General features: G+C 42.0%; 32 protein-coding genes, 1 long non-coding RNA gene and 1 pseudogene across 51 annotated transcripts; 20 read left to right on the top strand and 14 right to left on the bottom strand.

Annotated features, from left to right (window-relative positions):
* The first annotated feature begins 270 nt into the window (after positions 1–270).
* LOC133005821 (rhodopsin) lies at positions 271–1,323 on the top strand. Its single transcript, XM_061075614.1, has one exon. It carries the CDS (start codon positions 271–273, stop codon positions 1,321–1,323), a length of 1,053 nt encoding a protein of 350 aa, XP_060931597.1.
* Positions 1,324–3,121: 1,798 nt separating this feature from the next.
* On the bottom strand, positions 3,122–91,028 carry LOC133005701 (membrane-associated guanylate kinase, WW and PDZ domain-containing protein 1-like). Of its 8 annotated transcripts, none has more exons than XM_061075470.1 (24): positions 90,222–91,028; positions 63,762–63,878; positions 39,164–39,283; positions 37,057–37,245; positions 35,646–35,868; positions 35,299–35,346; positions 34,956–35,038; positions 34,307–34,342; positions 32,230–32,287; positions 31,967–32,091; positions 30,408–30,527; positions 29,776–29,961; positions 28,928–29,539; positions 21,767–21,801; positions 18,429–18,684; positions 16,266–16,357; positions 15,411–15,606; positions 15,012–15,314; positions 12,485–12,652; positions 10,257–10,344; positions 10,108–10,165; positions 8,505–8,648; positions 8,141–8,279; positions 3,122–6,629 (listed from the first exon to the last, which is right to left on the bottom strand). In XM_061075470.1, exons 1-24 carry the CDS (start codon positions 90,517–90,519, stop codon positions 5,524–5,526), a joined length of 4,800 nt encoding a protein of 1,599 aa, XP_060931453.1. In that variant the 5' UTR covers positions 90,520–91,028; the 3' UTR covers positions 3,122–5,523. The 8 variants fall into 8 exon arrangements, with proteins under 8 accessions (XP_060931453.1, XP_060931447.1, XP_060931448.1 ...); XM_061075464.1 differs by having other exon boundaries at positions 12,485–12,688; XM_061075465.1 differs by having other exon boundaries at positions 12,485–12,688; positions 31,985–32,091; positions 34,307–34,345.
* A 3,622-nt stretch (positions 91,029–94,650) lies between these two features.
* On the top strand, positions 94,651–97,394 carry LOC133005641 (uncharacterized). The gene is made up of 2 exons (XR_009678380.1): positions 94,651–94,988; positions 97,061–97,394. It is a non-coding gene; the product is annotated as an uncharacterized LOC133005641 (long non-coding RNA).
* Positions 97,395–106,651: 9,257 nt separating this feature from the next.
* Positions 106,652–110,836, top strand: ren (renin). The gene is made up of 9 exons (XM_061075221.1): positions 106,652–106,725; positions 107,119–107,269; positions 107,722–107,845; positions 108,614–108,732; positions 108,843–109,039; positions 109,539–109,661; positions 109,757–109,898; positions 109,997–110,095; positions 110,675–110,836. Exons 1-9 carry the CDS (start codon positions 106,652–106,654, stop codon positions 110,834–110,836), a joined length of 1,191 nt encoding a protein of 396 aa, XP_060931204.1.
* A 5,789-nt stretch (positions 110,837–116,625) lies between these two features.
* csf1b (colony stimulating factor 1b (macrophage)) lies at positions 116,626–124,565 on the top strand. Its single transcript, XM_061075566.1, has 8 exons — positions 116,626–116,667; positions 120,426–120,545; positions 120,632–120,694; positions 120,799–120,969; positions 121,150–121,348; positions 121,440–121,576; positions 124,397–124,437; positions 124,529–124,565. The coding sequence occupies exons 1-8, from the start codon at positions 116,626–116,628 to the stop codon at positions 124,563–124,565; spliced, it is 810 nt and encodes a 269-aa protein (XP_060931549.1).
* A 2,704-nt stretch (positions 124,566–127,269) lies between these two features.
* Positions 127,270–129,640, bottom strand: LOC133005761 (fibromodulin-like). The gene is made up of 2 exons (XM_061075539.1): positions 128,752–129,640; positions 127,270–127,421 (listed from the first exon to the last, which is right to left on the bottom strand). The coding sequence occupies exons 1-2, from the start codon at positions 129,638–129,640 to the stop codon at positions 127,270–127,272; spliced, it is 1,041 nt and encodes a 346-aa protein (XP_060931522.1).
* Positions 129,641–135,328: 5,688 nt separating this feature from the next.
* eif2d (eukaryotic translation initiation factor 2D) lies at positions 135,329–147,889 on the top strand. The gene is made up of 15 exons (XM_061074591.1): positions 135,329–135,532; positions 136,918–137,108; positions 137,199–137,282; positions 137,376–137,466; positions 137,546–137,653; positions 138,843–139,120; positions 139,423–139,540; positions 139,984–140,029; positions 140,121–140,227; positions 140,331–140,489; positions 143,245–143,334; positions 144,799–144,894; positions 145,941–146,061; positions 147,459–147,633; positions 147,726–147,889. The coding sequence occupies exons 1-15, from the start codon at positions 135,477–135,479 to the stop codon at positions 147,794–147,796; spliced, it is 1,791 nt and encodes a 596-aa protein (XP_060930574.1). The 5' UTR covers positions 135,329–135,476; the 3' UTR covers positions 147,797–147,889.
* Positions 147,890–166,237: 18,348 nt separating this feature from the next.
* On the top strand, positions 166,238–189,215 carry slc12a5b (solute carrier family 12 member 5b). Its single transcript, XM_061074189.1, has 27 exons — positions 166,238–166,276; positions 175,177–175,210; positions 176,226–176,329; positions 176,504–176,644; positions 177,868–178,014; positions 179,403–179,457; positions 179,577–179,707; positions 180,030–180,277; positions 180,457–180,668; positions 180,753–180,920; positions 181,276–181,374; positions 181,491–181,548; positions 181,943–182,117; positions 182,604–182,722; positions 182,846–182,944; positions 183,411–183,530; positions 183,707–183,811; positions 184,179–184,347; positions 184,454–184,649; positions 185,006–185,175; positions 185,290–185,421; positions 185,617–185,724; positions 185,915–186,031; positions 186,876–187,063; positions 187,292–187,306; positions 187,390–187,523; positions 188,582–189,215. Exons 1-27 carry the CDS (start codon positions 166,238–166,240, stop codon positions 188,671–188,673), a joined length of 3,375 nt encoding a protein of 1,124 aa, XP_060930172.1. The 3' UTR covers positions 188,674–189,215.
* A 2,418-nt stretch (positions 189,216–191,633) lies between these two features.
* rh50 (Rh50-like protein) lies at positions 191,634–193,554 on the top strand. Its single transcript, XM_061074076.1, has one exon. The coding sequence runs from the start codon at positions 191,795–191,797 to the stop codon at positions 193,217–193,219; it is 1,425 nt and encodes a 474-aa protein (XP_060930059.1). The 5' UTR covers positions 191,634–191,794; the 3' UTR covers positions 193,220–193,554.
* A 1,272-nt stretch (positions 193,555–194,826) lies between these two features.
* rbm39b (RNA binding motif protein 39b) lies at positions 194,827–204,498 on the top strand. 5 transcript variants are annotated; one of them, XM_061074046.1, is made up of 17 exons: positions 194,862–194,913; positions 195,712–195,779; positions 196,402–196,459; positions 197,978–198,027; positions 198,120–198,311; positions 199,131–199,184; positions 201,063–201,128; positions 201,226–201,343; positions 201,431–201,583; positions 201,943–202,080; positions 202,172–202,237; positions 202,319–202,523; positions 202,833–202,919; positions 202,991–203,087; positions 203,493–203,598; positions 203,803–203,881; positions 203,976–204,498. In XM_061074046.1, the coding sequence occupies exons 3-17, from the start codon at positions 196,409–196,411 to the stop codon at positions 204,074–204,076; spliced, it is 1,563 nt and encodes a 520-aa protein (XP_060930029.1). In that variant the 5' UTR covers positions 194,862–194,913; positions 195,712–195,779; positions 196,402–196,408; the 3' UTR covers positions 204,077–204,498. The 5 variants fall into 5 exon arrangements, with proteins under 5 accessions (XP_060930025.1, XP_060930026.1, XP_060930027.1 ...); XM_061074042.1 differs by lacking the exon at positions 195,712–195,779 and having other exon boundaries at positions 194,827–194,913; XM_061074043.1 differs by lacking the exon at positions 195,712–195,779 and having other exon boundaries at positions 194,827–194,913; positions 203,006–203,087.
* A 1,462-nt stretch (positions 204,499–205,960) lies between these two features.
* pabpc1l (poly(A) binding protein, cytoplasmic 1-like) lies at positions 205,961–212,739 on the bottom strand. Of its 2 annotated transcripts, none has more exons than XM_061074048.1 (14): positions 212,547–212,739; positions 211,371–211,564; positions 210,947–211,062; positions 210,242–210,381; positions 210,064–210,158; positions 209,712–209,849; positions 208,979–209,074; positions 208,207–208,458; positions 207,587–207,674; positions 207,381–207,500; positions 207,153–207,289; positions 206,508–206,604; positions 206,279–206,409; positions 205,961–206,023 (listed from the first exon to the last, which is right to left on the bottom strand). In XM_061074048.1, exons 1-14 carry the CDS (start codon positions 212,737–212,739, stop codon positions 205,961–205,963), a joined length of 1,860 nt encoding a protein of 619 aa, XP_060930031.1. The 2 variants fall into 2 exon arrangements, with proteins under 2 accessions (XP_060930031.1, XP_060930030.1); XM_061074047.1 differs by having other exon boundaries at positions 208,198–208,458.
* Positions 212,740–214,132: 1,393 nt separating this feature from the next.
* Positions 214,133–218,386, bottom strand: LOC133004810 (14-3-3 protein beta/alpha-1-like). Its single transcript, XM_061074334.1, has 6 exons — positions 218,244–218,386; positions 216,841–217,142; positions 216,592–216,715; positions 216,262–216,425; positions 216,046–216,141; positions 214,133–215,953 (listed from the first exon to the last, which is right to left on the bottom strand). Exons 2-6 carry the CDS (start codon positions 217,132–217,134, stop codon positions 215,897–215,899), a joined length of 735 nt encoding a protein of 244 aa, XP_060930317.1. The 5' UTR covers positions 217,135–217,142; positions 218,244–218,386; the 3' UTR covers positions 214,133–215,896.
* Positions 218,387–221,204: 2,818 nt separating this feature from the next.
* ognb (osteoglycin, paralog b) lies at positions 221,205–225,918 on the top strand. Its single transcript, XM_061074770.1, has 7 exons — positions 221,205–221,481; positions 223,864–224,053; positions 224,142–224,217; positions 224,496–224,660; positions 224,750–224,952; positions 225,059–225,151; positions 225,242–225,918. Exons 2-7 carry the CDS (start codon positions 223,955–223,957, stop codon positions 225,407–225,409), a joined length of 804 nt encoding a protein of 267 aa, XP_060930753.1. The 5' UTR covers positions 221,205–221,481; positions 223,864–223,954; the 3' UTR covers positions 225,410–225,918.
* LOC133005176 (ubiquinol-cytochrome c reductase complex assembly factor 5) lies at positions 225,515–227,893 on the bottom strand. Its single transcript, XM_061074771.1, has 2 exons — positions 227,592–227,893; positions 225,515–226,087 (listed from the first exon to the last, which is right to left on the bottom strand). The coding sequence occupies exons 1-2, from the start codon at positions 227,743–227,745 to the stop codon at positions 225,996–225,998; spliced, it is 246 nt and encodes an 81-aa protein (XP_060930754.1). The 5' UTR covers positions 227,746–227,893; the 3' UTR covers positions 225,515–225,995.
* A 1,147-nt stretch (positions 227,894–229,040) lies between these two features.
* On the bottom strand, positions 229,041–232,279 carry kctd6b (potassium channel tetramerization domain containing 6b). 2 transcript variants are annotated; one of them, XM_061074886.1, is made up of 3 exons: positions 232,169–232,279; positions 230,804–230,905; positions 229,041–230,128 (listed from the first exon to the last, which is right to left on the bottom strand). In XM_061074886.1, exons 2-3 carry the CDS (start codon positions 230,828–230,830, stop codon positions 229,442–229,444), a joined length of 714 nt encoding a protein of 237 aa, XP_060930869.1. In that variant the 5' UTR covers positions 230,831–230,905; positions 232,169–232,279; the 3' UTR covers positions 229,041–229,441. The 2 variants fall into 2 exon arrangements, with proteins under 2 accessions (XP_060930869.1, XP_060930870.1); XM_061074887.1 differs by lacking the exon at positions 230,804–230,905.
* Positions 232,280–232,798: 519 nt separating this feature from the next.
* Positions 232,799–236,571, bottom strand: abhd6b (abhydrolase domain containing 6, acylglycerol lipase b). Its single transcript, XM_061074888.1, has 8 exons — positions 236,417–236,571; positions 235,853–236,009; positions 235,380–235,493; positions 235,129–235,261; positions 234,128–234,285; positions 233,914–233,968; positions 233,719–233,819; positions 232,799–232,978 (listed from the first exon to the last, which is right to left on the bottom strand). Exons 1-8 carry the CDS (start codon positions 236,563–236,565, stop codon positions 232,799–232,801), a joined length of 1,047 nt encoding a protein of 348 aa, XP_060930871.1. The 5' UTR covers positions 236,566–236,571.
* Positions 236,572–239,578: 3,007 nt separating this feature from the next.
* Positions 239,579–246,039, bottom strand: slmapb (sarcolemma associated protein b). The gene is made up of 10 exons (XM_061075537.1): positions 245,983–246,039; positions 243,839–243,967; positions 243,674–243,748; positions 243,236–243,538; positions 242,797–242,964; positions 242,694–242,733; positions 242,371–242,542; positions 240,739–240,873; positions 240,241–240,328; positions 239,579–239,860 (listed from the first exon to the last, which is right to left on the bottom strand). The coding sequence occupies exons 1-9, from the start codon at positions 246,032–246,034 to the stop codon at positions 240,245–240,247; spliced, it is 1,158 nt and encodes a 385-aa protein (XP_060931520.1). The 5' UTR covers positions 246,035–246,039; the 3' UTR covers positions 239,579–239,860; positions 240,241–240,244.
* A 3,939-nt stretch (positions 246,040–249,978) lies between these two features.
* Positions 249,979–257,947, top strand: LOC133005390 (ceramide synthase 5-like). Its single transcript, XM_061075054.1, has 10 exons — positions 249,979–250,277; positions 252,471–252,573; positions 252,792–252,922; positions 253,054–253,111; positions 254,576–254,626; positions 254,775–254,867; positions 255,386–255,514; positions 256,275–256,381; positions 256,836–256,992; positions 257,348–257,947. The coding sequence occupies exons 1-10, from the start codon at positions 250,102–250,104 to the stop codon at positions 257,489–257,491; spliced, it is 1,149 nt and encodes a 382-aa protein (XP_060931037.1). The 5' UTR covers positions 249,979–250,101; the 3' UTR covers positions 257,492–257,947.
* Positions 257,948–257,997: 50 nt separating this feature from the next.
* On the bottom strand, positions 257,998–263,179 carry si:ch73-233m11.2 (NACHT, LRR and PYD domains-containing protein 12). Of its 2 annotated transcripts, XM_061075052.1 has the most exons (9): positions 263,082–263,179; positions 260,843–262,456; positions 260,597–260,758; positions 260,319–260,492; positions 260,047–260,220; positions 259,470–259,643; positions 259,191–259,364; positions 258,942–259,109; positions 257,998–258,481 (listed from the first exon to the last, which is right to left on the bottom strand). In XM_061075052.1, exons 2-9 carry the CDS (start codon positions 262,447–262,449, stop codon positions 258,412–258,414), a joined length of 2,703 nt encoding a protein of 900 aa, XP_060931035.1. In that variant the 5' UTR covers positions 262,450–262,456; positions 263,082–263,179; the 3' UTR covers positions 257,998–258,411. The 2 variants fall into 2 exon arrangements, with proteins under 2 accessions (XP_060931035.1, XP_060931036.1); XM_061075053.1 differs by lacking the exon at positions 257,998–258,481 and having other exon boundaries at positions 258,974–259,071.
* Positions 263,180–264,028: 849 nt separating this feature from the next.
* Positions 264,029–267,604, bottom strand: LOC133004706 (keratin, type II cytoskeletal 8-like; annotated as a pseudogene).
* A 916-nt stretch (positions 267,605–268,520) lies between these two features.
* On the top strand, positions 268,521–272,074 carry LOC133004707 (deoxyribonuclease-1-like 1). The gene is made up of 9 exons (XM_061074190.1): positions 268,521–268,601; positions 268,921–269,009; positions 269,107–269,193; positions 269,267–269,379; positions 269,616–269,728; positions 270,260–270,417; positions 270,558–270,654; positions 270,750–270,876; positions 271,947–272,074. Exons 1-9 carry the CDS (start codon positions 268,521–268,523, stop codon positions 272,072–272,074), a joined length of 993 nt encoding a protein of 330 aa, XP_060930173.1.
* A 2,567-nt stretch (positions 272,075–274,641) lies between these two features.
* Positions 274,642–281,008, top strand: abtb1 (ankyrin repeat and BTB (POZ) domain containing 1). Its single transcript, XM_061074356.1, has 12 exons — positions 274,642–274,879; positions 276,268–276,330; positions 276,414–276,469; positions 276,576–276,720; positions 276,896–277,055; positions 277,180–277,225; positions 277,595–277,711; positions 277,880–277,992; positions 278,088–278,186; positions 278,276–278,443; positions 279,048–279,248; positions 279,675–281,008. Exons 1-12 carry the CDS (start codon positions 274,824–274,826, stop codon positions 279,879–279,881), a joined length of 1,431 nt encoding a protein of 476 aa, XP_060930339.1. The 5' UTR covers positions 274,642–274,823; the 3' UTR covers positions 279,882–281,008.
* A 2,235-nt stretch (positions 281,009–283,243) lies between these two features.
* LOC133005720 (gastrula zinc finger protein XlCGF17.1-like) lies at positions 283,244–285,463 on the top strand. Its single transcript, XM_061075490.1, has one exon. It carries the CDS (start codon positions 283,644–283,646, stop codon positions 284,523–284,525), a length of 882 nt encoding a protein of 293 aa, XP_060931473.1. The 5' UTR covers positions 283,244–283,643; the 3' UTR covers positions 284,526–285,463.
* A 738-nt stretch (positions 285,464–286,201) lies between these two features.
* LOC133004708 (zinc finger protein 567-like) lies at positions 286,202–288,731 on the top strand. Its single transcript, XM_061074191.1, has 3 exons — positions 286,202–286,379; positions 286,484–286,612; positions 286,746–288,731. Exons 1-3 carry the CDS (start codon positions 286,202–286,204, stop codon positions 287,858–287,860), a joined length of 1,422 nt encoding a protein of 473 aa, XP_060930174.1. The 3' UTR covers positions 287,861–288,731.
* A 719-nt stretch (positions 288,732–289,450) lies between these two features.
* LOC133004710 (gastrula zinc finger protein XlCGF26.1-like) lies at positions 289,451–292,365 on the top strand. Its single transcript, XM_061074192.1, has 4 exons — positions 289,451–289,628; positions 289,733–289,861; positions 289,993–290,133; positions 290,265–292,365. Exons 1-4 carry the CDS (start codon positions 289,451–289,453, stop codon positions 291,644–291,646), a joined length of 1,830 nt encoding a protein of 609 aa, XP_060930175.1. The 3' UTR covers positions 291,647–292,365.
* A 10,483-nt stretch (positions 292,366–302,848) lies between these two features.
* On the top strand, positions 302,849–318,092 carry LOC133005825 (sodium- and chloride-dependent taurine transporter-like). Its single transcript, XM_061075618.1, has 14 exons — positions 302,849–303,048; positions 305,150–305,379; positions 305,465–305,599; positions 307,709–307,943; positions 308,474–308,606; positions 309,263–309,397; positions 309,689–309,792; positions 309,933–310,057; positions 311,523–311,635; positions 312,644–312,781; positions 313,206–313,308; positions 314,975–315,075; positions 315,223–315,393; positions 316,375–318,092. The coding sequence occupies exons 1-14, from the start codon at positions 303,038–303,040 to the stop codon at positions 316,525–316,527; spliced, it is 1,887 nt and encodes a 628-aa protein (XP_060931601.1). The 5' UTR covers positions 302,849–303,037; the 3' UTR covers positions 316,528–318,092.
* A 2,659-nt stretch (positions 318,093–320,751) lies between these two features.
* Positions 320,752–353,322, bottom strand: LOC133005500 (glutamate receptor-interacting protein 2-like). Its single transcript, XM_061075202.1, has 24 exons — positions 353,151–353,322; positions 346,516–346,596; positions 345,652–345,787; positions 343,099–343,244; positions 341,381–341,464; positions 341,206–341,281; positions 340,124–340,269; positions 338,105–338,252; positions 337,861–338,030; positions 333,017–333,142; positions 332,650–332,811; positions 331,463–331,649; positions 329,220–329,365; positions 329,038–329,118; positions 328,625–328,688; positions 328,077–328,222; positions 327,298–327,442; positions 326,880–327,019; positions 326,175–326,357; positions 325,923–326,082; positions 323,679–323,793; positions 323,136–323,363; positions 321,991–322,137; positions 320,752–320,949 (listed from the first exon to the last, which is right to left on the bottom strand). The coding sequence occupies exons 1-24, from the start codon at positions 353,320–353,322 to the stop codon at positions 320,752–320,754; spliced, it is 3,387 nt and encodes a 1,128-aa protein (XP_060931185.1).
* An 8,487-nt stretch (positions 353,323–361,809) lies between these two features.
* On the bottom strand, positions 361,810–364,905 carry rpl32 (ribosomal protein L32). The gene is made up of 4 exons (XM_061074385.1): positions 364,841–364,905; positions 364,118–364,218; positions 363,819–364,000; positions 361,810–361,974 (listed from the first exon to the last, which is right to left on the bottom strand). The coding sequence occupies exons 2-4, from the start codon at positions 364,211–364,213 to the stop codon at positions 361,845–361,847; spliced, it is 408 nt and encodes a 135-aa protein (XP_060930368.1). The 5' UTR covers positions 364,214–364,218; positions 364,841–364,905; the 3' UTR covers positions 361,810–361,844.
* Positions 364,906–365,171: 266 nt separating this feature from the next.
* Positions 365,172–371,736, top strand: ssuh2rs1 (ssu-2 homolog, related sequence 1). Of its 2 annotated transcripts, none has more exons than XM_061074252.1 (14): positions 365,172–365,348; positions 365,448–365,479; positions 365,563–365,621; positions 366,147–366,269; positions 367,807–367,882; positions 368,059–368,188; positions 368,328–368,388; positions 368,767–368,888; positions 368,996–369,058; positions 369,156–369,238; positions 369,324–369,416; positions 369,595–369,700; positions 370,252–370,359; positions 371,062–371,736. In XM_061074252.1, exons 2-14 carry the CDS (start codon positions 365,457–365,459, stop codon positions 371,200–371,202), a joined length of 1,188 nt encoding a protein of 395 aa, XP_060930235.1. In that variant the 5' UTR covers positions 365,172–365,348; positions 365,448–365,456; the 3' UTR covers positions 371,203–371,736. The 2 variants fall into 2 exon arrangements, with proteins under 2 accessions (XP_060930235.1, XP_060930236.1); XM_061074253.1 differs by having other exon boundaries at positions 365,172–365,329.
* A 112-nt stretch (positions 371,737–371,848) lies between these two features.
* On the top strand, positions 371,849–386,683 carry LOC133005273 (DDB1- and CUL4-associated factor 1-like). The gene is made up of 25 exons (XM_061074909.1): positions 371,849–372,032; positions 373,989–374,109; positions 374,208–374,284; positions 374,369–374,442; positions 374,554–374,667; positions 375,406–375,543; positions 375,712–376,308; positions 376,888–376,989; positions 377,088–377,246; positions 377,559–377,738; positions 377,913–378,122; positions 378,296–378,465; positions 378,588–378,712; positions 379,160–379,395; positions 380,218–381,293; positions 381,378–381,576; positions 381,841–381,923; positions 382,432–382,516; positions 382,607–382,840; positions 383,327–383,420; positions 383,805–383,909; positions 384,097–384,170; positions 384,292–384,387; positions 384,483–384,714; positions 385,354–386,683. The coding sequence occupies exons 2-25, from the start codon at positions 373,997–373,999 to the stop codon at positions 385,404–385,406; spliced, it is 4,626 nt and encodes a 1,541-aa protein (XP_060930892.1). The 5' UTR covers positions 371,849–372,032; positions 373,989–373,996; the 3' UTR covers positions 385,407–386,683.
* A 3,329-nt stretch (positions 386,684–390,012) lies between these two features.
* LOC133005428 (dedicator of cytokinesis protein 3-like) lies at positions 390,013–433,587 on the top strand. The gene is made up of 55 exons (XM_061075098.1): positions 390,013–390,049; positions 396,186–396,269; positions 397,251–397,291; positions 399,967–400,022; positions 402,076–402,172; positions 403,623–403,771; positions 405,324–405,408; positions 406,733–406,774; positions 407,846–408,000; positions 408,184–408,265; positions 408,347–408,407; positions 408,516–408,663; positions 409,679–409,767; positions 411,812–411,937; positions 413,264–413,388; positions 413,541–413,703; positions 413,841–413,947; positions 414,850–415,021; positions 415,125–415,222; positions 416,074–416,157; positions 416,263–416,363; positions 416,461–416,542; positions 416,952–417,122; positions 417,357–417,419; positions 417,727–417,919; positions 418,050–418,177; positions 418,369–418,515; positions 418,630–418,728; positions 418,820–418,914; positions 419,107–419,182; positions 419,296–419,396; positions 419,492–419,550; positions 420,095–420,243; positions 420,378–420,463; positions 420,572–420,598; positions 420,710–420,805; positions 420,892–420,952; positions 421,043–421,136; positions 423,855–424,003; positions 426,060–426,146; positions 426,386–426,490; positions 427,455–427,596; positions 428,004–428,170; positions 429,230–429,316; positions 429,443–429,622; positions 429,729–429,812; positions 429,910–430,026; positions 430,170–430,312; positions 430,416–430,551; positions 431,170–431,251; positions 431,453–431,568; positions 431,644–431,728; positions 431,810–431,932; positions 432,055–432,137; positions 432,976–433,587. Exons 1-55 carry the CDS (start codon positions 390,013–390,015, stop codon positions 433,585–433,587), a joined length of 6,327 nt encoding a protein of 2,108 aa, XP_060931081.1.
* A 5,205-nt stretch (positions 433,588–438,792) lies between these two features.
* On the bottom strand, positions 438,793–458,194 carry LOC133005440 (poly(rC)-binding protein 4-like). The gene is made up of 12 exons (XM_061075117.1): positions 458,120–458,194; positions 457,905–457,928; positions 456,553–456,585; positions 454,595–454,711; positions 450,807–450,938; positions 449,052–449,180; positions 447,838–447,912; positions 444,407–444,448; positions 444,224–444,299; positions 443,638–443,687; positions 440,187–440,356; positions 438,793–439,129 (listed from the first exon to the last, which is right to left on the bottom strand). The coding sequence occupies exons 1-12, from the start codon at positions 458,192–458,194 to the stop codon at positions 438,793–438,795; spliced, it is 1,260 nt and encodes a 419-aa protein (XP_060931100.1).
* A 27,606-nt stretch (positions 458,195–485,800) lies between these two features.
* LOC133005158 (dystroglycan 1-like) lies at positions 485,801–497,934 on the top strand. 4 transcript variants are annotated; one of them, XM_061074750.1, is made up of 5 exons: positions 485,801–486,068; positions 489,495–489,590; positions 490,813–490,935; positions 492,239–492,807; positions 494,028–497,934. In XM_061074750.1, exons 4-5 carry the CDS (start codon positions 492,442–492,444, stop codon positions 496,335–496,337), a joined length of 2,676 nt encoding a protein of 891 aa, XP_060930733.1. In that variant the 5' UTR covers positions 485,801–486,068; positions 489,495–489,590; positions 490,813–490,935; positions 492,239–492,441; the 3' UTR covers positions 496,338–497,934. The 4 variants fall into 4 exon arrangements, with proteins under 4 accessions (XP_060930733.1, XP_060930735.1, XP_060930732.1 ...); XM_061074751.1 differs by lacking the exon at positions 485,801–486,068 and adding an exon at positions 486,658–486,680; XM_061074752.1 differs by lacking the exon at positions 489,495–489,590.
* An 11,826-nt stretch (positions 497,935–509,760) lies between these two features.
* Positions 509,761–571,546, bottom strand: LOC133005725 (metabotropic glutamate receptor 7-like). The gene is made up of 10 exons (XM_061075499.1): positions 570,349–571,546; positions 546,697–546,913; positions 541,127–541,262; positions 540,331–540,485; positions 535,617–535,754; positions 533,515–533,715; positions 526,555–526,694; positions 521,807–522,742; positions 513,138–513,390; positions 509,761–510,045 (listed from the first exon to the last, which is right to left on the bottom strand). Exons 1-10 carry the CDS (start codon positions 570,850–570,852, stop codon positions 509,996–509,998), a joined length of 2,730 nt encoding a protein of 909 aa, XP_060931482.1. The 5' UTR covers positions 570,853–571,546; the 3' UTR covers positions 509,761–509,995.
* Positions 571,547–575,145: the final 3,599 nt, after the last annotated feature.

A 575,145-nucleotide genomic window follows, 5' to 3' on the forward strand; every position in this document is an offset into this window, starting at 1 on the left:
CAGCTACATGATAAAGCAGGTGACCAGGTGTAACCTTAATATCTTGATGAGTGATCAGTTATGTTTGCATAGGTGGCTGGATTAGATATTAACTGTGGCCTAAATCACTTTGTGCTGACGGATTTGGAAAGTGATAATCCAAGGTGTGCCTTTTTAAAAGCCAGGCTGGGGCCCCTGGGTCCAATTGTAGCAAGGTCCGCCTCCATCACTCTCCTCAACAGCCAGAAGAAACACCACTGAAGGGCTGATCGCAAACCGCAAGCCGCAACCATGAACGGCACAGAGGGACCATATTTTTATGTCCCTATGGTAAATACTACCGGCATTGTCCGGAGTCCTTATGATTACCCTCAGTATTACCTTGTCAACCCAGCAGCTTATGCTGCCCTGGGTGCCTATATGTTCCTGCTCATCCTCGTTGGTTTTCCCGTCAACTTCCTCACTCTCTACGTTACCCTCGAACACAAGAAGCTGCGAACCCCTCTAAACTACATCCTGCTGAATCTTGCGGTGGCTAACCTCTTCATGGTGTTTGGAGGATTCACCACAACGATGTACACCTCTATGCATGGCTACTTCGTTCTAGGTCGTCTTGGCTGCAACCTGGAAGGATTCTTTGCAACCCTCGGAGGTGAAATTGCCCTGTGGTCACTCGTTGTTCTGGCTGTTGAAAGGTGGATGGTTGTCTGCAAGCCAATCAGCAACTTCCGCTTTGGAGAAAACCATGCCATCATGGGTTTGGGCTGCACCTGGCTTGCAGCCGCTGCTTGTGCTGTGCCCCCTCTTGTTGGCTGGTCTCGTTACATCCCTGAGGGCATGCAGTGCTCATGTGGAGTGGACTACTACACACGTGCAGAAGGCTTCAACAATGAATCCTTTGTTATCTACATGTTCGTCTGCCACTTCATGATTCCACTGATTATTGTATTTTTTTGCTACGGCCGTCTGCTCTGCGCTGTCAAGGAGGCTGCCGCTGCCCAGCAGGAGTCAGAGTCCACCCAAAGGGCTGAGAGGGAAGTCACCCGCATGGTTGTGATCATGGTTATCGCTTTCCTGGTATGCTGGTGCCCCTATGCAGGTGTGGCCTGGTATATCTTCCTAAATCAGGGCTCTGAGTTCGGACCTCTTTTAATGACCATCCCCGCCTTCTTTGCCAAGAGTTCTGCCATCTACAACCCATTGATCTACATCTGCATGAACAAACAGTTCCGTCACTGCATGATCACCACCTTGTGCTGTGGGAAGAATCCCTTCGAGGAGGAGGAGGGAGCGTCCAGTGTCAAGACTGAGGCCTCTTCTGCCAGCTCTGTCTCACCAGCATAAAAAGGGCCATCTACAAAGGCTCCATGATCCACTATCCAAGAAGAAGACTTCTGCTCCCCCAGGGAAACGACTGAAGGCTAATGTCTACAGAAACAACTTCCTTTTTGTATTTTTCTGAACAAGTGGGTTCAACCTAAAGACAGTATCAGGAAAGGTCAGCCCATTACAGAGTTGTTCCTGTATGTACAGAATATCCAATTTATCAATCTCTGATTTCTTTTTCCTGCGAGTAAAGGAAAAAAATGTTATCTTTACAGTTGGATTCCCATCCTATGATATTGGCTTATTTTTGAATGTAGAGGCATGTAATCAAGGCAACGTAAAATAAATCGCACTTGGCAAATGAGTCATTTTGTTTATGTTTTACTTACAATTTGGGTGGGGAAATTCATATGACTTTAGTATATTTAATCAAATGAATTAATGTGAATGACCTATTCAGAATGCATTTGTCTTGAGTCATTTTATATTTTTGAGATATTGTAGGGACGACCCCCTTTCTACTTTCAGGCAGATACACACAGAATGGGACAAAAAACGTAAACAGCGTGAGTTTCAGTCATAGTGGTACTGCATTGCTACTGTAATCTTATTTCAAACGCCGGTCACCTTGGATTTAGAGCTTGGCCTAGCAATGAGATTATGACATTATTAGTTAGGGGTGAATAATACATGTGACTCAACATCCAGCTTTATCTCATGACAAATATTAATCACATTATTTAAAGGTTAACGCAGACATAATTCTTACTGGATAAAACAAATGTGTATCACCAAGGTGATGCATAAGGTTATAGAAAGGAAACAGTCATCGCCTGTATTAATTACCTTCAATATACCAGGTAAAAAACAGACCTAAATAAAGGAAGAATTGGTAATATGTAGCATATAAACATCTAACGCTCATAAGACGAAGCACATGAACTAATAGATTTAAGCAGATTTGAGCATTTATAAATACATATGTCAAAGACTATATCCCCTCATGTGGGAACCGATCAGGGGAAGCCGATGATGGATGGCAATATTGTAAAACAGAGTTGTGATAAGAGTTGTAATGGCTCTATAGTAAGTATGCGACAGAAATGACAAACTGATTCCTACTTCTGTTTTCTGTTGTTTAGTATTCCAGACTGGGAGAAAAACCAATACCTCAAGATCTCTCCCATAATGACCCTCATGTGTAGCTATAGCAACCGGAATACGGAAATGCTCTGAGAGCAGTCTGATGTCAGACTCCAGCTGAGAGCTAAACAAATGAAAAAGAAATCAATCACTCGGTGCTTAAGCGCCCACATTTATTTGTAAATAAATGATAGAGAAGATCATAAGAGTCCAATAGAATACAAAATAACCCCATAAAAAAGGGCTGTTTTTACAGTGTGTAAATACTTAATTGTTTTTTTAATATATTAGACTGTATCATTGGAGGTGACACTTGAGTATCTTTTTAATGATTGAAAACATGCAAATTTAGTGTTTTTAATTTCACGGAGGACACAATTGAAGGGCGGTAGCAGAGCTTGCACAACTATACCTCATCATTATGTGTTGTTCAAATAAGATGAAATACAATTTCAAAGTAGGTGAGGAAGGCAGCACATCTGAGAGCCCATATTCCAACTTACCGTCACTTCAAAATGTAGTAAATTTTCCTTCAGTCTTCATTGAAGGGCAAAAACTGCGTTGTAAAATGTAGCGTGACCACGAGTGACACATGGGAGTCATTTGATCTGAGTGAACAAAGTCTTCTGATGCATTACTGAAACAAAAACATCTGCGGAGAAATATGAAATCCTTTTGAATTTGTATGGAAAACTTTATTTGATAATAAAAATAGCATTCACAGACTTCTTTTGATAGCTACATATACATTGTAATCCATCTCAAGGAAAGAAGCTGGATAAGTCCACATCTACTTGTACTTAGACTAATGTTATGTATAGCTTCATGGGTCAAATAAAGCTATGAACAATGTAGTATCTATACTGTATATGCATAGTTTTATAAAAAAAAAAAAAGATTGGCCCATATACATGTACTGCTTTTATCAACACAGAGACAGCATTATGTCTGGAGCAAATTGCAAGAAATAATGCTTGAAGAACACAGACTGCATACAAGTGCTTTATAATACAAAGGCAGGCTAACCATCGAGAGAGATTCAAACCATCAAACAGTTTCTGATTGACCAAAGACAGGTTTTCATTTTAAAATGTCTTTACATACCTGATCCAGAGTAAATCAACACATTTCCCATAAATCATCAGGTCCATTTCAGAGATATAAACACAATATCACATTCCTCACTGCTGAGGTTTTTCATAAATTTCTCTTTTGTACAAGAAAAAGGCAACATTTTATTTTATTTACGGGTTCCTAATAGTTACATTGGAAAATTCTTTACTGTTGATGGTTATGTTGATGTATTTCCTTTTTTTTGTGACTTTTCTTGTTAAATACAGTACCATGGCAACAACAGTGATCAAACAATTCATTTGTTGTGGTTTATCCAATATATTTTCAGTTCTTTAATGAAACATAAAACAGAGAATACACACAAAACACATTATAAAGCAGCAGTTCGACTCCAGTGGCGTGACAGCATGGCTCAGCATGGCAGATTGGTCGCCTCCTGTACCAGGACTCTCCATTTGTTACCAACACAACATACAATACATCAGCTCTTTGTGTCAGGACCCAGGAGGTGGTCGATGCACAAATCATCAACATGAGGACAGGGCTAACAATTACTGTGGGATTACAGTGCATGTTCCTTATCGATTATTCTCACTCAGACTTACCAAATAAAGTGGTTAAACTACACTTTAATTTACACATGCAGCTTGCACAGGGATAATTTACACATTGGTTTGTTTTAAAACCTCTGCACATCCACAGAGTTGTTTTCAACTACTCTGGTTGGTTGAAAATGGATTGAAAGACGGTGGAAATTTATGATGTCACAAAAAGTACCAACAACAATTATCATAACACGCCAACAAGTCATCCCGCCCAAACGGGTGCTACAAAATTAACAGGAGAGTGAAACTGTCAGTCAAACCCACTTGTTTCTGAGAAGAGGTCTAATCAGAAAATACCTGTGTGGGTGGATCAAATGTGTGCAGAGGTTTTAAACCTCTTTTCCTTTTTTTTGGCATATTTGAATAATAATATTTTATGGCAGCTTCAGGCTGGCGTTGTGGCATAATGCAGACTCATCTTAAGTACTTCATTGAAAGTAAGATGAGCCACAAATTTAGATAATTCTAATTTTCCCACTATGGAGAATCTACCAGAGCAGTTTTGCCTGTCGCTGAAAGTGAGTCAGGTTCTGTCTTTACACACCAAGGAACAAAGAACCAGAATATTTGAGTTGTTTTTATAATCCTACTCCACGCGAGTAATTAATTTTCACATCAGTTGTCTGATTTACTTTTCTAATTTCAGAATTGTGTGTGGGTGTATTTAGGCAGAGCTGCCACACACTTCATGGGTGCAACACAAGTAAAGGTACAGCATGCTTTCCCAGGTACAGTGTATACTTCTACCTTGGCCCTTTAATGGTTTAGTGAAGGTTGCTCAAGATATGTGCCAAATTAAAAATAAATAGTGAGCAAAAGGTCATATATTATTTCTATAATTATCACTCTAGTTTCACCATCAGATATTCAATTTTCATATTTGCCTCCAAGTCCAACCTGATTTTCATAGTTCTTGTGAACCATCAGTGTCTTGTGCTATAGTTTTTTCAGTAAAGTAATTCAGGAATGGAAAAAAATATCTACAAAACAAGTTAAAAACAAGTTTAGTAGTTAGAAGTTACCACAACTGGAAGCATGTTTCATAACTCTGAGGGAACAAATATTTAGATTCAGCAATGCCTACAAAAGACATATCACTGATTTCATATGCAGGCACATACAATACCTTTACCATAGTACAACAACCTCTGTTATGTTAAAAATAACTATAACAATGACAAAACAAACAGTATGAACTGTGAGAAGGATTGTACTCCTGCTGTTTTAGGAATCTCTGGATGGGATCACAAGTAGTGAAGTCAATCAAATTAAATCAATACATCAGTGGACCGAAATAAAGCACAAGAGTTAGTATCCTCAGAAGTACAATTCCAGTGTATGGTACATAGTTTGCCCAGACAGAGGAGAGAGTGGCGAGGGGGATCTCTGCTCTGCTCTAGATGCTGAGGTCTTTGGAGCTTTCTGTGTACAGCCTTCTCTTGGGCTCAGGGAGCTGGTTTGGGCTGCGGCCTACTGCATTATTGTTATGGCCTGTGTTGTTGTAGGCAGCATTTTTGTTTGGAGTGTTGTTCTTCATCATGCTGTAGTAGTCCTTCAGTCTGGGGGCTGCTGCATAGTTCAGTTCATCCCTGCTGTAGTTGCTGTCAGGGGAAGAGTCCCGCTCCATCCGGTATCGTCTCTCTGGTGTCCCGTTCAATAGACATGTCTCCTCCGCCCTTTCAGAGGAAGAGTCCCTCAAGAGGTTGCCGTTTTTCGTGGTTCTCTCGTTTGTGCGACCCCTGGACAGAGACAAGGAATCCCCGTAGTTGTTGGTGCGCTCGGGTGTTGTGGCCTCCCTGACTCGCCCAGCCATTTGTGAGTCCTTGAGGAGCCTCCGCTCATATAACTTGCGTTCAGGAGTGACTGTGAGGAACCCACCGTCATCGTTATCCCTCTCAGGTGTACGGTCCCGATGTGCTCGCTCGGCCCTGCGGTCCATCGACTTGGCCCGCCGGCGATCAGGAGACGAGTTGCGCTTTTGGGTTGGTGAGCGGTCAAGGGAGCCGCGGCGCTGCAGGCGAAGCCTCCCATCCAAAGTAGAACTGCTGCTTGAGAGCTCACGCCCCCTCAGTTTCTCGGCAGCTGCAGCCTTCTTCCCCGAGCTGTCTTTCCTCAGAGTCTTAAGGAGTTTAGAGATGCCACTCTCCGACTCTGACTTTTTGACTTTGCGGCCTCGGCTCTTCTTGTTGCCACTTCTACTGTTGTTACTGTTGTCTGGAGACTGTTGTGTGGGGGTACTTTGACTGTGATTGTTATTCCAGGTGTGATGATGGTGGGGGTTAAATTGCCGGCCTTGGTAGTCCATCTGATCTGACCCAGCCCTGTCCCTGTTCCTGTCCCCGTCTCGGCCACGCGCAGCCTCCTCCTGGCGTGATGGTTTGTGAAGGTCTGGTGGAAAGCTGGACTCCAATGAGGTGTGATATCGGCTGTTGGGTGGCAGCGTTCTCACTTCCGGAGTGTTTTGTGCCCCGGGTGTGGGAGGGTGCCCGTCACTGCTGCCGTCTGCAGGAGAGGAAAAAGGAGGAGAATCTTGTTGACTAGAAAAACCTTACATGAGGACTGGGCTTGCGGAAAACCAATAATATTGTGTACCGCAGACATGACTTTCAATTGGGGTCAGATGAGTTTTTGCATTGACGTGACAGCAGGTCAATGCAGAGATTTATGGAAATCATGCAGTCATGTGCTCTTTCATAATATCTCCAGAAACAAATAAAAATGTGTGTATAATATTCTGCTATACACCAGTTCACATAAATTGCATTGAAGTGATAATCACTTCAATATGGTGTCTCTACAGGGCTGCAGGTTGAAACACAAGGTGATGTCAGCAACAACAACAGCAGGTGCAACACATTGGCAAGTGTAGGGCAGGGGTTATCAGTGACACAGCAGGCACCTGGGAAATCATTCAAGACAACATGGTGAACAACGCAATGGGCATCATCGGGAGGAACAAACCAAAAGTAAAACAAAAACAAGTGTGTTTGACACGTTGCTGTGACAGCAGCATGTGACAAGCAGAGGCGTTAAATTACTCCCTTCGAAGATATCTGGACTGACTCTGGCATAAGGGAGACGATTTGCTTGTGTATTGATTCACAAAAGTTACTTCAGTTCAATTCAGGCATAGCAAGACGTAAAGCTGGTACACAACGTAAAAAACACGCCCACGCGCAAACACACAAAGTGGGATGCAGGTAGGGATGAACTGGAAGGACGGGTGGGTAAAACCGACAGGAAAATAAAAAGACGGTAGTGAGAGGGAGGGGACTGGGACAGACTTTTGGCTACAAACCGTGGTCTGATTTTGGCCCATTAGGTAGAAACAGGGCTCTCCCATCTTGTCATTCCTCATTGTACCAACAGCGAGATGAGGAGCCATCATCGCTGGAGAGAGGAGGAAGAGCCCAGCAACAAGAAGAGATTCAGTGAGAAAGCAGGAGGAAGAGAGGAGAAGACAAATAAAACAGACAAGAGGCCGATTTACAGTGCAGCTTAATCCAGAGAAGAAGATGTTTGTTGTGAAAGACAAGAAAACAATCACTTGATATAATATTAAAAACCTGAGAGGGATTTAAGTGTCAAGTTAAGTTAAAACGCACATAAGCCAGAAAATATAAAAGAGAAATACAACAATGTGACTCAAACTGAGCGTAACAATCTATCTTTTAAACATACAAATCCTAAAGAGTTTAAATCACTCGAGAAGCTTTTGTGGCGACTACTTCTTCATTAAACAATAAACCATGACAGTCTTGTGCTGAAACCAGGCAGTTTACATCAAATAAAGTATCAACGTATCCGTGTGTTAAATATTTATTATTTACAGTTATAACATTCATGAAAATCAGGTTAAACAAAAAGAGGTTTCTCTGCAGTGTGCTATGCAGATGAGAAACTTTATTCTAGTCCACGCTGTGAACAGCAGCAACATTAATAGAATTCCAGTGCTGACAATAGCAGTTTATTTACAGGAAGCAGAGAAAATCATTTGCGGCGTGTTAACCTACCATATTCAGGAACAGATCCATCTCCCCGCTTGAGGACGAGCCGCGCCCACCGACCCCCGTTCTTGATCAGTTCAATGGCACGTGAATGCTTCATGTTCTTTGTGCTCTCACCGTTTATCTCCAGGATCTCATCTCCCACCTAAACCAAAGAGAGGCCCTTTTATTTTCAAAAGCCAGCTGGTAATATTTCACTAACAGTGTGCAGAGAAATTCACCTATACTGCCCCACAAAGGCAGGCCGCAGTCACTACAGAATTGCTGAGTTTTTGCATTTTATTCAATATTGATTTACAGTCTGCCAAGATTTATAGAGGAGATAAATTTGAGCGAAAAAAAGTCCCTGTGGTCACAAACTGTTTCATACCCTCATCTTGCCGTTTCTGACAGCAGCCCCATCCTCGGCTAGTCTCAACACGTACAGGTCCATGCTGTACTCCCGTCCGCCTCTCAGGCTGAAGCCGAACCCTTTGCTGTCCCGCTCCAGGTCGACAGAATAGAACTCGGCATCCTGCGAGGCAGAGAAGAAGTGATAAAGAGAAAGTCGCAGAGAGTGACCAGAGGGGAGGATCGAATAATCCGTGGTGCAGTGGAGTCAAAAGGTGAGTCCAAAACGTCAGGACTAATCAAACCATGTCCCGCAAAAACTCACAAAATGTCAATGGAGGTACAATACGTTGGAATGCATGAATAATTCATGCCACAAGAGGCTGTGAGCAGGGTACAGATCACTAAGCAAGGGCAACACAAGGGCTGGACCAAAACTCACCGCACTCATCAAATGTTCCCTCCCAAGAGAAACATGGTCTCCCCCAAAATCGTTTTCTCTGGTGCGAAGGTGCGAAGCTTTACTCAGCATTAAACCCCGTTTGAATATCAGATTTTACTGATTTTGAAGAAACTTATAAGGTCAACAAAAGAGGTAAATTCAAGTAAGGACTGAGCAAAACATTGCTATTTCTGTGCATTTATAGGAGGGTTAGGGTTATTTTTGTGGGAGAGATCTATATGTACATAACAGAAAAATAAAGTTTGGGATATGACACCTCAACTTAGTCAAAGATTGAATCTAAAATGCTGCTGTGTGTGCCATCAGAATAATTGTACCTAAAATGGACTGTATGTGCAAACATAACCTTGATTTTGAATACAAGTTGTTTGCTATTTTTTCTCTTTGGTGGAAATATAGCGACATGTTTAATGCACATTGTGATTTAAGTGTGTTTCTATCGATTTTCACATGACCTAAACTGGAAAAGCACTCGGAGAGCACAAACCTCCCCCAAGGCCCAACATTTCCCTTCTGACACCAGATTTAAATTCACCACGTCCAGATTTTTAGATGGATCTGTGCCAATTTCACACATTCTCTGAGAAATCAACAAATATGTTGAAAAACGCCTCATTTCTTTTCTGCTAGATACTTGATTATCTCAGTTGTAAATCTACTACGATGTTATCACAATGGGCATTTTCCCGAAACTGGGTCAGGCTGCACAAGTGTAGCTTTCCCAGCATTTATGGTAAAAGACAGGATAAATGGACTGTATTTACACAGTGTTTTTCTATTGACTGCTCACGCTATATAATGGACGTTGTGTGTTCATCCAGAGTAGTTAGGGGTCCGGTGCCTCGCTCGAGGATACTTGCTCTCGTCCCTGGATGTACGTCATTGTAAAGAATTGATTGTTGGTATGTCCGATAACTTTCGGTCATAATTCAACCTCGCTCTGTTGCTCAATATTTGTAACATTCTTAACACAGTTATTTTACGCCACTATTCATGAACAACTCTTCTGGGAGGAAAATGCCTTCTGGGAGAGACTGAGCATTTGCACGATTATCTGCCAACTCAAAAGAGGTTTTTCCTCTGTTTATTGCTAAGGTCCGTTTTATGCACTGTGAGTGACGTAGTGGTGACGAAAACCCAGATGCTTAAAAGCTGTGGAGTGAAAACATCTTTTTCTTACCTGTGTCTGATTTTGTGTGGGTGGAGGAGGAGGAGCTCCTTTCGACTTGGAGTTATTCCTATAAAAACAGAGATCAAAGAATAAATCCTCGACAGGGAGATGGATTTGTGCGAATTTAAGAAAGAAATAAAGGAAAGGCGATCACCTACCGTAACTCTGTGGTCTGTTGAGGTGTGTGTGTGGTGGTGATGGTAGCTATCTTCTCAGCATTAGTCAGCAGAGAAGCATTGGAAGATTCTGAAGAGAAAACAAAAAATATATAAGATGGAGAAAGAAAAATCAAACACACAACGACTGCCTTTGTTGAATTAATTTGCCCATAGCAGTGTTTTTCGAAAACCTACTCAGAAGAGAAAAACGTTACTGTCCAGAAGAGTCGCTTGAACCACCCACAGGCTACTGTTTTCAACCTGATGCTAACTGCCTGTGATGTTGTCATTTGCCATTTGCTCATGAACAACGCGGCTGCACTGCACAAACAAACCAAAAGAACAGCAGTAACGGGAAAAATAAAGCTCACGACTTGCGTCATTGTTTCATTTACAATTCCAGGATACTACAAAAAAAAATAAGGACAACTGTCTTGTCTTGCTGTTCTTTAATTCCATCTTCCCACCAGCCAGGACACCGCAGGACACATTTGTTTCCACTGACGCTGGCACAGCTACAGCTCTGTCCCTGTTCAGCAGGAAACGTCAGCCTGACTCATTCGTCTATGACTTTTTTCTCACTTTCCCCCCATTGCTAGAAAATGAACAGTTTTCTAAAAGCACACATCTTTTGAAGCATCTCAAATGAGAATAACTTGGACTAATAAAGGCCACCCTTCCCATTTTATAAGGCCATGCCTTTGTTTTCTACTAGGGTCCCTTACATTTTGCAGTTGTATGCACAAGCCAGTGGGTTGGTGAACATGTGTGTGTAGGAGTTTGTTCCCACCTCTCTCACCTACAGTCTTAATTAAGCTATATTTTCTGCCTCTGAGGAGGATGTTGCTGCATCGCTCTGCTCTGTGTTGTCATTGGTTGACCAGTGGCTCAGCTCAGTCCCAACACTTAACCTTATTTTACACAAGCCGAGGAGCTTTGGGTCATGAACTACAGAGGATTTAAAATCCTTGATTAAAAACAGCGAGGACATTTTATTAATTTAATATATGCTGCCATCACTGACACTATACCTTTGAGTCATGTCCTAAAACTGTAATTAGGCTATTGTAATTCTTTATCATTTTGACACTGAAAATTTCTGTCGGCAGGTCTATGCTTCGTTCTGCTGGACAACACTGAAATACTGTTGTGATTTAATTTTGAAAGGTTAGAATAATGATTCTCATTACCAAATTGTATATCACAGTAAAAAACAGAGTGCTGCACATTCAGTCACTACGGCATGCTGGGTCATCTGTAAGGGTTCAACTGTGCAGGACAGGAGGCACTGGGCAGGCCAAGAGATGAGAACCATAAACCATGAGCTGGCCCAGAGATTAAGTGGAATACGGAGTCAGGTACAGCCTGATCTTTCCAGCGTATGTTGCATGGTACAACTGAGGCCTTCTTATTTATTTCAAGTTTGATATCTAACTAGAAAACTCAGAGGGTTTTAATGCTGCCATTGTCAGACACAGAAGAATCACATCTTCAATACCTTCGAGAGCTGCAGTATCTTTGGCACTTATGGTGATGTGGAAAATGAAATACCGTCAGAAATGTTTAACTTTAGAGCCCTGACTTGTCACATTGAACCTTGGAACATCCCTCGTCCAGGGTGTACCCCACTTTTACTCACTGGAAATGGCTCAATCTACCCCACAAAGGATAAGAGGTGCAGCTGATGGATGGATACCGTGGATAATTATCCAAAAAAAAGCATGACTCACTGCCATTTAATATTTAATAATGACAGTAATTGCATACATTAAATGGAAGTGCACTTGTTTTTATTTAGCCTTTAGAAAGCTTCTTTAGGAACATGCTTGTGCTGAAGTATTACACAGCTCTGTTTCCTTTCCTAAACTAAGCTGAGGAGATTAACACCAACAGGAAGGACATGATTAAATGTGTGCAGTGCTTTTAATCCTTTCCGACTGACAAAATATTGCAAATGGCAAAATATCCGGTAAAGAAAATAAACAAAAAGCACAGAGAAAGTGAGGGAGAGGAGAAAGAGTTATTGTGGAAGCTCTGCATTATTTTCTGGGGGCAACTTCATCTCACTCCTACTCAGTGACTCACTCTCTCAGGGTTCACACCCTGATGAAAAGTGCTCTTGCCTGTGAAGAGCAGCAGTGCCCTTTTCTTCCCACTGCATCCATGAATAAGTCACATCATGCTACATTATGAAACAGCCATGTGAGGCTAGAAGCCAAAAGCCTTACCATCACCGGGGATGATCCTGAGCGAGACTGTGTTCCCGGCTTCTTTGATCAGGTTCACGATGTCCGAGTGCGACTTGTTGGTGATGGAGCAGCAGTTGACAGACAGTATTCGGTCCCCGACTTTCAGCTTCCCGCAGCGGTCCGCCGGGCTGCCCTCGATGATGCGTCCTATTTTGTGAGGCATGGCCACACAAGCATTTCCAGCTTTTGTTTGAAACCATATGTGTGTTTACATGTGTCAGAAATAAGGTGTGATGGTGGTTTGACAAATTGATTTGTGTGATTGTTTGATTTCATTTGATTAAAAGGAAAAGGACGGAAAGAAAACATGGAGAGAGAAGAAGAAGGGAAGAAGGAAGGTCAATTGTCTAATCACCAAATCTCAGTTCACCCACAGAAAACCAATAAATTGTGTGCACCTCGTATGCTAACATTCTGTACACATGCAAAAAACAACCTGACTCAGAGAGGAGGAAAAACAGTATAATATCAAAACCTTGGGCATGCACTGATGTCCTCTGCCCCCACCGTGTGACGTGTTAATCAATGGACTGTGAATCATATGCCACCAGTCAAGGTCCGCTGAGGTTAACACTTGACTGCCTATCAATACACTGGTCACTGCATCCTGATTGTTCCCAAAAACCACACCTCCCTGCCAGGGACCGGACAACACACAGCCGTTGCTGCAGTTTAAGATGTTCAAGTAAAATGACCGGGCTGTGTAAACAGGAGACGAGATGTTTGTGGTCAATGCGAGCGCTACAAAACATACATCCTGCACCTGAATGACAGCTCAATACTACACGTCTTGTTTGCACAGTAGCCCTGAACAGACCCTGGGGATCCGAGCTCTGCACGCCCCCGCTCCTCGTCAGACCCTCCTCCTCCCCTTCTCCTCCACGCTATTCCCCCTCCATCTAGAACCGCAACAATTACATTATGTCTCTGCCTTGATTGAAATAAATGCACTTGTATCCAGTCACTGTCTAAATGATGAGATATGAATCATTTACTTTGTGTGGCAAGTCCCCAAGATTTAATACCAAAGCTGCTAAACCAAACACCAACCCCAGGTCATTACAGGGAGGGATGAGAGGGGGATGGGCCCCGCTGGACTGGAGCAAAGTGGTTTGTGTATCCACAGTGTGTGGGATATCGAATCAGCAGAGAATGCTTTATTTTTCTCACGATTAAAACAGTATCTTGTGCTCCTGGAAGAATCTTCTGAGCTGTGTGTTTGTTTTTGTTTTCAACACACATTCCTCTGTCAGATTTCAGCTCATGTCCCACATGGTCGTTATCCATTACCCGAGTGAGCGCAGGATGCTACAACACGATCCCAGATCAACTCGTAAAAGCTGAAAGTCCATTCATTTCCTCCTCCTGTGACAAACAGTGACGGAGCACAGAGAGGCAGCAGCAAAAACAGAAACCTTAAAAGGCTGGAAAACCTTTAGACGTGGTTGTTGACTAACACCACCACTAGCGCCACTATGAATAAAACATCCCTTCTTGCATTTTATTTTGCAGAGCAACACCATTAGCCCATGGGATCAATGAGATTTTCACTGGGCAGTTAGCATGGCTAACGTCTCATCCATTTTCGTGACACGCCACAGTGCATCATCATAATGGCCAAGCTATTCGAGAGACCTTGACATGACATTGATGTTTGGAATTCATCACTCGGAGGTTAATGCCAAATTTGCTCCAGAACAACATCTACAACTCCTCATCAGTGCCCGAGCAGCTTTAATACATGCAATTCTGCGGTTTTCCTTGATGTGCAAATGGTATAGACAGATATATTCTTTGCTGAGTAGACTCCAATTACGTGCTGAATGAATTGTTGTGGGCAGCTGCGAGGCATGAATCTGTGATGATGGTGTTTGTGATAAAGCTGTAGCCAGCCTGATCCCAAGGGGCCGAGCTCAGCACATGAAGAGATTTCTTTATCCCTGAGCTTGTGACGGTAGGTGTGTGACCTCGGTTTGTGGCGCACTCCTGTCAAACGTCACTCGCCTGCTATTCATAAAGTGGAGTGGAGTCAATGAGGAGTGACTGCAAAAATACTGACATTCTGCCAGGAGATGGCATCAGTCATTTCACTCAGAGGTGCGTTCCTGATCTCCGTGGCTTGAGTCTGAGGGTTTCTTTCATGTTTCAGAACGTAGGACAGGATGGTTAATATCCCTTGTATGTTTGACGGTGGTCAACCACCAGCAAGTATTTAGCGATCACCAGCAAATGTTAGAGACCACTGACAGATGTTGGGGACATCTCATCGGATGTGTACCTTGGTGTCAATTCCTGCTCCTCACAATAAGAGAATGAATAAATCGCAGAGAAAAATAATGATCATGCACCAACCCAGATTAGAGCCCGATTAAAGTCTAACTTGAACCATGCTATTCTTTGAAGCCAAACCAAGTCAGCCAGTAGTAAACAAAATAAATCCCCATGTCACACTGGATAGAAATCCCTGTCAATCTCCACTAGCTGCAGCTCGCTCCGCCTCACTTACCAAACGTTGTGCCGGCGTCGGGCCTGGAAACAGACGACACGATGACGAACCCGAAGCCCTCGTTCTCTCCACGCTGGATCTCCACGTCGTACGGCTGTAGGGAGGCGGGCACCACCGCACTCCCGCTGCCGCCTCCGCCGCCGCTGCCTATACCGCTGGTAGACCCGCTGCCTGAGCTGACGGTGTTGAGCGAGTTCTGGCTCCCCTGGGGGGTCCGCTTGCCCTCCGTCAGACTAGGTGCCTGGGTGCTGCTGTGGTGGGAGGAGGCTGGTGATGGAGGTACGTCACCCTCTCCTTTTGACCCTGGAGAGGAGGAGGAGGAGAGTGGTTAGATGAGTGTTGCAGTGTATATCTTGGGCTGCCTACACACAGAAAAGTTTTATGTAAAGCTCTCTTCACCTCCGTATCCAGGGGACTTGCGTCTGACTGTGAGGTTGACATGGCCCTGTTTGGCAGCCTGCTGCATCAGTTGCACCACCAGCTGGTGAGACTTGCCCACCACCGCCGTGCCGTCCACACAGATGAGCTCATCACCCGAACGCAGACGCCCATCTTCATCTGCAGCCCCGTACTTCACTATGTGCCCTATGTAGATCTGGAAAAGCCACAGCCCACACAATGCATGTTATCGGAGATTTTGGTTACACAAAGCTTTTGTCAAATGATCTAGCGTCATAATTATGATGCTGTGGCTAAGCTGCAGTAAATTAAATAAAGTAAATGAATCCATCAGCTAAAAGAGTACAATGAATCAGTGCATACATTAAAGCTATTTGTGGCTGACTTTTGGAGAAATCAAGAATACAAGTGCAGCCTATTGCGGCCGTACAGAAGCTGGTGTGATTTAGGCATCGTGTGGGAGCACACACACGACAGAAACAAGCGCACAACTACTCTTTGGCACAAACAACAAGTACCAACTCCTGTGGGGTGGACCTGCAACCTGCTTCCATTCTGTTTCCCTCTATTCCTCAAATCCTGCCTTTCTTTCCCCCTCTTGCTCCCTTCTTTTAAGTCAAATATGGCATGCTGGATTGGTGTGCACGGCCTTTGACTTTCTTAACAAGCTGTCTATACGATCCTCCGGGGACTACAACTCTAGTTAGAGGGAGAGTGATGGTTGACAGGCTAATCCACACAGAGGAGCACGAGGAGAAGGAAAGACAGACTCAACCAACAACACACTGTGAGGGCTGAGGAAAAGGATGGAGTGTTCAGGGAACAGCAGTAGTATGAATGTGGAGGGATACTTACAGGCTCCCCGGGCTCATTTCCTCCAAGGATGCGAAAGCCAAAGCCTGTATCCTTCCGCCAAAGGAAAATGTCCTGCTCCTGGCAATCGGGCACTGAAATACGAAGGGAGAAACAGTGAGAGGACGACACCAAACCGCCCAAAGACCTGATTGACCGATTAGCATCTTTGCACGCTAATCACCGAATGCTTGTTCTCTAATCAACGAGTTATGTCAAGTTTTTTCTAATTGTCATATATCCCTGTCTAGTCGTGTTTTTGCTGATCAGTACGGTCTCATGCTGTGAACATGTCATACTCGGGGATCTGCATTCTGAAGAGTTAATCGATGTCAGTCTCCACTATTGCCCTTAATTTACCCAAATTTTCACACAAGCATGAATTTTTGGAATCTTTCTCCTGTTTTTCATGATACACACAAACACAAAACTACCCACTCGTTTACATCTCACCATGGACAAAGCAGGCCATGGAGGAGGACACAGGCAATTTGGTGCCGGTCTGTTCAGCCCAGGGGGGCCAGAACGCACCGGAGGCACAGGACATTTTTTTCCCTGCACTGCCTGCTGTCTACACGGCTGCCACATAAGGCCAGCAGTCGAACCCATTAGCTTCAGTTCTGCGGTTCCCTCGATAACTCACCCAGTGTGATTTAAGCTGCAGCGGCTAGACTTGTAATTAACACTCCGCTGACCCGTGTCTATGGAGTTGTGAGCAAAGTAAACTAACAGTAGGACATTGGGCGCATCAAGCGACAGGTGACACGACGCGCTGAAAGAAGCAGGATTCCCCATAGCTCACTTCTCAGTTACAGTGTCCTGCCACTGACACACAGTTCCTGCTGCACTGATGCATGGATGCACCTACTCTCGAATTCAAGAGTGTGTCCTTGTATGTGGGAGCCTGCCTGAATAGACATAAAATACAGACACAGAATCTGAGCTTCATTTCTTTGTCTCTCTGCCTATTCTGTTTCATTGTGTCTCGCCCTCCTCCCCCGATGACTCTAGAAAAGGGGCTGCAGCTCCTTCAGGGTTATCAAGCAGATATACCAATCAGCCGCAGCTTAAAGCAGCCCTCTCCGGGCCCTGTTAATATTTAATCATAAGCAGCCCTAGATTCCACAGGCAGCCATGATTATTAACCAGCACTGCAAATGTTCGGCATGTGCACGACTCGCATGTTGAGCTGGCAACCATCACAATGCAATATTTCACAACACAGAGACGTATTTCACAGCACATGCAGACCTTGTCTTTAATATCACCGGCAGTATGAGTACAGGAGAGGGGAAATGTATATCAGTCTGAAGACGAGAGTGAACCTGCTATTTCGGAGGATCCATCCTCTTTCTCAGAGATTCCTCCATTAGAAACAGAAGTGGTGTGACATCCCAACAGTGGTTTACTATGCAGAGTAATGCAAGAATAGGCCACAACTATAACTATAAATAATATTGAGGAGTTTTATGCAGGCTTTCTAATTTCCAGTTTTTTTATTCTGTTTTCCAGTGTGAGACAAGCTGTTTTCAAGGAGACTTTCCTCTTGAAGGCATATTTTGTCACTGGATCAGTTGTGACTCAGTAAGCACACAATTGTTTAACAAACACAAACACACACAGAGAGATGTGGCCTCTGGTCATCACACTGAATAGTGAACACTGAACTCTGGACGAATTAAGAATTAAATTTGCTGATATTCTCCAAGCAAAGTCATCAAAGATGTTTAGATGTCTTCATTTCATCAAAAGAGTCTGACGATTTAGGCAGGGGATATAACACAGTAGTTTAGAGACAGTTGTCTGTTAAAATAACCTTTCCTTGACCTCTACGTCTAATCCCCAAATCCTGCAATGGACCTTTTATACAGTACAAAAAGAAAAGAAGAGGATGCTGAGAAACAGAATAAAAAAATTGTATAAACCAAAGAAAATGAGGAGAAAGCATTTTTATAGAAATCATACACAACGTGATACATGTGATACAGCTTCAGGTATTTGGGTGTCATTCCACAGCTGAGAGCTTCTTTTTATTTTGTTATCTTTAGCTACTCGTCTCCTGACAGATGATCTCAGGCCACATCCACACCTTCTTTCAAACTTTTTTCAACTCATCTCAGCAAACATCTTAAAAAACAAAATAAGACCAGACTGAATTCTACTCACGTCGGCTCTCGTACATGCTCCTGGACTGCGCCCAGATCTTAAAGGGGTCTGGCTTCTTCTGCAGGGTGAGGGTGCCATCTGTGGGGTCCAGAGGGGGCAGGCCTGGCAGAGGCTGGGTGGGGGCAGCAGGAGTGGGACCCACGGACTCGCTCGGCATGGCAGAGGGTGGGTGGCTGGGGGAATCGGTGTGGGTGCTGCGATGGCTGCACACACTGTGCTGGGAGCTGCTCTGGCTGTCTTTCCTCTCTAACTGGTGCTGGGAGGACAGAAAGCAGAGAGTGAGGTGTGTGAGTGATGGGGGGGGGGGGGCATGAGCAGAGGATGGAGGCAGAGGGCAGCGAGAGCGACAGTGAAAAGCGAGGTGGTGATAAGGACGAGATATGGGAGAAAGAGGCGAGTGAGAAAAGTGTTGATGGAGGACAAAAAGAAAGAGAAAGCGACCAAGGTCATCTTTTTTAGACATTGCAGTAGAAAATCTCTCACTATCTTTCTCTTAAACATCTGCTGGAGTGTGAAGAGAAATGATTCGGTTTCCATGGTAGCCAGACAAAGACAGTTGGAAATGTGAGGGAATTTTATCGAATAAAGATACAGCCTTCGTGAATCCCGTGAGTCTTTGGAAACAGAATCAAGGTTGGTCTCATAGTTGAGGCTGAAATGTGTGAAATCTGGCCTGAAATCGAAGAATCTCAGTATTATTATTAGTAAAAAATAATGAGCTGTTTTAATTGTGAATTTTAAAAAACTAAATGAGTTTGGCACTGAAAATATTCAGTGTTCGTGACTTTAGCTCAGAATGAAAAAGCCCACTCGTTCATTTCAATGATTCTGTCTCAAGCTGTGAAACGCTTGATCTCTGTAAAAATATCGTGAATAGACAGAGTCTGTAGGTGAGACAGGACTTTGGGGCAGGAAGCCTTTTGTTTTCTATTTCTAGTTTGACCGATCACGCTTTGGTTGCCCACAGGTAAAACAGTGTGTGTGGAGAGCAAGAGAAGTGGAACACATGGACCAATAAGTCTTGGCTTTCTGCTTTTATAGTTGGCTGCATTCTTTTTCAGATAGCTGTTAAAGGAGATTAGCCAAAATGTCGTTAAACACCTATAAAACCCTGATAGCATATGGATGAGGGTCACTTCAGGCAATGATGCGCTCTTCTCTCCTTCTTGTGGTGAATCCTCAGATTTGTTATCCTTTGCTTTCCCTTTCCTTTGCGATCCACGGTTAAGAATCAAACAAACTTCCACACACTGCTTCTCGAATGCTTTGGTTTTGTGATAATCTGATCACTGGTCTCCTCCCTGATTTTTTATTTTTATAGCTAAGAAATCATTTTTATTTACAGCAATGCAACAAGTCAAACTGGACCACAAAGAAAACTACGTCAAACACTCTGATGCGTTGATAGACAGTTAATTTTAAATCCAAAGATGTCATTACAGTTGAAACATGTGTGGTCACAGTTTTGCTTCTAGCTTTTTACTTTGTGTTTGTTGTAACAAAATCTAAAATAATTGCCGATGTAACGACTTTAAACTTCAAGGTTTTATTGGCCAACTTCCTGATTCATATTTCGTTGTGACTGGGTGACTCTACCAACACACCCCCACTACTGAAGCCACTTGTGTTGTTTTAATACCAGGAGTTTTTCTTTTTTTAAATGGCCGGTTATTGTGCTGCTGGGAATGTGACGATTTTCTCTAACCTTTGTAATCTTATTGATTTTGATTATCACGTTGTTATTTGCAGATGCACTTTATAAATCCTTTCATGAAAAATGAGCCTTACTGACAAAATGTAATTACTGACAGTGAGAAAGTGCAAACAGCAACTGAATCCATCTCTTACTGTCTGATATGAATAATAAACTAGCGCATGAAACGCTGGAGAAGTCCTGGCACCATCTTTTACTTTCTCACTGAACGAGATGAAGGGTCAAATATTAATTAATGAATGTTGAATCTTAATGAAGATAAGAGCCACGTAAAATCTGATCACTGGAGCCGCACTTAATGGGTTGAGACAGCACAGTCTCTCTAGTATGTTGGACTTTACTGTGAGCATCTATTCAGATTCTGAACTGGAGGCAAAATGGTTGTTCTGGGTTGACACGAAGTCGCATGCAGCGTGACATTTCACTGACATAACACAGAGGGGGGAAAAGTAGCTTTTCCTCCGTGGAAAACTAATCCAAAGTGACAGTCAGGCAAGGCCTCCATTGGTTCCCTCCCGACCCCCTTACAGCGCCCACCCCTCCTCCCTCCCCCGTGCCATGTGACCTGAATAGGTGACACCCACAGCTCTGACTGAAACCGTTTCAAGCTAATCCTAATCCTAATATCCAGCCATCTGAGGGGAGGGATTTTAATTCTGATAGATGAGAGTCACAGGCGTTTGTTTCCCCACACAAGTGGTGGGACTTGAACCCATCACTGACCTTGGGTGACTCTGTCCAGAAGGGAACGTCTTTCTGCTTTCTCGCTGTAACTCACCGGCTCTCCGGGGGTGAACCGGGGTGACAGTCATTTAAAGCTGCACCTGATTCTCCTCTGAAACCGCATTGATTTTTTGATCAGGTTGAGATGAGCTGTAGAAATGTGGAGGCGGTTGCTCTTTAAACTCCTGACTGGTGTCTTGCCCCCCGAGAGAGAGACCCCTGCACTGCTCACAGAGCTGTTTGTTCCTCCCCTCGCTCCCCGTCCCCTCTTATCCGTCACAACTACGAGTCACATTGCAATCTGTTGCGATATCTCCTCCAGGGTTCTCCTTCTTCTTCGCTTGCAGACCCCTCTGTCATCATCGCGCCCTTCTCCCCGTCTCTTATTCTCTGTATCTGTGGGCTACTGTAGTGATTCACAGCTGTAAGACAAGCAGCTCCACACTGGACCCCCCCGCCCCCCCCTGCCCCCCCCCACTCTCATTCTCATCCCTTTCTCCAACAGCTGGTCACTGTTACACTGCTCTGCCTCGGCTATGCTTAATCAGTCACAGGATGGCAGCATGGCAGGAGCGGAGGGATGGAGGAGAGAAAGAGAGAGAATGGATACGACACAAAGAGATTTCAAACACAGAGGCAGGACAAGAAAGGGGGAATAATGAAAGAAAGAAGCATGTGGTGAAAGTTAACGTGAAGGACAGTGAAAAGAAGTAAAACGAGGAATCAAGGCAGCAGAACAAAGTGGAAACGGTTTCTGAAGCTCATGGCGGCAGAGCAGTAGAGCAAGAGTTAGATATCATATCTCTCTCTTTTGTTCTTTAAATAGCGCTCGTTTAACATGCATGAACACACACACACACTGAAAGACACACATTAAAGAGATGAGGCTCATAGTACTCACCACCAGCTTTGGACTCCTCTTGGCCGGCACCACTCCTGCAAAACATCGGCAGAGAGACAGAGAAAGCATGAATGACCTGCGGTGCTCCTGCCTCGTCCCCTCTGATCAAAAACTCTCCGGGACCAAAAGGATGGATCCTCAGTTTCCTGCTACAGAGCAGAAAGCAACTGGCCCCGCTGTCTCTCTCTCTCTCTCTCTCTCCTCCTCCTCCTCCTCCTCTCCTCCTCTCTGTTGCCTTCTCTCTCCGAGCAACACGCTGCACTCGGCTGCTCGCTAATCTAAGTGATCTCCTCCCCCTGTGCTCTATCCTGCTCCGCTCCCCAGGCTCACCCGTGCTATTAGAGGAGCGGCGACTGATCTATCTGCATTAGACGGCCTGAACGATGCTGCAGCAGCCCCCCGACTGCTGGTCCGAGCCACAGGTTCCCCGCCCGCCCCCCACTCCTCCCCTCAGTCCGCTCGCCAGATGTTTCCAACAAGCCTGAATCTCAACTACTACTAACTGACAGGGCGCTCGGCTGCTTGAGCTTCATATCAAAAGAACGCCTGAGCTTCTGCCTGACTATGCACACACTCTGAGTAACTACAGAGCAGTTTCCTCTCCTCTCCACTCCTCTGCTTTGCTCAAGGCTTACACCGAGTTCTTCTCTCTCTCTCTCTCTTTTTTTCCTTCGTTCCCTCCCCCTCCTCTTCTCCTTCCACACACCATCACTTGTTCTCCCTCTATCTGTCTCCATCTCCCTCTCTCTTTTTTTTATACCAGTTAAAACACCGAAGAGAGTCACCAGGAAGATCAATCTCATTTGTGCTAATGAAATATTAATACTTGGAGGCAGTCGTCAGGGGAGAGGATTCACACCAGTGTGGGGAATAATCCATGTTTCCCAACTCAACCGCCTGTTTCTCCACATCGGTGACAAATCCATTCAGTGTGTTGGTTTCGCTGTCCTCAAACACCGACCTACTCAAACCCTAACTCGTTATTTACCGCACACACCAAGAGGATGCATCGCTTTCCAAGAAAATTCCCTTTCTCTTCCTGAAGCTCCTTTTCCTGTCGCTTACGACACGCAGCATAAGTTGACACAAAAACTATACAAATGAATGCACGAAGGCAGGATTGGGACAAAGTCTCGCTGTTGCCAAGGCAATCAGGTAGTTCTGTATAGAGTGGCAGCAGTCGACTTTGTTAAATATGTGGAGTGAGGAGCAGCAGCGGCAGTGGCAGCGGCGGTACACTACAGTTACATTAATTCCCAACCTCTGATCCATTGCAGCCTCATTCTTCTTCTTTTCTGCTTTGGGGACTGAAGGAAAACATTATTTTCTACCCAGCATGCACAGGGAAAACCCTACTGGGAGTATTAATGGAAGGTTCCAGCGACATTAACACATACAACAACATGCACGCATCCATCTTAGGGCTCTTTCTGCTGCATTGGCAAAAAAATCATTAAATGTTAAAATTCTCTGTGGCAGCGCAGCCCCTCTCTCTATACAATTCATAATTTATCCTCTCTGTCCCCCCCCCCTTCCCTCGCTCGCTCTCTCTCCCTCAGATTACGGGGTGTCAGCTACTGGAGCGTGTGGAATGTCTCAGCTGCACACGTGCTGATGAATGTTTTTATTTGAGTGTGTGTATGTGTGTGTGTGTGAACCCAAGAAGCTCACACATCATAAGGTGAGATGTCAATAATAACTGTTTCCCATTACAACAGCAGGTCATGTGGCCCTGGAGCCCTAAATTACACAGCGAGGAACGCCAATAGCAACCTCTCACTTTGAAACAACCTCTGAAATATCTTCAAACTGGCAACGAGGTCAACGTAATTCCCATTAAACGGACAGAAATTGAATTAAACTATGGCCATATGGTTAATAAATTGGGGAGCGCAGAACTGAAGGGGAATTACGTCTCAGGAAATTGGTGTAGTTTGACCCCGACTCTGCATTAATCCACTCCAGCTTGTGTCAGCTAGTAGAGCTGATTTACATGCTGCGTGGTGGGGACACAAATTTTAATTCATGATGCAGTCTTTAAATCTGCTTAACGTGATGTATAGGTACAACTCAGCGTTAATCGAATCTGGCAGGATGTAACATTCATGAGTGGCAGAAGCTCGGCGGAAGAAATATGGGAATCGCATGTTCCTGCACACACGCAGCTCTGCAGGAGCATCTATAAATGATATACAGTACATATGCATGCTATACATGTGTACTATCAGCAGAGGCAGGTGTGCAAGGAGGCAAGCTTTCATTTATACACAAGAGGGGAGTTTACACACAACATTTACATTATACAGTGTTATACAACAGAACTACTCCATTTTAAGACTGAACTGATCACTGACAATGCAATGCTGGTTTAAAAGGCCTGATTTTGTTATTATTGACGCAATTCCTGCATCTTCCCATGGATCCAGATGTGCACCAATATGTATGAGATCTTGATTGTATGGAAATCTATCTGTTAGTTTCTGTGTAATCTTGCTTAGACACAAACGAGCAAACCCCCCAAAAAACAAAGGGACCGAACCTCCTTGGTGGACGTAATGAAAAATATGAGCACATGCTCATCGAGTGGCTACAAAGCTACAGCAAGGTTTTTTTACCCTGACTTGCTATGACAAACAAACCTGTCTGTGTGTGTGTGTGTGTGTGTGTGTGTGTTTGAGAATTAATGAATGAGAAAGAGCATGAGCAGGACAAGCAGAGGCCGAGTGAATCAATGGGCTTCAAGCAGCTCCTCAATGAAATAATATTTTACCCATTTGAAATTGTAAAAAAAAAATAAAAAAAATAGTAAATCGATTTAGTGGTTGTTGATTATTTGTGTCGGGCCACCAGAAATAAATCTACGTCTGCAGAGGAAAAACCAAGATTTGTAAAATGTCTTCATTGTTAAACTGCAGCGGGTCAGAGGACCTCAGCTGAGTAGGCGGTCCAGCATCTGGCACATTTGCATTCACACAGCCGACAGAACCTGGACACATGCGAGAGAGACCACCCCCAACGAGCTCGGAGCGGTCGGCTCTTTAGATGTGCCGTCGGCGTTCACACCTGAACTTCAAGCTGACCGCCTGAGATCGGATCACCTGAGGCTGATGTTGTTGCCGGGTCGGAACTTAGCCTTACATCCAGCAGCAAAAGCACCGAAGAAAAAACGGGAGCTTTTCAATCTGAGCTGCTCAGTGAATGGCCCTGTGTTCCTGTACGCAATAGAAACTGTGGCCTTGGTGGGTCTGTGAAGAGCCCACACACGGGGACTGAATGGTCCTTCCTCCAGGTTTTCTATATATTGTCAGAGGGTGTGCAACATGAGTAATGCTCCACTCTGTCGAGCTAAACCTGTAAATATTTGCCCTTGCTCTACTTACAAGATCGTCCTATTATCTGGCTGCTCTCTCTCTCTCTCTCTCTCTTCATCTCCTCTTCCTCTCAGTGATATTCTCTCGCTCTTCCATGTCTGTTGCCATCACATTCCATTCCTCCACCTTCATTTCCTCTATATTTTATTTGCCTCCCCTCTGTCTTTTAATTTTCTCTCCTCTTTCTCTCAGGGGACAGGAACGCTGTGCACGATTGTCATGGCAACAACGATGGGGAAACAAGATGGAGGAGTCATTGCTGGCCTCCTTTTCAGGAGCGGATACTGTGTTTGAGAACACCAGATGTTATCTTTAAAATTTTATTGGAAAGTAACCTTTCTTAGGCTAGAGAGATGAGGTAATACGCTATTTTTTAACACATACATATTCACACATGCAAATACCTTAGAGTGCAGGTGCTCTGCAAACTGAAAACCTTTTCTTTGTCATGTGTGGATATGTATGTGTTATTAGCACAATTACCTACTCTACATCTCCTCTATTTCTGTTGCACAAATTACACGTTTCTATGCCTCCCACTTTTAGCTTTTAAATGACCACAAATTGAAAATAGAGAGATTATTTGTTCGCCAATCAAAGAGCCACAAATGTGGGTGTGTTGATTTGAGATTCTTCTGCTATTGCAGAAGCATTGAGCATTGAGCATTGAGGTAACTGCAAAAAACACCACAGACCTCTAAAAATCCATCCATCCATTATCTATACTGCTTATCCGGGTCGTGGAATTCCTGCAACAGATGACAGCTGACATTGGACCCTGTCCCCAGTGCATCACAAGGCCAACATATAGAAAAAAAACCCAATCGGAATGTCTTTGCACTGTGGGAGGAAGCCAGAGTACCTGGCAGAACATGCAAACTCTACACAGAGAGAAATAGGAGCCTACTTGTTGTGAGGCGACCACTGTGACACTATTCAGTAAAATCTTTGTACTCTGACTCCTGAGCAATTGTGCCTTTTTTACATCAGGTGTTGCAGGTATATGCAAGATATTTAGACGCACGTAAACCAGCTGAAAAAGGCAATTGACTTCTTTCCCAGAGGAGTTTGCCTTTCTGTCTTTCCCTCCTGGTTTTTCATGTTTGATGTTACAAATGCTCCGAATGTCATGTTTTCATCTGTGCCAATCAGGTAAACCTGCGGAGTCATTTGACCCTGGGCCGACACATATCCATTCCCATTGCAGGAAAAAGCCAGATGTTAATGGGCGTTAGTGAGCTTTTTGACAGGTGGAAAAAGGGCTTAAGAGATAATGGAACCGGCGTAGTTTTGTAAATGTTTTTCTCAATTTGTCAAGATAATAGAGCAATCATAATCACTCCATCACTGTAACAACAGGAATTACACACAGTATTAAAACTGCTCACTGGTTACAAGTTTGTGGCAGAGCGTTGTATCTATAATCTTAACACAGCTTATTTTGCATGAATGGAACTTCTGTGACACAATCAGTTAACTTCACACAGTCACACAGAAAACTGAAAAGTAAAAAATCACTGCAGTAAATGATAGTGATGCTGTTTGTTTGACCTTGTTCTCTGTGCCCTCTTATAAAAAGTGACTGTGCTGACTTTGAGTCATTCGGCGTAGACTGATGAGTCACAGATGAGCAGATTAAAGCATCTTCTCATCCTGCAGAAGTCCACCTTGTTCCTCCTCCTCCTCCTCTCATCCTACGATACTCATCTAAACCAATCCTCTCATATGCTCCCCTCGCTGAACTTCCTGTGCTGTTGAGCAAATCTCACACTCTTTTTCTCTAATCCGCCACTTTCTCAAAACATGATCCCCGGTGCTCCTATTTCTCATCCTCCACACTCTGCTCTTATCTGCCTTACCTCGCTCCTCATTGCTCCTATAATCGTTGTTTGTGGATGACTGTGCCCAATAGCTGCTAGCGATCACTGCAAAGGTCACTGCATCATTCTGAGACAGAAAGCAGCGGAGCAAAGCACAAATCCTAAAGATTCTAAAACTTTTATTATCAAGTACAGCTGCAGCCAACGATGATTATGTTTAGGATTTATCCATCTACTGCATATCCTTTGAGATTTAAAGGGGGGAGCTGGAGTCTCCAATTAACCCAAACACAATCATGTCTTGGTACTGGAGACGCAGTACGAGGACAAGAGCAACGCAAGCATGGGGAGAACATGCAAACTCCACACAGAGAGACCGTGGCTGGAGAGAAAGGGACAATATCGATTGCACAGCAGCCCCCTATTCATAATGTGTGATGCAACAAGTGTGTGTATATGTATTTGTTGTTTTGGTTTTATTTGTAGTCATTTATTTATCCAAGGCTAATTTCTTATAATAGAAAAAACTGTGTCTATGTAGCACTTTTCAAAAACAAGTTTACAAAGTGCTTCACAAACATAGAAACTGAGAACTTACATAAGATCTCATCTTACATGTCTGAGGTGGGTGTCAAACCTCCGATGGTGTTGAATGCCTGGTCAGACTCAAGTCAATCATGGGACCTTAATTCAAATGAATATTAACCCGCTGGCTGCCTGTGTGTGAATGTGTGTGTAGTTTATGTCCCTCATCACCTGACCACTCATTAATGACCGGTATCAAAGTAAACGCTGCAGTCCATCGCTCTGTCTGCCCCCGTGACTTCCTGTAGTCTCCTCTCATCCTCTCCTTTATTTCTTCTCTGCCCTGCTCTTGCTTTCTTTGTAATCTTCCTCTACCTCCAGGCTCCGGTAGCAGATATACCACTCTGCATCTCATCACACACACACAGACACACACACACTCTTACACAGGGGCCCCATAATGATGCTGACATTTAACACAATACAGCAGTGTTACTCCAGCAGCAGTGCACAAGGTCAACTCATTAGAGGGCATAATTGATGTGGGGTTGCGTTTTCCAACCTGCCACTAACAGAGGTGCGGGTCAGCCGGCGCGGACAGCAGTTTAACAACGAGAAGGGCCGAGCACAAATGAGAAACGTAGAATGTCATTCAGCGTCAACACGGAAAATAAACAATTTGTCTGTTTTGACATTTCACTGAGAAAAAACATTTATCTCTGGGCCGCTCCAGGCCAACGATGTAGGAGCACGAACCGTGTAGAAGTGAGAGGGATGAGAATCCAGGCAATAACTAGCAGCGTTTAATAATGTGTGGCTACAATAGCACATATAGGAACAGCAGAATATAAGCCAACTGAACACTCAGTATTCTGAACAAAACCAGAACTCTTTCTGTTTTCATGTTCACAGGCCCTAATGTCCTCTCACTTATTTATTCCAAAGAAAAATAAAACACATCTTGCAGAGATAATGAACAGCCACAACCTTCCCGATAACTAAATTATCATATAGGCTACAAAGGACAATCGCAAACATAGATACTGACTGTCTCTTGGATCTAATTGAGCAGCATCTGCATTCAGAACGTATACAAGTCCCTGACCTAATGTGCTCCTCCTCCCTTCCTCTCTCATTCATCCTTCTGGCCTCTTTACGCAGCCTCCCACTCCCTCCCACACACACCCTCTGGCAGCCTAACGAGCACAGATCATCGTTCCTGTACCTCTCTTCATTTCATCCCATCGAGTCTGGGTAGTTTCAATCTGCTTCCCACCCTCTGCCTCACTTCTCTCTGCTGCTCTCATATTCTGTCACTCTACCTGTGCCAGCTTTTACAGCTGAGCTGTTTTCTGTGCCCTTAATCACTTTCACGTCAAAACTTCAGTTCTTCCTATTTATCCACATCTGTTGTTACATATCCGACATCAAGATGCGACACTTACCTCTTTGCACCAGCATGGTGACCTCGCTCCCTCTGGGACATTTGCTCAGCAGGTCCACCACCTGGTTGTGGCTCATATTTTGGACATTCCTCTTGTTGACCTCCATCAGAATGTCCCCCTCCTTAAGGCCACGGCAGCGGGGATAGTCCACTATCTGCTTGACCCTCTGCCCTCCGCCCGTCAGACTGTCGGCAATTGTGAAGCCAAATCCTTTGTCTCCCTTTTCCATATGGATGGTGATCAGCTCGGGCTGGGTGGCTATGGACGACGCCAGGTTGTGCACTTCGCTAGAGTAACTGTGTGAGCCGTTAGACCCCAGCTCAGCCGAGGGGCTGTGCGACCGCAGCTCCCTCATGCAGTTATCGGGTCCAACCAGGTTGGATTGCGAGTCATACGCCTCCTGTCCGTTGACGATGATAGGCTCCTTGTCCACGATTGCCACTGAGGTCACCAGGCTGGTGTTGGGGTCATCGGGGTCAAAGGGCAGCGGGTAGCCACGGCATAAGGCCAGGTCCACCATGGAGCCGATAGGGATGGATTGGAAGATCTTCACCACCTGAGCGTGGGTGTAGCCCAGCACAATGGTGTCATTCACACTGACAATCACATCACCTGCACCAGGGAAAGTGATCTGTTAGTACTGCAGTGATTTATAGTAAATTTTTATTAAAAGTTGTTTTATCTTTGTGTATTCGGTAAAAGTTTTGTGATACTGGTGTTATTTATCGTCACTAATGTGCACTGGTGAAGTTTCATAGAAAATGGATGTAATGTGTCCTCAGAACACCACAGTTTATGTTGTTGATATGAAAACAGTGCCCCCTGTGGACGGTGGCTATGTACTGCACCTGTCTCCATCTTGCCATCCACAGCAGCAGGCCCGTCCAGCACCAAACTTTTGATCTGTAGAAACTCGTCTGGCTCGTCTCCTCCAACCACAGTGAAGCCGAATCCGCGGCGACTCTTCTTCAGCTGCGTGTTGATGAAGATTCCTTTCAGCTCAGCCGGGTTTCTTGTGAAGAAAGGTTTCCCTCCTGCAGAAATTAATATTGTGCTTGTTTTTGTCTATATATACGACATTCCAACCATTATATGGGGGAAACTCATTCCTCAAATGTTGGTCACAGCATGACTTACACTGGTTGTCAAACCGTTGATTGATTAGTTATTAGAAGTATTTATGGAGGCAAAGGCAGCTTGAACAGTTGACATGTGTCCAACAACACTTTTCATCTGCATGCATTTACTTTTTCATATAGTTGTTCTTAAAAACATCAGTGTCCTATTCACACTTTAACATCAAAAACTGTAAATATACAAGAAAATATGAATATAAATATAAATATAGATGTAGTAAACATCATTCATCTGACATATGTGGAGCCACCGTTGAAAGCACATGATAGTTAAACCAGGCAGATGTAGTGAGGTGTTTGTGTGTGTATATATACATAATATATTTATACGTGTAAACATTTACGTTTGGCTCCTGAAGGGCCGGGAGGTAGAGTTGGTGGGACCTGTGGGTCCCGGTAGGTCTCCAGGTGGTTTGGAGCGTAGTTTGCCAAAGGAACCGCTGCTGAGTGTTCCTCAATCCACTCTGTACACACACATACACACACACACACATTTACACATTAACCCACACACACTCAACACAAACTTGTAGCTACATGCCACACAAATGCACACACATAGACACTCAACAGCAACACATGTACATACACAGAGCTTGGAGAAAACATTGTTAATACTGCCTCAGTCATTTACATCGGTTTCTAATCGTGTTTTTGTTGAATATGCGATACTTGTATTGTACTAGTATTGTAAATATTGTACTTATACTATTGTGCGTGTACTGCAGAAATTGCACACATGGTTTGTACTATTGATAATACAACATGCAAAAAGTTGGTATCAATCGATTTTGGCACTTTTAAAATTGTTTGTCTGCTTCAATTTGGGATTTTTTAAGCTTTGGAATTTCACTACCCATGCAGGCGATGTAGACTAGAGTGCAGCTCTGTCTGCAATTTTGGAGCCTGATAAAAGCCTGATGTTTTCCCTGATTACGGGTATGTGCAGCATAAAATCAGCCCAACCACCATGACCGAATCCGACCCCAATCTTTTCAAAATATTTTTGATCATGTTGCCATGGCGTCAGTTGGCTGTTGGCTACATCTGGAGCCTGGTTTCTCTAGACTGTGTGTCTTTACGTTGAGAGACATTAAGTATACTGATTCAGAAATGAACAGTTCCTGCTTTGTACCCATTTCTCTACTGACTCATTATGGGATTTCTTTTATACCTATAAATCCCTAATACGTGATTATTGCCAGATGAGTTCTGGAGGTATAAGAGCCAGTTCTTCTTCAATGATATCTGAGTAGATATATTAATTCATCCACAGTAAAGATTAGAGATATCCTATGAGACTTCAGGTTACACTGGATGTAAACATATGTGCATCATGTCTGTGTTCAGGTTTCACTGCATGACTCTAAGAATGAGTCAGATTTTTTATGTACGCACATCTGTCAAGCGTCAAATGTTTTAAAGTAACTTACTGTAGTTGCCTCCATCAGCTGTGTGTCACAGCCGATGCTGCAGCTCCAACTGCTGATCAATACGGTCAGCTGCCACAAAAACGACTGGCAAATCTACAATAACTATCTGCAACTATCAACGCCTCAGAGGCTGAAAACGTCGGGATATCTCAGTAGAAATATCTTATATGTTCATGTAAAGGCAAATTAAATGATCACATACAGAATGATAAGTAGCATTTATGGTTTTAAATCATGTAAAATAAAATCTAAACACCAAAGACGACACCAGGGCTTGGGCCAGCTTTATCTTGTTCGAAAAATAGGTTGCATTAGAATTAAAAATTTGACTCCAACAGTGTTGAAGTCAACAAAGAGAGAAACAACAGCCGGGCCCAATCCCTGGAGAGCACTGGACAAACTAGAAGGACATGACACTCACAGACATGAAGAAAGAAAGAAATGGTGCCGTGCCAGGGCAGGAAACGAACCTCGAATATACCGCTCACCTTCTGGAGGCTGCGGCTGCGGCTGCTGCGGCTGCTGCTGCTCGAGGATTTTCCGACGCCGCGTCTCCATTACTGGGTTCTCATACTGTGTCTTCCTGTTTATGTGGCTGAGAAAGACAGAGGAAAGGGAAACAAGGTGATAGGGGAAAAATAAATGTTCAGTCTTTGCAGTAAAAACAGGCAATGTTGTCTAAAGACAGACAGAAGATTTGTGACATTTGGGTTTTTAGGTTGGAGAAACTTACTCTACATAATACACTCCATACACTGGGTCGTCTATCCTCTCCCATCCTGGAGGCAGCTCTAAAATAAAGAAGGTAGTTCATTGGTAGTGTTCAGTGGGTTATGTGGTTAGCTTGACTCCGTCAGAACAGCAAATATAGTTGTAGTTCTATACTTAGAGTACACACAGTGTGATAAATTGTATAATGTCACATTTTCTCCCACTAATGTCTTTTATTTTAGCGATTGAGGTTTCACATTAATGATTTTGACTGTTGTTTGCATATTGCTGTTTTTAATTCTATCAATCAGCAGAATTTACCCAATATTTCCAGCAGATTTGGAGAAAGGATGTGAAAGCAACAACCCATAAAATCTTGGCATGGATGATAATAAAGGAGCCTCTTCCCAGAATTTTTTTTATCACCTTCTTTAACATTTTTCCTTTTGATAATATCACGAATGTGACAGGGAGCAATTCATGGCTCTGGATTTTCCTTTTTAATCTGGTACTTTTAGAGATCTGATTTCTATGATTCAATTTAAGGGTACTGTTGGGCATTGGTGGGAGTATGTGCTCTACTAAGAGCTGTTGTAGCGGTTTTGGTTTTAGGAGAAACAGGTTGACAACAGACACCACTGGTGTGGGAACTTAAAAAGTGAAGTGTTAACATCTGGATTTGTCTGCACATTGTAATTCTTTGCCTCAATATTACTATAATGTTATTCACACAAACACACACACGCACACACACTCTAACAACTGGGAATTGATGGACAAATCAGGCCTATTAAACTGACACATTCCCATTAAGACAATGGCATCTCCGATCTCCACCCGACTGTATTTGATTTCGGACAAAGACATTACACTCTCGTGTTACTGTGGGCACCTCCCAAGTCCAGTAAACACTATCACGCAAGACTGGATTTCACAATCAATAATCACAGAGTGTCTGCATTTGAGCAGCCAGTAATAATAAAGGCTCAGAGCCAGACATCCAAGACCTTGTTCAAGTCTGAGCGCTCATTCCATTACGGGAGTTGATTGTTCTACCTGCATATGGGACGAGAATCTACAGCAGAGCCATTTTGCCAGTCTGTGAAGCAACATCCAAGTAGATCTGTCAGCCTAAGTCCTCAGCATAAAATGTTCCAGATGTGGTTTTGTGAATTGTAGACAGCAACTCCCGCTAGTCACGCTATGACCACTGACTCGGATATTGTTTTTGTTACATCAAAAGGAAATTAAATTATCCCCAAATCCCCAAAGGCTCAACCTTTGGTATGGATGTTACAGTTTAAGGCAGCGCTTTGATCAACAACATACAACCAGACCACATACAGTATATCCCACAGTAATACATGTGAGCCTTTAAGGCCGCGAGGCTCCATCACCAGCTGAAATTCTAGAGGGAGACATTTGGTGAACAGAGTAAGACGTGATGAAGCCAACTGCCAAAAGACATTAAAATCACTTATGACACGACAAAGACATAATTTATGTTGGCCAGTTTTCACTCAGAAGGCTTTCGTTACCATCTCCAGACACAAACCATTAAATCCATTCTTTCATGTCTTGAAATTTCAAGAGTTTTCAGCGCATTCTTCTTTTGTTTTTTACGAAACAGGCATAGTTCTACTGTGTTCTTCAGAAAATATTGCTATGGAAGCATACCACCAACTGTCAACATGCATCACAGCTTTCTGCAGATGTCATTAACATTTATCGTGTCAACTTATGTCACATTAAAGTCTTTAAAATTAACATAACCCCGGCCTGCATGTCTTTGGTCTGTGGGAGAAGGGTGGAGTATCAAGAGAAGACCAAGCAAACATGGGGAGAACATGCAAACTCCATGCACTGAAGGCTATGACTGAACTGGGAACCCTGTGCTGTTGTAGTTAGGCAGAAGATGCTAATCCACTGCAACACTGCGCTTCCCAACTCTCCTTCCCCCTACTGAAATCAAACAACTTTCTACCGCAGCCCACTGAGGGAATCAAACAGTACGATCAGAACGAGCTCTTAGTGAAGATCTTAACTAAGAAATCACTGCATAATCCTCCTTGTTTGAGGCACATTTAAAAGAATCTTACCTAGGTCACCCTCCAGGTCCTCCGTATGTATCCCTTCTTCTCCAAGTTGAAAGCAAAGATGAAACAGAGAACAGAATGAAGAGTGGAAAAGGGACGGATAGCAGAGGAGAGAGGTGGTTCGGGGGATGGAGGAATTTAGAGCAAATAAAGGATGAAGTGACAGTGCAGAGAAAAGGGAGGGAAACAGAAATCCCTTAGTTTCAGAACTGATATCAAGACTAAACATCTAAAAAACGGCAACACTTTGAGCTATGAAGAGAGGTGCAGTGTGCCTCCTAAAAATTCACCACTTGATGGTGCAATTTTTCTATTTGTGCTCAGGAATCAGAAGTTGTCATCTGTAATTTTATAAATTCTCAAGCATGTCTGAATTATTTGAGAGTCCAGTCATTTTTTTGACATCTGTTTTAAGGGTTTTGAAGGCAAATGTAGGACACGCAGCAAATCAATAAATCACACAATAAAAACCAAACCTAAACTGCGATCAAACCTCTTTTAAATTCACTGTTGGTGAAATAGGAAATGTGTCACCACTTAATTCAGATGAAGAGCGTGTCTGACACCTCAAACACTACCTGCTGATTCCTGCACCACTACACAGACGTGTGAATGTACACTTTTATTGTGTAAATGACGAGTAGCAGCTTACCATCGTCCTCACACTCTTCCAGAGGCCTGGAGGCTTTGTCTCTACACCGAGGATCCAGCCACGACGTCGTCTTTGTGTTGTGGCTAAGGCGAAACAAACAACACAACAGTACAATTCAACACGGGGGCCGCCAACCAGACGTTCAAAAGCAATGCAGTGAACCACGTATGCATAAATAAGAATTAGAAAGTAAACTGCGTCAGCAAGTTTACAGAGGACAGAGGGCATCTGCTGCAGAGAGGAAAATTAGGATAACAGAGCGACACAGGCAGGATATCAGCAATAAACATCTATTGTTACACAAGAACATACTATAATTCAGTGATAGCAGAAATGAACATACAAGCTCTGAAAATACACATCCATGTCCGGTTGGTGTGTCTTTGCCGTGCTGCAGAGAGGACAGAGAGGTGGAGGTAGTCAGGTGATCAGGATGTGATCTCCTTTAGAGATCGGGACATGCAGGGATTAACAGGAAAGCAGTGCGACCCAGGGGGTTGGGCAGGTTGGCTTGGGGAGGCCTAAAAACCAAATCATGGGGGGGAAGACAAGCCACTGGACGAACAAAAGGGATAATAGTGCAGGTAAAATACAGAAAACACCAACTATGGTATGAGCAGTGGTGAGAAATGCTTACACGGGCAGTGCTAGGAGTTTGTGTGTTGAATATTGCAGGTTGTCGATACATACTCTATGAAGTACAGCTCTCCGTTCTCGGTGTAGGCCATCTCCCAGTTCTCAGGCAGCGGCCCCAGCGGTTCTTCTGGAGAGACCTGCGGCTCTGCGAGGGTCTGCTGCCCGCTGTCTGCGGTGGAGGTGGCCGCATTGTTCAGACCACAGGATGGAGCATTGTCACGTGCGGGGTACGGCCGGAGGATGCCGCCGCGGCTCTCGTCCTGATCGTTAGGGTTACCTGTGCACAACAAAGGAGAGGGGAAGAGACTACGCACTAAGGATCCTGGGTAACACGACAAGCACGACACGGAAAAAACAACAACAACAGAAAAACACAGTTTATGTCTCGTTCATGCAAGAAAAGAATGAAAAGAGCAGACATGCAACTTTAACAACAGCAGACTCACAGCACTTCCCCTTCCCCCTATTCCTGCATATTACTCCCGCCCATATTTAGTGTACTGAAAGGGCCCCAGGAAAATGCTAATTCTATCAGCCAGAGTCTTTCCCAAACTCTTTTTGACCCCCACCCTCTTTTACCTCTCCACCCATAAGCCCCTCTCTTGTAAAGCTTGCAGTCCCAACCCCCCATTCCCACTCGCCCCCCGACTCTGGCCCAGTGTCCTCCACCACTTCCGTGGGCCTTTCAGGCTTGATCAAATGCTAATTCAACACTCTGGCAGCCTGGCAGAGGGACACAGAGAGGGCATAGATTCACAGCAGAGAGACGAAAAAACACACCACCTATCACACACAAAACAGGAAAGAGCTCAAAGGAGAGAGGAAAAGACGGGACATACAGGTCCCATATTTTTGTATCTTATGTTTTGGAAATCATATTTGCAGACGGCAATTATGTTACAATGTGTTGAGAAGATCTTGGAATCAAACCAGAGGCAGATATAACAAAACCTCAACATGACCATGTGCAAGGGGGGATAGACTAAATAAGAAAAGAGAAAGAAAAACATGTAGGTGTAGAGACCGACAGGAGAGAGGAGTTGAATGGTTGTTGTTCATGAAAAGAGAATGATGCATCTCGTGAGTGAAGCCTGTAATCCACTTCTTCCCCCACTACGCCCCTCCTCACAGGCAGATGGCGGTGTTTGGAGGCGCACAGAGAGAGGAATCAGCATCACAAAGACATGATGTAACTGGCAGACACCGTACGAAAGAGGAGAGGATCATAAACATACACACATTCCCTCTCTCTCTCTCTCTCTCTCTCTCTCCTTCTGTATTCCTAACCTTGGGCACACTGAATGAAACTCCTTAGCAAGCATCCACTCGAGAACAAACACGGCACAGATGGAGAATACTAGACATGCAGAGACAAAGAATGCTGCAGATGCAGAAACTTCAGCGAACAGAGAGAGAAGGAGAGGGAGATAGAGAGAGAGAAGAGCAGGATCTGCGACGCCCTCACCTGTAAAACTGTTGTTCATTTCCGTGGCCTGGTCGTCATCGTCGTCGTCAGCAGGCACTACTCGGGCGTTTTGCATGTCATTGTAGGACTTGGTGCGCTTTGGGGTGGACTGCTGGGAGCCTGCATCACTGAGAATCACTGTCCCAATGATGGGCTGCCTTGGTGGCTTGGGGGTCCCATAATAGTTACCTAGGCAACAAGAAGGACATTAGCATGCTTGAGAGAGAAGGAGGGAGAAGGAGAAAGCGAGACAGCGAGAGAGGAAGCTGGGGATAGAGAACAGGCAGAGTGAGGGACAGGCAGATAGCAGGCGAAGGATCTATGAGAACTCCTAATCTTCCTTCGCTGAGAGGAGAAGACATAAAGCTGGATCACAGTGTGACTACACATCACAGACATGAGCAGCTGGTGGGAAAGCAAAATGGTTCTAGTTTTTGTTTGAGGCCGCAGAGCTGTATTGTCTGGACTCTGAAAAGCATCCTGAGCAAAACACACTGGGCTGGTCCCCACAGCACTCGGCTTGTTTTAGCAGCTTCTTCTCACTGAAACTGTTGTTTATTTGTCAGTGGTGCAAACAGAGAACTTATTTAGTTTTGTTCTGGCATTGTAGCAATCCTGTTTCAATATAATCCATGTCAATATGAGAGGGGAGAGAGGCCCTGGTGGTCTAGCATTCCATGAAATGGCAATATTAAAGGACTGGTGGAAAATTGGGGAAATACTTGTACCTATTCTGCTATTTATGTACACAGTTCTTTCACTTTTGTTTTGCAGCTTTATGAGGCTTTTCTTTGGTCCAGGAGCAGTAATGTTCTCCTCTAGTTGTGTGGCAAACATTACATGAGGACATCAATACCAAGCTTTTGTCCATCCATCCATTCATACCGATTATCCTTTGAGGGTCATGGGGGGTAATGGGGGGGTAGTGGCTGGAGCAAATCCCAGCTGATTTTATGGCGAGACGTAGGGTAATCTTAGGTCTGGACACTGAATATAAAGCTACAGTTAGCAACCAGTTAACATAACTGAAGCATCTTGATTAAAGCTTTGAGGGGTTCTGGTAGGCAGACGATTATTTTTCAGACTTTATGAAAGCTAAGCTAACCAGAAATAGCTTAATTTTTATTAAAAATGTCCCCCTAGAATGCCAAATGACTCTTTAAACAGTTTGAATTAAATTAAATATGTTTCTGCATGTCATCTCGCCTCATTTCTTCTAAGGCGGCTGTGGCTCAGGTGGTAGATCAGATCGCCCACTAACTGGAAGGTTTGATCCCAGTCTTCCACATTCTGTGTGCCTACGTGTCCTTTGGCAAGATACTGAACTCCAAATGGCCCCTGATGACTGTGTGTGACTGAAGTGTGATAATGAATGCGGTGCAAATAGATGCACTGTATGAAATTGAGTATGATTTGTGCTGTAAAACACATCGAGTGATAATTAAAAGCTTTAGAAAAAAACGAACATTTACCATTTTATCAAGTAAAAAAGGCTACATTTCAAAATTGAGATGAAAATGACATATATAAATAAATTCCATATAATGATAGATGTCTCTAACTTAATGATTTATCCATTAAATCCAGATATGTTTATGAATTGATAACTCAGCCTTCCTCCGGGTGTCTGGGCGGCAGCAGACTCCCGCGGACAGGTATTTGACATTGTCTGCGTGAACGAGAGAACCGTGCCAACACACAGCAGAACCGGTGCCAAGCAGATTAGTGTCACAACATTCTCTGCCATGCACACACACAAATCAGACCAGGCCCCCGCATCACACACTGCCTCCCAAACAACCACACAGCGCAAGACGCACACATGCACACGTCGACACACAGGTTTGTGTCAGTCTGAGACTTGAGCACTGCACAACACTGTCCTTATCAGAGTGAGAGGGGCAAATGTGGAGTGACCTGCTGTCTCCTGGATGCATCCCCCCCCATCATGTACAGTCTAATCGGAATCAACCTGGTGTGCACACTGCTGCATGTAGGGAGAAATAAAGGCTGATTGCCGCTACGCTTATTGTATCTGTGGTTAATCAGGACACCTGCACTATCACGAGTCGCATGGAACGTCAGTAATGATCCCCGTCATCCTCACCGTCATACGTTCCTACTTCCAGTAGTGTGCCACTCTCCTCAAGTTCTAGGAAGTCCTCCACAGACAGGAAGTTGTAATCCACCCCTGGGACCTCTCCTTCTCGAGGGGGACGGGTTGTACCTAAAGTAAGGAGAAAGAAGAAAAAAATTCAAGTGGCTGCGGAAAACTGTTTAAAATTCATGTCGTGTGCTTACAGTTGACTAAAGGTAAAAATCTGATTTTTTTTTCTCCCCCTCCTGGCTCGACAACACGCTCAATATTCCTCTTTCACAGCTTCCACGCTGAGGTGCTGTCACCAGAGTTAAAATGCAGTCAACATCGCAGCGTTCATTCAGCTTTTTGAGATGATGAGCAGTCACAAGGAAGAGCTTCTAAAGCAGGAAATGAGAGAGTTATGAAATCAAGAGGCTGTGATTGTAATTCAGAGCGGTGATTGGAATTACAGTGGCTGGCGAGTGGCTGCGAATATCGTGTCAGGAAATTAAATTGGGGCTCACATCTTGAGCCGCCTCTCTCCGCCTCACGGGAAACCGCTGCCCGCTAAGTCGGAAGATAAAGGTCACCTTTACCGATGCACTGATACGCTCATCAATTCACCCGCTTCTTCACGGGAAGCGTGGAACTGTAAAATGCAACGCGACAAACCAAATACTATTATAGTCGTATTGCTTAAGCTGGTATTGAATATTGAGGCTGCATTGTTCCTTTTACGGCCGCATTGCTTTACAGCTACACTCTCTGCATTCCTAGGTGTTGTTAGGTGTAACTGTAGCACAATAAAAGCTTTTCAGTCGGAGGCAACATAAACCGAGGCCGACTCCTTCGTGTTGTGAAACCAGAGATGACACGAATCACTGAAACGCAATATAATTCACATACTTCTCGGAGAATGCACATTAGAGGTTTGAATCAACTCTTTGGGCTCCTTAAAAATAAACCATCATCATTTTCCCCGATGGTCTGAGTGCCCTGAGCCTGATCCCTCTTTGGAGTTAATGATTAGCGGCCGTGCTGCATTTTACTTTGTAGTGAGAACACTTTGGAGGAGGAAGATGACCTCAGACAAAAGGAGACAGCAGCTATTGTGTTTCTGTCCTTAACAAAGAGGAGATGAGATGACGGAGCAGATGGTGGATGGAAGTTGTAAACCATCTGTGAGCAGGACAGGAGCGTTCACATGCATGCACACACCTACAAACCACTGTATACCAAACACTTTCTGCTGGGAAGGAAAAGAAAAATGACGACGACTTTATAGAGAGATTTTAAGCTGCCAGTCCCCTCTGTCAAAACCAATGGCTGCACAGCATCAGAAACGTCCTCCCCCCACATCTTCCTGACACTGGATTCAGGGATTAAAGCAACAAATCTTCTAAAGGAGAGGGCGGGGGCATCATGGAGAGTTTATGACATACATATACTCGTCACTGCATTAATCTAGAATGTTAAATTTACAGTATGCAACTTCTGCCTCTCTCAGTCAAAACAAACCGGAACAAAAGACCTAGTTTGGTGACATCGTTAAGCAGCATGTGATCATGGAAGAGCTTTGTGACAAAACAGGCAGCAAACAGTGACAAATAATCGTGACCATTATAAACAGTGGAACGAAAAACACTGGCTAACTGGCTGCTGTGTGTTTTTCTTTCGTCAGAAGTTTTAGCAGAGACAGACAGAGCCACAGCTAAAGTGGATATGATGCAATTATAACGCAACCAAAAAGACAAGTCCCATTACCCTGAATACAAGGGTGGATTCCTCTGGGTTGGAACATTGTTGGAAACATTTTAGATAATGTAAAATATAGGGTTCATAAGTGTAACCTATTGTATCCCACATCAACATCGATGACAGAGATAAGAATACTACTACTACGTCTCCTGCTTATAACAATAATAACAATAACTCACTTGACAGCGTTTCCATTTTCTGCACAAACAATACAACGTTCTGTAGCCAGCTGGGCGACAGACATAATCTGACCTTATTGATCAACATGAATCAAATTACCTATAAATCTTGGATTTAATAACATAAATCCTATAGGCTGCTGAACTCCCCCAAAAAAAATATGTAAGCCTAGTTTCCTTGTCAGAACGAGGCTCTGCTGATCTCTAAACTTTATCTCCAACCTAACAACCCACATTTTCCTCTTGTGGTGATTGTGATATACAACGTGATCACAGTCAATACCACATACACTCAGGTCCATTTGTAACCATGGACACACAGACCATGTCTACAAATGGACATGCAGTGCAATGAGACCCCACCTGACCCGGTTTAACTGAGTTAGAGTCAGTCTGACTCTGGACCCATGGAGGCTTCTGCTATGAACCCCTCCCGAGAGAGAAAGTCAGATGTTTGGACGAATTTGAAATGCACTTTAACCAACAGTTGTCAAGTCTTTTGAATCAATCACATATGTTCTAACTGCAAAGACCCTGGGTCAAAATGTATATAAAAGCACAAGATGGCGGCACTCGTACCAGGATATTAAGACTTCATTCTTTTTCTATGTGGAGGCAATTCATTGTTGTCAATTGTTCAATAGGAAGATAATTCAGCAACAAGTGATGGTAAAATGTCGAACCAACAGACACTGTCATCACTTGATCTGTGCCACCAGCATGTCTACAAAGCTAGGATGTTTTTTGTTGTTGTAAAGTTTTGTCTTTTTGATGCAGAAATGCAATTTTTCCCTCTTCCAACACTTAAACATCCTCCCCATGTTCTATTCCAAACAGATGACATAGCTCATGTTGGATACAAGATTATTTCATGTTCAAGTGTTTACCTGAACGTCTCCAATATGCAACCTCACACTCCTTCCCTCAGGGTGCAATCCAGCCCACAAACACCTGATAAGGGAGTCAGTGTTGCAGTGCAATGACTGCAACACTGACTCCCTTTATCGCAGCTCTTTCTGCCATTTTAGAAATGATACTCCAGATAAATTGATAAGCAAGAGGCAATTTACTTGACAGCATGTATTGCTCAGACCGAGAGAAACAAACAAGTAGCTCACATGAAGCAAGAAAGATTATAAATCATCTAACTGAATGTGTACAGCAGTGACGCCGAACAAAAGCGCTGCTTTGTATTCACCTCAGTGGACCGAGATGAGATGAAAGCGAAGTTTGAGTCAGAGGGCTGGGTGGTCCCAGGATGGGAGATGTTACTGAGGCTCAGTGTGCTCTAATGACGATGTCTACTGAGCAGGGAATGGAGTTGTTATTCCAGGCTATTCCCCACAGTGAAGGGCAGTGATAGGATGACTAATTCTAGTGTGGCTGTATTACAGAGTAAAGACGACTGAACACGGCTTCATTAGCTCAAATCTTTCATCTTACATTACATCGTCATCAAGTGTTCAGTATATATTTCTATAAATACTTTGATCTTTTAACCCCTATGATTAATAATACTGCATCATTTTTTACTGGACAATCTGGGTTTCTGGTTCTTTTCTTCTGTTTGATTTATTGCACAATGTAAATTCTATATTATTGTTCAAAATTTGACGCACAATTGTAAAATTTAACATGACATCACGTTGTGTCAATCATGTTTACACACAGACAAACTTTCATGGTTATTTAAGTTTTCAGAACAGATTTGCTGCATATTTTGCACGTGTTAAAGGCGTTCCAGAGAGTTGTTTGAGCACTCAGGGCCACCAATCATCTTCATCCAAAATGGCGGCTCAAATTTTAGAAATATATTGTGGCAGGTGAATGCTGAACAGATTGGAATTGAGGATGGTAAGTACTGATCACACAACAAAAGTTGTATGAAAAATTGTATGTTTTCCAATAAGTGAACTGACCACAAAATCATCCTCATTTCTCGATAAAACTTTTATCTCCTACCGTGAATATTTTGAAAGAAAACGATTATAAAAAAAGCTTCAGACTCAGTGTGCAAGGTTTCTGTGTGTGATGATTTTTATCTGATGACAGATGCATGCAAAGAATATGGACTTGTCCTGCAAAGACCTCAAAGGCTGATTGAATATTTTCAGAGCAGGAGGACATTACTCTTGTTGCAAGCGAACGGTTTGTCATCGCTCACCATATTATGACATGTTGATGAGGTCACAGAAATGGATTCCCACTCATTCAGTGCTAAGATGAGTTATTATAACACCAGCGGAATCTTACTGGAAAATGACTATTGATCATAACGATGTCCACAATTACACCCAGAGATATTGAAGGAATAGCTGACAGTCAGAGACTTAATTTCTCCAAGGAAATTGGTTTGCTGCATTATTACCTTCAACACAACATCAACAACTGTCACCAGTGGAAATCCTCACACACATGCCCACACCCACAGCCACAACCCAGACAACTTCCTCAGTTATTCTGTGCCTTAGTTACTGTCTTGTGGAACAAATGAAAATGTTAGTTTCTGCTAAAGAAAGATAGATGGGGAAGGGGGAATGGGTGACATGACAGCAGAAATGAATCCTGGTATACATATTATCATATGACCTACCCCTAGTCCACAGAAAATCTCCTATGTTATGGAGTATCATTTTTTATCAGTATAAGTCCATTTGAGAATGAAATACTCTTCACTGTTGCTAAAGTGTCATTTTCCAGACCAGTGTCATTACAAATCAACCTAAAACGCAGTTAAGTTTTAGGAGTAGTTTCTTCTTGAATATGACGCAGCCTGAGTCACAGCAGTCTGACTACTCTCAGTGTACATCAGTTACTGCGAGGCCAGGCTTACTACAGCTGTGGCTCGTCTCTATTTTCCCAGTCCGGAGATACAATGACTGGGTGATACTCTGCATTGACCCCGGATCTGATGAACTAACTTCCACTGACAATCGTCAATGGGCTAATTCTTTCACTGTGAGAAACTAGCCTGTGCCTGTATGAATGGGAAAAATGTAACACAAGCAAATTCGGAAATGTCTTTGAATACCACCAAAACAAAGAGCACACAAGACAATATAAATATGTGTTAATCTCTCTATCAATGCAAACGCAGAAAGCCAAACAACATTGTGGTCCCCGACATATGTCTGATTCTTTATACTAGGATCAATGCATGACTCACTGGGAAATGAGGGGATAAAAGCCCTTTCTTGCAATGTAAAAGTTCCAGATTCAGATCCTCCCCAAAATTTGGTATGTTCCTTCTTGGCCCATGTGCTTCTACCAAGTTTCATGGATATCTGTTCAGTAGGTTTTGTGTAATCCTGCTTAAACCAAACAAACAAATAAACCAATAAACAGGGACGAAAACATATCCTGCTTGGTGGAGTTAAAAAATCCTGCCACTGCTAAAAAAAACGAACATCAAATAGTATATTGGCGCTGTTGAACAGGATTACATTCCTAACCTCTCCTTTATGTAATACCATTCCGTTCTGTGCACTTATTTCCATTTGTGGTGACACACAGAAGACATACTTACTCACATCTAGTAATGTAAAGTGTTCTGTCCTTAAAACAAACACAGCAAATAACAGACAGAGAGCGTGATGTGTTTTTATCATGGCTCACTACAGATAATGAAAGATGGAGCTTCTTCTACACATTTAGTAAAACATGATGAAAAGAGATTTACAGTCTCACATAATATTTACTCCTCTGTTTATCATGACATTTACTGATACTAAGATCAATTAATCATCCTTGTTCTTACGTTATTACATAACAGCAGAGAATAGCCGACTGATTGATTTGCTTCCCTGCTGAGTTACACAGGGAGAACGATTCCACTCTCAAGTGTGTCCACTAAATATGAAGCTGTACAGCCTGGAGACGATTAGCAGTCAGCTTAGCTTAGCACAAAGACTTGAAACGAGGGGAAACAGCTAGCCTGGCTGTGTCAGAAGCTAACAGAGGTCACCCAGCAGCACCGCTTAAGCTCACTGATTAAAATGGTGAAGTTAATTTCGTTTGTTTTAAGTAAAAACTCCTCATAGTTATGCACAAACTGTTTTTTACCTCCTCGTGCAATCATCCTGTTCTCAATAACATTTCCATACAAACCACTTCTACAATGTTTATTATATAGAAACTTGCTTTTTTTATTTTAAAGTTTTAAGTTGTATATTCTTTTGCTTTTTTACAATTTTATTCTCTTGTCTACCTCATATTGACTTTGCTGCCGCTGTAACAACTGACTTTTCCCAGTGTGTGGATCAATAAAGTTTGATCTTATCTTGTCTCTGATTTTAATCTTATTTCCCCCCCCACATACATTCCTGTAAAACCACAACTGGTCTTTTTTACACTTCACAAGATATGATGGGTTGACTAGTGAGCTGCTGGTAGATGGATTTTGTGTTCCATGCAAGCAGGTTCCCATGTTAGAATAGCTTAGCATAAATTAATTCTAAACTAAGGTTAGCGTCATATTTAGCGTACAGACAATAAGAGTTTATATTCTCAATAATGCTCATGGACATATTAAGCAAGAAGCTTTTTGTGAACGACTCTGCTTTTTTTATAAGGATCCGAAGCTTACAGACTGCAGTGATGTGCAGGTCAGAGTTTTTGTTTAATACCTTCTCCCACCTGACCTTTTCCGAGAGTCATGTCCTCACCTAAAGTGTAAAATGTCTTTTTTTTTTAGCCTGGCTTAACGCATTATAAATGATAGGCTGGCTGCAGAGAAAAAGTGCGCTAGGTTGCTTTATAATGAGGTAATGCAGATTATTGACAGAGAAAGAGAGGCCTCGCTCAGATCCGTCTCAGGTGATTCGATCAAGTGGACGTCTCCAAGTGAGAACACACGACCGCCTCCTCAGCTGATGTGCTCTGGCCCGCAACTATTTCATAAGCAACCAAAAATATTTTGACATTTCTCTGTGTTTCTCATGCTCCGATTTATTTATTTCATTGCAGAGCAGAACAAAGCCGCTTTATTAGCTTAGTTCCTCGGGGCTCCACTCTCTCTATCTCTCACACACACACACATTAAAGGGATAGTTCACCCAAATACGACAATTCACTCATTATCTTCTCACCACAATGCCGATGGAGGGGTGGGTGAAGTGTTGGAATCCACAAAACACTTTTGGTGTTTAGAAACTAGTAACTAGTAGTAGTAGTAACAAGTAACTAATACTTCAAACACAAGTAAGCATATTCCATAAAACACTCCATATGCATCTAAATAATGAATAAAAATAACTATTTGTTATCTTTGAGTTGCAGTTTACTGCATGAAAAGCTCCGTCCAAGTCATTATATCCCTGCGGCCACATGAAGGGAGGAAACAAGAGTAGTCTTGTCCCAAATAAAACATGGCCATTGTACAACTGAAATGATTGTTTACCGCTAAAATATAAAAAAATATGTGTGCCCCTGTGACAGGAAACATGGAAATCAGGCCACCATTAGTGAAAACCAAATGTTCTCCTTCCTCTGCCGCGATTTAGAAGAAGATTTTTGCACAAATCTTCACAACTTTAAATAAACAGATCCGCTGAGAGTAATTTGATGCTGTGTGTTTTGTAACCTGTATCAGTTCTCAACACACTATCCTGCTCAAGCTCTTTTAAGAATGTCATCAGTGATTAAGTCATCATGCTGTTGTCAAACATGTATTCAGCTCGACTTTCACAGTAAACTGTAGGTTTGGTAAAATGCTGCTACCATGACGAAGCAGATATTTCTCTTCTGTCAGAGATCTGGCTCTTCTTTCCATCTTACTGGTGGTATTGACTGGAATGTTGTAAGTCAGTCAACTGGAATGCATCAATAATTTGGCACAATATGTCTTTAAGGCAAAGAGAAGAAGAGTAGTAGTAGAAGAAACCACTATTCGCCCACGGCTCCCTTTTTTTTACCCTTTAACTTTTATTGTGCGATGAATAAATACAATTCGAACCGTCCGCCCAGCATAAGTTTGTAAGCAGCTTGTGTTCCTCCCACCATTTTTTTGTGTCTCAGTTTTCCTGCTTTGCTCGATCTGTGTCTCAGCATTAATTCCTCCTCTGCTTTCATCTTCATTTCACACCACAGGGAAGTTTCATTTCTCCATTTCTCTCTTCTTGCTCATGGAAAATATCCATAGGATAAAGTGGGTGGACACATTGATGAATGGTACTAAAGTGACCCACCACAGCACGAATGTTTCCATGCGACTTTAGCGAGTTCAGAAACCAAATTCATCATCTTCATTCAATCAGTTATTCTCTTTAACGACAAGGTCCATCGGCAGCGCCAGTCTGCAGCCACAGGGAGGAGAGGGCAGGATGTACAGAGCTGCTGTGACAGCGGGCATCTTTACCAAATGGTGGAAAACAGCACAGAGGAGAAAGATGGAGGGACTGAAACAGGACAAGGGCGTTAAAAAACACATGACCCACAGACAACGGCAAAAACAATCACTTAATGGGCACGTGAAATCCCTGGCACTTTTGCCATCTGACAAACAACGGTCACACTACGGAGACACACACACACACACACCTCTACCTTTTGGTGCAGCACACTCTCCGTGCTGGTTCTCACATCTCCACTTTCATCATGTCTAGGCATCGTGTTATCGAGTGAGGAGCATCTCACTCTCTTTCTCACAGAGATGAAGTTAGATGTGTGTGAGGCAGGTATTGATCGAAGCATCGCTAAAAGGATAAAGGAGTCTGGGCAGGTCTGTCCTCGTCCCCGCCACATCATCAACATTGTCTCTGTGGTCCCGTTCAGACCTGGCATGAACATCTTTGGTGATCCAATCAGAGCACAGGTGTGAACGCACACAGGACGCTTTTGACCACGTTGGGAGGAGGAGACACATGTCAGCTCCTTCGTTTAGCTGTGTGAACACAGACATTTCCTGGGCCAGATTGAACAAACACTTTTCATTGTATTTTTCACTATTTAAAATCTAATGTCGTTGTTTGTCGTTGGACTCTTCTTTCCCCGTCTTCAGTCTTTCATTCTCTCCGTCTTTCAATCGGCGCACAAACACATCGACAATGGACTAGTCTGTCAAAGTTGGACTGGCTGCTAGAGACCGGCTCAAAACAACATAGCATTTTGTCTTTTGCTGAATTACCAGAGAAAATAATCTGATTTAAGAATATTTTATAGAATTTACAAAGATCGATGCAGAAATCAAAGAAATAATCCATGTATTGATTGATAGTAAAATAAATAAAGCTTGCTGCATTAAAAATGCAAAAGCAAATTCAATGTCCATTCTGTGGAGCGATCAGTGCCAAAGTAAGAGTTGATTTACATTGCAGTGCTCTGTTCTGTGTGTGTGTTCTGTTCATTAATGACGGGGTAAACTGAGCTACAATATGTTGTGAGACAAACGTAAGAGTAGAGTTGTTCTCCTCACTGAACTCTGCTCTTGATTAAGGTACAATCTGTATATGGCTTGAAATTTACAGTAAACACACACACGGTTGCTTCTACGAGCACCAACACTGACACACACTCACAATCCAAGTGGCAGATCAAGGAGAGAGCGAGAGTGTAAACACACACACACACATATATAGCATGTGGACTATAAATAGCAGGTTGTGGAAGCCAGTTTCCGTCCTCGCTGGCTGTTCATAAAAAGCTCCAGAGCAGGGGACATGTGTCCCTGAAGTGGCCTGTTTGAGAGCATGCTATGACCCACATCCTTCCTCCTCATACTGGGCCACTCACTCACTGCTACAGAACACGCATCATAAACTGCAGGAGCATCCCTCCTCTCCTAAGTCATTAATTACAGACCTTGGTGTTTCCGAGGAGGAGCGTTATCACCTTGCTGTTGGCGCGCTGCGTACAGTGCATGAATCATGGTTGTCTTGATATGAACTGTGACAATCTTTCTGATATTTATCTTCTGTGACAATCTTTCCCATATTTATTCTAGCATCTCTGCACTCTGCATGATTGCACTTTTTGTCATCTGTACATTGAGAGCAACGGAAAAAACAGGGTCAAATTCCTTGTATGTATACGCATACATGGCCATTAAAGCTGATTCTGAATCTGCGATTGGCAGTGTGGAAAGATTTCAGAAAGAGGATGTAAGAGACTAATGGCACAGGATTAATTTCTCAGTGATGCTCCACAGAAAAAAGCAAAACATGAGATGACCATTGTCTCTGCAAACATGAACTACACACAACGTCTGCACAATTGGGTCCAGATATTCTCTGCATTTTGCTTTCACACGTGAAGCGGGAGATTGTGTGGTCAGACATGTTCAAAACAACACAAAATGTCGAGAGCATTCAGGTGAGGGGGGGAACCTCTTTTTCATCCTGAGATATTTTAATTTTTTCCTTTTTACCTCCCTCTCGTGTACAAGCTCCATCCACACATCCACTCAGTCGCTGTGAATTCTACGAAAAATCTCCGGCTGTATCCTCTCATTCAAAAAACTCTGGGAAATGGCCACAGAAACCGACTCGGACATGTCCTTCCATACAACCCCTCCAGATAATCTCAGGACAGTTCAGTGTGTAGAGCAGGGAGCAGGTGCTTAAATACCAAGGTAATTACTAGATTGATTTGTATTTATGTTATAATCCAGTTTTCCCATTAAAATGATTCCCACTTGCATAAACATGCAGATTAAATACTAAATAGAAACCATTTTTAAGTTCATTTATCAAATTTAAACCAACACAGGAAAGTTTGCACTTTTTTATGTTTCTGAAGGCTCATGCTGCTGCACACTGTGAGTGAGAGTGTATACTGGTGGAATAACATTCAGAGGCCATTTTATGTAGCTACAGAGAAAAGCAGATTCTAAGGCCATCTGGCTACTGAATCTTTTACAACGCACAAGGCTCAACTTCCACTGTTTTCACAGCCAAAAATCCCTATATCGCTCCACATCGTTTGGCATTTTATCATCACTAATACTGAGCTAACATACATTCACTTAAACGAGTATAGGCACAAAGGTCAAGGAAAACCCATAAAAGTTTTTTCACTTGGCTGTTGCTTTACTGTGCACTGTAAAAAATAGGATTAAATAGATTTTTTACATGAAATGAAATTGCACTGCAGCCATTTCTGGTTGTCTGATGCTAGCCGGCCGAGAGGGAAGCTGTTATCTGTGGAGGCCAACTAAATATTTCATTCTTGTGGCAGAGTGAAGGTTTGTATTGTCTAAAAGGGGCTCAAGCCTGACAGAGAGAGAGCCACATGTAGCGTGATGTACTGCGGAATCTGAAATCACATTGAATGGGTCTTACCTTTAAGTGACGCTATATTTACATTGTTGTTTTTAGCTGTTCTCGATAGCTGGTTGGTGCTTCATTTTGGTCCTGACTCAGATAGACTGGATGGGCTGCCTTGAAATTGTGATTGAATGTATCATCATAACTTTTAAGATTTGCCAACATGTCAAACACCAACAGATTGTGTCTTCATTTTGTCGTTCTCCTAGAAGACATAGTATTTCTGACCCATCTGCATTTTTTTGTCAGAGCCCCTCAGGAACACATGGGAAACTGCACAAACTACTATTCATTCTCAGCGGCCTGGTTGTGTAAAACTTGTGAACACAAGAAGAAAGAGATGTTCTCATGTTGCTTGTTTGTCTTGATTTGTGGATTTGTCGACTGCTGTCATGCTATTTGTTGAATGTGCTGTCATGTTGATTTTGTGTTAGGAGTGATCACTCTTGTCCCAATAGTGCAGGGCTTTGTTTCTATTTGCATATTTCCACTGCTTGTGGTTGTTGTTTGTGTTTTCTGTGCTTTCATTCTTAAAAAGTGATGCTTTACATCTGTTTCCTGCCCAGGGACGACAAAATTAACATTAGCATTACTTGCAAACTCAAGCATATTTCAGCCATGTTATCAATATGCATTGTCCCCGTATATACCTGTATGATTCTGTCAATTGTGGTTTGATGAAATAGTAGTGGCTGTTCAAAATGTGTCAGTAGAGGCTAAAGCGGTGATCCAACGTGCAGTTTTATTTAGAGCATCATCAAAACTATATGACATATTTTAGATGCATCAATATGGTTTCCAAAACAATATAGCATAAAATCTACCTTAAAATGCACAAATGACTTGGTTTGCAAATGAAAAACAGAATAAAACTACATAACATTATGAAATTAAACCCTATATGTTCAGGAGTTCGAAGTTAATTGGATGAGTTTGTTGAGAAAATCGAAGGACAGAAGGAATAGATGCATTGCGATGAAGTCTGAGTACCGTCCGTCTGTACTAGTGACCCCCTGACTCGCCAAAGTGACCCCATAATTATTTTTTTTACTTATGCATTCCCATTTGATCCTTTGAGTAGCTTTACAAGTATGAACAGCAAACTCCAAATATATTTACTTATTCTCCTGTAACAAACAATAACACTAACCCGGACTTCATAGCTCCTAAACCTGACTCTCAGTATGTTTTCTGGGAGCACACGTGAAAATTTATATATTTATATATAGTTGTCCTCACCCTCCGCTGCCTCTCTCCGAGGTCCTGCTCTGACCTCTGGTTCACTTTGATTCACTGGCACCTGAGGCCAAGACAACCTGAACACCATCCATTCCCTCCACACCCGCATGCCCTTACGCTCCGTTTGACTGTTCACATCTTTGTCATCAGAGACACAAGATGATTTTGATCATGTCACTATATAATGACTGTAAAAGCAGTTTTTCTGCATTTCTATAGACTCTATAGAAATACCGTCCTACCTACACACACCCACACACACCCATACAGCCCCCCACACCAGGTGAAAAAACATCCTCCTCTGTGTATTAACAATGACAGTGGGCCTGACAGCACTCTGGTGACATTTGATACCCTCAATCGCCTTCCTGCTGTTGATGGTCTGGGGAGCTTCCACTCATTGTCTAACACAGACATACACACACATACACACACTCGTAGACACACACACACACACACACACCCACCGCTTCAGCCAAACATCTGCTGTTTTTAACCCCTGCTGGTGATGCGTGACTGGGGTTGGGGGGGTCACACGAGAACAAGCAACTTCCAACTGACCAGAGAACAAGATTAGCCCGATGGCGGGAATGTAAACTGTGCAGAGAAAAGGCCTCTTTTAAGAGACAAACTCCAAACAAGGCTTTAACAGTTTCTAAATAATGAAAATAGTTGAGGTTTCCTTGTCACATCAAACGTCACCTTTATAAAAAAAACTAATCTTACCAGTAGGCTAGTACTTTGCTAACTCTGTCTCCTTCACAACATCCAAAGCAGGAGCTGCAGCATGAACCCCGTCGTGTTTCCAGGACAAACACAAGCTCGTTGTGGATGGAGAAGTGTGTGTGTTATGAAAACAGAGGCTGAGGGGTGACGTGAGCAGAAATTACGTACACGTCTCAGAGCGAACGGAGGAGAGGAGGGGCAGAGAAAGCAAACAGTCACACAGGGAGTTAGCAGGGAACTCTCATGGGCCTCTAAGCCAATTACCGCAGCAGCATTGATTGAGGCAGCACTTTAAGGCCTCGTCTACACAAGTAGTCCCTTAATACACTGGTCAGATGATGGGAGTGTCTCAACCACAACCTACAGCTGGATGACCATTTGCTTCCATTACGGTGTCAACAAAAGATGCTAATAGGACAAATACAGAATATCACAATGTATTTCTTAGGAACAGATGTTGAGCTCTTTGTAACTGATTTCACATCATCTTCACAGTCACGACTGGACATCTAATACTGCAGAGACGCTTGACCTGCTTCTTTTGGTGCCGATCATCTGACCTGGAGAACCAAGGTGAGTATTACATCCTGAGTGCCGTGGCTGTGTTCAATCAGCACTTCCTCCAACCCCCCCATTAAAGGGATTGCTGCCCTATAATGATTTATGAAGGGGAACGGGGAGAGAATCAATGTAGCGGAGGCCCTCAGATTAATGATTAAGCAAATAGCAGCTCCACTCCAGATCCTATCAGAGGCCGAGGTGTGCCAGGAGCACGCCGTGCTGTTTTAGGTTCAATTAACTGCCCCGGGGTTGGGGGAAGCTTCAGCGAAGACCTTTAATGCCTCCTCTTGCCTCCCAAGATGACGCACACATGCAAAACCATGCCCTCATGCAAACAGTAGTCAAAACCCGTGATTTAACAGAGCAAGCTCTAAGACGACCGGAGGAGTATAACTGCAGCATAACACTCAAATCTCACAGTTATATACAAGAAAACATGCACTTCTTTGGTCTCAGTGTCTGAGTATAATGTACTAAGATATACATATTCTTATTATAATAATATTTAATTTGTTTTTCGGCTGGATCAAACATTAAAGATCATTAAATCTGAAGAACTGGAAAAAGGTATAGACATGATGTTTTTGCTTAAAAAAATTACTAATGATTAATTCTGTCAAAAAACGGAATAATTGATGAATTACCGGCCTCGAGGATATAAGGTTCTTATCTGTGTTTGTTTGTTATTTAGCCTCATTTCACAAAAACACCAAGAAGCTTTTACACAAAACTTCGTGGAAGGATGCAACATGGGTCAGGGAAGAAGCCGTTACATTTTGTGCAGAACCTGATCAGGGGGCAGATCCACATATTATTTTATCACTTTCTTAAACATGAAGAGACATTTGACCATTTCACATCTGTTTGGTGCAGTAAGATTGATTTAAGGGGACTGTTGGCAGTGGTATGCTCTCTAAGTCCCATATTGTGTTTTTGAATCTACATTTGTTATATGACATTTTTTTATTATATAATTTTATTGGAACTATAGCAACAAAAAAATGCATTCATGAGAGCTTTCTGTATCAAAGGGCCTATTTCATGTTATCTTTTTAAATGCGCAAAGCGGGTTCCTTGCTGTGATTGTTTGAATGAAGGGATGATGGAGTTACCCATTAAAGAGGAGAGGGACACAGAGGGAGAGAGAGGCCAGACACACAATACTGCTGCTGCCCAACACAACAGGCCATTCTTTCAGCTCGCGCCACAACACTCCTCACAGCTGAGTCCCAGCCACTATTCTCCTGCTGTTCCCCCCGCCTCCCTCCCAGTCTCTCCCCTTTCAATATGGGGGGGTGAAGAATGAGGGAGTAAGGGCGGGGGGGCTGAAAATGAATTGTGGGAAAGCACATACAGAATCTGAAGCATGAAAAGCTGGGAATCTTGTGAAAATCAAACAAAAAGACGGCAGGGGTTTTGTTTGTCTTTCACCTACAAGAAAGCACAGAGGAGGACAGGTGAAGGAAGGAGAGGGGAGCGTTATATTAAGGAGTGAAGCTAGGGAGCAAGTGCATGAGGATGGGGGGTGCTTAAAGAGATAAAAATTATGGGAAGAGGAAAAAAAGATGAAGCTGAAGATGAGGTAGCACGAGCCAATGGCAGACACTGTTAATAATGTCCTCTAACAGCAGGCGAGTGTGTCAACAGATTAGTGTTTAGATTCAGCCCCTAACCAAACACCACCTCAGACACACAAACATGCATATGTGTGCACACACGGATCCGCCATCATCACACACACATGGTACAACACATCACAGCTTATCAATATCAGCACATCAGCACAGGCACTGATTCCCACAGTCTCAAATCAAATCAAATAATAAAGGCACCTGCCTCTGTATATCTGCCTCTGCATGTATTCATCTATTTCCCCAGCCCACATCTCTTCCAATCTAATCCCGGAAGCCGGGGCATCACTCCCAGGACATGAAGCAAATGTCACAGATTTACCTCTATACCGCCACCGCCGCTGCTGCTGCTGCTGCTTTCTCCTCCGAACATTAGTCCACAGAAATATTCAAAAAGATAAATCCCAGCAGGCTGAATTCTGCCCTCCCTCTTCCATCCAAACCGTCCATGGATCATCCAGTTGTCTGTGAGTGAGTGAGTGACTGCTACCTCCCGGCTTGTGAGCTCATTCAGGCAGGCAGCTAGTAGGCAGCTGCCGTTTTTCTTCAAAGCTCCACAAGCAGAGCAAATTAGAGGTCCAGCCCAGCTTAGTGGCTAAGCCAATGTGAGCTATTCACACTCCAGTTCCTGTCTGAGGCCAATGGCTGCAGCCCCACAGCCCCCGCATACTCCCGCCCACTGCCTCCCTCCCTCTCTCACTCATTCTCTCCTTTCCCTCCGTCTTTCTCCTCTTCCCTTTTCCTTCTCCTGCTATCAGAGCCATAAATATAGACTGTTGTCATTACCTAACACATGGTCTCTCCTGATAAACACTAAGCTTCATGCAGCTCTCGTGACTGAGAAAACGTCTTCAGGGGTGAATGATGGGTTAAGGGCGTTGAGGCCAGCGGGAAGAGGATGTGGGTAAGAAGTCAAGATAGGACGGAGATACACCATCATGCTCTGTAAAAAGGTATAAATAGACAAGTGCAGAGGTTTGAGTGTGACAGTTGATGGTTAGCGGTCTTGGTGTGGGATTAGTTTGTTGAGTTGGCCGCAGGTTGAATTTGTTTACTATGCTTTGACTGGATCAGAGAGCCTGGACTTCATTAGGTCCTCAGGAGATTAGGAGTCCACTGGCGGAGCAAAGGAAAGGTCGTACCTGGCAGCGCAGGCCTGTACCTGCATGGACATGGACCGTTACCCAGGCAACCTGACCACAAAAACCCAGGAGCTGCCCTGAGGGAAGAGGACTGCAGCTTTTTGTGTGGATTCAGATGGTCCGGACTCAGCCACCCTCTCAATGAACTCACACAAACTCTGTTTTTAAGGGGAAACTTTGGGAGCTGGAGAAATATGCTTTGTTGCAAGCATGTCCAAAAATAATTGAGGTATAACATGAGTCTTCAGAAAATCAGTTTTTATTCTAAAATAGATCAATCTGCTGCCTCCTGCCTCAAATGTGTTGCACATACATGAAACTCTCATCGAACTCGCAGCACGAAAGCAACAAGAGATATTCCCCAAATCTTAAAAGGTTTCTTAAGGGATCACCTACATTGACATAATGGTTCAAACAATCATGTCATTCGTCCTTTACAGTCTTACAGTGTCATCCTGACAATCAAATATTCAAACAAACAGCAAAAACCTTAAATCTCCTTCAGCAATTGTTGAAGAACCTGCAGGAATTGCTTTAATGTGAACTAGTGTAGCACTCAGAAGTCTCCTTAAATTCAATCAAGCTGCACCAAATTGCACACTCTCATAGATATTAGTCCCCTAAATATGTCAGAGTTTTTCCCTCTAGATCCATGAATTACTCCCTGAGAAATTGTTGAAAACGTAAACGATAAAAATCCTGGATCCACCCCAAAATGTTCTGGGTTCTTTCCTGTTCCATACAGTATTCTTTTGTCAAGGTTCGTGGAAATTCGTCCGGTAGTCCTGCTGAGTAAGGAAACACAACTTCCTTGGTGACAAATGATGATCAGGATAAGAAGAGCTTATCGGCAGGAGTAAAGATGGTGGAAACATATACGCAGCCACATGAACACCAAGGTTTTAATCTTTTACACTTTCTGTGTGGAGCATATTTGCCTTTATATCAATCTGCCATCATCACGCTCACTGCTCGGAGGCATCGAGGCTAACACACACACAAACACACAAACACACAGACACACACACTCTGGAGCTACAGTATATATGCTCGTTGGCCCGCCACAGTTGAGCCACATCCAAATCATCACAAGACTCTCACACACAGATTAGTCTTCAAAAGACTTCATGATCATAACAGAGAATCTTTGTTCAGTCAGTGAATTAGCACAGTTCAGTTCCCTGACCTCAAAAACAGGGTTATGATCGCCGACAACAGCAGAGACGAGACACACTGAGCTAGCTGCCTTAAATATGATCGTCAAACTGCAAACGGTGAAAAGAGCTCACACCTGCTTCCATCGACAATCCCGAGCTCTGGTTTTGTTCCATCAGGCTGTAAACAGAGCTGCTGTCTGGACGAAGGAACGCAAAGGGACTGATCTCACCAACTCGTACAGACACGACAAAATGGATCGTGTTTCTGCTGTTGTGGGACGAGATCGAGGCTCATTAATCAGAGACTGATCACTTTAAGTTGAGCCGAGTGACTCTGGGGTGATCCTGTCATTGCATCGTTCATTACCAGAATATTCACCCGATCAAAGGCCCACTGTCTTACACGGGGGTGAGGAACCGTGTATACGAGTAGTTTGAATGGCAAGAGCATTACTGTGAGCTACACTGGATGCTCACGATCACAGTGGTGGCCGATCAGCATTGATTTGGTGAATGTCAGAACAGGCTGAGGGTGCAGTCTGTTCTGCAGGTGCAGATACAGAACCAGAGGTTGTGTTAATGCAACGGTTTCTCTTGGATAATGGACCGTAAGATGCCTTTGAAATGGGCCTGGAGGAGATTGTCAATAACAAAAGCGACGTCAGAGACCTCAGCCTCCGGTGCCAGATTCCTCCCACTTGCTAATCACACCGATGGTAAAAGATGAAGGAAGATGAGCAGTTCTTCTGGCCTGTGTGTGCAATGTGATTTGTTTCAATGGGAACAGATGATGCCTAGTGTTAGTGTATCTGTAAAATGTGCCAAATATGGCCATTAATATGACAACACAAACGTTCACAACACACACATAGCCCATGTAAACACACATACACACACACACACACACGCACACACAAACAAACACCCAGGCTGCACCTGTCTTCATACATCATTATGATGCATAAACACATGTTTGACCAGCTTCCTCAATGAGCTCGGAGGCCGTCCCATTTCCCCCCCCACCCTTCGGCGTTTTCACAGCGAGTCGTGCGTTGGCGCAGCAGATATTTGGTCACATTAAGAAAATATGAACCTTGCATATGTGAAAAGCAGGCAAACAGAAGCTGAGGCCCACTCAACCGTTGCAAGAATGAATGGCCGTCATTAGCATGAGGCTCCCCGGCAGCACCCTGCAATGCAGCGACACACACAATGGCGAGTGCCACGCTTCCCCCTGCCGTTCCCCCCCGAGAAACCCTTTTGTTTGAGCAGCATCTGGACCTGACCTCCATGCATTTGAGGCTCGTGACCCCCCCCCCCTCCCTCATCTCATCTCATCTCTTGTCCTCTTCTCTCCTATCCTAACCTCCCCTTAAAAACCTGCTCTGCCTCTACAGCAACCCCCTCCTCCTCCTCTTCCTCCTCCTCTTCCTCCTCCTTCCTCTCCTCCTCCTTCCCCATACATTGTCCATTTTTCTCACACACACACACACACACACACACACACACACACACACACACACACACACACACACACACACACACACACACACACACACACACACACACACACACACACACACACACACACACTAACACACACACACATATATACACACATACCCCCCCCCTTTTCTAGCTCAGGAGAGCAGCCATCACTTGCTGCTTGAAAAGAGGGTCTGTGTACTAGTGGGCCTTACACAAAGCCTGCAGGGTGAATTAGAAAACCAAAGAGGAAAAAGCACCACGGCTACTGGCCATCTGTCCCTCTGGGTTGGCCGTGCCTGCTCCGAGTGAGCCTGCCCCTCTATTTCCCTCACACAATTCCCACCCCTACCCCCACCTTCCCTGATTCCCTTAGCCTATATACACAGCATCATCCATACACACACACACACACACACACTCACATTCACACATACACACACTCTGCCATGCATACATCACAGGCTTTGGATGGCGGATGGCGATGAGTGGGAAAAAAAAAAGAGGAGAAGGAGGGCACAAGGAGAAAATAAGGAGCTGCCACTTGCCTGGATGCAGAGCGAGCCCGGAGCCAGCGAATCAAGCTGTAATCCCTTTCTTTGTGTGAGCGGCAAACAGAGAAATTTGTCTCCAACAATGATTTTCCCCGAGATCGGCAGTGGAGTGGAAAACAAGGAAGCAAGGGAGTGAAGGACAGCGAGGAGGGGAGGGAGCAAGAGAGAGAGAGAGAGAGCGAGAAAGAGAGAGAGAGAGAGAGAGGAGGAGATGGAGGGTGAGAGCAGCAGAGGCAGAGAGACAGTGGGAGCAGCTAGAGTGTGACAGCGAGAGACAGGAAGGCAGCCGCCGCCGCTGAGCCACAGGGACGCTGACACTCACTGGAGGATTTAAAGTGAAGAGAGAACGATGGTGAGAGAAGGAGCGAGAGAGCAAGAGGGAGCAGGGAGAGAAAGAGAGGGAGTGAGGTGGCGGGAGGGAGGGAGGGAGGGAGGGAGGGAGGGGGAGATCAGGTGGGGTGGGCTGGTTCGCGCTGTGGCTCAAACGCTGGGATGACGCCGAGATAACCCTCATCCCCAAGCAGCAGCTGTGGACGTGAGAGGGAAATGAATCCCACGAGAGAGCGACTTCTCTATCAATTGTGACATTTGCTGCCCCATGATAACAATGGCCATCTGTAGCAGCGGGCCGATGGAGTAGAGGGGAGAAGGGTGGGTTTGACAGGAGGAGAGGGGGGTGGTGCTATTCCAATAAACACACACACACACACACGTCCAAAAGCAGAGAGCCAGAGAGAAACCCCACCTCGGCCTGTGGTGGAGGGAGAGACACCTGTTCGAGTCACACACAGGGTTGAGAGAGAGCAACACATGTGCTCAGGAGAGGGGGAGGAGGCACGGACAAAGGAAAACAGAGGGCCCAGAAGTGTGGCTTTTATTTGACTGCTTTTGTCATTCTGCCTTGTCATGCCAAGACAATATTTGCATGTGTGTGAGAGGCCGAGAGACAATAAACAGGAGGTGGCGACGAGAGTAGGTCAGAGAGAAAGAAAGGGAGAGAGGCATGGGGCAGGAAGAAAGAGAGGGAGGGAGAAAGGAGGGGGGGGGGGTGATATCAACATTTCAGTACTGTGTCACGCACCATGTGGGCGTTTTAAAAAGTCCTTATCGGGTATAATACGCAGTCAACAAGTTTTCAACGTCACTGAAAAATTACTATTAAATCTCAAACACAGATATTTCATTTTTAAAGACCAAAACTAAACTAAAACTCTTTATAATGTATTATCTGTGTATCTAAAGCCTGATGTACACTCCTCATAAAATTTGTACTTTATCTTATTACCTCCACCAAGGAAGTTATGTGTTCATCAGTATATTTGCTGTTTTTCTGTGAGCTAGCAGCATTACACAAAAAAATCAGGACGGATTACCACACACTTGGATGTTGGAATATTTAGTTTGTTTGTTCGCAGGATTACGCAAAAAATAAATGAAGAGATTTCTACAACACTGGCTGGAAAGATTGGATATGAGAAGAACCCCCCGCCCCCTCGACACACACACACTCTCTTTAAGGGAGACATGACACTTTTTTAAATTTTCACCAATTTCATAGGAAGTAATTAATGGATCTTGATGAAAGAAATCTGCCACATTTAGGGAAACTGTTATCCATGGGTGTGTGAATTTTGGTGCTTGACTGGACTTTGGCGAAGGTTTGTGGTCTACTGAGTGTTGTACTACTTTTAAGTGAATCACACTTTGCGTCTTTAAATACTCACTTATGTAACAAATCCATGTCTGAAAATAGTCCCCAACAATTTGTATTCCTTCCTTGAGAAATGTTAAAAAATTATTCAGCTTTAGAGGAAATTAAGTTATATAATTTTGACCCAAATAATTTACATTCTCATCAGGAATCAGTGAGCTTGTGGCTCATAAGAGATCAAGTTGTAATGGAAAATTTAACATAAATTAAATTAGTTTTGGTATTTTTATTTCTTGACAATAAGAAAAATATTTAATAATGCAAGCATCATCTTTGAATGATTCATCTGTATAACCAGAGTGGGTAGAGTCCATTATGTTGCCATTTAATGAAGCTAGATCTAGAGACACTGGATTTTTTTTATTTTGAGCAATTCAGAACATGAGGAACATTTTCAAATTAATGAATCATCTGGGGCAGCTGTCCTTGCTCGGATGTGCTCACGTGACTGCAACTCAACAACAACTCTTCCATCATGCCTCACACAACGTGCAACATGGAACATTGACGGAGTATATTTCATTGTTACGTGTCTGCAGCTGATGCCTCATTTCAGCAGTGACCTGCTCAGGTGTTTCAAGTGGTCTACACATTGCTGCTGTGAGTCACTTTTCAACCACGCACCAGGAATAGCACTGAGGAAACTCTCAGCTCGGTGTTCACCTGTGTGTCGTTGGTTAGCTAAGAAACAGAAGCGAAGGGGAGGTATCAATATTAAACTGTAAAAATACTGCATTACAAGTAAATCTCCTACAGTCAAAATTTTTACTAGAAACTAAATTAATTCTAAATATTAAAATTCAAAGTATTCATTGTTTAGAATGGTTATTCCATTATTATATCATTATTCTGCACTGACGTCTAAACAGCACTGAAATGTCGTTGCTGGTCCAGATGGAGGAAACCTAATTTATTGTTGAGTAGCATCATGAACAACTCTAAAAACCATCTAGTTGTACTTATTATTTTTGCACTCGCACAACTGGAGTCTCTAAATCACATCCATGGATGACACAGGTACGGTTTAATTGGTGATCGTTGAGTTTGGCTAATCACAAATAGCAAACTTTCATTCAGCTAAAAGTACAAAACTGCGAATCAGAATGTGGATGTTGATCTTAACTCCCTCATTACTGGTCATCACTGCAGGTGCACACATGGACAGCTGCACACACCACGGGCGCTTCTTACTTTGGAATACACGTGGATGTGTGCATGTGCAGTTATTGCCGTTGTGTAGTGGCGTGCACTTCTCCAGAGTCAAAAAGTTGTACATCAAATGATACAATTTACCTTGACAGACCCTCTCATGCTTGCAGATGAGATAAAGCATTACACAAGAGTCTAAATCATTATCGCAATGAAGAACTCACTTCTCTATAGTTGCAGCAAAGCAAAATGAAAGAGCACAGATCAGAAAATAATGAGACTTTGTTTTGTTGAGATCAACGGAAAGAAACGAGTCCTGAAGCTGCACATTGTTCCTTTTCTCTGTGATCTCACACGTCATCGACTGGAAGGCAAACCTAACTTCAGCTTCTCCCTGAACATCCATATTGTCTTTGTTCATTTGAGGCAAAAGTAAGTCTTCACAATTCCAATCTAACAGCTCACACCAGTCCTTTTATGGTAAACTTTTCAGAAACAGATTGGATCATAGATTATTTTGTTATTGTTAAAGACGGCTCAAAGGGTCACACTAAATAATGTCAACTCAGCATTCCTTATGTGGCATTTGGCCTTCTGACCCCTTAAGAAAAAGCAATGGCTGCTTGTGACCCTTCATCACAGGTTATATATCGTTATGGGTCTTTGATGTGAAGGACTTTTAGAGGCTGCTTCACTTAATTTAGTATTTTCTTAGTCCGGAATAGGTGATAACATTCTGTGCCTTAATTATATTAAAGATTTTACAGACCTGAGGAGGTAATGAATGCAGCATGTAAATTTTATTATCTACATTTCAGGGCATTTTAGAGGCTTTAGGAACTGAATGTCTCCAGTTTCTCATCGTAAAAATTTGTGAGAAGTACGAAAAAAGAAATTGCAACCCATTTAATCATCTGGTGAAGCCGCTGACGGCCTTATAATACCATCAGTGGCAAAACATATTTAGCGTTTATATTTAGCCTATATTCAACTTTAATGTCATTACTGTCAATCCTCTGCCCACGGAGGCCTCCCCATCGTCCTGTGATCTCTGTGAGAGCCCAACATGTTCATCACATAATCAGGCCGGAATCTATTTTCAATATATCAGGACATCATAATCCCGGGCAGGGCACCAGGGGAGGCTAAGAGAGGCGGATTTACGGGTCACATGGTCCAGCGCAGGATGACAGCCAGCCGGAGACCGAGAGGCAGAAAGTGGAAAAGGCAAGAGCGAGGAAAAATAACAGACATCAATCTTTTCCAGAAGCCACAATTTATCAGGCAGCATTACGATGCAAACACATGGAAACAAACACACAGTCACACAGGAGGATGTGGCTTTTTAAATGAATAATGATGTGATCCCAACCTTGGCTGATTAAATCATGTCTATGCATATGTGTGGTAATCAAAACAATACCTCGGGGAAGGGGGGAAGCGAGCAAAAACCACTCTCTAGTTTTGTTGAAACACTTTCTGCCTTGAGCTCTGTGGTCATCACAACTCAAGCAAAAATTATTTTTCTTTTTTTAAGAAACAACAGACATGATATGAGTACAGTAGGCAAATGAGCAGAGCAGCGCTGGACTGTGTCACCCTACCGTAGACCCAACGGTTTGTGACGTAACCGAGCCCAGCTGTGGAGTCTGGCACGGTGCAGGGTGCTTGGCCTGAGCCACACTTTTTGTATATTTCATTGACAGCTGCGAAAACGTTGCTCTGACACGAGTGACTTTAATGGGCGGTAAACACAAAATGCCCTTTGAGAGATTGGTGCTGGTGTGAACTGCTCGTTGCGTTTGTTTCTCTTCTCGTTTGTCAGATTCGGAAACCGTGAGGATTTCCAAACGACGACAGCTAAATAAAATGCAACAGAATAATTGTGAGTGAGTGAAATAGAAGGATGAGATTAAATGGAGATGAAATAAAATGAGACAGGAGCCAAATGAAAGTGGGTCAGTGCATCTAAGATAAGGAAATGATGCTCAGGAGCGGTTAAGGACATCACTCCTGAGCCAGATGTCCCAATTCAAGCATCCAGCTTCTGACTATCGTGACATCTCTACTCACAAGGCACAGCATGGCGGTACAGATTGGCTCGGATGGTCTTCTGCAGCTCATGGTCGGGCGAAGACTTTTGAAACCTCAAGCTCAGGTAGTGCTTCAGGTCCTTGTTGAGCTTGTTACCTGGAAACAAGAGACGGACACAAAGAGCTCAGGTGAACAAAACTCCATATACAGAAAACAAAGTCGTCTCTTTGCTGTTTACGTACATGTTGACCTAAGGCAAGGTCATGAAAGGTCATAACATTTCTATCGATACTAAAGGAGAAAGGCCATGCTAATCTTTCTTAGACAATTTAAAAAGGACATTAGATCTGTAGTTAATTGATTCATTGTTCAAAAAATGTTTGTTCAAAAAATTGTTCAAAAAATGAATTGCTGTTTTCAGGCACGTCTCCGGAGAATCGGGTCCGGACTTTCTCCACAGTTTGTCTTTCACTCATGCACAACGCAGCGGGAGATTCTCTTCTCAGACACATTGATGACGGATACAAATCCTCCTCCAGGATTCAGGTGAGGGCTGGTGCAGCAAACGAGTAATGTATTTCCCTTTTTTTCATTTTTTCATTTGTCACGTGTTAGAAGTGTCATTGACACCAATTAGAACACAGGCCTCTGCCAAGGCCCAACAGTCCTACACACTATTTTCTAGTTCTCATGGTAGAAATATAAAAGAAAGAAGGAAGTGACCTACATCATCTATTTGTTATAAAACGTAGTTTAACCTACAATATGTAACTTTGGCTGCCAGGGGTCTCAATAAAAAGCCGAGTTTGATGATGTCTTAAAGCAGCATGGGATCATGGGAAAAGGAACTGACAAACAGACTGACCGCTGCAGCCACGCCGCTCACATCACGACTAGTATCGCACCATCTGAATCAAACGTTGCGATACTCAACCTACTGGATTTAATTTCCAGCTGCTTTTATTTCATCAGATCATTATAAGAAATAAACCGTATCAACGCTGTGAGGAGAGTGGAGGAGAGATAACAGAAAGGTTCATTTAGAGAGAAATTTAGAGGTCGAGGGAGGTTTGGCTTATTGATTAAAGGAGTATCTGATTGGCCAGAATTCCCAGGCTTACTCAGCATTCGGCCAATCAGAGGTGCTGATGCTGCTGGCTGGGTTTGGACAGAGCTCAGGCGTTCACAATGGGGCCAGATGGCCGGAGCCCGCTCTCACGCCAGGGTCTCATTTAGGACCATTTAATGATCTCCAAATATATCATGCATGTCTGGGGGCGCTGGCAGGCACTTCTGAGAGGAGGTGCCACGGCCTCCTGTCGGCCTCTGGAGGAGCAGAGGAGTTTCTCCTGGCTCCCGGCTTTAGGATGACAGGGTCAGTCGGCTGATATGAAGTACTGGACGGTTCGTTAAAAAAAGGGAAACAAGCAGATTGAGCATGTCTAGCTTTTGCAATATGACTAAAACTGAATGAAGGTATCAGTGTAGCAGCCGATAAAGTGAAAATGATCTTAAAGCAGGGAAATAGTCATGTGCCCTGAGGTGTGGCTCGATGGTCACTTAATCATCTGGCATAATAATAATAATAATAATATACATTTAAGGTGTAATTCCAATTCAGAAACACAGCTGAGCTAATATTATCACCACTATGAACCTGACTCTGATGTGGGGTATTTTCTGCCCAGAAGTGGAAACACTTGGTCGTGGTCTACTCTGCTGTATTTTTCCGTTTCTATCTCTCTCCACACACACACACACACACACACACACACACAAACACACACACACACACACACACACACACACACACACACACACACACACACACACACACACACACACACACACGACCCACTGTGTAATTCGTTGCGAGCAAAGCACAGTCAGGTAATTGTTACCTAGCAACCAGCCAGTGCTGACGACCATCATTACGGTCCCTGCTAGGCAAGCAGCAGTCAGACTGTAAAAGGAAAAACAGATACAACAGCACACACATTCTCTCTCTCTCTCTCTTTCTCTCTCTCTCTCTCTCTCTCTCTCTCTCTCTTCTCTTTCCTTCTTTCTCTGTCTCCCTCCCTCTCGCTCTCTTTTTCCTCTCTGTCTTTCAACACAACCGGTGGAGACAGACGACCACACACCATGAGTCGGATTCTATTCGAGGTTTCTACCTGTTCAAAGCGAGTTGTTCCTCGTTATCGTCGCCAAGTGCTCAAGGGAGATTTTAGTTTCTCTGTCAATAATATTATAAAGAGTGTGATATGTACTGTGCCCTGAGATAACAAATAAAACTGACTTGACTTGACATTTGAACACACCCACCCACACACACTTTACAAACATGCATTCTGATTGATATAAATAGCTCATTCTAAATGCCTCATCAGAAATAAATTATGATTGGATCGTGCAATCGCACATTAGCGTTGGCGTTCACTGTCGTGTCAGCTTTGCTGGCTCAGATGCTTTCCCTGAGATAAGGAGCAATGTCAGGAACAACAGCCTCCTGTGGGTCTGTGCAGCGAGCGGAGGGTAGGCTGCCCGGGCTTCCTGCTCCATCAATGGGAAAGTCATCAAATATTCAACATTTATGAGGTTTTAAGCTGCATGGATCAGAGATTACAATCACACCACTGAGGCATGTGTGTGTGTGTGAAGGCTTCATAGGAAGTTCACCAGGATTACACTGGATATTTAATCATGGATGCTGTTTCACTAAACAAATAAGCAGTAGTTATGGGGCTGTATGTGGTTTTTTGCATCTCAAACAGAAGAAAATACTAATATCTATTCGTTTTTATTCTGTTCCTCATCCAACAAATTCACAGTTTGATGTGATACATTTTGGAAGAAAGCCTCAGAAAATGTGCCTGTTAATTTTAAATGTACTTAAACCGATATTCTCTATGGAGTTTGAGACAATGGTGGTTTTTTTTTCCATGGTCCATTTGCAGTGGTTTATAAGCAGCATGTGAGAAAATGCAAAGTCTAAAAATCAAACGAACACAAGCAGATGTGGTGAGAAAACAGGCGATATTATCTGGGCTCTGCAACCACAGCGCTGCAGATTTTCGAACAATAAACACGGTGAATTGTTCCGTGACAAGCTGAATTGTTGGGTTCAACATATGTGCTGAATTCAGATCCTTGTCTTTTATACAATCAGATCCCAGTCACAATCTTATTGTGTACGATCAGGTTCTCCCTGGTAATGCGCAGGACATTATTATACACACATTGTGTGCTAATCCACAGCTGTCTCTTCTAAATATAATCTGGAAGAGGTTGATCTTTTTTACGAAAATTTAAATATAACAATGGATTATTTTTCATTGGCATGAATTTGATTTGAATACTAAAGACACCACATGTGAAGACATGAAACTCAGATTTAAAAGCTCTTTTATAGCACAGAGAAATCAGTCCATCGCTATCAATGTATTAATGCTGATATGTTTGCTACAAGGTAATTTAAATAATCCCCAAAAATGTTAAAACCTGTTAACTGCATGGCCGGTTTAATTGGTGAACCCTTTATTGCTTGTGGCTGTGAATGTGAGTGTGAATGTTTGTTTATCATAATGAGTCGGCCCTGTGACCTGTCCAGTGTGAACCCCCCTCTCGCCCCAATGTCGACTGGCCCTAGCTCGCCTACAGCCATCAAAGGATAAGCGGTAGAGATAATGGATGATTGGATACCTTTGATTTGAGAAAATACAACAATTTTGCACCAGTAAAAAATCATCCAGGTATTAAACGTGTCCACAGCCATTCTTGAAGCTCATTATTTTTATTTGGGTTATTACTTGCAAAGGTTGAAGTGCTCTAATGTTCAGAAAACACATGACTTCCCTCATACTGTCAAGTGCTGCAGCTGCTCTTGTCAGCCTCTGCCTAGAAAGCTGTGTTTCTTTCTATAACACACTAGAGGAAACCGAAAATGCATAACACGTCTCCTTTAAGGTAAATGTTAAGATCCTCAGGATCAATGAATCTGTTATTTAACAATTATTTTAACTCATATTTTAAGCAAAAATGTCACAAACCACAAACCAACCATTGGTCAAACAAATACAACATGTCATCTAGTGCAGATATTTTGTTCTTTTATTTTTTAAATGAAATTTTATCGACCAAGCCATTAATCGACCAATTAAATGACGATGTTTCTGGGTGATAAGATGGATCATTTGACCGCTTGGAGAAAGGATTTTCTTGAGTCTCCAAACAATGCAATCACTCAGTGGGGGGGAGAACCTGAGACACCAGAGACCTGACGGCGCTGAGAGACGTTTCCTGGGAGCTGAGACGTTTGGGGAGTCGACTGGTAAAAGACTGAGTGACAAGTGATCTGTGATTTTCAGCCTTGGATGAGGCGGAGGGGAAAGGCCCCTGTCCTCTTACAGATAGAGAGTGAGTGAGAGAGATGGGTTTAACCCAAATAAGAGTGGATTATACACATCCTCCATGCCTCCAGTCACCATTACATAACCTTAAATCTAGTTATGCATCCCTGTCTCATTTTGGGAGTGGGGGTGGGGGTGTGCACTCAAACATCTAAGGAGACTGATTCACACATTCTCATACATATATATCTGTGAGCATGACAGCACAGCATGATGTCTCCCTGGTGTCATTTTTAAAAAGTTTTAGATGATTTAATTTCATGCAGTGTGGTAAAAATGTTCAGGTATAAATGGGATCTACAAAAACTTTGCATTAAAATATGACGGCCTATTCACAAGAGAGCCCAAACATGCGGCTGTGACTGAAACATCAGCACAACACTGTGCCAAGCAGCTGCAGCCTATAGAGCCACATAGCAGCTGCCATCACCGCGAGTCAATCATGCCTGTGAAAATACACATGCCAGGTGGTTATCATCGCAAAACAGCAGTGCAACACATGCAAGCAGCAGTTGTCATTTGTTTTTTAAAATAATAATAATTATTATTTGTATGTGCAAGCCCGACAAATAAAATCAACAGCTTGCAGAGAATGAACGCTAAGTCAAGAAAAATGTCAGCGTCTGTGCATGTGTGTGTGTGTGTGTGTGTGTGTGTGTGTGTGTGTGTGTGTGTGTGTGTGTGTGTGTGTGTGTGTGTGTGTGTGTGTGCGTGTGTGTTCAGCTGCTGATTGGGATTCCGCTCCCGCCCTCTGGCTCAACGCTGCCCTCTGTATCTCGGAGCCTCACCACCAATAAGTCTGCTCCATGCAGGGCAGTTACCTTGGCAACCATGAGATCCAGCCATTAGTGAATGAGATGAGCCATGTGCAGTCACTGTGGGCTGCTGCCCCCCAGTGGCGGAGCTGCAGAATAAGTATTGGGGGGGAAATGACAAGACATGAATGTGACTTCAAAGATGTGATTCCTGATCCCAAGTGGAGCATTTTGAATTAGAATAAAAAATACCTTGTAATATTAGATACTGACTGAAGAGAGTGCAGTGGTGTAAAGTAACTAAGAAAAATTGACTCATGCATCCTTAAATTCCATCCATTCATCTCTTATCTACACTGCTTATCTTTTGAGGGTCACAAGGATAAGATGCAGGTTACAGCCTGGACAGGTCACCAGGGCAGCACAGGGCCAAAACACAGAGATAAACAACCATTGTAAAGGACTTTTAAGAGTGTCCCATCAACCAAATCCCAATCTGCATGTCTCTGGACTGTGGGAGGAAGCCGGAGTAACCTGAGAAAACCCACTTAAACACTGGGAGATTATGCAAAGTTCATACTTTTTACTCTACTTTGTTTAGTTGACAGCTGGAATGACTGGTTCCTTGTTAGATTAAGATTTAACAAACACCCTCATATCTACCAGCTGTAGTATTAAAATGCAGCCTGCTGTGCAACAATAATAATAATAATATTTAAAAAATAGATTTTGTACTCCTTTTGATGCTTTGACTGTGGGTAATTATCTCTTCTAACACTGAAATGCACCTCAAACCATCTGGGAGTCATCATCTTTGATAGCAAACACAAACACGGTGACTATGCTATTACAAATAAATCTGTTATCATGTGTTCAGTGAAAATATCAACACAACTGTTTTCCTTCCAGATACAGACCACAGGTGCCGGTTTATAAATCCTTAAATTATAGCCACTACCTGAGAGAATGCGACACAGTAAACACTCTGCCACTAATTACTGCAACCAAAATACACATTAAGATAAGATGCATTGTATGATTGAGAATGGAAACTGGAATTTAAATTCTTGTTTTTCAACTAATTCTTGTTTTTCAACTAAAGATGTCAAAACGTTGCATGCATGAATCAAGTCAGTGCAACAGTGGTTAACACACGTTAAGAACAAATTCACTCTTCCGTGTCCGACCTGTCTGTGCCGGCTGCCTGTCTGTCTATCTCCCTTGTTGGTTTCTGCTGGCACACATTAAGGGTCAGATGACAGACAGGTTACTGTTACTTTGGGTCCAGGAGAACAGACTCCAGCAGTAATTGGAAGACACGTGCACGGTTGCACACGCACGTATAGACACACATACACACATCTTATTAAACAGCACCTGTAGTGATGACAGAGAGGATTACGGTGCAAGACAAGACGCCCTCCAAAGCCGAGGCTGCTGGGCTGAGGTGACTCTCTTCAGTGTCAATGCAAATGATACGACTGGCTTTAAAGGAACAGTCTCACAATTTGGGGGATTTACTTTCTTGCTGAACATTCGGTGAGGAGACAGATACTTCTCTCATATCTGTCTGTTAATTAGAAGCCAGCAACTGGATAGCTAATGAAAGAATTGCTAAGCTATTCCATACACAGTGTGGCACATACAGGCTGTGTTCAAGGCTGACAACAGCAGGAAGAGGCGAGCGTGACTCACAGAATCCATGCTCACTATGCTGCTTTCAGACATATGACTGAACTGCCCACATTCGACTGAAGTAACCCAAAGGGGCTGTATTTAAGAGCGTAAATGTCAGAGTCAGCAGCTGAGTTTTTCCTCCCAGCCCCCTCTGAAAATGTCTGGAGAAAGTCCAAGTGAGCCGATGTGAGATTAGAGCAAGACAATTTAAAAGGACGATTCTTAGGCGCAACAGACACAAAGTGTGCTCAGGAGCAGTTTCTGTTCCAAGCCCGAAAATGGATAGAAGATTTTTTTATTACAGACTGAATCAGTAACCTGTTAATTAATGAGCTTTTGAGGTGTTTTAATTTTGATACCTCCAAACAGGAGTGGCATCAATCTTTTCACCTAACTCTCAGCCAGAAAGTGAATAATAACATTTCCCAAAATGTTTAGTTATTCCTTTACCATTATAACTTAAGTATTCTCAGTAGTATAAAAGGAATTCCTCTTTAAAATCCGTGTAAAGGGTCATTGGGGTCCCTGGCCGGTCTGTTATCACATTCAGATTAAGGAGGTACCACTCTTGTCTGCATCCTTGTGAGCTCTGGCACAACAGGAGCGACACACAAAATCGCACACTGATCAGATCAATTAGGGTTTCATCTCGACTCAGAAATCTTCTTAATCCACAAATCACCCAAATGCAGCTAATACCTATCGGTCTTCAGCCTCCACAACCAGCCAAGGCAGACAACACTGCAGAGCTCAACAGGAACACAAAGAGAAGGCATTTCCTCCACAGGACAAATAATATTGTATTTCCTCTGGCCAATTCCAAATAATGACCACCTAGTAGGAACTGGATATGCTGCTTCTTAAACAGTAAATTCCATTGTTTCAGCGGCTTCCTGTGGCTCTCAGGACATCCCGTCAGTCAACACAGGACTCTCCAGTTACACATGAGAGCATTTTATTCTACATTATCCAGCAGAAGTAAGGAGGAGCCGACTGAGACAACACTGATCAGGCTCCCCGGCTCTCTGTGATGGGCTCCTCTCTGCTCGCTCGGTGTGAAAACGTAGCCGCAATCTCCAGCTATTATGAAGCCATTATCCTGGCTGAGAGAGTTCACGACAGCCGATACAGAAGAAGTGATAATAATGATGTTAAATATAGGAACCACTTGCTTTCTTTTAATGTCTATTAACACACTCAGAAGCAGGGGCCACATATATAAACGTATAAACTGTATTTAGCTTCTTCAATCTGCACATGTTTGTCATCTTATAGCTGCTTGCCATGGGCCCTGCAATCAGAGGGGCAGGGGTGGAGAGGAAAAAACAACAATCATAGAGAGGTCAGCCATGGAGCTTTGGACCGGTCCTCTGCCTCCGTCTTCTGTAATTACTACTTCCATTACCAGCCCCACCCACAGCAGCTTTCATGGTGTTCCAGCTTCTCTCATTGGGTCCTGGGAGCGTGGAGAAACCAGACAGATGCTCCACCATCCTGCTCCGCAAAACTGGATTCCTTCCACCCTTTTCACTTTATCCTCATCTCATATAACGGACTTACTGAGAGTGCGATATTCAATCAAAGATATGTGTTTTTTTAGCCGAGTACTACAACTCACATCTTCTTCACATTACTGCTGAGCAGATCCAGAAAGCGTATCACGTAGCATATCTTTTTAATTTGGCGATTGCTTTTATTGGCCTTGCGGGTAACCAGAAATTGAATTTATCTATGGCTGGATAATCAGCCGACAGAGATTTGATCATTTCCGAACAAGTAACACCAGTTGGATATTCTTGATTTCACAGCACCGGAGGGATTATTACAATTTTTAAACTGTTTTCTCTCTTGAACATGCGATATGTAACTTTGGCTGCTGATGTCCGAAATAGTCACTTTTGAAAAACTGGACAAAATGTTAAGTATAAGTATAAGTGTTTGAAAAAGTATTCAAATACTTGTGTGAACACAAACATTGTTTTTGGACGGACCGACAGGTTTTGACGACTGAACGTGCTGAGACATACGGATGGTTTATGTTCTGACCCAGTTCTCCGGTCCTATGCTGCTGAGTCAGAGTCAGCAGTGCATGATGGGAGAACTGGTTGGAAGGAAGAGTCACAGACAAGACACACACACACACACACACACACACACACACACACACAATCACACAGTAGCAGCAGCAGCAGAGGCGGTGTGTTCCGCTCCAGTGCACTGCATCTGTTCATTGCTAAATATAACCACAGGAACTTAGGCCTACTGCTCCCTCTGCTCTGTGTTACGAGCTGAGCAGGCTAAAGACTGGAGGAAGAAAAACCGAGGCAGGGCCGAGAAACAAGAGAACGAAAGGCTGGTGCAATTGACTGAGAGAGTTGAGAGGAGGGCTAGTGTTGAACGATGTGGGGACCATCCCACCATTCTGCCTGTGCCCAAACATACTTCCACTGAACATGATTCCTGTCAAATACTGAAACAAGGCAAAACTCCAGATGGCAGGATCTCTATTTTTATCCCTTGGGCTCCTTTTTAAAGTGGAGGAAAAACACCTTTTTGTGCCAGGTTTCTAAAAAAAAGTGCTCACTAAGCTATTTTAACATCTCCAATGTAGCAATTTCTCTCCCGTGAGGAGCACATGTAAAAACAGGGGAGCATCGAGCGGCTGAACGCTCCCTGTCGCTCACGGAAAGCATCAAGCTGCTGCGGTGTGAACATGCCATCAGTTCTAACTGGTTGCCTCTGTTAAATGTCATTGCCTGCCTGACACAAAGGGCCCCTCTGTCATTAAAGTCCCCTCTTTCACAGGAGCCGATGACCATGGGCAATGAGACAGAGATGAGATACACATCCCCCATCTTCCATCCCTCCGTCCTTCCTTCCCTCCCTCCGTCCTTCCTTCCCTCCCTCCATCGACTGCTGCAGCAGACTGGAACGCTTAATGGCACAGGCACAAGTGTGTCATCACCAGGCAGCTAATATGATGAAACTCACAATGAAACACAAGACAAGAAATTATCACATTAGGGCTTAAATTATAGTTTATCTGCATCTGGATGAAGGAGTGGAAAGAGAGACGCCTTCCCAGCGAGTGCAATAACCACTAATTTGTACCTTGAGGGCTGTAATTGAAGGAGCTTCTTGAAGTGGCACACAAACAAACCGGTGCAGTTGGTGGAGAGCAGGAGACGGGACATCCAGTGACCTAAATATATATCTGAGCTCTCTGCTAACATTAATTAAGATATGGAACAGCCACAAATAGCTGTTTTAACCAAGGGGCTCTCCACTCAATCTACGGAGCTGAAGTGTGTGGGGAGATATTTGACGGACAAGGAGATTCATTAAATTAATATGTCATGTGACTTTCTCGGGTTAGTTACCAAACAGAGTCTGCTACCAGTGTCCTGAGAAGAAGCACGGTTTTTAAAAAACTGATGCAACATCACAAAGAATTACAATTTTGAAACGTAGGATAAAGAAAACTGTTTTCAAACCAACAAACACACACTTTGTTGTACTTCTGTTTTAGTGAGGACACTCATTGGCATAATCCACCTGCCAGCCTCTTACCCTAACCTTAACCATCACAACTAAATACCTAACCGTTTTAACCCAAACCTAAACCTCACTCTTACCCTGACCTTAAAAACAAGTCTAACCCTCAAACAAGCCTTTGAAAAATGGAGGACCGACCAAAATGTCCTCACTTCGTAAGGTCTTTGCTCAAAATGGTCCTCACAAATATACAAGTACAGGTAAACACACACGCACACACAGCAGGCTGACAGCTGTGGAGATAAGATTAAAGCGAGGTCTTGGATCTCGACTGCCATCCTTGTTGTTATGATGCAGCAAACTCAGGTAGATATCAGTCCATCCACCCACTTTGCCGCTATACCGTTTTTCTTTTAAGGGTCACGGGGGGCTGGAGCCAATCTGAGATGACTTTAGGCAAGGGGGGGTACAGGCTCGTGGCAGAAAAGGTTATCGCATTTTAGTTCACGTTAAAAGGTCCAAATCTAAACGGCTCATCCTAAATTTAAAGTTATTTTGGGGCAGTAGGACAATACTAGAGGGACATTTGGAGAGAGAATGGGGTAGGACATGAAGAAAAGGGCCGGGTCGGAAATGAACAAGCAGGTGAGCCAGCGGGTTATTCGGGCTTGTTCTTACAAAAAAAATATTCCAAGCTTCAGTTAAAGATACCTTTAAACAGAAATAAAAGGCAACCAATCAATCAAATAGTAAATTCAAGAGCAGAAACTGACCCCATGATATGAGCCTCTGTTTCCTAAACTATAGTTTCCGGCTCGGGGTGATGCAACGTGATTCGTCAGGTAAACCTACCAACTATCCTCATGGGTGATGATATAACAGATGGTTGAGAAAACAGAAGAGTCTGTCCATTATTGTCAGTGCTGTGTGTAAACAAAAATACCCAGAAATAGACAGACTCCAACGTAAAAATAAAAGATTTATAAAAAAATATATATCCAGAGCCAACCAGAGGTGCAGTGATGAAGATTAATTATAAAAAAGATGACGACTCTTCATGCAAATGTTCACTGTGACGTCTAGAGCAGATTTTATGTGACATGAATTATGTTGTGTCTTAGAGCGCCTCATTGTGCTCAGTGAAGAAACAAAACCAATGCATTCATTAAAGTACTGACATGACCCATCTCTGCATGCAGTGGTCGAATTGCCACAGATTAAAGGTGTGTGTGTGTGTGTGTGTGAGGGTGTGCGTGTGTGTGCGTGCGAAACATTAGTCTCAAGTCGCACATTGCGCTTCCTTCAGAAACCACTCACTCACCATCAAACCATCCGATATCTGACACTCAGACTGTGAGAAGTCACAGATTCTCCTTCACAGCTGGAAAGCTCCGAACACAGAGATGAATGCCAGACATTTGAGATGGAAGAACGGATCGAGATAACCAACAGATGATGGAGACAGAGCAAGACACAGGAGGGAGGAACAGGAAAGAACTGGATGATGAGATGGAGTAGTGAGTGGCGATGAAGATGAAAAGACCTTTGAAAAAGTTTGTGCTTCCACCAAAATGACAAATAGTATACTTTCACCATGTTGTTTTCTACCAAGTAATCAAAGAGTGAAAACAGAAGATGTTTCCTACTAAATGTATTTTCATTTTGCAGAACATTTTCTAGAAGATGATTTACAGTAGTCTCAATTCTTCAAAAAGATAAAACTTAACATTGCTGGATTACTTGATAAGGATCTAACACCTAAAATGGTACTGAGTAGAGCTCCTCCACCAAGGTCAAACAGCGCCTATGAATCCACATTTATATTCACTAGATCTTTCTTTATATTTGAAACTGCACACACTCATAAATATCAGTCCCCTAATTTATATCATCAGGATCCATTTATTGTGTTCTGAGAAATCAATGAAAATGTTGTGAAACTCACAACAATCTCAAATGTTAAAGAAAGTGAATTGCTTTGTCCATGTAACACTTTGCTGTTCTGCACTGACTGTAAAGTGACAGTAAAGTATATATATATATTTCCATTCTGTGGTACAAGCTGTACATCTGAAACATGCACAAACACAGAGAGTCACTGCTGTCGACTCTTTAACGGGTGTGAAGATGGAGAGAAAATTTAAAAATAGATTCAGTAGAATTAACAGTTGTCTGAATCAGACATGATTACATAATCACATTTAACGTTAATGTGTTGAGATCAGTTGCTGTTTCCAACTCATTGCAGCTCTGCCTCTGTAGAAACTGTGAGTTTCATCAACAAGCCGCTGATTCAATGTGTTTGATGGAACAATACATCTCGCGTCCTCGTTCTTTCAAGCTCCATCATTATGAGATTTATGATCACATCAGGAAACAAGATATTGCTCTGAATTAGGATTATTTAAAAAATGGATCTGATGGCACTACATCAACAGTCAACTGGACCAATTTGGTTTTAAAAAGAAGTCTGTTCCTCAATCACCTTTTTTTCCAGCCCTTGTGGCTACTATTGCTCCATTGAAGTCCTATAAACGGTAAAGAGAAGTAATTCCTTCCTTCCCACGTCCCTCATACTAATGACAAGTGAGCCACCGGAGCTGGAGAGCCGATGACAATAGAACTGGACAATTTCCAATGCTTACCCAGGCATATTGAAGCCAGAGCTGAGTTCAAGGTCTATGAGAAGGAAGGATGTGAATCAATTAAAGCCAAACATAGCAGTAAGACCTTGTGCCTTTTTAAAAGCGTTTCCTGGTAAAATCGTGCAGAAAGAGTAAGTGAGAAAGGTTTATGGTTATGTTTCACCACGATAATCCGTCTTCCCCAGTCAAGGCCCCTCAATAAATACTAGGATAAGTAAACCAGTCAAAAACCACCATCAGGATCTTCTCCAGCAAGACATCCTTTAAATACCAGCACAAACCAACAGCACACACAAGCACAAATTCCAGTTTAAACAACCAAACATAGGCTATTATTGTTTCACATGATGGCCCTAAGTAGAGCACATATCTCCACCAAGGCCCAACAAACCTACACAAGATAATCTAGTTCTTATATTGATCCATCCGTTCCATTCATTATCTATACCTCTTGTTTGGCGCCAATCTCATTTTATCACAAGTTTCCAGTGAACCTAACCCCAACCTGCATGTCTTTGAACTGTGAGAGAAATATGGAGGAAACCCACAGCGACAAAATGACAACCTGATAACATTAATGATTTATTTCATGAAATTTGTATTAAACAGGTGCTGAAACCTCAAAGAAAAGGAAAAGTCCAGTGTATGAGCAAGTGTCACATCTCTGCTGGGGATCGAACTTTCCACAGTGGCTATAGATGATTGCAGTTGGTTGAAATAGCACATGTTAAACCATCAATATCAATTGAACAATTGCAAAACACTTGCATCCTCTTTTTTCACAGTGCTAAATTGACATCCATGTTCCTTTATGTTACAGCAAACCCAAAACGCAGTCCTCTACCAAACCCAGCCTGACCTGCCTTTAGCTCCAAGTATCTCTCCACTCTGTGCACCCGACTCCCCCACCACCTCACCTCACCTCACCTCACCTCACCTCACCTCACCCCCAGCACAGCACAGATGCTGCTGACTTCTGACGAACAGCTGCAGCCCAAGGTCACTCCCTCCCTCGGCAGAGGGAAGCTTGCAAACAGTCCCGGACGCTAACAGAACAAATCTTCACTGTGTTTTAAGTTGGACAATACGATATCTGTTTTAGCTCTCAGCCCCGGCAGAGAAACATGCTTACTTTTTATCGTCATTGCCTGATGAGTGTTTTAAAAATACACCTCTGTCTCTGCTTTTCATTTTGATTCAGATTAAGGCAGCGACGGTTTACTGATATGTAGCCATATATAACCTCACGATGAAGCTCTATAGTGAGCACAGAGACAAACATAAAATGATAAAGTGTTGTTTTCCTTCTGAGAGCCCGTTTCAGGTCAAGTTTACACAAAGCAGCGCAGCACGAGATAAGAAGGAGAGCGAGTTACTTGAGTGTTCAAAGTTAATGTAGCTGACACCAACTGCTCAGGAAAAACGTTTCCATCATTATCTCACTTTGTGAAGTCTAAATTTACCCTGGAAACGCAGTGATTCATGGCCGCAGCTGGAGGAAAGCAGCAAGGGATTTGATATTTGGAGGCATGTGTTGGATCGTGGTAGATGTGTATGTGAAAGAAGGCCAGCCGAGGGAAAAAATAGGTTTTAAAGAAGGCTTGTTTGATTTGTTCAAACACTTCATCAGGAAAGTCAGACATGACTTTTGGAGCGGATGACAGCAGATGAATCAAACTGTTGGACAGAAATTTGACAGAAGTTTTCAAGTTGCTCAGCCAGAATTTGCACAAAGCAGGATTATCAAATTATTTGGTTCATGATTATTTTTTCAGAAGAAATCTGTCATTCAACACTGAAACATCAACTGTTACAAAATGAGCTGGCGTGAGTTTTACAGCTCCCTATGAAGTTCTGCTTGGTTTAAAGTAATTCTCTCAGAACACAGAGAAAAAAACCACTTAACTCTTTTCTTACTGGTTCATATCGACATCTGTTAAATAAGCAATTTGACTGTTTACTGAGGAGAAAAATGTGGCGCATAACCAGTAAAGAACGAGAAACTTAAAGAAGAAAAATTAAGAAAGCTTTTGTTCTGTCTTAAAACTTTCCTCTCATAGTGTTTTTCCTGACCTGTAGGAAGCTGCAGGAGGATACACACTACAACAGTGAGGCTTCCTTTACAACACTCACCACATACATTGTTGTAGCTTTCTTCTTTGCTACTGTGACCAACTCAAACCACCTCAGCCGGAACAGTCATCAGACTTCCCGACAGTGATGAGAATATCAGATACTGAAGAGGCCTGTTCCTGCAAAGCTCCTTTGATTTAGACGTCCATCTGCCACAGGTTGCAGGTATATACGATTGGGAATGCATGATATAATGTGGATGCTGCGACACGCACACGGACACACGGGAGCTCATGAAGCTGTTTGAACCTACGGAGGCTCCTCTCCACCTGTTTGAAGTTGTCTGTCCTCTGGTGTGACTGAACCTTTTCACCTTTTCCAGGGTAAAAGACTCTGGGAAGAACAAGATCGTGGGAAAAGCAGTCGGGTTGCTCTGAAGCTCAGAGATCAAAGTTGTGTCTGTTTTGTGACTCTAGCTTCAATGTGTGTGTCTGGGATTAAGTGTAACTTTGAGAACAGGGACTTTTTTGGTAGAGTCTGTGTAAACAAAACCAGCTGTAGGTAGATACTTCAAAAAAAATACGACTATAAACATATTTATGTTTTTATGCTCGTAAAAGTTCCAATCTTTTACGAGTTAACAGATGATTACGGTAATGAAGGCCCTGGGCTTCAAATAATGATCAGTGTTGCTCAAACAGAGTTTTATACCTGAAATATGATATTCACATCATGATTGAGCTGATGGGTCACTTCCGTTCAACTTCTGAATAAAAACATCTCTGAATCTAACTCGTCAATCAACCCAAATAACCACAGCATTAATAATGTAATGCCCACTGAGCATGTTTAAGTTTATCAGAGCCCTCTACAACACACCTGATCTCTATAGACACAAAACCTCAAGACCACAACAGTCAATTGGGACAATGATTAATTTTATTATTTTCCACTATAATTCAGAAGTATTATTATTTGCATATTTATCATAAATTCTCATTTATGAAAATCTAATGTTTAAATATTTATATTAGAATGCTACTACCCACAACAGGCCCTTCTCAGTCCCTTGGATGCATCATCATATTGATACACAATTCTACCACTAGAGGGCTCTGTTAATGGGATTATATCTTTATTGAGAACAGCCTCACCTGAAACATCTCTGCACTCCAGTAACCACGGGTACCAGATGTTTTGCATGAATAAATGTTTGTTGGGCTGCTCCCCTGCCAACTCATATCAATATAACTATGATCCAACGTGCTCTACTACATCAGAGGGCGGCCGACCCTCCAGTGACCATCCCGTGGAACACAGGAAGTGAAGAAAAACTCAGGAAACAATGGTCGTTGTTTTGGATAGACATAACGAAATCCACTCGTAAAAAGACATAAAAAGACACAGTTTGCACTTGGTGTTCCTATATGTAGCTGACAACAACCTATAGGTCCACATTTTAATGACACTGGCATAAATTCTGACTAAATATAAAACATATCAATTACATTTATTGATCTAAATCATCACTGCCTGTAGAAGAGACATTAGAGAAACGTTCCAGGTCTAATGTGGTACAAGTTAATCTTGCACCACATCAGATCACTAACCTTGAAACTCATCAAATATTAACAAGCGGTGTTGTGCCAACAGAACGTCTTCACAGCTTCATATCTGGTGCAGCCATCACTGCAGTACATCCAGGGTAAAGTGAAGTTTTAAATTACTAATGAACACTAACTTTTTTAATATATATTATTTGTGCTCCTTTAAAAAATTATAATGTTCACGTGATGGTCCAGATTACAGAGCAGTGTGAACATTAGTGTCAGGATATCCGATGATAGTGCATAAAGCGTTTTATACACTGCTAAACCGAACAGGGCCGGGTCAGCCTCAAGAGCTTATGAACAACCTGAATCTCTGGAGATTGACAGAGGAGGAGGAGGGGAGGGATAGAGAGCTCAGCTGCAGGAGAAATCCTCTAAGGATCATCTGCAAACCTTTCTCCTCCCTCTGCTAAACAAAACAACAAGGTTTAAATGATGAGAGTAATGATATAAGAGAAGCAGCATTTTATTTAACAAACTACGAACTGAGCACAAATGATTCATTTATAGAAATATTTCTGAAGTCTCTTGTCCAGTTTTCTGAAAACTCACTTGATGACAGAGGAGCTTTGGGAAAATTAGAGCGTTTCTCACACTGTATGTTATTTGCATCCAAGGGAAGGTGCAATTACTGAGCCTAAAAACCACAACAAAACCAAAGAACTCCACAAAAAGTAGAACTATGATTCATGTGTATAAATCAGGGCCTGTAATGGTGCATAATCCCTTCCAGATGTGTGAATATAGAGGGAGCACAGCTTAAAGGTCAATTTAGCTCCACTATACGAGAATCTCTTGCATTGAGCGTGTGTGTGTGTGTGTTTGTGTGTGTGTGTGTGAGTGTGACTGACTTAGTAGTAGCATGTGTGAGAGCGTAGGGCACTGCCCGTGCGTTTAAGTACATCATTGAGAGACTGAGTGAGCGATAGAATCCGATGAGCTCTTAAAGCTGTATCTCTCTGTTTTTGTTTTCCTGGATCACCTGATTCAAACCATCATAATCTTGCAGAAAAGGGAAATCACTCAGAAAACACACACCAGAGGACCATTCACGTACACTGGGCATGAAATTGTTAGCAGATTCTCACCTCCTGTGCTTTGGAGCATAAAATATAGAAATTAACCGCACAACAGCTGACAATTTTTAAAGATGGATGACATGACAGATCTAAAAGGAACCGTCACCTGGCTGCAGAAATAGTATATTCAAACTGTAATAATATCTTATAGCAAATAAAAAAAAAACAGTCTACAAGATAATGAAACCATCTGAAGTAGTTTGCTTCGTGATCCAGTAGAGGGCGCTTACTGGAAGCTCGACCTATGGCATGCTATCTTGACCTATCAGTAAAGTAAGGCAGTGAGTTACGATGTTTGACTAAATGGACGGATATATATAATCAAAATAATTGCATATCATGTCAATCAAACAACAAGGCCGGCGATGCTAATAATTCATTATTTTGTGGTCAGAGGAAAATGACAAATCATGATACATCGTAACTGATAAGACGAGATCAGGAAGGTGTCTGCATCATTATTTCTAAAGTCTCGGTTTCTGCCCATTCAGACAAAAACACACCTTAATGTTGGAGTTCGGCAATTTAGTTTTGATCAATTGACATTTTTACACAAAACATGTGGGAGCTAGTTAGAGATGACACAGTATATGATTCCTAAACACATCTGTGTGTTATTATTGTCATACATCTGATTGTTCTTGTTGACTCAGAGAGGCCCATTTTTTGTGTGTGATGTTGTTTTATTTCTGTCCCGGTTTCTTAGTTTTTTTGGTTGTATCACTGAGCTAAGAAGCCTGAGAGCTGTGTGTTCGATAGAATAAAATATTCAGTAATGTGCAGATCAGACAAATCTTCCTGGGGAAAAAAAATATTCTACTTCTATCAGCAACAATCAATCAAAGGTAGAACAAAGCAACAAAGAGCAAAAACAGACAAGATCATCTGAGCAGGTCTCCAAACGTCCATTCTTCAGTCATTCATTATGCAAACCGAACATCTGTAGAGTATATTCACTTTCAGAGGTCAGAGAGATTATTCTGCGTCATCACACAACCACAAGTCATTAGTGGGAAACACCTGTCAATCATTTATAAAATAGGAATTACCATATGCAGGTATCCTGGAGTTTACATTACAAAATTTAAATGTTACAGATGTAACACACATTTGATTTAATTCCCTGTTACAATTAAAAAACAGATACTTTGCATAAACCGATGTTAATACATTAGAGGAGATAACATTTTCAGGTCTTTGCCTGTTTACATTTTTATTTTTCTTTGTTTCGCATTGGAAATCATTATTTATACCAACTCATGCCAATTTATCTATTTGAGTCACAAAAGCAGTTTCTCAAAATGTGATGAGTTCACTGACAACCAGCATTTTCCAGCATTACCTTACGCTGATTACTAATAAAAACCTTATGTAAGAAGGGGCAGTGAGGAAAAGGTGAGGAAAAGAAAAAAAAGAAAGGGACACGATGGAAAACTGAAAAAAGTTGAATCCCCTTAATAGTAACTATTTCCTTTTAACTTTAATTTTAAAATTATAATGGGTATAATCAGGAAACTGTGCACATTGTTATTGAGTGAGAGTGAGATTTTCAATCATTTAAACTGGAACACACTCGTTCAGAAACCCTGGAGGCTCTCTGTGTTACTGAGAATGTCACTCACATGATGTGGAGGAGTTTCTCTTAATAAACCTACTGTACAAACATGGATTTACCCTCTTTTATCAGCTGCAGCATTCATTTCAAGCTGAGGTCATTACTGTGAGAAAAAGACAATCTGACTGCACTCGGATGCTTCAGCTGAAACTCAGCTGAATATAACATTTGCGTGTTTGTATGGACACAAAGGGTCAGATGAGACTTCCTGCCTCCCTGTGGGTTAACACCTGTTTTCTGCCCCAATTAAATAATGCACAAATACATCAAGCCTCCAGTCACAAACACACACACACAGACACGCACACGGTTTGAAGCAAAATATGAAAATAATTGCAGGGAGAGAGTTGCAGGAAGATTGCCGACTAGTGCCAAACTTTCCGCAACATACTTTTTTTATTCAATCCATCCATCCATCCGTTATCTATACCACTTATGCGTTGAGGGTCGGGGGGAGGGGAGCTGGAGCCAATCCCAGCTGACATTAAGCGAGAGGCAGGGTACACACAATAAACTCCTGTCTGTCCTTTGTTTCATTTCAACTTCATTGTTCCACCACCTGGGGAAAAGTCTCAGAACAATATGTATCCTCAGAAAGTTGCACATCTAAATGTGTATATAATGTCTTCTTGTGTGTGGCAGTAGAGACTCTTCCCAGGTTTGCTGCCATTGATAGCATTAATTGGAAGTAACTTTATGAAGGTCAAACTAATACTGCCTGAAGAGCCATATTCACAAGCGGCTAATCTTTATAACTTCAAAGTCTCTGTCTGTGATACAGTCTGGGCACAAAAAACACTGAAAAGATGACATATAAAACGACTGGAAAGCCTAAAGGCCGGCGCATGCTTCTGCGTTTTCACGGGCCCGGAGACGCAAGAGCCCTTCGGGGCCCCTCACGGCCCTTCTTACGTCCTTACGTGCGTCGGACAATTTTTCTAACTAGATGGCAAAGCCCCGCAAGCGTCACCCGCCCGCAAGGGCTGTGATTGGTCTGCTAACTACATCATTTCCGGAGTCGCATTTCCGGTTCATGCCCGGAAACCACGGAAGATTTAGAAGAACGAATATGGACCAAATAGAAGAGCACTTGGCAGAAGAGATCCGACACTATGTCCACTAGTATAACCCGTCACTAACCGGCAGATTTTTCCACCAGAAAAAGGCTCTGAGGAGCCGCCGTGGTGATGTAAATAAATCACTCTTCTTCGTGCAACACAGGAAGAAGAGCCGACTTCGACAAAAAACATTACTGCGCCTAGTGTTCTGGCGGGGAATTGCATGGCAACACGCGCAACGGTTGGAAAACCATGAATGAGAACGAGTCCTGCGTTACAGCTGCGTGCCTGCGGGCCCCTGACAACGCAGAAGCATGCTCCGGCCTTTACTGCTTCCTCCAACACACCCAGTGCTCATAAAGTGTTGGTGGGCACCAGAGGAAAAGGAGAAAGCGGACGCTACACAGAAAAGCAAGAGAAATAGCCGCAGGATTCATGTCAAAATCCTTTGACAAACCTTTCAGGGAAATTACTAATTTAATCACACTTAATGAAATCTGACAAACTCCTTACACTTGAGCAATTGTTGGAGAATTTCCGTGTCAAGCACATCACAGAGCAGATGTTTGTCTGCAAAGTCCTCACATCCAACTAAAATATGGAGGAGTCTCCTTCTGTCTGTCTGTTCACCTGTCCTTTCGATTGTCTTAACACATTTGAACTTCTTGTGTGTGTTGTTGAGGACCCACGGAAGAAGTGTCGACACACACATCAAACAACAGTTGGTTAGAGCTGGGATGATGCATCCACATAACCGACATCATCGATCATGACAACAGCCATCACTCATGGTGTTGACAGGGTCATCAGGGTCACCACAGGAGGTAAACACACTAATGCATCGTCCCAGTTCTCCCCTTAGCCCTACCACTTGGCCCTAACCCTTCATGTTCCGGATCCCCTTAAAAACAAGGCCGTAGATTGAATTTCCCAAATGCTTTACAAACGGACAAAGTTAACAAAGGTGGTGAACTTTGCGGGTGTATCACTCGTTAATTTATGTTTAAAATCTTGCAAAATAACCATGAAATGTTTTTTTAAATCTAGTTGAATATCTTATTTTAATCCAGTAGCAAATGAAAGCGTCATTGAATCGCCATGACAAACCTTTCATGAAAATCGTTATTCACACAGTGAAAAGAAGCATGTGAACGGTCAGAGCGAGATTTAACGAGTAGCATCCGTTACTCCTGCAGTCATTTATAAGTGTCCCCAATAGCAGCATCATCACTACAGCTTGTTGTCTTGCTCAAATTTTAGTCCGCCTTAAATGAACAGATTTATGTATGACTCCATGTCTTCTATCTTGTCTACAGGATAAAAGCCCTGTGATTTGCTTTTTGCTTTGCTGCCTCCGCCACAGTGCGGGGTCGATTATTAGTGACCCTGAAGTTGGTCCACGCTGAGTTGGGCTCAGGGAGACTTAACCAGGACAGATGCCTTCTATCCTGAAGGTTTGAATGATTAAACAGATGGTCTCCCAAATCACTACCCCACCATCTCTCTGAGGAGTGAGCAGGGAGAAAGTAAGAAAAAAACACAGAAATTGGGGTATAAAGGTTTTGCTGTTTCATCAGGGTGATCAGGGTGTACCAGTGAACTCCTGGCCCCTACATCTCAGGAATGCCAGGCATCCAACAGCCTGCATTTGCTCTGGCTGAGTTCAACTGAATGCAAAGATCTAAGGCGACCACAGGCCATTTGTCCTGGAGATCAGACAGACCCCCGGCTGAACCCACCCGTGATCAGGGCACCATAAACCTCCAGAGCCTTTGGGTGCTGGCGGGGGTAGTGGCTCACTTCAAAGATTAAAAAACAGGAGAGGCATGAAGAATTTGTAAAACTTATTCACAGCTGTTTCTTGACTCATCAGTGCACACTCACGCACAACCTTTTGCAGGGACATCACTGTTCTCAGGTGTTCAAAAAATCCTAGCCAGGACAAGAGAATGATGACAAAACCGTTCACCCAGGGGCTAAATTCAACTGCTCATAAAAGATAAGCACTAAACAGATGCGTCAAAGTCCTTCCTCTCTGTACTTTAACCTCAAATGATGCCAAACATGAATCCCTTCATGCGTCACCTGGGCCTCTGCAAACAGAAAAGCATTGATGTAATTAAATATGAAGTAAACACAGTCTATTGGAAGGTAAAAAATGAGAGTATATTGCACAATCACTCTGTGTATTTGCCTGTAATGTGTACTTTTTGAGCATGTACTTTGGTTTCAATCAGCCCTGGGTTTTTACACTGTGAAGACAGTCAATGGGGTAAAACTTTGAAAAACCCCTAAAAAAAGCAAACCAACCAGTAATGTGTATTCTCCGCCAGGCCAATGGGATTTAAACAGAAAAACATACACACTCATAATACATTTGCTGTATAAATAAGAAGCTCTTGAATCCCTTTCATTCCATCCCAGTTTGAAGTGTTATTTGAAGAGCTTAATAAAAAGCCCAAACCACAGGAGGGTAATGTTTCACCTTCTCTGCAGGAATGCTCCGATTTCATTCAGGTGTTCTTTTCTCTCTGCATTCCTCAGTGGGAGAAACACACCTGTGGGCGCTGTAGTACACCGCAGCAGTGACCTCGCTACCTGCGCACACTGATAGTGTTTCCATAACGCTACAGAGGCGATGTGGTCTCCTGTAATAAGACCCACCGCTCTTTCTAGAGGAAAGGAGAGAGGTCCGATCAATCCCCCCAACCTGTCGTCTGGTCCGGGACGGCCTGGATCACTGTCCCGGGCCAGTTCTGCATCGGAGCCCAACAGACTGTGGGGCACAATGACGGTTTTGTGAGCGTCTCAGATTGTCAGTGAATACCCCTCTCCTTTAATTAGAGACAAGGAAAATGTGCTGCCTCAAGCAAGACGCTATATAATGACGGAGCAATGAAGTCAACTCATGTTGCCCTTAATGTCTACGCGAGAGTTGCAGAAGGATTTAAAAGTACAAACCATTCTCCATTGGAGCTCAGATTAATTAGAAAACCGTTTGTGGATATTAAAAAATCTCCCTGTGGTGCCAGCCTGGTCTGATTATGTCAAACAAACGCCTGCTCCGCAAACAAAGCAGCAAGCAGTGCTGAGCTCCTGTCCCAGGGGTCGAGACTTCAGCTTCACAGGTCAGGCGTTGACAGCCATTAACGGACATACAGTAGACCAGAAACGCCATGATGCTTCGCTGGACCTAAACCATGGTTATATAAGGCTGTTAATGATTTCCCCAGAGAAGGGGCACTGGAAGCTTTGTCTGACATTGTGTCAGTGTATGAGCGAGGGAATGAAAGAAGAGTGAGACAAGTGTCTCTCACAGAACTTTCAGATTTGACCAGAGTTGCAGACAACAAAAGCCACACATGATACTCAGAGGCAAAAAGAGAATAGGTTTGAATGTGTGGCCGTGTCCCGCTCCCTCTGGCCTGTCTCATGGACAGCTGCAGAAGCAGCAGACTGTGGACAGTGGGTCAAGCTCATCCGACACTAAGGGAGCATGTCCACAAACAACCCCATCTGCCCATGAGTGGTGTCCCGCTCTCTCACACAATGTCGTCCTCGGTTTACAATAAACAATACATTTATTTACAGACGCAAGTGGAGCTGAAACAATCGGATGATCGAGCAATAAATCTTTTCAGTTGATAAGTAAAAAATTTGAAAAATGCTATAAAATGCTCAGGTTTTAGCTCCTTGAATAGTAAGATTCGATTTATTCTTTAAGAGTAAACTGAATAGCTTTAGGTGTGGGGCTGTTAGAAAGATAAAAAGACATCTGAGGAAATCCCCTTGGATTTCACAGACCAAAATTATCAACAGATTCTTGATAATGACAATAAATGTTTCTTGCAGCTGGGCAGATGATAACCCAAATACTATATTAGTGAACAATCTTTCCAAACAATTATATCATGATATTTTTAAAGGCACAATCACCATCCTCAATCCGAATTGGGATCTTTCTTCCCAATATATATCCAGGCTGGAACCAGCCTATAGTCTTAATTTGCACTATTAAAGAATATTTAATTTAACACACTGGCAGATTAGATCATGCATTTATATTGTCTATTAAAACCCACATTGTCAACAGCTTCCCAATCCCAATATCCTTACCGACATAGAACGTGACCATGTCACTCACCTTGTTCCATTGTTTGCTGCTTTTATTGTATTGGTTGATTGTATTATAACTGTTTATGTTTTGTTTCTTTTTAAGGTGGTTGAGGAGATTTGTCGTGTTTTCCCTGGAGATGCCTGACAGTCTACAGAGTTTACAGATGCTCTGACAAATATGTGACTGTGAAGAGTCAATCTACTACCACAAGACAGACGCTGAGTCCTATTTCATCTCCGGCTCCTCATCCACCATTAAATATGTCAAGCATGACAGAGACCCTATGAATGAGCCACGTGACTGAATTGAGCCATCAGCACAGCCAATCAGACTGTTGGTTAGTGACTGTAGAGTGGATCCATGTTGTTATGGTAGACTGTAAATGTCATAAAATGTCACAGTCTCTATAGACTTGCTTAGTGATAGTGGATGTCTTCAAGATTAACCAGGACATAAAATTATCAATTGCCCGCCCCTAACGTAAAGTGACAGATGACTTTCAATCTTATGCTGATACAGTAAAGTATTACACCTAGAGACACAACTAACGATTATTTTTTATTTTCTTGATAAATAATTTAGTCTAAAAAGAGAAAAATACCAATCCCAATTTCTCAGCAGACTTTCTGTGCTATGGATGAGGCCCCAGAGCTGTATAAGTGGCCTAATCTGTGATCCTGCAGGTCTGACCCCCAGTGTCTTTAGCAACGGGGGCAGGAGGACTGTCAGAGCAGCTTCACGTCAAAGCTGCGAAAACTCCGGGCTGCTGTGGAGACAATCTGAGCAGCAGCAGCAACACTGCTCCGCTGCCCTACTTCACATAGATCACCATTTTGTTGTGTGCTTTTAACAGTGGGCCACATGGTGATTATGAAACAACTTCCAGTGGGATTTCTAAACTCTTAATGTGTGTGTGTGTCTGTGTGTGTCTGTGTGTGTGTGTGTGTGTGTGTGTGTATACTCATATTTGTCACCTTATTAGGACCATATCAGGTCCAGTAGTCCTCAAAGGGACCAATAATACCTATAGTCCCAATGAGGACAAACTTAGTTTCAGAGGTACTGGTTAGGGTTAGGGGTAAGATGTGAATTGATGTTAGGTTACGGTTTGGGTTGGACGTGAAGTGTTCATAGTTAAGGTTCGGTTTCAGCTGTCCCCAATGAACAGAAGCCAATACAGTGTCTTTGGGGTCTAAGGATAGCTGCAAAAACTTTGCACATGTGTGTGTGTGTGGTCCAAGTGTTACTCATATTACCCACGTTGTCTGGGACATAAATCTGTTCACACAGTCACATTGTGGGGACTTGTCTTCCTTATGGGGACAAAAAGCTACTCCCTATAAGGCAAATCAATAAATAAAAAGGTGAAGACAAGTTCTAAGTTTAGGTTTAGGCCAAAGTTATAGGGTTACGTTTAGGGTTAGGAAAGTAGTTACTATGAGTAAGGTGGAAACAAGTCTCCTGGAAATCTGCGGAAGTCAATGTTATGTCCTCTAAAGTCATGGAATGGAGACAGGACTGTGTGTGTGTGTGTGTGTGTGTGTGTGTGTGTGTGTGTGTGTGTGTGTGTGGTCCAGGTACTGCTAGATGTGGGGACCTACACCTGTTTACACAGGTGTAGCACTAGGGGGACATGTTATTATTGCAATTATAAGCAAGTCCCCACATCATAAAGTATTCCATTTTGATGTGATAATACATTTTAAGTTGTCGGTTAAGTTTAGGAGCAGGGTTAGGCAAGTAGTACCTATGGTTAAGGTTAGAGTAAGTCTCCAAGAAGTCAATGTAAGTCAATGTAATGTTCACTGAAGTCATTGTTAGGGTGTGTGTGTGTGTGTGTGTGTGTGTGTGTGTGTGTGTGTGTGTGTGTGTGTGTGTGTGTGTGTGTGTGTGTGTGTGTGTGTGTGTGTGTGTGTGTGTGTGTGTGTGTGTGCTGCTGACTCTCTCTCTCTCTCCCTGTGTCTCTTACCTTGACGCACAGTCCTGAACCGGACGGGTCCTTGGCAGCACTTCATCACAGTTAGAATGTCATACAGGGGTAATCCAGACACCGGCAGCCCCTCCACCTCCAGCAGCAGCTCCCCCTCGCACAGTTTCCCCTCCTGATAATCCAGCGCATCCTCCCGGAGGGGCCCGATGTGCGGGAACTCTCCATCCTCCGCTCCGCCGCGCAGCTCTACGCGCAGCTCCCCGCACGCGTCCCGCACAACCGCGCACTCACGCACTTTGGTAATCCAGTGGTTCTTCTTCTGAATGACCTTTGACATGGCGACTCAGGTCCAGCCAAACCCGTCAGTCCCGCGGAATGGTGTGGCAGAAGTCAGCCCGAGGCATGGCACAGCAGGTCCAGGAAACTTCAGGGGGTTTGGGTGCAAGTGTCTCCAAGGAACTGGGTGGTCTTCATCCTGCTCCTGATCCGGGGCATGCTGCTGCGCTCCCGGTGCGTCTGGGTGTCTCCAAGGTTCAGAATCCAGATTGTTGTCGCTTCTCCTCTTGTTTCCGCATCTTCACCAACAACACACACACTCGGAGTCCTCGCTTTAATCCGCTCTGATCATCCGCTTCTTCTCCCCATTGATCTCCTACTTGTGCGTAATCCTCTCTCCAAGTGGAATATCCTCTTTTTGCAACTTTCCGGGAGAAAGAGAAAAAGTGTCAGCGCCCACGGATCCGGGGAGTAGGTTGGGCTGAGCGGATCCTTTAAGCAGGTAACGCGACAAGTTCATCCTCCGCTCCTGCGCTGTGGGTGGATGGAGACACGGAGAGGGGAGGAGCGCATGCGTCCTGCTGCTGCTCCATGAGGGGAAACCCTGCCGACCCCCCCCCCCCCCCCCCCCCCCAGCATGTCCCGGGTCTCAAGGCTCCTCCCCACCCGCCGGCCTGCACGCGTTTCCAACCGGATTACACCGCGAACTCCGTGCGTTTAATCCCCCCCATGGAGCCTTCAGCCTGTATCTATATCCATAAATAATGGACACACATTCACAGGGAACTGGGTTTAACTGTGTGGAGTCTCCGGATTATTGGTCCAAACAGCTGGTGACTCTCCAGAAGCCTTTAACGCATACATTCATTTCTCTCATTCAAAGTTTATTTGTGTTTTTTTTTTACAGGAATATTGATCGATGAGAGAAAACAAACCTCTTGTAAATTCAAATTCTAAGTATCTTTACATTTACTACATTTGCTTGAATTTTGTGCAACAGAAGATGAAAACACACTGGGCCTCCACTCTGACAATACGACACAAAACGAAGACACTTGACTGAAGAAGGCTTTGTTATTATTATCACTACTGCTAGTATCATTATCATCATTTGACGTAGAAGTTTTAATAATATAGAGACAGGGATGAATTTAATGATGTGTTGCCTGGTAAACTCAACTATTGCCCTCCTCCCTGTTTTCTACCTTTCTCTGATAATGGGTTTTGAAGTATACAGAACTTAACTTTAGTAAAAGTACCACACTGTAAAACAATACTATAAGAAAACATGTCGGAAAGTCATATTTATTCAATATCTTGGGGTACATTGTACCTTTTATTTTCTGTTTCGGTTTAACCAGGAGATATAGTACTATATATTGTAAATATTGTTAAGTCAACTTCCATAACTGGTTTTCAAGTGTGTGAGAAGATAAGGATGCTGAAAATGTAAAACATTGTAGATTAAAAAGAAGACAAACCAATTTGACTTAAAGACAAAAGAGTCTCTGTCAATGTTTAACCGTAACATGATCTACAATATGCAAACATATGGGCCGTCCTCTTCAGTTTGGACAAAGTGGGGACGGATCAGACTAGAACCACGAGGCACTGCAGGGTTTCTGCCTTTTCAGATAAACTACAGTATCTGGCACTTTACCACAGGCTGCAAGGCCAGTGGCCTGGATAGCAGTGCATGAAAGGCTGCTTTCCATCCCATTTCATCTCAGCCCTGAGTGCTTGAAGTGTTCAGTTTGTCTCTTTTTACCTCTCCTGCTCGTCATATGGAAATGATTTGCCTCAAACAACTGAAATATGGTTGTGTTTTTCTGTTTTTGTTGTGCGGTCTGTGTGAATATGGTGAACATGACATACATGACACTCTATCATTTACTCTGCTGGTCACATGGTCCATGGCGCTCTCAATGTGGAGAGGTAACAGCTGCGGGCCAGGGAACTTGACACACATCCAGGGCGCTGATGTGCTCTGACCAGTGAGGTGAACATTGTTTTTAACAGACAGCCCTGAGATCAAAGAGCCATCTGAAAACTCCACATAAATCTGAAATGGTCCAGTGGACATGGAGGTAAAAGAAAGTAGGTGTCTGAGTCTCTCATAAACTTCTCTTGTAAAGTTGGACTTAAAAATATCGGCCCACCACTGAACCGACTAATAGTTCAATCTGATTTATCTGTGACCCGTGAAATCTCAGATCCAGTGTCCGGCTGGTTAGAGAGGGGGGGTGCAATTGATCTCCCGTTCAGCAAATATTGATTGTTTACATATGTTCTTGTTTTATAACGTCATGGCAACATGATGCAAGCAGAAGATAGTGTAAGTACACTGACAGAGGATAACGATGAAGTGTTCGATAACAAGCTTTATATTTACAACTTTTTGGACAGCTGTGGTACAGTTGTTAGTAAGAAGGCTCACTGTTCAAATCCAACCGGGGTCTTTTTGTGTGGAGTGTGTGTGTTGTCCCCATGTGCTCCGGCTTTCTCCCACAGTCCAAAAATATGCAGATTGGGTTAAAGTTCATTGGAGACTCTAAATTGACCATCGATGTATTTGTGAGAGTGAATGGTTGTTTGTCTCTCTATATTGACCCTGTGTTGTACGCTGGCGACCTTTTCAGGATGCATCCCGCCTCTCGCCCAATGTTGTTATCTCACTAGCCATTCTAGCTGCTGCAGTTTATTCTTAAAACCCTGTACAGGCTATTTCCTGTCCCACCTGATTTGGTAAAAGGTCTGTATTTATACAGTGCTTTACTAGTCTCGATGACCAGACTGACGGCAATTTAGGTTAAACCAAAGCCATAGAAACGTTACCTTTGTCGGTGTATTCCATTTCTGGTCTTTTAAACCCATGAAACCACTAATAAAGCTTACTGTCAGGACCTAAAGAAAATGAATCTGCCCATTTATCCTTAAAATCATTAAAAATGTTAATAATCATCAAGAATTATAATCATCTGCGGATTAATCGTCATTGGTTTTTATCTAATTTAACGTGTAGACAGACATCATCAATGACTAAACAACATTAAACAACTTGTTTGAGTTTCTATTACAATAATAGAGAATAAACTGTGACACGTTGTTTACAGAGTCATTGTATTGAGACTAATGAGAAAAGCCTGACATTGAGTGGTACATAAAGGTGAGCCTGTGGCAACAACTGCTGGAATAATGACTGCAAAGGCCCCGACGTTGTGTAACAGAGACCGTGTTTGCTTTTATGAGCGACAGTAATCGGTCGCTCAAACCCTGGGAATGCCTCGAGTCCACAATCAATGCACAGTAATTAAATATTAACCAGCAGGTCAAACATTGTATTGATCTGTTGTGGCGGTCAGACGGCGAAAGATACTGCATCAAAGCTCTTGCTTGTGACATCGAAGACACAATGCTCGGATAACTCAGGGTGTTCCATTGAAACCCATCGCACACACACACACACAGTGATTCATGAATTGCCTTGAAAATATTCAGGGATTATTAATTACAGTAAAAAACATATTTTGGAAGGCCTTTTTAAAAATCTTAAAGATTGTTTTAATTTTCCAGCTTCTTCTTTATTTCTCCAGTGGCAGTGAAAAGGCTTTTGCTCCAAAGGAGTCTGGCATCCCAAGACACACTGACTTACTCATTGATCCAATTAATTAAATATTTATCCAATCTCAAACTGCCTCTTATCACTGAGCTGCACTGACAAAATGTTTACACTAGGGACAGTAAAGAGGAGGGTCCCAACTTTAAAATGAATTCATAATCATAATTTGGAATTATGTGAAAATGTTCTGAAGAGAAATGCAGGTCATCAATTGGTGCATTACAGAGGATTTTCTATGCCTCTGATTTTATACCAAATTGAAGTTGCCGCTGTGAAAAGTGATAAACATTGGTAGAGTTAATAATTATAGTTAATAACAGTATTCCTTTCCAGTAACTGTAACTGTTCCGCTCCTATGTAATTATTATTTTCGTAATTAATGAAGGCTATGACAAAGATTATTATTATGTGACCTCTAATGTATATGAAATGTATACATGGAGCAAAAGAGGAAGTCAGGTGATTTAGTATGTAATGTGATAAAGTCCATGTTACAATGATGGATGAGTTGACTTTCATACAGGAGCTCACAGTTATTTCCTGTTGTTATTTTCGCTTGCCGTACATCTCTGCTCTGGGCACAACGGGCAAGCGTCAGACCTGTGCCATGAGAGCACCATTCAGCGTAAACCACACAGACCACACATAACATTGGGCCCAACCGGGAGAGTGGGGATTTTTCAGATGGGCCCTACGAGCATAGATATATGCCTACGAGTCTCCGAAGCTACTCGACTCCAGCGTCAGCCTGTTTCCGGTTCGGCGTCACCTGAGCTAACAGGCTACCCCTGTCAGTGAACACCACCCGAGACTGTGGACAGGTTCACTCACATCGGATGAATAATACGTTTTGAAGTTCTGCTTGTTCTGCTGGCAGAGAGGCTAAAGACGTGTGAGCTCCCGTTTCTGAGGTTAGTCAAGTTTAGTATTGTATTTATATGTAAGTAGTGATTCAAAGGGACGTGTACCTGGTGGTTAGCTTAGCTCGGCAGCTAGCCCGCAGTCATGCTACATGATCCAGTCCACCCAGCAGAGATAAGCGTTAGTTTATGAGGATGAGTGTGTTTGGAGAATAAGCTATGCAATACTAATAATCAGAGGTGTGGACTCGAGTCACATGACTTGGACTCGAGTCAGACTCGAGTCATGAATTTGATGACTTTAGACTCGACTTGACAAAATGTAAAGAGACTTGCAACTCGACTTGGACTTGGACATCAATGACTCGTGACTTCACTTGGACTTGAGCCTTTTGACTTGATAAGACTTGCTCCTTTCCCCAAAACCCAAAGATTAAAAAGTATGTTATTAAGGAACGCTCTGTTTCTTTCATTGTGTATGTGTGCGTCAGGGGTGTAAAGTAACGAAAGGCAAGGCAATTCTCACCGCAGTGGTAGATGCTGCATGGAGTGGATGACGTTCCCTAACGTGCACATTCAACATATGAAAACTGATCGTAAAGTTCACTGCTTGCGAAAAATATGCGCGACATGCACAACACTGCACAGGGATCCACTGCGGAGGGGCTGCAGAGCCGCGGGCTGCAGACCCCTGGCTACGGCGAAAGAGCGATTTGTTTGTTTGTTTACTGCTCCGCCGTTAAAGAGTGCGGACGTCAAAACATTAGTTCGGCTATAATATTAGATCCGCCTCGCATTTTCTCCTCCCGGTCGCAAGCCTGTTATGCCTCCGCGCCGCACCGGAGGGGCGCACCATACAGAGAATCACTGCGCTACACAGGGGCGGTCCTAGCATATTTGGCGCTCTATGCAAGAGCCCCCCCCCCTCAACAAAAAAAAGTTGAAAAACGGAATTGCAACTTTCAGACGGTATTTTTGCCCTTTAAGACTGCATTTCTTTTCAAATAAACACAACAACGATCACAACAACATGGTGCAAGCATTCGTTTTAGACAGCGTCTCTCCTCAGGAGAAGGACAACATTACGTAACGTTTCAGCTTGACCTCAGATAATATGAACGTGTTTACCGTTCAAATTCATTATTTGTCATTAAGTTGCGTTTAGTTCAATGTTCTCATAAAAATGAACGTGTTCAATGAACGCGTTCTTTTGAACTCGTTCATGCACAACACTGCCTGAAACTCAATAGCCTACTGGCATACCTGCCTCAGCCACCTGCGGGTGACTCTTCAGCTGTGCTGGATTGCTGTTCAATGCAAAGTGAGCCCAGATGAGCTCTACTCACCTTGAGAATCAGCTGCTGCTCAAACTCAACAAGATGTTTGTAGACTAGTGCTCGAAAGGTGGACCAAAGTTTAACCAAAAGTTTAAATATTCAGTGGGGCAGTGGCATTTTAACTTTTTATTTTAGCTGTCATGTGGTTCATGTCTTGACATGTACTCCCAAAAGTTCTTAAATGTTGTGTTGACATGTTAAATGTTTAATGTTTGACATGTTTAATGTCATTGCACTTAAATTTGTAAAGATCTCCTTTAATTAAAAAATAACTGTTTTTGGATCGGATTTATGAGCCGTTGTCCTTTTTTGCACTGCATAGGAGCGGCCCCCGCAAGTGCAATTTCAATTGCACTTGTTTTAATAAATAAATACAGATTTTAAAAGCATACATGATCTGTGTAAATATATTATTACTCTGTGATCAAAAGGACTTGAAAGGACTCGAAACTCAAACTGCAGGACTTGGACTTGACTTGAGACTTGTCAGTCTTGACTTTGGACTTGACTCGGGACTTGCCTGTCTTGACTTGGGACTTGACTCGGGACTTGAGGGCATAGACTTGAGACTTACTTGGAACTTGCAAACAAATGACTTGGTCCCACCTCTGCTAATAATGTGGAAGAACTCCATACAGTTCATGCATTGTCTTGGTAGTGCACAGTTTAATCCAAAACCATATTCAAAATCAGTAGTTGAATATCCACAGAAAATAAAGATACACACTTTGTGTAACACTTCCTCTACAATAATGCCATATTTTATGTTTCCTATCATTTTATTAGGTACGGACGAGCCTGAAGGACACAGCTGTGCTGACCGTTTTCTGTCTCTTATGGCAAAGAAGAAAAATAAAACACTGGGTTCTTATCTAAAGTGTATCAAATCAGGAAGCAAAAGATAAATATTGTTCTAATAAGTGTTAATTTGAATATATAATATATAATGAATAAAGAAATTAACTTTATTATCCATGACACTTAGCAATGACTGCCAACTCTAAACAGTTGAAGGCCGTCTTTAGTTAGGGAGGAAAACACAAAGTGTTGTGCAGATGAAGCTGATGCATGTCGCCTCCTGTTGATAATAATAAATTAATAAATTATGCAAGTTATTTGAGCTATGTGTCTGTCTAATCTTTTTACTTTGTTGCAATCATTTTACTTTAATGCTCGATTATAGGCAACATCTTTGTGTCGGGCTGAGCGCTAAAGCATGTGAAATGTATTTGAAATAGGATTTCTGCTCCCTGCTGGCACTCAAAATACAGCCCATGGTATATCTCACTGGTCTATATAGGCCTACTGCTTATAATAATCAGCTACCTCTATTTTTGTGACGGTGACATGACGTCATACAAAATTGCCCCACCAGAAATTTCATGCCTAAATCGCTACTGATAGGACCAGTTTAGAGGCATTTTTTGGATCATTTGGCTGCAATGCTGTTTACCCCTGAAACTCCAAAAGTGTTTTATGGATTCAAACACTTCGCCCCTCCATTGGCATAGTGTTGAGTAGATAATGAGTGAACTTTCAGTTTTGGGTGAACTATCCCTTTAAAGGTATTGCTAACGTGAAGTCAGGTCAATCTTCAGTGTGTATGCTGGTCAGTTTACCTCTATGACATGTGAGGGAGATTTGTGCCACACAATTAAACAGCAGAGTTTAGTTCTTTATTAGTAGTTTATGCTGTTATAGATGCAATGTCTTGCATCAAGTGTATTGAGCAACAACTGTGAGAAAGTTGAGAAATAATTTCAAACTGGTGTAATATGGACACAAAAATGGATTCAGTGCAATCCAGAGAAATACCTGAGGGGCGCAGTGTTTTTGTGGAGTGGAATCATGAGAAACGCTCTTGTACCCGGGCGGTTCGTCAAATAATGCAGACGTTACCATCGGAATCCTCACATGTCTCAGAGGATATAAGGTTAAAATCTGCAGTGAGCTGTAGCTACATTACGAGTGCATGTATTTATATTGTGCTTACACAAACAACATTTGTTCACGTGAAATGTTAATGTAGCAGGATTGCATGAGGGAAAAAACTGCAAGAAAAAAAGAAAAAAAAGAAAAGTGCTCCTCCAGAAGTCTAAAATGGTAATCATGATGTCCTGTCAAAATGTCTGCCTGTTAAAGAAGACCAAGGAGAGTGTGGGGGTGGGGACAAAAGAGATGAAGATACAGAGCTGAAGGCAGATATGGAAACACAGGCTGACTCAAACAGAGCCTCAGAACAACTCGAGAATGACAGAAAATGTCACGTCACAACAGAGGACGGCTCATTAAAAATTAGGGCGGGAGGGAGGCTGTAGCACACAGGGAGTGAGAGTGGAGATGGGACAGACACATCAGGACAAAGCGACGGGAGTTTTCATGGATGTGGATGCTGTTATACTCTCCCCCCCCCCCCCCTTACATAAGACACACGCTTGGCTGCGGGCACAGAAAACACGGCCTGTCCCCATGCATTGAGCCTTCCCCTTCACTGGTTTTTAACCATGCAGCACACAACAGGAGCAGACACTGAGCAATATTGAATTATTCAGGCACAGAGAACATTGCAGCAATAGAGAGAACATGGGCTGTGTGGACTTTTAGTCGGGAAAAGCACATCAGTACTGAGAGTGAGAATTCAAAAAGGCAAAGTTAGTAATTCCTGCAAATTCCCAGCGTGTTTTTCTGTACGTCATTAAAATGTTTATAATACATGCGTGTGCAGCAGTGATAGGTTGCTCAAGTAGGAAATTGTGCTTTATTAAGTCAAAGTTTTATACTAACAATGGATTACAGGACCACTTGAAAAATTCACTGTCGATTTTGCATGTGGATAAAATAGATGGGGCCCTGGAGAAACAGGGAGAACCAGGTATCGGGTATCTTGCAGGAACTTTGGAGGCTTTCACCTGATAAACTGGGCGGCAAAATTAATTGCAAGACCTTCTAAAACATTCATGTGCTGCTTATGCATCAACGGCGCCCCAGGCATCGGCCTACCATCACTTCCCACTGAGTGTGTAAGGTGGGAAACAACCACTATAACTTTAATTGAAGCTGCAAATGGTGATGATCAAACCCGGACACCACCACATGCATCATGGCATGCAACAGCATAGGAGCATAGGAGTCCATAAATTGATTCAGTGGGGAGAAAAAACACGAAAGTATTTATCAATCTTACAAGAGAAAAGACTTTAAGATGAAATGTTTGGTTGCACATGTATGTTGCTGGTTAACTGCCTGTCCTCTGAGCAACACACAGCTGCTCCCTTTAACTTATTTGAGCTTCTCTGTGGAACCCTGGAGGACGTGTAGAAATACATGGTTTATCATGCAGAGGACAAGCCCGTATCTGAAACAGTTAATACACCAGTGGTGTGTTTCTTTTGCATCATGGATAATACGATAAAATATAGATTATACTTCTCAGCTGTGTACAACTGGACCTAAGTGTATCATTAAAACTAATTGTTTGTTGCGTTATAGACAAAATTTACTTTTATCCAATTTAACTTTTTAACTTAAGTAAGATTTTGAATACAGACCATGTAATGTGAAAAGGCCTCAAAAAACAAAAATAGGATCTGGTGTAATTTCTGTCATAACATTTTGTAGCATGTGTTGTTGAAGGTTGCGTATTTCTACTTTGACGTGCGAGCACTTTTTCCACCACTGGTGTCCTCACAAACACATTCCCTGCTGCCACGCCAACACACAAGAGCAGATCTTGGCCCTGATGTATTTTATTAGCAGCCACGAGATTCACATCACTACCAGACCTCATGCTTGGCTTAAATATAGTTCCCCCAATGAGATAACAAAACTGTCTCCCACCTCTACTTGTTATCACCGCAGAGTTTCAAACAGGGGAAAGACAATCCAGCAAATCCAAGGAAGTGGACATAGATTTTGGTCTTAAATGATCAACTATTGTCTTTTGGACTGAGTGAACAGACTCAGTCCCAAAGACTTTGGATTTCCTCTCACTTTCCTCACACTTGATGTTTGTGTTCAACAACTGCCTTCAATAAAATCCAGGATCTAACTTGTCAAATATTTTTAACACAAATAAAAGCCTTATGTCTAACAGCCATAAAGTAAAAGCAGTAGTGTTACACACAAACAAAGCTCTATGTGATTAGAAAAGCACAGAGGAAAATAATCGCTTGTTGACGGTGCAGAGAAATTTAGCAGCCAGGCGACTGTGGGTGCAAGACAGTCAGACAGGCCATCGGGCAAACTGTGACAAATCTCAGCGGACACCATGTCAAATAAGAAAATCCCTCAAGGCTTTCTGGCAAAAAGATTTAAATTTCTCTCAGTAAGTTTCTCCAATTTTATTGTAATGAACATTTCCTATGCAGATTTAAGCTGTTATAATCAGCAGAAGCACTCCATCTGCGCTCCATCTAGGAACAAACCAGTTTGGGGTAAAAACAGGCAACTTGGGACAAATTATGTGATTTTTTCTTCTATAAACATTGATTCATTTAGGAGAGGGAGATAAGGGAACATCAAAAATACCCACAAAAGCTGAATTGCATCAACAGAAGGCCAAGAAGAGAAACAAATTATAATATTCAGCAAACCTGGTTGAAAGCATCGTTACCGTCTTTGAGCTAAAAGTAGACCGAACATTTTATAGGATGAAAAGCTCTCAAAAGATGTGAAGAGCAGAACTGATATGAATCATTTTCTTCTTAACTGATCTTGAGGTTTTGCTCTCAGCTAACGTGAGTGTCTTCTTCATAATTCTGTAATAATTGATGTATTCATACAAGAGCTTACACAACATACACAACTTAACAATGTTTGTTATTGACAAGGAAACATTGAGATTAGCTTTGTTGAGTTGGATAAAAAGTCTAATTCACAGGTAAACTGAATTGTGTATAATGTATTTATTTATCTGTCTATTTATTTATAGGCTACATGTTAGACCGACTCAGAATGATCTTTTTATTTATCTTTATTATTTTCCAATCTCTTTTTATTGTATCTTTATCTCTTCATCCTTCTATCTCCACCAACCATACTGGTCCAGCACAAATTAACACTTGAACAAACAACCCATCTAAAATATCAGAAACCATCTTTGAGAAAAATGTATATGACTTGCTTTTTGGCTGGTGGCAGGCTTTGGCATCACTGTTTATTTATTTATATTTTCTCCTGACTAAGGATCTAAATCTTACAAAGTTGTGTTTGTATTTCATTCATCCAGCAGTTATTTTTTTTAATTGTTATGAACACAACATCCTCACAGAGGTGCTGTTGTTGCTTCAGGCCTTTCAGAACATGCTTGGTTGAGGCTTTGGGAAAGACAATGGGTAATGCAATACAGAGCACAAGTGCTTATTACAAAACAAAACAAAACAAAGAATAACACGACAACATAGATCACAACAATAGAAGTCGAAGTAGAAATTTCCATTGTTTTCCTTGAGTGATCAATCAGCCAATTATTGTTTTTCACCACAAAGAGGATGTTTGGTGGGTGTGTTATCCAGGAAGTCACAAAACTCGGCAATTAGAGGAGGATGCATTTTTTTAATGAGGATATCCTGTTCGCACAATCCTGTCATGTGATCGAGGTTGGCACAACAAGTTTGAGGGAGCCGACTCTTTAAATGGAGTCGAGAAGTCTGATTTGACAGAATTAGATTAGAAAACGGAAAGAAACCAAAGCTTCCTGCAAAATGTGTCCAATTTGTTCCTTAAATTTCAACTGGGAATTTTTTCTTCAGTGTCCCACACACCTGTCAATAACACTTCATGGTGTGGAAGGAGTTAAAATACCTCCACCCGCTTGAATCAAACCCATCAGAGTTACTTAATAGTAGGTGACCCACACGTTCATTAACGAGTGACTGCGAGGCTGTCCCTGTTAAATATTCATGGGTCCAGGTGATGGATTGGCACACGTTACTGTGTGGCAGACGCTGAGCAGAAAAACAAGTGCAGTTGCCATGGTTTCTTGTGTGTTCGCCAGATGTTTTCTCTCTGAACACATGGAACTCCCTGAGAATCAAAGTGCATCTTCACGGGATTCTAACCACATACTTTCACATTGTTATCTGTCCCAGATAAGACACAGGCCGCACATACATTCACCATGAAACGGAACTGCAAAACATATGGCTGAGTCAGGTTTTTCACACATTCACAAGTTAACCTTAATTCGTTGCACATAGAGTGTTCATGTGTTTTCTTTCGGTTCATTCTGACCTCCTGACCCAACCTGAGCAAGCCCCCCATTCAGGCTGGTCCCTGCAGTGAAGTCCAGGGATGAATTACACCACAAAAATCTGTACCTCCACACTTCCTTGATTTGTTCTTACTGCACTCAATTACCTGAAAATATGTCAGTCAATATGCCACTTTCTGTTCTGACTCTTAAGATAGATATTACTTTTCTCTCTCTCTCTCTCTCTCTCTCTCTCTCTCTCTCTCTCTCTCTCTCTCTCTCTCTCTCTCTCTCTCTCTCTCTCTCTCGCTCTCTCTCTCTCTGAAACACACACACACGCACGCACGCACACGCACACGCACACACACACAGACACTCACACAGACTAACCGACTGACCGATACACACACGCACACGTTTGTAATTCTATCTTAGTGAGGACACTCATTAGCATGATGCATTCCCTGGCCCCTTACACTTATCTTAACCATCCAAGCTAAATGCCGAACCCTAACTCTTACCCCTCCCCTAACCTTAACCTAAAGCTAATCCTAATCCTAAAACCAAGTCTTAACCCCAGCCCTTTGAAAACGTGAGGATATGCCCTCAGATTCCAAAAATGTCCTCACTTTGTAGGGTCTGTTCTTAGAACGGTCCTCACAAAGTGAAGACTACAGGAAACAAAAAACACACACACACACACATTGTGTTTTTTAGTCCCATGCTGCGCCCTGCTGGCCATAAGTTATACAGCATGTTTACTCCCCAACAGGGAACTAGAGACGAAACAAAGAGGAAAAGAAGGGAAAAACTAAATAAATGATAATAATAAAAACAAACATTCCAATTGAAACAAATACAGTACAGTTCAAATAAAACATATTTTACTACCTTGATTGGTCTCAAATTCCTGGTTTTACTTCTTGAGAAGGCTGCCCCACATATTTGCATATATTGCCTGCAGATGGAATCATAGTCCCGTGCTTCCTAATTGGACGCTCATTGGCGTCACATTCTAAAACATGACTGAGAATAAAATCAGATAAATAACCTTGAAACCAAATTACTGTTCTCTGCTATTCGTGCATTTGATTGTAAGAAGCAACTGTCTAGAGAATGAACGTAAGCGAGTAGAGAGCCAAACATTTCAGGCTCATCTCAGGTCAGGTTTTAAAGAGTGGAGTTGAGTTTTTGGAGCCACACTTGATTGTTAGCCTGAGTGATAACTTCCCTCGTCTCTCATTTCCTGCATACACCAACTCCTCTGCTTGATATCTTTCTTATCATGATAGATAGCTGACAAGATCCTCTTACGTGAATTCTGCCTCTGATATGTGTCTGTCAGCAGAACGTCTGTTACATCTTTTGCCACGGCCCCATCGTTCATAAATACATGTTTTTGGCTTTAGTTTGTTTTCTGATTAAGAATGTTTCATAATGGCCATATACTTCTGATGATGTCAGTATAGCCAATGACTATTAACTTGACGAGTGGGCCTTCAAGGCAAGATGAATGACACTGAAAAACATAAAGTTCAAACAAATCATCTTCCAGGGAACCGTTTTACATTTCCCAGGCCAGGCATTGGAATCGACAAGCAGAAGAGGTGGGAGGCCAGTCAGGAGTGACGCATGTGTCTCTGCAGACAGTGTGGGAAAGAGACTTGTGGGTATCCATGAAGCCAAGCAGGTCAAGGGTCAGATGTCTGTGAGATTGTCCCCAAAAGGTCTTGTCAAAACAGAAGAGCTAATTGAAGAACAGATAAGACAGGTATACACGCCTCATAATCATCAGATTGCAAAATGACTCAGTATGAATCAAATAACTGTGTAACGGGAGTTGCGCTTACTGATTAATCCTCATATGAAACTTTATATCTAAGGGCTGTTGAGCAACCTTCAGGCAGCTCACTGTTTGATTCGCTTGTCTCGTCTCATTTCCAGCAGCAGCAGGACGCTGCTTTGAGTGAAAACACACTGACCTGTCCACAACTTGCAGAACCAGTTAGAAAAAAGATTGATAGTGGCACGAAGGGGAGCGCATACCCCCACGAGGGTCTTACTGCCCCTATATGAAACCACATGTAAATACCCTTGATCCATATTTTTATTTCTTTTCATGTCTCCTAAACCTGCCTGATTTTTTTCATCAAGATCTGAAAAATCTATTAAAATATTTTTAAAAAGCCGAATCTCAGTGTTAAAGAAATAAAAATTCCTTGGTACATATCCGTGTCAAAGATTGATTTATTTTTCCATGGCCCATGCCTCATCCTTCCACTAAGTTTAATAGAGATCCGTTCCGTTCTTTTGTATTGCTCAAACAGGCGGGGGTGTCCTTCTGCTGTTTGGAGCTGTGCACGAGAGGATAGTTTGTTGACAACAGCTGCACCTAGTGACTTTAAGGCGATTAGAGGAACCAGAACAATAACATTGTTGTTTAATGAGCTGTAACTTGCTGGTACGGGCCATCACTATGAGCGATGCCTTTTCATATAATCACACTGTCATTTGATACACTCTTTAAATACTGATTAAAGCCAAATTAAAGTAAAGTGTATTTAAAAAACAATTAGAAGAAGCTAGTCAATGTGGAGACTGCTTCCATATGATGGTTTTGACAAGTTCCACACAACAACAAAAAACAATTACTACCACTTCTAAATCATAAAGACCTTAAATTACCTGTCTAACTTGCTGCAACACAGTGTTGTTGTAAGTCATCACTGTCTTTATAAGCTGTGTGGAACCACGCTATCATTTTCTGGAAGCCCTGCCCACAGGGGGTATCTCAGTGTTTGACCTCTGACCTCTGCCATGGTTGTCTGAGGTTGTGCCTGATGTAGACCCCCACATATGTCCTGGCTCGACTGGGTGGTCGGTACAGTACTAACGCAAACAAGTACGATCCCAGACTGACAGGTCAGATACTGGGGCAATACTCCCTGCAGTTTGAAAAAGCGGTGAGAACTAAACGAGGACGATTGGATGTTCGGCCTTGTCGATTCGGAGTGTTGCATTAAGAGATAGAGTGTGAAAATACAACATACGGTCTATCTCCTGTGTCGTGGGCCCCCGTCTCCTGCCAAAGATCTCCAAGACCTTGAACTGAGCCTACAGATGTGTATTTTTCTTCGCTGTATGCCTGTTTATATGAAAATGAATACTAAGGTGATGAAGAGCTGCTGTGAACTCCACATGAGGAGTCTTTAGACAAAGTAGAGTAAACGGAGAATTGTAAAACCTGTATGATCAACAGGAAAAGTAAGGGGTGCTCCAAGGGTGCACATACCTCGTAGAGAGACCTTAAGCAAACATTTTGTGATCCTTGTATTTATCCGCATCTGCTGCAAAATTTAATGGGTTCCTTCTTGGGTCACACCCCACATGTTCCTGGAAAGATGGAAAGCGATTCAGTAGACAGCCAGACAGCCAGAAAAAAAAGGAAGGAGGCAAGTAAGGCAAACAGACAGACAGCATTGAAAACATAACCTCCTTGATGGGAAGGTAATTATTGACTGTGGGAAAAAAGAGATAAGGAAAGATAAACTGAATGTTATCAACAGTAAAATCTGAACGAAATCGGTAACAACTGTAAACATTTGAAATTGTTCTCCTTTTTATTTCTAAAGAGGAATGAAGTCTTAAAGTTCATGTTTGTGAGGGACGACCTGCAGCAGCAGCCGGGCTCTAATATGACGTGTAACTGAGTTCAGTAAACAACATCCAGCTAATCTTCCCTGACAGCTCAGAGCATCTTTCATTCCCCAGCTCCAAAGGTTCTCACAGCACCGTGGACAAGGTGTCCGGCCTACCAACGTCAGCAATCTCAGGAGCCCTGCACCCCTGCTTTCTGTCTCCACTTTTTTCCAGGGGTCAAAGTTCAGACCTCTCACTGGGCCCTGTTTATCACAGTAGGGGTTGTGTGACCAAGGCAGAGGGTTAGAGGGGTGGGTGGGTGGCGGGGAGCCGAGGTTGTTTTCAAGTGATCACCTCCAGGCTTGCTCCCAGCCAGAGTCAGTGGCCCATGGGGACAGCATGGTGAAGAGGACATGATATAAAAAAGAGTGCAGGAACCAGGCAGCACAGACAGAAAGTTGCAGCTTTCATTAACTACGATTAAATAATCACTGGGAGCATATACAGCGTTTATCTCTGAGCTGTAATCTTGAGCCTACACCGACACCATGGCTCTGCTGAATTACTGGATGTGTTTGGTTGCTCTATCATTGACCGTGACCACGAGCCGAGCTTTAAGAAGGTAAGAAATGCTTTAGCCTTTACCTTAAAGACAGAACACATATATATCGGGAAGGATTTACTGTTTAATTGCATTTGCTAAGGAGAAAACATGCTACAGGAAAGTAGTAAAACCAAACAACCAAACTATTGTGGACTGGAAAACAATTGTGTTTTATTGGTTCATTATAAAAGCAAATGTTTTCAGTGTTGGCAAAACATGTGTATTGGTTTATTTTTCTGTCCAGGCGCTGACAGAAAAGCACTATGTGCTTTACGAAATGCTTTACTGAGACGATGACCAGACATACTGTATATATATCCAACGTGGCATTTCTTCAGTAATCAGCTCCTCCTTGGGATGGAATTTGTTTAAGTTGCCTGAGGATGTGTTGTGCTGCTCACCCGTCTCCAGAGTCACCCTGAAGAAGCTGCCGTCCATCAGAGAGACTCTGTGGGAGATGGGTATCTCTGCAGAGCAGGTGTTGACTGAGCTGACCCAGAAGAGTGCAGCTGACAGCGACAACAACGGGACTGTTCCCACACCTCTAACCAACTACTTGGACGTGAGACACTTTTGGGTGTTTTAAATCGTGCTGCATGTCTTATTTAAAGCTTATTGTGAATGTGTTTGAACTTAAAAGATTCTGAGGCTCGCAGATAATAGGAAATCTAGTTGTGCCTAGTCAAAAACAGCTGGATTTGAGGTTTTACTCTTGAAGACAAAAACAGATTTTGTTTTTGAAGGTTGAAGTGGCGACTCATCCAAGAGGATTCACCAGCTCTCTTGGATGGGACTCAAAACTTCTCAAAGAGTAAAGCAGCAGAACCGGCTGCCTTTGTATTAGCGCTTCAAACTATTCAGTTACTCCCTCAGTGACTTATTACACATCCTCAAGCTACACATGTGCATTATCGCAGAGTGAAAAGAGGTTTTGAAGAAACAGCATTACGAGTTCATTGGTTTAGGAAAGTAAGAAATTATATCATACTATTTTTTTCTGTTTATTCCCAACAGACTCAATACTTTGGGGAAATCAGTATCGGCTCTCCGGCCCAGCTGTTCAACGTAGTGTTTGACACAGGCTCAGCCAACCTGTGGGTGCCATCGCACAGCTGCTCGCCGTTCTCCACTGCCTGTTGTAAGTGTCTATTTGAACACACAAGCGGGAAAAATCACCTGAAGTTAGAATTTTGTTGTTGTTTTGTTATCGTAATGTTTATGTTACTGTCATAGGTCCCTGTCTCTGTTGCTCACTGCTGCTCACAGCATCAGTTTCAGCCACAGCAGGCAGCTGTTTTCAGCTAAAAACCCACTGGACACTGATGTTTCCCTCAGGATTTAGTAGAGAACAAAAACAGCAAAAAAATAAGAGGGAAAATTTGACTTATATTTGTTAACAAGCCAGAGACATGACTCCAGCTGAATGATTATGCTTCTTCCAAAATGCTGGTGTATCAATATATCTGCTTCTGGTCCTCTGGTTGTTCCTAGACTCCAACTGATGACTAAAGCATCAAGCTATTATAGCACAGGCCCCAAAACTCTGGAATAACTTATCATTCCATAAATTTTCAACCTAATTTTATTTACTTTTACTTTGTTTTGTGTTTTGTACTCTAGTAAAGCACTTTGTAATTTCGTTAAGAAATATCTTTACTAATAAATCTTATTATTATTATATTATTATTATAATCATAAAGTTAAGTTACTAGTGTCAAGATACAGCAGTGTTGTGCTCACAATTTTTTTCTGCTGCCATCCAGTGGTCAATGCATCTGTTAATGCAGGTATAAAAAAGTAAACAAGATTTAATTTTCATGTAAATGGTATGTTGAAGAAGACATTGTTCAATATAGTTTTCGCATACATGGGGGTTTTATGACTCAAATGAATTTTGAACTTTTAGTTACTCACAATCAGTACGATGCCTCCAAGTCCTGGACCTATGTTGAGAATGGAACCGGATTTTCCATCCAGTACGCCGCAGGAAATATCAGGGGATTCCTGAGCGAAGACGTGGTTGTGGTGAGTTTGAAATCGATGACTTGTGAAACGGAGGCGGATCCTCTTCAGAGAGGCTTGAACTTCTTTTTGAACGTTCAACTTTTGAACCCCTGCTGCTTTCTTTCCTGCAGGTCGGAGGGATTCCTGTGGTGCAGGTGTTTGCTGAGGCCACCTCTCTGTCTGCCATGCCCTTCATCTTCGCCAAGTTCGACGGTGTCCTGGGGATGGGCTACCCCAACACGGCCATCGATGGCATCACGCCCGTGTTTGATCGCATCATGTCTCAGCATGTCCTCAAGGAGGAGGTCTTCTCTGTCTACTACAGCAGGTGGGCTGAACTGAGGCAACTCTGCTCCTCTAGTTTCTGTTTTTTATGGAATCGCAGAGATGGATGGATTTCAAATAATAGACATAAAACGTTATTGGTGAGAAAACATAGACTTTAGGGGGAGTAGGGGAATAAGCTAACAGTGTGTTGTCTGAAACTTTGTAAAGTTTAGTTTTTGATCCTTGTGGTAGACCGTTGTAATAAAGAGTTATCTGGATTTTGGCGTGACTAATGGGTGTTTTGAGAAAACATAAAAATGGATGTCTATTTCCAAACACATCTTTTAATCCATATGGTTTTAATATAATCATTCATGTGCAGAGGAAACTTAGAAAAAAAGATGAGTATTTCCTTTCCCGTGGGAAGCATCATAATAGTGAAAGTATGCAGGAACTTTAGCTAAAGAAGCATGTTCATGAAAGTCACAGCTTTAGAATCAACAGTGAGTGTGTGCAAAAGTAAAATTGGACTTGAAGGGTGATTTATTGAATGTTTTCAGGGACCCAAAACACTCCCCTGGTGGAGAGCTGGTCCTTGGCGGCACAGACCCAGACTACTACACAGGAAACTTCAACTACATGCACACGAGGGAGATGGGCAAATGGGAAATCACCATGAAAGGGTAAGATCTTCACTTAGTGTGTGTGTGTGTGCGTGAGTTTGTCGGAAATGCCTGTTTTATTGTTTTATTTTCGACATCTCCTCTCATCCTGTCAGTGTGTCTGTGGGGACGGAGATGATGTTTTGTGCAGAGGGCTGCACAGCTGTAATCGACACTGGCTCCTCCTACATCACGGGCCCGGCCTCCTCTGTGTCTGTGCTGATGAAAACCATCGGAGCAAAGCTGGATGAAAGTGGGGTAAGTTTTTACACATGCATTATGGTTCCCCGCAAAAACGTTTGGCTGCAAAAAAAGTCAGTACCCGTCATTTCCCATTGCTCTCTGTTGTTCATCAGTACAAAATCAACTGTGACATTGTCAAGACGCTGCCTAGTGTCACTTTCCACCTGGGCGGTCAGGAGTACTCACTCACTCAGGAGGATTACATCTTGTGGGTAAGCATGACCAATACTGAATCACATGTAGTAGCATTTTCAGGTTCTTCACATTAGATATTGCAACTTAATTTTTTCTTGACAGTCTTCTACATTCAAGATGGAGAAATTTACTTTTTACTGCATATTCATAGGACAGCTACAATTTATGGGTTCTTTTTTACAAACCAACCATATAATCACCTCAAAAAGATATGAGCCTTAGATGCTCTGCACCACGCACAAATGTTTTCGGTTATGTGGCTCATTAGACCTGGTGAATGGTGCAAATATACACAGGCTGTCATTTCAGCCTTCTGCAATTGAACAAATCATAAGTTGACCCACAACAGAGCTAGAGGAGGCCTTGAGGTGGTTTACAAGATAAAAATCTAACAAAAGTATCTCAGGCTCCAAAATTAAACTCACTGAAAGGGGACATGTGATCCGATAAATCGTCTGTACTTGCTCAAGCTCAATTTGGGCCTTGAAAGTGTTATGTTATCGCAGTTTTTATTTATCTGAATATTTCTTTCACATCTGTGAATGTTTATGCTGTGTAGTGGCTCATCATATTGAAACTGTTCTTTGTATCAACAGCAATCCCAGATAGAGGGGGACGTCTGCACCGTCACATTCAGGGGCTTGGATGTGCCGCCCCCTACAGGTCCCATCTGGATCCTGGGGGCCAACTTCATTGCACGCTACTACACTGAGTTTGACCGTCACAACAATCGGATAGGCTTTGCTACCGCAGTCTGACAGGAAGATAAACATCAGTCGTGCCTGTTTTTCTTCTCCCCAATTTGTGCTGCTATCTTCCAGTGTTTTATTGATACTTCCAGTTGTCTCTTCCTCTGCATTGCCATAATCAAAATAAATCTGTTTTATAAAATGGAAAAGCGTGCACACAAAGGAAATCATTATCTTCACTTTTCTTGCAAGCCCTGCTCTCCTTCTACATAGTAATTTGTACCAGTTGCACTGAACACCTTCTGTCTTTATTTATAAGCGTTTAACCAGCAAATGTGTTTGAATCTGCTGATCATCAACATACAGCGAAGGTAGAAATGCATATCTGTAATGTACTGACGTAACAAGAATAAACTTGTTTACTGGGATCTCAAATCAATTCACATCTGACTCCAAAAAAGACGGCATGTTTTCCTTCTAAGTCTGTTGAATGCAATTGTGACCATGTGAAAGTCCAGCCTGAAGTTGAAAACAGATTGCTCCAGCAGGATTAAGCTGCCGCACCAGAGCATTCATATAAACATTTGTCATTGTTGGTGAATGACGGTGCATAAACATTTATACTTTTAGTTAAAAAGGTAAAACAATTGGAAAAAACGTTTGCACATGTGTCGGAGTCACGTGTGTTGCACAGTGTAACGTGAAACCTCACCTTTCTAAGACCAAAGTTGCTTCTACCCAGTGTGGCTTTATCATCAGTAACCAACAGTTACATCAGGAGCGAGTGGCTGATAAAATGCCACAATTACATTTTCCTAATTCAATCACCCCTCTTCATGTTTTCTGTGCAGCTTGTGATCTCTGACACATGATATTTTCTGTTTCTGAGGCAGAAAGAGTTATTTTTAGTGAATCTCTACGGAAAAACCTCTGAACCCCAAACCTCGTCAGGAGTAAACAACAAAGACGTGATCTGCTTACTAAGCTGGAAAACAGAGATAACAAAACAATAAAAGCATATTCATCAGACGTTATTGTCAGATCCTTTTTGTCTCTTCTTCACAGGAAAGCCATCTTGTGCTGCAGTGAAATGATGGTGGGGATGTCATGGTTCCACGCTCGCACTTCCATGAATTGTCTGCTTTGGATTTTATCTATTGGTGGACGTTAATACACTGACCTGACGCAGATGTTTCATAAGATATATATCTTATGTTTTCTGACAAGCAGAATTCATGCTTTGACTCTTGAACAGTCACACCCTGTTGCTTAACAAAACCACAAACTAAAACTGGCTTTTTGAACATACTGTTACAACAAAAGGCTTTTATATTTATATCATTGATGTACTTATTTATCATTTCAAGTTGGGGGACTGTGTAGTTTACTATGTCCTTTATTAAATAAATCAGTCAGTAAAGTACATGGCAGCTTTCTCCTCTTCGGTACTTATACAAGGCTACAGTTTCAAAATGTCAGCAGAGGAGAGGTTGGGATCTCGAAACACTGCTGACAGCCTAGAAAGTCTTATCTTTTCACCCGGTAATCCCGTCATTTTATCTTAAAGTATTTCCCCCAAAAACAATATAAGATATGAGTCACCCTGTGGTAGCAAAATGTTTAATTCATCAAGATCCATGAATTATTCCTTTGGTTAAATAGTCAAAATATTATGCTTCCATCAAGTTTTGTGAAAATCCCTTCAGTAGTTTTTGTGCGATCCTGCTGACAAACAACAAACAGCGGTGACAATGATTAATCAGTCATATGCTGGATTACATGTCACCAATTCTGATTTGAACATTAACCAACACTGCACGGTCTCATCGCTTCTGCTTCATTTGTGCAAGCGCGCGTGTCAGGGGCTCATTTTCAGCTGTGATACATTTGAACAAAAACAAAAGTGTGTTGACTCTGTGTATGTTCGGTTTTATCTCGTACCCTCCTCCTCCACCTCACCTCTCCAGAAGCTCCCTCGCTTTTGGTGTCTCATCTGTCCTCCGCTTCTTAAAAAGCACTTATCTAAATCTATTGCATGTCAGTGTATCTCGGAATCACTCAGCTATGGATATTTACACACAGCAGCTATAATCATATTTAAACACTGGGAATCTTCACAAGTAGCTTTGATGATGTTTTGACTTATGACAAAAATGTCCTAGAGCCACTGAGTCAGACAAACTGGCCGAAGATGCTTCTTCTTCAATGGTTTATTCTCCTGACTCATCTACAACAACAGGAGATGACTCTTTCTACTTTTCCTGCGCTTCATTAACTTCATCTTTCATTATTTAAAAAAAGGCTTCAACTCAGGTTTTCACAGGCTTTAATGCAAGATCAGAGTGAGAGATGAATATACCCAGAGCTTTTTTATGTAAATTCAAGTGCTGTAGCGTCAGATGCAACAACCATACAGTGCAAATTACAAATCACATTTTTATACATTTGTGCATTTTGGGAAATACCCTCCTGTATATTCATTCACTTTCTTGTCCTGAGCTCAATGAGAACATCAATGCCACCCTTTGTCCAAATCAAAATGAAACTGGAACTAGCAGATGGTTAAAGCGTCTCACTATGTCCAAACAGTATCTCCATTATAAACATCTTACATCCAACAAATGCTCCTTCCCAATTTATCACATTAGGTCACCTAGGTCAAGACCATAGATAGTTAATAAAGACAGACCACGCGTCTCCTCTTCCTCCGGTTGTACAAAAATGAAAGCAAAACATCCTTGCTACAGGCGCCACCATTCTGAGTCTCCACAGTAGTTATTGTGGTGTGGAGCGTCGGTATCAAGGTGTCATCATTACACGCAACCAATCACAAGTGAGTCTCAGGTGTCAATCTTGATGTTTCACCCAGTGACTACTTAAAACCAATCTTATTGGACATACATGTACTACCTAGTACCTAAAACTATCCTTCAGAAAGAAATATTCCTTTAATGACATACTCGCATGTCCCATATACTAACATGGTGGAACAAAATGCACGACCTATACTGCAGCCAGCCACAAGGGGGTGATAAAGGATGATTCGGCTTCCCTATTGGGAAGCTGTAATGTCCTTCATTTTTATCTTCAATCTATGATCAGCAGGCTTAAATTTGCATTTTCACGCATTGGATTCCCCTTATGCATCATTTAGTGACATTTTTAATAAATTAAGCGTTACTTTTATTAGTGGCCACAGAGTCACAGTGGTTGATGGAGGGCATAGAAAGTGCACAAGAGGCTGGGGTTTGCATCACAAGTCCTGTCTGCATTTCAAACTGCATCAAAGGAAGCTGCAGTGTGTGAACCTTTATTTCTCGCTCTTCACATTGTTTAAGTATCCAGACACCGCGCTTTTATGGGATGTGTGCATCTATTACAAGTTGTGGTCAGGTTCAGGTGACAGAAAGATTGTGGTGTGGTTTAATACAGGAACAGTTTACTGCGGCTTCCAGACCATCATGCGGTCAACCCCATATACATCAACAGGCATTAAGCTGCACTGTGCTTTACTCGTGTGTGATGCTAAAGGGCTATCCATCGGTATGATCAAATGGAATATCTGGTTTGTTTAGTTTGTTCAATATTGTAGAGTGTAGAATTACATGTCAGGGTTTTACGAGCAGATATGTGCAGGATTGTGCTAATTTCAGCTGGAGCCTAGCTAATCTGTTTCTCTATGCTACACTAAACCAATGTGGCTGCAACTGGTTTCATCTGAATCCCTCTGAGAAAGCAAATTAGCTCTTTTCCAAATATTATTGCAATTGAAATTCAGTGTATAGATGCACTAAGACTTAGTGTTACCAAACAAGCATTTTATTGCAGTGTTAATTATCTGCTGTATCTGGGGAGTTCCACGGGTAATTCCAGAAATGTCAGCAATGATACAAGTAGCAGGGCTAGAAATACTATAACAGCTAATGTGAAACAGATGGCCAGTGACTGTTGAAATGTTCCAGTACAGATTTCTACTGTAGTACCGGCTTTTGTCATTTTTAGCCATGAGCTGAAATACTCTGCTCCCACACCTTTTGGCAAAGGCAGTAAATGGAGCCACAGAAGAAAATCAAGAGGCCTTTCTTAACCGAAAAATGGAGCCACATAAAATGTTAGATATACTTCCCTCGAATTGATTATTAATAATTAATTAATGAAAAGCAACTGTCAACAAGTATCATAAATGTTATTATTTTCTGATTTACCTGTGTTTGTGGCCTGTAGCTGAATATTTCACAAAAACAATATATAGATCTATATATATATGGAGATCTATCTATGTATGCATATGTGTATTTTTCAATGGCCCAGATTATGTCCTAAAAGCAGCTGTGCAATAATTGTGCATTGGTATTTCTGCAGAGGATTAATACAGATTTGATGCTGTAATGAGTAGCAGGTGGTGAACAACACTATATATCAGACTCTGGGCAGACAACACGTGTTAGCGGGATGTATTCATTATTGTCTTTCATGGTCAATCATTTGTTGACTATAAAAATAAAGGACTTATCCTGATTATAGCAATAACACAGTGCAACAAAAAAACTCACTCATTCAAGGACAGATGTGGCAAAAGTGTAAATAAATAATAAATAAATAGAATAAAAATATATTATATATAGTTATCGTTGAGGCTGTAACATGTGAGCAGCATTGTAGTGTTCCTCCGGATTGAGATTGAGCTCATTGTTAGTTGCCCTTAATGTTTTTGGATGAACTAATTTCCAGCAACGCATTACATATTATTAGATCATCAATATGTTTTGAGGACGGGGTCAGTACTGTACTTGAGTGCATGTGCCCAGTTTCAATTTCCTACCACTGATTCAATTCCAAAGTGAAAAAAACATACATTCCACAGTATGACACCAATTAATGATTAAGATTCATGAGTTAGTGATGTCAAGAGTAGGAATGTGTTCAGAATACAAAGGGTAAGAAGTCGCTTCCTGTCCTAATTGGTGCCAGGCCTGATGGAAGTCCGCATATCTAGTATGAGAAGAATTCCCCATCAAAAATAACTCATAAAGGCATTTATGTGAATGTGTGTTTGTATCCCACTCTGTGTTGGGCTAGGTCAGGTCTTACAAATACTAGTGCACGCCCCATGTCCCAATAAACCCAGCTCTCTTATGGTGCAACGTAACATTGACACAAACAATAAAGTTCGTAAATCAGGGAATAAAGTGAGATGCATGCGTCCGACTACACATCATATCCTTGAGGGTTCTGTGCATCTCATTTTTCTTGCTCGCCTTGACTCAAGTGGTTCCAGTCAATCACAGCAGTTATTGTTCAGAAAAAATCGAAAGTGCATGGCTCCTAATCACAATTGTTTTTCTGAGAGTTTATGTGAGGAACCGCATTTCAAAAGGACATGGCTTCAAGTCATAGAGTTTCAAGAATAACAACAGATGTTACCACCACCGTATTCAAGCTCTAATAAATCATTTTATTCAAATGTCCTTTTTTTCGAAAAATAAGTATTTGTGGCTTCTCTTGCCCGACATGTTAAACAAAAATTAATTATCCCGTTAATCTGTTGACTAAAAAACTATTTGTTATAACACATTTGCAGAGACCAGGACACAGTATCTTCAGTATCAAGACAGAAGGGAGGTCTTTAAAAAGGGCTGTCTGTCAGCTGAGACAGTTAGTCTTGGTTTGAACTCACTCTGTGCTGGAGGAGCACATCAGGCAATGCTTTGAAGAACAGCGCCACATGACCAAGTGTCAAATTTACTTAAAAGCGAATTCCTTTCTTTGGAGTGGAATTGAATATATGAAAAGGATCTCTTTGCTTCAATGTGTGTGACAGAGGAGTCTGGTGTTTTCCATTGTCAAACAAGTACCAGATGACCATCTTTGTGTCAACCCTGATTCAGAGCAAAGCGAAGGTAGGTGAGACATTTTTTATAACTATTGCGGTAAAAAGTCCAAGTTCGCTGCCTGACAAGAAAAGGGCATGTAAGCGTTGGTCGGATTTTGAATTTTGATGCGTGATCCTGCAGTTTGCTGACCTACATAGATATCATAGCAGCATAGAGAAAACAACTCATGTGATAGGTGACATTTGCATCATGTGCTCCTGCATTTGCCACATACCAGTCACATCAATAGTTTTATTAGATTACATTAACTTGATTATGTGTCATCTTTAGTCATTAAATAAAACTTGCTGGCATGAGAGTCTTTCAGTTCACCCATATAGCATCTTTTTTTATTTTGAAATCTCATTTTATTTTTATATTGTTGTTTTTCTATTTGCTTGAATAGTGAGTTAAAACATATAATGGCACAAGATGTTTTTCCTCTCCTTCGGATCTTGGCAATCAGCCTGCTTGCACAGACTGAACAACTTAGATTCATGGTAAATCATGACACACAAACTACGGGGAACGTAGAGTAAAGAGTTAAACCATCCAGCTCAGCCTTACAAGAGGAACACACGACAAAATATAAAAATAGTACTTCTCTCTAGCGGCTTTGAACTGTCCTTTTGTCTTCATATAACGCCCGAGGTAGACCAGGCAGCAAATAAATCTTTTTTTTTCTTTTCGTTTCAACTCAGTGTTTCTCTGGCATCTGTCTAGGCTGCATCGGACTCAGGTCAAGTGATTCAAGGAGTTAATTATGAAGGAATACCTTCCAGTGCAGATATATTGCCTGCAGTGTGAGGAACATGTGCTTGTCACCATGTTTTATATCCTGAGTAGAAGGATTAGGTTTCATCAGGAGCCATTTTATTGTAACAGATGCCAAAAGGTGCTTGGTAGCAGGCATCGTTGGCTACAGGAGGAGTCTGTGCATGTTGCTCTCTCTGGCCAAATTTCCATGGTAGAGGGCACTATTTGACCATTAGTGGAATTGATCTAACACCAGGCTGGGTTCCCCTGAGGTCAGCCACATTTTGACATCTGTCACTGGTAATATTGCAGGAAAAAGGCGCTGTACACGTTAGACTCAATCTGAAACCCGATACTTTGAAAGGACCCGGGGTTGAGAAACAGAAATGTTACGCACAATTGATGTGCAGGGGTGGAGAGAGAGCATTGTTTCTATCTTTTCCCATGACATGGACCACTAGAATCTTGGACGGAAATGCACAAATTGCTCAAATGCCTTCTGTTACGGAGCGAAACAAGAGGAAACTCCACTCCGGTTTACTTTGAACTTGTTTTTCCTTTTAAAATAACTTATAAGAGGAAAGAAAGGAAGAAAGCTCTCCTACGAAGGGAATATATCGCAGTTTGGGAGGGATTGCTGAATCGGAGCGACACTGCTATGTGGATTACTTTCATGTTGACATGGTTGAGGTCAGGATGCCAAGATCGTCTCTTAACAATGCCCTGGTTGAATTGGTGCTTGAGATTATTTGTCTATTTTGTGTGTCACAATCTTCCCTTTGAGTGACTTCATGGCTGGATTCTGTTATTATTTCCTCTTTTATTTTGAAATTACTTTCACTGCACATCTGTTGTTATTTACTTCCTGTCTTTGTTATTTTTCCCCGCCTCTGTGATGGTCTGCCCCGCCCTAATTAGTTTCACCTGTGTCCTATTGTCTTCCCCTAGGGTATTTAAAGCTCTTGCTTCCCTTCACTCCCTGTCAGTTTGTCTCTTTGGTTTCCTGCATTTGTTCCTGACTTCTCCATGTGTTTTGCGATCTTAGTTTTTGATAGCCAGATTTTGGACGTCCTGAGTTTTTGCATGCCTGCTTGTTCTTCTGTTGTTTTCATCGTCACATGAACCACTTCTCTCATATAAAAAAGTATTGTCACTAGATGCTGTCTGCCATCACATGTGTGGGGACTGCACTTGGGTCGAGACCCTGAATTTTGACAGTATGGACTGACCATTTGGATGTACCAGGCGCTTTGTTTTATAGAGCTTAAAGATTTGTGTTACACTCTATAAAACACATCATGGTGAGGGGAGGAGGGGGCGGAGCAAGGAGGACAGTGAAGTAGCACTGACATTGGCATGCAACGTGTCCAGAAAGCTGTGAATTCATTGTCTGAGTGGCTTAAGGAACACCCCTGAGCCTCAGCTATCTCGATTTCAGCATGCCAGTCTCGTGTTTGCTAGCCACGCCTCGTTCTTCCAGCTGACAAGGCACCAGTCTGCTTCCAATCATGTATCCTACAGCCAGTGCTCCAGCTAGCCTTAAGTCTGTTAGCCAGCAGCCTGTTCCATTGTCTGCTGACCTGCTGACAGCTTTTGAGCCATCTAACCTGCAGCCTGGATCCTATCGGCTAGTCCCAGGCCCCCAAGACTCCATCCTATTTCCCAACCTGGATATAACTCAGTTAGCTGCAAGTCTCCACTTTGCATTCCAGTTGGCTAGCCTCAGGTCTGCTTGCCTTCAGCATGATAACCACCAGCATGCCAGCCTTGAAGATTTTCTTTCCAAGACATCTGGGGATCAGAGCTCCTAAAAAGTACGATCCTGTATTAGCGAAAACTAAGCTTGATCCTGATCCCAGATGACAACAACTCCTGATCACCAGTTGGTGGTATGGTTGACACCAGCCTCAGGTTCCCAGTCAATGGTCTTACATAACCTCATCCTTGTTCCGATGGTAGCCGAGCCAACACCTGCGCCAGATCTTCAGCTACCAGCTCCTGATCTCGAATGGACAGTCCCTGCTGACAGGCAGCCAGAGATCTGGGCATCAGATGCATATCCACTTGACCCCACCAAGCTCTGCAATCCAGCCTGCACCATCTGGGGATTAATCCTCTAGCGCCAGCTGCCTTTCCGGACCTCCAGTCTCGCCGCTATCAACCAGAGTCGTTTGTCTATGTTGCTGTCCTCCAAAGAGGCCTTTCTTACATCAGTGGTTTTCACATCGTCCTTTAGTGAGGCAGAACTAGACTCCTGCTGGTCCTTGAGAGACTATCTGTGTTCCCTGTCAGCCTCATGTTTAACCTTCAGGGAGGTCCTGCCTTCACCGGTCTGAGAAGTTCATCCTGTTTTCCTGGCATCTGGGCCATCCCCTCATCTTGCGAACTGAGGTCTCTTATTCCATCCCTGCCCTCTGTGGGGCGTCCACAAAAGGTTTCCTACTTTGCCCTTGCACAGTCCTCCTGCTGTTTCTCTGAATTCCCCGACATATTTCTCTTCTCCCTGTTCACTGGCCCCTGTTTATTTTTTCCAGCTTTATTTAAACTTTTCTGTCCTTGTGTGGCTTCTGTGGTCCCCCCCCTGCTTTATGATTGTCTGCATGCCCAGCTCCTTGTCACCTAAATCCTATTGTCTTCCCATAACTAGAGAATAGAGGCCCCGGAGATCCCTGTCACTTTTTGTCTGTTCTTTTAAGTTTCCTGCATTTGTTCATGACATATTAACATGTCTTCTTCTATTTTAGCATCCAGAATTCAGACATTCTCAGTTGTTTTTTTCCACCTGCTTGTTCTTCATCTGTTTTTTAACCACCTTCACGAAGACATGGTTTTCTTTTATTAAAATCACCTGCCTTCCTTCATATGTGTCTGCACTTGGATCTAAAAATCATTGACTCTTGACATTATGATTCATTATCTACTTGAGTGATGTCTGAGTATTTCTAATGGGATAGCTGGTATTGAATGTACACATCTGTGTCAAACACCCTCGGACCGTTCAATGTAAAGATAATGTATGATTGTTTCAGTTGCAGGTAAAGTGTCTGTGTGTGCTTATGTTCCTGAGCTTCCCTCTGAATATGGCTGAGGTCCCTGGTCCATGCAGACACTCCATCACTAGGGAACACCTGCTTACAGTCAGGAACCTGGTATGTGTTGAAACAACCTCAGAAACAGCTGTTGAAACAAAAGTAGAAACGTCGATCCCACTACAAAACCTTTGTTGTTTCTGCAGATGGATAACCAGTTGAGAAGTGGTTGTTCGATAACCTACACATTCATAGAACGGAGAAGTTTGGTAAGGTAACATTTGTTTATTGATATGGTTTCCCTTAAATTCAAACTTCCCAATAATTGCTGTGTAGTTTAATGTTAATTACCTTATGGTGTGATTTTATACAGAGCAAATGTTGCTTTGTAAAAGCTGCTTTACCATGGATCCTGGAGCTTCTCACCACCCACTTCAAATATAACCGGGGGTCGGTCAATGATGGCTACGTTCAGTCCCTGAGAGCGCTCATCCTCAACATCTATTCTCAGAAATGTGTGCCACAGATCAATGAAGAGGTCGAAGTGAGTATATGTTTTTATGTATTGTACTTTTATCCCATTTCATGCAGTTGAAGGAATACATTTTCAATAATATAAAACATTAAATACAAATATGTGATATGAGAAACTTCCCAGCATGAGATGATAAATCTGCAATGCTTGTGAAAATATTTAAAGTATGTTTCTTGGAATTTACCACAGGATAAGCCAGAGAGTTTTGAGACGCTGTACAGAGGGTCTCCTTCAGAGGCGCTGCAGAGGGCTTCGGAGGTGCTGTCTGTTTACTGGGAGTTGATCACAACCAGCAACGCACCAGTGGACTGGAGATGCCAGCACGAATACACAGAAACCTTTGGCTCTACCACAGAGCTATTTACAGAGTCACCCGCACATTTTACAGGTGGGAATCTCAATCTACTGGAAAGTCCTGTGATGAATTATGCAGATGTCTGGAGCTATTGAGATCACAGACTTCCTGTTCTTTTCTACAGACAGTTATGGTAGGAAGTCAGTGAAGGCCTCTCAGAGAAGACCGATCAAAGACCTGTACAAGCTTTGCTTCATCATTGCCTCCATTTGCGGAGGACTGCTATTCATACTCACGCTCTACTGTCTCATCTCACAAAAGGTACTGGTGCTTCTGATTTGTTTAATTCCCACATCACATGTGCCCTAATAAAGTTAAGCATTCCAGTCATATTGCAAGAAAGAAGGTGTTGGCAGCCATGTACCAGCTCCCCCTGTCTGTCTTTATTCATAAACCCATAGTCATGACCTCAACTTTATTGGAGATTAAACAACTGTAATTTATTTCATAAATGAGTGATGCGGCAACCACAGTGCTTTTATATTGCATTAAAACACGAAACAGACAACAGACCTGGTAAACGCATAGCATATCTGAAGAGCATAGCAGGTCTGCCAAAGCAACTGTGTTTCAAAGGGGGAGAAAAAGCAGAGACACAAATGTCTTTAATTACAACCCAGCCCTGATTATGGCATGCTCCCTTTACATTTTATCTGTGGGACATATCAAATGTGGCCACATAGGAACGAGCTCCGTCTTCATGGCTAATGAAAGTTGCAAAGAAATGAAAATGGTGTAGTTTTTTGGAGAGGAAATCTAAGATTCTGGTGTGATAGTAAACAATGTTGTTCTGTGGCTTTACTGTTCAGTTTGTTGAGTTCAATGAGCTGCATTGGATCCTTTAATCCTCCTTTGGAAATCATGTTCTGCATCTGACCTAAATATATATTGAGCATTGATTTGTCACAGAAAAAGGCTCGCAGACTGAGTAATTCTGAGGTCAGTGCTTTCATGGAGCAAAGTATTACTAATGCCTAATATTCACGTCATGCATGTGTTTACTCCGGTACGTAACTATGGTACCCTCGAGAATGTACACAGAGCTCGCAGTAACAGCTCCTGCAGTTTCAGGCTGAGTGAGTCAGAATGTTGCAATGTTTGTTCTTTCATAAATGTGCATTATGTTGAATGGCAGGATGATTTTGATCACATGGGAGCCAGGGTTGTCATTTATCACATTACTCTAGAACTGAAAGAGCATCAGCATGTAATCACATTAGAGCCTCACACAAGTGGTGGGTTAATTTCAAACAAATTCTTCTGTCTGAGTGGCTCTTTTAAGTCAGTATTGGATGATTTCTCACAGTAGAGTGACTGTTTCAGGGTTTGTTTTTCGTCCAAATCCACTGAAGGATCACAGGGAATGGGGATGTAGGCGCCCCTAATGCATGAATCCATAGTCAATCAGGAGCTGGCTTCTTAAAGACTTTTAGTTTTGATTGAATCAGACTTCAGACAGGTATTTTAATTTGTTGGCAGACGAACCAATTTTGGCAAAAAGAAGAAGGTAATCAGTGACAAACAAGAAATATTCAGCTGAAACTAAAAAATTGTTGGACCAACTGGCTGCACCAAGGTTGCTAAGGTTATATTAACATAATAATCTAATCAATATTTCAACATTGGTAAACAGCTGTACAGGGTAAACATTGTAGACAGGAACATTGGAAATCAGTGATTTTTGGGGCTATGGATGCCAAATGTTGCATTTGATTTATGTAAAGGACATTGGAGAAATGCGTTGCTCCCTGCCATAAATTGATCCTGTCTTGTTCAGAGTTGACTGAGCAGCTTGTGAGTGCTGCTGGAACTGACCTCTCCTTTGGGAGGTCTTGGATGCTTGTATTCCTGAACTGATTCCATTCAGTGACACAGCAGACCAAAGCTTTTGTCTACCTCCTGCCGGTCCCGCGTTTTGCCACAGTGGCCCCTCGAAGCTACGGCACTAAACCTTTTCTGACTTTAATTAACATCATCTGTGTGCGCAGTGAGAATGTGTGACTAAAGAGAGGTGCATGGGCTTCAGATGCTGCGTGAGGGAACAGACAAGATTAGAAATGAAATGTTGGTTACTTGGATCAGAGCCATGTCTGTGAATAATCTTAGAGCCTACAAAACGGTGTTTGTGTCGACTGATCTATTTGCTGTGGGACCATGAGGCCTACGTTAGCAAACATAATTAATGTCCATACAGGTCTATTACATTTTCTGACATGAAAGAAGGAGTTGGGCTTAGTCAAAGTATTCCTTGTAATTTAATTTATTGTCTGGTGCAAAGGCAGATGTTCAACCAGCGGTGTCATAACATATAGGTTGGGTGCACTGACAGTGTTGGTAAAAATAACTTCTGTAAGTTCTCCATCACATGTAAGCTCCTTCATCTGCACATCTTTTGGGCAGTATACCAGTGTTGCTATCTTGAATAAGCTTTACTGATGAACGTTTATGGAGGCGAGGCTGTATCTTCATGAAGATCAAAACAGGGTTAAACTTACAGCTCTTTCTTAATCTCCAGAGCCAAACAATCCGTTCCTTTCTGCTCAGTTTGCTTCCAGCAAAAATCTGTGCGTCAGAATCCTTAGGTGAAACCCTGTAAATATCTAGCTCTGCTTTTTCTATACGGGGCTGGGACAAAGTAACATGAACATCATGATGCCAAGCGATCCTTTGGCTGCGAAATGCTCAACCGTGTTAAATTTGAAAGGTGGCTCTAAAAAGTTGTGGTTTAATCAGTCAAGGAGAAAAGAGGCTGTGGAGCAGCCTGGACTCGATGGATTCCAGAAGTCATTATAATAGAAAGTTGTAATGGTAGGGGAAAAAAATATTGAATTAGCCCACTGCAACCTTTTTACTTTGCAGCATTACTGTGCACTGCCCTGTCCAGTTATGTGCTCAGTATCTTCCAACTCAATTATGACTAAAATAATTATTTTTTCCTCAATCTTTGCACACAACCCTCTGTCAGTCGAATTCCTCCAGAACTGCAAATAATTCCGTCTGTTAGTTCAAATTTCAATTTCTTTTGCTATTCACCCTATGTGTCCATTGCTTTCATTGGATTTGATTTTCTTTCCAAAACAGAGAACCCACAACCCTCACAGATCAAGATACACAAACCAAAGGTAGGAGCACAGGGCTCATTACAATTCAAAATCACTGGTCTGCCCATGTTTATTGTCGTCCTAATGCATGTGTTTGTCATCTGGGTTCAAGCAGAGACCTGCAGGACATAGAGATGGAGCCACAATAATGTGAGTATCCTTCTCACCCACATCAAAATGCTCTGGTCAGGTAAACAGCCGGAGTTGGCACAGCACACATCATCTGTCTTCGCCTCGACGTGGAGCATTCCCTCTATTTTCAATGTTTTTCTCCCTCCTCAGGTGACGCACGGCACATCACTGCAGCAGCAGACGGAACACTTGTGAAGCTGTACATTTTATCCATCACAAACAAGTTGTCATATCAGTATTGTGTGTAATATATCACGCTCACCTATTTAATCTGAAGCTTCGCTTTGACTGAAAGCAAAGATGGACCTTATTTGGATTAATATGCTATGTATATTATGTTTATGCGTTATCTTTTGCAGTTCACAAAAAAGTTTTATTTTTACACTAGTCATGAATGTTGAATAATGTGTCTCCATTTGCTGCCACTTAACCAACTGTTTGTAATGTTGTTTACCAAACATTTCCACAAGTTATTTATTAGTTTGACTCTATTCCATGACCATATTGATAATAAAAAGTTACCATCAAGACCAGATCCTAAATGCATTGCCGTCCAACTACCAGTGTATTCATTATCCATAGCTTTGAAACCAGTTAAAATTAATTTTTGATTGGTGGCTAAGCAGATGACACAAACACAGGGAACTCACGTGTAAAGCGCAGGTAACGGCTTTATTCACGGTTTGATTTATAGCCCACACCCTGTTCGACTTAACGCTTTATGAGGTGTCAAAAATGCTTTTATCCTCCGTCCTTCCTGCCGCTTCGGAAAGCACGACAGTTCCCCCTCGTTGTCAGCCCACCCTGCTGGTCATCACCAAGTCGTAAATGTTAGTAAATCCTGTGTTATTATAAAACAATCCGAGTAGTTTCAAAACAAGAATATTGTGTTATTAGTCAAACACACTGAGCTGTTGTTACTGGCAGAGAGGTGGAGAAACGATTTGATAGCTACACACCAGTGCACACTGGGGATGATAGGACTTGGTGGGAATAACATGCTACCACAGTTTTACCCATATGCATGCATTACATGTGTTCATTGCCACATGGAAGTGGTAAATAATAAGATAACACAGACAGAGAGAAGGAGATTGTTGCATGTGTATTCCGTAATGCTGTCGTGACTTTCACTCATGTTTATTCAACGATGATCCATCCTTAATGTTTTATAATCATAAATTGCATAATGTCTGACTTTGAGGAAAATTGGATAAATTCCCACCGAACTAAACATTTGTACTTGTCTCAGAATGGGCCACATCAGTAAATCCTGTCAAAAAATTCCCACATGTAATCATGTACATATGTGCTGGCCCCTATTTTGTTTTAGAAGAATCCGCGTAAAGCAGAAGACAAAAAACAAGCCGACAGCCCTGCCCCCCCCCCCAACCTCTGCAGAACCATGTGCAGCCTGCAATATAACATGATCTACAGTATAACACACTTAATTTCACAGGCTACTGCTTATCAGTGTGCAAACCAGTGTTTCACTGGCAGCAATCCATTATTCATCCCAAGTCAGGGCTCCATTACAAAACAAGGAAAGTATTTCTATAATTCAATTTAGTGCCTTCTGCAGAGGATTAAAGGCAGCTGATGAAGATGAAAAGGCAAGTTGTCCTCAACAGTAAATATGTGGGAACTGCCCAAGACCAGTTAGTGCTGTCAAGGGGGCTGCTCCCTCTCTCCCTCTCTCTCTCTCTCTCTCTCTCTCTCTCTCTCTCTCTCTCTCTCTCTCTCTCTCTCTCTCCCACCTCTCTGCCTCTTTTATCTTTAAATCAGAGCAAACACAACATCTCTTCAATTCTAAAAACGTGTGGTGTCAAACGTTACGGTAACAAATGGAAACTTTTTTACCCTCAGATTAAAGAATCGCATTACATACCAAACTTTTTAATAATTCATGGCTTTGTCAGTGGATATACACTGAATCATGTCAGTTCACAGGTTAATAATACAGATTATATCTTTACTGGCTTTAACTCAGATTCTGAAAACATAGTAAAACTTAAGATAACACTCAATCTAGTAATCTAACACCTTGAACAGTTCTTTTTGAACCCTTGAGAAGCAGTTATAGACAAACACACTCCATATGGAAAATGTTATTGAACAGTAGAATCATTAAGTGTACACTGATTATATATTAAAGATGTGACCTTGCCCAATAAAATACTACTGTTTTATCACCTTGTGCCACATGGTGGAGGCAAAGATCAAAACTGAATTTTATACAAGTTAATCTTTACTCAATATGACGCAAGCAGAATTCGTCCTCAGCTACAACTTAGTTATACTAATTTATATATACTGTAATATTAAGCCAGAATACTGGTTCCGATAATATGATTAGTTTGTTGAAAGGATGTTAGTCATCTCTCTCTCTCTCTCTCTCTCTCTCTCTCTCTCTCTCTCTCTCTCTCTCTCTCTCTCTCTCTCTCTCTCTCTCTCTCTCTCTCTCTCTCTCTCTCTCTCTCATCCATATGCCTGTCATCTGGATACATGACTATACAACCGTGGTATTTCCTGTTGACTAATACTGGAACTATTTAATCCTTTGGAATAATAATAGTAGCTCTCATAACAATTTCACAACGCGTTATTCCAAGAATGTTTTGACGTAGGTGGACAGTGGGTAACCACGGTGACAGGTAACAGGACGTCAGGGTGTGACGGGAGGACCAACACCCTTGACCAAGGGAAAGACATCAGGAAGCTCTACACGTCAATAAAGGCGACGCGCCGCAAACAGTAGGCCGCTTCAGCAGGAATGTCTTTGGCACTGATCTTATTGGCATCCAGGCGCAGCACTCTCAGCCTGGAGAAGGTTGTCATGTTGATTGCACTGCAGAAGCTGCGCAGGGAGAACTCTGGAAGACACACAAAGGAGAGAAATATAAAAGGGAGGCTACGTGCTGTCTCACAGTGTGTCATTCTGTGAGTCACGTCAAGAGGGTTATCAAAGCGAGCCAACTTTAACAAAATTTGAGCAGTCCAGTGAATTCCTCCTGGGACTTTTCAGTATGTCTGGGCTAAAAGGCAAGCCGCGACTCTCACACAGCTTTATTACAAATTGTCTTGAGGACGTGGAGCAACACATCAATAAAAAAAGTCTCTTCTTGTACTTTTTTTTATGATCTGCATTATTTATTGTCCCTTATTTTGTTTTACTGTGAACATTTGGTATTTGTGATTGTTTTTTGTATGAGAAGAAAAGTGTGTGTGTCCTATGTCAGAGTAAAGGCCGACATTTAGAAGATTTATGTTTTCCGAAAATCCTGCTGTCGTTGTTGTCTAATGATTGAACTTTTTCCACTTCGCTGCATGTTCAGCCAAGACCCCGGAAGTAATGTGCGGTGTTACATCACCGTCGGGGCGTGGCCGTTGCTGCACCAAATCCAACTTTTCAAAAAAAGTAGAGGACAGACAACACATGAAGTTCTAAGAAGTTGAAAATAACCAGAAAGGTTTTAAAGCTGGAGGACATTAAAAACGCAGTTAAATTGTGCTGTTGAACCGAGTCAGACCAAAACAATGTGGGTCTGACCGTGTGTTTCAGTTCAAAATCAGACGAGCAACTGGAGTGTATTAAACCAGTGGAGTTGAGCTCACTTAGGTTTGACGATCTGTCAGAGAGGCAGAGGAGGAAACGACTGCAGCTCCTGCTAAATCACATACTAACTCTCCTACTAACTACGTTTTGGTACAGATGGGCTAGTTAAATGGCTGGCATTCATGCACATTTCCTTATTTAGCACGGTGCACATTTAAGCTATTCAGTGTTTTTGATACTATTTTGTTCATTGTTAAAGCACATTATGTTACTTTAAAATTCCTAACAAATCATTCTATTTATTATTAATATTTTTAGTGTGACTATCGACAGGACATGGGCACATCAGGAACCAATCAGATTACAGCTTTTTCCAGCCCCTCCTGCCCCCACCCCTGGATCTGCGGCTGATTGGTATATGAATCAAAATGTCTCTTACTTTTTGTGTTAACCTGCTGCAACACATTATAGCTACAGTACTAGACATTTTAACCCCGTACTCCACAATGAAAATAAAAAATTATTAATTTAGGTTTTTAAAAAGCAGTAGTAAAAACACTACAGTTATCCCAGCTTAAAGTGTATTTACCATCTAATGTTACATGTCAAATATGTGAACATACTGTGTGACCGAGATGGGTCCATACCTTTGATTTTATTGGCTTGCAGATAAAGGTTCTCTAGGTTCATGCTGACCACAGGGATCTTCTCCAGTTTATTGAAGGACAGGTCGAGCTCAGTCAGTGTGCTGATGTTGAAGACATTGGAAGGAAGTCCTTTATCGGTCAGCTTGTTATGAGCCAACCGGACATACTTCACTTTAGGATACAGGGTCAAGAAGCCTTCGGGCACACTCTCTATGCTGTTAAACTCCAGGTAGAGCTGTTGAAGCCTCTCAGGGAGTTTGTCAGGGATTGTCCTCAGTTTGTTTTTCCTCATGTCCAGCAAAGTCAGAGACTTCAGCCCCTTGAACACACCTTGAACGTCCTCTATGACATTTGCTTGGAGCTGAAGGGAGGTGAGGTTGGCCATCCCCTCAAAAGATTTGGGAAGGATTTTTGAGATCTTGTTATGACCGAGCCGCAGGTCTGTGATGGACTTGGGCAAGTTGGGTGGCACATGGGTGAGCTCATTGTGATCCAGGAGCAACCGGTCCAGGTTCTTGAGCTTGCTGAAAACGTTGTTGCCAATCTTGTCTGAGTTGAGTTGGTTGTTAAACAGCACGACCCAGACCAAGTTGGTAGCGTTGTCAAACACCCCATCCTGGATGCCAGTGATCCGGTTGTGCTGCAGGTAGACATACTTGATGTGTGAGGGTACGTAGGGAACATGCTGTAGGTTACGGTTGTGACAGTACATAGCAGTGAAATAGGTTGTGGGGCAGTCACACTCCAGGGGGCAGTCCACCTGGTCGGCCTGCCAGCTGGCGTGCCGACGCCGCCCTCGCAGATGGGACAGCCATTGGAACTGGCTGTTATGCTGGCACATGGTCAGATCCACGATTCCGATCAGGAGGAGGAGCACCGCTCTCTGCATGGTCACTAATGGATACCATAGACAAAAATTGAATGTACAGTATTGAATGTAGGTATTTCGTGATTACCCAATCCCTTAGCTGTAACTGCAGTTAAATACTGATACATATTTTTTGCAACTAACTCTGCAGTACACTACATAAATAATGAAACCCCTCAAAGGTAAAGTCGCCACAGCATACCTACCGCTGATACCACTGGTTGATCAGACACGATGCTTCCTTCCCTGCTCTCGTCGCCTGCGTGCTTTTCAGACTGAGCAGAATATGTTGTAAATATTCCCTCCTCTCCCCACGGTAGCAGTCCCCGCCACACTGTCTCATTAGGGCACATACATTTTTCCCTGGCATGTCAGTGTACGCAACAACATATCACCTCCAGCCATTTCAATATCACTCCCATCTGTGAGCTTGTGCAGACATCTGCTTTTTAACGACCTTGGTTTCCCCTCCCTATGTTGTGCCTTATCATTAACACAGCCACTCGGAGTCTGGCATGCTGTTTATTGTGGTGGTGAGGATGTTATGCTGCAGGTGGGGGGTTATGATATAGAAAATTTAACAAACCAGGCGAGAAGTTGTAATTAGCGCTGTGTTGCCGCTTGGTTTTAATGGGAAATTCAGCACTTATGTTGCAGTATGATTTTGGACAACAACCAACAGTATCAAGTCGTGTATGTTTCGACATGTAAAAGTATGTCAAACCCTGTTATTTGTTCACAGTCATTCGTCTTACACGTCCAATGTTTTTCTCTGCTCTCTCTGTTCCTGCTCACTCCAGGTAGTCACTTCTTTTGTCAATTACAGTGTTCAAGCTGTGGAGAAAGTTAACATGTGTTTGTGCTGGCGCCTGCAGACAGAGGAGAGCCATTATCGTACTGCGGGTTGCCCTCAGCATGGGCCTTGACATTTATGACCGCCGGCGTAGCAGCAAAATTGGAGGGAGAGTTACAGGGTTTATAATCATTCTTCCCCAGTCGACTCCCCGTCTTTCTGGAGGCACAAGTCAGTGGATAATGCACCTTAATCATAGACACACCGAACATTACATCTCATTTGAGAGGAGGAACCTGAGCCTAGACAGATGCGCCTCCTTGGTTCATGGCTGGAATTTGTATTATTCCTCTGCTGCTGGAAACTCCACACTCAGTTGGTGTGCATTAAAAGGGAAGTGGCCCCATCATCACACAGTGCAACTGATACTGACTTATACAATCCAAAACTCCCCAGAGCCTTTCAAACAAGATCCAGGGAAATCAACACACTCTATCAATTTTGAAGACTGCACTATTTGCCAACACACCACTCAATCACAATGAGAGGCCATTTCCTCTCTTAGTAATACAAATCTTTGATAGGGACAATGTGGGAACAAGGTGATTCCCTCCTGTGGATCAACACCCTTTCATCTGGCCTTTGGATGCAGCATCTGAGATGTGGGTAGAGAAAAATAACAGAAAGCATGATGGGATTTCAATTTCAAATGAGGCAGTTAAAGCTGCTCGATATGAACTTATTTTTGTCTTAATTAAGATAAATGTTAATGTATTATATAGTGGTTCTCTAGTCTTGACACTCTCAGTGCTTTACACTACAGTTACACAGCACAGTGCCACCATACTCTTTCACACATCAGTCACACTCTGACAGAAACAGCCATCATGGGCATTTTAGGGTTCAGTATCTTGCCAAAGGACAATTTGGCATAATAACAGGAGGAGCCATTGACATTCTGGTTATTGGAAGATCCATTCTTTATCCTGAGCCACAACCACCCAGTTTAAGGGATAAACCCAATTTTATTGATTTATCACATGGCAATCCTGCAATTAACCACATTCATTTTTACATTTGATTAAATAATGTCTAATTCATTCTATTAATTCGTTTTTTTAAAAAGGTGTTTTCACACTAAGCAGTTGTTAACACTTTTTTATCAACCAAACTGGGACTATTAAAGTATTTTGAATTCCTTTACCTCTTACACCTGTGACCCCACGGAACCTAATGCTAACTTCCACATTAATATTTACAATCTTTTGACTTTTGTCTTTGTGTAAGTTTGCTTCTCACAACTTAAATAATTGTATTATAATATTCCTTCACATAAAACCTTAAACAGGACGTTCAAGGGGAAGATGACATCTGGTTTGCAGATAAATCTTAACATCATTACATTTCTTTCAATTAAGTATTTTTTTCACTAATCCGCTTAGCACTACTCTCATGCCTTTTGACTGCAGACTATGTTGTACTATGAACTATCTTTTCAGTACTTATAATGTTGCGTATATATGTTCTGTCTACCTATATGTTTGCACTGAGGTCCAGAGAGAAACAGCATTTCAATCCCGCCTATGTCTTGTACATAGCAGAATTGATTGTGGAATAAAATTGACTTTGACTTGATATAGAATACGAAAACAAAGGTCAACTTGAATCAAAGCGTCACAATCTGTCAAGTCAACAGAGAGTCGAAACAAATGGTGACAAGATAGTATATCATCTTTGTTAACTTTTCTGCACTGGATCCCTGTAAAATCCAGAACAGGAATCAAAATCCTTCTCATTTATGCAGGATTACGCAAAACAGCTCAACAGATTTTCGGGAAAACTTGGTGGAAGAATGAGACATGGGCCAAGACAGACAGAATACAGAATACGAATGACTAATAGAGGGGATCCAGGATATTTCCCCCCCACTTTCTTAACTTTTTTAGATATTTTTGTCATTTTCACTGATTCCCCAATAATGCATGGATCTTGATGAAACCATATTCAGCAAACTGATATCCATGAATGTGGTAAAGTTGGTGCAGCTTGTTTGAAATTAAAGGGACGGTTGGGCCTTGGAGGAGGTTCGCACTCCTCTGATTGCCATTCTAGTAGCTTTGTTTGTTTGTCAGCAAGATTATGCAAAAACTACAGATTTTCACAAAGTAGAGTGATGGGAGGTGTTTTGTTTTTTGCGTTGAGGACTGTTTGGCCTGGGCAACAGTTTGTACTCTACTATTAATATGAATGTATTTACCAGTTGCTACATCATCTGTGAGATAAGGCAGTAAGGGGTTTATGGATAGAGTCATGCCAGACTGTCGTCCAGAGCACTTTACAGTCGACACTTCAATGGAAACACGTGAACAAAGGCCTGGTCTGCTGGGAAATGTATAGTTTACAAAACCTGGAGCAGAAATCTAACCTCTGCTGTGCATGAATGTGACTTCATTCTCAGCACATGTCCCCTTCTCTGAGCTCTGGAAGCTCTCAGCTCTGACTGTGATGACCGGCCTTCACTCCAGAAGCACGGAGCAGAACAGTTGCTCTGGATACACATCAAACACACTTTAGGAGTGACTGATCAATTCCAGAGGAATGCAGCGGAGTGATACAGTATATTTATTTATTTTTAACTACTGTCTGAAACTCAGACTAAGAGGAGGATGCAGACTGTTCTGAGACAAGAAAAGAGGAAACAGAGTCTATGACAAGCAGATTTTCTAAATTTAAAGATAGGAGACAGCCATCTGTTAACTTTCAACTCAGCTTGACACATTCTGAGCTTCTCCGCTGATTTCTTTGACTGCCTTTGAGAATGGGACAAAATGCAGACAAGCTTATTGCACAAATGTTTTAATCAGCAGCAGCTACACTGAAATCCTGTTTACTGCACAATATCATGAAAACCGAGGTTTCAAAGGCTTTATGGAAAATCTTTTTCATATTACCAACATGTACATACATGACGTCAGGGGAACATAAATAATAGAAAGGAATGTTCTGAATGGAGTAGATGCACAATGTCGTTCACCCATAAAAATCTACAAACAGACAGAGAAACGATCATGTGGCACGATTTTGTCAATCAAATTATTATTTGATTCATTTTAAGCAAAAATACCAAACATCAAGGTGTCAGACAAAGAAACTAAAAAAGATTCTAAGCTACTTGTTTTGAGTTTCAATTATGTTGAAACTAAAAGTTAACAGCTGAACATGCAACAGTGTGTTCCAGAGCAGACTGTGAACTCTGATATAATTTGGAAAGACACAGTGACAGCTGAGCTCCCGGTGCTGTCAGTGCAGGATGTTAATAATCCGTAAAAGACAACATAAAACGTTTACAATGTTCAGCTTTAAGCTGTTTTTATTGTAGTGAATTTGGCTTTATATGTTAATTCAAAATCCAGCCACGTATAGGAGTGTGCAGACTTAGGCGTTCAGTTCAGGAAAGTTTCTGACTGGGTGAAAAGACATAAGTGGAAACCATGATAGCTGAAAGGAAAACTCTCACATAACAATGGAAAAGTTCTTCAAAAGTTCTTGTCTCATTTAGCATGAAATCCACTGGACATCATTTACAAGAGATGACGCCATCCCACACTGCATGTGGCAGCAACATTTAAATCATTGCAGCAGTGTGAGTTTAACCAATGTCGATGCAATAAATGTAAAAAACAAAACAAAAAAGCTGAGCCGCTGTTTTATGCTCATGATATGATCCACTACTGGAAAATCTGACGTGATTGATCGAGCTCCGAAACCATAAATAAAGATTTCTTCTGTTTCAAATCTTTCCAGTTAGGAATACTGTTGAAGAACAAGCAGATTGAGTTTAGAGGTCACAGTTCACCATTACAACACACTGGACTCATTATGCTTTACACTTTGCTCAATTTACAATAATATAAAATGCACACATGCCAGGAACATTTATATAGGCTACTTACTCTGGCCTCTCGCTGAATTCCTAATTTTTAACCTTCTTGCTTTCATTTAAACCTGCATAAATACATTAAATCTTGGAGTAAAAAAACGGTGTCTGCTTTTACTTAAATGCGGAGAAGTTGACCCTCTAGACACTGTAAAGCAATGTTTGGAAATCCAACCATGTTCTTGGTGCAGTTTTAAAATGTTTGGTGTTTGAGCAGCGATGGAGGCAGTATTCAGGTACTGCATACTGATTGTTGCAATGTATGAATTCTTACAAATAGCCCCTGTGAATATTTTAGCCTGAAGCATCATGAGATCATTGTTATACACCAATTTAAGACAAATAGAGTTCAGAGGGACATCTTCACTTTCTTTGTTTTGATAATAGTCCAAGACAAGGAAACGCAGCGAAGCATCGTATTTCTTCGAGCTGGAACCTCATCATGATGATCGGAAAAATGTTTTTATTAGTTTTACATGAATGAAAAATAATGTAGATCGATTTGTATCTGGGCATCATTTTTTTTATAAGCTCTTCTTGTGATTTGCAAGTATATGTCTTAAGTTAACTATCAAATAAATGGAGTACAGTAACAAGTACATTATAGCCCAGTGTAGAGTAGTGTTGTATTGTATGAGACAAAGTTCTCAAGTGCAGTTTAATTGTTGGGAATTTGTACTGAAGAACTTGAGTAGATGTTACGGTGGTCCACAGCAATTTAGAAAACACAAAGAAAACACAATGACAAATAAACATAACAACGACGAATAATAAACACAAAAGCAGTTAGGAAAACGCAACAGCAAAATCAAAAATCGTTTCCTTCCTGTTTAAAAAACGTAAAGTGCATTTGTGCCGGTGACAATAAATAGAAATAAACAATCGCAAAAATCTGTGTGCTTCAATCGTCCTGCGGAACTGCGTCTTGCTGCCGCGGTGCAGTTTCACATCGAACATAAATAAGCGACGGACTGTCTCCCTCAGCGAGGAGCCGCTGATTCGTAAACAGTCAGAATAAGAAATGTGTCAGTCGGTGTTTCCTGATTAAAGGCGTTGTGTCAGGACACGTGTGCTGCTGCATTGACTACATATCATCAGAGAGGCGGACATGTTTCATTCATGAGAGGATGTTTTCCAAACCGTTCCGAGTCAAATCCAACACCGTCATTAAAGGATCGGACAGGTGACAGAGACTCAGAGCTAACAAACGTTCCCTTCCTGCTCTCACACATTCACTCCCTCGTGTTGTTGTTTGTGGTCGTTTCATTGAAAACCGCCTTAAGTCAAAATGCTGCTGAAATATAAGAAGTGACGTTTCCAGAGACCTGCTTATGTTAGACCTCATGTTGGTCCCATTTGATTTCAGCTCTGTGTGTGTGTGAGTGGGTGTGTGTTGTTGGCTGGTTGTGTTTGACTGTTTTGAATTACCTGTTAGTTTCAGCATCTGGACTGAAAGACTTGATCCTTGGTCAGTGTCTTCTGCTCAGGACTGTTTCTCTTTGTAGTTTGGGGATTCGGGTCATGCTTTAATGAAATACAGTGTTTTTACTTTTCTACATCAATACCACAAAGTCATCATTGGTCAATAGCTTCTCACAGAAGGATTTTCTGAAACACCTACATTGTTATTGCATTTGAAATGTCCAATTTTCTTCTTATTCCTTAGTGCTGCAGCAAATTCTTGTATTTTATTATTAATAAATCAGTTGAATATGTTTACAATTATTTGTCCCAAGAGCAGCATGTTCTCACTTTAAATATGTTGTGTATGACTTCAAACTAATCACTTTGATATTGTGTAACAAAGGGCTGGGCAATAAAACACTATTAACGATTTTCATTAACAGCGTTATAAGTCCAATATATGTCGATATAATGCGTATGCATGGTGGGAGCACAGTGAGGAGATAATATGCACCACTGATCGACTAATCAAGACAATTTTAAAATCAAAAACATCAGTCTTTAATCTTAAAAGAAATAATGTGACATTTAGCATGATAATGATTTATCTTAACTGATGTCAACTGATTAAATCTTGATGTAACTGACAATTGAGAATCTGGAGCCATTCATTATTTGAGTTGTATTTGAAAACAAATATTCAAACTATCATTGTTTTGGATAAATGAGTTAATTGATTAATTTCTTGTTTTTGCTGCAGGATAAAAATAGGTTTCGGCTAAAATATCACTCCGCCTTGTTGACTGTAGTAACATGATGGATCTGCCTCAGTGAAGTTGGGCAGCTGCTTCACAGACTCTTCAAGATTTATAGAAAACAGGAGAAGATAACTCTAATATTTCACAGGCTCATACAAAATGTATTTTAATTAATCTGCAACTGTGAGCTTTACATTGTAATTAATGCACACCCCAGCAAATGCACTCTAATTTTCACCAGTTTCATTGGCGGTTAAGATTGAGAAAGAGTGGAAGCAAAAATGAATATTGAATAAACTATTCAAAATATTACTAAAAATATGTATGATAAGCTTAATAATATCTGGAGCAGTAGACATTGCTAATATGACTGAATGATATTTGTTTTTATTGTCTCTGTCTTTAGGCGGAAACTGAAAGCCGACATATCTGCATCCTTCCCTTCACTCTCTGCTGATGAGCTGTCAGAGCTGGTCCCCAACAAAGAGGAATTAAATGTAGTGAAAGTTTATGCACATAAAGGAGACTCTGTGACACTTTATGTTCTTCACAAAAATCCACTGTTCTTCGAAGTGGAGAAACGACTCTATCCTACAGGTGCCAAATCTATTTAGTTACACTGACCTAACTGAGTTACTTCAACGTGACTTACATTGATAACCATATTGTAACTGTTATATTTTTCAGTATATGTTCTCTGGCGCTACCCTGCTCTCCTGCCAACGTTCAAGACATGGTCTCCTGTACTCCAGAAGTTGATTGGAGGGGCAGGTATGCCTCTTTTTCTGAGATCAAGATCTGAACATATGTTTGATGCTGCACAGTTTGATTGACTTAAGTAACAAATACTGTGTTTCCCCAAAGATCTCATGCTGCCAGGCGTAGTGGTGCCTTCAAGTGGACTTCCACATGTCAAACTGGGCGACTGCTGTGCTGTCGCATCAGTGAACAATTTGTAAGTGATAGTGAAAGATTTGTAAACACTTGTGCCTCAAAGAAGCTAAGTATGACTCTGTTCTCCTGGTTGATTGTAGAGCTCCTGTTGCAGTCGGCACAGCTGCATTGTCCAGGGAAGATATGCACGGCTCGGGTATGAAGGGAAGAGGAGTGTGTGTTATCCACACATACATGGATAATCTCTGGTGAGTAGCTTCTATCTGCCAAACTGAACGTTTCCAGAATCGTTTGGAATTTTGGGAAATATTCTTATTTAATATAATTTAATTTATTAAGTTTTCTATGTGAGATATGGCTCAATACATCATGTGGATTTCTTTCTTATCAATGGTCTTTGGTTTGTATTTTCAAAAGAAAATGAGGGTGGGAGGTATCTTTCTTTTATATACTCTCCTCATTTTGTAACTGAGTTGTTTATGTGACGACATCCATGACAGTGTGTGAGCTGCTAGAAGAAATATCAGACGACGATGATATCTTCGCCAGATGCATTTATTGATGCTACTCTACTGAGGAGAAGAGATTAGCAATAGTAGCAGGAAGGAATCCTTCCTGGTGCATTAAACCCAAATCACCGTCACAGCTTATACATGTCCAAATTAAAGCTGTTGCTCTTGGGAACGCACCTTGTCCGCACATGTGTGAAGATTTCGGTTAGGCCTGTAATCCTCAACACAAACTCAGGTTCCCCTAACTCGTGTTGTAGATCCCATGTACCTCTCTCCCACTAAGAGAGACCATGAGATACAGACACACAGGATGTTTGTTATGGTCGTCTTTCTTATCAGTATCTTCACAGCTATCCCAGACAGAGACAGTGAATTGTCTGTAGTGAAGGACCTGTGTGACCTGTGGACAGACATTCCCTGAATAACTGAATACAGTCGAAACTAAATCGGCACTCAGTGGAGCCATATCACCACCAACGGTCAAAAGTCCCTTTTGAAAGATTTATCAAGCTCCATGAATTATTCCCTGGGAAAACTGTGAAAGTGTAAAAAAAAATCTCCCACTCGTAATGAAAAAAAAAATCCTGGATCTGACCCCTTTGTCCGGATCTGCGCCAAAATAAATGAGATAAAAAAATCTAAAATCCCTCCAGTGAGGTAAAATTACTTCACAGATTATATCCACCAACAGTATATCATCACTCATAACCATTTTCCACAGAAGGTTGGAATATTGCTTTTATATTAATACCAAAAGAGTTTGACATCAATATTAAGAATCATTTTTCATTATGTTCAGTCTTTCTCTAAATTTATATGATCTTGAATGTAAAAGACAAAATCATGATCACATTTCCAGGATTGATTGTGCAGCCCTACATTGGAGTAAACTTTGCACATGATGTCTGTTGAAATCCTTTTCTAGGGCTTTTGGAGACAAGTCAGGTCCACCTTCTTTACCGGATACCGAGAGCAAAGGACAAGGGCAGAACGGAGAAGAATGTACGTTTGAGGAGGAAGAGGAGGAGGAAGAGGAGGAGGGTGAGAAATGTCTGGAGGAGGAAGAGAATCCTGGCGAATCAGTCACAGATCAAATCTGCTCTGGTACCGAGGAGCTGAACCTGGCTGAACAGGAGGAAGAGAAGGGTGAAAAGGTTAATGAGGAAGAGGAGGAGAATCACGATGACCAGAGAACGCCACAAGGTACAAGATTCCGCCACATCTCCCATCACATTAATTATCATGCCATTTAAAAGTCTTTCACGGTTTGGTTTTTGGTTTCTAAGCACTTGACACAACATCTAAAGTCCTGTTATCCCAGATTCAAATCAAAGTTTCACACATTCACCACTAGGTGGTTGCAGGGCAGGCTTGAGGGCTCCAAATGTGACCATATGGTTATGTTTTGTTGATTCAACTGGAGAATAGGATTTTCTGATGTGGAATAATTGGATCTTGTTGATAGAGAAGAAGGATTTGACCCAGATCATACACTGATTTCACAGAAATAATGGACGCCCTGCTGGTGCAGTGTTTTCTGCATGCTCTGAAGAGCAAGGTGAAGAAGTCAGACCTCCCTTTGCTGACCAGTACATTTCTCCGCAACCACATGTTCTCCTGCTGGTAAAGTACAGACAGGCCATGGGCTTGAAAATGCCACAGTGCAACCCCCACACCCCCACACACACCTCCCAACAAACCTGTGGATTTATAGGCTCTGGAAATGCAGAATATCAAACCCTAAATATTTAGGATGACATTTGCTACTGATTCCTCATGAATAGAGGTACCCTAAAAAACTAATGTGAATTAATCTGGTTCATCACTCACAGCGTCGTTGTGTAGACATGAGATCTATATCGAAAATGTCCAGTGTTAACATTTAACATAACAGTGTTAAGATTCTGCACATCCAGACCCCTTTAAACAGCACAATGTTTTTGGCAGGGGGGAAACATGGTAGCCCAATCTAGCCTATGGTATATTATCTAAAGAATGCCATATTATCTTCAATAAGTGGTCAGGAGGAATTCAATTTAGTTCTAAAATATCTTGTATTATTTCAGCCCAAGAGGAAAACAACTTGATATCAAGAAATCCAGCTATAAAAAGGTATACTCATATGTCCAGAATCTGACATTAATATATATAGATTAATTTATCCCTTCTTCAGAAAGCAGCTTTTCATTGTTTCTTCCCACAGTTGTCCAAGTTTCTTCAGGCCATGCAGCAGCAGCACAAACTTGTGCGAGTGAAAGAACTGTCTAAGGGCGTGGAGAGCATTGTGGAGGTGGACTGGAAAAATCCAGAGTGAGTCGAGTCTTGCCTCAGCTTTGACATTTTTGGTTCAGATTCAAACTCAACACCTCTCACATTCAGACTGAGCAGTCCTGTGCTTTGCCTTTTGTGTTAGGCTGCGTTTCTTCAGGGTTCCCGTGGAGACAGATGAGGGTGAAGCAGCTCCAGCGCAGCATGAAGGGGAAGGAGAAACTCTGTACCGTCCTCCTGAGATTACAACCCTGTACTCTGTGTCTGCTCGGCTGGAGCCTCTCTTTCTGGATGTAAACAAGAGGTGTGTGTCTGTCTGTGGGGGTGTGTAAGGTATATAGCAGTGTCAAGTTTTATTGCACAAGACACTCAACTCTAAAAGCTGTAGGAGGCTGGAGCTGACCTCTGACCTTCCTGTGAGGAGGTTAAGACAAAAACCCCATGACACAAGACACAGTTACTCATCCTAAACTTTGTCCAAAATCTGGTCTTTGTTCACACATATATATATCCACATATACTAGTCATTTAATATTTAGCTCCACCATGGAGTCTGTGTTTTGACTTCATCTGTCTGCCAGTCAGTGTTTGTCTATATGTCTGCCTGTCAGCAGGATTACGCAAAAACTACAGAACCGATCTCCATGACATTTTGTGAAGGGGTGGGGCATGACCTAAGGAGGAACCCATCAAATTTTGGAGTGGATCCGAATAAATGGGCGTATTTTGTTCTTTGCAATTTTTCTTAACATGGTGAGAAAGGGCGTTAGCCTTGGCGGAGGTTTGCACTCAGCTCCCTTCAAGTCAGTTTACAGCCCGACTGACAGCTGCAGTCTCACAAGACTACATTTTTCATATATAGAGCGACGCCTGCAAGCTCATTTTTGTTAACAGAGCGAGAGAGTCCATTTTAATTTATTGTGTTGGTTGTGGGTTTTTATTTATGTTTTATTTATATTTTTTCATATTTTTAATTCTAATTGAAAAGTCAAACTGAATATCCTTAAGAATTTCATTGAACGTCCATTGCTCTTTGAAAGGGTGTACTTCCATGATTATGCTGTAATATCATTATATCAGTGGTATAGAATGGTCTCATAATAAGGACACTGATATTATTTATCACAATAAGTTCTAGGACAATATGTCATTGTGTCAACTTGTATTGTTCAAAGAAATATCATTAACTGAATCGATAAAAAAATCCTATGAAGCCTTGTTTATGCTTTTCTTCATGGTTGATGGAATGTAAATGTTGAACATCACTTTGAATCTGCTGGTACATCTAAACACACTGTGTCTGCAAGACAGCCCAAACCAATCAGAACTCGTTTTGCAAGACGATTCCAAAGCCAAGAATAGAAAGTCTCTAAACTGGCAACAGAATGGTTGCAATCTGTGATATCCACGGATGGACATTAAGGTGTCTAAGTATGGACTGAGTACCTAAACTTAACTAAATATGACAGGGCAGTTAATTCTGCTGCTTATTCTATTAGTTCCTTTTTACTCAATAATATGTTTCATAATTGTCCCTTCACTTGGATGTTTGACCTTCACTGTGCAGAATCATGATGTACGTGCACAGTTTGATGGCAAGGTCATCTGTTGGATGTGTATTTATGTTCTGTATTTGAACATGAGCATGATGTTCCAAATCACAATTAGTTTGGAGCCAGTCGTTGTCTAATATGAAAATCGCAGTGGTTTAATTTGAATATTTCTTAAAACATATCTAAAGAAAGATCTTTTAATTACTTTTTAACTTTTTTATCTTGTGTGTTGTTTTATAGTGACAGCCAGTGGCCCCAGGTATTGTGTTTTTGAGGTTACTCCAAATTACTTTCAACTTTCATTTTGACTCAAGAATGACCTCATTAGAAAAATTCAAGTCTCACTAAATGTTTAACATCACGTTGAATCTGCTGGTACATCTAAACACACTGTGTCTGCAAGACAGCCCAAACCAATCAGAACTCGTTTTGCAAGACGATTTCAAAGTCAAGAATAGAAAGTCTCTAAACTGGCAACAGAATGGTTGCAATCTGTGATATCCACTGATGGACATTAGGGTTTCTAAGTATGGACTGAGTACCTAAATTTAACTAAATATGACCGGGCAGTTAATTCTGCTGCTTATTCTATTAGTTCCTTTTTACTCAATAATATGTTTCATAATTGTCCCTTCACTTGGATGTTTGACCTTCACTGTGCAAAATAATAATGTATGTGCACAGTTTGATGGCAAGGTCATCTGTTGGATGTGTATTTATGTTCTGTATTTGAACATGAGCATGATGTTCCAAATCACAATTAGTTTGGAGCCAGTCGTTGTCTAATATGAAAATCGCAGTGGTTTAATTTGAATATTTCTTAAAACATATCTAAAGAAAGATCTTTAAATTACTTTTTAACTTTGTTATCTTGTGTGTTTTTTTATGGCGACAACCAGTGGCCCCAGGTATTGTGTTTTTGAGGTTACTCCAAATTGCTTTCAACTTTCATTTTGACTCAAGAATGACCTCATTAGAAAAATTCAAGTCTCACTAAAACCTAACGAAACAGATGTTTTGTCCTGTGAACAAAACATCTTGAAACACATCAGGAACAATAGAGATTAACTATTCATATTTTGGTGGTTGAAGATCAAAGGTCAAGGTCACGGAAACCCTTTTCACCTCAACAGAATCCTATCAATTTGGCACAAATGTTGACTTAGACTCCTGGATTAGATTAGATAAGGGGGGTCAGGAGTCAAGGTCCTGGTAGTCTCCTTGAACATGTTTTGGGTTTTTGAACATAATATCTCAAGTCTGCCTGAAGAGGATTTCATCTAAGTTTGACCTGTTAAAAGATGAACTGATCAGATGTCAGTCAAAGCTCAAAGGTCACAGTGACCTCATGCAACAAAATGTATGTTTAGTGAAACTGGGCACGGATAAATAAATACAAGGTATCTTTCCAAATTATGCCTTTATTTTTCAGTTGGTGTTGAATTCAGTTGTTTTACAAACATATTTAAAAACTTGAGCTTCTTTCTTTTTACCAATTCCCAATAGGAAAGGAACAATCCTGCAGCCTGCTGAAGTGAGAGGTTTTATCACAGAGTACGTGAAGAAGAATGAACTGGTGGATGAAATTAATCAAAAGTGAGTAGATTCTTGTGTTTGAAAACAACAGTATGAAAGTTTGGTAGAGCTCATGCTTTAGTTGTGTCTATTATTTGCCCCATGAGGGTGTTTTAACAATGATTGAATGGTTTGCCATCTCTTAATGAAACTCTTTGTGTCTATCAGCTGACAGACTCCATTTTCAGAGTAATCGAACAACACTCTAAATATAACCACCCTGACAGTTTTTCCATGACTGGATGCAGTGGTAGAAGGGCAGAGCTGACCCTGGGCCATGTGATGTTGTTATAACTGGCTAAAATACTTACATGTGACTCTGAGATGGGGCAGACAACAAGTTTTTCTTAAATAATGCAGACAGCCGTGGAAAAAACTGAATAAAGGCACCCAGTATCCAGACGAAACAATAGGAATTCATTCCTCAACTGCAGGATCAAGGCATATCAGCTATAGGTCTTCATCAGGATCACATGAATATATAAACACTCATTGTGTTTGTCAGACTGCAAGGAAGCCCCAGAGCTGTTATCTAACTGTTCAGGAATTTTTGACCATCCTCACACATAACTGTATATGCCACTAGATATTATCTCTCCAAGTTATACCCAAGGTCAGGTTATAGATACAGGGCAAACCAACAGTACAGTGTAGTGTCTACGCTGAGGGGCTTTCATATCTTATTCAGATCCCCAGACAGAGAGGCACCAACTCTCGGTCTTATCCGTATTTCACCAGTGGCAAGGACACAATGTGATTCAGTTAGCATTATTTTGGCTTAACTATCCAATAGAATGCAAACACCTACATGTAAGATATAGAGTGACAGTAATCCTAGCTATTCATGGATGTGCTGTTGGAATGAGTGAAGTAGAGGGAGATATACTTGGATGCTGTGGGAGACATCTTCAGACATTGGGCTGACAATTACTCATTTGACTCTGTTGGGCATTTGTATATTATTTCACCTTCTTGTCTCCTTGATGCATCAAGTCTACATTAAATTCTTCTGCATAAGACATCAGCTGCTGCCTGAGTTCTCCAACATTCAACCTTGAGGCAAAATTACATCATTTACACCATGTTTTTAGCCTTAATGTCCACTGTTCTCCTCCTCCTAGCTACTGCTGCATTAAGGAGATTAAGAAGTTATTGGGTGAACTGTCCCTTAAGGCATTTTTTACTTTACTATTGTGCAAATTCAGTAAAGAGATCCAGTCGGATGAGTCTGAAACATGCAGCGCTTCCTTCCTTCTCTTAATCTCATGTTTCCTTTTTCGATGATAAAAGTTTATGCATTATCTAATGTGAAACGATTTGAGTGGTGGGGGAAATGAAATAACCAATGTCATGGACCTGGCAAAGCTTAACAAGGCAGCATGTTTCCTTTTGAGTGCCATCCATCAACTGCATGCTGTGTTTTGTGTGTTTTTGTTTTGTTTTTTTCAGAGCAAAAAGCCTCAATCCTCTTCTCCCCTCTTACAGTTACGTGACCATAAACCCGATTCTGTGTGACTGCCTGCTGGAGAGATCAGAGTACCAGGAGATAGAGTCTCTCAAGTGGGACGACCTTTTTAGCAGGTTAATACTTATTTGATTTCTTTTACGATTTCTCAATAGACCATGTATAATACAATATTTTTTTGCCAATACCATCATCCATTATACCAACTTGAGTCTGCATGCTCATAAACTTTGAAGGGGGCAGGTGGAGGCAGTCAGTAACAGCACCTGAGATAAGCAAGGAGTAAAACAATCTCCTTAATGCCACCTTTACTCCTGATCTGCACCGGAGGAGCTGCTGATTCTGAAGCACTCAATCTGTATAAGTGAAAACACATTATGGACCAGAACATACATGGAGACATGAGACCTGAGATTTGCTCGGCCAGGACAGATTGTTTATAACAAAGACAAGAGAGCAAGTTGAGGAAAGCCTCATATTTGTATTATGTGATGTAGTAAAGCTGTTTTCAGGGAAGTCCTAGTTACTCCGATGCTCAGTAATCATCTCCTTTAAACATTTGTAGTGTAAACCATATTGCATCACACTTTCTGAATGTGGATGAGAGAAATATGAAATTCAATTTAAATTTACATGAGTTTTTCACAAACTTTCCCGAAAAGTGTTGGGATTTAGATTTGTTTTCTTGGCTACCGGACACGCCCCCCTCACTCAGGCAAAGGCATTGTGCATATATGACCATACTTGCTAGCATACTTAACTGCTTTTAGGGTTCAGGTCGCAGAACATCTAAGGTTTTCATTTCTGTGCCCATGTTATCAGGTTGGAGCTCCTACACAGACTTGTGTCAGTGTTACATTAAACACGCTTCGTCCCAATTCTTGGCATCGCGTCCGATTTTCATGAGTGACTCACACGAACCACAGCAATGGAAAAGATCTGGTCATAGTCATATTGACAGCAACATTACGTAAAACTGACCCTGTCGCCCCCCTTTCAAACGAGAGTAAACCAAAATCGTGCGGTTGCTTTTTGGTTAATAATTGGATGTTTGGTTTTAATCATTTTCAAAGGCATACGCAATGTGATAAAAACAGGGCCTGCAGTGTGGACCCTGCCCCCTTTGGGTGCTGATTAAAAAAATCTAATCTCATTTTCACAGGACGATGGGAAGAATGCAGGAGTGCTATGAGGTCGTGTTCCCTGGACAAAGGCCCATTGTAAAGAAGGGCCACATTGAGCCCATAGACATCTCTGTGGCATCTCGAGGCGCCAATAAGAAGGTGACAATTTGAGATATATATTTAACATTCATTTATTTTATCGTTATTTTATATTTGATAGTTTACACTACACTGCCATGCTAACTGTAGTATTCCAACATTCTCATAGTGACCATATTGCCGTGCTGATGTTTAGGCTGCTGGGAATGTCAGTTGACCTGATGATGAGGTCAGATGACATGTTAAGGGATTCCCAAAGTAACTACAATTGACCATTTAGGGGACGTGAATCTGTCTATCCAACAGATTGTTGCAGAGATATTTCAGGTCAACCCTCAGAAGTCAGGGGGTCACCAAAATCCTTAGGGTTCAACCTCTGGGGACAATGCATGTCTGTTAAAGACGTCTTGTCAATCCAACCAATAGTTGTTGAGTTAAAATCTGTTTTTTGTGACAGACTGACGTTGTCATCCCTACAGAAATCTTAAAAACTGTTCATCATAATTTCTGCACTGCAGGTTCTTGTTGCTTATGGACTGACTCACCAGGAATTAAAAACATCTCACCAAATATAAAAACTTTTATTAGATCCATTGGACATTTCCCTCGAAGGCTTTAACTTCACAGATGAGTGTCACCACTTTGCCACCAGCCACAGCCAGAATACCTGACAGCATAAAACTGTTTCCACATACTTACTGAGGATATAGTTGTGGATGATGATCAATTGAAATCCAGACATCTCAATGCAAAAAAAAACAGTGGCAGCCGTTGTCACCATGTTTCCAAAACTGCATTGAATCCGGAGACGCCCCTTCTACGGATATTAAACACATAACATAGCAAAGCGTCAAACCTTGACCAGTGAACTTGCTTAGTCTTACGTTTTATGAATGGAAACACTCGATAATAAGCAGTGGTGTTTCTTCTTTCCCCCTCTAATTGTCAAAATCAGTTGGATAAAACCTTAAGAGCAGTTTGCTGAAGTCTGTAAAAAGTGCTCATACACAGTCTTGAAGGGTTTGTTTTCAGTCTTTGTCCAGAGATTTAGTCACAAAATAAACTATGAGTGAAAAGGATGGGATTAATTGGATTTGCCTGAAACTAACAGCAACACTATTTACAAGAATAGGAGTTTCTTGGAAGTTCAATCCAATCCTGTGAAAAACAAGCAATTACTGAAGCTTAGAGAACACACAGAGAATAACAAAGATGATCACATTTAGCTCTGAGGGCAAAAAACTCAGAACTAGAAACATTTTTGGAGCGGAACTAAAGGATTTGGCAAGGTACCACTAATTTAACTAATTTGAAAACTCCACATCATGATATAGGAGGTCCTAGTAGGAGGAGGTCCTAGGTATGTTGGGGTAAAATGACTATTACAAGCTGAGCGGTCAGTTCTCTGTGGCTTATTTATTGTTCAAGCCGTAATTATTCTCACATGCTATCTCTAGGTGACTCTAATAAAGAACCTGGAAGTGTACCAGTTGGATCCTGCAGCTGTGGCCACTGCTTTGCAGCGCAGAGTCCAGGCCAGCTCCGTCTTACAGCCCATTCCCGGGGCCAAAGATAAAGTCCTCGTCCAGATCCAAGGCAACCAGATTCACAAAGTTGGCAGTTTGCTCTTAGGTTTGAAACTTAATTATACTTAAATATCTTTAACACTTGATTGTTTTTGTTTTAATTGCTTCAGTTTGTCTAATCTAATATTCCAATTCCAGATCACTATCAAATTCCTCGCAAGTACATCCAAGGACTAGACAACGCTGTGAAAGGCGGCAAGAAGAAGTAACATCTCCACTGTCTTTAAAGCTGTTTGTATGTAACCACAACAACATCAAAATGTAATAAATTACCTGTCGCCTTCGTAGGGTTGGTAAATTAATTTGTTACTGTTTCATAGTTTTGATTTGGCTCCCAGAGGATTTCAGAGTAAAGTCTCAGTTTAACCAAACCAGATCAATACTGTGTCCCGGTAAGAAGGTACATCTCTGATGGTGAGAGAGAACATTAGAAGAAAGCACTCTTAGATTTACGTGTTCAAACTTTGAATCTGTTAAGAGAACACTGATATCATAGATATTATTAGATACTTATTATCAGATAACATTATTTATTAATCCCAATGTAAATCCAGTTATTCTCAGTACAGACAGTACAAACCACTGTAAACTACACTGAAGTAATAACAACTAAACTAATGAAAGGCAACAATATCAACTAATAAGAGTCAGATGAGAGTAAAATAAGTAATGATGACCAATTACAAGCAATGGCCAAACGAGTTAACAACAACAAGCGGATCATTGGAAAAGACAAACCAAACCTAAGCAGAGGAGGGATGAAAAACAAACCACCATGATTTAATAATATCGATATGCTGGTGCCAAATATTGATATTTTATACAAAAAAATATGGCGCGCTAAACGGATTCCCTCGTCAATTTAACTTTGACCAGCGTTACTACTTCATGACTTCTCACAGTGGCGTTTATCACAGGAATGCCAAACCTTCACTTTAGCTCTCAAAGGGCATTCTGTATTCTTAAGTTAGACAGATAGCGTGAGTTTTCGTTATATGATTGTCTTGCAATATGTCAATTATGTTAAGAATAATTTATAATAAGAATCGCTGTTTTGTGATATTGTTATCGTGAGCTGTGATACTGTATCCTGAGTTATTTCCACCCCTATTTGAGAGGATGGTCTCAAAAGAATAAAAAAGTTTCATCAGCACGGATAAGTTAAATAAAAAGAAAAGGAAATTCACAATATTTTATTAATTTCAAATATTTCCATAATTCCATATTCATTCGGCAAGTATTTTTGGGGCTTTTCAGGCCTCTTTTAAACTTTTGTCAGTAGAGAGAGCAAGAAAATTAAATGCATAAAAGTTGCCCAGCAGGTAAACAGAGGGTCATGGTCTGTGCTTTAACCCCGAGACCAGGTGTGGTGCCTCAGTTCTGCGCAGTTTGTCTATGTTCGCAGCAGGAAGCCGAGCAGTTGAGGGTCTTCGCCCTGGTACAAGAGCTCCACTGTGTTTGTGATTAGGTCACGAGGTCGGGGAAAGTAATCCCACCAAGCAACTTCCAGGTCTTGTTCACAGGGGGGAACTGACAGCCCGGTTCATGGTTTAAGTCAACTAATAAACCAGCACATTTAAGAATATTTAGTTTTTATGTGTGAAAAACACAGAACTAAACACAAATAAATATGGATACAATAAAAGAAAAGAAACAAAGCTGGGCAGTATTTTGTGCGTTGTTCCTTAAGACTTTAAAACTCCAGCATTCCACCACAACAAAGGCCATTTTATAATTCTGGTGGTAAATTCTTTCATGCTCCTCAGAGAATTTGTTCTCAATCCTCACTTGATTTTGGTTGTTTTTGTCAGGTTTTTGCTCTGTTTTTCTAAGTGATTGACTCAACTTTTAAGTAAAGCTGCAATTATACAGCCTCAGCTATGTTGTGGCGAGCGATGTAGTTTCCATCTGCAAATTTGCTTTCAAAGTCTTTATCATGTTTGAAGTGTTTGTGAGGATGTTTCTGTGGTGGTTGAAGAGGCCATTTTTGCCAATTTGCTGTTTTTCTAAGGCAACAGAAAGTTATATATAGTTCCTTCGGGACGGATGGGTGGATGTATGTCCCCTCACTTCAGTTTTTGTAGCTTTATTCTTTAGCCTGTGCTTCCAGGTCAAGTCAACTGTATCTGCTTTATTATTATGGACTCAGATCTCCTCTCATGTTACCACATGAGAGGAGATCTGAGTCTAAACAAATATTAATGTGGGGCATGACGAAAGGAAAAAACCCTTGAAGTTTTTGTGAAGGGATCCACTATTTACATTTTTTCTTCACTTTTTAATATTGCAAGATTCAACATATTTACCATCATTTAGTTAGAGTTTGTTTGGGTTTATTCTAGTTCTATTCGAATTTTAAATTAGTTTTGGCCCTGAAGGGTTAGTCAGTTATTGTCCTAAATCAATGTATCAGCCTATAAATGTTTTATAACCCTTGTTTCCTCAAGTTTAATCTCACAAAGTCATCATCTGGTTCTGACTGAAATTAAATAATTCACTCTTCTACACCAAGAGAGTGAACCTCTGCAAAATTCCTCAAGGACCAACACAAATTTAGCAACAAATTTTTTGGCAAAACTGGTGTTGGATGCAGACATTCAGGTACACGTTCGAACCTGCCTCAGGCTCAACACTGTGCCACTGTCTGCTGCTATTTTAATCTAAAGATTGTTATCTGTACAATCCTAAGTGTACATGTGAGTCGGGTCACAGACAAAAGCACGAGACTCATGGAAACATTCTCTAGAAGCAGCACAGATTTCCTCTTCCTGGAGCACAGCAGGGACATGACCTTGTTGACCAATAACTCTGCAGTGACTAGGACCTGATGTTGGGGGAGCTCAGGCTTAAAGTCACCCCATTAAGTGTGAGGATTGTAAACGCACCTGGTCTGGTTTTAGCTTTGTCCATGGGAGGATGGCGTCAGCTGTAAACTCAAGCACCAGCCATGTTGAGGTGTTATAAGTGCTCTAGTTAAAACTGTCCCTCAGGCTGGTCCCCGGTTATATTAACGCAATTTATCAGTTTAATTAACTTTTTATCGATTAAAATGGATAAGTCACTTGGCATAAAATGAGCCGACAGCTCTGCCTGTCCCACTGAGTTGGGATTAACTTATGGGGGATACCTATGATACCTTGTGATATCACAATACTCAAAGAAAGTTTATGCTGCAATGGTCCATGAGCACATGTAAGAGGCCCCTGACCCCAGAGACACCGAGACTGCAGGGAAACACATCCACCACAAACAACACATCGGTGACATTCACATTACTTTGTGTCCCATGCATCTCTTGCGTAGACGTGTTACACGCCTTTGGGGCTGTTTTGCAACATTTTAAGAAGGTTTTTTCAGGACTTTGTAGATGCTATGCATATTTTTTGCGGCTCTTTCTATTCCTATAAAATAAAACAGGCTTTTGGTTGTTTCATAGTTGAGGGTTTCACAGCAGAGAGAATGTGTGTGAGGCAAGAAAGAAAAAATACTGAAGGAACAGAGAGTACACACACCTTCAGACATGTGTTCTGGTTGCTAATGTTAGACTTGATGCCCTGTTGCCATGGAAACCAGGTTTCCATGATGAGCTCTCAGAAGAATTTGACGGCTCATCTGGATTTCATGTCTGCGGCTGCACGGAGGGTCATCTTAGAATTCACATTTACTGGCTCCTTCCCAGGCTGCCCACAGCGACCTGGCTCCGTCAGCTCAGCGTGCAGGGCGGGGGGGTCCCGGCTCCTCCCCGCAGTCACCCACTGAGGACGCGTCTTAGTTTTCTGATACTGTGACAGCAACACTGCACACAAATATGTAAATGTGATTACAGTGTGGTGCAGAGGTTGCGTAAGACTGTAAGCCAGTCATTAGGAAAGATGTTTATAAACATTTCTGAAATCTGTATTTGGCACTCGCTTAGCTGTTACTGAGGGATGTTGGTGTTTAGGGCGTCATTTTGTTTCTGTGAGATTATCTCTTGTTTACCTTTTCTGTTACAGTAAAGCCTGCAGTCCATTCCTGATTCACATGCGCTCGCACACATTATTTTGCAGCCTATAAAATCCACTTTAAGTGATTTAAATTATGTGGAAATTTGTTTAATTGGCTCACCATTTGCCTCCTGTAATTTAAAGCCACTCGCCATGCATTAAAAACCCTCAAGAAGACTAAATATCCCTTTAAATAGTGAGGCTCTTATTTTGAATTGACTGTTGCATGTTAAACACGAGATTATGTTTTTATGGGCTTTTTATACCCACTTGCATCAGTTTCAATTCAGACTTGACCCGATTGCTTAACCAGCGTGTGGCCATGCTTCTTGTGCTTCACTGAGGTCGTCGCTGCCAGACCAGTTTACAGCTGAGAGGATGAGAAGAGCCAAAAGCTTTAGATATATTTACAGAAAATATTTATCTGCCTCATCTGTTTTTTTTTGCTAGTGTCCGATAATCCACCAGCAGAACTAATGTAGCTCATAGAAATGACAAAGAATAATTTCACAAATACACTAGTATCCTTCTTAAAAATAAACATATGCATTCAATTATTACCTTTTGGAGATGAAATTATTGTAGCACAACTGTCGGGTCTTTGTAGCTTGTAATGAAGCAACGCGGACCTTTTTATTGTTATTTTACCAACAAACAGCTAACAGGGGTCAAACCATTCAAAATGTAATTTGTCTTCCCAGACGATCGAGTGTCTAAATAAAAATTCCAGCACAACAATTAAAACCTCAAGACAGAAATTCACAGGAGGCAGATTTCAAACGGGACAAAAAAAACAACACAAAACATGACTAAAACCAGGAATAGGGAACACAAGACGACACGGAAGTATAACATGTACCACATATACGCAAAGTGCTGACGTATAATAAAATATAAAGGTGCAAATAATAAGCCGTCATTAGCCTGGGAAATAGCGGACACACAGTCTGTGTCACCCTCTGTTGGTCACCAGTTAGCACAGCAAGAACAAATCATAAAAGAGAACTGATGTTACTCCAGGGGTTCCCTTTACAAGGCCGTAACAGAAATGAAACCTGTGAGAACTGCAGTAAAGTTCTTCTGGAAGCCTTAAAATACCAGGCCGTAGTTCACCATGATGTCAAAGGGATCTTCTTCAAGCTTTTAAGTGAAAGAACCAAAGCCCCACAAAAGCAAAGATACACCCAAATTCTGCATTGAAAATGTTACCTAAGTAATGGAATAATAAGAACAGTTACAAATGTTTTAAAAGCAAAACTAGTAATGCAAAAAGTCTTTGAATATCATATACTACTCTACTATAAGATATTATAGTCCCTCATACATACTGTAATTATGGGTATTAAAAGACAAAAGTCAAGAGCAGTACTTTATAAAATGTATGGTTACATTTTTGTTTGTACGCTTGTCTATTCTGTTGTTAAGGATAAACTAAATCTAAACTAAAAAAATGTCACTCAAAGTGATGTGAACGCAGTAAATTGAGATTGTATGCAATTATAACTTAAAGGAAAAGGATAAAGGAGTTTGAAATTGTATTTCCTCTTAGCTGAGAGCTAGATGAGAAGATTGATACCACTCTGATAGATAAGAAGCTAAAATCCAGCATGATAGACAGGGAAGCTTTTAGCTTGGCAGTATAAGTATGGTATAATTATAAGAAAAAGTAAAGTATAAGTTTAAGTAAGGCTTTAAAACTCGCTAGATATCATGTTTGTTTAATAGAATGTAAAAGTGACATGTTTACAGGTGCTACAACCTTTGAACAGTCAGGCTAGCAGTTTCCACCTGTTTCCAGTCTCTGTGCTAAGCTAATTTATAGTTGTATCTTAATATTTACTGTTCTATCAAATCAGTCTCACCGTCTAAAAAAATCGTACAAACTGTCATCCCAAAATGTAGCTGTATAGCTGAACATGTTATTTAATTAATTCACAGCGACAAATGACTCCAACGGCTAATTAATGTTATTGAACCACGGCACAAATCAGGCTGAGCCCTCTGAGTTTTGGTCGGGAGAAGCTGCTGCCAGTCGCTGATCCATCAGACAGTTCACAGCGCATCATCATGCTGAGAGGATTGCACTGCTTGAAAGGATTACACCATTTGACATTTTCCCTGACCAAAGTGCTTAACCACTTTGATTAGAGACCCAAAAATATCAAATAAGATAAATTCATGACGAAGGCAGTGTGGGATACTTTTAGGGCCTGATTATGTTCTCGTCGGAGCCGATGTGGCTCAATCTGGGATCAATGTAAGATTATTTGAGGACATGTAGAACCATCCATTCACTGCGTAGACAATGTAATACAATGTAATGTAAATATTATCTCCTGTGCTGCCCTGTAGTCCCTCTGATGTGAAGCCGTTGGCCAAAACACAACAGTTCCCTCAAGGCTTCTTGTATTGTCTGTTTCTACTTAAACTGTAAAAACAGAGATGAAAAACTGCAGAAGTCCTTTTCAATGAAATGAAAGAGACAAACGGAACATAAATCCTGCCATATAACCGCAGATAGGCCGTTTTTCTTTCGCTGTAGACATGCCACACTTGGCTAGAATTCAAAGGTGAAGTTGAATTTCTTTGCTTTCTTAAGGTTTCTCTGCCACGGAAAAAATAAAGTGATTAGAACAAGAGAGTGTTTACACAATTCCTTGAATACTAATTGTATCCATATTAATATCCACCAGCTAACTACCTATCTGGCGCTCTACAACATACGAGGGGATTTATTGATTGGTTCCAGATGTGGCCTGTGTTCGGTCTTCTCTCAACAGTTGTTTCCCATCCAAGTCCTACTCAGTAAGTTAGATCTAATTCAAGATAAAGGTGCATTGGATTCCTTTATCTTCCCATAATTGCTGTGCGGATAAAAATTGTATTTATATGTGGAAATGCCGTGATTGTTTTTTCTAATAGCAGTCATCCATCATATACGAAATGTAAAATGTTTTCACATGCTTTTCCTGGACAGCTGGGATTACACAATGAACATGTCTGCTATCATTTAAATGTAAAACTGCCAGAAGCCAAATCAGGTCACATACATGAATAAGAAATAGAACAGTGGCCTCCGTGTAACAGGATTAATTTACAAAATGATTGGAAAGAATTATTAATTATTATTTATCCTATCACAATTTTTTCACTTTCACAAATATATTTGCCACTTTAGAGCTTCAGACTCTAATTTCATCCAATAGCTTTGTCTAAATGAGTTTGAATTCCTAAATGCTGCTCTCTTACTTGTGCAGCACCTTTTTAAAATTCCATACTTCCATGTGAAATCCATACTGTTCAATAACACTGACCTCAACCTTTACCGGGCCCATCTCGGAAAATCTTGTAGGATCTCAATAGCAGAGATTTAACTGGTGTCAGAGGACAAAACCATAAAACAATAAAACCATAAAGGCTGCAGCAATAGGAGCAGAGAAGATTAACAACACTTGGAGCCTGGGGGATACTCGCTCACATGACTCAATTGCAAATGTAGATTCTGAATAATTTGTGCTCCAGGTTTGTGCAAGTTTTCTGACATTGCAAGTGTGATGGGGACAAAGTTTTAGAATGAAGATCATTTATCATCCCTTGATGAGGACTCTCTAGGACGAGGGGGGACTATGTGCAGCCTGTCCAGACAGAGGGGGTAAAAAACACTTTTGTCTAAGTGCAATCAGTAATACATAGTGAGACCGTCAATATTTTAGATTCTTTGCCGGGTTTATTTGTGTGTTATGAGTGAGACAGCGAGAATCAGCTCTGCAGTGAGAAGCAGTCTACTGAGGGTTAATCTACATGACCAGTGAAGCAGCCAAGGTTTCATTCGATCTGAGGCAACTTGACCTTTGTCTTCTCACTAACTGCGTCTGAAAACTTCTCTGTATGCACAGATGCTTTTCCACGACCAATATTCAACATTCTTAAACATAAAACAAGGAGGTTTCACACTGAAAATTATTTCAAAAACCCTGTTTTACTGCTGTTACCTTCATGCGCTCCTCATGCTCCAATTCGGTCCAGATGGGAAATTCCTCTGTCTTCTGCTTTTGAAGTGCAATAGGAAAATATGGATGCTTGACAAAAAGACATTTCTGAAATTTTTTCCCTCTGAGAATTTAAACAAATAGATATTGAAGAAATATTGATAACTGTTTTAACTGAATTTACTTAGAGATTTTGATTAAAAATAACTTTTCAAAACCAACCTTCATGAGTAGAAACATACTGTTAAAACACAATACAATATAACAAATTGAGTTTTGGCAAAATTTACTTTTGTATGACATGTTCCAACAACTCTGTTATTCCAGCTTTGTTCTAATTCAGTTTATCAAACTGTATTTATACATCACAACGAATCCAATACAATTCAAAGTGCTTTAAAGGTGATGGACAGAACATAGAAGATTAAAAATGACTTAAACATTTGGATTTATTACACATAAATCCTCCAAGTTTCAATACATTTCTCTGATTGTTCCAACGCCACACGAATGCATTATCAATCATTTGCCCTCTGAAAAGTTATGACCGAGCCTGAAACCTCCTCTGACAGCCGATGTGCCTCAAGAGGTTTAGAGTTTGTGTGGGAGGACGCATGGAGGGGCATATACTGTACATAACTCTCTCCCCCTGGTGTCGAATGGGAGCGACAACAGACAGATGGTTTGGCAGACAGCACCACAGATAATTTCGGCCTTTTGGGTTTCCTGGCTGAGTCCAGCTTGAGGACGAATCAGAGCTCCATCTCATCCCTCCTCCCGACTGCTCCCAGAGCCCCTATCACTCGTAAATCTTAAATCTCCCAAGACGGCGTTGCCAATAATGACGAAGTGGTCCCTGTAGATATTAAGGGAATTTTGCGTTTTGCACTCTGTCAACGTCAGCACTTGCAGCCCGGGTTGACACAGGCATATGGTTTTGAAAAGATGTCTTGATATAAAATACATCAGTAAATACAACACGCCTGATTTTTACATGTCTCAAAAAGGTGGTTTCTAAGTGGCTGAAGGAGGCGATCAAGGAAACATTGAGCAGACACACAAATGTACTTTGTATGAGTGAATGCTCTTTGACACAAGATAAGATAAGATTTTTAACTACTTAACATCTATCATCTTTTATTTAGTCTGAATGATCTCAATGAAGGACTGTCTGTCCCTCCCACCCCCCCCACACACACACACTCCATTACGCAAGATAAAAGACAATATTGCAAACAAATATGAAACGGATCCAACCCAGAGGACGACATTTAAAAAAAGAAAACTGACAAACTAATATTCCCATCACAACTGATTACTGAACCTGATCTGTTTTTTTATTTCTTTGTGTGAAGTTTTTTACCTAAATAGGTGTGACAGGGGTTCGACGTCAGCGTGGTGCTCAGCCGCTTCAGGACCTGAATAAAGGGCGGTGAGCAGCAGGCCCTGTGCTTGATCATGAAAAAAGGAAATGTGGATTTCAGCCCATCGCTCCATGGCCTTAATCTGCAGGATTAGAGCATCAGAAAGTTCCCTGCACCGTGTGTTTTTGCGTCTGTACACATGCAAGTGCATTCTGCGCTTTCTTAGTCCAAAGCATAATGAACATGTGTGTGTAGTGTGTAGTGTGTGATGTGGAATGCTGTCTTCACACCAACATACTGTAGGTGTGAATGAGTTTTTTGATTCAAGTATCCAGAGCCACAAGTGCAGCAGCAGTAGGCAGACAGGCGGGATGGAGGGAGGGGTGGAGGGAGGGAGGTGTTCGTGGGTTAAGAGCTAAAGCCGCTTGGCCCGGATGAAGATGGCTCTCCGGCCCTCTGCCAATCAGAAGCCAGCCAACAGCCCACTCTCACTGACAGGGCAGGGAAGTGCTGAGTTAGGCCACACGCATACCACATGTTCATGCTATAGAGTATATGATGAAGACACTGTACGGTGCATATCAGAGGTTTGTAGGCACGGAGAGAAAAAGTGAGCGCTCTGCTTCAACTTTTGTCAACAGATATTTTGCCACTTTGGGCAAGCAACAACAATGACACATTAAGACCTTAGAATTAAAATTAGGATTATTATTTATAGCATACCTTCTCTTTTTCAGCAACATCAACAGATATACACACAAATGAAATAACAAGTGGTAGAATATAACAAAGACCATTTACTTTGTAACTATATTAAGGTATTTAAGGCATCTGAAGCATTCTTTAAGAATATAGTAACAGCAAATATGTAGTAGGCTGTGACATTATAGAATATAGGTTACAATCTGTAAGTGCTTTTACTTTTAATACTTCAAGTACCTTTTAAAGCAAATACTTTTTACTCAAGTAGAAAAGTTGCTTTAACTTTTAGTTAAATACATTCTTGTCTTTTTATTTGTAATTTTATTCAAGTTACTTGTTAGATTACTCCGTCCACCACTGGAAACAACACAAAGTTGGTAATAATTTAAATTATAAACAACAAAGATCGCTCTGAAGTTAAAGTGACATTTCTAGTGTATTATCTGGTTATAGATGTTATGGTGATGGAGTTTCCAATAAAAACACATGTAATGATAGTTCAGTGACATTGTTATGTTTCAAAGTAGTATTTGTATACAACTTCCTGAAGCCTGTCGTAAGATTTGACAATGTGGGAATTTACTGACTTTCTCATGAAGAGCTGGGGGCATGTACACACAAACAAAATTTGAATGTGTATCTTCTTAATAACTACACAGTTAAGACTGGTTCATACCTCCGTGAAGGATCAACACAGAACCTGAGGCGTCAGCTTCACAAGGGGCCTACAACATTTGAGCATTCATACTTGTGCTCGGGTGCGTCTGTGTCTGTCTACATGTTGGATTCGCGTTGATAGAAGTTACTTTAACTTAAATCAGTGCAATTCATAAAAGAAAGGGTAGTGTACAAAACATGTGAAGTGACTGAGGCAGAGGGAGGGTGAGATTTGTGAGCTTGTCCGAGCACTGAAAGGAATAAACGAGACACGTGTTGATAAAGCTTTACTTTGTGGTGACGATAATCCTGATCTTCGCCTTTATCCACCTCATGACAATCATTTATTTCATGTTTAGCAGGCTGTTTATCTTCCTCGTGTGTCGTCTGTTGAATGTGCTTCTGTCAGTAGTATTAAATGATAGATTATAGTCTGAAATCCTCCCATGATAATAAAATAGCATCACTGCCTCTGTAACCATCTGCCAGATTCCAACTATTGACACATTTCTGCACAATTCTCCCTGTCTATGTTCGTACGACTTTCTCCTTCCTCATCTTCCTGTCATAACCTGAACCTCTAAAGGACTCTGAAGGGACTTCTTTAACTTTTTGAGTCTTTGTGGGGACTTTGGACTCTTTGCCTGAGACTTTGGACTGTTTTTTTGGGACTTTGGACTTTTGGCTGGGACTTTGCACTCTTTACTGGAACTTTTGACTCTTTACTGGGACTTTGGACTCTTATGTTGGGACTTTGGAATATTTACCTGTACATTAGCCTCTTGGTGGGACTTTGGAATCTTTCTTGGGACTTTGGACACTTTGTTCTGAACTTTGGACTCTCTAGGTTGCTGATGTCATCACCTATAAACCAAATAACATAAGTGTACAGTTAGCATTTAATAGAAGGGTATCTACATTCAAATATTTCACCTACAGCCAGCACGTCCACAGACATTTTTATGATTAACGTGTGTTTATTTTAAATTGCTGCCTGTTCCCCCTGATCCTTTTTCTTATCTCCTCACTTTATGTAAATATTGGAAAGACATGTCACGGTCTTTAAACCTTCAAAACCGATAATTTATTAACAGCATCAGTGTTTTTTTCCCCCCACATTCCGACTTCAAAGCACACGAACACACTGAAGTTGGAACAACTTCACATCTTGGGAAACGGGACCTCAGTCTGACCTCGTGCGTCTGTTGCCCGATGTTTCAATGTTTCCAGCTCTGCTCCTCAGCCTGTGAGTTTTCTTCCTGCCTGGCTTCCTGCCTACCTCTTGACTGGAGAAGTATATATTTCCTTCAGTGCACCTGAGTCGGGGAACTCCTTAACCCTGCAACTCACTCAAACATCGTGACTACGCTCTCCTGTGAGTTGGAGTAATAACAGTGGAGCTGCACTAATGAAAGCTGTTTAAAATATCAGCTGGGCCCGAGCATCACAATGTGAGCCTCATGCAGTCTGTGGCTGGTTTCAGTCAGTGAGGATAAAGTCTCTCTTAACATCTGCCAAAACCCAGAGATCATCTCACCAGACATGGACGCACAGTTCACTGTGACATTCAAATACTAATGGTTTGGGAAGAAAAAAAGCCCTTTTTACCCTTCTCTTCTTTCATCCATTAAATCCCAATTGTGTTTTTGGCCATGCCATTTTATCACTAGGCAGGTGGGGTGGATTAGTGATGCTCTCTTCAGTATGTGATGATACACGCACCACACAAGAATGTACAACGCATGGGCCCAAAGATTTCCTGTCTTTTAAAGCCACCTGAACGTCTCTTTATGTAACTTTTTTATAATCACCTCATCATGTGGCCTTTTCTCCCTTTACTCATCACTACTTTATCCCCTTTTCCAAATCAACCAACTCTGCCTCACCCTATTTACTCTTATTCATCTTTTTCTCTCTCAATCTATCTTTTCTATTCATTCAACCAACCGTCCTCGAGTGAGTGACACTGTTCTCCTCAGAAGCCATGACCTCTCTGTGACCTCCCGTTGTTCAGAGATATGTCCTGTAGTCAGAGAGGTCAAGGCTTGGTTAAACAATGGGATGTTTAATCAGAAGGGGCACAGCGACGACAGGTTTCCGACTACTGTCTAAAACATTCACTCAGAGTGGAGGCCAAGCACTTTTCTTTCGGTCATTTCATTTCAATTAAAAGAAGAGTGTGTGTGTGTGCGCTTGCTTGCAAGTTATACAAGCGCAGCCTGCAGGCCTTTCACAGATAATGGGCCATGGCCTCGCAGGAAATATATAAAAGAAAAAAGCATTGCAGGGGGAAATAAACAAAAGAGGAATGAATACACAGTAATGAAATGGAATCTCATCTTCTGTCTGAAAAGAAAATCAAAAGAGATGTTTATTCTCAGGAGGCAGCATTTTTTTCATCTGTCTCTCAATCCCTCTCCATCCATCCCTCTCTCATGATGAGATGGATGATGGAGATGAACATGCGTGAGAGAGAGAAAGAGAGAGGGAGAAAGGGAGGGAGGGAGGAAGGGAGGGAGGGAGGGAGGAGAGGGATAATACCTTCTGAATACATGATGAATGTAGTCATCGGGCTTAAACTGACAGGGGGGTGAGTGGTGCACAGGGACTGAGACCGTGCATGTGAGTGACAGCGAGCACCATCATCAGCTCTCCCCTGCAGCCGCTCTCTGTCTCTCCATCCTCCTCCCGCAGAGAGACAGAGGGAATCACACAGCAGACAAATAGAAAAGAGGATTCTGCTTTTTTTTTAGTTTGGGAGAGGAAGAGGAAAGAGGCATCAGGACGCAAAAGCAAAGTCCGTCTTGTTGCTGGCTCCAGCCCAACAGGAGCTTTTCTCCTTCTTTTTTTCTCAGAAAGAGCCGTGCTCCGTGTGCACTGCCCGAGGAGGAGAGAGGATGCTGAACAACATAACAGACTGTGAGGAGGGAGAGGGGGGACCCAACAGCCAGGGTGAGTGACGAAACCTGCCACAGGATGATGAGAGAGGAGCGTGAGGCATCACTTTGCACATGAAGTGAAAGCATGTGAGCGCACACGTGGGAGTATGGGAAAGTTAGGGAAACAAGATTATGTCACATTATTGATGTAGAGACAAGTGATTCATCTTTGAAAAATTGCATCTGCATTTGCAACGCGGAGATAAGCAGAGGAAACTCTTGGACCTGAACACTCTTTCGGGGTTAGGGTTTGGGTTAGACTCAAATATCAATGCTCCATATGTTGTGAGATTGGAAACAGGTGGATGGGCTCCAGTGACGGATCGGTTTGATCCACAGCTCCCCTGCTTTAGCTCTCATGCACCTCCCAGATATCTATATTTCACCCTCCAGTTCAGAGATGTCACTGCTGGTTTCCAGTAGGTGTGTTGGTCTGCCAACAGTTCATCCTGTGCCGGAAGATTCATATCCCATCCCTCTCATATATGTCACCAACACTTTCTGCATTCAACAAAAAGGTTAAACAGCGGAGTGAGTGCAGCCCAGACAAAGCATTCTCAAACTCATTCATGCCCCCCCCCCCCCCCATAAAGGAAATCTCACCCAGGGGGTAAAATCTACATCTCATAATGTTTCATAATGTTCAGAGAGCTTTTGGCTCTGAGCAGAAAAAGTCATTTTATGATTATAGTGGACAATCTTGTAGTTTGTGACTATAAATAACAAATGGAAACATGAGTTTCTGATACTTTTGAAATGTGTTTTTCTGAACATGCACATTTTAATATGGCTTAAAATTACCAAAAGCTACAATAAATTCGACCAGAGGGTTTGTTAATGTAACTTAGTTTTTTTTAACAAATTTTATAATGATAACATGAACTCAAAATTCAAATAAAAGAATAATTCAAGAATAAAATAGTAGATAAATTAAGGTATGGTACCTCTTGCCCATGTTCATGTCTTTTTTTCAGCATCAGTTTGCACGTTTGCAACTATTTCCTACTGCACACTGGATGATCACGTGATCATACACTGACCAATGACTGGTCACCTCATTATTATGAAGCTGGATAATAGGCAGATTGCACAGAGAAAAGGTTATTACGCTCACACACACACACACACACTTAACAAATAATTATTTAATAAAGAAAATAACCTGCAGGAAAATAAATTTCAGTTGTGATCATTGTTGTTGTGGAAGGATGTGGTATTGGTCAGGAAAGAAACCATAACATTTTTAAATGTGGCTCTGGATCGAGGGGCAGGTTTTAGTGTAAGGAGAGATAAGCAGTTTGGTGCTGATCCAAATAAAAACCTGGATCTAGTGAACTCATATGGATCATACAGGGACTGTCGGGCCTTGGTGGAAGTCTGTGATCTCTGAGTGTCATTCTGGTAACAATGTTGTAATTCCATCTGTCTACACAAATGATAATTCGGATATCCGCCCGAGCTGTAAGTCGATTATGTGGATTTTTTTTTGGTTACATATCTCAGAATATGATCCATTTGGAAATGTGCAGCTAAGTCTAATGTGTAACTGCAGGACAAAAAACTTCTTCTGTCGCCGGAGGACTTTCCTCTTCTCTGTTGTATTGTATTGGCATTCCTCCCTCGGCCTGTTGTTTAAAGGGATTAGGGCAGAAAATTGGATCACGAGAACAGTAACATTATAGTGAGGAGAAAATTCCGGCTGCAGTGACCCTCCCCTATTCTCCGAGAGCTGTTCGTCATTCAACCAGAGCAGTGACACATTCACGTCTTCTCATGGGGAAATAATCAGTGATTGGGGGGAATGCAAAGGCAGAAATAATAGTGTGTGTGTGTGTACAAATCTGTGCTGTGTGGTCTTAATGATGATGAGGAAGGAATGAAGCTGTAGTGTTTCCAAGAGTAGGGTCCAGAAACCAATAATGTACTGATGTGCTGATTGAGCAACAAAAGAAGGTAACCTGAAATAACCTGTTGGAAGAAAGTTTTTATCGTATTTTAATGGTGATTAAATACATTCTTTTTGTATTTATCTGTATTATTTCCTCAGCCAATGAGGTTAGGTTTCCCCCACTGTCCCTCTTTTAGTTGGAAATGTTTGTTGGTTTGTAAGCCAGACTTCACAAGGACAGCTCAACGAATGTCCACCAAAAGGATGTAGTACGGGTCTGGAAAGAACCCATTCAATTGTGGTCCATTTTCTTTTTTCACATGCTTAAACCTTGTGAGACATTAATGGAGCTGATATCTATGAGTTTGTGAAATTTGGTGAAGCTTGATTGAATTGTAGAGGCATGTTGGGCCTTGAGATTCCAGTGTGTTTGTGGCTCTCTCCCTGTTCATTTAGATTGGGGCCTGGTCTTACTTACAGGGACTTTGATATCGCCAGGTCTGACTTTCCTGTAGGTGCGTGGTAAATATGAGCTTAAAGAGCACTTTCATAAGAACACCTGTTAACCTACAGGTTAACCAATTACGGGGCAGCAGTGCAGTTCAACAAATGATGCAAATACAGGTCAGTTATCGTTTATGTCAAACATCAGAATGGGGAACAAATGTGACGTTGGATAAACGGTTGTTGTAGCCAGACAGCTGGTTTGAGAATTTCTTAAACTGTTTCACATTTGCACACGTCTCTAAGGTTTTTACTCAGAATGGTGTGTAAACAACGAGCAGGAGTTCAATTGTTTTACAGAGTTTACAATTGAGCTGTAGCTGGTAATTGATGATGTTGGCTTGCAGCTCTATAAAAGCACCTGATCTATTCAAGAATGTAGGCTAATGGCACCGCATTTGAGTAATGCAGAGTCAAAGGTGAGGATTTTTATTATGAAACTCAATTGGATGAATGAAGACAAATGTACATTAAAAAAACAAATTTTCTCCACTGTTTATTTTAAAGGGTTGTTCACAGAGCAGCAGATGCTTCTAATTGTATCGTGTCTTTGATTTGATTGGTTGATCCCTTGGGCCGGACGATCTGGAATTGGGCCCTTAGGACTCTTCAATGTGAGACATTTAACCTTGGATGGACTTGCCTGCACACACACACACACACACACACACACACACACACACACACACACACACACAAGTAAAATGAACAGTAAGAGATTCAGAACTGTGTCAAAGATAAACAGAACGACAACTACAACGATACTCAACATGCAAAATGACTTAAAGTGGCACATTAAGAGCACAACCAAATACCCAAACAAGCAAAATGACATATATAAAGAGATGAAAAAAATACCACAAAACAGAACTGACTAGAAGGAAAATCAACCACTGAAGCAAAATTGCCATTGTCACATATTTCATCCATGCTGAGATGCGTAAGCTTTATATTATTGCTGCAGTTTCCCTGAGAGGTTTTCTATCGTTTTGACAATCAGACAAATTGATTCAGATTCAAACACCATGAGGATGAGCGGGCCACATCTGGCCAGCAGATTAGATCCAGCTCAGCCCGCTGCAGTTGAATTACAAAGGGCAGGAGGGGCATCCTATATCTGATCAACTTTAAGGAAATAGTTTGAAATTTAAGGAAAAATGCTTACTGGGCTTTGGATGGGAAGTTGTTATATAACACAGTGTCTGTTACACATGGAGCTTCAGGGGAAGGTTAGTATTAGGACTCTGTCTGGAGCCTACGCTGGTCCTCTGTTGGACTCCTTGTGTTTGGTTTTTAAAATTACATCTTTGCACTTTGAGTTCATTACTTTCTGTTTTATTTTGAAACTTTTCTCCTTGTGTGTTTCTCTTACTTTCTCTGACGTTCTGTCTTTGTCCTGTTTCCCTTTGTTGATTACCTTCCCTTCCTTTATAGACCTCAACAGCATAGTTCCGGAAGTAAAAATATTTTAATTATCCGCTATTATTATAATAAATAACAGCTTGAATTTATATAGCACATTTCAAGAGACCCAAGGAGGCTTAACCTGTGTCCTTGGGGAAAAAAGAGGAAAAAAAGATAAGAAAGTAATTTGCACAGAACAGGATAGATATAAACAGCACTAATGGAAGGGTGGAGCATTGACTGAGGCCCAAGGCCCTAGTGAGTAGGTGGTGTTTGAGGAGAGTAATCCAGGCGGGAGGTGATGAAGGCATGAATGAGGGTTTCTGCCACAGAGTCTGCCAGTGAAGGCCGGAGTCTGGAAATGTTTTTGAGATGAAAGAAGGCAGATTTGATGACAGATACGATGTGGGATTGGAAAGAGTCGAGAATGCCAGCCAGACCTCTGGGGATAGAATGATGGAGCTATTAATGTCGAGGAGGTGATCTACAACCTTCTGGAGGTATAACATTGTAACCTTTCGCCGTAGGCTTCCCACAAGCTACTAGGCTGTGTAGTCATGTCACATGCTTCTGTAGAAGTCACAAATTATATGATATGATATCTACTGCATTTAATAAAAATCATGTGTTATCCGTGATGTCAAGGAGAAATGCTCCCCACAATCCTGAGGTATAAAAGCAACAACTCTGATTGGTGGAGTTTTCTGTCAGGTTATGTTTATTACAACAGTGAAAATAATGTTGGATCTTTATGTTACTTTTACCACGGAGCAACAATGATTTCCCTTTTCTATTGCCTAATGCATTTTATTAGTCAAAGAGAATATAGTCAAAAGGAGAGGAAAATCACTACAAGGTTAGATTCAAGAATAAGCAGCTGGAGATCATTGGAAAGGGATCATTTGCAATGGTTTATGGGACGTGTAGTTTCTCCTCTCTTGAAATAATTTCATACACATTGTACCTTCTGTTTTCCAATATTTTTTTTGTTCCAAATCAAATGTTTAATGGTTATGCCGCATCTCTTAGCTGGCTGGCCTAGTTCTATATTTCTTTTCTTGTAATACTTAAGTTTGGTTTCAATTATTTATAAGAAACGGGTGAAATGTCACGATTGACAGCTGAGACTGACTTGTGATTGTGTATTGGTGAGACCTTGCTATGGCCGCTGCATTCCTTGATCACGTCTGTGCAGACTCTAGTTCCAAATGAGCAAGATGGCAGTTTATAACCAGGATATTGTGTCCTTCTTCCTGGTTAGTGGCAGGAAGTGTTTGTCCAGTTGGTGGTTTGTCTTTTGTAGGTTTGTCTGAGCTGTAGTTGACCTGAGCAGTCACATATCTGTGTATCAGGTATTATCTCATTGCAGAGCTGCATTACGTAAAGCTGCCTCTATAAAGGACTTTTAAATATTACTGCTTCCTGGTAATTTCCTTGATGTATCCTCAGCTGATGCACAGCTTTAATAAACTGGCTCAGAGCAGACAAACCATGTCAGTGATTGTCAGTAATCCTCTGCCGTATTGTCCCTGGCTCTTCAATTACTGAGCATTGAAGGAAGAGTGTGTCACAACACTGACTTTAATCCATAGAGGGTGAGAAGGTCAAAGTGGGGAAGTTGGATTAAGAAGGTCTTGACATCTTGTAAACGTTTTTACAGATTGATCAAATTCAATGTGGTTAATGCATGTATGTTTTCGTAAGGTACAACCACCTCCATCACAGCTCTTCAGCACTTCAGATAAACTCTTTAATAACCTTCTGGACATGATGTAACAACGAGGCCAGGAACATAAGGAAAGGACCTGAATGGAAAGACAGGATGATGTGGTGAAGGCAGGTTTACGAGCAGACAAGTTGACGATGCTGGCAGGCAGGAACGAAAACCCACTAAAGCTGCTTTCAGACATGCACTGAACTCTGGAGATCCTCTGGACATTCTCTGGAGGGGCTGTAGCTGTGTCTCAATTTGTGGTCTGTATCCTTAGGAGGCTGCATCTCAAGACCGATTGCGTCACAGCAGCGTGACAAGACTGTCCAAATTCGAAGGCTCCTCCAAATTTGTCCTTCCTCCACCACGCAAGATAATGACATACAGAGTTAGCTCAATTGTTTCCTCGTTCATTATTTCTATATTCAAGCATCAAGATATCAAGACAATCCAAAAAAAGCTTTCCACACATTTCAACATAAGCTCCAACCATCTATCAGTGCATTTATTGCTTTTTGCTGACAGTGCACGTCCCTGGGAGATGTGATGATGTAAATTGGAACATTGCTGTGAGAGCGGGTCACGCCTGATTTGTTAATTCTAAGAGGGATGTGAACAATTTCCTGCCTGCTATGTTTTTGTTGGTCACTAGGAAATATCCCAGTGGTCCTGACTGAAATAATTATCACACAAATCTACAATTTCCCCTAGGCATTACTGAGCTCATGTCAAGTTTCTGGTCACTGTTTAGCTTCCTGGCTGACAGACTTACTGCTTTGGTTCCCTCTCACCTGGTTGGAAACGTCTGAAGAAACCTTTGTACAACAGCTGCTCAGTATAAGATGACAGACAGACACAGCTGGTGAATATAGTTCGAGCATATATCAGTCAAATTATATTTCTCTCTAAGAGACCGTGATGATTGGATTTATATTGTTTAGGTTGACAAAAACAGGACTCTAAATCAATACTAATGTTGCTCACATCTGCTGAACCTGTGAAAATACAAATGCTTGCGAAGAAGTACACTATATTCAATACAGTCAAGATGTTTCTGCTGCCCCAGGCAACCAAAAAGTTGTAATTACGGGTTTAATTCTTAGACATGTATATAAAGATGGGCGATGCATCTCTTCTTCTTCCCATTATCCAGGAATTGACCTACCAATTGATTTTTAAACTTGGACCACGTATGAACACTAACATGGAGGAGGCAGGTTTTATGAGCAGTACCGCAGCCAGCCACCAGGTATTGATCGAGGCATTTTGGCTTCACTTTAGGGCAGCAGTCTTGCAGTACATCTTTACATATACAGTCTATGGTCTGAGGCTTGTTTCTACTGACCCCAGGTGGCCAAAGAATTTTACAACATATTTAAATAAAAAGTTTTTCAGTTGTGGAAACAAGTCAGTTAAATGAGAAGATTCATACCTCACTTATCTGAATGCTAAATAGCTTCAGCCAGCTCATAGAATTATATATATCCTGGCTCAGTAACAAGACCTGCCAACAAGGCTGCCACCTAACAGTCTAAAGTAGAAAACTGTTATATTCGTTAGTGGGTGTGACTCTACTGCAGCATCAGCTCATTATTTCAGGACATTTTTCTCCCGGCTGTGGGAAACGCTGCAGTGGATCCAACAAACAGATAATATGATTACAAAAGAAATCAGTTTAATTGAGCCGTGGCACACTGACCCTCTGTGTTAACAAACCACCTGCATTGAGTTTGGGCTATTTTGAGTTGGATGTTGTGTTGATTGTTTATCACATTGCACCTCCTCAACACATCCAGCCTCTGCTCGTTTACAAACATGTTAACTAACAGGAACAGAGTGGTTTCATTAGCTGCCCGGAATTTCCGGCAGTAACTGAAAGCTATTCTCTTTGGTCATCACGCTCGTATGTGTTGGGGCAGCAGATGTGTGAATTGATGCTTTTATTTGGTTTTGTTTAACACGGAAAAGTCTCACATCTGGAATTGCTGAGGCTGGTATGACTTTTCTGCGGCAGCTTTTTTTTAATTGAATGATCTGTTGACAAGTTAGTACATACACCCAAGTTTGCATACATGTGGAGATATCATGTGTTGTTGGTGATAATAGCCATGACACACACACACACACATACGATGACTTTGAGCATATTAAACACTAGGCAGCTTTGATTTTATAGTTAGTTTTATTTACTGCAAGTAATCAATCATTTAAGCTTGGGATTCCTCCTCTGGGGAATAAGACTGTCTTTAAAAAATGTTATTGCAACCCCACTGAATAGTTGTTGAGAAACTTTGGTCTTGACCAAAAGTGGGGCAATGACTCACAGACCGACATTCTCATCCACCGTCGGTCGGCAAATGGAGCAGATTCTTTTATGTCTGGCTGCTTTCGAAAATAAAGCTTCCTGTTTTTTACATAAACTGAGGAAGCTGCAGATTGTTTTTAAATTCCTTCTACAGAGTATTGTGGATAGGATAGCAGTTTTTTATCAAGCTTAGGAAGTTAGATTCTGATCTGTGTGAGAGGTAGCGTTGTGCATGAACATGCTTTCATTTAACATGCTCAGGTTTCTGATCTCTTTGCAAAAATTAAACAATCACACACCAGAAGGGGGTAATAATGCAAGGAACGATGTTCACCAACAACCAAAAAACATCAGAATAATAATTGCCATGTGGCTGGCATTGAAACATGCTGGCAATTTAAACATGATTTTGAAAACAGTACATGCAGGCTAGGTAAAACTTCCATTGCATCTGTCTTTGTACTTTCTGCATAAAGAAACCTGTATATCTGTGACGATTCTCAGTCGTCCAGGTCATGGTATCTTCACGTGTTGCAGAAAGGAAAAACATGCAAGTCCACTTGTCTAGATACACATAACCGCAGGAAAATAAATATGTATTTAGCTGAATTACAATCGTAAAGGAGTGTGTTCTAGTTGAAGTGCTTTCTGACACAATGATTACAGGGATATCATCCAAAAATGAAAATTCCCTCATTATCTACTCACCAATATGACGATGGAGGGATGGGTGAAGTGTTTGAGTCTCCAAAACACTTTTGGAGTTTTAGAGATAAACAGCGTTTAGGGTAAAAACATGGTGTAAATGACCTCGTATCGAGTCGACTTTGAATGTCGGGACTTACAGACACTTGGATGACACCACAGGAGCAGAATGGAGGCATTTTATGTTTCTTCATGTTGTTTTTTTACATTTGAAGAATCTGTCACCATTTACTTCAATTGTGTTGGATTTGGCTGCACCGCTCCCCTGAAACTGTAAAAGTGGTTTGTGGACTCAAACACTTCACACCCCCCTCCATCTTCCCAGTGGTGAGTAGACTCTATTAGATGGACTATTAAAAGTTTCCGTTCTGTGGTTGATCAATTTGAGTGTTTGGACTCAAGCAATGAGAGGAAATTCAGTAACCATGGCGGTTTTAAGTTTCTTGATTGTTAACTGTGATTCCAAACCAGGCAGTTAGACAAGGAGTTGCCTGGATATGACAGGTGATGAGCCTGAGGCAAAGGCAGACAGGAAACATTCAATACTAAGCAGTGTGTGGTCGTAACCTTAGCACCACCAATGTGAAGATGTGGGTTCTAAATCCTGCTGCGCTGTTAATGGAAGATTGACAGGAGTGCCAGCGGGGGGGCAGGTATGACAGTCGTTCATGTGACGAACAGCACACAAGTGTTAAGGGGAAATACATGAGTACAAGGTAAAGAAAGGGTGGAAATGCCTCTAAATTATAGTGTATATCAAATGATTCTTACGGGAGTTCCAGCTGCAGATAGAGTTTTTTATTTCTTAGGTTCATCGTCTTAGTATAACACTCTGAGCAATGAATCAAATGGGAACTAACCGTATAAAGTGTGAACACTGGTGCCAGGCACAACATCCCTACTTTAAATAAAAAGCATTGAGTCAGGGACTATGTAAATAAGCCCCACACATCTTAGCCGAGTACATGTCAGACCTATCAGCAGCCTGTGACTCCTTCACTCCCTTTGAGTCTGGCATTAGCTATAATCAGTCTGTCTATAGCATCTTGTCAGATTAGAGCGCCGGTCCTTTCTTAGCTAAGTTTATACAGATAGATACAGATAAAGTTTACCCACTGCCCCCCTGCTCCAGTCCATCCTCCTTATCTCACTGACAGCTCAAGTGAATAGAATTAAAGCCCTGGAGTGTCTGCAGGCAACATCAGAGGGTTCACACTAAGTGACAGTTTAACCCGCTCTAACCCCTGAGTTTAACCATGAAGGAGAGGGAGTGCTGCGTGTTATTTTACTTATTGAGCGCAGGGCTGTGGCCTTGGTCAGGGAGGCGATCTGCTTTCTTTAAGAGACTTTTGATGTTTTTATGGCAACATCGAAGGAGGAACATTCATCAACTTCAAAAAGACAAATTGCACATTTTTTATTGCCTATGGAAAAGCTATGGATGGTTGTTCAGTTCACTTCTATAGTCCAGGGTAAACAGTTCTAAGAACTATCTGTTGGATTGTTAGAGAACAATTTACAACCTCTTTCAAGACTCTGCATGTAAAATGACCCTTGTACGCTGTCGTAGGTCTTCCAATAATTCACGGAAAATGTGAGTCTCCATCCGGTAGTTGTTAAGATATTTCTTTCTTGATGGATCCACAGGCAGATCCACATCCCCAGAGCCGTGCAGCCAGTGGCTAGATGTGCTCTGTTTAAATTCATTACCCCTCGTATTTACACACCTGATATTTATGACTTTACCGTTCCATGTGATGACATAATTCACCGTTTAATGTTTCCCCTGCCGGAGAAAATACAATATTCTTCCTTAGGTCATCATTCAATCACTCTCTGTCTTAATGGAAAGTTAAACATCTGAATTTTATGTATGTTTTGGCCGGAAAACGTCACATTTCACAGTCGTAGGCCAGAGAGACAGAGACGCAGCCAGGCAGACTGCAGGCGGAGAGAGGAGACAGATTTAAATTAAACAAATTACTTCATGAAATTAGCTTTAATTCCTCAGTTGCAGCAGGCGAGGTGAAAATGAATGAGGTATGTGGTGTATGTAATTATGAGTTTGCTGTGCCACTGATTGGTGCAATGCTTTCACTTGCTAAAGTTAATTTCTGCCTGTCTTTGTGGCCTCTAGCAGCTGCTGCATAATCCCCTTGAGCCCACGTCCTATTAAGCTTTTAAAAGCCGGTATAAACTGTCCATTTTGTAATAGCCATGTCACATCAAGGGTACAAATGTGCACCGCCCCCCGCCTTTCACAGGTCTGCCTGCTGCGGAGGCATCAGTACAAACAAGATCAGATCTTCATCCTTCTGGGTCCATTGCTTTTTATCAAAGGGTCAAAACCGTTGATCCAGAGGCTCAAACAGTGATGTAGACCAAAATATTATCTGTTGTTTAAAAATGTTTTGTGTCCAGTGACCAGTGGGGGTACATTTGGAACATTTCTTCTTTCTACTTAAGATATTTGCATGTGTTTGTTTGTGTTTTTGGTCGGACTAACACGACACAGAGATGTCCCTCAAACATTATCAGCCAACGAGTTTTTTGGTTAGTTAGCAGGATTACACAAAAACTACTTGACGAATTTCCACGATACTAGGTGGAAAGATACGAAACTCAATTTGGGTGTTGCTCCAGATTTAGGTGGGGATCACGATACTTTTTAACTCTTTCTTTAACATTGACATTTTTTCATCATTTTTTACTGATTTACTAGGGAATAATTCATGGATTCATGCAGAATTTAGGTATATGTGGGAACTCATTTCTGTGTGTCTACAATTTGGTGCAGCGTGATTGAATTTAAGGGGGCTGTTGGGCCTTGGGGAATGTATGCACTCAACTGGTTTGTCTTTTAGCAGATGAAACCGGGGCCTGGAAAGAACCCATTCAATTTTAGCACTGATCCGCCTCCTATCCAGGTTTTTATTAAATTATTTTCTCCAACATCATGAGATCGTGAATTTTGTATTATTTCACTAATCTCTCAGGAAATGATTCGTGGATCTTGATAATGAAAAAAAACAGGCACATGTAATGGCCTGAGAGTGATGAGTGTGTGTTATTTGGTGCAGCTTTATTGAATCAATGGGACTGTTGGGCCTTAGTAGAGGTGTTCGCTCTACTTAGCTGGATTCTTTGCCGCAAAAATTCCAAATAGTAAGAGTGAGGCAACCGCAAGCATCATGACTCGAGGTGGAGGCTTTTTCCTTAATCACTGATTGAATAGCCTTTAACATCCCCCCCTGCCAGATGTCCTGAATTTATTTTTCCTTACACTTTTCTTCTCTCAGACACAGTTGGAGGGCTTGTAGATAATTTGTCTTCAGCATGCTTTACATGCCATTGGTGCCTTATTTTATCTTTTGAAGGCTATAGGATTAACATCATGTCATGTGGGACTGATTACCTCTGCCAATGCTTTCATTGCCATGTATGTGTTTGTTTGTCTGTCTGTTAGCAGGATTACTCAAGAGCTACTAAACTCTCATGTTCCATGATGGAACATGACCCAATGAAAGCAACACTAGACAGTTGTTTACTTATGCACGATCACTACTGTGCAGCAAGTTGAGCATCTCCACATGTTCTGTGCCAGAAGTCCTCTGTTCCTGGAAGAGTAATATTATCTCCTCGCATGTGGTCCCTTTATGTTAACAAAAGAAACACTTATGGCTTCTGGACAGTTGGTTGTATGGGTGTAAAAAAAAAGATTATTGATTTGCAGCTCTGGTGAAACGTTTTTCTCCTATATTGAATTGAACTCATTTGAATCTTGAAATTATGTGTTTTGTGTGTAGAAATGTTGTTGATTTTGACGCCTCAATCAGCAAGAAAACACAAACTGTCTGTGTCGTTCAAAAAAGTTTCTCCTGATTTTATGATGTGTCGACACTGGGGTTATTGTTTGGTTGAGGGTTAAACAGAAAAAAGTTTTGGGAAACATGGTGGTTTGTGTTGAATACTTCATTGTTGTTTGGTTACAATAATAAACACTGTCAAGGTCACGGAAAGATTGTTGTATCTGTAAATTCAACTGTACTTGAGCCATCATCTCTGTTATAGTCTTATGTTTTCACCTCCAGCCTCCTTTCTCTGCAGACCATGGCTTTATAACATCACCTGACTTCCAGCTTTGCTCCAGATGTTCACGATTTATGCCGTGCTTTCTTTGAACATAAGAATATGTAACATATTTTTGGGCACACTTGAAACCATGTGCACAGTGGTGAAAATACTGAAATTAGACCTAATGTAATATTGACAGACTTGTAATACTTCATAATGAGGTTAGAAAATCATGAGGACAAAAGGGCAGCCCCGACACAGGCGTGAAAAAGCCTGTGTATTTTGTAGCTTTACTTTACACAACCCTTCACCTTCGTGGTTGTCTTTCGAAAGAGGGCTCTGGCTGGTTCCACTCGGAGTCTGCACTGGAGGAAGAGGAGGGAGGGGGGGTTTCCAGGACAGAAACACACAACTGACGTTTGTTATTGTCCAGCGTGTAAATGGTTGATTACTGTGGGGGGCACATGATCTTATATAGGAACTCCTAATTCAGCTTTATGTGAAATAGACACCTGTAATCATCTCCATCCTGTTGTAAATATGGTTCAGATTATAGGGGGGGGGGGGGGGCGCATTTTCCCTTGTACGTCCCATGAGAGAATATGAACTTCTTGTAGAGTAAATATGTTTGAAATGCTATGCCGGAAACTTGCACAGAGAGAAACACACACACACACACACAACAGCTTTTAGTGTAACATGTTGAAATTGCAATTTTTTAAAAGCTGATTTCCCTCTAAGCCAAGAGCAGAAATGAGCTTTAAATGCAGATGTAAAAACCAGGATGGATTACAGAACACTCAGGTGGTGCTTCGTCATAATCTGAACCATATCTCAGAGCTGAAATAAAAAACCTGCTGTCGCTCTCAATGTTAAAGTTGACTCATCACAACAGGTATAAGACAGCGATTTCCATTACTGTTAGTTCTGCTGTTTGGGATTAATCTAACTGCGTATCTGATGCAATCGTACACTGCTGCTGTGAAAACTGCAACTCAATTAGGACTACTAGTGTTTTCTTAAATAAAATGAATGAACTTTGGTCTTGAAGAATTTCAAACTGTCCAATGCAAACTCAAAACGACATAAAAATGAAAGGTTTTCTAATCCAATTTGACAGGCAACATATCTTATGGAGGCCGGTCAGTCGTTTAAAGGATTATCTTCTGTGTGAGAGCGGTTTAGCTGCCATTTGACTCCCCTCTTTGCTTTAAAGATTACTGTGTAATAGTTCTGCAGCTGGTGGGAATCAGGATCTTCAACTAAATTGTGCTGCTTTGAACCAGCAGGAGCAACAGGTCGCCACCTCATTTAACTTTTTTCTTTAACAGGCTAAATGTTTCTGCACTCCGAGATATTAGAGGAAACACATTGATGCATTAATTATTCTGCAGGGTAGTTTCGAATTGCTCAGAATTCAAACTTGGTTGGTTGGTTGGTCGGCTGACATACTGATTGACTGGCTATCTGGTTTTATGGTTGGTTGTTTGGTTGTTTGGTTGTTTGGTTGGTTTGTTGGTTGGTTGGTTGTTTTGTTGTTTGTTTGTTTGGTTGGTTGGTTGGTTGTTTCGTTGGTTGGTTGGTTGTTTTGTTGTTTGGTTGTTTGGTTGGTTGGTTGTTTGGTTGGTTGGTTGGTTGGTTGGTTGGTTGGTTGGTTGTTTGGTTGTTTGGTTGGTTGGTTGGTTGGTTGGTTGGTTTGTTGGTTGGTTGGTTGGTTGTTTGGTTGGTTGGTTGGTTGGTTGGTTGTTTGGTTGTTTTGATGTTTGGTTGGTTGTTTGGTTGGTTGGTTGGTTGGTTGGTTGGTTGGTTGGTTGGTAACCATTTGCTCAGGCTGTGTGAAGTGGCTTTAAAACACTTCAGTAGGCTTTTTAGATTTTCTTCTGCAGCAACCGGAGGAAAGTATCTCCTGGGACTCATGTGGAGAGAAATCCATCTCTGCTGTTACTAAGTGACACATTATTAATTATTACTGAGTGTGCACGGCAGGGAGCACAACCAGGGATCATTCAATTCAAAACACAGACAGGCCACGGACAGCACCTTGTCATTTCTCATTTGAAAAGCTGTAGAGTCCCTCAATAAATCTCCAGGTTAAAGCACAAACACAGAGTAAATCAGTCAATCGTCTGCTACCAATGAGTTATTCAGCCCCAAAAAAGACCAAATATACAACATGATATATTAACAGTTGTAAACCTATAAAGAAGGTGTTTTTTCCTCTCCAAAGTCCCCATAGTGTTTGCATATGTGAGTGTGTGTGTGTGTGTGTGTGTGTGTGTGTGTGTGTGTGTGTGTGTGTGTGTGTGTGTGTGCACGCGCGCGCGCGCGTGCGTGCGTGTGTGCGTGTGTGTTGCTGTGAGAGAAGAAGAGTCAGCTCTAAATCTGCTGATTGGTGTCTGTGGTGTTCCAGGTCATGGTAACCCCAAAGAGAGCAGTCCTTTCATCAACAGCAGCGCAGCCAGCGACGTGGACAAGAGCCAGCAGTATGACGGCAAGAACATGGCTCTGTTTGAGGTGGGTCCAGTAACAAATACACAAATATGCTGGCGTACCAGCTCCTACTGTTGTCATCACTGTGTTTCTCTGCATGTGTGTGTGTGTGTGTGTGTGTGTGTGTGTGTGTGTGTGTGTGTGTGTGTGTGTGTGTGTGTGTGTGTGTGTGTGTGTGTGTGTGTGTGTGTGTTACAGGAGGAGATGGATACCAGTCCAATGGTCTCCTCTCTGCTGAGCAGTCTGGCCAATTACTCCAATCTGCCAACAGGAAGCAAAGAGCATGAAGAGGAAGAGTACAACGAGGAGGGGGCACGTCCGTCCAAAAAACCTGTCAAGGTTAAGTACTGTGTGTGACAGTGTGACACTCAAACTGCAGAGGTTTGACCTAGAGGTTACATGTGATATTTATTAGGAGAGGAGAGTGATCAGTGTTTATCAAATCAATTATCTTATTAAGACAAAAGCAGGAAGCAAAATCACACAGAAAGATCACAAGTGGAATAGATAATGACAAATCTGCATTATTGATAAAGTTGAGGCTGTATGGAGTTGGAATGCAGACACTACTCAGGTCTGAAGGAAGCACTTCCTCCTCCTCTGCATGTTTAGGTTAAATATACACTCTTTGCCAATGAACCTCTTACTTTATAATTAGTGAAATCATGACTTTGCTCAGAAGAGAGTAACAAGCTTAATTGGGGTAAATTTAAGATCTAACTAATTGATCAATTTTACATTTCATATAATAACCAACAGATGAATCAGGCCTATCTTCCAGATGTGTTTTGTGTATTTGCACACAAATGAGACCTTGATGACTGGTTAAGACAACCTGTCAGTCACAGACGCTACTTAGGCCGAGTCCCCTGACAGATCCTGCAGAGTGGGCATGCAGGGCTTCACTCATCAGTCTGTTCATCTTTCACTTCCTTCCCGTCAAACGCATCTCCTCATAAAGAGCAACGCCGGAATTTCAATGGCAACTCCTCAATTCGTCTGAAGGGCAAACGGGGACTTGATGGTTTCTTCATGTCACCTTCACGTTTTGTTATTGAAACAAACAATTTATGACTAAATATCCTGGCCGCAGCTGTCACCAAGTGCAGCGATGAATGAATTATTAAAAGAGGCGTTCATCTATTTCAAAATCAGATGCCAGGCTTTATCTTTTTAGTGCGTAATAAATTAACCGATGTGTGTAGATATTTATTACAAGAGAAAGTTTGAGTTTGCTGCTGCCAGTCACACACAAATCTTTATTAACTGCTCCAGCCCCTCAAAGCAAATCATTTTCCATTTTAAAGCTGCAAACAGATTTACTGAGAGACACAGAGACAATTAAGGAAAGTACATACTTTATCACAGAGATCACTCAAAGAACACTCTTTGTTTTTTAAAATGATAAAACAGTTTGTTTCTTATGAAAGAGTGGAACGGAATGTCATGAATTTTAAGGGCAGAATAGATTAAAGAGAAAAAGACTCAATAACAAAGAACAAATGAACTGCGTTCAATAGAAAACTCATTATTTGCCAGGTTTGACGTGTTGTGTTTTCCAGGCTCCACAGCTTGGCACTCTGATGGGGGTGTACTTGCCGTGCATCCAGAACATCTTTGGGGTAATCCTTTTCCTACGGATGACCTGGATGGTCGGGGTCGGAGGCGTCCTGGGCTCCTTCATAATCGTCTTCATGTGTTGCTCCACAGTGAGTTACAGTGCACATTTCCCTACTGTCATCCGTTGGTTGTGCAACTCGACCCCTGTTCGCTCCGAAAACAGATGTTACATTTCAAATATTTAAATCACAAATATTCCATCTGCAAGATTATTTCAATGTAAAGTGGTGCCTCGGCACATGAGGGCAGTGTGTGATTAAACCACAGGCTGTTGAACTGTACTGTTGAACAGGTGGTACACTCATAATTAGAATTGCACAGATGCTGAAGGTGACATAGTAAATCCTGGCATGAGGCAGATCGCCAATAAACCCACTAACACTGCACCACTGCCTTATTTCCCATCATGGATTATGTCACATGCTGCTCATTCCGCATCCATATGCAAATTATTCCTTAATTTTTTATGGAATATCAAGCATTCATGAAATATATAAGATTGATGTGAATCTCATTATTCTTTAATTAGATTTGAATAGATTTTAATGGTGTGAGATGAAAAGTCAGGGATTTTACTTATCCCAGTTCAGCCAGACAGAAATATGAAAGTTGTCACCAAAGTGTAATGGGTCCATCCAGCTGTCAATGGTGACTTCAGATATGTGAAGCTCAATGTGGCAGCTGAGGAAACGTCTGCAAACAGTTTCAATCCATCCAATAGTTTTAAAGATTTTTCAGGGGTCGACCATCTGGCAAAAATCAGTTCCGTTTGAAAAGTAATGTATTTGAGTATCTGGAAGTACTCAAGTGCAGGTAGTAATGGTATGTACCAAATTGTATTTACTTTGTTACTGTACTGAAGTACAGTGGTCATGTATCTGTACTGTACTGAAGTAGGTTTCTTTTCAGGTTTCGCTTTTATAACATATGTCAGCAAATATCTATACTTTCTACTCAGACACATTTTTACACTGCATTGTTTTACATGTTCATATTATTTATACTAATATCAAAATAGACAAAAGGGGATTTGATCAGTGATCCAATCAGAGAGGGCAGGTGACATTAGACTGTATGATACAAAAACATTTACTCAAGCATAAAGGTTAATGTTGTACTTTTACTTTAACATTTTTCTATTTATTTGTACGTTTTACTTTGAGTAGTAGAATGATGGAGTACTTCCTCCTCCACTCTGTGCAGGTACCTTGAAATTAGCCAGTAAAGGTGATCAGTTCCTTTTTACCTCCGGCTGCAGCAGACAGTATAACATGACGTGACAGAATGTGTCTAACCAGCCGTAGTCATCACCGTGATGAACAGTTCGTGGTGATCAGCTGAGTCAGACTCTGGTGCTGCTGGATGTTTACTCTCCGCTCACTCCCTCAGTTCATAGAGGTCTCGGCGTCAGCCATGTTGGATTTTAGTTCACGTCCACCTGCAGCATCTCACACTCCTGTAACCCTTGTTTTCTCAGACCATGCTCACAGCCATCTCCATGAGTGCCATCGCCACAAATGGAGTTGTACCAGGTGAGTGGACGTCTGAGTGTGTGTGTGTGTGTGTGTGTGTGTGTCTGTGTGTTAGTGTGTGTGTGTGTGACAGAACAGTTCAGAACGGTGACTCCTGTGTGTCTGTGTGTGTCTCATAGCTGGAGGTTCATATTACATGATCTCTCGCTCACTGGGGCCTGAGTTCGGTGGAGCTGTTGGGATCTGCTTCTACCTGGGGACGACTTTTGCAGGTGCCATGTACATCCTTGGCTGCATCGAAATTCTGCTGGTAAGTCGCCTTAATCATCAAATAACACACGTTTACTGTTCTGGGCTTGATGGGTATCTTTTTTTTTAACAGAACATTACTTAACGTGACCAATTCATATCTCACTGTGACGTAATATATCAACGTACTGGACCCAAGATTCAAAACTTTACAGTTTTACTTTTGAGACCAAACATAAAACCATTCAATAGCACCAGTTTACGGTGTTTTAATATTCTATCATTACAATTTCCACTCTTTCCGACCATGCTCCACACCACCTCGTCTTTCCCCTCTACATCTCCTCCTTCCACCTTCATCCCTCCATCTTCCATCCTCTCAGATTTATATCATTCCTCAGGCAGCCATCTTCCAGATTGAGGGTCTGGAGGGGCCGGAGGCGGAGGCGGCGCTCCTCAACAACATGCGGGTGTACGGCACCATCGTCCTGAGCCTCATGTCGCTGGTGGTGTTTGTGGGGGTGAAATATGTGAACAAGCTGGCACTGGTCTTCCTGGCCTGTGTCATCCTCTCCATCCTGTCTGTTTACGCTGGAGTAATCAAGACCGCCATCGACCCCCCTGTCTTCCCGTAAGTGACTTGATGCACTGGTCAAGATTTTTGGCTTTTCTTGGTTATGTCCATTGGCTCGATGTATGTCATCACTGACGAAGAGAAAGGCGTATTAAACTCTGTACTAAGGGAAAACCTTCTCCATCATCTACCTTACAGCGTTATGTCAAGGATGCTTTTGTTGACTGTCTTCGCAGCGTCTGCCTGCTGGGGAATCGAACCCTTCTCTCTAAAGGATACGATGTGTGTGCAAAGGTCATTGAAATTGACAATGAAACTGTCACCACAAAACTGTGGAGTACCTTCTGTGATTCCGACTCCCTCAACGCCACGTGTGATGAATACTTCCTCAACAACAACGTCACGGAGATACAGGGCATCCCAGGGGTCACGAGCGGCATCCTGGCTGGTAAGAGGTTAACACAAATGACAGTTACCCATGATTCCTTGTCAATGTGGCAAAGGGATCAGATGTTCTCTTTCACCCTTTCAGAAAACCTGTTTGGTAACTACCTAGAAAAAGGGGTTTTCCTGGAAAAGCGCGGACTTGTGTCAGATGTGGATCCAGACAGTCCCACCACCACCTCCAACCGCTACGTCCTGGCTGACATCAGCAGCTTCTTCACCCTCCTGGTGGGGATATACTTCCCATCTGTCACAGGTTAGCATCACAGAGGCCCACTGAAAGGACTCTCGTGTAGAGTTTAGTGACATCTGCGGGTAAAGTTGCAGATGGCAACTTCCTTTCCCCCTAAATCTAAAGTTTGAGAGTCGTTAAATCCCAGAGCGGCCCCACTCCACCATATAAACGACCGACCCTCTCACCTCTTACACCTCTGCTTGTTCTTTTTGAACTGTTGAGCAGCTGTGGCCCTGAGTCCCCAGAGCAAAGCAGGAAACCGAAGGCATTAGAGCTCTCAACGGTGGAATAAGAGTCCCTCAGGGTTTATTCTTCAAAGACAAAAATAAATCAAAGGCAAAGAGCCTCCTGATGATTCATCTCGCTCTGCTCTCAGGTATCATGGCCGGCTCCAACCGCTCCGGCGACCTGCGTGATGCTCAGAAGTCGATTCCCATCGGTACCATCGCAGCCATCACCACCACTTCTACTGTGTGTATCCTTCACCGACCCCAGGACCTTAGAAAGAATTGTGAGCCTCTGAAAGCGCTGGTTGAGCACTTTGACCTTTTCATGATATCACAACCTATTCTTTAACAGTTTTAATGCCAGATATATCCAGTGTGGTGCTGTTTGGTGCCTGTATAGAAGGAGTCGTCCTCAGGGACAAGTAAGTATTCAATTGTTTAAGAAGTTTGTAAAATATATTGAAGTATAGTATAGGCGAATACATGACTTCTTGTACTTGAGTATTTCCATTGTACATTACTTCACTTGCACTTTACTTATATTTCACTACAATTCAGAGGTAAATATTGTACTTTTAACTTTAACTGTTTTTGATTGACAGTTTAATTTTACAGATTAATGGGCCTACTATTAATGCTAAATAAAATCAACTAATGAATTGTAATGTATTATTATGGATTAAGCTACCTGGTTATGAAATTAGCCCTAGTTTTACCAGCAACATTTTAAAAATATTGTTTATGTAGATTAATGGTAAATTACTGGCAGCAGGTTTGTCAGTAGTTTACTCTTAATTACTTAATTTCACCTTACAGGTTTGGTGAAGGGGTCAGTGGTAACCTGGTGATTGGTACGCTGGCGTGGCCGTCTCCGTGGGTCATTGTGATTGGCTCCTTCTTTTCCACGTGCGGAGCTGGACTCCAGAGTCTGACGGGAGCTCCACGTCTGCTGCAGGCCATCTCAAGGGACGGCATCATCCCATTTCTCAGGGTGAGAAGAAATAAAACCAGAAATTTGTTGCCCTGAGCTGCAGAAACAAACAGTAATATTAAACGGCAGAGAATAGATATGTTTATAAAGATTAGATCATGAATGCCTCAATGGACTGTAGAGTTTCATTTAATTTTGAAGGTGGATGATACATTTTGTGAATTTACAGGAATGTTTTATTTTCTTAAAACTGATCTTTTATTCAGGTTTGAAGAAGAATGGTTTGGTAACATTAGAAACATGTCTGCCTATAAAACAGAAGCATATTTCTCAATCATATGTTGCATCAGCCTTAGCTAGAAGCCAAAGATCTTTATTTGTTCACTTGAGGTTACGTTGAGCTTAGAGAAAACCGACTCGAGTATATTTAACAAATCAATGACATTCTGTGTTTGTCCATGTTTGTGTTCTGCCACATTATATGCATGGCCCAAATCAAAAATGTAAATAATTGGATAAGTAGGATTTGATTGGATGTTACTGCAGGTGTTTGGCCACGGCAAAGAAAACGGAGAGCCCACCTGGGCCCTCCTGCTCACAGCCAGCATCTGTGAGATTGGCATCATCATCGCCTCCCTGGATTCAGTCGCACCCATCCTCTCCATGTAAGTTCAATACTATTCATTCATTCCTGAACACACACACACACACACATACTGTAGATGAGCCGTCTGACTGTGTTACTTCTATCTTTTTTCTCTTCATCCTTTCTCCCTCTCTTCCTATAGGTTCTTCTTGATGTGCTACATGTTCGTCAACTTGGCCTGTGCGCTGCAGACGTTGCTGAGGACGCCAAACTGGAGGCCGCGCTTCAAGTTCTACCACTGGTGAGTGTCTGTCAGGGATAAACAACATTCAGACATGCAGTGAACGTCACTGAAATTACCTCAGAGGAGCATCAGTGAAGATCTCACACATATGATGATGCATTTTCCAGCTATTAACAGAACAATTTTTTGAAGAGTTCAATTTCAGGCTTTAACTTTGCAAGAAGACAAACAACCCTGCTTGCATTTTATACAAATTTCAACAGGTCAAAATTTGCAGCATCAGTTTTAGGAACAGCAGTTGGATTAAATTTTCCGATGCTGCTTGTGCTGCACCTGAATCACCATGGGCAGCTGTAGCCTGGCTGACTGGACTTTCATGAACTGCTGTACACATCTCATAAACTGTCCTGTCTACAAGCTGTGGTCTTCGATGTGCTGCAGCCAGCAGAATGAAGCTGACAGAAACTCACAGATTGACTGGACGTGTTACATCCTGCCCCCCCCCCCCCCCCCCCCCCCACAGGGCTCTGTCTTTCCTGGGTATGAGTTTGTGCCTGTCGCTGATGTTCATCTGCTCCTGGTTTTATGCCATTATTGCCATGGGCATCGCCACCTGCATCTACAAATACATTGAGTTCCGTGGGTAAGTCATCATCACAACAGCATCGTACATAAGATTGTAAAAGCCAAATTTTCCCCCTGTTTTTCAGTTTTTGCAGTAAATAAAATGTTTCTGTTGTTGTTTTATTGGTAATAATATTAATTTATTTGTATTCATACGGTACATCACCCACTAACCCTGATTTTGTTGTGTAACAGAGCTGAGAAGGAGTGGGGTGATGGGATACGTGGCATCTCGCTGAGCGCCGCTCGCTTCGCTCTCATGAGGCTGGAGGAGGGACCACCACACACCAAGAACTGGAGGTGGGTCAGCTCCATCTTCTACAGTTTAACACTCACACCTAAAGTCCAACTGAATTTATCTTTTCATCTTATACACTCCTATTAACACCTGTTGATCGCTTGTCTTCAGTTCTACTTCGGGGGAAAAAATCAGACACCAAGAGGGAGAATTTGGGTTCTTTATTTATTGTTGTTTGGTGATGTGCCCTGTGATTTTGCATCATTTCTACAAAATTTGTTTGGATGCAGCCTGTAAAACTTTGCATGAAAGGGCATCACACTGAGCCAGACGGCCACTGCTGTGATTGTGGTTTCAATTCGACTTTAAAGTCATATTTCAAGTCAATCTCTTGTTTCACTGACCTGTTGCTCTATTTTTTTTTGTCAGGCCTCAGATCCTGGTTCTTTTGAGTGTTGATGCCGAGCAGAACGTTGAGCAGCCTCGTCTGCTGTCTCTGGCCAATCAGCTGAAAGCTGGAAAAGGTCTGACCATCGTTGGCACCTCAATTCATGGGACCTTTCTCGACAACTACACTGAGTCTCAGAGGGCCGACCAGGTCCGAACACTGATCCTTCTCCTCAACACACACACACACACTTCCCCTTGTTCAGCATAATGACCAGTGTTGTCATCACACGCTCTCTCACTCTGTGTCTCTACAGTCTCTCCGTAAGCTGATGGAGACGGAGAAAGTGAAGGGTTTCTCCCAGGTGGTCATCTCCTCCAACCTACGAGATGGGACGTCCCACCTGATCCAGGTCGGGGGACTGGGAGGCCTGAAGCACAACACAGTGATGGTCAGCTGGCCCCGCAACTGGAAGCAGCCCGAGTACCACCAGCAATTCAGGAACTTTATTGGTAAATCTGTTGGTTGTTGTACGATTGCTCTCTTCAGCCGGTCAACATCTTATTTTGATTATTAGGAAAAGTGAATCACTAAACCTGAACCATTATTGAGCATGTCTCACTGAAAGGGGTTTATTCATAAAAGAACCGAGCTAAAATCAAATTTTACCCTAAGATAGTTCATCTATCTTCAATGAATCTTCCACTGACGCTCTATTGAAAACATTTGTAGATTCTTTCAGTTTTGATCATAAGATTCTTTTAACTAAACTTTTTCTTTAACTCTTGTTGAGAGTTTAATAAACTGCAGGAGGTATTTTTCCCCTGATGCTATTTTACCACAAATCAATTGTTGTGTCTGGTTTCAGAGGTGGTCAGAGAAACAACTGTAGCCAGTCTGGCCTTGTTGGTTCCCAAGAACATCTCCAGCTACCCGTCCAATGGAGAGCGCTTCACCGAGGGCCACATCGATGTGTGGTGGATCGTCCACGACGGAGGCATGCTGATGCTCCTGCCCTTCCTGCTGCGCCAACACAAGGTGGGAAACAAGACTCAAAAATAATGACCGAGGAAACTTTTTGTAAATTATGATCAGAGAGACAAAGAGCAGTGAGAACATTTTGTCCGTGACTGTTCCCGTTTTGTCTCGAAGGTGTGGAGGAAGTGCAAGATGCGCATTTTCACAGTCGCTCAGATGGATGATAACAGTATCCAGATGAAGAAAGACCTCATCACCTTCCTGTATCACCTGCGTATCGAGGCTCAGGTGGAGGTGGTGGAGATGGTGAGACACTCGTCTGACACATTATCTGCCATCACAAAAACAGGAGAGGATTCTACCAAATTTTAGATTAAATACTTTAATTTATATAAAATCTACTTGTAGATTTTATATAAATTAATCTGTATTTCATCTGTAGAACCATGTTTTCTTTTTTCGAACCCCTGATATGTTTAAACATGTTTTTCCACTTTAAAGCTTGAGGGCGACATCTCGGCCTACACCTATGAGAAGACACTAGTGATGGAGCAACGGTCACAGATCCTCAAACAAATGCATCTGACCAAGAATGAGAAGGAGAGAGAGGTAAGCAAGAATTTATCATTAGTTAACAACATGATGTTATTTTAGACATGTTCATTATCACTGTCTCTGCTCTGGAGCTGGGAATCCCCTTCACAATAAGGTGCTTGTGTCTGGACTTGTTTTCCACAGGGAAATTACTAATTAAATCTTTTCAGCTTCTTTCTTCTCCTTTTTTTTCTGACAACTTTAGATCCAGAGTATAACGGATTCATCCCGTGGCTCCATCCGACGTAAAAACCTGTCTAAGTTACGTTCCCAGCACAGCACTGAGGAGGGAACCAGCCTGGCAGAGAAACCTGAAGAGGAGGTAACGCTGCCTTCGTGTGGGATGAATATCATGTCACAATATAAAACTAAAAAAAAGGTTGACACTGTGTTTGAAAAATTCCCCTAATCAAACATGTCTCGATCTCCTCCTGGTGGCTGGCTGCAGTATAGGTTATAGGTCATGTTGGTTCCACCTCCTCCATGTTAATAAGTGGGAGATGGACCAAAGTCAAAGTAAATGTTATATCGTTTTTCTCAAAGGTGGTTTCTATCAATTTAAGTGGATCTTATCACACTGTGTTAATTTAGTTTAATTTGGTTTTCATTAGTTATTTGATGCTGAGACTCTTGATTAGTTGAGCATGTGCATCAACAGAACCTCAGCCAGAAAGGAAGTGAAGACGTGTCGTCCGTCTTTAGCCGTCTATGGTTTGAAACCACAAACTGAAATGTAAAAAAAAAAGAAGGTTTTGAACGTTTTGTAATGATTGGAGAGGCTGAACTAGAATTTTAAATCTCTGTAAATCTTGCGAAACCTTATTTATTTGATTTTAAAGGTTCAGTTTTTTCCGTTTGAAATATGACATGATATTTATCCCATTATTCATCCTTATTTTAACCTGTTTATTTGAACTACGTCCGTCCTGTAGCACCTCATGTTTCTCTGTGCTCCAGCTTGGGCAGAACCTTTTTTATTTTTCTTGAGCCGTGACATTGTTTGTCTCCTCACAAAACGGCCATCACAGCAATGCTTCACTCTTCCCAGTGGCCTCTCTGTGATTTCCCACTGGCGACCGCCTTCCACACTTCCATCTTTACTGACAGGTGTCTCTTTCCTCTCTTTCACCCTGTCGCGCTGTCATGTCATGGTGTCTTTGTCTCAGTCTGTGGCTGTCTCCAACTCAAAACAGGTCCAGCTGATCCACAGTAAGAACGCCTCAACGCCAACCAGCCCCACAAGCCCAACAAGCCCCACAAGCCCCATGTCACCTGCAGGGGGGGCTGCGGACAAGGGGAGGAACCTTTCAGCAGCGAACCCAGAGTCAGTCAGGGATCTCTTCAACATGAAGCCGTGAGTCAAACTGCTGCACAAGTCACATGACGTACACACAAGGACACGGGTCAGTGGTAAATATTTGTGCCTATCGACCCATGTTCCAAAGTTAGAGGGGATACGTTGTGTTCCTGTGCATGTGACAAACAAAACTTTGAACCTGAACCACAAACAACTGCAGCTTCCTAAGAGCACATGACCCATATGTAATATTATTGTTATTTCCCACCAAACATGCTGCTTCAGGGAATGGGAACACCTGTAAGTATCCACATGTTTAGTGACTTCAGTAGCAGACACATGGATTTATAAACCAAAGTGTGACCTGATGTTTCTTCCATCAGGAACCAGACTGATGTGAGACGCATGCATACGGCGATGCGGCTCAATGAGGTCATCACGAAGAAGTCCAAGGAGGCGAAACTCGTCCTGCTCAACATGCCCGGGCCACCGAAGAACCGTGTGGGCAACGAGAACTGTATCCTGCACCTGCTGTGTTTCATTTATCTTTGTGTCTTCAGATCTGTTCAGATCCAGCAAAAAACTCTAAACACAAACAAAATAAGACAACTCATGAAAAGAGCTTGTACATCAAACCTTTCATTCATTTATTTTCTCAATAATTTTTTCATAATACTTTATAAAAGTTGGTTATATTGAGCTTGGCATGCATAAAGCAAATTGATTTAGACTTTTTTAAAGCCTAATGTAAGTGTCCCAGATTACAAAGCGATCTGACCCGGATTATCAAGGTCAGGCAGAATTTTCTTTTTTGGCACAAACAACACTCCATTCTTTCTTCTGCTGTGGTTAGAAAACATCTCAAGGATTATAGAAATAATCGAATGCATAAAACCAATAGAAAAACTGATATAATAAAGATAAGGACTGAACATATTATTTTATATTAACATTAAGAGCACCTGTTTCTCACATTTAAGTTCCCGCTCCAGTAGCATGAGATTCAACGAATTCAGACTTGTCCGCACTTATCTTGCCTGAACAACCAAATATTTCAACAACCTCCCCCTATATATTTGATGGTGTTAAAGGTTCATTTTGTGGAATTTAGTGACATATAGTGGTGAAGCTGCATGTTGCAGCCTCATCTCACCCTTCCCTTCCAACCATGAAAGAGAACCTGTGGGATATTGTAAAAAAAAAACATGGCGGCCTCTGTAGAGAGGACCCACTCCCGAAGAGAAAATGAAGTACTTAAATATAAAGGACGCGTTCTAAGGTATAGAAGTATAGCTGATTACACAATACTGAAAACATCTTTATTTCATATTAGATTTCTGGCAATATATCCCGTTCACCCAAATCTTACAAACTGAACTGCTTAAATAAAAAGCGTTGAACTTGTTATCAGTTCAATTGAACCCAGTTGATCATATCATGTGTCAGGTTACTTTGGGTCATCTGACAGGACTGTGATGGTACGTCAGAGTAAAGGATTGGGAAACACTATCAACTGCATGTTGTAATAACATATTGTGTGCAAGGTAAAAAAGATTCCTTCACCATGTCTCTCAGACATGGAGTTCCTGGAGGTTCTTACTGAGGGTCTCAACCGGGTCCTCCTTGTGCGTGGAGGTGGACGTGAGGTCATCACCATCTACTCCTAGAGGGCTTTTACAAACACCTGCACGGACTCTGCCCGCCCCTCCCGCTCTATCGTTCCAGGAAAAAGCTCCACACTCGTCCAGTCAGCTGCCACCAACTGTTTTCCTCACACTTCAGTGTTTACAAGTGACATCTACTCATGTAGACTGAGCTGTGTTCATTTTTATCAGGATACACAGATAATTGTTTTTCCTGTTCTTGGCTCATCAACTTGAAAACAGCAGTTCATTTTGATACTTTGAGAATGGAAAATTCACACAGTTGAAATGTTTATTTTATTGGGATAAATATGGTACCAAAATACATACAAGCATTTAAAATAATAATCTTTTTCCTCAAATTGAAATGTTAATATGAAACAGAGTAATTGCAGAAAGTAAACGCTGACGAGCAGTGGACAAACATAAGCAACTACTGCCTATTAATATAAATAAAAAACTTAAATCTTGGAAAACAAAATGCAGAAAATTTATGGTTTATAAACATCTTACATGTTTTAATCATTGTTCCGTCCTCCTGCTTTTGTTTCATGGCCATTTGTAAATGAGGAATGTTTTTTCTTTGTATTTATTTGTTATTATTTATTATTGATGTTATTTATGTATTTGTTCATCTACCCACGTCTGTCTTTGTCCTGGTCTGTTTTTGTATTTAATTGTATGGTTCGAAGCACACAAGTGTTAAAAATGATGCTAATTCATTGTGGAAAAAGGTCAGATGAGTTTTTTCATCTGTTCATGTAATATATTCATGTTAAGTAATTGTATAGGGTCCAGTGTTTAGGATTAAGAGAGAACTAACTGTTTATTTATTTTTCAGCATCACTCTCCAAAATGATTAGATGATTAAAATGATCCCATGCTGGACTTCACTAATCCTTACAGTCGGACAGGATCATATAGATCGATCAGACTCTGAGCTCAGTGCTGGATTCTATATATACTGCACATTCCCTTATTTGTTGCGTATTAGAATCAGAGTTGCACAGTTGCCATGTTTCCTAGTGTGTCCAGAGATATGCATTTAATGTCACATGAGATCAGCATTTAATCACAAAAGTCTTTCAATCACTTTAAAGAAAAATTATCTTCACAACTTTTTAAACTTATGAAACTTTGTGATTATTTTCCAACAAAATGTGCCAATATATAATGTGACCATATTTTTGATTAAAACTTTGAAATGAAATATAAACAGATTTTAGATCAGTGTAAAGAGCTCAAAAGATATTTTAAAAACGTGATTTATTTTATGAACCAGTTCTAAGAAATCTATAGGCTTCACTGTCGCTAAAATATTATTTATTGTGTTTTACACATCGTCTATATGTCACTAAGGGTTAAGGGTATGGATAAGAGAGGAATCCCTTAAGGTGTATATTAATCTGTTTTGGAGTGATTTCTGCATTAAGTCAGATGATCCTGTCAGTCATTCCTTCATGTGTGTATTTGAGTGTGATATACAATGAATGTTTAATGTCTATCTGTAACTTTAGAACATTAATTCATGCACATGTAAGTTGCTCACTGTACTTTAGAACATATGATATTCATAGGGAGACAAAGTGTTGACTTTTGTATGATTGAAGTTTTAATCCAAACATGCAACGTGATATATACAGTATACATCTTCTACTTGGCCTGTTGTTGCAGTAAAGCTCCACTATCTGGCAAAAATTAAATCATTTGCCTTCACTATGTTTTACAGGGAACCATAAGACTTGTACGTGTTCTATTGTCTTGCACATTTAATGTCTATGTGTTGTTTTTTATGCTGTAGCTTATATATACAGAGCCTGACAAGGTTCACAAAAGGTACCTGAAAACCAAGAATCCCAAATTCAATTTTTGTTTCATAGGACAATGTGTAATTCTGCAGGTACATTAATCTGCAGAAGTCACCATTTTTAAACCAGCTTCAACAGGGAGTTGTGACTACATGCCCCAGATTACATGCTGTGTGTGTATGTTTGCGTGTGTGTGTGAACCTGACATTATGGGCACACTTGTGGGGGGGACACTGTACAGCTGAATATTAAGTAAAGACGGGACCTTTGTAAATAGATGTGTGATTTTAGGTCTAGAGGTTACGTGTAATATGTGAGTCAATACATCTTTTATAGAGATAAAATAGGCCGTTTGTCTTTGAAATTGTAAAGTCGGTTTTATGTTCCACCATGTCTTATGCAATCACGTACAAGTAATGGTTTAACAAAAAGCCATTTTATATGTCAGCACCAAAATGCAATAAATCATTTTAATACAACAATAACAGTGTGTTGTCTTTTCTTCTAGTGTCTGATTATAGATTCACTGGTAACTTTTCACAGGTCCTGTAGTTTCAAGATTTCCTGGAAGATTAATGGACATTTCCTAAACCCAAATCCTGAGGACACAAACTAAAATCTGTTCCCAAATAAAACTGGTTTAACATGACATAAATAACTGTTTTACCTTTAAAACATAATATTATTGCTCAGTAGTGTCAGAGGGCTAACAACATGCAGCCCCTGATATAAGAAGCTGCAGATATTTACTAAAAGAGACCAGCTGTTGTATCCACTTGTTTTTCAGGGTTTTCAGTCGAAGTGATCGATCTGGACGAAACGTGCTGCACTGACGGAGAGAATCAAAGGTCTTTTTGTTGCTCAATAATTTTCTTGCACAATGTTTCCTCACAGACACACAATGTCATCAAGTTTAAAACCAGTGCAGAAATTCACATGACACATAAATCCTCATAATACCTGTTTTTAATGTATGTGCATTGAACTTTGTTAGAGGACACGTGTTGTGGTAAATGCATCATTTGTGTTATCACTATCTCAACATTACTGATTCTACAGTCTTGTGTACTTTGTGTCAGATGAATCGAGTTTTACAGATGTATTGTAAATGCTGTATTGTGCTGTTCCATAATCACAAACCGCTGATGTATCAGAACTGCTGCATGTCTTATTATAGCGGTCAAAGTCCATGCAGCAGTGGATCTCTCTGAGAGGAAGAGTACTTGTGTTTGTTTGAGAGAGCGAGCAGGCTTGACCGCTGCCTTTTACCTGTCTTATCTAATCAGAGATAGACTGCGAGGGGAAATTTGTGTCATTTGTTCCAAAGAGCCGTCAGGATGAAGACACGGTCGACCAACCTCCGCTTGAAGCTACCTGCCTTTGTCTTTGTCATGGAGGTGGTCATCGTTGTCTTGTACGCTGCCTTTGTCACCTACGATGAGCATGCAGATGCCAGGTTCCAGAACAACCAGACCAACCCCATGGACAACGCAGTGTACAAGGACTACCCTGTCTTTACGGACATCCAGGTCATGATATTCCTCGGCTTCGGGTGCCTGTTGGCGTTTTTCCGCCTGTATGGCTTCGGAGGGTTGGTTTTCAACTTCCTCACGGCCACTTTTGCCATCCAGTGGGCCATCCTGGTGCAGGGGTACTTCCAGTTCAGCCACGATGGCAAGATACACCTCGGAGTGACCAACCTGATATACGCAGAGTTTGCCTGTGCCGTGGTGTTGATATCTTTCGGGGCAGTGCTGGGTAAGACCAGTCCTTTGCAGCTGCTGGTCATGGCTCTGCTGGAAGTGCCAGTGTTTGCAGCCACAGAATGGGCCGTGCTGAAGTACATCAAGATTAATGACGCGGGAGGATCTATTCTCATTCACCTCTTTGGCTGTTATTTTGGCCTGGGTGTCACCTTTGTTCTGTACAGGCCTCACCTGAATGAAGGCCATGCCAAGGAGAACACCAGCTATCAGTCTGACATCCTGTCTGTGATGGGGACCTTGTTCCTCTGGGTGTTCTGGCCCTCCTTCAACTCAGCATTGACCCTGAAAGGAGACGACCAGCACAGAGCCATCCTCCACACCTTCATCGGCCTCAGCGCCTCCACGCTCACGGCCTTCGCTCTCTCTGCGATGCTGAACAAAAATGGTAAGATCACCATGGTTGATGTTCAGAACGTCACACTGGCCGGAGGTGTGACGGTCGGGGCGACTGTGGATATGATGATATCACCTGCAGCTGCATATGCTCTGGGTATACTGGGCTGCACTGCATGCATGCTGGGCTACAAGTACTTGAGCCCCTTCCTTGCACAGCGCTGCAGGATCCAGGATCAATGTGGAATACACAACTTGCACGGTCTAACAGGACTCATATCCTGTGCTGCAGGGATATGCGCTATACTGGCGGCTAATGAGGAAGTCTACGGCCCCAGTTTTTATGAAATCTTCACCCACAGAGCACCAGTGGAGGGCGACCCCAAACTGCAAGAGCTGCAGATGTTGATCCCTGGTTTGCGGCCCGGTCTGGGGAGGACTGCCCGGGAACAGGCTCTGTTCCAGGTCGCTGCTGTGTTCTCCACCATAGGACTGTCAGCACTGGGAGGCGTCCTCACAGGCTTCATCTTAAAACTGCCGCTCCTCGCTCCTCCATCGGATGATTTGTGCTTCGATGATCAGCTGTTCTTTGCTGTTCCTCCTGACTACGATGCGCCGCTTAGACTCAAACACAAAACTATCACTGAGGATTCTGCTGCCTGAGTGTCATCCCTGAATCTGTGTATTATAGTGACTGTTAATCAAATGTTTACATCTATTGCATTGTACACAAGTTCCACTAGTGATCATAGACAATAATGATAAAGTGCAATGACACTGTCTAATACTGAAGGTGCTATTTATTGTCCTTCATGCAATTATGAAAGGAAATTGAGTGTCATAGCTGTAAAGTCACAAGTAGCTGTGTGAAATGAATGCTAGGTGTTCCCTATTGAAGACATGCTGTTTGGGTCATGTTTGACCCATGTGAGTGAAAGTGATGTAGAAATACAAAATGTATGTTTGTTTATAAAGTAAGAAAAGAAAAAGGAAAATAATGGGTGCAAAGATTTTTTTTTCTAACCATATTTCACTGAATTTTTGAGTTTATATCAAAACGTATACAGCACTTAACAAAAAAAAGAATAATACATGATATCCCTCATACAGTCACAGGTTCACACACACACACACACACACACACACACACACACACACACACACACACACACTTTGATCCATGTTGTGTGTCAAAGGGTTAACTCCACCCAGGCTTTATATAAAAGGACACTTCAAAGGATTAATTAAGCAAAGAATTCCTTGTCAGTTCACAGTGTCAGTGGTCATAGATTTCTTTAATGTCTTCGAGTGTCTCAAAGGTGAAAGATTAATGTGATCTGAAGAGAAACAACAGTATTTTTGACCTGAAAAGATATAGAAGTCTGTATGAAGTGATGGCACCACCTACTGCCAAAAGGAGGTAAGCTTTGTTTTACAACTTGAATTTGATTTAGATAAAATGTTCACCCTAAAATTAAGTATGTTAAGAAACCCTGTATCAAAATATACACAGGCCTCAGCTCATAAGTGCACAACATCGTTAAATACGATAGCAAAACAATATTGTGCTTGAATTTCTGTTCAGCACATTTTTAGAACTCTTCCCTTTCTCTTCTCTCTCTTTCCCAGGATTTAAAATTACCTGAAAGCTGAACTTTGTCTCTGTAACTTGGCACTTTGCCGAAACGTTTGTTCTGGTTCATATTAAAACGACATTTGCTAATAGATTTAGTATAGAACAATAACATCAGGCCCATCAACATCCATTTGCACCTGTACACAAAGACCATGAAATCGAAAACCCCCCTAAAGCGATGTTTTCGAAGCTGCTGATGAGTTATACTTCATGCACGGACCCAAAACACAGCAATTGGAGCAAAGTCCAGAAAAGGCAGAGATGCTAATCAATAGAGAATAATCAATTAAGGAGAATAAAATAGTTATCATCCAATGAAAACTGAACATGACAAGAGAGGGTAGTGAAACATTCAGAATCAGAATCATTTTAATTGCCTTGGTGTGGTTGGTGCCTTTGACATAAAACAACAGTACATACAGTAGGAAACAACAATGTATACAACAATACAACAACAATATATTCAGAGGGTCTTATTTCTCTCCGCAATGTGAAAAGGGGAAATATGGAAATACTCAAAAAAGTGCAAGTAACTCAAAACGAGCAACTGATAGTAGCCTGCATATCTTCTCAGATCCACCAGAGGGCGGTGCGGCAAGGCCGAGCACCGTAACTGCAGCAAACCAGCTCCCAGAAGAAGAGGAAGTGGCCGAGGAAAGAAGGAAGCAGACGAGGAGAGAGAACGATCCGATCCCAGGCCGCGACCTGCCTCCGACAAAAGGTTACATAACCCCGAATAAATCACGTTTCCTCCGCGCTGTGTGCGACCTGCCGACACGGGGCCGTCGAGACGAGTCTCCTCCGCGGCAACACACCTGCGACATTTTGACTGTGGGACCTCAGTTCGTCCATTTCCAACGGTAACGTCGATGTTTGCTAACGCAGCTAGCTCGTTGCCGCCATATTGGGCAGCTCTCACAAAGTTAGCGCCTGTTTGTCCCCCGGGTGAGAGTCCAAATGTTTGACTGAGGACATGTCCGAGTGGTTCTGATCGGACACTCGTGGCCCACGTATTCATGAGAAGTCATATGTGTCCTTTCACTCGAGTCAAACGCGCCCGCAACGTCATGATCAGGATCCTAGAATTGAGCTAGCGATGTGGCTAGTTAGCATTTAGCTCTGTGTCGACTGTAACGCATGTTTATCTTCTCCCAGTCCTCCCACCGCTCACTGCTCTGCGAGTAGTGTTGACGCTGAAATGTTAAACTGGGACACAAAGTCAAGTTGATGGGACATTTGCTGATGTGTGTGATTAGTAATGAACAGCTTGAACCGCGTCGTGTTATTTCCTGTGTTGGCTTTTTTTTAATCTAATGCTGATCTTCATCTGTCCTGCGACGACACGACCACTGACACGAAATTCTCCTGAACTCTATTAATCATTGATTTAAGTTCACAAGTAGAGCTACATGTTGACACTGCACGTTCCATATATTTAAACCTCAAAATGATTTCTTATGATTATTATTTGTTATATATATATATAACTGTAAATTGAATATTTTTTTGTTTTTGGTAGACAAAATATTGTCTGCAGAGGTCAAATCTGTCTGAGAAACGGTGAGATGTGGGTATTTCTCTGACACGGTACGGACTTAACTATTCATCCACAGAATATGTTTTTAGAGATTTATCTACAGTGAAATCAGATATTAGTTTCAGCCCAAAATTGTGATGAGGCCCCAGAGTCTGCAGTCTCCCAATCTATCAATGGAGTTATTGTTTTCAGCTCCTGGGTAACATCTGATTTGCTTTTTAAAAACAAATCTAGGGATATTTTTGATTTATAGTTTTAAATGCATTTTGCTTTTAGTTGGTTAAACTTATTTACTACTGTTAATTGTCAAAAGGAAAGTATTGGAACTAATCAGCTGTTTAGCTTTTAGGGCTGCAAATTTATTCTCTACGTTGATCAATAATTTTTTTCCTGAAAGTGATAGAAAAGACTGATAAAGTTTCCTGTTGTGTGAGGCAGGGTCATCAACCCGCCCGCTTTGTTTGAACCATTGAAAACACAACCTTCTATTACATGAGTCTAAATAGATTAATAAACAGTTAAGATTGCATATGAGTTCTATGGTGAATTATCCAAATACTTGCATGTTGTTGTTCTGTTGGGAAGAAAACTTGTGACCAACTGTAACAAACCATTTTTGCGTCAGCGTGATCACTCGTTAATAGAACTTTTTTTGTTGCTTCCCTTCCACAGGATCATCATGGCTGATGATTTTGACGTAGAGGCCATGCTGGAGGCTCCGTACAGAAAGGTGGGTACAGGACTGCAGAGATACGGCCTGTTTCACTGTGATGTTTTACTCTAGAGTCCTTTTTATATTTGCTACTGTGACAAAGTTTACTTGAATGTTGTGTGGTGTGTGATTGAGTATTTAAAACGCAATACGGAATTATAAATAAATCCACATCTATCTCTCTTTATAGACTTCCCTAATGATATCTCACCTCTACTCCCATGAATTCATCTTTGATTCCACTGTGAACTGTGAAAAAAAGGAAGGTAGTTATTGTGCATATACTGATGTACTGTGGTTCACCTTAGGACTAAAAGAGATTCAACCTAGAACATCCAAACCCTTTTCGGTTTCAACAAGGTGAATGCCATTGGTTGATAAGCCCATCTTTACCTTACCAGCAAAGGAGGCAGTATTCAGGTTTACTATCTGCATTCCAATACTGGCTCTGGATGTACAGGCATTTATAGTCAGATTTAAATTATTATCCTGAAGAGGGGGGGGGAAGGTCCTGCAGTGTACGGCAACAACAAGAAAAGGTAATTCACTTACACCAAAAAGTCTTAAACAAGCATAAAATGTGCTAGATCAGGTTTTATTCCTACAACTTGATTTAGATTTTAATACCTGTGGTTTGACAACAGTATGTTTGGAAATGAAAAGATTGCTCTTTTCACTGTACAGGGTAACCATGTCATAAGTACACGGAGAAGCAACATGCATCACTTCCTCTTGCTTGTAAATATGAATACTGCCTCCTTGCCTTAGTCAACTGTTTTGTGAATAAGCATCTTGATTTTTTTTTGCATGCTACACTACACCACAGATATTGATTTATTACTAGAATGATTATTCAATTTAGCATCATTTTATTATTAGCTGAGTTACTTTTACGTAGTTGATAATTCCTTAAGTCACAAGGTTATAAGTATTATTTCATAATTCAAATACATTGGTAGTGTAACACGTGGCTGAATTGATGGATTTTTAATATACATTTTTTTTCATTAATTTATTTTCTTGGGCGTCAATATTACTAAGAAGTGTGAATCCCTGTTTGCTTCAGGGCAAGATGTGTGACAGAGGTGGCATCGAGCTCTTACAGTCCAAGAACGAAAATGGGTGAAGAACACTGGACTGACATCAACCACACAGGATCTCTTTTAGTGGCCCGTGGGCCATATGTGGTCACTTGATTAGGCACAAATTGTGGCACTGGTACGACCTAATAGAAAGGGAATGTTGGAGATGACCTGACAACTTCCTGAACTCAACTATATATGTTGGACACCCTCCCCTTATCTCTTGCTTAGTTGCATTAAGTACTAAGCAGCCTTGTTTAGAAAAACTGGTGGGATGGGAAGCTATTGGGGTGGTGGAGGGACACTGTCTAGATTTGACAGTAGGATTTTTTTTGTATTATTATTAATTGAATATATTCTGCATTTTCTCTTGTCCCACCCCATCCCCTTTACCTTGACGACTTGAAATGTTGCATCTACCTCCTCATGATCTTCTTCTATCAACCTTGCTTAGGATGAGATCAAGTCCTCTCATGCAAATGGCCATGACGACCAGAATAAAAAGTAAGTTTTATTTTACAGAACTACACAAACTCAGTTTGATTCATACCTGGTGTTGCACCTCAGTGGAGTGGGTTTAACGGGTCCTCTCACAGGAAAAGGAGGAGCAGAAGTAAGAGCCGGAGCCCAGGTTCTAAGAAAAGAAGAAGCAGAAGCAAAGACAAAAAGAAGGGTAAGAAGAGGAGCCGGAGCCGAGAAAGAAAACGAAGCCGCAGCAGAGAGCGCCATCGCAGCGGCTCCCGGAGCAAGGAGCGATCCGGGCGTTACAGAGCACGAAAGAGCCCCATGTATGTGACACTTTAAATATACTGATGTATACATCCACTTTACTGAGTACATATGTTAAATATAACAAAATGCCCATAATACATTTTATTTAATTTCTTCAAAGTCTTAACTAGATAGATTCTGAATCTAGCTGACGTGGATGTAAATTGCAACCTAACAGTTTGATGGATGCATTCAACCACAAGGCAGTAGTTCTCCTTCTTACACAAACCCAAGTATTTGTGGCATGTGCAAAAGCAAGGGCCCCCTACTAAGTTAGACATAGTAAACATAGGAAACATTGAACAGGCACAGGGAAGAAGAAATGCTTTTAAATAGCATCAATGCAGGAGGCCAATGTCATACAGTCAGTCAAGTTCAATAATCAATTAAACTGAAGAGGAAGACTTCTGAATCCTCTATTAACTACTGTAACAAACACACTAGGAAGCTTTGGAACAGTCAGAGGTCCAGATAAACATCACTGTAAATATGTATATAGATGGAAGTGACCTGGGGGAAGAGCAGGTAAAAAGATTCTAAATTAAGACTCGAGACTTGAATGAAAGTTTACTTACTCTACCAAAAGAAGATGACTCGTAGAGAACCCAAACTTTTGCATAGGCTACTGCTTTTGAAAATCACGTGTGTGTGTATATATATATATATATATATATATAAAATGGGCCAAATTAACTCCTTCAGCCGGAGCAAGAAATTACCTGAATGTTAGTCTCCCAGTTAGTCTAAAGAAGTTGATGTCAGTTTTTGAATACTTTTGATGTTACAATTTGCCCCACAGACGTACTTATTCTACTCTTTTTTTTTTTTTTTATTAGTCGCAAACGTTCCAAAAGTCGGAGCCCCTTCAAAAAGGAAAAGAGTCCCATCAGGTAAGATAAATATTCACATTTGATATAATGCCAAAAACTGTTATTTAGGTGATGCACACTTAATATAAGTATTTTTTGTAAGATTTCTGCCAATAGATCCCTTTCACCCAAGTCTTACACACTGGCTAACCTAATTTTGCTAGCATAACTTTTCACCTTCCTTTGCCTCGTAGCTAAACTAACAAACATCATGCCATCTGTGACTTGCGACTGTGCCTCATTTCAGAAAGCAAATAAAAAGATAGCTGGCCTTAACGAGGAAATCCGGCGGCTTTCGAACGAACTGCGGAACAGAGACTCTTGTCTTAAGCTGCACAAAATACTCAAGGCCAACGTCCCTGACACAGTTCTCCGCCACCTCTCCCCGGCTTTAATCCGGCTCTACTCCAAACCACCAGTCCTCTTGGGCTGAGGTCTCGTAGTCGGCAGGCGGGAGGGGCTCAGGTTGAGGCTACTTCACCACCTAAACTTAATCTTTCCCACAGATTCACCGACTTGTCTGATGACTCTGGTACATCCGGCAACCTCTTCCCTCTCTAGATCATTTTTTTAAAACAGCGCTTGTTGGCCCAGGTCTGGATCTCTTCCCTGCCCTGAGCTGGGAGAGAATCCTTCATCCGAGTCTGAGGTTGCTCCCTCGTCACATTGTCCCCTTCAGTCACCGCAGTCTGTCAGTGAGTTCCACAAACAGCCGGGAATCAGACCAGTTTTTCTATCTGAATACTCAGATCTGCTCTCTCCACTTCTGCCTAAATATAACCGGATCTGCAATATTGGTGATATAATATTTATATGTTGTGCAAATTATTCTCTTGCAGGGGAATTTCTTTACGTCTTCAAATCGCTTGAATTTGTTTTACTGCCCCAAAATTTAACCGGCCCCCATTCGCGCTTGCATTATTAATTCAACAGCTGGCAAATTTTAATATGCATTCTCATCCCCCTCTCCCCCTTCACATACCTGACACTGAACATCTGGGGAGCTCCTTTAATGACCTCGGCCTGGCAGCATTGGATTCAGTTGCCCCAATCAGAACCAGTCAGACTGGCCTAAACCCTCCTTCTAATCACCTCAAGCCTTTTGGTACAGTGTCCCACAAGGTTCAATCCCAGGTCCAATTCCATTTTCATCTATATGCGCCCCCATGGCAACATCATCAGCAAACATTAGGTCCACATTCACTGCCATTCTGATGAGACACAGCTCCACATTCCAATCAGTCCTAATGGCCTCTCAAACATTGACCGAAATAAAACACTAGATAGCAAACAACTTTCTCTAATTAAACCTCTAAATCCAATGTAATTATCTTTGGTCCCCCCTCCAGAAGGGATGATATCATGGCAAACCTTGGTGCACGAGCACAATTTACTAAGTCTGCAGCAAGAAATCTGGTTGTGGTCTTTGACTAAAACCTGAGCTTCGAACTTAACATTAAGAAGGCTGTACAATCGTGTTTTGCAGGACTATAGATCTTTTTTGCGACTGTTCCTTCGCTTTGGAACAGTCTGCCAGAGAAGATGAGAATCGGTTACCTGTTTTATTTCTCTTCCTAAGACTAAAATGAGCAATCGTTTATAGCATGTGTTTGACTTTTAATCCTTATCTTTATAATTATTATTACAAATTATACAATTTTACAAATTACTCTGTGACTTTCGTACTGTTTGTTGTAAAGCACTTTTTTTACTTGAATTGAAAAGTGCTATATAAATTATTATTTCACCCATTATCTCTAGATCCCTGCCCACCAAGCTGGCCTGTGACATTTAATGTCACCAAGTGTACTGTCAAAGTGTTGTCTTAAAATATAGTTGCCATAGAAACAAGTGTAGTTGACAGCTCACGGTTGATCCTGCATCTACTTTGGTCCTCAGCAATACCACCAGCAAGTTTGATGTAGCTCAGATGCGTGATTATCAAGAAAATCAAAAGACTCACAGGTTTGTTACCTAAACAATGGATGGATTGAGAATTTTCCTGAAGAATAAGTCTGTTTCCTTCATGTTTTTAACAAGTTTCCTAATTTTGTCCTTTCAGGCAACCAATTGACAATCTAACACCTGAGGAGCGGGATGCACGCACAGTTTTCTGTATGCAGCTCGCTGCCAGAATCCGAGCTCGGGACCTGGAAGACTTTTTCTCGGCTGTTGGAAAAGTCGGTCGATTTTCTTGTTTTTTAGAATATATCCAGAAAGTCAGTCTGTAGAAATGTATCTTAAACCAACACTGTTTCTCTCTGAAGGTCAGAGACGTGAGAATGATCTCAGACAGAAACTCCAGGAGGTCAAAGGGCATCGCATACATCGAGTTTGTGGACTCCTCTTCTGTGCCTCTGGCCATCGGACTGACCGGCCAGAGGCTTTTAGGAGTTCCCATCATCGTCCAGGCCTCTCAGGTGGGTGTCCTGACCTCACTGTAACAATCTAAATTAAGTGTGGACCACTTAATCCAGTGGGACTATCAACGGACGGCTGTAAAGTAGACTCGGTCTAATACATAGACCAGTTTTAATGTCAGCACACGAAGGATCTCAGGGGAACATGAATTGTTTGAAAATGGCTAGAAATTCAGTAAAGAGCTTTAAAACAAGTATTTTGTTAACCAGCCGTCATTTAAACAGACTTAAGATCGTAATGAATTCAGCTCAGTTTACATTCATTTGGAATAAATTGGGTAATTCTACAGTGCAGCTCCTAATGTTTGACATATATTGAATTAACAGACTCATGCTTCACTTTCCATGTGTAATTACAGGCAGAGAAAAACAGAGCTGCAGCAGCTGCTAACAATTTACAGAAGGGCAGCTCAGGTCCGATGCGGCTGTACGTGGGCTCGCTGCATTTCAACATCACCGAAGAAATGCTCCGAGGGATCTTTGAGCCCTTTGGAAAGGTCACGAACCAATTTATTTTAATAAATTAGAATCTCCAAATTTTTGTGCAGATTCATTTATTTCAATCTTGTGTGTTTTTTGTTTTCACAGATTGAGGGAATCCAGCTCATGATGGACAGTGAGACTGGACGATCCAAAGGATATGGCTTCATATCGGTAAACAAGGCCTCTTTGTTTTATATAAAGTGCTGTAGAGTCGGTGGCAGATTTTTACACTCACCTCTTTGTCTTCTGAAGTTTGCAGATGCAGAATGTGCAAAAAAAGCCCTGGAGCAGCTGAACGGCTTCGAGCTGGCCGGGCGTCCGATGAAGGTGGGGCATGTGACGGAGCGCTCGGACTCCTCGACGGCCAGTTCGTTCCTGGACAACGACGAACTGGAGAGGACCGGCATCGACCTGGGCACCACCGGGCGTTTACAGCTAATGGCTCGACTAGCAGAAGGTTTGTTTTAACACAACAGGAGCACGAAATAAGCAATACCTAAAGTACTTTTAATTATGTAAAGTTGCGTTACAAATAATTCCTTTTAACCTTAGTGAAGGGTGGGGCATTGAATTTTTTACTTGGATGAAAAGAACAATAGTCAACTTTGTTTTCAAATTATTTTTGGAGGGGGCCTCCAGTAAGAAAACAGCAGAGGAAGTTTTGAAATCCAGTTCTGTCTTTTCCTGTGTTTTACTGCCACCAACTGTCTTTAGGATTCGAATTTACACTTATGCAATATTTTTTTTTTTTTCCCTCCCTCCTCAGGAACTGGTCTGAAGATCCCCCCCGCTGCTCAGCAGGCTCTGCAGATGACTGGGTCCATACCGTTTGGAAACATGTCTTCTCAACAATGTGAGGCGTTAGATGATTGAGCATTTTTAGTTATCAATAGACTTGTTTCAAATAATTGTTAATCGTTGTAGCTGTCCCAACTCCAGCTCAGAACCAAGCCATGAACCTCCCCTCCCAGCCGCTGGCCACACACTGCCTCCAGCTCTCCAACCTGTTCAACCCACAAGCGTAAGCATTTTATCTTGTTTTTTGTCATGATAATCATGTGTCCCCTCCAGTGGGCAGAATGTTAATGTAGATCTTTGTGTATTAGTGCAGGCCCGACCAACAACTTACAATCATACTCCTAGAAAATACCTCCTTTGTATTGACCCTGTGCTACAGCTTGGCTGGTTGTGGGGGAAAAAAGTGGGATTTCACTCTTAAAATATCACGTTGGAAGATTCACACTTTTCCTGACACAAACTAAAGAGGCCTCATTATCTTCAGGTGAACTTAAGTAATAGTTTTTACACAGAATGAGAACTGGACCGTCTTTCCTGGTTATTATCAATAGAAGTAACAACTCTTTCAATAGTACATCGTTGACATGTCAAGATTTCCTTGATATTAATAATCTGACTTGTTTTCCAGGGAAAACGATCCCACCTGGGCCACTGAGATCCAAGACGATGTCATCGAGGAGTGCAACAAACACGGAGGAATAGTTCACATTTATGTGGATAAGAACTCAACTCAAGTAAGTTGAAGCACACAAATAGAAGATTTTACACATTATCGTACATGTGTCTGCCTGAATTATGTCCGTACTTAGTTGTGTATATAACCTTGTATTAAGCGGCGGAGAAGGTATATAAAGGATACTGCTACATCTTCGATTTCAAATCTGCGAACTGTTTAAACCTAAAGGGTTGTTGTAGTAATCCATTTTATGTTCACACAGGGTAATGTGTATGTGAAGTGTCCCTCGATACCAGCAGCGATGGCAACTGTAAATGCACTTCATGGACGCTGGTTTGCAGGTATGTCTTGAATCCTTCAAAGTATAGTTCACCGTAAAAAAGAAAATTCACTTCCTTTAGGTTTTAACCATTTCTCTTTTTCTTTCCCTTCCAGGCAAAATGATAACGGCTGCCTACGTCCCCTTACCCACCTACCACAACCTTTTCCCTGATTCGGTAACGGCGAAGCAGCTTCTAATGCCGACTCGTCGATAGTCAGACATGCTTCTGAAGGGCAGTGTAAATACATTTGTTTGCATTCATGGAGCTGTCATTGAAACAGACGCATCGAAGTTAGTTGGCTGTGCGTAATAAAAGTTGCCTCAAGTTCAACATTGAAAACTAGGTTTTGGTTTTTTTAGTTGCTTTTCAAAGTTTTGTGGGTTTGTGTTGTAACTATCACTGAGAAGTAATCTGCAGGTATCTATTGGTCTGTATGTTTTTAAATATTACCGTCTTATCTGCTTGTTTAAATCCAGTTTTAGATTTAAAATTGCAGAGTCACAAAATGTGTTGGGTTAATAGGCCTTAAATGCCAAAAGTATATTAATGTCAACAATAATCCTTTGTACCTTTTTACAGCCATAATTTCATTTTTTGTATGAAGGCTCCCAATAAACTTGGCAAATTTGACAATTCATTTTCCATTCGTCTCCTTTTTGGGAGTTTGTCAATTCCAGGATCAAATATAAAACTTTCAAAGTACCCACTGTTTCTCTGACCAATGCAATTTTTTTTTTTTTTTTCAGCAATAAATTTAATTTACCATAACACGTCTTGAGATTTTTGTCTAAGCTAAGGAGTTCTGTTCAGTTCTGTACACCTTTAACCAGTCATGAAAACCAAATGGCACTCCACTGGTCAGAAGCACATTTACTCTTTTCAGTTACATTTGGTTGTTTCAGCTCCTTACTAATGAAGTGAGTCTTGTTCTGAATTTGCAGTCACCAGACCAACCGCGTGTCCTGATTAACAGCTCGGATATTAGACTTTAATCAAATTTAATCCATTAGACTAGAACAAGCTTGATGAAAATAACTTATTTCAATACAGAAACAGTCTGCAGAGTTCAAACTACAAGACTTCGTAGCCGGCCCAAACATTAGCACAAGGCGGTAATTAAATTCTCTAGGTTCACGATTTAAATTTTAATGGTTCATTTTCTTTGCTGCAGGGATCTTACTCACTTTATAAAGTTGATCCAGGTCTGTTGGTTTTTCAGGTGTGTACCGGTATTCGCCAAACTGTCAGCCTCTGGTTTGTACTTATGTCCTGGCGTTCTGACCCCATTCTAACTGACGTGACAATGCAGCAACCGGCCTCAAGAGGGTAGTAATGAGCCTATTGCAGCTTAACATAGCACAACAAAACTAATATGGACAAGTGGCACAAAAACATTTGTGTCGTCGAAGTGTTCCGATATTCAGTTTTGCAAAAGTACATACCTGAAGTAGGTGAACTGCACCATTAAACTTTTGTGATAAACAAATGACACAAGACGGGTGTAATGCATATTCTGTAAACTTTATCTTACAACAAAAGATATAGCAACAACAAAATTGCTCTTTAGTCTTATAACAATTTATTTTCTTTTTTTGTTTTTTAACAATTTTACTGATTCTGTTTCCTCCTCAGAGTCGTTGAAATCTGGAAAAAATGACATGGTTAAGTCTTTTCAGGTAATAATGTCCAACACTAAGAAAGAGCGGTGCGGGATTCTCTGAACTATCAAACTGAACCTTACAAGTACAGATGAAGTCCTCGCCAGTGTTGGGAGCATTACATTTCAAAGACATTTCACCACAGAATACATGGCAGTTTATGTTAATACTGCTCCCCTGAATACAAGCATCAAGGATTAAGATGAAAATAAAACCATATCCAAGGTACAGGTGCTGCCATCTTGCACTTGTGTTCTCATTTTGCAGTAGCGATCGTGATGTGGAGCCACAAAATTGAGATGATACACGCGCTCAACCAATCGTGAGTCGGTCTCAGCTGTCAGCCCTTTTTTATCACATCAAATAAATAAAACAAAACTTACTGGGAAAAAAAATAACATCTCGTACAGCTGAAAAGTCGCTGACCTGTACGGGCTCTTCACTTCTTTGGAGAACACTCTTTTGCCTGGTGAGCCTGAAGGACTGCAATCGCCTCATCCACCTGCACAAAAGAGTGGGGGGGGTTGACAATGGGAGATACGGTTGAGGTCCAATCATAGTCCAACTCCTTTCTCTCTGGTCTGGCCACTGAGCCACTCCTGCAATTGGCATCAATCTGAGAGCTGTTTGTTTGTTTAAATTACACCATTTGTTTCATCACGTTCAATAAAGAAAAACCTGACTCATCTTTAGTTTTCTCAACACTATCTGTGATAGCGGGACATCAACTAGACTGCAGAAATGACCACGGTCGTACCTTGGAGTGCAAAGACTCGGGCGACTCCAGCATGTGCAGCAGCTCTGAGTTGTCGATCTCCAGTAGCATCCCTGTAATCTTCCCAGCCAAGCTGGAGTGAAGGCCATGGATCATTGGATACAATCGCTCACCTGTGTGTCACAGAAAAGAGGAGAAGCAACCTCAATGCATCAGTCGCTTCAATCTACATAAAACATTTTGAAAGAGGTAGAACTGAATGATGGCAGACCAAGGAGCTGTTTCTGGTCCATTGGTTGAGCTGCAGCCAACATGGAGGCGGTGAGCGGCTCATGCCCCGGTGGCTCCATCACTGGGGAAGGAATCACCTGGAACAAATCACACTCCGTAAACGCATATTTTTTTTCATTTAGATCGGCATACAAGGACAATTTGTCTTTCAGTTAGTATACAAACAGTGCAACAGAATTATTAATTTACTAAAATATTATTGCCATTAAGTTTCAAAATGTGAGGTATTATATTTTTGTGAGGGATAATTTAAAAATCTTTATGATTTGCATCATTCTTAAACAGTGTATGGTTTTACACACACACTGAAAATTAGGAGCATTAAACCATCCAAGTAGTGGACACACATACAAGCGCATTTGCCCAGCTGTCCTTGTTAGAACACTCAATGACCTCCATTCATTGCCTTAACCAGGACCTCAGAAAAGATGTTTCGCCTCATGAGGACCTTTGGTCCCCATCAGGTCTACTGGTTCTGAACAGGTCAGGGTTTTTACTGGAAAAGGTCATGAAGCCGCAGTAACATGTAAGAAGACTGCCAACTAGCGAACATACATGTATTGCATGCAACCCAATGCCGAGCATATATGTGACTAGTGACAAGAGTATAGTTCATTCTACTGACCTGAAGTCTGGTCATTGGTGCAGGTACAGTGATGACCTGCTGAGGGCTCCTCACAACAGTAGAGTACTTGTACTGGTTGTTTCTGATCACACCGGACGTGTCTGTGCGTCCTCCTCCAGTCTGGGTCCCAATGTTATCTTAAGAGTAACATTAAATGTGTCACAAACCACCAGCGACATGACACATTTTAATAGAATCGCCCTCATCATGTTTGATCCAGGTACGTACTTGTCTTCTGTGAAGAACTGACAACACGTGGAGCCTGGGTGGAAGCCTGTCTGACTGTAGCAATGGTTGGCGATCCACGCCGGGGAACCAAATTACCAACAAACTGGGTTGAGTACGGGCCTAAAAGCATGGGCAATATTTATATATACCTCCCGACTTCATACACACATTTATGTATGTGAACACAACACAAAGCGTCCACTCACCCTGTGGTCTTGGTGGTTGTCCTGTCCAGCGAGGTACCGGCCTCATGTTGCTGACAACGTTGTGGTTATAGAAGGAGCGAGAAGGAGGCTACGAGATAAGAATCAGTTTAGAATGCATGTCATCACAAACCAGCTCAATCTCTAAACCACAATGAATATTTGTGTCTTTCGACAACTGAACATGCAACTGCATACTAGCAGAGAGAAGATGATGCCAAGTGGCTTTAAGGAGTGTGGGCGAGTTCAAAAGGTTTTGTGAAAAAGAAAAGGCTGAAAGGAAGTAATACAAGAGGAGAATTGAATCAATGACAACTTTTCTCCCTTGTGGTTAAAACTCTGGCCAGTAGGGGATGCTGCAGGCCCCTCAGCTCCCCCACTTCCACAGTCCTGGTTTCCTTTAATTCTATTTGTTTACAAAAATGTAAATTGAGACATTGCATTTATCACTGCAATGAAATATATAAATTTTGCAGTATAGATCAACGAGATGAGATTAGTCGACAAACATTTCTAAAATGTCCAAACACTGATTAGGAACGGCAGCTTTCCAAAGAGGAATGGCTCATTACAATAAAACTCCCCCTCTTATCTCACTGCTATAACAAACATACCTGTGGCACAGTCATGTAGTATCCGGTCTGGTGGTATGCGTCGATGATGGGACTTGGCATGGTCCTCAGGGTGGCGAGTCTCTGCATGTACTTGTTGGTAAGGATTGCTTTACGCTCCTCTCTCCGCTGAGCCAGAGCCACATACAGCGGCTTGGTTGCTACAATTCTCCCGTTCATTTCTGTCACAGCTTTGGTTGCCTCCTCAGGTGCAGAGAAACAGACAAAGCCAAAGCCCTTGCTCTGCGAACCGTCTGTCATCACCTGCAAGCAGCAAAGGAGCTGAAGTTCAGAGAGAATTGACACTGAAGAACCGACAAGGATCTAAATCTACTTCGGATGGGTTTTCATAATCGTGTGTATTTTTAAAAACCCAGACGGATCTGCGGTCAAGCATTGCCATTTAATTATGCTGGGGGAGTGGTTAAATGCTAGAATTTATTTTGCAATGATGATACAAAAGGCAGTTCTCCTACAGAGGGCAAATAACAACTTCCAATAGTAAAGTTTTTACTGGAGGATATAATTAATTGGCAACTTTAAATTGCCCACAGGTGTGAATGCAAGTGTAAATTTGTCTCAATGCGTCAGCCCTCTGATGGACTAATGACCTGGCCAGGGTGTCCTCTGCCCCTCCCCCAATGTCAGCTGTGGTTGGCTCCAGCCACCCGCAACCCTCAAAGGACAAGTGGTATAGACAATTGATGGGTGGATATTTTAAGGCCCTTATTGTGCAGGCTTTTAATTGATTGATTCATGCAACACCACCACACAATTACAATACCTTAGCACTGGTGATGGTGCCGTAAGGGGCAAACTCCTTACGCAGTCTCTCATCATCTATGGTATCATTCAGGTTCTTCACATACAGGTTCACCCCCTGGAGACAGAAAGCGCAACAAGTGTAACATTTGTTCTTCCCGACAATTTTGTTTGTCAAGCTGATCAACATCAAAAGGGCGGAGCATCAAATCCAAACTTATCGAGCTTTTTTGGTTGACAAAAAAATTGTGTTGATTAATTGATGTGATGTGTACTGGAAACTAAAGTATTTAGCAGAGGAATCCCTGCTGGTTGGATCTGTGCCTAAACAAAGTTCTTTGTTACATGTCACTGCCAACTCTCAACATTTCATTTATCTAACTCTTACTTTCATATTGGAGATAAGACTATGATTCAGTCAGTTGTTATTTGATGACTTATTCCATATCATTTTAAGGGAATTGCAGTGTGACAAATCTTTGTCGTTTTAAAATTGCCTCAATTTATTAGCGATTGGATGTTTTAGCAGCCACCAGATTGTTACTGTTAACAGGGCCTTGTTGGAAAAGAACATCTGAAGTCAGCTGAGCTTGCCTTATTTATATAAAACAAACTAACTGAGGCATCCATTGTAAACATAACTGAACCTTTAAATTCCTTATAATATCCAACTCTTCAGTTGTAAGACCATTAACAATGAAAGTCATCAAGGAGTCATTCAATGAAAATTTCCATTTTTAAACATTCAGCAGTACCTGGTAGCGCTGGATGCGGTCCTGCTTGATCTGGTCAAACTTGCGTTTGAGCTCTCCCTGGCGTTCCAGACGCTTCTGAGCCCGCCCCACATAAATGTTCTTTCCATTGAGCTCCTTTCCATTCATATCATCAACTGCCTGTGAAACCGAGAAGAGCAGCATAAAAAAGGTATTTTGTAGCATTTCATATTTTTGCACATAGTTATTTGCCAATCCAATGAAATAAAGCAATGAGCATATAAAGCTGTTCAAAATAAACCAACCCTGCAGGTCCAGTATAAACATCTCTTTAATTGACAGGTACTCTTGGTAGGTATCTACTTGAGGTGGACACACACACATGGCACACTACCTTCCGAGCATCGTCGTGGTTTGCATAGTTAACAAAACCAAATCCTCGTGAACGCCCCCTCTCGTCCTTCATCACCCGCACACTCAGAGTCCTCCCTACGAGAGCAATGTATGGAAATTCACTTTTAGTTGATCAAGACAATGCATCTTAATAGGAACAACAAAATAGGATTTCATACCAAATGCAGAGAAGACTCCCTTGAGTTTCTCCTCACAATAGTCTTCACCAAAGTTTTTGATGTAGACATTGGTGAACTTCATAGCTTTGGTGCCAAACTCAACCTCTCTTTCCTTACGAGACTTGAAGTGGCCAACGAACCTGTGGACCGAATCAATCCCATGAACCATGGGACAATAAATTAATAATAAGGTAGTCAGTTAAAAACCTGATTGTTCACAGTATGCAAATGTGTCTTTGCTTTAGCACACATCATCACAATCACACTGGACAGTCAGTTATCAGCAACACAGCATCAACACAACTAAGAAATAAGTTCCAAATAATTATTGTTGGCACACGATAACATTTAAAGACAAGAAAGCTTTTTTTCTCTTTCAATCATGAATGAAATTATGAAGAGAATCTGTATCTATATTTCTGATGATTATGCTACGTGCAATGTTTGGCATAGATCCTACGCATTCACTGACCTAGTCAACTGACTTTTTTCTCCCAGGAAATTGACCGTTGGAATCACAAAGCCAGCTTCCAACTGGAGACTACCTTTCTTTTGACTGAGCAAAACACACAGAAAAAGTCTGAGATGTGATAAGCATTCATATCAGTTCATATAGATATACACATGTTCTGTGCTGCTCTTTGCCTGAACTTACTTTCGAAGCCACTGAAAAACAGGTCAAATCAAAGTATTTTGTTCACTCACACTTTCCTATCATTCAGCAGCATCCCATTCATGGTGTCAATGGCCCTGTGTGCAGCCTCGTGAGTTTCAAAGTGAACAAAGCCGTAGCCTTTTGATCCATTTTCATCACAAACAACCTACAGAGACAAAAAAAATAGTCACAGCTTTAAAAAAAATAAAGATACTTGCATTTGAGTTTTGGATCAACAGTTGTTTTTACAACTGGGTGATAATCCAGTGGTGTTGCTTTTATCAGAAAGAAATTCAAATTGTAATGACATTGGTAAGATATTCTTTCTGAAAAAAGGCTTACTGCACTTGGATTTACTGAACATAAATGTAAATGTCCTAACAGACTAAAACCACCCAGACCCTACCCTAATACACACATTTCATCGTTACATCACTGCACACAGAAGACGGCCAAGCAAAAGTAGCCACTTACCTTGCAGGACAAAATATTGCCAAAGGCTGAGAAGGTGTCATACAGTGCCTTGTTGTCAATAGACTCGTCCATGTTCTTGATAAAGATGTTGCCTACACCCGACTTCCTGAGTCCTGGGTCACGCTGAGACCACATTATCCGGATTGGCCGACCCTTGATGACATCATAGTTCATTGTATCGAGGGCACACTCCGCTAAAAAGATATAATTGTAAAACATCTTATTACCATAGACACCTTTTAATAAGAATCTATTCATTATAATCATGGTTATTTTCTTGTCATGTAGGATTGAACTCCTGCTTCAAATGAGGCATAAGCTCATTAAGTAGTATGTTTGGAAATAGATTGTTCAATAAAAAAACTGTCCAATGTAATGATCAGAAACCGAAACCATTCAAGGTTTCACTCCTTCAGCTGAGAACAGATCTGAGGCTGCAGTGGCAACAGGGTGACCAAAACTTGACGGTTAATTTGGAAAAACATACCCTGGGGTCTGATAGTTCTCGATTTCCGCTGATGTTTACTGATGACATGGGTCAAAGGAATTTGGCGTCAATGGTAAAAATCCATGGACCCCTGCTGTGTAAACAGTCCAGGCTGGTGCTAGTGGCATCAGTGTGGGGAATGTTTTTCTTACTAACAATCTATAATGTTTTGAATGCCGCAGTCTATTTGAGAATTGTTGCTGATCGTGTACATCACTTAATTATTACGATTTACCATCTTCTAACAGCAACTTCCAGCGTGATGGTGCACCATGTCGCAAACTGTTTTTTTGAACATGAAAATTTGTTTTCGCCCCAGTCAAGCCATCCTTAATCCAAAAGAAAACCTTTGTGATGTGGTAGACCAGGACATTTGCAGCATGGATGTGCAACTGACAAATCTGCAGGAATTATGTGACGAGATTGTGTCAACATGGACCAGAATCTCAAAGGAATGTTTCAAGCACTTGGTGGATTGAACAATTTAGGATATTTTGAAAGTTGAAGTCCTACTTGGTAATAGTTACGATTCAAATAAAGTGCTCATTGAGTAAATATGAGGCCAGAGAAAACACAATGACCATTACCCAACAAGTGTATAGTGAAACAGTAAAGTTCCCTCATTCCAGTGATAAAAAGGCATAAAGTTGAACTGATTAAAGTGGCTTTGGGTTAAACAGATACTTTACCATCAGCTGGCTGCTGGAAGTTTATGTAGGAATATCCCAGAGATCTGCGGGTGATGATGTCTCGGCACACACGAATGGACATGATGGGTCCAGCCGGAGAAAATTTCTGGTAGAGCATCGCCTCTGTAACATCAGGGTGCAAGTCCCCTACATACAAAGAGGCGAGGGGATACGCTTGTCCACTGCCGTTCATCTTGGGCAACAGCTAAACAACAAAAGAAAACAGTTATAGGCATAATATTTAGCTTTTACACTTTCATTTTATTTTTCCTTGATAGAACAGTTGCTTTCTCTTCATGGTTCTTTCTGACACGAAAGTGAAACTAAAAATGTGCTTCAACATAGGAGCAGCAACTAAAAGTTATACCTGTAACTCCAGACTAAAAATATGCAGATCGCCTTTGGATACAACACATTATACATATTAAATTCAGTCCCTGATTGACTAAAGATTAATAGTTAAACAGCACCACAAACTACATTCACCAAAATATCATTGAATTAAATCAGCACCTCTCTAAAAAATTGTATTCTTGGTATTGCAAAATTAGTTTAAGCAAGGTTAACCAAATAAACTGCACTGCGTGTATCTTGGTGAAAGAGTTTTATACATCCCGGTTTCCCTCTCTCAAATCTGTGAAACCTACATTTATGAATACTTATATTAATGAATACTTGTATATGCACTTTGATGACACTCATATCGACTCGAATAACAAAGATAATCAACACAATTTCAAAGTAGAGAAACTTTTGCCATGTAGTACACTACTGCGAAATTAAACAATATGTATTGTATCAATACACTCTGATATATTATATCATAACTGGATTTGTACTGATATCTGTCAGATATGCAGCCTTATTTCAATACTAAGTCTTTAGATACAATGTACAAATACTGTATACAATCATCCTGTGATATTGCATTTCCCTCAAGTACTTGATTTATATGGCCTGTTTTAGTGTATATTAAACTTTCATTCATCTGGTCAATCACATTCTGACAATCTGCTGCTGAAACAAGTGAATTTCCCCAACGCAGCATCAATAAAGTCCATCTCAACTGGTCTTAACTGGTTTCATAGCTGTAACAGTTAATAATAATTAGCAACTGGCTAGTGCGAGTTAGCTCAACAAGCCAAAACGGGCTAATTTGCTCGTTTCCCACCACAGCTAACGAGCGCAAACTGAAGTTGGTTCAAATCCCATCAGCGCTTCGAGAGTCACGTCAAGCGGCTGACTTCCAGAGCCAGTGAATCTTCAGTGTGAATGTGGAGAATCGTTACTTACGGCTTTTTAAGTAATGGAGAGAAAAGTCTTTGGAGCAGAGTTCGAGTCTCGGAGCCGCAGCTTCACCTCCAACAGGTGCCGGACGTTTGTCAATTAAGACCGTGGAACACCTGCAGCTCCTCCGCGCATCCTCGCTTCAACTCACCTGTGACGAGGCGAATCAATCCGCGAGGAAAACTAGTCCTCGCAGGGCCAGAACTACCATGGTTTTCATGTCTTTACGGGTTTAATTATCTTCTGATCACTTTTAATCAAATGTTCCTTGTGAATAAAAATGCAGACGTAATTTCCCCTTTTATCTTAAACGAAACTTTATTCACTGAATGGTCTTTGACACTGTTCCTATTTCTTACATGTATAGTGAAACTAGAATGGTTTTAAAGATACATGAACACAAAGCTAGAATTACACCAACCATTGTTTATCTCCATGTCACCATCGCTTTTCAGAACTAATCTAAAAATTTTCACAACCACGTGTGTGCACTGGGTAATAGACTGTTACAGAAGCAAATTTTTAGCCATAAGACTTGTCAGTAAAAACAAAGCAAGTAGATACCCGATATACAGACAGGCTTCGTTCCACATTCACTAACTGCATTTTCATCAAGCATAATAATAAATTTACTTTTTTTTTTTCCCCCCAACAGAAGATTATTTCAATTTAATGGAGCATTGTCAGAGTAAAGAGACTGTCAGCTATAATGCGGAATGGTGTCTTCAACTACAATATGTGGAATGTAGTGGTGATAAATGGTATTGTGACACTGAGCTTCTTTCCAAATCGCATCATCAAAATGTGAAACCTGATTTCTGAGGTGATGTTCACACTGACTACCTTTAACAGCAGAGTGATGCACCTGGTTTAAAAAAAAAAATGAGGTTGACATCAACCAGTTTAAAAGCTAGTCTAGTCTAACTCATTCTCTTTTGTGATTTCTTAAAAACATCAAGCAGATGCGGACACCTAATGAAAATAGAGGCTGCAAGAGAAAGCCAGGCACAACAATTTTTTTTGGGATAAAGCAAACGCTTTAAGAGGAATATTTTGCAAGCAGGGTTGATACAGTGTGGTAAGACATTTTCAATTAACATCAATAAAAAGGTTACTTTAGGTTTTACATACAGATGATAGTCAATCCTGCAAAATACATGGAACCACATTTACGCACAAACATCTTTCATTGTACTGAGATCAAGCAGCACCTGAACAGTGAAACTACAATGACAATCCGTACTTAGTTTTAAAAAATAAAATAAAAAAACATAAGAGGATCACTGCCTATTAAAAGCCTAATTATGTGGAATGTCTTATGTCTGAACAGATCTAACAATGACAATTTAAGGGCCATTGGAACTTCGAAACTGTGAAATTTGTGAACAAAATCAAGAAGCATTACACCAAGAGGTCAGTGTCACAATACAGCCGGCCTCCTTTCTGTATGAGCCCACAGCAGAATTGCAGTTAGTTGAATACAGGATTGTAACTGTGTCTGGAAATTCAAACACATAACTGTTTTTTTTAGGGGGTTGAGAAGCAAATGGAAACGCCTACCATCACAGTGTTTGGTGGAAATCAACTGCCAGTTCAATTACCATACAATAAAACCTGTAAATATCATGAGGAATCACAAATAAGAAAAGTAACACAAAAAAAAAGGGATGAGAAATGCACAACAAACTAGTTGGGACAAAGGAATTTGGAAGGACGATTAGAATTCACAACACCCCCCCCCCCTAGATCATACGCACAGTCGTTCGCATCCTTTCACACTCGCTCATTCACTACATACAGACTTACACACAAAGCCGACAAAAACAACAGCAACATGGACTCACTAATCAATACGACATGTTTCCACAAAGTGACTGAATCTGCTAACAACTGAAAATTACCCTGTCACCTCACAGTGAACTGAGAGGGGTAAACTAGTTGGTCAGGAGCAATTCAGGCTGCTTGTCATACAGAAGTGGGAGGGGCTGATGGAGTGGAGGGGGATGTATATAAGCTGTCTGTGTTTAAGATAAGAGTGTAGGTGGATTAACAGTGCAATTCCATTAGTTTTCCCCATCTCCAGTCTCTCCCTCATCTGCCTGGTTTTCTGATGTCCACAGCTAGAAATGGAGAGAGGACAACGTTACGATTTGCTTTGAATTAACACATCAGGATAGAGAGGTTTTAAAAAAGCATGAGGTTTAAAACTCACGGTCAGGTTGTCCCTTAGTAGTTGCATGATCAGGGTACTGTCTTTGTAGGAATCCTCGTTCAAGGTGTCAAGTTCAGCGATGGCTTCATCAAATGCCTGAAATTCAGAGATTCCACTTGTTAATTATTGTTTGAAAATTAACCCTCGAAACTAGCTTCCATCGTAGCAAAGTAAAGAGATATTTTTGGCAATTTGCGATGCTTTACTGCTTCATACCGTCTTAGCCAAGCTGCAGGCCTTGTCCGGGTTGTTGAGGATTTCATAGTAGAAGACTGAGAAGTTTAGGGCCAGACCAAGCCTAATAGGGTGTGTTGGCTGCATCTCCCCCTTGCTAATGTCAAAAGCTTGCTGGTAGGCCTGCTGGGAGTTGTCCACTGTATCTGTGGGCAGAAAAACATCAACAAAAAAAATAAATTTCATTGTTTCCAATACATTTTATATTGTTATCTTATTGTTTTCTCTTTGTTTTCAAAATACAAAAAAGATGCAAAGAAAATTGATATATATTATTGTTAACACAAGCATATAGATTATGTCTTCATTTACCCTTCTTAGCATCGCCAGATGCAACCTCAGACAGGTATCTGTAATAATCGCCTTTCATTTTCAGGTAGAACACCTTGCTTTCAGCAGATTGGGCGTTGGCAATAAGGAAGTTGTCAAGCAGGCCCTGTAAAACAACATAGACAGCTTTGTTAGTTTAGTGATTTTCAGGCCTAAAGTCACAGGCGTACTGTCATCACAAATATAAGAATTAGACTGTTTTCAAACACCGAAGAAATCAGAAACCCTTACGAGCACATCGTGGCAGATCTCCTGCAGCTCGGCTTCAATCTTCTCCCGGTATTCGCGTGCCATCTGCTGTTTCTTGTCATTGCCCTCGGTCTTCTGCTCGATGCTGGAGATGACGCGCCAGGATGAGCGGCGGGCTCCTACCACATTCTTGTAGGCAACCGAGAGAAGGTTGCGATCCTCGTTTGACAGATCCCCACCTTGCTCCGTCACCGACTTCATGGCTGCGGCCATGTCATCGTAGCGCTCAGCCTGCTCGGCAAGCTTGGCCTTCTGCACCAGGTCACTCTTGTCCATCTTCTAGACTGGATAAAAGAAAATACAGCATTATAAGTAATGTATGTAGTGTGTGGTATGTATGCATGTATTTAATCAACAGACAAGGATGCATGTATCACAATGTCCTTTCAATTATACATTCATTACACCTTTACAAATACTCTGAAGTGTGTTGATTTTGGCTTTAAACCACATCTTTAAATGGAAGAAACCCCAGGATTCAATGGAAAGTGAGGCACTGCGAACTGGGCCCATTGGCAAGTGGGTCAACCATACACATCACTAGCTAAGGTTAGCGGCTAGCTAGTCATGGCTCTCAAATCCTGTCTCCTGAATATCATTATTTATTGAAATATTTGATCGTCGTGTGGAAGAATCCGGTTCACCGATCACTGGTTCCGCCTGTATTATTGCGAGCTGGCTCTTCCAGCGCCGTCTCAGGCGACACTTGCGGCACCAGACGTCGCCTTTTCCCGGGTCAGATTTTAATGCCCTCCCCTGATGCTGGGGTGACATTTAGCTCAGCGATACTAGCGTCGGTTACCTTAAACTACAACCGATGTGATGCATCGCTGGTTTTATTCCCATTATATCTCAACGACATAACAGGGTGGGTGTGTGGGGGGGTGGGGGAGGCATTGTTACCGGAGCTAATCTGTCGTGTTCGTGATAGCGGAGGGGTGCAAGCAGCGACTCGAGCCGCCGTCGACTTGCTGTGTTGCGGCCGCTATCTAACGGTAACGGTGGTTAGCTAGGCCAGCAACCAGCGGCCTTTCCCCCGAGAAGAAGCCCGTCGGGAAGGCAGGCAACGAGCTCAGGTTGCTGGTAATAAACACACGAGGGGGGGATATGACGCCCAGGTGCTTGAATGTGGCGTTTAATTCATGTTGGGGAGCTGAGCCGAGGCCCGCCCTGGCTCCAGAGCCTGTCGGGACAAAGTGTCATGGAAGCCCAGCGCTAAGCTAGCAGCGGATTCTAACGCGGAGCAGCGGGCTAGCACGGCCAGCCTTTCACAGATCAAGCTAGCTCCGCTCGGTTAGCTTCGCGTTCGGGATTCAACCGGACGCGATGAAATGGCTCCCCGGGAGAAGAATCGCTCTCCGTGCCCGCGGGGTCGTTATACTCACAATATTGACGACTTTGTCCTTTTTTTTTCGTTAGCACCTGCTTTTTATTCTCCTCTCTGTGGACGATGCAGCCTCCGTCCTCCGTTAGGTCAGCGTCTCGTTCAGGGCAGCACCACTTCCGTTACACTGGCACTTCTGTTTCCTCTTCTCTCTCCGCACATCTGCCCTCAGCTCGCATCGGAAACTACACGACGATCACAGCTGCACACACACACAACGTGCATCTACACACCCAGGCTGATACAACAGGGACACACACCAGCACGTTTATAAAAGCACCTTGTTTTTTTTAAATGTCTCCCCTGAGTACGAATGAAGATCCTCACTTGATGTATCCAGCTCCAATGGGTTATATCACAGTCAGATGTTATAATCATACATATATAGATTTAAACAGGTTGAGGTCTGTGAATTATTCCAAAGCAAAATAACACAAATGAAGGGATGTGTTCATTCATTATCCAGATGTTTTTAAAGGACAGCTTTGGGTTAAACATCCTCTGGTATCTCAGCTTTGACACTGGGGACATTTGCACATGTTTTAAACATATTGGGAGACTTACAAGGGTTCATTACTATTCATAATTTGCTATTTAATCACAGTTTACACTATTTTCTGCTAACAGCTTAATAATTATGCCGTATTAATGCATCATACTGTATCCATGTTTACGTATACAGCTGGATTTGCTTTCCATTCTGCACATCACAGTTAAAGGTCAAGGTGAACAGCACCTCTGGAGCTTGCACAGGGACACTGCTGTATATTAACATTAAGTTGGAAAAAAAATATCTTCACCGGAGTGCTGTCATACTTGTACAATTGAGCATCAATATTTTGATTATAACACACACACCTGGATCTCACACGCAGGACAAAACACAATGCAGTTGATGTTTACTTGTCAAGCATATGCCCTTTGGCCCATCTTCACATGAGATGTGGTCAGAAGTACTATTAGTGCATTTCTATCTTAAAGGAGGTTGAAAGCGATTGCATTTTTGACCAAAGAAATCGGGTCTGAAATCAACGGCACCATATTTTACTGTTATTTTAAAGTTGCGTTATCAAGACAACAACATGAGCCTTACTGCTTATTACACAAACTTGCGTGCTTTCACTTTGCACACGAGCAGATCAATTTCCTCTGCAGGAAAGTTCTCTCTTTAGCTGGCAAATCCACTGTTATGATAACAATCTGTCATCTGGTTGGAAAGGGGATGGGAGATGGCCATCTAATTGGTTTATTGTTATGCAAAAACCAGCCATGATCTCAGTGAGGGGCCTGAACTGGCCTTTCCCTGCATGAAGAGTAGCTTTAATGATCTGCTTTAAAGCCAGTGTCAGGGCTCCAGACTAACTTTTTGGCTTAGGAGCACTGTGCTCCTAACCCAGAAAAATTGGGAGCACCAGCAAAAATCTAGGTGCACCACTATAAAACGTTGGCCAAACCAAGTAATACTACTATTGATCATTGTTAACAACCTGGAATAACATGTTTGAACAGATTATAAAAGGTAAGGCATGACCTTGCTTAGATAAAGGCCTACATTGATAGGTGGAAAATAATTGCACGGTATTTTATGTGGTTTAGATGGTAGGGGAAGTAGGACAAATCACAACATTTGTTTTAACCAAATTCTTTATTACTCAGACTGCTCTTGTACCTGCAGTCAACTGTTGAAAAATAAATAACAAGAATATTATAACATTAAGAAACCATGGTGACACTCACAGATCAGGATTGATTTTGACATTAATAGCTATAAATATAATCAGTTTTACGGTCATGATCAGTAGAACAACATATAACCAGAGGTGGGACCAAGTCATTTGTCTGCAAGTTCCAAGTAAGTCTCAAGTCTATGCCCTCAAGTCCTGAGTCAAGTCCCAAGTCAAGACAGGCAAGTCCCGAGTCAAGTCCAAAGTCAAGACTGACAAGTCTCAAGTCAAGTCCAAGTCCTGCAGTTTGAGTTTCGAGTCCTTTCAAGTCCTTTTGATCACAGAGTAATAATATATTTACACAGATCATGTATGCTTTTAAAATCTGTATTTATTTATTAAAACAAGTGCAATTGAAATTGCACTTGCGGGGGCCGCTCCTATGCAGTGCAAAAAAGGACAACGGCTCATAAATCCAATCCAAAAACAGTTATTTTTTAATTAAAGGAGATCTTTACAAATTTAAGTGCAATGACATTAAACATGTCAAACATTAAACATTTAACATGTCAACACAACATTTAAGAACTTTTGGGAGTACATGTCAAGACATGAACCACATGACAGCTAAAATAAAAAGTTAAAATGCCGCTGCCCCACTGAATATTTAAACTTTTGGTTAAACTTTGGTCCACCTTTCGAGCACTAGTCTACAAACATCTTGTTGAGTTTGAGCAGCAGCTGATTCTCAAGGTGAGTAGAGCTCATCTGGGCTCACTTTGCATTGAACAGCAATCCAGCACAGCTGAAGAGTCACCCGCAGGTGGCTGAGGCAGGTATGCCAGTAGGCTATTGAGTTTCAGGCAGTGTTGTGCATGAACGAGTTCAAAAGAACGCGTTCATTGAACACGTTCATTTTTATGAGAACATTGAACTAAACGCAACTTAATGACAAATAATGAATTTGAACGGTAAACACGTTCATATTATCTGAGGTCAAGCTGAAACGTTACGTAATGTTTTCCTTCTCCTGAGGAGAGACGCTGTCTAAAACGAATGCTTGCACCATGTTGTTGTGATCGTTGTTGTGTTTATTTGAAAAGAAATGCAGTCTTAAAGGGCAAAAATACCGTCTGAAAGTTGCAATTCCGTTTTTCAACTTTTTTTTGTTGAGGGGGGGGGGGGCTCTTGCATAGAGCGCCAAATATGCTAGGACCGCCCCTGTGTAGCGCAGTGATTCTCTGTATGGTGCGCCCCTTCGGTGCGGCGCGGAGGCATAACAGGCTTGCGACCGGGAGGAGAAAATGCGAGGCGGATCTAATATTATAGCCGAACTAATGTTTTGACGTCCGCACTCTTTAACGGCGGAGCAGTAAACAAACAAACAAATCGCTCTTTCGCCGTAGCCAGGGGTCTGCAGCCCGCGGCTCTGCAGCCCCTCCGCAGTGGATCCCTGTGCAGTGTTGTGCATGTCGCGCATATTTTTCGCAAGCAGTGAACTTTACGATCAGTTTTCATATGTTGAATGTGCACGTTAGGGAACGTCATCCACTCCATGCAGCATCTACCACTGCGGTGAGAATTGCCTTGCCTTTCGTTACTTTACACCCCTGACGCACACATACACAATGAAAGAAACAGAGCGTTCCTTAATAACATACTTTTTAATCTTTGGGTTTTGGGGAAAGGAGCAAGTCTTATCAAGTCAAAAGGCTCAAGTCCAAGTGAAGTCACGAGTCATTGATGTCCAAGTCCAAGTCGAGTTGCAAGTCTCTTTACATTTTGTCAAGTCGAGTCTAAAGTCATCAAATTCATGACTCGAGTCTGACTCGAGTCCAAGTCATGTGACTCGAGTCCACACCTCTGCATATTACTATCTACTACATGTGCCATAGTGTTAAAACACTATATATATATAATGTCCTTTAAGTTTCTTACTTACTCAACATCATACATGTACATAAGAAAAAACAACAACGTTAACAGTCAGCTCATTAGACAGGGCAGGGACGGCTGAACTCCGGTCTCCTGGCTCTACGGCCGGCTCTGATCCACTTCCTTACAGAAGGAAGTGGATCAAAGTCCTCCAATGAAGGACCATCCGCAGAGATGCGGATTAAATCCTCCACGGTGCCCACACCCATGCTGGCTCTAGTGGAGCTCTTGATTCGTCTCTGAATTATGGATCGGTGCGCTGCTAGCGCTGCCAGCGAAAGCGCTTCCGGGTTCTGTGTAAGCGGGCGAATGACAGCAACTATCATTCTATCGCTTGTGTCAGAGTAGTTTATTTGATCGCTTGTTTCTGTCAGGGGACTAGTTATCGCCAGCGGGGCGTGGATCTTATTATTTCTAGCGCTCATACCAGCTTAAGGCGCACACCTGAAATTTTTGCTTATATTTATAGGCGCACGCGCGACCGCGATTTCAAATCAAGTCGCACGGCCAAAATTCCAGTCGCATATGCGACCAGATCAGTCGCAGTCACGAGCCCTGTTACTATTAATAATTTGCTATTAAATCACAATTTACATTATTTTCTGCTAACAGCTTAATAATTATGCCGTATTAATGCATCATACTGTATCCATGTTTACGTATAAAGCTGGATTTGCTTTCCATCCTGCACATCACATTTTAAAGGTCAAGGTGAACAGCACCTCTGGAGCTTGCACATGGACACTGCTGTATATTAACATTAAGTTGGAAAAAAAATATCTTCACCGGAGTGCTGTCATACTTGTACAATTGAGCATCAATATTTTGATTATAACACACACAGCTGGATCTCACACGCAGGACAAAACACAATACAGTTGATGTTTACTTGTCAAGCAAATGCCCTTTGGCCCATCTTAACATGAGATGTGGTCAGAAGTACTATTAGTGCATCTCTATCTTAAAGGAGGTGGAAAGCAATTGCACTTTTGACCAGAGGAATCGGTTCTGAAATCAACGGCACCATATTTTACTGTTATTTTAAAGTTGCGTAATCAAGACAGCAACATGAGCCTAACTGCTTATTACACAAACTTGCATGCTTTCACTTTGCACATGAGCAGATCCATTTCCTATGCAGGAAGGTTCTCTCTTTAGCTGGCAAATCCGCTACTATGATAACAATCTGTCATCTGGTTGGAAAGTGGATGGGAGATGGCCGTCTAATTGGTTTATTGTTATGCAAAAACCAGCCATGATCTCAGTGAGGGGCCTGAACTGGCCTTTCCCTGCATGAAGAGTAGCTTTAATGGTCTGCTTTAAAGCCAGTGTGTTTACCAGGTGAGACATGTGGGCACCTCCCATATAATGTTAACTCATGCCTGCAATAGGAAAAAGTAACTTTGTAATTTTGGTAGTTTAACTAACAAAAATGTGTTGTATGATTTTTGGTTTAGGAGAACATCTGTCCAGCTGCTTGAAGTGTAAAATAACCATCTTATTTAAAAAATATTCTTTATATATATTTAGAAATTACACAGTTGAAAAATAATTAATATACAAGCTGAATAAAAAAATTCCAGCAGCCTTTTAAATGCCTGTTCCTTCATGGGAAAGTGAGCGATCTTCTGAAAGGACAGAGCGTATTGACCTAATAAATTATGTGACATAAGAATTTAAGTTGAAAAACAGACAAATTCAAAATAGTTCTCTCTCCAGTTCAGTGCTTGCTTTGGCAATTCATTTTATACCAGTAACTTGAACCTGCGCCCTCTGTTTTTCCAGTAAAACATTCTTTTGTCACTGACGGTAAAATTTGAAAACAGATTTCTTTAAGTTTACTTGGTGATTTCCCTCTACAAATACTTTAATAATAACTGTGTGCTCCATGTGATTTACTGTGTTAACTGCGAAAGAAAACAAAATAAAGCATTATAGTCTTTAAGTGTCATTACAAACACTGAGACGGAGACAAACGCAGCATGTATTGAGTTAAAGTCTGTTTCCTTTTCTCACTGGCAGCTGAATAAAAGCTGGATGGAAACTTCTCCTGCTCACATGTACCTCAGAACTCAGTCTAGCAGACAGCGCTCTCTTCTCCCTCCAAGACACCATGATGCAATTAAGGACTTTAATTTTCACATCTCTTATGATCCCATGGATACTGTCCGCAGCAGCACAACATGAATACATGGAAGCGAGAAAACCTGAGGTAAAAAAATATATATCTTGCATATTGAAATGCATAAGTGTCGTGAGTTGAGCGAAGTGGTTATGAGGAAGAATTCTTCTTTTTTCAGCGAGACATTATGAAGTATCCTGACTATGCCCTCCCTCAGGACTCAGACACTGACCCAGCAGGACCAAAAGCTGAGGGTAAGTTTTCTTTCAACTGATTAATAGTTTTCAACAACAGTTTCAAAGCAGCTTATGCAACACTAACCGAGGCATTCTCCCACATTTTTGTGGATGTAGCTATTATGTAATAATGGGGCCGATTAAGTGTCCTCTGCTAAACTGAATGTGGAGCGTTTTCAGCAGCTGCCCAGTCCCATGGCTGGGACCAATTAGTCAACTTGTTCAAAGAAAAAATAGAAAAAAATGGTGAAAAATAAAGACAATGTGATTTGAAATAAGAAATGTGATCTTTTCAGATTTGCCGACGTGTCTACTGTGCGTTTGCCTGACTGGATCTGTTTACTGTGAAGATGTGTCTCCTGAAATGTCATCGGTCCCAGCACTGCCCAAGGAAACAACACATCTCTACGCACGCTTCAACAAAATCACAAAACTTCGCAATCGAGACTTTGCAGACATGGGTGAATAAAATCGTTAAAAATATTCTGCAGATTTTCCCTCTGTGAATGTCATCTTGCAAGCTCTCTGTCCTTTGTTTTGTTTGTTTCAGCCACATTAAAAGTAATTGATCTAACTGGGAATCTCATCGCTGACATAGAAGATGGAGCTTTTTCCAAACTTCTCAATCTTGAGGAGCTCACTCTCACAGACAATAAACTCACCAAACTTCCACTACTTCCCAACAAGCTAGTGTCATTTAATGCCAACTTCAACAAGCTTAAAACCCAGGGTGTAAAGGCAACAGCTTTTAAAGTGAGTGAGCGATTTAAATCATCTCATGCTAAAGTAAGACATTTTGCACTTTGGATAATTGTTAAAGTGGCCTGATCTGAGACACTGGATCTGTTTGTTGTTGCAGAAACTCAACAGATTGACATATCTTTACCTTGGAAACAATGAACTGACAGCAGTGCCCAACCTTCCAGAGTCTCTTCATGTTGTGGACCTGCACGTAAGTCCATCTGCAATTCACTGAAATAACAGCAAATCCTAATTCTTTGGGGAGTCAGTGGAGCCATCATTTTGTGTCCATCTCCTGCAGAACAACAAGATCTCAACAATAACAGATGAAACATTCTGCAAAGGTAACACCAGTCACTACATCCGCCGCAACTTGGACCAGGTGAGACTGGACGGGAACCCACTGAAGCTGTCGCAGCATCCCAACAGCTTCATCTGTCTGCAGAATCTCCCTGTCGGATGGAACTGAAGGGACCAAAGCATGATGTTTTTAAACCTTAGAGGGGGCGAGGGAGGTTGATCAGTGTAAACTGACGCAGACAGACGCTTAGTAAGAATACCACGAACAAAATACTGTTCTTAAGTTACATTTTATATACTCAAATTTACAATACAGTGCAACTTTTTTTTAGAATACGACAGAAATGACGAAAGTATTTAACAGATGGGAAGACAGAGCTAATGTTTTTGTTTCTTATCAGTGTTTTCTGCCAGTGTAAGACAAATCCTGGCAGAACCATCCAAGATGGCAATAAACACATTATTAGCTTTTCATTCTGTTACAATTGGGCTGAGACATTGCTGTCTTGGCAGGTGTTAAGCAACATTTTTACAGATTCACTGTCAAACCAATACTGAGATCTGGTTGTGGTTGTTATGAATAAATGAAACATTTGTTGTAATTATGTTGTTTTTTTCAGCTTTTGTGTGTTGCTGTTTCTTAAACCAAAAGATATAAACAATAAAAGCTGCATGTTGGAAGAGATCATCAGCGTCTTTCTGACAGCTTCGAACTGTGATACGGTCGTTTAGTCCACTTCAAATCCGACTGTTGTTCACTTGGTTGCAGGCTCATCAACATCAATCAGTCCATCTGCTATCTTCTGCTGGTATCCCCGTTCGGATTGTTTTCTTCGGTAGACATCGTCTGGCAAGAGAAAAATACATTCAAGAGGCTGAAATGAAGATGTCTGTAATATAGATCTAAAAAAGCTAAATTGGACTACACTGAATGCCTGATGTGTGACATCTGTGGCTTATTCATAATAACAGCGGTTTGACATATCAAATTAATAAATGTGTTGAATACCAACTAAGCACATTTACTCAGGGACAATTTATAGTTTTGGCATGCTGGTACTACGAGTATTTCCATTTTAAACCTCCACTTCATTTCAGAGAGAAATACTTTCTCTGATAATTACACACTCTCCTCTGACAGTTTCAGTTAGTATTTACTTTTAAGATTAAAATTGCTAGTTTTTAATTTCTTATAAATTCTAAGTTTTTAACAGATTTCAACAAATAGTGATTTTTTCCATCTGTATTTAATCCATTTGCTCAAGCTGTCTAATATCCCATCAAAAAGCAAAGATTTAAGAAAAGTCTAAAAATTCAAAACAGTATTTGTGTTTAAGTAAAGGGTCCAACTATTTTTCCATCACCCAAACATACAGATGTTAATAATAAAATGAAAAGTGGCTCTGTTCAGGTGCCCTGAATGAGGCAAAACAGACCAAATTTTCCCTGCACAGCTGTTCTGGCTTCTCACAATAGGAAAAAACGTAATTAAAACACTATGACTGTAATAATGACTGCATTTCGTTTAGATCAGCCAGTTCCAGGTTGCTTTTTATCTCTGTCAAGGCTTATTCCAACAGCCCTGAGCCACCATTAGTTAAATGTGTTCAACATATGACAATTCAAACTGCCATGTAACAAACGTCAGTACCAAATTCCATTTAAAAAAAAAATGTGTCTGTTCCATTTGTGCTTTCTTCTACTGTCACATGTCTGCTTTCTGCAGAGGAAAACATCTCTCTGTATCACTATTTGACCTCAAACAGGATAAAGTGTGCAGGCTTGTTTTTCTTCTCGTTTATAACAGACGAGAACTGCGAGCGCTCTCAGTTCTGCAGAAATGGCAGGTTTGAGCACATCTGGAAAAATGCAATATGGGTTCGGTCAGTGAGAAAAGAAAAAAACAAGGGTTCTTTTTTTTCTTTTCAGTCTTTTGAGTCACTCTGGTAAATCTACTGCCTACAAGTATAACTGCAGGCATATGTCAGCAAAGTGATAAAGAGGAAGTAAAGATTAATTTACACAATGACTGCTCTTAAATACTACATTTAAGTTACATATAGTTGAGCATTTCCTTTTTATATTGATATATGGTTTAATTCTCACTGACCTGTTCGACATAGAGTTTCTGCAAATTGACCTGGTTGACTTCAATACTCTTTAAGACTGTCTAATACCACAAAGATTTACAACAATGAATGGACGTGTGAGATGCAGATCAGATGACAACTTGACACGTCCAGGTGTCCTCATGTGTTTGTATCCACAGACACAGGTAAACACAGAGGCTAGCATGCTAACAACACGCTAGCTGGATACCTGGCTAAAGGTTCGTCTCATGTTTCACTCACAGAACGTTTCTCTTCCGATCCGCACGTTGATCATGATCCACTCCATGACTCCTCCGATGCAGAAGAAGACCGGGAGGAACCTGTACGTCCCGAGGCGACGCTTACCCGGAACCAGGCTGAGGAAGTACTTGAGTGTTTGACTCTGGCGAAGCATCCTGGCCAGGGGACATGCTACACGTAGGTAAACAGAGCAAACTCCACATGTGAGTTAGTGAGAGGACAGGACAGGACCCCCTGTTTGTCCTTCACATGTGTTATGAGAGACGGACGTGACGGGGCGCGCTAGCTGAGACATCCGGCGTAAAGCGGATGAGCGGAGTGAGCTGGAGTGTGGATCAGAGCCCATGAGCGGAAGTGCGGGCAGCGCGGAATCCGAAGGTTAAACGAACGCACCACTCGCAATGCTGCGTTCAAGCCGCATCGTTTAAACCAAGATCTAGATGCAGATCATGATCTCAAGACTACATGTTTGATGCTGCAATAAAATAAAATAAAATATATACATACATATTTGACTCTCCTGTCATGGGATATGTGTAATATATGGGTGTATTCAGTTTTCTGCCTACATCAAGTAAATGCAGCTTATTAAGAGTAAAGAGTTATAGTTTTCCCCAATTTTTCTGCTGTTTTCCATGCATTTCAACGTAATTAACACAATAATGAATGAATGAAAAACTCACCTCTCTTCTCATGCCTTCTCTTCTTCAATTCAATAAATAATCTATAAAGTAGGTCACTGGGTGGAAATCAAATATTGCCCTAGGGATGCACTGGCATACAAAAAACACATACACACACACACACACACACAAAGTCAGTTATAATAAGTGCTTCCACAAAGAGATTATTCTCACCCAGTTAAATATTCAACCCCCAATTGCAAAGATTTTGTTTTGTCCAGCATGTTTTTGAAGACATTAACTGCCACCTTTGACTCCAGCGTTGTCCAACCTGAGCCACGGGTTATATAAGACATGGAGCGTTCAATTGTATCACCTTTATAAAAAGGACAGATTTCATTCCCTGTTTTAACACATATGCTACATTATTCTGATGACGCTGCAGTTAGATTCCGTTAGGGGGAACTAAATTTACAACATAGTCCAGTTTTAGTCATTTCTTATTGTTGTGAAAGTGTTATATACACAATTTAAAGCCTTAAGACCAAAAAATAGGAATAGTTGTTTCCGCCTAAATGAAAGGGTTCAGGTTTTAACCGTGTTTAAACCACCTTTCAAATTGGTTAGAGGCGGAAAAACAAAAACTCAATAGGTCCCTCAATACTCAAACATGATTTTCCTTCACTGCCAAACTGGAAGCTTCAAATTCAAAATAAACTACAGCATCTTATTAGTCAAAAACTGCTCAAACACCAAAGCTCTCGAGCTAAATTCTATAGAAACACAGTGAAATGTTCAACCACAAGACAAACATGTAATAACTGACAAATATACAAATGGTTTTATTTTCAAAAGATGACCAAACACATCAGTGTTGACTTGAACTCTAAAGTGTAACCATAGACATTGTACTGCAAAGCACACACAACAAATACAAGACACACATGCAACAACTACTGGGGTCTTCAGAAACAGTACCGTACTCCAGATAATAAAGAGCTTAGGGACTAAATGCTATTGTCAACCGTCCAGAAAGACACTGGGCTAAATATAATTATACTTTATTATTATCAAGTTAAAAAAGTAAACTTGTGACAGGACTTTACTTATGACAATGACAAATTTACAATCTTTTCTTTTGGACCTATTCTTCTCCAAGATCGGGGTATACGTTTTGGTCTATGATTTATGCAGTATAAAAAAGACAAGTGCTTTATGTGCTTTAACTCAGTCTTCAACTTTTTGAGCTGGTCTACAGAAAGTCCAGTGATGCTCCACTGTGTTCTCGTTTGCACGCTCGCTCATGTGATGCACACGCGTGTTCCTAATGGTGAAGCCTTGTTTCATTATGTAGTCCATGAGGAGAACCCGTAATGACACCTCTTGATGATAGTCACATGGTCCGAAAGTGAACGACACCTGACAGTCTCGGGTGTCCATCATGTGTTTGTTCCACTTGGTAAAGTTGTTGACAACGCCTTCGAGCAAGGCATGAACTTTCGTAGTAATCGTTAACTGCGTGATGATAACAGCCACAGGGTTCGAGTATTTTGACAGTTTCCGAGTGCTGGAGAGCTCTACAACCTGCTCGAAGATGTCGGGAGGGTAGAGCGGCTTGGGATCGCTAAGGCACTGAATTAAGGGTTCGATCTGGTAAAAGTCCGCCTCCTTCCTCAGGAGGTCTGTCTCTGCGAAATCAACCGGGAGGGTGAGCTCCGACGTCCGCAGGAAGTTCAGGATGTATCGGAAAAGTGTTCCATCCCGATCAATGAAATAGTTCCCTTTGGAATCGCGAGTGGTGGGGAAATCTCCCCTGAACATGGCGCCCAGCATGGAGTCTGGATAGCGCTGCAGGGTGGACAGACTGGTGGTGTAGAGGCAGCCTCCCACGTTCAGAGTAACAGGAGAAGTCATCTAGGACAAAAAGGAGCAGAGGACAAGTTGAGGATCATGTTTTTGTGAAGTTAAACTCGGCATTTGCACAAAATTTGATTCAATGTTATTACTAAATGTTAAAGTCGCTGTTAATATCATAGGTGTCAACTTTTACCTTTCAGTCCAAAATTAACATTTAATGTATGGTGAGCTTTTCCACATTTGGTGAGGAAATGGTTCCAGACAACAACAATGATGATTTGACAGAGAGCCTCTTTTCAGGGAGTGGGTGTCAGCGTTAGGAAAATTTGCCGCAGGTTCGAAGAATGTAAAATATATGTTATTCATTACTTCTATAAATGCATACGTGTGGGTGATGAAGGATAAGCCCATTGATGATGATATCCTATATTGTCCCTTTATTTCTGCCTTCATTGATTCATTCCTACAAAATGCCCCCTCCTTGTTTCTCTGTTTCTGTGGGTTGTACTTGGGTAGTTCTGGATCAGCCAATAATAATGTTATTGTATTTCAAATAAAGAAATCTTAAGTCAAAGACAATTAAGTATAAAACTGAGCATTTACTGCTGCATCGTTGTATTTGACTGCCTTAGTTTTGGCTAGTTTAACATTAGAACCAGATTGAATTTCTTCATCAGAAACACCTGAAGTGGCTCCGGATCTAGACGGACTTCACTTCTATCCATCTCTTACCCTATGGCCCCAGTCTCCATTATCCATTTGTAGAACAATACCCACTTGGTCAGAGCCAAAATAGAGAGGGAATGGATATAGTTTGGGTTACTTCAATTTCTCCTGTGGAAAAACAAAATCACATTAACATGAGCTGTAACAAAGTTATTCAGCTAATGAGGGACACAGTCACATCTCATGTTCTGCAGTGCAGATAAGAGCATGCAGCAGCTCTGTGTGTGTGCGTTTGTACAGCTATCTTTGTGAGGACCAGTTTGAGTTTACAACCAACGGAGGGAGGACATTTTGGTCGGTCCTCACTTTGTGACCCCCCCTTCAAGGGACTGTTTGGGGCTTAAGACTTGGTTTTAGGGTTAGGTTAGGTTAAGGGTTATATTATAAATGTATTTGTTGTTCGTTCTGTGAAACAAAACAGCTTTATTTGCCATGTATGAGTACACACAATAGTTTCTATACAGGAATTTGACATACAAACTACCAGAAACTAGCAAGATAAGCCTGACCACTATGAGCAATAGAGTTCAATCCATACACGACAGCAGTGCACCAGGAAACTAAATGTGCACGGGTGGACAACATTTAACTACTTATCATGACCTGAGGACGATAGTGCAGAGGTGCAAAGCTGCTAAAACAAATATGGGTCGATAACATAGAGGTTACATATATGAGGGTAGTCGATCCCTATTGAGCATAGTGCAAAGTTGCTGGTTCACGTTTGGATCATTATGTGCAGGATGCATATATAGACACAAGGTACGTGAACCTTATGACAGTTGTGCATTTACATAATGTGCATGATGTACAGACCAGTTGGTTTTATTTTGTAGGAAAGGTGTACGTGTAAAACTGAATGATCCAACAGACTGGTTAAGTGACCGATTTTAATCAGTGACTCAAATGATCCATTATCCGGTCAACTTTAGATTCCTTGGGTGAAAATTAAACTTTGACTTATGAATGTGACTGAAATCATAAACTCTTCTGAGGAAGTGAAAGCGGACTCACATGTTTCCGGTGTGACTGAACTGTCCAGTGAAGGCAGCTAATGTGTGTGTGACAGCTAACGGTGATCAGCATCCGGTGTATTTCTATTCAGCGAACAAACGAGCTGTTACAACAAAAGCAACTAAATGCATGTGTTGCATGTATTCAGCCTGTGTGCACTGAGGTTGAAGTTAGCACCACACTGCAAATGCTTATCCTACGCCTGCTAGCTCGATGGCTACTTACTTGCTAACTAGCATGCTAAAGTGGCTAACGTTAGCTGCTGCTGCTCCTCCTCCTCCTCCGGAGGTTAACACCGGGGTGTTCATTAGACAAACTGGGAGAGAAGCAGACATTAAACCAAAGACCGAGCCTCACCTGTCTTCTCCTGGGGAACACTGGACTTCTCCTTCCCCGGCAGCAGCAGCAGCTACCCTCGGTTCAGGGGAGGGGTGTTCACCACTGGTCGCACCGGGCAGATGTGCTCGACTCCGGGCTGCAGCAGAACTCCGCACACCAGGAGGAGGGGGATGAAGAGGAGGAGGAGGAGGAAGAGGAGGAGGAGGTCCTGCTGCAGCCACACATCCCTCCCCACCCCCCTCCCGCATGAACCATAGACTGTGGCATGAACACATCCATTCAGGGGCGGCTCCTGATCACTACAGCTCATTTCAGACTCAATATTTTTGGTTATATATTTGTATTGTTTTTTATAGCTGACAATTTTTTCTGCCTGTGTGTGCATCTGTACACAGTCCAAAAGTTATTGTGGATGCATGACAGGATGCATCCATTCACACACTGCAATATGCATGAGCTCTTTATTGTCATTGTCAGGTTTACATCACACACGAAAGGCGATTTATTTCAGCATCTGAGAAACTGTGGAGCTGGATAACTGCTGTAGTGTAGGGTGTGTTATCAAAGTGTTCACGCATGTGTGTGCATGCACGACACGTGTGAGGAGCACACGGTGCTGCAGGAGGTGAATGATTCAGAGTCTTTAGTTCAGGTGGATTTCTTCGTGCCCCCCCTGGCCCCCTGCTGCTGGATGATGAAGTCCAGGAGGAGCTTGGCGGTCCGACTCGGCCTCTCCATCACCACCGAGTGGCCGCAGTTCTCCAGCAGGTCCACCCTGCACCCGGGCAGCACGCCGGCGATGACCGCAGCCCCAGAGACATCCACCACCTGCAGAGATGCAGGGTGAGAACGATGTGGCCCAACATTATATCAGGATACAAACATTTATACCATCCATCAGTAATTCTCACTGTAAATATAACATATTGTTTATTTTAAGTTTAATTTTTTTATATTGTTATATGTTCGATTGCCCGGCCTTTGTAACTATCATCCTTGTGCACTGAAAGTACGAGACTCATCAGACATTAACTGAGCAGATAGAGAAACCTGAGCCACCGCCCTCAGGTTACAAGTTGATACACATCCATGTGATTCTTGAGATCAGTTCAGAATCTAGCATGTAGTTAATCACCTCTGTATTTGTATAAGCTTTGCTGAGTCACTGTATCAGTGGAACAGCATCAAGGGTGTAGTAGGAAGAGAAAAAGTAGTTCTCATTACCCAGGGGAAAAAAAAACTGAATTTGCTTTTGTGTTTTGACATGAAGTGCTGTAAGCCTCTCTCCGAATATGAGCCAGGGTGAGATGTCTTCTGTCTCGTGGCCTGGAAGTAATGGAGACCTCAAAGCTGTGAGTAAAAACTTCAGCAAAGAGGCTGAAAATAAATGGATTTCAGATTCTTCATCACTTCATCAGTGATGAGGTGGAACCTGAACCACAGATGGGTGTCTTACCTTGTTGATTCAGTATATCTACAGGTACAGATGTACTAAAAGTTCAAGCCAACACGGAGGCTACAAATGTACACAGCCCACATGTATCTGCTGCACCACTTTACATAATTACCTGGTCTTTTTTGCCCCATATCACTTGTAAAGGTGCAGCAATCAGATGTAAGTGATCGTGTAGGGCGTATCTGGACTCCTCACCAACAATCTCCATAAATACTAATGGAAAAAAAGAAGAATAAAATTACCAGGAAGTCACATGGATGCTTAAACATTGGACATCTTAAAATGTCTCATGGCAAAGGGAACTAACCATCCTGGTAAAATGTGTTGTGAGGCTGCCGAACATCCACCAACCCTTGAAGAATCTAAACAATAAAAACACGCTTTAACAACTACAAGATGCAGTAACATTTAAAAAGTAAGGGTGAATAATACTCTGACAGCTTTATCGCTGATCCTAAACACGGTTTGATTATCAAATATGATGAATGTTTCCTTCTGCCAGCTACAAGTCTGGACCTGACCTGCTGAGGGATTTTAAAGCGAACATGGGAGCAGAGTCTGAACATGTCCTCCATCTCTTCGGGTGTAGTGGGGATCAGCGGGATATTTAATGTGTAATTGCTGTGCTCCAGGTCCTGCAGGTGATTGTCAAACTTGGTCTCACACGGATGTCTGATGCCTGCAGGAAAACAAGAACAGTTCTCTGACAACATGGTATTTCCTCATACCAGGGCGACTCACCTGGACATTTATATATTATATCACACGTCACATCTGTTATATTTCAGTCTTAACTGATCTTTCTCCTGTTGTCTGACTGTATTTACACAAACATGATAATGTCTGTGACCTACTTCATTGTTTTTGCGAATAATGTTAATAATAAAAATTCTCTTTGGGATTAAATAGTACTCTCTCTCTCTTTTTTCTCTCCATCCATCCGTCCATCTGTCTGTCTACTACAAAGCATTATGTTAATGCTATTTAAACTCTTAAGCAGATCTAGCTTACAAAAAGGGACACACAACACATCTGACATGAACTTTGCAATTGGACCCTCCGCAGACAGGAAGTGAAAGTTGTTATCTAGTTGAACGATGGGAAAAATAAGGTCAGACATTTCAATTTAATGTTACTTGACACTTGCTACAAACTACAAGTTGGGATCTATCTTGAGTTTAGACCTTGATTCACTTTTATCATTCAAGTTCAATGCCTCCAGATTTTAATTAGGTTTTTATAAATATAAATTTTGGGACTACAAGCCCAATCCGAGATAAACCATTAAACATCACTCTGACATCATCAGGGTTATTTTCTCAAACTTTCACGCAAATGCACACACACACACACACACACACACACACACACACACACACACACACACACACACACACACACACACACACACACACACATATATATTTAAGTCCTTGGGGCTTGTCATACAGTGAACTTGCAGTGCTTACACACTTACATACACTTTCTACACACAACCACACACACGCACACTGTGACTGACCGTCTGGGCAAATGAGAGTCATGCTGCAGATTTCTGAGGGGTAGCAAGCTGCGTAAACCCCTGCTACGTTTCCCCCCATGGACGTTCCCACCAGATGGAAAGGTTTCTTGCTCAAGCGAACAGTTTCCACGAACTGAGAAGAACGAGGGACAGAAACACATTTACAGTGAAATGATTTAGTGACCTGATAAATACATATATATATATATATACAGTATTTGATTCAGGAGGTATATGTTTTATCAATGTACCTGATGGATCCTTCTGACCTGGCCCTGGATTGAATAATCCTCTGTGTTGGTGCGTGATGTTCCCTCATGGCCAGGCATGTCCACACACACAAGGTGCAGATGTTTTGGTAGATACTAGAGCAGTAGAAAGAAACCATGTGATAAATACTCTAATAATTTAAATCTCATTAGTAACTGAATCCTTATTCCTGAAATATAAACCTGTAGTTAAAAAAACAGCAGTATAGCAGTGAGAGTGAATATAAATGGACCAGACAGCTAAATAATTAGCTAAAACTAGATATTAAACTCTGAAGAGCCGAGGTGAGCTTCACATTTCAATTACTATTCTATCAGGGTTCATTGTTATGTGCATCTTTCACATAGTTTCCACCTCCTCGAAATAGCAGAACTAGAATATTTATGCACAGGGTTAATCAGCCGAGTAGAGGCGTCATGAATCCATAGCTGAAAATGCTGAGCATTTCCCTGACCTTGACCAGAGTGAGCCACGTGTCTTTGTGAGCAGAGAAACCATGCAGCATCAAAATGGAAGGTCTCATCCCAGGCTTCCCTCTGTATGAGAAACAGAAGCGATACCCGCCGCAGTCTGCGTAGCGAACCTGCAGGCCCAGCGTCCTCCTCCAGTACCTGCGGAGGAGCAGGGACCCATCTGAACTGACACGCAGAGGCACAACTTCACTGCAATTCAAATCTGGGCTAAATGATGACGGGTTTAGATGTAATTTTTTTGGTTGCAGTTATATGTTTCATGTTGAGGCAAATTCATGATTTCTGGGCTCTTAATAATACAACTGACCTGACTTGACATTTAGATTCTCACACCATACGCTCAAAAAGGTCACAATAACCTTTTCAATAGACAGGCTCACATTTTTACTAGTCAGTCTTCATGCAATGAAATCATTGCCTGGTAAACAAATGTAACCCATTCTAGGGAGAATGATCATTTCTTGTATTTCTTTCGTGCTCTGGACAAATCACCAGTAATAACAAACATACTATGGAGGACGGGACAACATAATAATTTACATTACCAGTAATAAACTTTGATGAGAGCCGAGGGCCAGAGAAGGAAGGAGGCGATGAAGGCCAGAATGGGAATCGCCAGTGTTGCCCCAGCAATGACGAACAAGTTCGGCACATCTAGATCAGCTGCCATGGCTGCCTCACATAGAAAGAGCATGAACACATGCAACACACAGCATGAAGAGGAAATGTGAGGGGAGGAGAAAGGTCAGCATCCAGCATCCAGACAATTAAAAGAATAACTTACAGATTATAGACAGACAGGAGAATTTTTTTAACAATGCGTTTACGCAGCACATTAAATCATTTTACAAATAATAATAGAGATGCATATTTGTGCACATTTTAATATAACTAAAACTTATTTTTTTACTTACCTGATTATTTTTTCTCTCCTTGTTTCTTCTGTCAGAGACAAACATGTGGTTCAACTAGGATTCGGATTAGATTAACAGCCGGCAGATACATTTGATTGCAGGTATCACTGATAGAACAGATAGAATTAGTCCATTTATCTTTCAGAAATTTTAAATAAAACTGACCCTTGGGAGTGCAGTTAGTCCCGACACATTATGTGTGCTCTGGATAAACCCATTGATTATTACTCATCATCAGGGAAAACTGGGCCACAAGAGAACTCGATCAATCTTTTAAAGTGAACGTACAGACCAGGCTCTGCTTCTGACCGGGCGCTGTGCGGTCAAACCTATCAGGAATCATCTTTACATTTGATACATCCCAGGAGATGCAGTATAGAAATTAATTCTTTGAATTTATCAAAAAAAGAGAGAATATTTTGTACAAATATATTATTAGACCTAATAATTAATCAACTATTTGGGAAAATGATCATCAGATTAGTTGGTGATGAGTTGCACTCCTAGTCTATAGCAGCACAATTTCCAAAGGTTTTACATCAGTTTGTCTTTATGAACTTGGAGTTTTTGATCTTGGTAAATGTTGCTTCCATCTCTTTGTGACAGAGGCAGTGTTGGTTTCTGGGTAGTTCTGTATATGCTTGATGTGTAAAGAGGAGCTCATAATTAAGAAAAACTGTATTTCAGACAAGAATATTAAGTGAGTGACATAATGCTGTAATGTTGATGTACCACTGAAAGAATTTCACAAGAGCCTTCTTAAATCTTACACCCTAAAATAAAAAAATCTGCCTGCTCTATAAATACAGTTATGTATACGAATATGAAAGAGCACGGTTTAACTTTGAGTGTCACTGAACTCTTTCTATCCGCCATGTTTCACCCTCTGACTTTAAGATCCCCGTCTCACTCTCTCCTCCATATCTGTTCTCAAGCTCAAGCTTGAGGTCCAAAACTTACCACTGGGTGTCATGATGGAGGCAGGCTGTGAGTGAGTGTCCCAGGTTGGCTGCAGTCAGTAGTGAGGATCAGAGGGCTTCTGGCACAGACCCCTTGTTGCCATGACATGTGCAGACAGTGAGATGTCATCCCAGCTTCCTCAGGTGATGATGGAGATTTGAGGGAAGTCTGAAGCAGACACATTGAGGCGGTTTCCTTGACTGAGGGGAAGAAACATTGCTGATGCCCTGATGGAGCCTCACATGAACACACTGCCCTCCAGAGGGAGCTGATCCTTTGGATGTTGTTGTGTAATGAAATATCAAAATGACTGCTAATGTACAAACCAGTGTTTTTACAAGAGGAGACCAATTCATTTGATACATACAAATAGACAGAATATACAAAGGCTTTTCAACAATTGAGCAACATATTACTATTTAATGACATAGAGGGCTGCTGAAAGCATCTTAAGCTTTTCCTCATGTTGTGATGTAGGAAATTCGCTGAATTATTCTCAGTATGATAGTGTACAAATTCAGCATTAGTCACAACGTATATTAGAGCTATATGGAGCTCAGGATTACACAGTATGTAAATTCCTTCTAATGCAGTGCACGGCTGCCATTCTGCATCTCTGGTCTACTACCAATGACCTACATACACACTAGAGCAGAACAAATGGACACGACAACCCTGCAGAGAGCCTCGCCTTTCATGGGAACGATTCTCATCCTTATATAGGGGCAGCCCTCGATAGGCTTGCAGGCCACACGCACAGTGTGTCCCCTGGGTTGTCAGATCAAGAATCCCAAGTCACTTTGGTCTCCGTCATGATGGTGGGTACGATGACACAGCAAAGACAGCAAAGCAGAAGTGATCAAGCCAATAAAGCAACATACAAATGTGGATCAGGTGGTGACTATTTATCCCCACAGACACAGCAATTTCTTCTAAAGCTATGACCTTGAGGATATTGCACAATTGTAAATTTTGCAACATCTTATCCTGTTGGGAAATAAACTGCATCCTCCTCCAGAGCTTTATGATCAGTGTGAGGGTCGGGCCGCTTAAAGGGTGGAACTGCTCCGACTGCGTAACCCTGTAATTTTCCAGTAGAGTTAAAGGCCACCACAGCAGTCACATTAAATAAGAAGATGTAGTTGTGCTTGTTTGATAGTATGTGTCACACACCTTCACTCACTTACAGAGATAATCCATTCATTTACTGTAGCACTTATATAGAGTTGAGGTCTCAAAAGATTCAGCTTTCTAAAACAGGACAGTCGAAATTGAAGCAGCAGAGGAAAATATCTCATCATTATTAGTCCCTTATATCCTACAATTCTCATCACTCTACCTAGTTGCACAATTCATTAAATCTCTGAGGCATTATGCTGACAAATGGTGCAGAAACACATAAAGGTGTCATTATGTCTTTAAAATAAAAGGCATGAGGCAGATATTTGCTCATAATGGTTAAATATATACCTATCATACCAATCTTAGAATTAAAAAAAATCTAAATTCACATACATTGTGCACCAACAACCATCCAATTGTGTGTGTGTGTTATGTTACTGTACATAATACTCTTATGTACAGTAACTAGGGTAGTCATCATGCACTCAATTAGGGGCTGCGTTATTGTGATCATATTTATTATTCTGACAATTACAGAGATGTGTTACATTTAGGGAGGTTCAGACTCCAAAAATATCACCATATATATTCAGAATTAATTAATTGTGTAGAGTCTCTTTACATTCATTAAAGGATAATCCTATAAGTCAAAATAGTAGCCAAAAAATGACCCAACTGTTTCTTCACACAACAAACATACAAGCGAAGGTATTCATTTCCACGAAAACTCACATTCTTTTATTAACGTCTCTGCCATCTAAAATAGAGCATCTTAATAATCAAACAGTGTTACGTAGGAGCCCTCCTAATTAATAGTGCAGATATGATGAGGGGGGCAAGTTGTTCAGTTTTAGTGCAGACAAAATCTGATGACAAACATGGATTCACTTGTGTATGTGTTCGAGCGAGTTGCCCTCAGGTTCTGAAGAGTGCAGCAGCCGTCACCGCCGTTAGAGCCACAGCGACCGCCGGCCCCCAGATCATCCACGCTCTCTGAAACAAGCGGTGACACAGAAATGGAAACATGAGCCTCACCACATGAAACCGCCCACCCGAGGATTGCCAAAGCTTTGACAGAGGGAGCTTGCAATTGAGATCAATTCAGTGCACAGAGGACGGGAGTTATAAACGGCTCTTTCAGATAAAGATAAGCCCATTCAAGAGAGAAACAGTTGTTAAGCGTTAAGACATCCAGACAAGACAAACAGATGTCAGATGTTGGAACTGTATGATCAGAGAGGTTAGATATCTGAGACATTAATTTCCCCAGAGGAAGGCATTCTGGGAAACGAGGAAAACCTGATTAATTCATGCAATGAGCTAAAAGACACTGATGAGAATGAAAGATGTAGGCCGACTTGACAGGAGTGTACCTTACTACCACATTGCACCGAAGCACCAATACAGCAAAGCCAGGAAAAGGCCGATGACTATGGCTTGTGCAGGCAGCAATAGGGATGTCTAAAGAAGGGAAGGGATATTATAGTAATCAACTGAATGGGACATACTTTAGTTGGGCGTTGTAGCTTTATTAATAAACCCTCAGTCAGTAGTCTGTGTCTGTGGTGTTTATACAAATCTCAATGTCTAAAAGCAGTAATCAACAGTGAATGAGTAGAAGGGAGCAGGTGAACTGAGGTTAAAACAACATATTGTGAATCTAATAAACCTGAAGACATTTTAACAAATAGAAAACATGTTCAGTTTACTGTGGTTGCTAAATTAGAAACAAAGCTCATGCTCCCAAAACCAATACATATTTCTACCATTTGTAAAACTCTTCATATGTTGTTTGTCAAAAAATGTGTTTTATTTTTTTATGAGAAAAAGACAGCCTTCTCCTTTCTGCTGAGTGTTAGATAATCACTAACCTTTGATCCTTTCTCCTGAAGCTCCTTCATGTTGGCTTTGCACGACTCAAGTTCATCTGTAAGCGACTGAGTCTCCTGCTCAGTCTTCTCATATTTTTCCGTCAGGTCCGACAGCTCAGTTATGGTCTCCTCGTGCTGTACAAAGACAATCACCAAAAGTATTACTTATTATAGCCGTAGTAGACTTATAGCAAAACTAAAAACTGAAAAGTTTAATGAAAAAACAACAGTAAAACACTCTATTTTATAATAGCCTTATTCTAGCAATATAACCAGCAGAAGAACTCTGTTCTGGGTAACTACATCAGTGACAGTCACAGAGAGAAACTGCGTGTGTATTTATCAGTTGTGTCAATATAGGAAATCACCCCTAACTGGCCCAAAATACCCAGTGACACATAATTAGAAACACTTTTAGGCATATGAAAGAAGGCTTGTCTAATTAGAGAAATAACCATGTCCCCAAGTGTGAACAGCTGAATTTCATGGTCAGTAAAAAAAGAGAAAAAAATGTCAGGATTAAATGCTACTACAGAGATCTCCTGTCTTCTTGTAGTCATGGGAGCATAGAGGGAACATACCCTAAAGGCTGAAATGTCTACCATTTGGAGCTTATCGTTGAAAGAACTGAGACACTGAAACCAGTGTAAGCTTAACTAGAATATTCATTAATGTATACAGGTAAATAAATTACTAGAGCAACATTGAGGCTCGTCAGTAAAATAGTAGCCAGTGGCCTAGATGGACTTAGATGGCCTAGAAGAAAGTCTTAAAGGGTCCAAAATGCTTGGGAATTCACATGGGCCTGTTTCATACTACTTCAGGCTTTTGAGCAAAGGTATGATATGGTATCATGTGTTCTGGCTGAGCCGATTCAGCAGGGATTCAACACATATACAAAAGAAAATAAGAGAAAAGTAACTAGTAAGTTTAAAGTGTCAGTTTTAAAATGATTTACTGGAGAACAAATATATTTTCAAAAAAAATACTTTAAACATTTAATCTTGGAGCAAAGGTCAAAGAAAGAAACTAAAATTACTTTATCAGCCTGTTCTTGTTTTCACTACAGTGAATCAGAAACTCAAATTGTAAACAAAAAAGTATACAATTTAACTTCATTGTATGGTTCCGTGGCGGTAGAGTCCAACCTTATTTGCTCTCAAAGGATAACCTTACATCCTTTCACTGAGAGTGCGTGTGGGAAGTTTCATAAATTCTTTAACAGCTTGTCAACATTGGTAGCTTTACTTTGTAAAGAAGCATGGTCAGCTGAATCTGCAGTCCTCTGGCAGTGTATAACCTGCGACAATGCTACTGTGTGCTCAGGATTGTTTTGACATAACTCACAGATCTATACCTAATCATGTGCAATGGAATAAAATAAGACTCAAGGCCTAAAACATCCCTTGTTGCTGCATTTATGTGCTGAAAGTGCAGGTGAAGTGTGAGTCATTCTGTCTCCCGTCAGTGGCAGGATTGAAACATGATAGTGAAAGGCATCCAGGCACGGACAGCGGCAACAGTTAGGGTCAGGTTCAAGGCTGAAATTATCTTCAGCCTAACCAGTGTGATCCTTGGACGTTATTCTGAGATGTTCACTCAGGTGGATGTCTTTATATTTTGAGAGCATACCTCTCTCTGCAGAGCCTTGTTACGACTGTCTGACTCATCCAGTTGGGTTTGCCACTTGGTGCTATCCTGCTGGTGCTGGAGCTGCAAGGCTGCCAGCCTCTTCTCCAACTCCTGCTGGGATCTCTCTAGGGCTTTGAGGCTGTTGCTCAGTTCAGCATTCTGAGCACGGGAACTGTGAGAAAGAAAACAACACCGAGTTCAATAGGTGGAGGATGACAAACAGCAAAGTGGTTGGTATACTGTGTAGCAAAAAAGCAGAGTTAAGCAAATGAGACACAAATGTGGAGGGTGCAGCTGAGTTTGTGGTCATACTGCTCACTGACCTGGCAAGTTCCTTCTCCAGCTGCTGCTGTTTGTGCAGCACTGCCTCTTTCTCAGAGCTCAGTACTGCACAGTCACTCTGCAGGTTGGTCTTCTCTTTCAGGCTAGACTTGGAGAGTTCCTCCTTCTCAGCTCTGAGTGCAGCACATTCGTTTTGCAGACTATTCTTCTCCTTCTGGTGCTTATTGACCATGTCCTGTTTCTCTGATCGCAGGACAGAGCATTCCTTCTGAAGCCCATTACACTCCACCTGCATGGACTGCAGCTCACTGGCTGTGAAAAAAAAGGGGTTTTATGTAATGGTGCATTCTTTGAGCAGATGCTCTTTTGTTAATTAACATAAAGATAAAGTATCTTGAACAGGCTAGTGCCTATGAGCTTGAAGGTAAGTCTCTTCAAGCTAGAAACTAAACAGATATTAAGAAATACCTATGAAACTGCTAACCTCAATGATATCTTTCATTTATGTATGACTAAATTAAATAACATCATAATTACAATTATTGTGCGAGTCATACAATAGTATAAATATGTGTATTTGCACCTTGTATCTCTGCAGTTTTCTGCCACTGCTTGCTCTGCTGCTGAAGGTCACGCTGCAGGTTTTCAATCTCATGCTCATATTTGCTGGCAGTCTGACGCCACTTGTCCAGATCCTTCGAGGCGGTTGCCAGGTTAGTCTGGTTAGCAGCGACGTCACGGTCCCTCTCAGCAGTGGCTGACTCCAGGGCACGTTTCAGTGACTTCACCTCATCACGTGCACTTTGTAGCTCATCACGTGAGCTGGAGGAAACATCCATCTGCCCCCTGAGAACGCCCATTTCATCCTGGAGCTGGTGCAGCTGGCCTGTTCCGTACCAGGGACAGTAGTTAAATTAGTAGGTTTGACGTTTTCATGTGGACAAGATAGTAGCACAATTTAGCCACCAAAGATAAAACTACAAGCAAGAGCAGGTGGCTTCACACAACACAGATAAAATACCTTGGAGATGTTTTATCTGTTTTGCCGACTCATCTGCTTGTTGTTTCTTTTCTTTTCTCTCTCCATCCAAGATACCTGCAAAATATAACTGAATTAATTCCATGCATTTGATGGGTTGCTGTGTGTTAACAGGGTACATTTAGCATCAAATATTTATAATGTTACCTTTTAGCTCCGTGCATTTGTGTCTCTCAGTGTTAGCAAGCTCCTGAGCATCACGAAGATCATCATTTAAATGCTTGATCATTTTCTCTGAGTCACCAGAGGATCCCATGTTGGAACTGGTCAGGTCATCTGAGATAGACAAAGAGAACAAAAATACAACAACATGACATGAGAATAGCTGTAAGAGCAAGGCTGCAAATTTTCCTGGACTGGAGCACATACCGAAATATTAGAAAGTAAAGTTTTAACTATACTGATACCTCAAGTTATATGGCAAAGCAACCTTAAAACAACTAAACGTTTCATCATGTTCATTCTGCCTCAGTCCCAATTATTTTCATCACGGCTGGCATACTAGATGATTTCCCAAGATATCAAAATGGGCCTATTACATAAACTAATTGCAGACCCAGGAATAGACACAACTATATCATCTGCATTTTCTATCCCAGCTATTATTGAAATTTGTCAGTTAACCTAGCGACATGAGTCTCTGGCACGTCCACATTGCCTGTCAGCAGTATGTTGCTGCAAACAATACACAAAGGGAATGGACCGGCCAAGACTGCCAGGGGTTTGTTGTGTTTCCTAGTGGAAGAAACAAACTCCACAAATACTTGGGCTTTGCGAATGCCCAGTAGATTGATCCCCTAATCTGCCGTGGCTCGGAAAAGAGATGACCTCATCTCATACCGAGCATTTGGCAGGGGTGAAAATGAGTGTCGGGACAGGTCAAGCATGTGCACCATAAAAGGACACATGAGTGTACTGAGGCTGCTGAGAATTTCTGCATTTGTTCTGACAACTGTGATTTCATTGTCTCCGGACTCACGTGTTGCATTGTAGTGCCACCAGATGGCATTGATAAATAACCCTTAAAATGTATGGGTATGAAGTGACTGATGGAGGCTGGTGGCACCCTCTGACTCGAGCACATGACCACCCTGCTGCGTGTCAGACAAAGGGAGGGCGGGCAGTTTTGTATCCGGCATGTGTGTGTATGAGGTCTGTGTGTCCCTTCTTGCATGCATATGTATGAGTGAGAGTCAGAATGTGAGTGGGCTCCCAGTAAGTTAAACTGTCTGAGTCCAGTTTGTGTGAAAGATGAAAGTCCTCTGAAAACAGCACCAGGGAGAAAGAGTAACTCCGTCGAGGGCACCCAACGTGTTATCTTTAGTAACATTAGTAATTATAGCCATTATGTCGCCAGATCAGAGGATGACACCTGACAAAGTAATAATGGGATTAGACTAGGGGTAAAAATACCTCTCTGACTGGTTGGGGGAAATTGAGCAGCATCACACTGCCTCAAGTGATGACAGAAAAAAATTGTAGGGGAAAGTCTTTTTTTAGCTCAAGCGCCAAAGGCTACAGCCATCATGGTCTATCTTTCCCCGCTGCCCGTTTCCTCCCCAATGAATGTGACGGCATTCTTTCACCGAATCAGAGGGTTAGTGCCGCTCGACCACTGAAAGCCTCCAATATTCAGTTCATCTAAAAAACTGTTTATCCTAACTGCCAGAAGGTGATATTTACAGTTAGAACATGTGCTGTATGTTACCAAAACAGAAAAACATCTCATTATATTGAAATGACTGAGCTAGGACAGTTCGCTTTGTACCTCCTATAAGCTGTGCAGTGTAGCATCACAAATGCATCTATCATGCAAAATTGATTCGTTCAGTAACATGCTTGCAGATATGTTCTCACACGGTAAGTCGTGTACTGTTGATTTTTTATGTTTTCCGTGTGGCACCCATTCCTCCATTACCCCCTGGATTTTATTTTAGTCCGTCTCCCTAAATGTCAGAGCAGGAGACACATTAGTCAGAGGATGTGCCCTCTGTGCAAAGAGACTCCATCTTCTGATTAGCTGTTGACACTGGAGAAATCAGCCTCTAAAACAAGGCCATCCACAGCACTGTACACTCTAAAGCCTCCCAACTGTCCTTGATGGTCCAGACACAAATTAGAACTGTGACTCATGCTTTTTCTCAACCCTCATTTTGTCTGATAGCTTAATATGTTGTGTCAGGTAAGATATATTTGATTTGAGGAGCAAAACAACAACAAATATTACCAAGTTTTAACTTTATAACAATAATTGCTGCCCATTTTAGAGAGAGAAAAAAAAACTGGTTTACCTTTAATTAGTGATACGTTATTCAGGGGATCAATGAACTCTTTCTTGTCCATTTGTTTGCTCTGTAAGAAAAAGCATTGTGAATAGATACACATTCCTATGTTTAAAAACACATTTTTGATCTTTTAAAAACATATATAGATTATTATCTTAACTATACCAATTAAAACCATTACTGCTGCTTTAATGGTTAAAGATTTGTTTAAATATAGTTTTTTCTAAGATGAACACAAAACTGCATGATCATCCACGAAGACATCCACGAAGACGTCACAAGTACTTCAGGAAGAGGCATGTGCATGGCTGTTTAGAAATGTCTTTTTGAGGACAAGGTCACAGAAAATGTGCTGATACACGACAAGAATACAGCTTAGCATGAGATATTACCTTAAGTGATCCAGGAGCTACAGTATTCTGTGTGCTGAGGCTACAGCAGTCCCTGACATAAAGAACACTTCACCAACTATCAGATTTTTTCAGATGCGAAATGGAGCAGTCCAAGCAATGAGGGGAGGGGGGTGGGCACAGAGGGGATGACAAGCACTGTGTACAAGACCTCCCCTGCTATAGTTGGCCTGAAGCCAGTAAGGACAAAGAGCTGGTTGAAATATATGGACAAATATTTGGAGTGGGGCTCAAATGCTACACTAAAAGTAAATCAGATGAATATCCTCAAAAACAAACCCCCCCTTAGTTTGTGGCTCAAGTCCCCAGCCCCTAAACACTAGGTCATGTATCCGAATAGGGCATCTCGGAAGCTGCAGCTGCATACTGACACAGAGAGCTTTTGTTCAGGGAGCTGCTCTCTGGCCACTTGGTACTGATGTAAAAGAACGACAGGATGATGAAACAGACGAAGGACTGCTGGTGTGAGAGTGTGCGTCATGTGTACTGCATCCACCTCCTCTTTTGTTTTGCCCTCAAGGTCACTCTATTCTCACTTTAAATTCATGAGGTATTGGCTTCAGGGTTAAATCTGCGTGCCATTCTGAAGAGTGGAATTATGTAACTAATACAGGATATGTACTGTTAGGCTAATTTATAGAAAATGGACTATAAAATAGTTGCTTCAACATTTCTCTGTAATTATTCTAAGGCTGGGGTTAAAATCAAGATAATGAAAAAAAGGGGCTTGTATTGAAAAGCTTTTAAGACTGAAACAAACGGATTATTTTCTGAATTAATCATTAGGTCTGTAAAGTGAATAAAAATACAAATGAGTTAGCAATCAGACAATAGTAATAAATCAATTGCCTCTTCCTTGCAACTCTAATATCATGTCAAAGTGATATTGAAGTGTCTCAATAGCCCAACCAATGCTGTATTTCTTGGGCTTATGCCAAGTAGAGAGATGAACAGCGCCCCTGCAGGGGGAGCTTAAAATATTATTAAAATTCACTGAAAAATCTGACTTTTAAATTTAAATGTTTTAAATGCAGCCACCAGAGCGATGCAAAATGCAAGCCCTGATCACAAGGGTTTGGTATGAATACTTCCCATGACTCAAATAATAAAATATATAATATTATATAATTATTTACAATATAACGTAGAGCTTCCTCAGGGGGCGGCCAACTCTCACGCTATTGAAACAGATTTCACAGTCTCATGCCTTTTCTTATGCTAACTTGTTTTGCTCTACTCTGATGTTAAGTTAATGATTTGAGTGCACAAATAAAAAATCATTGTGATGCATGTTCTGGTGAAACAGCCAATGACCTCTAGGGTTGTACAACTATCTCAGGATATATCCAAATTCTCAACATTGCCATTTTTTATTTGGGGCCAAAAAAACAAAAAATTCATTCTAAAGAGGTTAACTCAGGACTAAAAGTGTGAAATTTAACATTCAGGAACATATTGTAATGAGTCTGGATTTTGCTGTGTGGCCTCTAGACTTCTGAAGCCTGAGACTTTAACCTTGGTTGGGCAAGTTAATAATGGAGCAAAGGTTTAAGATGTTGAGTTGCAAATCATTGACATTTTCAGGCAAAAACAAACCCTCTACTCTTTTATCTGAAAAAATACCATCTTCATAGAGCCCCACAATGAAGGTAATTGTAACATTTAAAAAACCCAGCAGCAGTTAAGGTGCCTAAGATTATTTACGGGTCTTCTCTAAAAAGTGCAAATTTAGTATTAAAAAAAAAAAGTATTAAATATCAGCGGGTTTAAATCTACATGAAAACAAATACAATATAATGCAACATACTATAGATCCTCCCTTCATGAAGGTTATAATGAACCTGTTTTATGTTTTTTAGCAGAATTTGTTTTACTTTATGATCATTTTTGTGAATCCAACCTTGAATGAAAAATAGAGTTAATTTCAGAAATTGCAAATAAATATTTAAAGAATTTATTATTTATTAATATTAAATTTATTATTTATTAATATTTTAATATCTTGTTTGCTCAAAAGGCTTGTCTTCTTCGAAAGGGCTCAACATACACAACTCATATTTAAAACAAATAAAAACCACATGGTGCAGACAGTTGAGAAGGACTTTTAAAGAACAAATAGATGTGTCTGTTGTTCAGGTAAGGATGGTCATTACGAATGGAATGAATGGTTTTATTATTCCAGAAAAACCAGACTTACTTGAGTTTACATCTTGTACAGTCCAACACAACTAGTGTTAGATCACTTAAGATAGTTAGTTAGCTTATTAGAGTAGTGTTTTTATAGAATTTGGTTGTTTATGGCAAGCTGACATTGGTTGTTACCTGAAATCCCGTTAGATGCATTTAATGGCGAGTTTCAGAGTTAAGTGTGAATAATTTGTTAGAAAAAGTATTCCGTGTGCTGTAACCACCAAACAACTTTGAAATGAGCTTGAGCTAGCGTTAATTGGCTATTAGGGCTAACTAATCATGAATCTGAGGGCGTAAAGCGGCTTACTAGCCCTGGCTAATGGTTAATCGGAGATGAGGTTGTCATATAAGCTTAAGATAGCTTATTAGAGAAGTGTTATTATCGAGTTTGGTTATTAATAGCGAACTGACAAAAGCTAACTGTTAACATTGAGGTGCATTTAGTGGTGAGTCTCAAGGGATAAAAGTTACATAGTTAATTGACTGTCGCGGCTAACTAGCCCTGGCTAATTGTGAATTGGAGGTGTGGTTGCCATATAAGCTAAAAATAGCTGATTAGAGAAGTGTTATTATTGAGTTTGGTTATTTATAGCGAACCGACTAAAGTTAACTGTTAACGTTGAGGTGAGTTTAATGGTGAGTTTCGAAGGTTTAGAGTTACGGCATTAATTGGCTGTAGCGGCTAACTAGCCCTGGCTAATGGTTAATCAGAGGTGTGGTTGTCAAATAAGGTGAAAATAGTTTATTAGAGAAGTGTTATTATTGAGTTTGGCTATTTATATTGAACTGACAAAAGTTAACTGTGAACGTTGAAGTGCATTTAGTGGTTAGTCTTAAGGAATAAGAGTTAATTGGCTGTAGCGGCTAACCAGCCCTGGCTAATGGTTAATCAGAGGTGTGGTTGTCAAATAAGGTGAAAATAGTTTATTAGAGAAGTGTTATTATTGAGTTTGGCTATTTATATTGAACTGACAAAAGTTAACTGTGAACGTTGAAGTGCATTTAGTGGTTAGTCTTAAGGAATAAGAGTTAATTGGCTGTAGCGGCTAACCAGCCCTGGCTAATTGTGAATGGGAAGGTGTGGCTGTCACGTTAGCTGAAGTTAGCTCTAACTTCCTCCTGAGACACACACACACACACACACACACACACCCGGGGACCTGCAGCGTGTCTGTGGGAACCAGCAGCCTGTCTGTGTGTGGGAGGCTCGAGTGGAAAAAACTTCATTGAAAGTTGCCTCATCAGTGCGGTGGGTGTCGCCAGTCAGTCTTACGTAGGAGGAGGCGAGCGGTCCGGCCGGTTCAGTTCACCGGAGGCGATGCTCGGTTCCTGTCGTGTCGCAGCGAGGAGGAGCTGGGGGGGGGGACGCCGCCGCTGCTGCTGCTGCCAAAGTTTAAACTCACTCAGTGAAGTCAACACGGCAGATGTGTGACACTTAAATCAGTCCGCTGGTTGTGTGTGTGTTTCTTTTTGACACGCTTCTGCTTCTGCTGCTGGAGCCGGGTGGTGCTCTTCTGTTCCCCCGATGACTTCCTCCTTCTCGGCCTGGTTTTGGAGCGATAGATTCTGGCTTCCCGAAAATGTTACATGGGCGGACCTGGAGCACCCCCCACCTGGCGAGGAGTATCCCCGGGCGGGAGACGTGCTGTACGCCCTGCCTCTGTCCGCCGGGGTGTTCCTCCTGAGGCTGCTGTTCGAGAGGTAAAACACCGCCGGGACCAAATGTTACGGAAGTTTTTCTCCTCCAGGCTCATGTTGCATCTGTTGATCATGAAGGAGTAAAGAAAAAAAAAAAGACTCTAGAACAGCAGGAACACAGCGGGTCTGAAGTTGACCTTCCTTTTTATGAGGATAAACACTGATATAGTTTTTAATAAACATGATCTTTCTTAGATCGGTCGGATTTGAAATGTACCTGGACGCCACACGCAAAAAACTGTGCGTGGGAGCACAGGTGAGAGGTTCAGGCTCTATGGGAAACTAGTTGAACAAGTCAAATGTTATTAATTGCAGCGAATCAGTTCTATATGAAGATTTACTCTGTCATAGTTTAAATAAACATAGGATCTTTGATTGATCAGTCAAATTTAAAACTATCTGGACAGGAGAGTCAACAAACTGCGTGTGTGAGAGCCCAGGTGAGAGGTTCAGGCTCATGTGGATAATGTGGATGGTACAGGAAAAAAGAGAACCCCTTTAACAATATAAATATAGTGTTTAATAATATAATATGTAGTATTTTATCTTGTATGTTTTATACTTTTATTCTATTCTAATGGGCATCTACAGGATGGATTCGGACAGAATGTCACTGTACCGGTGCAGGGACAATAAAATGATCTTTTCTTATCTGAAGATAGTAGCTCTAATGTTGACCCCTTAAAGGTTCCTATGTGAGCATAGTCGTAGTTTTAATAAACACAATCCATGATAGATCAGGCAAATTCAAAACTATCTGGATGCTAGAAAGAAAAAACTCTGTGTGAGAGCACAGGTGAGAGGTTCTCTTTCTCTTTGGGAAACTGTCGAATATAACAAAACACAAAGTAAAGCAAGTCAAAGGTTCTTAAGTGCAGTTAATAATTTCTATATGAGGTTATATAATGTCATGATTTAAATCAACACGTGAAGAACAAGGTCTGTGTGAGGGCACAGGTGAGAGGTTCAGGCTCTCGTGGAAACTGTTGATCATAAAGAGAAAAAAATGAATATAACAACTCTAATGTTATTCATCGCAGGTAATCATATCTATATGACGATATATATATTCTTTAAAATGTAAAACTATCTGAACAAGAAAGAACAATATCTCCGTGGTCTTGTAATGCATCTTCATCTAAAATCCTTCAGTTTGCTATTTTTGACAAATACACAAATATAGTTGAAATGAAATAAGGCAAAAATCCCTTTAAACAAATTGTTGTGGATAGTTCAGCTTTGTCTCCTCGTATAACCTGTTTCTTTCAAGATGAGAACATAATTCATAGATCATTCCTGGTTTAGGCTCAGCCTCTTATTTAACAGTGTTCTCATTCCTGCGAGGTGATGATATGAAAACGACTGCTCTGGCTTATGGCGCGTGTTAACCTTCCTCCGCAATTACAGTTTTTTCATAAATAGTTAGAGAGGAAAAGACGGAAGTGACATATAATAATTGCACAGTAAAAAATCCGTTGTGTTATTTTATTGAGTTTAAAAAAAACGGTCTGTGCTGCAACTGAGCCGACACCAGTCGTGTAAAGAGCAGCTTGATTTCAGCAGGAAAATCACCGCTGCCAGGGGAAGGCCCTGAGCGCAGTGTGTGCCTCTATTCATTCAGCCTGTTTCCATGTTGTGGAAGCCTCTCCAGATAAGTGGGGGGTTGTTAGATTGAGATGTAATAAATGGCTCAGAGTTGGAGCTTGAACACCGGTTAACTCAACCAGATGATCTTGTGACACACATCACTATTTTAGTTGGAGGCAGAACACCCATTTCTGTCTCCCATCCGCTCACATGACAGGTCGTCATGCTGTTTAGTCTAGGTGCCACATTCCCCAGGATTCCAGCTTTCTTGCACTGGCCTGTGTCCTGTCTGTAGCCTCTATTGTGCTAGCTTTCCCTCCCATTAAGACACACACACACACACACTCACACACAGATATACTCACACACACGTGAAACATAACTTTGTAGGTTAAACTGCGAAAGCTCAAAGCATCATGTTTGTTGGCAAATCTTGTTTTATCGTCCATCTGTTTCTGAAAGTATTAAACTTCTCTCTCTGACTCTCTCCTTCCCCAAATGTCTCACTCCCGCAACATCTCTGTCCCCTCCCTGCCCCCACCCTCTCTCTCTTTCTCTCTTTTCTCCATTTCCTTTTCTTTTTTTTTGCCTCTGTCTGTGTGTTTACAGGCTGGTGGCCAAGCCCTGTGCCCACATACTTCAGATTCAGGCGGGAGTGCCTCGACAAGCTCTGCCCAGCGCTGCCCTGGAGAAGCTGTATCTGTCCAAAACGGTACATAAGGCCCACGTTTGTTATGTAGTTCATTAAAAGTTCCTCTGCACATTGCAACACTGGTGTTACTGCTTAGGATCACAGCACCACAGGCATAATGGCATGTTCAATAAATACCTTGTAGTTGTGAGACAGGAATATCTACTGCTATTGTGGTGTTACAAGTAGAGGCTCCGGAAAGCAAGTAATTTGTAATTTCCATGTGTTGTCCCCCTTAGAATCCAGACACAAGGCAACTGGAGGGTCTGTCCAAGCAGCTGGACTGGGATGTACGGAAAATACAGCGATGGTTTCGCATCCGCCGTAGCCAAGACAGGCCCAGTAAGCAGACAAAGTTCTGTGAGAGCATGTAAGTTCTTCCAAAGGTTCCCACTAAACTGCTGAGTCGTACAAATGGAGTTTATGAGTGAACTAACTATTTATGAAAGGTTAATATATAACTGGCCGACTAACCAGTTTGTCTCTTTTCTTTAATGACAGGTGGAGATTTACATTTTACTTGGGAATTTTTATCTATTCCATTCGCCATTTGTGGGTGGTGAGTTGAGAATTTGCATATTATGTTTTTTTTTCTTACCACATGATATTATATTGAAAGGTGGACATGTACTAAGCACACTGTATGTGAGACAGGCTTGTAGGAGAGCTTCACAATTTTTCAAGTCAAATCTAAAACAATTATCAGGTTTCCATACGTATTAGTAGTGTTATTTTCCTCAAGTTTAGAATTGTCATCTAAAGATGGTGTCCTTAAGCACCTACAGTTATTGTTTCCATCCACCTGCATTATGTGCATTTTTTAAATTGGGGTATTGATCTGAGGAAAAACTGACTGACCTCCTTGCGGTTGTATACCTCAGCCAACCAGTGCAGTTTCATTCTACATACCTTTAAGGTCATGGTGACTTTTGACCACAGAAATCTTATCTGTTAATCTTTAAATTCAGGTGACAACTGGTCAAAGGTTGAAGAGGTTATCCCAAGGCAGACTTGACATATCCTGTTCCGTGAGTCTAAGCGAATATTTGTGCCACATTTGACAGGCTTCTTATGAGGCGTTAAGATAATGCTTTCACGCTGCAACAAACGGGTTTGAAAGGTCACAGTGACGTTAACCTCTGACCTTAAAAAATCCAAATGCCTTCTTCCTTGAGTCCAAGTGCATGTTTGTACTAGATGAAATGCAATTTACGATAGGTGCTCCAGATAGATCACGTTCACAAGAACATGAGGTCAGCGAGAACCTTTGACAATTAAATAATGATCAGGTCATCATTGGCGTTCTAGAGATATCATGTTCATAAGAATGGGAAGGACCAACAACCCCAAAACATAACAGCCTCAGGCTACTGGCGGTCGCAGGCCCAGAGGCAAACAAATCTCAAACATCATGAAAACATTTGGACCTGTAGCTGAAGTGGAAGTATTGGCTTACACCAAAATGGTACTAGGTCCTCTTCTTCTGAAATAGTTTAATGGCACACAACTAGAGAAACAGTACTATCATCTGGATGGGCTTTATTACCTTATAATCGCATAACAGTAGTGGATGGAAACACATTAGCTTGCCTTATCTTTTGCTGATTAAAATTTCTTCAGGTAAAAATGTTGGCCTTTCAAAGTGAAAATCCAAAGTCCGCTTTCTGTGCAAAAACTTTAGCTCAAGCAAAAACAAGCTTTCAGCAAACAAAGTTTTTTTTTTTTTTTTAGTTGGTCAATACTGTCTGATTATCATGTTGAGTTTCATTGAGGGATTGTAACATAGAGGGAATTTTGTGCTTAAAAAAACTTTTAACTCAGTCAGTACATCCAGATAAACAGAATGTTACATAGGACTGTCATCACTTACACAGGAAGGACGTCTGGAATAGAGTTCTGTACAACCAGAATGAAATTAAGGAATTATAATCATAGCATGCATCCTATATTCATATGAGCACCTGATTATTGTTGTGTTATATAAAACTTGTCCTTAAATCCCACATTTCTTTTTTTCCCCCAGGCGCCGTGGATGTGGAACACAAGAATATGCTGGGACAAATTTCCATTTCAGGTTTGTTTATTTTTTAATCAACTCAACAATCATTATAATCAGCTGTCTGTACTATCACCAACCAGTTCAACGCCGTAATGTTTGCAAATCAGCACAAATAAATATTTGTTTAAGCTGTATTTTCTTTTTTTTTCTGCCCCCCCTGTAGGCGCTGAGCCCTGGACAGTACACCCACTATATAGCCGAGCTGGCTTTCTATTGGTCGCTGATGTTTTCCCAGTTCACAGACATAAAACGCAAGGTGAGGCAACATCGGCTGAACACAACTCTATTGTGCCGCCTCACAGGAGCTCGGTTGAATACTCGATGCACCTCCTTTCAGAGCGGTTTCGCCAGTTTTTCTTGTTACCTTTGTTTCGCTTCCCCTTTTTTAAAATTTCTTTGACAGAGTATTTACAAACTGTCAGACCAGTTCCGGCTCCCGGCTTTATGCATGAGAATAGAGCCGTGATGAGCAACGTGTGCTCTGACAGAACAGGTTAGGCGATGAAATGCTGCAGTGCCGTAAAGATACGACACTCCTTACTCACGATTTAACATCGATGTGTCGTAACAGTATCGACACAATGTCTTTTAGTTGTTATATTCTTATTGAAAGTACAAAGACCAACGAGTGAGGAGGGTTCTGCAACCACAGCTTTGTCTGATTGCTCATTTAGCTGCAGGTGTTTTTATGAGTTTGCACATCTCCAGTGGCTGAATGGGTCCCTTAACATCCTTTTTCCTTTCTGTCATCCCCATTCACTTCATCGACGACAGGATTTCATGATCATGCTTGTTCACCACATGGCCACCATAATCCTCATCACCTTCTCCTATGCCAACAACATGCTAAGAGCTGGTACTTTGGTCATGTGTGTGCACGATGCATCCGACATCTTCCTTGAGGTAAAGCACTCAGCAAAGGATATTTTCGTGTGATTTTTGTCTGTTTCTTAGTTAGCAGGATTACACAAAACCTACACAACCAATTGCAATTACATTTTGCAAAAGGGTGGGGCATGACGTGAGGAAGAATCTGTTCATGTTTGTTGCGGATCAGGGTGCGGATTCAGGATTTTCTTCCCTCGTTCTTAAACACTGAGAGATGAGGGCGTTTCTCAACATTTCCCTTGGTTTCTCACAGAATGATTCATGGCCCTTGATGAAACTAAAAGTTTAGTTTAGGGGGCTTATAATTATGATTGTTTATTTTAGTTTTTCTTTTAATTGCTCCATGAGGCACATTTGAGGGGGTTCTGAGTTGTTTTACAAAATGTAGGTGTAAACAGTTGTGAGCATGTTAATTATATAATTGTGTTGTGAGCTACTTCTGGTACCAGTCTGACAAGATAGCACATCCATAACTAGAAGTGCATTAGTGAGAGCATGGCTCTGGCAAGCTGACACCCTATCTTGCAATGTTAAAGAAAGAAGAAAATCCTGAATCCGCCCACTTAATTGAATCAACACTAAAACTTGATGGGTTCTTTCTTTGGCCCACACCCCTCCCTTCCACCAAGTCAATAACAACCATTGAACAAACAGCAATGAAAATATAGCATGAGTGTGAATATATACTGTATATGAATACTGTTCACTGTAATTTGGAGATATTGGTTTGATATTCTATCAGTGTGATTCATTAAAGCCTTCTTTATTTCCCAAGGCAGCCAAGCTGGCTAACTATGCCAAGTACCAGAGGCTATGTGATGGCCTGTTTGTGATGTTCAGCATAGTTTTCTTCATCACTCGACTTGTCATCTATCCTTTCTGGTGAGACACACAAAAAAGCATACCAGATAACCGGCCTTGTTACAGTTGGTTAGTTTCATAACATGTTTCCACTCCCATTATTCTGTGCAAGCTCAAAGAGAATTAACCCAAAATAAAAAAGATCGATCACTCATTATCCAGGTGCCCTTTGAAGGCTACTACTTTAAATTTACAACCAAAAGAATGACAGTTTTTTTGCATAAGAAGTGAATATTACATTTATATAATAAAACAAAAATACCATCCACAAGTTTAAACTACTTTAGGTGATATTAATATCCTGAAACAGTTTGCACAGAAAGAAGCTGAGATTTAAAACTATATATAACTTAATTAAAGTTCTGCTACCAAGATCAAAGTGTCCGACGGGAGGGATGATGTATTTTCAACCATACTAATAATAATATATTGAAGGCTCTAGTAACCTGTGTTTGTTTGTCTGTGTTTGTTGTAGGATTGTTAACAGTGTTCTGTTTGAGAGCTGGGAGATTGGCGGGCCCTACCAGGCCTGGTGGCTGTTCAACGGGTTGCTGCTGGTCCTGCAGGCGCTTCACATCATCTGGTTCTACCTCATCGCTCGTATCGCCATCAAAGCCATTTTCAAGGGAAAGGTTTGTCTGGGAATCTTATCCTTGCAGGATCACGTTTAGCCATGATGGCTACAGGGTGGCATTGTGGTCTGTCAGAGGCTCCTTTAACTTCGGGCAAGACTTAACTGGATTGACAAATAAATCATCGTCCTGAGAGAATGAATAACTGTAGTGATCCGTTTCATCCAGTATCCAGCAAATGCCCACTACCAAACTAATGCTATTTTCAGGCAAGAACTGCATGAAAGGCAAAGTCCAGAAATCTGCAATCTCACTATCTATCTATCTTGTCGTTGTGGTCGTAGACATTTTATTTGTTTTGTAACTTTCCTCACAAATGCGAATGTTAGTAAAACGCTCACGTTTTATTTTACAGGTGTCAAAAGATGACCGCAGTGATGTCGACAGCAGCTCAGAAGAGGAGATTAATACCAGTTGCAGTAAAAGTCCGGCAGAGACCCTGAACACAAAGGGCAGCAGTCACACTGGGAACCTTAATGGAGAAGCTCATGACCACTGAGCACCAGGAGGAGGATATTTACTTTCAGTGTGGCTTTCACTCAGGCTCTGTGTGCCTGTGAGGCCCACCCTCCTCACTTGACCACCTTCTTTTTTTTCAAATGGAGAGGACTGGATACAGGGCGACTCAATATGTGGGATCGGATTTGGCACTCTGTCCCTGTGTCAGGTTTACACTGTGTGAGGTTTACTCCTGCTTTGTGGTGACAGATGCAAACGGAGACATCTGTGTGGTCTGTCTGCACCTCGCTGTGTGTGTGTGTTTTCTCAAAGTTAGAAACTACAGCAAGCGTGTGACACTTGGTTTTATACAGAGATAGATTTAATTTGTGAATTTGGTCAAATATATTTTATAGCTGTAAATCAAAATCACGCAATCGTGTGTCTGTCTTAATGAAGCCAAGAAATATCTCTTTAAAATGCCAAAGTTTTCTTAATAAACTATAACTGCATCAAATGAATGTGTTGAAGGACTTCGCTCGACTGTGAAATGACTACAACAATGTGTAATGTTAACCATTGATTAATGCGTTGTGATTTAATGTGATTATTTTCTCGACTATTCAATTGGGCTATGAAATGTCAGAAAAGCAACCACAACGTCAGCAAATAAAGATATTAACTTTCACATAAGACACAGAGAGGGGTTGCCTCACAGATAACTGGTTTGAATTCCGGTTCGACCAGAGGCCTGTGTGTCTTCCTTTGTCCGTCTGGGGTTTCTCCCACTTCCCCCCTCAGTCCAAAGACATGCAGATTCGAGTATAGTTAATTGAAGGATGGATGGATAAGATAATATAAGACACAGACAAGCAACAGATTCTCACACCCAGTGCTTAAGCTGTAATAATATCACCATCAGCATTACAATATGTGACCCTGTAGCAACGTGTGGAGAATAGATGGAATAGTCCGCCTTCTTCAGTATCTTATTCTATCGCACTCATCCATCATCTCGAAAACGTCCTCTGAAAAGTCGTTGTACTTCAGGCTGAAAGAGTCAGAAAACAAAATGAGGTTGTTAGATTCTTGTTTAAAGAGGTTTTTCTGGGCTTAAAAACTGTATTTAACTTGCTGGCAGTAGTTACTTTTTGTGGTTATGTTTTGTCTGCATTTGTTTGTTTGCGTTTGTGGTCAGGGTCAGGGATGAATCCATTAAATTGTGGTGTTGGTTCGGATCAGGAGGACGATCCAGGACTTTTTTTATCAATATAACATTGTGAGATTGGGCGTTAAACATTTCCATTGATTTCTCTGAATAATTCATGGGTCTTGATGGAAAAAAAATCACATGTTTATGGGACTGATATTTATTTGAGTGTTTGAATTTTGCTGCGGTTCAAATAAAAATCCAGTGAATTTAAATGTGGTTTCATTAAGGACTGTTTTGCCTTGGCAGAGGTACACGCTCTCTTCTAGTTTCTAATTAAGCTGAAGAAGATCCGACTTACACCATCTCCTGCATGCTGCAGCTGTCCTCCATGACTTGGACGAGGGCTGGGACGGACGCATCAGTCAGGGAGTTGTTTCTCAGCTCCAGGGTCTTCAGGGTCTTACTGGCTCTTACAGCAGCACACAGGTCTTCAACACAGGCGTCCGTCAAATCTGTCATTTCAACACTGACAGGAGGAGGATTCTCATGCAGTGCACACTACAATGCGGTGTTCAATATGATCTAAGAAGAGTGTCTGTGTACTCACTCCAGTTCCTCCAGCAGACAGCCTGGATGTGCAACAGCATCCCAAAGATGTTTAACCCCTTGATCTCCAACTTTATTTAAACCCACATTCAGGGACTTGAGTCGAGAAGTTCCACTTCTCAGCAACGAGCCCAGTTCCTTAAAGACCTGCTGTGTTAACTCGCAGCGTGTCAACCTGCAGGGTGGAGCACATAGTACGAATGTTATCTGAATTTCACCAGATATTTGTGAAAGGTGGTTCTTTAATTTGTGGCACTGAAAAACAAGAGTGTGACTTTACCCCAGTTTCTCCACTGGACATCCAGGACGACTCAGAGCTTGGCAGAGCAGCAGCGCCCCCTCATGGCCCAAGTCATTAACTGACAGATCCAGCTCTAACAGAGAGCAGTGCTCTGACATCAAGACCTCCATCAAATGAGGACAGCACGGAGCCGTCAGCTCGGTATCAAACAGACTGGAAAGAGAAATGCAAGATTTATTCAAAGTCACAGAGCACTTAAATTAATGAACTCATGCCAGAAGAAGGTCAGGGTCTCACTCTCTGTTTAACAGAGAAAACTCGTGGCCGATCAGTAGATTTGTCGATCAAGGGGAAGTTAACAACGGCCTTATAAAACAGGTTTTAGGCCTCTTGAACATGATATCTCAAAGCTGCCTGAACCTCTCCTAGTTTTAACAAGTTGTCACTTGGACTCGAAGATGAACTGATTTGATTTCAAAGGTCACGCTGAACTCACGGTGAGGAATGCAGACTGAAACTGTACATGTTAGGGAGGCGTACAATCAACAGGCAGTGATGCAAAACATCCCAGGAGACACACTGACGGCAGATTAATCACCTCAAAGGACAGACTCACTTGAGACTCTGAAGTTTACAATGTGGGTGCTGCAGCGATTTGCACAAAGCTCTCACTCCACCTTTACCGATTGTGTTCGATGTCAGGTCCACTTTTCTCAGCTCGGATTCTCCAGAGCACAAAGCTGCCGATAAAGCCTCCATGGATACTGCAGTCAACTCGCAGCATCGTAGCCTTTTAGTAAACAACAATAAAGTAGTTTCAATGGTTTGGACATAAATGGATGGTGCTGATACATTTTGAATATAATACAACACTTTGAAAGTACCTACTGGAGCTGCTGCAGTTTGCATTTAGGACTCTGCAGCGCTTTGCACAATTTCATGAAGCCCAGGTCACCGATCTGATTGAACATCATGTCTAACACACGCAGCTGAGAGGAGCCTGAGGTCAGCGCACACACCAGATCTTCACAGCTCGCCTCAGTCAGTTTGCATCCCAGAAGTCTGGGCAAAAGAAGAAGCAGAATATCAAGAGTGTATTCATTTGCCGAACAGATTTTTGGCCCTTGAGAATCTTTGTTATTAGAGAAGCTTACTCTACACCTTACATTAAAGAGTGCAGTTTGCAGTCCCGGAGTCCCGCACAGAGCACTTTTAACTTTTCATCTCCGAGGCTGGTGTGATTGAGATCCAGCTCCTCGGTGCGTCCTCTGCTGAGAGCTGACGCCAGATGAGAGACGGCCCCGGTACTCAAGGTGCTGTTTGACAACCTGAGGGACCCAAGAGCCTCATGTTACACATGTTACCTGTGAACTAAATGATGCCAGAAAATATGAGTTTTTACCATGACTTACTGTATCTTATGTGATAAGCTCATAGCTGGAGCCAGGACTTCTGCCTTCTCATCTGTGAAATCCCTCGTCGTGTACAGATTCAACAGCTTCATCTCACCGAGACAAGACCAGACGTAGTTCAGGGCGACACAGTCCTGGAGGCTTAAGTCGCCATAGCTGATGCCTGTATGTGCTGACGGGGAGATGATCTCTTTCACCAAACTCTGATTTTGGGCTTGATGAAGGAGATGAAAGCATCGATGGTGCCTGTCCTTGTAACATCCCTTCAGTGTTTCCTCTGAGCTGCTTTTAAACCAACTCTTAAAATCCAAGATACGATCCGAGCTGAACTCCCCCAGCAGGATCTCCAGGGGTCTGCGCTGAACTGGCTCCGAGAGCCCTGACAAGAAGAGATCTAGAAACTCTGCGTGACCTTTGTGCTTCTCCAACATCTTCGCCACGCCCTCAGATGCCGACGTGTCCAAAAAGAAAGACACAGCCAAGAGGAACTCCTGCATCAGCTGGGAGGTGAAAGAGAAAACACATGCATCTGACTCCAGGTCACCATCTACGTGCAAGAAAGCACCAACGGAGCGGAGTAATTTCTGAAAACCAAAGGAGTGGAGTTCCTTTTTGGTGCAGCTTGAATTCTGGCTGACGGAGCAATGAGAGGCCATGACACCGAGGGCCTGCACCAGCTCTCTGTTGGAGGCCTCCTTCAGCGAGAGCGCCTGCGTCAGGTGAACCAGGATATCTACATAGAGCTGAGTCAATGTGTCAGGAAGTTTTGCTCCAGCCTCCATCAGAGTTTTGTAAATAGAACAAACTGTCCAACAGAATCTAGGGGAAGTGCAGAAATCATAAAAACCCAGCGTCCGCTCCATGTGCAGCAGTGCTTTGTTAGCTGCAGCCGGGTCAGTGAAGAACCCGTTAAAGTAAGTCTCTCTTTGGGGCTTTGAGAACCCAGAAACCTTCACCCTGGTGCCGCTCAGAAACTCCAGGTGTCCTGTCGGCCTGGTCGCCACCACAAAGGCGGCTCCTCTCAGCAGTGATCCGTGAAGCAGACTGGATATCAGGCAGGACACTGACACTGCCTGGCTGAGGGCAGAGCAGAGGGTGTGGACGGAGGCGTCCAGGGAAAGTTTGCATTGATCCAGATCATCGAAAACAAACAGCACATCCTCAGGCTTCTGCAGAAGGAGCTGAGTGAACTCAGAGGGAACGGGACTGTGATGGTGCTGCAGTAAAGTCTCCAACGACAGCTCGTCTTTAAGAGACCGGATCTCCCTCAGCCCGAAGTATAAAACATAGGTAAAGTTCTGAAGGTGTTGTTCTCCTTTGGCCCAGTCCACAACCAGCTTCTCCAGAGCAGTGGTTTTGCCGGATCCTTCTCCACCCACCAGGAGCACGGTCTTGACTTCACCAGACAGAGCGGTGAGGATGGCGTGATCGAGGGAGGGCAGCTGGTTCTCCACCTCTCTGTCTGTCCGCTGGTTCTCCACCTCTCTGTCTGTCCGCTGGGATACGTACCTACTGCTGCTCATCACACCGACGGGCTGCTCTCCTCCAAGAAGTGAAGGAGTTCTTCTCTGCTTCAGGACATGAGTCAGCACAGCGTCTTTGTCCATCGTGTCACTGCGGAGAAACGAGGAAACATATAATACAATATGATAAATAGATAGATAGATAGATAGATAGATAGATAGATAGATAGATAGATAGATAGATAGATAGATAGATAGATAGATAGATAGATAGATAGATAGATAGATAGATAGATAGATAGATAGATAGATAGATAGAGGAAGTAAAACAGACAGAGAGCTTCTATGGACAGAGAGCGACAGACAGAGGGACATAGAGAGACCAAGAGAGAGAGAGAGAGGGAGACAAACGGAGCGAACAGACGGACAGAAAGATAGAGACAGACAGGCAGAGAGAGCGTGTGCGAGAGAGAGACAGAGTTATGATGAGAGAGAGAGAGAGAGAGAGAGAGAGAGAGAGAGAGAGAGAGAGAGAGAGAGAGAGAGAGAGAGACAGAGAGACAGACAGAGAGACAGAGAGAGACAGACAGACAGACAGACAGAGGGAGAGAGACAGACAGAACAAGTGACTGTGGGTGAGACAGACAACATGTCCGCAGGTTGATTATTAATGACGAGTAATAAACCTCCCTGCTTTTAAAGCGGTTTGGCCTCGTGTTTAAAACACAGATACGAAGCTCATTTTGTTTTAACAGTGAAGTTAAATGTAAAGTTACCTTGAACGAAGCGTCGCTGGAAAACGATTGAAACGAGTTTGAACACAGACGGTGTATTAAGAGTTTTGAATGGAGGAGATATGATGAACTGCAGCTTCCTGAACATTAAACCACGACTGACTCAGAACAGGAAGTAAAGTGTGGTTTACATCCGCAGGAGCTTAGTCCCAACCCTTAATAAACAGTCCATGGTCCAAAGAACACGAACTTCAGAGGCAACCGCAGTTTGATTAATACAGTTATAGCAGAAAAAACTGTGGGAAACGCCCCTGTGCATCTATTAATTTTTTACTCTTTCAAAAAACTTTATTCAACAATGAATAGCGTACAAACGTAACAAAGTCATACTTTGATTATAAACAATAATAAAATAATATACAAATAATGAATAGAATACAAATGTATGAATAAAGGTAGGCAGTGAATTAAAATGTTCTAACAAGTTGTTTTTATCTTATTATTACATTTTGGTCATACACATCTGCCATAGTAACAATCCAATAATCAGTGGTTTTATCGTTTTATATTCTTTGAAAATGATGATGTTACTTTAATTGAGTAGATGAGTAAATTGTTTTGCTCTATTTATATAATATGATCCAGATTAGTAATAATAAGAAGATATAATTACAACTAACACCACACCCACCATGCTTATTCATAATAATATAAATATAAATATAAATATAAATATAAATATAAATATAAATATAAATATAAATATAAATATAAATATAAATATAAATATAAATATAGAACAATACCTCTAAACTAAGAAGGACAATAACAAAAAAGGACACAATCGTAGAGCTGAACACTTCTTTATTTCAAACACAACTTGTGACATCAAACATGTCAAGGAACAGACACATTTGGCTCATATGTGCAGTGGGATTATCGCAGGTTAATCTAAAGGGGGAGTTATGTTGCCACGGTGGTTCAGCAGGTTAATGGTCTCCGTTTTCTTTAGCATATATTCTGTCATGGGTCTCCACTGTCTTGATGAGGAGGGGACTTGACCTTCGCCGCTGCTGGCTGTAAACCTGGGAGGCTGGACAAAGCAAATACAAACAGGATATGAGGTCATTTGATCTGATTATTGGTGATAATGGAGTGAGCTGCAGCTGTAAAGCACAGTACTTACATTGGTTTGGCACTTGTTGGATTTTGACAATAGAATCCTGTCCAAGTCTGTTAGTGAGAGAGGAAGAAATACATTGTGAGCGAAAAGTCTTTCCAAGGTCAAGTTCACCAATTTAACACATATATGTCTCATGGGAGCACATGTTTTCCCCCGCTATCATTATTCAAGAGTATCTTCGTCATTGAGTCTGAAGGATGTGACCACATGTAAGCAGATGTCAATTCCAATTGATTGCTTTGGTAAAACTGGGATTTGATTTCTGTCTCCAAACTCAAGAGGGAGTTGTGAATCACATGTCAGATACAGTACAGAAGCACAATATGAGCGGAAGAGTCTGACTATAAATTATTAACAATAATAATAATAATAACAATAATAATTATGATTATTAGTAGTAGTATTATAGTAATACTAATAGTAATAATATAATAATGTAATAATATACAGTTATTATTATTATTATTTATTTATTCCTGTAGCACCATCTAAATAGAAATACAATTTTAAAAAGCATTAAAAGGGTTTCCAATCAAACATTTTTTTAAGCAATGATTTCAAAGACAGTTCAAGTGCTGGCAAGTCTAATCTCCTCAGACAAATAATTCCAAAGCCTCTGGGACCTTGCTGGCAAAATTCTCAGAAGTTCGTAAATTAAAGCTTTGAGCATAGGAAATTATTATCGCCGTAATATAACAGGGAGCAAGACCATGCTAAGCTTGAGCCAAACACATCCTTTTGAGACTCTTTTCCAGAAACACCTGCATTAGACTGTGATCTGAGATCTACCCGAGCCACCCACCTGTCCTCCTCTCCCTCCAGCAGCTTCCTGTAGGTGGAGATCTCTATGTCCAGGCCCAGCTTGACATTCATGAGCTCCTGGTAGTCTCTCAGCTGGCGAGCCATGTCGTGTTTGGCCCTCTGCAGAGCCAGCTCCAGGTCCCTGATGCGAGCCTTGGCATCCAGCACAGCGACCTCCCCACGCTGCTCTGCCTCAGAGACCTGGCCCTCCAGACTGACACACTGAAAAATAACGTGCAGGGATAGATGGTGATTAGTCTGTCAATCATTCCTTTCAAAACAGATGACAGGAAATTCTTTCAAAGACCATTCCACTGTGTCATAGATATACCATTGTTAATGTGGATTGTGACACCTAAACATTTTGAGGCTTCAAGAAAGCCAGATACGATTTCATAATGTAAGGAGTAAACTTAAGTATTTAAACAGCATGCCAGACAGATAAATTACTACAGAACAACTATGATAATAGATCCTGTGTGACTCATACTTTTTTGGATCATTTGTTTCTGTCATCCTACGAAAGCAGATTGGGAAAGACTGAAAGAATGGGGTACTGGTCAGGGACACACCCAATACATTTGGTTTTCAACATTTCCCATTTTTCCCAGGGAATAATTTGTTGATCTTGATAACTAACAATTAAATAATTTGGCAGATTAAGGGAACTGATGTCTTTTTAAAAAAATGTTATAGAGCAATTAACATTGATCAGAAGAGACTGTTTTTAACATATGGAGAAGTGTGTGTTTTTTCAGCTGCCTTTGACTTTCAACATTTCACTCACCTGTGCCTTCACATTCTGGATCTCATTCTGCAGGCGGCTGATCATTCGGGTGAGTCCAGCTATTTCTCCTTTGCTGCTATGCATTTCATCGCTATACTTTTCCGACTCGGCAGTCATCTGGTCAAACTGGTACCAAACAGGAAGAAAGGTGTTAGTCCAGTAATTATAAGGTTTAACAAGAGAGTCCCTTGTGTAGTAGATTTATGAGCTTGACTTAAATACTTAACCCCCTAATTTATTTAAACTTTTCAAGAGAAACCTGTTTTGCCACAAAATTGCTTGACATTAGCAGCGGCGTATAATTGGTCTGGGGTCGTATGCTTTAGTTCTTCACCTTGTTCTTGTACCAGCTTTCAGCCTCCTCACGACTGCGGGCGGCCATGTCCTCGTACTGAGCCCTGACATCAGCCACGATCTGATCCATGTTCAGGCCACGTGAGTTGTCCATCTGCACCACCACAGAGGTCGTCCTCAGGCTCTCCTGCAGCTCACGCAGCTCCTTTTATCAAACAACAGACACGACAGCAATGAAAAAGAGAGTGTGTGACCCAAGCATTTCATTGACAGTGACTACTTCATGTTATCTCTGTTCATTTGACAATAAAAATCTTGAATCTTGAATCTTGAATCTTGAGGAGACATTCTCCAGAGTACAACATGTGTAGTTTACACCTTTTACTATTTGAATACTGTATGACATTTTGAAAGAATTTTCAATGAATGGTTGTGTACCGTATCATACAGCGCCCTGAGGAAGATGTGCTCATCCTGGATAGAAGACAACCTGTCGCTCAGATCCACCTGAGACAGATAACCTGAATCCACATCCTGCAGGCAGTCAGTGAAAAACATACAACCTCTGCTTTAGTGCATGACTTTATGAAAGACACAGTTCCATTTCATGCAATAGAGATGAATGAATCTTTGAATATTCATCAGCATTAAACATGCACACACTGCGTAAACATCAATCATAGCCACCGTGATTGCATTCTTTACCTTTTTGATCATGACAAACTCGTTCTCAGCATCATTCCTCTTGTTGATTTCCTCCTCGTACCTGAAACACACCGCAGGTCATATCTCCCCTGCACGTCTTCACACCTTTTGTTTACTTACTCAACAATAAGTGCTTCTGTCCTACTTCGTCTTATAGTCATCAACACTTGTGTGCATAGCAAGGTTGTCCATGTCAAGCCTTCGTTTTTCATTGCTGACGCCCTCCAGCTGTCTCTCCAGGGAGCTGATGTAGGACCTCAGCATGGGCTCGATATTGGAGGAGGCGGTCGTCTGTTTCTGCAGCAGCTGCCACTTGGTTTCCAGCATTTTGTTCTGCTGCTCAAGGAATCTCACCTGTGACACGGGGAGAAAGGAGCCACAACTTAAAACTGGCCCTCAAATATTTTGTTACAACACAAACAAAAATCTCTCTGTGATCATTATCTGCAAACCTGATTCTCACCTTGTCAATAAATGAGACGAAGCGGTTGTTGAGGGTCTTGATCTGCTCTTTCTCCTGGGTGCGGACCACCTGGATGTTGGGGTCGATTTCCAGGTTCAGTGGGGCGAGCAGGCTCCTGTTGACAGTCACAGCTGTGATCGGGGCTCTCTGCTCGGTGCCGGTGCTCATCCTGTTAAAGGAGTAGGAGCCCATGGACAAGCTGCTGAAGCCCTTGGAGTGCACTCCTGGACGGCTGGTGGGGTTTCTCCTCAGACTCATGGTGGTTCTTCTGTGGAGATCTCTCTGATGGGGAAGATGAAGATGTCGGGCAGTGGTCGGTCTCGGTTGTGCATCTCTTATCTTTTTGGAGTTACTTTATAGGCAGGACTAGGTGTGGCTTGATAGGGAAGTTATGTGGCTCCCCCAATGTGGTTCAACCTGTCGGACGCATACTTGTTGTCCCACCTACCCCTCTCTGAAGGATGCTTTGTTTGTACTCTCGTGCTGGATTCCAGGCCTTCTCCGTGACACAAGTTACAACATTAGAAAGAAAAGTCTGCATTTGATTATATCAACAAGAGCCAAAATATTGTTAATACTGTTAATTACTTAAATATTTATATTGGCTTTATGTCCAAATGAGATTTCAGTTTGGTGTACAGTGGTGCTGGATGAGATGTAAACAAAGCAGGAAAAACAAGAAGTTTGAGATGATTTAAATTGCAGGTGGATCACAGGTCCGCCCTGGAAAAACTAAGCCCACAAATGATGATTCACCTAAACGACAAGGATACACAAGATTTCCAACAAAATATGTTCTAACATCAAAAAATCATATATACTACAAGAATACTTTGTGTTTTGGGAAAGGCCGTAGATTAGACTTTGCAACAAAATATTCATATGAGAAAAGTAGAGTCATATTGTTGCTTTAGATGTAATTCTATGTTAAGTGCAATGTCAAGAGCTCAGCTTGGTGACAGACGGCTGTAAACAATAAAACTGGTCCGTCCTCTCTTTGCTTTCTTTAGAAACTGGCTCTCTCCCCTTTTCAGACCGTTTACGCAATCATCACCTTCCTTTAGAATAACAACTAGGCATGAGTATGTTTCTCACTCGGTCCATTCTGGAGTTGGTGTGCCTCTAACAAACAGCATCAATCGATATTGGAGGTGGGTAAAAAGTACATTTATGTCAAGCAATAATTAATCATGTAAATGTTTTTCTTTGACTCTATTTTAAATGTCAGAGTTTTTTTCCTTGTCAGGTATGAAGATAGCTTCATTCAACGTGCAGAGGTTTGGACAGGCAAAGGTCTCCGATCAAGATGTGCTGTCGACTCTTGTTAAGGTAAAACGTGTTTACATTGGTTGGGGCACAGTTATTATGAGAAGGTGATTTATAGGGCAATAAAACGTAATAATAATAACTACAAGGGTTTAGTTTTGGAAGACTGCCAAAGAGCTTTAATGAGGAAGTGTGACTAACAAAGAACCAAGTTAATTTATTAGCTGTTATTGGTGTGACAGGTTGTGCTACAGAAAGAAAAATCAAAATATCCCCAAAGGGTCAATCTGTTTCCTCATTTTTTCACATTTAAGACTGAAATGTGTCACTTGCTTCCTCATAACTTCAGACTTCTACTTACCTCTGAAAATGTTTGTTTTAGATTGTGTCTCGATATGACATCATCCTCATTCTGGAGGTTGTGGATGTGAGCGGAGATTCTGTCAAACTGCTCCTGAATGAACTGAACAGGTGAGTTGTTTTTTTTATTTATCTTTTTTAATCTCTGAATGAAGCAAAAGTTGATGTTGGTGTTTACTGTGTGTGGTGTATTATTATCTCACATCAGGGTCAACACAAGCCATCACTACTCCCATCAGCTCAGCACCCGCCTGGGAAGGACCCGATACAAGGAACAATTTTTGTTTCTCTTCAGGTGAGTTTTACTCGACGATAAGACTCCCTACGTATAACTATTTGTCCTAAAACACATCTTCTCCCACTCAAAGGGATGATGTGGTCAACTTGATTGACTGCTATCAATATGAAGACACCCAGGTCAACGACATTGATGCTTTTGCCAGGGAGCCGTATATTCTCCACTTCAAACTACACAACACAGGTCAGTTTAACAGGGAGTCGCTCTATCCGTGTTTAAGTGTTGCTGTAGACAGATTGCTGCTGTGATGTCTGCGGTATGTCTGAGTCATGTTTGTGATGGTGATGGGATCTAGTTTGACATGAGAATAAAAGCCAGCAGCAAGTTAATCAAGTTTAGACAGTCAGAGTAAAGTCAGAATTTCGTCAAGATGGGACATGTCGGTGGAGACAAACATTTGTCCTGTGCATTTGTCTCAGTGCTGGAGGACATAGTGCTGATCCCGGTCCACACCAAACCCTGGGACTCGGAGAAAGAGCTGGATGAGCTGTACGAGGTCGTCCTGGCTGTTAAAAAAAAGTGGAAAACGGATGTGAGTTATAACGTATCATCATTGATCCAACTCAAAGCAGTGCATTAATGAGTTCAGGGTACACACTAAAACTATATTCATAAATAAATGTACTTCTATTCTCTATCATATCAGATGATCATACTAGTTACGTGACATAAATAAACCATATTGCTGTCCTCACTTCGGATGGGATTTCTGTGTGTTTTTATGTCACAACTGAAGAATATAGGAAGTTCTAATACCCTAATATCTGATGTTAGCACAGATCGTGAAGAAAGGCGCATTTTGTAAATCTTTGATCGCACATGGTGTTTTTTTCTTTACAATTATACCTTTTTTCCCAGGCTTATTGGTTAAATTTAAGACAAAAGTTGGGCCTTGGCAGAGGGATGCTCTCCACTGAATGCCCCTCTAGTTATACTGAAATGACTGGGGGCTGTTCGATCCCAGTCATGCTGAAATTCCCCCTTCGCATGGAGAAAGTACTACACTTGGAATGCAAATGCGAATAAAGACCATTTAACATTTACTGTACTTGATTTCCTTTAGAACATAATGATCCTGGGAGACTTCAATGCAGATGGGGCGTACGTCACACGTAAAAAAATGAAGGAGATCCGCATTCGCACTGACAAGAACTTCCACTGGCTGATCGGCGATGACGTCGACACCACTGCGAATATGTCAAATGATCACACCTATGACAGGCAGGTGGACATTGTAAAGCTTTTGAGAAACAATGCATGATTTAAAGAGTAGTGCAATAATTATCTCTGAATGGAAGAAAAATTTACTTACGGTGTATTTTCCGAATTAATTATATAATATATATATATTTCTCTAATAGGATTGTAGTGTATGGTGAAGACATGCTGGCTGCAACTGTGCCGAATTCCGCCAAGACGTTCAATTTCCACACAGAGTTTGATATGACAGAGGAAATGGTAAGTTTATATTTTCATAACCAACAAGTTATGCACCGCTATTACTTTCCTGTTTCTTGGCGATATCACTAATTCCGGATATTTATCATCCTCAGGCCCTGAGAGTGAGCGATCACTATCCTGTTGAGGTAGATCTACATATCGCTTTACCTCTCATGATGTCTGGCCACAGAGGGGACATAGTCGATACCCAGAATGCATCTGTCAACAAAACCGTCATAGGTAACGAGCAACACTGTAATTTACTCATTCTGACATTCTTTCCCCCGCAGACATGAAGTGAGACGAGAGTTGAGCTTTATGTACTTGACAACTGTAGTGAGGTGTTGCCTCTGTGAAAGGCAGGGGGCTAAATTATTAGATGGAATGCTTAGAATTTGGGAGTGACCCTCATGCTTTAAAGATGAGACTTTCCACTTATGTGAGGAGTGTCAACTCGGGGGTAGTAATCATTTTGTTAAACTACAGGGCCTACAAGTTGTCTGTGTTGTATCTTTCCGTAATGTCTGGAATTCTCATAAAAAGGCAAAAAATTATCATGATGTGATCATACTAATGTACTTTGTCATATAGAGAACACATAACTCCGACTAGGCCTGACTGTCCCCTTTGAAACCACATTCAAATTCACCAGATCGAGAAGTTCATTTGGATCTGCACCAAATTTCACACTATCAGATTTCAGTGCGCTAAACATTTTTTTAAGATCCACAAATTATTCTCTGAGCATTTAACAAAACTGTTGAATTGTACTATGTCAAAGAAAGACAAAACATACATTTTTGGCAGAAGTGGCTTTTTGGGCCACATGTGTTTCTTCTTCCTCAATAAATTACCTTGTTGGACGCTACTTCTAGCATCGATTCTGGAGCATGTAGAGAAAATCCTCTTGACTGTCAGCCTGAATCAGCTCAGATGTGGAGCTCTCATATTGACTTAAAATTGAATCTAATCCATCATAATAAAGTCACTAGATTTACCACCTGGTGGTTGTATGCCTCCGCCAGCCAGCGCAGTTTCAGTTTTTTTACATTCTATCTTAAATGAATGGGGAAGTCATAAAGAGTTGTAAAATAAATTCATTGAATTCTTCACCAACGTCATATTATCAACCTTTAAAGGTTCAGTGTTTAGAATTTAGTGACATCTAGTGGTGAAGTTACACATGCACACTGACCAGCCACGCTGCCACTGTATGTTTAACCTCCCCTTCACACTTATTTAAGTAGGGACATTGTTGTGTCTGTGAAATCCTCAGTTGTGTGTTTTTGTGTGTGTTTTTCTCCTCGCAGAGATGTTGCAGGTCGACGTGCTGAGACTGCAGAAGGAAAACCTCGCGCTGGAACAAATAAAACTTCACCTTCAGATCTCCATATTAAAACAGAAATTTTCCAAAATGGGAATAGGACACGAGGAATGAATAAAAGATCTGAAATGCTTCGAGTTACGCTTTTTACATTTTGAAATAAATAAATAATGTTTTGTTTCACATATCTTTGCTTTTAATGGTTTTTAATGAGTTTAATTACTGGTAGGAAACTGGTCTGGTTTGTCCACAACAAATTTTCTGGTCATCTGGTATTTGGTCATTTTGTGTGATCGCTTTGTGTGTCTGGGTAATCTCTCATCTTGCGTTTTTTTTTAAAAGGAAGTGAAGTTTTTAACGACAAACAGCATGGTCCGTATTATCGATGAAGTACACAATAGCTTGTGAGATGCAAGATGAACCTTTGTTTCGCGAGTAGGGATGGGTATCGTTTGGTTTTTATCCGATACCGGTTCCTAACCGATACTTTTAAAACGATACCGGTGCCTAAACGGTGCCTGAACCGATACTTTTTTCAAAAAAGTGCACAAAACGATGCTTGACTGAGAAAGGCTTTTTTTATTGCCAAATATATTAACTGTTTAAAGTAGATTATAAATATAAATAAATACAAAACCCTTTTTAACTTAAAACTATGAATAACATACGAACTGTTAACAAAAGTTTACACTATACTTAAATAAATAAAAATAAATACAAAACACACACACTCTGACTCGTGACTCTGACTTGGTGCCTGAGCCAAATGAAGACTGAGGGTCGCTTTCCCATCACTCGGAGACCCCCGTGTCTCCGCGGCTGGGGCTGTCGCAGGCAGGCTTCGGCCCACCTTCGTCCCCCTAAAATGCGGTCGCTTTTATGAAACATTTCTCGGCGTGGTCTTCGCTCCTCCCGCACCGACCGTTTCCAAGCCGACCCGGAGCCGGTCGCGGCGCACCGCCACGGAGGAGATGCGCCCGGCGGGGCCGGCCAGCGCCGGGGACAGGTCTAGCGAGGAGATCCTCCCCCCCCAACACCTGCACCGGAGCCCTGACGCACGCGTGGCGCGGGCAGCGCGGGGACAAGAGTCTGTCCACAAGCAGCCGCGGCCGACATGCGGGGGCCCGCGGGAGCCGCCGCTTCCCGTGAAGGAAGGAGCGGAAGTGTGAGGAGGCGGGACGAGCGGAGACTTCAGTCTTCCATTGGCTCAGGAACCGAAATGAGGAACCGAAATCTCCGTTGCATTTCGGTCCGGGTAGGTACCGGTTGTATTGGTACCGGTTCCATATTGGAACCGGTTCTCGGTACCCAACCCTATACGCGAGTGGGTAAACTAAGATCTGGTTTAAAAACGTTATGGTTAGTTTTAGAATCCCCAGGCAGATCATTCACAGTCTTCCTGCAAGAACACTCATAAATAAAAAATGCAACAGAGAAATACCAAAACGTCTCATGAGAGAGACCACATTCAGACAATGCTCAGACAAGTTCTGTAATGATCAATGTAATAGAGGCTGAAAGAGTTATGAAAGAGTGTCTTGTGACTATTCACAAGCACTGAATTTTCCCTATTCTGCAAAACCTGAATGTCGAAACAGGATTTGGAAAAAACTCCCTCAGGCGTCGATTGACAGGTCAAGACAAGAAGGAACTGAAGCTGTTTAACAAGGAGCTGGTTGATGGGCCTGAAAAGCCGAAACACAGAATCCTTTTCTTTTTCATCCACTCTTTTTGCTTGAATGTTTTTCTCTTCCTCAATTCTACTTTCTTGGTTATTAAGTTTCCTTTCTGTGTATTACAAAAAGTCAGTTATGGTTTTATTATGACACATTTGTGGTCATCTGTGTTGTGCGTGTGCTATTTTCAATTGAAAAAATCAGATTAAGATCAGAAACATCAACATCCATATGTCCACCAAATATAATGATATTTGGCAACACGTCCCTTAAAGTGTTTTAAGATTCAACACAAAGACCTGCAGATGAGTTATACGTATTTGTTTATCTATTTTACTTGAAAGGGTCCTTGTTTCGCTCAAAACATTAATATCACTGTACCAGATTATAGTTTATAGACAGTTCACATCTGCAGTGAACAACACAACACAAGCGTGTGCTTGTCCAAAGACTATCAACAAATGAATAGGGCAGAGCTCCGGGTCAGTGCTGAGCAGCTTTCAACAGACTCCATAGTTTGGTTTTTAATAGTCATGACAGAGCTGCTGCTCCTCACCTCGTCAGGCAGGATGTTTACACTGCTCACATGCACTGCAGCAAAATGTCACATTACAGTCTTGTACACAGGGAAACCACTGAGAGGATTAACTGAGCCAGAACATACACATCACTTAATGGAGGAACTTCATGAGCAGTGTCTTGTCCCAGTTGTATGTTGTGGGTGAGGATAATGATGATAGATAATTAAGGGTTTATTGTTGTATGTTGCAGGAAAGTCGACAGAACCAGTTTACACACCTTCTGCACAACTGAAGGGAATTGTAGCAACCATACCCGCCCCTCCCCTGCCTCTGATTGGCTTAACCAGACGCGGATGTGCTCTCCTCAACCAATCACCGCTCTTCTGGAACCCAAACAAGGAAGTCAACGGGCACTGGCCAATCAGACGCAGCGCAGGAGCGGGCCCCGCCCACCAAGGGAAGGGAGAGAGAAAAACAAAACACCTCCATGACACCGAGGATCCGAGCAGCTTGTAAACAACCGTGCAGGACGGTGTGACATCTCAGAGAACTTCCCCCAGCGTCGAGCCTGCAAACCCCGGAGGCTTCCAGCAACCTGTCGCCCCCCCTGTCCGGTAGACAGGCCGCTTCGATGCATCACAGAGCCGCCCACACACCGAGGAGACCATGGATGTGTACGATCTGTTTAGCAGCTGCAGAAAGGGCGACATTTTTAGAGTCAGGTGAGCAGACGATGTTGTTGTGGTTGTGGGAGTGTATGTGCGTGTGTGTTTGTGTGTTAGCTAAATGCTAACTGGGTTTACAGGACGTGTTGTTGCTGCTAGCTTGTTCAGAATCAGATATAGTTTCCTCAGCTGCATGTAAACAAGGAGCTGGGTCCAGCCTGCTAACATTAGCTCTGATGACCCAGCTGGGAACTCAAGCCAGCGTTTGTAGGTCAGCTGCTCAGGTTCCTGCTGCAAATCAGGTTCTGGCTGTCAGCTTGGTCATAATAACAAGAACTAGAACAACTACTAGAATAATTATTATTTAAGGAAATCGGAGGATGTGCAGGATTTAGTGTCAGAGGGGCAGGTTGTGAGAAACGGTCCAACATGAAATTAATTTATAACTAATTAACAAACGCATCCAACTTGAAGACAAGGTAAACAGTGGTCTGATTGTGTGGCCAAAACAAAAGAAAGAAAACCCAACACACCAACATGGGAATCCCCCTCTACCTTAAACCAACAACCGAAACTAAACTAAAAATATATCTACAAAAATTGGACCTCTGCAGCCACCAGAGAAGAAAAATAAGTAAATGCTAACTGGATCCTCATGGGGTGAATTTGTCTGCTTCTGCAACCAGGACTGAAGAGAGAGAGAGATAAACGTCCTGCCCCCTCGTACAAATGTTGATCTGCACCAGCAAAATAGACTGCTATACAACTGGGTGTAGGCCATCAAAAAAAATGTTTGATGGCCTAGTCAAGACACAGCATGTATATAGAAAACAAAAGGGGGCAAGGACAGAGCCCTTAGGAACACCACGTCTCAGATGAGCTGGTGAGGAGGCGACGATGAGCCGAGTGACTTAGAAGGTTCTGAGCGAGAGTTAGGACCATAGTAAGGTTAAAGCAGTGCCCTTGATTCCGACCCAATTGTCTTGACGTTGTAAAAGATCAACAACATCACAGGCAACACTGTGATGTTGGTCATTAGCGACCTTAACAAGCGCTTATTATTATTATTATTATTAGAGAAGAGATTACTTTTACCCAACCCCATAGATAACAAACACAGTACGAAGTTGGTCTGTTCTTAGTTAAAGAAAGAGGGTCCAAGAGACTCTAACTCTGCTCTGGGACACACTGGTATGTCCTAGTAAATACCAGGAGACCAGTAATTAGTTTAGTCAGGTCAAGCAAGTGGAATGCAGGGCTAGTAAATGTGGGGCCCTTCTCAGGCTCTGACCGGTCGTGTATATAATGTGTGCAGTTATACAGATATTTGAATGATATCATGTATGTAAAAATATCTATATATATATTAATAACGTAAAACACACATTTTGAAACCACTGTAGCTTCCACCACTACATACTTCTACTTTTTCTTCTCTCTTTCAGATACCTCGTTGAACAAAGAGACGTGGAGCTCAATGTAAGAGATAAATGGGACAGTACCCCGCTGTAAGTACAAGTTTGGGCGGGTAGTCAAATCCCAGCACGGCATCATTATCCTATGTTGAAATGTGGACATGTTTATTCTCCAGGTATTACGCCTGCCTCTGTGGTTATGAGGAGCTGGTCGAGTACCTGTTGGCTAATGGTGAGGCTGCTTAAACACAAAAGACTGAAACTACTTTCCAGAGATTTTTTGCTGATTCTTACAATTGCACCGAGATGTTTTGTAGTATCATCAGTTTTTTTTCCAGGTGCCAAGTGTGAAGCCAACACGTTTGATGGCGAGAGGTGCATGTACGGCTCCCTGAGTGACTCAGTTCGACGCCTGCTCAAAGATTACAAGTGTGTCAGTGCCCGCACTATGCAGCGGGATGATTTCAACTACTTCCTGCACATGTAAGCATCAAGTGTCTGAGCATGGAAATGATCCACCTTCTACAGAGCTGTTCATCTTCCTCAGTTGTATCAGAAGCACAGAATACTACCTTTATGGCTTGGGCTTACATCTGCAGGCCCACTGGGAGTACATTGATGTAATCCAAACATTTTTATGTTTTGTTTTTGCTCTCAGGTTACTGGAGCAGGGCCAACACAGTGATGTCAAGTTCCTGGTTCATGGTCAGACATTTCAGGCCCACCGCTGTGTCCTCAGCGCACGCTCCGAGTACTTCACTGAAATGTTTGAGAGCAAATGGAAAGGAAAGAACTTGATAACTCTCAAACACCCTTTGGTAGATGAATATATATTCTCTTTGATTCCCTCTGTGCAGCTGTTACAGTTTCATGTCTATTACACTGTGCAATATTGTCATATTGTCTTTATCAAAATGCATGAAGGCTGCTTTTTGATTCCAGATCAACCCTGCAGCCTTTGGAGCCATCCTGCAGTATTTCTACACAGGTTGGTTTATCTAAGAGCAGAAAATGTTCAGAAAATTTAGCCTGTCCTATTTTGCATGTGTGAAAAACAAAGCGTAACCATGCCGAGTTAGTGAGAAAGTCCTTTTTGAATTTTGCCTTAATGACAAAGAGGTAGATGCCTCAGTTTCTTTTTCAACACCAGTCATATCTATAGTGGCTGCAACAGGCTTCAAGCTGCAGCTGGAAGCACTCACTGTTTTCAAAGGTGACCTATAGAGTTTCTGACCATTAGTTGGTTTGTGGAGCATTTTCTTAATGATTTTTTAAAGACAACAAACAGAGCCAGACAAGTTCCTGCTGCCATTTTGAACTTGTAAAAAAATGTTGTTTTTTCTCGTCTATGTTATAGGAGGAATGGATATCGATATAAGCCTCGTGGAGGAGTGCAGACGAATTGCTAAACAGTGCAAGATGACAGATTTCATAGAGGAGCTGGAGAGTCAATGTAAACACGTGTATGACTTTGGTAAGACACTCGTTTTACTCGTTGTGTGTTATCACTGTCACACATCTAGAGCTTTTTTCAAATAGCTTCAGTGTAGCGGGACACTTTGAAAACTCATGACCATTTTTTTCAGCAGCATGAAATAATCTTCTCCGCCTGCATAATGTGTGTCCTTTTTTTTTTTTTCAGTGTCCAACAAGCCAGGAATCTGTGTGAAAGTCCTGACTGTGGAGTCTCAGAGCTGTCAGCTTGCGGAGGAGATGGCTCAGTTAGCAGACTGTGCACTGCCCACTGAACTAAGAGTAAGGACACTTTAGCAAAGGAGAAGAATATGGTCACACTATATTTGTGAGTGTCTGACAGTCTGAACAAGCTTTTTGCTGTTGATCCTCTGTAGGTTGGATTTGGAGAACTTCCATTCAACAGAGTCGACCTCTTCCCTACTTATCCCGACATTTGCTTCAGAGTGGATGGTTACGATTTCTCTTGTCATAAGGTACAAAATCACAACAGACACTTTCTCACTTAAAAAACAAGTACAGCATTATAGATTTATTGTGTGTGTGTATGTGTTTTTGTCACTAGGTGTTTTTCTCCGGGCGTAGCGACTACTTCAAAGCCTTACTGCAGGATCACTTCAGTGAGGGAGGGCAGTTGCAGTCGCTGCCCAGCACTCCAGTGATCACTTTACACAACATCTCCCATGAAGTCTTTATCCATGTCATGTATTACATCTACAGTAATACCACAGAGGTAGGTGACCTGATTCAGCCTGATGTTTGTAGTCGTTAGTTTGTGTAAACACTTGTTTCTCAGGGATACGAGCCCAGGAGTCATACAAACAGGAGAAACTAGAAACGCTGCTTTTACGGATCAATTAGGTGATTCAGACGTCTGAAAGCGAATTTAACAACTTGCACGGGACATTCAATCTGCCCTGACACAGGCAACAATGTTACTTATAAAATGTTCTTGTTGGTAATTTCTTTACAAAAAATAGTGATCGCCTCTACAATTTCCCCAGACCTCTGAAATTATGTAGAGTTCATGTAAATTAAACTACAAGTAAATTCATCCATCTTCTACATCTTGTCCACTGTTTATTAGAAATTTTTATCATATATGTTTTGCGAAATTCTTTTGCGGCGTGATATAAATATTAGTAAATTCAAGCATATTGTTAAGTGCATAACATTGGATTCTTGACCAATCCTTTATAGGGTGCATCATAAGTATAATAAGATCTCTATGTTTAATCAATGACATGACAGAGTTTTTTTTCTCCTCCTATACAACAAAAGTATTCTTCCTCGAATGCACATCCTTGTTTGACCCCTGATCTGTTCTCCGTGTCCAGCTGACGACGGAGAATGTGTTGGACGTGCTGTTTGTGGCTGACATGTATCTGCTGACGGGGCTGAAGCGTCTGTGTGGGAAGACGCTCGGTATGACTATATGTGAAGACAACGTCCTGTACGTGTTGAGGACAGCCAAGCTTTTCCGTCTCTCCCGGCTGGAGGATCAATGCACTGTGTTCATGGCCAAGATCATTGAGCGGGTAGGTGTTGGTCTCTGCGTCTCCGATCAATATGAAGCCAAAGCCCTGTAGGTTATTAACTTGGTCCTAAGGCTGGATGCAGGGGAGAAGTTACTGTGTCTGTTTCTGTGTTCATATCTCCCTGTGAAACAAACGGTCATTTAAACATGTGGATTTTGTACAGATTTAACAGGATATAATGTGTGTAAATGTGTGCTTTAGCAGAAGTATTTCTCTGTGGAGTTTGTATGTTCTTCTTATATCTGCGTGGGTTTTCTCTGGGTACTGCGACTTCCTCTCACAGTCCAAATACACACAGACTGGGGTTAGGGTCATTCGGGACTGTAGCTGTGAGCATGAGGAGTTGTTTGTCCCAGTTTTCAAACTCAAACAGCTCTAGGTTGAGTCCGAGGATAAATTCACACTTGTCGTACCGATCTTTTGCAGCTTGTGGAGCAGCCTGAGTTTGCGGAGATCATCAAAGAGGACGCAGCATCGCTTGACAAGCGTCACGAGACCGACTCCGTCCCCCTGGTGGATGAAATCCGCTACCACATTACAAGCGACGTACAGACATACAGCGCCATCGAGGAGGCCAACCAGAAGCTGGAGGCCTTAGAGGAGCTGCTGTCCAGCATTAACATTGACTGTTGAACTACTTGAGGTTCTTGAGGTGCAAATCAATAAGATGAAAAGAAAACATATGTGTTTGTAGGTTTTATTTCATTTACAGTATATTTTGGAGAGCATATATTTTGGTGGGAGCTGGTTGTGATGAGTAGCGGCAGATTTGTATGTTGACTGTTTTCAGTTTGTCTAAGATATACCATGTGGGGGGGAAATACATTAGGTATTGAGTATCGTATTAACCTGTTCTCAAGTTTGCAAGTTTTGACGAAGTGGTTTATTATGTTTTTACAACGGATAATCATTGTAAAGCAAATGCTTGAATTTACTTTACACATCATTTGTAGCTGCACGAACAGCAGCTTATTTAGCGTTTTTAAAATCATAATTTGGCCCCAATGAAGTTCAGCATCGGAGCTTATAATGAAGTCGATAATTTTACTTTGACAGTAACTGAAAGCAGATTGAATCCATGCCATGCACTGTCTCACACTTGAGAACTATTGGTAACTAGGTCAAAACTTAGTACATGGCTGGACTCTGTGTTGTCGGTTGAGGACGTTGTTGAAAGCTATTATGAAACTGCAGCTCAGAGTTTTGTACTTAGGGAGCTGGCAGGCTGAAGTCTGTTCACGGACATTCTGGGATGTTGTGTTGGACTGTGGTCGAGTCAGAAGAAGTATCCGTTGACTTCATTTATCCTGAAAATATTTTTAATTTCAGCTTTTATTTTCAAGTTGCAGAGAATATGTTTTTGTGATATTTTACTTCCTGCACAGCGGCAGTGAAGATTAACTACAGCTTTTATTTTCTGTTTGACTGGATTTAGTGGCTTTAGTTCACCTCACTTTTCAAACAATGACATTCCTCAAGTGTGAACACTTACATTAACCCCTCCCCCTCGACACACTCTTGCACTTTGTGTACATTTAAAATAATGAATCTATTTCCCACAGCTCTGTATCACAGCATACCTTTCTTACCCAGTGCGTCCACGAGAATGAAGCTGTTACTCTACTGTTTGCACGTTAGGTTTACCATCGACACAGCAAAAATATTTAAAGGTTTGTTTTGAAAATGTCCTGATGTGCCTGCTGTTAGAAAAATGGATAGATAACAGCTTTGGATTTTTGAAATTAAAGGTGGTACAGTGAGCACGACTTGTGTGTTATTCAATATATCTCCATGAATTTTGAAGTACGTCACTGTGACTTCATTTGAATTCATTGTGTCGTTATTTTTCAAGCCAGACGTATCTAAACAACTATTAGTGTGTGATGTCCAGGAAATTTGGTGCCGATGTTAGTATCGCTCTTAGGAATAGTAATCCCCCTTTCAATTGTCATCTAGTGCCATCTTCAGTTCAAATCTCTTTCTTGTCCATCACTTGGTGACCAAATACCTGCAAAACTAATGATATCCTCATCAATCTCAGCAACACTGACAACCCCACCAAATAACAGTAATAAGCCCTATACTGTACAAACATTAAATTAAAAATGTATTGGTCACTATAATGAAGTGTTAAGAAGGTATAATGACATTTCTTGTGTTAATTTATGTTAAATAGACCACCTGATGAAGTGGGTGTGTACTATAGATGGTTGTGGAATGTGAGGTATGTCACGTGATGTATGTAAAATGATTGGAGCAGCGCAGCTCGAGTTGCCTGCCAGAACTACCTCACCGGCGTCACCACATTTAGCGAAAACAACACTGGAAATGTTTCCAGGGGCCAAAAAAAGTGATGAACCTTGTTGTAGTTCAATGCTTTATGAAGTTCCATCACCACTCCTGAGTAGCAGAACAACAAGAATCAAGAAAGTACACGTTCTTCAAAAATAAAGCAAAACTACAAAATGCTATAAGTAAGTGCCATTTAAGTGCTACTAAATTGTTAGTTTCAGAAATTGTAAGAATTTTTTTTATTTTTTTTTCACAATATCTTTGATGCAGTACATGGTCAACAGCATTTGCTAAAGTACCCACGTTTCTGTTTTTCATGTGACTGTCATTGATATTTACATCTGCAAAGGAAGTGATGTTTTCAAGCATGTCTCTTTTTTAATGCATTTATCAGCCATTTATACCAAATGGTGCAGGAAGGGGGCGGGGTGAGAGCAATTGATTGGGTTAAAGTGGCAGATCCAGGATATTATATTATCACTGAATGTTGAGAGATGTTGTCAATATGTCAGGAAAGACTGTGGATCAAGATGTAAAACTCTGACATATTTGTGGTACAGAGATTTATAAGAACACAGTATGTGGTGCAGATTATCAGATGATTTCCCTTTTTCTATTACAAAAGAAAAAAATATGTTGTTAATGTGTACACAGTCCTAAATAACTGTCACTGATAATGGTTATTCTTTTGTACTACGTGTATTCAATATTCAGTGCATTTGCAGTTTATTAAAGTTTCTTGAATTATGATGATTGTATTTAATATTGTCACACGTTGAATCTGTGTTTGTCTGTAAATTAACAAAAAACTCCTGGACATCAACATGAAACTGGGTGAAAAGATGTGGTCAGGTTATCCTGATAAAAAACATCTTACACATTTAGAGGACTATCATTCATAAGTGTGTGTAACTTGGTGCTGCTGGATTGAATGGAAACAAGTACGATACATGGAAACACTGAAGAATACTTTGTTTAAGAATGATATAAACAAAGGAGACAGGAAGGTAATAACCACTTTAAAGTAATCAGACCGAGCTGAATATTACAGAAATGCTGCAGATGAGTTCGGTAGAGTACAGGACTGTTTTATATCTCTAATAGATGCCGGAGTAACAAGGAGAATTCAATGTTTTAGTCCTGAATCTGTTTTGAGACACACTCCATCCAGAAAGTGGCAGTAATGCGCCCGGAAGTTTGTCAACCATTATTCGGAGAAGAAGAAGTACTGTTGTTAGCCTGCTATGCTAACATCCAACAGAACTTGAGGCTACTCGGCTAAATGCTTTCGGATCAACTCTTCTACTACACACGTGGTTTTGTTGCGTTTATAACAATTGTCGGCAGAAGTAAAACAAGTCGCCATCTTCCGTATTCGGTCTTCGCTGCGTTATCGGAGAAGGTATTTGGCTAAAGCGTTCGAATGGAAATGTCAACAATCCAGAGTTTCAGACAGTTTATCAACGAGAGGTTACACACTGCTGCTGAAGACATATGTGGATGTTTTGAAGCGACTGTCGCAAAGTACGAGGATGAGATCGGTCGTCAGCGCAGACTGCTGGATGTAACTTTGAAACCTGTAGTAAAGCTGCAGAGAATAGGTCTGTATCACCTGAGTTAGAGAACTATACACCACACTTATAATCCCTGCTAGTCTAAACACATGGGCTCTTTTATCATGACTTCTGTCAATTGTCTCCCCCAGAGCTCCAACAGCGACATGTCTGTATCAAGGAAGAGTTTCCTGCTGACCTGCTGGAGAGGAACCCCAGTCCAGACCAAGAGGAGCCAGAACCTCCACAGATTAAAGAGGAGGAGGAGCACTGCATCCGTCTGGGAGTAGAGCAGCTTGTACTGAAGCAGGAGGATCAAGATAACCTTTTGTTGAATCCTACTTTCATAGAAAGTGACCACAGTGAACCAGAACCAAGTGACCACCAGCTCCTCTCCCACAGCTCAGCTCAGAGCCATGATCTTAGTGGAGACAAGCATGGAAACTCAATATCAGTGAGTAATGCAGAGCAGGCATCAGAAAAGGGACATCATGTCATCACAAGAGCAAAAGAAAGCACAAGTCCCAGTAACCTTGCGTGTAGCACTACCATGTCAAAGATTGTGCCGAATATCTGCAAGGGTAAAAAAGTTCTCCAGTGTGACACTTGTGGAAAAGTCTTTAAGTGGAAGTCAGGATTAAATGAACATCTTAAGTTTCACAGAGGTGAGAAACCATATATTTGCAAAACCTGTGGAAAAAGATTTTGTTACAAGTCAGCACTAGAAACACATCTGAGAGTCCACGCAGGGCAGAAACAGCATTCTTGCGAAATGTGTGAAAAAAGTTTCACAACTAGCACAAATTTGAAGATCCACGAGAGAACGCACACGGGCGAGAAACCTTTTCCTTGCAAAACTTGTGGGAGAAGTTTTACATCTAGAATGAATCTGCAGGTCCACGAGAGATTGCACACTGGCGAGAAACCTTTTTCATGTAAAACTTGTGGGAGAAGTTTTACATCTAGAATGAATCTGCAGAGACACGAGAGAACGCACACAGGCGAGAGACCTTTCTCTTGCAAAACTTGTGGGAGAAGTTTTTTTCACAGACATCATCTGCAGAGACACGAGAGAACGCACACGGGCGAGAAACCTTTTTCTTGCAAAACGTGTGGGAGAAGTTTTACAACTAGAGTGCATGTGCAGAACCACGAGAGAACGCACACGGGCGAGAAACCTTTCTCTTGCAAAACTTGTGAGAGAAGTTTTAGTGAGAGAATTACCCTGAAGAGACACGAGAGAACACACACGGGCGAGAAACCGTTCTCCTGCAAAACTTGTGGGAGATGTTTTAACAAGAGTTATTCCCTGAAGAGACACGAGAGAACTCACACGGGCGAGAAACCTTTTACTTGCAAAACTTGTGAGAAAAGTTTTAAATGGGGAAGTAGCTTGAAAGTCCACATGAGAAGCCATAAATGGCAGGAGTAATTTCCCTGTACAACTGGTGGGGAAAGATTTGTTAACAAATCCCTTTTAACAAAACATTTGAGTACCCACACATAGCAAAACTGATATTTTGTAAAATGTTTGCAAGATCTCTGACTTGCCAGTTTATACAAAGTCCACAGGAGAAAATATCCAGTTGAGAAGCCACACCATGGCAACACAAGAGGGATAAGATTTGCTCAAGCGTTGTCAAATAAGTTGTTACTTAGTTATTGATTCATTAATAAGTGATACAACAGTTAGCGAAAACAATACTGGAAATGTTTCCAGGGGCCAAAAAAAGTGATGAACCTTGTTGTAGTTCAATGCTTTATGAAGTTCCATCACCACTGATGAATAGCAGACTTCAATAACTTCAAAAAGCATTGAACTAAATCCAGGTTCATCACTTACAGCTACACAAGAGAGATTGTCTACATTTACATTAGCTGCATCTCTGTAACTGAATGGAAAATATCCCATTGAGGAGACACCACTATATCTTTGATGCAGTAGATGGACAACAACATTTGCTAAAGTACCCACGTTTCTGTTTTTCGTGTGACTTTTCTGATATTTACATCTGTAAAGGAAGTGATGTTTTCAAGCATGGCTCATTGTTTATTCATTTATCAGCCATTTATACCAAATGGTGCAGGAAGGGGGCGGGGTGAGAGCAATTGATTGGGTTAAAGTGGCAGATCCAGGATATTATATTATCACTGAATGTTGAGAGATGTTGTCAATGTGTCAGGAACGACTGTGGATCAAGATGTAAAACTCTGACATATTTGTGGTACAGAGATTTATAAGAACACAGTATGTGGTGCAGATTATCAGATGACTTCCCTTTTTCTTTTCTTTTTCTATTACAAAAGAAAAAAATATGTTGTTAATGTGTAAACAGTCCTAAATAACTGTCACTGTAAATGGTTATTCTTTTGTACTACGTGTATTCAATATTCAGTGCATTTTCAGTTTATTAAAGTTTCTTGAATTATGATGATTGTATTTAATATTGTCACACGTTATATCTGTGTTTGTCTGTAAATTAACAAAAAACTCCTGGACATCATCATGAAACTAGGTGAAAAAATGTGGTCAGGTTATCCTGATGAAAAACATCTTACACATTTAGAGGACTATCATTCATAAATGTGTGTATCTTGGTGCTGCTGGATTGAATGGACACAAGAACGATACATGAAAAACACTGAATAATACTTTGTTTTAGAATGATATCAACAAAGGAGACAGGAAGTTAAATATCCACTTCAAATTAATCAGACCGAGCTGAATATTACAGAAATGCTGCAGAGGAGTTCGGTAGAGTACAGGACTGTTTTTATATCTCTAATAGATGCCGGAGTTACAAGGATAATTTAATGTTTTAGTCCTGAATCTGTTTTGAGACACACTCCATCCAGACGGTGGCAGTAATGAGCCCGGAAGTTTGTCAACCATTATTCGGAGAAGAAGAAGTACTGTTGTTAGCCCGCTATGCTAATATCCAACAGAACTTGATGCTACTCGGCTAAATGCCTTCGGATCAACTCTTCTACTACACACGTGGTTTTGTTGCGTTTACAACACTTGTCGGCAGAAGTAAAGCAAGTCGCCATCTTACGTATTCGGATTTCGCTGCGTTCTCGGAGAAGTTAGTTGGCTAAAGCGTTCGAATGGAAATGTCAACAATCCTGAGTTTCAGACAGTTTATCAACGACAGGTTACACACTGCTGCTGAAGACATATGTGGATGTTTTGAAGCGACTGTCGCAAAGTACGAGGATGAGATCGGTCGTCAGCGCAGACTGCTGGATGTAACTTTGAAACCTGTAGTAGAGCTGCAGAGAATAGGTCTGTATCACCTGAGTTAGCGAACTATACACCACACTTATAATCCCTGCTTGTCTAAACACATGGGCTCTTTTATCATGACTTCAGTCCATTGTCTCCTCCAGAGCTCCCACAGCGACATGTCTGTATCAAGGAAGAGTTTCCTGCTGACCTGCTGGAGAGGAACCCCAGTCCAGACCAAGAGGAGCCAGAACCTCCACAGATTAAGGAGCAGCAGGAGGAGCACTGCATCGGTCTGTCTCCTTTTGAAACCACATTTAAATTCACTCGATCTGTATATTTGCTTGGATCTGCACCAAATTACACACAATAGACTAACTAGCATTAGTCTATCATTTACCTACTTCTGTCTATTGTCTCCTCTAGAGCTCCCAGAGCAACATTTTCTTATTGAGGAAGAGTTTCCATCTGACCAGCAGCTCTGGAACCTTGAGAGGAACCCCATTCTGGAACAAGAGGAGCCAGAACCTCCACAGATTAAAGAGGAGGCGGAGCACTGCATCCGTCTGGGAGTAGAGCAGCTTGTACTGAAGCAGGAGGATCAAGATAACCTTTTGTTGAATCCTACTTTCATGGAAAGTGACCACAGTGAACCAGAACCAAGTGACCACCAGCTCCTCTCCCACAGCTCAGCTCAGAGCCATGATCTTAGTGGAGACAAGCATGGAAGCTCAAAATCAGTGAGTAATGCAGAGCAGGCATCAGAAAAGGGACATCATGTCATCACAAGAGCAAAAGAAAGCACAAGTCCCAGTAACCTTGCGTGTAGGACTACCATGTCAAAGATTGTGCCGAATATCTGCAAGGGTAAAAAAGTTCTCCAGTGTGACACTTGTGGAAAAGTCTTTAAGTGGAAGTCAGGATTAAATGAACATCTCAAGGTGCACAGAGGTGAGGAACCATATATTTGCAAAACCTGTGGAAAAAGATTTTGTTACAAGTCAGCACTAGAAACACATCTGAGAGTCCACACAGGGGAGAAACAGCATTCTTGGGAAATGTGTGAAAAAAGTTTCATAACTAGCACAAATTTGAAGATCCACGAGAGAACGCACAGGGGCGAGAAACCTTTTCCTTGCAAAACTTGTGGGACAAGTTTTACAACTAGAATGAATCTGCAGAGACACGAGAGAACGCACACAGGCGAGAGACCTTTCTCTTGCAAAACTTGTGGGAAAAGTTTTTTTCGCAGACATCATGTGCAGAACCACGAGAGAACGCACACGGGTGAGAAACCTTTCTCCTGCAAAACTTGTGGGAGAGGTTTTAACAAGAGTTATCACCTGAAGAGACACGAGAGAACTCACACGGGCGAGAAACCTTTTACTTGCAAAACTTGTGAAAAAAGTTTTAAATGGGGAAGTAGCTTGAAAGTCCACATGAGAAGCCATAAATGGCAGGAGTCATATCCCTGTACAACTGGTGGGAAAAGATTTGTTACCAAATCCCTTTTAACAAAACATTTGAGTACCCACACATAGCAAAACTGATATTTTGTTAAATGTTTGCAAGATCTCTGACTTGCCAGTTTATACAAAGTCCACAGGAGAAAACATCCAGTTGAGAAGCCACACCATGGCAACACAAGAGGGATAAGATTTGCTCAAGCGTTGTCAAAGAAGTTGTTACTTAGTTATTGATTCATTAATAAGTGATACAACAGTTAGCGAAAACAATACTGGAAATGTTTCCAGGGGCCAAAAAAAGTGATGAACCTTGTTGTAGTTCAATGCTTTATGAAGTTCCATCACCACTGATGAGTAGCAGACTTCAATAACTTCAAAAAGCATTGAACTAAATCCAGGTTCATCACTTACAGCTACACAAGAGAGATTGTCTACATTTACATTAGCTGCATCTCTGTAACTGAATGGAAAATATCCCATTGAGGAGACATCACAATATCTTTGATGCAGTACATGGTCAACAACATTTGCTAAAGTACCCACGTTTCTGTTTTTCGTGCGACTTTTCTGATATTTACATCTGTAAAGGAATTTATGTTTTCAAGCATGTCTATTTGTTTATTCATTTATCAGCCATTTATACCAAATGGTGCAGGAAGGGGGCGGGGTGAGAGCAATTGATTGGGTTAAAGTGGCAGATCCAGGATATTATATTATCACTGAATGTTGAGAGATGTTGTCAATGTGTCAGGAACGACTGTGGATCAAGATGTAAAACTCTGACATATTTGTGGTACAGAGATTTATAAGAACACAGTATGTGGTGCAGATTATCAGATGACTTCCCTTTTTCTATTACAAAAGAAAAAAATATGTTGTTAATGTGTACACAGTCCTAAATAACTGTCACTGTAAATGGTTATTCTTTTGTACTACGTGTATTCAATTTTCAGTGCATTTGCAGTTTATTAAAGTTTCTTGAATTATGATGATTGTATTTAATATTGTCACACGTTGAATCTGTGTTTGTCTGTAAATTAACAAAAAACTCCTGGACATCAACATGAAACTGGGTGAAAAGATGTGGTCAGGTTACCCTGATAAAAAACATCTTACACATTTAGAGGACTATCATTCATAAGTGTGTGTAACTTGGTGCTGCTGGATTGAATGGACACAAGTACGATACATGAAAAACACTGAAGAATACTTTGTTTTAGAATGATATCAACAAAGGAGACAGGAAGTTAAATATCCACTTCAAATTAATCAGACCGAGCTGAATATTACAGAAATGCTGCAGAGGAGTTCGGTAGAGTACAGGACTGTTTTTATATCTCTAATAGATGCCGGAGTTACAAGGAGAATCCAATGTTTTAGTCCTGAATCTGTTTTGAGACACACTCCATCCAGAAGGTGGCAGTAATGCGCCCGGAAGTTTGTCAACCATTATTCGGAGAAGAAGAAGTACTGTTGTTAGCCCGCTATGCTAACATCCAACAGAACTTGATGCTACTCGGCTAAATGCTTTCGGATCAACTCTTCTACTACACACGTGGTTTTGTTGCGTTTATAACACTTGTCGGCAGAAGTAAAGCAAGTCGCCATCTTCCGTATTCGGTCTTCGCTGCGTTCTCGGAGAAGTTAGTTGGCTAAAGCGTTCGAATGGAAATGTCAACAATCCTGAGTTTCAGACAGTTTATCAACGAGAGGTTACACACTGCTGCTGAAGACATATGTGGATGTTTTGAAGCGACTGTCGCAAAGTACGAGGATGAGATCGGTCGTCAGCGCAGACTGCTGGATGTAACTTTGAAACCTGTAGTAGAGCTGCAGAGAATAGGTCTGTATCACCTGAGTTAGCGAACTATACACCACACTTATAATCCCTGCTTGTCTAAACACATGGGCTCTTTTATCATGACTTCTGTCCATTGTCTCCTCCAGAGCTCCCACAGCGACATGTCTGTATCAAGGAAGAGTTTCCTGCTGACCTGCTGGAGAGGAACCCCAGTCCAGACCAAGAGGAGCCAGAACCTCCACAGATTAAGGAGCAGCAGGAGGAGCACTGCATCGGTCTGTCTCCTTTTGAAACCACATTTAAATTCACTCGATCTGTATTTTTGCTTGGATCTGCACCAAATTACACACACTCATAACTATCATTAGTGTATAATTTACCTACTTCTGTCTATTGTCTCCTCTAGAGCTCCCAGAGCAATATTTTCTGATTGAGGATGAGTTTCCACCTGACCAGCAGCTCTGGAACCTTGAGAGGAACCCCAGTCCGGAACAGGAGGAGCCAGAACCTCCACAGATTAAGGAGCAGCAGGAGGAGCACTGCATCGGTCTGTCTCCTTTTGAAACCACATTTAAAATCACTCGATCTGTATTTTTGCTTGGATCTGCACCAAATTACACACACTCATAACTATCATTAGTGTATCATTTACCTACTTCTGTCTATTGTCTCCTTTAGAGCTCCCAGAGCAATATTTTCTGATTGAGGATGAGTTTCCACCTGACCAGCAGCTCTGGAACCTTGGGAGGAACCCCAGTCTGGAACAAGAGGAGCCAGAACCTCCACAGATCAAAGATGAGGAGGAGCACTGCATCGGTCTGGGAGTAGAGCCGCTTGTACTGAAGCAGGAGGATCAAGATAACCTTTTGTTGAATCCTACTTTCATGGAAAGTGACCACAGTGAACCAGAACCAAGTGACCACCAGCTCCTCTCCCACAGCTCAGCTCAGAGCCAAGATCTCAACGGACGCAAGCATGGAAACTCAAAATCAGTGAGTAATGCAGAGCAGGCATCAGAAAAGGGACATCATGTGATCATGAGAGCAAAAGAAAGCACAAGTCCCAGTAACCTTGCATGTAGCACTACCATGTCAAAGATTGTGCCAAATATCTGCAAGAGTATAAAGGTTTTCCAGTGTGACACTTGTGGAAAAGTCTTTAAGTGGAAGTCACGATTAAATACACATCTGAAGGTGCACACAGGAGAGGAAAAGCATTCTTGTGAAATGTGTGGAAAAAGTTTCACAACTAGCACAAATTTGAAGATGCACAAGAGAACGCACACGGGCGAGAAACCTTTTCCTTGCAAAACTTGTGGGAGAAGTTTTATTCGGAGAAATAACCTGCAGACACACGAGAGAACACACACGGGCGAGAGACCTTTCTCTTGCAAAACTTGTGGGAGAGGTTTTAACCTGAGAACTACCCTGCAGGTCCACGAGAGAACACACACGGGCGAGAGACCTTTCTCTTGCAAAACTTGTGGGAGAAGGTTTAGCCAGAGAAAACACCTGAAGGACCACGAGAGAATACACACAGGGGACACACCTTTCTCTTGCAAAACTTGTGGGAGAAGTTTTAGCCAGAGAACTACCCTGCAGAGACACGAGAGAACACACACGGGCGAGAGACCTTTCTCTTGCAAAACTTGTGGGACAAGTTTTAGCCAGAGAAATACCCTGAAGAGACACGAGAGAACGCACACGGGCGAGAAGCCTTTTTCTTGCAACACATGTGGGAGAAGTTTTATTCAGAGGATTAACCTGCAGGTCCACGAGAGAACACACACGGGCGAGAGACCTTTCTCTTGCAAAACTTGTGGGAGAAGTTTTAGCATGAGAATTACCCTGGAGAGACACGAGAGAACACACACAGGCGAGAAACCTTTTCCTTGCAAGACTTGTGGGAGAAGTTTTAGCCAGAGAAATACCCTGAAGGACCACGAGAGAACACACACGGGCGAGAGACCTTTCTCTTGTAAAACTTGTGGGAGAAGTTTTAGCAAGAGAAATAATCTGAGGGACCACGAGAGAACGCACACGGGCCAGAAACCTTTGTAACTGTCTGCTAAACCTGCCAGTTTATCCATACTGTTTTATTCTGTTATTTTGGTTGGGCTTATTTTGTTCTTTATGTTCAACTATGTATTGGGTTATTTCAGTTAGCAATTTGTTGTCTTTCTACACGTAGAGACTCTCCTCACATGAATACCTGTAGCTTTAAGGAGCGGACCATTTTAATAAATGCACCCGTCCCCTCGCTTCTGGACCAATGCAAATATAACACCTGCCGTACAGCCATGGCACAAGAATAGTAGCAGCAAGAAGGACAGGAAGCCAGCAGAGGCAATTCACAACCTTCAGGGTTCCCACGGTCATGGAAAACCTGGAAAAGTGTGTTTTCCCAGACTGGAAAAGTCGTGGAAAAAAATAATCTCCCAAAAGTTTTGGAAAAGTCATGGAAATTTGTTATATCCATATTTTCATGTCGTTCATTTTAGGGATGGGCATAATTAATAGACGATCGATTAATTGATCATTAAGAAATTCGTAAATTACATTTTTTCATCGATGAAAACTATTGCATGTTCGCTATGTGACAGGAGGTCAAAATATCCGAGTTGCACTGAACGCAGCACAGTGAAGATGTTAAGGCTCCATTATGGTACTCCGAATCCGTCACGGACGGATCGGACCATAGATATATATAAAGACTAAATATCTCGCTCGACGGAGCCGGACGTCACCACATGGCGGCCATCTTGTTGCGGGAGGCTCTCTCACCCATAACATTGTGTTGGTAGTTGTAAATAACCATAACTTGCTCAATTTTCAACCGATTTTGAAACGGTCTGGTTTGTTATAAACGTCGGAGATGTAGTTATGACACTGCATAAATTATTAATTTTTTTTAGAAAATAACACAATTATTCATAAGTACACAGTGTCATATCTACATATCTGACGTTTATAACAAACCAGACCGTTTCAAAATCGGTTGAAAATTGAGCAAGTTATGGTTATTTACCACTACCAACACAATGTTATGGGTGAGAGAGCCTCCCGCAACAAGATGGCCGCCATGTGGTGACGTCCGGCTCCGTCGAGCGAGATATTTAGTCTTTATATATATCTATGGTCCGATCCGTCCGTGACGGATTCGGAGTACCATAATGGAGCCTTAACATCTTCACTGTGCTGCGTTCAGTGCAACTCGGATATTTTGACCTCCTGTCACATAGCGAACATGCAATAGTTTTCATCGATGAAAAAATGTAATTTACGAATTTCTTAATGATCAATTAATCGATCGTCTATTAATTATGCCCATCCCTAAAATGAACGACATGAAAATATGGATATAACAAATTTCTAGATATCTAGTGTTCATATCTGTGGATCGGACGGACACTTTTTCATTTATAGTCCGTGAAAACAATTCACCCCCAGAACAGTAGGTGGGCAACGGAAGACAAGCTTGGAGAAGCCTACCTCAAGAGTAATCAGAAGAAGTCCACGCTGTTTATTTACTTACTCCCAACTTTCCTCACACACAGTGTAGGCTACGATGGCAACTAAATAAAATAAAGTGACTCCCAGCAGGTCAAAATGCTGATGTAATTGTTTCTTAGCGCAGCGGTTCCCCGGTCTTGTTTCCGAACTGTGTTGCTAATTCCAGGGAATGAGGGCGTGACGACCACCGGACTGAGAGGTCAAGAACCGTCAGATCGAGGTAGCTCTCAGCGGCTAGCTGCTCTCTCATCAGGGCTTAGGAGCACAGCAGCGCATATTTTCAAGTGTAACCATTGAACTGATCCCGTTTAACTGCCACAAGAGTTGTTCATCTTGTAATAAAGACCTCAATGAGGAAACAAGCTGTTTTTTCTATTTTCACTGCATTTTAATATAGCCTATAAATAGTGAATTTTAATATAAAAATATTAATGATTAATTGAAAATCGATCGTTAATTCTCCCGTTCGGTCATGGAATGTTCGGTCATGGAAATTTGGTTTAAAGTTATTGAAAAGTCATGGAAAAGTCATGGAAATCCATTGGTCAAAATGTGTATGAACCCTGCTAATAAAAACTGGCCCACTGCAGCCGCCAAAGAAGAAAAACAAGTGCACGCTAACCGGATCCTCGTGAGGTGAATTTGTCTGCTGCTGCAACCAGGACTGAAGAGAGAGAGAGAAACGTCCTGCCCCCTCGTACAAATGTTGATCTGCACCAGCCAAACTGTACTCCTGAAATTAGAGTAGTGAGGGAATGTGAAAGCTCAACCAGCAGGGGGCAGTGATTGCAATGCCTTCTCTAAAGACACCTTATATATATGTTATGAATGTGTTTTTCCATATTGTTCATTATAACAGACCAGCGACATATGAGGGTCCCCAGGAGGAGTTGTGAGCTCCAACACACACTTAAATGTGCTTACTGCTTGTTATAGTGTTTTCATAAACTATTTATCAAACTGCATACAAATGCTAGATAGAGGAGTTAGACTGTTACTGTGAGTGGACTCAACAGTTAAATATTTTACAAAGAAAAGGTCCTACAGCTGTGAGGGTGTGTAAATACAGACCATTTAACCATGTACAGATATCTTGTTAGGACCATTTTGAGCCAACAACCCACAGGACATTAAGGGAACGTGAGGAAATTTTGACTGGTCCTCAATTTTTCAGTGGACTGTTTGAGGGTTAAGACTTGGTTTTAGGGTTATGGTTAGAATTAGGGTTAGGTTAGGGTTAGGCATTTAGTTTGGATAGTTGGGTTTAGGGTAAGGGGCTAGGAAATGTATGAGGCCAATGAGTTTCCTCCTGATAGATGTACAAACGTATGTGTGTGTGAGGTGGCTTTAATTGTATCTTATTCATCTTCATCTTCTATCTTTTTTCTATTCTTTCATGGAAATAAAATACAGATACAGCTGTGTGATCCACTGTCTAGGAGTAAGCCACCTAAAGATGGCGCCACTTCTCAGTTTAGACTCAGTGGATGGCCTGTCACCAAGCAGCTGCCTCATGGAGGAACCACATCTTTTCATGCATTGTGGAAAACAACTGAATCCTTCATCTTGAGCTCTGAACTCATGGGAACAGTTCCTGAAAGGGGCCGTTTGACAGTTGTCCGTTTTTCACATCACTCGTCCATCACGGGTTCACAAGGTCAGTAAATGGCGAGGCACTGTCACTGCGGTGATTTAAACAAGTGTATACGTTTTGCGTCACTGTGCTAGCTGTACAGTTTATAACTGGCCCCCCTTTGGACTCTATCACTCCCATTTCAAAGAGTCTCTGAGGCAAAGACAAAGCTGTATGTCACCTTAATGGTGCCCTGAGGTTCTGAATAGCACGTAAGCTCAAATCCCAGTGGGAGCCCACTGTGTTGCAGAGCTGCTGTTTGAACACATTAAAGAACTGAAACACTGAGGCCATCCGTTAGACAACAAAACCCCTGGCCTCCAGCCTAACTTCTTGAAGGCCTACATGTAGAAAAAAGACAAGAGTAAACAGCACAATTAGTTATTACCCCAGCAAGCTCCCTTTACAAAAGTTTTACAGTTGTTGCTAGGTAACTCAGAAAGGTTTTGGTCTTGGCTGGGAAACTCCAGTTTATTGGGTTTCAGGCTAGACAAATGATTATTTACGCTGTGCGCAGGAAGATCTTATATTTCTTGTAATTTTATTCAATTCCCTTGGAGACGGTGTTTGCATGTGGAACCGACACCAGTTAGTTCCTGTTTATCGCCTCCACACTGGCTCCATGTCCGAACAGGCGAGGGTGAGGCCTGAAAACTGGGAGTGTGGAGTTTTTCGAAAGCAGCATTTTGTCAGTGAAATTTAGGGCCTTCCAGTTAAAAATCTTGACAACAATTTGATGGATTTCTTTTAATTTTGCTGCAATCATTGGATGTTTTGTTCTTGCTTTGGTGATCCCCACATCTAGTGCCACCATCAGGTCAAATTTTCCACTTAGTCTTTGGATAATCATGTAGCTCATCTGGTACAGCACGTATCATGTACCAAGGTGGAGTCCATCCTGCAGTGGCCTGGGTTAAAATCCATCCTGGGTTCTTTGCTCCGTATCATACCTATTTTTTCTACTATCACCGTGAAATGAAAGCAGAAATGCAAATATATATGATTCTGTGAAGGACCTGTTTACTTTATGTCCAAAGGCCTGTAAAACTTTCTTTGCAGCATGTCAAGAGGTCTGACCTCCGTAATGATATCTTCCATTGAGAGGGAGGTTGGTCAGTGGTTAACATCGTGGTTACATTGCGAGATGTTCTCAGTTCAAGTCTCGGTTCACCCAGAATGGAGTATAGAAGTTTTCCCTGTGTCTGCATCGGAAGATGTTGGTTTTCTCACAGTAATTCGACACAGATTGGGTCTCGGTTAATTCGAGACTTTAAACTGACCTTGCGACCTGTCCAGGGTGACCCACGACTCCTGCTCAGTGTCAGGTAGGATTAGCCCTAACGCCGCCCACGACCCTCAGCAGTATATATAGGCTGAACGTTTTGGTTTTCACTAATAAAAGTTCTCACATAACCCACCAGTTGTTGTTTTCGATGTTAATGGTCATCGTCAGTTGATGTGACACAATTTATCTGATTCAGGCAAATCGGATGTTAGATGGAAGGAAACTTGGTAAACCATCTCATCAGTGACATCAAAGAAACAAACAATCATGTGACTTGTGTCTGTTCATCGAAAACTTATTTTGACACTTTTGATTGGGTTTCAAATGATTTCCTTTTCAAAGTAATGGCATCATATTTTGGCATCAACAATATCCTCAAATCAGCCTGAAGCCAGATAAACACTGACTAGTACTGAAGCTAATATATTTGAATTTCTCTGTCCCAGTTATGACTCATATTTCTGGTCATGTGTCCAGTAAAGTCAGTAAAAAAATGTTTTTTCCAATGACAATTTCCAGGGCGGAAAAGGTTATGATCCCTTGACTCACAGTCAGTTCTGTCTGACTCACCGAGACTTCACTGTGACATCTGTCCCTTCGTACAGGGTTGACATACCAGACAAATGGAGGTAGAGCTGTTTTCTGCATATTCCCTCAACCAGTACAAATCTGTAAAGTTATTATTAGCCTGGGTGTTGGTTAGACCCAGCACGCAGCAATAAAGATCAGCAGGATTCTTTCACAATAAAAGTGTAAGGATAGTTCCAGATTCTCTTCCCACAGTCTCTTTTTTCTCTGGTCAACTCTAAGGTCCTCTCGCTATTTTGGTGGTTTCTTAAATTGCATCATAACTCACCTTAGGTGGTCTATGGCTGACCATAATATTCACATGTAGGATTCACTATGTTTGGAGCAGTTGAGGAGCTGCGGCTGATGGACAGGGAGTGTTGTTATTGTAATGTTTGTTTTTATTCTAGTTGTTAAACTTAAGTTTCTCTGTTTTGTAGGGGATGAACTTGGCATTGATTAAAGTTGAGCATCATGCCAAACATAATGCATCTATAAGATCTGAAGGATTCTGAGTACAAAGCTTTTGTTTTACTTGCGAGTAACTAAATTTACACAGCAAAGAACACCAGATTTCTTGGTTTGTGGATTGGATTGTTCACATAGTGAGAAATTAAGTAATGTTTGATATAAATAAAATAAAAATATAAAAGAAACATGTCTTTCACACCGGAGTAATCCAAATTCGCTAGTGCTTAGCATATATTTCAGTGTACTTCTACCACACAGTCTACAATTCCACCTCTGACATCTGTCTTTAAGGTGTTAGCCATTACTGCGTTGTATTCTGTGAGGGACAGACGTGCACATTGACGACGTGATGGCGCGGACAACTGCTGCGTCCTTCCAGGCGACGGAAGACATAACCCACTGCTGCTGTCACTGCCAATATCCTAATTTGCAATTAGTTGGGGATTACCACCAAAGAGAGAGAGAGAGAGAAAGAGAGAGGTAAGCCCATGCTTAGCCAGAGACTGACCTGAAAAGTGTTGTGTGTGTCTCCCTCCCACTCTATTGTATTCCCTACTTTATATTTCCATAAATGAACACCTTCAAAATAACAATATTGCAATACTAACTTACTATAATAGTGCTACATGACATATAGATGTAGTACGTCTTAGTTTTAGTTTGGCACCACAGAAAGCCTGTGCTTAAATTGCATCAGTCGTAGGACTTGGAGTCGGTGCAGTCTCATCCCAGCCAGAGATTACGTAAGAATGGCTGGCTGGGAAATGGCACAGTTAAGACTATACACGCAATAAATTCAACAACAGGTTTGCGCCAAGAAGATCTGTTTACGGGGTTGTCTTAAAACCAGCAGCCAGACGCTTTGCCCCTAGCATTTCCCTGTCTTGTCCTGTAAATACCAGGCCGGGTATGCCTACACAGTTTCATAGACACTGCCGCTGAAGCTTATCAGACACGATTCGGTTTATCTCCCCTCACTGCATAGAGGCTCCTCTTGGACGTGTGTGAGAGTCAGATGCTTACACTTAACATAGCCATGGTAATATGGGATTAAGCCTTATACGCTCCCTTGAAGTATTAGCAGCCGGGACGCAGACAAGCGAGTGAGCAGTGGTCTTATTAGTCAGCTTTGACAAAGACAGCAGGCCCTCTGAGAAAGCTGAGTAAATATATCCGGCCTGTGCTTACACAGATCATGGCGGCATCCCAAGCTGCAGCACAGGTAATCTTAGCGGTTTTATTTATGATGTAAATGTCTGAGTTTTTCTATCATCCTTCATCGTGTGTCTTATCTTCTTGGATTGTTTGTGTAGAGCACAATTTAATGCTCCGCTCAAGGTGAGTCACAAGGTTGCCAGTAGAGAACACAGCCAGCTCTGCAGAGATATACAAACAGCGTCTGCATGTGAGACAGGATTACAGTGTCACCATGTGACTGGTCTGTCCTCTAACAAAAGAACGGCTAAATCTATCCAGGACAACAACCTCTGGTCCAGAACCCTTCAGTAGAAATAATCACACAGACTTCTGAGGGAGTGGATTCATTAAAGCTGCTGCGAGGATGACACGTCGTGACCTTGGAGTTTGGTATCTGTGTCTGCTGAGGCTCTGTTTAAAAAAACAAAAACAAGCTAAAAGTCTAAGTGGGTGGAGTTCTAATATCAGATGCACAACAATGGAAATTTAGAGAAAGAAATCACCATCAGGATTTGTGCTAAAAGTTATTGATTTCAAATCTTTCATTTGAGTATATTACCAATGCAGATCCAAACAATGAAGAGACAGAAAGAAACATACAAAAACATTCCTCTGTTCAATTGATGACATTTATGTTGCTGTTACCTCCAGAGCAGGTTAGATATTTGCTCCTGTCTGTTTGTTTGTTTGTTAGCAGCCACAAAACCTGGTGGAATGAGACCGAAAAAGAATCCAGGACAAAAGAGCAGATCCAGGTCTTTTTTGTTCACTTTCTTTAATATTGCGAGATAGGGTGTTTTTTATTTGTTTTTTTTTGGGGGGGGGGGGTTCAGTGCTTCCAAGGGAATCATTCGTGGATCTTGATGAAAAATATCTGTCATATTTAGAGGATTTATATCTCGGGTGTGACATTTGGTAGCAGAGATTATTGTGGTTTCAGGACGGTAGTTGTTTTTCAGCTGCTATCCAGTAACAATGGCTACAAACCTGTAACCACCAACAATGTGCAGCTGGGATAACATAATGTGTCCTTGAATTTGAGGGGACTATTGGGTCTTGGGAGAGGTATGTGCTCCATGTAAGGGGGGGCACTCTAGTTCAAGTTTCTGCTGTTCTTCATTTTTTTCATTTGATGCAGCCTCAGTGCGTTTAATACATCCCATTGTCACGCCTGCACAGAGACCTGGATCATCAAGATGCATCAAACACAGCAGGATCTAGTCCTCTTTTCTCTACATGATGGGTCAAGGTTTAATTTCGAGGTTTTACAACAGTGCTATGTCTGAGTTGTGGAACCATAATAAACACACATGAATAGGTCTGCTCTTAAGAGTTGTAAAGACCAATGGTAAATCCACAGTAATAGTTAGAAACATGACTTTGCTTTCATTGTTCCGATGTTTTCTTTCCTGCTAATATAACTCGATACAAAGCTCTCTCTCCTCTGTGTGTGTTCAGCTACTTTAGATTCAAGGATGTTTTTTGCACAGTTACAAACAGTGAGCGTCCAAACTTGCGATTTCTTTCACTCACTTTCCTGCTTCCTGGCCATTTCACCTCAGGCATCAGGAAAGCACTTGACAGAGCTTTTGTTCCCTGCGGAAGAACCCATCAGTGAAACGAGTAAAACCCATGCACAGCATAAAAATAAGGGGTAAAAACCACTCTACTTGTTCCTGGACTCCTGATCTGAGTGTATTTCTGTAATAAAACTCTACAATGAAATTCTCAGTATAAAAAACAGCTTCCTTGGTTTGATCATTTTCAAGATTACTTGCCTTCTCTTCATGGCTTTGAATCAATAATAAAGTTGATCTTATCTAACTAATCAGAGCAGATGATGATTTATTTAGAATATTTTAATAAGAACATAATAATTTGTATTAATTGAAGAGACACATTTCCTGCAATAGACGAGGTACAAACATGTGGTGGTGCCATCTGTTTGGCTGATGCTCCGGATTAAGACGCTAGAGTGAACTGCAGTCTCGTCTACTCCAGTGGCATAAATGATAAATATTTAATGCTAAATGTATTTGTGTTTTACGCTATTATTAGAAACTAAAACCCACTTTGACTGGTTATGCCTTTTGACATTTTATTTCAGCAGCTTAAATCTACCGCTGTGTATGACAGATGCTTTATTAATAAAATCTCCTGGCCTTATCTAACAGCGATGCTAGCAGCACAGTGAGGCTTTAAACACTGTCTTGGTTTTCTTCGGCTTAATTACAAATTCTCTGGCGTCTCTGTTTACTTCAGAACAATAGCAAGTGCTATCATGTTGGAGTTGGAGCTGATAGATGTTGAAGAGCAATAACTTTTGCTTAAAGAACTGCAATATGGAAAAGAAAGACGTGATAGGAAATGGTTTGTATGACCAATAAACCGAAGTGAGGCAAAGCAGGAGATTCCGGAAATTCAACCAAGCGTACCAATCACAGCTCTTCAGGGTCTAATTACATGGGTTCTGCGTAGAGTTCATGTTTACACAGAGCTATGCCGGAGCTATGACGTAGATTCAACGCAGAAGCATAAATTGGGTTTAACAGTCTGTGGTCTGAACCACTGCACTTGTTATTGGAGTGATCCTAGAAATATAAGTAAAGGATTTATTGGCCAATAATGAGGCCATTGATTAAGCCAATGAGGTTTACAGTTTGTAATTGATTGAGTTATTAATGATAAGTGGTCCATGCTTTAGATATCAATTTTTAATAGTAACAACTTAAACCTTAACAAGTAATAATACAGTTATAAATGATTATAAATCATCAAATATGAACCTGAGGTTTTGTTTTTTATTATGTTTTTCCACAATATGGCAGAAAATAAGTAATACTTACTAATTATTCATCTAAATGTATTAACCATTAATAAATCTATTGATTACACCTCATGAAACCATTTTAACCTGTGCTGCAGAATTGATTAATGTTTTTTAAAAATGGTATTATTCTAATCAAACAAACTCTGTACATCAAACATCAAACATCAAAGATTGCAAGTGAACATAAATCAACATGTAAATCAATCAGATCACACGTGTTATTTATTTTTCTTATCCGCGAAAGATAAAGCTGAATCATGAGTTTTAAGTTCGCTTTAAAAAAATCAACAGCAAATGCTGTTTGGTTATGAAAAGAAAAAGCTTTGGTCTTTGAACCCTGTTTCCTGTGTTTATAACTGATAAGAACGTGTTCCTAGATTCTGTTTGTTCATTTTTGGAGGGCTGCTGTGATGCGTTCAGGTACATCTCGGGCTTTGCAGTGACATTCAATGTTTGGAATATCAAAATTGTATATGTTTTCCTTTTCCCTGCATGCTCTAGGTGCACCTTCACTGTCACATATCTGCAAGTTACCCACTGGATGAATGAGTGGATGAGTGGAAGAGTCAATGAATGTGTGTTATGCATTGTATAGAAGAGAGTCTGCTGAAGTAGGTCTGATGGACTCAGACGTTTACAGCTTATACCATTTGCTTACTGGCACATACTTAACCTACTTTTTCTGTAGCTGCCCCATCCAGTGTATGATTAATGGACATGTGTCCTTTCATAACCCCAATCCGCCCTCACAGCAGGATAAAAACCTGAGGTGTAGCTGCTGGTGCTGAAAACAACGTTCCCAAACTGTGTACCTGGAATCTTCAGAGATCAAACCGAAGAAATGTTAATCACTTTAACATAATTTTTAATCTACAACTGATTGAAGAAGAATAAGAAAGAATAAGAACAGTGTCACTTTCCCAATTTATGTTTTTTGTGTGTGAGAAATGAGCTTATAATATTGAAAAAAACATTGAAATATTGTATTGCATTCAAACTGAAAGAATGGCTTCACACATACATTACTTAATCTACTGTATAAGTAATGTATACCTTTTTACATATATTGTTTTTGACTTTTTATTATTTGGTTTTGAGGTACAACACAGTCACAAACACACACATCTGCTCCTCACAACATGTGTGTGTTTGTACGTCTCATCATCAGCTGATGTTTAACATTATAAACCCCTATGAGAAGTTCATGAGTTTGACTTGACTCTTGAATGCCAGACTTTATCAGACTATTGTGCTCTCTGAGAACAGTGAGTGGTAACCAAACAGTCCGCAGACGAAGGACACAGAGGAGACATATTCCCTTATTAGGCCTTGTTATACGCTGATACTGTACTGGTTTACATTTCCCAGATAACAAACCAGAGCGGAGGACAGAGATTCAGCCTGACCACAGCATACACTCCCATGAATAAAGATAGTTTTCACTTGAAGCTACTCGGAAGTGGCATGGCGATGTTACGAAGGGAGCTGGTTATGAATCTGTGCTGCATATTCATAACATAAGAATGTAAATAAAGTCAACTCTGCTTTTTATTCAATGCATTTGCAGCAGATCATAATTCAAGACCAAGCACAGCTCTGCTTTTCTCTTCCCCTGACTTGTCCTCTGAGTCTCCAACATGAATAAAGAGTGTGTGTGTGTGTGTGTGTGTGTGTGGGTGTGACACACTCGTCCCCCACCACCACTGGGCTGTGTGTGTATGTGTGTGTGTGTGTGCAGTAGTGGGAAGTGGAAATTTACAGTCTCCCATGTTGGTACCTGAGTTGTCAGTCACTGCGAGGCTGCGTCCAATCTCCACTTTGGATTTAATTGTCTTACAGTCAGGGGGCGGGTCCTGCTGTCAGCTCCACTCCTGGTGACCCGTGTCTGCATAAAGACTTTCAGTACAGTGGAATGGTGACAGCTGAGCGAGAGGAACATTACACAAAGACGCAGCCATGAAGGAAATGTAAGTTTACTCCTATTTGCTTTGCTGGAAAATAAACTTGATTTGTTATAACCCTTTAGTTTGGATGCGCTTTTTTTGTGGGGTCTGTTTTCAATTTATATGTATTCTTTGTTGCATTCGTTTGCTTAAGAATAACCCGTTAGTTTGTGTGTTTAAGATTTCAGTTTGTTTGTTGAAAAGGTTGAATGAACAGAGGTAGTCCAGCGAGTGTGTTATCAGAGCGATCCGGGTTGGACCGATTCCAGTCGCGCATCTTTCGTTATTTGTTTTTATTATGAGGGAATTTCAGGTGACGTGCGCGTCTGGGTTTATTCTCAGGGACAGTTTGCGTTCGGTGTTATCTGACGGGCTAGTCAGGCAACCAGGTGAGAGAGAGAGAGAGAGGAGTGCACGGAAAGAGGGATAAGAGAGAGAGAGAGAGAGAGAGAGAGAGAGAGAGAGAGAGAGAGAGAGAGAGAGAGAGAGAGAGAGAGAGAGAGATTGAAACAGGATGAGAAACCGAGTGGGCAACTACTGATCCAGTTACGTAAGTAGGTTTGGGAATGGAAAGCGGTTCATGTTGACTTGTCATGCATAACAGGAAGAGAAAAAAAAAAAAATCCTAGAAAACGATGGGACACACACACACACACACACACACAAACACACACACACATATTATCTCTATCTCTTTCTCTCTCTCTGTCTCTCTCCCTCTCTCTCTCTCACCCTCTCTCTCTCTCTCTCTCTAAGGGGGATGCAGGGCTTGTTGTTGAAGCGTTAATTAAGTGAGGAAACGCACAGTTCCCAGTAGGAATGCTAGAGGTTTCTTCATGTACAAGGCAGCTCCTGAGAGGTGGATGTTATTATCACTCTTTTAATGTAAAGTATCAAGTTGCCATCCTGAAATCTGTTCTCCACTTTCTGCTTCTTGCACGTTCCACAGTTTTCCACTGTGTTTTCAGCAAAGGTTGCAATACTTTTCAGGGTCGAAACTTTTCCGTACAAAATGTTCTTTCATCTGAGCTTCAATGAACAAGGCCGTCTGAATTTTCTTCTTGCTCCATTGGCCCACAAGAGTTGAGGGGGAGTATATGAAGTCGCTCTGCCAACTTCTCTTTTAAAAAGAGATCTGTTCCTCATGTATTATTACTAATCTTAGAGCGTATGATTCATTTGAGCCTTCTCATTGTCCCCTCATGTGTTCCATATGGTGTCCCAGCCTGGGAGCTTAAATCACAGTCACTCCTGACAAATAGTTTATCCTGTCCTATTAGGGTTTCTTTTTGGCTCGAGCAGGGGGATACAGGACACCTTAGCCGGTAATAAGAAATCCTGTCTTTCTTGGAAAGACACTTTACAGTGTAAACACTCTGGGAACTTAAAGCTGTTGCGTCTTCCTGTGTGAGGCCAATGCTCAGGGAATGCAAAGGGGATATGTAACCCCTCCCCCTCTAAATTTGGATTACAGATGGCTGACCTGTTGCTGATACAGTAGCACAAGAGAAAGCGAAAAGAAAAACGTTGCCCAAGGTTCAGATGAGGTCTCGGCAGTGTGTCCAAACATTCCCTTCCTCTTCCTCCAGTGACAATGTGCCCCCCTCTGAGCAGAAACATCCACCCTGAGAGTGAAGCGTCACACTACTCGCTGTGCCGCATGAATACAAAATAAAAACAAGTGATATATAGTATATGGATGTTTTTACTTATCTAGAAAGGGATTGGTTGATTGAGGCTGATAAATAAACACATTGGGTTTTCTCTTTGTTTGTTTTCCCCAGGAAAACTGTGAAATGCAAAAACTGGATGTGACTGGGCTTGTCTTTTATCACTAGTCCCGATCGCATACATTTGCATATATTTTTCATTTTCTAACTTCATTTTGCCCCATGTTTCCATCGATCATCGCCCCAATCTGAATGACCTCAATGCAGCAGTGTTTCAGATTAGCAAGATTAGCTGCATAGTGCTCTATATCATGTACGCAAGCTGTAACGCAATCAGGAGACAGCATTATCTCCCTAATGCTCCTCACTATCTGCGTCTTATCCCTCTCACCTCTGTCTCATCTCTCTCTCTCTCTCTCCATCAATGTGTCCTTTTTCCCATCCGCCGTCCACAGCATGGCACAAAAAGAGAAGCTCCAATGCTTGAAGGATTTCCATAAGGACACCCTGAAACCTTCGCCGGGGAAGAGCCCGGGCACGCGGCCCGAGGACGAGGCAGAGGGCAAGGTTCCTCAGAGGGAGAAGTGGTCCAGTAAGCTCGACTTTGTCCTGTCTGTGGCCGGAGGCTTCGTCGGATTGGGAAACGTCTGGCGGTTCCCTTACCTTTGCTATAAAAATGGTGGAGGTAAGCAAAAGCTTCACGACAAACGTGAATGAAATCCCTGCAGCTCTAGGATTACTCTGAGCTGATTCCTGTTTCCCTTCTCCAGGTGCATTTCTCATTCCTTACACCATCTTCCTGTTTGGGGGCGGCCTGCCTGTCTTCTTCCTGGAGGTCGCACTGGGCCAGTACACTTCTGAAGGTGGCATCACCTGCTGGGGCAAGATCTGCCCCATCTTCACTGGTCAGTCCAAACACATAAACACTGCATAGATTCACACACAGAAATAGAGGCTGTTTATCACAGTATAAATATCCCCGGACAAGATCATCTAATATTTATTGTTGAGTAAAAGCCTAATTTGCTGGAACAAGAATTCAGCCCTGGTTGTCTTCCTGTTTCAGTCCAGTATTCAACAGTCAGATTTTGTGTTGTGCTAAGGCCAACACCCCAGGTAATTAGAACAGTTTTACTTCCTTCGGTTGGTTTATTTTGTGTAAACAACGTTTAACAGCAAAATGAAGCAGGAGCTGAACAACGAAAGCACAGAAACACAGACAATCAGGGAGAAGGAATGATATACGTACTTTTTAACTGCAGAGGTCAGCCTCACGTAGAGGGTTTACATACTGTACATACATACACACTCATGTCCATTTATATGAACAAGTAAAAATACATAGATTCAATACAACCTTATTACATTAAATAAAGAGCACATGCAGTCATCTTTGGATGGAAGATCTGGTGTGTGTAATGGATTTGTTGAGGTCTTGGTTACCACGGAAACCGAAAGCAATAAATAAATACATAAACAAGTCAAGTTGCCGAGCAATGAAGACAATATCATGCAACATGTCTGCATGACGATTCTGTGATGGTCTTTGTTGACATGGAGCTGCAGTGTGGATACACTTTGTTTTCTTTTATATTATAATCGCCTCTGTGACCGAGTTGTCAGGGTGCGGTTCTCTCACCATAAGTTTACTCTGAGACACCCCAGGGCCCGTCATTCCTCCGAGGTGCAGCCCCAACAGCTGTCGCACTGAGCAAGCTCGGCAGCTGCCGTGACGCCTTTACTCATGTTCACATGGGCAGCGTTACATGAAAAGGGAGGAAACTGCGCGGCACCGGATCTCCAGCAGCTGCAGATGGGCTCCGCTATTCGAGAAATGCTGAGGCTGCTGCCTGTCCATCTGGCGTCTCACACACGGGAGTGAAAGTCCACAAGTGGCCACAAAACGGGCGACTCACAAGTCTCCCATTGTTCCTCCCACCTCCTAGTGTTCTTATCGCACTGTGAATTCATGACTTTTCCCAGCACACACAAACACACTGTGGACTACACGCACACGCGCGCACATGCAAGTCTTAGAAATTAGTTGTCTATCTGTTTGCATTCGGTATGTGGGAATGAGGAGGCGGGGGCAATAGAGATGATGAGTGTATAAATACTCTGAAGCCGTGAGAGAGTACCGGGGATTTCTGCGTCCAGATTCATGGCAAAGTCATCTAAAAATAGCTCAACACTAAGAACATAACAACAGTTGGTAATGTAGTCGGAAAGTTCATTATGAGTTAGTTGTTCGGAGTTTGCTCAGCAGCCTTATCCCCCGTTACAAGTCAAATGAATTTAAAGAGTAATTCAATAATGTGCTGCATCATAGAGTGCTCGGGATAACACATGCAACCACACCCATCAGTGATGTCATACTGCACTGACACGCCCAGGAGTATAATTCATCATCGCAGCAAGATGAGAAGTTACTTTTTATACAACAATGCATCACATTACATTTTGAATATGAATTATGTGTGTCTGGAGTCTTGTGCCGCTGGTAGGGACAGTTTAAAGACCAGAGAAAATTATGTAGGCCCGTCTCCTAGAGACATTTTCTGACATGAACTCCAGAAAAGGCTCCTGGGCAAATCATGTGAGGCAGGACTTAATGTATAAATCCTGCTTTGGAGATCATGTGTTTTTGTTTACAGCACATTGACCCTTATCACCAAAAGCTTATATTTTTTTCCTGTCCTGCATCTGTTGCTAGAAACATCATCAATGTGCTTAACTTGCCGTGAATTGGAAATGGGCTTAATCCTGAGTTTTTATGAGGGGGCTGGCCGGAAAAACTCCAGAGCCTCTAACTCTGTGATTTACGTTCTCACTTGCACCCTCTCAGGATAATGTCAGGAGAATAAAGTTCAGCTCATGTATGTAAGCAGCTTATGTCATCACACAGACAAAAGCTCATTTGTAAAATGTCTTTTTAAAAGAGCAGAAATAAAAATGCTCAGCTGAGTTGATGGATATTGAGCTAATGTGGATATCCAACCTCTTTTTCTTCCCAGGTATTGGCTACGCCTCTGTTGTCATCGTATCCCTCCTGAACGTCTACTACATTGTGATCTTGGCTTGGGGTCTCTACTACCTATTTCACTGCTTTCAGCCGGAGCTTCCCTGGGCAAAATGCAAGCAGCCCTGGAACACAGAGTTCTGTGTGGAGGACACGGTCCGCAAGAACAAGACCCTTTGGTTGGCAGCCAACATCACCAACTTCACCTCCCCCGTCACAGAGTTCTGGGAGTGAGTATTCACAAGGACACGCCTAACCCACACATGCACACATGAGAACATGCACGTAACCCACTGCCATCTTATCTCGCTTGCACAGTCTACTTTAGAATATTAAATCTGCCAGTTTATTATGAACTTTGTTTGAACTGCACCTTTCATGTACAAATCAGAGTTTGTCAGACTAAACTGAAGTGCAATGTTTTTCATGGCCTTTTTTACCCATTTGAATTTGAAGGTAATTCATCAAAACAATTATCACAAAGTTAGAAGTGGTTATGGTGCATCAAGGCTTCTGCTTCAAAGTGTCCTCAGACTCTGAACAAGTAGCAGAACACCAATGAGAGGCCAAGTCATGCGCCTGTTTCATTTCAACAAATTAGATTCCTTATCCTCTTAATCATACTCTTGGGTTCATGGTTTAGAGTTATTACATGACTTCTGTCTTTGAGAGTGTTTAAAAATGTGCAAGATAAGTTATTTTGTTTTATTTTTCAAATCCCACAAACTACCATTAACTGTTGCCTCTGTGTCGTCTGTAGACGCAATGTCCTGAGCATCTCCTCTGGGATCGAGGACATTGGACCCGTAAAGTGGGACCTGGCCCTGTGTCTCCTGGCAGTTTGGATTATCTGCTTCTTCTGCATCTGGAAAGGAGTCAAGTCCACTGGGAAAGTGAGTGATGTAGTGTATACTTTACTTATTGTGTTGCCTGGAAGCTGTTTGGCCTTTTACTTTTCTACCCCAACGAGTCAGTGACAAAACCCTGTTGCTCAGAGAACAGCCACAGTTTTAGAAACAAGCTTGATTTAGTTGATGTAGAGACACAAGTCTCAGCGCTGCCCTGGAGGTCGTTTCTTGGCCAGACTTTGTGTCGCTCCTCAGCCCTAAGTGTGTTTCTGTTAGCTGGACAGAAACCGCTGCTGCATCTCAGTTTGTGTTCTTCTTTACTCATTGTTGCTATTGAGCACAAGTACTTTCACACTGATATGTATGATAATATAAAGGACAATACAAATGCTCAGTTGTTACATTTAAAATGGCCAAAAAGGTGAATGCGAAATAATTGACTTTAAAGGATTTTTGGCTGACTGGATCGCAACCCACCCTCAGTGCATCTTGGGTGAATTTACATTTGTAGTTTCATGTGGTCAAGCTCCTTTGCATTGCTCTATTTTGAATAAATATGAGTAAGAGTCGAGGAAAAAAATCTTAGGGAAATCGTGTTTATTTGGTGGTAGAGTTTATTCCATTGTATCTCAGGGTTGATGAGTCCTAAGGCTATATCTGTTCTCCTGCCTTGTTAGTAATAATTCCTGTGTCCTGTCTAGGTGGTGTACATAACAGCAACTTTCCCATTCGTGATGCTAATTGTGCTGTTGATCCGTGGTGTGACTCTGCCCGGGGCAAGTGAAGGAATCAAATTTTACCTTTACCCCAACTTGACCAGACTCCAAGATCCAGAGGTACAATTTAAAACCAATTTTCATTAACATTTCTTTCCTCAGGTGATAAAGGGAAATTAAAACATTCTGAAAAACATGTTTACTTAGTGTGTTGCTTAGAACTTGATAGAACTTTCATGCTCAATATGAAGCTATAACCTGCAGCCAGTTAGATTAGCTGAGCATAAAGACAGAAAGCAACTAATTACTTCCACCATCTTCATGAGAGTGATACCAGTCGTCTCAAAACCAAGTCCACACTTGTTATAATAACAGATTAAAGTCAGTGCACCCCTTCCTCTGTCATCTCAGGTGTGGATTGATGCAGGAACCCAGATTTTCTTCTCCTACGCCATTTGCCTGGGAGCCATGACGTCCCTGGGGAGCTACAACAAATACAAGTACAACTGCTACAGGTGAGCTGAGTTTCCGCTGGGATGAGTGGGAGTGTAGTAGTGACAGCAACTCGTGTCAGAGACGGTTGCGTGAAAAGAAAATGGGAACTTCGGTTCCACCTGTGTTCATTAACAACCTCCTCGACATATGTGTGACATAGGGACTGTTTGCTGCTGGGAGGCCTCAACAGCGGAACCAGTTTTGTGTCTGGCTTCGCAATATTTTCCGTCCTGGGCTTCATGGCACAAGAACAAGGGGTGGACATTGCCGATGTGGCAGAGTCAGGTACGAGGGTCGAAGGTGACAGTAGCAGTAACGGTGGGTGCTGCTGCTGCTGCGGAAAAAAGAAAGACAGACAATTCGAAACCATATAAAAAATATAAAGAATTAAGTCGCAGGAAATCATGATGCTGAAATGTAGAGGTATCGGCCACTGCACACTCCTTGAAAAAGATTAAAAAGCCTTCAAAGAAACAGAATTGTTAATTCAGTGGGAAATACAGTTTGTTCTACCCTTTTGAGGACAGATTACATGGAATTGGTCAAGTGCTGCGTGTTTAAGCCCTAGAACGAACTGTGGTTCTGCTCCATCATCATTATCTAAGGCGCTCAATTGCACCAGGTGTCCTCACGTGCCACATCCAACCTGCTTACGTCATGTAGTTAACTTTAAGTCTTTTTGACCAGGGGACATTGATGAGACGATTGGCCCCCTCCTGTATGTACTCTACTGTGTGTGCTCTGTTCCGTTAACAAGCTGTGGATCTCCTGAGCGAGGTGGACGCCACCGGTTCTGCTTCTGCTTCTCATGTGGACTTTGAAGGAGATGCATCTTATTTCAGCATGCCTGCTCTTTTCTTTTGAAATCAAACATTTGCTATTTGTAAGACTGAATATTTCAACTGATTGAATATAATGATGTGAAACCAATGACAATGAAGGTGACTCTGTGATGGACATAGACGTACATGTGTGTAGACTCTATGTGCAACATTAATACATAGATTGTACATACGTATTCCTTAGTAGATGAAATCCCAGAAACTATGTATTTGAATTTTATTGCTAAACTCCTCAATTGAGTGATTAGTCTTTGTGATTGTTGACTTTGTGTCTCTTGCTTTAATATAACCCGTTGAACCAGTCCATTGTTTTGCTAAAATCCTCAACTGCATTATTTAGATTAGATTATTTCAGAATACCCTTGATTGCGCACAGTTAGCACCAGTACTAGAGAATACAGCTAAACATCTTACAAATTATAGTAGCAATTGCATATATATATATGTATAGATGATCTAATGTAAAGAATAGATGATACACCAGCGCAGGAAAAAAATAATGTAGCTGTGCAGAACAATTCATAAAATGTAAAGCATCAAAAGAGCCTAATAAATAGTGTACTGCTAATTTTATGGACAATACTGTCGGCAGGTATCTAGTATGTCCTGAGTAAAAGAGTAGACAGTGTAGTTGTTTGTATTTGTCCTGCAGCTATGTACATGCAAGTCCACTGTAGAGTCAGAAAACCCTGCAACCAAAGAATCAACACTCCATTCAGTTAAATTTATCTTACCTCAACTGAGGGCCAAATTGGATCGCATTTCCTGTCAGCGTCTCTAGCTCAGCTGAGCCTTTACATTATTTTTTCAGATCCCCTTACCGTTTGTCGTCCAAGCTGAAATCAGATAGAAATGTTAATTCTGTCCTCTGCCCCCTTCTCCCCATCCCCACTCTGTTCTGCTTCCAGGTCCCGGCTTGGCCTTCATCGCCTACCCCAAAGCTGTGTCAATGATGCCGATGCCAACCCTCTGGGCCATCCTCTTCTTTATCATGCTGCTGCTGCTGGGCCTTGACAGCCAGGTCGGTATGTTCACAATCAATCTGCTGTCTGCTAAATGCAGAGTAGCTGTTTGGTATAGGTTAGGTGGCTCCTGCCAAACCCTCAATGTGTGAAACACATTTAGTGTCTCTCCGATCCATATCTAATGTCTTGAAGAGATCAGATATCTGACAGCCAAGCAATGCAGCCACAAAGACTTTTTACGACCATGCTCTGTGTAGGGTGTGAGGCCCCTTCTCATGCTCTGTAAAGCCACAAATTAAGGATTTAGAATCTGTTTGTCAAACATTAAGTCAGAAGGAGTCATCATTATAGCTTGCGAGCCATTATCTGGCTATGATATGAGGCAGAGCTTTGATTGAGACAAGATAATCTAAGTAGACAAAACCCAAGTGTGCACCAGAGTGATTATATGGCTGTATCACATTTCCTGCATCCATGTGTAATTCTAGTCTTGTGCTATCTCAGTCCTGCAAATGGCCAGCTACTCATCTCAGCCAAATGCAAGATCAGGCTAATGCTCTAAATTTGAGCACATGTAAATAGTCAACCAAGTGCAGCTATTTAGAAATGTGGCCAGTGACGGCATGCGAGCACACATGCATGTGTGTGGGTGCTTTGCTCAACCATAGATTTCATGCAGATTTGTAGCCCTGAATGCTACATATTGTTAACATGGCTCACACACACACACATGCCACTGTTATGTAAGGGGTTTTGTTTGGTCCTCATGCAACAAAGAGGGCCTGCCCTCGGAGCATAAAGCCACTGCACATTGATAAATGGGAGCAAATTCATAATGTTATGACATTATGTACAGTATGAGGAGGCACAGCAGAGACACAGACGGTGATTCACTGTTGATTTGTTTCTGTTGTATCTTGGTATATTGGTAACAGTAAACCAGTGTTACAGAAATGGGAATTATTTATAACATCTCATTTATAGAGCTCTGCATAAAAAGAGACACTGGTTGTTGAGTTATTATTTGTCCTCTGAGAAGTAACCTGTTGCTTTTGCCTCCACAGTTTGTCGAAGTGGAAGGACAGATCACCTCTATTGTGGATCTGTATCCATCCCTCCTCAGGAAGGGTTACCGACGGGAGATCTTTATAGCTGTGATGTGTTTCATGAGCTATCTCCTGGGACTCGCCATGGTAACGAAAGTAAGTTCACCAGCGGGCTCCTCGCTGAGCTTCCTCTGCTGCTCGACCGTGTTTAGAAAAGGAAAAGAGACCCTGTGCATTCGGCTCTACAGCAGAGATAACAGACTTTCCACTTGTTCGCCGGCCGCTGCGCTTTTGAGACCAAATATGGCTCCATGCGGCGTTCACCACCCGGTCCTGTGTGTCTGAATGGAGCGAGCTGGAATGCCGTTTTCCATTTAGCAGTTAACCGTGCTTCAATGACGTTGCAGCACCTGTTGAACTCTGCCTCTATTGGTCAAGTGCCAGCATCCTTGTACACTGCTTTCAACACCCCCCTTCTGCCCCCTCTGATTCAATGTCCCCATCTATCTCTGTGATTCTCTTTCTCTCCATACACATCAGCAGGATAATTGATGTTGTTTTCTGTCTTTTCCTCTTCCAGGGTGGCATGTATGTGTTTCAACTCTTTGATTACTATGCAGCCAGTGGTGTGTGCCTTTTGTGGGTCGCATTCTTTGAATGCATTGCTGTAGCCTGGGTTTATGGTAAGTGGAAACAACTCTATGTGATAGATTTCTGTCGTTCGTTGTTTTTTTTTAAAAGTAATTGTAGTAAAGCTTAAATGAGTTCTATAGGGGTAATTAAAGGTGTCCATTGGGGTTCGGCACTAAATAAGTTTAACTGCCATCAGGGGTGTGGCGAGTGGGGTGGTAATCCCGGGGTGTGATTGGATAGCTGTGGTTCTCTCCCCTCACATTACACCCATCATCATGAAAGAAGAACATTGAGTCTAATAAGAAGATCCCTTATTAAACTAAATCAAGCCCTCCAGTAATAAACAACTAAGATCAACATGTTACTATTTTGCGAGAAGCCATCTAATTCTTCGAATAACAATGAATCATCATCCGACATCCTTCAGCAACCACAGTATTTATAGGGTACACACTGAAAGGCCCTATATTCCAAATGTTTTCCACTGACTGCCTGTGTTAATGACACAGTGGTTAAATCATGCACAACAGTAGCCCCTCTCACTTTTTGGTTGGGTGTGTTCTACACTATTAGTTCCCAACTTGAGGGTTGGGATCCCTCAAGGGAGCATAAGATAAGATCTAAGGAAGTGAAAGTTTTCTTACTGTGAGAGTACTACATGCACATTTTCTGCCAAAGTGAGAGTAGCTCTGGATATTTTTACATATCAAATTCATGTATTTTGGTCATTCTCTCTGGTCTTATCACTTGTTTGAACATATTTGTCTTTATTTCCAGGCCCTTGTCAATCATATCTGCTTGATTTGAGTTTAAACAAATTTAGTGCATTTACAGATTTATAGGCTAAACAAAATAGAGGATTTTCTCCTTTAAAGACAATAAAGCGCATACCTCTGCCACAGCCCTACAGTCTCCTTGAATTCATTACACTACATTTTATTAAGCTGATGCTTTTATCCAAAGCAACTTACAATAAGTGCATTCAACCATGAGGGTACAAACCTAGAACAATTAAGCCTCACTAAATTACACACACGTAGAAATCTGTTCCCTAAATTTGGCTGATTTATTTTATCAGGATCAAAAAATTATTCCCTCGTAAATCAGGTAAAATGTCAGAAAACATTGAGTTCAAGAAAAAATTTTTTTCCTGGATTTACCCCTTTATCCGGATCCAAGCCAAAATTTAACGGGTCATACCCCTGCCCATTCTTCCTTTTAAGCTTCAAGAAAATCGGTTGAGTATTTTTCTTGCTGAAGACAGACAAACAGACCAACAATGAAAACATTGTCTCATCGGTAGTGATAACAACATATTGTTAACATGTACAAACAGGCTTTATCAGGGACATCAGCCACGTGTAAACCACAGCACACTCCCCAGCAAACAAAGCAATAAAACACATTATTATCGCAATCAACAAAGGAAGCATCAATATCGACCTAGTATCCTAGTTTTAACTGATAAAGCTCAGACAGTTTATCTTGTAATGGGACATGGCCCAGGTGGAATATATGCTGCAATTTATGGCAGTCAATAGAGATAAGGTGTTCATAAACTTTCTAATTTCCATAGATAGTTATAAAAGGTTGTTCTGTGACAGCAAACAATAACATGAGTACAGTACAGTGATGATAACCTATCTACAATATTCATTATACTGACACACTTTGATTCTGTGAGATCTCATGTTTTTGTGTCTTTGTGTCTGACAGGAGCTGATAACTTCTACGATGCAGTTGAGGATATGATTGGCTACAGACCAAACCCATGGATGAAGTGGAGCTGGACCATAATCACTCCTGTCCTGTGCATGGTGAGAGATCAGAGTCGGTCTATTGTGTCAAAGGGATCAGAGATACTGTTGTTGATGAAAAGGGACAAATGTTGACGGTACCTTCAAGGTCACAGGGAGCTGTGCCACCAAAGAACTAAAAGCAACGTGTGTGTTTGATTCCTATAGGGCTGCTTTGTCTTCTCCCTGGTGAAGTACAAGCCCTTGAAGTATAACAAGGTGTATGAGTACCCGGACTGGGCCATCGGTGTGGGCTGGTTCTTGGCCCTGTCCTCCATGATCTGCATCCCATTGGTGATGGTCATCAAGATCTTGCAGTCTGAGGGATCCCTGATCGAGGTTAGCCGATATTTGCTTTGTTGTCTGGAATTAGATGAGATGCAAATGGCGAATACGACAATGTTTCCAGGGGAACCAAAAAAGTGATGAACATGGCTGTATTCCCAATTTCTATATTGGCATGCGTTGTATTTGTTTTCTTAATTTGCAGTGCGTTGATCTCTCTTGGCACCATAGAATTCCCCCTTAATGACTTTAACCAGCACTATAATGAATGTAACCGCAGCACTCCCAAAAGCAAAGGGAGGCTGCTGTCCTACGTTAATTTGGGATAACATTACTCAACATCTAGTGTGCACGGAAATATCATTTAACGAAGGGGACCTAGCTCAGTGAGAGGAAACAGTTGGCAGGGAGTCAGGTCAACCTGTCTTCTATGCAAACAGATAAGAAAATAATTTTGAGCTGAAATATTCGGTGATTCATAGACCTGCAAACACAGACGGGATATTTCAATCATGCTTGGTCAATGTTGTTAGTCTGCATGCTAATAAGTCGCTATGCTAACACCATGGGTCACCTGTCATGAGGTTGCCAGGCAGCCAGGCTAACTTTTACTCCCTGTGCGTCTTTTTATGCTAAGCTAATCTGCTGCTAGCTGTGGCTTCCCATTTAGCATCCTAAAGGGTGTGTTATCGATTTTCTCATGTTACTTGGCATTGCATGCTTCTTTAGTATCTAGCAACCAGGCTAGCTGGCTTCTCCTACTTCTCATTTCTACGCTAAATGCTAATCTGCAGGTGGCTACCGATAGGAAAGTGGTATCGATCGACGTCTTGGCGAAAGACAGATTAACTTTTTCTCTTATTCAACTATTCTTTCAATAAAATGCTCACATGACGTTCGTTATGAATCGTTGACACAGAATTGATATATGTTCAATTACGATGTCAGACATTTAAATTGGTTTTGAGCCCTAAACCGCCTCTTGTATAACACTGGTTACTGATGGCTGTCTAACCCCTGATCTCCTTCCCTCAGAGGATAAAAGCAGTGGCAGCCCCGAAGTCCGGTGTGAGCTCTCGCCCAAAAGAGTACAGCTTGAAGGGCAGCGAGCTGACACAGCCCCTGGACCCCAACGGGAACAATGGCTTGATCAAGCCCACCCACACCATTGTAGAAACAACGATGTGAGCGCTCTCTGTGAGAGGAATACGATTGTTGTGCTTTCCGCGTTATCATATTTGCTAACTTTGATCATGATAGGTTTACATTGTCCATATATTCACATTAGAGAAACTCCGGATTGATTTCTATGAAGAGTTATTATTGTTTTTATTTTTTACTATATCAATATTGTTGATGTTACACTTGTTGTCGCTGTAGTTGGCACTAATCTCAGTTTAGGCAGTATTTTGAGGTACAACATATTCAGTGTTTACTACCTTTCTGTTGATTTCTAGAGAGATGAGGAATTTTATTTTATTTTTGTATAAGAAGAAATGATGGAATTCTCTCTTCTCATAAATAAACTAACCATAACAAGTTATTAACCATGCAAATGTAAGAAAATGTTTTAACACTCTGACTTGATCGTGGCAGCCCTCGCTGCCCAAGCTAACTTCTAATCTCTTACTGTTGTGTATCCCACAGTGAAAATGAATGTACCTCTGCTTGCGGCAGAAGCAAACCAGCCACAGCTCTTAGAATATATATCCATAACATGTTCAGTGGAAACATGCGTGGCATAGATTGAATTTTTGCTTGACATCCTTCAAGTTCAACAAGGCCTTTGCCAAATACTGTGAGAAATGCATTCATGAGAAGATACATCCTCAAAAATTACCAAGACAAAAATAATAAATAAGGAAAAATCGGATAAGGAAGAAAAAGGAGAAATGGATAGTGGCATTTTTAGAGTATTTGTACACTGCCTGTGTGACTATTATAGTCAGTCCCAGTGCATTTATTGAAACCTCTCTTTGCACTTTATATGTCGTTTCACCTTTAATGTAGTATTTGTTGTTTTGTTGCAAGGTATTGCAGATGCCTTTGCAGCACATTACAGGAGGATATGTTTTTAACTTCTAACTTTTTGACATTTGTACTTTGATATACAGTATCTAGTTGTCCCAATGATAAGACAATGACAAAATAGAGTAGAAATCTAAAGTCAAATTTTCTGACTCGTCATTAGTAGTAGGGCCTGTATGAACAGCACTTAAATTGATAACATTTATTTTCTAAACAGACTGACTCTCCCTCGTGCTCATTTCAATATCAGAACTACCACTGGATTAGTGTCTAACGTTCACTGTAGACGTTTGTTTGTAGAAGTTGAATTGTTTGTAATTCACATATGCCTTTTTGTAACAATTTTATACTGTACATCATATTACACCATCAATGAGCCTACTTAAAATTCAGCAATCTCACTTTTAAATATTGATTACAGTGTGAGCCAAGAACATTTTTATCAGTGTCCAATGTTCTATGAAGCAATGACATTCTCTGCTCCTTCAAAATGCATCAAATTCAAAGTAAATGTTATGTTTATCACTGAAACAGCCTAAACAGTTATATGTAAAGTCCTTAAGCATGTGCAAGAGTCATCACAGTACTGTGCTGCTTTGTCCATGGAAATCTTGTGCTTGGAAATTCATGTGTACCAAAGTAATTTTGTCTCACAGTTGTCCCCTTTGAGATGCATATTGCATCATTCTATAGAGATTACCAATAAACGTCTTTTTTTCTTTGGATCTATTTGTCTGATTCTTTCTTTTTCTCTAAATATGTCTGAAAAGCATTTTCTCATAAATGCCCCTGCGAAGGGAATAACTGTCTGTTTTCTGTTCTTTCCTGTGTTTGTAAAATGGAAATCTCACCCGTGCATGTACAGATAATTGAAGAGACTGAATTTCCGTGCAGTATCATCTTATCGCTCTTCACAGACATCCGGCTCAATGTCACTCCTGCAGGGCATATCACTGCGGCGCTCAAATTCAACACACATGCGTGCACAGGCACAGAGGCTGCAGTTGTTTAGTAAGTTGTTGCATAGTTTGTTCACTGCCATGAATCATTTTAATGAGTCTTGGACTGCAAACAGTTCATTAGACCTTGATGCCACTTACAACCTTCATCTATTTTCAGGAAGTTCCACTTGTGTGAATCACAGCACGTTTCGATTCCACTCCTGAAATAGCCCCCCCCCCCCGACTCCCACCTCCCTCCATTCCCCTGTGACAACTCGTTGACACTCGTCCTAAATTTCAGGGTGTCCGTCCCACCACTAGTCTTACACCCCCCCTAGCAGGTGGGAACTGCATTGACGTCTCACTCACAAAAGGGGGAGACTGGCTTATTTGGGAAACGCTGAACCCCCACAGACTTACATTTACTGATTTAAAGAACAAATCAGATGCTAATGTGATCCTCCTTGGGAGAAAGAGTCTAAATAATATTTCATTACATCCTTCCTGTATTTGAGATATATTAGTCTGGACAGTTCAGTTGAGCAGTCAAATTAAAATCACCCAAAAAACTTGGCATTCCACCTGTTAAGTGTTGACACATTTCCTGGTTCAGTGTGAATCATCGCTGTGATTAAATTAAACACACTTTGAGACAGCTGAGAAAAAAGTATCTATAGTTTCATAATTTTATTTCCATAAAAAGAAATACATTTCTTAGTTTATAATAAATTAAATAAAAATAAAATAATATCCAATTAATCTTTCAAGTTCTTTCAAACAGATTCAGGGAGGATGTGGAAATCAACCCAAAGAAATGTGCAGCCACATTCAGTATCACAGCTTAAATGAAGACACTACACGTGATGTGCATGTACGATCAATAAAAATAAAGCACTGCATACCATCATACATTATACAGTAAAAATAAAAAGGTACAATACATTAAATTAATATAAAATCTCAAAAATCGACCTCAGTACATGACATTTAATAAAAGACATGATTCAGAAATAAGATTTGGAAAAGGATGAACCAGTCAAGACATACTAAAATTAGTATTGATTTCCAGAGAGGCAGCTTGATCGACACGCCAGATTTGTTACACATATGCTTTATAAAAACACTATTTCATGATAAGAAAAAGGGGGAAGCACTCGCACAGAAATCCAGTTGGTGCAGAGGTTAATCCAGTGTTTGTTTTTGTATGTTTTGAGGGAGAGCTACTTATGCATGCTTAACATGCTTATAGATACTGGTATGGCACAGACAAATCCCACTGATGATAAACCCATACAGATGTATGGTGAAATCATTAATCACTGAAAATGTAAAAAGGCATTTCATCCTATGTTCCGGTAGAGGATGTGATTTATTTAAGCAAAAAATCAGTGATAGACCACGAACTGATAAAAAAAGTATTCTTGTGCCACAAACAGAAACTCAGACTCACAGTGAAACGTGAAAAAGTGAAAGTGAACTTTTGGATGAAAACGTGGGCCGTGAATGCAAATGCAGTGTTGAAAAGAAACTTGCAGAACGTGTAAAACAATCTTTGTAAACTCTGTGTATGGATTCAAAAATAAAGTAACCCAAAAAATGATAATAAATACAAATAATTATTTGTCAATGGACATTTCACTTCAAAACAGGAAGGAGAGAGTGTCTTTAAAAGCATTTGTGGTATTAAGATATAAGGGGTGTAAACTATAGTTCATGATACTTGGAAAGTAGCTGGGCGCTTTCTGTCTATTTGGAGCTACTGTCCCTTCTGTGTGTGTGGGGGGGGCAGTGTGGCAGAGACACTGGAAACAGGGGCAGTGAGCCAAGACATGGCTGAAATAACTCAGTCCACCCCCACCGCCCATATATGTGTGGGTGGGCATGTGTGTGTTCTGTGCATATAGAGCATGGCATGAGAGTCTTTTGTGTTCAACATAAAGAAAAAAATTCCACTTTGCACAACTGGATTCTTCTTCTTTGAATCAGAACATGAATCCCATTACAGGAGAGGAAGGTAAATTTATGCTGTGGTTACGTGCGTGCAGCGTTTGACTCTCTCCAGACCGGAGGTGTGTGTGTGCGTGCGTGTGTGTGTGAGATGACATCCTGGCTCCGTCAGAAGCCATGAGACCCCTGTTATATAACTCTACATGTGGCTTTGCCTCTGGTGCTGTGGGGGAGGAAGGGAGGTGGGGAGATTCAGAGCCTCCAAGGAACGGTGCATAAAACCGAGAACAGGGAACAACATGCACTTGTAGCTGTGCGAGTGACAAATGCTTTCAGGGGCTGGAGAGTGGCGGTTTGTGTTTGTGCATGTGAGAGGATGCTCTGCGAGCGGAACATGAGTGTGAAGGTCTCTCTGAGAGGTACAATGTGACAAACTAAACTGTGCGTGACGCGTTTGGGGTGTGTGTGTCCCAGGACTGGTGTCTTTTCTTTGCGATCACAGGGCGATGCTGCTGGTCATGTGGTCGTGAAAGCAGAACAGTGAGTTTGAGGGTTCGTCACAGTCGTCAGGCAGCCCGGTGTCGGCGGCTGCCATGGGATTCCTGCTAATAACCAAGTCCAGACTGTCTCCAGCCTCCATAATTAGGGGCACAGTCAGACAACAGTCCAAGTCCCTGGTTCTCACACGGTTCACCTGGAAGATCAGAGCCAATAAAAACTCAACGTTCAACGTGCTCTTACATTCACATGAGTAGTTTGACATTTTGAGGAGAGGACTCGTTGAGCAAATGAAATCTGCCAGAACCACTTAATCCAATTATCCTTTATCTCATCTGTTGAATCCAAAAACTGAGGTGAGAAGATTCTGGTTGGGTCTCAGATTATTTCTTGTCCATCTGCGGTTTGCTTGGAAATATCACAATAATCTCATAAGAAGTCCTCATTCTAAGATAGACATTTTTATCTAGCCCTCACCTCAGCTTCCACGTTTTACGCTAGACAACCAGCTGGTGCCTTTTATTCAGCACATGTTGAACATTCATGAGATGAGCTAATAAGTGAGGTTTAGAAGTGCACAGAACCTATCGTTGTAGGTACAATTGTTGTGTTTTCAGTCTTTATGCTAAACCAAGATAACCAGCTGGTCCCTTTAATTTAGCATTTATAGACATGATTAGCTAATTATTGAGTCCTACAAGTGCACAGAACCAAACTAGCCATTGTGCCATATAATCTTTAGGCTAAGCTAATGACATCCAGCCTCATACTGAACAAACACTTATGCAAGTGATAATGATGCTCTCATCTGTCTTAGCAGGAAAGCATAGAGATCATTTTCCCAATATGTCAAACTATTGTTTAAAAATAAAGTCTAGGGGCAAAAAACGTAGAATGTATATAAAGATGGACGACATGCCCACATCCTCCCACTATCCAGAAATAAAACCAAACTTACCCCTAAAATCAATAATTAAACACACATTAGTGTGATCAGAACCATTTTTTCTTTTTGAGAACTATTTTTTTAAAAAGGTTCGTAGAGAGGACCCACTCCCTTTGTAATATACAGTAAACCTCAATTTGTAGGATTATTTTACATTCAATTTCTGCCAATAGATCCCTTTCTCTTAAATCTTACACATTGAACTTTCAACAAGTACTGATCAATGTCCAAGACACTAACGTGGAGGAAGCAGGGTTTATATTTATATACGGTCTATGGCGAGAACAGTACCTGAAGAATGCGGTCGAAAGGCTTTACACCCGCCTGGTCAGCTGGGCCTTCAGGACGGATCATGTTGACGAACACTCCTTTCTCCAGGAGCCCGTCAGACACACTGAAACCAAAGTCATGGCTGTCCAGGTCTTTCCTTACGGTCACCTGCAAACACACGGGACCTTAGAGTTACACAGAGATTACATTGCACAGCACATATTCAGAAATATCTAGAGGTTTCTACACAGATTTAAGGGAATGGGCAAACATTGACATTTGTAGATATCATGTAAAAGTCAAAGATAATGGATGCACAAACTTCACATCTGTGCATCTCACTTTGTGCATGTCACAGGGTGAGAGGCAATGATGACAGCAAACAGTACTGAGGTAATGCTGGGTGTTGCGTGCTTTTGTCATACACACGGTGCAGGTCCTGACTGGCCAGGTATCCACTGGGTCCAGTTATAATGAACTGAAAGCAGGAGTGACTCAAGTGGAGGAGGCACGCAGGTCTAAACTTTATAATGGGCAGATTCCCTCGGGACGCTGTTGTTTGTACCTTGTTCATCAAGCTGTGAGAGCACTTGAGTGATCAGTCAATAATGATAAAGATGTTTTGATCACGCCTTGGATCACATCTTGCAGATTACATTACGAGTGTATTGTACGTAGAGTATGAGGTTTCAATAGAAGGCATAAGGGAGCTACATGCAAGTACAAGAGAATAAGAAAAGAGGGCAACAGCCAATGTTTTAGAGTTTCCGGTGTAGACAGTGGACATCCAGCCAATGACACTGTTTACAGTCTGATCCTTCTATCACATGAATCCACTCAAAACAGGGATACTTATGTGACATTTTGGTGAACCTCTGCTTACAGCTATCTGCATATGAATGAATTAAAAAGCCCATAAGCCAATGCATTTCAGTCAATCGGTTGAGCCACAGATACACTTAACCTACAGACAATTGACGTCTGCTCAAATGTTATTGGTCAAACTAAAGAATGGAAACCGGAAGATTTTCGTATCACACTACACAAACCCATGTGTAGTGTGTTTATAGAGATTAGGTCATAAGAGGTTTAAACCTTCATGTTGAAGAGGGACCCGTTATACTTATTCTTGTTCTGATGAGATGTTTAGAGTGAACACAAACTACCTTGTGCAGTGCCAGAGTCGTACTGGACAAACCGTCACAGAGGTCCCCTCTGCCCCTGGCTGCGTCTTCTCTGGCTCCAGATGATGTGTTCAGGCTACTTTTAGTCTTTGACTCCGTGTGGTTGATTCCCTCCCTTTTGATGGGGCTAAACTCAGACTCAAACATCAAGTCTTCATTGGTCTTGGTCTCCTCTAGGTATAGACTAAGTGCACTACCTGTCATGGATGCCTGAAAGAGAACAAAATGAAACGGATTATTATATCATGCACTAAAAAGACAAAAAAAATACCAACTTAAGTACACACACAAACATAATCTCTATTATGTTGCACACAATGTGATTAGAGGCAGACGCTTTGCACAAACCCTTCCTCGGTCAGTTGGGCAGCGAGTGCTTGGCCTGTCTTGTCAGATTTAATAACAGATTACACTCTGGTGATTATTATAATGCTTCATCTGGCATGATCATTTAGGTCGACACTGGTCATGAGGACGAAGCAGATGGAGGAGGAGAGGAAGCAGGAGAAGGGGGGGTGAGCGTACCTCCAGCTCCCTGAGAATCTCCGATTGGCCACAGGTCTCGAGGTCCTGCAGAGCCTGGGACCAGAAGCTGTCGTCATGGTTTAGGGTGCCATGGAAACGAGGAGGGCTGACGAATCTATATGACAATGCAGGAACCAGAACGTGAGAGCAGCCCTGCAGTCTGGAAGCCGGTACTGCGTTCAAAGGCAGCATGGGAGACGCCGTTTTTCGGGCCGCACGCTGAAGAGTCCCTTTGAAAATCTCACAGGACCAACAGTGAGGGTTTATTGTAAATTGTCTCACTTGGAGTCTGCTAGATTAGAAAAAGCTCTTAAAAGAGTTCAGGTTTACAAAAGTAACGTCCCAAAAAAATACAGAAAACAGAGAACATGTGACAGAAGAGTTCAGGGGGAGAAAAATAATTGAAATGTGAAGAGACATAAGGCTGATGTATCCTTGGACGTTTTTGAGGGTTTTTATTGTGGACAAGGGGTGACAGAAAAAGATGTGTCTATGTGAAAACACCAAAGAGCTCGTGGGCAGTTAGTAAAGCAGATGAGAGAGAGAATACCTGAGAAAACAGAAAAGAGGACAGTTTGGAAGAGCACAAATATGAAAGCATACAATACAAAATGAAGAGAAAGTGGCTCAGACAGTGCAGTTTGCTTATGTCAGTGAATTTGAAAAGTAAAAGGTGAAGGAAAGAAGCTTTTACTCGTGCACAGTGGTGGAAATAGTACTCAGATATTCAGAATAAAAGCAACGATACACCACATCAAAATAAGTAAAGGTGCAGAAGTATTATCAGCTATATACACTTGAATCCAAAATAAAAGTACTCATTCTGCAGTAAAGATGACTCCTGGGACAAGTCCAATTTTTTGAATATACAGTATGTACCCGGATATCTGTATTAACACAATGTTCTTAAGAACATATCACACAAACAATTATAGTCTTATTATGGAACACGCTCAATCATCTACAGTGCTGGTGGAAAAAATAAGTGACTCCTTAGATTGAATAAGTGGTTGAACCTACTTCGGCTGCAATGATCTAGTATTGCAAGTATTTCTGGGAGTTGTAAATCAGAGCTGCACAAATGTTCAGGAGGAATCTTTCTTGAAGTCATTCCTCAGACTTGCTGCTGGGTTAGAGTCTGGGCTCGGACATCAGGAGGTGGAAATCAAGTGTCAAGCTGCTCTTTGGCAAACTTCAAGTCACGTCTTCTTCTGTTCTTTTTGAAAGGAGCAGCATCTTCCTCTCCTGCTGTCAAGGCCATGCTTCATGCAACCATGCGCTGTGATTAGCACAGGTTGAACTCAAACAATGACGTCAAACAGCTCCCATGATTCCTCCGTCTTTACCTCACTGAGCATCTGGGTTTTGTTTTCGGAGCCATCTTAGCTGGGTGCCCGCCTCCAGGGAGAGTAACAAGTCGTCTCTATTTAAAGACACTCTGCCACCTCCGCTGCACAAGAGTATGTTTTCACCCCTCTGTACAGGTTCACACACAAACTACAACAGATTCCCAGGAAAGACGGGAAATGGGCTAAGAAAGAAGCGAGATAGGGTCGTTCATGAATAAAGCTGATGGACCTCTTCTACTGCCATTCTAATTTAACTATATGGACTATAAATATCTAAACCCATTGACATTGCTTTTCAACCCTTTCCAGTTTTATGAAGATTAAGAATTCTTAATGAAAGTTTTCCTGAGATAATTGGTTCACGTCAGCAGATTAATCTCGGAATATTTTTTTTTTTATATAGATTAAAAGAAGCTCTAACCCACGATCTGGATTTATTGGTTGGACTCAAACTTTACCACCTCCTGACTCCAAGGGGTTCACATATTTTTTCCAACCTACACTGTGAATGCTTGAATAATGTATTCAATATGGAGAAAGACAATACATATATAATGAATCATCATTTAGTCTTATTAGTTCATATAGATTGTTTTTGGTCATGATTGAAACAGAGATGGAGATGTATTTATATCTGAATATGAAAAGCAATGACTGGCACTCTGATAAGCATAGTTGAGTAAAATGTACAATATTTCCATCTGAAATGTGGAATATAAGTGTAGAGTTGCATAAACTGAAAATACTTAAGCCAAATCTTTACCAAAGTACAGTTTTCCACCACTGTTTATACACATAATGATATAAATTAAAGATGATTTTGCTTTGAAATCAAAAACACCTAAAGCTGCACTGACATCACACAAGTTATTGACAGGAATGAAACTGCACTCACCCTGGTATCTTGTCCCACTCATCCTCACTGAACCTCCCGTCATACAGCGCCGAGTGGTGGACTAACCCGGCAGAGCTTGAATTCGTGTGGCTCCTGAGCTGAGTGCGCCTCCAGTCATTGGGATTGAGCAATATATCGGTTGCTTTGTGAAGATATGTACCTGAAAATACAAACACAAGAAAACGCCACAGATCTAAATTGATGAAGGGAAATGGGTCAGTTTTAGGCAGCGACCATCCAAGTGGGCCTCACCTTGGCTGCTGTACCCCGCGTCGAACCCAGAGCTGTCCCAGGAGCTCATGGCAGAGTCTATACTGGGAACAGTGGCAGAATAGACCTCCGAGTGTTTACTCATCTTATGGGAGTCCATCAGTTCGTCCTCTGGATCACTGAGAAACCCAGCTTCTCTGTCCAGAGGCTGTCGGCCATCAGACTCTGAGAAGAAACACTGACTCAGGTCATGATGACACAGACAAAATTACACTTTCTGACAATAAAACTTTATAAAACCATAATAAAAATATGGTTTATAGCATATTTTCTAATTTACAATATTTCTTTTCCTGATTTACATTAGTGTCTATGTTGCCATCTGTCTCATTTAATAATTCCTCCGCTTTCCCCTCCCCTTTGTTACTAAAAGTGCTTTTTAAATCCAGTTTATTTTGTGCTAGGAAATGTGTGATCAGTAAAGGGAAGGTATAGAATATAAGAAGGGAATTCGATTTTTTAAAAGAGTTTAAGCAATGGACTTTTTCCTTGCAAATGGCACCCGGCCATTAAAATAATGTTTTTGCCCATGGAGCACACACTATAAGGCAAAGAAAAGGGAATATGAGTTTGGCATGTGTCCTTATTATCAATCTATCTGCACTTTTTAATCCAATGTTGTTTTTCAAAATGTCTCTTGTTTTTATCCCAATACTTTTGTAATTCGAAATGAAAAAGCAAACACACTGTCTGCTTGTTTCTTGATCTTGAGGGTGACGGACTCCCCGGCCATCTGCAGGTGGTGGATGGCCTCGCTCAGTGGCTTTCCCTTCAGACTGACCCCATTGATGGCCAGGACTCGGTCCCCGATGTGGATGGCCCCGGTCCTGCAGGAGGAGACAGAGATACCAGATTATACCAGACGGTACCGACAGGCTGGGCCAGGAGACCTGTCAGGCTGCCAATGTGCTGACTGAGACGGACACAAAGAGGCTTCTTGTCACGGGCAAAGACGAGACAGCCATTGTTTACTGTCTCGCTTACCTCAAAGAAAGTGGTTCCAAAGTGGGTCACTACAGATTTTACTAGCCTCTGTTTAATGTCTGTTTAAAGTGTCAACATCTTCATCCTCAACCCCCCCCCCCCCCCCCAGTCCTCCTCTCACCTCTCTGCCAGGCCTTTCTTAGTGAGGCCAGAAATGACGATGGGGTCGAAGGGCTCCTCTGTGCCAGAAATGGTGATGCCCAGTGGTCCATTGTATCTCTTCAGCTCAACTGTGTAGATTATAGAGCCGGACATCTCCAACTCGTCTGCAGCACACGGAGAAACAGTTACAAATCATCCGTAAGAGATTATATTAAACACGATGAACCCTGAGAAGAGTAATTATTTGAGTTAATGTACAAATACAGTTGGTACCTAAGCCCAACACATTTTCTCCTTTATTATTTTAGTTTCACTGAACTGTTTTTAATGTTTTATGACAAATATACATATAGTGGCAGGACTCTGTGCACACCTGTAAGTGAAATTACCACAACAATGGTTTAGATTTACTTAAGTAAAAGTAAAAGTCATACATTTTAAATTTGAATTGAAGTATTGACATTTTACCTAAAGCATCATAATAATGACTTTAAGATAAAAACGGCATTTTACTGTGGTAGCCGGACAAGGTGGAGCTAATTGTATCTTTAGTTATTTAGTGTACAGCTGAAACCAACAGTTGATAAAAGGATTAGTGAGTTGACAGAATGTTAATCTGTTGTACAATATTGGTCAATAAACTGTTTAATGTTTTAAGAAAAAAGACTTAATGGATGTGGATATTTGTTGGATTAACAAATTTTCTATGATGTTTAACTTGAAATCATAATGTAGTCCCCATTTTTCTAAATGTTTAAATGAAAATACCATGATGTGTGTTTTAGGTGATTAATGTACCAATGTTGTCCTCGTCCTTCTGGATCCGCAGCTTGACCATGTCCTCGGCCTGCTGAAGGACGTGCATGGCGTCCTCCATGGTGCAGTTCTCCAGCCGCACGCTGTCGATGGCCAGCAGCCGGTCCCCGGGCTCCAGGGTTCCTGTTCTGCCAGACACAAGAGCGAGAGGATCACAACTATTAACTGGGACCAGAGAGATGCAGCTCCTGACTCACGGTGGGAATCCTATTAGCTTGGTGTCTCGGTGGGATCCTTGGGGGTGACCCTAACCTCACCCCCAACCTAATCAACACTGAGCCCTGCTGAAATTCTGCTGCTCTGCCCTACTGATCCAGTTATGATTGCTCAATCCAATTAGGCTAGTATTACACAATGGATTCACAAAACTATTTTATTTCACTCATGAATAACCCCTCATGAGCCTTGTTCACCCTGAAGCGTTCAGAAAAAAACAGCTCCCTTCTGTGACCAGCATCTGAACTGAAGGCCACAGACTGTTTTTGTATTTACAAGAAAATGCACTTAACTTCTTTGTGGACAGGACTTACCTGTGTGCTATACTTCCTTTTCTGATGTCGGAGATGATGAGGGGTTTGCCAGGTTTCTTACTCGCTAAAAAAACAGAGGAAATAAAAATGTTATGTGATGATAAAAAACACTGTGACTGTGAGCAAATACTTTAAATGAATCAACTTATTTTTCCCTTTGCTGCTCTGCTCATTCCTGAGCCTCCTGTTTGTGTCTTTCTACCGAGCTAGTTAGTGCAGAAAGGGTCACGATGAATGCTGGTACAGGCCATTATTATTCGGAGTTAATGAGCTATGCGCCCTCATGCTTTTGCAACCCTGAGTTTTATGGATCACAGCACATTGATTCAGAGGAACTTTACAGCATGCAAGTCCGTGTGACATTGTTGAGCAACACTGCCCCCTGGTGTACGCTTTGTTGCCAACAAACTCACCACTGATGGTGATGCCCAGCTCCACTCCTCTCCTCTTGGGTAGTTTCACATGGAAGGTGCCACTGCTGGGAACCACCGACTCTACGGGAGATTCAGGGTGAAGATTTAGGCAAAAACGCACAAATAAACAAGAGTCCACGAAATTAACCAGGTTTAAATGGAGGACGCCGGCTGGAGGATACCTGCTACGTCAAACTCAACGTCCACTGTGACCTTATTGGCCAGAGCCGAGTCTCTGAGCAGCTGATGAGCTTCCTCCAAAGTGCCGTCTTCAGTTAGGATCCCGTTGATGGACAAGAGTCTGTCTCCAACCTGCAGCAGCCCACACCTTTACACAGACACACAAAAAAATAGAAAGGTTTTAATTGTTGGAGAACTTACTGTACGACGACAGATTTTCATTAAGCCTATGTACACTTGTGTCAGAAGAAGGATTTGATTTGACACTGTATAGTTAAATTTAACACCGCATCATAAATACCATCTATAAAACCGAGTACAGCCTCTGGGCTTGAATTACACACTTTTCAAACTGACCTTATGTGAACCTGCAACCTCAGACAGACACAGAGCGGGGGGGGGGGAAAAGAGTCACACACACACACATCACACGTTTGATCAGACCCCTATTTGTGAGTGCAAACGCAGAAGCACTGTCAACTAATGTTAATTCACTGACGAACGCTGCTCATTAACCTTGTGTGGAGGCTGAGACGCCAGCATCACGGTCGGATGCTGTACTTGACTCACTCCTGTCCAACCCGCCGCTGGACTCATCATGTTACCAGACCTCGGGGAGAAGGCCCAGCCCTGCCAGCACAGACCCCGTCATTAATCGTACCAGACAAGGACAGATACTACGCGCTGGCCTGATCAGAGCTCTGTGGTAATTGGACTGAAACACGTAGAGTCGATCGATATAGAACACACCAATACAAACAATGCTTCAGTGGACTATGGATCTACTACTGCTGATCTGAATTTGTCAGAAACACTCAAAACTGAAATAACTATCCTGATGATTTTCTGTTGATGTGTCGAGATGAAAATAACCGATATCTACCTCCAGAATTAGTATGACTCTGATTCAAAGATCAGCTGTGTCGACATGAAACAATAGTTGGAGGCTGATTTGTTATGTTAGTTATTTAGCTGCATTGCACAAACACTAGCAGACATATTAGCGTTAAACTTGGTGGAAGGATGTTTAATGGGTCAGTGAAGAGCCTGTTTCATTTTGTTGTTTATCCGGATCAGGGAGCACTTACAGCATTTGTCTTTCTGTCTTGAACATTTTGTGATTGTGAAGCCATTTGTTTTAATATCTTTGTGAATTTCTCGAGTTAAATTGCAGAGATCTTACTGAAAAAGAGAAAATCAGCCAACCCTGATATATATTCGGTTACTGTAGAGTAACCTTTTCAACTATGTCATAGAATAAGCGATGTTTGATGTGAACAGATTGCAGAAAACATAGGTCCACATTTATGTATCTGAGCACAATACATGTATATAGTCAGCAGCCACCCTCAGACCCTCCGAGGCCCCACAAGCCTCAGGTTTACCCTCCTCACTCTCGCTTTCTCTAGATAATTTAATTTGTCAGAAAACTCTGAAGTAGATTATGAACCATGTTGTTTCCCTGAGGCTCTGATCATTGAGAGGGAACATGTGTCAAAATGACTGAGTTCATGTTGAGCTCATTAGAAAAGCTCATTGTCAAGTTGTGTTTTTATCAAACTGCTTTGAATATTTCTGAGTGTCAAATTGTTAACATGCATGAAACCTTAACATTATGTAATGTACAAATTATCAACAGCAACAAATATACAACAGCTCAGGTTCACAGACTCAGATTTCTTCTTTTACACGCCCTAATGTCAAACTCAAAAACTCTTTATCATCATAGACATTCTGAAACTTTGTCAAATAGTTACACTGGGGTAATGTAGCTTAAAAAATTTATTACAAGGATTAATCGATCGATGAAGATCAATAGGCTCCAACAACGGTAACTCTCAGGTCATATTCAACTATAATTGTAGTGGTGCTATAGTAAAAGTCAGAGGATCACCAAACTTGCTTCCTTCTCTGGGAACCATGAATATCAAATGTCAAATTAAATGACAATAGATTCAGGGTGGAACAAACTGTCGTAGAGAGCCAGTACAGCTACATTTAAATAAAGCAAGTACTATATGGAAAAGAATATACATAACTTTGTGTAACAGATAGTATGACCCCTAACATCAGCGACCCGTTCTGTGGGTCCAGACCCAACATGAGATAAATGCAGCTCTCCTGCACCAGGCTATAATCTGACTTTTTTTAAACACATGTTTGATTGCAGAGCTGAATGATCAGCAGTCCTCTGGTTCAAGGTGACTCTCTGTGTGTTTACTGGTTAGGTGTTGAAGCTGGCTACCTCTCGGCTGGGCTATCGGGCTCAATAAAGCGGATGACTGGGGGAGCGGACAGGGTTTCTGTGGCAAAGACACCCCCCTGCAGCTGGAGCCCGAAACCTGTGAGCGGATCCCCCCTCAGGAAGACCTCGCTCGTTTCCACGTGAAAGATCTGCCCCCCCGGGCCGACAGAACTGGACGCCAGAGACACTGAGGGAGAGGAAGAGAGAGCAGGGGGGGGCACATCAGAGAGAGATAGTGGTGGAGACGTGGCACGAGACGGATTGTCAGCCACAGAAAAAAAGTCAGGAGGGTTAGAGGAAGAGACATTCACCCACAGAGACATCATGGGAATGAGTCACGGATCAGAGTGTACGTCAGTCATGTTTTACGTCAGTGATCAGTCACATGTGTTCACGCAGTGTGGTGGAGGAGCAGGAGACACAAAAGGTGTTTCAACAGCTCTGCAGCAACACTTCACGGGTCAGCACACTCAAATCACAGGAAGCATTTTAACACTCAAAGTCTGATATAGATTCTAAACCTATAGGCTGCATTTTAAAGTCTGAGATTTGAGGTAGGTTGCATTTCTGCAGTAAATCTCATCGCCATGGAGGATATAAGGTTTTTTATCTAAACGGTTTTGGATGACGCACTTTGTGGCTGAGCTGTTTCTGTTATTCAGTCTATTCTCATTGAATTCATTGTGGCTGAGGGGTAGAGTGGTCGTCCTCCAACCTGAAGGTCGGCAGTTCAATCCCCAGTCTAACCCATCTGCATGCCTAAGTGTCCTTGGGCAAGATGCTGAAACCTGAATGGCCCCCCATAGAATAACAAAGTGCTGAGAATAGATGAACTGTATGAATGTGTGTGTGAATGGGTGAATGTAAAACTGTACTGTAAAGCGCTTTGAGTGGTCATCAAGACTAGAAAAGCGCTATATAAATACAAAACCAAAACCATATAGATTCTAAACCTGTGGCTGAGTTGTTTCTGTTATTCAGTCTATTATCACTGATATAAACTGGGCAGCCAAAATTACAGAGACAATAGAAACATCAGGTTTGGTTTGATGTAAATACCTGAGGAGATAAAAACCAAAACTCTGTGCAGTGAATTGCCATTTAATAAAATTGAAATATGTTTCTTTGTCATTTGCTTGAACTGACTCTTTAATGTGGAATATAAAAAAACAGTGGTTTTGTCATACGTGAGCTCTTGTGGTCTTTCTTCCTGTTCCTCCTCTTGCTGGTGGTGCTGCGGGGGCTGTTGGGCGCCATCGGGGGGACGGAGCAGGGCAGGGTGTTGCTGCCCTGGCTGCTGAAGCCTGAGGTGGCAGTGGAGGAAGGAGAGAAGCCCCCACTCACCAGAGCTGTGAGGAGACATTGGTACAGTGAGCGTACACCACATGACATTAATCACAGCAGCAGCAGCAGCAGCATACAGTCCAGGGAACATACAACAAAAGAGATGAGGTAACAGTGTTGGAGGGATAAGATGGAACAAACGTGCAGGAGAGAAAAGGCTCCTGCTTTGGTGCCTCGCCAGTAGCACTGCTGTCACAAGTGATAACTTACATTTGCAGTGGTCTTGCTGGTTGTGTGGGTGGCTGGGGCTGCTCCATGTCTTGCTGTGGCTGGCGTGTGGGGGGTGGCAGTAGTTGCTGCTTTGGTCCCAGTGATGGTTGCTCTTCTGCACTTTGACTGCAGAAGCAAAAGAAATACATTAAGTAAGACCCGATCCCCTCGTCTAGATCCAGCCGCACACATTTTTCTAAATACTACCCATGAAATCAAGCTTCCATTCGCCACGTCTAAATTTGCACCACACCACACAGAGCCTGGAGGCTGATTGGGAGCAGAGTAATTGATATTTAATGTTGTCGTCATGCTGCACTAGATGTAATCCTGTTGTTTAAATGTATTTTGATGAGCATCTGAGAATCAGTTAGACACTCGGAGCTGAATGGGAAGAAGAAGAATAAGAAGAAAAGAACAAGTCTTACTTTTTCGAGCAAGCTTCCACAAAGCCGAGTGCAGATTGGAGATCATTTTTATCATTTCATTTTCCACAGAGTCCAAAGGTGCGAAAACAGCGTGAGCGAGTTGACCGCGGGGCATGATGACAGAGAGAAGAACTCTGCTCAGACGCATGTGCCTGCACCTTGATTGGTCACAGCTGAATGCTTGATGGTTGATGATGCAGGGTCAGTGTCTGCATCAGAGCTAATCAAAAGGATTTGCTCTAATTGTGCTGAGATTTGATCTTTTACTTGATTCATATGAATGTGGGGGTTATTTTTCTTATTTTAGCATTTCTGCTGATGTTTCCTGCTTTGAACAAAAGATCAGAGATTGTTGTTAAAGGGATAGTTCACCCAAAAATAAAAATGCCCTCAACACTATGCCGATGGAGGGGGGGTGAAGTGTTTGAGTCCACAAAACACTTCTGGAGTTTCAGAGGTAAACAGCGTTGCAGCCAAATTCAATTCATATGAATTAAATGGTGACAACATCTTTAAATGTAAAGAAACTACATTAAAAATACATTGACTGGATCCATACTGCTCCTGTGGTGTCATCCAAGCCCTGACATTCAGATTTACTTGAAATGGTTTCACTTACACCTCATTTTTTGAGTAAATGTTGTCTGATAATCTTTTCTGGACACTAGACGAAAAGCAGAATTACTGTCACAGGAAATCTCTTGGGACACAGAACCACGTTCACATGTGGATCACTGAGGCTTTAAAATGGTGTAAACTACACTGTTTCAAGTCAAATCTGAATGTCGGGGCTTACAGACACTTGGATGACACCACAGGAGCAGTATGGATGTTTGAAGAATCTGTCACCAGTTACTTTGGATTTGGCTGCAACGCTGTCTACCACTGAGACTCCTGAAGTGTTGTGTGGACTCAAACACTTCACCCACTCCTTCCATCGTCATAGCGGTGATTAGATAATCACTGAACTCTCCCTTTAATTCTAGACGGCATCTCATCCCTCATGTCAAATCCTGTGTATTCACTCAAACAGCATCTATGAAGTATGTAAAGACAAGCTGACCTACTGCGAGACACACACACCTCAATAATTAACTCCCCTTCGCGGATTCACGCAGCTAAATTTGTCACTGAGTGTTACATGTGACAGTAATCCTTGCTGCTTCATTTGCAGGGGTCCTAATCGCTGACAACTCGCACACACAGGCTGGGTGGGGGGGGATTTGCTGGGGACTACAGTCGTGCCTGGGATGTTTGCCACATTCAGGAGACCTGGTTAAATCTGACTGTATATACTCGGAATACAAGCAGGAGAACCACAGGCCCTTCTCCAGAGAACCGGTTTCCATTGGACTCAGTCAAACCTGTAAAGCTGTGGCTCTGCCGGCTTACGCTAAGCCCACCTAGGGGAAGCTCTCCAAGAAATGGTGTTTTCAGTCTGTGCTGGTGGTAGGAAACATTAACTCTTAATCTCTTAGTGGCCATATCAGTCTTATTAAATCCCCAGAGGAGATTAGACAAATTGCATCTTATAATCGCGTCTTGTCCCGAGGGGGAAAGTGTGAAAAAAAAGATTGTCTCATCGTGACGATTGAATTTCAATTTCTAAAGACAAGATTCACGACTGAACTGTTATAGAGGGATGACGCATGTGCTGCTTTGAATGGAGACGGTTCAATAGTCAACATGAGCCCACACAGTTCAAGTATTTCACTGAGATGTCCTGAAGAGTATTTATATATCTTTATCTTTATCTCTGGGCATGGAGGTAACCCTAACCCTAACCCTAATCAATTAAAATGTTATATTACTTATACATGTCCAAATATCGTAGAAAATATGTACAGATTAAAAAATCTATCCATTGGAAAGGCCAGTCCAGAGGATTTGAATGTCAGTGGATGAGAAATAACAAAATGAAAATGCAAATACTGTGTAGATTAGTTCTGATTTAATTATCTAATAACACAAACTTTAAGAGTATTTATTGTCATTTTTACAAAGCCGTGTTTTCTCATGTTCAGATTTGTTGTCCATTGGAATTGACAAATAAAAGTAGTTTTTTGATTGCTACTGATTTATGAGTGCAATTTACAGCCTTACAATATTATTTTATCTTAGCACAATTATTCTAATCTGAATGAGTACATTTTCACTGTGGTCTTAGCACTCCCTCCAACACTGGAGGATTTCACTCTTTACTAATCTCCGAAACTGATTAGAAACATATGGAAAATAAGTGTCAAAGGCAGTCGGAGGAGTCGCCTTCAGGCTGGACCAGGCATATACACGAAGACGGGGATAAAGAAAGTTATTAGAGAAGAGGATTCCGTCATCCCATTTAACTGCAGCTTATTTCCCTTTGTCATGTCGTATGATTCCTCCCATGCTCGCATGTTAAGTAGCTCCTGCAGCTGCTGACCCACAAATAGGTCTGCAGAACATGGCACGAACATGATATCCGAATGGGGAGCGTATGCATGTGTGTGTGTGTGTGTATCTGCATGTGTGGGAATCTTCTTGGTATTCATAAGAGGTCAAGTGCGTCGGCAGGGGGATTGTGGCTGGCAGCATGCACACACATACGCACACACAGGGGCTGATTCACATGGAAGAGGGCATGTGGGAGGCCATGGCTCTTTCTGCCTGTAGGTCACACAGCTAAGAGCAGAACAGTCACAATAAGGCGAGGGCAACACGCTGGAGCTAGAGTCTGCCTACTGTAGACTTTCTACACAACTACGTCAAAAGATATAATGATGTAGTGGTAAAACAATTAGTCCCAACAACTAGTCAACATTGTGCTCTGTAGGTCCTTTGCATTGTCCTGCAAAATTGTATATTTATAAAGCAGACACCGGTTTTAAGATTTTTAAGATGTGTAGTTTTTTGTTTCAAATGTGAATTGTGTGTTTTTTTTTGCCTTGTTGTTAAATATGTATTGTGTGTGTGTTTTCAAATGTGAAATGTATTATTGAGCCTTGTCACTTTGGGACAGATAATGAATAATAATGTCTATCTATCTATCTATCTATCTATCTATCTATCTATCTATCTATCTATCTATCTATCTATCTATCTATCTATCTATCTATCTATCTATCTATCTATCTATCTATCTATCTATCTATCTATCTATCTATCTATCTATCTATCTATCTAACTCTCTATCTAAAGGCCAATTTATGCCTCTCCGTTTTTTCTTTTACGGACAGATAAGACCGCCCTATCCGTTGTGAAACGCCCTCTCCGAATGCTTCGGACAGCTTTTCATACACGTCTGATTTTTCTAACTATCCGTCTTCATGTTGGAGACCCGACGGACCGCTCTTGGCTGTGATTGGTCCGCGAACGACATCATTTCCGTATGACGTCATTTCCGTACGACGTCATTTCTGTTCGACGTCATTTCCGGCCTCAAACGTCCTGCTTGACAGCTAACCCAAACACAACTATGATTCTACGATTAATGTGACGTGTGTGTTAATCCAGCGGAGTTGTCCGGCTGACGGTGGCTCGTTAGAGCACTGAGGGCATGTGTGCACGGTCACATACGGTTATAACGAGCTTTCAAAACGGCGCTAGCAGGCTAGGCTAGCCACCATGCTAACTGCGGTGGTAACAGTGCAAGAACCCGCCGTCACGACTTTAATTCCACTTCTATCATGACACTGTTTCTATAATACCGTCAGGTTAGAAGCAAACACTGGATAGTAGTTGTTAGTGCCGGGAGTCCCTGCTGACTGTGTGTGGAAGCTGGGGGGGAGCTAGCTCCGGGTAGCTTCTAGCTACATGTAGCCTCAAGCAGATTCAAGCTGTGGAATCAGCAACACAGTTCGGAAACAAGACCGGGGAACCGCTGCGCTAAGAAACGATTACATCAGCATCTTGACCTGCTGGGTGTCACTTTATTTAGTTCTGTTAGTTGCCATGGTTCAGTGTGTGGGACGCAAGCTAACATGTAAACAGAGACACGTGGACTACTTCTTCCCAAATGGGGTAGGCTTCTCTGAGCTCGTCTTCCGTTGCGCCACCTATGGGTTTGGCGATGAATTTTTTTCCGACGGACTGTGTCGGAGAAGTAAAAATCAAAAAGACTCTTTGCCCTCCGCTGAGACCTCTCCGAGAAACGGACACGTAGTAGTATATAAGAGCCTTTACTCTCTATCCAAGTTTAGAGAAGAAAAGTATCTTTGGTAGATATGTTAAATAACTGTACTGTAAAGTAATAAATCTAAATGTAGTGGGGTTTTTTTTTTAATGTGGTCAGACAGAAGCTGGTCATGTGAAGTTGTCATCCTGAGCTCTGGAAATGATTCTACCACAAAATGTAGCTGGCACTCTCTGTGACAGCTTGTGTCACATAATGTATTGTCTCACACTGTGTTTGTGTGTCGGCTGCAGGACACACAGTACCTGTGTCTTGTGGCCTGACAGGAAGTCTGCTCTGACTCGCAGGGAGAATCTCTAGTTTGACGACATCTGAGGTGCTGGCGAGTAGCTGCGTGGCCTCCATCAGGTGGCAGTGCTCCGTGCTGGTCCCATCGATGGACAGGAGGATGTCCCCTGCATGCAGCGCTCCGCACCTGACAGTGAGACATTAGTCAGACTGAGCCAGGAGACGCCTGTGGGACAGTTCAACACAGGGGGCTGGTTTCACCTCTCCACCACGCTCGCTGCCTTGATCTTGTCAATGATAATAACTTGTTTGCTCCTGTATATCGTTGTGGTCAGGCTGATCCCCAGGCTGGCAGAGGGACCCTTCACTATCTCCACCAGCAGAGGGCCCGAGGCTTGCTGCACTGCCTCTGAAAAGGATAATACACGCAGAGGTGATGGAGGCCAAGATTGTGTCTGAGCATCACACAATCATCACAACACTGTAGTCAGCTTCACATTTCAGTTGCATTACGAATAAATGTAATTCTCCAATCCTGAGTAATTTTCTCAGGAAATTATATGAATAATTATCTCACATTGAGAATATAACACCCAACCATCACAACTAGGGTTGCAAAATTCCGGGAATATTCAAAGTGGGAAACTTTCCATGGGAATTAACGGGAATATACGGGAATAAACGGGAATAAACGGGAATTAACGGGAATATACGGGAATTAACGGGAATTAATGGGAATAAACTGGAAATGTTGTGGGTAATTTATACTAACTGTGTTTACCTTGTCATATACAGACATAAATATAGACATTTTGTTTTGTCATAGGCTGATTTGAGCCCTGAGGAAACTTTGGGCACTTGACTATATGCTTCTGCATCTTTGTGTCATTCTTAACATAGGTCTTTGCACAGTATTTGCAAATGTACACAGCCTTTCCTTCTACATTGGATGGGGTGAAATGCCTCCACACATGAGATAGTGCACGTGGCATTATTCTGTAGAATAAGATTAGAAAAAAGTTTGTAAAAATACACTAATGCAATGCCAGAGATATAAATAGTTAGCCAAACAATTGGAATAGTCTGTTAACATATTTTACAATTGATGGATAAATCAATGGAAATAGGCTAGATGAACAGATGAACAATCCTCAATCAGCATGCTAATATATTTCCCCAGTAATATCATCGAAACTTACCTGACCAGTCCTGCATACTACAGCAGTCCTCAATAGTGCTGTAGTGTGCAGGATGCTGGGAGTTATCTGTGCATGTGATGGAAGAATGCACAGTGGAGGGTTGAAATTCAACGTGCAGCGTGTGCTGCATTCCATGCATCTTTAAAATAGAGTTTTGAATGATGTTTTAATTGCTCAGCGTTTAATTTGCGTATTTTTTTTTTTTTTCAAAATTCCCAAAATTCCCAAGCTTAACTTCCCATGGAAAGTTTCCGGAAAGTTTCCGGAAATTTAACGGAAACTTTCCGCCCCATTGCAACCCTAATCACAACCACTCAATTGTTTCACATTTCATTATTCTGGTATTACATGGATGGATTATTAAACATTTTCTGTTTTTATGACTTAACATTCTTTTCTCCGTCACATTACCATAAATAATATTATATAGCTGCTCTTTTCCACCGTTACATGTGTAAAACACATTTCTAACAGAAAGCCTGTGTAAGAAACTGGGGATGTGGGAGTTTCCCTAGTTTATAAAAAAGACGGTGACAAGCAGCCTTATGGGAACTGTAGGATAACCCAAGGAACTAAAACTTAATGACCATCTCCACCTCTGCTGCTTAAATGTTTAATAACTATTCAGTATGAATCTCCCAACTGTACAACTTCACAACCCAACTTTTTTACAAGTGCAACACTAAATCACTAGAGTGTCACTTTAATGCAAAGATTTAATACACAGTATGTTTTATCCCCTAAAAAACATCCATGTTAAAGACTGTTCCTGGAAGTTGTCTGCCTAAAAAATAATAAGCAAGCTTTGCAATGACAGAAAGAAAATATATACTTTCTTGAACACACAGAGATTAAACCTGCTGCAATTCAGGAGAGCAGAGAGACATTATAACAAAGCCCTGGATATCACCCATACCCTTTCTCTGCTGAAGTGTGCTCTCGGGGCCAGAGTGACTCCCCTGGTGGCGTCTCCAGCACCGACACTCCCCCGCATCCACACAGCCAAACAGCCACATTATTTACCCTCAGAGCAACGCTGCCCTACCATGCCTCCACATATTCCCTGTGTTTGTGTGCTCACCCATGACAGAGACGTCATACTCAATCAGGAACAGAGCTTCCTGGCCGCTCTGCATCAGCATGGTCAAAGCGTCAGCGTGCTTCTCTCTGTTTAAAGGCATCCCGTCTATGCTCAATACTCGGTCCCCGGCCTTCAACGTGGCCTCTCTGCACAAACACACGGAAGGAGAAACAGAGAGAAGCACAGAACACGGTTGACCATACAGGCGTTGAAGCAACGGTCACAGTGAATCATTCAAGAGTTCCACATGAGAGTTCCCTCCCAGGTGAGATGAAGGATAAACAAGATAAACGGCCATAAAAGTCTTTGATGTTGAATTAAGTCTGCTCCACTGTTTTGATCCTCGCACTTTTCATGGGGAAGTGCAACGCTGCGTACGCCTCAGGATGAGCACTGCCCTTTCTGCTTGGAAGATAACATACGCTATATGTGTCGCAGCCACAATTTCATGCAAGGGGCCAGAGAACACACTAATACACAGGCCACATTAATGTGCACGTTATTTTATTGTTGTTTAAACCTGAAGTAATTCTTAAATATAAGGCAATTAGTAAAAACGCATATACATTCATCTATACATCCAAATGCACACAATACGGAAACACACATGCATGCACAGAGACTATAATTTGAATAGGCTCATTCATGCATGATCAAGAGATAAAATGGATACAAGCCATATAAATAGCCTAAATTGCCACAGTTGTGCACGCACACACACACTCACACACTCTATTCTAGTGAGCTAGTTCAAGCAGCTCACTCTCCACAATCCTCTCCCATACACACCCTCCCAATCTGGTCTATTTAAGCTGCAAAGATTTCCCATCTCTCCCTTTGCCTGTCAATGCCTCTGCTGCCCTGCGTCAGTGTCACTGCCTGTCGACTCAGCCCCTCTCCCCCTCCCCTAGCATCCACCTGTAGGTTCAGACATGGAGGATGAAGATATTTGCTCATCACTTAAGTCGGAGCCCAGATGCCCGACTCTCTGTGTGACTGTTCTGCTGCTGCAACTGACATTTCAATCGCTAGCTGTGTGTATATATATATCACTGTGTATTTAAATGTATATACGTCCTTACCTGTCAGCAGGACCCCCTGGTCTGACATAGGTGCACACCAGGGGGCGAGACCTGCGCCAGTCTTCATGGAAGCCTCCTGAAAATCAAAAACTCAAATAAATAAATCATTGCAAAGATAAAAAGCTTACTATTCTGACTGAATTTGTTCCTGACAACTATTTCACCACGCACGTACCTCTCATGACAAACCCAAAGCTGTTTCCCTCCTTGTGTAAACACACCTCTATGGATTTGGTTAAGACTCCTGCAGGGGACTGGACTGAGAGTAAAGAGGAAAATAAACAAGAATTACTACAAAGCTTGTAAAGTTTGAATGTTGGTGTTCTCTGTGTCGTGTGTTGAAACGAGAGAGTGAACAAGACCTTGAGAAAATGTGTTAAATTGATCTCAGTGGAGAAATTAATTCTCAGCATTTGCTCCATGTTATCGTTGCAGAGAGCAGTGGACACGGTGCGGCCCCTGGGGAGCAGCTCTGCGTCTGAGGCCAATGCCCTGATCTGGGAAACACGATAAGTATCGACTTGATGATCTGCATCTTAAAAGAAGTCGAGATGTGGCGGTTAAAATGAGACTTAATAAAATAAAGGAACAAAAATATCAAATATGACTACAGGTCACATCTGGGGGTCAAAACATGCAAATGCTAAAAACTAAATTCCATGTGACCTAGATGTCTTTAATTGTATTTGTGTGTTCAACTGTAATTATCATCTCTGCAAAACACTTCAGCTGCTTTACATATGTTGTTCATAAATGTGCTCTGTGAATAAATTCAGCTGAGCAACACATGAAAACAGAAAAAAAATGCAAACATGTTGACTTCAGTGCTTCTGGAGATGCAGCGGACTCGACATAACTCGTTCATCTAGATTTCTAGGTCTGAATTTATTAAATTTTTGGACCCTCAGCTGAATATTCTAGACCTTTATTGTCATTGGATAAACCCATTGAGATGTATCGTCTTGTTTTGAGGGGGTTAATAATATGGAACAAAACAGAAACAAACATTAAACACAAAAGAACAAAGTAAGGACAGAAATAAACAAGTAAACAAATCTTGTTTCCTATTTTAGTGGCATGTTTATAGTTCTTGTGAAGAAGACCCTCTTCAGCTGCCATTAATAGACTTGCTCATCGTCCTGGGGTCCATTAATCAACACATATAATTTGAGACCAGCTCTATTCATTAACAGATGTTATTACAACACAGCTCTGTATTTAAATAGATCTTTTAAATAACATGTTTCAGTTCCTGGATGACAATTGAACCTTCATACCAGTTCTAGTAAAATACTTTCGATGGTGTATTCACATAAGAAGATGTTTTTTTCTAATAACACCAGGATACTAAGTGAAGTCTGGTTTTCCCAGACGGATAAGACTGTCTGGAAAGCTTTTTATTAATGCTAGAGAGATAAGAACAGTTTAAAGCAAGTCCAGCAGCTCTTTTTGCATCTTTTCTTCATCCCTCCTTCTGGCTGCAGCTAAAAAAAAACAGGATAATATTCAATGTGGGTTACAACCAGTGATGATGTAACCATGTTCACGATATCTGGAGGGATGAAGAGAGAACACTGTCCTGCTGATGCTTCTGTCTCTCCCAGTTTTTATTTTATTATCAGTGTGCAGAGACCTGGAGATAAGCTGGTTTGAAGTGATACTCGTCAACCTGGTTTCTTTAACTTTGCTCCAAGGGAGAGAACTTACTATCAGTTTGCGTTCTCTTTGTAAATATCTTAAAATTTTTCTACATATGGACCAATTCATCTGAAGGTTAAATGTTAAATGCAGATTATAAACCAAAGTTATATAGTCTTGTTGATTAGGAACCTTAATCTTATCTTTGTGTATTTTAAAATCCAATATAATGTTTCTGGCACTGACTTCACCCACCGAACGGGGACAGCTCGTACTCCACCTCCAGCACGACTCGCTCCCCGATGTTCTTCAGCAGGCTGATGATCTCATCGTGTCGGAGCTTTGACAGGTTGATGCCGTTCACTGACTTGATGTAGTCTCCTACATTCAGCTGGTCGCTCCTGTGGAAAGAGACGAAACACACTCACACAGTCACTCTGCTGGTTTCTGTCCTTGCAGGCTTGTTGGTGAAGCTGCCAATCTGCACAACACATTAAATACAATATGAAGTATCAGCTTGATTCTGCATTAGCACCTGATACTATATTCGGGCTTAACATCTGTCATGTAACAGATGTTTGCAGTTTTAATGAATGAGGAACCCACTGATAATTATCAAGGATTTTTAGTTTTTGCATCAATAAATTGACAGCAAACAATTGAATTTAGCAGAAACTTGCTCTGCTCTTTGAGAGAGCAGCGATGAAGATTCTGCTGAGATTCACATATTCTGCTGATCTCCATATTAATGATCACATACATGAAGATAATGATGTTCAGTAGAGCACAAACCTCCACTAAGGCCCAAAGGTCCCCTTGTGTTTAATCAATCTGCACCACATCACACACACTCATAGATACTAGTCCTCTAAATGTTGCAGATTTTTTCATCAAGAATCATTCTTCAGGAAATTGAAGAAAATGACAAAAATGTGCCTTCTTGCAGTGTTACTGAAAGGGAAAAACAAACTTCCTTGATTCGCCCCCTGGTCTGGATCTGACTTATCTGTCATGAAGCAAACATACAAACCGACCTAGAAACAACCGGCCAGGGGTGAAGACAACCTTGAAGTTGGGCGGGTGGAGGAAGATGTGGCAGAAAACGTCACATGGCTCCAGCGTCGCCATGTGAGTAAACGTCTCAAATGTTGCAATGAATGAACCAGTCGTTGTGAAACATGTCGAAAAACAGCTAGTGCCAATCTTTTTCTACAGGCACCACTTCAGCCTTCTTCCACCGCACTAGCGTTACGCTTCATTTTCAGCTCATTGTTTTGGTCTTTTTTTTTAGCTAAAGTCTTTCTAAGCCACTTGTTTGTCACAGTCAGGCCCAACTATATCAGCTCAACAGCACATGTTGGCAACAAATGTCCTCTTAACTTGATCTAATCATGATGAGATGAGATGAAGCCATTAAATCTGATTACAAGCTGGTTTTTACTGCACAATCTCAAGGGGCGGGGGGTAGAAGCAGAAATAAAAAACTGATTCGGAAATAACGATACGTTGAATGTCAACAGAGGCAATCATGATTTGTTGCGTTAATCCGTTGTGGTAGTGTAATTATAAACCATTTTGTGGAATGTGGACTGACACGCAGAGGCAGCTGTGTGGAGCGATGTGTGTGTGTGCGGCAGCTGAAAGCCTCCCATCTTCAGAGATGAGTGTACACGGTGTCTCACATCTGACATTCTGAGTCAACACACTGCTCATTGGAGAGCTAATTAATTAAATGGATGTCCTAGGCCCGCTCAGCCCGCTCACCTTTGGGCTACTGCTGCCAATCAGCACTGACAACAGACAGACAGACGTCTCGACCAGCAGGGCCAGAGCGTCCTGTCATCCCGCTCCGGCCTCATCACACAACATCCCTGCCCCCCCCCCCCTCTCCTGTCCCTCCACCCAGTAAATTAGCGAGCACTTCCACACAAGCAGGAAGTCGGCTGTGTGAAGACAAGCTGCTGGGAAGAATTAGCACAGTGTCTGTCTTTAAACCTCCGTGGACCTGACAGGCGATGGCATACTTGGCCAGGAAATCTTCAGAGGGTGTGTGTCATTCTTAAAATGTGTGTGTGTGTGTGTGTGTTTTCAGTCACACGCTGCTTAATCATCATGAAACGCAAGTCGTCTGCTACTTTTTTTTAGATGTTGTTGATGGGTAAAGTCAGAATATGAAGAGCAAACCCACATAAGATTTACCACCATGCTGTGAATTAAGCGCATGATAAGTCAATTTGACCACTAGGGGTCTCTCAATCAAAACGCTGATAATGAAGACTTGTTTGGTGACATTGTGAAGCTTCGTGGGATCATGGGGGTCGTTGTCTTCATGACCATCGCCGATGAAAATCTATCTGGTCCATTACAAGAGGCCGATGCAAACAGTGGGCGGAAAGAACTGGCTAACTGGCTAACTGGCTAATTGGCTAACTGGCTAGCAGTGTGTTTACTTCTTCATACGCTGTTCGCCCCAGACGCAGAGACAAGGAAACAGAAATGAAACGTCCCGTTACCTTGAATAAAAATTTTGAATTTCTCTGGTTTGAAACTTGTTGGAAACATTTTCGATAACGTAAGAACACAAGTCAAATATATAGGTTGTTTTTAGACACTTCACTGAAGAATTGTTACGTATTATATATTAAAGCAAAGATACCTCCCCCAAAAAAAATCAATGTTTCTCAGAGACCTTACTTAAAACCAAGCCCCTGTTCGGGTTTTATTGCAGGTTGAAGTAAACGCCCACGGTTCTGCAGTGGGGGGGGACTGGTGTGACTTTTTAATCACATCGCAGGGCAGAGATCTCACCTGGCAGCGAGCCCACCTGGCCGTAGGTTTGACACTCTGGGCTTGCCGTCCTTATCAGACCCTCCGGAGATGGTGAGGCCGAGGCTGCTGCCTTCCCTTTTCATCAGGTCCACCGTGGTCACCCCTCGGTACTCCTCTGCTGACAGACACAGGCACAGATCCCAGGTCGGCATTAGCATCTGCTTGACAGAATCGCCCCGTCTGAGAGGCAAGGAAAGACTCTTTATCATCTTTCCCTCCTGAATCTCTCACCGAAACGCTCGCTGACACACAACCGCAGACTTTATTCTCTCACTTTGCTGTCTTTTCCTTGTCCCTTCGAATCTCTCAGTGTGAGTGATTCTGTGTGACGGCTTCAGCAGCAGGAGGACGAGGGAGATGAGTCCTATGGTGGTGTTTTACTAAATACTGAAATCTGTGCATGTTTACACACAGTACACCAGTTGAGCATTACAGCAGATTCATTAGATCATAAATTGAAGGCTAATTGTTTTCCTAAGTGAATGAAAACTCCTCTTGTGCTGTGGTGGATATGTGGTTATATGTTGTCATCAGAGGACTCATTCTGTCTTGTCGTCCACATTGTGCTGAGCTCTCAGATCACTCTACGTGAAGTCTACCCAGTGTGGTTTAGTACCAGTGACAAGTGTGCCACACCAGCGTTTTTTTCACCTTACGTAAGCATTCAAAACAACGTAACATCAAAGAAAATGCAGCAGACGCACGACTCTGCGTGCACAAAGAGTAAAATCCCAGTCAGACTCTTTCTCTTTTTGAGGACACAGGTGAATTAGGTGCAGTAGCATGAATCAGACAAAAGACATAAAACAACATGATGTGAAGTCAGGTTTGACTGGATCGTACCTGAAAGGCTGCGCCTCCTGGACAAATGTGATTGGTCAGGTCCCCCGGACTCCTTGCCCCCCTTGGAGTATGGCCCTTCATCTGAGGAGACAGCAGTGAGGTATAGAGGTGCGGTTGGGAAACTGTAGTTACACTGTAAAGAGAAACTCTGCAGCAGAAGACTGAATGAACACGACCGTGCTTTGCACATTGTGACAAGTTAATGCCTTGAACTGCACTCTGGGTAACGTGGGGCTCTGGGAGCGAAACATCCCTAAGCCAGCAACCACATTTGTCTGCCAGGCAGATGAAACCATATCAGCCTGAACTCAGGAACCTGCAGCTCCACTTTGTTTCCACCAAAATCCCCCTAGAAAAGGGTCAAGGGTTTGAAATAGCTCCTCTCCGTCTGCAGCAAAGACCCTTGAAAACCATTAATTTAACACAAGAATATAATTTCAGAGAGCTGGATGTATGCAGCACTAAAGCATGGAAACTCTCCTGAAGGAACAGCATGCGGCTAATGGACTGTTTGTGCACAGAGAGAAAATTATCATTTTCATGTCATTTACAGCAGCTGCTACAGAAAGCTGGGAATGTTCAATCTGCTCTTCGGGGGGGAAATGTGTGTGTGTTTTTTATTTCATTTCTGACGCAGCACTGGGCTGGCCACAGATTAGCGGAGCCGCTGCACGGCCATCTGAACATGAATGCAGCCGCAGAGGCATGTCAGCAGGGACAGTGATGAGAAAACTGACTTGGCACTTCTCTAATCCTGTCCACTGTGGATTACCTTTTCAGCTCTCCAGCACCGACTGATCGGTATATTGCAAACTTAAGGAAGAACTGGCAAGTCCTCTTTTTAAGAGCGGAGGGTGCATGTTAGTGCCGAACACTTCGGGGCTCAAGCTCTTCTGCCAAGGAGGTTATGTTATCATCTGCGTTTGTTTGTTTGATAGCTAGCTAGTTAGCTGGCAGAATTAAGCAAAAAACTGCTCAACCGACATCAATAAAATTATCATTTTTGGAGTGGATATGGAGGAACGGGCAGATCCAGGACATTTTTCATCATTTTTGTAGTTTTTTCAGAGTATGATTCATGGTTCTGTAAGAAAAAATATCTGGCATGCTAAGGGGACTGATATTTATAAGAGTTTGCAATTTGGTGCAGATCCAAATAAAAATGCAGTGTTTTCATTGCCGTTTATTTGTTTTTAGCAGGATTACTCAAAAGAGACTACACCGATGCCCATGACATTTTGTGAATGGGTGGGATATGACCCAAGGAAGAACCTATTAAATGTATATGGATAAACCGGCAGGTCCAGGAATTTGTTTTTTTGACTTTCTCCAACAAGGTGAGATAAGGAGTTAGCCTTGGTGGAGGTATGCGCTCTCTGAGTTCCCCTCTCCCTTCTGGTGTCCAGTTACTGTGTCAATAGTGCAGACACTAAAATCTTGGTTTCCTAACAGCTCCTTCAGAAATAGTGTAACCTTTGAACCAGAGGTATTCAAACTATGAGCCAGTCCTACATACTCACTCTCAAACAATGAAAAGTTAGCTATTGCGTCTGTCCTGATGATTTGGCCTGAAACACACAGCAGCAGCGACTGTGACACACAGCTCACAGATGCTATTGAGATACTTCAAAAATCCATAGAGGCCAAATATTTCAGTTTGTGTCAAATAATCATATTACTTCTCATAGCTCAGTCAAATCTGACCAAGCAGACATGGTATATATATTTTTTAGATTGAGTTTTAGACTCCATCCAAAGATATCATGAACTCTGACTTTCATCTGAATAGACGTCTGATCAGGAATTACTGAAAAAGATGCTCCAGATGTAGATGTGAGAGATAGATTGGATTGAGAGTCATTATGTTTTTCTTATATTAAAATAATCCAGTCTGTTTTTCCATTTGACATGAAAAACCTCATTTCAGTTACTCAAACATGTCCTTGTCTTTCTCTTTGACCTGAGCTGATCTGTAAAGACGGGACTGGGGGAGGACAGTCAACCTCCTGTCTCTTCTCTGTCCACATCAACTTGCCATGTGTGTCCAGCTGAAGAGGAAGACACCTTCCGACAGCTCAGAGGCAGATCTTACGTCAAACATTCCCTGACCTGAAACCTTTGGGCAAACTCTGGATATGAGGCGTAATGAAGAAAATCCAGCCTTCTCTTGCACGCGGCTGCATGAGTCAGACCTCCGCTGCAGAAATATCTTCACTGGACTTGCATATTGTAGTGATACATACAGTACATATGCGTAATGTGGTATTTCACACTAATTTACGCACACATCCTTGCACAAATATCCCTGTCCAGTAGCTGTGAGGCAAAAACGCACACACACAAAGCGAGTGACACATCACAAACACGTTGGGCTGAGCAAAAGCCTCGTACCCCCGCGGGCCCCTGAGGGCCCTGACAGTCCAGCAGCTGTCATTGCAGTCAAAAGGCAACATTAGCTCTGGGTTACACACAGCCGACGCAGTGCACGTGACTGAACACTACTGTACCATCAGGCAATCCCAGAGGCATCCTCCTCCAGTTTACAACAGCCAATTCACCCTGGTGCCCTGGGTAGTGATCAGGATGGAGCTGATTAATAAACAGCCCAAAGATTCATCCAGCAACTGAAATTAAGACCTTCGTCTTTGTAGAGGAAGTTAGTTTTTGGCTTGAGGACGCGGTTAACCAGCTAAAATAAAGGACAAAAATCTAATTCTACACTCTCACATGAATATGTAGTGAGTTAATTAACTCCTGATTTAACTCAGGGCAGTGTGCGCCATCCCTGTCATATCCAATCAGAATGTAGGTTAAATATGGGGGGCAGCGCTGACAATGACATTGAAATCATAAAGCTATTTTGGGAGAGTAAAACTTTATTTATAAACCGGAGCCTGCCAGACCCAGTTTGTGTTGCTATATCTGCCCCGAATACACATGACCGAGCGCTGGTGGCTGAGGTCAGTGACATTTAAATCTCCTATGATCCATCACTGCCATTATGCAAACATTGAAACAACTCAACAGTTTAATAGATTACCAACATAAACAAATCCCCAAAATCGAGTTTATAAGAATAGTTTAACATATTGGAATGTAATTATCCTGGTATGTCTGAAACATCAAATGAATTCATTTCAGACACAAGCTTCTTTCTACAGGTGAGGAAATGATCCAGGTGATCACTCGCCCCCTCCGGCGATAAAATCCTCCACTACACCACACCAGCTGACACCTCACTCACTCTGCACCGCAAGGACCAACGTGCGCTGCTCTTACCAGTGCTGTTCTTGGAGTCCCTCCTCAGACCACACAGCATGGCTGCAGTTCAGTCAGCACAGTCACCCCCAGGAAGTAACCCTGCTGATCTTCAGTGGTGCACAGAGAGACCAAGATCCACTAGAGGAAGAAGCAGGCGACCTGAGAGACCCACCAGTCTCAGCCGCTCGGATAAAACAGAGAGACCTTCTTCATTCTCGTCATTCCTTGTCTCTCCAGTCCAGTATTGGTTTGACCCTTGTCCCTGTGTGAAAGCCCGGTGAAGTCTGGAGCTCCAGAGGGCAAATTGTGATCCTCAGATAGTCTCTAGTTCCCTTCCCTAAAGTTGCTGGCAAAAAAGATTGGATAATTCCTCTCAGTGCTCAAAAATATGCATCTGCTTAAACTCTGTCTATGAAATCCAAAGCATGGAGAGAAATGGTCTTGCCATCTTGCTGGGGTTCTGCTTTTGAGCTATTCAGACTAATCACTCGTCCTTTTTCCAGAGCATTTATCATCCCTCGCTCATACACACATGAGCTCACACATAACCCTGCTCTCTCATACAGAGCTGGAGTGAGTGTGTTTGCTCGTTCCCTCTCTCTCTCTCTCTCCCTCCCTCACTCAGCCAGAGGGGTTCAGTGAGGCAGGCGCACACGATAGTGACTCCCTCCCCCAGCGTGCACACACAAGCACGCACACGCACGCACACACACACACACACACACACACACACACACACACACACATTAACACTCACACACGGACACACACTTAATCCATTTCCCACGGAGTCAAACACATCCTCAAACCCACCCACCAACCGAACCACACACTCCCATACGCTTTTCTCTCTATAGTTTTGAGGACTCTCATTGGCATAATGCATTCCCTAGCCCCTTACCCTCACAAAGAAATGCCTGACCCTAACCCTAAAACCAGGACTTAACCTTCAAACGGCCCTTTGAATTTGTGAGAACCAGCCAAAAAGTCCAAATGTCCTCACAATGATGGTATTAAACCATAATTGGTCCTCATAACTATAGATAGACATGTGCACACACACACACACACATACACTGAGATTACACATGAAAAAACTGAACAACCTGAACTCTCGGCACAATTAACACCACATGCATTGTCAGACTGAGCCATTCACAGTGTCACGTTTTCTCACACACAAGCTGCACCCATATCACAGAGCGTGTATCCATACAATGCATGTATCTCTCACTCACTCTCTCTCACTCTCACTCTCACTCTCTCTTCTTTCTCACACCCCCCTCCACACACACACACACTCGACAGCAAGTAAAAATTCCCGTGCAGCTGTTTGAGAACACGTCTAGCAGCTGAAATACATTCAAAATGCTGTGCAGTTGTTAAGGGCTGTGGGTTCAGATTGTCCTTATGTGAAAAAACAAAATTATGAATGATATGTGTGATTATAAATATATAAAAAGCAATGAGTAGAATTGTGGCAAACGTGTGAAAATCAAATGTACGTCATCCGGAGCTCGACTTCTCTTGTTTCCCCATCAGGAGGTTGAAACGACCCACTGCTAATCCTAGGGCCCTTTGAGACACCTCCACCCAAACACAGACGGACTAATGGCTGTGCCGACTGACCCATGGCCACACCTGTCTGAACATGTGTCGTGCACAAGCGCCTCGACGCCTGCCACTTCCTGGCCTCCCACTGCCCCCAACAACAAATGGCTTCCTCCAGCCTCACTGGCCGATCCTTCCTCTGCATTGTTTGTGAAGAAAATGCGAGGCAAGACTATATTGTCCGAACTGTGGAAGCAGGGAAATCAACACCAGCAAAACCAAGCAGCACACCAAAATACAACCAATATACAATACAAAAAAATTCTATGATTCCTAATGTGAAATTAGACCCTGCATTCTACAATTGCCAATATTATAGATGTGTAAAGTAATTTCAAAACAAACATTCCCATGTTTCCACCTGCTGTTGCATGAAGCCTAATTAGTCAGTGGACACAATGCACCTCGATGTGGATAATTTCCTCAGAGACTTTTGTCCTTAATACCCCATTTACAATGTGAGTGAGTGTAGTCTTTCAGAGCGAGACTAATTAATTTCCAACAGAATGAAGAGCTCCGGGAGACGGAGCAGTGTGCTGGACTGATAAAAACCTCAGGGAACAGGGTGGCAAGTGTTGGGCTATAATAGAAATCGACTCTCCTGCACTTCCTCTAGACTGGAAATCCACATTATTGATGCAGAGGGGGGGGAAATGTCATAATTTAATCAGGAAAGTAGAGTTATTGCAGTGAGACAGAGATTCTGGAAAAAAAACATGAAGTGCAGAACTCCAAAGAAGAGAATAATGTGTTTTTGCAGTATTTGATTGAAAGTGTTTGCGGATTTTTCATCAAGATTGTTTAAGAAATCGTTGTGTTTTACATGTTATTATACATGGCAGGTATTCTATAGTCAGTGATACAAACTACAACCTCATCCACCAAACTGACCACACTGCCACCTACAGGGGATCAGGTCCAGTTGCATGTGAAAAATCTGAAAAAGCAAAATGACTACCTCGGTTGTCAGCCAGCACAAATCAGTATGTGTCCAAAAAAACGAACAGCCTGAGGACACGGATGTGTGACACATCCTCGCACTTTATTTTTAACCTTAAAGGTCAGATTTTAGTAAAAGTAGGTCTGCTGCAAACATACACACACATTTACTCTTTTTAAAATGACGTCAGATCATTTCTGTCATATGGCGACTTTTTATTATTTTATTCTTTATTTATTAATTAATGTATAAAGTTGTTGAAGTCAAATTATTTTGTTTTTGACAAATTCTTATTGTTGAAATTGTAATATTGCCCCAATTTAGCATTTACAAGCAACAAAAAAAACATAACGTACACATAACACAGTGTAATATAGTTGTACTCAGATGTTTTAAGTGTTTGTGTTTATTGATATACAAAACTTTCGAATTTCAAATTTTACACAAATTATTACAACTGGGTTTTAGTATATTGCCATTCGTAAACTGGAGTTATATGACAAATGCATTACTTAACACCTATGCTGCTTTTATCTATAGTAAGTGCATTATAAACAATTTGAAAAACTGTTTACACCTGTATATTTATTGCTGGTTTTAAATTTGCTTATGTTTGTATTGCCCTTATTTTTCAGATTTGCCTTGTATTCATATTGCATCTTCCATTTTGGAATTCCCTTTGCTGCTGTAACACAAAAAATTCCCCCACCAAAACTAATAAACAAATATGTTATCTTTAAGTTTGACACTTCTTTCTCCACAAAATTTAAGACATTACTATCTCTGAAAACTGGAGATTGAATTCCCAAAGGTTTTACCTTACCTCGTCCTCTGATGATGCCCAGGCGACATCTGAGAGAAAAGGAGAACATCCTCTTCTTTCCCCCAGAGGACCGGCTGCCTTTCCTAAGGGAATCAGTCTGAGGGAAGGCAAAGGAGAGCTGCTTGGGAGAGAGGTGTCCCTTTCCAAACACTAGCCGTGCTGACATGTTCATTTTATGACCAGTGACAAGGAAATAAATGGATTCTGTCCTCTCCCCCTCTCTCAGACTCTGCAGCCTCTGTCTGTCCTGCTGTTCTCATGTTCTCCTCCCTCTCTGGAGAACTTCCAGTCCTCTCAGGTGAGTCCTCCGAACCCACTCCACAAACAGAGGAAACACTCAGATCCAACAATGCCTCTTTTTTCCCCCAGACACTATTGGTAACACTTTGCCACATCCAAACAGCCACAAGCTGACTGGCTAATAAATGTTATATTTTTGCATCTCTGGCAATGTCAGGTTTTACAAGAACAGATGGCAGAGGGCTCAGGGCTGTGGGGCACAGCTTGCATGCCAGAATGCAATGGAAACTTTCTCTGCAGGGAGTTGGCTCTGAACACAACAATGTATATTCTGAGCTGGCCATTTCAACACAATTGCTTCTGATGATCTCCCATTTCAATTATTGATATAACAAGTTAAGCAATTAGAGGAGGATGTCAGCGGAGGGTTTGTCTCAACATGCAGATACATGGTGCCAAACTGACTGAAAACATGGGAGGTGACTGCGAACTGCCATCTTCCCTGTTGTCAGGGATATATTGTTTACATGGGAATAAGATCCAGTGGGATAGAAATGGGAGGTGCTTCAGTAATTCAACACTGGGTATAGGTAGGTAAAGTGGGCATGTGTCACGGTCATTTACGACTCAAGAACAGCTGATTAGAAACAAGTCGTTTTAATATTATAAGGGCCCGAGCACTGACAGACAGTGAGGCCCTATTTAAATTGTAAGGATTATTATTATTATTCAGGCAAATGAATAGCTAATGAGCATTGTATAAAAACAAGTTAATTATTTCTTCTCACTGCTCCCATGTTTCCTTTTGTTCTTCTACTCCCACATGTTTACACTAATCTTTAGACTGTATCGTTATATCATATGATTTCATATTTTTGTGGGCAAAGACAACACATTGTTAAAAAATATATATTAAAAGTAAATATCAAAAATTAAATTAAAAACAAGTCATATTTAGTATTAAAATATAGTTGTTAAAGTTTAAATATAATTAAAGCCCTCAAAAAGCCAATTCATTTGCCTGAATAATAATAATAATAATAATGAAAACCCTGGTACAAGTGTATCAAAGAAATATGGCCAAAATGGCCACTAAATATAAAATAGCAGGCTTCCTGTTTTGTTTTTACAATTGCACCCAGAGACTTTTTTGTTTGTCTGGTCATGATACACCTGTGTATTGATTTTTGTGAAGATCGGTCAATGGGAACACCTTCCGGGGGTCTCGGGCTGTCTCGGGGGGCACCGTTGAGCCATTTTGCGACGCCCATTGAAAATTCCTTCAGAATACGTAAATTTTCACCACTTTCTAACTTTCTGCAAATTTTGGTAAGAAGTTGAGCATGTTAAAGCCCTCAAAAAGCCAATTCATTTGCCTGAATAATAATAATAATAAATACACCTGTATATCGATTTTTGTGAAGATAGGTCAATGGGAACACCTTCCGGGGGTCTCGGGCTGTCTCGGGGGGCACCGTTGAGCCATTTTGCGACGCCCATTGAAAATTCCTTCAGAATACGTAAATTTTCACCACTTTCTAACTTTCTGCAAATTTTGGTAAGAAGTTGAGCATGTTAAAGCCCTCAAAAAGCCAATTCATTTGCCTGAATAATAATAATAATAATAATTAAAAACTAACCTTTTGTGTCTATTAGCTGTATTTTGTTACTGCCTGGATGTTTACCTGCCTGTATACCTGCCCGCCAGCTTGTCCACGCATCTACATGTAAGCCTGTTTAATTATATTATAATTATAATGAAAATCGGTTATGTGGAAACCTAGCGGCTGGGTTCCAGGGGGCGCTGTTGAGCCATTTTGCCACGCCCATTTCCAAATACTCCAGAATACTGTCATTTTCACCACGTTCTAATATACTGCAAAGTTTAGCAACTTTTTGAGCATGGGAAAGCCCTCAAAAAGCAAATTCCGCATAGTCACAATAATAATAATAATAATCCTTACAATTTCAATAGGGCCTCTCACCATTCGGTGCTCGGGCCCTAATAATAAGAAAATACGAAGTGAATGTGATTATTGTGAATCGCAAATGAAGCGTTGCATGCGTTTTGCCTGAAAATAATAATAAAAATAATAAATAAATATGCTAAAATATATGAAAATATAACATTTTTAGGGCTGCAAGGCAGCACTGGGTGGGCCCGAGCACATCCATTTTGAAGCGTTGCATGCTTTTTGTCTGAAAAAACAAAAATAACCAGTTCTGAGAGAGAGAGAGACGTAACCTTTGCAAGACATAAAGTTTCCTTTGATCTAGGAAGACTGAAATTAAAGGATTCATGGTCCATGTATGTCCGCGTTACAGAACATCATGTTTTAATGGCGTGTAATCAAACTTTGACGCCACGCCACGGTCACACTGTGTGATTAAAAAAAAATCCGTCAGTCAGTTTTTATCTCCATCTTGTCGTGATGACACTCATCTCAATTTGACGTTGATCCGATGAAAACCCTGGTACAAGTGTATCAAAGAAAAAATGTGGAATATGGCCAAAATGGCCACTAAATGCAATATAGCAGGCTTCCTGTTGTGTTTTTCCAATTGCACCCAGAGACTTTTTTGTTTGTCTGGTCATGATACACCTGTATATCGATTTTTGTGAAGATAGGTCAATGGGAACACCTTCCGGGGGTCTCGGGCTGTCTCGGGGGGCACCGTTGAGCCATTTTGCGACGCCCATTGAAAATTCCTTCAGAATACGTAAATTTTCACCACTTTCTAACTTTCTGCAAATTTTGGTAAGAAGTTGAGCATGTTAAAGCCCTCAAAAAGCCAATTCATTTGCCTGAATAATAATAATAATAATAATCCTTACAATTTCAATAGGGTCTCACCAGACACCTTTGATGTCTGTGCTCGGGCCCTAATAATAATGAAAAAACAAAAATAACCAGTTCTGAGAGAGAAAGAGACGTGACCTTTGCAAGACATAAAGTTTCCTTTGATTTAGGAAGACTGAAATCAAAGGATTCATGGTCCATGTATGTCCGCGTTACAGAACATCGTGTTTTAATGGCGTGTAATCAGATTTTGACGCCATGCCATGGTCACACCGTGTGATTAAAAAAAAATCCGTCAGTCAGTTTTTATCTCCATCTTGTTGTGATGACACTCATCTCAATTTGAAGTTGATCCGATGAAAACCCTGGTACAAGTGTATCAAAGAAAAAATGTGGAATATGGCCAAAATGGCCACTAAATACAAAATATCAGGCTTCCTGATTTGTTTTTACAATTGCACCCAGAGACTTTTTTGTTTGTTTGGTCATGATACACCTGTATATCGATTTTTGTGAAGATAGGTCAATGGGAACACCTTCCGGGGGTCTCAGGGGGTCTCGGGGGGCACCGTTGAGCCATTTTGCGACGCCCATTGAAAATTCGTTCAGAATACGTAAATTTTCACCACTTTCTAACTTTCTGCAAATTTTGGTAAGAAGTTGAGCATGTTAAAGCCCTCAAAAAGCCAATTCATTTGCCTGAATAATAATAATAATAATAATGAATAATAATAATAATGAAAATTCCTTCAGAATATGTAAATTTTCACCACTTTCAAACTTTCTGCAAATTTTGGTAAGAAGTTGAGCATGTTAAAGCCCTCAAAAAGCCATTTCATTTGCCTGAATAATAATAATAATAAATATATATACAATGAAATCAAAGGATTCATGGTCCATGTATGTCCGCGTTACAGAACATCATGTTTTAATGGCGTGTAATCAAACTTTGACGCCACGCCACGGTCACACTGTGTGATTAAAAAAAAATCCGTCAGTCAGTTTTTATCTCCATCTTGTCGTGATGACACTCATCTCAATTTGAAGTTGATCCGATGAAAACCCTGGTACAAGTGTATCAAAGAAAAAATGTGGAATATGGCCAAAATGGCCACTAAATGCAATATAGCAGGCTTCCTGTTGTGTTTTTCCAATTGCACCCAGAGACTTTTTTGTTTGTCTGGTCATAATACACCTGTATATCGATTTTTGTGAAGATAGGTCAATGGGAACACCTTCCGGGGGTCTCGGGCTGTCTCGGGGGGCACCGTTGAGCCATTTTGCGACGCCCATTGAAAATTCCTTCAGAATACGTAAATTTTCACCACTTTCTAACTTTCTGCAAATTTTGGTAAGAAGTTGAGCATGTTAAAGCCCTCAAAAAGCCAATTCATTTGCCTGAATAATAATAATAATAATAATTAAAGCCCTCAAAAAGCCAATTCATTTGCCTGAATAATAATAATAATAATAATTACAATTTCAATAGGGTCTCACCAGACACCTTTGATGTCTGTGCTCGGGCCCTAATAACCAGTTCTGAGAGAGAGAGAGAGACGTAACCTTTGCAAGACATAAAGTTTCCTTTGATCTAGGAAGACTGAAATCAAAGGATTCATGGTCCATGTATGTCCGCGTTACAGAACATCATGTTTTAATGGCGTGTAATCAAACTTTGACGCCACGCCACGGTCACACTGTGTGATTAAAAAAAAATCCGTCAGTCAGTTTTTATCTCCATCTTGTCGTGATGACACTCATCTCAATTTGAAGTTGATCCGATGAAAACCCTGGTACAAGTGTATCAAAGAAAAAATGTGGAATATGGCCAAAATGGCCACTAAATGCAATATAGCAGGCTTCCTGTTGTGTTTTTCCAATTGCACCCAGAGACTTTTTTGTTTGTCTGGTCATGATACACCTGTATATCGATTTTTGTGAAGATAGGTCAATGGGAACACCTTCCGGGGGTCTCGGGCTGTCTCGGGGGGCACCGTTGAGCCATTTTGCGACGCCCATTGAAAATTCCTTCAGAATACGTAAATTTTCACCACTTTCTAACTTTCTGCAAATTTTGGTAAGAAGTTGAGCATGTTAAAGCCCTCAAAAAGCCAATTCATTTGCCTGAATAATAATAATAATAATAATGAAAATTCCTTCAGAATACGTAAATTTTCACCACTTTCTAACTTTCTGCAAATTTTGGTAAGAAGTTGAGCATGTTAAAGCCCTCAAAAAGCCAATTCATTTGCCTGAATAATAATAATAATAATCATTACAATTTCAATAGGGTCTCACCAGACACCTTTGATGTCTGTGCTCGGGCCCTAATAATAATAATAATAATAATAATAATAATTAAAGCCCTCAAAAAGCCAATTCATTTGCCTGAATAATAATAATAATAATAATAATAATAATATAAAAAATATAAAAATAGTACAGTATATATAGTATATAATATAACATAATATATATTTATATATGATAGTAATTATACCAATATAATAGCAGTATATAGTAATAATGGCAGCAACAACAGTATATATAATAATAGTAAATATAATAATAATGAAAATAAAAATTTTAGGGCTGCAAAGCAGCACTGGGTGGGCCCGAGCACATCCATTTTGAAGCGTTGCATGCTTTTTGTCTGAAAAAACAAAAATAACCAGTTCTGAGAGAGAGAGAGACGTAACTTTTGCAAGACATAAAGTTTCCTTTGATCTAGGAAGACTGAAATCAAAGGATTCATGGTCCATGTATGTCCGCGTTACAGAACATCGTGTTTTAATGGCGTGTAATCAAACTTTGACACCACGCCACGGTCACACCGTGTGATTAAAAAAAAATCTGTCAGTCAGTTTTTATCTCCATCTTGTCGTGATGACACTCATCTCAATTTGAAGTTGATCCGATGAAAACCCTGGTACAAGTGTATCAAAGAAAAAATGTGGATTATGGCCAAAATGGCCACTAAATGCAAAATAGCAGGCTTCCTGTTTTGTTTTTACAATTGCACCAAGAGACTTTTTTGTTTGTCTGGTCATGATACACCTGTATATCGATTTTTGTGAAGATAGGTCAATGGGAACACCTTCTGGGGGTCTCGGGCTGTCTCGGGGGGCACCGTTGAGCCATTTTGCGACGCCCATTGAAAATTCCTTCAGAATATGTAAATTTTCACCACTTTCTAACTTTCTGCAAATTTTGGTAAGAAGTTGAGCATGTTAAAGCCCTCAAAAAGCCAATTCATTTGCCTGAATAATAATAATAATAATAATAATAATAATAATCCTTACAATTTCAATAGGGTCTCACCAGACACCTTTGATGTCTGTGCTCGGGCCCTAAATATAGCAGGCTTCCTGTTGTGTTTTTCCAATTGCACCCAGAGACTTTTTTGTTTGTCTGGTCATGATACACCTGTATATCGATTTTTGTGAAGATAGGTCAATGGGAACACCTTCCGGGGGTCTCGGGCTGTCTCGGGGGGCACCGTTGAGCCATTTTGCGACGCCCATTGAAAATTCCTTCAGAATACGTAAATTTTCACCACTTTCTAACTTTCTGCAAATTTTGGTAAGAAGTTGAGCATGTTAAAGCCCTCAAAAAGCCAATTCATTTGCCTGAATAATAATAATAATAATAATCCTTACAATTTCAATAGGGTCTCACCAGACACCTTTGATGTCTGTGCTCGGGCCCTAATTAGAATACATTTCTTCAGTAACAAAAACAACTAGCATCTGCTAATGTTGTGGCACAAAATGTAAGTCTGAACTAAAATATATGAAAATAGAACATTTTTAGGGCTGCAAAGCAGCACTGGGTGGGCCCGAGCACATCCATTTTGAAGCGTTGCATGCTTTTTGTCTGAAAAAACAAAAATAACCAGTTCTGAGAGAGAGAGAGAGACGTAACCTTTGCAAGACATAAAGTTTCCTTTGATCTAGGAAGACTGAAATCAAAGGATTCATGGTCCATGTATGTCCGCGTTACAGAACATCATGTTTTAATGGCGTGTAATCAAACTTTGACGCCACGCCACGGTCACACTGTGTGATTAAAAAAAAATCCGTCAGTCAGTTTTTATCTCCATCTTGTCGTGATGACACTCATCTCAATTTGAAGTTGATCCGATGAAAACCCTGGTACAAGTGTATCAAAGAAAAAATGTGGAATATGGCCAAAATGGCCACTAAATGCAATATAGCAGGCTTCCTGTTGTGTTTTTCCAATTGCACCCAGAGACTTTTTTGTTTGTCTGGTCATGATACACCTGTATATCGATTTTTGTGAAGATAGGTCAATGGGAACACCTTCCGGGGGTCTCGGGCTGTCTCGGGGGGCACCGTTGAGCCATTTTGCGACGCCCATTGAAAATTCCTTCAGAATACGTAAATTTTCACCACTTTCTAACTTTCTGCAAATTTTGGTAAGAAGTTGAGCATGTTAAAGCCCTCAAAAAGCCAATTCATTTGCCTGAATAATAATAATAATAATAATAATAATCCTTACAATTTCAATAGGGTCTCACCAGACACCTTTGATGTCTGTGCTCGGGCCCTAATAATAATAATAATAATAATAATCCTTACAATTTCAATAGGGTCTCACCAGACACCTTTGATGTCTGTGCTCGGGCCCTAATTAAACTTTGTGTTATACAATGCAACAGATCATTAGCTCAAGTGGTAACAAATACCTGGTTTAGCTTGAATTTTATTCAGCACATTACAGAAAGGTAAAAAATGTATTCCCAGAATAAATAAGATGCCTCAAGTGAACGGAGAAGAATCATGAACATTTTCTGCTGAGAAATATATGAAATACTGATTGACTGTTTCCGTTTAGTAATTTTTAATTGATACAATGAAGGACAAACAGCTTCCGGTTCTTAACTTGCTTTAAATCAGTCCCCCCCCCCAGCAATTTAAGCAAGGACTTCACCAACTTAGTTAAATTTAACAGAAACTTCAGTCAAGAATGTTCTTTGACAGCAAAAAGCCCTCCAAACTGTACAAGCATGCCCCTTACATAAGCAACCCTAGATCAAATCTTTGAGGCAGAACAGAATTTCTACTGGAGTTATGAATGCTCTTCCCATTTATAATATGGTTCAATTGTCTTCTTCAGGCATCTTGCCCCTTTTGTTCTGCTTCAGCATCCAGTCAACTGGAATGAGTTGAGGAAGAACCCGCTTACCCCGGGGAGAACAGTACCAGCTGTGGCCTTCACCAGCATTTCTTCACCATTTTGACACGCGTGCAACAAGCAAAATTAGCTCCTCATGGAAATATCACAGCCCATAAAAACTATAAATAACTCCATGTCTACTTCAATGGATGTTCATGTTTCTTTGTGAAATTAGATTTCAGTAAACCAGTGAGAAATTTAAAAAACAAAACCTGTTTTGATGTCAAGGAAAAATGCAACTCATTCAACATCAATTGTAGGTGTACAATTTAAAATGACACCAATATGTGCCCAGATTGCCTTGCTTTCATCCAAACACACCTGAGACCCACTAAATTGAAAATATGTACAGATGCTCATAAATATCCATTTCTGTACTAAATCAAGTTATCATAGGGAAAATAAGATCCATGAGACAATTTCCATTTTTACACATTTATTGTTAATAACCAGTTTATTCGTTCTCCTCGCTCCTGAGCCTGGCGTTGGGGTTTGTGATCTTGATGGCCAGCTGAGCGGCCCTCTCCACAATCGTCTTCCTGTTCTTGGAGGAGACGTTGTGGGCGATCTCAGCGCAGTGAGTCCTACAAAAAGTTAAGAAAGACGGTTTTAGTTATTGACCAATGTTACTGAATGTGATGAAGTAAGGGCGGTGATGTGCTAAGGGTTCAAGTCCATATTCTTAGAACAACCAAATGTAAATGCGGACTACTAATACAGTAGTGTCATAATAAATAAAGGACAATTTAATATAAATATCATCCTGTTTTAGAAGTTCAACCACAGAACGATGGAGAATGTTCCTCAGCACATCCTTAGTGTTTTGGGGTTTATGCTTTATAACACACTTTAAATATTTCTACCATTAACAGCCTGTTTGACTTTACCACTTGTCCAAAAAACATTTTACAAGTGGGGAAAGCAGTAAAAACAAGTTTGAAATATTGATCCAACAGTTGATCAGTTTGAAAGTTCAGCTTGTCTCACATAATCACAGGCACCAAATCCAGGTCAGATTGGTTAATAAAACATATTAGTATGCCAAATTTGACCTTTTCTCTGGCTTTTCTTTAACTTGTTAAGATTTGATCTTACTTCTCAAATCAAAATGGCATTTCATGGATGTATTAAATCAATAGTGACCAACTCCTTAAATAGTCAAACATCTTCCTTGACAGAGAAACAGTCAAATCTTCCCAATTATTTTACCTTTAAAGTTTGTTCTGTGAGTTTTCACAAATTGTTTCGATAAAGACTTAAGACCTGGTTTACATTGCAGGATCTACTGGCTCTGGTTGCCTTGTGCTGACTGTGAGGTATGCTGTATTACCTGGTCTGTTGAATTATTTTAACATGCAGTTACAAATGACCAATACTCTGAACAGCAGATCAATCTCTGCTCTGAAGTTTGCTGGACTATGGTGATGGTCATAACTGTGTAGGTCAGTCAGTCAAACTCAGCTCATTCCAAAATAAAAATTAGACTCAAAATGGTAATAGCCGTTTTGTACTTTCTTTCCTTAAATTACCAGGATGAGGCGACTACTGTGATTTAAAATGTGGTGAAAGTAGCAACATGCCTCAACTTGTCTGCTATTGATTTTTTTGAACTTTCTGATTTTATAAATACCCAAAGATCAGACTCTAAGCCCCTAAGTATAAAGGTGTTTGCCCAGGTGTTAGCACCCTCAAAGACTACACTTGGGAACTCTGCTCTACAGGCAGCAACATGCAGTACTGTATTCATCGCCCTTTAATTAAATACTAAGTTCAATCGTAGGACGGCTGAAAGAAAGAAAATGTCAGTTCAAATCTTGTCATCATTCAGGAATGACTTAACTCAGTTTGTCCATAGGGTTTCTAAACACGTTGTTCGTCTCATTAGCTTCGCTTTATTAAATCTGACAGACTTCTGCTGCCACCTCAAAATGAAAAGGTTTTAAGTTGCTTAAACTTTAAGTGTGAACTGCATGTTTTCTATAAAACTTGTCAGCTTGACATGGACAATTTAAGCAATGACCAAGCATCTGAATTGCAAATAAAAAAAACAACCTAACGTCAAAGCTACTGCTTCATCTATTGTCCAACAAATAGTTGCATATAATTGTTGCACAGGAAGAGTTCAGCATGACACCACATTAAATAGTTGCTACACAAGGATACGTTTTGCAGGGGATATTACTTAAGAGGTATGATCAAATTAACAAAATGATGTGTCTAATTCATAACTATAGAAATAATGGGTGTAATATTTTACCTTCAATATAAACACCATCAACAAAACTCTTTAACTCTATTAAAATGAAGTAAGAGCGAAAGTTTTTGCAGACATCTCAAACCCTGCAGACAAATCCATCCATGTGCGAGTCTGATATCAATAACCCTGCTGTGTGATCCACATGTTACTGTGTGGGCTCCCACTACTTACTTGTTGCTCATCATCAGGACCTCGAGCTCCTTGATGTTGTGAATCAGGAACTTCTTGAAGCCATTTGGCAGCATGTACTTGGTCTTCTTGTTGCTACCATAACCGATGTTGGGCATCAGCATCTGGCCCTTGAACCGCCTGCGGACCCTGTTGTCAATACCCCTGGGCTTACGCCAGTTTTTCTGTGGGAGAAATGTGGAAAAAGCACAGATTAATTCCCTGTGTATCAATCCTAGAAAGAAAACGCAGTAGTCAATCTGTCTTGCACCTTGTGTGAGATTTAAAAAAACACAACTTACCGCAATCTTGACATATCTATCAGACTGATGGCGAATGAACTTCTTGGTTCGCTTTTTGACGATCTTAGGCTTTGTGAGGGGCCTGAGGGCTGGCATGGTGGCTGGGGGAACAAAGTCAGAATCAAGTTAAGATCCAGGTAAGATGTTACGTCAACTTCAGACATGTAACTTTAACACAACGTGCTGTGCTGCAAGTGAATGAATAGCTGTTTACAAGCAAACATGACAATTGAGCTGAGCTATGGCGACTTTTGCAGGTTATTTATTGTCAAGTTAAAAGGACTTAAACTCAGAGTGTCTGACTATCAGCAATAAACCAACGTGTTGAGTTAGCATGGAGGTAAACGTGATTACCAGCGTTAGCTTGCTAATGGCTATCGTGTTCAGCTAGCTCGTTTACCGTGCTACTCTACTTCCAGCTGTTTGTTCCGACTGGTTCATTTTAAATAACCCACATAGATCCCATGTTCGAAACCGGTAGTTATTTATTCCTCACAGCTCATGTGTCAGCTTCCACTGACGGCGACAGCACCATTTCACGGTGCTAGCGTTAGCATCCGCTTTAGCATCACCGACAATACGTTAAAACCATGGATCTAAACTAGTAGACCGGTCGATATAAAGCAACATGTGTGTGAATAACGTGTTTGATGCATGGACCACAGCAGGATGATCAACTAAACACCCGAATCACTCGGATTCTCACAGATTGCGTGAACTCACCAGCCGATGCGAATCCGAAAAGGACCTCAGCTACGGCGGAAGGGAAGAAAAAGGACTTCCGCGAGTGCTGCAAAGCCTTATGGGTAGCGTAGTTCTCATTCCTTTGGTGCACGTTAGCCCAGTTTATCTGGACTTTATTTATTTTAAATTTAATTTACAGCTTCTGTGCTCAAGTGGATTTTATATATTTTGCCTTAAAAGGGTGTGAAGTAAAAAAAAACACGAAACTTTTAATGTGTATCAAATTCGACGTCACGTATAATAAAACATCTGGAAGCCCACCTCTCGCATTTGTTTACTGCGGTTCGTGCGCACTTCCTGCACATAAGAGGGGCAATCGAGAAAAGGGGGCAGAGGGGGGGCTTTCTGTCGGAGGATCGGATTGACATCGAATACCTGTCAACTCTAACAAGGGGAAAGTTTTATTCACTTTTCTCGAGCTGTCAGAGAAGAGGAGTCAGCTGACTGGAAGCCGCAGGAAGTCGCAGGGTGTGTTGTGATTAAAAAGGTATTGGTGTTTTATTTGCGGTCACATGACTGTGGCTGCACGCACGTAGACGAGCACGTATGAAGAGTTTATTTGTCTCTTTGGCTTGTTGTGTTGCAGAGATTACAGATGGAGTACCAGCACCTTGCGAAGTAAGTGTCTTCAACTTTTTTAGTCAGTTCTCTGTTGAATCTAAGCAACCCGGAGTTAACTTTCGTTTCCCGTTACTTTCCAGCCAGCAAAATCGAAACTACGGGGTAGCCAACCCCGGTTATGCCCCGGCAGCACGACCCGGTAAGACACGGAAGGTCCATGTGTCTTTTTCCACTGAGTTAAAAACAAATAGCTGAAAATGAACTGTTTTTAAAAAAAATTAAAAAAAACATGCATAAGTGTGATTACACACTTCCGTACGGCACACACCTTCGAGTGACGTCACGGTGGATCTCCAGGTTATTTGAGGTTTGAAGCCAGGCGAGCCCCAGGAGCCGCGACTTTAACCGCAGGACTTGAAGTTTTACCAGATTCTAAGTTGAGATAGCGAGTGTTTTAGTTCCTCACTGTTACCGTAGAACCTCTGAGAATGGACCTGAACAGAGAGGGGCAGGGTAAGTCTCTTTCTCTTCTACCGTCTTATCGCTACATGTTTACAGAGCTTCATATTTCAGCTGGATTCCCCCGAGAAGGGCAGAGTGGAGTCACACTGTGGTTTTGGTTGATCTTCTGTGTCATAATGCAATAGAGCTGTACTGGAATCTAACTTTTTCGAATGGCTGCGATTATGGAAACGACTGAACCTGTTCTTCTGGTTTGTTGCAGCCATGTTCGCCCCACCCGCCGCAGCGGGAGCAGCAGCAGGATTCACCGCGGAGGGACCCAGCGCTCCGCCGGCCAGCATGTTCGACAGCATACCGGGCTATGAGGGCACAGTGTCGGGAGGAGGTACAGTGAGCCGCACCTCTCACGTCCTCAGTGACACAGAGGATGACACAACTATGTGCTCAAACATGAGTTGGAATATGTTTCTTCATTTAGTGAATCCAAATCAATTTCACTCTGATTATTAGGAAATCCAAATGAGCTTTTATTTGCAGATAATTGGTCAATCTAAATCAAATTCACCCATAATCATACATTATATTTCCTCTGTTGTCCTGTGAGTTGATTTGAGTTGTTATCTCGAGATAACAAGATAATTAACTCGTTATCTCGAGATAACACACCTTTTTTCCTCAAGATAACAGGATAATTAATTTGAGATCACGATCTAATATTTTTGTCAATCAACGACTGATGGATGACTTGACAACTCATGTATGCGGTTAAGCCTATATTTCAGCATTTGTTTTGGGCTTTATAAATGCTTTATCGTAAATATGTTTTGTTTGTAAGAAAACTAAATGAATGTAAGTGTTTGGGTAACAGGAAGATAATATGATGTGGTTATCAAGCTGTGGCTCATCTGACATTGCTACACTGAATGGGACAGTTCCTGCATGAAAGGCTTTATATAGACTTATCTCAAGATAACAAGGTTTTTATCCAGTTATCACGAGATAGCAACTCAAATTAAGTCCCATGTCCGTTTAGGGCTTCCATAATTTCATGCAGATTGTTGGTAAATCTAAATGATTTAATTTGAATATAATTAGCTAATCAAAACCACATTTACCCTGAAATTAAGGAAATCTAAATAAATTTAACCCAGATGCATATTGCATTTAAATAACTTTTTCTCAATGTATGTATCCTTGGTTTGCCCAACGTCATCAGAGGAGCTTGCTGATTGACTTGTCACTTTATTAGTTACACTTATAGCAAAGTAGGTTTTTATCGTTTACTTAATACCAAAGTGCAGTAAGAACTCAAATCCATATGTAATGTGATCACTCTTTGACCCTAAAACACCAGTCTCCTGATGCTGCACAGTTTTACTTGTCACGACGGTGGTTCCTGGTCAACATCTTGGTGAATGTTACCACATTTCTGTTGATCGAGTCGGTCTCAGTGTCTTTTGTCCCTTCATTTGACCCCAGCAACACAATACAACAGCTCTGTCACATGATATCCCTTTATAACACCTATAATGGCCTGTTTATCATTTCAACCACCTGAGAGGTGTTGATTCATCAGTGTGTTTTTACTGGAGTCATATTCAGTGGTGGTGTTTTACTTGATCACAAGAATGTGTTGTAATATAGTATTCCCTGAGTGTTTGTTTATAGGGTATGTACACACATACCATTAGAAATACCGAGAAAAACAGAGTCCAGTTCAACACCTCTGCCCACTTCAATAATAATCATAAAGGTAAATGAATACCTCCCTGAACAGTATTGTCTCAGTAAAGTTAGAATTTAAGGCAAAACTGTTGATTTCGATCTAAATGTGGAGTATAGTATATACTGAATGCAAACTAAATTATTGCTCTGATAAATGATAAATTAAACACGACTAAAACTTTCCAAATGTCCTGTAGGTGGATTTCTGCCCCCTCCAATGCCTGCTTACCCAGTACCTGTGCCTGAGCCTGGACCTGAACAACCAAACTGGAAGTAGGTCTTACACAATTTCCTCTGCTTCAATATTACCCGAATATTTGAGAATATTTCCCATGATAATGAAATTCAAGACTTACAGTAACACAAGCTCAGTGTTCTGGGTGGTATCACTTCCTCTTAAAAACTGAGACTTGAGGACTTTCTGTATGTCCTTCTTTCGCTCCTCACAGTATCCCGTCTATAACTGAAGACACTGCTCGTGGGGCGTTCATCCTGTTTGCCTCCAGCAAGTGCTGCTACAGTGCATCACCGGCCAAGGATGGTGTGATCACCAGTATGGACGCATTCAATACATACAGGGTGGGACAACGTCTGTTCATGTGTGGTTGGGAATTAGTGTTGGAACTATTGAATTGTATGATAGTTATCGATAATAAGCAAAGCAATGAAAGTAGAATGTTTAATCATGCGTGTTTTCTACATTCCTGCTTTGTTATAGTATCGTCTGGAAACCTTTAGTGAAACAAGGTCTACAGAGTGGAGTCATGAGCCATATAAAGGTACTGTCACTTTCAGCATCTTCTGCTCTGGGTCCGTAACTAACCATCATTTTTATTTTACAGTAATATGTTGATCTTATTTTTCTGATGATAACATGTTAGAACATAATGAAAACCAGAATTTCCTTGAGCTAACAAGAACATTTTCAAGTTGTGTGTGTTGCCAGACCAACAGTCCTGAGCACAAGGATTTGGACAGATAGAAGTGTCCAAATCCTGACAATAGAGATGCTGGAACAAGCAAATGTTACAATTTAAAATACTGATAATCATCAATTACTTGATGGTTATCAGTAAATTATTTCAATACTCCTTCTAATGTCCGTCAGTCATTAAGTTTGACTCCTCAGTGACGATCTGATATGTTGTTTTATTCAGGGCAGCCAGTGGATGCCTACGCCCAACCACCTCCAGGGCCCTGGGATGTTCCGGCTAAAACCCCCAGTTTTTTTCTGGATGACAAACAGGTCATCAAGGTTCCCTACACTTCATCTATGAAGGTAAACAATAACAATACTGCAGAGTACACAATGTGCCTGGAGAAGAAAAACACCCTGTCCTTGTGTTTAGAGATTTTCTTTCCTGATAAGAAACATTTCATCTACAGGCCTGCCACGCTTGTGTGGGAATGGGGCGAAAACCTTGCAAAGACTGTGCCGGTGCTGGTAATGTAAGTCACTCAACCAACCAACCACAGCAAAGGTTACTACAAGACCTGTAGTTGGACAATCACATGATCATGTGTTTTATTTTCTTGCTCCTGTCAGAAAGTTTGTTGGGTGTGCAATGGGTCTGGTTTCCGCAGCGGAGAAGACCGATGCCACCACTGCAATGGAAGAGGAAGGGACAAGTAAGAATCACCCACAGATTTCTGAATATTACATTGTGCTTCCTCTACAACATACAGGTAGTTATTAACAATTGTTCTGTTACAGCTGCAGCCACTGTGGGGGGCAAGGATCCAAGATATGTGATGTGTGTCAAGGAAAACAACAGCTTCTGGTCTACATCAAGCTCACTGTGAAATGGTGCGGTTTCCTTCTTATGGTTTATCTGTGAAGAATATGAGATAACTAAAGCAATGAGTGCATTCTCCTAATGATCCTGAGCTCATCAACATTTATGATTATTGTATACTGTTAATCCATGTTTAATAATTCTAAAGTTCAACTGGATAACCTTTTTTTTATATATATATGCATTCAGGATCAACAACTGTGACAACTATGTTGTTGAACAGTTGAGCGGACTGCAGGTGAACAACCTCAGCACAGTGTCTGGGAAGGAGATGTTCAGTGACACTCAGTATATGGTAAAATATTGTTTCTTACTTTTACAGGAGGCACAAGATATAAGTGGGCGAGTGTAAAAACACATAGAACAAACACATTACCTAGATATAGGTGAGGAAATTGTACTGGTGTCCTCATATCACCTGCATCTATACATCTGCTCAAACAGGCTCACACAGAATGTGTTTCATTCCTTTTCTAATCAATAAAGCAATTTTCACAGCTCACATAACTTGTTACACTGGTGCTTTTCGAGGGTTACTGCTTCAAGTCTATTTCCTTCAGTTTGGTTGTGTGTTGTGCTCTCGACACCGTGAAGTAATGGTTGGTCCACATAAAAGCACTGTTGCTGAACACGTCCTGTGTGACACTGATGGAGGAAGGAAGTTGCTTATCTGCGGCTTTTACTTTGCAGCCTGTGTACTGTTGCTGGTGTTGGGTCTAATACTCACTTGGTGTATTCCTCACAATAAATGCTCAAATGTTTGTCATCTGGCATGATCTGTCAACCATATTCATTGGGATTTAAACATGAATTTTAAACTTATATTTTTCTGATCCCCCGCTGCAGGTATACCCAGTGATGGGCTTCCCAGACCCTGCAGTGGTGAATGCTTCGCAGCGCCTTGTCAATGAACACCAGGGCAAGTTCTCCCAGACATCACGTATTCTACAACAGGTATTTACAATATTTTCATGTGATGCCAAACATTTAGTTTGGATTGGAAATATCTTCTGATTAGATGAGATAAGATTCAACTTTATTGTCATTGCACAGTACAAGTACTTATACAACGAAATGCAGTTTAGCATCTAACCAGAAGTGCAAAAAAAGGCAGTAAAAGTGCAGAGTATTGTGCATATTAAAGTGAAAATGTAAATAAATAAGATCTGTACAGAAATAAGTATATATGGAATATTACAGTACACCCTAACCCTAACCCTATATAAATATGAATACACTATAGGCGGGATAATACAGTAGTAAAAAAAGTAACAGTTAGTGCAAATGTACAAATGTTCAAATGATCAGTGGTTGGAGGAGGGTGTGTGGCAGTGTGTGGCAATAAGAAGTATATGAGTTTTGTGCATACTAAAGTGAAAATGTAAATAAAAAAGATCTGTACAGTAAGAAATATATATGGAATATTACAGTATTAACAGGAATTGTAAGATATAAGGACGATGAATTCACTATGAGCAGGATAAAAATAAAAAAATATATAAATATGAATACAATATAGGCGGGATAATACAGTAGTAAAAAAAAAAGTAACAGTCAGTGCAAATGTACAAATGTTCAAATGATCAGTGGTTGGAGGAGGGTGTGTGGCAGTCCAAGCTTGTGTAACATGATCATATCTGTTTTTCTTGTCTGCAGCGTCATACCATCGAGCTGATCCCCGTCACCAAGGTGACCTACAATTGGAAAGGGAATTCAAATATTTACTTTGTTTACGGGAACGAGTTTAAAGTTAGTGCAGACAACTATCCGGCCACCTGTTGCTGTAGTGTGATGTGATGTGACTGCAGTGGCTGTGTATGAAGGTGCTCACTTTCCAAGCAAACAGACTTCTAAATATGTTACTCACAGTTTAATTCTATGGATTAATGGAGCATTCCCTGACATGTGGGCAGTCACAACCTTGTTTAAGTTTGTCATTTGACATAGAGGCAGTTTATAGATACAATGAGGTAGTAGAACTCGTGTAGCTATTTGAGCAAGCAACCTACACTGAAACTCAATTTGCCTTTGACTAATCATGACAACATCTAATGTCAAGAATTCACATTGTTATGTGCCATAACAGAGAATCATATTTAGTGATCTAAACCACATCCCTTGATACCTGACACTTTTGTACTTTTATATGATACCAGTGATTTGTAATCAGTAAAAGCAGATATTTCATACAGTATATTATTTGCTTGATATTTAAATGTCACCAAATTTGCATTTAACCAAATCCGTTTGCTGTTTGTGTAACATTAATTATTTTTATATTAATTAAATGTGTATGATTTTAAAATACAAATAAAACTAAACAAAATGTAACTTCTATGCAATGATTAATAATTTGTAATAAACGTACTTTCACAATTGTTTTGCTCCTGAGTCGATGCGTCATAAAACGTCGACCGTCGCTGGCGAAGTGACGTGAGGAACGTGTTCGCCATAATGATAATAAAGCGTGAGCACGAAGCTGAAATAAAGCAAATGAAGCTTCGGCTGTGACACGTGGATCCACCCGGAGACACCGAGGAGCCACGGAGGTCGGACCGGCACCGGTGGACGCCAGCCTCGGCCAATTTTGGGGAGAAAGCGGGGAAGAGCCTGACCGGAGCAACGAGGTTGGTTAGCATGCTAGCTCAACGTAGCCTGGCTTCCCTGTTATGCTGCTAGCTAGCTAGCATCCCCGGCGCCTGGCTGCATGTAGGGTCAGGCTTCGTGTTGGTGGGACAGTGATTTGCATCTCACACAGTGAATAGGAACATGTCCGAAGTGCTCAGTTAGTCTGAAGCACGGAAACCGTAAACAGGGTCGCTAGCGAAGACAAGTGGTTTAGCTTCCTTGTTTAGCCAGAGTGGAGCTGGAGCAACATGGCAACAGGCTCTGTGAGAGTTTACTGGACCTGTGAGTCTCTCCTGTGAGGAGTCGGTGCAGGGGAGGAGGGACGTGGAAAGGGTCTGAGCCCACAGTGAAGCTCCCAAACAGAACCAGAGAAGTTGCATGAGGAAGTTCGAGCTACGTGCTACATGCTAACTGACAGTGTATGACAGTTAAAGTCGGTTAAAGTCCCCGGAGAGTCTCTCCTGCACCTGCTCGGATGTTTGTGAAGCTTTTGGAGCAAATCTCTAATATTTGTTCTCTGGATCGTAACGAACAGTATTTGATGTGATTGCATGATGAAGATGTGCTGCAGCAGAGTTAGTTCCAGCCCCTGTGAGGTGTAGATGAGTGTGGAGAGGGGACTGTAGAGACATTATTAATCTGAGGTTTCATCTAAGTAAGAACATTTATAGTATATTTTAATTTACAGTAGTGTTGCAATTGAGTACAGATTTGAGGTATCTGTATTTTCTTTTCATGCCACTTTATTCTTCCACTCCACTTTACTGCAGCGTTTACTCTGTTACACTACAATTTTCTGACTACAATTTCTCCATACAAAACATATGAATGATTTGATAGTAGATGATGCTTTGTAGTGGGATTGCTCAAGAACACATCAAAATATGGTTTAATGATGAAGAGGGAATTCCTTTACTGATCAACAGAACATTCATTAGGGCCCGAAGGCTTTCATCAGATCATCTTCAAATTGAGGTGAGTGTCATCTCAACAAGATGGAGATATCTACTCAAATATCGACTTTCCGGCACACGGTGTGACGTGGCGTGCCGTCAGAGTTTGAGTACACGGCATCAAAACACGAGGTTCTGTATCTCTGAAATACATGGACTATGCATCCTTTGATTCTAAGCCGTCAACAACCCACTCCTGCAGTGACAGTGTCAGGGCTCATAGCTCAAAGGAACCTTTGATGTCTCTCTAGGTGAAATGTCTCTTACTCTCTCTCACTCCAACACATTAAACATTTCTAGTGACTGTGGGAGACCCTATTGAATTGTGAAGGATTTTTCTTATTAGGACCCAAGCACCTCCGGTGGGTGGCCCTATTGTATTTCGTAGTATTTGTATTTCCCTTTTGGGGCTTTTCCGGGCCTAGCCATGCTCAAACTATGACCAAAGTTTCCACCAACCACAACAGGTCCCGAGTTGCGTGTGGTCGGCCAGTTCAGTGCTACAACGTAGCCCTAGTTTGTGTTTGTCATCTTTCATGCAAAAATAGCCAACATTTCTTGGTTCCAGCTTTCTTGTGTGTGATGGTTTTCTGCTTTTTTTAATTCAATAATAAAAACATTTAGATTATTATTATAAGGATTTTGATATTTGAACCATTTGTTGGACAAAATAAGTACTTTTATTACAACCTTTAGAATTTTTACCAAGGAAATTGTCTCACATTTTTACTACATTTCACTTGCACGTTGATAAATGAGTTCTAATGATCTGATCGTAGAACATATAATAGATCAGTCACATTGGCCTTTTTTGCATTTGAACACTTTAAGCGCTTTTTCCTGATGAGGCTTAAATGGTTTTATTCAAGAAAGATTTACGTGGAAGAACTTGTACTTACTGTGGAATATTTTTAGAGTTCAGCATATGCAATTTGACCTGATTAAAGGAATCTGGTTTCAATAATGAAAGTAATCTATATTACGTGTATGCCATCCTGACAGGCAACGCTATGGCGTCAGCATCTGCCAGCGTAGACTCCAAGGCAGAGCTGACTGCTCTACTGGAACAGTGGGAGAGAGAACAACAAGGCAGCACCCAGGAGCTGGTTAGCATCCTCACAAAGTAAGGAGTCTTGCTGCTTGTTGTTGTGATGTCACTGAGCTGAGCTGTGGAGAGTCACCCACAGTCATCTAAATGTTTTACTTTGCTCTACCTTCTAGAATCTCCGAGCTTGTTGAGAATGAGACAGAGGAGTACCACAAAGCAGACCCAGACCCTTTTGATGATCGACATCCTGGTATGAAAACGAAACACATTTAGTCAAGATCACTGGAGAGTGAAATGTTATGAATGTGTCTGACATTTCCCACTTGGCCACTAGGGAGAGCTGATCCAGAATGTGTGTTGGGACACCTACTCAAGATCCTGTTCAAGAATGATGACTTCATGAACGCAGTAAGAGTGAACTCATACTTGTTGTACAACAAATAGAGCCATTCTTAGCGTCTGAGTCAGAAGGTGATTCATTATTTTCTCAATGTTTTTCAAAATTTCTTCTGTTTATAGCTGGTGAATAGCTATGTGATGACCAGCAGAGAATTCCCCCTCAATGCAGCGGCTTGTCGTCTGCTTCAGAACATCATGCCTGGACTGGAGACAGCAGTGGTCTTCCAAGAAAAGGTACAATATTCCTGACTTCATTATTAAACCCTTTTTTTTCTCTTTTCTTTTATGCCCAACCAAACATGTTTCCTTTACTTCAGTTATTATGGTAGCCTGTAGTGTTATAGTCTTCCAAATACATATCCAACATGCCCTTTTCAGTGTTTAAATGCACGTTAGGAAAATATGTAATGTTATATTTAATTGCATGACCTCTACTGGCAACATTACTCATTCATGTGTAGCAGGCTGGTATTTAATAAAATCACACATACTACAGTGAACAGGAAGCTTCAAGAGTATTCAGAAAGCTATTTCTTGAGCTGTCCCCTGTATTAAAGAAGAGTAAAATGAAGGTGGGGTAGAGGGTAAAGGCCGAAGTGGCAATCCCTAAAACAATATTAGTTGTATAAAGTAAAGAACTGAAGCTGCATCATCACTGAGTCGCAGGACTTGACAATCCCATCAACAGCTTTCATATTTGTTTGTGGAGTCACATTCCAACCTGCAAACTTTGTTAAACTTTGACCACCGTGTAAACTGAAATTTATAGATGTTGATGCCTGAAATATTTGTTTAAATGTAACTTTTTATTTAGAACTATGCTTGTAAAATCTTTTTTGATGACCTTTTGCATTTTTAAAGGAAGCACAAGAGATAAGCGGGCGAGTATTTTTTTTTTTCCCCGATGAGTAATTTGTCCATATTCTTGTTTTTAAACGTAATTGACCTTTGATCTGTGTTTGTGTTTTTCAGGAGGGTATTGTTGAGCGTCTTTTTACGTGGGCCCAGGAGGCAGAGCAGCCCCTCAGAATCTATGCCACAGGCTTGTTGGCTGGTGCCATGGAGAATCAGGACATTGCAGCCAACTACAGGGAGGAGAACTCTGTCTTGGTGAGTCCAGGATTCTCCAGTGTCAAATGTCAGAAAGTGGACGATGTACTACAACAGCCAATATAATTCTATTTCAACAAGCATTAGAACTATTTGCTCATCATCAGTAGGTGGTGTGAAGTCGCAGCTGTCGATTAACTTTTAACTTTCCATGCTCTGTTTCGACAGGTGCCTTTGATGCTGCATCGGTTACGTGAGCTTCAGGATAAGGATGCTGAGAACAAAAGGGAAATCAAACGGCCCAGCCCCAGGAAGAGTTTGAGTGAGCCTCTGCTACCTTTAGATGAGGAGACTGTCGACGGAGGCTTTGAAGAGACGCCCTTCATGCTGGGCAGAAACGGAGCTGAAAGGGAGGGGACAGGGCCCGAGGGGGCTGGAGATATTCCCTTCTCGGCCATTGAGACTGAAAACGAGCTTTCGTTCCGTCTCAACTTCCCTCAGAAGGCCAGCAGCCATGCCAACTCCGCTGTTAAAACCATGATGAAGCCCATGTCTGCCCCAAGTTCACTGTTCCACCCTGGCATTTTGGATGGCAGCAGTTACCTAAAAAGAAAGGCAGACAGGGAGCTTGGCAGGACCTCAAAACAGAAGCTAAATTTCTCTTTGCCAGATCCGGAGAGGAACTTCAACGAGCTCTCCAACAGCAGCTGGTCCGAAATGAGCCCCTGGGTGATAGGGAACAACTACCATCTGTACCCTCTGACCCCGGAGATCGAGCAGAGGCTCATCCTGCAGTATCTCACTCCTCTGGGGGAGTATCAGGAGGTGGGTCTATTGACCTCAGCCGGCTCATTTAGAACTGCAACAATTAGTCAATTAATTGATGAGTAGATATTGACAATCAACAATTTTGAAAAACAATTAATCGTTTGTTGTTTCTCAAATGTGAGGATCTGATGCTTTGTTTTGTCATATATTGTAGCAAACACAACATTTGGGTTTTTGACTAAAGAAATGATATTGCACTATTTTTTTCCATTTTATGAAAATTCATATAACAAAGGATGTATCAAGAAAACGATTGGCAGATGGATCAAATGAAATGACCTTTGTTGCAGCCGTAGTAGAATGGTATTTTGCAGCAAATGTAGCTTGTCACCATAGGTTGTGTATATGTGTCCCTGTGTTGTCACAGACTTACCAGCAGATGTCAGTGTTCTGTAATTATGATTAAAGAAAATATTCTGTTGTGACATTACAAAAACTCAACTTCATGCTCAGTTTATACAGGACATGTTTTGAGCAGGCATTATTTTAGTTGAACAATTTATTGAAGGAATAAGCCAAAACTGACAGTGACATCAATGATGTGCTCTTCATGACTTCTCCTCCTCTTATTTGCAGCTGTTGGCAGTGTTCATGCAGATTGGAGCTCGGGAGCTACTCGTGCACTATATGGATTTAAAGCAGACCAATGATGTGCAGCTCACCTTTGAGGCTCTCAAGGTAAAAGCACTCTCATGCAGTTGACCCCCCCCCCCAAGTGCTGAAACACAAGGTCAAGCTCTCTAGACTTGTCTCTTTTCTCCCCTCCATTCTCTCAGTACCTGGCATCTTTGCTGCTGCACAAGAAGTTTGCTGCTGAGTTTGTGGCTCACGGAGGAGTTCAGAAGTTGCTGGAAATCCCCCGGCCGTCTATGTCTGCCACCGGAGTGTCTCTGTGTCTCTATTACCTCGCCTACAACCAGGATGCAATGGAGAGGGTACAGAACAGACACACACGGCACAAATACAATATATCTATAAAATGTGCCAACCATTTTTTTTCGGTTTTGGTGCATATGCCAAAGACGGTGTAATGTTATGTGTTTATAGCAGTTAAAAAAAAAAGTAATACTATATCGGCATTTGTTTGTAATTAACTGCTGATTCCTCTACCTTTTTGGTCATTATATTTATTTTGAAAATCCCCTGTGGCTCTGTATTTAATGAAAATTATGTTTCATTTCATCAGTATCTCCTGGATTCAGAAACAGTTCCCATTTGTATTCACTGCTGTGTCCTCTCCTCTCAAGGTGTGCATGTTGCCCCACTCCATCCTGTCCGATGTGGTTGGTTACACGCTGTGGCTGCTGGAGTGCTCGCATGCATCCGGCTGCTGCCATGCCACAATGTTCTTTTCCATCTCCTTTTCTTTCCGTGCTGTCCTGGAGCTTTTCGACAGGCAGGACGGGCTCCGGCGCCTTGTCAATCTGGTAAGTACAAACCAGCAGCTGCCTTCTCGTGATCCCAACCATGTAAAACTAACCATGTGTATCATTCATAGAAAATACTGTGTGTTTGAAGAACTGATAAACCGAGCTGTGATACCAAGATGTACCAGATGCTGATTGTGTACCAACATATGATGTCGAACTGATTTTTTTCAGATTAGCACACTGGAGATCCTGAACCTTGAGGACCAGGGAGTGCTGCTGAGTGATGATGAGATTTTCTCCAGCAGGCAGACGGCCAAGCACACCTGCATGGCCCTGCGCAGGTACTTTGAGGCCCATCTGGCAATCAAGGTGGAGCAGGTTAAGCAATCTCTGCAGCGCACGGAGGGGGGTGCCCCCATTCACTCCCAGCCATACTACAAGGTACACACACAGAGGTCAAACGATATCTGAGCCTGACATTACTGGACACTTGTTTTCTTAATGTATTTTTCAGATATTACGTGTAGTGCTCTCTTTATGTTGGTGTTGTTGTAAAGCTGATGCAGGAGTTTTGATTCCTGCAGTAACCACTTGTGTTCTCGTCTGTGTCCCAGGCGGTGAGCTATACTCGGGAACAGGTGGTGGAAATGATGGAGTTTCTGATAGAGTACGGACCACTGCGACTTTACTGGGAACCGGCTGAGGTCTTCCACAAGCTGTCGTGTGTCCAGCTCCTCCTACAACTCATTTCCATTGCCTGTGGCTGGAGGACCTACTATGGCAGGTAACGATATGGCTGTCCTTTCACATCCTGTTTACATCTTTTAACATTTCCAACCTCCCGACTGAGAGAGTGATTAGCGACATCGTGATACTTATTGTTTTATGATTTTCTTCTCCCTGTAGGAGTGATACAGTTCGTTATGCCCTCGACATCCTGAGTATTCTAACAGTTGTTCCAAAGACCCAGCTGTTGTTGTCTGAGGCTGTTGCTGTGCTTGATGAAAGAGGATCCTCTGTTTCCACCGTAGGTAGGTGTTACAACTTAACTATGAATAAACTTCACTTATAGTGCGACATTTGAGGATATGTAAAAAATATTTTTTCGTAAAGGGCCAACTTAAAATCTATTTAGACTGAAGTGTTTTCTATTTGATCTGAAACAGTGTAAAATTACCTGTGCGTCATTAAAACAAGCAACAGGCCATATATAATGTTGTGTTAGCAGCAGTGAATATAAATGTTTCGGTAGTGACGTGAGTTCAATAAACCATTAAAATACTTCTTGCATGGTGTGAACATTATGTTTTTATATGTCTTTATATTTTCAACAGCACAATAAAAATACAAAATATAATTACCCCCCTATTTTTGTTCTTTTAATAAAACTGTGCCAAGCTCTGATGAGAGATGGCAAAACTCCAGGTTTTATTTTTCTGCAAGGTTTTTCCTTTCATTTTTGGATTTTGCTCTTTCAGGAATCAGTATCGTCCTGGCAGTGGCGGAGGGAGAGGTATTTGTGAATGATGCCGAGATTCAGAAGTCGGCCTTGCAGGTTGTCATCAACTGCGTCTGTGCTCCAGACAAACGCATGTCCAGCATTGGCAAGTTCATTGCAGGCACCCCCCGCCGCCGCCAGCCCCAGCAGACCAAAGCGAGCGAGAGTGTGCTCACCAAGATGTGGAACGTGGTCCAGTCCAACAATGGCATCAAGGTAGAGTTAAATTATACCAGTCACTGAAGCATGCTAGATTTTCTCTCAATTGGCTTGGTTCAGTCAAACTGTCTGAAGTTGTCCCAGCGGCCAAAACGTTTGAGGTAGATTTGTGCACCTGTTAGGAAGCTGTTAGGTGCTGCAGCAGTAACTGGACAGGATTTACACACGCATTCAAACACCAAGATATCCAATGCAAGGCTCTGACCTGCACATCAGGACATGTGGAGCTCAGTGTAACAAGATGTAGTTAGAACATTACCGAATTAAAACAGGGGAAACAGTATAACATCCTAATTTACCAGGAAGGAGAAGTATGAGTGTCCTCAGCTTGCAATAAAAATGTAAGAATGTTTAGTTTTCATTTAAACTCTTTTAGAGACGTGTTGAATGGAGTACACAGTCATTTTAGAATAGGAAGTTTGTGATGTTTTTGAAATTTGTTACATCCTATAGAGATTTTTTTCTGGAATTTAACCAACACCCATTTATATCAATGTAGTAGAGAAAATATATACAAATACCTGTCGGTATAATGCAATACATTCCCTTTTTAGTAGTTTTAACTGGTTTTACTTTTTATACTTGATGTCAGGTTTCTCATTTGCACTTTCCAAGGATAAAAGTGAGAGCAGAGAAATCACTGCATCTCATTTCCTTACCTTTTAAAGGTATTTGTCCACCTCTCATGATGGGTGCTTTTTAGTCACAGCTGGGTCACTTTAATGATTTAGGAGCTTTCTGTTAAAAATAATTACAAACATTTCCTCAGTTCTGTCTGCCATTGTTTTTTTTAACCTCCATTCTGCGCCTGTCCTTCAGGTCCTGTTGTCCCTGCTGACAGTGAAGATGCCCATTACAGATGCAGATCAGATCCGAGCTCTAGCCTGTAAGGCTCTGGTGGGTCTGTCTCGCTCCAGCTCCGTCAGACAGATTATCAGCAAGCTGCCTTTGTTCAGCAGCGGACACATCCAGCAGCTCATGAAGGAGCCTTTGCTTCAGGACAAACGCAGCGAACACGTCAAGTTCTGTAAGTTTGCAGCTGAGCTGATAGAAAGGATCTCTGGGAAACCGCTGATGATCGGTACGGACGTGTCACTGGCGTGGCTGCAGAGGGCCAGTGTGGTCGCCCAGTCCAGGATCACTTTCCCTGAGAAAGAGCTGCTGTTGCTTATTAGGAACCACCTTGTGGCCAAAGGCCTTCATGACACAGCCACCATACTTACCAAAGAGGCAGAGCTCCCGATGGCGAGTCTGTCTCTTACTTCACTTTCTACTTCTGCTTTCCCTTCGGTTGCTCCTCCCCCAACTGCCACTCCTGTTGCCACTCTCCCCCGCACACCACGGCTGGCCAATGGTGTCGGCTCAAGAATCGCAAACCATCCTTCTCTTTTATCCACCCCCGGGTCCAGCCATCCACAGACACGTCCCTCAACATCACAATCCACCGGGACCTCAACAACTCCTTTCCCCTCTACGTCTGTCCCCCTCTGTAGCAATGGAAACCCACTGATCGGCCGAATCGTTTTCTCTCGTGAGCGACAAGCTGCCTGCCCTGTGGTGAACTGCAAGAAACCACGTGTTCTTAGGCAGAAGTCTGACCATGGGGCCTTCAGCCAGAGTCCAGCCATGAAGAAGCAGTTGGACAGGCTCTTGCCTTCCCCCCCTGCATTAGACGGCATCATCACAGAGTACCTGAGGGAGCAGCACGCACGCTGTAAAAACCCCGTCGCGACGTGCCCGCCTTTCTCTCTCTTTACACCCCATCAATGCCCTGAGCCCAAACAGAGACGCCAAGCACCAATTAACTTTACTTCCCGACACACAAGGAGAGTCATATATCCTAAATACGGAGGAGTAGACGGAGGCTGCTTTGACAGACATCTCATCTTCAGCAGGTAGGTTTCCAATTCACTTTGGGCTTTACTGTTTCCTCTACAATTGTTTTTTTTCCCCTACATCCTTTATTTCTTTTTGTCTAGGTTCCGTCCCATCTCCGTGTTCAGGGAGGCTGATGAGGATGAGAGTGGATTCATGTGTTGTGCCTTCTCAGCCCGAGAGCGGTTCCTGATGCTCGGGACCTGCACAGGGCAGCTCAAACTCTACAATGTGTTTACAGGCCAGGAGGAAGCCAGCTACAGCTGTCACAGTTCAGCCATCACTCACCTGGAGCCCTCACGGGTCAGTACGGCCAGCTACCAATACATCATCTGTTTCACATTCTGGCTGGTAGTTCCAGTTGCTGTGTGTAATCTTGCATGTAAGATATTTGGCGATCTACTTGAAAGTGTGTTTTGCCAATTGTTATTTAACTGGGATCTTTGTCTGAGGATTGGATTTTTTTGGGAAATCCATGTTGGGCACAATATTATTTCAAACACAATGTGTTCATGTCTTAAAATACGTTTTTGGACGATTTTCAACAATCGTATTTTGTAATTTTAGGATGGCTCTCTGCTCCTAACGTCAGCCTCTTGGAGTTACCCCCTGTCTGCACTGTGGGGCATGAAATCAGTGTTCATCATGAAGTAAGTGATGTTTTCACATGAGTCTGAACCCATAATTTCACCAGCTAAATTATTTTACGTAAAAATCCTGAATAAAATATTTCTTGAGTTAGTTAGAGCGTAAAATTACCCAGAAAGCACCGACCACATGACAGCTCTCTCACCACAGACAATCGATCCACAGTTCAGTTAGGGACTTGTCTGTGATTCCACTGCCTCCATGTGTGAGGTTTTCTCTGTCCAATGGTAAAGCAGCTTTTTTTGCTGTCAAAACAGGGCGCTGCCAAAAAGAGATGACATGCTTTTTAATTATGCACGCTAACAGCCTGAGGGCCGCAGTCTTCACTTCATGGAACACAAGCACTTGGCTTCATTCATCCGCACAGTTTAACCAAGGCACTACCGAGACTCAGCCCATGGAGTGATTTGTTGTACCATGACTTTAAGCAGTTACAGTTTGAACTATTCAGATTTTCCACACCTACTTAACTCTGTGTTTTCGATTAAATGTTGCTCTCGTTGTGTCCAGGCATTCTTTTCTCGGTGACCATTACGTGGAGTTCAGTAAACAGTCACAAGATCGCGTCATTGGAACCAAGGAGCATGTAGCACGAGTACGTATGACAGCATTTCTCTAACATCATTGAACACAGGAAGTTGAAGTATAATGGTAAACGCTCAACTGAATCTCTTCTCTTCATCAGATCTATGACATCCAGACGGGACAGGTACTGCTGACTCTCAACAACCCAGACCTGGCTAACAACTACAAGAGGAACTGTGCCACCTTCAACCCCACGGACGACCTGGTGCTGAACGATGGCGTGCTGTGGGATGTGCGCACGGCTCAGGCCATCCACAAGTTTGACAAGTTCAACATGAACATCAGCGGCGTGTTCCATCCCAACAGCCTGGAGGTCATCATCAACACAGAAATTGTATCCTTGACACTTGATGAGAATTTAGTACAGTAAGAGAGATACCTGTCGACTGGGGAGTAAATTAAAACCCAAACTCATCCCTTATCTCTTCATGAAATGTAATTGGCCTGATTTAAATATGTGAGTCAGTGCATTGAGTACTGTAGCATTAGTGTTAAACATGGATCTTTTAGTCCTCTAAATATAAAGTCTGCAGTTGCAGAAGTAATCGTTTGATGATTTTAAATTTATTGCTAAATAAATTGCTAAAGTTATCGGCTAAGAGTGATTGCATTCGGGATGCAAAAAAAGAAAGCTTGTATCAGTGATTGAATTTGTTGTCGCTTCAATTATGGGACGACTATTGAGCTTTTACTTCACTGCTAACCATTAAATATGTATTGCACTGAAAATTGATTTTACCTCTCAAGGGACGGTTTTAATCACTGGCTAATTAAGTTTGTGGCCTATTTAGTTGATACAAAACCTTAACTGGAGTTTTAGTGGGACCTGCGGACCTTCCACCTCCTCCACACTGTTCCTGCTCTGGACCAGTGCAGAATAGTCTTCAACAACAACGGCACCGTCATCTACGGAGGTAAATAGGGACACCGCTGCATGATGGGAAATGTAGCGCTTTTGGCATCAAGCCTACAACTCTTTTTTTACAATCAGTGCAAGTGTGTGAAGTTGTGTAATTATTGAGCGTGTGTGTGTATTTGGAGACTGTGTATGCGTGTGCGTGCCCGATTCCACTGTCACTTCGAGCCATATGGTCAGAAGGAACAGTGTTGGACTGGCAAAAGACAAAACCAGCTGGTTCACGCTGCCTCACAGGGAGAGAAAAGGGGCGTGGCGTGACGGCTCTGATCGCGCGAACACCACTTTAATCTCTCAGGAGCCAGAGCCCTGGCTCACCAGCTCGCTGTGCACACTTTTTATTTTCTCTCTCCCACTCCTCTGTGGCTCTCTGTTTTTGCAGCAATGCTACAGGCCGATGACGAGGACAACATGATGGAAATGCAGATGAAAAGTCCGTTCGGTTCGTCCTTCAGGACCTTTAATGCTACAGACTACAAACCAATCGGTAATCAGGCTTTCTGCTCTTGATTCACTTCAATTGATTTTTCCCAAAAGTCTTAAGATAATTAAATGTTTCACTTCATTACCTTTCATATTATACCCTGTTATAGCTGGTGATTATTTCATTTCTGTAATACGGTGCTGTTTATATTGTATTTTGAGTCCTAACACGTTCTTTTCTCTCCTCTCAGCCACTATTGACGTCAAAAGGAATATATTTGACCTTTGCACAGACACAAAAGATTGCTACTTAGCTGTGATTGAGGTAAATTCTTATCATTGTGACTTTAAGATGCAAGTAATTTTGTGAGAGGTTGTAATAATGTCTGTATCTGTAAATATTATGCAGAATTTCATATTCTCCTCCTGCTTTATCTGTCTCCTAGAACCAAGACTCATTTAACACAGACACAGTGTGCAGGCTGTATGAAGTTGGCCGACAGAGACTTGCAGAGGAAGAGGAGGAGGACGAGGAGGATCAGGTGGTAATTTATTCTTTTATTTTTGATAATAATAATCATTTATATAATAATATTTTTGATAATAATATTTTGTTGTCATTTGTTTTGTGGACCAGGAGGATGATGAACAGGAGGAAGACGATGACGATGATGACGACTCGGATGATGATATCGATACAGACCCTCTTATCGCTGAGCTAGAGACCGAGAACGGTGGAGAAGACGAGGATGATGAAGAAGAGGATGATGGGAATGAGGAATTTTCTCCCTCTGATGACGAGGTGGCAAATCTTCTCGAAGAGGATGACAATGACGACGATGACTCTGACAATGATGTTGATCCGAATGGTGAGTAGCATGTCACGTTAGCTACTTGTTGGCTGCACTACTTTGAGTTCTATTGATCCATCATTTTAACAAGGCAGTTTTTGCCCTCGGTTATCCTGTAATTGTGTAATTTCGTTTTTAATTGTCCTGGTGGTTGTGTTATGTGTGTGGAGAAAAGGTCGTTCAAGCTAAACCTGCAAAAAAACAAGTTAATTCACAGTTACCTGTTTAAGGTTTGTTAAGGTTAATAATATACAAAGTTATTTTGACACACAAATGCTTTCTGTTGATTTTAGATGAGAAGCAATAATCCTCACAATCTATTTGTGATAAATGTGTTAATTTTTTATAGTTTAGAGTAAAATATATAGCAAAATAAAATGGGTAGACTTAAATTTACTCAGAAAAAGAAAAACATTAATTCACTTAAAACGTTTCTACTTTTAACAGAAAACCTGATATTTCATCATAGCGTTTTGACGAGGAATCGTCATTTGAACACATAAATATTTGAAAAGAGCTTTAATCTGCTGCATCAGGTGCACATTATGCTGGAGCTATTTGGTTTTTTAGTTTTTCCTCTTCACCCTCTGACCTCACCAGCGCCACATCTGTGTCCCTACGCTTCTAAATCTGTATATCTGTCTGTCGCACAAACAGACTCTGACTCCTCTAGCCTTGAGGATGACATCATGTTATCCCTGAACCAGTGAGGAGACTCTGGCTTCTGGGACCGAGGAACCGGACAACATGTCATTCTGCTTCACAGACATTTGAGTTGCGGAACAGGAGGCGCCAAAAAAAGAATATCAGCCGATGAGGTGGGAGATAATCTGGAGCACTGCCAGTTTGTAACTGTAGGTGTCTGCACACTTTGGGAGTGACAGGACCAAGAAAATCCAATAAGTGCTGTGCAAAAGAAATGATTGTATATGATATAGTTTTATAAAAGAAAAGTGGGCTTGATGGTGATTGGAAATGCTAGTGTGTAGCTGCAGTGAATAAAATTTTTATATTTGATCACATTAGCGGCTCTCTAATGAGCTTCTTTATTTGATATTGATTAAAGACACTTTGTGAGCCTCTGGTTGGCCACAGATTAGTGTTTTGTGGGGGAAACAACTTCCATTGCCGGGCTGTGGGCCTGCAACTGTAGAACAGAGGATCCAATACTTGTTTGTTGTACAATGCTTGTATTTCACCACACCTGGAATAATCCCAAGAACGTACTGAAGTGCCGAGTTAGGCAGCTAATGTGACGCACAAACATGTTGCTGATGGTTCATCAAGCGTCAAATCCCACTTTCAGGTTTGACTCTCACCATAAACCGACGACCAAATTGCCACACACAGCAGTGCCATATCTGACTTTGCCTCCTGATTTCACTGTGTAAATAGATAAATCAGCTCGGTGCTCTTGAATCGCTGAAGACACCATAACTAGTGTGGACATCTTAACCAAACTGTTACATCTGCTCACTGTCCGCACATGACAGACACGGGGTTGTGCAGCGCTCTACCTTTGTGTTATCTCACTCATGTTTACTGAGCCGTGCCATCATTTGGGCTCAGTTGATGTTGATGATGGCACAGGCTCAGTTCAACTTAGTTTAATGTTCAAAAACCGAGGATATATCTCAATGTCTTTGGTTCAGGACTGAAAGTATGATAAGCTTCATTCATTGGATCTAACTCTAAAAATAACTTGAATCTTTGAAAACAGGAGATGCAGCAAAACATCTTCATGTGCGTTCCCTCTGATTGACTGACAGGAGGCTTCGCACTTCAACATTGTGAAAACAGATGCCTTCACTTGCACACTTTTTGAAAGCAGTGCAAACATTTCATGACTTTTCTCACGGTTATGATTTGTATCTAATAATTTTGCCTGTTTTCTTTTCCATTTGGAGACTTGGAGTTTCTTGAGACAATTTATGTACATCTTGTATGTATCGAAAGTATTTTTACTATAAATAAAGTTGCAAAATAAGTTGTTTGTGTGCTTCCTTAATGACGTGTGAACGATGCTCGAGGGTCAGTCGATGGCTGATAAGCTGTTACAGCAGAGATGTCTTTCATTTGTTATTTTTAAAAGGGAGAAAGATAAAACGTGTGTTGAAACTGGTGCCAAGAAAACTAAATAAGACAAATGTGATCATACTTTATATATGTATATGTCCACATATTCATCATTTATACAGTTTTATGGATGTGTGTCTGTGCTTGTAAGTGTTTATATATTTTCACATAGGCCTGGGTCCAAACATCTTAATTGTATGGGAAACCACTGTAAAACCAGTGAAGACCAATGTCAGCATGAAGTAAAGTGGCATCAAGTCAGCTTGAAGATCAGGTCATAAATTTGATCCATTAATTCCAATTGCCTGTTTGGATCTCTAGAAATAGGCCAATATTTCCATTTTAAACTAAATAATTTTATAGAGTTATTCAAGTGACAGTCTACATTTAATAATACAGAGGTTATATATCTCATGCTACATGTTTTGCATGTGAATAATTGGATCTTTGAGCCTGTAATGCCCTTTAATTTTTTCTACATGTGCATTTGCATGAAGTGGCATTACTCATGTCTCTTGATTGCTGGATTGTGCATGCAGGGATTTGCCACTAAATTTCCCTGTGACCTCCCCCACAGTTAATAACATAACACATTAAAATAGTCACCAGAGCCACTTAAACAGGGATCAAATGAGTCTTAAATTGGGTGTTTGTGTGTGCGCCTGCATGCAGAGGCACGTGTGTGTGTGTGTGTGTCCATGTGTGCGAGTAGCATTTAGTGTGTGAAACGTATGATCCGGGGGAGTATAAAGAGATAAGAATGTGTGTGTTTGTGTGAAGGCAGGTGATGGATGAGATGGTGGGACATGCTTCTTATTACCTCCTGGGCTGCTCCTGTGTGTCTGCTGGCTTTGGGAGTGTTGGAGCCGAGAGCAGCTCTCACTGTATTGGACGATCCCTGTTTGCAGTGGAAACAGTGTCTCGTCCTCACAGTGCTGCCGCGTCAGAGCAGGAGCTGAATGTAGCCACTGCAATTAAAAAGTACATCAGTATTCTCTGAAAAATTATTTATTATAAAATGCTCCACGAGCCTCCAGCTTTATGTATGTGATGTGAACACCGCCCACAGTGTTCCACTTGAAGCAAGAGACAGATGGGAGTCAGTCACAGAGTCGCTGTGATGGAGAGAAATTACCCTACTGAATGCTGGCCTCCCTCCCTCCCTCCCTCCCTCCCTCCCTCCCTCCCTCCCTCCCTCCCACACTACATCAGACTCACTGGAAACTCAATATTTACAGAGTCACTCGTCTTTGTTTTATTCCAGTCATGATTGCTTTGCTTGAGAAAGTTCTTGGGGTGTGTAATTATATATATTGTGTGTTTAAACACATTATGTGTGGTCTTTGCACAGTGAAGTAGTGTTAAAAAGTTCAAATCAACATCTGGATGAGAGCATTTTCAAGCTAAAACATTGACGGTGTTCCTGAAACATTCACACAAGTATTAGACTGTTTGATGAGTATGTTCTGTGCCATAATGGTGGATTTCTGCAGCATGTGCCTCCACAAGCTTAAAGCTTCAAGATTCAAGATTCAAGATTTTTTATTGTCAAATGAACAGAGATAACATGAAGCAGTCACTGTCAATTAAATACTTGGGTCACAGCTAAAGGGTGTGCGTCATATTTATCATCACCCACAGACTATTTTAACAGCACAACCCCCTTCATAGTCAAATAGTGTGCCATAAATCCACATCTAAATATGTCACTTTAGTTTAAACCAATAAGCTGAAGGTTTAACAAGTCAGAGGTGTGAGATAATTGATATTAAGGCTGCACCTACTACTGACAACACTGAGGGTATTATGGATATCAAATCCTGGAGCCAGTTTATTGTCAAAAATAAAAAAATGTTTTTCTTTTAGTTGGTATATTGAAATGTGATATTTAGGCTTTCAAGAGATGATACGTATAATAAATGCCTAATTCTTCTCTGGCCGGACCTTGTTCCAAACAGGGGGATGACTTCGAAAGTGGATTTATACCTTCAGGAAAAGTTTAAGTTACAAACATAACCAACAAATAACCAAATATTATACACATTCAGTTATTGTGATGTAACTCACCACTGGATATGGATTCAAACATAAACAGCAAAGTGTTGTTGGAGGTCTTGGACCTATCAGTCAAGTGCAAAGGGGAAATTGACTTGTATTGGGAACTGTTTGCATCTGATGTGTGTGTGTGTGGGGGGGCATGACTGCACTATGACAAAGCACCACTGGTGTACAGTGGGTCTGTTTCTCTGAAATGACTCAACCAGGAGGAGCTTTCCCCACATGGACCTGATCTGATCGGTAAAGCACTTCATGGCCACCAGCTCCCTGAGCATCACACTGAATCAGAGGAAAGGCCTGTTCACCATGCAGCCACAGTCCAGCTCCCTATAGAGGGAGAGGGGGAATAATGCAGGTTGTGTTTGTGAAGGATGCAGAGAGAGGAGGAGGAGGAGGTGGAGGAGGAGGAGGAGGAGGAGGAGGAGGAGGAGGAGGAGGAGGAGGCATATATTTGCAAATGTTTGACACATCAGTGTTGACAAAACGAGTCATGTGACGAGCATGAAGATGGCGCATCTTTCGGTGTGTTGCAGCTCTCTCCGTGTCTTCTTGCAGCGGCAGCTCGACACTTCACATCGCGGAGCAGCACCGCGACCTATTACCTACTAATTACCCGCGGATCGAGCCGCGGCCAAATAGCGTGGATCAGCTGGAGCTGCGCGCAACCGGCTGAGGAGGAGGAGGAGGTGGAGGAGGAGGAGGAGGAGGTGGAGGAAGAAGGACAAAAAAGCTTGTAAAGAGGGAAAAGCGAAGAAATGAAATGAAATAAGCTCCGAGGAAGAAGAGATAATATCGGATAGCTCCAATAGCACCTCTTGTCTTTTTTTTTTTTGGAGGAGGAGGGGAGGGGGGGGGGGAGCAGGAACCCGCTCACCGTGTGCGTGCATGCGTGCGTGCGTAATTGTGCGCGTTGCATGAGGTGGACACAGAGACTGCATCAGACTGGAGACACACGCCGGGACATAACACAGAGGAGACATCGAGGCTTCTTCACTCTCTGTCCTTTTCCTCCCTCTCTCACACACACTCCTCAGGACACAGAGACATGTAGTGTGTGTGTGTGTGTGTTCAGCCTGGATCGCCTCCAGCCTCCAGCCCTCCTGTGTTTTTTCTCTCCAGCAGCAGCATCAGCACCATATCGACATAATGTGGCTCGATCTACCGGAGGGGAAATAACCAAATATGTGGATACCTACAGAGGAGGAGAAGATCGGAGTTGGTGAGTCAGTCTCTCTCTTCCTCTGGGGCCATTATTGTTCATGTGCGACGTTCGCTTTCTATTTATAATTGACTTTAATCGTTCGGATGGCAGCTCGTGCGTGAGGAAGCCGCTCCATCCTCTTCATCGACATCTCCTCATCGGATTTTCCTCCCCCCCTTTGTTATTATGGCCATCACACCCCAATGGCAAACACTTATAATGGCTGATATAAGCGGGCCAGTGGATGTATGGGAAGGGGGGGGGGGGATTGCGTGGGATGCTGATGGGCTCCAGCCTCCAGCCTCCAGCCCACCACCCTCGGAGACCCCATCCACACGGGCGCAGGCGGTGCTTCACCTCGGCTTCGTGCTGCTAGTTGTGTGGTTTTTAAAAAGAGAATGCGTCAGTGTAGCATTGGAGCCCTTTTTCTCCTCTCATATGTGGAGGGGCGGCGAGTGGGAGAGAAAAGGAGGTGGTGGTGGGGTGGTGGGGAGGGTGGAGGGCATAAAAATGCCGTTCGTGTTCAAAACCACGAGGGGGCGTCGTGACTGCGTACCTCCAACAGGTGTAGGCTGGAGTGAAACAGTACCTGTGGACCAGAGAGCTGCTGCAATGACTGGGCCGCACCGTGCACGCCCCCCTGACTGTGTGCACTTTGACCTTTGATGAGAAGGGAAACGTGCACACAGATCAACTGTTCCAGATCTAAATATATATTTGAATTTTATTGGGGGGGGGGGGGGGGCACTGCATAGAGCCCAATCACAAGGGAGATGTGTCATATATGATTTTAATCTGACTGCTGAGATCCACTGGAGAAATAAAAAAAAAGTCTATAGCGTAGGATTCTACTAGAAGGTTTTCATCTGGGGAATGAGTCATGTCTAGATACAGCTTGTTAGTTGCAGGGTATACTCGTGCTGGCGTGCACACGACACCACGCACACACACACACACACCTATACCTACACACATGCCCACAGCCTCACTTTGTTTGGAGGCCTCACATGTGTCATGATCGCATTTAGCAGTGAGTGTGCGTGCGGTAGTGTGCGTGTGCATGTGGTTGTGTGTGCGTGTGTGTGTGCGTGTGTGTGGTTGTGTGTGTGTGTGATGAAGCAACAGTTCGGCGCAGCCTCCGCATCAGTCGGTGTGAAGTGACCTGGCGCTGTCCGCGGTGCTGAAACGCAGGAGCCGCTCTCTGTGAACCTACACACAGAACACACTGTACCTTGTAAAAGTCCCCCCCTTCCCCAGCCCCCATAAATACAAAAAATAATTAGTGTGGTCGTCCCTTTTGTTGAATATGTCCCCAGCATCATTGTGGATGAAGCCCACGCTGCTGTTCTGCCAAGTTTAATCCCCGCATGTCTGTTATCATCGCTTCTCCTGCCTCAGTTGTGATTCCAGTTGCACCATTTTGCACATTTATCATTCTTCTTGTCATTGCCCGTAAATTGTCTCTCACCAGTGTTACCATAACACCGATGGGAAACAGAGCTGTGGTCTGTCATCAGCCAGCCGGGCCCTTCCTTTCTGTTTTCTCTTTCCCTTTCCCCCTCCTGGGTTATCTTAATGAGCTCCGTCTAAACAGGAAACAGTTGGAGACCACCTCATGAAACGTTAATGCCTTTCTTAGAATCGCTGCCTATTCATTATTTTGTTCTTTGTTGTGTTTATGCAGGAAATAATGACAATATTAGTTTGTAAATCACTTGTAGAGTGGCAGCAAAGGCCGGCATCGCATGTCCTGTTGTTCTAATGATTATTTTGTTAACTAATAATTACGTACCCAGATGCTGAGAGTCATTATGCCATGAAGTATAAGCAAATATATCGCAGATATTTGGAAGTTCGATTGATAAATGACTAATAGATTATCAAATATATAATAAATGATAAGTTTCATTTATATAGTACATGTCAAAACACAGTCACAAGGTGCTTTACAAATTAGACATGGAAAATGTAATGCAATCAATCAGAAGCAGTCTAAAAACAAACAATAAGAAACAGTTTAAATGCAAATTGATTAAATGCAATTGTTCGAGCACAGATATGACACATATTTATTATATATTCATATATATTCATGATCATCATCGCAGTTTTCAGTAAATATTTTGGTTCTATCAGTTCGACGTGTATTTTTACTCATTTGCAAATGAGTCACTCATGGATTTCTCTCATTCAAGCAGCAGCACTCACAGTATTTCTTTACACTGTAATTGGGCCGAGCTGTGACTATAAGTCAGTACCTGCCCACATGAGACAGAGTGAAATGAATCAGATGGCTCGTGGCCTCATAGCTCACACACAAACTCCTGTATGAAATAGTCGTGCTGACGAGGCCACCATCATCTGAAAGGGACCAAATACTGTACGTTCATAGCAGAACAAAGGATGGAACTAATGTTCAGCTGAGAGCAGGATTAGAGAGATTAATTTGGCCTAAAGTAGCTTTTCCCTGTAAATTTGGACACACGATTTTAACCCCTCATGAAATCTCCAAATGGAAGTTGCATTGTTTCATTTTGGTGATCACCTCTTAGACTCATGGGCACCGAATCACTTATCTGTAGACTCTGTGGCTTAACTGACAAAACCAAAAAGTGCTTCACGATAAGTTCATCATCTCAGAGCACTGCAGTCGGGCATGCCTGGGCTCCTGTGACACTGATTTGAGATCAGATATGGTGGAATGCCCCCCCCCCCCGTGTGGCAGAATTCCTGAGGTTAGCAGGACTTCCGTGCAGTAATGTGTCCCAGTAAGTGAGTGTGCATTCAAGTCGTGCTAAACGCCATGACTCAGAGGGTGAATCCCAAAGAATTTTTAACGTTTGCTAGATCTGGGACAGGACTGTATTCAAGCCGGGGAAGTAGGACCTCCACGGTCTCTGTGCTCATAATGCATTATTGAAGAGGTTTCAGGAAGCCTTCAGTCAGCAGTTCAGCTTCAGCTGAACCAGTTTTGATTGAGACTGGAAGTAAAAGGACAAAAGAAAAGACAAGGAAATTAAGTTCATTCATTGCTGCAGTTCAGACGAGCACAGTGTCCTTTTAAACAAAATGTTCCCACAGCGGTGCAATTAGCACCCTGTGTTTTTGAAGAAAGACAAACAGCAGAACATTTAGAATCTATAACCGTGTTTACTGTTGTAGTGGCAGGTATTTGATGACCTCTGTCCCTTCTCTGCAGCATGTTCCTCCCCTGTGGGTCATTGTACATTTACTCCCTGTATGTGCAATGCTTGTTCTGTTTTAATCTTCACTATATTACATATAGAAGTAAACATTTGGCAAGAGGTGACAGCATGTCAGTGTATACACTGAGTTATTAGCTTCACTTGCTCTATTGTATAAAAGAAGAAAATCGATTTTTATTAGAGAAAAAAAACAAATCTCCCTCGAAACAGGAACGGGTCAAAGTTCAGACACAAAAAAGAACCTTAAAGGTCGCTCAGAATTCAGAGTGAGATGATCTTTTCCGGCCTGAATATGTTGGACTGAAGTTAAAACTGGAGCAGATGCATAATAAATGTGACTTGAACATATTCAAACCTCTTAACATTATTACAGGTTTGCTGATGTGATACAAGACAAACCTTTCAACATGGACATGATCTTGGTTGTGTTACATCTTTTTCTTCCAACAACATGCAGAGCTCTGAATCACCTCACACACCTGTAATCTTCACATTACCACAGAAACCCATTGTACACGCCTACACTGCAGGATTTAATCAACAATGGAACCTGGTAGTTGTTCCTTGGCTTTTATTGAAGAAATAAAATAAAACACATGTGACATGTCTGTCACATGTCATTTTTATTCTGGTTTTATCTGGCATGTTTTCCTACGCGCAAATGGGGGGGGGGGGGGGCAGGCTGACTAAATAATTTAAACTTGTTTTGCTCAATTGACTGAGTCTATTAAACAGCGATGTTTGATACTCACACTGTGATTTCTCCCCCTTTGATTCTCAGTAATATATAAGACCAGTGTGACATCACAGATAAGGTCAAATTAACGGCTTATTTATTGTAACTTTATGGAAGAAATAACCCAAGATTATTATTTGTCCTGTGTTCTCACTTCATGCAACGCAGGGAAAATGGATTCTTAAAAGACCGTTTTCAGGCTTTTTGGTAAATATCAGAAGAACTGGACAGGGAGAGGAAAATGTCTAGCTCTATATTTGCTTCTTGATAACACATCATGGACATCCTATTATAATGAGTTTGTTTTTAAGGAAATCTAAAGCATTTAAAGTCATCTTGTTTTACTTTACATTGCCTCTTGCTTCAACATTTTTGTAGCTTTTCGAGGGATGACTATATGACTTACGTTAAAGCTCTGACTCATCAAATCTTTGATTATTGATTGATTAGAAAGCGTTGTACCTGGGTGAATATCAGTTTGCAGCTCACAAGTTTTCAGTATATGACTGCATATGAGGGTTTGAGTTATCACCAATGGGAAAGTGAGGAACAGTGTGGAACAGTGTGGAGCAGTGGGAGTCTCCTCCTACGCTCAAACCCTGTAATTCAAAGAAAGAGAGGCAAACATTCCTCCCAGTACCTGGTTACACAATAATGACCGTGCAGACTTCCACTGAATGGAGGGACAGTCTGGATCGGATCAGCCGCTGAGTAGAAACGTTTGCTTTTACCAGCGCTTCTCTCGCTGCCCGTCCTGTAAGTCCTTCCAACATCCTACGTTCAGCATGTTGAAGTCCAAAGGTGAATTTCCTCGGTTTTGTTTTTGAGGATATGCTAATGCTCTGCAGATTTTAGGCCCAATGAAATAGTGTTTGCACAGTCTGAAGGTTTTTTGTGAGGGAGGACTATGAAAACATGAGCCTGTGTGATGCGCCCATCCCTCGGGAACATGACAATCTCATCTTGTTCTGACGTGGCCTCCACTGAAGAGTTTTCAAACGGTGTGAGTGCGGGGTTTTTGCTATTCAAATGAAATGGAGGTCATTGTAGAATAGGTCTCTCGAATAGGAAATACTTAGCCCTGGCAGGAAGAAGTCCCCGAGGCCGACTGCAAAAGGTGACAAGCCAGCTCTTTAAGACTATCCTTCTCTGTCCCTCTAATATGTACTGAAATATGCTTGACTTGAACTCTAGTGCCGCGCAGCATCCATAAGCTTGCCATTTTAAAAACGCCTAGATCCCTGCAGCAGTTACAGTGAAGAAAAGCCCTCCAGTTTGTAGATGATCTGTTGCCATAGTTACCCGAGCACAGGAACTGAGCACTCGTTACCCTCATACAGGCAACGGAGCCGAGCCCAAGCCCCTCCTCCTCTTCCTCCCCCTCACTGGGTCCCCTGGCTAGTTCATTAGCATAATGATTCACACCAAACCCTCCTTGAAGGGCCACCATTTGTATGTTTTTTAGAATAGTCAGTGGAGCCCTGTCATTATTAGATAAATCTGTCCTTACTGAGGATTGCACACTGTATATTACGCAGCAAACTGCAGTGCTGCATTGATTAGAAAGGAGGTTCCAGGGGATGCAGCATTTCATCCTACCTGAGTGTGATGACGATAAAGACCTTGAATCTTGAATCTTGATATCCTGCTGCGAAGGGCTTTACTGTGGCATCTATCCCCGATCATGTTCCTAGTCAGGGTGAGAGTCACATGTTTTTCTGTGTCAAAGATTGCATGATGCTGCAAAAGCAGGTGGCAAAGAAGGTCTACGCTAATGACGGCCTATGACAAGGCAGCGTTAAGCCACACTACTTAGCAGCCCGTGTGGGCTTTACTTTGGGAGACAGTTCAATTAACTTAACGCAAAAATCAGGCCGCTTAAGAATTAATTGCCTATTAAAATGACTTCCCACTTCAGGGTGGGAGCTTGTTTACAGTTCACTAAGCAGTGGTTCCCGCATGATACTGTGTTTAGATGTTTGTATTAAACAGCTTATTAAAAAAAGCTGCAAAAACAGCCCTGGTTCAAACCCCAAAACACGTTGAGGAGACACAACAGGGTGGATTCTGCACCTCGTTTGATCACAGGTCACATGTTGCAAACAGAGATGGTTATCTGTGATGTCAGGACTTATAACTACAATGAGGTCAAGTATGTCTTCATCGCGGCTGTCTCTTTATCTGTTTCCCTCTTTCCTTCTTCTCCGCACAGTGATCTGCAACTTCCGGTCCTCAATATGTCAGGCCCTGGTCCTGGAGATTGGGGAGACTGTCCAGATTCTGGAGAAGAGCGAAGGTAATGACAGTCACATCTCTTATGGCAATGCACACATGTCATATGGATCGGTTTTTGTGATAGCTTGTAAATAATCACACATCTTTACTGCAGGTTATCAGGGAGATATCAGGTCGTTAAAGTGAACACTAGTTGGAAAACACAGGTTTTTTCAGAACATAAGAAAAGTCTTTATTCTTCAGTTAAAGCATACACATGATGGTTATTTTTAGGTTTATTCTAGCCCTGTTAGCATCAGAAAATAAATTAGACAACTTTTAAGGCAAATTGGTATATAAAGGATTTCGTAGGCGTCTTTCTCAGTCAATTTGTTCCTAGACTTGAGCGGGCTTAGAAAAATATGCTATGCTGCGTTCCGTGACAACTCAGAGCTCGGCCCTCGGTATGACGTCACACCCGAATTACGCATTACGTGTATTAAAACATCTACATATAGTCATTGGACAGTGCTATTTGTACGACACATGCTAATAAACAGTAAAAACTAGAGCTTCACTGCTGTTGAGATGTGGAGAGGTTCCTCCTACCTTCCAAATCGAAATTCCGATTTGAGGGGGCGTTCCAGTTGCAGCTTCCGACTCGTTGGTCAGAAATTCCGAGCACAAAGGTTTAATGGAACGTGCCAATAGACCTTAACATTAAGAAGTGAAAATTTAACTCTGTATTTTACAGGAATGTAATTAACTATTAATTCCCTAATTAACTAAGAACTACATAATATAGTGCTAATCAAAACGGGAGGCAAACATCCTTGAATCCTTTTGTTTAAGCTTAGTGATGTAATAGGTAAACATGAATAAATACACATATTTTGTTGTATATTGTGATAAAACCATATTAGAACAGCAGGGAATAAATTGTAGCGTTTGTTTAAAGTTGATTTGTACACCATAGAACCAAGTGCCAGTACAGGGTGTAATGTCCCATACTGGAATGTGTTTCATAGCAGGTTTACTGATGTGTATTCTGATCTTCCTTTAGGTTGGTACAGAGGCTTTTCCACCAAGAAGCCTTCCATCAAGGTAATTATAATATCATATATATAGTGTACACAGATACTGGGTTTACACTGTGTTCATTTATATAGGTTACATTGAGGTTTCTGTATTCTGACTCTATTTCTTTGTATTTGAAGCACAAGGGACACAGAGACAAACCATTTATTCTGATTGCTAAAATAATATTTGGCCACCCATAGTTTAACATAAGCTTCTTCGTCTAATGCAGTGAAAGCAGCACATCTGTAAATGGAAATCTGAATCTCAAGCTTTTATCAAACACCACAGCATTTTTATGAATGATAATATGATGTGAGAGACGAGCATCCCAGAAATAACTCTGTCTCGACAACAAAGAGCTTAATGACCGATTAACTTATTGAGCAGAGCTTTGAACAGACAGAAATAGAAATCTCCTGACCTGTATTTCCAGAGGTGCTTTAACAAAGGCACCGTTTTAACCATGATATTCTGACTTCCTAGTAGAGACGGCACTAAATATAATGCCATCCCCAACAGTGAAAAAAATAGTAATAATTTGTACATCGCAACCTTGGTATGAGGGCCACATCATTTAAAAAAAATTGCAATATGAAACTGTGCAGATGTGCAGTATTACTAGTATCGTGGGTGGCTGTGGCTCAGGAGGTAGAGCGGGTGATCCACTAACCAAAAGAGCGGTGGTTTGATCCGCGGCTCCTCCAGTCTGCATGCAAGTGTCTTTGGGAAAGATACTGAGCCCTAAATTGCTCCTGATGGCTGTGTTGGCAGTGTGATGGAAAAAGCGCTGCATTTAATGTGTGTGTGAATGGCTGAATGTGACCTGTAAAGCGCTCTGAGTGGTCATTTAGACCAGAAAAGAGCCACATAAATTCAGTCCATTTATCATTTACTACTGCCCTGTTTTCCCTCCTGTGCAGAGTTTGAGATCAAATTTTGTTTTCTTTTCTGCCAGCAGATGGTGCTATTAGTAATTTGAAAACCATTCACTTTACCAAAACAAGGTTTTTATGGCAGTTTAGATGTAATTTGTAACATTAAATACTTGCCTGCTGCAGGACATATACAAAAATCATTAGGATGTAATGTTTTTGATAAGCGCATAGAGAAGTATTTATTTTCTTAAATCTATATTGATGGACGGATGGATAGATAGATAGATAGATAGATAGATAGATAGATAGATAGATAGATAGATAGATAGATAGATAGATAGATAGATAGATAGATAGATAGATAGATAGATAGATAGATAGATAGATAGATAGATAGATAGATAGATAGATAGATAGATAGATAGATAGATAGATAGATACTTTATTGATCCCAAGGGGAATTTATGCCTCCAGTATCACACACAACAGTCAAACACAAGAGTATAAGAATAATAAAAGGTTCACTGCACTGAGATGAAAGTCTCGCCACCAGAACTAATACAAAGCTGTCCCTGTAAAGAAGCTTGTGCTCATGGAGATATTGACAATACAAATCTTTTAATTATTAGGGTGATTGATAGACTCAAGTAAGAGAGGCAGAGGATCGAAGTCAAATATAAATACAGATTTAAAGATAAATAACTGAAGCTACACAAAGTTGTGCGTTAGACTAACATAGCCTGAAAAATGATGGTACAGTTGAAATGTATTTTAAAAAAAGTTAAAACAGTACAAGAGTAGAGACTAGAAATATAAAAATATAAAATCCAATAAAGATATACACGGGCAGTAAATGTATCAGGTCTCAGCACAGAATTTGTTCATCCAGTATCACTGTGATAGATCCTCTGCATCATGCCCAGTCAGAGGAGAACCTACAGTAGGTGCAGAACTCTGAACAACACAACAGCATCACTCCTGACAAGAGATCAATAACCTGCACTGCAGTAAATGGTTATTAAATCTGACTGACAAATCTTTTCCTCCCACATTTTTCAGTATGGAATGTATATGATAGGCGTCATCAATTAGAACCTGTGGCAGAGCAGGCTGCAGAGTCACGGTACAAAGAGAGAGGGCGGAGATGTCATATCCGTCCATCCGCGGCACAAACAGTGGTGTAGCAAAAAATACCAGATATATTATTAGAAGCATGAGAGCAGCAGGTAATTTCTGCTCTTCTATATGTGGACTCTGCTTTAAACTGAAATGTCAGGAGCTGAAGTGTTATGTGATGCTGCAGAAAGGTTTTGAAGAAAGCAGAAATCTGTCCAGTCCTGGTAAATGTAGGTGTTAGTGGCTACACGCTGTCCTTCTCTACTCTCATCTGCTATTTACAGTTCTCACTAACACCCCTCCATTTTGTTATGTTCTCTGCTGCCCACAGCCATTCGCCCCCATACTCTCTCTGTGCTGGGAGAATTAGCTGTGTTCACCGTGGCCAATTCCTTACATCTGGCAGATTAGAATTAGAAAGATGAACTGCAAGGTTGGCAGTTGGCATCGCCCGGTCTCTCGTGCCCTTCCCGGGCTAAGCCGAGCCACAATAGGGCTCCTGCACGTCCCTGTGTGTGGGCTCAAAATCCCTTTTCCCCCCTTCATATGGATGAGAAAGTTAAGCAGACATCCTGCATTTCCTTTAACGTATAACAAAAAACAATTTAGTTAATAACACAAACATAACCATGCACTTCTGTTGCGGGAGAATTAAAGACCCCATGCTGTCACACTTGCTAACATCTCGGCTCCTTCTTCTGTCCACAGGGGATTTTCCCAGTCAGCTACGTCCACTTGAAGAAATCCACAGTGACCAACAGAGGGTGAGTTGCACGACAACGTGTTTCTGTTTAGTTGAGCTTTTGCAGTATCAGAATCAAGAGCACACTGCTGATCCAGCTTTTGTTATTTTTCATTCATTCAAACATAAACAGAAAAAAGTATATTTACAAACAGTGATGAGGAAAAAAAAAAACACATATTCGAGAAGGAGTGAAAAAAGTAACTTTTATTTTTGACAAAGACGTTTACGGCCTGAATTGCCTGAATGGGTTAAAAGCTTGGGATGGACAACTTGAATGGTGCATTTCAAATAAACACATTAAGCTACACTCAAAAGGGGGCATCACTCAGCATACACTATATAGTTCAAGTGGAGTATATTTGCTTTTATGACATTATCAATAAAAGGACCACAAATGTATCTTATGAGTACCTAATCTCCTCCGTCACCATATCATCCAGCCACTTCTTAAAACAGAAAACTTAGATTTGCATTCACTTGGTGATTAAAACGTAAAGAAAGTTTAATTATACAAACATCGATTGACCTGCAGGGTCTCACCTCTGACCCCACATGTTTCCTCTTGATACTGATTCAAATAAATCCTGTGTGGGTACGAGTACCGATGAGATTCCAGTGATCTCTAGAATGACTGTGACACAGAACTTTATATTAACAAAGATATTGTATGTAAATGTAAAGGCAGAACAAAGGCCAGAATAAAGACGGAGACAGAGACAGACAGCAGAGCTCTTTATCAGCCTAAACTCATTGAAGCTAAATCTGCAGGCTGGGATCTGTGGTTCGGTGCGGACGGGGAGTCTGCTGTTGTATCACCACACTCCAGTTGATTCACCACATAGCAGGAGCACTCTTGTTTGCACTCAAACAATTAAAAGTGCAGACTTGGAAATTGACATTATTATACTCCCTCGCACTGGGAGTTGCACTTTGTGAAATTTGCTTTGCTGTCTCACGGAGTTAATGAGGTGACACACCTACTGCATCTCTGTAGTTCTCCCAGAGCTTCCTCGCCACAGACAATCACCCCGACTCACTGTGTAATTGAGATGTTTCACTGATACAGTTTCGGCTTTCACTCTTTGCAGCGTAGGACAGAGCTTAGTGAGCAAAGTGCAAAGTCTCACAAGAGATCTAACCTTTGGTCTAATGTTTCTCTATGAAAGTGGTCACACAGGCAGGAAGTGTGTGGTGGTTTGTACCGGAGAGCTCCACCCCCCGTTTCTAAGTGCAGCCAGAGAGAATATCATAACTTTCCCTCTTTTTAAGATATTGAATTCTTCTGAAGTTGTTCTGAAGAAGTGACTGCATTCATGTTGTTTTATATGCTTGCTTCAAATTTGTACATATGTTATTACATTACTTTGATTGAGCAAAAGTACTCATCACTAGAATGGGACTCACATCACATACCTCTGCCAAAAGTCCCCTTAACAAAACACATGTAAATTCACTAGATTTGGGATTTTTATTTCACATTGCACACATTTATGAACACCAACACCCTAAATATGCCAACATTTTCATTGAAATCCTAATCATAAATTATTATCTGAGAAAACAGTCTTATCTCATGATGTTAAAGAAAGGGGGAAAAACTAATTCCTGGATCTGCCTGCCCCCTTGATTCCTGATCTGCACCAAACTGTAATTTTGTTATTTTTCCTGACCCAAACTCCATCCTCCCACTAAGTTTCATGGAAATTGGTTCAAAAATCAGCACAAAAGACAACATCTCAATAGCACATCATATCTGTGGCCATATTGTAGTATGGCCACAGAGGGCGCTGTTGTGAGGATTGCACTGTTATTGCTAATAATATCAACCAACAATACTTAGATACGTCATATTTTAGTCTCCAGGCACAATACTGTCAGTCTTTTTTAAGCGGTTCCAAGAGGCACAACTAGAATACAAATTCCTGTCATTGTCTATTTCCCCAACTGAATTTCTGAAAATTCCCAATGTGCATGTTTGGAAAATCATAATGTAGATTCTACACTGACATCTGTATGTGTGCGTGTGTCCTTGTGCGTGCTCATATTCATGCATGTCTTTTCTTCCACTGCAGGTTGTGTGAGACGGTGGTGCCCCTCGAGGACCCCATCATCACAGAGACCACCTCCACACTGCAGGAATGGGGGGTCCTGTGGAAGCAACTCTACGTGGTCAGTAGCACTTACATCCGAACAAGACACTAAGCTGAAATAAATGTGAGAGTGGATTAGACATTAGCAAGATTTCCAAGGGAGTTGGAAGAAAAACAGCTTTTTGCGAGAAGAAATTGCATCCATCATTGTTTCATTTGTATCCTCCTGAGGGGGTTTGATGGACTGAGCTTTCTAGAGTATGTTTTTCTTCTCCGCGCTCAGGAGTGGTGAATAGCCTGGGATTTAACCCAATCATGCATTGACACTTCCTTTAGATTTTTCCCCATAGCACGTCACTCCGAATCTCACCCTGCATTTTCATATACGATCTACGTGGGCACAGAAACGGTGGCCGGGTACGGATAATGGCCCGCAGACCTGTCATATGCGATTTCATGCTGTGTCATTCAGCCATTGATTGATCCTGGCCTGCCTCTCTACGTTTTCTGCATCATCTTCAAATCCACCACCTTCAGTCAGCCTTTACTTGCCGGGCAAACGTGATTACTGGAAACTTAAGGCGTCCTTAATCCCGCTAAGTGTGGAGGGGGCAGGCAGAAGTGGTCGGTAGGGTTTGGAGTTTGGAGCTGAGTGGCTACGTTTGCAGAGCTGGCAGCAAGTTTTTACATAACCTCTCACTGAGGACTGCTCATGCTCTGAGCAACCAAGGAGCCCGAGGCATTGGTGTGGTGATGTAACTTCTTCTGAAGCCTGACTAATGTGAAGGGCTGATTTAGCAGTGCTTGTTTTGGTGCTCCCCCCCTGTGTGATATGGGCCATGTTGCCGCAGTTGCATCCACGATAACAGGGGTTCTCGTATTGGCTGGAAGTTGATGCATTTCACCTTATTGTTGCCAATTAGAATTCATGGTGCGACTTCAGGGAACGATGGCCTAAGCAGAATTGTGTATCCGTTGTAATATACACAATGAGCCCTGTGGAATAGTCGTCCAAACGGGCTCATCAACGCTGACAAAAACCTTTGTTTTTCAGCAGCAACCAGCCGCTGAGAACATGTACTGTTGTCCTCATTAAATTTACACGGGCACTGTGGCGGTGCTTAATCTCTCCATTTATGTAAACGAACCTGGGAGGTAATGGGGGCCTGTCCTATCATTAGGCAGAAAAGTGTTGTCCTTAGTCTGTGAGAAACGCTGATGAATTCATTACCGTGAGGAGGTCAAAGCACACTTACCAGGGATAGGAGTTAAGGGAACCCGTGGAACATGTTGTTCTTCTATGTGCTGCAGGAGTTGTTTTTTAAACTAAGTGTGGAATAAGACACCAGATTCTGATGTCAAAAAATCGCTTACATACTATGCACATGCTATTCTTTCCTTGTTCAGCTGTAATATTACACAGTATGAGGTGAATTCTGGGATGATTTTCAGTATTTAGTCTTTATACAAATGCCACAGAAGTAGGATAGAACACATCCTGGCTAAGTCTCTTTTGGCTGCTTCAACAGAAACACAAGGTGGATCTGTTCCATAAGCTCCGTCATGTGATGAACGAGCTCATCGACCTGCGACGGCAGCTGATCCAGGGTCATCTCGCCCAGGACCAGACTCGTGAGATCAAGCGGCACATCACAGTGCGGCTTGACTGGGGCAACGAGTGAGTAACGCTTAATACTGAACGCACTGCATCAAGAGACCGGGCGGGATTGAATGCTCCACTACAAACATTTGTCTTTAACCGTTGGCCACCAAAGAATACAATATTTCCTTGGCACTGGAGAGGTCTACAATGCCGGCTGAGTGGGTGCATAATAGCATCCTCTATGATGTAATTTTATGGTCATTTAGCAGATGAGTGAATTTCAAGCAGCTTAAAGTCAACGCACATCCCCCTGGAGGAACTGTAAAGCTGTATTCCTACGGTTGCCAGTTTCAGACTCCATCCAACTGAGCACAGACAGGCATCCATAGCAGAGATAAAGAAGTGAGGGCTCCAGCTCGGCGGAGGAAGAACTTCATGTGGACGGGCCATCTGTCAATTTAACATAAGATTCATTGCACAATTGCACATAAAAACACTTGCATATTCACTCTGAGCTACATCCCAGGGTCGGTCAGCGTCACAGTGTGTGTGTCTCACGATTGAACAGTATGTTTTAATGTTGAGAACATTTAGAAGTAGAGCCTGAGATACTGTGCTCAGCCTGTCGGGGGTGTGTGGTGCACACTGACCTGAAAGATGCAGTGATGTGATTTCATGGTCATCGCAGCCCTGAGAGAACTCTGTGACTTCAGGCTGAACAATTTGGTTTAAGTAAAAGGTTATATATATATACATACACAAGTACAGCATGAATAAGTGGTACATGGACGCCAAGTATATTCACTGCAGCACTGTACTTAACTCCTTCATTCCCAGACTGAGCTGTACATCACTGTTCAAACCCATGAATCCTCGTTCCACTGAAGAATCCCACTGTTCCCAATGATGCCAAACGTGTCTGGCAAAGGAGCTCGAATAAAATGATGCACACGTCAAATCTAAAAGTGTCCCTTGGGCACAATGACGTAGCAACAATTAAGAGTCCCTTGTTTAAATATTCCCAGAGTTTGAAGAAAACTGATACAGAATATACAGTTAAATTTACAGTATAAATATAAGTTGAGCTGTTTAGGCAGGAAGTTGGGATATTTTTGCTCCTCTACATTTCTGAGGTGAAGCTTAAGAACTTCAAATCCTGTTGCTATGAAATCTGCTAGTATTCAAACATTTGAAAACAGTTTAAGAAAATATGCTAATATGAACTATTATTAACCATTTGCTACCACTGTTTCTTGGCCATGAACAATTGTTTTGCAACCAGCAAAGACCAACCATAGCTGCACCAGCCCAATACACAGGCTCATATCCCGATGAATGGTGGAGCAAACAGAACATTATTCCTTCTGAAATATACTGCTATAGTATAATGTAGCATGTAGAATAAATACTCAGATAAAGTACAAGTACTTCAGAATTATATCAAAGTAATATAGGCAAGTAAATTTGCTGAAAAGTGGTTATAAAAGAAGCCTTTTAAAGATTTTAATGTGTTGAGATAAACATCTGATAAACTTTCACTTTTCACTAGAAATTGTATAATGTGACATTGTTTGACTTTTTAAACTCTAATTTCTTTCTTCCTTCTCTCCTGAACCCTCTTTCCCAGGCACCTTGGTTTAGACCTTGTTCCCAGAAAGGAGTTTGAAATGGTGGATCCAGATCAGATCAGCGTATCTGAGCTACACAAACTGGTACGTTGGATAACATTATATTTTAAAAAAAAAGTGCATGCTGTACAAATTCCTACCCTGAATTATTAAATAGATTAAATGAAGAAAGTGAACATGTGAATATGATTAAAAATGCAATAACTAATCCCCAGCGCATGCATCCACTCATCAGGAGCCATGACTCACATGTAGCTTCCTTTATGAGCTTTTCTTACCCGCTCTGCGCCTCTGTTTTACATATAAGAAAGTGTTGCTGCATGTGTAGGGATGTGTGACCGTACCGATTATCAAACCATCCATAAGAAGGTGACTCACAAGAGATGGAGCACGATGCAGCTGCTGGAGCCGCCTCATGTGACCTGTTCTTTATGCTTATCTTACCGCCATATTGAGTGTGTCCCTTGCCTTGCGTCCACGTGACTCCCACTCGCACTGCAGACGTAATGCAAAGTGACAGGGCCAGGTGAGGCAGGGGGTAAATACATACTGATGAATTATTTATTGTTTCCTTTTTTTTCTCTTTTTTTGATAACTTAACATAACATGTTTTAGTTCTGGTTGCTCTAACCCCCCCCCCCCCCCCCCCTAAACAGAGTAGAGATACATTCCCATGAATAAATTATGTCTCAAATGTATTTTGGCTGCAGCGGTGTTGGACTTCCAAACCTGTCCAGGGACACAGGGGAGACTTTCAGAGGCAGATCTAATTTTAGAAGCACGTGATTACAGCACAGATGTTATGAAATATAATGTAATTCTGCCGGAGATGGTTATCTAGCAGGGGGATCCTTTCAGGTTAGTTGCTGAAGCTCCCTCCATATGCTGATCAAAACATTTTCCACATGCCCTGCAGCCTCCCATTATCCCGTTGCCATGTTTCTCAGGTTTTGCACACACAGTGTCGGTGCACTCAATGCTCTGTCCAGAAACAACAGCGTAGCTCGGCCTTGGCAAAAAGCCGCCTGACTCTGTCGATGAAAGTGAGCTAGTTTGGTTGGCAGGGCACGAGGTCTTGGCACCTCCTCAGGTAGGGGAGTAGAGGAGTTCTTTAGGCTGCTGAGCAGAGAGGGATGTGTGGGCGACAGCGGCTTTGTCCTCTCCTCTCCCACACGCTTACATTTTCCCTCATGTGGGCTTCTTTTAGCGCCGCAGGAACAGTAGTGCCGCCACTCTGCGTGTACGTAGGTGAGATTTCTGTCCAATGTGAATCTTCAGCTGAGGCCTTACTGTGATAGCGTGTGTCTGAAGCTGCTCTGAGGTAAATAGGTTCAGCTCTGTGTGGGAAGAGGAAAGCACGGGCCGAGTGATCTGACATCTTTTTCTTTTGTACTTCACTCCTTTTTAGCACGTATCCAGCAGACACTGTGGTCAGCAAAGCACAAATCAGGTACAGTCTTTTCAAAGCTCTTTTTCTGTCTCTTCATCTCTCATTTCCCCAAACATACCATCCCCTTCAGACTCGTAGCTGCTGGTTGGCTGTAATCCTGGTGACCTATAAGAGCATGTAGGGTTAAAATTGAAATTACAAGGCGTCACTGCCAAGCTCCATAAGAAGCTCACAGCAACGCTGCCAGGAAGTGAAGTTTGATTCCCACTGGGACCACATATGCCCCAAAGTATGCAGGAATGGTGCTTTAAGTCACTTTGAATAGAAGTGTACACTGAATTTTATTTGTTTCAGAACACCGGTTTAAATGTTTTTTTGACTCCATTAAGAAGTGCAACATATTTGACTTTCTGCCATAGTTATCGTTATCTTAATTCTAGTAGATTTCTCATAGAGGCTGAACTGAGCTTACTTATACAGAGAGAAAGCTGTGTAGCAGAAGTGGGCAATGTTTGGCCCCTCAATGGAAGTTAAAGATTTTATCAAATTTAATTGTGAAAACTTAAAACAATTTGTATTCAGATGTTCTTTTTTAGATATCAGTTATATTGTATATTGAGATATTAGCCTTTTTTCCTATATAAATAAATAACATAACATAATAGCACGATAAATAATGAATGATGTACTAATCTTGAAAGCTTATATCTGTCCTTGAATACAGTCATATACATAAAGGAAAAAAATCAATGATGCTGCTGCGCAGTAAATGTGAATTCAGTTGAGTCTTTACTGAGGCAACGTTTTTACCAAAAATGTTATATTATACGTCACCTCACCTCAAATGGTTTATTTTTTAATACTTAGACTTCAGTAGTCACATATCATAGAAATTCAGAATCATTCATTCATGTTTTCTTTATCTGGACCACACCCTGTATGTCGGTCTGCAGTAAATACTGTGTTCTTCAATGGACAGGATGTAATAAAGTATAGAACATGTACTTGTGAATGACTCACCCCATCATTGATCTGTAAAATAACTTTATCTATAAACAGAAGAGCACTTGCTTGGACTCCTCCTCCGTTGGGACCCGTCTACTTAGCGGTCACTGTCTTGTGCGTTCCCAGGGCGACAGCACGAGACAGCGCCATGGCGACGGTTGCCGTGTCCCTGTGTCGCACCACCTCTTCATCAATCTGAAGAGCTTCACTTACAACAGCATCAGCGAGGACGCCGACGTCTTCTTCTCTCTGTACGACACTCGCGAGGCCAAACAGATCAGGTGTGTGGAGGAATGTCAGTGAAAGCATAACGGCCTTGGATGGTACACATACATACACACACACACAGACACACACACACACACACACACACACACACACACACACACACACACGCACGCACATATATATCTACTCACTGTCTGTTGATTCTGTAGCTGACGGACTCCCGGTTTCCTTTGCAGTGAGAAGTTTATGGTGAAACTGAACAAAAATGGCGGACCAAAGAATCCGGAGAAGGTTGATCGCCTGTGTGCTCTCTTCACGGTAACGTCCCTCCCCTTCTACCCGTGAATACAAATATTCAGTATTTCTTCTGCTGACGTTTAACATCTCATCTCTCTTCAGGACCTGAGTAGTAAAGATTTGAAGAAGGACCTGTACATCGTTGCACACGTCGTAAGAACTGGTAAATAAACTAGTTTTGTGTCACATTCCTTATTTTTAATGGCAGAGATCATTTTTTTGAATTATCCGTGTTCCCCTCTTTGCATCTTCTTCTCCTCTTTGTGTCCAGGTCGTATGCTGCTTAACGATTCAAAGAAAGGCCCCCCCCATGTGCAGTACAGACGACCTTATGGCTGCGCTGTTCTTGCCATGAGCGATGTTTTCCACACCATCACAGACCTCAAAGAGGAGAAGGACTTTGTGCTCAAAGTTTATACGTGAGTATGAGTGAAGCTCTTCTTCCTCCTCCTTCCTCTGGATTATAAATTCCTCTGAAAAGTGAATAAAAAAGTGTAGTTGCATGACTTCTGGACTTAAGGAAGTAAAAGCATCTAAGTGTTGAGCTACCGAGGTGTAAATATTGTGCAAATGTTGTGCATGATAACCTAGTGCCTCAGTGTTGATGCCTGCTGTGTTTCGACCAGAATGATAATGAAGTGTCCTCTTGAAAATCAATAGTTGCTCGCCCCAGGCCTGAGATAGGACACTTGGCGTGTTGTGAATCTGGCTGCTTCTGTTAGGCCTTAGCCACAGAGAGCCACTCTCATCCAATGGGCCGACCCAGGGAAGGAAGGAGACGCAGAAGGAGAGAGGAAGAGACTGAGAGCGATGACACACGGATAATTGAGCAAAGTTAGAGGACAAAGGAAAATAACAACACGCTCAGCGTTTTCTCTTGCCAGTCAACAGCTAGAATGTCTCCCCCGGTGTGTCCTCCTCAGTGTCCGCTCGGGGTCAGAGGTCATTCATAAACTTCCATCCTGTTATATGGCGTTTTTCCTTGTGAAGTAGTATATACTTTACATCTTGGTGTGAAATCTAGATTCCTGGAATAGAAAGCTGTCGTTTTTATTGGATTTCTCTGCTGAGGCGCAGAGCTCTTCCCTTTGAAGAGCAAGCAGTGATTCAGTAGTGAGCTGCCTCCAAACTGTCGGCTCTTATAAGGCTCCAGCCTGTGCATTTCCCCATGCCTTTCCCAGGGGCCTACGGGCCCACAGTAATGAAAAAGGCTGGTAGAGGGCTGGCTGTCAGGTTTGCTTAGTGCGCTGTGCATTTGGGCTAATGTGTTGCTTGATAGCACCTCCCCCTGCTGCTGCTTTTCTCCAGGAGGAAATCGGCTCTGGGACACATGCTGTTCATATAGTCCCCATGCACAGAAACCCCTTCCCTCCATCTGGACCCACTAATGGCTGCGTCGCTACAGCCCAGCTCCCTCCTGTCTTTTCTCCCCAGGTGTAACAATGAGAACGAGTGGTTCCAGATACATGAGAACATCATACGCAAGTCCAACACCAAGTACTCAGCTCCCAGCACCAACTATGGTAAATTTGTTGTCTCTGTAGATCTATTCATTATAGTTATAAAGTCACTTTTTCTGTGGTTGAAGTCACAAATATATTTATGTATTCAGAAGTGAGGTGTGCAGTCATCATACAATAAGCATTCGTAGAAATTGCCCTAGATTTTGAGAACACAACTCCAGGATTTAGAGCTGAATCAAAACGTCACTTCTGATGTGCAGAACTGTGAAAAATTACATTTGAAATAAATTCTTTAGCAGCGTTTCTCTGCTTTGTCCCACTTACCCTGAATAATCGGCAGAACACACTATCGCCAGTTTTTATACACTATTCATTTAATTTTCATGTTTACTTTTTCCAAGAAGTTGTTCATAGGGAAACTGCTCAGTGAGCTGCGGTAAAACCACTTACCAGAGACAAAATGTTTTTTATAATACATCTGAACCATGACTTAATAAAGAGCCATTACACATCCCTTGCTATGTAACAGTAGTTTTCACTGTCACCAGGGCTAAATATGACCTTACATGATTATTGATGTACTGTTTTTACTGAGTTATCTATTTGCCTAAAGTGTTTTATTTTAGTTAAAATAATCAATTTTGGATTCAACAGATTAGATCCTTTTTTTTTAAAGGGGCTAAAAAAGTGCACATTGAGTGAAGTAAATCAACTAATAATAACCTAAAAGCACATGAAGTGCATTAACTTTCATATTAAAACTGCATACACAAGCAACATAGCATATAGGTTGTGTGTGACAGCAGGAGATTTGTGCAATGAAGTATTTAAAACAAAATCCAAAACATTTAATTAATTATTAACCAAACTGCTGCGGCAAGTCGCTCCAAGTCTGCAGGCAGCAGGATCATATGCACAAGCTCCAACTGGCCAACAGTCTCAGAGTCCACTAGGATTCTGGTTTACATGAGGCCTGAGGCTCCCAGGCTCTTTGGTGACGTGAGTTCTCTTCAGTCACGGCCCCGAATCACTAGAATCAGGTCATTAAAAAGATTTGTTCACCAAATCGTTCAGTGCTTGACCGGAGCTCAGGCTGCGTCTACGTCTCACTCACTGAACTGAAACCTGGCCAAATCAATAGTGTGAATTCCTCATGATCCCCGGAAGTGGAAGTTCTGTCCCTTGACAAACTCTGTTAATAGTGTTTTATAAGTTTCCTAATTAAATATTAGAGATGAAAACTGTTTTTAATGAGCTTTAAGTGTTTTTCCCCGATCACAGTCTCTCTAATTCTGCTCTGACATGAGTCAGTCCCAACATGTTAGGTTTGTGATTGTCAGGGAAATCTGTTGAAACAACAGGGAACCTAAGTTGTTATTTTCTCGTTGATTATCTAATCAACTAATCGAATACTGATATTTACTCTAAAAGTGAATATGTATAAAACCTCAGGCAATTCCATCCAAAAACAGAAACTTTATTAAATGGTCCTGCAGTTAAAGTTTTATAAATTAGAAGCAGTTAACATCACAGATGATTGTTTCAATATTTCTCAACCCTTAAATACAATTGTAACAGCGTGAAGAAAGAAATACAACATTTTAGAAATCCTCTCAGGTCAGGCCACTTCACATCTTAGGTATGAAACCATCTCTCTGAGCAGGATTTAACAAACTGGACTCACTGTTTAGCTGAACTCTTCTAATTCACTGTTACTTCTGGTCTCATGAGCGACTCACTGTTTAAATTATGACTCATGCCTCACAAGAATCTGTCACAGAATTTGTACAGCACCCGTATTTCTCTTTGTTTCTTTGTGTAATTCCACAACACAATTTCTCCTCCCTCTCTGCGTTCTCCCTGGCTCTGTCACGTCTCTCCATCCTCTCTCTTGTCTTGTCTTCTCCTCCCCCACATTCTGACTAATGTCTCTTAAATAACGCTCTGTCCCTCCCTTCTCCTCCCTCCCTCCATTTTTGTCTCTTCGCTGTCTTTCCTTCAATTCCACTTTCCTCCCACAACCCCACACCTCCTCATCTGGCCTCTCCCCCATTTACACACACACACACACACATTAACTCCCACCACCACCACCTGCCCCTAGGCCTCATCATTTCGCTGCAGTTGCTGCGGGGCGAGCTGGAGCAGATCAGACGGGAGAACCAGGCTGTGTTCAGCAGGGCCTTGGCACTCACACGCAAGCTAGGTTTCCCAGACGTCATCCTGCCAGGTAAGGAGGCAAAGACCAGTGGGTGGTAATGGGGATGGAGAGGTTCAGGGAGGAGGTGGAGATGAAAGGCCACTTGCTCTGGATGAATGAAAAGCAAATGAAAGGATCAGGGTACTCAGGGTGCAAATGAACGAGGAGTGGAAGAGAAGGAGGTGGGACGAGTGAGATCTAGGGGGTAAAAGAGTGAAACAGCAGGAAATAGCCTTAAAGGGCTGCAGGAGAGCAGAGTGGGCTGTGGTGACGAGGACATGGTCGGTTTCACAGCACACAATGTACACGATGTACAGTCTGAATGTGAGAGAGTTAATGTACAACTCAAGTTTCAGGCTCAAAGAGGTTATATAGTTTCAGTGTTTTACAAAACAACCAAAGATTAAGTCTAGATTTTCTTCTGTGAGGAGAAATTAGATCTGTCTTAATTCCTACCTCATCAATCATCTCACAGCCCCTGAAATTTGTCTGGTAACGTTTTGAGGGGTTGACACCGAGGATGGATACATAACTATTGTACATACATTTGTTAGAATAGACACACACCAATCAAATATAAAAAAAGTTCTTCAAAAAGGGAAGATTTTGGTATATTTCATCAGCTTATATTTCGCCTTGTATCTACTGAGAATGTATGCTCCTCTCCTCTCCTCTCCTCTCCTCTCCTCTCCTCTCCTCTCCTCTCCTCTCCTCTCCTCTCCTCTCCTCTCCTCTCCTCTCCTCTCCTCTCCTCTCCTCTCCTCTCCTCTCCTCTCCTCTCCTCTCCTCTCCTCCAGCTCTTTCCACTTTGCCTGAAATACCTCCCAGTATCGCTCCTTGTGACTCATCTGTCCCCAAGGAAATGACTTGGATATATAAATAACCATAATCTGATTTTATAAATAACTGCAGTATCTTCCTGTACCGTTGCCACTGATATTTATTCCGTTAAACACTGACCTCACAGAACCAGGTGCTGCAGCAGTCAGGAGCTGCCGTGTGTTCCAGCTCAGCAGGGTCATCTCTCATTGACGGGAACAACAATGTGTTCTTGCACATCTGCGTCCGCACAGCAGCCTAATTTATGTTGACCACTCGCAGTCCATCTGTAGAGCAGAGGCTGACATGTACTTATTAACATCGCCTGGGAGGAGACATGATTGTAATCATTGTCCTATGAATCTTCTGAGATGTCCTGCTGGTGTCATTAAAATTGAACCTCAAGCTGAGGGGGCGGGGGGGGGGGGGGGGGGGGCATTGTCGAGCCAACAACGGACACAAATAAATAAATAAAGAGTGCAAAACGGTCGCAGCAGAACTATAGATTTGACTTTGTTATTGTGTTAATTGTCATAGGAGACACACGCAATGACCTCTATCTGACCCTTGAGCGTGGCGAGTTTGAAAGAGGCGGCAAGAGCGTCCAGAAGAACATCGAAGTCACGCTCTACGTGCTCTATGCTGACGGCGACACGCTCAAAGTATGACACATATGTACACTAGTCCTTCTGTCCCATATCACCCATGCATGACTCATGAACGATGCGTGTAATGTTCCTCCCATCCTTCCACGCCTTCATTTGATTAACCGCTTATGTCGTTTAGAAACTAATCTCTCTTCTTCTCTTTTTAGGACTGCATCAGTTTGGGCAGCGGCGAGCCCAGCAACAGCGAGTACCGCTCCTTCGTCCTCTACCACAACAACAGCCCTCGCTGGAGCGAGATGGTCAAGCTGCCCATTCCCATAGATCGCTTCCGAGGGTCCCACCTACGCTTCGAGTTCCGACACTGCTCCAGTGAGTCAGTGATGCGGCCCAGTGGCAGTCATCCCTCAGCACACGAGTTTATTAGGACAGACTGGCTCACGCTCCGAGCTGTGCGAGCGTGGTGTGCGCAGTGATGATGCATGATACTATGATGTGCTTTCTTTCAGCTAAAGACAAAGGGGAGAAAAAACTGTTTGGTTTTGCCTTCACGCCTCTGATGAGGGAAGATGGGACCACGCTGTCAGATGAGAGCCACGAGCTGTATGTGTACAAGGTACGAGCGGGTTTCACACACACACACACACACACACACACACACACACACACACACACACACACACTCACACACACTCGCCATGCGCGCTGGGAGTGTGAGACGAAGACACCTTTTGGTTTGCCTTTATCTTTGACCTGTGTGTTTTTTAGGATTTCAATAAAAATAGATGATGGCCTAGCTGCGGTGGTGTAGGTGGGGGGGTGTTTCTGTGTTGATGGAGCGTCCCGTCCTGGGAGACAGCTTCATAACATGTTTTCAGAGTCTTGTCAGATTTTGACAACGTGATGAAATGTTTGTTTTTTTCCTGCTCTCCATCATCAAAAGATGTTGCTGCTGTGTGATCACGGCTCAGCCCTCCATGGTCTAAAAACACTGTGATTTGGTATAATGGTGAAGGTGTCATTACCATTATTTACCATTAAATTTAAAATTGACAGATTTAGGGTTGACACATTAATAAATCAATTTCATTGTGAGTGTAGAAATAGTTCCTTTCTGAACATTTATGTTTTCATTCCACTCAAAACTGGTATCGGGCCTAATCCAGGTTTCTGAAAACATAAGCAGTTGTTTATCCGATCACAACCCACGATCAGAAACCTCCAATCACCAACAATGGCCAACTATTATAAAATATGCATTTATGGTTTTGTCATTGGTCAGAAGCAGCCCAACAAGATTTTACTACAATTACATAACTGCTGCAAGATGGAGGAGCCAATGAAATGTGTCTGTGCTCTCAGGCCAGGCATTAAAAACCGACATCACTGACACCCTGCTGTAGTTATGTGTAGGCCACTCATCCACCAACACTTTGTTCAATGACGTGTGTGATGATATGTAACAGTCTCCAGGGCCGTAATGAACGATCTCTAAACCTCCTGTGTCCGACCCACTAGTGTGATGAAAATGCCACCTTCAGTAACCAGGGGCTGTATCTGAGCCTGCCCTGCTGTAAGGAGGACTTCAACAGTTGCCCCAACCTGCCGGCCAACCTGCCCTTCCAGAGAAGCCCCAAGGAAGCTCTCTGCGTCTCCACCATACTCTGCTCCACCAAACTCACACAAAACGGTGAGCTCATCTCATCTAATCTTACGCGCTACACTCATTTTCATACATTTTCACTTCACTCTATTCATTTGGATTAAACTCTGTGTGTGATTTCTGTCTCCAGTCGACCTTTTGGCTCTTCTGAACTGGAAGGCCCATCCGGACCGGGTGTTGGACATCCTCGGTCGACTGCGTCAGATCAGCGGCGAGGAGATTGTCAAGGTCGCTGTCTTCAGATAATTTCTCTGATGATGTACAGGATGTAAAGAATATATATTGAGATACTGAACCCCTAAAAGGCCCCTCATAGATGTTGAATGACCTAATTGTAGGTCGCTTTGGATAAAAGCGTCTGCCAAATGACATGTAATGTAATGTAATATTGTCCCTGTGGTTTCCTTGATCACACACTACATCAAATATTTAGATTCCATAATTAAAAACTGGAAAAACATAGAACTGACTTTATGGATGATATATGATTCGTGGTGCACTAATCATATATCAGTAAAATGGGCATAATATGTCTCCGTTAAATAAAGTTTAGTTAATCTAAAGATTGTTTCATAAATCTGATTGAATTTGTCCTCATTAAAAGATAAGAGTGATAAAGGGCTAAAATAATTTAAAATAGTGCTTTTTAAATAATGATTTAATTATTTTCCTGGCACAAAAGGGTGAATGAATAACAACAAAAACAAATATACAAATATCGGTATCGGCTATCGGCTAGATTGTTGTTTTAAACATCGGTATCGGCCAAATATTTCCATATCGGTGTATCCCTATAGATGATATAATAATAATAAAGATAATATTATCTATGTAATGATCAGATGAGGTATTTACAGGTTAAAATTTTAGAATGACGATGCATGCTGACTTTTTTTCATAAATAATCAGAATAAAACATCTATTAGTGTGTGAGACAGAAAAGCCACGTTATTATTTCAGGACTTTTTGCCGTGTGTGTTTTGGATGAAGGGGGCTACCCTTTGTTTCTATTCTGGTTCTCAGCAAGACCTTTGATGTGATGGTTGTTCTAAGTGTTGTCTTCTGTTTTTTCCTCACAGTTCTTGCGAGATGTCCTGGACACACTCTTCTGTCTTTTAGATGACAACACAGATAAATACGGGCCACTGGTTTTCCAGTCACTGGTAGGAAATCTAATAAAACGCACACAGCTCAAATTGAATAATTGAATGTGACTTGAAGCAGAGGAAATAGACATAACATCTTTATATACGTGTGTGTGTGTTCAGGTGTTCATCATCAACTTACTCAGGGACAGCCGTTTCTACCACTTCAGGCCTGTCATGGATGCCTACATCCAAAACCACTTTGCTGGAGCTTTGGCATACAAGTACGACAACATCTACTTGATTCATCTCGGTAAACATGACAATTCGAATACATACCCGCACCGTTGCATGTGATATTGACTTCCATCGTCTCTGCAGAGAGCTGGTTCGATGTCTGAAGTGGTACATGGACCGCTCGGCCGAGGTCGTCCGGCAGGACCACATCCAGGAAGCCATGAGGGTAAAGAATCACACGGTCTTCTGTCTGGATTAGTTTCCGATAGGCAGAATAACACAAGTGTCTTGGCTCCTTCTACTGGGATTAATTAGTGTAAGACATATGGACATGGTCAATAAGGATAAAGATAAGGGCTGATAAGGAGTAATGTGAGTAGTGAATTCCCTGCAGAGAGAAAAGCTAATGAAAGGAAGCCATAAGAAACCTCTGCAGGTATTGATAAGTGCAAGATTTACACGTTTTTATGGGAAGATTCAAATTCTGTTTCAATACCTGAAAATTGGAAATGTTTCATTAATGTATTGATTTCCAGTCACAATCCGATTTAGTGCTCAGTAGATATTCTATGTTACGGAGCTGATCGTTTCCTCCCACGTGACGTGAACCTCGGCTGACTGCTTGTCTCCCTCAGGCGCTGGAGTATCTGTTCAAGTTCATCGTCCAGTCTCGCATCCTGTACTCGAGGGCGACCTGCGGGATGGAGGAGGAGCAGTTCAGGGCGAGCATCCAGGAGCTCTTCCAGTCCATTCGCTTCGTCCTGAGTCTCGACAGCCGCAGCTCAGAGAACCTGGTCTTCACGCAGGTCAGACAGATGAATGTCACCTGTCTTCCTTTATCTTCTTTCATAAATGTTTTCATGTTTTTCCTTTGTTCATTTTCACGGTTTGAGTTCAAGTTTCATTGATTTATTATTTTATTAACTCTTTTCTCATTTCGTTCTTGTGACTTGTTCCACCTTTTTGTTCTGTGCTTTGGTGATTGATGCTTTAATCCCTCGACCCCCCTGTTGCCCCATCCTTGGCTTGCTCTTGGACAGTTTAGGGGTGTGACCAGCTGCATGCCTGTCTGTGGTCACGCTCAAGGGCTCTCGTCCATCTCAGTAAGTCACAGCGCCACCCAGTGTTGGCTCGACAATGCAACAGAGGCTGTCGTGAATGGCAGCCTTTTATAACAGGATGATGTATATTAGCTGATAAGCAGTGAGCGGTTTAGATTTTTTTTTCCGAGATTGAATAGGAAGACATTTTCAAACAGTACAATCTTGATCTCGTGCCTTTTGGATTATTAATAACCAGCTTAACTCTTGGATATTCTCTCATGTCAGTGTGTTTATCATGTTTTGAGATGTTTTTATCTTTGTATGTATAACATACGCTAAACTCTTCTCACTTTGTTCTCTCCCCCAGGCAGCGCTGTTGAACAGTTTCCCTGATATCTTTGATGAGCTTCTGCAGATGTTCACTGTTCAGGAAGTGGCAGAATATGTCCGGGGCACCCTGGGGAGCATGCCCAGCACAGTGGACATTGGCCAGTCTATGGATGTAGTCAAGCTGCAGTCTATAGCTCGTACAGTCGAGAGCCGCCTCTTCTTCTTCCCCGGTGAGACAAATATGAAGGGTAACAAAGTCTTTGTTATTCTCTGAAGTTACCAAAGCAACCATGTGTATATGTGTCTGGATATGGTTGTGTGTGCAGCATTTAATTTTTCATGCTTTCTCTTTTTATTCAGAGTCTCGTAGTATTTTGCTGCCGGTGGTTCTGCATCACATCCACCTGCATCTGCGCCAGCAGAGGGAGCTGCTCATCTGCTCTGGGATCCTCACCAGCATCTTCTCTATAATCAAGACCAGCTCTATAGTAAAGAACATTGTGTTTTACACACACATCTGACTGAAACTCCATTTGATGACAACAAACTGTTATTTATAATTACAGTAATACATCTGTAGATTGAACAGACTGGAGTCTTTCCATGAAGCAGCATGTTTACTTCTCAGTTGTTGACTCAGTGTTTCTCTGCTTCCCTGTGCCTGTGCTCTGTGTCTCAGGACTCTTCGGTTCAGGAGGAGGTGGAGATGATGGTGGAGAGCCTCCTGGACGTGCTGCTGCAGACTCTGCTGTCCATCATGAGCAAGTCTCACTCTGTGGAGACGTCCAGAGGACAACGCTGTCCGCAGTGCACTGCCGAGATAACCGTAAGCTTCTTCATGCTCCTCTTTGTGTGCACTCAAAACAAGTGGGATTTGAGGATTTTTTAAAATCTGATTACCCTTTCTAATCATACACGTCCATGTCTGTCTCTCGTACAGGGGGAGTATGTTTCCTGTCTTCTCTCTCTGCTCCGACAAATGACAGAGCTCCACTTTCACCATCTACTGAACAACTTTCACAGCAAGGAGGAGTTGAAGGTGAGAAACTTTAAAGCAGAGCAGTCTTCTGTGGCCTGTTTACTACATATATCTAGTCTGCATAAACATTAACATTAATATATTCACGCAGGAGTTCCTGTTGAAGATCTTCTGTGTGTTTCGCAACCTGATGAAACTGACTATCTTCCCCCGGGACTGGAGCGTCATGAGGCTTCTAACTAGTCAGTGAGTCTGCTTTTCCTCCTCTGTCACACTGTCATTGTCTCAGAGATGGTAAGGATGCACAGCCAACTATTAGATCAGACTCTCTTCAGCTAATCCTGCTCTGAAGGTGACGCTCGTGTTGCAGATTGTTTTATCTATTTTTGGCCGCTGCCTTGTTCGGTAAGCTGACAGTGTGATGTTTGCCTTCTGCAGAATCATCGTAGTGACAACACAGTTCCTGTCTCCGGCGCTGCATAAGAACTTCTCAGAGGCCGATTTTGATTTCAAGGTGGGTGCTCCAACAGCGGGGGGGCTGGCGTTTTGGGGAACTCACTACACTATAAATCTAACAAGTTAACAATGAGAACTAATTGTTGCTTTTGTCTGTGGTGTGTGTGTCAGGTGTGGAACTCCTTTTTCAGTCTGACTGTGCTGTACATCAACCAGCCCAGTCTGCAGCTGGAGGCGCTCGGCCCCGCCAAGAGAAAGAAAGTCCTCGACAAGTGAGAAACTACCAAACACTGAACATTCTTTATGACTCTGGTTCTGTTACTGATTTAACTCCTTAATACTTGTTTATCCACTGTCTTCTTTGTAGGCATGGAGATATGAGAGTGATGATGGCGTATGAGCTCTTCAGCATGTGGCAAAAATTAGGTGGGTCATCTTCCTTCAAGTACCACAGTGAACACCACAACGTGCCACAAACGTATACGTTGCTTCCTGCATTTACATTTTAAAGGATCAGTGTGTAGAACTTAGTGACCTCTAGTGTTGAAGCTGTATATTGAACCTGTGGTAGCCTTTGACTGTCTAGTTTGTCCAGTCTGGGCTTCTGTAAAAAACATGGCGGCCTCCGTAGAGAGGACCCGCTCCTGATGTAAATATGAAGTATTTAAATATAAAGGACCCATTCTACAGTAAAGATAACAACAATTCATATAATTTAGACGAAACACACTGGTGAAATGATCACTAGGATTATTGTATATTCAAATTCTGCCAAAAGATCCCTGTTACCTAAATCTTACACACTGAACCTTTAATGAAATTAGCCCGAACAGCTGCTCACATGAACATGAACCTCTCTCTCTCTCTCTCTCTCTCCTCTCTCTCTCTCTCTCTCTCTCTCTCTCTCTCTCTCTCTCTCTCTCTCTCTCTCTCTCTCTCTCTCTCCCTCTCTCTCTCTCTCGCCCTCCAGGTGACAATAAGCCCCACTTCATCCCGGGAATGATGGGGCCCTTCCTGGGAGTCACCCTCGTCCCTCAAACTGAGGTTCGAAATATCATGATCCCAATTTTCCACGACATGATGGACTGGGAACAGAGGAAAAACGGCAACTTCAAACAGGTCATTAGGACGTTTTCATGTCACCTAATACAGACTGTGCACTGGGGCTGTTGTGATAAAAATGGATGGCTTTTTGCTATGCACTGTAATCATCTTTTTCCTTTTTTCGTCTGAATGTGTTAATGTGTGTGTAGGTGGAAGCGGAGCTGATGGATAAGCTGGACAGCATGGTGTCAGATGGGAAAGGCGATGATAACCACAGAGAGCTCTTCAGCCTTTTGTGAGCATCAAACCTGTTTATTCGGCCTGTGGAGTGATATTCAGAGTGAAGCGGCTCTCATACTATCCTAACACTCTTCTCTTTGTTGTCTGGCTTTTCACACCCCAGGACCCAGCTGTTCGGCCCTTATCCGAGGTGAGGTGCGACGCCTTCGCGGCCAAGGCCAGGAGACGTCCTGATTCATGTCTATTTACTTCCCTTGCTGCTTATCTTGAGTAAGAACACCCGACTGTATTTTCTGTGCAGCCTGCTGGAGAAGATAGAGCAGGAGACCTGGAGAGAGACGGGGATCTCGTTCGTCACATCAGTCACACGACTCGTGGAGCGATTGCTGGATTACAGGTACGCTGAGATTATATCGCGCCTGATAAACGGCAAGTTTGTCGTAAAATTGCAGAACAATGAGAATCCTGAATCTTTATGTTCAGGGACTGCATGAAAGGAGATGAGGTGGAGAACAAGAAAATCGGTGGCTCTGTCAACCTCATGGTAACACATTTGAAAGACACATTTCTAAAAGTAATAATTCATGGACTGAGAGTTTGACGATTCCTTTTTTATTTTTTCACTTACCTCCAGAACTTCTACAAGTCGGAGGTGAACAAGGAGGACATGTACATCCGTTACATCCACAAGCTGTGTGACCTGCATCTTCAGGCAGAGGACTTCACAGGTAACAGAGACGCCAGGTTCTGGTTTCTGTGGTGTGACGTGGTTCAGTCAATGGTTTGGTGGTGTCTTTGTTGGCTGAATACAGGTTTTCACAAAGACACTTTTGCTCTCGCACTGATTTTACTTATCTTAGATGATTGGATGTCTTCTATGAATTGATCTGCTGATTTTGCTTCATGCCGAATTCAGTTTTAATGAACTTTGACATTTAAATCCATCAGGCTCTCCAGTCAGTTGGAGAGAGGTGTGGGACCGACTGCTCATTTTGGAAACACTTGTCATTTGTAGACTTGTTTCATGGCTGTACAGCAGCAGAGAAGGAGGGATGCTGCTCTGTCCTGGTGTGTGTGCGAGCGCATTGAAGGTTAATGACAATCATCCATTTAACGATTGCAACTCAACCCACGCTGCTGACACGACCCGCAAGCTTTTAGCCACGCCACTCACGAAAGAATTTCCCCGGGGTTAAATCTCTCTTCAGGATTGTGTGTGTGTGTGTGTGTGTGTGTGTGTGTGTGTGTGTGTGTGTGTGTGTGTGTGTGCGTGCGTGCGTGTAACTGTATTTGCTCAACATCTCTGTCAGTTAATCTCCATGCTCCTGTCAGGGCAGGACAAATCTTGATCATTAACTTTTATGGCTATTATTAGCAAATGGAGATCAGCAACCTCACATGCTTCTCATCGCTCCATCCGCCTTTAACCTGAGGTATAAATAACAAGAGTGACTGTAACCGTGTGTGTGTGTGTGTGTGTGTGTGTGTGTGTGTGTGTGTGTGTGTGTGTGTGTGTGTGTGTGTGTGTGTGTGTGTGTGTGTGTGTGTGTGTGTGTGTGTGTGTGTGTGTGTGTGTGTGCAGAGCATTTAAAGGTGATAGCAGCAGGGCCCAGACCCTCTTTTGTTCAGCAAACCATTATCTGTAAATAATCCTAAATAAGCCCCAGCAGACCAAAGACAGCATCCTTTGAAAACTGGTGTAACCGAAACCATAGTTGACTGGATTTCTTGATCAGCCTCAAATAAGTAATAATGGATAAGAAAATCGTATCATGAAAGCTGAGGTGTGGAAGCTAATTATCACACAGAAAGACTTTAGCCTGTATTTAAAGATGGATGACGCATCTCCAGTTCCTCTCTCCAGTTCTGCCATCTTATGCATTTGGAGTCTGCACAGTAGTGATCGGGGGATGGAGCAAGATCCTGAGCAAACGTCAGTGTGATAACTGCTTAAAATGACAGAAACACGTACAATTCTAATTAACATGTATTTTGAGCTTGGTATATGTCCCATGCACATACATGGAGGAGGCAGGATCTATGACCATCTACCAAGTGATGATCCAGATGTTTTGGATTCAGTCTTGTCATCTATCTTTATATAGAGCCCATGGAAGAGACACGTTTTAAAGGTAGATGTCAGGGTATAGTTAAATAAGACATCTAATTATGGCTTCATAGTCTCCACAGGCACCAGTTGTTTTATGTGTGTCTTGTATTTCTGAGATTTAAATCCCATTTGTTCATTGTACATTAGAAAAAACACAAAAGTAATTATATGGATTGAGGTTAAAGCAGATTTTACTTAATGTGACTTTCAATCATGTAAACAAGAAATCAGAGGAGCTTGACAATCTGTGTAATCATGTAAATAACTCTAAGTGTTTCAGCTTTACCCTCATTACTGACAGTGGTGGTTTTTATTGTGTGCATGTAAATGCAGCCAAATATGACTAATTGAATGCAACCTTATCCATCACTTTTGTAAAATAAACAAAAGGCAGCTGGCAAAATAATGAAATCACATTTCAGTGTTGTGCAGACTTGGCTGTGATCGCACATGTGGATTCTCTGTGAATCCCTGTCGGCCAAAAACATAGATTCTCATCATTCATCCTCAGAAAGGGAAATGTATCTTCTGGTTTTATGCTGCGAAGGCAATAGATTCATGTTGTTGTATTGATCAGGGCTGCAGCTACTTATTACTTTCATTGTTTATTGATCTGATTTATATTGATATTGATTTAATATTTGATCTTTAACATTCGAGATTTCTAAGGATGATGTCATCAAATTGATTATTTCCTCTAATTAGCGGAACAAAACCCAAAGATATTTCAATTATGTCATAAGAAAAACTGCAACTTCTCACCATTGAGAAGCTTTGTCGCTCAATAGGTTGATTGATTGTTTCTTTTGTTAATTTTCCAGTACTGCTTTGACAGTTTCACAGTTGTTTGCTGGGAACACGTCATGGTTCAGTCTGGTTTGCTCACTGAATGGAAGACACAGAATATCTTTGTCCCTCTGTTGTCTGCATAACTCACACCCTCAACACATTCGATATCTGCGTGAAAGCAACAAGAAACACTGTTTATATTAAGTTGTGACAAAAGACATATTTTCACATTTGAGGATTGTGCCACAACAAGTGAGAGAAACTGTGAGAGGGAATGAGAGTAGATGATTCCAGGGGTCCAGGTGCTCTTTGCACCTTTGGTTGAAAATACACCAACACCTCTTGTGATTGTGCCACTGACTGCACTTTGTGTCACACACACCATCTGGACCCGAAATGTCTGGGAGGTTTCACTTCATCACTGCGGCCAGATTGTGTAAAACTCCTCAACATCTGCAGCTTTGCTAGAGAGCAGGCGAGCCCGATGAGACGCTGTCATTGTGCTGACCTTTGACCTGCTGTGCCCTCTCTGCCCTCTCCTTTACAGAGGCAGCGTTCACCCTGCTGCTGTACTGGGAGCTGCTGCAGTGGGAGGACCGGCCCCTGAGGGATTTCCTCCACTATCCCTGTCAGAGCGAGTGGCAGCGCAAGGAGAACCTGAGTCGTAAAATCCTCCACTACTTCAACAAGGGCAAGGCAAGTGGATTGTTCTATAGCTTCACCTCCCTCTCCTGTTTTTACTCTCTTAAACCAGTGCTTCGTGGAAATGTTAAAGGCCGACAGTGTCTGACCTGAGTTTGGCTTCAGAGCATCTGAAATTCTCGCCCAATTCTATACAATTTTATTTGTATAGCATCAAATCACAGCATTTATTTTTCCAGGCACTTGAAATAGTGAGGTTGAGAAACAGGGAAACTCCACAGTTCTCAGCAAACACTGGAGAAAAAACCTTAACTGGAGCCAGACAATAGTGAGGGTACACTTATAGCAGCTTTGTGCCGAACACTACACCACAGAAATTAAGTTTTATAGCTTTTTAAAATATATATATATATTTAAATAATATTCTAGTAGCTGTTTGTTGCAGCTGTTGCTAAGATAATTAAATGTTGCCCTCATTAACACTGGCACAGAAACAGAAACCTGTGGTGTTATGTATAATGTTCTTCCAAGCTCTAATCTATCTCCAAACCTTTTTCAAGTCCCCAGTGAATTTTATTGTTACTTTGTTATGACGCTTAATTTACTATAATTAACTATAATTTACACAGTGGGGGAATAAATACTCAAAACCTTAACCTAAGTACAAGTGGCGATAGCACAGTGTGAAAAGATATGTTTAAAAAACAGTAATTTAGGTAAAAAGGTACTTTAATAATAACATGCTAGCTTTTTACATTTACTTCCCCACATTTTATAGACTATTATTGATGTTTTACTGATTATTTTAAACTCTTTATATGCTGTTGAGTTGCAAAATCTTTATTGATGCATCATATTTTGAAAGCAGATCATATGTTAGATTTGGAATCACAGTAAAGCAGATACATGTTATGGTGTAGCAGCAGCTTAAAATGAATAGAGTCCTGTAAAATACAGCAGTGTCTTTTCTACGATGATGAAAGTGTTAACCAGAAATAATGGTATTGCTTTTGAGTAGCTCCTCAATTCTAAAATACTTATTTGTTCTAAATCAAACGCTGAATAACATGATACTAACATGTAGGTTTCACCCACACTATTATACTATAATGGTCAGTTGAATAAAATGTGATTTGCCTCCTCCTGGCTCTCATCCACTAAATTACATTAGTGGACTGGTCTCTGTCGTTGGGAGAGGACAGTGGCCTCTGGACTCTGGAGCAGCTGAAGGAAATAAATGTGGCCTCCTTCATGAACTCTTTGTCTTCTCGTGTTTTTATCACTGCCTTTAAATTACAAAAAAAGCATTGTGAGAAAAAATTATTTCATGGGAAATATAAATCTAAATGTACATAGAGACCAACTTGAAGGTTTGCGACCTCAGTGAATTAACGATGACAAAATAATGTAGAAACTGGATTAAGGGGGAAAAGGTCTACACTCAATTCAGTTTTCACCGACACATGAAAGGCTAGAGTTTGCGCACCCTGGACAAACACAACAAATACAAATTAAAAGTACAAAATGACTCACCCAATGACAAATGCTCAGACTCAATACCACCTGGTGCCGTAGCATGAACTGTAGCAGGATCAGTGAAACAACTAACTCATGTGAGAGCAGAAAGGTTTTTCCTCCTTATATCATGTATTAACCCTTCAAATGATAATTTCCATGAAAGATAAAGATGACCTGAGTAAGAAATTCAACACAACTTGTGTTAATAGTGTTTTTATGACACTATAATTTCAAAATGAAGTGAATAGAGATGCATGTTAATCCACACACAACCTCTTGGAAAGAAAAAAGAGCCTCATATCACATCATAGACATCATATTGGCTTCTGTGCATTGATCCCACTGTTCACTGTAAACATCTTCTTCATCTTAATCTCAATCCTACTAAAGAAAAATATAGAAATTAGATGATAGATCTAACATGGATGAAATGAAGGTAAATGTGTATTTTTTTGGACCATTTAATGCCATAGTTTTCCAGTTCTCCAAACTTTGCCTTTTGAATAACGATTTGTCTTGATAGTAAATGATAAATTCATCTTCACTGATTTCTTCCATTTGCTCTTTATCTCATTTGTGTGTGACTCTGCAGTGCTGGGAATATGGAATCTCTCTCTGCCGGGAGCTCGCTTTCCAGTACGAGACTTTATACGATTATCAGAGCCTCAGCTGGATTCGGGTGAGTGAAGTCTTGCACGCTTCCTCTTCCTGCCGTTATTATCGAAAACAAGCATCCTCTGGTGATAATGGCGTCTGTGTGTGTGTGTGTGTGTGTGTGTATGTATTGCGTCAAACACAATGTCCTGTTTACCTGTGCATGCCCACGCTCACCAGAAATTGCAGAGAATTCAGTAACGTGTGTGACTGAGTCATTACTCACGCTGACTCTTCTGCGTATTTCTCAATCTGTTGTGACAGAAAATGGAGGCAGCCTACTATGACAACATCATCGAGCAGCAGAGGATCGAGCCCGAGTTTTTCCGAATGGGTTTCTACGGCAGGAAGTTTCCTTTCTTCCTCAGGGTAAGACTTAGGAAAAGCTTGTCTTCCTCTTCTCTATCCTGACACAGTTTGGATTCTGCTGAAGCAGCCGCAGCCTCACTGCTCAGTCATAATTCGGCTGCGGTAGCTTGTGCAGGACAGACAGCCTAGATGGGAAATTGATGTAAAAGATGAGAGTGGCACTCAGTAGAGCTCATTCCTCAGTCCAACGCCCAACAGTTCCCTCAAATTCACGCTTAATTACACACACTCATTTAGATCAGTCCCCTAAATGTGCCTCATTTTATTTTCATCGCTATCTATTCATTATTAAAAGGGTGACAATGTTAAAAAATTCAAATAATCCGCAATTTATCTCCACTCTTACATTCAAGAAACACATCAACAGCATCAGTGAAGCTTCTCCTTCCACCTCTGTTCACCCATTTCTTACACAGTCAGATGCTAACATTCCAACTTATGTATTTATCTTATCTGAACAGGATCACAACAACATGCTGTTTCCACTGTGTAGCGGTGAAAAATGCAGCCGCTACAAATCTAAATTGATGAAAAGATTTAAACCACATAAAGACTTTTATGGTCCCCTCACTGGCTTCCTGTTTCATCCTGGTCAGACTATAAACTTCTATTTCTTAACTTAAAAACTCTCCGGAGATTTGCAGAGTCCTATTTTTGGCAAAACTCCTCAGACCTTGTGGGACTGAAAGCTCAGCTCACGAAGTTATGGAGACACATTTATACAGTATTTAAGAAAAGTGCAAGTCATTGGGAACAGTTAAAAGTGATGAAGACGTCATGAAACATCTACATTATTTGTTGCAATGGTTTTGGGAGTTACTGAATTTGAGTTTAAATCATTGATGTTATAAATGTGCAAAAGGGTTTCTCTATATTATTGTGATTTATACATTTATTTCTGCTGACTCTTGCCTGTCACTGTCCGTCTTGTCTACATCCCCTTGTTATCATCTCCTATCTGCAGAATAAGGAGTTTGTGTGTCGTGGTTATGACTATGAGCGGCTCGAGGACTTCCAGCAGAGGATGCTGGGAGAGTTCCCACAAGCCATTGCCATGCAGCATCCCAACCAACCCGACGACACCATCTTGCAGAGTGACGCTCAGTGTATCCTACTTGTTTCCCTGTGGCTAGTTGTTTAGTTTGCTTTTTTATAATGTATAATTCCATATAATGTTTATTATTGTATATTTGTATTTGTGTCATGAATAGAAAACTGATAATCTGCACATTTGAGAAGAATATTTGGCATTTTAACCAATTAACACCTGATGCAACATAATTATATTTCGGCTTCAGTATAAAAATGTTATGATAACTTGGTTTTGGTTAATGATTGATTTGCTTAATTCATTTCTTAAAAGCCTATATTAGAATTTACGAAAGATAATTGGGTACAGTGCTTATGGATTGTAATTTGGATTTCCAGTTTGATGTCAGCCTTTCCTCAGAACGTCCTCTTGCTCTGCGAGCGGACTCGTTTCTCTGTCGCTTCCTTGACTCTCACTTTCTAGATCTGCAGATCTACGCGGTCACTCCAGTGTCAGACATCTCTGATGTGCCTCAGCTGGAGCGCGTGCCGGAGAGGATCAAGAGTTTCTACCGCATAAACAACGTCTGTCGTTTCCACTACGACCGACCTTTCCACAAGGGGCCCAAGGACCGCGAGAATGAATTCAGGGTACGGTGAGCCGACAGCGCCACCTTCAGTCCACGGCTGACTCGACACTTTCAAATTAAAATGTAAAAATAGAAAAAGTTTCAACGTGGACCAAACTGTCAAAAAACTACTGCTGATTCAAGCAGAGATTTGTTTTTCTAGATTTAAGTATTTGTCTGTAAATTTAAACCCTCATGACTAAACAGGAAAAGATGAATTTGGTAAAGAAAATATCTTTTTTTTTAGTAAAACGCTAAAAAAACAGCTTCATCAGGAATATGTGGGTTTGACAGTTGCCTGGCAACATGAGCAACCCACCGACTGTCATGGGATTGTGATGTTTTTCAGTCACAGCCGCATCAGGTCCGATAAACCATCAACTGTAAAGTCATGTCACAATCACATATGTTGCCATTAAGTTCCAGTCTTCGTTGACTTTGGTCCATTAAATCCTCTCCAGCTGGTAAATTCCCTTATATGTTAAAATCTAAACATTGTTATTGGGATTTTAGATATTCATCCAAATCCAACAATGATATTCACTCTACATATATATATTTATCATAATTATATAAGACTCAAAGCTGTCAGATCATTTTAAAAGGTTTGAAATAATGGAAGTGAAGCACATTTTATTTAATTTCAATGATAAAACAGTTATTAGAATTGTTGACGATATTTCTCCTGTTTGTGAATTTACAGACTGATTTGTTTCAGAGTAACATTCATCGTCAGTGTGCTCCTCCATTGTTCTGCTCCCTCCTCCCAGTTTCTCTAGTGTGGCCACAGCCAACAGAAGAAAAAAAAACATTCAACCTGCAGGGCTTCAGAGACTTGGACCAGACAGGAGCTTTACTTTCCTCTGACACACTGACCCACATTAGGAATCAAACCACCTCAGAACTTTAACTCTCCAGTGAACTGCATGTGACGCTACATCACTGAGTTATCTCTTTGCCCGGCTCTGGTTATTTATGGATGGTTAGACACAGTCAGCTCTTCACTCGACTCCATTATCATGATACTACCGGATGTGATAGATATTAAACTGCACGATGTGGTTCTCTGCTTCTTCAACAGAGTCTGTGGATCGAGAGAACGACCCTGATTCTCTCGCGTCCTCTGCCTGGGATCTCACGCTGGGCCGAGGTGGAAAGGAGAGAAGTGGTGAGGAGCTCGAACAGTTATTTGTTCTGTCATCTTACTTTTCTCTTCAACATGTAGTTTACATAGACACACACACTTCCTTCCCTTTTCTCAATGCTGTGGGTGAATATGTGTATTTCCGTCCAGGTGGAGGTGAGCCCTCTGGAGAACGCCATTTATGTGGTGGAGAATAAGACCCAGGAGCTGCGGACGCTGATCAGCCAGTACCAACACAGGCAGCACCACGGTAACATCAACCCGCTCAGCATGTGCCTCAACGGGGTCATAGATGCCGCTGTCAATGGAGGCATCGCCAGATATCAGGAGGTACTGTCACAGGGCAAAGGGAGGGAGGGAGGGAGGGAGGCGGTGAAAGCTGCAGAAATGAGGAATCTGTGATCGTCATCCTTTGACTCACCCTCCTCTACACCAGGCGTTCTTTGACAAGGACTACATCAGCAGTCACCCAGAGGACACGGAGAGGATCACACATCTGAAGGATCTGATGCAAGAGCAGGTCAGACTCGGATTTTCACATTCATGATACGACGAAGCCCTGGTTTAACAGATGCACGCGATAACAGGGGTGAATATCTTTATCGACTTCATGACAGGTGCACATTCTTGGAGTGGGACTGGCGGTTCACGAGAAGCTGGTGCATCCTGAAATGCGTCCCCTGCACAAGAAGCTGGTAGATCAGTTCCACATGATGAGAACAGGTTTACACCATGTGAGTACTTGTGGTTGTGGTTTTTACAATTTTCGTTTTCGTTTTCAATCCTTGCTGCAAAAGATATGATGATACAAAGGTTGCGGTTTGTTTACATGCAAGTGCTTTATTGCATGTGTGAGCAGTGTGGTTATTCAGAGCAGTATATGGTTGGCTCCCAGCAGGGTGTACCCAGCGTGGATCGATTTGGGCCAGCAGGCTGTCAAGGGGTCAGCTCTTCTCGAAGCAGCCTCTCCTCCCACAGCCACATGAGCCCTGAGAGCGTGCGTCTCTTACACAGACACAGGTCAGTCCCACACAGAGACGCACATCTGTAACGGCGGGTCCCGAACCTCAACCCGCCCCTGCAGCAGTGATAAATATTGTTCTTACATTGCCTCTGTCCACAGCCCTATGAACCTCCAGGGCTCGATCCGTCACTCGTCGTCCTCCCTGTCGTCTCACACGTCCAGCGAGGCAGGAAACCTCGTCATCATGACTGACGGCCTGATGGGAGAGCACCCAGAGGAGGGGCTACACATGCAGGTAAGGCCTAAAACAAACACACACATGGGTAAAGATGGAATGGAAATTGTATGTATTTTATAAAGCACCACTCACGTTAAGACCGGGATTTGTAAAACATTAAGATATAAGTAATTGTATATTACTTGATTTATATGGTTTATGCTATATTTTCCATCTAATAATCAGGAAACTTTCCTCTTTATTTCCTAAAATAATATCTGGTATTTATCTGTAAATTACTACGAAATTCGTGGTATTAAGTAATAAGGGTCGTGGTTAAACTGGTGAGTGCTACAGTTATTAAATACCAACTTCTTATATTCAAAGTGAAACACTACAAAACTATGTAGTATAGGTTTAATGAGTAGATCCTATATAATTAATAGTGCACTTACAGTATAGTGTAATAATCAGCTAAATATTGGTTAAGATTGAGAAAATTATAAAGAAATTTTCCAAGATATTAGCCAAAATACTCTGTTACCATGTTGTTAATGCTGCTTTTGTAATGTACATGACGTTTTACCACTAGTTTTCTTTCTCTTAGATGGAATAAGAAAGGTAGAAAGATGATTTGTTTTCCAGATCAGCGCTTTAATGGCTTTTGTTATATTTAGCGTTTGTTCTGTTTTGCAGCCGAGCCCCTCCTCCTCCAGCCTGAGCTCCATCCGCTCCAACTCTTCTCAGATTATTAACTCGGCTCCCTCGAGTGCCAGAGGTGAGTAACGCAGCTGCACAGAGTCTCACTGGACCCGGAGACTGAAATGATCATTGGGACCAACGACAATACTTCCTTGTCTGCGTATATTATGTTTATTCTTGCATGTTTTACCAATAAGGGAAGCTAAGTTAAAAAATAAAAAAATATCCTCCACAGATTTCTCATGAATCATCCGTACAACATCTCTTCTCCTTCCAGGCTCTCCATCTTTACCAGATAAGGCCAAACACAACCGAGAGGTGATGATACTGTTGCCGTCTCATCGCGAGAGGGTCAACAACGCCATGTACTTCAACATGGCCGAGAACGGACAGGTGAGAAACCTGTACAGATTGGCATTTAAACATATTAATCTGTGTTGGATTATTAACTGTACTTTCTTTTCTCAGAACAACCACATGCAGCGTGCCTTACTTCAGCAAGTCAGCCCCTGTAAGCCGTGTGCTGATCCTCACATGAACCTGCCAGAGAAAGGTAGCACTCACCCACACACGTGTTAAAAAAAGATCTTCTTATCACAGTATGTGTTGACTTAATTGTATGTTCCCCCTCCAGTCTTTCCCAATGCTCCCAGCAGCTGGAGTCTGGATGGAGAGAACAGGGAGCAGATGTCCTACATGCCAGGCTCTACTGGAGGGGTGATCATGCCCCCTGTCCCACCCAGGTCCTTCCCACCGGGTACTTTCATCTTTTTCACTTGATCGTCAGAGTTCAGAACATGTACTTTCATTTCAAACCTAGTATTCAAACAGGCTTTGAGATCTTTTTTTAGCTCGTATGACTCTGACGTCTTCTTGCAGGACACTTCCTGATGCACTGTGATGCGTACCACCACCAGAACAGCGAGCCCCCCCCCGCCCTGCCTGTCCGCTCTCTACGAAAGGTTCGTCCATCAGAGGAACGTCTTGTTAGGTTGAATTTATCAAATTTTATTATGTCAAGTGGTTGCTCAAAATAAATGTATCTAAATTACGATTTATATTTTAAGTAAGTGTACATTTTTTTATTTGGTTATTTTTCATTTTTCTATATTACTATGTTATTATAATTTATCTAAAAAATTTATTTAAAATAAATGTAGGGTTCAATAACACTTTAAAAGAGGAAAAAGTCAGATAATCCGAGTTTTGAGATCATGATGGACAAGATGAAACATTGATAAAACTTCTCTTTAGCAACTTTTTGTTTTTAATAGATTCCACATATGAGTTGCTTCTTCAGTTTTATGGAGGCAATTGTTGAAAAGTTCATCTCGTCAACTGCGTTTTAGATTTATTTAGTTTATCTCTTTGTTCGTGTTTTAACTGCTTGTCTGGACTGAATTTCGTTAACAGCCAAACTGCCTCTCTCTGTATTTCTCCTTAATTATCTTCCTCCTTCTTCTCGTTTCTCCTTGCTCCTCTTTCTCAAATTATCAGCACTTTGTCTTCATTTACAGTCGATTTATTATATATACACCATTGCGAGTTAAACGACTCGTCCCAAAGTGGCTGTGATTGAGTGTCAGCACCAGCCAAGTCATAATTACAAGGCAATTTTCAATGTTTGAAGCATGAAAGGTGAAGCAGCTGCTGACTCTCTATCTTCTTTTGCTTGAAGAGAATTCCAATGTTTCTGACAGCATGTGAAGGCAGCGTTGAAATTCAGGTTGTTGGAGTCTCTGTCTCGACTGTAGCTCAAAATAAAGATGATGCTCACTGTCTCTTTGTCTCTGTCTCCAGTCTCCTCTGCACCCGATCCCCGGCTCCCCCACCAGCCCTCAGTCAGCTCTGGGGGGCAGTAACTCCACCCTGTCGGGCAGCGCCAGCAGCGGCGTCTCCTCCCTGAGTGAGAGTAACTACGGAGGTCAGTATCCGGACCCGGGCCCCATCAGGAACGATGCCTTGGAGCCTCTTCCCAGCCACCTGTGGTCCCCGCCTGACGAGTACCTGGCCTCTCCCTACCTGCACATCCACTACGGGGGGCCGGAGATCGACTCCGTGGACCAGGTGCGCCCCTTCCATTACCGCAGCCCCTCCTCTCACCCGCACAACCACCCCCACCCTCACGCCCACGCCCACCCGGGGCTGGACAGCCACTCCCACGGGCCGCCGCCGCCTCACCACCACGCTCCCCCCCACGGGCCTCACCACATCCCTTACCGCCGGCCCCAGCCCCCTGCTGTGCCGCCCAAACCCTACCTGAGGGAGGGCTGCATCCCGGAGGAGGAGCTGCCCCCCCAGCCCATCCCGCTGCCCCGCCGGATCTTCCACTCGCCCCACGGCCACAGGGAGGACCAGGGCAAACACGCCTGGGAGCAGTGCATCAGCGAGGAGCACGAGGAGACGCAGTGAGGAGGAGGAGGCTCCACTTTGATGTCAGTCAGAGCTTTTAACTCCTTGTCTTTTTTCTCTCTTCATTTGCACTGGGTTAAAGGAGCAGTTACAGAAAAGGGTCCGGCCTGAATCTGTGTGTTCAGTCAACGCTTCTCGCTCTGTGTTTTAATTCCAGTGCAAGTGAAAGAAAGAAAAACCAAAGGAGTGAACCTCGATGAATCCACAGCTCGACCACTGCTCCCTGTGGCCTCTCAGAAGAAAATGATCAGCTGAACGAGAGACAGATTAACTTTGTTCAAACATTGATATTGATTGTACACGACTGTACAACTCGTCTGTGAGCATGTTTTTTTGTTTTCATTTGAGAAATAATACAGCAACAGTTTTGTGAAATATGATGATCAGAACCAACCAGGTGCAGTATAAGCTCTGAACTCCCTCGATTTCTGCTTTTCATGTCATTTTCACGACGACAGGTTATTATCCACAGTGAAGTGACTCCTCTGCTTTAAATGCTTCATATATACGATATTCTTATTTTGATAAATTTGCTACATTATAGTGTTTTCAAAGGCTTAAGTCCATTATGTTTTTCAAAACACTGTTAAGTGCTCCTTAATAGTGAATCATATCAAATGGCGCACTGTAATACGTGTTGCTGCTGGGCTGTCACACACACACAGCAGGTCTCTAGGGTTGGACTCTCTCCTCATGGACCGGCTTCTCAAGGGATATGAACTTCAGTCGACGGCAGACTGACGATTTCCTGTCCGTACCGCGTGTGTACGGAAACCTACGTGAATGTATTCAGATGAGATGTTCTATTCGTATTGCACAAGCTGCAATCCTGTTTTTTTCGTTTTAAGTGCTTTAAGTTGAGTCTATGTTGAAGAAGTCTCTATTTGTCTCTTTTGTGTGACAAAGATATCTTGAGGGGGGGGGGGTGAGAGCGTCAAAGCGGACTGATGGGGGGGTAGGACAACGACAGGCAGGACTCTCCACTTCACACCTCAACCTGCTGGACTCTAACACCAGTGCTGCTCTCTCTCTCTCTTCATTTCCCTTCCATCCTCTCCTTCTCTGTGTGGTTGTCAGACCATGCTGAGCAGTGAGGGCGGAGCCTGGACAGTGGCACTGGCATCTGATGACACTGTCTGGATCCTGGCCCGCTGAGTGGCCGGTGGAGGCGCCCACTCAGACAGCGTTGGAATTGCCTACCTGCCTTAAGTGCACTCAAATGCAGTTTGACCCCCCTCATCCAGACTGTGAGAAGTTCATTTAGCGACGGCCTGCTCTCCTTCTCATCCTGTCTGCTGTACCTCCTCAAGGGGAAAAAAAAGAGATATCTACCTACAGTAGTGATGTTTTCGTATGGTTTCATCCCGCTTCGGTTTCAGATTGTTGTTTGGTTCGTTGCGCTAATATTTCTTATTCTGCCTCTTTCTCGATGTGCGAAAAATTGATGACGTGTTTAAGAAGAACGTTGAGCTCCGGACTCAGAGGGAGGTTCACGTTACGTGGAGCAGAGGATCAGCGCTGTTTATTGAGACGTACTGAGGGTGGAAGGATATAGCTAATATTTTAACAATTACTTGTTTTCCTGGTTGTTTTTTTGTTTTGTTTTTTTTTGCAGGTGGATGCTTTGTGTTACTGTACATCAAGTTGTCAGCTGACTAGACAACATCTATTTTTGTATGTGAGATCATCAGTTGTGTGAACATATTTCCGACCGAGACAGAAGGCCCAGGTACTGCAACTGTACTTTGTATGGAGATGAACCTGAGGTTAGATATATACAGTATGTGAGTATCTCTTGTGAGCTTGATGGCACTGAGGATAACTGGTGACTGAAGTGATGCTCAAAAAATGCGTACAATAGAGTTTTCAATGTAAATTCTGTTATTGTACATACGGCAGTATTGTGAAATATTTTTGAGAATTATTGCAGACACCCCAAAAAGGTTTATCATTGTTTTGTGTATATACATGTACTCCAGAGATCAATGTAATTGATAAATATCTATAATCAGTGTTTGAAAAAGGACAAATCCATTAGACTGTGGCTGTCTCCACCGTTCTTGACTTTGAGTCTTCTCATATAAATACTTTATACACTTTTCAATGTGCTTTCCTGTACATATGGTGTTAGCATGATCAAACAGTGTTTGGTTGTAAAAGTGGTTTTCCTACTCCCATAACTGCTGTGGTATGGAATTCATTAACAATGCCAAACATTAAAGACAATCTTTTATCAGCTCGAACTCCCTCCTCCTTACCTTTGCTGGGCTGTGATTGGTGGAGCAGTGTGCGGCGGCGCCAGTAGAGGGCGCTGTCCGTCATGGAATTACAGGACTGGGATACCAAAGTGGTGAAAATGCAGTTATGTGATTGTGTGTCTGTGTGTGTGTGTGTGTGTGCGTGTGCGTGTGCGTGTGTGTGTTTTTGTGTGGGTGTGTGGGTGTGTACCTGTGTATTATTGGTTGGGGACATTTTGACTGTGACCCACCTTCACATGTTTCAGGTTATCCAGGTTAATAATAGGATGAGGTTAGAATCAGGATATGGGTTGGCATAAGGCATTTAATTGTCATGGTTAAGGTGAGAGGCAGGGAATGAATTAAATTCAATGACTGAATCTCACAGATATAAAGTGTGTTCATGTTTATCCATTGTTATGAGGCCAATTTTGGTTCAAAACCATCATTATGATGACATTTTGATTGGTGCTCACAAATTCAAAGGCCTTTTTGAGATGTCTACTTGGTTTTAGGGTTAGGTTTGAGGTTAGGGTGAGGGTTGAGCACTTAGTTGTGATGGTGTAGGTTTAGGTAAGGGGCTAGGGAATGCATTATGTCAATCAGTGTCCTCACAACTACACACGTACACACGTCTTTCTGTGGATGTGAAGACCACTTTTTGTTCCACACCATTTGTTATGTCGTCACAACTTCACAGAGCTTTTTAAAGGTTTAAACTTGGTTTTAGGTTATTTTTAGAATAAGGTATAGAGCAGGTTAGGGATAAAAGAAACCTAAAAAGCTAAAAATAAATAAGTAAACTTAATAAAATAAGAAATTGAATAATTAAAATTGTGAATCCTCATAACTATAGACAGACAAACAAATCATGATTTTTTTTCAAAACATTCAAGCTTCACGTATATATTTATCTTCAAAGCACATAACAGATAAAAAAGGAATATTGTGTGTTTGTGAGTGTGTGTGTCTGCGTGTGCATGCATGCGTGCGTGTGTAACATGACACACGATCCCAGCGGCTCCACAGCTCATGAAAAGAGGAGACAAACTCTTCAGCTGCAGTGACAGCTCTGGTCCTTTGCTCTGCACCAACTCAAGCTCCACTCTGTCACTGACATCGCACTTTGATATTCAAATGTAAATCCATGTGTTTGTGTACATCTCATCTGATGTGCGGCTGGAGATTAAGTTTTATTTATGCGAATAAGGAAAGAAAACCCTCAGAAGCTTATTATATATCATGAACATAACGACTGAGTAAATGATTTGCGGCCTACAGATGGCACAAGTGACCTGATTAGACTAGATTCACTAGATTCAAATGTAAGAAAGAGCTTTAGTTCATGGTAATCATGAGAAGAGGGATGTATGGAAAGAAGAGAACAAAAAAAGCTATAAATAAAATCAAGCTAAAGCGATATGTCAGACCAAGATAGACAGAGAGACGGACGGACATGTCCAAAGGCCAGTAGAGAGACAGATACATAGAAAATGCCAAAAGAAAATTCAAGTATTTCCAGGCTGTGGAAGACTTCAGCTGAATAACACATTGCAGGCGTAGGCTGTGTCTGTCCGCCTCTGGAAGTGAACGTCTTCGGCACCGATGAGGACGAGGCTCTCTCTCTCTCTATCTCTCTCTCTGTGTGTTGCATATCCATGATGCCGTCACAGGAATAAAAAAACAGAAAACAGAAGAGCCGGGATGAAAGGATCCGAGCTGCCTCTCCAGAGGATGATGATGCTGCTGCGCTGCATGCTGATGCAGATCCTGAATTTAGATTTTTGCAGCATCACTATGGCTCTTCTCATTTTTTTCCACTTCTCTCTCTCTCTCTATTAGCGTCTTTTTCAGTTTCTTCCTCGGAAAAGCTTGTGTTTTGTCCTGAGGGATTTGAAAGGGATTGATTTCAGTATATAAAAATGTGCTCTCCACACAGAGCAGCGTGTGATTCTGTATCTCCTCTTGTTTGTGCAACACTTACTTGCATGTCGGTGCATTATTGCTCGGCATGTGGGCAGAGCTCCTGTCTCTTCCCGAGTTGCACCGTCTCATTCTGCAGTTATTGTTCGGGGCACGGGAGCACAGGGAAGGGAAAAGCAGCTCTCATAAATTCTGGCTACCCGAATGAGAAGCTGTCATCCAGACTGTGTTTGGAGGGGAAACAAAAATAACCTGGCAGTTAAGGCTGTGTCCTCCTGAATGTGTGTGTGTGTCCTGCTACATGTATCACTGATTTGATATTTTAGTGTTAAATCCCTGTGATGCAAGAAGAAGAATAAAGACATAAACTTGGAGACGATGCATCCACCACGTCAGGAAACAAAGACTTTTAATAAAGGAAACAATACTAATAAATAAAGGTTAATCAAGTCGCTCATTCAAAAGAAAATCCAACAAAATGAACAAAACACTGAACAGTAAAGTACAGTACCATAGCACAGATTATTTAAAAAAAAATCCCCCACCCCCACCAAGACATTTACAAATTTTCTTAAAAACTTTATGAGGCAAACATAGACATTGTAAAAAAGCATCGTACAGTAGAGCATTTGTCATCTGAGTATAATTTACAAATTTATTGAAGGATAAATACTCACAGCTGATTATCTCACTTGAGACACACATGTGAAAACTCTCATTTAAACATGTGTCTCTCAGGTGAAGTTCCTGCCCTTTATTTATTTATTTTTTTGTGTGTGTGTGTGTGATCAATATCAGGGATGAGGTGACGACGAAAGCAGTCCATCAATTCATGGGAAACTCACAAATTATCTATAACCGTAAATAACTGTTTTAATAGCTCTGTCCACATCTCCATTGGTCTCTTCTCTGTTGGTGCATCACAGAATAAAAGTCAAGAGCATCTCTGCCGGGCGGATATGGCTACATCAGGCGTTTTTTGTGGAAGAACACTGCTCGGCCGTCCTTCGCCTGCTCTGCGGACTCCAGAGACGCAGAGGCTTCATCAGTAGGGAGCGAACTTCTGTCTCTCTGGCTTTTTGACGCAGTTGGCTGAGGAGATTTTGGCGGTGTAGGCGGCCAGAGAGGTGTGGGAGGGTGCTGCAGGGTTGGGGGCAGGGCTGGACAGAGTCAGATAGGGGATGGACTTCACCCCCAGCAGGCCGGAGAGGGGCATGCCTCCGTACGGGTTGCCCAGCATGTGAGCCGGGGTCAGGCCGCCCATCGTGGCCATGGTGGGTGTGGGGGAGGCAGCTGGGGAGGCTGGCTGGGTGAAGGCCATGTTGAGGTCGACCGGAGTTGCCATGTTCGCTGCCTGGGCTGTGGATTTGGCTGTCTCTAAACTATGAGGGCAGAGATAGGAGGAGGGGGGAGGGAGGAGGAGGAGACAGAGACGGGGAAGAAAATGAAGATTAGTGGATTATACTGTTGCTGCAACACTGAGGGGAGGTTGTGGAAAATTATAAAAGGGGAACTACTTTTTTTGACTGAAACACACAAAAACCACTGAATGGATTTTGTGGAGGGATGGACATTAATCCAGAGATTTTACTGTGACATGAGGTGTTTTTATGACATTTTCACAGATTTCTCCCAAAATAATTAATGGATCTTCATGATAGTGATTCCTCCTCTGTATGGCAACAAATACGGCTATAAGGTAATCAGCAGATAATATGTGTTGAGTTTATAGGGACTGTTGGGCCTGGGCGGAGGTTCGCGGTCGACTGAGTGAGGTCGATTTACGTTTACTGTAAAGTTGATTAATGTTCTTGTTGAGAGTTCTATGGCACATGTGGAAAAACTTCTAAATCCTCTGCTGGTGCAGACTTGTGGGTGAAATCTGACACAACTTTAAGTCAGTGTTGTTTGGGTTTGAAAACTAATAATCAGAAAGTCAAACAAACGGTGTGGATTTGGATTTAAAGTGAGTTACGAACGTAACCCTACACGGTCGGTGGACAGGTTGCATTGTGGGTAATATAGGCAACAGGATTTGACAAGGAGAGGAGTTTGTGGAATTAAAAAAGCACCATTGCCTGACAGTGTTGTCGGACTGGAGAACAGTTACCAGATCTTAACTCAAGGTCGTAAATAGAGTTACTGCAAGGTTTCGTCTTGTGTTGCACAATATTCTTAATATTTTAGAAAGACTCAAAAAAAAAATGAGGAAAAAGAAAATTCATATTCAGAGCCACACTGCAAATACTGAACTCCAAACTGTTACTACGTCGTACAATACAACCACAAGTTCACTTATTCCCAAAAGGCCAATTAACGGCTGCTCAAGAACTAAGTCTCATTACTGCTTATCATATCATAGCACGACCTTTGACCCCTGAGAAACCACTTCTCCCTGTGTTGACTCATTAGTCGGCTGTACGTGCTGCAGGGACTCACCAGGAGGTAATGAGGTACTGGGCCAGGTTGATGTTGACCGGTGTTCCTGTGATGGTGACATGGCGGTCACTTGTCCCGTCCAGCTGGCTGCCGATCTTGATCTGCGCTCCTGACACCTGCCGGATCTCGTTGATCTTAGTGCCCTGACGGCCGATGATGGAGCCGATCAGCTGCAGAGAGAACAGAGGTGAGGGGAAATCGGTCAGTTTGACTGAAACATTGAAGGAGCAGAGGAAACACTTCATGAGCGGAGGTTTCAATAAATCATTGGACGGAATTGAGATTTTTCTCAGAGCTGGATCTGTTATGCTGATGGAAGAGATTCTGATAAGGGCCTAAAAAAAAACACCACGAAAAAAAAGGGTGTGTAGTTGAGCTGACTTCATGCAGACCACTTCAAATATTGCAGTTAGAGTGTTTGTCTGCAGTGGATTGGTCATCCATCATGCATGTCAAAAGCACTTTCCCCCCCCAGAGTCTCCCTTAATTGCTACTGCGTGTGCACCGGTAAAAGAGACGAGAGACGGCACATTTTCCTGTCATTAATCTGAGTGGCTAAAAGGTTATTGATTCCTTGGTGTGGTGATGACTTCCCAAACAAATCACTTCCCAAACACATGCCAGCCAGATGCATCTCTGCGCTAATGGAAAACATAATGGGAAAATAACTCAAATATATAACGTACAGTCCCATTGGCTGCGGCCTTCTCACTATACCGAGAGGAGATTAGACAGAGACACAAGTTTTTATTGCGTACCCACATACATTATCACTTTTTCTGTGCTTCTATTAACCAACCCGGACCCTCAGCTATATTAGTGACAATAGATATTTAACAGGGCCGATAGCTGGAGGCTGCGTATTAGCTGAAGTGAAGGGTGTCAGGGCTCAGCGACATGGTTACACTGCCAGATATATAGTGAACAGGACAGACAGTGATTAAGTACTTGTAGTTTGTGTGTATTGGCAGCTTAACAGCAGCTGACATGGAGGTAGAAATACACAAGGCGCATGCGAACACACACACACACTAACACACACAGTAACACACACTGTGTTCTTGCTGCACTTGTCCCTGCATTTCACATTCCTTTCCTCAGAAGTAAGCAGCCTGTTCTACAATGTCTGATTTGTCACACCGCGACCTGGTTGGTCCGCCTGGCTATTATTGGCTCCGCAGTTTATTCTGGGGGTGGGGTAGAGGTGCGTCTCAGTATGTGTGTGGTATGTGTGTGTGTGTGTGTGTGTGTGTGTGTGTTGGGTGGGAGACAGCTTGAAGCCCAAAGAGCAACTCCCATCTCAGGAGACAATGGCCAGGACAGCCCCTCGAATCACTGATAACGTCTCTACCCCACTGGGACCGAGACTCCCCACTGGCCTCTGGCCTTTTACACCAGCTGTCAATAGATACCAGCTGTCAACCCCTCGCCCACTTTGGCGAGCATGACCTCATTCAAAAGCATTCCTGTATGAACCACCTAAAAACAAACACAAACAACCTGAAACAACACTTTTAAAATGCTACGAGAGCTCAATAAATGACACAGGAGACACCAGGCGTGTGCTCGCCCCAAGTGATTATTCCTTCCTAAGCATTCGAATAACGGTAACACTGCACAGTGCGGCTGGTCGACAACTATAAGTGGCCTACATATTGTTGAGTTCCTGCTGAGGCAGTCATTTGAAAGGACACAGGAAGAAGGATGGGTTGGTGAGGGCGCAGCCATTTTTCTTCTGGCTAAATCTTCCTTGCGCAGTATTAGAGTGCATCCTGCTGACTGGGTGTAAGCAGTTTCTCAATGCATCTGTGTGTGTGTGTTTGTGTGTGTGTGTGTGTGTTAGTGTGAGCACAGAGCGGGATTGTACAGTGGTTGAGTGTGGCCAGCCTGAGGGGGGATGGAGGGCTGAGGAGGCTCAGTCATGGCTACAAGTCATCTCTTCTGGAACAATGGCTGGAGCTTACAGCTGTCCCTGTCACGTACAGCACTGGACTCCCTCATTCCTCTGATGCATTGTGCCACTCGCCATGTGGGGCTTTACTTGGAGGAGAAAAAAAAGCCTTCGGGCATTTGAGAAATGTTGAGCGGTTGTGGCGGATATATCCTGTAGAGCTGAGTGAAGCCTTGAGTAATCAACGCTTGTGCCTTTGTCTTGTTTATATTGTAAAACAAAGAGACATTAATGCATTGTCTTCGCAGATATAACTTTAAGAGAGTCACACTGTGTTTGTCCTACATCGTTCTATTTTTTCTTATTGTTCACAAATCCCATGACAACAGTGAACTGATCCTACTAACAAGTATTGAGTATGAAGCTCGGCCCTGATATGTTGTCGTTCATTCCTCTGTGACACAAGCCTCTAATATTTTCCAAAAACAGAATGATGCTCCTTTTTCACCCAACATGGCCGCTGTAGAGTCACTCCCATGAATCCTATCTTGCTGCAATAAATACTTTGAGTGCGTATCCCTCCGCAGTTGAAAATAGTCCCAGACAAATGCACAATCAGCTCTTGTTTGAGTAATGTCTGCTGAAGACTACAATGCCCGGCTGTTTGGAGAAATTACTGAGCATTTTTAAACAGTTACATTTTGAAAAGTTAAAGGATTTAATGAGCTTGAGGAACGCTTTGTTAGTTATGTTATGTCCCTTTGTTCACATTAATACAGACAAACACAGTTGTATCTTTGAATCGTCTGAATCTCCAGCATGTCGCTCTTTTGAAGGATTGTGGTTCGGTTATTACACCAGATAGCAAAGCTGCGGCAAAATGAAATCATAAATTACAAATAGCTTCATTGTGAATTTGGCTTCATAAGTGAGCTTTCGTTATTATATTTCTAAATGAAATTCGAAAAAGAGGGGAATTACTGCGATTTATAAACAGACGCACACCATGTGTTAATATCCCAGAGATCATATGAAGGGAAATGCGTTCTAACTTTATTGTGAAGAAGTGAATCTACGCATTCTGCCCTCGGATTGAGACGACGTTTCGTCAAACCCCGGAGAAGCCTAAGTGAAGAGGGAAAGGATCTTTGTCTGTTTTCTTATTGGCTGTTTTGACAGCAGACAGCGTCTAAGTAGGTCAGGGAACATGAGAGGATTTACTGAGCACTCGTGGGACTCACTCTGAGGCACTGCAACTGCAGCCCAGACAATAATGCAAAAGGATCCATATCAGCTCAAAATCCCTTTAACCTTGGGTTAGTGGGAGGTTAGAATAATCAGGGTAATGAGCGGGTTGCCAACATGTCTCTCTCGTCTCTTTTGAAGTCAGAGCAGATGACTTTTGCAGCATCTGCATCCGAAGTCACATGCTGCAGAGATGCGATGTACGTGCGAGATGAGCGCTGACACGTTCCAGTTGTTTTTCTCGCTGCTCACTTGGGACCAAACCAACATCATAAAGACAGAAAACTCTCAAGTTATGAGTTTCTTTTTTCTTACATCATTGGGAATAAGCAGCTCCTGAGACGTGTGAGAGTTCGTGTCCATCCCTGAGAAGAGAAAACACAAGCAACAACCGAATGAAAAGGACAAGTCAGATATTTCTTCCTCTCCTTTACTTAGTGAGGCCACACAATCTGCCGCTGTCATACTGGGAGAAAGAAAAAACTTTCAGTGGAGAACTGCCAGATACAGTGAAGCTGTTACAGTAATTTCCATTTTAATGGACTGATGTTTAACACAGCTCTCACTCTTTTCTTTTCTCCCAGTTCTGCGACTCTGTGGAACGTATCATTTCATGTAATAGCTTCGCTCTAGGACCGGGAGATATGAGAAGGCTATAAAGCCTCTTCTACTCCTGCCTCAGTGACACCATCCCATAATCAGTGCCGCTCATGACAGCGAGCGCTATTTCTCACATCTGAAGGCAGGTAGCACATCTTTGACAAGGTACAGATAAGTACAGATAGAGCAGCAACGCAAAGATGGTGTTCGAGTTTGATAATTTTACATAAAGCATTTTAAAATATAACCATGAACTTTACAAGTTAGAGCAAATACTTACTGATACTACTCCCGTACATACCGGGTATGATATTCTGAGCCGGCTGGGCCATAGGACTCAGGCCTTGCTGCATTGACAGCTGATGTAGCTTGGCCAGCTGTAAAAAAACAAACAAAAAGAAAAAAACTTTTGTCTCAGGTCATTGTATAAAATATAAAGCATTAATTTAATATTGAATTATAACATATCTACACGTGGTCGTACCTCTGAGTGTGGAATGCCGTATTGGTTTTGCAAAGTGTAGGCCTGGAAGAGAGCGTCCTGCATTAGGCAAATTACAGCAATAAAACATTACACGTAGGCAATAAATCGGCAGCCTCTTAATGGAAGTGCTTCACTGTCGATACCTGCTTTTCTTTTCCAGAATAAGTTAAATCAGTTTTTATAGTTCAGCCCCAAACGCATACAGACAAGAATAACCATATTTCTCTCATGTGCACAGGCGTCTGTGTCGACGCAGATGTCTTAGTTATGGTTTTAATTGGCCGCAGTTGGGAAATTCATGTCTCAGGTTTCTGCCTTTCGCCCAAATACTCCAATTTTGTCACAGCATCGATGAAAAATAAATGATTCAACGTCTCGGTCCCTGTTATTTTGAATCCCACACAGACCTCAATGTGACAGTGGGACCGTTTGATCAGCTCCTGTGAAAATTGTTGGTGGAACATCCTGAGGAACCGACACGGTTTTGTGAGATTCACACAACTGTTTGATTTTATTTAAACCCATATGTTTAAGAGGGGCTTATACCCAGACTCCACTGCTGTGCTTGTCAAACTATTTATAGCATATTTAAATATTTTCCCTTCTGACCTGGTTAAAATCTAAATATGTTTAATAGGGCTGAAGTGGTGATTTCCCCTTTGACAATAAACTGCTGCTCCTTTTGATGAAGTTGAGAAAATACATAAATGAGAATTTAATCATTGTTATAACACCAAATAATTTGCCTATGCCTGAACAATAATATAATAAAATAATATTATATATATATATAATATTTTTTTTTAAATCCAAGTGTTTGATTATTCTCCATATCAACAGCTTTAAATCCCTGAAAATATATTTAAAACAGAAGTGCAGCATCATTTTCTATAGCAGCACTAATGAAAACCTGTCATCAGTTCATTCAAATTGAAATTATAAGTATTAGGCGTGATGAAAAAAAGTTAAGTGTGTTTTTGGAGCTATTAAAGAGTCTCCTGTGATAAAAGGTCATTTTTTATTGTTGTGAGAAACCTAAATAAAATTTCATTCCTATCTGTTGTCGTATCAAGGTGCCAACGACGTCTAAAAACTAAAAAACTGTATCTCAAAACCAGAGGACATTTTTTTGGCCAAATGAGCATTTCCTTATTAAGGTAATTAAGCTAAACAGATTTTCTAATAGTATGTATTCTTGTTGAGTGCTGTAAAAGATTATTTGTGACATCCTGCCTTCTGCCTGCTCATAATGTAAAAAGCTGCCTAAAATCTGTTTATTCTCCACAAAAAAACATGGTTTATGATTTAATTATGTGGAATCCTAATATCTATCCACAGTAATGAGTGTGGGTGGAGTCTGTGCAGCCCTCCGTCGTTACACTCATTGGTTTGAGCAGACAGCACTTAGCTTAACTCGGGTCTGCCTGACGCCAACAGTCTGCCTACTATTACCAGCATCCTGTAGGGTCGTAAAGTGTGTGTGTGTGTGTGTGTGTGTGTGTGTGGGGGGGCTCAGCTCTTGTATCACTGCATTAGAGCAGTTTTTGCAAAAGGGAAACACACAAACAACAACAATTAGCAGCAATAATCCATCCAGCTCTTTTACTATGTTGTACATTTTACGATCTCAAGCTTTGGAACTATTTTACATATCGTTACCCACAATTACATTCCCTTTGTAATCTCAGCCGGATTTATCAGACGCTGCTGTGTCCATTCTGATATCATGACAGCGTCGGCTATTGCTGTCATGGTAGGAATTCTCCTGAAGCCCAAATGTTTCTGGTGCAGAGCGAGACAGGACTAAAAAAGAGACGGCAGAGCTGCGGCGGCGGTGGCGCTGTGATGGCGTCGTGTTTCGGGTGAGGTTATAGCTCTTATGACAGGCTAGAACAATAGCCGCAGCTTACGCTCAGCTGTTGTTGCTAATGCCTCATGCCAGATGATGGACCGTGTATATTTGGACACGACACACGACCGCCTGCTCTCACTCGCCACTCAAACCCTCACAGCCCTGAAAACTCAGGACGTTTTAAGGGGCCGGTGCTAGAAGCGTGAAGACAGAGAAGAACAGAGAGTTAACATGAATAATTATTTTCAGTTACCTGCTGGAGGTCCAGGCCCCCTTGGGCGACTGAGTACATAGGGTGGGGGGCATATTCTGATGCCTCAAACACCTACAAACACAAAGCAACACAGGAGAGAATGAAATATGTTTATTTATCGGATAAAAAACTTCCAATGTCGTCTTTTTCAGGGTGTCACTACAGATCAAATTTGGGCCGAGCTGCAGTTTCTGACACTTTAACACACCTAACAAGCTTATGAGCTATGACTCATCTGCAGGCTCTTTCTCATTCCACTTAATTTTCCCCTCTGACAAATTGCACAAACATGCCTTATCCCCGTGCCGCTTTCGTTAAAGCCATCTCCCGGTGACCAGAAACTCGCCCAAGGTTTAATTTGATAGCCTATTATGAGGAATATCAACAACAAAAAAAAGAAGGCCATTCCAGACATGGACCAGAGTCTGAGGCAGCACAAACACTGTCAGGACTGCTGACAGCTATGCAGAGTATCTGGGTGGAGGAGACGGCAGGTCTCCAGTCTCACTTGCTAATCTTGTGACCTCCTCCATAGGAGGCTAGATATCTGTCCACTCTCAAACAGAGGGAACTATAGCACTCAACCTCAGCCTCTCTCTCTCCCACACACACACAGACACACACACACACACACACAAACCACCCGATCCCCCACTGAGGAGCACCTACACGAGTCTTGTTTCCTCCCAGTGGTTCGCCATGACTCTGAGGAGAGATTTGATTATTGATAGATCCTCCTCAGATCCCTCTCAAATAACCGTTTGGACCTTTAAGTAAGTTGTGAAGGTGAAGGTGTCACCTCCAAACACTAATCCAGTGGTTCTCAAATGTTTTAGCTGCCAGTCGATGCACCACTTCGGTGCGGACTAAAATATATCTACAAAAATAGGATGAGTTACCATAAAATTTTCAACAGGCAGTCATGGCGCATGAGGCATGAATCTGAATACCAGCAGGTCAAATTTGTCCCATTCTGCCCCCCCCTGAACTCCCAACCCCCTGTTAAGCCTTTATGATGCTACAAGGGGGCCTCACCCTACAGTTTGAAAAGCCCTTTTTCCACTGGTCAAAAACCCACTAACATCTGGATTTTGGATTTTGGACAGGGATGAAAACACAACATCTGATCAAATCTAATTTCATGTCCCACTGAGGGACAGCAGCAAGCAGAAAAGTGAATTCCTCCACTGGCAATGGGAAAGGAATCAATTGCATGTTTTATCAGATTTACCCACATTGGAAAAACCTGTGTACACCCACTAATTAGGTGTAAAACATTTATTAGTCAGGCTATCCAGGTACTGCGGTAAAATCTCATTTGTTTACCTGGTTCCCTGCGATGAGGAGGGCGGCTGGTGAGGGGCTCGGTCGATAGGGGATGGTGGCTCCCTTCGGTGGAGACTAAAGAATCAAAAACAGAATAAGGGTTTAGAGATTGTAATTAATCTTCATTGTTAATTTCATAAAGATGAAAACACATCTTTTTCATTTTTAAAAGATTGAGCCTTTGCTACATTAAATTTGTTTTGTTGAAGTAAACTGCTAATGCCACTGACATTTTTCCTTTCCTTGTTTTTTATTTTTGTAATTAAAGTAATCATTCATTGAATAACTGAAGCAGTGTGGTGAGATGTCTTTGAAGATGATAGCTCTGAGCTTCAGTTTGTATCAGACTTTAAGGATCGGCAGTGGTTTGCCCTCTAGGTAGATCGAGCATCCGAGACAAGGACACATTTTAAGATACAATTCTTTAAACACCAATAAGAACAAAGGAGATTGTGTGCTGTACACGACCGTGGGTATCTTATCGACTAACTCTAGCTTTGGTAATAGCGTTTTGGGGTTTAAAATGTAGAGCATCTTTCTGCTGGAACAGACACAGTAAATTCTTTGTATAACTTTGCATAATTTAAATCTCCGAGCCAAAAGCAAGAAGCCTCTGGTGCAGAATCCTAATGAAACTCGCAAGCCTTTGAAGAAAGCCTTGGAAAACTGGATCAAGCTGGCAATTAGTCAGTCAGGTCCAGCTGCAACGCTAAAACAAAAAGGACTTGTGCACCTCCATGAACACAAAGGCAGAAACTGTCCTTGGGGCTGTTTTTTTTTTATCTCATCTCCTCCTCGCTTTTCTCAGGAGAGCTGTTGTCTTAAGGTGGACAGATTCGGCTGCAGGTTGGTTTGGGTTTCTCCAAAAATACCGAGCTCCGATTGGCCGACCGCACCTCTGACTTCATCATATTTTTCCCCGACGGCAGATTGCATAACAGAAGGTCAAAACAATAAAGAAACTGCTTCCTTTGTTCTAGTGGAGGATAATGCTGCAGGATCTCGTTGACTTCTATGCAACATCACGGTTGGTCACGTAACATAAGGCTGCTAAAAAAATGCATTAGAGGCTGCAGCAGTGGAATAGAAAATAAGTGCATGTTGGTTAAAATGATAACATTACCTTTAATGTAGCTGAAGCAGCAGCGCTCCGACAGGATGTCAGCTATAGGTGTGAGTATTTGAAGTAAAGAAAGGAATTGCATGCTTCCTACCTCCAGGATTACTGTGCAGATGAGTTTGACACACTGGATTACTGAGTCCTGATTCCCAGATATCGTCACCCCTCGCTCAGTGGAGTTGGGCAGTAAATCCCCTGCCACCTGTATCTGAGCCCCGGTGCTCTGCAAGGGATAGGGTGGGGTTAAAAAAAAAGAAGAGAGATTAGTTTGATTCTAGAGATAAGACAAGTAGTGATTATTCTGCCTTTATTATTCCCAAGCCTCCCTGATGGCTTCTTTATTTTTCTATTCTGAAGGACACGGTCTGCCCCGTGGTACGTGTTAAACGTCAAGTCCTGTCAGGTTCCAGATAAGTGAAAAGTCACCCGCGAAAAGAAAATGTGATTCTGTTCATTTTTAGCTGACACATCCCTAATTTAGCAGGTCTGCAGGCGAGGTGGGTGAATTCATCTGCATGTGCTGATGCCGCTAACAGAGGATTTCTGGAGGCCAATGCTGAACTGCACATATCACAAATGTGCCTCTGCAAGGAAACATGTGTCCGTGGAAACAAAACACACAAAAGAAAATCTGCAACTGATACTAATCTGGGACCGCGAACATCATGAGAAAATCCTTCTGAGCTCATAAAATCATGCTGCAGAAGGTAAAGGCTAAAACGAGAGACTCTATTTGTAGAGCGGCACGGAGCTAAAGTAACTGCGTCATACGTCTCTGGCAACAGATCTGATGACTTTAATCCTAATGTTTCAACTGAGCCTAGATGTAGTCAGGAGTTGTTTTTCCCTTTCAAAGCTGCCACTGCTACTGAAGTGATTTATCTTGGCTGCATTTTCTCACTAATTTCCTGCCTTAATGGCCTAAATCCAATTTTAGTCAAACACCGACCTCAGTGCAGACACATGGCATCTGCCTCAAATCATTATTTCCTATTGTTTTTTTAGTTTTTTTTGAAATGTTGCGTGCTCTGTGATAAACAAAATGTGTGTTTTCCAGAATTAATTCTCATTTATAAATAAATACCTGCAAAACTAATGAAATTCCCATCAACCTCAGCTGAGTCCAATCGTGTTGTCATGTTTCTTTGTGTCTCTTATGATACATCTTGTTAGATCTTAGTGAAGGGAGAAAACTATCCACTGGTTTTGTGTCAACAATAAAAATCTTTCACCTCTGGATTATTTAGTGGGAGTGTGAAATGAAGACAGTGATTGGTTAACAGATCTGGGAGGTAGTGGAATAGGCGATGCCGACAAAGGTGGTGAATATTTTAGTAAAGGAAATAGCAGGAAGTCAGAATAACATTGTCAGTGAGAGCATGATGATTTTAGCATTTAGCTCAAAGCATCGCAGCCTCACAGAGCTGCTGACATGGATGTAGACTTGTAATTGTTGTAAAATGTAGCTTGCATTGAACATTTTTTTATTTAATAAACTAAATTACTAATAACGCGAGTGCAACTGTATTTTTCTATTTTATGCAAATTCAGTTCTACACATTTTTCACATACGTGCTCTTGTGATAACTAACTTGATCCCAACATTTCCAGCCTCAAAAACAATACAATTGAACTGTATTTGCATTGGTTCTCAATAAGAGCATCTAATGTGCACCGAGAATATATTGGTGCAATTATGCAGCAGGGCAAAGAAAAAACAGCAAGACTGTATAAAGTGAAATATTTCTCCACTCTGCAGCTTTATCCTGCAGATTTGCTCTCCTCATATTTCACTGTTCGACCAATCTGGGAAATGAGGATGTTGTCGATCTGTGTTCTGGATGCTCACCTCCCTGATTTCCTTTATCTTGGCCCCTCCCTTCCCGATGAGAGAGCCACACTGGCTGGCAGGGATCACCAGCCGCAGGGTGACTGGTGGCTTGGAGCTGATGGTGCCGTTGGCCACCAGTGCAGTGAGGTCCTGAGGAGGGGGGTACAAGAGAAGATTGGTGAGAGTCGGCAGGAATGAAAAAGAGGAGCGACAGAAGGAGAGGGAGCCCCAGAGGAGAGGATCAAATAGCAGGGGTCAAAGTGGAAATGGGGGGATGCACCACAGAGATGGATGGATGGATAGATGGATAGATGGATAGATGGATAGATGGATAGATAAATAGATAAATAGATAGAAAGATAGATAGATAGATAGATAGATAGATAGATAGATAGATAGATAGATAGATAGATAGATAGATAGATAGATAGATAGATAGATAGATAGATAGATAGATAGATAGATAGATAGATAGATAGATAGATAGATAGATAGATAGATAGATAGATAGATAGATAGATAGATAGATAGATAGATAGATAGATAGATAGATAGATAGATAGATAGATAGATAGATAGATAGATAGATAGATAGATAGATAGATAGACGGACGGACGGACGGACGGACGGATAGATAGATAGATAGATAGATGGATTGATGGATAGATGGATAGATGGATAGATGGATAGATGGATAGATGGATAGATGGATAGATGGATAGATGGATAGATGGATAGATGGATAGATGGATAGATGGATAGATGGATGGATGGATGGATGGATAGATGGATGGATGGCAGTTTTTGATTTCTTGATTCATAGAAATAGCAGGTGGGCTTTTGGGCACGGAGCAGAGAAATGCTGTTTGAGTCGGTGTATTGAGAGTCCACAGACGACCACGGGAGGCCGGTCAGTGATGTATATTCAGTGTGGGATCTGAAAAAGTCCTTTAAAATATTCTTTATGAAAATGCTGAATTCTGCATGAAAGGGAGAACATTACGGGCAATACGGGCGGTGAGCAAACCTTGCTCTGAGCTTTTCACTCTGCAACATAAAGGTGAGCCCGGGCACAATGTCTAATTCCTGCTGCTTGCCTTGAGATTTCCCTCTAAAGGTATTCTGAAATGAACCCGAATGAAGACATTTATCTTTTTATATCTCATCTCATCTTTTCTTATTTGTAGAATTTAAATTTTACACGGATCACGTCCATTCAATCTGAAGATATGTCAAGATTATTCTTCATTTATTTCATCCATAGTAAAAACAGAACTTTGCTGTTTTTATAACCTTTAAGCTGTAACTTATATTTAATGAACAGATACGAGTGCAGTATCGATCTTCTCATTTAAATCAGCAAGAAAGCTAATTATATGGTGGCACTGAAGGATGAATACACTGCAATTTAAGAAAACCTATGCAACTTTACATAATTTAAACAAAAAGAAAATGTAATAATCTCGAACCAATCTAACCCCACATGCATAGCATTTAGAAACTAGAACAGCTCTCAGCAGAGCACATACTTCTACCAAGGCCCAACAGCCCCCTTATGAAACCACATTTAAATTCACTTGATCCAGATGTGGATTGGATATGCACCAAACTTCACACATTCACTCCAAAACATGCCTGATTGTTTTGCTATCAAGATCCATAATTAATTTCCAAGGGAACGAAAATGTTGAAAAACAAACCAATCTCACAATTTTAAAGAATCCAGTAGTTTACATACAGTAGTTTCTAGACAATCCTGCTTAATACAAAATAACAAAAAATTTGAAAAAACACATTCTAATGGTTACCCCTGCATATTCTTCCTAATTTTTCTTCTCATTGTAAATAAGCATCTTTATTAAAACTATTCCTTAAAGCTGTCATACTGGACAAACCCTTTCAAGAGGCATATTGTGATAGATTAACTCTCTAATTATACTTTAATTGAAAGGCATAGAACTTTAAATATCTATGACAAGATTTATAAAGATCAAATCGACATATTTATGTCAGATTTTACTAACATCCTGTAAAAAGAATAGGTGCAGAACATGTCTATTTTATATAGAATGTGTTAATTAGGTATTTTGACAAGGAACCGTCTGATTTCTAGAGTGTTGAACAGTTTTTTTCCTAAGCAGGTAGCAGACGTCTTCCTGCTGCTGTGGGTGGAGATTGAGCTTCTAATTAATGAACAGTGTCTCTGTGAACCTTTGAAATGTAAATACATCACCCTGTCTCTCTTCCCGTCAGAGTTCAACACTCAATAAATGTGTCACGGAATGATGTTTTTGTTTTTCAGGTTTGCGTTTGGGGCCAGTCTGCAGTAAAATTAGCAGAATTTGACTTAAGAGGTGACAGTGTGGCTGTGTGTAGAGCCTCAGTGGATTTTACTTATGAAGGGAGCCGTATCATTTTTCCGATAATGTTAAATTTGAAAGCACATTCTGACGTGGCTCCTGTTCCTCTGTGCTCCATGTCTATATTTAGTAAGGCGGATCAGGCTCTCTGACGTCTCGTCTCATTAGAAGAGGAGCACGCAGCTTGTCTGTACAATCAGAAGACTTTCTCGATTTGATCTAAAAATATAAACCACATCTTAACAACTGCGAACATCCCCCCTATTCTCCTGTTCACTCGCAGGGAAAATAGACTCCCAGCAAATTGGCAGAAATAACACAGCGGGTTACACGAGCACCACTTGCGAAACGAGTTGGTGATCTTAAATCCCCGAAGCATATTGTGTTTCTGGTGGGATAAGGATGCAGATATGGAGAGATTAAGGGGCTTTTATGCATGCTGTGCCTCGACACCTGGGAAAAAAAACACACACATAATACTGTCGTGCGTGTCTTGTGTTAACAGATTAATAGATCTCTATCCTTTATATATATATGAGAAACAAAGACAACACAACTGAGCCTGTGTTGCCGTGTAATCATAAACTATGGAGACACAAACAAATTCTGCGTCTAACACTCAGTGGCCGAAAAGCAGATTACTCCCGTTTGTTTTTAATTAAAGGTGTCAGACATACAATAATTCAACTACGGTGGAGGCCGTGGGTCGGCCGAACCCCGTCGCCATGGAAACGCATGGAAGTTTCAGGGTTGAAAAGAGGTGAGTGTGAAAACATCTTTTATTAACACCGCACCGCGCTCCCAGCCAGAGTGTGGAGTGTGTTTACCGAGGGCTGTCGACCTGAGCAGGGAGCACCTGTTTTCAGGGTCTGCTGTGATGCTAAATCAGATGGAGGGCGCTCCTCTCTCCACCGTATTAATTAGCACAGTGATGGACAGTCACCATGGGGATTAATAGCATGTGGATCCTGTCGTCTATAACTCATTAAAATACCATGAAAACATGTACGAATCCTTCTCATTAGCGGATGGAAATTCATGTCGTATGCGCCGAGTGGATTGAGCACGTGCAGCACAATAAAAGCATAAAGGCATTTACTGAATGTGAAATGCCAAACAACTCAACGAGCCGGACAAGCCCGTCCACTTCCAAAACTCCAAATGTTTTCCTTCCATCACTTCACTTCAGAGCATAATCGATAGCAGTAGAGTGCATTAGTGCTAATGTTGAGATGTTGAAGCTCGGGAAATGCTTTTTTGCTTCGTGCACTCTCCCACAAACAACTTATTGTGTCTCATTGTATCCTGATAGATCATTTTTCTACATATAATAAACTTGGTCAGACTCAGAATGACCTTGTTTGGATTGGAGCACTGTCATGGTGGCTTGTTTGAGTGGAGATGACGACATGAGCTTGCGACGGAAATGAGTATGAGACACTTACCTCCTCCAGTTTAAATGTGATCATGGTGAAAGCTCTGAAGACGCTGTCTGTGGAGCCGGTGATGGTGATGATCCTCTCAGGACAGGATCCCTCTGAGATGTTGACCCGAGCACTGCTCTGTGGGGACAGAGGTCAACACGTCACTTTCAAGGAACATTGTGGGATAAACACTTTTTAACATCGTCACAGACACAACATCCTAACCTCACCTAATGGCCTGACATCATCTGTTACCACATTTACCAGCAGCTCCGAAGCTCACTAAAGAACATGTTGTATCTGGATAGAAGCTATAGGAAATCATTGATGGTTGTCCAGGGAGTTTTGTTCTGGATATCTAATTTCCTGTGTGTAATTTCCTGGTGGCCCATGTTAGTGGATATTTGGTATTTTTTTACGTTTTGATCTTCCAAGTTCCATGACATTTTTTGGAGGAGTGGGGGGGTGGAGGGGTGACCCAAGAAAATAACACTTTGAATTGTGGAGCAGATCCAGCCCAATGGGCACATCCAGAAATGTGTTATCACCATCTTTGACGTTGCAAAATAGGGTGTTTTCCCCATTGAATAATTCATGTTTCTTGATGAAAATAAACTGGCATATTTACAGGACTAGTGCCTATAAGTGTGTGACTTTCTTGCAGCTAAATTTAATTCAAGGGAATTGTTAAGCATTGAGATAAGAATGCCATTCTTCGTGCCAGTCTTTATTTTAAGGTATAAGCTAACCTAACTGCAGCTTCGTATTCAGCATAAAGAATGTGAATCCTCTTCTCATCTGACTCTCAGCAAGAAACCAAATAAGCACATTTCCCAAAATGTCAAATTATCCCTTTGTCCTTCGTGTGGTTTGGGTTTCCAGAGGCACAGTGGCTGCAGGGCAACACCCACAGGTAGGAAAGTCAAGTGACATGACGTTAAGGAGGCAAGGCTGACAGCCAAACAGCACATTTCTGTATCTCTGTAAATCTAATAAAGTTTCTCCTCGGGGGGATTGCCCTCAGACGACAGAGCTCCTATATTGCGCTCCGCTCCCTCCATTTTGTGCCCTTGTGTTTGAGTTAAATTCACGTGAGCAGAAACAGGACAGCACTCTGACCTCCAGGCCCTTTTCTCCAGTCTTTCCAGTGCGTCATGCTCCCACTGTAGCTGTAAGCCCTGGGGACGGACTGACAGGATAAGGCTCATGCAGTTGGGAAGTAACAAAGGCCAAAACTGGCAGGCTGACTGGATGAATGGATGGATGACTATCATGGGTGAGTGGTTTATCCAGCAGCTCTGTGGGGCTGCATTGTCCCATGACCTCACAATTCCCCTGTTTATCCTTCTGCCTCATAAAGTACAACATTAAACCTTAGCAGCCAGCGAAAGAATCAAATGTGCCGCCACAGTGTCATCCGAATTACTTTTTTTTTTTTACAAAGAGTTAACCAAGCGGCATTAGTTTTGCTGCACCCTTGAGATTTATAAAGAGGGGAGAACGGAGAAAAGGGGAAGTTGTTTGAAGCAAGCAAAGAAAGAGAAAGGGATTTGGAGAGAGAGCAGCGAGGGGAAGTGTCGTGACTGATGGAGAGAGAGGATTTAAATTGAAAAGGTGCTGTTATTGCCCAAAAGGCAATTTGGACAATGTACACGTCCTGTATGCTTTTCAGACTCAAAACTCCAGGTTTTATTATCAGCTTCCTCCCACAGCTTTATTATTAATACACGCATCTGAAACAAATCCTGACCAGTTTCAAAATGAGCCCTTGAAATTAAATGATGGGTTTCTCTTCAGATTGCCCTGCTTGTAGAAAATAAAAGAGACGTTGGGCTCGGTTTGAGGGTTAGTATCAGAAATAGGGGGCAAAATGGGCTTATTTCAGCTGAACGGCTGCTGACACACGCACACATCTCAACACACTGACTCTGGGATCAGTGAGAACAGGCTTCATACGGTAAATGCACAAATTGACGTACCTCTTCTCGTATTCGTTTCACAGTCTCTCCTTTCTGAAAAAGAAAGATGAAGGACAGCATTAAGGACAGCTTTAATCAGAATCAAATGCGCTCCGTTTGAAAATTACAATCGCATCAGTGTCCTTGATGTTCCGAGTGAAACCTGCTAATACGAACCCGCTTCTGATTAGAATTCATCACAGAGAGTTTGCACTAGAGTTTCAATTTGCGATACATGGCAGCGGTGGCCTCTGCACTGCTGTTGAAAAAAGATAGGTACACCTGCCCTGTAATGGCTGTAGATTCAGTGTGTGAGACGAAAGAGCATTTTGTCAGACTTCTGTCACAGCTCTGATTGGGCTTTCTTCTTTTCCTCTCCCCCATTTTCTCTTTTGGCTAATGTCCACCCAAGCCGCCGCACCCTTATTTTTCCCCCTTCGTGCACCCACTGAGACTCACTTTCTTACAGGAGCATCAAAACCAGTATCATCCAACACCCTGGGCTACACCGTTATTTATGTTACGCTGCAGGAAAAGCTATTATTTGTGGTCTGGTGTCGGCCCTCTATTGATGGGAAGGAGATGAGAGGTTTGCGATAGGAAGAAAAAAATGCTTGGAGGGTGGAGTGGCAAGTTATTAGTGGAAGTGCTGCAGATCAAGTGCCTCTCTCTGTCGAGCGGCTCGGCGTGAGCCAAACTCATCTCTCTCCTCCTCCCTCTTTCTCTTTATTCTCAATCTCCTCCGAGATATTTTGATTTCCCTCACACGTCGAAGCATCCATTGTGATGTCTTTCTTTTCAGCGCTCTTTACGCATTTTGTTTTCATCTATTCTTTTCTTTTATTGATGTGTGTTGTATGTGTTGTTTTCCAGGGAACACAGTGCAGCAGGGCCCTTCCTAACAGACGCCGAAAGTGCCCACAAGGGGCCGACGGTAATATGTCTTTGGAGCTCGGTTTCAACAGGAGGCTTGCAGTCAATGCACTAATGTTTTTGTTTGATGGATTACTGTGTTGCATTATGGGTGGTGGGGGTTGTGGGGAGGTCTTAAGAGGGTTGGTTTTAGGGCAATTAGATTTAGGATGGGGATGCTCAGAACAAGAGGGCTTTGTGCTCTGTGTTGATTTCAAGACAGAGGGGGAAATTATTTTACAACAGCTTATTATGAATTCACATAAATAAGATTTGTGGCTTTGCTCGATGGATATTAAGTGTAGATTTGCATATCTGACACAGGTGTAGCATTTTAATACACCTACCTGATCTCAATACGGATTTTTCATCTGTCTTTATGATTAATACATATATAAAATCTATAATATGTCAAATATATGCAGTATTTTGTGTAATAGAAGGAAAATAGGACCTCTCACCTTTCCTATGATGCTGCCAACCTCCTAAAAGACAAAAAGATTAAAGTATTTATTTTCAAATGAAAATATTTAAAAAAAAGCATATAATCTTGATAATAACCTTTCATAATTCATCATGCCTTTTGATCATGAAGCTGTAACAAATGTGCATAAAAAAGGCCCAGAGAGCTACATTGGGCAGTCATTCATAAACAATGCGAGCAGATGGCGTGTACCTTTCCATGCATGAGCAGTCGTAGTGTGAGGGTCACTCCCAAGCCCCCGTCTGCGAAGTCCTGCTCACAGTTCATAGCGATGTGGGAGTGGCATGCAGGAAGACGCATGAACAAGGCTCACTCGCTGGTCACACTGTCACACGAAGGCCAGCGCTCGTTCTCTGGCTCTTCAAGGTTCTTCAGTGCTGCTCTGAGAGAGAGAGAGAGAGAGAGAGAGACGGAGAAAAACTTAGGTTGGTATAAACTGTCAAGTATTTCAAAGGAATTTACTCAGGATCATAAAACACGACTGTTCTCTGAAGAAAGTCATAAACATGTGCATTCATGCTCGGCTTACAATCACGATGTATCTCATAGAGTCACACGGGACTCCCTTATCAAGCAGCATCATTATTCACTGAACACCATGTACCACTATTAGAACTTATGGCAGTGTTCTAGTTTAGTTCTCGGAAACCACACACTTGTTCTGTAGTTAACTGCGCTGTTGACTGAATGATAATTTCCCGGAGATGAAAGACATTCAGCCGAAGAGAGGACAGATAAAAAAAATCAAAAGACATTTCAGGCGGTGATGAGCCAAACTTCTCCGGGAGGAACTTCTTCATTAGTTAGAGTCGATGTAATATTCAAGGCGATTCATAACAAAGTCATAATGAGGAGCATTGTGTGTGCAGGATATTGACCATAAGCACCAGCAGTGTCAGCAGTGTTGCAGCTCATCAGAGCTCCGGGGTCCTGACAGACTGCGGGCGGCCATTGATGACTAACACACTGTCTGTGTCTTCATTAACCGACGAGCAGTTTCTCTCACAGCGAGAGGAGCGATTCTTGAAATTGGACTCGAAAAAAAAAGACAAGCGAAAAGGAATTTTCCTTTCAGACGAGCGCGGCATGAGATCCATGCAAAGTTAATCAAATTCAATCTGAAATAGTTTTAGTATCATTGGAAAGTGTTGGAGTTTCTCCGGGGACCCGTTGTTATCTGCTCCAGCTCGGTCAGCTGGAGAAAAAAAAATTGTTCTGAGGCGACAGATCAGAATTTATAGAGCGACAGCAAATGAGGAGCATCTGTAATGATCCCAGAATAACAACATGGTGGCAGCTACGTGCATGTCACTTGTGTGACATACAGTATGATGAACGTGTGCGTCAGCCAGCTGCTCACCGTCTAAGTATAATGTGAACCATTAGTTCATGGACTCACTTTCCACCCTGGTTTATATTTCCTTACATTTGTCATTGAGGAAGTAGAAAGATCAATCTGTGACAGTTAAAAGAAGCTGATTTGGAGGTAGGAAATAAGTCAGTAAATGTATTCAAGTCGTGTACAGTTTACATGTATTTGATACCTTCAGATACTTTGCAAACATCAGATTATTGATAAAAAATCTATTTGAGTGATGTACACACTGATAGATCAATAACTATAAGTCAATATATTTTATTCTGAGAGGCCATTCTGAGTACTTTTACACTTGGTACTTACAAAGTTGTATTTGTATCTCAGTTACGATATGCAGACCTCATAGCAACAACGTATTCTATACATCTGAGTACATCTCCCACCACTGCTTAGCTAATTGAGCAATGTGTACAATTCCCACTAACCACTAAACTAAGAATCATATAGTTATGCCAGTTCTCATTTAAATGCGTCATTAAATTATTTTTAATGCTGGTTCTCAGCTATTTGGGTGAAAACTGTGGAATTCCTTACTGCCATAAATCATGTTAACCACTCGCATTGAGAAAACAACACAGAAACAAATTATTCTCCCCACTTTGACTCATCAAGGCCACTTGTTTGTCTGCCAAGTGAATTCCAACCAGCCTACAGAGCCACTGTATACCAGCCCTGTGCTACAGACACCGCCTGTGTGTGTGTGTGTGTGTGTGTGTTTATAGAAATCTGCATGCTGTTTGCAGTTCTTTTGAGCCATGTGAGCATATCATGTTTAATAAATTGGTATTATTTTAAAAGATCCAATTCATATGAGACTTATTGCGGGTGGGCCTAATGCCTTTGCTCAGTGCACAAGGCCATTGCTGCTCTGCTGACTTATTTATGCACTGGATGCTTTCAAAGCCACGTTCAGATGCTCGCATGCTCTCTGCTTTAAGAGCTTCACTGCCTGTGTGAGTTTTGTATTCCCTCCATGGCTGTGACACAGTTTGACATGGCAGTCTGTCAAAACGTGGCAGTAAGTGGAGCATGGTGTCATTTTGCTGCATTAGATTGACGTAAATCCAACTCTCCCCCTATACTCTTTTGGACGGGATGCTCATTGGTATTATTTTAAGAAAAACTATAATTTAGAAACTGATCTCCATACGACTTCCGTAAATATCAAACAAAGACCAGGGGGTTGACTGGAGATGAACAAGGAAACTGGAACATTTTGCTCGCTGTCAGCTTCAGACACGGGGCCAAGTCATCATGACTTTAAGCTTGATCGATGCCTATCACAGAGCACATTTGTACAACCCGTGGGCTAACTTCATTATGTTTAAGCACTGAAGGGCAGGGCTAAAATGTTAGCACTTTATTGCATTAGGAGTTAATGGTTTGAGGGATCATTATGTGCTGCTCTGTGGGTTGATAACAAGGCATGTGCTCTGCGTTTGTGTGAGGGTGGTGAGCCTCTGAACTCCTCATTTCCAGAATCCCAAGCAGCAGCGTTCCAGGATGAACAGAGCCCCTCTGTTCTAAATTAGACCTGGTAACACAGAACAGGGAATTAGCGTGGGGCAGACTGCAGCGCCGGGCTGCCAAAATACAGTCGGACCGGGAGAGAGGCACAGAGCCCATCTCCTGTCCTGCTCCTCTATCATTGACTGTTCACCTTGGTCCTGCTCTGCCTGACTGAACCCAGTGTACAGGGGCCCCTGTTGTGAGTCACTGCTTGTATTCATATTTATATAAACTATAATAAGCTCGACTTTGTGAAAATCAAATGACACGAAAGCAAATGGCCACAAAGCCATGGCTCCTCTCAGTCTGCTGATACACAGCTGATGTAAAATAAAAAAAACGGTAAATGGTAAATCTGCTCTATTCCAACTTAAACAAGACTTTTTGCACAATTGGAGGTTGCGTCTATCAGTTATCATATCAACAACCATTCAAAACAAGCTCCTTTGCCAGACTGTCTAAATTACTCTGAAGATGATGCTGTATATGAGTCCCCCTGAATTGTTAATGATGATCTCTGTCTGCACAGTGTGTACTAGGTCAAAGCTGAGCTACAGAGTTGGCCTGTTCATTGTGTTAGATGCTTACAATGGGAAGCCTGTGAATTAATTTTATATTTAGTTTTTTGCCTTGCAACCAGCAATTGCTCTTGGGAAGTGAGTGTCATGCTGTTGGTTGATCCACCATTTTTTGTCTAGTACCAACACCAGGTTGACATCTATGCCTTTCACTAGAATATGTAAAAAATAATTGGATGGATTCCAATGAATATTTTGTTCAGATATTCATGATCCCCCAGATGTAAACACTGACAACGGTGGTGATCCACTGACTTTTCCCGTAGTACCAGCAGCAAGTCAACATTATCCAGTGGAATATTCCGACACCGTCCCATTGGATTTGCACAAAATGTCCATTGTCCCCAGAGGATAAATCCATGTGACTTTGGTGATGTGTTGACTTTTCCTTTAGCGCCAACAATGAGCTTGACAGTAGCTGTTTTCGAGGGAAATGCCTCAACCCTTGGATCATTGTGTTAAACATAGATGTGGAAGATGGTGACCATCCCATCAGCTTAACACCTGAATATAATACTGTCATTGTGAGGCTCTTAAAACCGAACAGAAAGTAACTGATAAAAAAAAAGGCGATGAAAATGCATGTGAACTGAAAAAAGTAGCGATTAAAAATGGATATAAAATGAAAAAGCTGAGGGATGAATTATCAAGTGATAATTGATCAATGATTGATTTAAAGCTGATTTGATTAAAACAGTTGTGATATGAGGAAAACAGAAAACAGTTTATTCATATTCACATTATTCATCCTTTTACCTTGAAATTGCGATTCATCATTTCAGGAAAGTACCTCAAGGGTGGAAATAACAAAACATAATGATTAGGCTTCTAAATTAATAACCAAGGTGACGAAGATGCATGTGACTGGAAAAATGGACAGTTAAATTGTCATGTGAATTGATTAAGTTATTGACTATTTATCATAAAATATTGCCCTGATAAATAACTGGGCTGTGTTTCTTCATTTATCATTCACCCAACTGACATGTATCCTTTATAACATGCAATTTATGTTTTACTGTAATTAAAAAATCTACTGCTATTCTAACACTCAAAGTAAGAGTACTACCTTATATATATATATCCATACTTGGGTTAAGCACTGCCAACGCTATATTACACTTTTCAAAATATACATAAAACTATATAATAACATGTGATTGCATGAATAATTTACAAGACACAAATACCTGCCTTACTGGCTCTAATAATTATAATTCTGGCAGTTATAGAAAAAAGACCCTTTTTATCACCAAACAAACAATGAAATAAAAAATATCCTTTAATAGATCCAGAAGTATATTTTGACTTCCATGAGGCGGGCATCAAAGACGTCATGGATAAAAGCAGCCAGTATACATCCCTTGACAGCCGCCAGCAGTATGATTATTTTTCCCCTGGCCCTGTTTTCAGAAGCATCTACTCAGCGAGACTGTCGAGATGAAAAGGACGCTGTTCATCCTGCTTGTCTGGAGGACTGGACACCTGTTCTGAGACAACTGGGTCCCTAACAGAACCAGCAAGCAGACGAGCTCTGTACCAGCTTAGAGGAAATGAGGAAGGAATGAGGGCACGCCTGGTCTCCATGGTGGAGGAGGAAAACAGGGCTCCTCTCTGCATATACAGCACATACAGAGGACCGGTGGTATTGAGTGTCTGCTCGATAAACCCAAAGAGGATGGGGTGTTCCTCGGGTGGGCGCACACCGTATGGAGCCATAACTGAGAGGGTGTCAACGTGTGTACACGCGCACAGCGAGGGCGAGAGGTGAAAGACCATTCACACATGCGACCCTACACACACACACACACACACACACACACACACAGAGACACACACACGCATGAAGCCACATTCCCATGTCTCTCTGCACCAAAACAAAGAACGCACAAACCCACACACAGCTGCTGGGATGAAAGAAGGCAGCAATTCACACACACAGAAAAGTGCACAGCCCAAGTGTGGACAGACTTTGATCTGCTGAGAAGGGCCACACGACGTCCTGCAGTTAACCGTCACGGACAAACTCCGACGACATGACGACACAATGAGAGTGTCATCTGCTGAAGGAAGAAATTACTTTGAGAACAAATGGGAAAAGTAAACCTCTAGATTCCTCTCCTCTAGTGATCAGCCACTCTCCTCCAAACTTAAAATAGACGCCCAGGGAAAAACACGGGCACACACAAATCCACAGTAAGGCACACAAGGGTACACTGAGAAACACATGTCGTTTATGAAGCTGACTTCATCCTGTACATGAGCCAGTGTGTAGGAGCTCTAAATAAAGGAAGACGTCGAACTATCACAGCTAACGACTGCATATTAACACGACGCTGAAAAGGCTCCTTGATTAAATGAACTCAATTCCAGATGAATGAAATATTCAAAGAGGAGCTGAATGTTTGGATTAGCTTTATGAGCTGTGCGGCAGAGAAATATTAAAACGGCAGAGAGGAGAATGTATAGATAACATTAACCTCTCATGCATGCATATATTTGGAGAATGTCTTAGTTGAAAGTGACGTACAAACGAGGCTGAATCCAAACATACAAGGTGCTCTCAATCCCTGATGGCTCCATGTTCCACCTGACACAGGTTTGCAAGTAAACAAGTAGTAAATCCTATTTTAGAAAGAGCTAGAGTCTGATCAATAGATGGACGGATAGATGGAACGATAGCGGGAGGGAGAAAGAGAGACAGGTCATTTTAGAGGAGTAAGTATACTTGACAGGAGAACAGATAGGGGTTCAGGCGACTGAATCCAGTAAATTAAGTCGGCCTTAAACCTCCTCTTAGATGTTCATGTATCTTACTGTCAGCTGCAGCTATAGCCAACTGGACTGTTTGAGCTCCTGAACACTCGCTTTCAAATCTCCAGTTTTTCTCAGTGTCTTTAAATTGTCGTGTGACATAAAACACCATGAAGTCAAGAATCCTGTGTGTTTTATCCTCAACGCCTCAGCTAATCCTCTTCCTCACACAGTGCTGACAACTGTCATCATTTTCATTTAAATATCATCAATTTCGAAGATGTGCACAAGACAAAACTGAATCTCACCCTCTTTGATCCACAGAGATGAGAAAGATAACTTTTTTATAATAGAACCACCATACCTGACCTGTCTTTGGTAGAAAACTGTGTGTCCATATTGGACCCCATCACTAATAATAACAAGTTGATGTTTTCCTGTCTGTGTTATACCTTAAGAAAAGCTCACAATTAAGAAACAATTGATTAGATGAAATGGTTTCCGTATTTCCTAAATCTCGCCACCGAGATGAGAGAGAGAAGAAGGGTGGGGGTGGGGTGGGGGGGGCTTAAGCTGTGAAACAGGAGAGGCTTGAAATTAAGGAGCAGTGTTTCATCTCTCAGCATGTCTGTCTCAGCTGTGTCACATATAATGGGAGGGGTGAGGCCTCAGCTCAGAGGGGACTGTCCTCTCCCTATCAGCCTCTGGCTTTATGTGGTGTTAGAACACGACTGTGTCGGCCTAGAACGCGAGACGCCGGTCAACCTCAGGGCCCCAGAGAAGGTTTTTCAGAACCTGGGGCTGCTCGCTGCTCCTGGAGCCAGCTCGGCTTCCCTGCAGCAGGAGAGGAGGCCAGCGGCAGCCTTCACTGCAGCCACTGCACCCAAATGTGGGCTGATCAGATTAGCCTGAGTGCTTTTTTAATCCATACTCTGTGGCGTTTAAAAAGACGGTAGAACTACAAGATTTTTTCCTGCAGACCGAATACGAACAAATCTGCCAAAAGGTTGCAATGAAAGTTTTCTAATTCAAACTGCTGCGACAAAATGAGTGTCGCAGGGATTTCTTAGCATCTTCAAAAGCTGTGTGGGTTGACTGGCTGACGTGAGGAATTTGGAGCTCTGTCATGTTGCTCAGTAAATTAACTTCTTGTTTGTGACAAAATTCTCCCTCATGCCCAAACCATGTTTTTTTTTGACTAGATCAGAAATAAGAGTCTCTTATCAACACACAGAGGCAAGAATATATAATCAACATGTTCCACTTTTATCAGAGCGATGACAGCTCCGCAGCAAGAACATTTACAAATAATTGAAACCAGAAAACAGCATATTTTTTTGCAAATCCTGTCATATCTCAAAGTGAGAATCAATACTTCCGGGGTTTTCGTGTTGTTGCAGCGACTCACAATCGCGTCGATCTGTCTGCGCCGCATCGACATAGATCACCTTCTGAGTCAGAGTCTGCATAATAACCAGTGAATCCGGTAATTAATGAACAGCAGGGTAATTGACACTCTATTATGGCGGTCTATCCTGAGCCCTCAGTGTCTGTGACTGTGAGACTGGTACTAAGTTAGTTCAGGCTCGGTGGTTATTCTTAAGAATACCTTTGAAAGAACATGGCCACCCTCTATGAGCCATACATTGATCGAGTGTTGTTTACACATAGGATCCTGTCTCCTCATTAGGTAAAACTAAGTTCCTTCCTCCTTCTCATTATTGCCGCTGAGGATAAAACAACACGACATACAGATAATGAAGCGTGCAGGGCCGTGTGTCTGAGCCGACAGTTGCCTTCTCTCAAGAGGCTGCTGGTTCCAGACACAAAGTGACACCGCCGGAGCCGGAATTTACACTAGCTTCATTTAGTAGTGGGAGAGTGTGGCCCGAGCCCATAGACTGTGATATAGTCATCTTTATAACTTACCAGAAATATGTGATGTTTTCTAATTCCTTGTTTTATCCCCAAGCATCTGTTCAAAGCCTGAAGATATTTAAAATGCTATTTATATTAAAAGAATAGAAGAAAATCATCATATTTAAGAAGCAAACATCATAAAGATTTTTTTTTTGTTATTATTCCCTAAAGCAAAACAGTGATTATTAATCAACCATCTAATTAATGAAGCTCTCTCTAATTTTAATGATTTAACTAACTAGGTCCGAATGTCACATCCTGTTTTCATTCGATTATACAGTTTGACTTCTCCAGAGTGTTTGTCTCTCTGGATTCAACTCTGGAATTTTCTGGTCATTTGCTTTGCCTTGACTTACAATGGTACGCTTCTCCTTATTAGAGAGCTTCTATTAGGGACCATATATCACTCTGAATGGTTTTTTTTGGCATGGTGGAGAATACACTTTGGCAGGGTATTAACTCCAGCTTTTATCCCATCCCTCTCACTGGATGAAGGTCACACTCTCTATCTGCAAAATGACTTTCCTCTCTTCTCTTTCATCCCTGCTTTCCTCCCATCCTCCACACCAGGGCATGAGTCAGAGAATCTGACACCTCGGAGGGAGAGAAAGAGAGAGAGAGGAAGGAGATAAAGATGGGAGACAAATTGGGAGAGAAAGAGGGACAGATGGGGACATGCAGTAGGAGAAAAGAGGAAAGGGGAGATGATCAATATTTCAGAGAAACAAGTAACCCAAGAAGATGTGGATTGCCCCTGCCCCCTCCTCGGCACACAAGGCAGCGGGTAAAAAACATGGAGATTAAATTCATCATTGCACAGATGCTGCAGGAGTCCTCATTCCGATTTTACTGTACAATATTCTTTATGGTGGCTTACAGCATTGCTGCAAAATCGTACAGTTCACAGCATAACTTATAGCCGAGCCAATGGTGTGCTGTTGGGTGAGCAGTGGTACTGTGCACGCCGAGCTGAAACTACACATTACATAAGCCCCACAACAAACTGAACACAAACCCAAAAATAGTGCAGTCCCTGTTAAATATTTCAGGCACTCAGCAGCTGAGGGAGGGCTGGGGGATAAAAAGCATCTATCCTCCATGGTCACAATACAAAAACACACACACACACACACACACACGCACGCACACACAAACAGATGCAGATGGCCAATTGAAAGAAAAAACCCTCCATTTAGCCTAGTGTGCAGCAAAGCGGATTACAGCCACGAAGGCAGACTTTTAGCTTATTCGCCTGATACACAGCACTTGCTCACTGGAGTGGCGTACTTAGCATACACCTATCCTCCTTTCTTGAGGCGCTCTCTGCTCTCTGTACAGTATAGGCCGCATGAAAGCCGCTCTTTCAGGGTAACTTCTGAACTAAATAAAACACGCTCATGAGACTCTTTGTAGAGACACAACAGCAGAGTCATGAGGCTTGTTGGGTCAATCTCCAGAGCTCAACACAGTGCTATCTTTTCATAGCAGGGACAGCCCGCGGCTCTGTCAGCCACTAAAGCAGTCTTAAGAACGACGGGGCGGGTCACACTGTGTTTTAGAAGAAAGGCTCCCTTCATTGCAGGGCCAGAAAATCCAAAACAAAAACAAAATCGACGCTTTCTATTTGCATAGAGGCGTTCATGTGATCCATGGTCCATGACTTTCTTGCACGACATGGCCTACTTCATGGTAAAACAAAGGGTAATGAGCACAGCCAAAAATGGGGAAGGTATGGGAGCTAAGCCTCAAGGGTCTGGAGTTATTAGATAGTGACAAGCACAGGTTAATTACCCAAATGCAGGTTAATTGCTACAGGGGGGGTTATCTCAAATATTGGAGAGGAAATTAATTTGTTTCACAACAACGCTCCTGTGACAACAGCATCTAAATGAATGTCTGAGTAATGATGGGGATGCTGAGTTGCCTCATAAAATGTAAAGCCCAAAAGCACTATAAGCTACTCCAGGTGTTAAATCAGAATAGAAATAATTCGAGACCAAATACGAAGTTGACGTGACTTAAGAAAATCAAATAAAAGATCTGTACAGATGAAGATGTTTGGGAACAGTTACGCTCCACTGTGTTGTTGAAATTATCTTGAGAAGCTGTAAAAGTTGATTGAATATCCACGATCTCTCTCTCTGCAGAACTGTTTAATAGAGTGAAGCCACTCAACTGGGCTGCATTTACTTGATGACTGCACACTAAAACTTAGCATTGTGCCGATTTCCATCCCCCCCCCCTTCAGTCTGCAAGAACAGCACCTTCGTAGATGAGAGGGATTATATTGGCGGTTCGCAGATGTCGGAGCAGCACGTGTCAGGTCTGGCTTCTGTTATTTATGAAGCCTCTCAGCCCCAGCCCTCAGTCTGCAGCAGGGATGCAGGTGGGGTTTCATTATTGAAGATGCTCTTCCACTTCTTATTAGATCTCCGACTCTCAGAGTGCATTAAGGAATTGCATTTGGACGGAGAGTCAGCAATGCATGATGGTCTGTTATTGTGCCCCCTGGAGTCCCACTAAAAGCTATACGTGTGCCTCTCGAATCAGCCAAATTGTACAAGCCATTCCCTTTTCCCCTTTTTCAAGAACAGACAGTGTTTTTTTGCACTCAAGCAGATGCCCCACCCCCTCCCCTCTCTCACTACACACACTCAAAGAGACATAATAAAATCCTATTCCTTATTGATATCCGTTATGTGCCTGCTGTGAAGATAAATCAGGAAAATAATCACACTGTTTCTCCCTAACTGACGAGCAATTCTCCAATCGTGTTACTGTTCTATCCTATTTTAGTTTGAGCAGATCTATAGTGGAGGTGCACATGTAAGATTCACGAGCTGCTCCTCAGGGCAAAGACCCTGGATTCCTTTAATCAATCAATCTTCTGACGTTTTTTATTTATCGACTGTGTTGTACTTACAAGTCTAAAGATGAATTTTACATGGGCCTGCTGTACCCACACCATGCAAAATAGATGAAAGCTACAAAAACAGGTCCTATTTTTTTAGCAATTTAAAAAAATCTGAAAGACAATATCAAGATGAATTTTTACCACCCAGAGTATAAAGAATTCAGATGATAACAAGTCGGTTTTGCCATCTATGCTGAAGGGAAATAAGCCACTGGCTGTTTATTGAGTCCAGCAATTAAGCAATCTGGAAATCGTACAAGCAGGAAGACAAACTCTAATGGAGGCCAACTGTATGTTCCTGACATCTTCAATCCAATTGTGGACAAAATAAATAAGAAACAGCGTCCAACCAAACAACATCTGCACTGACTTCTGATTTCATTTGGGTCAGCTCATCAAGACAGTTTTTTTTTTTTTGCTCCATCCACTGTAAGTCTAATGCAATTAGGCATCCTGGTGAATAATGGTGCTGTCACACACACTCGCTGCCTCAGCACCGAGCAGGCGCCCACAGGATCTTGTTGAGAATGATCTTTGTGTTCAGGGCTGGCCCGGCCAACGGGGTCCACTTTCATTATCGTAAAAACACACACACACACGCACACACACACGCACACACACACGCACACACACACGCATACACACGCACACAAGAGACCAATTGTCTCCCCGGTCTCATTGTTGTCTTCTGCTCATCTGGCGACTTTCTGCCATATGCTGGCTTTAACAGCCCGGTCACTTTATGGCTACATTAGTTCGGCTCCGTTGCGTGAACATAGCAGATTATTTTATCCTTCAATCTAATCTACTCATGTGAGCGCGTCCAAGTTAAACCATGACACACTGTGGTGATCCAGGCAATGATCCCACTGGTTAAAACACCCGATTGAGGCTTTTATTCCGTATAAATATAAATATAGTTAATAACATAGTGACGGATTGTAACACTGCGTTTTGACGGTCTGTTTCAAGTTGAGGAGGAGAATTGGGAACACGCCGTCCAGAAACAATCGGAGCCACTTACCAGTTCTCCCAGTGAAAGGTCTCAGGCTGCAGCTCCCGCTAAAGTATCCCCATGTATCTGCGTGGAGCGGGCTGTGCATCCATGTAGAGTCCGGTGACGCGGGCGTGTAGTGCGCACTGTCCTCCCGGTGTGTGTCAGCAGCCCGGAGTGCAGGGGGAGGAGGAGGAGGCACACGCACTCAGAGAGGGGGAGGGGGGGTAGAGATATGAGGGGGGGGGGGGGGGCGACCACCCTGCTCTCCGTTAACCGAGGCAGCCCGTGGGAGACGGCCGAGTGCTCTCTGGGTAAAATAAAATCCTGTGGACCCAGCTGCGTTCAGTGTCCTCCGTCTCCGTGCCTGTGGTCCTCCCTGTCCTCACATCCAGGAGCTTGTATATCAGAAATATATGCGGTATTGTCTCACATGGATTGTTTAGCTGAGACATTGACAACGCTCAGGAGAAGTCATACCTTTGATATAAGGGGTTCAGGCAGCTATGAGCCTCCTGTGAGTCTTAAACCGAATTTAAACCGGAGATATGATTCATTGTCTTCATCAAACTTGGAGCAGATGTGAGCCTGATGCCCTTGACATTTTCTTTTGAAGTTTTTCGTGTGAGATCGTCAGTTTACTTTCTCTCAGGCAGCGCCATCTTGCGTAGTAGTGGTGGTGTTGCATTGTTTTTCCCGAGCGACACAGTTTTTCATTGCTGAGCAAAGCAGAACAATGGAACTATCCATCCATCCATCTTCTATACCTGCAAAGGCTCTGGATTGATATATCATCAATCAATCAATCAAATTTTGTTTGTATAGCCCATACTCACAAATCACAATTTGTCTCATAGGGCTTTAACATGGTGTGACATCCTCTGCCCTTAACCCTCAACAAGAATAAGGAAAAACTACTAAAAAAAACTTTTAACAGGGTAAAAAATAACGTAGAAACCTCAGAGAGAGCAACATGTGAGGGATCCCTCTCCCAGGACGGACAGAAGTGCAATAGATGTCAAGTGTAAAGGAGAGCATCATCAAGATAAAGGTTTTATTGATAAGGGTAAACATTTTGAAGGATAACTGAAGGTCAATGAACTGATGGATTATTGTCAGTAATGGTTAAGTTTCTGAGGAGAAATACTATGTATCAAGCCAGGGCAATGTTGGCAACCTAGGCGAGATTTCCCATTGGTGCCCCTCAACATACATACGCAAACTGTCATGCATCCACAATAACTTTTGGACTGTATACAGATGCACACACAGGCAGAACAAAATTGTAAGCTATAAAAAACAATCAAAATATATAACAAACAATATAAAGAGTCTGAAATCAGCTGTACTGATAGCATATCATGTCATGTCGACAAAATAAACATGAATGATGTCCACAATCGGGGTGATTCTTACCTCTATATTGTTCTTTCTTCTCCTCCTCTACTTTGCGGTGCTTTCTGAATTGTGCACCTGATAATTTAATCTTTTTTTGACTCATCTTTGTGTCGGCAATATACTGAACTTTTAAAATTGGCAGGAATTCAATCACCTATTAATTGCAAAATATATTACACTATGTAAATTTAAATATATTAAATATAAAAAAAGAAAAAAGAAAAATTAAATTAATTTTTTTTTAAAAACCTGCGCGCGCAATTCCTGCGCAATGAGCTTCTGCGCAGGATATGCGCGCGGAGTTTTTTTGTTTTTTTAATTTCATTTAATTTAATTTTTTAATTTCATTTAATTTTTTAATTTAATTTAATTTTTTTTTATATATTTAATTTGAAATGGTTATGGTTCATTTTTGTTTTTAAATTTACATATTATTAGATATTGTGCAATGAATAGGTGGTTGAAGTCCTTCCAACATGACAGCCTGCCAAACTTACCCATGAGTTCGGACCCAGCTCCTGTGTCCACTGGTGTCCTGGTTCCACCCATGGCAGCGTAGTGGCGTGGGGCTGGCTCATCCCTGCGGCTCAGGGAGCGCATTTCTCCTCGCTGGTTCAGGGGTAAATGACGCCTATGTCGCCTGTACCAGGAGCCGGCCCTGTATCAAGCAGTCCTGCTGCAATCATAGTCTATGGTCAGCAGCCAGCAAGATCATGATCCACCATCAAGATCGGATGCCACAAATATATCACAAATACTACAACTATTACTACTAATAATAATCATCATCATCCTCTTTATCATAGTTACCATTTCAATGTCCAGTTATCCATAGCAATTGGCAGATGCTTTTAAACCTTAGTCATTTGTGAGACAAACAGCATGACTGGGACCAAGTCATATTGAGATTGTAAGCAAAACGCTCATGTAATGAATTTCCACTTGACAAAATAACTCATCAACTTAAAGACTTCAGAGGAAGACATGTCGAAAGCTCCCACTGCTCTTGCGTGGACGTATAATTTGAGCCTGACATCTCCATCTATTTCACAAATGATCTCAGTTGTTTCTCAGGTGCCTCTCGCTCACATAAAAGAATAAAAATAGGGGGACGGATGTGAGGTTGTGTTTACAATTCGAACTAAAACACACTTCATTCATCGTCACTGGACATTTTTTATTATCCTCAGTTGTGTTTTGTCTATCTGATAGTGACATTTTGTCCCGGCAAAATAGGACTGAGAGTCTAAAGTGAGAATAGATCAGCTCTGGGAATAGAAGCGGATATTTACAGAAGATATATTCACACTGTTTAAGGTCATTAGCCGTTTATTTCCTAAATTTATCCTAAAAGTTATGACTTGGCGAGCTGCTCAATTTGAACACTCCTAAAGTCACTTATTGAGATAAAAGAGGTGGAATTACCAGGCGTGATTACAATTCTAACCCAGAACCGAGTAAATAAAGTCACATTAGACCTTCAAATAATCATATGTCTCAAATGTTTTGGCAGGAAAACATCACAGTGAAGGAAGCAATTGCAGAACTATATGCTGTCATATTTTATAATATGTCAACCACTGCAAAGGCAGATCTATAGTTTCTAGATAATAGCACCGAATCAAGCACTTATCCGTGTAAAAGCTTTGCTGAGTAACTCGCTGTGGTCCACCTGGCTCACTGACAGAGTGACATGTTGTGTTTCAAACAGTAGGAGGTGCTGTGTGATTTCAAATCCATCTTGCAGAGACAGGGCACTTTGTTATGAAAATGAAAAAAAGTGCAACCACCATAGGGGTGTGGGCCCGAGACCCGCTGCAAACACCCATCAGTCACGGTAATGTGGCTTCGAAACAGCCAAGGTGCACAGTTGGGTTTGACGCAGCCATCAACTAGGAGAGGGAATTGTGATTGCATCCGTTCAATGCAATGCAGATGCATCACTGAGATTCACATGTTAATTTAGGTTGAATTTAATGGGATGGATTCACTTTTCAGTGCCTGAACCACACACATGGGGGATTTGTATTTGAATAAATTCCAATTTGCTTTGGCTCAGCCTGAACTGCCTGCATGCATTTTCCCTGTAATATCATAATTTAGAAAATCCAATAGAGCTGGAAATTAGATAGTGATGTCAAATTCACAAAAGCGTTGTTTGCAATGAAATCAGCCATAATATACAGACTCCCATTTTTGCTTTGGCAAACACAATGTTCATCATCCCTGGTTGTCTGGGAGCATATAAGCTTAACAAGTAGCTCTCATGCTAAATGGCACTGAAACAAGGAGAGACGTCACCAGGGCAGCAGCTACAATTACTCAGCTGTGGAATGTCTCTCTTCTTCTCTCCACTCCTGTCATGCACAAACAAACATAGTTTAACATTCTCTGCGTCGGATTTCTTGGCATTTTTGAAAGAAATGTGTCTTGACAAATGGTGATTGAAGACACGTGGGGGGGGGGGTCGAGCCACTTTTTGCTTTTGTCTGCTTCCACATGCCGGAGCTCAAAGTGGGGCTCGCCTTTCATTAAAGGAACTCCTGCAGGAGCTTGATCTTCTTGAAAGCTGAAATCATCTTTCATTCCCTGTCAAACAAGGAGCAACTGACTTCTTTTTTTCTTTTTTAATGTTTGCTCATTAAACATGAAAGCGAGTTCCAGTGAAAACTCCAAAATAACTTCTTTAGTGCTTCGCACGATATGAGCCGCAGACGCTACAGGTGTTTCAGTGTCTGCCGTGTTGGTTTAAAGACCGAAACAGTCCCATAAATAAAAAACTCTTGAGCAGTGAAGTCCTATTTAGTGTTTGCCACCCTGACAATGATTTGCATTTAGATGCTGACTGATGATGTATATTAGAAAGCACATTTCCATTTATCCTTCTTTGAAGATTTAAGGCTTTGCTTTGAAGCAAGTATATTAATTACAACAATGGAGGCAAAGGAGACATTGGACAGAACAGACTGGAGTTGGAATACTAATAGAAGACTTAGTATTAAACAGGATTATGTTTACCATGCTCAGCAAGTGTTGTTTTGTATATACTTCAAGGTAAATAACGCTCAGCACTGATGACGGAATATAATCAGATTTAATTTCTACCTGCTTCTTTTCCCATCAGTCAAACCTTGGTTAATGATATTCTTAATGGATTACACATAAAACACAAACAAATTATAAACGTACTCTGGAGACAGTAAATAGAAAAGATGGAATTAAATAGAAGTCAAATGACAGTCTAACAAAAGTAGCTTTAAAAAGACTCTACTGAATTAACTTTTATATGTATTTTCCACGTTTGAATCAAATCTAAGCTCACTATGACAAAAAAAGAGGAATAAAACATCAGATCTTTCCGCTGTGTTCAGTGTTTTAAGTGTTTTCAGTAAATCGGTAAGTCAGTAAGTCAGTAAGTCAGTAAGTCAGGAAGTCAGTGAGTCCTCTGACATGGTTGGTCAAGCAAATTACTAGACTTTGGGTGTAAAACTAATACCAATACAGATATGTTTAATGCAGTAAAGAAATTATGTCGCATATATGGAATTTTATTATTGCTGCAAAACAAATCTACCTACAGGTACAAATAAAGTTACCGTAACGTTAATTTAACAGGAGTCATCTACAACGCTTTGCTTCACAATATGATTAAAAATGTCCTCACAACTAACTTTGGCACTTTTACTTGTTGACTACAGTATTGCTGATGTAAAAGATCTGAGAATTTCTTCCACTAGAGAGCATTGGTGGCTGTAAACAGTCAAGTAATTACGTGACATGGACAAATATCTGAAAGATTAAATATGTCAACATGGCGATGTAATCTACTTAAGTCCTTACATCATCTTGTAAGGAGCACTGCTGCATGGCCTAGTTGTTACAGAGGCAGTGAGGTTAAAGGTCACATCTCAGCATTGGTCAGTGAAATGTGGGCTGGAGAGTGAATTATGAATGCTCACTCTTCTCAGCTCTCATCGACGTGTCCTTGAACAAAGCTTGTTCGCTCGCATCAAGCTTCACAAACAGGGCTTAGGGGTGAATAAGCACATTTAAAATGCTGCAAACAAATAATTATTTCATATTCCACATTTATTTAACACTATAAAAGTGCCGAAAATATTTGTACACTTTTACCATGGTTTATGTGGTGTTCAAGAGTGATATGTAACTGCACCACAGATGATAAAACAACTATATATCTTAAATAAAGATTTAAAAGCAATTTCCACAGAGCTGACATGACATTGTTTGCAAGTGTTATCACCTTTGTCCTTAGATTTAAAACTGAACATTGCACCATGACACCCCTTTATGATAAAAAACATCTTCAGGACAGGACTTTAAAAAACTATATTTTAAAGCCTTGTGGAGGCAATACTTTAATGCCCTCCTTACTTTTATTGAAGAGAAAGATCATAACTACATTTCTCTTTCATCTGATAATAATGAGTCTCCTCCTGCACCCATATAAATTAAGCTTTGTTCAAAACCGTGCTCCAGTTATAACTGAATCAATAAAAAAAATTAAGATTTCATGCAGGTTCCACGTTTCCATTATTACAATCATGCAGCAAAGCCGAACATGTAACTGGTGAATGTCTCAATGAGAAGACACAGCCACGGTGCTGGTTGTAGGTCCATGAAATCAGTATCTGATTTAAAAACATTTTTTAAAGGGCGAGGATGACATCATGCCAGATGTGAGAGGAAGTTATCCTCCCGGCTACGTCTGGGACAGGCCAAAGGATCCTGTGTCATCAACAAATATGCAAGGTAGGCAACATTACGACAGTGTGGTTCCTGTGTTGCGGTGGGAAACAGCCTGTAGGCAGGAACTGAATCTGATAAGTATGGTGAAAGATGTGAGAAGTTCTGACTTCCAAAGAGGTGCAAGAGAGGGAAGAATAACTCAAAATGAACCTGGAAATTATCGGAATAAATAATCAGTTTGACGAAATGTACGTTTACCTTTGCTCATTTGGGCAAACACTTATAATAGAAACTTATAAGTGAGGAACGACACTGGAGCCTATAAGTGTAGACCTAAGTACAAAAAGCTAAATCTGTTCAATTAGAGTCTAGATCCAATAATAGTAGGAGATGGTGTATAGAAGTGCACGGTAAGTGCACTTTCGGTGCTCTTAGGAGAGATGAGCTTTCAAGAAGTTCTTGAAAACAGAGCAGGGCACGACTGCTCCGAAAGCATTCGGTGGCTTGTCCCACCATCAGGGAATTACAGACAAGACACTCAACTGCAGCTGTCCAGGAGTGTTTGAAGGAACTTTGGGGTCCCAAGACAGAAGGGAGAAGGGGCGCTGCTTTGTACCAAATCAAACTATTACTAAATAAATTGCGATGCTGTTGTTAGAAAGCTCAAGGCAAGGGGCCTTATACGGGGTATCCAACCTTAGGGTTGTTGTAGTGGCCTGTACATAGCTGATCATTGAATTCGAGGGGGTTCTCACAGGATTGTCATCGGTGAAGTGTAATGAGGTATTCTCTGGGGCCCCCTCTCACCTCGGGGACCAAGGGCAATTGCCTGTTGCAACACCCTGAAACTGCCGTATGCACAAGGATGGCGATGTCAGTCAACGCTGAAGGAATGAAGTGTCAGAGGAGGAGCACAGGATAAAATGGAGCTCATAACATAGACTGGAGCAGATTGTCCTTTGTATTGAATCTTTAAATTCAAACAGAAAAGTATGAAATAAAGCTTTTCCATAGCTCGATGATAACCTGCTGTCCCAGGACATCAAAGCTCTTGACTGTAGCATCAGAAACAGGGTTATCTGCCCAGTCTCATGTCTCAGGTATGAAAAGCACCTTCAAACAGCTTTTGATCTTGAAAGTGCACTGAAGTGGGGAAACAGGAAATGAGATCTGTGCACGAGCACAGTACTGTACTTGAACACAACACCAACCACTTTTTCTTCAAGAACTTTGGCTAAAAAAAAGGTTATTGTGGCTGAACAATATTCAAAAGAATGAACACTAATATTGAATTATGAATATGCATGCAGCTTAAAAGTTTCACACTTCAGCAGCTTAATAATGAGCTCCTCATATACAAAGGTTTTGTCAGGCCAACAATAGAGCACATGATTTGTGGCGATAAAGGGCTGACAGAAAGGATAAAGGCCGAAATGTTTGTAACTATGCCAACAAAGGACAAAAACAATTTACAAGAACCATGCTGCGAGAGAGCTGGTTAGCGTGCCAGTTTGTTCCTGTTTCTGTGCCCCGGGCTTTAATTATTGAAACCATTGTTTATTCATCAGTTATTAACCCTATGTTGTCCCAGGCCTTATTATGCATGGCGCATAATGAAAGCTAACTAGATTAGCAGTAATGTTCTCCTGTTATCTAATGAACGGTATGAGCAGGGGATCAAGTATTAAACCTCTAATACCTTGGTGAGAGGCGACATTTCTTTGTATCAAAGTATGTAAGTGCTTTAAGTGCTGTTAAATACTGCCAGGTCATCTGCACTATCTGTCATCAGGTAGGCCCTTAAACTTAGTTTTACATTATTTTAATAAGGAAGAATGAAATTGCTTGCATTTAATATGCCAGAGTTTTCTCCTTTATGAGCTTAAAAAGGTTTTTATAATAAAAAAACAACAAGTGTATAATTCTCAAAGTGAAAGCAGTATTTGGGGTGTTTATGGAAATTAGTATTGTACTGCTTAAAAGACTGGCAGCCTATTCAGGAGCCAACAGACTTTAGGTTTATGGGCGTACTTAGACCACCGATTATTTCTCATTAGGTCTATAAAGCATCCCTACAATAAATAGTGAGAAATTGCAGTTAGAGGCTTAGTGGCACCAACATTTTCATGCTGGACACTGATTAACTCAATAAATACAAATGTTTTTGCACTAGCTCCAATACAAACAGAAGGTCTATGGACAACATACAAAAGAAAAGATAATAATTATAGTGGATACATGTTTTCAAATACATTGTGATTTACATTCTATAAGTGCACGTTTGAGCTTGAGGGGATAAAGAAGGAAAAGATCCTAAAGCTTTTGTTTGTCTGCACATGTCTGTACAGATTCCAGGAATGTGGAGAATGGTGAGTGAACAACAAGAGGGGCCTTGTACTTGTAGGTCTATCTCCTGCCCACCCTGTAGATTAGCTTCTTATCTGTGAAATGAGACAGTGCCGACGGATTTGAATAACAGGGCTTTGGCATGAGCACCACGCTCCGTGCACAGAGAACTCTGCTGAATAACAGAGAGTCCCTGTGAAAGAGCTAAGCAGCACAGGCAGCCTTGGACCAAGCAGTGGGTGGATATGGCGAGAGACATAATAGGCAGCTTCAGACGCTGCTGTTCCTTCTCCCTGAATTCTGCGGTTTTTTCCCACCTGGTTGTCTCGTATTGTGGCTACGACAAACATGGGATTACGAGGGACTCGCCCCAGAGTCTAGATTTAATTCACACTCTCCCACACATCACCTGGATGTGTGGCTGTGATTCCCGAAGCTGTTAACTCCTTCCATCTCAGTCTGCAGTGTTACCATGTGACCAGCCAGGCAATGAGGCAGGCTGAAATGCACCCTCCATCTCGGTCTCATGATTTCATCTGGCTTGTAGTCTATCTCACCCGGGGCCGGAATTGATAGGCGGTGTTAAGTGCACACCAGGGACACAACGTTAGGTTTTCCAAACTTTCTCCCCATTTCCACCCTCCCTAAGCCCAGGGCCTCAGCCAGTTATCAAGCAGAAGGGCTCCAGTGCAAACTTGGCTGCCCCATGCAAACTACTGAGACGGAGCTGCCGGCCAAGTTAGGCGTGAGTGCCAGTCACTGTCAGGTCCAATGGACGAAACTAGAGCACATTCCTGAGACCTTACACAGTCCTGCTGGTTAATAAATCTCGAAAACACAGGAAGGTGATGATTATCTAGACCAGAGAGGTAACAGAAGAGGACACGAATCGGGTTACACTGAACAGGCTTGTCACTTTGTGCAGGGATTGGACTTTCCCAGATATATGAGCCGCACGTTGGAGGTAAATCTGACATCTAAGGTTACCTGAAGAGAAAAAATAAAAAAGATTTAGAGTCAACAGCCATGATAGCAGCTCTTTGGGGTTGTACTTGGTCTTTTAAAGCTGAATGCCAACACACTCAAAACTCACATTGTAATGCTCAGCAGGTATAATGTTTACCAAGTTGCCCATCTTTCTTTTGTGTGATGGCATCATAACATTTGCTAATTGGCTCTAAACACAAATTGCAGCTCAGAAATGTCACTTTACGGATAAACCATAAATATTTGACAGTTTCAAACTTAATGTTGGCCGTTAAAAGGGAAGTCATGACCAAAGTCATTATGATTTATGTAAAGTGTAACATAATGTGAGTGAATAATGACTGACAAGCTGCTAGCCACTAGCATGGCTAAAAATGTCCACAGTATCGTGATTGTAGTCTCACCAATCACTTGATTTAATGTATTCATGTCAGTTCCACACAGAATTACAGCCCTAACTAAACTTAAGTGTTTGTGAGTCAAGGCCATTAGACTGATTATTACAGTTTCACAACCGGTGGTTATAGTTATAACGTGCAAGAGAGTAATTTGGAATCCTGTTAAGAAAAGTGCAATCAGGTTACGACAACGTTGGATTGGGTTAAAGTTATATCAGGTGATTGCTGAAGAGTTGCCTTCCACATTTAGGGGCTTCAATGGAGTGCTAATCACTCATCTGAGTTCTGATTTGATTTCTGCTCCTCACTGGGGTCATCCTGTGGCCACGCCATTTGCTGATCTCGGTATTTGCTGATGTCCTCTTGATGCGTTTCAGTGTCATTAGGACTGTTTCTCTGATAACAAAACTATTACCCCCTAACAAAAGCCACTAGGGGCTTTTCCCTCAGACTTTCATTTATCCTGTGGCCTCTTTGAGAGTTGTGTGTTTACTATGTAATGGAGTAGCCTCATCTGCCACTGGTCGAACGTACAGAAATGCTAATGAAGAATCCACTGTAATTGCCTTTGGGGTCTCTGAGGCTGGATTAATTATGCAGTGCAATTTGTGAATTATCAGCCAAATTGCCTCAGCAAGTCTCCGACGGGATTAAATTACAGTGAGATACGTACATATAAATAAGACAAGATGAAACTACAAGTCCCAATTTGCATTTCAATAAGACTTAATATTCTTTAAATCATTACTTTTTTGAGCAGTGGCTCGCCAACAATCGTTTTTCGGCGTCAACGTGTTCAGGTGACGATGGAACCTCTTGGAAAACCTTATTTGGCTGAGCTGTGAGAAGAGACAACCAGAGGGCAGGAACAAACAAGAGCTGCACTCTGGTCTATAGAAACTGTGCCCGAAAGAAATCCTCACTCTTCCTGTTCTATTATCAAGCAGACACCCACTGCAGACCGAAAAACAAAACCTAACAGGTGAACAGTGTGTTGATGAAACATTCTTTACAGTGTGACACCGTTGATCATGATCAAATGCTCCTGCAAAATACTGTAGCCTGTTCTCTTTCAACAACAGGAACAAAAAACAGCTATTATAGGGCAGATATTTTAAATTATGACCGTGACAGGAATTGTGTTGAAAAAGAGAGATCTCTGAGAAAAAGAGAGATCTCCGAGCGCAGCGTAGAAAAAGCAGCAACGGGTCTTTCCGTTTGTTACCGAGTAAAGCCGAGAAAGGCTGTCTAAAGTAATATAGCGTGGTGAGAGAGAGGAGATTGGCTCCATTCAGGGTCTCACTACTCAGCCAAACCCCTTAGTGGTCCAACAGTCTGCTCGGAATAACCCCTCTAATAAGTCACTTGGAAGAAAATGTGGGGAGTCAGCTGATTCCTAATCCGTTCTCTCTTTCTCGCCCTGTGCTCACACATCAAGAGTCAGATTGATATGTACAATCACATGAAAGCCCCTCTGCGGTGGGGCTATCATGGTCTAGTAAAGCTGCAGGTGTTTTTGTGTATGTGTCTTTTTGACGAAATGAAAGCCCGGGTGATGCATTTCCATTGGAAATCCCTCATCCATAATATGCCTCGAGGGTAAACAACAGGAAGAGAGAACAGCAACTGTGGGGAAATGCGCGTATTCTTCTCAGCGGACATGATATCATTTACATGTGTCTGTTCCGATGATGTATTCATTACATTTATAGACAATTAAGAGGCGTAATATAATCATGAGAAAGATTCTCATTACTCTTCATGCACTATGTAATGTGTAAATGAAATCCGGTATTTAAAAAATGTATCTATTGAACATCAATGTATTATGTATGAGATAATACATTTTTATGAACTTGTGATTATTTTACATTAGGAAAATTCTTAAGGAATTTCATCACATGCAAGCGTTCGCTTTAAATAGAACATTACTTTATTATTCATCAAACAATCTCTTCTCTAAATGCCTACATGCTGACACTGAGCGCACATGCTTTTTTCTTACTGCTGCCTTGCAGGGGTGAACCAGTCAGAGTGATTCCGATGATTGACAGGTCCATGAACTGCTAGAGACACACTCTGTTTCTCTATCTTAAAATCCTAATCAGGCTTGCCAAGGGTTTTATTAGTATATGACGGCCCTTTCTTTGTTGCCATGAACATCAAGTTCATTCTCGCTCCAAGATATTCATACAGTGTACAGTTTATGTTAATGTGCGATGATAGCATCACATAGATGGCACTACATATTTCACGCAAATATTGTCAGCGGGGTAAAAGACAGCTAATCAGTTGTTGGCAAAAGCGAGTGATAAGAACAGCCATTTCCTCTGTTTTATTTGGCAGTTTTATTTGACAGTATAATGCAATCTGTGATTGCTGTTTCATGCAGAGTTTTTTTTTCTGCGCTGCTTCTTCCACTCTGGCTGTCAGTCGAGGAGATGTTCCTCTTTTTTGAAACATTTCCCTGCTCTTTAAAGTATAGTTCCCAATAGAGCTCTTGGCCTATTTAAACCCATAATAATACAGGCTAATATAACCAGTCATTCATGAAAGCTCAAAGAAATCTCAACAATGAAACGGCTGCTTCTTTGTATGTATCCGTTTCACCTTAAAAGAGGAAGGTAGGAAGTCGTCAAGGTGAAAAAGAAACAATGTCAAGAAATCCTCTGCAGTGCAGAATGCTGAAACGAAGGAAGTGGTTTAGATGACTGGCCCACGGATCCCCAAACCAATACTGACTTCCCCAAATTTGCAACAACAATAAGTGAAGTAACAGACAGGAACAGTGTTGAATAATATATATTTTTGTAAAGATTGTAAAGAGTTAATATATGAAAACATGGATTGGACATTAACTAAGTTAACTTGATCTGACAGCTCTTCATCCTCTGGTGTTTGAACCCTTGAACTTTTAAACAACCACATGCTCGTGTCTTGTGACTATTATCACAGATGCCTTCACTCAGCAGTCAAGTGTTTCTCTGAATGCACTGATGCAGGTCACATTTTTTTGGAAACTGCGTGCAACATGGTGGTATGATAATCCTTCTGTGCCCATCTACACGACACGCCTCATCGATCAAATCCCACAATGTCTCGATCTCATTTCAAATATGCTGAATTATTACACAAAAGTTCTTAAGGCACTTTACAGATGTATTATATCAATATATTAGAGAGAAACGGAGCCGCTCGGCTACAATATGATCTTCATCTTGTTGCTTCCTCTGTACTTTGGCATTATAAATATCGATGCTAAAATCAACGTGAGACTTTTGTATTGACAAAGAATCTTAAATGTAGATATGGGGCGGTACAGAGATATTTCAAACAATTAGAGTAAATGCTGACATCATTTTGCACCTGCACAAACAGAAAATAAGTCTTTTGTGTTGTTAATCATTTCAATACGGCTCTTTGGACAAATATAACCTTTAGACTGTGAATAGTGTCGTCTCAACTGTGTGACTTGAGAAAACATTGACACACAACTTGTACACACATATACAATATATAGCTATGACTATCAACCCTAGAGGTAATGCTATGAAGTACAGAGGAATCAAATTAGGAAGTTATTTTATTTTCAATACTAAATAGAACACCCAAGGCAGGCCATTGGTTTTTTTAACTTTATCATTAAAATACATTTTAATGAAACAGAACAGGCTCTGCAGGTTTATATTTGTCTTCACTCTTTGCACTTTTGGGAGGGCATAGAAGCCGATATAAGTTTTGAGTTATAGCATAAGTTCACCTCATTTATGTCTTTAAAATGCACCACTATGCATCCTTTGCGGTGTACAATTCCCTTTGCTGCATCATTTCCTTCTGTAGTTTTTATTATGTGTAGGATGATTCTCTCTAAAGTCTCTCCAAATATGCTTACGGTGAAGAGCTCAATAAAAAAAACAAAAAAACCTGACATTTAAATGAAATACAATGAATCTTTATTAAACTGTCCTTTGAGAAAGGCCGGCACTTAAGAAACAACTACCAGCTTTAACTTGTCAAATGTGATATGTCATGATTATATCTGTGACAGTAAATCTTTGCGGTGCATTTTACAAATAATGAATGGATTTACGTTTCATTTAATGCTCACTGTATTAGGAAAGAAAATACAACCATAAGTAATCTGTAATGGCAGGAGATAAAGCCGTGAAGGTCCAGGCCATTCCTGTTGGTTGATAGTCGCCATGCAATATCGCAGAGAGAGAGAGGAAGCGAGGATATTAAATATTATGCATCTCCGTCTATTCTATTGTCAGGATGTTTGTTTTGTCCTTTAAAATTAATAAAGGAACAACAGAGTATCCCACATAAAACAAACATGCCCATGGCTACTTTCCCACAGCCACAATGTTTACAGAAGTATTCTGTTTCATTTTTACAGCATGAAAACGAATAAATCATGGCAACGACTTCAAGGTCGTAATTGTATAAGCTTGCAAGCAACACACACTGTTACTGAATGGTGTTGAGTGTTCTTAGAGATATGGTGAAGAAGTCACATTGCTGGGGGGGAGAGGGAACTTTGGTTTTTGTCATCTAGACAAAATGTGTTCAATCTGTAGACTCCAGCTATTACTTATGTTTCTTTTATCCTTTTGCCAGCACATATTCTGTTTTTAAATGAAATTGGATTGTGGTGAAGTGCTATGAAAAAACAGGTCAACTGGCCTCAACCAAATACCTGGAAGACTGCGGATCTCCACAGAGACATTGGACCGATTCGCTTCTTGTTTCTGCTGTTTTGTATTCTTGTTTTCTATCCGTCCTCTTTGTGAATCACCTCACAAATGACTGTTTTGAAAGGTGTTGAAGTTGCTATAATTATGAGCATGATTGTGATTTACTCCAGATCTAAGTCGGAGGGGAATTCCTGTCCAGTGGTGAGTGTGAGCGCTGGTGCTGTATTAAAAGCATCCATCAGCAATAACCCAGTTATGGATCAGTAATAACCCAGTTAGAGATCAGTTCTAACCCAGTTAATGTCAGTTCTAGCCCAGTTAGTGATCAGTTCTAACCCAGTTGATGTCAGTTCCATCCCAGTTGATGTCAGTGAACTCACCAGTGTTATCTTTTCACCTGCATCCATCAGTAATAACCCAGTTATGGATCAGTTCTAACCCAGTTAATGTCAGTTCTATCCCAGTCAATGATCAGTTCTAACCCAGTTAATGTCAGTTCTATCCCAGTTAATGTCAGTTCTAACCCAGTTGATGATCAGTTCTAACCCAGTTAAAGTCAGTTCTAGCCCAGTTAATGATCAGTTCTAACCCAGTTAATGTCAGTTCTATCCCAGTTTATGTCAGTTCTAACCCAGTTAATGTCAGTTCTAACCCAGTTGATGATCAGTTCTATCCCAGTTAATGTCAGTACTAACCCAGTTAATGATCAGCTCTAACCCAGTTGATGTCAGTGAACTCACCAGTGTTATCTTTTCACCTGCATCCATCAGTAATTACCCAGTTATGGATCCGTTCTAACCCAGTGAATGTCAGTTCTATCCCAGTGAATGTCAGTTCTATCCCAGTTAATGTCAGTTCTATCCCTGTTAATGTCAGTTCTAACCCAGTTAATGTCAGTTCTAGCCCAGTTAATGTCAGTACTAACCCAGTTGATGATCAGTTCTAACCCAGTTAATGTCAGTTCTAACCCAGTTAATGTCAGTTCTAGCCCAGTTAATGTCAGTACTAACCCAGTTGATGATCAGTTCTAACCCAGTTAATGTCAGTTCTAACCCAGTTAATGTCAGTTCTATCCCAGTTTATGTCAGTTCTATCCCAGTAAGTGATCAGCTCTAACCCAGTTAATGATCAGTTCTAGCCCAGTAAGTGATCAGCTCTAACCATAGACTGGTGTTCTAACCCAGTTGATGTCAGTGAACTCACCAGTGTTATCTTTCCACCTGCATGTCTCCAGATCAGCGGGAGGCGGAGTCACCGAGGACCGGGCTCAACTCGTGGACCTGTCGGTGAGGAGGACACAGGCAGCCGCGGCAGGGAGGGGTAGCAGCCGACATCATTCCACTCCACACAGCGGTGAACCTGCTGCTGTGATTTAACAGATCTTAGGACTAACACCTTCCCTTCACCGGAGCTCATCGACCCTGCTGCTCGTCTCTCTGCGGCCCAGCGGGGGAACCGCACTGGTTTTAATGGCGTTCGGGAAAGTCTCCGCGGCGCTGCCCGGGCACAAGAGGAGACATTACGGCGCGAGTTAGCTTCGCGTTAGCTGCACAACAAGGTCAGTTTGAATGGTGGCTTCTGTCTCCTCTTAAAGATGGCACCCACGTCACCTTCGCTAACTCCAGCTCATTATTCCCACACCAGCCACACAGGACAGGTAACCGCGGCTGTATTTGTCATCGGGCGCTAGCTCCTAGCACGTTAGCTTGTCGGCTAGCCCCGCTCGGTCCGGTTTTTTTTCCCTTCTCCCCACCCGCCTTTGAGGCTCCTCGTTCGGGCAGCGGGTGGAGCTGAGTCACGGTACCCGCTGCGGTGTGTGGAGGTGACGGCTCCGGGAGGAAGCAGGCGGGTGTAGCCGGGGTTCAGCTAACATTAGCCGCAGTGTTTATTGGGAAGAGCCGGAGCGGTGGGTTTGCTTTTTGGTTTCCGCCTAGAATAAAAAACAGGTGCACCTCTGCGCTAACAGGACAAAACACTTAACGCAGCCACTTAACAAGGCTGCTGTCTGTGGGGGGATACTGGGGGGACACTTCCACCAGTAAGACGGTTCTACCAGTACGGGAGGCTTGGTGGTTTATCAAGGTGGAACGTCGAAGGTGGTGTTAACACTTCCAAGGGCCTCGTCGTCTACCGAGACCGACAGAAACGGGGGCAAGTGAAGCGGGGCCCGGTAGCTAAGGTTTTTTCTTTTTTCTTTAGTTAGCTAATGCTAGCTGCAAGGCTAAACTAGCTACTGGGACATACCATATTTAACAACTGACACATTTGATTATAACAGCAATATCTGTGGTTTTGTTTTCCATCACAGCGAATTGGGATGTATTGTAATTGCAACACATGATTTGGTTATGTTACATCTCGCAGGATGGATGTAGCCTAACCCAATGTTAGCCTGGATTCCCCCGACGTGTTTGACGTTGCAGTGGATCCAGTGGGTTTATTTTCACCTTGTGTAACGAGCTGGTAAATGTGTGGCCGCGAATGACCTGTTTTTCTTTTAGTAGCAGGAACTGGTTCGGTTCACAGGAAGCGAGATGAACATCCGATAAGTTGTTGAGAAGCTCAGCAGAACAGAGAGTTATCTTCGCCTTTTGTTTTCATGCTTGGAAACTGTACTCTCGCCTCATGCTCTTCTCAATTCATGAAAAACAGACTGAAATGATGTGTTGACTTCCACACTGGGGGTTTGACAGCACATGGCGGTGGCTAAACGAGTTTGCTCTGTGGTCATCACGCTAGGTTACACTTTAACTCGGCCAAGGCCCATTTTGTGTTCTCCCTCCCCACATGTTTCATCACTTTGCGGAGGGCAACACAAGGGAAACATCCAATTGCACAGCAAGCTTGTCTTGTGGATGTGTTTGTTATTCAGCTCATGCACTATCCAGAGGCTGCTGGATGTGCTACGTCAATTCAATCGGCCTCGAGTGCCACTGTGCATCGGTGTCCTAATTATTTTTGATGGTTTTCAAGGTTTAACTACAGTTGAATTGCAGAAAACATGGATACTGTGGTTGTAAATGATTTTGTCCCCATAGTCCGGCAGACCTCAGAGTGTAATGGGCAGAAATCACCCACACTCGAGCCACTTTCATTGTACTATTACAAAAAGTACAATTATATAAATACAAAAGGTCCTGTCATAGAAACGTTGAGGTTGTGTTTAAAGTTTAAACAGTTGGGAAATACACTCATCTTATTATACTCATGGCCCCAGAATGAAGATCTTTACATGAGTCTTGATACTGTGGCTTTGAAACTATATCTCTTTTTAAATATTCTAGCATGAGTGCCACATAGCTTGGGGCCCAATTCTGTTCTAAAGAAATGATCGATATGATAACAATGAGGCACAATTGCTCCCTTTACGACCCATGTGAATGTCTTTTTAAAGTGAGGCGTGTTCACGGATAATTTTACAGGCAGGGTGATTGTCATGAAGAATAGTGAATGAGGGTGTAACAGGTCTCAGACAGGGACTCAAACCGCGATCGTATTGCGAGACAGGATAATGAAAGGATACCCTAACTTTACTGAATGGACTATTTGAACCAACCCTTTAGTCAGAGATCAATGTCTGAGCTGAACCATGGATTTATAGAATCACACACCTCAAACAAGCAAGTTTTGCTCCAGCTTCTCAAGGTCAATCTGCTGAACTACAGGAAACACAGCTGGATTTCTAATCTTGTTGAGGCCTGTTTCAGTTACCCGTCGTTTCCTCAAATAACACATCTTTGTTACTGTTAAGATTTACCCATCCCAATTGCAACCTATTGTGCACGTTTCATTTTAATATTGTTTAGTTTCTCATTAGAACGGCGTGTTGAAACACTGCAAGTCAGCATATGAAAACGTTTCATATTCTTTAATGAGCTGTTTGAATTGAATTCTGAATTACTCACACTTTTAAATGAGAACGTGATAAAATCTAGGCCACATTGTGAAGAGATTACTTTGATGCTCAGATGTTTTTTTTTCTTTCTTGCATGGCAACAGCCCGGGGTGAAGTGTAGTGCTCAAATCTTTATTAAATTAAGCTTATGGGCTAAATCTATTTTCATGTAAATTTTTGTGTTTTACATTTGAACACCAAAGGTTGGCTGAACCAAGCGATACGTTTACACTCGGCTGACATCGTAAGTCATTGAAGATTTGCCTTTGATCGTTTTTTCTTATCGAACCATGTGTTCAAGTTTCATTCTTACGCAGCTTAACGCTGGTAAAATGTTATCATTGCGTATCACCACGCCAAAATCTTTACACCCACGCCAAAGATTTTTGTCGCACATGGGAAGAAGCTGGTTTGTACCATTTCTTAGGGCAACATTTTTACCTGATACCCACAACACGAGACATACACAGCCAGGACTTCAGGGTTAAAGTGACTGGAACGATCCAGATTCATGGTCCAACACCATTGATTACTAACTAACAGAGACGAGCACACACACAAAAACACACACTGTATTAGGTTAGTATTCCACTAACCTAATACAGTACAAACCTTAAGGCCCATCTCAAGCGTAATCGTCCTGTTTACCAGGCTTGCAACATATATTCTGTGCCAAATGTTTAATATTTATTCTTGAGCAATTTATGTTAGCAGACCCAGATAGTCCACTTTGTTTATTGATTTGGTTGTGTGTGTGTGATTTATTTTATTTATGTTTTATTTATTCAGGATATTAAGCTATTTTCATTTCTTATTCAAATGTCAGACCGAACATTCAATAATTAAAGGTTCATTGCTCTGTGAAAGGTTGCACTTGCATGATTATGCTACTATATCATTAAATCAGTTGAATATGGTTTTTAAGATGACGACAATAATATAATTTATTGCAATAATATCTGGGACAGTATATTGTCATTGTGGAAGGCAGACCTACTATTTTTAATAATGCACCAAGTGAGATGTTTCCTTGCACAATTAAAGTCTGTGAAGGAGGTTACGTTTTCATCTGCATTTGTTTTTCTGCAGTACGGATTACCACAAAACTTGTTGGAAGGATGAGACATGGGCCAAGAAAGAACTCATAACATTTTGGTGAAGATTCATTTAAGGGAACAGATCCAGGTATTTTCTTGTATCACTTTCTTAGACGTGGCAAGAGACTGCTTTGTTTAACATCTTTAAAGATTTCCAACTCAATAATTAATGGATCTTGATAAAAAAGATATTAAAGGCACTATTACCTAATGTGTTTGTGCAATTAGGGTTTGAATCCAAATAAAAATATGGATTGGATAGATTTAAATGTCGTTTCATAAGGGAGCTGTGGGGCCTTGGCAGAGATATGCACTTTACTGAGTGACATTCTAGTGTGTTTTTTATCTTTTGGAGATTTTCAGAGTCAGGAGGAGGTGGACTGGGGAGAAGGTCACGGGGTGTAAGTAAAACCCTCTAAGTGACTGAGTGGATAAAGATCTGGTAGATAAAGGTGCATGTCTCAACCTGGTTAATGGGTTAGGAGAGACATGACTCAGGACTCTCTATACCTGATAGTCACAGATTTTTCTTTCTTTGAGACTTCCATTCAGCAACTAGACAAAATGGTGATGGAGGCCACAGGATCCCTGTGGATGTGAATTGATTGTATGTTTTAGTTGTCCCAGCTGGCAGTCTAGTCACAACAGTCCCCTTCTGTAGACAGTATGTACCCACAGTAGATCACCATCATTTCCACTGAAGACATAATTTCAGGATACAGTTAGTTCTTTTGTCCTGCTTTTAATAGCCTGTTTTTTTTAGTCACCAAAAGTAGAACATCTGACAGAATAGATGTTCCCAGCAAATATATACTACACATTGGCTGCCTCTGTTATCTTTACAGGTTTTTGTCCAGTGATGAATCATACATTTCTAAATGCAAAAGCAGTGGGTTGGTCTGTGTCAATAGCAGTGAAATGAGATGTGAGCTCCTTGCAGCTGAATAATAAAGAAAGCAGAGTTAAGGAGACGAACTCGGCACAAATTCAAGCAAAAATAGATTTTAATGTTAAGATTTTTGGCAGGTTAACAAAAGGCTGATATTTAATTTGTCAGAAAGGAGATAATTGCAACTACACAATTCATAGTTGTACAGGCACTTGGTTTTTTGTGGCCTTGGTAGAATTAGAATTAAGTGAAACGCTTGATGTATTAGTATCGCTTCAGTTATAAAAGCGACATACAAATACAACAGGCTGTGTTGTTGACTATTGAATACATGTGATTTACGCCTAATGTTTTATATGTAATGTGTTCCCAAAAAAATTCAGGGATTTTCTGATCAATTATATGTGTTTTCTTTATTTAGTTTTTACTTTGACACCGAGAGGTCTATCCACAGACGGAGGATTCACAGCCAGTTCCCACAGATCTGATCTCTCCACCTGCAACAGTGTTCTTTATTGAAAATCTTTCTGCCCCATTCAGCAGGGTAAATATGGGCACTCATGTGTTTAATAGGGCACTGCTAGAATACATGACTTGCAAACAAGTCTTTTTAAATGGGTTGCACAGGTGTTTAGAAATGGCTCAGATAGTAAGAACTAACTCAGAACACAAACGTTGTTGATGGTGATTATGTCCACGTTTGTCAGATTCTTTTTATTAGTACTATTTTTCGCTAATATTATAAGCATTGTATTTCCTGTAGGAACATATTTAAACTAATATTGCAAATGTAATATATCACATCAGCAATGATGGTTTTAACTTTAGTATTTGATTGGAATGGTACTTTCTTTTAATGTAATTCAGGTTTGGGCAAAATGTATTTAATTTTCTTACTGGGCGAGTGAGAGGATTGAACTACAAGACATGGTTTGCATGCTCGGCTGATTTAAAGAATCACTGCCTTTTATAATGCTTATTAAATTTGGTAGATTAGCCTCAAACAATGAGACTGAGACACACAACTGATTTGTTGGCCTGCGAGATGACTTTCCCATTGCAGCCATATTTGACTGGTAATTTCTTGATCATTCATTGGTCATGAGTCATAGGGTTTGTGGAAAGCTGAGCTAAAACTGTATAAAACAATATGAGACGAATTATTAGAGGAAATTGTATAAAATACTTTCTACTAACACGGCACAGACGTTAGGAGCCATGTGCCAGGCAGGCATTAGGGTTCCCGACTACTGGCTGTTCCCCTCTGTCCGTTTGTGAGTGCTACAGGATTGGGGTTGGCTGGGTCAGCACAACGGAGCCTCTGGTTCCAACCCTCAGGACATCTAATTAAAACTTACGAACAACCTTTGACACTCATACATCTCATGAAAAGACTGTTACTCAAAACACAAAGACAGATAAGTGAATACTTTATCAGTAGGAGAACCTGTTCCACGAAAAAATACATAAGAGTTACTTCCAAATATTGCTTCAGTTAAAAATTGTCGTGGGAAGACAAATACTACGACCAATCTGCTGTTGATTCATTCATTAGTTCATGTATAATAGACACTCTGTGGAGTTTGCCCTGTAATGAGCCGTAAATTTTAATTTCGGACATGAATCTCAGATTGAGATGACCTATAAATCATTGTCAATTTGTGTCATTACTGGAGGTGTGTGTAGGATACTAATGAATCCTTTCAGGCTGGTGTTCAACACACAAGATGCCGTTCTGAGAAGCAGCATACACTTGTGTTAATAGCGTTGTGTTGGGGAGATTTGTTGAGAGCGGGTTATGAATCTTGAGCAGAAAGTCTGACATTTATTTTGTATTCTTTTCTCAGGTAGCTGGCTGATATGGCTGTGTAACAGGCTGCCGGAGATATATTCATGGATCACCAAGGACAACAAAGAAAGAAAATACAGCTGTGAGCTTAGCCAATAACTAAGGAATCTGACTCATCAGTTTATCATCAGACTGACTCAGTGCGTGTGGCCTCGTCAGTTGTTCATAGACATCTGTTGGGCAGCCAAAAGCCCTGTTGCTATGCACTGTGAGAGGAGAGACATGGGCCGAGGGGATGCTTGGAGGAGCGGGCTTCCTTCATGCAGGACTATCCACCTGGTGCTAGGGCTTCTAATGACCATGGCCCAGGGCGCTGTGCCAGAACAGCGAGAGACAGTGGTGGAGATGATACCTTTCGAGTTGGAGGCCTCCATGCAGTCCTCTGTGCTCGCTGAGCTCCAGGCTGCTTCATCATATATGGGTGAAGGGCCACCTACAGCTATCCCAGACTCCTCTGCAAAGAATGGGGGAGTGCACACTGGCATTCCTGACTCCTCTGCAATCGTGGGCCAGGTGTTCCAATTGAAGGTTCCAACTGGGCCTGCCAATGCAAGCTGTAATGTCCATGTAAGTACACTGAAGATTTAACATAAAAGGAAATACTCATTGTCGAGATTCATACATTGTTGTTCACCCGTGGAAGATTTTTTGGAATTTAAAAATAATAACATCTTAATAAAGGTTCAGTGTGTCTTACACACTGAACCTTTAATTTCAATGAGATCACAAAGAATCAGTCAATTAGTGTACAATACTGTACACAACACAGTACAAGATCCATGGTTTACGATAATACAATCTAAAATGTATTCCTCCTTGGACGTTAATGCTAAATAAAATGACTAAAAGCTGAGTCTAATTCTGATACAGTAGTTTTAAGACAATTCTGTACAGAGTTTAATTTGAAATGAATAACACTTTATTTTGGCCTAAGCTACTGTATACTCAATTGTATCATGAAAGATGAGGCCATTTTATGTGACCTCAAATTCACTATTACATTTCTTATTGTAGATTTATGTCCCCACAGGGACTATTTTGTTCACATGGCCAAAATATGTTTTGTCATTGTAGAAATACACGCTTACTGAATGTTTTCCTCCAGTCAGATTTGATCACTGTATCACTGCTGGTTGAAGCTGCCTGTGGTGCAATTTGTTCCAGTCAGACTTTTGAATGAGATGAGATTATTATTGGCCCAAGTGGTGATGGAGAATGATATCCTGTCATACAGTAATAACTCAAAATAAAGAGTGATGACTCACATAGTGGTTATTATGAATAGAGCTCACTCTGCTTCCTGTTCACATTTGGCACGATTTGATTATCTGAATGGAACTGGGAGGGGTTTGAGGTTGTAGAGGTAGTGAAAGCTTTTCTGCTTTTGCTCTACATATTATGAATGTTTAACATTCATCTGTGATAATTTTGTAGTTGCTGTTTTACTGCCAACTTGGTCAATATGAAACAGAGAACTGAATACAGAATTATATGTTTGATCATGGATTCACTGTTTTAATTGTGCATCAAATAAAACCAAACATCTCCCAGTTTATACTTCAAAGATTTCCTTCTCTCATAAATGATAATAAAAGTTAAGCTCCTAGTCTGACTGAGTAAGCACTTTTCAGTCATTACTTGGGTCCTGGGAACTTTTTATGTTCATTTTCTGATATGATCATCACTTAAAGTTAGTAATGAGTTTTGCAGTTCAGTACTTACGTCTTATCTCAGAGGTTTCTCTACAGGGTAAAATGGTATTGATGATATGGTTTTTCCTCTTGCAGCTCACTGAAACGGGAAAGGAGACTTTACCCACCTGGTTATATTGGGACAAAGAAAGCTGCATCCTGAGAGGTTTGGCCCTGGAGCAGGATAAAGGTGTGTATCATATCTTGGTGTCTGGAGAGGAAATAACCGAGAAGACTGGCAGCCAAGTGTTCCCCAGTACAGTCTTCTCAGTTGAAGTTTACCCAGAAGAAAGGGCAGACACTGAACCAGCCCTGCTTACGCTACAGTCTGACATCAGTGGCCTCCAGCCTTTCACCTGTGGCTCCGAGGAACCGGTCACTGTCCTCACTGTCATCTTGGATGCTGATTTGACAAAGATGGCTGCTGAACAGAGGGCCAACTTACTGCGCATCATGAGAAAATTCTCACATGTGCCCCTGGAGCACATGAGGGTGGTCCCTGTCGTTAACAACCGATTATTTGACATGTCTGCTTTCATGGCTGGACCAGGAAATGCTAAGAAGGTGGTGGAGAATGGGGCTCTGCTGTCATGGAAACTTGGATGTGCCCTTGACCAGGGCAGCATCCCTGATATTAGCAGTGTCCAATCCTCAGCAAAAGATGGGACCATGTCAGCCAGGCTGGGGTACCCAGTGGTTGGCTGGCACATAGTGAACAAAAAGCCCCATGGAGTTAAACGGGTCAGACGCCAATTGAACAATACTCCTACACCAGTGCCCTCCCTGCTTCCTCCAACTTCCCACCCAGAGCCCCCTATACGCGTTGTTCCCACCCCGACTTCGCCCTCTATTGCCCCAGCAACAGAATATTCGGCTCCGCCTGTCCGAGGCCCTTTGCCGCTTCCAGTGAAGCCTACAATGAGGCTCAGGGATCAGATTGCCCACACGCCTGCTCTTGGCCCCCCCCAACCCACAAGAGTACTAGGAACCACAAGCACCATCCCTATCCAGCCAACCATGACCAGGCCTACAATTGTAGAGGCCACTGCTGTGCCAACACCCCCAAGCACCACCAAAAAACCCAAACCCTCTTCCACAAGGAAACCCAAGAAAGTCAAAGCTTCAACTCCAGCTCCCCGGGAACCCAAGTCTACCGCAACTAAACCGCCCAAAAGCACCACTCCTCCCCCTTTGCCTCCAGACGAGAATCAAACCCCAGACATCCGTAATGCCATTGATCAGGTGAATGCATGGGTTGGCACTTACTTTGAGGTCAAGATTCCTCCCGATACCTTCTTTGACAAGGAGGATGGTACTACTGATAATCTGCGTTTGACTTTGAAGAAGACCCCAAAAGAAGCAGTGAGCGAAACCTCTTGGATCCAATTCAACAGCACCATTCAGCTTTTATATGGGCTTCCAGAAGAGCAGCACGAGGGGAAACATGAGTACTTTATGTTGGCTACCGATAAGGGTGGGAAGAGCATCATGGATGCCTTTGAGGTACAAGTCAACCGATGGTCCACTAATGACAAACCATCAGTTGTGTTTGCTGCTCGTTTTCATGGTGACCCCAAAACTTTAAGCAATGATGTTCAGAAGAAGATTCTTTTGGCTAAAAAGTTGGCCTATGCCCTTGGTGATCGCAATAGCAGCACCGTGACCCTGAGGAGCATCACAAGGGGCTCCATTGTGGTTGAATGGACCAATAACAGCCTGCAGCAGAGTCCTTGCCCAAAGGACCAGATTACAGTTTTGAGCAACAGGATCTCTGATCCCCAAGGTACACCTAAACTGGCCTTCATCAAAGCCATGGAGCCCGACTTCAAACCCATCAACATATCCATTCGTGGTACTAATAAATGTCACAGCTACATATTCATTCCACCAGGAGAGGTGCCAATGCCTGTCCTTCCTATACCGTCACCTTCACCTGGGACAGGTCGGAGGAGCAGTGATGATGTTTACCTACACACTGTTATTCCAGCTGTAGTGGTAGCAGCTCTACTGCTCATCGCCGGGATCATTGCTATGGTCTGCTATCGGAAGAAGCGCAGAGGGAAGATGACCATAGAGGAGCAGGCCACTTTCATCAAGAAAGGAGTCCCTATCATATTTGCAGATGAGTTGGATGATTCCAAGTCACCACCGTCTTCCAGCATCCCCCTTATCCTTCAGGAGGAAAAGCCCCCGCTTCCCCCTCCAGAGTACCCTAACATGGCTGGCCCCCACTGTACCCTGCTTAACCAGGATCTGCTAGAGGAGTATTCAATTTATCAAGATGATGACCCGAATGCCCCTCCTTACATGCCCCCACCACCATTCACCGTCCCCATAGAGGGAAAAGGCTCCCGCCCCAAGAACATGACATCGTACAGGTCACCACCTCCTTATGTGCCTCCCTAACGCACACTGGAGCTTTCAGTTTGGAAAGCAGGTGCAACGTAAGGATGCTTGTTGAAAACTACTGCAGGAGCAACTTTAATGTTCAATGAAATGGCTTTGACTTTGTAGAGGAGCAGGCAACCATACCCATATATTCAACCATCATGGATAAAACACTGTATCTCTCAAATTCTACTACTGGCACAGGACAAAAAGACGGGGAACAGTTTGTAATCGCCAGCACTCTTCTTTTTTTTTTGTCCTTCTGCTTTTGACTTCTTGCATATTCTTTTTTTTGTCTGTTTTTTGCCAAGAAGAGTCAGTTTTATCTTCAATGACGTACTATTTCTATTGTATAGAAAATAATGAAGAAGCAGGAAAGACTGAAGCCCAGGGGGCCTTTGAGCAGATGTCACCATGACAACAGGCTCGAGGCTCTCCCTCACAATGTTAATCTTTATAAGTTCTATATCACTCTATCTGTCCTTCAGCTAGGTTTACTAAGATTTTGCACCTGTTATTTCTAGAGGGGAATGAAATACAAAAAGCCAAACTGAAAGCATGAAACAATTAATTTACACAAGAATCAGTTTGTTTCTTCTTCTTGATCTTTCTGTGTTCTGTTTTATGCTTTGCTCCCTCTCGATAATAACATGCAAACCTTGCACTTATGCAAATTCTTGTTAAACCTTGCACTATGTGTCTTGCACAGAATTGAACACACTTAGGTGGTAGTCCAATAAAGAGAAGAAAATATCTTTTTGTATCCTTGAACTCGCCACATGACCGAGATTCCACTGGTAATTGATCACAAAGGACATTACACGGATCATGCCGGTTGGGGATGTAGCCTCATTAAGTTACAAGGCAAATAACTTTTTTTTTTTTTTCCTTTTTCTCAATGTTTGTGCTACTGAATCTGCTTGTGAGATGACTGGTTTTGCTGTTGCCAAGGTGACGTCTGTGGTCACAGGGCAATCCTTTTAGGGTTGCTTCAACAATAATGAACGGGCCAATAGAATTCTGTGGTCCACAGCGAGGTGAGAACTGTCAACCAGGTGGATCCACTGTCTTATATTGAATCGGTTGTATGGGTGTGTGTGGGGCGGGTTGATAAGAGTATTGTAATATCACTGCTCTGCCTCTAGGGGTTGCACTGCTCAGTTGAGTGCTCTGCCTGTTGTCGGCTCAGATGAGGCATGGGGACGTGGGGATGTACATAATTGTGTGCCTGTGAAATTAAACAACTCCATAATGTTAGTGTTTTATCAGTAAACCTAGTCGGGGCGGGGGGGAAGGGGAGGGCCAGCGTGGGAAATTATTTTATTTTTTAATTGTATGTTTAGATTTATGATCACAATCATGAAAAATACTTTATAGTTTGTGACGGTACAAAAAGAACGTTTACTTACCCATCACAAAAAAAAATAATGCATTCTCAATATGATGGGCAACAAAGAAACAACAACAATATGTGAATTATGTACATTTCATATCTGATATCACCATAAGAAAAATGGTTAAAGATCTAATGTTTTTACTGAGTTTTTGATACAGTCTTAAACTTGTTTTATGAAAATATATTAATAAAATGTAATACTATTTGTAAAGCCTCAAAGATGGTGTACCGTTCATTTTTGTGGGAGCAAGTGGATTTACTGTGTTGTATGTATGGTTTGAAGGGTTAATAAACAACACGTCAGGTAAGTAGAATGCAAAATAAAATACAATGAAGTCGGTATGTTGTGTTTTCACGGTCGGCAGCTGACTCGAAGCAGTGACTTCATGAGAAGTCCAGCCACTCTCTGCTTTCTAGATTTATTCTTCATCTGTAAATCTACGGCAGCGAATCATAGCAAAAGACCTGTGGCATTTTTGTAGTCTTGCTTAATAAATATAGTCTTGACACAGTCGGGAGAAAAGCCCCATTTGGCTGGAATGGTCGGCTGCGTTTTGGCTATAACACGAGCTTCACACTCTTTGTTGTAATAAAGCAGAGACACAGCAGGCTGCCCTTGCGAGACACTGTGGTATTTTAAGAGAAGTGCTCCCTTTCTCTGGCATCAGGTGGGCATGGCTTTTTTTGTTCAGGAGAAATATCAATAACGGTGACTAATAGCAGCCTTAAATTCTTTCAGCACCGAGCTCGTGTGATGATGACTTACTCGGGAGAGGTCAAAACCTTCCATTGGACGCCTTGTTGCAGACAAATGAACATTTTCAGAGCAAATTGCAAAACGAGACCTTATGCTTGTGATGTTGTAGAGAGAAATCCCTCAACTGCCGTGAAAGCTTCTGTCAATAATGAACAATGTTTTATGAATTCATCAAAATATTCTCCCTTTTGTTCCATTCAAAAAAAAAAAACAGTCAAAACCCCTGGTGGTCTCCTGACTGATCTTCATGAAAGGGAAAAACATCCGTCTTATTTTTAGCTCCTGATCAAAGCTCACACCAATCATGTGTCCACGGTGGTTGTATATATTTCTGATGAATTGACTGCAGGGACTGAAACTGAAAAAGTATTTTTTAATGACGGTGCTATAATTACGTTTTGTCCCGATCTCATTTGCTCCAGTCTTACCAGTCCAATTTATCACTCCACATAATTGGTAATTATGAGGTTGTGTTGCAATTTGAGTAAAAGAGTCATTTATCAATTAGGCAACAATCGTCTAAGTGTGGGCGACTGACTCCTTCACAGCATACATTAGTAACATTGGACTTGTAGCTGCAGGGTTATTAAACACAACTCATTTTGTGCATCGATATACAAACTGAAATGTGGCTATTTCATGCCTTGTTGAACATCGTTTCTTATTTTAATATATGGTGTGCAGTGCAAAAAGACATTCCGTACATTTCATCACAATATAATCACTATGTCGCCCACAGTAAGTTTTAGAAGCAGAACATTGTTCAATAAGGAACGGAAATAACATCTGACTTTTAGATTATCCGGCTTTAATATCCCAATTTTAATGGAGCTTCAACAATAATTCTTATTAATATAAAAGTTTAGAAACAACTAATTCTGTAAGTCATTTTGAAGCTGTTATGCTTATTGATGGTTATAAGTATTTGGCTGTTTTTTCTTAACATCTATTGATAAAAATAATAACTTCTTGCAGCACCTTTCAAAGCAGCCAAGCTTCACTTTGCGACAGCTGTTTTTGAAAGTTACCAAATAAATAAATGTGATGATGGGAACTCAATAATATTCATGTGGGAAAATAATATTCGGTGGCAGAGATTGAAGGTTTAAAAAAATGTTTTGACAAGTAATTATTTTTATCTACTCTTCATTACACATAGTTTGTGTTCAATAAGACATCTGGAAACATACAGCTGCAGGAATAATGACCTCTGACGCTCTCTGTCTGACCCTGAGCTTCTGAAAATGCATTGGTTGGATGTTTTTGATCCTTCAGCACATGACGGACTTGATGGGATTGGGGGGGGGGTTGATGGTCACTGAGGGACACGAGTCGCATCCTTTGATATTGCGACTGAGAGAAGCTCTTTGCAGCTGAGGTTTGGAACAAAGAACAGAGTCAAGGACGAATGCAAACTTGTAAAAAATAAATGAAAGTATTGACAAACTTTAATGCCTCCGTGGATCAATGAACTGCAGCTTGTACACCAGGACTTGAAACAAGTACACAACCTACTGTAATTCTCTCAAAGCACATCTCCTGAACTCTGGGCTTTGCTTTCTATTAATACTCCTTGAAGGCTCATCTCGGCGCTGCAACAGCGGTTGAGTAGTTTGAATCTACAAATGGACTGGAGCTAATCGATAGCAGCAGCCAGTAGGAGGGATAATGTGGGTGTATCAAGATGTGGAGCCGAGGCTATTTCATGCCCTGCCAGTCTCTTTCTTCATCAACCTCCTGTGTGCACTCATAAATAATGTACTGGGAATTAATGTTAATGTATGTGATGAAAAATGTATAACCTCATGAAAACCTATAGGAAGGAGTGACCTATGAGTTGTTGATGTGTCTATTGCACTGTGGTTGAAAGCCTCCTGTTGTGGTCGCTTGCATCGCCGCACACTAAACCACTGAAGGGAGATGACGGCAGCTTAAAAAGTACAGATGAATGAATGTTGCGCTGTATAATTGTTTGAAAGTGCTTCAGAGAGTCTGTGTTTACGCAGCACCTGTGTTTGTTTCGGTCAGCGCACTAATCTGAACCACTGTTTTATAAGTGTGTTCTAAGATCCTGTGGTCGTAACCACCTCTAATTAGGTCTGTGGCCGCGCCAGGACAAACTCCCAGTGTTAACAGGAGGATCATTATTTCCTCTGCTCAGTTTCATTGACACAAATGTATTTTTCTCGATTGAGAAATAAAAAAAAGGAACGAGTCCTTGTGTGCAGCACCGAGCCGGAGGAGGCGGGCAGGTGGTCCGCTGTGTGATGGTGGGCAGCACCACACGATGTGGACACGTCAGTAATAAGCCTCATTAGATCCCCGAAGCCCAGGAAATGTGTCCCTTTGTTTCCCATTAAGCTGAAAGCACGATGATAAAGGATGATTTATCCTATTGTCACAGAAGCAATGGCTGTGTATATATATATTTAATATTTTCATATTTGATCATAAATAATGTGCTGTTACAGATACAGTTCAACTGGAGGCCAACAAAACAGATTCTAACGGATGAGCATGATAAACAGGAAGTGAATCAAATGAAAGCCGGTTTCATTTATCCTGATATGAAGCATGTTGATCCTGTGACAGTTTGACTTTCCTGTTGGTGGTGAAGTCGTTTGTCCCACTGGGATGTGCTTTGAGTCAGAGTGTGGAAGAAACATGGACGCTGTGAACAAACTGTAACATTTATATAACAACATAAAGAGTCAGGTGGGACGGACGTAGAAATCGTTTTTAACATATGAACGTTCGTCTGTTTGGCTCCAAAATCTTCGATGACTTTCCGATTTCTTCCATGTTGAGATGCTGCTCACATTGATTTACCCATTTGGAAAAACATTTTAAGGATTATTCCAATATCACATGTTCGCAGGGTAATATTTACTGAACAGGATCAAACACAAACACATGTCTGCTGATGTGATCATGATCATGAAGTGGAAAAACACATGACTCTGACCAGCTTGTTGAGCTTCTCCACAAGAAGCCAACGGATTTACCATTGTTATAAAACTACTGCCTGTAATTTATAATGGCATGATCGGCTCTTTAAAACAGCGGAACAGAGTTTCATGTGACTTCACACAGTTCAGTTTATGTTCCACCCAACGTCTCCTGCTGACATCATCCTCAGTCTCGTTGTTTTTTTCTGCTGTATCATCTCCTCCCCTGGTGAGAAGAAGCTGGGCACAAAACCATTAAATCCTTTATTAGTGTTGAGTCTGTCGAGGGATAAACTGGACAATTACCTGGTGTTTGCCCCCAAAAAAGAAAGTGAATAGTCGGTAAATCAGTTGAGTTGAAACGTTTTGTGAAGGTGGGAAAAGAAAGATATGGCAGAGCAGCATTTCAGCAAATCTCACTGTCTCTCTTCCTTTTCCTAAAGCGAGATAAGATCATTTTAGATAAAGCACGAACAAGGAATCAACTCATGGACGTGACCTGTGATCCCTGAGGTCACATCAGGTCGGGTTTGTCATGTGTAATACATCACTGTCTCTGAAGTGGGATCCTTATTTTATTTTGAGCTGGTTCGATGCTGTGAGTAAAAATGTGGATTTTTATTTCAAGGTTATGTTATCACCTATTTCCTTTGTTTATCAGCAGGATTATGAAAAAGATCCACAGGCAAATTTTATGATATTTTTTTAAGTGGTTGACATAACCCAAGGAAAGAAAATTCATTTTGAATTTGAATCAGTGGTGGATACAGGAATTTTTTTCTTTACTCTCTTTAACAAATGCAAAATAGTGCCTTCTCCAACATTTTCCTTCATTTCTCAGAGAATAATTCATGGATCCTGATGAAAAAACAATCGGGCTTGTTCAGCCGACCGATATCTGAAAATTGGTGCGTATCCAAATAAAAATCTAAAATTTAAATTTGGTTTCAGAAGGGGAATGATGGACCTTGGCAGAGTTCTGCTCCCAACTGAGTGTCCTTCTGTTTTTTTTGTTTAAAAAAATAATCTTTTTAGGATTTTGTGAGTCAAAAGAAGGTGTTGTTTAGAATTTGTTATGATTGTTATGATGAAGAACTCTAAGAATCCAGGATCTTGTGGAGCGTGGAAAGGTTCAAGGCTTTTCAGGTTTGAAAACAATCGGTTTAAGTTATCAAGGAAATGGTTGTCACTGAATGCTTTGTCTTCCTCGGTGATAAAAACAAGTTGTGTAGTGTGTGTTAGTGCAGCACTGACTCTCCTTGATGAAGCAGAGTCCTCATCTCCTCTCAGGCTGCAGCTCTTCCTCCCACTGCCAATGACTGCAGCTCCATCTTGTGAAAGAACGAAGCAAGTTCATCCGAATGCTTCGTCTGCATGTGCCACAATGAGCTTGTTCGCCCCCGAGCGATGAGCAGGAAGTCTGTTCTGAAGTACATGTTGTCATCCTGCGGTGGTCGTCGTGCAGATCTTATACATTTGGAGACAGACAGCGGGAAGAAGCTCGGCTCGGAGGCACGACGGGGCAGAAGCAGAGGGAGACAGACATCACTGCAGCATCAGTAGATGGCAGTAGCATCACACTGAGGCCCAGCTGCTGATTAATAACCTTTACATGAGATCATCATATCTTTCATAGACAAAGGAACAAGTAGCCTTGAGCTGTGGTAAACAAAATACAGCCGCGATTGTTTATCAGGAGATTTGCATGGACCCCGAGATCCCATCGTGAGATATTTGAGTTATAATCAGTTCCCAACCTGCATGTGAATCAAAACACGTGACTGATGTTTATTACAGGTCATCAGCGAGCGAGTGTTAATTCCTGTTAATAATAAAATGTGCGGACTCGCTGCGAGTCGCAGTCGTAATTGGAAAGGGAGATAAGTCCGAATAGCTGTCATCATTCAGTCACAGATTTAGAAAGTGGAGACTAATTGCATTTCCCTTCTTATCTCATAAATTGGATCCATTCCCGAGCTGGGGATGGAAATCCCCGTCTTCAGTCGAGGGGGGGGAGGCCCAATCGTGTGCCTGCTGTGGATTTTCAGAGGCGTTCAAAAAGCGGCTGCGGCATAGAAGAGGGTGTGGGGGGGGGGGGGTCATATCCAACTAGAGGAGAAAACATGACCGATGCTTCCTTGTACCGGCTGCATGCACAGGCGTTAACGGTGTGAGCAGCACCCGAAGCCACGGCTCACTGCAGGCGCCGGAGACACTCGCCCTGTGAGAGGTTATCAGAAACATTATCATGGTCGTGCAAGAGAGGAAGCAGCGGTTCTGAGGTCAGGCCCCCCCCCCCTGCTTCGCAACGTCTAAAAACAACCGCCGCCTGACGCGCAGAGATCACAGCTGAATCAACATGTTGTTCTTCTTCTAAATTATACACAAGGCAGCAGCGGGATCTCTGGCGCTTCACGCACCGTGCACCGCATCCCTGTCTGTGGCCTGCGTTGATCTGGAAGCTCTTTCCCTCCGTCATTACTTGCAGCTCAGACAACAGACAAGATCTGAAAAATAAAACATGAGGGCTGCTCGGCAGGCGCTCGCGGTGCAGCGTTTTCTCTCCTTTCGCCGGCGCCCGTGTGATCTTCCAGTCTCGTGTTAGCGCAGGATGTCGGTGCAGAGCTTTGGTCTCGGCGCCCTGCGTGCTCCCTGCTGCCCGATGACCAGATGGGTCAGTGGCTCCGGAGCCGCGGCTCGGCGAGAGGCCCCTTCTGTTCTCGGCGAGGGTCCACTCGTGGGATTGAAACCCCAGAGTACCGGAATCACAGAAGTGGGATCACAAGCTAGATGGGTCGCAAGCTGAGCTGAGCCATACACACACACGCATATGAATTCAGTGCACACGCAGGTACACTTACAACGAGCACAGCGGGCGGACGTGAGCTCCATAGCAAACTCCTGCAGGAGATAGATCTGTCACAGGGCCGAATGTTTACAGATTAACAATGGAATTAACAAAAGAAAATGTGATTTTATTCAGCGGGCCCGGAGCGGAGGAGCTCTTTTATCGTTCCAGACAAGCTGTTGAGGAGGGTTACATTACCGAAGTGAGATTTCTCTCTGCCATGTCATGTGGAAATTTAGTCCAGTCATCTTCAGCTGTTATTGCAGTCCATTAACTCCATTGTGAAGATACATAATTGATGCCGCCTTTGGGTAGAGTTTAATCAAATGGAGAGCGCTCCACACTCCAGCGCCAACTGAAAAATGAGACACAGAATATTCAGCGATGTAGTTTGCGAGCAAAGACTATAATTCACGCTTTGAATTGATTCATAATCATTTGACTGCACAGTGTCCCGCACAATGCAAAGAGTCCGACCCCAGCCGTCGCCTCTCGGCTCTCAGAGGTGGATTCCTGTGAGGGAATTAGGAGGAAGAATCGGGATCAGTTTTAAGGAGAAGACATTTGTTTCCTCCTAATCTACTCCGAGACAAACAAAAAGCAGGAATGGGATTTGTTCTCTGCACCTTTTGGGGTTTCTCAATGTCACTTCATCTTGGTTTGATGTGAATTTCTATCACTCCGCCCTAACTATTCATTTCCAAATTCAGTATTTGCTTCTCTGAGGGATTTACTTTTCTTTGAAATAACAGTGATCTGTGTGGGAGGAGGAAATGCATTGTTTATGCCGTGCTCCTTGAAAAGGGCTTAGCTCTCTTGTCAAATTCCATAGCCAGCCAGCACTTATCTCTGTCAGCTCCTGTTTAAGCCACAGATGATCTGCCTCGGTTCAAATGCTGCTGGCTTCTGTCGGTGTCGTGAACCTGAGCTGCGATACCACGCTAAAAAAAATCCACTACTTTATTTTACACGAGCTTCTAAAGGTTCACGCAGCCAAATCACAACAAACATGCAGCAGAGTCGCAGGATGTACGCCAGCACTTTTCTCCAAGACCGGGGAGGGGGGGATTCGGGGGGGGGGGGAGCAAGCAGATTAGTAAACCTCCTCGGCTTTGAATTCAGGGGAGCGCTTCCTTCATTTCTCACTCCGCCGTCTTAATAACACAACAGTCAATTAAATCCACAAAGAAGTCAGATATGTAATTTCCAAACAGTCATTAACTGGATGGGAAGATGGAATTGAAACTCGGATGTGGACGAGATAAGAGGGGGAGACAGCGGGAGAGGTGGAACAGTAATTACAGTAGAGGCAACACATTGGAAATGCCCCAGCCCCAAAGATGAGTGGAGATAAAGGAGGTGACTGAGCTAATTGTGTACTGTCAGAATCCATATCTCCAGCCACTGTCAAGTGAGCAAATTCATAATGTATTCTCTCCACCCACCCGACTCCCCCCCAGGAGGAAAGATGGTGCGAGGCAGGGAGAGGGAGGGAGAGAGAGAGAGAGAGAGGAATAAACACCAGGAGACACTAATGTGATGAGAATGATGCCGGGTCTCTTCCGCCGATTAAAAATGCAATAAAGCCGTGACACAAACACACGGTGCAGCCGGAGAGAGGAGTAGCTCCGTGAAGTGGCACCGAGTGACCCAAAACTAATTCATACACTCAGAAACAACGGACCTGATTCTCGGGTTCCCTCTTAAAGAACAATAACAACAAATCAAACAAACGCAGCGGAGATGCATTCGCGAGATTTGCATGGAAGCTTCCTCTAGGTGATAATTAGGGGCCTGTGAGAAGGAGGAAGGTTTGAGTCACATCTAATCACTCTCTGTCCTATTGTGCGGCTAATTATGAGAATCCCAGTGTCACTGAGCTGGTAACAGTAACTGGCCTTGTTTCCCGAGAACAGAGGAGATGCAGGGAAGACGCCAGATAAAGAGAAAGAGAGAAAGGCCTCGTGAGGAGGTTTGTGAGTACAAGACGCAACCGAGGGGGAAAAAATAAGAAGAGTGAAGAGTGTCTTTATCCAGCCCGCATTACATCAGGCCTCAGTTGGTCACTGACAGGAAGCAGATAAGGTTTCACTCTGGCTGGAGTTGGATAATTGGACATTTATGGAGAGATAGGAGAGCCCCGGGGCCCAGGAGCCTTGAAACAGAGCTAATCTAGAGGCGGCATCAGTAAATTGTCTGTGAAAGAGCGCATCAGGAGTTCTGACAAGATAAAGAAGGCTTCCCTCAAAGGAGGAGCTGGACCGAAGTGACATGAAAACTCAAACAGCGTAAAATAAAATACCCCCCCCCAAAAAAACACCCAGAGACTTCGATGCTGCCACTTATACATTTCACATGAGGCGCAAAGTGAAATGTACGTTTAATAGAGCAGCGGTGTCACCTTGTCATCGGAACTGGGTCGTGCAGACTTGTAATTCCTACACGGTGCGGACAGTTTTGACAACTCTGTAACTAGACAGCTTTTTGAGACTCAGATCTCCCGGCAAGGCATGCACAAGCGTACAATCATTTTTTTTTTTTACTCCAAGTCCATAAACTCTATTGTTCAACTTCAAATGTCCCACATGCGTAAAAAAAATCCGTGAGTGACAGTCGTCAGAGTTTGAAACATTCAGGTCCCGGTGGAGCGCGCCTCTTCCTCGCCGTCCACCAAGATTAGTTTCATCCCTTTGATGTTTTGCCGCTGTCGACTTCTTCCCAGGGAGGTGCAGCCTGGAGAACAGGTGCACACGGAGCAGGTGGGCCCCTCACGCTGCAGCCATGGGAGGGGGGGGGGGACCGGAGGAAACCAAAACCTCACGCTATCCAAGGAGAGAGAAACCTTCCCCAGCTCAGATTTGTAAAGGTTGAGTGTGTGGGATTTAGTTGAAAGGGATCTACTGACAGAATTTGAATATAGAATAATCCTAGTGATGTTTCCACCAGTGTGTTCCATCTACATTGTATGAATTGTTTTCTTTATCCTGGAATGGGCCCTTTTATATTTAAATACTTTATATTTTCATCAGGAGCGGGTATTCTCTACGGAGGCCGCCATTTTTTTTACAGAAGCCCAGACTTGCAAACGAAACACCTTTTGAGCTAGATGACAACTGAAGGCAACCACAGGTTTTCTTTCAGGTTTGGAAGGGGTTGGTGAGGTGAAGCATAGATATACATAAAGACTAGATGTCTCGTCTGCGTTGCCAGCCAACGGAGCCGGACGTCACCACATGGCGGCCATCTTGCCAGAGGTTGCTCGCTCACCCATAGCATTGTGTTGGTAGTAGTAAATAACCATAACTTGCTCAATTTTCAACAGATTTTTGGTGATGTTTGTTATAAACGTCAGATATGTAGATATGAAACTGCTTATGTTATTTTCCAAAAAATTTAATAATTTATGCAGTGTCATAACTTCATCTCTGACGTTTATAAAAAACCAGACCGTTTCAAAATCGGTTGAAAATTGAGCAAGTTATGGTTATTTACCACTACCAACACAATGTAATGGGTGAGCGGGCAACCTCTGGCAAGATGGCCGCCATGTGGTGACGTCCCGCTCAGTCGAACGAGACATCTAGTCTTTATATATATCAATGAGGTGAAGGGTATTCAGCTTCAACATTCAACTTCACCACTAGATGTCCCTAAATTCTACACACTGCACCTTTAAATATTCTCTGCATTTCAAAGTGTCTTTATTTCCACAGATCTAGAATGCAATAGCTCAATCCATTTGCATTTCTGTTTCTTTTTGCTGAGCTGCAAATTACAAACTCTATTCAGCCCCAGCTGATTACTTACACAGACACTGACACAGCCAATTAATTTGGTGGGGGAGAGGCTAGTCTTAATTGGGCATAAGTGGGAATTTTTCTTGGCCGCGTGCAACAGAAAATGACAGACTGTGTGTGTGAGAAGTAAAGACCATCTGGTCCCACAGGAGCGGAGGGAGATGCCAAACAAATGGAAAGAGAAACAACAGAAAAACCTGTGTGGGAAAGGATCTCTATCCCTCTATTTCCCCCCCGAAAACACAAACACACACAGACAGAATAGAGGAATCAGCATCTCTCAGTCATATATCATGTGCCAGCCTGGAGGGAGAGGCTTACCGGCTGTGGAAACAGGAGTCCCCCTTATGAGTGCTCTATTCATGTTTTTTATATAATAATCAATGTCGAAAACACCAACATTATGCTCGCAGGCAGGCGCGGGGATGACGAACGGTTAGCTGGTAAAGGCCCCGGTCATCAACAGGACAAATTGATCTGACATGTTGTATTATTAATGTGGGGGATCGGTGGAGGGAGAAGCAGCGGGGAAGAGACGGAGGAGAAGGAGGGCGAGCGGAGGAGAGGGAGAGCGGACGTCCCCTCCTGTCGCTGGGGTCTCGTCTCTGCGTGACAGCGCTGCTCAGCGAGCTCGCTAATGTGCCACGTCACGGGTGGGGGGGGCAGTGGACCAGCACATGACATTCACATGGGTGTACAGAAACCCGTCAACAACACAGTGATTAATTGTTCTTATTCATAGGCCAGTGTAAACATGTCTTAAGAAACACAAACACACACCAACACACACTTACAGGGACTCACACACACACACAGGAATAACTGTGATATGATGTCAGGCTTCGTTGTAGAAAAGATAACAAAATGATTTTTATTACATGTTCATAATTTGACAGATATCACAACATACTTGCATGGTTGCTCTGTTAATAATGTCACCCAATAATGTACGAAACGATGTAAAACAAACATGCTTGCAGATCGGGACGGGACTGGGGGGACGGGGGGGTCACCAGCAGATCAAAGCCATTTTCTGCAGCTCGGTCCTGGTTCAAGAAAACACCGCGGAAGGATGCTGAAGCTCATCGTCAGTTTCAGAATTTATTTCACTCTTTGTTTTTTTTTCTTCTTTTTGTTTACATCAAATATAACAGACACACATTGGCACATGCAAAGTGAACACTTTGTGGTGCTTTGTCGTTTACCATCCCCAATCCGATTGAACAAAGACTGGATATCTAGTTTTTGTACTCCAAACATGAAAATACTCTCAAATATTTACAAAGAAAATATACTTACAATGCCCACCACTCTAACATAATAATCATCTGGGACTGATCGGAGTTGATTTTGGTCAAATCAAAAATACTGTATGTGGCAGAGCTTGCTGTTTCAAGGTCATCAAATTAACTCCAAAGGAAAAAGAGGCACAGAAGAAAAATCACTCAGAAACAATACAAAACAGAAATCTGATAATGGGAACCCCAAGAGAATATGGCTTTAATGACATTTTAAAAGAAAATATCTCGTAAGCAGATCCGCTGTATTTTTTTACTTTTTCTTTTTTTCTTTTTTTCGCGTCTGTCCTCTTTCACCGTGACCCCCTTTTAGCAGGCAAGTTGTTCTCTGTCAGAGAGAAGGGGGGGGGGGGGGGGGGGGGGGGCACAACACAAGCTTAAAAACTACAGTTTGGTTTCTGGAGGCCCGACAACACACCGGCCTACAGCTGTGCTAGTTTCTGCCAGGACTCATGTATCATGTCTGGATGAAGGTTGGATGCTATCCACAGGCCTGGAGTGCATAGGTACTGCAGGTGCTGGGATGCCTGCGCTGTCTCTCCTGTCTCTGTCTGTCTTCCTCCGCTCCGCCACCGCTCCCTTCCCCTTTTCAATCACAGATAAAGGACAAACTGCATTGATTTGCAAGCAGATCAGATCCTGAGGTTGTTGTAACTCACGTATGTTTTCTTGGTTGCTTGACCTGAGAAGAGAGTGTGGAAAAGAAACAAAAAAGGAAAAAAGATTAAGAGATTTACTTTGAGAAAAACAAACGGAAGAAAGAAAAAAAAGATCCTTCAAATATGTGAGCAGATCAGACAAACGCAACGCTTCGGGAAACTCATCCTCCTCCGACGCCGCGGCCGTCTCCTCATCAGCTGTGTGCATCGCTCTGTGTCCCGGTGTGTTATCACAACGCTCAGTGCCCCCGTGTAAAAGCCTGAGAATCTATTTTCAGATGCTAACTCGTGATAAAATACACAAACACCACACAAGTGGGCACCAAACAAATGCTAGGGCATGCAATGTGATCCCAGTCTGCATTGCCATGGAAACCTATCTGAATGTGGCGGAGAGCCTAGGTGCCGTGTGTGTGTGTGTGTGTTTGTCCTCTCGTTATATCTGCCGTTGTGAAAACCAATTTGAGTCTCAAACCTTCAGGGCGAGGGAATTCTTTTGTAATCGCAGGTCCCTCCGGCCGCTCGTGACTTCTTTAAACGCCTGTTTTAGGGCATGAATTCACTGGTGTTAAGGTTATTTCTTTTGGATTCAGTTGGTATTTGGGAAGAGTGTGGTGCTGCGGTGGGTAAAACCGGGATAAGATGAATGAAAATGGAGTAAGCGAGTAGAGGAATGTGTATTTCCACTCACACATGCGGTGCAGTATGCATTTTCTTAATCACAGGCATTGCTATAAATTCACATTCTGCTGCTTTAATGTCGCTATGCCGACCAACTCCCATGGGCTATGCAATTAAAGTCCCACCATTTCTTTACAGCTGCATTTTGTAGTCTCGGCCAGAAAGAGTGATGAATAAAACATTAGGAAATGTACAACAGATTCTTGCGGGTAAAACCACAAACGGTCTTCAGGAAGAGCCGTCACTTTGATGGAGGTGGTTTCCGTTTGTGTCTGTGCGTGTTGACTCGTCTCCCGATCTACCTACACTATCCTCTGAATTGTTAATACTGTTGATTATTCATGTTTGTTAGGTTTTTCTCGCCCCAGCACTCGTTTGTTGGTGGAATGAATTATTACTGGAAGGAATCGGAGCGTCCACGTGTGCCTGGTTTATCCATTTACGTCAGAGAAGAACAGGACAGGGATTTCTTCCAGGAGAAATCCTCCTGCTTGACAGGCGATATTACACTGTATCAATACCACAAGGAAATCAGCAGAACTGTTAACGCCCCTAATCCTATAAATCTCTCCGAGTGGTCCGGTCCGGCGCTGACGGGCTCTGAAAGGAGGGGGGGGGTCTGGCTCCCTGATGTTTACAGGACTTGACGGACAGTCTCCAGGGACGGTCATGGCACAGTTCAGGTTTCAGGTCGGTCATGCACATAAATTCGGCATTAATAAATGTCACTTCCACTGCTGCTAAAAAAGGAGGGCGAGAGGGGGAGAGAGAGAGAGAGAGAGAGAGAGCGCCGGGAGGAGCGGCGAGGCGATAAGACATCCCATGTAGGGAGAGGCAGAAGGTGAGAGACGCACACAGCAGATGACACGCTGCACTTTTGGGGAGAGGCCTCCCGGGGACCGCCTGCACCGCTCGGGGACTTTTTGATGTGCAGCCGCGACAGATGTTTAGGGTTTCGCCCTCCATGCGGAATGTGTAGGTGCTGGATGAGTGTGTGACTGGCAAGGATGTGTTCCCAATCCCGTGATACACTTGCATCATCTCTCTGACTGAATGTGCGTAACTCACACATTCAGTCACACGCCGGCACACACGCACGCACAGGCGAGCTGTCACCGTTGGACACACACACACAAACACACACACACACACACACACACACACACACACACACACACACACACACACACACACACACACACACAAACACACACACACACACACACACCCACGAGCTCATTCGGCTCATGACAGATGAGCGTGACAACTGTTGGTTGTTTGGAGAAATTCCCGGGAAGATCTGTCATCTCACAGGCGTAACTCAGGGAGGGGCAGAGGGCCTGCTGCACCTGTGTGGGGGGGGGGGGGCCATGATCGCTCTCTGTGATTAGAGGCGTTGCAGGAGACGAGACCTTTGCCGCCTGTGATGTAAGATTTGCATGATCTGTCAATCATCTCTGTCTCATCCTGACAACAAGAGAGCAGCTTAGAGCTTCCATGGCAACACTGGGTTCAAATACAGTTGCTGCACCTGGTCATTAGAGTTGGTGTTTCCCCAACACCGGCCTGGGAAGGTGTGCAGGCTGCCCCACTCATGCACTAATACTCAGCATTATCTCTGCTAACAGGATCATGCTGACTGTTTCAGAGGACGGGTGGTGTGAGTAACACACAGCTTCACAGGCAGATTATCTGCCTCTATTCCTGGTGACAAAGCTCTGCTTCTTCAAATCTCTTCACAGAGCAAGTCCCCCATCTTGTCTCATTCTCTCTGCCGTGCACTCGGGCTAAAGGTCCAACCGTTTATCAGGAGACAAGATGACTCCGTCCATTCTCTGGGACATTATACATACTTTTTTTTTATCCAAGCAGCCACCCAATTAAACTGCTGGAAGGGGTCTTTCTAGTCGAGAAAGGATATATGAGAAAGATATGAGACCGAAAGGGGAGACATCTCGTTCGCTCTCCCTGGGAAATTTACATTTATAACCAATAGAAACTTTTATTGTGCAGATACGATAGTTAAGATCACCTATTTTCCATGAATCAGTGGTATAGAGGCACAAGGGTTTATAACACACTACTGTATCATGTCCTTTTAAGCAAATATAAGTGTTTATTAATATGTGCCTCTAGACAAATAATGACAATATAGTGAGACGCTGTTCTCAGAATGGGACCAGTCCTGGTTTAATAATGAGCACTTAAACTGTTTTCATAGCGTCTTATATCATAGTGATTTGCTACTGTTAAATATCTGAATACTTTCATTAATAATAAACCAAGAAGGAGCGTATAACTTTTGGGTTAAATCCATTCTGACCAGAAGTCATCTTTTAAACATTGTGATCTAACAGAAGCTCGACTGAACACGGCTCGTGGTGCATCTGTACACCGCTCTGAGGCGCTGCCAGGGTCTCGGTGGGCCACTTACTCATGGGGTCAGCAGGGGGGGTCTCACACAGCTCCGTCTTGGCCTCTCCGTTGGGCCTCTCGCTCGGCTTCTGGGACAGACGCGACGACATGGTGGCAGCTGTGACCACAGCCTTGAAGCTACGCTTCCTCTTCTGCACGTTCATCTCGGGGTGGAAGATAATGATGTACACCTTGGGCATGTAGAGCATGCCCAGTGCTACGGAGGCACTGAGGTTCATGGAGATGGTCAGGGTGGTGGTCTGGATGTACAGCTGGAACAAAGCACAGACAGGGAACAGACATGTTAGTGCAGACTGGAAGAGCAGAAACAACTTGGACAGTTCCTTGTGGCATAAACTTTAATTTGACATCTTTTAAAAAATGGGTTTAAAATGTGGATGTGCATTTAAATTCGAATCAATAAAAAAGAGGGACAAGACAGCTATGATGGCTAAACATCCGCAGCCAATTACAGAACAGTCACACTGTTGAGCACAGCAATGAGGCAACACCTAATAATAACCACTGCCTGTTAACACGATACGAGCATCCAGTGAAAAACTGCCGTTGCTCGTTCTTTTTCCAAACCTGCAGAGAAGAAACATCCCCTGACGCAGGAGCTGGCGTCATCAGGAGATATTTCTGTTTGATTTACGAGCACGATGTTAAACTTGGTTAAATAACAAAAATTCCTGTTTTAACGATGTAACATTATCGTCAGATACTTAGGTGGTCTGTATATTTGCTGTGTGTAGCTGTGGGGACAGAAGCATCCATGCGCACAGTAACATAATCCAGCAGCATTTATTAAAGCCTGACCTGCAGCAACTCACTCAAGTCGAAGACGGTTCAAGCGTATTAATGACAAGAGCGGAAGCATCACCGTGACTTGGAAATGTCCTCGCGTGGCCTCTTTCCTCCAACACTGTCCCCCGGACCCCCGACTGCTGACCCTGACTGGGACATGCTGCACTCACCTCTGTTTTACCTTTACATCACTTGTTTTATTTCACCACTCAAGCATTTGTCAGACCAGAGGACACGAGTCATAAAATTGATGATTTTGGATTTGATTTAACACAGATAACTTGATTTGTTTTTAAATAAACAATGACATTTTTTATTACACTTAGTTTTTGACACATTTGTTGATTTGTCGTGCAATGTGTGCAATCCTAACAACCTGCTGAAGACTTGCAGAGCCAATGCACGAGGTAGCTTTCATGTAGGAGGTATAGTCCGAAAATATTGAGATGGGGCTTTGAGGATTATGTTATTATGGTGTGGATGACAGCAGTAAGAAGATGGCCTTGGTTTGCAAGGTCTGCAGCTCAAAAATCAGTGACATGGCTCCCACCGAATCCACCTTAATCCATCACTGTAAAACCCACAGATACAGATATGTGTCTTTTCAGCTGGGGAGTTAGCTGCAGTGCTAACGTGAGGTTTCAACAGTTCACACAATGTCCATCTGACATAACTTGCTCGGTCGGGTCACAAATGGTGACTATTAGTTTCACATGCTGCCGTCTAACATGCATTATTAACACACTGGCAAATATTGTGAACACATAGCCGGACTTCTTTAGTTTCTGCTCCATATAAAATGTAATTTAAATGTGAGAACAGGAGTAAATCATCAGTGACTTGACCTTATTTTCTGACTACAGTTCCATGCACTTGCTTGAGACTTGTCGATTAATTGAGATTTGCTTCTGACTGTCTCATGTGTGACCGCTGCAATCTGCAGCCGCTGAGCATCTCATTCCTCCTCCTACGGTTCCTGTAGCTGGGCCCATTTTAACGCAGAATACAATAAAAGACTAAGCACTGTATCTGCAGTATAGAGCAGGTCTGCGTTGGTAATTTTTTTTCGCAGCTCTGCAAGCAGTGGAGTGCCGCCTGTGAAAGGCTCTCACCGAGTTAAGTGGGAAGATCATTCATAAGATAACCATTCATGTGAGCCTCGCACTCGTACATTCTCTTTTCATGACATTCCTTTTCAGAGGTTACGTAATTGTCAAAAATGTAATTGTGAGCTTACGTAAGCCTCATCACGCTAGGATTCAGGTTAACAAGGGTATCCTATAGTGACTTCATTAAAAAGGTAATGATTTCACAATGAGGTAGTGAAGTCAGTCATTCAGGAGACACATGAGACCCTGTTATTTGATTTAAGGGTCTTTGATGAGAAGGATCCCTTCAAGAGAGGACATTACAGTTTCAAGAGCACGTCAGCGAAGGCTTCTCACTAATCTACTGCACTTGAAAGCATCAGATGTCACTTATATGCAGCCTTCCAGTCAGCCACTGGTAATGTGGACGGGGAGAGGATACGAGCGTAAGCACATTAGGCTCCACGGAGTATCTGCAGAGCAGCAAACCGCTCACAGATTCACAAAGAGGAGGAAATGTCACCATTTGCATAGAGTTTTTCCCTGGTAAACATCACGACTAATGGTAATTTGCTTCATACAAGAGTCATTTACATGCCAGTCATGCCTTTGTCTTCCGATCTCCACCAATCACCCGCCTGCCTGATATCATCAACATGCCAATACACTCTACTGCTTCCTCCTCCCTCCATCCCCTCCCTGCTCGTCTGTGGAGAGCAGCATCACAGGCAGTCATCTGGCTGGTGCACCATGCATTAATAACTGTATGAATTTCACAATGCTCTCGGTGCACTCGGAGCCGCGGCGGTCTGAGCGGGGGGGAGGACAGAGACACTGTCCCTTCTCTGAGAGTCTCGAGCTGCGAGTTTGCAGCTTTTACCATTCGATATTTGGGACAAGTGATCAAAGTATTGCAAGAAGTACAACATGGTATCAAATATAATCACCGGAGGATCTCCGCCCCGGCGCTGTGTTCCCATGTCTGGTAGTTGGTAACCTGTTTGGTATCCATAGCAACACTTCAGAGCTGGGTGCGAGCAACTAAACACGGCTGGAATACGCTTTTAATGAGATTCTGATGCGTTAGACACTGCAATGCTGACCCTATCGCAACTGATTTATTGACCACGCAGGAGAACTGAGCAAACGCACAGTGAGCATTAGGTGCTCAGATCTATCACAAACAAAAACACACACACAAACACACACACAGATACACACAAATAAATACGTATTGGTATATGGGCTCCCTCTAATGAAGCGAGACAAAGACAGGCGCACACAAACCAAACTAAAGATCTCTCTCCTCCCGTCTCTAATCAGGGAGACAGGGTTTTTCTCTGCCTCTCTATGAGCTTGACCCAAATTCGTAGCCCCTCTCACCCACCACTGGAATGTTTAGCTTGTCACAGAACATTCATAATTAATTTCTGTTGCTTTAACATAAATAAATACATGAAGTCATTTTCACCACTGCTTGGCAACCCTCTATTTATAGCCGGCTTGATGATTTATTCACGTCCTCATCAGGAATCAAACGTTTGATTTTGAGATTTTACATCTCATTGACAAGACGAACGGCAACAGCCAGCCACAACAAGCGGCATGTGTTTCCATTAGACAAAAAGCTGTTGAGGGTAATTCTCATAATTACGCCCACAAGGGATATACTTACTGCAAAAGCAATTTAGTTGGGTATAGTTCAGTTGAGGATGGTTAGTATAAATGCACACGGAGAAGGACTTGATTCTGTAAGCGCCGATTAGGATGCTCTCTGCCCCATTACAGAACGCCTTCAATAATGGATCCAGAGTATTTGAAGTCTCCTCTCGACTACCTGCGTGTCTCTTGTTGTTTTGGGTGGCCTACTTTCTCGCCCGCCTCGTGTCATGAATAACTCTGTCTGGCTTTTTTGCAGGCAAACCCCGACTGGAGACACGGCTCTGTGTGTGGATGGTCTTTATTTGGACTCTACCCGGGTGATCCCCATTTCTTGGCGTCAACATTGGCACAGAAAGAGGCTGTGCGACATAAAACCTGCTCTGCCTGGGTTTTAGCTCATGGGCCCATGTTTATCAAGCAAGCACCGTAGAGGAGGAAATAACTCGATACTGGTCAGGCCTTGGTTCGAGTTTAGGAGAGCTCCATCGATACTGGTTTGAAGAAAACATAGTAATTCTGTGGCTGACCTTGTGTTGGAGCCGAGGGGAACACATACTGTGTCTGCAAATTGCAATGTTCTCACAATGTTATGCTTTATTTTTTCCAGACAAGGAAAATAAAGGGTTGCAACAGTGAATCTGTCACAGGGCGGATCCAGGGGGGGTGGGCAGGGCCAAACCCTGACCCCTGTCCTGTCAATACGTCACTTACAAACAATAAAGTCAATAAGTAAATTTAAATCAAATATTTTTTTGAATTTATGTGTGCTTACAATGTGCTTGAACAAAATTACCATTTGCTAAAAGTAGACAAGGCGTTACTAAAATGTAAACCTTACTAAATCAGGAATTCAGATCCACCACTGTTCTGCCAGGAGCAGTAATTCTAGCAGGCATAAATTAAATCAAAAGTGGATCCAATTATTTCTGGTCAGATAGAAATATAAAAGTTTGTTATTATTATGGAGTCGTCAGTCGCACTTTGCTGTCTCATCTTTTAGAGGAAGATTCCCAGACCACCAAGGCATCCTGCCTCAGCCTGCACATCGAACTCGTTTATATAACATTTGTTATTTTCAAAATTGTGTAGGCAAATTTATAAACTAATTATAAATTTAAAAATATTTTTGATTATAGTTTTGCATTTCATATTAGCCTTTCTATCAAATTATTCCTGAAATCTCCGTCTGTCTATGGCTCGCATTCCCTGAGATGACTGTTCATCTTGTCGGCTTCACACCTTGCGTGTGTATTGTTCAGAGCCCAAGGAAGTGCGGTGTTGAATTTGATGGGATTTGGACACGCGATTCATTCAATTTTAATGAATTTAAAATAAAGCGGCTCTGTGGTAGCAGCGTTCGACTAATTAAAGTAAGTGACGTTGTTGATTACGGCCACAGAGTGTTCATAGCAACGCACGTGTAACATTAAATAACCGCAGGTCACTTTTACAGTCGCAGAAACAAAGCTGCAACCAGCGAAGCCAACTTCTCATTCCCAACAGGCAGGTTTACAAGGGACCCGGCACAAGAACATTGTGAGGCTAGAAATAAAAAGGGTAGCTGCTTCCTGCACGACAGTTTTTCAGCCTTGTCGAATTCTGTAAACCACAACTGGAAACTACAGCACGTTATCACAACTTCTACTTTGCAGCTGAGGCGTTAAAACAGGGAAGTCACGCTTTCTCCTGCTTGGTAGAAAGAAGAAGAAGAAGAATCTGGTTGTCATGGGATGTTCTTCATCATGACGAATGTTCTACATCGATTTCGGAATAGAAATTGCAGCCTGTCTGTCTCTGCACTACACTTGACCAATTTGAGTTTAGTCTAGTTCTTGCCTGCAGTTTGCCTCTGGTGCAATCCGCCAAAGGTTTCAAGCATAAAACTGATCGGCCTGGAAATCTCACATTACTTATAAAAGACTCCACATCTCGGCAAGAAGTGTCAGGTCGAACTCCTGTCAAGTGCAGTTGTTTGCAGAGACACGAGAGGATTATAAGCTGCAATTTCAGTTTAACCTGAAAGATGGAGTGAGAACGGTTTCGCAAGTATAGTTTGTCATTGCTAATGATTCTTGGCAGGATGGTCCATCTTTGAGAAGTTCAGGCGGGTGCACGAGGCGTCTTACAAGGGCCTAAGTGGTTTCCAGAAATGTACGTCAATTTTATTTATTTATTATGCGAGTTTCATTGTATATTGTCTGAGTTTTCGTGACATGATGTTCTCTTTTAAAGCGTGACTCGTGTGGGTGTTTTACTCTAAAGTTTTGGAGCCTCAGGGAAAGTGCTTCATTGTATTATCAGTTGTTCTGTTTGCTGGTTCTCATCTTCATTGAGAGTTATCTTTAGATATATTTTCTAGTTCCTTTACATTAGTGTCACTGATACATTGGTCGACCAGCGTGAGCAGGCTAATCGATGTATTGATATTGGCTGAGGAGGAGATATTCAAGTCTGTGCCCTTAAGCATGAAATGTTGAGGATGTTCACAATGGGAACTCCAGCCCTTGGAGGTTTAAACAAAGACTTATTATATTAGATGTTAGACTTTTTCTGTGATTTGACCTCCTTCATCATGAGTCCTGCATGTTTCTCTACATATTCATCTTTTCATGCTATTGAAGGTTGTAATAATATCTGTGGTGTTACCCTGACTTCCCCTAAATGATGTGTTTGATGATGTACTTTTTATGAATAACCTTGGTTGATGTATTTTGTACAATATTTGTGTCAACATGGATTGTGGGTATTAAAGATGGCGACTCTGTATGTATCAGAAGTCTGAGGACGTTTTCAAAAAGTCACTATGGCAAATAAAGTCCTTTACCAGGAGCTTGTAGGTGTGTCGATGTTTTTCAGACACACAAACATTCTCCAAAAGTTCTGTTCTCACAACCATCAATTTTTTTTTACAGTATGTTCACGAAACATTTTATTTTACAGAATAAACAATTCGGTAGAGATAAGTACTTATGGTTAAAATTGACATGAATTACTTTTTATTTTCTTCATCTCAGTTTGATATATTTGGTTGTATTATAGTTATTTAAAACAAAGGTTATGGTTCAACTGTCAAATATCCTGCAGATTCACAACGTTTGTGTATCTACGACACGCTCGAGCATTTTGCAGATGTCTCTGTTGGGTGATTGTTTCCGAGTGTGTGATTGTAGTGACTCGCAGGCCTGCAGTTTGTTTTCATAAGTGATTTGATCTCTTGGCCCAAGGACACATGAATTTTGATGCTGGTGACTCTCACAGTCATTAACTTGAGAGTTTTGAGTAGCTGACTGAGCACACGCAGGTGCAGATGAGGCGGACAGGCAGGGGGGGGGGGGGGGGGGCTGCTCTGTGATCTTTTGCTACCATTTCCACACCGTTTCCCTCAACACGAGTTTGAGTGAGCAAACCAGAGGGAGGGAGGCACAGGTGTGGAAAATAAGGGCATTTAATGGTGCTGAGTTAAAAGAAACGCACAACTTCCACCGCAGCAGAATGTAACAAAACAACATGAGGCCGCACGCGCAGCTTTTCTCTTTTATTATAATTGGAAACTGGCATCACATCATCTCGGTGTCTTTTGATATTGGACAACCTGCAGTGAGAGAGATTACACCAATCTGTGTGGGTGTTGAGCCACATCTGCACATAAAAACCCAGTAGGGCAAAGAACGTTAAATGAGGATATAGTCTAAAACCATCACATTAAGCCTTCAGTAGTTTATTCATGTGCGAGTGTGCAAACAAAAACATACAACATCTATGCTATTTATCACCTAATGACACGACTTTCCTATAAATGTGGATTTTGTACCATTACTTTACTGAAGTATTCATGACTGAGTTTTGTTCCCCAGTAAATACGGCTGTAGCAGGAACAGATGTGAGGAATGTGTGCTGAGAGCCTCAGCATAAACAAGCAGAGATGATGGATAACCTGGCCTCACTTCACCTTAACCACACTGCAGCTTTTGCACAAGGATGTTGTGAAGACATGCAAAGGCACTTCGCACCAGCAGTGGCTGGGGAGTGTGGAGAAATGCACCCGCAGAGACCATTACAGCAGGAAAATGCGGTGTGAACTGGAGGTGAGCGCGAGTGCAGGAGCCGCTGTGAAGAAAGAGTTAACTGCATAAAGGGGAAACATAAACACATTACTGCTTGCTCGTCACCCGGAGTAACATAATGAACTCCTAATCGCTGCTGAGGGTGTAATTCATCTATGAAATCAGCGGCAAGCTGAGATGAGGAAAATCAGTTTCTGATCCATCTCAGGCAGTGGCCGAGCAGGAAGGATATTGAACGGTGTGCCTCTCAAAAGGTTAGGAGCAACACTTTCCTGTCAGCATCGATGTCCCGTCAGTGGAAAACTCCCCCCTCCGCTGCGTCACGTACGCCCGGCCTGCCAAGCAGCACGCGCAACTTATGAGTCCGGCAGATGAATGCATCTGTATTCTGCCCGGCGCTGGGGAGATAAGCAATGACTAGCACAGAAGGTCAAAGTGTCATATTCTCAATCAACTCCAGGAGCACCCAATGTCAAATGCTTTGTTGAGTGGAGCGCAGCTGTCAGGAGAGGGAATGTGTTGAATCAAACTTCTATTTACAACCCCTCCCCCCCATTCCTCCCTGGCTTCCTCCTCCTTCATCTCCTCACCCTCCTCTTCATCCACCTCCTCAACCTGCTTGTCTCCCTCTGCGGAATAAGGCTTGATGCTATATGATGAGCTTCACGCGTCAGAGCTAACATAATGGCATCTGGATCTGCGGGCACCCCCATCCGTATTACTCCTCAGGCAGGAACATCAAGGTGTCCTCCCCCTTTACTGTAGATGCCTATTTCTGTCTTCAATGTCCAAGTGTGGGTTTCCTTGCATCACGTGAATAGGAAATCAAAAAGAAATTGAACCAATAAGTGCACATGCGTGTGTGTTTGTGTGCCCTCTTTATGTTCCGATTGTGTTTTCTATTTGCATTCGCACAAATGTGCATGTCTGCATGTGTTTGGACAAGATAAAAACAGGGCTGAAGGAATGAAAGGGAAATTTGTGAGAGGAGGGAGAGACAGACAAAGAGAAGGGTGGTGACGGAGACGGGGAGAGAGAGAAAACGGAGAGGGAAACAAATGACTCACCTTCTCTGCCGACTGGGCTGTGCCAAAGAAGATTGGGATGAAGGCCAGCCACACTATACAAGTGGTGTACATAGTGAAGCCGATGGGCTTGGCTTCATTGAAGTCTTCCGGTACGTCCCGTGTCTTGATGGCGTAGATGGTGCAGGTCACCATCAGCAAGATGCTGTAGCCCAGTGAACAAATGATCTGAAGGTCTGTGATGTCACACTTCAGCACGCCGCGGGCCAGCTTGGGGTTAATGGTTTTCTGCTCATCGTAATCGACGATGGTGTTCGGTGGGTCCACGGCGAACCACACCAGCACGCCCAGCAGCTGCACGCAGATCAGACTGGAAGTGATGGCAATCTGGGAGGTGGGACTGATGAACCGGGGGGCCGTCACCGTCTGCTTGCCCTGCTCGAAGATGCGGTAGATGCGGTTGGTCTTGGTGAGCAGCGCGGCGTAGCTGATGCACATGCCCAGGCCCAGGAAGATCCTCCTGAAGGCGCACACGGCCACGTCGGGCTTGGCGATCATGAGGAAGGTGATGATGTAACACAGGAAGATCCCTGTCAGCAGCACGTAGCTCAGCTCTCGGCCCGACGCCCGCACGATGGGCGTCTCATTGTAGCGCACGAATGTCGCCATGACGAAGATGGTGGCGATGATTCCAAGCATGGCCAGGAAGACGGGGATTATCGCCCAGGGTGAGTGCCACTCCAGCTTGACGATGGGAATGGGCTGGCAGGCGGTTCGGTTGGGGTTGGGCCTCATGTTGTAGGAACACAGTCTGCAGGAGGTCTCGTCGTACTGGTACTGGTAACCATCACAGAGCTCACAGTGCCAGCAGCACGGCATGCCCTTTACCCGCTTTTTCCTCTCTCCAGTCTTGCAGGGCAGACTACACACGGAGATGGGCACATCCTGCTCCCCATCTGGCCACTGAAGCTCCTCCAGCTGGAAGGGAGATGACACAGCACGAGAAGAAAAGTTAGGAAGAGGCAGATCCAGAATTACCAATAGAGATAAGCAACCTTTTGGATCGGGAAAAATACTTTCACTGCTCCGACAAAGCCTATTAACTGGCCACTAATTAATATGACTATTGCCTTCTTTGCAAAAACAACGCAATCAAAAGAGAAAAAATAATTCAAAGAAGTCCAAAAAACGATTAACCTAATACAGTGCAACATCTCTCCTGCCAATTTCTTGGAGGGATTGCCTCTCCCTAATACTTGAAAGTAATTGGAATCCCCATGGCAACACAGCTTACCTTTGTTCAGTGAAATAAAAATAAAGAAATGTGAAATGCAAAAGACATTATGTTTTAATACAGGAGCCAGTGAGGTATGAAATATGTGATGAGAAGGAGAGAGAATGGGATTTGGGATTGCAAAATGCCTCATTTGGATTTCGCAGAGCTATTCCTATTTATGATCCTGCCATCAAACTAAAAAAGTGCAGTATACAGATGCACTGAAGAACGATCTGGATCCCGATCCAAAAACACCCCGAGCTGTTTCATGATTTAAGCTCAAACTGTAGTTTTAATGTACAACTCTGCCCAAAAAAGCCATGAAGAAATTGAATTTTTTAGGGCTTTTGCATATTCTGGAAGGGAGTTAAAAAAAAGCTTTCATAAAACTCGCAGCCAATCTTTTGATTTATTATGAACGTGTCCTGATCCATGACTCTTAAAGCACCAGGAGATTAAAGATGCATGGTTTAGGCAGTTTCACACCAATACACAGTATCAGTGATTACACCAGGGTAAATAAAATCATTAAAATATAGAAATCAGCTTAGTACCGGTTAACTTATTAAACATATTTTTATTATCCTCTAAAACTGCTAATATCAAACAATTAAAAGGTGCATTAATACCTGCATTAAAGCCACAACAGCGGGAATTCCTGTCTCATTACACCTTGATGTGAAGGGAATTCACCACTGAAATGAATAGTTCAACATTTTGAAGTATTATTCTCTTTCTTGCTGAGAGATCTATCATTTGAATCGTCAGGAGACAGCGAGTTTAGCTTAACATAAAGACTGGAAACAAGAGGAAAGGGAAATCAAACACCTCTAAAACGCCCTGATTAGCTCTGCTGAGGTCAGGTCTTCACCCTTGTACCTTCGTATTTTTGTTTATTTGTCAGCAAGATTGCCCAAAAACAACGGCACACATTTGCATGAAACTGCACAGGTGTGATATGGGTCAGGGGAGAGCCGAATATATATTTTGGTGCAAATCCAAAACAGGGGACTGACTTTAAAATTGCAGCATTTTTCGAAACTTCCCCTTGGAATAATTCATAGAGCCTCACTGAAAAAAGCAGGCATGGTTTGGGAATCAATATCAGTGAATGTCCCAAATCTGGTGCAGTTGGATTGAATTTAAACTTAGACTGTCGGACCATAGTGGAGGTATGTGCAGACAGTCTAGTTACTGACTGTTATCTCTCTCGTGATCAGAGACAAAAACTGACTGCTGATTGCCTGGCAGTGTTGTGATGACAGTGAGACTCCACGAAGACTCCAAGAAATAGTCCTGCAAGACCAACTCGTTATCAAAAAACATCGGTAGATATCACTTCTCCAGGTACGAATACCATCACGTATAACATGAGTTCAGTTCAGGACAAAAATAGAATAGCCTTCTAAAAATGTGACAGCTTCCTATAATTGCAGATACAAAAAGTGCAGGTATGCAGCAAACACACACGCACGCACGCACGCACGCACGCACGCACGCACACACACACACACACACACACACACACACACACACACACACACACACCCCTTTATGACAAATGCGATGTTTCTGTGGTGTCTGTGTAGATTATCATCTGCCATTTATCTGGGGGCATGAAGGTGCCATTTGTTATTTGGACAATAAATGGTGCTCTCTGGAAAACCTCCCGATTACACACAGTGTGGAAACTGTAATGAGACCAAACGCTCTGTTTCCATGGAGACCAGAAGCAAGATTTTTTTTGACACCTTGGACTCGTATGGCTGCTATAGTTTCCATGTGGGTTTTGCCGTAGCTGATAATTTTACAGTTAATTTGAGCCTTCCCGAGCTGGGATGGTCTAATACTGTGCTTTATGGACGGTGGCAGAGTACGTCAGGATGCTCGTTCCGGGGTAACCTTTAAATTAGATTTCTCTTCATGTGTTAGTGAACAAGGTAATGTCTACTGCATCGGAATATAATTGTGTTGTAACAGCGTTTGGTTTGTAATCACACTTAAACAGAATGAAGCACTAAACTACAGCAGCAGACATTGTTCCACCTGTGCTATCAAATCCCTCCGACTGAATGTAATTCTTCTGATCCGGGGCACTATTATGCAAATGTTACCTCATCTGTATGTAAATGTCATGTTTTTCTTTTATTATAATCTGAGTTCCGTTGAAAAACATAAAACTTCCAGCTCAGGTGTCATTCTCTCATTGAATATGTGTAATTTCAAGTTAGCGCTGCCCCAACCACTAATATGGTAGTAAAAGTATTTTTTTTACAGGTGAATCAAAGTTACTTAAGGCTTCCATGAAATGAAAAACGACTTGTCCATTCTGTTACCCCATGGGTTCCACTCCTATCATTTGGAAATGCCAAAAATGAAATTACATTTTCACTTATTTTTATATTAAAATCCTTGGAGTACCTAGAGCCTTCCATATGATTTATCTTTCACTCTGGGGTGCACTTTAAATTTCAATTTTTGGATCATAGATTTTGAGTTTCATCGTGTACAGTACAGCGAACCCCGCAGTAAAAGCTGCCGAGCACCAACCGTGACACGGGAGATGTGTATTTAGGAATCAGTTTCTAACAGCGTCCACATCTTCAGCTGCTCTCTGCTGCCAAAGACTGATCATATATGGACTGACACTTGGGTTAAAAACGTGTTCTTTTTCTCTTCCGCCCACTCTCCTTCACCGTCAGTCCTCCAACCTATGCAAGTGGGAGAAGCGTGATCTCCAGCAACCGAGTGAGAGCAAAGCCTCGCTGTTTTCTTTTCTTTCTGCTTTCTTCTTTCTAATGTTGGGACCCTCAAATCAAATCCTGTCTGAGGTTGTTCTTCTGCCCCAACATCCATTTAAAGGTAGAAACAGATTAATAGCACACAACACGCATCACACTTTAATTACTGCCTTTTATCCTTCTTCACAATCCGAGTTGAAAATCTATTGTGGGTTTAATTGCGTGTTTTTCTCCTCTTAAAAGCAGCTGTTTGGACGCTAATAAACTCTGAAAAAAAATGTGTTTCAAGTACGGGTATAAACACTTAATTTGTGAAATAAAGTCTAAAAGTAACTCTATGCAGGAACATGGGATATGATTCATCATTTCAATGCGTAAGCAGGCTGCACATCAACGAGACTTGTGTGTTTGAACATGTTAACTGCCGGAGGACAACTCCACACCTGGATTTGTGAAGAGTTATCTGCTGAGTAAAGAGCAACACTTTGTTTTTCTTGCTAAATTGCACAAACAAATTAATTTTCTGCATCTAATATGCATCAATTAGAATGTAAGTAAGGCCTGTCTGCAGCTGAGTGCTCTCCGTATTTGAGATGCAAATAATATGCACCTCCTTGTCACATAAGAAATTCCAATTTTGGAAAACACATAAAGCCATCAAGTGGCTTCAAGTGAATATTTTGCATCACTGAGTGCAGAAACCCTGTTTAGACACAAGCATACAAACACCATTTTACATGATTTGGGCTCCCGGTATCAGAGAAGTGTCGTACCCTGAGCTGGAGATTCTCCACCCACTGTCCTACCATCTTGTACTCCGGGGTGGAGGAGTTGGTCACCTGGAACTGGAACAGGTCATAGCGTCCTGGAGCATCGCCATTCTTATTAAACACAACAGAGGTGCCGGCGCTGCCTGTGTGTAGCAGGAGAGAAGGACACAAAAGGTGTTAGACGCTGGTTTCAGAGGGTAAAACACCTCCTGTTATATGAGGAAAAACATGAACTTTTAACCCCTTCCTCTGGTTGCGTGGCAGCCAACGCGTGAACAACATGAAGGATCTCAGTGTGTGTGCGTCTGCTCCTCCACACATTCTGACCTACATGTTGAACCTTCATGATAATCTGGGGCAGGGAATCGGGCTCCCTACTGACCAACATAACGCTTCCCTCACCTGCTTCCCATGCATCACCGTGGCTGCACACCGGTGACAGGGGAAACATATTTTTCACATTCAAAACACGGTCGGACATGTGGACTCTCAGCTGCGCTCTGAAATCCGACATTGACCGCTGTTTACAATGAGCGAGCAGCTCCTTGGGTTAAAAGCAGCGCGTTTCAGTCACGCAGTGGACAACAACAGGAGAGGTAGAGAGGATAAACAGGTCGGCCAGAGCATCATATGGTTCCCATCTGCTCTCAGCGTGGAGCAGCCTGTGTCAAGCAGAGCCCAGAAGATTTCACTAATTAGCTCGGAGAGGGCCGCAGACACCTGAAACACACGCATGAGGTAAGGAATAAAATAGTAATAGAGGTTTTTTTTAATGCGTAGCGGTGGGAGCTCTCAATCCTCAGCCGTGCCTACACTAATATGTGTGGATGTGTGCAGGTTAATTCAATAAAACAATCCTCTCGGCTGCGGAGTGAGTGCAAGGCGGCGTTTTAATGCAGATGTCACTCAACATGAGCTCTCCCTCGCAGCAGTGAATGTTGAAAGGCATTAATGGGAACAATGGTTGTTCTGTATTTTATACATGAGTGCTGAATGGTTGATGAGGTCATTTCTACCGTCGCACAATGCTGCAAGAGAAAGGAAAAAAAAATGCTGCAAGTCTATTCACCTTGGCACCGAATACAGTAGTCCATCAGCCCGAATGGAGATACCATTTTTGAAATGGGACGGGGGGAGCCTGATAACACTTAGCATGGGAATTAAGCACTTTAATAGCTCTGGCTATAAAAAGTGGAGAGAAAGGAGCAGCAGCCTACGTCCGAAACACGTTTGGGAACGTGTTGTCTTTTGTATCTGGAACAGAGCTCGTGGCTTTCGGATGGAAGGCCACTGAACCTTTTCCTTATTTTTAAAAGCCAGGAGGGAATTTCATCTCCTTCCATTTTTTTTTTCTTCCAAGGACGTTTGTCATTGAACATTGTACAAAAGTTTCAAGGCAAAGACTTGTGAAACAGGAAAAGCAGAACTAGCCAGTGAAAAAAAACCTTCACAGGCCAGTGAGGCCAATTTAATAAACCGCTCAGTACAAGCAACCAAATTATTTTTTTCCCTGACTCTGTGACACTATTGTGCATTAACGTCAGCTGATAAGACTTAAAGCAGCCGTTTCCATGATGATGCGGAGCCACACATCCCTCACTATCTGCTGTTATGCAAAGTGGCAGCACACATATTCCACATTAACAATACAGAAATGGCACCGCTGGAGTCATTTGAACCATCTGTCCTTTCATTTAAAAGTCGGTGACTATTTCATTAAAAAACCATGTGTCAGCACAGAGAATGAAACTGGACGAGTGTTCGAAATGAATTCAACTGTTCGTATGAAGCCTTTTTTTATGTGTTCATTAATTAATTAGCCGTAGCACTTATCCTTGCGAAGCCCCTGTGGAGCCCATGGTGAAAAACCTAATGAAAACCAAACTAAAGCTTGGCAGGTGGCAGTCACCTTCCCGTCACTTCTGCTTCCACCAAACACACGACCGACTTGTTGACACACTGTAAAAAGATGTTGACAAGGCATTGACTCATGGAGGCAATAACCGTGGCGGGGTTACTATTCTTACTCCACGCCCCCAGAAGAGGGAAAAAATATATAACGTCTATACACAAATAACAAAAACACACACAGTTGCTCAGTTAAGTGACACGAGTGATTGGGCACTTGACGCTCTTCAGCTTTAGAGCAAATAATTAAGTGCTGTGTCGGTGTGTGTGCAGATAAAAAGGCATTAGAAATTCCTTCCTATTTTCTGCTGGCTATTTTCGCGGGAACAAAACTGTCTGTGTAGACACCTTCGTGAGGCCGCTGTCTAAGATGACAGATTTATGCATTTGCATGTGGCTCTGAACTAAGACCGAAAGAAAAGTGCACGGATGCTGTGCTGAGCGGTGTGGGTGGACTGGGGAGCCACTGCTGTGTTTCTCTCGCATCATTATTCTCCCCTCTTTTTCTTTTTTTTATGCCTCTCACTCCTCAGCTCTGTGACTCCGGCACAGTGGGGGGATCAACAAAGGAGGCCTACACTCTTTCACTCTCAAACATACATTAGCGGTGGCACATACACAGGATAATGTGCGTGGTTCCAGTGGAAATGCAATAAGGGGCCAGCGAGATATGCCTGACGGAGCTGCAGGAGAACAACATTCACTCGCCAGGAAAAAGGGCCGAGAACACAATGGCGAGACAGGACAAGAGGTAGAGGAGATGCAGGAGGTGGAGATCTTATTGTTTGACTCGGGTGAAATGAGTCACATTTGTCAGAACCACAGTCCGCTAAATCAATTTCAGCCGCTGAAAACCCCCGGAAAAGTCAACAGGAGCCCAGATGGTTATTGAGATTGAACAGCAGCTTCCTGGTCCCATGCATGAATCTGCACCTAGTTAAGGTGTCCTTGGACTTTTTAGCACGGCTCAAACGATTGCATATATTTTCTTCCTTTAGTTCCACCTTAAAGTCGGTGGGCTTCTTGCCTTCTGGAACTCTGCACTGCTGCCATAGCGACCGAATTAGACAGAGGCAGGCATGTCTTTAGCTCTTAGCTCACTGGGAAGTCTCTTTCACACATTTTTGTACATAGATAATTATAAAGTGTAACTCTTACGGTGCCTTGACTGAACACAAAACAAAGGATATTAGATGCACGACACTATTAGAACCCAAACGTTTAATGGATCAAATTACTTATCATACTAATTAGAAATACTTTAATTATGCCAAAACATGTCGAGTGATATCTTATAAAATTTTTTGACAACAAATCCCATTAACAATGTAATGAGGAATGATACCAACAGTATTGTTATTGTGGCCGAGTGTAGCTTGACAGTATATTTCACCTACAGTGTTATCCACAAACTATTTCAAAAAGCATCACTGCTCTGGATGTTCCTTTATTTCAGTAGTTAATTTTGATACACTTAATATACAACCGAATGTCCTCAATGCACCATTTACTTCTGCTATTATGACTCTTGTTAATGTCACATTAGCTTGATTTAGGGCTTTTAAAAACCATCCATCCATCTCTACACTACCGTTTGTCTGAATGCAGAATACAGCAGCATGGGTTCTTAAAAAAAAAGAAGAGATAAAGAGCCCACTTCACTCCAATTTTAATCTGTGTCCACTGTTTGCCTGTCAGTCACAGAATAATTTAAACAAAATTCTTATACTACTTTTTGAATCACTGGAAGGCTTTCCCCCATCGTACCTGGCAGACATGCTTAAAAAATATGTGCCTGCGCGGTCCCTGATATGCTCCGACTGGAAAAAACCTTTTGATCGTTTCCTGACGTCAAAACTAAAAGTCGTGGAGAGGCAGCCTTTGTTAATTATGCCCCCAAAACTGTGCAACAGTCTCCCTGAAGGTCTTAGAGGCTCTACATCTACAGACAGTTTCAAAAGAGTCCATAAGAAACCCTATAGTTTTATAATAGCCTTCCCCCGACCTTTTTTTGTTAAAACTAAAACGTTTCTTCGTTTGATCTCACGCAGCTGAATTTAAAAGGTTTTACCTGATGGCTGTTGCTAGTGTATCGCATTCAGAAACAAACAATTACATTCAAATCTACGGACAATCTAGGGTCCCCAAATAACATAACCCCAGTTTGCATGTCTTTAGATTAAGGGAGACACAAATGGTCGCCATAGGAAAAGAAGAGCAGTGAGAAAGTATTAAGAGAAATTAATGCATGTGGTGTTTTATTGGGATTTGAGCCTTGTCTTATATATAATGCTTGTAGGAATTTCAAAGGCTGACTCCAGACCTTTGAATCCCTGCCAACATCTTTTGATGTTTTTTTCAAGTCGGTCTGTTGTTGTATGGCAGAAAAAACAAAGCAAAAATATTTGAAATCAGAGCTTTGTAGGTAGAATTATGAATGGACATAAAGGGATTAGGCCCTCTAGAATAAAACTGTGATTCAGATATGGCAAGTGCGTAAATATCGAAGAGAAACACATGTTCCTCGGTTAAAAGAAAACACATCAATGCAAACAAAAAGCCCTGTGTTCAGAGATGACTGCAAACAGCCAATTTCAGATCTTTTATGAGAAAGACTGCTGTTCTGAGATCAGATCTAAGGAGAGATTCCGCTTCTGCAACAGTGTTGTTAATGTCTATTTTTAGCTTTAACTGGTCAAGCAGTGCTCGTATTGTGTGACCTGACAGCAAGCCACTACCTATACAGGCTGAAACGGGTGTTGAGGGGACCTGGCTGGCACCGATCGGTTTGGGCAAAACAAAACATCTCCACCTGTCAAACAGAAAACACTCAACGTGAAACATCTCTGACTGAATAAGGAAGTGAAACAAAAGCCCAACTGGAAAGACATTTCTTTTACTCCTGTAGTTCCACTGAAATGTAGGTTCAAGAGAAAAACGAACGACTTGATCTCAGCTGCCCACACTTAGTTCGTATTCTTCATGGTGGAATCTTTTTGAAAAGCCTGTCTGTGTTAACATTTTCTTCAGTCATTCATTTAACCTGGCAACGAACCAAGATTTGTCTTCTCCCTGATCGTTTCAGCCACCGGGCCCTGCAGTTTATATTATATACGTGAGCAATCATGTCGGAAGTGTACACATAATTAAGCTAAGAAACAGACAATGAAATTAAACAAAAGAGCTGGATATTAAGGGATTCATTAGAACGATATGTCGAAACAAGTTTACATTTCCCTCCAGTCCATTAAATTACATCAGTGTTTTTTAAAGCTCATAGTGAGCTGGGTCTACCTCTAAAAGTAGGACAGTTTCCTGAGAAGATTACACAGATTTTCTGATTTTAAACACCAGAATTTTATCTAGAACATTTTGTGAAGACACGATGCACTTCAGAGGAGACTCTAATGATCACTGGCTGACATACATACCAGCATATTTGTAAAGACAAAAGTTTCTCTGGTTTTAAACCCCAGCTCCCATTTGGCTCTCGTCCTCCACTCCTGCATTCCAGAGTATTTGTCATTTATAGCTACTTGCCATTAATTGTTAAGTATCATCCACATCACTTTGTTCACAGGGTTGAATTATGTAGCGGTTCAAGTACTGGTAGACCCATAATATATCACATAGGCAGAAAATATTACATAGATCAAGAAAACATTGTGGTGCTTTTAACTATAAATGAATCTAAATGCAAATGTAAATTGTAGTCAGCCCACAAGCGACTGCATATGATGCATATCACAGAGAAGGTGGTAAAGTAAGAATTCATTACCCAATTTTTATAGTCCGAGATGACTCTGGCTTTTATGTCCTTTATTTAGTTTTTCTCAAAGATATATTTTATCTTGACATTGGAGAGAGATATGAACACGCAGCACCTTGGAGCAAAAATTTTCACAGACAACGTAGCTGTTATAGAGAGTTTGGTATTTCAATTATTCTTATTTGCTCTCTTGCCAAGTCTGTCCTGCAAATAGTTTGTTGAAGCGAGAAGATGATTAGCTTAGGTCGTCATAAAGACTGGAAACAGAAGGATAAGAGCTAGCCTGGCTCATTCCAAAAGGTTGAAAAACAGTTGCTCACTCGCAACTCTAAACCTAATTAATCGACACATTGCATCTTGTCTGTTTGGTCTAATGAAAAACTAAAGGGTTAAAGCTATTTTCCATTTCACAGCGGGTCACACGCAGGAGCAGCTACTATCGGCAGAGTAACCGTCCGTAAAACCATAACAACATTTCTTTTTAACAGATTAAAAAACATGTTTTGGTGCAGAATGCACGGTTTAATAACAACGAGGTTCCAACATGTTCTCCCTGTGTCTAAGTGAGATTTCCAAAGGTATTCCGGTCTTTCCCTCCCACAGTCCACAGCCGTGCAGATTGAGGTTAATTAGAGACTCTTAACTGACCGTAGGTGTGAATGTAAGTATGAATGATTGTTTGTCTCTCTATGTTGACTTTGTGATAAAATAGCAGCCTGCCCATTGTGTAACCTGACGTCCGTCCAATGCCCGCTAGGATTGGTTTCAGCTTTCCCTGTGACCCTCAAAAGATAAGTGGTATGGATAATGGATGGTTATTAATGTTTTAAATAGCTCAGCTAACTGGCTGTCGGCTCCTGCTGCATATCTACTGCACAGTTGTGAGAATGACATCCATCTACTCATATGAGTTGTTTCCTTTAATGATGAAGTGGCTGTATAATCTCATTTACACTCATGCACTGAGAGAAAACATATCATTGCAAAGACAGATCTCATATTATGTTATCGCTGGTTCATCCATAAGCACGCTATTCTAGTATTACTCAAATCGACAGTATGCTCGATCGTTCTGTAGCCACACAATAGAGCTTGAAGCATACTGTTCCAAGGAAACAACAGAAGAGAAATCATCTGCAGCTATGATAAGCAGCAAGTGATCTAATTTTATCTTACTTACTATTGTCAGTATGAGCTATGAAATGTCTCCAAAACTGAAAACAAAAAACATTTCCCTGTTATGATCCATGCTCTCTGTAGGAATCTTTCCACCGCGTGTCTCTCACCGTTGAAGCTGGTGTTGCGTATGTACTTCAGCAGCGTCTTCCCTTCCGCAGTCTCCATTAGTGGACAAATGCCAAGATGATCAGGACACAAGTCCCTCTGCATGTTGTGGAGCGCGTGGGCCATGGCGTACACCGCGTCAATCACGAACTGCACCTTCCCTTCCTGCTCGAACTTGGAGTTGATCCCGATGCGCTCCTGGCCTGAGGGAGAGAAAAAAAGGAAAGAGGGATGACTAACAACCAAATAAACCACGAGCCACTAGACATTACATTCTCCCAGCACGCCCCATCATCTCCTGCTCGGTTGTGTTGTTTCTCGTCCCCCATTCACCATTTGCTTTGAATTTAGATTTTGAAGGAATAACACCTAAAGGGACGACATGGCACAGAAAATAAGAAAACACATTTTATCCCGAGGTGGAAAATATCAGGCTGAACTGTGAGGAAAATGTGTTTGTGGCAAACAGAGCAGATTCCGGATTGAATTACTGTGGTGTATTACGAAGTAATAGGTTGCTAAGAATGTATGTCATTTGTCCCATCTGCAAGGTGATGAAGATCACCGTGAACTTTAGTAACATGCTCTGCTACAGTGGCTTCCTGCTCTTTTATATCCTCCTCCCAGTCGACTGCTCTTTCACGGGCTGCTCTAAAGGTTTTCGCCTCATGCTGCTGAGACACTGCTTGAATACATAATGTGCCGTCGCTGCTGGATTTCTGTTTTTGTAACCAACCGAATTAGCCATTTTACACTCTGGGTAGATAAAAGCTGTGTTTCAAAGGGTGAATGGAAATAATCACAACAAAAATACTACTGCTAATTTTAATGATAATCATCATCATCATCAAGGTAATCATACTATTCAAGCTCCCGGATAACAAACCTGCATCATAAACATAAAGAGAATTACGGTGAATACTAAAAGACTATTTTCTCTTCGGTGATAGCCGGTCGTAATTTACCAGCCGAGTGGAGGAGCGTATTATGATAAGCGGACACATATGATGATGTGGGAGACTTGCATAAACTGAAGAGGGTCAAAGGCAATCTGTGCTGACATTTCAGCCAATTTCTCAGAACTTAACACACATTTCAGCCCACACGTAACCTTTTTACCTTTTTGAGCTGCGCATAGAGTGCTCAATAAACAGTGTTTTCGATGCGAAAGCCTTCGGTTCCTATTGAACATTCGTAAATACCGAGCTTGACTCTAGATGTAGAAAAGAATTAAAGAGAGAATAAATTGACTGAGTCGTGCCGTCGTCTTCAGAGCAACCGGAGAAAAGATAACAGACATTAATAGTCACTTTACAGAGGGTATGTGGGGCACATGAAGTGGGAGAACCATCCTCGGTCTTTGATGCATGACTAAAGATGCAAAACAAAAAGACGATAAAGGAAACAAAATCCCTCAGCAAACAGTAATTTGTGTCACCCTGTTATTACCGTCGTCACATATGAAAGCAAGATTAATACAGCATCCCAAATCACAGGCATCATCCGTGTAGATGATAAATGCGGCGCGATGCCTGTCACAATACTGGCAGCCACAGTTTAAGTAATAGGAACATGACAGAATGTTATCAGCAGCTCTGTCATTAATGCTACCACAATGGGGGCAATAAAGCAGAACACGGGGCATGGAAAGCATTTACTTAGTTTCCCTTCCTGTAATTTCCAGCCTAAATGAAGTCCACTGTGGCGCAGTGCAGTTAATGTGAGCGTCATGACTGTGCTGAGCTGTCAAGGTGACTGGGTTAAGGGGGAATATAGAGGGAAAATGGGATTCTAGAGATACAGGACATTAGCCACAGGACCAGACCGTCTGTAACTGTACTATGACTAAGACCACGTGGTGCATTATATTTCTAATAATAAACTCTGCCTGTCCTGCACCCGCTGGGTACAAACACCTGGTGTTAGACTTCCTGGCTGATCCGCAGACAAGAGAGGTTGAATTAAAACCCCAACAGTCTATCTGCAGCTTCTGACACAAGCAAAAGGTCAAGTTCACTTGAGCATGATTCAGGAGAGTGGAATTATCATCCTTTAGTGTTTTACAGACATTTTTCCTAATTTGCTAATGTCAGATCTCATGTACCTGTGCATTTGCGGCTGGTGTCCTCTCTCTTCGAGGCGCTGAGGAGCCTGCAGTCAAAGTTTTCTTCCCAGAACTCAGCAAACCACACGTTCCTGCGATTGTTCTCAAGGGTGAGCGCCGTAAAGTATTCATCAAACCCTGGGAAGAGAGGAAGGAGGGAGAATGGCTAAGATCCGGAGCAATTAACAACCAATTCCAACCTGGAGGAAACGAAGCGCAGCAGTGTGGCGGCGGCGGCGGCGTGGTGCGGGGCCGCTAGGTGTTGGAAGTACACCAGCAAGCGCTTCTTCATCACAATTTGACCACGGTGGTTCCTCTTCCTCTCGAGCCCCATGGAACTTTAATCACTTCTTTCATCTAGGAAATTACGTTAATTAAAAAACAGGATGCATAATAAATAACGCAGGGATGGTAAGTGGTGCCACAGCCTGTTGCCTCGGGCTGTGAGGTCCTGTAGGTGCTGAACAGGTTTTCTTCAATTCATAAAATCCATTACAACAGCATTGGATTGAAGTAATGATATATTAGCCTAATGGGGCTTAGGTGCCTGTATGATGCATGAGCTCAACGAGAGATAAGTTGCTGCGACAAAGCAGAAAGAAAATGAAAAGCCTGCGTTCTGGATTTTTCGCTCTTGTTGGAGCAACTTCTCCACCCAATGTGGGTCAGGGAAGTGAACGTCAGTCCCAGATTGTCTTTTCTCCGTCTTTAAATTATGAAATTCACATTTTACAGTTTCTCTGTCCACATCTCCACTCTCTTACGCAGTCCTATCAGCTGAGTCATGGGTAGAGAGGTGATAATGGCTAATCAGAGCTAAATGACTCAGCTTATTTTCCTTTCAGAAGACCATCAGTGATGCATGGTGGATTAATAATTTTTCTCGCTGCCGCCAGAGTGTACAGTCGTCCTGGCTAGACCTCCCCTAATTAAGCAAAGCTTCACAAAAAGCAGACAGAATTTGCTCAATTGTCGTGATGAATGGTTATTAGGCCTGGACACTGGACAGAACATTAAATAAGGTGGTTCCTGCTGGGAACATTCTATTTGTGTGGTGAATTTGTACATGTCCTGGCAAACGCGGCGTATAATTAGCAGCATAATTTCCCCATCGTCTTCCTTTTTTCTTGCGGGTGGACTATTTATGCTGCAGCTTTATAGAGAATTCCACCACCTAAGCACATAAAAACAAGCAGTAATGGTATTTCATTTGGAGTTTATCGACGTGAGTTGTTGGAAATGATCGAAAGGGCAAAGAGGATTCCAGCTATAGACTTTTTATATTGTGTTTCATTCCATAACGATGCAGAGATCAGTGATGCCAATTGTTTCAAGCAGTTTGAGAGAGGAGATTTTCAACTTGTAAAGCGGGTAAACCCACGCTGATTGATGTGTATGTGACATTCACTGGTTCAGCATTTAATAATAAAATATCTAATATTATCCAAACATATTTTAGTCTGGTCGTGTACAACAAACACTGATGTTAAAAGGTCGTTGTCGCTCTCTGAGGTCTGTTGAAAGCGATTCAGAGAAAAGTTGGAAATTGCCGACTGAAATAGAATAGATGAGACGGAGGGACAAGAAGTGAGAATAAAATGTCATCTCTGAAATGCATCGTCTAGCAAAGATTGCTGCACAGCACAGTATAACTATAATGTGTTTTATAGATTATACATTTAATTTCTTTCAGTGTTTGCACTGATTTCCAGACACTGAAGCTGCTTTCAGACACGCACTGAACTCCAGATCATGTTTTCCTGAAATGATCCAGAGGGGCTGTATTTTAGATGCTCAGGATTGTAAAATATCCAGAACATGTGCGAATGAGCCCTGCATGTGAGAATCGAGAATACAGCTGGAAAAATGTCCTGAAAATTCACAGAGAGTGAGAGGGCATGTTTCTAATGTGCAACAGAGGCTAATCTGAAAAAATTACATTACAAAAGAGGTTTGATGTGTGTAAAAGACGCACATGAAGATGTAAAATTTGAGTTTGACCAGGGGGATAGGGGATCGAGAACAAGGTCCGTGTGCAGTAAACCAAAACATAAATTCCCGCAGCAGAATTCGTGAACTGGTCTCATCCGAAAACAACCACCTGTGTTCTTCTAATGTGAAAGGCTAACTCTAATTTTCCGGTCATTTTCCAGGAAGTTCATGTCTGAAAACAGTTTTATACGGTCTTTTGAGTGAGTCAGGGACTTAATGTAATTCTGTCCTTCAAGCGGTACTAATAATGTTTTGTATTAATGGTGCTACTTATTGACTGTAAAAGGGATCGCTCATTAATCCAGTGAAAAATGATTGTCCTTCTCTCCAGTTCCCCTCGGCTCGTTTCATTGTCTTTGAGCTCATTGTTTTGGTTTTTAATACCTGAAATTTTACCGTTTGCTTCCCCCTCCTGCTGATTCACTCTCACCTCTTTCATTAGCATTATCTCAAGCTGCATCGGGCTGCTTTAATCTATTTTTTTTCCACAAAAAGCTCTAAACACTCACTGTAAACTACCTGCTCAGCATCAAATGGCAGACAGACGCACTTAGAGACCAGCTGGTGAACATCGGGGAGCGTTTAGCAGCTAAAGAACCAGATATTTATCTCAGGAGTCAGTAAAGACCAAAGACAGAGCTAAAAGGAAAGTGACTATTGATCAAACATTTGCTTAGATGCCAGAAGCACAACTTTAAATTAATGCTTAAGTTCGCCCGTACCTGCTGGAGGTTTCAATAGGAAACAGGGAGGATGTGGTTTGTGCCGTTATTGAATTCTATTGCATTATACGGATAGGTGTCTCTGTTTATTTCACTCTCCCATTTATATCGGTGATGTTTGGCGAAATAACAGAAACACATCTCTAGAATGCACCTCAACAGCAACACAAACTAAATTGTCCACAACTATCAGACTGTTTCACTCACACAGAATCAACACCTCTCTGAAACAGCGTCTTTAAAACCTGAACATTAGAACCGTCATCAGGTCGGAGTTACTGCAGGTCTGTTGTATTAGACCTAATACGTTTTGTGGGTTGTTCTTAAAAACAGTTATTAGCACAAACAAAAGCAAACAAGGCAGAAAAAATGTATTTGTACCAATACAATCATACAGTACATGTAGTGGACGGTAGTTTATAGTATACAATAATTATAATAGAATATACCGTTACTCTATTAGTAGAAGAACCTCATAACACCAGAAAGCTTTTCTTGATTTTATCTGCACTGCTTATTAATTGTATCTCTGTCCTTTGTTTCACTTAAGAAATAATTTGGACTTTATGTATGACAATTACAAAATTAATTTCCGTGTAACTTCTTCCCAAGTTCAATGTAAAGGGTCACATTTAATAAAGTGTTTTCCATCATGTCGAGTTAGTCTAAATAAACCAAATAACTTCAGAGTGATTTCATTACATAAAGTTAAACTTATTATTGAGGTTATATTGTTCCTACATTGGGTTTATCCTTTATCTTAACTTCCTTGCTTACTCCTTCTCCATATAACATCTTTACGAGCGTCAACAAGAGACTGATTTACGCGTCGAGTCTGCAACGGTAAAACAACCGTGTTGCTCCCGGCCGTAGCTAGTTTATTTTTACGGAACCTTTTCACCATAAAAGTTTACTTCCTAACTTCGTGTCTATGAATCCAGCAAGTGCACTTTCACAATGAAACAAACACAAATGGTGCTTACATTTATATATAACTCATGCATTAAGCACACAATTTATTGAATAAAATCATTCTTACTCTTATTTGATTAATCCCCATGAAACGCAACATGATGCAAAACACTTCATTAAATTTGACCCCCTGCAGTGAGTGTATATGTTATACAATTCTATTTAAATTTAATATGGAAATGTAATGAATAAAGTCACAGTTTTAGGCATAATTAAAGTGTTTACTGTCTTGCTTGTGAAGCACTTTGTTACTTTGAAAAATACTATACGAATTAAGTGTTTTACTGTGATTATTATTATACAATATAATAGTAGACCTCCACCAGGGCCCAACATTCCCTCAGGAAATGTTAATTCAAATTCGATCGATCCGGATGTTTACTTGCATCTGCAACAAATGCAAACATATCAGTCCCCTAAACATAAAGGATTTTTTCATCAATATCAATAAATTATTCTCTGAGAAATTGTTGGTGAAAAAAAATAACCTCATCTTGCAAAGTTAACCTGATGGTGCACAACTGTCCCTGGTCTCTCTCTCCTCTCTCTCCTCTCTCTCCCCCTCTCTTCCACCCGTCTCCCCATTTCTCTCCGCTCACCCCAACTGGTCGAGGCAGATGGCCGCCCACATCGAGTCTGGTCCTGCAGGAGGTTTCTCCCAGTTAATGAGGGAGTTGTTTTCTCTCCACAGTCGCCAAAGTGCTGCTCATTGTGGGAACTGTTGGGTTTATCTATAACTTTTAAGGTCTTGACCTTCTCTGTAAAGTGCCTTGAGATAATGTATATTATGATTTGGCTCTGAATTGAATTGGTAAAGAAAGTGAAAAAAATAATTACTGGGTCTACGCCAAAATATAATGAGTTGTTTTATCACCCACATCCTACCCTTCCATCAACTTTTGTGGAAATCCATTCGGTAGATTTTGCATAATCCTACTGACAAACAATATACGTGTGAGTGTGTGTGTGTGTGTGTGTGTGTGTGTGTGTGTGTGTGTGTGTGTGTGTGTGTGTGTGTGTGTGTGTACCTCTAATGGAGGAGCGCTTGGGCAGTATAGTGACTGCTCCCACCGCCACATCCTCAAGCTGGTGGATGGCACTGCTCTTCGCTCCCCAGCTGTCGGAGCCGATCCACAGGAAATGGCCCACCTGATTGGCCCTCTTGGTGGCATTGAGAACCCCCCTGCAAGGACATCCATGTGAATTAGGAGCGAGCAATCGAGTGTCTATCACGCAAAGGAACAGCTGGCTCTAAGGAGCTGCTTGGACATTACAGCTCTGTCATTAACCGCTCCTCATTCATTCTTCACATCAAAGGTGAAAAATAAAGGAGAATTATTGTTATTATGCCTGAACTGGTTTACATTTTGTTTTGTGCTGATGAAAGATGTTATTTTTTACATCTCATTTAAAAACAATAAGACGTATGAGTTAAAGTCATTGATCTCCATGTCCCTTTCTTGTCTTTACATATTTTTTTTTTATAAACTGGAGAATCCACTTCTAGATCCTTCATTCTGACTTCATAGGTACTAAATGTTTGATTCTGTGGTTCTTTACATAAACATTCCCCACAGGGCATTGTAAATGAAACAATATCTCTGCTGCTTTGTTGCGATCTCTATTCCCTCTTTTCCTCCGAGGCGCCCTGGTGTTTGTGTTGTTGGAGGTGTATTTGTGTAGCAGACATCCTGTGCGCGTGGTAAATCTCTGCCTCTAGCCTCACTTCAGGAGCTGCGACTCGGAGATTAAAAACCCCAACATGGCAAGTCATCAACACGCCTGAGCGACATGGATGAAGGCACAATGCACTGTGCTCCTCACCGTATGTCTTCTTCACTGGCAAAGATGACGACTGCCCGCGAGTGCTGCGTCTCCAGCAGTTGTTGGATGGCTTTGTCGTAATCCTCCAGCTTGGGGTTGTGGGGAATTTTCAAAGACTGGGCGACGCAGATCCCACCTTTTAATGGGGAAAGAGTAGGAAATGATTAGGCCTCTGGGATGATCTCACACGTTCACTCACAGATACGCACGCACACACACACACAAAGCCTGAGGTCATAATGGCAGCTTTTATTCTTATGGAAATTTCACCCATATGGAAACGCAAAAAACGTATCTGAACACAATAGCGAGCTTCTAAAGATGCCGTCATGCTCGGTGTTCAGTCTAAACCGGAGTCCTACAGTGTATACATTTACATTTTGGCATTGATCGGGCAAACCACAGCAGCGTGCAACACAACACTCCGACTGCGCCTCCCGACTGAGCACCAGCATCATTTCACAGAGTGAGGGAGTTATAAACATATCTGCTATAGCAAATCCAATAATCCACACCAACAGGGACGTAAAGCTACAGATTTTTTAATATGGATTGGTGAAAATCCAGCAGCTTTTCATTGACTTTTCATTTAAAGTCATTATCAAACATCTCTTGGACCCTGAACTAATCAGATAGCACAGCTGGCAATAACAAACAAAGAGGAAATTAATACTGACGATAAATCATTCTCCGACAGGTCACCACTAATGAGTTTCAACAGGATGAAGGGTACCGACCGTTTCCGTGCGTTGCTTAATATTTGCTACATACTGTATTAAGCATGGTATATAATTGCAAGCGTGTAAATTGTTAGCCATTGTTGTTGTCCTTTGGGTTATATTCCGTAGCTCATTATCAGATAGAGATGCAAAATAATAATAAAAAAGTTTTGCCCCGCTCGGTAATTACAATCGCTAAGTACAGGCTAACCTTTAAAATGCTTTGGATAAACAGATCCGATCACCTGTGTGAGAGAACATCCTAACTACTGTAGGCCTAGACCGAGGCAGCAGCCTGTGTCCTGAGTCAACAACAAAACTTTCCACAAAAAACCCAATTAAATTTCTCCCACTCATGCATTTTAATAGCCTAACCAATAACCTTTCAGTTTGAATTTCCCCTAGTAGACAGAGAAATGGAAGGAATCTCCTAATTGCCGTTCTCCTCAGGCTCATTACTTTGATATAAACAGCTTTTAGCTGCCAGATCACACATCTCCAGTCACAGTTTACTGTGGCGTTTCTAAAGGCAGAAGATAGCAAAACAAGGATTCCTGAACCGTATCTTAACTATACACTCTTCTATTATCAGCAGGCAGGATTAGGGATGTTTGTTGATGCAAGAAAAACACTCTGGGATGGCTGGAGTTATCCTGCTCAAATGGACCACACATAAAAAGTGGAGACGCTGCCAATAGTCTGGCTTTTGCTGTGTTAGTGTTAGTGGCATCCTGTTATAGGGAGACGTGCTCGGTGTCATTTGTGCGGCGCAGCCTACATTGCGAGGTCTCCAAGGGATGACACTGGAGCTCAGATTCAGAGCAGAGATTTCAGTTGATTTCAACCATAAATCCCACTTTATGACACAGCACTTCCACTGTTTAACATCTGATTCTGGTGTATGAGCAGCAGCTTTCAGCTCTAGGGGGAACACTATGTCTGCAGGTAGGTATAACTCTCTCACACACACATACACACACTCGAATTTTTTTTTATCATTTCCATTATCTCCATTATGACATAAACCTTGTGTGAGGAGTAACAATGGTACAAGTCTTGAACAGAGATGTATTGTATATCACAACAGTTAATAATAGAGGGAGCGACCACACAAGCCGCTGATGAAGATAAGAAGCGCTTGGAGCAGATCTCATCTACAGAGAAAAAAAAGAGCACCAGAGCTGAACGTGCTGCCGGCTTTCGACTGCCCTAAAGGCTGCGGACCGGTGGTTGTGCAGTGGTGGCTAAATTATTGAACGCCTGCAGAATGCCTCCTCTGTCAGTCAGTCAGATGGTCATACGGTCCTTTAGTTCAAGGGGCCGGCAAGATGGAAATGCAAGTACTGTGTCGTGTGCTTACAGTGCATTGTGCTGTGGGCCGAAACTGGCTTCACCTGCCACTGGAAGGAGATGTGAGGACTTGAAAGAGTCCTCGATTCAACCTGTGGTTTTACAGAGGAATCTGTCTTGCCTTGGAGATTCAGGACTGATCAATGTCAGGCTCTGGGAGAAAAGGGTGTTTTATCACCACTTGTTAAAGTTTTCTATAGTAACACTGCACTGTCCACCTGTCACTTAGAGACAGTGAGACAAAAGTGAGAATGATCTTTGTTTAAAATCCATCTCAAACACTGAAAATATCAGATTTCCGCTGACAATAGAAGTAAGGACGTGCCGGTTTGACCTGCACATTTCAGCTGCACCCTGTTAATTTACCTGATGATTCAACAACATAATACAAAATGTAAATACATCGTTAACCTCTGCCCTCTGCTCCATATTTGATTAATATATCAATGGCAGCTTAATGATCATGATGGTTAAATTCCTCAGGTCTTGGAAGTTCTCCACTTATCTGTCTAAGTGCCATAGGTCATGCACTGCATTAACTGCTTTAATTATTCATCCTCTGTGCCCTTGGTTCTGAAAATGCACTGCAGGGCGAGGAATCTAACATTGTAATTTGGCTTAGTGAAATACAAAAGCCTTTAATTTTAGAAGCCCTGGATTGGTCTCCCCTCCCGCCCACTCAACAGCCCGCAAACCCAAATCTCGGGGGACCCACAACACTGCAATTATATTTATCACCTTGACAGTCAAAAGGCAGACCTGCTCCCTCCAGTCTCCCCCCCCGAACACGTGGGAGAACATCAAAACGCACTGACACGCAACTGGCATCTGTGTGCCCTGCATTCCTTTGCACTGCTGCTCTGGGACTTGTCAGATGTTGAGGGATCATGTAATGGTGGATTTTACGCCATTTTATGATGCACCGGGTTCGTCCCTCTGTCCATACCTCCTGCTAAAAAAATGAGTGGTTCACTTTTACTGGATATTTTTTCCCCTCACGCGGCTCAGATCTGATGTAAGCAAGCATCGTGTTGGCAACTTGCTGCAATCAAGTCCGCAGGGATATTCTGTGGGAGGTTTTCCTCAAATGCAAGTCTTTTTATCAAATGGGAAAACTGAACTCAATCGCTCTGGCTCGGGTCCAGACAGACACAGAAAAATACAAACAAGATTAATCTCTGCCAGTTTCACCTGCAGCCAGGATGGAGGTGCGCAATGGAACAGTGCCTAAACAGAAGAGAGAATGCAGAGCGAATAAAAGAATGGAGAAAACAGAGGAGATCAATACAGGCTGACCATCACTCCGGTCTCAGCTTGGGGTAATGGGCAGCCATATTGCATTAGTCCTCTGGAAGGTTCTCCTTGAAGTGGTGAAGCGAGAATCCTACTAATGCATCTGACATTTCACTGCAACCAAACAAGGCTGCCGCGAAAAACCGTCTCAAGGTCTCATTGATCAAGTGGCCGGGATGCTGCAACAACATCCACACAAAAGTGTTCCTCTGCAGCTAAGCAATTTCTTAAAAATGTTTAATACATTTACTTATAGCACACTTTTCTAGATAGTCTCTTTCCATATTCACTAGGATGTTTGCCTCTTAAATTCCATCCATCCTAGTCAGTTCTGGTGCAGGCACGGCTGCCTCTGAGTGAATCCTGTGAATGTAAAGTCTCGCTATTACATAATTAATGTGTTTATTAACGATAAGATGGCTTGGGTACCGGAAGCTTTCCTGTAGAGGGTTTAATTCCCATTTGTATCTGAATATAAAATATAGCAAAGTGACTGCAGCTCAGATGCAACAGGATGAGTCAACAACAACAGTGGCTTATGATTCCATTTTCCTCATAGCTATGCAGGCGTCATAATGTTTACTGAGAAAAAAGTGGGAAATGTATCTGAGAAAACCAGCTGGAGGAAACTGCCTTTATCTCAGGATATAAGATGAAAGAAAACTTCTAAAATGAGCCTTAAAGCAGAGCGTCTATTTATTTGTTCCCATACAAGCTTCATTCTCTCTCTCTCTCTCCCTCTGTCTGTCTCTCTCTGTCTCTGTCTCAATGCAAATTACGCCACCACAAACCGCATCTTAAGGTTTTAACGAGTGATCACGGTGGACATGAATGCACACAGATAAAATATTCATGCAGGCTGGACTTCTGATCGGTGCCTGTGGGATATCATTAGCTTTCCTCATTTTAGAGGTTTCCGCACATTAGTCTATTAGAAGAGACAGCGATCACTAGCCGCAGATTTATAGGAAATGGATTGGGATCCCAACAAGGGGGGAAGGTGAGAAGCAAGCCAAATACTTGTTGCATGGATTGTGCTATCAAGGATAATGGAGGGTTATTTTTCAAAACCCTGGGAAGCATTCTCTCAAAAGGACGGAGACTTGAATTGGGGTCTTGAACACTGCTCCAGCCGTCCTCTGCGCACTAAAAACCCTCTTGCAATCATCCAGTGTGATTGCTGAAATCTATCCTGAACGACTCCCGGTTCTTATGTACCACCACATGTCAACAACGGCATCAATGTGGAAAAAGCAGTTGAGTCAAGCATGTGCACAATTTTCAGCCCAGTTGCAGGCGAAACTGCGACATCCTGTCTGCATGCAAATCTCTGCTGCACTGTAAGTACTCTTCAAGTTCCGTATAACCTCTCAAAAGACACATCTAAAACATAACAATTGAACTGCTAGGGCCTGAGCAAAGATCATTGCTACTTTAAACTATCAACATTAATGTGACATTACACGACCCAACAAACAAGATTCTAATTGCTTGCTTCCCAGACCGAACAGTCTCTCTCTCTCCGTCTGTTTTAATCAGATGGTTTTCTCGGGAAAAAATATCGAGAGACAGTCAGCAGAGAAGCCGGGTTCTTTTCTAAAACAGACTAAATATGTAAGATGCAGATCCCCGCTGCTTCTCACACACACCTACACACACCCGACTGGAACAGAGTGGTTTGAACTGACTGCCCGTAAAGCTGACGGACCATCATTAACGTCCTTAGAGCGCTGCACTCTCACTAGCGAGAATAAAAAATGAGGCTGGGTGAAGCAGGAAGGCAGAGTGTAAAACAAAACTCTCCCACATGACCAGTTGCCAGAACGTGCTCTCCACTCCGTAGGCCAAAGAGACTACATTAGAAAATTTGAGATAATCCCTCTTCTGAGGTTGCACCAAGCAAAAAAGCTGAAATGTTTACATTAAAAAAAACACAAAAAAAAACAGGACTTGAGTATAGAAAATGCTCGTTATTGTGATGTGGCATCTTCGCTACAAGCTGTTTCTCTGTCTACATTTCCAGTAACACTCCACAACTCACTGGGGAACCAAGGCAGAAGCTGCCAAACAGATCAATAATTCATCCAGCGAAAAAGCGATTTCACGGTGAAAAGGAACCCTGAACTTTCTCGGGGTCAAAAATGCAAGTTCATGTTTAAAAAATAAATAAATTGATTAAACTTTTTGTGGTGACCACGACGTCCTCACCTGCTTCTTTGGAGAGTTGTGTGAAGGCCTCTATTCCCTTTTCTCCGTAGCTGCCCTCGGAGGCAATGGTGGAGACGTACGTCCATCCCAGGGCTCGGATGATGTCCACCATAGCCTGGGCCTGGAACGAGTCTGGAGGAACCACCCGCGAGAAGAAGTCATAGCGCCTGTCGTCGCTCAACTCCGGGGCTGTGGACGCGTAGCTGATCTGCGGGATCTTGGAAGAGAAGAGGTGGCGTTAGGGAGACTTGGAAAACATTCTCTTATGTGTTGGTGTTATTGTGGTCCAGCATCACATTTGGTTGCTATGGTGACTGTTCTGATCAAAACACATTTGTGAATAGCCCAGTACAAAATCCCTCCTTAAACACTGAAATGTGCCTTTCACCCTTAAAACGAATCTATCTGTGCAGCAGCTGAGAAAAGTCCCTGAACCGAGGACGACCATTGGAAGCAGTTGAAGGCTACGGAAAGGAATAGAAAGTAGACCTTGGTTTATTTTTATTTTCTTGATAAATCTCTCAAGTGGATTTTTGGACATCTTAGGTTTTTGTCTGGAACTTGGGAGTCGAGGTTGTGCATGTTAACTTGCAGTTGTACACAATGTTCCCCTTCCGAATGGAAAGCAGCGTAATCACACTTAATTATCACGATCAGCTCACAACCACCGCGTTCAATCAACCAAACAGTGGGTATCTCATAAGGAAATACAGAAAGGTTTCATCAATCAAGCTCTGCAGAAAGATGCAACACAGTCACTTTTCTCTAATGTTCAACAGACTCCTTGATAGACTTCAGGTGTTGCACTTACCCTTTAACATTTGAAATTGCAGTCAAGCTAACGGCAAAACTCTATGGAGGTAAAAGTTGATCTGTTTATTTGTGTTTTGTGATCCCTTGACTTTTGTATTAAGCGTCATCATCACATCACAATGTATCCAATACTTTTTGGGTTATGACTGAATACTGAGTTGTACTTTGTGTTTAGTGCTAATTGGTAAAGGTTAGCAAACTAAGACATCAACATGCCAGTATGCAAATTTAGCACAAATCAGCTCTGTGCCCAAACACAGTCCCTTAGAGCCAATGCAGTAATGACGACTGAGTGTTCACGCAGAGTGTGAAGTGACTTTTGGAGGTGGTGAAATTTGCCTACAAAGGGAATAGAAAGATATGATTAGATGCAAATTCACAGCGGGTGTCGCAAATTGCTGCAAAAAACGCGTCTGCGTGTTTGAACTTTACAGAGAGATCTGCATGTCTCGCATGGCTTTATCATTCTGTTTCATAAAAACGAGAGGAAAAGAAGGAAATTCAGGAGGGAAATTACAGAAATAACAAGGAGTCTCTGGCGAATTGATGCCGAGCAGAACGACACAGACACAATCCCGCAGACACAGTCGCCGGGTGCCTGTTGCCGGCTAGCTCACGGCTAACATCTGTACAGTTGGTGCAGGACATTCGCTGCTGGGGGCAGTTGGGTCACATCCACAGAAATGGTGCAAGGTGAAGATTCACTTCACTTTCTCCCCGAGCGCACCCTGAGTCTTGTTCAACACAAGCAGAGGAACTCAGGACAGTAAATGTAGGAGGTAATGTCTCTGTCTGCTCTAGCATTTTTCATTGTAATCATCAAAAGCCCGGCATCAGTTCAATTGATTGCACATCGCTGCCTGATCAAGTCCTGAGCATCTCATGATCGGTGGTTTTGAAACGAGCAATCACACACGGTGGTTTGTCTCGGATCAAAATGTCCACCTCCCGTTACACCAGTGGATGCACATGCAGAGCCATGCATCTAGTTCTGTTGAACCCAGCGCTGCACCTCATCAAACAGCCTAATCTAAGCACTGTATGAATGCCATCCATTTCTGTTAGAGTGATCAAAAGCAGGCGGACGCTGGGGAAACACGGGAATGAGGACACCGCGGCACGCTGATGGGATTGCTTCAACTCACAGAGGGTGAGTTATAGCTTTGACCCACAACTCAAAGGGGGTCAACTGCACAAAGCTGACAAATTGAGGAGCAAAGCAGGCGGTCGAACTCAAGATGACTCAAAATGTTTCACTTCAACAAAGAATTAAAATAAAAAGCTAAACGCAAAATCAGCGAGGTCAAAATCAGTGATGGAATTAGACAAATCCACACGTGGGAACGCGACGGCGATGTCATGAAGGTGAATCACTCGCCGTCTAGACCGAGCCCACCGGGTCGTAGAGGGAGCAGAGCAAAGTAATGGAAAAGCAACAGCTCCGGGGATTTACATTTGAAAAGAGCCTTCCTTCCAAAAAGTAAAGTATCTATTCCGAGAGTTTGATACTGGATCTATGCGAACAGAGCTGCTACAGTAATACTGTGGCGTCAAAGAGTGATATATACGTCTGTTGGATCACGTCCCATCTTCGCCCCGGCTGTGACAGAAAGCTGCTTGAACATTTGTCTCACTGGAGCTTTTTGCTTCGGGACACATTTAAGATGGCGATTTCTTTTCACTGTGTCCCAGGCTGGTACCCTGCCGATATAATTTCTCCAATCCTCCCAATTCCCCAGGAATCCACAGCTGGCCGAACAAACATCCACATTTACAGCTTTTTGCTTTTTTAATTACCACTTCGATCTCCAGCTAACACAGGGGCTTGATCGAAACCTTGATTAAGAAAATGCAGAGGTGTGGGGGGGGGGATTAAACCTGCTGGAACCACGACACAGGGAGCTGCAGACTAACTGACACTGATTACAATCTAACATCTTTGTGGAGTTTTTTCACCTCCCTGAGAGCTAATGGACGATAAATTAAGTTGAATTCAACTTTGTAATTCAACTTTCATTATGAAATAAATGAGTGAAGTTAAGTCTTTCTGAAAGTGATAATACCGCAGTAGATTTCAAGCAACAAAGCTTAACTTTTACACTTTGGTCACAGTTTAATAATTGACACCCATATAAAAATAGTGATTAAGCCCATGTTGCTACAAATCACAGCAGATATTAACTTATTCACAGCAGCTGATAAAACAGAGATAATCAGTGAGGATGTTCTGATCAAGATTTTTCAATTATTTTCTGCAAATAATTCGATTAGAATGTGAATGAATAGGGGATTATTTTCTCTTAATCCTGAAGTATGAGGAATTTTCCTTCCTCTCAGTTACACCCGACTCCGTTTGCACGACATCATTTCATTTGAAGCCATTACATGTGAACCATGGCATCACGCACAACAACATGATTATGCTCCGGCGTTAGCGAGGTGAAAGTGTGACAGCGATGCCTGCGAGCGGCCGGCGTTCACGACGACTCCGAGAACCGCAGACCGACCACGAGCGACTGAACGCAGGCCAAGAAAGAGTGGTTAACAATGCCCCCATTCAGTATCACAATTACCCAAAGCTGATGTCTGGCACCTGTCATCTGCAGTATAGATCAAAGTTCGGATTGCTGAGGGTAATCGCACTGGCTTGCTCTTGAATGTATCTTAGCTGACAGGATCGATAGGAGGAAAACACAGAGGTCTGTTATAGGGGACACTGTTTTATTGATTTACCACCACAAAGTGCTGCGGCCGCCCTGAATAAAAATCTGTTGGTGAAGTCTAAAGGGGCTTTTGAGAAGAAGAGAAAAAAGAAGATGACGAAAGGGTGTGGGGGTAGGGAGGTAATCTGCTTACTGACATTAAATGAGAATTTCAACCTGGGTTTTAGAAGAAGAGGTGACTAAGCAAGGTTGTGCAAAGGTTAGACACGTTCACACACGGAATGCCAGGTGAAGTTAATTAGAGTGCGTTGGCCTTTCCGTCGCATTTTCACATACAGCTCCGGGGGTAGGTGTGGAGAGAGAGGCGAGGGAGTGAAATGTTTGTGCTTGAACCGTCCTGCTCTGCTGATGTGAAGGAAACGATTCTGACGAGCCGAGAGCCGTTCGTGCAGATGCAGCTCGCTGTGCCGCGCCGGCTCCGTCCTTACTCTCTCACGGCTGATGCAGAAAGAAAAGTTATTTGAGGAAAAGCAGGCAGCATATGGCGCCACACGACTCTCGGGTCGGGGTAATGGCGACCATCTATCCTTGCCATCGGAGAAGAAGGTAGTCTGCAGATATTAAAAAGGCCTGGCTGTCTACACGGAACAAAGACCTATGACAAACCACAAAAGCCATCTTTCAAACACAGATCTTTTATCTACAAAAGGCAGCTCTGACTAGACGCCATTAGTGTCAAAACATGAGGCATGGAAAATCCAGAGACTTGTCCAGACTGGCTTTGGTATCGATTAATGAACAGCACTCAAAAACACAGCTGAGAAGTAGCTGTGAGTGGCAGAGCCCAAAAGTTTCCCATGAGCGGCTTTAACTGGAGCGAGGGCAGCCAGGCAGTTCCTGTTGCAGGAATCCCTGTGCCTCTATTTGCTGCATGATTAGCTCCTAAGTATATCTTGACATCAGTCAGGCTCGGCTAGGCTGTTTGCAAGAATCTCCGCGGCGACGGCGGACATGACAGCGGGTTCTGACAGACCCGACTCGAAACCCCACGCTACCAGTGGCCGGATGCCAATGCACAGATTGTCCTTGTGACACCAGCACAACTACACAGACACACAAACTGTAAATATGATTCTATGTACCGGCTGAGGAGCCATTTTGAAAGCCATTCAAAACACTACACACCCCCATTAAGATTAAGATACATTTAAGATACATTTTTTTGTCCCAAACACATGCACAGACATGCACAAGCACACTCAAGGAGGTAAATTTAACCTCTGCTTTTAACCCATCTAGTGCAGGACACACAGAGCAGTGGGCAGCCATGTACGTAGGGTTGCAAAGGGGCGGAAAGTTTCCGGTAAATTTCCGGAAACTTTCCGGAAACTTTCCATGGGAAGTTTAGCTCGGGAATTTGGGGAATTTTGAAAAAATAAATAAATACGCAAATTAAACGCTGAGCAATAAAAACATCATTCAAAACTCTATTTTAAAGATGTATGGAATGCAGCACACGCTGCAAGTTGAGTTTCAAGCCTCCACTGTGCATTCTTCCATCACATGCACAGATAACTCCCAGCATCCTTCACTCTACAGCAGGGCTACTGAGGCCTGCTGTAGTGTGCAGGACTAGTCAGGTAAGTTTCCATGATATTACTGGGGAAAACATATTAGCATGCTGATTGAGGATTGTTCATCTGTTCATTTAGCCTATTTCCATTCATTTATCCATCAATTGTAAAATATGTTTACAGACAATTCCAATAGTTTGGCTAACTATTTATATCTCTGGCATTGCATTACCGTTTTTTTACAAACTTTTTTCTCATCTTATTCTACAGAACAATGCCACGTGCACTATCTCATGTGTGGAGACATTTCACCTCATCCAATGTAGAAGGAAAGGCTGTGTACATTTGCAAATACTGTGCAAAGACCTATGTTAAGAATGACACAAATATGCAGAAATATAGTCAAGTGCCCAAAGTTTCCTCAGGGCTGAAATCAGCCTATGACAAAACAAAATGTTTATATTTATGTCTGTATATGACAAGGTAAATACAGTTAGTATAAATTACCCACAACATTTCCAGTTTATTCCTGTTAATTCCCGTTAATTCCCGTATATTCCCAGTAATTCCCGTATATTCCCGTTAATTCCCGTTAATTCCCATGGAAAGTTTCCAACTTTGAATATTCCCGGAATTTTGCAACCCTACATGTACGGCACCCGGGGAGCAGATGTTGGGGGAGTAAGGTGCCTTGCTCATGGGCACTAGACAGGGTAGGGAGAATCCTATAGGATTTTTGGACAGATCCAGGTTCGTCTTTTTGTTGTTTCTCCGTGGAGTCGAACCAGAGACCTTTTTCTGCCCATATTCCAAGTTTCTGCCACTAGTCCACCGCCTCTCCCCAGTGGAATAAATATCCACAGTGGAATAAATATTTTCTCACGGAAGGGTCCCCCGTCAAAAGATTTATTTGTAGCCCGAGTGCCTGGTGTTGTAAAACAGCAGCGGTCAATATCTCACAAACAAAAAAAAAATCAGTATGATAAACAGGGCTATAAAAATATTGAGCAGGTATCAAGTTTTACAGCGTTCCTGCTAAATCAAGGAGCTGCAGATCTATCAGGGACGTGCCGGGGTCACACAGTCATCGGTTTGCATTCACACAGCCGTGCCGTTTGTTAGTGGGACAGAGGTAATGACTGTGTCTATACATGCTACCTCGGGCTGGGCTTTGGTAATCTCTCTTCACCAGAGCACAGCACAGCGGAGGAGGCGGAGAGGGAAGGGCGGCGGAGACCGACAGCTTTCCCTCCCTCTCTCTGTCACTCTCTCCCCCCCTCTCTTCCTGCCCATCTGTGTCTCTCACTCAAACTCTCCTTTTGTCAAGGCTGCGTTTCATCATTGTGGCCTCACGCAAACCTGTGACTCTCTGCCTCTCGCCCTTGTTCCCCGCCCCCCCCTCTGTGTGCTCCGGGCCCGTCCAAGAGACAAAAGTGAGTCCCGTCTTCCAGAGTGTCTCTCTCCATCCCTCCCTCGCCATCGTCTATCTGCATGCAGACACGCCCACACAGATGATCAGCAGACACTTCCTGCTCACAGAGGTCCTCGGGCTGCCAATTTCCCCCAAGTCGAGACAATCTGCCCTCAGTCGTTTGTGCGAAGGCCAGCCAACACTCCCCTCCTCCATGTCCTCAGTGTTTCTCTTTCCCCCCCAATTTTGTCCCTATTTTTCATTTCAACACTCACTCCTCAACATTGACAGTGTTTTAATAAATAATGAGCCTCCAGCATTCATTGCCAATGCCGGAATATTCATATGAACATATCTCCAAACCAAGAATTTCTCTATGATATCCACTTGTAGCAATTAAAGCTTGATATTGCAACATACATCCCATCAAAACTCCCTTTAATACTCACATGTGCACATTGCTGTAACTAACACAGACAACCAATCACATAGCTGGCTTTCTTGCCAACATTTCCATGCCAGCTGTCCATGCAAAGCTATAGGGAAGTAAGCAGCAGCCTCGGCCTCCTCTCCCCATCCTCAGTTTGATGTTTGATGTCAGGCTGGAACTGTATTTCCATTCGCATGACGTGATTGGCTTGGCCTGCTCTTACGCATTTGATTGGGTGATTCATGCACTTGAAAAGTTGAGCTTTTTCGGAACTTCTATCTTACGCAGCAAAAGCAGAATTAAGCCACGGAACCACAATGCAGTTTGGCCATGCATAACATCACCCCATTTAAAGTGAATGAGCCGCGGCTCTGTGGAAGTCTCCAACGTGTGCGTGTGAGTGCTCCGTTAGCTCTGTTTCCCACCAAGTCCTGAGAAAACATCTGGTGCTGTAGCTGCTAAAACGGTCCAGTATGTTCATCTGCCACTGGCTAATGAAAAATTATAAAGTTTGCTAGAAGACACTGAAATACTTTGTCTATTAGAGTGAAACTGCAGAGTTGTGTGATAATTCAGTTTGCTCATCACTAGAATCAACATAGTCATGGATTAAACAGCTTGAGCAGCTTAAACATCGTGGTCACTCGTACATAATGAGAAACTCACAGCTGACGTGAATTATCAGACGAGACAAAACACGTGTTTCATAATTTAGTGCTTGAGCTGTAAATACCATCACATAAGACACAGGATCAGTCTCCACTGTCAGAGACCTTGTGCTTTGTTCAGCTCAACCCTCAACGGCAACCTTGTAGCGCCCAGAAGCATTGGTGGTAAATATAACCCAAGCGGATATTTGTTTTCCTCAACCTGGTATTTGACAAAGATCAGATATTTGTTTAATTCCCCTTCCACCAAGCACCTGCTGTACTTTCTCTCTCTCCACCTTACCAAAGCCGGCCTCCCACCACACTCCTACCACAACTCTCAACAGTTTTCTACTCACTTATTCTCAAACAAACTTACCTTGTCTGGATGCTCACTGTATTTTGCAGCTTTCTTGCTACAGGAATCACAAACACCAACCTTTAGACTTGCCCACACCGCTGAACTAGCCTTGCTGTTACATGACAGAAAGTTAGGCTTTCATAATCCTTTATCTAACATGACCTTCCACCGTCTCCTTCTTTCCACCCACTCCTCTTTTTTCCTCGTCGATTCCCTCACCCTCCGTCTCTCCTGTTCGCTCCATGCCAGTCCCCTGGGCAGCTCCAGTCCTCTGTGCTGGGCCTGAGCTCTTGCATGGCTGCACTGCCAGAGTGTATTTTAAGACAACCAGCATGTTTCTCCATGGGTATAGAGGCTAGGTATGACTCACAAATCAGATATTTGACCAGGAGAGCCACACAGTAGAGTAGAGCCGAAGCGTGGGAGGAAAGTGTGGATAGCTCACAAAGGGAACCCGACCGACCTCCATCTTTCCATCTGGTAAACAGACTGCTACTCCAATTCTATTGGCATTTCAAAGATATAAACGTTTCGCAACAGGTCTCAAAGCTTCATAGGAGACTCTGCACCTATGCAGTGGTGTGAAGGTGTAGATTACATGTTGCAGATGGAGCCAACAGGCAGCGACACTTAAAGTCATTCCACTATAACCTCCGATTCAGGCTTCGCACAAGACAGAGCAGAGAACAATGGAGTTCAGTCCAACATCCCTTATCGCAGAGGCGCTGCTGTGTGCTCTCTCCAGGTGCGACAGAAGCTCAACTCGCAGTAAGAATAAACCACAGCCTGCGGGTTTATGACTAAGTGTTATCAAATATATGCCTTTGTATCCACAGGGTTTCACATTACAGATGGCTGTATTGATTTTTCCCTGACTGCAAAGTGCACTGGACACAGCTTTGTTATCTCAACGGCACTCTTTACAGCCTGGATGGAAACTTTACTTTTTCTCTGAGAAATATGAAATATCAATCGACCCAAACTGAAATCTGCATGCCATTATGCCCAGAACAAGAGCACTCGTTCATGAGAGCCATCGGAATACAAATGTTCTCGTTTAAGCTGCAGGTATTGTTCTATACAAGCTCTGCCTCATTACACCGTCCAACCCTAATATGGCCCCGACACATCATTCACCACCGAGCGAGCATAGGTGCGTGTTTTTTTCCAACTTACACCTGGAGCATGCAGGGCCTGACACATTCATTGTCAGTAGTGCACCTGCAACACTCTGACCTGCATCCCAATGATTCCCTCTGTACTATCCCCCCCCATCTCTCCCTGCATAGCTCTCTCTCCTCTGACTCAACAGAGCATCATCTCCAGGCCCATTTCTCCCCTAATAGCGCAGACAATGAGGGTGAGGCTCTTCAATCTTATCTCTCCTCTCTGTCTGCTCCTCACAAAGAATTCTTTAGCAAGGCCATGTAATTACACACTCATCACAGCGGTGGAAAATATCACAGATATCCTATTCCTTCTGTTACTGGGACTGAGCCTCACCGACTGGAGATATATGTACCGGATAAACCGTACGTACTGGTTTAGCACAGAGCAGAATGTCATTTTCTCATTCGGTATCGCCTGCAATGTTTCCTTGGAACTCTCTCAGTGTTAAGGTTATCGTATTGCATCAGCCACACCTGCTTTTCACTAAACACAAAAATCCACCCTCAGCCGGTCTGGACCTGTGTCAGGGAAGTCGAACAAGAATGGGCAGATTAATAAACGCTCCAGCAAAAGTCATCTGTTACAGGAAATGAGCAGAATTAGCTCCTTAAACTGACATTCATAGTAAAATATTCATACTTGGTGACTGCCACTTTGAAAAACTGAGATAACAACAACATTAAAATCTATAAAAGGAACATAAAAACCAAGACAAACATTCACAAGAGAACTAATTAAATTGAATTGGAAAAGCAAACGTAATAAAAAATTAATAAAGAAATGCAGAAACGGATCAAACATTGAAAACATTGCTATAAAATTGTTTAAAGAGACAACTGTGAGTTGACAGAAAGATCTTGGACTCTAATTGGTTCCTTTTTTGTAACCCTATGTATTTCATTGGTAGTGTTTTTCAGTGGAAATGTAGCAACTGGCCGGGAGGCTCACTTCAGGGCAATAAAGCCCCTCTACTCTGCAGCCTCTGGGTCCTTTAATGGCTAAAGCACAGTCTCCTTACCTCCTCTGTCTAGACGACAGGGGACAGGCGCAACAGCCCGAGGATCTCAATGTGATTCATGTTGATATAAATGTTCTGATCAGAGGTTTAACTTTAAATCTTGTAAACACAAGATGTGATGCCAAAATTAAGCCTGGATGGTCCCTTCCTGGTTAAAATTCTGACTGCTGCATTTATAATTACTTGGCTGCTCGGGGCAACAGAATAGAAAGTGGAAAAATTCTCTAAATGTGACAGCAAAAGCTTTCCTGATTCTATTAGTTTCTTAAAAAATGGTTGTTTTTCAAATCTGCTATTCAGTCGTGAATGCTGGCGTTGATCTGTGGATGGAAATGTCCGTCTGTCATTTCTTTGGTCACGACCAAAATATGTCGACAACCATTTGATGGATCGCCATGAAATTTGGCACGGACATAGACAGAGGCAATTCTTTTTGCTGCTACATAGTGGGTCGACTGTTGCAGAATTTTGGAGGCTTATTAAAGTCTCCGTTCGTCTGCCATCCACCCTGCGGCTCTTTCTGATGAGAAAGATCCTTTGTCCTATCGTGACCTGGCCTGCCATGGGCTCTCTGTTCTGCTCTGTGCTGCTGGTGTGGTGCATCACTTGGCCTCTGATCTGGTAGTCCTCTCAGCAACACACTGGCTCCACTGCACAGCCAGAACAATGGGCAATTGTCCACTTATCGAGCACAAGAAGCTTTTTCCAGTGCCGCACTGAATAACCTGCCAACTCTGAAGAAACTGGCCACAGTCTCTTGGACGGAGCTATTCTGTGTAAACAGACTCTCATTCTCACTGAGATTATGATTCATCAAAGGAAGTGTCTCGACTAATGGACCGAGAAGATTTATGGGGAATGTGTTTTTGTGACACGCACATTTCACATAACTTCCACTCCCAGTGAGACAAAGTGTCAGAAGGCAGCGCATTGACATGTTTTTCAGAGGCAGAATCAGAGATGCGCAACAGACACCAGATCAGACAATTACCCTCAGACAAGTTAACCAGCTGTAACAGGAATGGGCCATACTCAAATACAATGGAACTGTCACACACGACTACTGAAGGGTTATCTTTATTTTCAACAGGAGCACTAAGATGCATCTTTCTCAACACAGCTCCTGCATCTCAACTCTGCTAATAACAGGATATGTCAGAAGAGCTGAAGTAAACACAAACACAACAACATCCTAAATATATATATATATCTAAAAGATCAGAAAACAAGGGCTTTATACGTATCGGTTCATTGATCATCCACGAGAAAAAAAACATTAATGAAACGTGATGAACTACTTCTGAATTTAAAGGAGATTTCAAATCCACAGATCGTTTTCAAGATCCCATAGCTCTCAACATCAGAAGTATACCAGACAGTAATCCAAATACATAAAACATAAAAGATATGATGACATGGTTCAGAGAAGGAAAATTCCCCTGTAGCAGTATTACTGAAGCTAAACCCGTGAAAACACTATTGAAGCAAGATAGTATTATGTGAGCTGCATATGTCCGGGACGTAAAAACACATAATCACAGGTCAGGTGACTCACTTTATATAAACACATCAAAGTCTCTTGGTAAACAGGCTGTTCCAAGCCAATGGCAGTATGACCCATAGAGTGAGTGCTCATTTAGTTCTTGACTTCAAGTTCATTTGTTGTTTGTTCAAAACCGCGTCTGTGTCATGGACGGTTCTCTGTGGAGGGTTTCTCTAAATACGAAAGCGTGTTTCCAAATGTGCACAGTAACTGGAAAATTGCTTGAGCACTGAGAGGGGAGGATTATCGCCACCCTGAGGGTTTCACACAAACACGCTTCCATGACTTCAGAGGACATTACGTTGAAAACACATTCATTTCCTGTAGACTCTGTCGGGGTCAGACTACACAATATCAGCCTAATCTCATGTGGAGTGTCATGGTGGAGGAGAACCTACACCACATCTGGGAACGCCTCATAACATCCTAACAGGGAGACGAGCACGTCTGATCTTTCTTCATCTCTGTGACATTGAGCTCAGCTGACAGTGCTCTGCCAATGTTAACATGGAGAAACAAAAGAGGAAGGATGTTCTTGGTGTCGCATGTTGGAACTGTGAAACAGAGGAAAGGTTCATTAAGCTCTGGCTCCTCCCGCCTTTTAATGTTTCCTCAAAGGATTACAAAGGGAAACCAGGAGGCCCTCGAAGTCAGTCGCACGTGCACTCCCTTTCCAGTGATGACAAGCACGTCGTAAAACACGACAAACACTGATTGTTCAAGAAGCAACGTGTAATCTGTCACATCGCTCGCCAAGACTTGGCAAGAATTTATGACTCAATAATCTCCTCCCTTGACACAGGGGTCATGTTAACAGACACAAATATCTCGTCTACTTTGACACCAGCATTTCTCTAACCTTAACAATGAATGCTTCTCTAACACTTTACGTTATGGAGACTTTTTGGCCCCATAATGAAGTCCCCATTAAGTGACTGTGTAGACAGACACACAAATGTTAGAATAACCACAGCCACAACCACAACGCTGACCTCAACGCTTTCCCATCCTTAAAGGAAACCAACAAAAGAAACTACCTTGTGGGGACCAGCTCATCTGTCCCCAGAGGAAGGGTAAATGATTAATGCAATAAAGGGAACATGCAAACACTAATGTGGACTAACATTTATTACCTGCGGCCTCAGCCAACAAGACCTCTAAATTAATCTGCAGCATATGTCGTTTTGTAACTGCCCCTCGGAACAACACATACAGTGCGAGTGTTTTGTGTTCCGATGCCACAGTTGACAGGACAACATCAGTGTGTTTTCACTCAACCACATCGACCTCCCTTCTCTGTGCTCCTTGTTGCTCTATAACAACACCGCGCTACTTCTTCATTTCGTCCCCAAGGACAAGTGCGATAATTACGGCAGCTGCTACAGAGGTTTACTGCTTAACTGCAAACAGTTGTTGTTCTGGGGCATTTGCTGGAATTAACAATGCTTTCCTTTTTCTTGGGAGGACAGTCTCGAGCTAGCCTAGCCTTCACCACTTCCTGCCTAGCGTTCACCTGAAATGTGCTGGTAAACCTCCAGTGAATTCCCATCATGTGATCATTCAAACCTATTTCTGTCCCGACAATGTGATCAGGACATATGCAGGTTTCTGACAAGAAAACCATCAGCCGCAGTATGAAAAGTGAACAAAACTGATGGAGGTTTTTGATCAAGATTGTACAAAAGTAATGTAATTTATTTTCTCTACTCGCAGCAGTGCGGGGAGATAAGGGTTTGACTGGCAGCTGCAGCAAATGGATGGATTTTATTTCCAGAAGCCCAAGTAAATCTACTTGCAAATATCACATCCGATTGGCCTTCGACCTCCTCGTAGCGAGCGCATTACACCTCCATGCATCATCTATTGACAAATGACATGCTATCGATCTGTGTAGCCTTTCTCTGGGCAACGTGTGTACGCTTCAGCTCTGATGAGGCAGTTAAAAAACACTATATTCTGTCATCAATAGCTCTTGCCCAGTAGTCAATTATCGTTTAAGCAACCTTGTTTGAAAGGGGAGAGCTTCCCTAATTTGTAAAATGTCAGCGGTGATTGAGGTCTTCCCCCAAATCAATGCAACTGTCACTTGGAGGCGTTTCGGAGAGCACTTGAAATCCTACGGGATTTGCATCTGAAAACAGTAATCCTTTCAACAGATTTTTTTATGGACGCTCGGGCTCCCGCTGCACAGAATACTTTTCAAGCTCAACGGAACACACAGACACACACACACACACACACAGACCAGTGCGCATCCAGCCAGACGAGGAGGAAAAACTCACTCACCAAAAATATGACAAAATGGATCTAATGAAATCCCAAGTTCCACAACGTGTCATGTAAAATCAACAGGTATTTGAGCGTAACAACCCAAAGCCTGTGTGGCACTCTAATAATTGTGTGTCCAGATTGCTCAGGCAGATATAATGGTAATATATTAATATTTTTTGTTAGCAACCGGTCTGATTCAGCCCCAGGCCCTGCCGCAATAACACGACTGAAGGACAGGGAGGGAATCCTGATGACAGTTTATTATATAAAGGCTATGAGAGTGAACACTGGGCCCGGACATCACTGAGATATGTAGAAATGCATTGCACACACACACACACACACACACACACACACACACACACACACACACACACACACACACACACACACACACACACACACACACACACACACACACACACACACACACACACACACACACACACACACACACACACACACACACACACCACACAAATCTGTATGTTCGATTACTAGGATTGCATTAAGTGTACAATAATTCTGAGCTACTTTTACATGATATCCTATGTAATAGCTTAACATTAAAGGATAACAACATATTTTTACTGCACTACATGTATTTTACAAACACAACATTTACGCTGATAAAATATTATGATACATGTTGTTGATTAAATAACTCATCAAAATATATGTTCATCAAAACTTGCTCCAGCTCGCTACAAGTAAATAGTCAAATACTATGATTAATTCCACATTAGCATAGCATAAATAATATCTACATCATATTACAGATATTATAACCTTCACAAGACCAGATCTTCTGCCTTATGAGGACTGTAACTGTAAAAAACAGGTCATACTTCACTGGACTGTGGTTTAGTGGACACTAGTGCTGCATATCAGGGATATTTAAGGGACTGATATATAAATGCGTGTGTAATTTGGTGCAGATCCAAATAAAAATCCAGATCAAATGAATATAAATGTGGTTTCTTAAGGGGACTGTTGGGCCTTGGGGGTACGCCCTCTGAGTGCAATTTAACTTTATTTTTGGGTCATTTTATTGCTACTTGCGGCACTAAGCGCCACTAAGATTTCTGCCACAACTCCAATGCAATGAAGGTGAAAGGAAGAAAAAACCTACTTTCAACCGAATCAAGTGCAAATTTGTTTTCAGAAATAACGGCAAAAGCAGGACACCTAAAACGAAACACGACTGTATCTGCATGGCTCGAAAACCACTCGACGTAACTGACACTGGAGCAGAAGGACTGTTGTGTTTTCTCTTCCGTCTCTTGCAGCTCAAGCTTGCATGCAGTGACTGTGTCTATTTCTTGCTGCTCTTCAGTGGCATGCCCTATCTACATTAGGGCCCTCACATGGGCATGCAGTCGAAACACAGCCTCGTGTCACCAGACTCCAGGGACAGCAAGACTGCCATGTGACAAAAGCACCTCCTGTCCCTATGAAAGTGGACAGAAAACTGCACAAAGTTTGGGATTGTTGCGTCATGTTCAGGATGTGGTGTGCAAACCACACATGAAGTGCTTTCAGATAGCAAATCCCACCACCTCCCTCCTTACCCCAAACTCCTCTCTCTGAAATCTAATTTAGAAAATGAGAAGCAGGAGACAAACATGAAGACAATAAGCAAAAAACAAACAAACACAAATTCAATATCAATATAGAAGTACTAACATCCAACATTTAATACAAGTTGTGCCGTTGAGACTTAAGTCGAGTGGTATCTCTTGACTTTGGTTAGATCATCAAAGTAAATCAGAAAAAGGCATCTCGACTTTCAGAGACTAATCCTTGTCACTGCTCAAGGTGAATTTTATCTTCTCCAGCTGATCCATCTGTCATGAGACGGAGGTTTTTTGAACTCCTCTGGCGTAAAATATTAGACGTCGGGCCAATGACTTAGCGAAGGCGAACACATTACATATGTTTGAGGGACAATAAATCTTCAAGACATGTGCTGAATATAGCAGTTACAGGATCGGGTCAATATTGAATGCGTCACTCTGGGTGTTTATTATTGCAAACCAAGAGTGCATGAAGCGAAGCATGTTAAAAATTATGTATTAGGCAGCTGGCTCATGTTTACTCCAAGTCAGGTTGATGCTGGGGAAAATCCTCGGCCAGTTTAGCCTTGGTAAGATGGAAACAGGATAAGAGCATTTCTACAGCTCGAGGGTACTTGATCTAAAAGTGCATCCACAGATCATTAGAGAGAGAGACGTGCCAAGGTCGTGTTCCATGAGGAATCTACCGGTTGCCACAGACTGAGGATGTTGGCTTATGTGTCATGCCTTGGCCCCGTTTAGACATATGTGTCTGTTTGCTGTTGCGTGACTGGGATTTAGACACAGAAAATGTGCTGAACTTCAACATGGTTAGTTTGTCGATCCACCGCTTTGGTCCAGAATATCTTTGGTCCGGACCTTTTAACCACAACTGGATGTATTGCCATGAAACTAGAGATAGTTTAGATGATCAAGATCTCCAGAGGATGAATCCTAATGATTTTGGTCCCTGTCATTCGAGATTTACATATGTGGTTTTAGGTGTGAGGTTTATTAATTAATAGTATATAGCAGTTGGTCATATCTATGGATATATATTTTAGATAATTAAGCTAATTGTATTTTACTACTCCTTCCTAAAATATATGTTACTACACCCACATCTAAGTAGTTGTTTTATTGTTAAATTATTAACAACTGAGGAAATACATTTTAGTAGGTACCAAACGTGTGTTTCATACTGCCTGTAAATGTTGAATAGGGGGACTTCAAATATGATGGACTTCAAGTTAAAGGGAAGCAGGCAGAAGAAAACAAGGGCAACACTTTATTTTATGTGTTGAGAGGGTATTCACCGTGAGAAGAAGATCCACAGGATTAGTGTGAAGTGCAGTGTAATTTCTGAGGTGCCTTGTGATTCCCAAGCTGGATGTGGAAAATGGCAAGAAAGCAATCAAACCGAGAACAAAGCACAGAGCCCAGGTCTAAGAGGAACCATGCGGCATCCTCCTCCTTTTGAAGCAGCAGACACTCTCACAGGCAGCTCTAAAAGCAGCCTTCTAACAAATTCACTTGACTCATTTACCCGGAAAGGAGAAACTGTGTTTGCCAATGCTACAAAACAGATCAAATTTAAAAGGCAAATTTCTCATCGATCTATGAAAACATTTTGAGCCCTTATGAGATCTTCTGCTGTGAAAGAGGGACTTGAATGTTATTTAGTTCGACGGCGATGAAGTCCACTATGGTTGAGTAGCTTCGGAATCCAGGCTCTGTCCATAATGTTGCATGGATCACACATCACAACACTGACCCCTTTTAAAATTGGCTGTGAGGATTGTACGATGAAAGAGTTAAGACCTGCAGCCAGCAGAGACCTGCTCATGATTCTCCACTCATCTCTGTAAGAGGATCGGATGTAATGGGGTTTCTACTTCTCCTGCTCACTCTGCTCGCCAGATAAACCCCAGAAAACTTACAGCAAAGTCTAAGAGCGCTATTCTGGTCACATTTTACAGCCACACTGACAATACACTTTGAAGGAATGCCGGTGTGACCTCACTGGGAGCGGAGCTAAGCTGTTAAGCAGGTGCCCTCCTCCCCCTCTGATGCAAAAGGAGAAAATGTGTGTAATAACCCGAGTGGGAGAGTCAAACTGCCACAATCGTCAAGCTAAGACCCCACACCCCTAGCATTAATGAGGGATGGCCTTGCATTACACCAGCTGAATCAATATTTACTAGGTATGATAGAATCATTACAAGGCTACAAACGCGAATATGTCGGAACACAAATGAGAGTTTACCACCCCTCTTTCCATTGAGAAACATTTATTCATATAGCATGCTATAATGTAGCTGAATAATCAAGTGCACCATCCCCCTCTAAGGCCTATGGGAATAGCCAGGACCTTAATATCAGGTGTGCATGGTTTCTCATATTCTCCCGTGGCATGCTTCTGACCTAATGACCCCCATGTCAGCACCAATGACAACTTGTCTGACACAGGGATATTTTATTCATTTTATTAATATTGCATCAGCGGCTCACACTGCATTGTGTTTGCGTGTGTGGATATAGACTGTACCTACTCCCCTGAATGCTGAGGGCAACAGCGCTCCTTCACAACACTGTTTCTACCTAAAAAGGCTAAATGAAGGGACATTTGGAGAATCAGAGTGAAGCAAACATTTCTTTGTGTGGTTATCAGATTAATTACTGGAGCACAGTTCCTGCTCCGGTTTTCTGCCGTTACCTCTGCCAAGGAGGTTATGTTTTCACTCCTGTCTGTTTGTCTGTTCGCGTATCTGCAGGATTACACAAATACTACCGAACGGATTTCCACGAAACTTGCTTGAAGGTCGGTACACGGGCCAAGAAGAACCAATTAAATGTTGAGGCAGCTCCAGGAGCTTTGTGTTTTATTTGACAATTTCCCCGATTTCCTGGGAAATAATGAATGGATCTTGATGGGAAGAGGATCTGTCATATCTTGAAGACTGATGTCTCAGAGTGTGTGCCATTTGCTGCTGCTTGATTGAATTTAAAGGGACTGGTGGCCTTGGCAGTGGTATAAGCTCTATCTACTGCCATTCTAGCTTTCCATTCATTATCTGCACTGCTTACGTTTGAGGGTCATGGGGGAGCTGGAGCCGATCAGAGATAACATTGGGACGGAGGTGGAGTACACCCTCAACAGGTCACAGGATCAACATATCGAGACAAATTACCCCTAACATTTACACCTACAGACAAATTAGAATTAACATAGCCCAATTCCACATGTCTTTGAAGTACTGGAGGAAGCTGGAGTATTTGGAACAAGCCCACACAGACACGATGAGAACAGGCAACTCCAGGCAGAGAGGCCCCAAGCCGGGATTTGAACGCAGAACCTTCTTGCTGTGAACGTGGTAATCACTGCACTACGCCGCCCTGTCAGTCTATGCTTATTTTATTTAGATTTGTCTCCATACGATTCTGTCGTCAAAACTATGCATTTCCTCGCTTCGCTAGATCAGAAGCTGTTTGTTCTTTAAACTCAGCCCTGCTACCATTCTGTCCAGCCTGATAATTTCAGGTAAATACATCCCCCTTCATCCCAGATCCAACGTCATAAATTAGCTCCTGATCATTTCGAAGTCTCACCTTGTCGGCTTCTCGCACAGCTTAATCAGATTCAACTGTGACCTGCGAAATGACCGTGATTCAACGATATCCAGCCAATTGGATAGAGCAGGGGGGGGATTGACCTCCCCTTAAGTACCTATTGATTGTTTGTATCCTTGTTTGTATAACTGCATGCTCACAGAACCCAAGCAGCAGGAGAGGGTTCATGCTGTGTGGCTGGAAAGGACAGGGACCCTGATGAAGAAAGACAGAGTAGAGTATAATGTAATTGATAAATCGGTGGAAATTGATCAACTTGTGGAATGCTATTGTTAGCGTCTTATCCATGCTAACACCTGCTGGTTGTGCTTGTAACTCTGCTCACAATATATCCTGTCCCACCTGTTCCTTGAAACAGTGTAAATGTCACCTTGCCAATTCTGGGCTGACGGGGCCATAAGTCAACGTCTGATTAAATGTCTGGAATGAAAACCAGCAGGCTCTCATTCCCAAGGTCTGAGAATGATGATCAGTAGCTTTTCTATACAATCTGCATGAATGTGTGAGTGTAACTGATGACTCAATAACGCTTTAAAGACGGTCAGCCATTTTGTTGTGTGCGAAAAGGGAATTATTAACGACAGAAAGAAAATACATATACAGAAAGCACCTACATATGTTAGCTATTCGGAGAGTCGACCTCTGTACAGTAACGTTCATATGATTGATGTGGTATTAAGAGATCGTTCCCTGTATTTCAATAATATGCAGCATTGTCCTTACATGTATAGTGTTATTATGAATGACCACATTCACAGATGATGCATGACATGCCATCACAGCTAATCTATTAATACACATCAGCTCACACACCCACACCCCCAGACCAGTTATGGTCAAATGCTCCCATGTTCTTTAGGAATAAAATAACTTTGGACTATTAACTAATATCTACTGCCATAGTAGATAATAGTTATAATAATCTATAATTATCTCAACAAAGTGTTGGTGTGGGCATTTTTTTTGTCTTTTTTTGTGTGCAGATTGTTGTGTTATAAGAACATGTTTTTAAAAAAAAGACAAAAGATAAAAAACATTAAATGTTTGGCTTAAGCTTTTTAACATTTTAAGGAAGAGAGTGAACATTATTAGTTAGTTGGTTTAGTAACTGGAATAACTTTCTTTCATGAAGTTATAATGTACAGTGTGTGACGCACTCTGAATAAAAGTCAGAGCGAAAATGCAACAACCAACATCACTGATGTGGATCATGAAATATCCATGAGACAGTTTCCTTCAGCAGTGGTAATGGAGCTCTTTGTATGTGGAGAGCATGTGTGTGTGTGTAGTTCCTCATATGCTGCGTTCTTGACAGCTGGGATATCTCTTGCGATTGGGTTAAATACAGTACCAGAGATGTGACTAATTGAGCTGTGCTGCTTCCTGCATCTGTGTACAAATGACAACCGTGTATGAAGAAAAAAAGCATATTTAACCTCTGACATTTGGTGTCACTTTCAGAGCTTGTTATGTAAGACACACACACACAGTCCTCTGGTGTTTCTCTTTACCAGTGTCAGCTGCGCAGATTGCACTGCAAGGCTTCAATCTCCTTCAAATCAATCACAGATATGATTCTGTGAAAGAAAAGGAGATAAAAAGCCGGCCGGAGCCTGTCAGGGTTATGAGGGCCGACAACGTCAATGCCTCACTTAGACAGCTCATCTGAAGGGGCTGCGGCACCAGACAGGGGGGGCAAGACGGAGCTCACCTGCATTCAAAACAAAGTTTTGTCTTGGTCTTTGTAGAAGAGATGTGACAGAGGATAGCAAGCTGCATTCCCTGATGTAAATGTCATCTGGATAAAAATCAATTTCATGATTCATTCAAGAGGCCAGGACTTACAAATGGATAAAGTTGCCCTGTCTGTTCTGGTGCAGCGTTGTCCCCCCCGAGTATGACTGGGTGCAAAGGGTAAAGGATCGGACGATTTTTCAAAAGTCGCACAACATCATAGCTCCTGGTAACAATCCAAAAGTTTGGCTGATTGATTTTTTTTTTCCTCCTGTGGCATCGTTGCCTCTCATTTCCAACACAGCATGAAAGGCAGTGAAATAAAAACATCTTAGCAGCAAATCGGCCTCACCATGGCAACTGTATTGATCAACCCTCCCGGGTCCTCGGAAAAATCTATCCCTCATGTCAATTTCCCAGCATTAACAGTTGAGCAGCTACTCATGTCCTGAATAGACAGCCATGATATTTAGCGTCTGGCAATAAAATCTACAATCACTATTTAGCCTCCCAGATGATTCATTTATCACAGGGGTTGAACAGAAAATGACCTGATGAGCTTCACGGAGAACAAAGCGACAAGTAGGTGGGAGGAGAGCTCAGGGAGAGGTCACTGTCCGCAGGCTTCAAGTGGACAAAATTGAATGCAAAGTTCATTAGACTGCTTAGTTATGCAGCGTGTCCAATAATCAATCCTAATTTGAATCAGCTAAGACATGAAACTGAACACTGCACTGAGCCCATTTGATGTTTCTTTCACTTTGATTGGAGAAAAAAAATCAGCTTTGGTTCTTTGATTATCTCTGAACAGGTGTTCTCTCAAGCTTTTGACACTTTTGACTGGAATCATTTGATACTTGATGGATTGCAGTTCAAAGCAATCTCAGAAACTTGTAATTGCGACCACACACTAATCAAATGCTGTAAGACTAATGAGAGTAAATGGGCAGGGAGCTTTCACTCCTGGTAAGTATTGATTATACAGTATCACGCTGCTTCATGTTTAATTGATCATCGTTATTATCCGTCCTATCATCACAACTGAGACCAGAGGAGGGAAAGAAATGAGTGTGCTGAAGGGCAAACAGATTCAGAGGTAGACCGAATTTTTCTTTCCTGGAGTGTGCAGAATTTGGCTGTGGTGATTAATCCACTTTTCTGGCATCAGAAGAAACGGGGAGAAACACAGAGTGATGGACAGAGCCGCATGACAACCGCTGTCAATCCACACACTCCTCACTATTGATTAAAAAAGTCTGATGCTGCAGTGCAACATCACACATTGACTTCACCTACACTCCCACAGCCTGACACTCACAGAAATCCTGGTACACCTGTTGTGAGGAGGCAAGAGAATTACAAGATGTTTTTTTTCTCCTATTTAAAATCCTCTCAATTTCACACGCTTGCCTGGAAAAAGGAAAAATTACAACACTCGCATTCTGAAACAAACTTAGAGTGTATGGTGAGGATGCTTCAAAGCATGACTGGAGGCTTTTACTAACTTAGTATGATAAAAAATTAAATATTTAAACTCAGTCTTCAAAGAATGAAGAAGAACCACAGGCAGGCTGAGGGTTGCAGTCAAGGCCCTCAGTCTGTAGAGCCAATGGGGCCAATGGAGTCATTGGGGATGGTTCCTAAAAGCATGTTTAATATTTTTGAGGTTTTACTGTGGCATTTAAACAGCTACTTGGAGCAAGGCCCATGGTTTGTCTAATGGAACTGAAACAAAACGACAAGCCGGTGAGTTACAATCCGCAACCACAAAGCTTTGGCATCAATACTGAAGCTCAGGTAATCCTCCTCGAATGAACACCACTCTCTTCACACGAGTCAAACGGAAGGGGAGTGCGTATGTTTGCAAAAGCGTCCACATTTTCAAGTTATTAGATATTTTGCTATGGAGATGCACGATAAATAATTAATCTGTTGCACTGGTGCCCTGCTGCGTTTCCATTCCACTGCAGCACCAGCAGTGGGCCGACTCCATTAATTGACTCGCAGCCAACAGGAATAGAGATGTGTTTTCCCATAAACCCGAGCTAACTCATTTTGAAATTAGTGGTGCAAATTCATTTCATTTACTTTGCCGTCATCGAGCTCAATTAGGGCGCAGACAGTTTGAAACCACCTCATTTCACCATGGGAACCCCCGTAGATAAAAAAACAAGCCAACTTGTCCATATATCACGGCTTTCAGGTTCAAAACAATTCATAAAATGCCTGCAGTCTTCTCATGTAGGAGGCTCATATAATCATGTGCAATCACACGGAGCAGGCCTGTTATTCTCAGGAGGGGTTTGTTGAGTTGGGTGTGATTGTGTCAGGCTGCCGGTGCCCACTCATCCAGACCCCAGAGTCAGGCTGGAACAGACGGGAGCTGTTCTTTCAGCACCACCGGGAACAAGCAGCAGCACACTCAGCCGTCTCAGACACATAAACTACAAGAGGGTGACATACAAAGAAATACCCTCTCCGTCCTCTTATTTCCATTTATTCACATGGAGAGGATTCATTACGAGAATTAGCCATTGCGTAATATGAATTAAACATTTAGAAAAGTACAAATAAATGCATTTTATCGCCTCGAACAGCAGATTTGTGTTTATTGTAGCAACAATCTTTTCCCATTTAAGATAAGGATTTGGGTTGTTTACCACTTGGCATCCCCTTTCCATCTGCTTCCCGTTACTGGAGGCAGTGAGGAGGCGAATCACTGTGCCTCTCTTCCCATAAAAGCTGATTATAGATCACGAACATTTTTTTTCAGCTATGAGACTATCCTCAGTGTCCACGCGAAAAGTATTGCACACGCTCAAAGACTTTACCTGGAAGAGGCGTAGGATGTTGGCGACCATAATCGATACTGAACTCGCCGAGGCGCCGATGACTCCCACCACTTTTTCAGGCTTCACGAACACCGGGGGCTCCCCGTTGGTGCACCTCACGTCGGAGGTGTCCTTCGTGATCAAGGCTTGGACGAAAGTTAAAGACTGCTCCAGCGCGTAGGTATCCCTCGAACAAGTGTCCAGCACCCGGGCGCCTAAGGTAATGTTGGGCAGGAGTTGCTCGTCCTGGTTGATTTGGTCCAAAGCGTACATCATGGCCTCGAGCCGCTGGATGCCGTTCTCCTTCTTGAGGTCCCCGCACGGTGTGCCGTCGGCCCCGCGGCTGTGCACCGGGAACAGTCCTCCGAGGGTCAGGTGGCCCTCGGTCCGGATGGAATGTGGCGCGTAAGTCTCCTGTGGCAGCGCGAAATCCACCACGGTGCCCATGAGCCAAAGCGCTCTCCACACGGTGCTCAGCCTCAGCTTCACCCCGGGACGAGCCATGGCGAACTTTTTAAGGGAAGGACGGGGTCTGCAATCCGACGATGATATAGAACCAGCGTTAAGTTTTGTTAATACGAAGCCATTCCTGTCACCAGGGAGGAGATTCAACAAGCGGGGCTGGGGAACCAAGACGCTGTGGATGGCTCAGACACACTGCGCCCATCGCTTTGCGGCCAGGAGCGAGTGCAGCTTGTTGAATAGACACCGTGAAATCAGTCCCTTCGCGATAAGAAAGGACAAATCCACGAGAAATCAAAAATACCAGTGAAGGAGCACAAACAGCCGCCGCGGATGAACTGGCCTAATTTTGTCCTTTTTACGCCGAAACCAAAGCGCCTTATTGAAACACAACGAATCCTCCGCTGATATCTGGCATATCTTCACAGCCTGGAGCGGCAGAAACCTCACGAATAACACGTAGTGGTTTTCAAAAAAGCAGATCTCTCTCAAATCCAGCACTTAGATGTTAGAACCGGCAGAAGTGGGAGACATTCTCCTCGCTCCGACCAACTCCACGGGAGCGCAGGGACGGCTCGCTCGGCTGTGGTGTTCGTCTCTTCCCAGGGGCGCGTATCATCTCCACGGTCTCAGGGAAAAAATGGAAGGAGAGAAGAGGGGGGAAAGAAAAATGGAACGTGCCTTCACTGAGCAGCCTGCACGGAGGAGGAGAGCCAGCTCATTAAAGCCGGGGCTCTTCTCGGTCCCCGCAACCGGTCGCGTTTATACAAAATGAATGAGTCACAGCGAGGGATTCACTGCGTGCGCCGAGTTCTCAGCCCCCTTCTTCCTTGCGAGACGTCACTCAGCGGGCTTGGTGGAAGGAGAAAAAAATGAAAAAAAATAAAAGTAGCATCACTTCGGGATTTTCAGGAAGTTGGAGCTTTGGTGTCTTCACACGTCAGTGCGAACGAGGAGGTAAACAAGACGAACACATGCACTTACTGACTTGAATGAGACAATTGTTCTTCTCTGCGCGCTGCGTCTCAGCCTCCATATAATCTCTCTCTCCCTCTCTCTCTCTCTCTGTTTCCCATCCCCTCCTTTATTCCCCCATCAAACGCACACACACGCGCACACACACGCGCAAACGCACTCACAAAGTCTAAGAGCGTTTTTTTTCCTTCTTCTAATGCTGACGGTGGAAGGCGTGAAACGGAGATCAGTGGCTGGAGGTATATTAAGCGTCTGCACCCGCCGACTAAAAAGTGCCTTTTTCCTTAAATTGTTTTGGATCCATCACTGATGCACCTTTAAAAAAAAACGGAAGAGAGGGGAGGAGAGGGGGAGGAGAGCAGCACAGACACGTTTGTAGGGGTCCAGGCTGGTCTCCCAGGCAACCCTTCTTCAGAAGACACTCCTGATTCATCCTGTGCACGCACGCACACAAACACACACACACACACACACACACACACACACACACACACACACACACACACACACACACACACACACACACACACTATGCAGGCAACATACTGGCACACGAACTGGTGATAATTAACCACATCTTTAGCAGCAAGGAGCCCTCACATCTTCTTAACATAACACTATCATCACCAAACTATCTGACTGCACAGATGGTGCGTTTACAAACAAGCAGATTATGATAATTCGTTTTCATAGCACGCACCAGCCAGGGACTCACTTGCCAATTTGTGGCAATCATTTTATATAATTTTGGGAAAAGGGAGATGATTTAAAGCAAATGTCATTTTTAAGAATGAAATGATGGTCAGGCTCTAAATGAGTGACTGCTGTGTTCATTTGGAGGCTGACAGTGTGAGAGAAGGTGCCCGCTGAGCACTCTGTAGATACATTATTCATTTCGCCTTCATGTTCAAGCAACCTAAAGAACTGACTGGACCAGCCACCATAACAATAGTCTCTGCAGGGCTGCCAGAGTTGAAAAATTACAGCGGCACTATGGGAAATGGTGTAACAGGAAACAGCCAAGGGACGATATAGGATAAATCAGTGAAGTCGCTCAATCAGAGAGTTCCTTTATCGGGAAAATTATTATGAAGAACAGAATTCAATTTTACGAACATGCCCGTTTCATTCATTTCTAGTCAATTAAAAGATTAGAAAAGGCAATGTGCCTCTTATTGAATTGTGTCCTATTGACATTACGAACTTGGATGGACAAATTTCTAATTAAGTTGAATAGAAATTACTTCAAGCCTAATCCTGCCATGTAGCGTGTTTATCTCCATCCGCCGCACTGATGGCAGGAATGACTTCCAATCGGGAAATCATGCATGTCCAAAATCCGAGGGTGATGTGGTATGGTTCTGCGTGCACATACTGTGGAATTTATGAGATGCTCCAAAAATATATTAAAGGAAACTGTGTGGGAACTGCTAGGAAGAGACTGCTGAAGGGAGAAATGAGGAACGTGAAAGGGGAGGTGGGCAGATGGCCTCCTCCACTGTGTGCACACTGAGACAGGCAGGCAGGCCTGGAAAAATGCAGCAATAGTCCCTACAAATGACACCCTGAGAGACTGGTGTCGCAACGCACGACACTAATTCCACTGCATTGGACTCCACGGTGAGAGCCTGACTCCCACTTACACTGTCAATGGAAAGGTTACTTTTGAAAAATGGGGCCCTCACTGGGATTTAATTCACTGACTAACCCCAGGAAGAAGGGTCTTTTCCCCCGGGGGAGGTGGTGCGATCCAGACTGAGATTAGGCTTCGTTTCGGTTTGGATCTTCTCTTTCCCTCGTTCCTCACTATCACGCAGACACACTGTCAATGGCATTGGGTGCACACACACACACATACACACACTCACACTGGGAGAAATTCCAATTCAATTTCATCATGAGATGAAGTGGGAAGCAACAAGCAAGGAGGAGTGAGAATGTATCCTGAATGAGGTTTAGGTTTGAAGTATAGCAGACCAAACAAATACAGCCATGGTTTCCATAAGGCAGAGGTGCACAAAATTACTGGACAAATTACGGGTTCCTATGAGAAACAACAGCTTTGATTTCTAGCATTCAGTAACATGTCCGCTCGATGCAGTCTTCTCCGAGTCAATTACAGGGCTGGCACTGCTTGCACCTTTAGAGAATGACAAATCAAAGAACAATAAAAAGTCAACCTTCAGGACAAGAGGCAATAAGGTTTCTTTTTGGGCTGACACCAGGCACAATGGGGTCTGTCCGTCACATTAATTAACCTAGAAACCTCTTTAATTCCCAGACTCAAATGAGAGGGGCCCATCGTATACACAGGAAAGGAATAACTCCAGAGCAGGAGGTAATTGCATGTCGAGGTGATTTGTACGAAAGCACACAAGCGACCAGCCTGTTTGGAGTCATGCATATTCCGCGAGGGGTGAGGTGTTAATGTTAGATCAATGTCGGGGCAATGTTAGATTAGCAACATGAAGGTCACTGAGCTGCCGGGACCCCATGTCTCATTTTGTACCATCTGCTTTGGAATAATAAAACCAGGCTATCTATGGTTTTGTTTATCACTGTAAGCAGCATCAGCGCCTGCGAGGAGAAAAAAAGAGTGTGTTGTGATTCCACAGGCATGCTGTATGAGAAGACAAATTCTTGCCTCTTCTGCTGTTTATTTCCAAAGACAGTGCAGGTGCACCGCAGCCGGACGATAGACTCACCACACTTTCAATTATGACCCTAATCCATCTGTCATACCTGCTCCCTTCTAATTATGTCTCTCTAAAGCTGCTGCTGTGAGCCTAGCAACCATTCACACCCTTAAATGTGAAAGATAGACGGATAATGCACAAGTGACCTGTGGAATACATAAGTTGAGTGAATAGCACAGAGCAACACGAGGATTTGTCCCTAGAGCATCTCTGAAACTCATCGGTTATACGACAGCAAATCTGCATCTGGAGGAAATATGAGCCTGTGGCCTTTGAGATAAGTAAAAAAAAATTAAATGAGAAAAAAGTAGAACCGCAAGAAGGTCAACCTGCGGCTGCCGCTGTTTCTGTGTCTCGCGGATGTGTCAGGTACCTGCTCCTGATTTGGAACCAGCCGTGTAGCGATAATGATCAGAGGGTCTACATGGTCTGTGGCAGTAATGGGTACAAAGGTGTTGACCTCCCACCCACACACTCCTGGAATCTTCCAGAGACCCCATTAGTGTGTGACCGGGCCTGTGTTGTGATAGCTAGCCACACGGTTCACTGGATCCAAGTGATAAGTGGGTGCAGCTGCGATAGCTAGCCAGGAGGACTTTCGCTCCGAATTTGATTGGGATAGGAAGTGCTTCGCGCCTGGTGTCTGTTAATTAGCCGACCGTCT

The sequence above is a fragment of the Limanda limanda genome, chromosome 7, assembly GCF_963576545.1.
Source record: "Limanda limanda chromosome 7, fLimLim1.1, whole genome shotgun sequence".
Taxonomy (NCBI): Eukaryota; Metazoa; Chordata; class Actinopteri; order Pleuronectiformes; family Pleuronectidae; genus Limanda; species Limanda limanda.

Excerpts from the sequence above, each read along its gene's own strand:
- LOC133004810 (XM_061074334.1), bottom strand. The coding sequence starts at position 217,134 with ATGGACAAGAGTGACCTGGTGCAGAAGGCCAAGCTTGCCGAGCAGGCT. Across the intron at positions 216,716-216,840 it reads AGATCTGCCACGATGTGCTC|GGCCTGCTTGACAACTTCCT; the intron begins GTAAGGGTTTCT and ends GTTGTTTTACAG. Across the intron at positions 215,954-216,045 it reads TACTAAGGGACAACCTGACC|CTGTGGACATCAGAAAACCA; the intron begins GTGAGTTTTAAA and ends CTCCATTTCTAG.
- LOC133005500 (XM_061075202.1), bottom strand. The coding sequence starts at position 353,322 with ATGAACATGTCAGCACGGCTAGTGTTTGGAAAGGGACACCTCTCTCCC. Across the intron at positions 338,031-338,104 it reads GCAGCGAGCGTGGTGGAGAG|GTGCGGAGCGCTGCATGCAG; the intron begins GTGAAACCAGCC and ends TCTCACTGTCAG. Across the intron at positions 329,119-329,219 it reads CGTTGAGTTTGACGTAGCAG|AGTCGGTGGTTCCCAGCAGT; the intron begins GTATCCTCCAGC and ends AATCTCCCGTAG.
- rh50 (XM_061074076.1), top strand. The coding sequence starts at position 191,795 with ATGAAGACACGGTCGACCAACCTCCGCTTGAAGCTACCTGCCTTTGTC.
- abhd6b (XM_061074888.1), bottom strand. The coding sequence starts at position 236,565 with ATGCTCTTTCTATGTGAGGCAGCCATGGCAGCTGATCTAGATGTGCCG. Across the intron at positions 235,494-235,852 it reads CGTGGCTCACTCTGGTCAAG|TATCTACCAAAACATCTGCA; the intron begins GTCAGGGAAATG and ends CTACTGCTCTAG. Across the intron at positions 235,262-235,379 it reads AGGTCAGAAGGATCCATCAG|TTCGTGGAAACTGTTCGCTT; the intron begins GTACATTGATAA and ends CGTTCTTCTCAG.
- ognb (XM_061074770.1), top strand. The coding sequence starts at position 223,955 with ATGATGCAATTAAGGACTTTAATTTTCACATCTCTTATGATCCCATGG. Across the intron at positions 224,054-224,141 it reads TGGAAGCGAGAAAACCTGAG|CGAGACATTATGAAGTATCC; the intron begins GTAAAAAAATAT and ends TTCTTTTTTCAG. Across the intron at positions 224,218-224,495 it reads AGCAGGACCAAAAGCTGAGG|ATTTGCCGACGTGTCTACTG; the intron begins GTAAGTTTTCTT and ends TGATCTTTTCAG.
- LOC133005390 (XM_061075054.1), top strand. The coding sequence starts at position 250,102 with ATGACTTCCTCCTTCTCGGCCTGGTTTTGGAGCGATAGATTCTGGCTT. Across the intron at positions 254,627-254,774 it reads GGGACAAATTTCCATTTCAG|GCGCTGAGCCCTGGACAGTA; the intron begins GTTTGTTTATTT and ends CCCCCCCTGTAG. Across the intron at positions 254,868-255,385 it reads TCACAGACATAAAACGCAAG|GATTTCATGATCATGCTTGT; the intron begins GTGAGGCAACAT and ends CATCGACGACAG.
- si:ch73-233m11.2 (XM_061075052.1), bottom strand. The coding sequence starts at position 262,449 with ATGGACAAAGACGCTGTGCTGACTCATGTCCTGAAGCAGAGAAGAACT. Across the intron at positions 259,110-259,190 it reads TGTCTGCTGGAGGAACTGGA|TGTTGAAATGACAGATTTGA; the intron begins GTGAGTACACAG and ends TCCTCCTGTCAG. Across the intron at positions 258,482-258,941 it reads TGCAGCATGCAGGAGATGGT|CCTGAAGTACAACGACTTTT; the intron begins GTAAGTCGGATC and ends TGACTCTTTCAG.
- LOC133004707 (XM_061074190.1), top strand. The coding sequence starts at position 268,521 with ATGAAGATAGCTTCATTCAACGTGCAGAGGTTTGGACAGGCAAAGGTC. Across the intron at positions 268,602-268,920 it reads TGCTGTCGACTCTTGTTAAG|ATTGTGTCTCGATATGACAT; the intron begins GTAAAACGTGTT and ends TGTTTGTTTTAG. Across the intron at positions 270,877-271,946 it reads TGTCAACAAAACCGTCATAG|AGATGTTGCAGGTCGACGTG; the intron begins GTAACGAGCAAC and ends TTCTCCTCGCAG.
- LOC133005440 (XM_061075117.1), bottom strand. The coding sequence starts at position 458,194 with ATGAACTGTGAGCAGGACTTCGCAGACGGGGGCTTGGGAGTGACCCTC. Across the intron at positions 457,929-458,119 it reads GACTGCTCATGCATGGAAAG|GAGGTTGGCAGCATCATAGG; the intron begins GTACACGCCATC and ends TTTGTCTTTTAG. Across the intron at positions 444,300-444,406 it reads ACGGCATTCCACACTCAGAG|CTGGCCAAGCTACATCAGCT; the intron begins GTACGACCACGT and ends GTTTTTTTACAG.
- kctd6b (XM_061074886.1), bottom strand. The coding sequence starts at position 230,830 with ATGGATAATGGAGACTGGGGCCATAGG. Across the intron at positions 230,129-230,803 it reads ATGGAGACTGGGGCCATAGG|ATGACTTCTCCTGTTACTCT; the intron begins GTAAGAGATGGA and ends TTTTTGTCCTAG.
- LOC133005158 (XM_061074750.1), top strand. The coding sequence starts at position 492,442 with ATGCACTGTGAGAGGAGAGACATGGGCCGAGGGGATGCTTGGAGGAGC. Across the intron at positions 492,808-494,027 it reads ATGCAAGCTGTAATGTCCAT|CTCACTGAAACGGGAAAGGA; the intron begins GTAAGTACACTG and ends TTCCTCTTGCAG.
- LOC133005428 (XM_061075098.1), top strand. The coding sequence starts at position 390,013 with ATGTGGATACCTACAGAGGAGGAGAAGATCGGAGTTG. Across the intron at positions 411,938-413,263 it reads CCCAGACGTCATCCTGCCAG|GAGACACACGCAATGACCTC; the intron begins GTAAGGAGGCAA and ends TAATTGTCATAG. Across the intron at positions 420,806-420,891 it reads GAGCGATTGCTGGATTACAG|GGACTGCATGAAAGGAGATG; the intron begins GTACGCTGAGAT and ends CTTTATGTTCAG.
- slc12a5b (XM_061074189.1), top strand. The coding sequence starts at position 166,238 with ATGGCAGTTTATAACCAGGATATTGTGTCCTTCTTCCTG. Across the intron at positions 176,645-177,867 it reads CGTCCAAAAAACCTGTCAAG|GCTCCACAGCTTGGCACTCT; the intron begins GTTAAGTACTGT and ends TGTGTTTTCCAG. Across the intron at positions 182,723-182,845 it reads GTCGCACCCATCCTCTCCAT|GTTCTTCTTGATGTGCTACA; the intron begins GTAAGTTCAATA and ends CTCTTCCTATAG.
- LOC133005761 (XM_061075539.1), bottom strand. The coding sequence starts at position 129,640 with ATGCAGAGAGCGGTGCTCCTCCTCCTGATCGGAATCGTGGATCTGACC. Across the intron at positions 127,422-128,751 it reads GCAAGCCAATAAAATCAAAG|AGTTCTCCCTGCGCAGCTTC; the intron begins GTATGGACCCAT and ends TGTGTCTTCCAG.
- csf1b (XM_061075566.1), top strand. The coding sequence starts at position 116,626 with ATGACCATCTTTGTGTCAACCCTGATTCAGAGCAAAGCGAAG. Across the intron at positions 121,349-121,439 it reads GTCACCCGCACATTTTACAG|ACAGTTATGGTAGGAAGTCA; the intron begins GTGGGAATCTCA and ends TCTTTTCTACAG. Across the intron at positions 121,577-124,396 it reads ACTGTCTCATCTCACAAAAG|AGAACCCACAACCCTCACAG; the intron begins GTACTGGTGCTT and ends TTTCCAAAACAG.
- slmapb (XM_061075537.1), bottom strand. The coding sequence starts at position 246,034 with ATGGACAAGAAAGAGTTCATTGATCCCCTGAATAACGTATCACTAATT. Across the intron at positions 243,968-245,982 it reads TAACGTATCACTAATTAAAG|ATGACCTGACCAGTTCCAAC; the intron begins GTAAACCAGTTT and ends TGTCTATCTCAG. Across the intron at positions 242,965-243,235 it reads GAAAACTGCAGAGATACAAG|CCAGTGAGCTGCAGTCCATG; the intron begins GTGCAAATACAC and ends TTTTTTTCACAG.
- LOC133005720 (XM_061075490.1), top strand. The coding sequence starts at position 283,644 with ATGTCAAAGATTGTGCCGAATATCTGCAAGGGTAAAAAAGTTCTCCAG.
- ren (XM_061075221.1), top strand. The coding sequence starts at position 106,652 with ATGGCTCTGCTGAATTACTGGATGTGTTTGGTTGCTCTATCATTGACC. Across the intron at positions 109,040-109,538 it reads TTCTCTGTCTACTACAGCAG|GGACCCAAAACACTCCCCTG; the intron begins GTGGGCTGAACT and ends GAATGTTTTCAG. Across the intron at positions 110,096-110,674 it reads AGGAGGATTACATCTTGTGG|CAATCCCAGATAGAGGGGGA; the intron begins GTAAGCATGACC and ends TTGTATCAACAG.
- pabpc1l (XM_061074047.1), bottom strand. The coding sequence starts at position 212,739 with ATGAACGGCAGTGGACAAGCGTATCCCCTCGCCTCTTTGTATGTAGGG. Across the intron at positions 211,063-211,370 it reads GCAATATTTTGTCCTGCAAG|GTTGTTTGTGATGAAAATGG; the intron begins GTAAGTGGCTAC and ends TTGTCTCTGTAG. Across the intron at positions 210,159-210,241 it reads GGGAGTCTTCTCTGCATTTG|GGAGGACTCTGAGTGTGCGG; the intron begins GTATGAAATCCT and ends TTGCTCTCGTAG.
- ssuh2rs1 (XM_061074252.1), top strand. The coding sequence starts at position 365,457 with ATGGAGTACCAGCACCTTGCGAA. Across the intron at positions 366,270-367,806 it reads GGGCACAGTGTCGGGAGGAG|GTGGATTTCTGCCCCCTCCA; the intron begins GTACAGTGAGCC and ends AATGTCCTGTAG. Across the intron at positions 370,360-371,061 it reads CATCACGTATTCTACAACAG|CGTCATACCATCGAGCTGAT; the intron begins GTATTTACAATA and ends TCTTGTCTGCAG.
- rbm39b (XM_061074042.1), top strand. The coding sequence starts at position 196,409 with ATGGCTGATGATTTTGACGTAGAGGCCATGCTGGAGGCTCCGTACAGA. Across the intron at positions 199,185-201,062 it reads AAGGAAAAGAGTCCCATCAG|CAATACCACCAGCAAGTTTG; the intron begins GTAAGATAAATA and ends TTTGGTCCTCAG. Across the intron at positions 202,920-202,990 it reads AAACATGTCTTCTCAACAAT|CTGTCCCAACTCCAGCTCAG; the intron begins GTGAGGCGTTAG and ends TAATCGTTGTAG.
- LOC133004710 (XM_061074192.1), top strand. The coding sequence starts at position 289,451 with ATGGAAATGTCAACAATCCTGAGTTTCAGACAGTTTATCAACGAGAGG. Across the intron at positions 289,862-289,992 it reads GCAGGAGGAGCACTGCATCG|AGCTCCCAGAGCAATATTTT; the intron begins GTCTGTCTCCTT and ends TGTCTCCTCTAG. Across the intron at positions 290,134-290,264 it reads GCAGGAGGAGCACTGCATCG|AGCTCCCAGAGCAATATTTT; the intron begins GTCTGTCTCCTT and ends TGTCTCCTTTAG.
- LOC133004708 (XM_061074191.1), top strand. The coding sequence starts at position 286,202 with ATGGAAATGTCAACAATCCTGAGTTTCAGACAGTTTATCAACGACAGG. Across the intron at positions 286,380-286,483 it reads AGTAGAGCTGCAGAGAATAG|AGCTCCCACAGCGACATGTC; the intron begins GTCTGTATCACC and ends TGTCTCCTCCAG. Across the intron at positions 286,613-286,745 it reads GCAGGAGGAGCACTGCATCG|AGCTCCCAGAGCAACATTTT; the intron begins GTCTGTCTCCTT and ends TGTCTCCTCTAG.
- rpl32 (XM_061074385.1), bottom strand. The coding sequence starts at position 364,213 with ATGCCAGCCCTCAGGCCCCTCACAAAGCCTAAGATCGTCAAAAAGCGA. Across the intron at positions 364,001-364,117 it reads ATAGATATGTCAAGATTGCG|AAAAACTGGCGTAAGCCCAG; the intron begins GTAAGTTGTGTT and ends TTTCTCCCACAG. Across the intron at positions 361,975-363,818 it reads GTCCTGATGATGAGCAACAA|GACTCACTGCGCTGAGATCG; the intron begins GTAAGTAGTGGG and ends AACTTTTTGTAG.
- LOC133005273 (XM_061074909.1), top strand. The coding sequence starts at position 373,997 with ATGGCGTCAGCATCTGCCAGCGTAGACTCCAAGGCAGAGCTGACTGCT. Across the intron at positions 374,110-374,207 it reads CTGGTTAGCATCCTCACAAA|AATCTCCGAGCTTGTTGAGA; the intron begins GTAAGGAGTCTT and ends TCTACCTTCTAG. Across the intron at positions 382,841-383,326 it reads TCATCATCAACACAGAAATT|TGGGACCTGCGGACCTTCCA; the intron begins GTATCCTTGACA and ends CTGGAGTTTTAG.
- LOC133005725 (XM_061075499.1), bottom strand. The coding sequence starts at position 570,852 with ATGGCTCGTCCCGGGGTGAAGCTGAGGCTGAGCACCGTGTGGAGAGCG. Across the intron at positions 535,755-540,330 it reads CAAGCGCTCCTCCATTAGAG|GGTTTGATGAATACTTTACG; the intron begins GTACACACACAC and ends CTCTCTTCCCAG. Across the intron at positions 513,391-521,806 it reads CAGCCCAGTCGGCAGAGAAG|CTGTACATCCAGACCACCAC; the intron begins GTGAGTCATTTG and ends GCTTTGTTCCAG.
- eif2d (XM_061074591.1), top strand. The coding sequence starts at position 135,477 with ATGTTTTCCAAACCGTTCCGAGTCAAATCCAACACCGTCATTAAAGGA. Across the intron at positions 139,541-139,983 it reads AACCACATGTTCTCCTGCTG|CCCAAGAGGAAAACAACTTG; the intron begins GTAAAGTACAGA and ends GTATTATTTCAG. Across the intron at positions 140,490-143,244 it reads TTTCTGGATGTAAACAAGAG|GAAAGGAACAATCCTGCAGC; the intron begins GTGTGTGTCTGT and ends AATTCCCAATAG.
- LOC133005701 (XM_061075463.1), bottom strand. The coding sequence starts at position 90,519 with ATGTCAAAGGTCATTCAGAAGAAGAACCACTGGATTACCAAAGTGCGT. Across the intron at positions 10,166-10,256 it reads CAACAGACCACAGAGTTACG|GAATAACTCCAAGTCGAAAG; the intron begins GTAGGTGATCGC and ends CTGTTTTTATAG. Across the intron at positions 6,630-8,140 it reads TGGATCTGTTCCTGAATATG|ACGGCAGCAGTGACGGGCAC; the intron begins GTAGGTTAACAC and ends CCTCTCCTGCAG.
- LOC133005821 (XM_061075614.1), top strand. The coding sequence starts at position 271 with ATGAACGGCACAGAGGGACCATATTTTTATGTCCCTATGGTAAATACT.
- LOC133005825 (XM_061075618.1), top strand. Across the intron at positions 310,058-311,522 it reads TGCCGATGTGGCAGAGTCAG|GTCCCGGCTTGGCCTTCATC; the intron begins GTACGAGGGTCG and ends TTCTGCTTCCAG. Across the intron at positions 313,309-314,974 it reads TGCTGTAGCCTGGGTTTATG|GAGCTGATAACTTCTACGAT; the intron begins GTAAGTGGAAAC and ends TGTGTCTGACAG.
- LOC133005176 (XM_061074771.1), bottom strand. The coding sequence starts at position 227,745 with ATGCTTCGCCAGAGTCAAACACTCAAGTACTTCCTCAGCCTGGTTCCG. Across the intron at positions 226,088-227,591 it reads GATCGGAAGAGAAACGTTCT|ACGATGTCTACCGAAGAAAA; the intron begins GTGAGTGAAACA and ends TTCTCTTGCCAG.
- abtb1 (XM_061074356.1), top strand. The coding sequence starts at position 274,824 with ATGGATGTGTACGATCTGTTTAGCAGCTGCAGAAAGGGCGACATTTTT. Across the intron at positions 276,721-276,895 it reads TTCAACTACTTCCTGCACAT|GTTACTGGAGCAGGGCCAAC; the intron begins GTAAGCATCAAG and ends TTTTGCTCTCAG. Across the intron at positions 278,444-279,047 it reads TCTACAGTAATACCACAGAG|CTGACGACGGAGAATGTGTT; the intron begins GTAGGTGACCTG and ends CTCCGTGTCCAG.